Source organism: Lynx rufus, unplaced genomic scaffold (genome assembly GCF_022079265.1).
Source record: "Lynx rufus isolate CCGP_SWC_20201006 ecotype Redwood Valley unplaced genomic scaffold, mLynRuf1.p SCAF_13, whole genome shotgun sequence".
NCBI classification, from domain to species: domain Eukaryota; kingdom Metazoa; phylum Chordata; class Mammalia; order Carnivora; family Felidae; genus Lynx; species Lynx rufus.
In genome coordinates, this window is record NW_025814827.1 from 3,944,835 (window position 1) to 4,521,550 (window position 576,716).

General features: G+C 42.2%; 2 protein-coding genes and 1 pseudogene across 4 annotated transcripts; 1 reads left to right on the forward strand and 2 right to left on the reverse strand.

The window, feature by feature from the left end:
- Positions 1-66,914: 66,914 nt before the first annotated feature.
- Positions 66,915-109,051, forward strand: HCN4 (hyperpolarization activated cyclic nucleotide gated potassium channel 4). Its single transcript, XM_047074417.1, has 8 exons — positions 66,915-67,702; positions 91,168-91,591; positions 100,511-100,672; positions 102,748-102,966; positions 106,546-106,692; positions 106,791-107,031; positions 107,320-107,484; positions 107,586-109,051. Exons 1-8 carry the CDS (start codon positions 66,915-66,917, stop codon positions 109,049-109,051), a joined length of 3,612 nt encoding a protein of 1,203 aa, XP_046930373.1.
- A 32,003-nt stretch (positions 109,052-141,054) lies between these two features.
- On the reverse strand, positions 141,055-380,303 carry NEO1 (neogenin 1). 3 transcript variants are annotated; one of them, XM_047074418.1, is made up of 29 exons: positions 380,177-380,303; positions 311,582-311,899; positions 305,645-305,920; positions 301,906-302,059; positions 282,377-282,513; positions 249,956-250,110; positions 247,801-247,921; positions 201,879-202,038; positions 195,139-195,293; positions 192,536-192,684; positions 192,025-192,163; positions 186,308-186,357; positions 185,234-185,381; positions 181,015-181,125; positions 179,706-179,900; positions 173,556-173,651; positions 170,963-171,186; positions 170,739-170,877; positions 168,189-168,296; positions 166,023-166,217; positions 165,357-165,389; positions 162,362-162,430; positions 158,774-158,921; positions 152,952-153,190; positions 152,238-152,330; positions 148,487-148,645; positions 144,238-144,501; positions 141,338-141,474; positions 141,055-141,138 (listed from the first exon to the last, which is right to left on the reverse strand). In XM_047074418.1, the coding sequence occupies exons 1-29, from the start codon at positions 380,301-380,303 to the stop codon at positions 141,055-141,057; spliced, it is 4,383 nt and encodes a 1,460-aa protein (XP_046930374.1). The 3 variants fall into 3 exon arrangements, with proteins under 3 accessions (XP_046930374.1, XP_046930375.1, XP_046930376.1); XM_047074419.1 differs by lacking the exon at positions 165,357-165,389; XM_047074420.1 differs by lacking the exon at positions 148,487-148,645.
- On the reverse strand, positions 241,648-242,374 carry LOC124508940 (40S ribosomal protein S3-like; annotated as a pseudogene).
- Positions 380,304-576,716: the final 196,413 nt, after the last annotated feature.

Below are 576,716 nucleotides of genomic sequence, written 5' to 3' on the forward strand. Positions count from 1 at the left end.
TTTTTTCAAGATTCATCCACGTTATGGCATATAGTGGTACTTCACTCTTTTTAATTTTTTTAAATGTTTGTTTATTTTTGAGAGAGAGACAGTGTGAGCAGGGGAGGGGCAGAGAGAGAGAGGGAGACACAGAGTCTGAAACAGGTTCCAGACTCTGAGCTGTCAGCACAGAGTCCGACGCGGGGCTCGAACTCATGGACCACGAGATCATGACCTGAGCCAAAGTCGCACATTTAACCGACTGAGCCACCCAGGTGCCCTGGTACTTCACTCTTTTTGATGGTTGGCTAATATTATATTGTATAGATATATATCATTTTGTTTACCCCTCATTGGCTGATGGATGTTTGGGTTGTTTCCACCTGGATGAGGACTCCTGAACAGTGCTTTATTTATTTCAGAATAAAAGAATAAAAATGCTTTGCTGATAAAAACAAAGCAATACAGACTTCCAGAGAGCATGGTAAAGTTCAGTCCTCAACAACTTCTCCCACCTCCAGACACAGCAGTGACAGGTCAAATATAAGAAGAGACAACCAAAAAGAGATAGCTGAGATGAAAGACAAGGTAGGCATCTCTGGGACCAGAAATCCACAAAGGTGAGCAAAGGTGAAGCCAGGGCCTGCTGGGTTCCAGCTCTGGACCCAGACAATGGTGGTGGGAGACTGATTCCAGCAGAGAAGCAGGAATGAAACAGCTCCACACAAGGCACAGCACAGAGTCAGGCACCCTGCATCCAGCTAGGGGCTGGAGTGGGGAGCCCCTCCTTTGAAGGGGGTCCAGAATGCTGCCACTCTGCTGCTCAATGTAACTGTTTTCAGGAAAATCAGGACCTACAGAGGCAGATGGACGGACACAGTGTCATAAGCAGGACCTGAGCCAAGTCTCCTGCAGGCTCTGAGACTGGATGTCCCCAATGTTGCTGCAGAGAAGGTATGCAGAGACACGCCTGTAAGACTGGACTGGGGCCTGGGGAGGTTCAGGGAAAGCACCAGTACACCTGCTACACTACTAGAAAGTAAGGGAGAGATGAGGAAGCAGGAAGCTTCCCACTGAAAATGAACTTGAAAATTGAAAATCCAAAATTCACGAGGAAATACAATTCTAGGAAAGCCAACCAAAGCAACAATAAGAATATAAACTCACTTCTGACAAAACTAACTATACAGAACAGACTAATAAAAATGCTTTAAGATGAGCAATATTATTACAACCTGCAACAACATGGATAAATAATGTAATATTGAACAAAAAAAAGCCAGACACAAGAGGACACAACTCATGCTTACAATGATTTGAAAAAATAGGTAAACTACACTATGATGTTAGAAGTCAGGACAGTGGTTACTTTTGGAAAAGAGCCCAAAGACATGCTACAAATGTTATGTTTCTTGACTTGGGTACTTGCTACATGGATGCCTTTACTTTGTGAAAAGTCATTGTGTTATACATAGGGTCAATCTTCATTATTTGCAGATTTTGTATTTGTGAATTTGCCTACTCACAAAAATTTATTTGTAACCCCCAAATCAACACATGTACCCTTTGTGGCCATTCGCAGATATAAGCAGTAAGGGGGACATTTTGAGTTATCAGATGTTTATGGTCCCATCTGAGGTCAAACTCAAGGTAACATTCTGCCTTCTTATTTCAATCTTCATATTGTAAACAATTATCCTTTTTGTAGTCTGCCTAGTGCCATGTATTTTGCATTTTTTGTGCCTTTTGTGCTTTTTTTTAAGCTGTCTAAAATGCTGGCTAGTTTTCCAAAGCTCAAGAAGCTGTGATATGCCTTATGTAGAAAATACGTGTGTTAGATAAATTTCCTTCAGACCTGAGTTATAGTGCTGTTGGCCATGAATTTTGTGTTAATGAGTCAACAATATATATTAAATAAGGGATCATCAAGCAGAAACACACACTGAGCAAAATTGTGTTGATTGGTTTATGAAATGTTTCCAGAGGTTCTCACGAGCCTAAGCCTGTATTTTCCCTATGAACAATGGTTTGGTATTCACTAATTTAATATTCAATGTAAGCAATAAATACATTTTTAAATCTTTAAACAATTTTTAATGTTTATTTTTGAGAGAGAGGGGGGGGGAGGGGCAGAGAGAGAGGGAGACACAGAATCTGAAGCAGGCTCCAGGTTCTGAGCTGTCAGCACAGAGCCCAATGCAGGGCTCAAACTCATGATCTGAGAGATCATGACCTGAGCCGAAGTCAGATGCTTAACCCGCTGAGCCACACAGGCGCCCTAACATTTTTAAATATGAGAACAACTAAGAGAGTACTTCCAGACACTCATTGAAATAATTATTAGAGGATGCATTTAATGATAGCACAGAAACTTGATTAAAATGTAGAGAAATTTAACTATTGAGTGTAAAAAACTACTTTGTGTAAAAATATAAAATTGAAATTCTAAAGAAGTATAATAAAATGAAGAATGAGAAGTATTCGAAGAGTAGTTAAATTATGAAAATGTCCAAAGGTAGAACTGAAATATTTAAGAACATTAGTTTTGTTAGAAGGTAAGAAGTTGTGTATATGTTCAGAAAATTAGAGAAACTACTAAGAAATAGAAGTACAATCTATAGCTTTCAAAGAAGTACACTAAAACATGAGAATTGGGATAAGAAAAATCTATCAACAGGAAGAATAAAGAAAAAATGGTAAACAGAAATCTGCATAAACTGGTATTAAAAATTCAGATATGCACATATTCACAAAAATGTAAATAGATTATACACAGTTATTAAAACATGAATTATCAGATTGGATTTTTTAAATATCTAGTTATATGCTAGAATTAATTATATTATGTAACATTAATTATATGTTAGAATTATAACATTATCAATTACAAGAACAGCAGACTGTAAAACATCCAAATTATCAGAAGAAAACACCACATACACAGGTATACATACATATCCCAGAAAAGTAAACACAGATTATAAAGTGAAACATCAATATAGTAAAATAACAAGAAAGTATTAAACAAAGGAATGACCTAAAAAACCAAATGTATTGTCATTTTAATAAATTTAGATTACCAGCTCACCTGGGAGGAAAAAAGGCTATGATCTCAAAGCAAAGTGGAGGAGAGAGTTCAACAAGTTTCTGAAGAGAGAAAATTACATCAAGAAGGGGAATTGATAGAGTAGGACAAGGGAATTTGCAGCCTGGAGCATACCAGAAGGATAGTATAATGTAGAAGAAAGCCAACATGCCCGCAGAGATGGCATGTATCCCCAAAGGGCAGAGATGGCATGTATCCCCAAAGGGGCAGAAAACATGGATTAATTGAATGTCTACAAATGAACCACTTCTCACAAGTTAAATATAAAACATCTAGCCACAGGGCATCTCTCCCAAGGCAGAGGGTTCTTTCATGGAGAACCGAATAATTCCCATTTATCTGGCATTTGGGGACCACTCACAGGAAAAGCAAACTTCCTATCTGATAACATAAGACAAAGTTCACCAATTCTAAAGCCTAACCCATTATACATCTCCAAACAGCTTAGTGCCTCACGCTTAAATAAAAACCAACAATATTATCAGACATTTGAGAAAAATTTCCACCATAAAAAAGAGATTTTGAGAAAGGATAAATGACCCTAGGGGATAAAGGTAACATGGGGGGAGGAGAAGAAAAATAATAATTAAAATCTGCAGAGACATGAAAAGCTAGCGCATCTATAAAACAAGAACAGGTTGCTATGCAAAAAAAAGTAATTACAGAAAAGAGAGTACTCTCAGAAAATAAAAGATATGATTGTGGATAAATATAAAAGAAAGTAGAAGAGTTGGAAAATAAATTTGAGGAACTATCTCAGAAAGTAAGACAAAAAGACAAAGAGAAAAGATAAGGACATAACTTAAGCCACAGAACTTGTCAGGTATCTAGTGCAGAGAGGTGAACTGGGGGAGAGAGAAGCCACAGAGGGTAGGGAGCTGTTTTTGTGGAAAGAGGACAGAGAAAGTGGGAGAGAGTTCAGGAAAAGCACTTCTCCCAGAAGTAGCTGGGGAGAAAGACAAAGAGTGGAAACACAAGGGACTGAACAAGAAATCTGTTCCCCAAAAACATTGACAGGGAGAAAAGAGAGGGTTTCAATACCATTAGGACTCTATAAATAGGGGAGCACAAAGTCGGAAATTCTGGAGTTCAATACCTGGTGGTGCTCTGGTGAGGAGAAAGGATGAATCCCCAGGAACAGGAGACGACATCCAAGGGGTCAGTGGGCCACACAGGGAGAAGTGGTTCCCTGGCTTGAAGAGCATTTGGTAGAGGCCATATGGCCTCCCCACAGGAAAAGGTCCCTGTGGACCCTGGAGAACAGCCACGTTTGAGACACCAGAAAGCAGCAAAACCTGGCGCTGGCTGTGTTGTGATTTGCCATAATCTCTGAACCTATGCCACTGTGCAATTTCATGAACATTCTTTGAGGCAAGCTGGCACCCAGCCATTGTTCAGTGAGACCCTCCCCCAGAGGGTTGGAGCAGGTCCACACCACAGGGTTCCCTGTAATGAGGGGTTTGGAAACACAGCCCCATCTGAGGTAAAATTCAGGAGGAAGGTGCCACCTGGAAGGCTGATGGCTTGGACACAGACAGTATAGAAGCAGGGAATGGACAGAAGGCTGAGACAAAGGAAGCGTGCTTGATTGCTGGTTGGTGAGAGTGCAGAGTTCCTGTGCCAGAGACTAGGAAACTGGAGAAGCCATTTTCATCTCTCTCGTACATACATGCACATGCGTGCACCACACCGATCCACCCCAGTAAGCTAAACAGCACCACCTAGTGGAGAATGGAGCTTTTACACCAAACCCCGCCCAACTGTGCCCTCCAAGCACATGTCCTAGAGGTCCACCACAATTTTCTCTGCCAGCTTAGTGCTATAAAGTGCTTCATAGTTTGAGTTCTAGAGGAAACTGGACACAACTTCATTCGGGTTTCATTCTGTTTGCAGCCATCTACTCGTTTTGTTGTTTTTTGTTTGTTTGTTTTCTGTTTTTGTTTAAATTGTTTTTTCTTCTTTTTTTTTTTTCCTTTTCTTTTTCTTGGATACAGAAAGAGAAAATGTTACTTTTATTTTCCTTTTTAAAAAATTTTTTGTTTTTTAATTCTTTTTGCTATGTATTTTTTGTGAATTTTTAAATTCTATTTCACTTTTTCCATTTAATTTTATTCTATTTTATTATATACATTTTTTAAGTTTTTTAAAATTTTTCTTACTTTTTTTCTTTTCTTTCCCTTTTTCTCTATTCTATCAAGCTTCTTTCAACAACCAGACCCAAGACCTCTAGTATCTGTCTTCCGTTATTTGATTTTTTGTGTTATTTTTAATACTTTAATTTTAATTTTTTATTTTGTTAATTATTTTTCTTTCTCCAAAATGACAAAACGAAGGAAATCACCCCAAAAAAAAGAATAGGAGGAAATGATAGCCAGGGGCTTAATCAACATAGATACAAGCAAGATGTCCAAACTAGAATTTAGAACCACAATAATAAGAATACTAGCTGGGGTTGAAAAAAGCATAGAATCCCTTTCTGTGGAGATAAAAGAAGTAAAATCTAGTCAGGACAAAATTAAAAATACTATAACCAAGATGCAATCTTGAAAGAATGTCATGGCAGCAAGGATGGATGAAGCAGCACAGCAAATCAGCAATATAGAAGACAAAATTATGGAGAATAATGAAGCAGGAAAAAAGAGGGAAACTAAGGCAAGAGAGCATGATACAAGACTTAGAGAACTCAGTGACTTATTAAAAAGCATCTGAATGAGAGGAGTCCCAGAAGAGGAAGAGAGAGAAAAAGGGGTAGAAAGTTTATGTGAGAAAATTATAGTGGAAAACTTTCCTAATCTGGTAAACGACACAAATACCAAAATCCCAGAAGCACAGAGAACATCCATTAGATTAAAAAAAAAAACTGACCATCATCAAGGTATATCATAGTCAAATTCACACAATACACAAACAAGGAAAGAATTATTAGCAACAAGGAAAAAAAGTCCTTAACCTATAAGAGAAGACAGATTAGGTTCACAGCAGACCTATCCACAGAAACTTGGCAGGTCAGAAAGGAGTGGCAGGATATATTCAACATGCTGAATTGGGAAAATATGCATCCAAGAACTCTTTATCCAGCAAGGCTGTCGTTTCAAATAGAAGGAGAGGGGTGACTGGGTAGCCCAGTTGGTTAAGCATCTGACTTCAGCTCAGGTCATGATCTTGCAGTTTGTGAGTTTGAGCCATGCATCGGGCTTTGTGCCGACAGCTCAGAGCCTGGAGTCTGCTTCAGATTCTGTATCTCCCACTCTCTCTGCCCCTCCCCTTCTAGCATTCTTTCTCTCTCCCTCTCAAAAATAAATAAATGTTTAAAAAAATAACATAGGAGAGATAAAAAGTTTCCCAGACAAACAAAAAATAAAGGAATTCAGAACCACTAAACCAGCCCTGCAAGACATTTTAAGGGGGATTCTCTGAGGGGGGAAAAGATGAAACAAAACAAAAAAGACTAAAGGCAACAAAGACTAGGAAGGACTAGAGAACACCACCAGAAACTCCAGCTCTACAGGCAACACAATAACACTAAATTCATTATCTTTCACTACTCACTCTAAAAGTCAATGGACTAAATGTTCCAACCAAAAGACATAGGGTATCAGAATGGATAAGAAAACAAAATCTAACTATATGCTGTTTACCAGAAACCCATTTTAGACCTAAAGGCATCTTCAGATTGAAAGTAAGAGGATGGAGAACCATCTATCATGCTAATGGACGCCAAAAGAAATCTGGAGTAGCTATACTTACATCAGACAAACCAGATTTTAAAATAGACTATAACAAGAGATGAAGAAGGGCATTATATCACTCTTAAGGGGTCTATTCACCAAGAAGATCTAATAATTGTAAACATTTATACCCCCAACGTAAAGCACCCAAATATATAAATCAATTAATTACAAACATAAAGAGACTAATTAATAATAATGCCATAATAGTAGGAGACTTCAACACCCCACTTACAGCAATGGAAAGATCATCTAAACAGAAAATCAACAATGAAACAATGGCTTTGAATGACACTCTGGACCGGATGGACTTAACAGATATATTCAGAACATTTCATCCTAAAGCAGCGGAATACACATTCTTCTCGAGTGCACATGGAACATTCTCCAGAACAGATCACATACTGGGAAACAAATCAACCCTCAACAAATATAAAAAGATCGAGACCATACCATGCAGATTTTCAGACCACAACGCTATGAAACTTGAAAACAACCACAAGGAAAAATTTGGAAAGACAACAAATACTTGGAGATTAAAGAACATCCAACTAAAGAATGAATGGGTCAACCATGAAATCGAATAGGAAGGTAAAAAGTACATGGAAGCCAATGAAAATGATAGCACAACAGTCCAAAACCTCTGCAGCAAAGGCAGTCATAAGAGGGAAGTATATAGCAATCCAGGCCTTCCTAAAAGAAGGAAGAAAGGTCTCAGACACACAACCTAAACTTACACCTTAAAAAGCTAGAAAAAAACCTCAGCAAATAAAACCCAAGACCAGCAAAACATGGGGAATAATAAAGATTAGAGCAGAAATCAATGCTATCACAACTAAAAAAAACCTGTAGAACAGATCAATGAAACCAGGAGATGGTTCTTTAAAAGAATTTAAAAAATTGATAAACCCCTAGCCAGTTTGATCAAAAAGAAAAAGGAAAGGACCCAAATAAATAAAATCAAGAATGAAAGAGGAAAGATCACAACCAACACTGCAGAAATACAAACAATAATAAGAGAATATTATGAGTAATTATATGCCAATAAAACAGGCAATCTGGAAGAAATGGACAAATTCCTAGACATATATAAACTACCAAAACTGAAACAGGAAGAAATAGAAAATGTGAACAGACCCATAACCAGTAAATAAATTGAATTAGTAATGAAAAATCTCCCAAAAAACAAGAGTCCAGGGCCAGATGGCTTTCCAGGGGAATTCTGCCAAACATTTAAAGAAGAGTTAACACCTATTCTCTTGGACTGTTAAAAAATTAGAAATGGAAGGAAAACTTCCAAACGTATTCTACAAAGCCAGCGTTACCTTGATTCTAAAACCAGACAAAGACCCCACTAAAAAGGAGAGCTACACACCAATTTCCCTGGTGAACACGGATGCAAAAATTCTCAACAAGATACAAGCCAACAGGATTCAACAATATATTAAAAGAATTATTCACCACGACCAAGTGGGATTTTATACCTGGGATGCAAGTCTGGTTCAATATCTGCAAATCAATGAATGTGATATATCACATTAATAAAACAAAGAACAGAACCATATGATCCTCTCAATAGATGCAGAGAAAGCATTTGACAAAATACAGCATCCTTTCTTGATAAAATCCTTCAAGAAAGTAGGGATAGAAGGACCATATATCAAGATCATAAAAGCCACATACAAAAGACCCACCGCTAACATCTTCAATGGAGAAAAACTGAGAACTTTCCCCCTAAGGTCAGGAACATGACAAGGATGTCCACTCTCACCATTATTATTCAACATAGTGTTGGAAGTCCTAGCTTCAGCAATCAGACAACACAAAGAAATAAAAGGCATCCAAAACAGCAAGAAGGAAGTCAAACTTTCACTCTTCACAGATGACATGATGCCCTATGTGGAGAACCCAAAAGATTCCACCAAAAAACTGCTAGAACTGATCCATGAATTCAGCAAAGTCACAGGATATAAAATCAATGCACAGAAATCGGTTGCATTTCTATACACCAATAAAGAAGCAGCAGAAAGAGAAATCAAGGAATTGATCCCATTTACAGTTGCACCAAAAACCATAAAATAACTTGGAATAAACTTAACCAAAGAGGTGAAAAATCTATACACTGAAAACTATAGAAATCTTGTGAAAGAAATTGAAGAAGGCACAAAAAAATGGAAAAAAAATCCATGCTCATAGTTTGGAAGAACAAATATTGTTAAAATGTTGATACTAACCAAAGCAATCTACATATTCTATGCAATCTCTATCAAAATAAAACCAGCATTTTCCACAGAGCTGGAACAAATAATCCTAAAATTTGTATGGAACCACAAAAGAGCTCAAATAGTCAAAGCAATCTTGAAGAAAAAAAAAAAAACAAAGCTGGAGGCATCGAGATGTATTACAAAGCTGTAATCAAGACAGTATGGTACTGGCACGAAAACAGACATATAGATCAATGGAACAGACTAGAGAACCCAGAAATGGACCCGCAAATGTATGGCCAACTAAACTTTGACAAAGCAAGAAAGAATATCCAGTGGAAAAAAGTCAGTGTCTTCAGCAAATGGTGTTGGGAAAACTGGATGGCAACATGCAGAAGAATGAAGCTGGACCACTTTCTTACGCCATACACAAAAATAAAGTCAAAATAGAATAAAGACCTAAATACAAGACAAGAAGCCATCAAAACCCTAGAGGAGACAGCAGTCAACAACCTGTTTGACCTCGACCGCAGCAACTTCTTACTCAACATGTCTCTGGAGGCCAGGGAAACAAAAGCAAAAATGAACTATTGGGACCTCATCTAGATAAAAAGCTTCTGCACAGCAAAGGAAACAATCAGCAAAACTAAAAGGCAACCAACAGAATAGGGAAAAATATTTGCAAGTGACATACCAGATAAAGGGTTAGTATCCAAAATGTATAAAGAACTTATCAAACTCAACACCCAAAAAACAAATAATCCAGTGAAGAAATGGGCAAAAGACATGAATGGACACTTTTCCAAAGAAGACATCCAGATGGCTAACCGACACATGAAAAAATGCTCAACATCACTCATCATCAGGAAAATACAAATCAAAACCACCTTGAGATATCACCTCACACTAGTCAGAATGGTTAAAATTAACAATCCAAGCAATGACAGATGTTGGCAAGGATGTGGAGAAAGAGGATCTCTTTTGCACTGCTGGTGGGAATGCAAACTAGTGCAGCCACTCTGGAAAACAGTATGGAGGTTCCTCAAAAAATTAAAAATTGAACTACCCTATGACCCAGCAATTGCACTACTAGGTATTTATCCAAAGGATATAGCAGTGCTGTTTCGAAGGGGCATATGCACCCAAATGTTTATAACAGCACCATCAATAGTGAAAGTATAGAAATAGGCCAAATTTCCATCAACTGATAAATGGATAAGAAGATGTGATATATATATATACACACACACACACACACACACACACACACACACACAATGGAATATTACTTGGCAATCAAAAAGGATGAAATCTTGCCATTTGCAACAACGTGGATGGAACTAGAGTGTATTATGCTAAGTGAAATAAGTCAGTCAGAGAAAGACAAATACATGACTTCACTCATATGTGGAATTTAAGATAAAAAACAGATGAACGTAAGGGCAGGGAAGCAAAAATAATACAAAAACAGAGAGGAACAAAACGTAAGAGAGTCTTAAATACAGAAAACAAACTGAGGGTTGCTGGAGGGGTTTTTGGTGGGGGGGATGGGCTAAATGGGTGAGGGGCATTAAGGAGGACACTTGCTGGGATGAGCACTGAGTGTTATATGTAGGTGATGAATCACTGGATTCTACTCCTGAAATCATAATTGCTCTATATGCTAACTTGGATGTAAATTAAAAATAAATAAGTAAACAAACAAACAAATAAATAAAATCTTCAAAAAAAAATAGAAAAGATAAGGACAATCTGGGAGCTCCAGTGGGATCCTACTCAGCCATTGTGACCTGTGTACAGCCTAGAAATGCAAGAGAGTTAACACCCCATAGGGCAATCCTTGACCAATGGTAGTTGGAAGCCCATGAATAAATGTGCTCATCTTCTATCTCTGGGGCAAACGATTCCCATAGTGCTTTCTATATGGTTCCCAAAGAGATCTCTAGTAGGATGGAGCCCCACTAGAGTTCTCTACAGTGGTGACTGGCTAGATAAATACTCTTGGATTGGTTTTTCCTCTTCTCCCTTACACTTTCCCCATCCCCCCATCTCTATTTCCTGGGATCACTTGCATGCAAGACTTTGTCTTACTTCTGCTTGTGGGGGGAATCTAAGCTATGACATAAAAGGTTTCCAAATTTTTTATGATTACAAAAGAATCTTGCTTTATTCTTTTATATATTTCCATGTGACCATGTGTAAGTTATTCTCTAGGGTGTAAACCTAAAAGTAGAATTGCTCAGTCACCTAATGCATACATTCCCAACTTTATTAGAAATTTCCAGGTTACTTGCAAAAAGATATTTTTTCCTTTATAGTTTGTAATTTTTCATGTCTTTTTATTTATTTTGAGAGAGAGAGAGAGAGAGCATGAGTGGGGGAGAGGCAGAGAGTGAGGGAGAGAGAGAATCCCAAACAGGTTCCATGCTGTCAGTGCCGAGCTTGATTCGGGGCTTGATCCTATGAAACTTGAGATCATGACCTGAGATGAAATCAGGAGTCGGACACTTAACCAACTGAGCCATCCAGGTGCCCCTGTGTCTTAAGAGATCCTTATTTTCATGGAGGTTCATGATGTTTATTTATTGTCCCCCCTCATAGTTTTAGCCTTTATTATTTTTTTAACGTTTTTTATTTATTTTTGAGACAGGGAGAGACAGAACATGAACAGGGGAGGGTCAGAGAGAGGGAGACACAGAATCTGAAACGGGCTCCAGGCTGAGCTGTCAGCACAGAGCCCGACGCGGGGCTCGAACTCACGGTCCGCGAGATCATGACCTGAGCCAAAGTCAGCTGCTTAACCAACTGAGCCACCCAGGCGCCCCTCCCCTCACAGTTTTAAAGTTTGATTTCACAATTAGGTCTTTAATACATCTGGAATTTATTTTCAGGCACGGTGTGAAGCATCGGTGTTTTTGAGCTAACAAGCATTGAGAAGAAGCTTCTCTTTGCTTTAAAACATGCTTCTTGCTGAGATGTCTTGGCATTTTGCATAATGCACATTTGTCAGACCTAGAAATGGCAGGAAGGTAACAGAGGATGGGGGAAACACGAAGAAACCAGGGATACCAGAGGAATTTCACATTTCCAAATGTGAGTACAAAGATCTTCTTTGGGCAAAGCAATCATACAAAACCACTTTAGAGAGGTTTATAGTAGGTCTTCGTTGTTTACAGTGGCACATTAGCAAATAACTTTGGGTACCCTCACCCCCATTAGTCAGTTGAAATATATTCAGGGAAATTGTGAAAACTATGAGAAAAGTAGCTTTAGTCTGAATGAAACATGATGGAAAGGGAGGTCTGCAGCAAGAAAATCACATTTCAAAGACTAAGCTATAACAAAGGGATTTTCTGCCATCTTGGAATAGCTGTGCACCCTGTGCATTTATTCACTTATTAATTAATTAATTCATTCATTCATTCAATAAACGTGTATTGGGTATGTACTCCATTCCTAGGACTATCTTGGATGCGTGGGAGCTGTAAAGAGGAATAAGTCCCTCTTCTTACCTTCAGTGAGTTCCTTTCTAGGCAAAAAACCACAAATATATAAGGAAATACGTCTCCATTCTATGTAATAAACACAAAAGTGGCTATAGGATACCACACAAACTTAGTGCTGAGCAAGGAGGAATGAAGTATCAATGTTGGGAGGAGGAGGAGGTCAAGGGGATGCTCCTAGAGAAGCTAACACGTGAGGGCTTATTCAAGGGTGAATAGTAGTTCACCAGGTATACAAGGGCTAGACAAGAAGATCCTTTGAAGGACATCCCAACTGGAGGAAGCAGAGAAATCAGACACGAGAGACAATTGTGCCTCCAGGTAGTAAAATAAGGTTTGAAAATGTCATAGAAACAACATCTATGTCTCCTTTTCAATATGAACTTGTCTTAGTTCTGAAGAAGAGACACAATTTCAATAAAGAAAACAAACAAGGACTGAAATTTACCTTCTTTTGCATACATATCCAGATTCCTTTCATCCATCTACTAAAATTCTTGGTCAATCACCACTGTGTGCCAGGTACATGAGGAATTCCTGTGAAAAGACAGGCATGTTGTGCACTTAAGATTAATACAATGTTGTATGTCAATTAAAAATTTTTTTTAATGTTTATTTATTTCCAAGAGAGAGAGTGCCCCAGAAGGGGTAGAGAGAGAGAGGGAGACACAGGATCCAAAGCAGGCTCCACACTGACAGCCTGTTGAGGGGCTGGAACCCACAAACCGCGACCACATGACCTGAGCCGAAGTCAGATGCTTAACTGACTGAACCACCCAGAAGCCCCAATTATATATCAATTGTTTTAAAAAAAAAAGATGGGCCAACAGAAATATAGATGCTGATAAGACCAGGCCTCCAGAGATGTTTACAGATGTTGATACTCAGGTCCTACATGTGTAAACACAGCACCCCATTCTGCCTGGGAAAACCAGCGAAGAGAGACCAAGGAAGTAGTCCTTGAGTGGAAACTTGATAGGTAAATAAAAATTTGCCAGGAAGGTAAGTGGGAAGGAGGTCATTCTCGTGGAGGTTACAGGATGTTATAGAGGCCTGATCATAATGCCCCTTCCAGCTGCACTGCCTCATCTACCACACTTAGCTCAGAGAAGAGAAGCAAAGTCATTCTCTGAAGCATGGTGACCACTGACTGGACCAGAGATGGCTTCATGACAAGAAGGTAATGTCCTACAAAGTAGCTGGGCACAAAGGGCTTTATCCAGTTAGGAAGCACTGGAAAATGAATTTGGCCAATCAGATTGGACCCCTCCCCCCAAGAATTTGAAGAGTACAGATTGGACTGCCCAGTCAGTGTAGAAGGATGATGAAGAGAGATTCTCCAGATAGAATTGGAGATCTGGTGAGAGCACCTGGTGCCTAGAGCCTCCTTAAATCCTGGATAGCTTTTTTTGATGCCAGATTCAGTCTCCATGTGTTCTTACAATAAAATTACTTCCTTTCTCAAGCAGCCTCATGACTCCAGGTCTTGTAGCCAAGCCCCGCACACCTGCCCACATATGTGTACAGAGTGAAAAGCAAGGGAGGTGGGGTAGCATAACATTTCAGGGAACTTGTAGAAGTTTAGAGCACCGGTGAGATATAAGGAAGGTCATAAGAGCTAACATTCACTAAGTGCTTACTATGTGCCAAAAACTATTTTAAGTGCTTCACAAATATAAACTAATCTAATCCTTAAAAGAAGCCCATGATGTTCTAGTAACTGTGTTTTATCAAGAAGGAAACCCAGGCACAGAGAGGTAAAACAGTGTGCCCAAGTTTGTACAACTAGTAAGTGGCAAAGGATTTGAATGCAGAAAGCTTGGTTCCAGAGTCCTCATATGTAGCTACCAAGCTATACTGATTCTGTAGAGTTAAGAGATGTTGCTAGAGAGGTCGGCAGGGGACAGATCAGGAAAGACCTTGTATGCCTCACTTAGGAGTCTACATAATTCAACAGAGCGGTCCTGCATTTATCTGTTTTACATACTGCACTTCTGTGTGAAGATTTCATTTAGATACAGGGTCTGCGTCTAAAACTGCTATAGGCAATGGCAATGACAGAGGAATTTTGAGCTAGAGAGTGATGTAGTCTGATTTGCCATTTAGAAAGATCGTGCTGGCAGCGGTGTGGAGAATGAGTTGGTGCTATCTGCTACTAGAGGCAGTTGTTGCAATGGCCCCGAGGAGACATGAAGAGTTTTGATGTAGAGCAGTGTAGTGGGAATGGGTGTGAGATATATTTAGGAGTGAGACTCACCAGGACAGTAGAAACTGACTGAACGTGGAGGAAGAGAGGAGGGGGCCAGGTCACTGGGACCTGAGCACTCCTGCGCATGCTCAAAGGCACACCTCATGCATGTGCATAATCATTTGCATGCCCACACCATGCACAAAGGAACATCATTAACTTCAGGTAGAAACACACATACTCAGATTCACAGATGTATTTTATTTCCATGCTAGGTGAGAGCCCTCACAGCCACGTCTGCAAAGCTCCCTTTCTCCTCATACCCTCTGTCAGAATCCTGTTCTGAAACAAGATGTTGTTCTATTACAGGTAGATCCATTATAGATTATCTATCTATCTATCTATCTATCTATCTATCTATCTATCTATCTATCTATGTAAGTAGTCCTTAGCCTGGGGTACCCCACCTCTACAAGGCGAGGTTTGAAAATGTGCAGAGGTAACTTTAGTTGCTACAGTGACCCAGGGATGTTATTGACTTAATGCTCAGGGACCAGAGTTGCTAAACATTGTGCAGTAAAAAAAACTATCCTGCCCCAAATACAACAGCACCACCTCTGAGAAATACTGGAAGAACTTCATAGTCAAAAAGCCATAGGTTTGAAGGGTGCCTGGGTGGCTCAGTTGGTTAAGCGTCGAGCTTTGGCTCAGGTCGTGATATCGCGGTTCATGAGTTCAAGCCCTACGTTGGGCTCTGTGCTGACAGCTCAGAGCTTGGAGCCTGCTTCAGATTCTGTGTCTCCCTCTTTCCCTACCCTTCCCCTGCTTGCGCTCTGTTTCTCTCTCTCAAGAATAAACATTAAAAAAAAAAAAAAAAAAGAGCCCTAGGGAAACTCCTCCCCTTACCAGATGGACAAGGTAGCATTTTTTTTGAAAGTAGTGTTCGTGCTAAGTACGGAGCCCAATGTGGGGCTTGAACTCATGAATCTGAGGTCAAGAACCAAGCTGAAATCAGTGTCAGACTCTTAACTGACTGAGCCACCCAGGCACCCCAGACAAGTTAGCATTTTTGAGCCTCAGTTTCTTCACCTGTAAGATGGGAATCTATTACCTGCCTGCCAGGATTCTTATGAGGATTCTGAAAGGTAACATAGTGCCTGACATGTATGGAGCTCTTGGTAAGAATAGTTTCCTTTCCTTGTTTAGCATCACAGTCCTTTTCTCGACTTCCTGTTATAGGTCATGAACTAGTGTGCTAATTCCCAAGAAGCAAATGTTGCTCCCACCCCCTCATGCTTCTGGGTGCAGAGCAGGCCTGTGCAGTCCACTTCAAGGATAAGTGATTGACAGCAAAATGTCCCTTGAAATAACTCATGAACAGCTTGTGGAGGTTGAGCTGTTAGAGATTCCAGCTCGGGAAGAGCAGTTTCCAGCCCTAGTGGCTGACAGCCCAAGATATTTATAGAGACAGGGGCAGCATGGATGAATGGATGGTTCAAGCCCAAAATGGGGGTGAAATTATGGAGAGGCCAGTGGCTGAGTTTCCTTATGTCAGAAATCAGAGAGCTAATCTTCCTGCAAGGATGTTTGTAAGCCCTTGGGGTGTCTGAAGCTTTTCAGCCCGTCTCTTTGAGATGCTAAGAAGTGATACTTATCACCGATTAACCAAATGACTAACTGAAGTGTCTAGCACTGAGCTAGACGCCTTATTCATACTACTTCTAAGTGTTCATAGACCATTTTCAAAGCAATTCTTGAATTACTTCATAGATGTGAACACTGAAGCTTGGCAAGGTAGAGGGGCTTGTCCAAAGTGACACAGCTGTAAATCGATGATCAGGCTCGTTTTGACCTTGGTGTGTCTTGACTCCCATGTTGCGTCTCTTCACTAAATGAAACAGAGGACCAGGGAGGCTTTTGCTGAGTTTTCTTTTTGTTCCCTTGAGCGTGTGTTTCTTTTGGTGTTTCACAATGACAGTCCTGACCTCCCTTGAACTTGTGGAGGTGGGGAATCCCTCTGTCCCAGCCCAGGGCTGGGCTGGGTGTCAGTGAGGATCCCCTGGCTATGGGCACCCAATACTGGTGGCTAAGGGTGGATTGGACAGTTATATGTGACACTCTGAGCTGATGGCAACTGCTCTGCGGTAGCATCTCTAATAGTGGCCGAAGTCACTGATGCAGTGTGATGACCAGTGACCCCCTACTTGATCACGTGACCCCTCAGATTGATCGATAACTGTGCCATACTGCTCATTAAATATGTTGAATATCATCCCTAACGGTATTATCAAGATCATTATCAAGGCTGATTTCAGAATGCTGGGCTTATTCTATATATTACTATGGAAAAGACTAGAGAAAGAGGTTTGTTATTTTTTGCTGCATATGGAACACTATTATTATGAGGATAAAAGAACATTTTCACATTTACGGTTTCTAAAGTTCCCAAAGAAATACAAGCTCATTGTAAAAAAATTAGAATACACTTAAAGACATTTATTTGTTAGACGCCTAGCCAACATTCTAGCAATACCCAGACTTTTAGCCCATCTGCTTTGGATTGATCCTGTCTATTCTGAGATAATCAGGATAATGATTCAGAGATGGAGATGTGACACAATCTGGTCAAGGAGACTCAGGTGTTAGTTGTCTGAATCATATGAGAAAGAAATTTCCTCTTCTGAAAGAGATACCAGGAGAGAGGTCTTCTCTCTGGAGCAGCATGATAGGTAAATGCAAAACCTGGAACTTCTGTAGCCGTTTTGGCACCATGAAGGGAGCCAGCCTTGGGTTAAAGCTGGACCTTGGAAGGCAGAGCAGAAAGAGAGAAGGACACAGATCCCTGAAGGGGAATGGCATTGCTGAATCTCTGAACCACATCAGCTATGTTTTGGCTTACCCTACCACTGGCCTTTTCAGTCATGTAAGCCCATAAATCCCCTTCATTTTTCAAGCCAGTTTGAATTGGGTTTTTTATTTCTTACATCTGAATGCAGAGTTGGTTGTCTGTTAGTTAACTCCATAGAAACCTGAAGAAAAAAAAATATAGCAAGCTCACGTCAGCCTACTATCAAATCAAGACACATCATGAAGGTCATAGGGCCTGCATGGCAATGTTTCAAGTGACCTTCATCTCCTCCAGATAGAGGAGACAGATTGTGCTAAAAAATCAGGCCAAGATTTGATTGCAAAGGAAGATGAATTCACAGCCCTAACAAGTCTGTGATGAAATCAGGGCCCTGGTAAGGTGAGATCAGGACTCTGACACATGGGATAGGGATATTTGGGTAGATGTCTTTGAGAACCTAGAATCCTCTGGGTCAGCAGAGGTGCCGCCCATTTGCCAGAACAACTTAGCCTCCCATTGCCACCTAGATTGATAACTGTGGTCAGGTCTCAGCTTGGCTTCATTTGGGAAGTATTGTCCTTGCTGTGGAATAAAAGGGATTATTTCCCCGAAAGAGACATAGGGCACAGCAAACGTGTGAAAAAAATATATAGGTGAGAATGGATTTCAGGATTGCTGGACAAAAGAGCTTGAAATATAAATCTGGTATGCAAGATTTAATGATACAGACACACTTCCATGACTTCAAATTTAACATCCTGGCAAGGGACTGTTCAACAACCATCCTGGAGGAGGTCTTCACATGGATCGATTCATTGAAGCTTGAAACCAATGATGGTCTATAGGAAATAAGGTGGGGATGCCTCAGCAGAGTATTAAAGAGGAGGTTAAAAAACAACAACAACAACAACAACAACTCAACACTAGAGTGTTGAAGCGCCTGGGTGGCTCAGTTGATTAAGCATCTGACTTCGGCTCAGGTCATGATCTCAAAGTTTGTGGGTTCAAGCCTGCATCGGCAAGCTGTCTAAGCTGACAGCTTAGAACTCAGAGCCTTCTTTGGATTCTCTGTGTCCCCCTCTCTTTCTGCCCTTCCCTACTTGTGCTGTCTCTGTCTCTCTCTCTCTCTCCCCCCACTCAAAAATGGGTAAATAAACATTAAAAAAAAACAATACCAAAAAACAATCTGATTAAAAAATGGGCTGCAGACCAGAATAAACATTTTCCCAAAGAAGACATACAGATGACCTCCAGACATGTGAAAAGATGCTCAACAGCACTCATCATCAGGGAAATGAAAATCAAAACCACAATGAAACATCACCTCACGTATTTCAGAATGGCTATTATCAAAGCAGACAAGAAATAACAAGTATTGGAGAGGATGTGGTGAAAAGGGAACCCTTGTGCACTGTTGGTGGGAGTATAAATTGGTGCAGCCCCCATGGAAAGCAGTATGGAGATTGCCTCCACAATAAAAATGGAACTACCATACAATCCAGCAATTCCACTTCTGGATATTTATCTGTGAAAAAAAAAAACTTGAAAAGATATATGCACCCCTATGTTTACTGCAGCATTACTTACAATAGCCAAGATATGGAAGCAAATTTATTGCTAGAGCAATAAAGAAGATGTAATATATATACACATTATGGAATACTACTCAGCCATAAAAGAGAATGAGATCTTGCCCTTTGAAACAACATGGATGGACCTAGAGGTTATTATGCTAAGTGAAATAAGTCTGACAGAGAAAGACAGATACTGAACGACTTCATTTTTATGTGCATTTAAAAAACAAAACAAATGAAATAGAAATAAAAATTAAAAAACAAGACAAAATAGAAATAGACTCAGAAATACAGGAGAACAAACTGGTGGTTGCTGGAGGGGGTGGAGGAGTGGGCAAAATAAGTAAAGGCGATTAAGAGGTACAAAGTTCCAGTTATGAAACAAAGGAGTCACAGGGACGAAAAGCACAGGATAGGGAATGCAGTCAGTAATATTGTAATAACTTCGTATGGTGACAGAGGGTAACTAGATATCATGGTGATCATTTTGTAATGTATATAAATGTCAAATCACTATGTTGTAAACCTGAAACTAATATTGTAGGTCAACTACGTCAATTAAAAAAAAAACCCAAACCTTAGAAGGATAAGCATGTTAAAATGGATTTATTATGTAATACCAGAGAGCTCTCAGGTGACTATATTCCCTGGGAAGGCTCTGAAAATACTTCCTCCACTAAAGAAATAAGGAATGTGCTAACGAAGTGGCTCAGTGTTTCCTGTCTTCTGTAGGTCAGGATTGATGGTATGAGATGCTGCTGTGGACCTGGGGTCCCCATGTCAATGAGATGATAGAACTCGAGAACAGGGAGGCCAGGAAGTAGCACTTAACTGTCAGATACCATGTGAGTGTAATTATCATAATGAACAACAAGATCAGATGGTAATCAAGGGCCTTGATCTTGGGGGATCAGGACAATGGCTAACAGACAATGTTTCTAGGAGTGAGATAAATGGACAACCAGCGAGGACATTGCTTAAATCCTATGATCAAAAAATCAAGAAAGAGTGAACAAAAGGTTGGTTGCAATGGACAAATATCATGATTTCTTTTTTTTTTTTAATTTTTTTTTAACGTTTATTTATTTTTGAGACAGAGAGAGACAGAACATGAACGGGGGAGGGGCAGAGAGAGAGGGAGACACAGAATCGGAAACAGGCTCCAGGCTCTGAGCCATCAGCCCAGAGCCCGACGCAGGGCTCGAACTCACGACCACGAGATCGTGACCTGAGCTGAAGGCGGACGCTTAACCGACTGCGCCACCCAGGCGCCCCAAGTATCATGATTTCTTAACTGAGCCAGTTTTTAGAGCACTTGATAGGAGGGGGCTGGGCCCCTTGAAGAAGAACAATGTGCAATGTCACATCAAGTTTATGTAGCAGAGATTCTTCCAATTCTTCCTTCAAAGGGACCTACAGTCTTGCAACAGAGTCATTGTACACTGAGTGCAAGGGAATATCCAGATCTTCGAAGGCTGTTTTTTATGGGATCTGAGCTGACACTGATACTATGGGGACCCCCAAATGCCATCATAGTCCCTATGCTTAGTGATGGCATATATGGAGGCCAGGTGTTACGTGGAGTCCTAGTCCAAGTCCATTTTAGCTGTCTCTAATTGCATAATTGAGATGGATATATTCAGCAGCTGGTTCCCTGGCTTGTAGGGTAAGAGCCATTATGGTATGTAAGGCAAAATGGAAGCCCACTATGCTACTGCCTTCAAACCAAGATAGTAAATTAGAAGTAATACTGCATCCTGTGGGATAGCAGAGATTAATGCTGCTGTAAAGGACTTAAAAATCAAATGAATCAAGGTGAATTATGGTGGATTACCATAAACTTAAACAAGTGGTGGTCCCAATCCCAGCTGTTGTGCCAAATACAGCATCTTTACTGAGATCAACACAGACTACGCTACTTGGTATGCATCTACTGAGCTGGTGAATGTGTTATTTTAAATCTCCATCAGGAAAATGGATCAACAGCAGTTTGCATTTTCTAGGACAGACAGCAGTACACATTCAGTGTCTTGACCCAGAGCTAGATCAATTCTCTTACTGTCACAACATAGTTTAATTTTTTTTTAATGTTTATTTATTTTTGAGACAGAGGGAGACAGAGCACGAGTGGGGGAGGGGCAGAGAGAGAGGGAGACACAGAATCTGAAACAGGCTCCAGGCTCTGAGCTGTCAGCACAGAGCCTGGTGCGGGGCTCGAACCTACAAACCGTGAGATCATGACCTGAGCCTAAGTTGGACGCTTAACCGACTGAGCCACCCAGGCGCCCCTGTCACAACATAGTTTAAAGTGACCTTGATCATCTTGACATTCCACAGAACTTCATGCTGGTCTACTATATTGATGAAATCACATTAATCAAAGCTGGCAAGTGGGAATGAGAAGTATCCTGGAAGCCCTGGTGAGACACCTGAGTACCAAAGGGTGGGAGATAAATCCTAGAAAAATTTAGGGGGCCTAACACACCTATTAAGCATTCAGGTGTCCAATAGTCTGGGACATGCTGGAATATCCCCTCCAAAGGAAAGGAGAAACTATTGTGCCTTGTTCCCCCTGGCATAAAAAAGGAGGCGCAGTCCTTGAGAGGCCTTGTTGGATTTTAGAGACAGAACATACCATGGGACTATTATTAAATCCTATTCATCAGATGAGTCAGAAAGCCACTGGGTTTGCGTGGGGCCCAGAGTAAGACAGGAGTCTTCAGCAGATCCAGGCTGTAGCAAAAGCCTCTAGAATCATATAACCCAGCAGGATCAATGGGGCTAAGGGTCTCTGTGGTAGTTAAGGGTGCTGTGCAGAATCTCCAGCAAGTTGTATTAGGGGAGTAGCACCACGAACAGCTAAGGTTCTGGAGCAAGGCTATCTGCAGCAGACAGCTATCCATCATTCAAGCGACAGCTCCTGGCATGCCACTGAGCTTGGGCAGGGACTGAGTGTATAATCATGGGGCATCAGGTGACTACGTAACTGGATCTGACCTTCATGAGTTGGATCCTGTCACATCCACCAAGTCATAAGCTTGAGAAGCACAGCAGCAATCAATCATATGGTGGAACTGTGCTCAAACAAAACTGGAGAGTTCAAAAAACTTACATGATCAGGTGTTTCAAATCTCCATGCCACCTCCATGCCGCCCTCTGTTGCCACGACACCTGCTCAGACCTAAGGCCTCATGAGAAGTTCTGTATAATGTAGGCAGGAAAAAACTGGGTCAGGTTCCTAAATGGAATGCCTTGATTTGTTTCTGTGAGCCATAAACAGGCTGCTGACCCATTACCACTCAACTCAACACCATAAACCTTCTAGTAGACAAAGCTCTATGCAGTACACCCGGTCATTGACTTTTGTGCTGGGAAAAGTGACCTGAGAGAAGTGTATTAATGTTCCGTTGTGAGACTTCCATTTATGCATTCACGAGCTGATGAACATTTAGGTTGTTTTCACTTTTTGACTATTATGAATAGTGCTCTTATGAACATTTGTGTACAAGTTTTCATCTGAACATGTATTTTTCAATTCCCTTGAGTTGAATCGCTGGGAATTAAATTCTATATTTAATTTGGGGACAGGGAAACCAACACTCTTTCCACAACGGTTGTGCCATTTTATATTCTCACCAGTAATGTATAAGTGTTCTAATTTCTCCACATCCTCACCAGCTCTTATTTTCTGTTTTTTTCCCCCTAATTACTATAGTCATCCTAGTGTGTATGGAATAGTAACTCATTGGTATGAGTTCCCTTGATGGTAATGAAAGATCCACTCTTCTTTCTTGTAAGCTTGACCATACATTCTAAAAAGTGACATTTGTTATATTTTATGTGTAAGTGTTTGTATTGAACATACCCAGAATACTTTCCCCACCACAATGTGGAGCCTTTCTCTGTAGTCAAGGACTATAATTAGTGTTAAGAAAAAAAAGACGAGACTTAAGCACAGAGATGCACGTCTACAGGGAGCAGCCACAGGTTTTAGATCTCCTAGAATTGGTACTAGGAGAGAACATCATATAAAAGTTTTTGAGGGGTGCCTGGGTGGTTCAGTCAGTTAAGCATCCGACTTCGGCTCAGGTCATGATCTCACGGTTTGTGAGTTTGAGCCCCGCATCGGGCTCTGTGCTGACAGCTCAGAGCCTGGAGCCTGTTTCAGATTCTGTGTTTCCCTCTCTCTCTGGCCCTTCCCCTCTCAAGCTCTCTCTTTCTCTCTGTCAAAAATAAATAAAAACATTAAAAAAAAGTTTTTGACATATGGAATAACTAGCATAGAAATGAGATGACTATCAGCAAGGTAAGTGTTTGTGCAGGAGATGGCCTACCTGGTCACAACAGAAGGCTGATTGTGGGAATGTGTACTTAAAGAGATATAGGCTCTGAAGCCTAGTTTCTCCTTTGTCCAGAAACTTCTCTTGCTCTAGGTTCAATATGGGCTTAAAACTACCCAAGTGACTGACCATCCAGGCTACTCCAGCAGGTTGTCAGTATGACAACACAACTGTAACTCATTTATTCACTCATTCATTTGTTCAAGAAGTAATCATCAAGGGGCGCCTGGGTGGCTCAGTCAGTTGAGCATCCGACTTCGGCTCAGGTCATGATCTCACAGTTCGTGAGTTCAGGGCCCATGTCGGGCTCTGTGCTGACAGCTCGGAGCCTGGAGCCTGTTTTGGATTCTGTGTCTCCCTCTCTCTGCCCCTTCCCCACTTATGCTCTGTCTCTCTCTGTCTCTCAAAAATGAATAAACGTTTAAAAAAATTTTTAAAAAAGAACTAATCATCAAGCATCAAGGGCCAGCACTGAGAACATTGTTCTAGACACAGGGTGTATGGTGGCCAACAAGACAGAGCCCGTCCCTGCTCTCCTGAGTCTTACGCCATGACAACACGCAGAACCAGATAGCCTCTAAGTATTCCTGGATCTACTCCCCTCCCTCTTGCATAGAACTTTAACCCTCATACAGGACATTCACTTCTTCAAAGCAGCCCCCATGGCACCCTCAGAATGCAATTAGAATGATCCAGATAGAGACTATCAAGTGTGCACTTTCACAAAGAGACAATCTGGATTTAATTAGAGAGAGGATGCCGTTAACCCATTATTCAATCAACTGAAAGGCCCTCTAACCTGAAAATTTGGAAATGCAAATGAAAGCAGACATAGTCAGAGAGATTTTTAATATCTAAGTGTCCAAGGGCCAGATTACAGCTCACTCCACTCGCACAGTTCATATTCTCCAAGCCTTTTCTCAGTAATTACTCTAAAAAGCTTTGAAATACCTTGAGCATAATCACAGTTCCAGGAAAACAAATTAGATAGCACATTAATTACATTGATTGCTGAAAATATGGGGGCCAAGGGGACCGAATGCAGAAGCATTGAGGCCTATGGGACAGCCAGGATGGAGCAGTGTACTTCAACTTGTAAAATATGCAACACAGGGTGTCTGGGAGAGCTGTCATGTGGAACCCAGAGATGGTCAGGGGGAAGAACACTGCTGACCGAGACCCCGAAGATCAGAGGGGAATTCAGCCAAGCCACTGAGGGCGGCACTCTGGGCTGGGCCCCAAAGAGGAGGAATGACCTCACCCTGCAAGAGCCTCTGCTATGACGAGGGGCAGCCCTGGGGCAAAGCCCTGCAGAATGCCATATCAGAGAGACTTACTGACTAAACTCCTACTGAGACACTCCAACATAAACGATTGGCTGAGGTCAAATTGATTGCTGTCCCCAAACTGGTCAGAGTTCCCCTACATCACTGCCATTGTCCATGCTTCCTTTCCTATTCCACTTACTAATTCCTGTTTATCGTTCAAGACTTAGCTCAAATGTGATTTCTTGGACCAGACAGCCTACATTGCTCTCTTCCTTCACCAAGCATTGTTGGCTTACAAAGCCCATAGACTGAATGACCTTGAGTAAGGAATGGGATCTGTATTCAGCTCCACTCTTCCCCACCTCACTTCCCCAACAGCCCTCCTAGACTATTGACCACTCAGGGCACCTAAGCAGCTCAGTCGGTTAAGTGTCTGACTCTTGATTTCTGCTCAGGTCATGATCTCAGGGTGGTTAGATTGAGCCCCACGGGAAGGTCCCCCCCTCCAACCCTGCATTAAGGGCCCCACAGTAGGACTCTGCACTGGGTGGAGCCCGCTTAGGATTCTTTCCCTCCCTCTGCCCCTCCCCTACTCACACACATGCACACTCTCTCTAAATAAATAAATAAATAAATAAATAAATAAATAAATATCAAATAAATTTTAAAAACCCAAATGAGCAATCAGTGTTGCTTGAGCTCTTTCTTTGTGCAGGCCTTGTGCTAAACACTGGGAATACAGTGCCTAGTGAATAAGACTGATATGGTTCCTGCCTTCCCAGAGCTTATACTGTATATCTTTTAAGCAGTTCCCTTCCTGACTGAGAAGTAATAAAACATACCAATCACAAGAGCTAGTCACATCAGCCAGGGCTTTCAAGTGCAGAGGGGCCATCCAGAGACCGTGAAGCAGAGCAGGGTAATAATGGGAACTCAATCCTTAAGAGTGTCAGGGTCGACTCTCCAGCTCTAGCTGCTACACTGCCTGGACCATCAGCATGAGGCTAGGACCCTAGAGAAAGGATGAGGCTTTTTCATCTGCCCTAGTGATCACTCAGGCCACCCACAAATGCTCCTCCTTCAGTGTGTTGCTTAAACCTTTCTGAACTGAACCACTTATACGTGGACTGAGCAGAAAGGGTCTTTACCTGGGAGGCAGGACTGTGTTTTCATCTTGGTTCCGATGACTACCAATGAACGGCCTTGGATGAGTCATTTAAAGCTCTCACATTCAGTTGTCTCATCTGAAAGTGGGTGTAAGGGATGCCTGGCTGGCTCAGTCGGAAAAGCGTGAGACTCTTGATCTTGGGGTTGTGAGTTCAAGCCCCACGTTGTGGAGATTATTTAAAAATAAAACCTTAAAAAAAATTAAATAAATGAAAGTGGGCGTGAAAGACACCTGATCTGTTTGTCGGAGTGGACCTAAACCAGAGGGTCTCTTGAAGTCGTTTCTAAGCTAAGATATATTTTTTCATTTTATTATTCTAAAGAATAACCAGGAAAGAACATAAAAGAAGAAATGTAGGCTTTAATCTTCTTACGACTGATCACCCAGGTAATTGACAGGTCAAGAAAGAGTATTTCTAGCACCCACTGAAAGCACCTCTATGTGTGCCCCTTCCTAATCCCAATCCCCTTGTCCTGCAAGAGGTGCCCACTATCCCAATACTTACGGTAATCACATCCTACCTAAGCATGCAAGCCTAGACGAGGTAGCTTAGTTTTGTGAGGTTTTAAATGTCATATGGATGGAATCACATAGTGTTTGCTCCTTTGTATCTGGCTCTTTTTTTTTTTTTTTTTTTTAAGTAAACTCTATGCCCAACATGGGGCTTGCACTCCCAACCCTGAGATCAAGAGTCGCATGCTTTACTGACTGAGGCAGCCAGGCACTCTACATGTCGCTGCTTTTGATCAAAATTGTGTTTGTGAGATTCATTTATGTTTAGGGTAGCTGGGTTTATATCTGTTTCTATATCGTATTTTCTCATATGAATATACCACAGTTTATCCAGTCTACTGTTGATGGATGTGTGGGCTTTTTCTTTTTCTTTTCTTTTTAATGTTTATTTTTGGGAGAAAGACAGAGTGGGGGGGGTGTTGCAGAGAGAGAGGGAGCCCCAGAATCCAAAGCAGGCTCCAGGCTCTGAGCTGTCAGCACAGACCCCCACACGGGGTTCGAACCCACGAACCGTGAGATTATGACCTGAACCAAAGTCAGATGCTTAACCAACTGAGCCAACCAGGCGCCTGGATGTGTGGGTTTTTTCCAATTTGAGGCTTTTTCAGGAAGTACTGCTATGAACATTCTTGCCCATGTACATTCGTGTACAAGAATTTCTGAGTCATAGGGTATACTTTATTAGGAAATGCCAGTTTTCCAAAGTGGTTGTGTCAATTTACACTCCAGCCAATAGTGTAAGAGAGTTCCCCTTGCACTACACCCTAGCCAATGCCTAGTGCCTACCAGACTTCTAAAAAATTTACCCATATGATGGGTGTGTAATAGAATCTCATTGTGGCTTTAGTTTGCATTTCCTTGATTTTAATAAGATTGAATCCCTTTCCTTAAGTATATTCACCATTTAGACTTCCTTTTTTGTGACGTGCTTGTTCAAGTACTTTGCCATTTTTAAAACTCTGTTGTCTTTTTCTTATTGATTGGTAGGTGTTCTTTACGGTCCATTATATGTGTGGAAGATCTCTCCTCTTCCCCCATTCTGTGACTTGCTTTTTCACCCTCTTAATAGTGCCTTTGATGAGGATTCTTCTCTTTTATGGCTGGTACTTTTATATGTCTTATGAAATTTTTTCCTTTGCGAGGGTCATGAAGGTATTTTCCTACGTTGTCTTTTAAAGACTTTATTATCCTATCTTTAATTTTAGAACTCCAGTCAATCTGGAATTTTCTAGTCCATTTGAAATTCATTTTTTGTAGATGGTGTGAGGATAAGGATCAGATTTTTTTCCCCACATAAATACCTGATTGCATGATTACCTCTTATTGGAGAGGCTATCTTTTCCTTAGTGCTCTGCAATGTTATTTTTGCCATAGATCAAGTGTTTATCTGTTTCAAGGTTCCTCACTGGAACCTCCATTCACCCCAGGTCTCCTTGTCCACAGTTTTACTCTTCCCTTAAGCCTAAGCCAATCCAGCAGGGACAAAGACTCTTCCTCTACCTTCCCAAGCCATTTACCTGTTCACCATTTCTCTTTTAAGCTATCCCAAATGCTGTAGGCCACCTCTACACCGACTCAACAATGGCCACAATCCTCTGTTACCCCTCATGCTCCTTGCTGGTGCCACGCAAGGTTGCTGGCAAGCGTCCTTGGTTTGATGGTGGCACTTGCTATGGATACTTCTCTTGAATTCCTTCTCACAGTGGCCTGTGCATCCCCATGGTAATGCTCCAGCATCAGAAAGTTAGTTTCACAATCTCTACATTTGACAGCCTCAAGAATTCTCTAAGTCTACACTTCCCATCCAAGGTCTGGGGATACCTGCAGGAGGCATTGAGGCCTAGGAGGCTAAGGTGAACACTGGAGAAAGGTACCCTTTCACCCCTCTCAGGATGATGCACAGATTCTCCACAAGGACAGAATGACGTATCTTCTGTGGTCCACATTCCTTTAGTTAACTCTGGCTTTTCTCGGCTTTAGATTCCTCATCGGCAAAATTAGGACAACACCTGCCTTGGCAGCTACTGTAGATTAGCTGACTCAGCATCCAGTCAACCATATTATCTACTGCCTTACTCTACTACAAAGGCTAGCAAGTGAAATACTTCTATCCCCATCTCTTTTTCAGATAGAGGTGGCCATGATATAACACACCCCTAGCTAATGAGATGCAGCAGAAAACCCCACCCCACGGGAGGCGAGAGGCCTTCCCTTCCAGGATGCCTTCCAGGCAATGCCTGACAAGGAGGAGGCTTTTGCTTTTTACCATTTACTTTTTGCCTCCCTAACCCCCTTCTTTCTGCCTGGAACTTGGATGGGATGTCTGAGGGCACAGCATCTGTTCTAAGGGAGGAAAGCACACTAATGGTGGTAGAACCGGTAGATAGAAGAAACCTAGTTCTTCATAATGACCTTGGCCAGCAGTACAGTCCTGAATTTCCTAACGTGACACCTATTTATATGGGAAAAGACAAATTTCTCTTGTCTGAGTATGTAGGAGGGCTTTCTTTTCTTTTTAAAAAAATTTTTAAATATTTATTTATTTTTGATACAGAAGCGACAGAGCATGGGCAGGGGAGGGGCAGAGAGAGAGGGAGACACAGAATTGGAAGCAGGCTCCAGGTTCTGAGCTAGTAGTACAGAGCCTGATGCAGGGCTTCAACTCACAAGCTATGAGATCATGACCCTGGCTGAAGTCGGACACTTAACCAACTGAGCCACCCAGGCACCCCAGAAGGGTTTTCTTTAAAAAAAATTTTTTTAATGTTTACTATTTATTTTTGAGAGAGAGAGACAGAGTGTGAGCAGGCAAGAGGTAGAGAGAGGGGGAGGTACAGAACCCAAAGCAGGCTCCAGGCTCTGAGCTGTCAGCACAGAGCCTGACGCGAGGCTCGAACTCATAGACCTCTAGATCATGACCTGAGCTGCAGTCGGACGCTTAACTGACTGAGCCACCCAGGTGCCCCTGTAGGAGGGTTTTCTAATGCTCATGGCCAAAAGCATTTCTAATACACTTACATCACAGGGTTGTGATGGGAAATAAAGACCAGTGTATGTAAAGCCCCAACAGTACTTCCCGCTATGTGGCTCAATAAATGGCAGCTGTTATTAACAGACCCTTGTGTGTGAGTCTGCACCTGTTCCAGACAGATCAGGAACTTCCTGAAGACAAGGCCCAAGAAAATGAACTGGGAACACGGTGAAGGTCAGTACAGACTGAGCTGAACTGGGCAAAATGTTACATACTTAGAGGATCTCGCAGAGGATGGGTGCATTAATCAGTTCAGTGCAGTTAACGGAAATCACTCTATTTCATGCAGAAAGAGATTTAATAGAAAGAATAACGTATGTTTTTGGAAGAGATTTGTGGTGTGGAAGTCAGGGTTCTGGCTTCAGGCTGTTGAATAAGCAAACACACCGCCGAACCCACACCAGGCGCCCACCGCAGCTGCCACCTCTGCAGACACCACAGCTGGACCGGATCTCTGAGTCCAGCTGTCGCCATGCACACACTCAGCCTTGCTTACCATCAGCAGGAGTAAGATGGCCTCCCCCTTCCTCCTACTTCCAAATGCAGTCTGAGTGCATTTACTGATGAAAGGAACTTTGAATCCAGGAGCCTAGCTGCAAAGCAATCTGAGAAATGCAGTTTTTACCTTTCAACCTCTCTAACTAGAAAAAGGTAGAATGGAGGTTGAGAGGCCCATCTCCCCCGCCCAGGGACATGGGTAATAGGAGGGGAGGGAGGGAAAGATGTGATCCGTGCTTTTCCTGTAGTCCTGTTGGAGGCAGCAAGGAACGGAACCAACCACAGTATCGCCTGATCATTGATGGTTTTGCAAGAATAAATTCTGACAGGCAAGCTGACAGCTCCTAGAGAAGGAGTGAAGCAGAACACATGCTCAAATGGGTCTCATTCTCTTAGTGAAACGGAAGCAAAAAACAGGGGAAGCCATACCAAGGGGGGCAGCCTCTGTGAATTGCCATGCTCCGGTCACTTTTCCTTTGTTGTGACTCTGGCACACATCAGAGACTGTGCATAAGAGAAGGGGAGGAGAAGGAGGCAGGAGCTGCTCTCTCACCCTGCTCCCTCGTCCTGGGCTTGGTCAGGGAGACACTATCTGTCTGACACTTTTCTGGAAAGTCTGTGAAGGCCTCTGCTCACCCAACATCTCACCAACCAGCCCTCAGAGCTGCTGTTATGGCTCCTGTATCACTGGGCCAGGCCCTGTGCTAATTGCTTTGTGTGTGTGTGTGTGTGTGTGTGTGTGTGTGTGTGTGTGTGTTTTGGGGGGGGCTCATTCAATGGTCAACAAACACTCATTTTTAAAATATCAGAAAGGTAGAATGTGTTTTGTGTAGAGGCTCTGCTCTAGGTGAACAAAAGAAACAAAACTGTTTGCCTGTATAGTAGCTATAAATGACAGCCATGACCCTCAGATGCAGGGGATTTTCAGACTTACTTATTTTTGTAGGTCAAAATAAATCAGTCACTGAGTACCCCAACCCTTTAACATATAAGGAAGTGCTCAGCACATCTACCTTAGTGCTTTGGTTCTTTTGCTACCACTACTGGGCCCTACTTGGATCCCATGAGTTACTTGGGGCCTCATGTGGTTAACATGGTTCTTCTTAAATTCTTAAATTCTCTTGTCCCCTCTCCTGCACTGCTATTCTCGGTGGACTGAGTTAACCATCGTAAGGATGTATCCACTGGCCACCACTCTCGTGCCATTCCAGTCTTCCTCCAACTTAGTTCACCCTAATGTTTCAAAGGTGCACGCTGCCCATGACACAGTGAGGCCTTCCATAAGAACTGCCAGATGAGGGGCACCTGGGTGGCTCGGTCGGTTAAGCTTCAGACTTCGGCTCAGGTCATGATCTTGCAGTTCGTGAGTTCGAGCCCTGCTTCGGGCTCTGTGCTGACAGCTCAGAGCTTGGAGTCTGCTTCAGATTCTGTGTCTCCCTCTCTCTCTGCCCCTCCCCTGCTCTCTCTCTCTCAAAAATAAATAAACATTAAAAAAAAAAAAACCACTCCCAGATGGGGGTCTTCTGCTTGTGTGAGTGTTTCTCAGAGAAATTCTCCTGGTCTCTCAGTGAGAGGGAGATGGTTCATCAGAGAAGTGGCCCTAAAGCCTGAGGACACTGCCTCATTGAGGCCTGATCTCTATCATCAACTATGTATCTATATATCAACTGCAGCTGGATAAGAAGCAAATGCATCCTGTTCTAATAGTGGTGGTAGCCATTTTCCTGCATCCTCTCTAGATGAATCTAGCCTGCATACCAGCCCGTGCTGAAACTCTCAAACTCTGAAACATCAACCCATTAAAAGAGAAAATCCGTGTGATCTTCTCAAGAGAGGCAGAGAAAAGCAGTTGACCCAACACCCACTCGGAAAAGTAACTCAGCACAATAGGAATAGGGAGGGAGCATCCTCCACACAATAAAGGATATTAATTAGAAACCTACAGCATGTGTGTTAGAAGCATTCCTTTTAAAGTCAGAAATAAGACAAGGATGCACGCTAATACCATTTCTTTTTGATGAGGTAATGGAGACTGTAGCCAGTACAGAAGGAAAGAAAAGATGTTGGAAAGAAAAAGAAAAAACACAAAAAACCCATCCCTCTAATAAAACATAAAGCAATCAATACAGAGCTGTCAAAAATTTATTGAAAGTAAAGAAGAAAAACCACCATTATGTGCAGAATATTATTTGCCTAGAAAAATCTAAGAATCTACAGTAAAATTATTAGGACTAAGAGTAGGGGAAGGTAAAAATACTCAAATATGAATTTTATTCACATACAATAGCATTAAAAACTTATAAGATATAATTTAAAAATATAAGCAAAACAGCAAATCAAAACTATTGATTAACTAGGAACAAACCTAACCAAAACATTCAGGGCCTTTAATGGAGAAAACTAAAAAACATTACTGATGATGGGCACTGGGTGTTGTATGTAAGTGATGAATCACTGAATTCTATTCCTGAAACCAACATTGCACTGAATGTTAACTAACTAGAATTTAAATAAAAATAAAAATAAATTATTGAAAGATTTCAAAACAAACCTAAATAAATGTAAACAAATAGAGATATATTTTGTATTTATATTTGGGAAAACCCAAAATTGTAAAGATGGCACTTACCCCTAAATTAATATCTACAGTCAATATAATGTCACGTAACATATCAGTAGAGTTTTCTGTGGAACTGAACAATGTGATCCTAACATTTATATGGCGTAGTGAAGGATCAAAAACAACCAATGGAATTTTGAAGGAGATATTCCTCCAACTAGATATCAAGATTTAGTATAAAGCTAGGGTAGCTAAGAGAGTGTATTCTTGGAATAAATGTTGATAAATTGAAAACCCTATGTAACAGGGAGCCTACCAACATATCTATGCCTATATGGATATTTGATACATGATAGAGGTAGAATTTTGAATTAGAAGCAAGTGGTGCTGAAAACATTGGTTATCCACATGTAACAAATTAGAACTGTAGCTCATAGCATACACACGAAAATAAATTCCAGATGGACTAAAAGCCCTATTATGAAAGGCAAAACTTGAACACTTTTAGAGGAAAATATAAAAGAATATCTATATGACCTTGGAGTGGGAAGGGATGTCTTAAGGAAGAAAAAACATCAACAATAATGGGAATAATGGATAAATTCAATTGCATTAGAAACAAAAACTTTTGCACAGAAGAGATACGACAATTGAGAAGCCAGGTTATTGACTGAGAGATGATCTATATATAATGCATAAAACCATTAAAACGTCAGTATAGGGAATATACAAAGAACTTCTACAAAGCAACGAGAAAAGGACCAATGATGTATTGGTCCTTTGATGTAAAGCTGGTCAAACAGAATTCACAGAAAATAAAGCTTCAGGAGTATAGGGGAAAAGTGCACAGCCTCACAAATAACAAAGGTATGCAAAATTAAAACAATTTGACATACCATGGGGCACCTGGGGGGCTAGTTAGTTGAGCATCTGACTCTTAATTTTGGCTCAGGTCATGATCCCGGAGTCATGGGGTGGAGCCTCATGTAAGACTCTGTGCCGAGTGTGGAGCCTGCTTAGAATTCTCCCTCCCTCTCTCTCTCCCTCTGCCCCTCTCCCCAACTCATGTGTTCTCTCTCTAAAATAAAAAAAAAAATTTTTGACATACCATTTCTACTCAACAGATGCAAAAATTAGGAAGTCTCATGCAACTGGGGCTCTCATACCACCACTTCGGAGAGGAACTGACACATATGAGATGTGTACACCCTAGAAATCAACTATTTTACCATCAGCTATATAGAAACTCTCATACATGTGCGTAAGAAAATATCTACAAATTTTTCATTTTTTTTTCTTTTTAAAAAATTCATTTATTTTTAAATGAAAAAAAATTTAATTCAAGTTAGTTCACATACAGTGTAATAATGATTTCAGGAATGGAATTTAGTGAATCATTATTCACATCTAACATCCAGTGCTCACTCCAACAGTGTCCTCCTTAATGCCCCTCACTCATTTAGCCCATATCGCACCCCCACCTCTCCAGCAAACCTCAATTTGTTCTCTGTATTTAAGAGTCTCTTATGGTTTGTCTCCCTCTCTGTTTTTCTATTATTTTTGCTCCCCTTCCCTTATGTTCATCTGGTCTGTATCTTAAATTCCACAAATGAATGAAATCATATGTTTCTCTTTCACTGAATGACTTATTTCGCTTAGCATAATACACTTTAGTTCCATGCACGTTGTTGCAAAAGGCAAGATTTCATTCTTTTGATTGCTGAGGAATATTCCATTGTGTGTATATATACATATATACATATATATATCCATTCATCAGTTAATGAGCACTTGGGCTCTTTCCATACTTTGGCTATTGTCAATAGTGCTGCTAAAAACACTGGGGTGCATGTGCCCCTTTGAAATAGTACTCCTGTATCCTTTGGATAAATACCTAGTGGTACAATTCTTGGGTCACAGGGTAGTTAAATTTTCAATTTTTTGAGGAACCTCCATACTGTTTTCTAGAGTAGCTGCACCAATTTGTATTCCCACCAGCAGTGCAAAAGGGTTCCTCTTTCTCTACATCCTTGCTGACATCTGTCGTTGCCTGAGTTGTTAATTTTAGCCATTCTGACTGGTGTGAGGTGGTATCTAATTGTGGTTTTGATTTGTATTTTCCTGATGATGAGTGATGTTGAGCATTTATTCATGTGTAGGTTGGCCATCTGGATGTCTTCCTTAGAGAAGTGTCTACTCATGTCTTTTGCCCATTTCTTCACTGGATTATTTGTTTTTTGGGTGTTGAGTTTGATAAGTTCTTTATAGATTTTGGATACTAACCCTTTATCTGATATATCATTTGCAAATATTTTCTCCCATTCCATTGGTTGCCTTTTAGTTTTGCTGATTGTTTCCTTTGCTGTGCAGAAGTTTTTATCTTGATGAGGTCCCAATAGTTCATTTTTGCTTTTGTTTCCCTGGCCTCCAGAGACATGTTGAGTAAGAAGTTGCTGTAGTCGAGGTCAAACAGGTTGTTGACTATTGTCTCCTTTAGGGTTTTGATGGCTTCCTGTCTCACATTTAGGTCTTTATTCTATTTTGACTTTATTTTTGTGTATGGCGTAAGAAAGTGGTCCAGCTTCATTCTTCTGCATGTTGCTGTCCAGTTTTCCCAACACCATTTGCTGAAGACACTTCTTTCCACTTTTCTGCTTTGTCAAAGATTAGTTGGTCATTTGTTTCTGAGTCCATTTCTGGGTTCTCTATTCTGTTCCATTGATCTATGTGTCTGTTTTTGTGCCAGTACCATACTGTCTTGATGATTACAGCTTTGTAATACAGCTTAAAGTCCAGAATTGTGATGCCTCTGGCTTTGGTTTTCTTTTTCAGGATTGCTTTGGCTATTCGAGGTCTTTTGTGGTTCCATACAAATTTTAAGATTGTTTTTTTCTAGCTCTGTGAAGAATGCTGGTGTTATTTTGATAGGGATTGCTACAAAATTTTCATTTTAGCACAGTTTGTTATAGAGAAATATGGGAATCAACCCAAATGTCCATCAACAGGGAGGTGAATAAATAAATTGTGCCATGATTAGAATCAACATAGATAGATCTTGCAGAATGTGAGTGAAAAAACAAAATTGCCAAAGGATACCTAGGTGTGATTTAATTTATATAGAGTTTAGAAACATGCAATATAATGCTAAATACTGCTTACAGATGCATACGTACGGAGTTTACGTATAAAACACGCATGGGAATGATGAACACCAACTACAAGTTCATGGTTACTTCTGAGGAAAAAGGGAGAAGAGAATTGCAGACTGGTTCATGAAAGCTTCAACTGTATCTATAATATTGTATTTTAACTTATTAAAAAGGTCTAAAGCATCATGGCAAAATGTTAAGATTTCACAAGCTGAGTGGCAGGTACATGGATGTCTACCAAGCTATTTTATACAATTTTTTTTGGTGTTCGAACTGTCTCCCAGTTTTGAAAATTATGTGGAACACAGCTACCACAGGGTTCAGTCCATGGGTTCTCAGGGACTCTTCTGTCATCCCAAGCATGCCTTGTCTTCTCCTTATCCCGCAGTCTTCCTGGTGTAACCTACCCTAAATAGACCCTTCTTTATGGAATAGGATTGGAACGGCCTATATCAAAGTAACCAAAGCATCAGCTGGTTACATGCACAGCTGGAATCCTGGAAACATTTAATTAGTCCTTTCCTTCAGGTCTAAGTACTTTCATACCACTTGTTATGGAGTGGGTTGGGAGGAAAGGTTCTTGCATCTGACTACAGCTGCCTTGATGGGTGTCCTTGCTGCATTCCTCCTGCACTCTCACGGGGAAGCATGTGGCTGCCCTCCCAGGAGGCCAAGGACATCTTCTCCACACCCTCTCCTTTCTTTGACAATCTTTCTGTCCTTTTACGTTTCATTTTCCTATTTTAACTGTATTATAAAAAATTTCAAACATAAAAGTAGAGAGAATGGCAAAATGAAGTCATATCATCACCCAATTTCAACAACTATTAATATTAATACTTTGTCAATCTTATTTCATCTATCTCTCTGATTTTTTTTTGGCCGCAGTATTATAAAGCAAATCCTAGACATCATTTCATTCCGTCCATAAATACTTCAGTGTTGGCAGACGACTTTTAAAAATTACCATAATACCATTATCACACCTAACAAAATTAATAACAATCCCTCAATATCTTCTAATACAAGAATACAATATTACTCTCAGACCTGAGCAAGACCCTGTCCTTTAGAAGTTCCCACATATTTCAAACACACAGAAAATAAATTTTTTAAAGAAATCATGGGCACCAATATCACCGTGGATATTGCACTGAGCTGAGTGACCCATTGTCCTAACATCCGCTTTTGTGACTAACACAGTTCAGGCCCCGGGGAATCACTTCTCCCCCCTTCTTGCCCTAGGGCCTCTACCTACTCAGTAGGCATCTGAGCTGTACAGCTCCAGGGGTTGGAGATGGGTCCACAGCAGACAGCCTACAAGATTTTACAGCAGAAGCTCGTAAGTAGAGAAAAGACTAATTAACTTGTCACGTCCCTCCTCTTACAGAATGTGGATGTTGTAGATTCTTGCATAATAAATTGTCTGTTCCAGCAGTGCCAATGAACCATTTCTTGCTTCTCTCCATATTCCAGTTCACAGCTCTGGAGGCACTCATGAATTAGCACAGGGTTTGCAATAGTTGTACATGGCAGTATTTTGCAAAGTTAAACAATTCATGATACTCTTAAATTTGTGTATGCTAGATCTAGATATAATATCCCTGAAATATGATCCTTACCTTAGGCAACTAGAAAAGCAAAGAATGCCAAAATTGTGAATGTTTTTAATTCTTTTTTTAATTTATATTTTAAGTAGGCTCCCTACCCAACATAGGGCTTGAAATCATGAGTCTGAGATCAAGAATCACATGCAAGAATCTACTAACTGAGCCAGCCAGGCACCCCAGTGAATATTTTTCAATAAAAATACTTAATATATAAGTGCTCTGTTTTAAATATGAATCTCAGCTTTAGCTAAGTAATTTGGACTTTAGCTCTTGATATTCGCTAATTATGACTTCTATTTTGCCTTTTAATTCAAAAGATAATTTAGAATATCTCAGACCACGGGTTCTAAACTTTTTCTGTGGAGATCCAGATACTAAAAATTTAAGGTTTTGCAGGCTACATATAGTAGGCTCCTTTGTTTTTGTTTGTTTTTGCAGCCCTTTAAAAATGTAAAAGCCAACCGCAGGGAGATCCCACGTCATAGCCTGTAGGATAGCTAAACTAAGAAAGCCAGACAATAATAAGTGTTGATAAGGATATGGAGAAATTGCACCCATCACACATTGATGGTGGGAACGTAAAATGAAGCACCTCTTTGGAAAACAATTTGGCAGTTCCCCAAGAAGTGAAACATGACTCCAGGGTGTGCACCTTAGAGAACTGAAAACATAACATTCATACAAAAACAGGGTGTGCATACTCACAGCCGCATTATTCATTATAGCTCAAGGTGGAAACAATCCCAATGTCCATTAGCTATCCATTCATCAATGGATAAATAAAATGTGGCATATTGTGTGGCATAATCAAATATCCATTTGGTTTTTCTTCGCAGTTCCTAATACAGAACTCCTAAAACTCATGCAACGTCCTGAGTGATGGGAGTGTCTTTTGTTGTTCATTAGAACCCCTTCAGACCACAGCTGAGCTTATGCTAATGAGGTGAGTCAGAGTGGGGCCCCTGGACTGTTTCAGGATGGGAGCTGGTCACCAAAAAGACTAAATACATGATTACAGGGTGGAAACTTTCAGCCCCGTCCCTGACCTCAAAGGAGGAGAGAGGAGCTGGAGGCAAGGTCATAAAAACCCTCCAACAAGGAGAGTGCTTCTGTGTTGGTGAATACACTGACGTGCTGGGAAGACGGCACACCTGGAGAGGGCACGGGAGCTCCATGCCTTACCCCTTATATCCTGCCCTGTGTATCTTTTCCACTTGGCTGTTTATTTGTATCCTCTCCAATAAACCAGTAATTGCAAGTAAAGCACTTCCCTGAGTTCTGTGGGTTGTTCTAGTGCATTGTGGAAGTTGAAAGGGATTGTGGAAGCTCTTAGTAGCCTGGGCACCCCATTCATAGCTGGCATCTGAATGGAAGCAGTCTTGTGGGGCTGAGTCCTTAACCTATGGGGTCTGTGCTAACCCTGGACTGTGTCAGAACTGAATTGAGTTGTTAGACACCCAGTTGGCGTCTGAGAATTGGTTGTTGTTGGTTTGGAAAATAATATATATTTGCCATGAAAGAAAAAACCCGTGCATTTGGTGTCAGAGGCGGTATCAGAAAACACCACATCTGTATCCACACAATGAAATACTACTTATGCATGCTATATATATGATACATGCTGCAATGTAGACGAACCTTGAAAATATTATGCGAAGCAAAAGAATTCAGATAGAACAGGCCTCATATTGTATGATTCCATTTATATGAAATGTCCAGAACAATGTCCAGAGAAATTCATAGAGTCAGAAAGTAGATTATTGGTTGCCAAGGACTGGGGGGGGGGGGGAATGGGGGAAGGGGGAATGACTGCTGATGGATGCGGGTGATGAAATATTCTGGAATTAAAGAGTGGTGATAGTTGTATAATTCTGTGAATACACTGAAAACCACTGGATTGTACACTCCAAAAAGGCGAACTTTATGGTGTGTGAATTATATCTCAACAAAGCTGCTATTTAAAAGTGTAAAAAGCATTTTTTTTTAAGCTCAAGGACCACATAAAAATGGGCCGAGGGCTGGATTTGACCTGCAGACCAGAATCTGTGGACGCCTGTTTTAGACGACAAAACTTTCTTTGAAACCTACGGGAAAAATAGTTTAAATTTCTACCCTTGACCCAAGCTCTGCAAATGTAAGGGATGGTCCTGATCCACTATCAAATCTATTTTTAAATGTTCTTGATTTTCTCAAAATGTCTTTAACACATTCATTGTCTCCCCACAAGGTGTGTCCTCTCTTGTGTCTCCCTCCAGAGCCATTAGGTCCTTCTCCATCCACTATTCCACCTGGTTCCATAGCAACGAGGCAAGAAGAGAAGCAGGGAGAGGTACTGGACCAGAGATCAGAAGCACAAGCAAACTTTGCACACTGGAAGGTCTCAGGAGCACAAATCCTACAAGTTTTATGTAATGATGCAATTGAGGTGATGACGGTGAACCGTGCAATGGTAGTCATGGGTGATGATGATGGGGTGGATGTGGTGATGGTGGTGGTGGTGGAGGATGGCAGAATCTTGATGCAGTTAATGGTGGTCCATAATGGGATGATTACCAAAAAGGAGATGTTTGAGAAGGGGGTTTACTTTTTTTTTTGTTTTTTTTTTTTTTGCTGGCAATTTTGCTATTTTCTTTCATTCTTGAGTTAGCCTGGAAAATGAGTCTCTGCCAGGGTCTGGGCAAGTAGGAGTCTGCAGTAATATTTAGCGTTCTATTTTGTGATTTTATGGAACTGCTGAAAAGGTCAAGAACATTTCTTTAAATGTCAATGGCCTGAGGGTCCAATTACCCAGGGGAGGACATTCTTGGAAGAGGAGTTTTGTAAGTCTGGCAGAATGGTGTGGGAGGGGCTGAGCAAGTAGGGAGCCAAGGGGTGGGTCCAGGCTTCCCAAGAGAGGGTCCTGGGCAGAGCAGCAGAGGGAAGGGCGGGTTCTTGCAGAAGCTGTTGACGCATCCCCGGTGGATAGGGAAGCTTTGGTAGAGTCACCTCTGAGCAGAGCTCACTACCCTCTCCACCCTCCTTGTGAGGCTGAGTCCAAAGTGCCTAGGGGAGCCTCAGGGGCCAGGTGTGAGCTGGAGGGGGTGTCCAGAACTCTAGACTGTGGAGGTCCCACAGTCCTCAGTGCAGATGCCTGGGACTCACCTAAGGAAGGGCACGGGCTCAACCCCCTGAGAAAGTGTTTTTAAATTTTAGTGAACAGAGGTGTCTCCTGGAGAATGTGATTAAAATGCAGAGTTCTGAGCCCCACGTGGATTCAAACGTCTTACAGTGAACACTGTTATTATTTTACAATGGAGAAGGAAGCTCTTTTCATGGGAGTTAGGTGGCTTGCTAAAATGCATATTCTTAGGCCACCCCACCTCATGGAATCAATACCTGAAGGAAAGGAGCACATGGAGGGAGGGGATGGGACCCAAGAACTTGCACCGCCAGCAACTTCCCCAGGTGACTTTGAGGCTGGTCCGCTCCAGGCCTCCCTCCAAGAACCAGTGCATCTGCCTTAAGATTCGTCTGTCCCCTTTGAATCTCTCCTTGGGAAAACTGTGTCTGCTCTAGTACCCAGGTGAGCGCAGGATAACAGGGCTTTGAAGTCAGTCTGGGATTGAACGCTGGCTCGGTCACATTCTGTATGACCTTGGGCAAGTTACTTAACCCTTGGGCTTCCATTCCCTCATCTGTAAAACCCCTGTTTTACAGACTAATGCCCATGTCCAGGGGTCGTGGAAAAGAGTCAATGAAATAATGAAGGTGAAGATGTGAGCCCAACGCCTGACACGTGGTAAGTGCTCTGTCAGTGTAGAGTCTCAATTACTATTATTAGGCATCTGGGAGGCTTAGACATCAGGTAGGGCTTCTGGTCTTGGCCATCTGTTTCCCTCCGCTCACAGGGCCAGCATGTGCGAGGGTGAGTGTGTGTCTGGGAGTGTGCTTGCACGTGTGTGCCCACGTCTTTGATCCTCCTTGCAGCCCCACCGCCCCCACCAATACTATGACTACCAGCCAGAGCTCAGGGATGCTGGTCCAAACAAGGGGGAGGGATGAAGCTGGGACGTGTTTGCCAATATCTCATCCCCAGTCACGGCCAGCTCCTCAGAAGGGACAGCTTGCACTGATACACAAGACTGCTTTGAACACAGACGCAGATCGTGGTCACATGGGAGCCTGTATTCAGGGTTCTCCCTGTGGCCTGAGACATTTGGAAGCTGGAGCTTCCTCAGGACAGATGTGGCCAGGATCCCATGCAGGATCCCCCTCCCCTGATCCACTCTGCTTTCAGGATAGACTCTAGGGCATCAGTCCTTTCCCCTGAGGCCAATGGTGGGCCTGAAGGCTTTATCAGGGCTGTAGCAGTCACCCAGGAAAGAGAGGGCTCCCCAGAGTTGGCCGGAAGGGGTGTGTGTGGGCTTCCCTAGGGAAGGGGATTGAAGTTCTCTCCCTTAGCCTGCATCCAGGACCCTGGGACTTGAAGGAAATCCCCACCACTCATCCCTCATCTAGCACAAATAGCATCTGCTCAGATATAGTGATCTTGCTATTTGAAAAAGAATCTGAGAAGGCCCTATACATTTGCATGGCTTTTTTCCAAGCTGCCCCTTTTGAGTGCCTACTGTGTGCCATGAGCTTACACTCTACTGTTTTATCCTTTACCATAACCCTGTTGGCTAAGTATTATTTTACATGTGAGGAACCAGAGGGAATTAGACAAGAGAAGCTAAGATCCAACAGATAGTAAATGGTGGCACTTAATCCAAACTCAGGTAGATTGAACTCCAAATCCTAGGCTCCCATCTGTGGGCTCTATTTCAACTGCTAAGTAAAGCTGACCAAGATGAGATGATGCCAGAACAAGATGACAGGGGTAGGTTACCAGGACCACATCTGGGGTGACATGTGACTACAGTCCATGAGTCAAGACGACAGGTCAGGAGCTATGGATGACAGAAGGAAAGACATCCAGCTGTCTGTGGTCCTAGCAAACCAGAGTTGGTGAGAGTAACATTCACCAAGTCTCTGTAATAGGACTTAAAAAAAAAAAAGAATTCCACTATCCTCATGGTCAGAGAGAAGATGAGATAGATACCTACTGATTTGTCTCTCCATCCCTCCTCTCAGTTTCTGGGGTGAGCTCCCCTCCTCCCCCCTTCCCCCCCTTCCAACTTACAGTAAACTGCGCCTTCTCCCTTTCCAATCATAGGGTGCCCATGGGAGCAGCCATTTTGCTATTCCCTCCACCCGCCAGAGTTGAGTGCTTCAGGGGCGGGACTGCCATCCAAGCTGAGCCAATCAGATCTCTTTGCTGGCATTTCTTAAACTGGCGCTAAGATAAAGACCCCATCTCTCTCCAGGAGCTGCGGTTGTGAGGGTGAAGCTCAGGAGGTATAGGAAGCCAATCTAGTGTCAGAGAGAAGCAGGGACACGGATGGAGACATAAGGAGGAAGTTGGATTCCTGGCAGCATTTGAGACTGAGTTCAGATGTTCCTGAGGCTTAGTGGTATCCCTGCTCTCTCCAGGTTGGCAGTTCGACCCTTCTTTTGGTTGGGATACGTTTGCCAATATCCCATACCTGACCCTGGCTTGCTTCTCAAAAGGGACAACTTGGTACCACAACATCTACCAACAAAGTCCCTTTTTGTGCCCACGTTAGTATGAACTGTCCTGCCACCAAGTGACCTGACTAATCTGTCTCCTCACCCATCACCACTGCATGAGGAGGACACAGTCCAGAAAGTTGGGGCGGTGAAGCAAACCAGAGGGGCCCAGGTGCCTGATGGTGACATGGGGACACATACAGGGAAATCTTAGGCCTGGAACAGCTGGCCCCACTCTGGACGCAGAGCCCTGGTTGGAAGCCAATCTTCTGGGCCAGGCTGGCTCCTGGTACCCAAAACGGAAGCCAAAGAGATAGGGCTTGGGGGTGGCTGCTCTAAATTTGTCATCACTCAGATGCCTGAGCCAGAAATGATGTCTTTCCTCTGACCTGGACAGCAGGGCTGCCTTTCAGGGAATCACTACGAAACTCACTGGGCTATCCCTGGGAGTCCAGGGCCTGTCAGACCCTTCTGTAATCCCTCAGCCAGATGCCCCTCAGAGCCAACGTGGACTGAGTAGGGAAGAGAATGGCAGGGAGAGGGACAGAGAGGACAGGGAGAGGAAAAATATGTACTCTGGGAGGAGAGAAGAGAAGGGAGATGGTAAAGAGGAACCTGCAGAAAAATCCATCTTTATTTATGTTGTCAGCAATTCTCAAGAGGAGCTTCCCCCTCCCTTTCCTTCTTCCAGCAGACACCATGGACTTTATTCTCCCTTCAAGAAAGAGCTTTCCTGCTCAGCTGGAAGGAGTAGTCAGGAGTGTGGGTCTGGACAGCAAGGCTTTACCAAGCTCCTGAGCCTCCCCTCTGGGCTTCTAGATCCCAGGGGAGGATCCTAAAGGATGCCCATTTTAGGATAGAAAGAGCTGGACCCTGAGGCTCTGCAGCTGCCCCTTCTGTCCATACTGGAGACAGAGCTGAGTATATTGGCCTCAGTTTGCTGCCTGTGAAATAGGGATGGCATATAACCAAACAGGGTCCCACTGCTGCTGTGCTGGGGTTCTCCTGGTGAGCGCTCAGGGCAGTAAAGAAGACAGTACCCTGCCACCTCTCGCACACTCCCTGCCCAACCCCCAGTCTCTTTTTTTGGCTTATCGTGGACTTTCTCTTGCATCATCTCATAGGAGGGACATAAGAGTCCCCAGAGAAAGGCCAAGCTATAGCTAGCATCTCTACATTCCTGGAAGGATAAGCAGTGCGAGTGGGGGCTCGCTTGTTCAAAAGCACTCAGCGCACCCCTGTAGAACTGAGTTCTGCCCATGCGCCATTTTGCCTTCTCCTGTAGCCCTGTCCCCAGCTCTGTGCCCCCTGAAACGTGGCACTGCCCCCATTCCCATGTCTTTCACCAAGCACTTCTAGGTTTGTCATGTGCTCTAACTTGTTACATTTTGCTCAGCCTCTCGGACAAGGTGAGCTGGCAGAGGTCAGTGGTTGTGTATCTCTCTGCCCCACCCCCCACACCCCTTCCCCTCCAAGAGAGCAGCCCTGTCTTAGGACACAGTGAAACTCTGAAATGTCAGGGGACATGCAAGCTGACTGGCAGGGCTTGCTGTGCAGTGGAAAACTGCTTAGACCCCACTTTAGCCCCTCTCCCCTTCCCCTCTAGCCTTCCCAGACACCCCCTGCAGGCTCTCCAAGGCAGACCAAAAGCTGGCTGACCCCAAGGGGTGCTTGGGAGGTAAGGAGGGGAGAGGAGGCTGTTCATTAAAATTCATATCAAGAGAAATAACTAATCAGAAGCTGTTTGTTGCTTAATTGGTTTTAAACCTCAGGAAGATTCCTCATTAGCCTAGGGGTGACCTCTGCAGAGCAGCCCTATTTGGAAAGGAAGAATGGGGGGGGGGGAAGGGGAGCATAAGCCCCCTCCCCTGCCAGCCTGCCCGGTACTGTCCAGCTGAGCATTCAGAGATGGTTCTGCACTTCTTGCAGCAAGCTCCCTGAGCCAAGCTCCAGCTTTGCAATCTCCTTCTTCTTTCCAGGCCCCCTCTTCCAGGAAGCCTCCCCTGACTGGCCAGCTCCTGCATGTACAGTCTGTGCCACCCAAGCTGGGTACTTTTTTTTTTTTTTTAATTTTTTTTTTTTCAACGTTTATTTATTTTTGGGACAGAGAGAGACAGAGCATGAACGGGGGAGGGGCAGAGAGAGAGGGAGACACAGAATCGGAAACAGGCTCCAGGCTCTGAGCCATCAGCCCAGAGCCCGACGCGGGGCTCGAACTCACGGACCGCGAGATCGTGACCTGGCTGAAGTCGGACGCTTAACCGACTGCGCCACCCAGGCGCCCCTAAGCTGGGTACTTTTTAAAGTATTTGATGGTGCTTCCCAGCCTGGGAGCTCCTAGAGAGCTGAAGCTTCCTCCCTGTTCTCCTCGTGGCCTCCTTGTCTCCTTTCCTTCTATTTCTACCTCTGCCTCCCTTCCTCCTCCCACTCTTCCCTCTTCTCTCCTTCCTCCTCTTCCCCACATTCTCCTCCTTCTTTGTGCTTCCTCCTCAGTCAACTCACTTGTTTGGCCAAAGGAAACAGCAGGTTGGCGACTGGCACCAGGGGGTACTGCAGCCCTCCATGATTTTCATCAGCATTCCAGCAGACACATCTCAAGTCTGGCCCCCATTCCAACTTCCACCAGATTGCTGCCGTCTGCCCAGGAGTAGAGAAGGAAGAGGTCTGGAAACCTATTGCACTCGGAGAAATGGAGGAACTAGAACAACTTTGCTTGGAGGAAAGCACATCGGGTCAAGTCATACTGACACTTTGTATCTCCAAGCGGCTGGCTCGACTGGGTGAGCAGCCGTGTGCAATGCCTGCTGGGACAGAGCGAGGACCGGTGTGGGCCTGGAGGTTGTCAGAGGGACAGAGACTCGGAGCCAATGTAAGGGAAGAAGGGTGGTGCATACCCTCTGGTTTTCTATAGGCTTCTAGAAACAGTATTTCGCCCTTTGGGGATTCTACCCTTGCACGCTCCAACTGGTTCCACTAGGGCTACCATTTAGCATTGCCTAGCCTCGGGTCATGTGACAAGACCTGGCCAATCATAATTACCCATGGCCCTGCCTATGGCGATTGGCTCAGGATGGTCATGTGACCCAAGGCTGGGCCCCCTCAGTCCCTCTCCGAGAATTTATATGTCATCAGTGGGACCTAGAAGCTTTATCTTGTGATTCAGTAAGATGTGATCATGTATGCTGAGCATTGTGGGCTGCCTTCTCCTCAATTACATGGAGAAAGAGAGCCAAGAGTTGTGAAGGGAGAGGAGGGAAGTCCTGACAACACTGTTTGGGTCTCCAGAGCCCTTGAAATCACCTCGACTCCTGCCCTTTCCGATTTCTTGGGCCAATAAAATCCCTTTTTTGGTGAGCCGTTTGAGTTGAATTTCTGTCACTTCAACGCAAAGGGTTCCTGACTGACGTCCGAACTTTCTCACAGAGCTGTCCAAATGGAGGCCGGGCCGCCCCAGGAGGCTGCAGTTCCCCAGGGCAGAGCTGCACAGCCTCTTGCCAGAACACTGTGGAGAAAACTTCTGGATCCAGTTGTGCCAGATAACAGCTAACGTTTATCGGGTTCCTGGTGCTTTATAGCCATTACTTCGGTTAATCTTTACAACACCCCTGTAGGGAGGCATTATTCCCCCCCCCCCATTTTGTAGATGAGGAAACAGAGTCTCAGGGACGCTCGTTAACTTGTCAAGGAGGCACAGATCCAAGGTAAAGTGCACGTCTTTTTTGGCTCCAGGACTCCTGCTCCTTCCTGCAAGCCCAGAGATTCAGAGGGCTTTTGCTTATACCCCACCTCAAAGCCTGGCCACCTCTGGAGGGGGCAGGTGCAGACTTGGTCTCTGCAGTCAGCTCAACAGCTCTTAACTAGGGCAGTCGATAGAGGCGCAGCGCTGTGTCCAGGTGAGCAGCGAGGCACACAGCTCCAGATGGCTCTGGGGACAGTCTGCCTGCAGAGCCATAGCAGTGGAAGAAACCCAGAGGGGGGGCAGACCGGGTCTCGCGGGAGGGCACAGCCCAGCAGGAGGCACTTCTTCCTCCAAGGACCTGAGTCAGGGGCTTTACTGTCTTGTGAGTCACAGATGCCTTTGGGATTCTCATGGCATCGTGGACCTTCTCCTAGAAACAAAGACACAGGTACGATGTTTTGCAAGCAATTTTAGGGGCTTCAGAGACCCCCCCCAGAGCAATGCATGGAACCCCAGTAGCCCAGTTCAGAACTCCTGATCAAGAAGCGTGAAAAGTGCTCGGGGGCCTGCCCCAGGCCAAGTAGCAGTAGCAATAAAATTTCAGAGATGCCGACCTACCACAGCCAATTATTTTAACCAGCATGTCTAGCGGGAGAAGGTGAGCAAGTGTCTTTGTCCCTTCTCCCTTAGGACCCTGCCCCCAGCATCTTAATGACCCCTTGTTTACCTCCGTGGCTGCTCCTCCCCAGGTGAGGGTGGAGGGAAGTATCTGATGAGCTTCTGCAGCCTGAGATGGGGGAGGACACCCACCCCCCACATCTTTTCTCAGTCCAAGGCTAACCTGCATCCCCGTGACATTGTCAATCAACTCACCCTCCCCAAAGTTAAGCTGCAGAGCAAGACTAACAGAAATTCCTCTCTCTAAGGTCCAACAACCCAAGACCCACAGAGTAAGCTCGAGGACTGTGTGGTCCAATAGGGTAGTCACATGTGGCCATTTTAATTAAAATGTATGAAAGTAAAATCAAATTTTTTAAAAAAATTTTTCTAATGTTTATTTATTCTTGAGACAGAGACAGAGCATGAACAGGGGAGGGGCAGAGAGAGAGGGAGACACAGAATCTGAAACAGGCTCCAGGCTCTGAACTGTCAGCACAGAGCCCGACACAGGGCTCAAACCCACGAACTGTGAGATCATGACCTGAGCCGATGTCGGACGCTCAACCGACTGAGCCACCCAGGTGCCCCGAAAGTAAAATCAAATTTAAAACTCATTTCTTCAGTCAGTTGCCCTAGCCACATTTTGTGTGCTCAGTATCCACATGTAGTCTGTGACTACTATATTGGGCAATGTAGATATAGAGCCTTCTCATCACGGCAGAAAGTTCTATTGGACACACTGGTGGATTAGACAGAATCTAAACAAAGACATAGCCCTGAAGTCAGGTTTCCTTGCTTCAAATCTGTAGTCTACCATTCACTAGCTACGATTAGGGTAAATTTCTTAGCTTCTCTGGGATTCAGATTCCTTCTCTTTAAAATGGGATGATAATAATATCTGCCTCATAAGGTTCTCATGGCCCTCAAATGAGTTAAGCCATTTGACACTTCAGCACGGTGCCCCGCACATAGCCAGATAAGCTAGGTGTCTTTAGTTTGCCCCTCTAGATCCACCATCCACTCTTCTCCACCCTACTCTATGCCTGTGAACCTGACCTTTGTGGATTGCATCAGTGGGTTTCCTCGCCCTCTGTCTTCTGGTTGGATTTGGCCATTGGAAGACACCACAGAATATTGGAGGGCAGGAAAGGAGAGACGTTGGGGTGCTTGTTTTGTGGCATTCTCCCTGCCTGGCCACTGTGGGTGGGCTCTGTCCCTCTATGAAAGGCCACAGCAATTGTCAGGTGGCCCTCTCTAGAGAGCTCCTCATTCCAAGTTCCAGTAACTTTTTCCATATGCCCCTTTAGGTCCTGAGGTGGAAGGCGCTTCCTGTTGTTTCTTGATGGGGTGCTGCCCTGTCCCTTGTTGGTTTCTCCTTACGGATACTCTTTACTTGGTTCTCCTTCATGACCTAGTGTGAAAATGCCTCCCCTGTCCTGATACACAAGCCCCTGCCTAGGCTAGTCCAATTGGTAGTACCACAGGCATGGGGGATGGTGGATGTTCCTCTCACCACCTCTGCTTCTGCCTCCAAGCTTCTTCAGAAGGGACTGAATTCCAGGAGCCATCCAAATGAGGAAGGATGGAAGAAATAGCTCAGGGCGGGCTGATGAGGCAGGAGGGATGAGTTGTTAGTGAGGTGGAGACTCAACGAATCAGAGGAAGGAGGCGGAAAACAAGACAGAGTGCAGGAGTCATCGAGGGCCTCCTGAGAAGCTTTGGACTCCAGACAAGACAGATCTGAGGTTGAAGATCAGAACCATGTTTGACTGCCCAGGGGTTGGAGGGCCTGCTGAGACAGTCCTGGAGCTCAGGCCTCTGCCATGGGGTCCGTGCCATCTCTCCACATCCCTTCAAACAGGACAGCAGGTCCCTTCCTTCACAGGGCCTCCCTCTGGAGCCTGACACCCACCCCTGCCTGGGGCCTCTTTCATTTGAGCAGCTTTCTTGCTTGTCTGCCCCCTTGGCCCCAGAGGTGTGACTCTTATCTGGTGCTCTCACTGAAGCAGGAGACAGAGTGGCGCGGGGGTGGCAGCTGAGGGATGCCCTTAGAGAGCTCTAAGAGGAGCATGTGGAGTTTCTGCTTCCCATCCGAAGCTCCCCCCACCTGACCCTTCACCCCAAGTCTGGGCTAGGTGTCCCTCCTCCAGGCTTCCAAAGTCAGGTGCACTTTCCTTACCATAACTGCCCATCTCTTCTCTTGTCGGAGCACCATCTAGTCCATCATTATATCATCAGCACCTAGCAGCTTGCTTGGCACACATAGTGACCGAACCAATATCTATTTATAAGAGAAACTGCCCCCCGCTGCCCCAGAGCAGAAGACCTCCAGTAACACTGGCATAGACAGTGGGAAGAGCCCTGCGAGGCCAGGGTCCGAGAGGACTGTCCAATATTGTGTGCTTTAATTTGTTCTGGGCCTTGGTGTGGCTTATCTGAAACTTGGACTTGATAATCTGTGGTTCCAGTGCCAAGGAAAGACTTTTTAAAGTATCATGATTAATACATACAAGTGATTAATACGTACAAATTTTGAATTGCAGTCACAAAACTTGGCATCTTAGCCTTTCTTTTTTACTCATAGCCAAGCGCTGTAGGTATTTTTATCTACATGTCCCTAGTCTAAAAGAGTTGATGTCCTCATCCGACCACGTAAGGCCTCTGTGCCCACAAAGCCAGGTGATTGATTAACTCACTTCTTCACCCATTTGTTCATTTAACAAATATTTATGGGATGCGTATCGTGGGTCAGAGATGAATTGTGCATTTCCTTCACTGTCTTTGGAAGAAGCTCAGAGAAAGCTAGTAGGTATCAGAGATGGCACGGAATCTTCACATGGGCACAGAGGTGGGCCCCTCCCTCATCACCTGGCCCACTTCACTCCTGCTGTTGCGGCAAAGGTGCCTGGGAGAGGTGGCCCTGTTTCCGGGGACAGAAAAGTCTGGCTGCCTATGGGGCTTCCCATGGGGCAGGTGGTGATGTCTGATTTAGGGATCAAAAGCTCAGGGATATGGTAAGAGTAGAGTGCCAAGTGAAGGTCCAGACCTTTCTGCATGGCCCAGTGGAGACCCCCTCATATCTAACAACTATGCCCCTACACACACTAGCCAAATGTAGGTAGGAAGTGTCACTAAGCTCCTCTCCAATGGGGCTGACCTGGAGCAAAGCCTCTGAGCCCAGCAACTGCCCCATGGGACTTTCTTGAGTCAAACTCACTGATGCATGGAGGATGGACCAACAAACTAGGCCAGGATGAGTGCACTCGCTGTCCAACTCACATCTGAATGCTGTTTAGGACTCATCAAGGATTCTGGCTAGAGTTAAAAGTGCCATCCTTCTGAGTGCTGGATTCCGGTCTGGCAATGTGCCTTTTCCCTTTGGTCGGGGTACAAATGGTCTCCAGACAGTTGTCTGCAGGGTCAAGGAAGGGGGAAAATTTCATTTATGCACCTGGATTGAAGATGCCAGCTCAACGATGGTGGGCTGTCCATGGAGCCCCAGGTGGGGAATGTAGGGAGGCTTTTCCTGGATGTGTCCCATGGGTGACCTGTGAGCAGCACTGGGCTAAGGACATCGCTAAATTTGGCCAGGTTGTTTTCCCTTTGGAAAGGGAAGCTGCTGAGTGCAGCTGGAGGGAGTAAACTCAACCTGATACATGGGCCCCTTGACAGATTTCTCTTTCAGGCTCAGATGGGGTCCCATTGCTGCTTGGCAATCCTTCAAAAAAAAATGATAACCACATTATTTAACTAAGAAAAAGCAATACAAACACATTGTCAAAAAATTTGTAAATAAAGGTCAGGGAAAAAGAAAAGTCACCCTTAATTCCACATTCCACCACTCAGAAACAGTCACTGTTAGCTGGTATATACTTACAGTCATCTATCTGTCCATGTATGGACATACTACATATTCTTTTTAAAAAAATCAGATTGCTGTGTTCATACCCGTTTTTCAATTAATGTGCCCTAAATATTTTTTCATATCATCAAGTTTACTTGTTTTATTTTCTGATATCATTTCGAATGGCTGTCAAACATTCTATTATATGAACCTGCTTTATCAAGTTGGGGAAGAAATAAATGTTTCATAAATATTCACACTAACTACTCAAGCCCATCTGAAGTGACAAGAAGTACAGTCTGTCTGTCTTGGGCTTTTCCTCCGCCCCGAATTGTCAAAGCGTACAAGGACGTCCTCAAAAGAGCTGGCTCATCCAAAGCCAGGGGACAGACGAGAGCACTGGAGCCTCTGATTAGCTATGGCTTCTGTTGCCACACCGAGGTATCCCTGTAGAACCTGGTCCTGCACAATCCCAGCATCTTTGTCCAGCAAGGCAGTGCTTTGATGTCCTCAATGGTACAGATTTCCAAGGGATTTCTAAAGGAGTTCTCCAGTGGAGAAAGACCCCCAACCTGTCAAAATGGTTAGGGTGAGAGAAGCTTCCAGTCCCAGACACATACCAGCCAGAACCCTGCAAGCTTAGGGCCTGGTACTGAGCTTAGACAATCTGTCAAGCTTCCTACCACCAGTGGACCTCATTTAGAATCATCTCAATCCATCAGAGAGGGGATAACCATGTTGATCTCCAAAGGAAGGGGCCAAGGGGCCTTTCCTTTTGGACGCTCTTTGCCCCATATGGATTTTTGCCCACCTCCTACTCGGCAACCATCCTTGAGAAGTTAAATGAGTTGTCTCAGATCCTTCTCTGCACCTCAGTTTTTCCCTGGCCTGTCATGCATTCTTTTACTTGCCTCTCATATTGGGAACTGTCCTTCCTTCTCTTCCAGGCTGGCCTCAGGTCTTCTGTAGGCTCTTGGGGCTGCTTCTTTCCCTCCTAAGTCTCCCGTCTTTATTAATTTTTCCTTTTATACCCTGCGTCTTCAATCTCTCCCTCTTTGCTAAGTCCTCTTCCTCCCCAGATAGACAAATCTGTCAAGTGTAAAAAACTAACAAGCAAGTAAGCCGTCCTCCAACCTTAATTTCCCTCCGGCTATGACCCAACTGTCTCCTTACCTTTCTGGCCAGACTTCTAAAAAGAACAATCTAGTCTCACTGTCTTGACTCCTCAACTGACACAACGATGGGCACTGTGGATGTCATCTGCTGAGACCACTTTCTCAGAGGTCACCATAATCAGGGGCACCATGTGTTCCAGTTTGCCAGAAATAACCCTGGGTTGCCCCTGTTGTCCCAGAATCGTTTTCAATGTGCCAGTTTAAATGCGGAGTGATAGGATCACCTGACCTTGAACCAGCCACAACCAACACATCCCACGGCTTCATCGCAGCTATTCTCCACAACCTCCCAGCAACACCAGCTCTGTTGACTGTGCCCTTCTTGAAATGTCCTCATCCTCTGGCTTGCTTGACACCCTTTGGCTAGTTCTGGCCTCTCCCTTCTGTGTGCTCTCTCTCATCCACTCCCACCACATTCACTTTCCCCCCAAATGCTGGAGCTTTGTAAGGTTCTGTTTCACTTAGCATTTAATCTCCTTCTGAATTTCACCCCCATCCACAGCCTCAGCTCATCATCTCCGCCTTCGCCCCCAACGCAGTACAAAGCTAAAGGCTTCAGGGAATCGTGGTGGCTTAAATGCAGGTTTACAAAACTACCCTCCCCAAACTTGACAGAAATGAACAAAAAGAAACAAAAATGAGAGAAAAGGCTGCACCAGGGCTGAAACCATGGCATGATTCTCCTCAGACACAAAAGAAGATTTAAATAGAGACAGACCTTCCTCTTGGAAGGGAAGATACCATGATCTAAAGATATCTATTTCCTCTGAATTAATTTGTAAACCCAGTACAATCCTAATCAAAAGACCAGCATCAAATAATTATATATAGTTAATCTCACAGGAAATAGCTAGAAGAATTCTGAAAGAGACAGCAGGAGAGGAGAAAAATTCTTTATCTTCTTCTTTTTTTAAAAGATAATAGTACATTATGGTAATTTGGGGGAAAGGTTGTGTTATAGGAACAGGAATAAGAAGCAAATCACGGAATAGGTATCGAATCCAGAATATATATCCATACAGATAGAAATGTACTGTATGAGAAAAGGGGCACTGCTAGTTAATAGGGGAAAGATCGATTACATATGCATATGGCATGTGCTTATAGACAAGAGAATGATGTAAATAAATATTTCTTCAGGCAGGGAAGAGCTCTTTCAGGTGTGATATAGGTCAGAGATTATAAAAGAAAAGGTTGGGGCACCTGGGTGGCTCAGTTAAGCGTCCAACTTCGGCTCAGGTCATGATCTTGCAGTCTGTGGGTTCGAGCCCCACGTCAGGCTCTGACTGACAGCTCAGAGCCTGGATCCTACTTCAGATTGTGTCTCCCTCTCTCTCTGCCCCTCCCCAACTCACACACACACACACACACACACTCTCTCTCTCTCTCTCAAAAATAAATAAACATTAAAAATTTTTTAAAAGAAAGGTTGATATGCTTCACTATACAAAATATGAAAATTTCTGACATGGCAAATGGCCCGTAACAAAAGGCAAATAACAATTGGGCGGGGGGAGGGGGGGTAGTCTTTGTAGCAATAAATGATAGAAAAGGAAAAACTCTTCCCAATATAGAAAGTACTCCTTCAACTCCACAAGAAAAAAAGATAAAAAGCTGAATGGAAATGGGGAAAGGGCATGAAAAGAGTTCGGGAATCATTACTTGCTTAATCAGCCACTTGGCGTAAAGTCAGGGAGAGACTAGTGGGCTAGAAGAACAATGTAACACAAATGTTATCAGACCCTCCCAGTTTGGGGCTATAAATAAAGTTCCATTAACATCCATCACCCAAAGTTCCTGCTGTTTCTCTTCTGGCACCTACAAGACCTCTGCCCTCTTCCTCCTCTGCCACAAGTATTTCTGGGAGTTCCAAAAAGGGAGCCCACATATGATGAAGCATCACCCCGTCAGCTACAATCCCCATATGGCTTCTCTGGAATTCTCCTCTCCTGGTTCAGTGCCTGCTGCCAGCAAAGCCACTCCAACAGTGACCCATGTGTGACTACTGCTGTGAGGCAGTGTCCCCTTTCCAATGTTCCCAAAGCCTCCATTTCCTGGAACCAGAGGGTGCTGGGCCCTGAGGAGAAGTGAGGAGAACAGCTTTCTCTACTGCTCAGTGTCTGACCTCCCTGCTAACACCAAGGGGATTAACCCAGCGCAAGAGGAAGACAGAGGGGACGGAGAAGGAGGACAAAACGGGACTGTTTAGTTTCCTACCGCTGCTGTAACTAATGACCACAAACCATTGGCTTACAAGAGCACACCTTATTCTTTTACAGCTCTGGAGGCCAGGAGTCCGAAGTCTGAAATAACAGTGCTGGCAGGCCTGGCTGTACTCTCTCCAGAGGCTCTCAGGGAGAATCTTTCCCTTGCCTTTCCCAGCTTCTAGAGCTGCCTTCTTTGTGTTCCTTGGCTCATGGCCCCTTCATCCATCTTCAAAGCCAGCAGCATGGCATCATGCTTCAATGGTTACATTGCTTTCTTGTTCTGTGTCAAATCTCCCTCTGCTTCCCTCCTACAAGGACACTAATGATTGCCTTTAGGGCCTCCCCAGCTAATCCAAAGTCATCTCCCCATTTTCAAGATCCTTAATCACATCTTCAGAGTGTCTTGTCATATCAGGTAACATTCACGGGTTCCAGGGATTAGGACTCGATTATCTTTGGGTACCATTTCTCAGACTGCCACAGGGCCAGATGCCTTTTTATCATCCTCCAGACTGCTCATCTCCTGTCTTCTTAGCCCCCAATCCCTTTCCCAAGTTCAGGAAAATAGCCCCCATGCATATTTATAGATGCAAATAAATGCTGAATCTGGGGAAGAATGTTGTCTATATCAGGGGTGTCAGAGGCCCCGCCTGGCAAGCCAGTGCCCCGTGATGGAGGTCAGGCTACCGGTCTTGGGCATACACGGAAACTGGGTGGTTGGTCGGGGCTATAGACCTAAGCTTCCGAGAAAGTCAAAGCACCACCTCAGCTGGTCACCGAGAGAGTCACCAGCAAAGACAGAGCTTGGGGCACCAACTGGCTGGAGCTGGTCTTCTATGGCCTCGTGGCTAACCTTGCCTGTGTCCTCACTAAGGGCTGACAGCAGTGGCATCTTCACACTTATCACCTGGTCCCTCTACGATCATCACCCTCGCCACTACTGCACCAACTTGCTGGGATCAACTCAAGGCTGAAAAGAGATGAATACTGGACATAGGTTCAGGCTGACAGCCAAGAGTCACCATGGGAAGACAGCTGTGCCCTGACTAGAGAGTCCCCAAACAACCCCCATTGCAGATGGTCCTGAGATGGGCATATGTTACCAACCTTGTGGGACGGTTTTTGCCTCCAACGACTGCCATTACAATGTGGTAGGCAGTGTTTTCAACTTGCTACTCCACCTTAATCATCAACAACTAACATCTCCATGATCGCCACTGCAGTCATTAACGAGAGTGTCGCTACCACCACAAGCAGAAAGTCTAGGAAAGTGCATGAGTGCAGAGTGCCAGGGGAAGGAGGGCACTGTTGAGATGGAAGGCTGAGGAAATCATGGTGGCCAGGCCATTAAAAATGGCCTTTATCCCAGCCCAGTGGAAATCATTATAGAGTCTTAAGCAGATATGACAGAGTTACATTTTGGAAAATCACTCTGGATGCATCATGGATAATGGGTTATAATAAGGCAAGGCTGGAGGTAGGGAGTTCCATTAGGAGGCTGCTGTCATGGCCTAGGCAAGAAGTAATCTGGAGTTGTGTCAGCGGACATGGTAAGGAGTAGACGTACTTGAGAGATATTTATGAAGGAGAAATAGCAGGACGTTGGAGTTGATTGGATATGGGGGCCGGTGGTGGGACTGATGGTGGAAGGAGTCAGGAATGATGCCCGGGTTTCTGGCTTTAGCCACTGGAAGGATGGTGGCCATTCACTGACTGGGAAGAAAGAGGGGTCTTTGAAGAAGAACGTGTGGAATGTGAGGTGCTTGTGAGATACCCAAGAGGCCATTAAACAACCAGATCTGGAGCTCATGGGAGAGGTCTGGGCTGAGGGCATGGATGAGAACTGAGCCCAACTGGGTGACAGTGTCCCAGGAGAGAGATCACATAAGAAAAGAAAGCACGGGCAACAGAGTCAGGAATGAGGCCAAGAGATGCGGAGTCGGCTGAGGAAGCCCTCCTCCTCCCACACGGGAAACTGAGGACTGCCAGAGATGGAGAGGACATCGGGAGAGTATGTGCTCCTGAAGTCAAGGGAAGAGGATGTTTCAAGAAGAGAGAGGTAAGGAAGGGAACGAAAGGTGGACTTGGTCTTGCTGAAGACACAGGGTAGCAAAGCCTGATGGCTGCACGCTAAGGAATGAGTGGCAGTTGAGAGACAAAGGCGAGGGCTTCCCTCCCTTTCAAGAAGATTAGATGTGTTGGGAAGGAGGGAAAGAGACAATAGGATTCAAAGAGGACCTTTTTGGATCAAAGGCATCTGATCAGGCTTCAATGCTGATGGGCAGGACTCTGTAGGAAGAGGTGCAAAGATTGGGAGAATGGTAACCGATGGGAACAGCATGAGGACAGGCAGATAGGAAAATACAGTGGGATCACCAGGTGGCCCCGGGTGCATTAAAGACCAGGAACTGGAGGAAGCACAAGTCAGGGCACCCGTGTGATTTCAGCAGGGCTGCTGGAGCTTGTACACAGTAGGTCCCAGCCCATTCGAGTACAAGGACCTCTTTTTCGCTGAAAAAAATCTCTGGCTTTGAAGCTTCAAAATACATCTCACGTGATAGCAGTTGTGATTGAGAAAGCAGCCAATGGTGGGTGAGATTAAGACACTGTGTCAGACGTAACTGCCAGCAAATCCTGGCTCTTCCTCTGCCGGTGGGAGCTTGGGTAAGTTAGTCAACCTCACTAGCCTCGATTTAATCATCTGTAAAATGGAGATAATACCACTTACCTGACCAGGACTCTAGCAGGGATTACATGAGCTAATCCATGCTAAGCACTTGGCAAGGTGCCTGGCACAGAGCTAGCTCTCCATAAATGTCAGTTTTCACGACTATGAATTCAGTTATACTTTAAAACAAATCGGTGTTTTATGCGTCACACTAGCACCCACACATGGGGGGAATGGTTGTCTGTATAGGTGGAGGGTGCGTTTCTTGTTCGGCCAGCAGGCTGTTCTTGGCGGCGGCTGAGGAGACCCTGAGACCCCTTGAAAAAGCTTGGAGTCTCACAGGGACCCTCGGTCGGTCCACATCTGCTCCGGTCTCATTCTGCGACCTGGCCTCTCCCCAAGGCAGGCATTACCAAGGAAAGGGAGGCCCGGAAACTTACCCATGGACACACAGGAACCCACGGCAGGGGGGCTGGGAACGGGCCTCACTCACCCCCTTTCGCTCTCCTGTGGCAGCTTCAGCCTGTTGGCGGTTCCACAAGTGCCTGGGCCTGGCTGGGCCCATGTGTTTGCTGTGTTGCTGCTGTCACCGCCAACTGCTCTGTCAACCGTGGGAGTGTAGGCCTGGGCTCCGGGAGCTGTTGTCCCAACTCTGATTGTGGTTCCAGACTTAGTCACATTTCTGTCCCGGGCTCTCTCACCGTCCCTGTCTCAGCCTTTGTCACAGCACTGTGGCAGCATCTGTCATAGTACCTGCCACAGCCTTTGTCACAATACCTGTCACAGCCCCTGTCACAGCCCCTGTTACAGCCTCTGTCACGGCCTCTGTCATAGCTCCTGTTAGAGTCTCTGTCATAGCCCCTATCACAGCTCCTGTCACAGCCTCAGCCCCTGTCACAATACCTGTCACAGCCCCTGTTACAGCCTCTATCACAGCCTCTGTCATAGCTCCTGTTAGAGTCTCTGTCATAGCCCCCATCACAGCTCCTGTCACAGCCACAGCTCCTATCACAGCCCCTGTCATAGCCCCTGTCACAGCTCCTGTCATGGCCTCTGTCACAGACTCTGTCACAACCCCTGTCACAGACTCTGTCCTAGCCCCTGTCAGAGCCTCTATCGTAGATTCTGTCTCAGTTTTGTCCCAGCCCCTGTATCAGCCTGTCACAGCCTCTATCACATTCTGTCATGGCCCTATCACAGCCTCTATCACAGACTCTGTCACAATCCCTGTCACAGCCCATCACAGCCTCTATCACAGACTCTGTCACAGCTCCTGTCACAGCTCCTGTCACAGCTCCTGTCACAGTCCATCACAGCCTTTGTCGCAGCCTCTATCACAGATTTTGTCTCAGTCTTGTCACAGACCACGTCACAGCCCCTATCACAGCCCCTGTCATAGCCCCTGTCACAGTTCCTGTCATGGCCTCTGCCACAGACTCTGTCACAGCCCCTGTCACAGGCTCTGTCCTAGCCCCCGTCAGAGCCTCTATCATAGATTCTGTCTCAGTTTTGTCCCAGCCCCTGTAGCAGCCTCTGTCCCAGCCCCTGTGTCAGCCTGTCACAGTCCCTATCACAGCCTCTATCACAGCCTGTCACAGTCCCATCACAACCTCTACCACAGACTCTGTCACAGCCCCTGTCACAGCCCCTGTCACAGTCTCTGTCACAACCTCTATCACAGCCTATCACAGCTCCATCACAGCCTCTATCACAGCCTCTGTCACAGATCCTGTCACAGCCTCTGTCATAGGGTTTGTCTCAGCCTTGTCATAGACCCCTGTCATAGTCACTGTCACAGTCCCTGTCACAGCCTCTATCACAGACCCTATCATAGTGTCTGCCACAGCCCCTATCACAGCCTCTATCACCCTCTCCCTGACACTGCCTCTGCTCTGGACCCTGCAGGGTGGCCTGTGGGGCACGGCTCTCGTTACACAGCGGAACTGTCTCTCCCTGGAAGGCGTCCAGCGAAAGGCTCATGTAATAGCAGGTTATCCTGATGCGCAGGGCTCGTGGGAGGGAGGCTGGGCTGTGGGGCCCGTACAAAAGATGTGCTTTGCAGGGAGCTGGAGAGCAGAGCTCTCAAACCAGCTGCCAACCCTGGCTGTGGCTCCCTGTATGCGCCCACAGGCATCTGGGGGCCAGGTCCTTGACTCTGGCAGGATGACTGAATGGTTTTGTGCCATGACTTTAATCTCTTTGACTCCACTGTGAGCTTCCAAGAGTGGGGATTGTATCTTATTCTTTTCTTGTTCACTCACCGAAGACCTGAGTACAGGGCTGGGCTCCCAGGGCACAACCTCATGGTTGTCCCCAAAGTCCTGGCCTGTCTTAAGTCAGGTCTAGTCACTCCCCATTGCCTCCAGAGCCGGGCTGCCTTTGGGTGTTCGTGCTCCCCCACCCCGACCACCAGGGCTGCCGTCCCCCAGACTGCGCAGCCACCCCAGTGCACGGGCTCCCGTTTGCCCCTCTTTTGTTCACACCGTGCCCTTTGCCCGGCATAGGCCACCTCTCTGCTTCCACTTTTCCAAATCACACATGCCTTCTGCAAAAGCCAATTCAAGCAAGACCATTTCCCCCTGCTCCCCTCCTCCACGTTCTTCCTCCTCCTTCCGGGCGCTCCAGCCACTTGTCCACATCACATGACCCTTGTCCCTGGCTTCTTTACAAGAGGTTCTGTCTCTGTCTTATTCTTGTCACAGCCTGCGGTGGCTGGAGATTAGGGGCTGGATCCTCAGCATTATACAGTAGGTACTCCATAGTCGGCTCAGTAAATAAAGGGGTGAACAGTTGAACGAAAACAGGAACTATGTGAAATTGGCGGAAGAATATGTAGAGGAGTGGGGGAGCGGAGAGAGGGCAGGACAGCGTGAACAAGGCTTGGCAGAAGGGAGGAGCCCAGCATTAGTAAGGGCCACCTCAGGTTTCCCTGAGGAGGGGGTGGAAACCTACCCCCCCCCCCGCCCGGTGCTCCTCACTCTCCCCCAATCCTCCACCTTGTCCTGTTTGCCAAGCCTCTTTTGCCTCTTCCCCCTTCCCAGGCCATCCTGTCTCTTCCTTTCCCTCCCTAACTCCTCCAGCGCAGGCTTGGAACCATTCCGGAGCTCCTGTCTGAACTCACTTCAGCCCTGATATATGGTGAATTCCAGACTTGGGACAGAGGAGTCTCTGGTACTTAACTTCTTGGCAGCTCAGCTCAGCCAGCACCTCGGGAGCCTCCCCCGACCCGAAGTGCCTCACTCTCCAGCCTGGCTCTGAGTCCAGGTGGCCCAGACGTCCTGGAGCCCTGGTGGGACACAGAGACACAGTCCAGGCCTGGCTGAGCTGTCAGCACATCTTTCTTCTGCCTTCCTGAGAGGAAAGGGGCATGATGTCCCTGCCAGGGTCCTGGCTGAATCCTGGGGAGTAGCCGGGAGTGCGGGATGGGGAGAATGGAGAGATCAAGGCCTGGCCTGGGGATGAAAGGGCTTTGGGCTCTGCCAGCCTCTGGGCACTCACAGGTGGGGTCCTGCACAGAGGCAGGGGGTAGAGTAGGGGACAATGCCATAGCCCACACTCCAAGCTCCTAAAGAAACAAGGCAGAGCTGGAAGAAAGCAGATGGCAAGTCCAATAGGAAACTAAGCCTGTAGGGACTTTCTTTCAGTAGTGCCTTAACGTCATTGGGGGAGGGTGAGCATGTGGCCTCCCAGTAGTTTTTGCAGCCAGACTGTGAGGGTGAGTGTGTTGGGAGGAGGGGGTCAAAAGGACCCAATACCGTCCTCCTATGGAGAGAGCAGACTTTCTTTTAGGGCCAGCTTAGAGCAACCATGTAGTGGTCCCCTGGGGTGGATGCTACCCTAGGTCTATCCTTTGACAATGCCTCATTAACCCCACAGAGAATTCTGCAGGCCTCACCCCTGCCAGGCTGCTCCATTCACTGTTTCCCCCAACAGAAACACACACACACACACACACACACACACACACACACACACACACAGTAACCACTGTCTAGAAAATCCACTTCACTTTCCACCCCCTCCAGGAAGCCCACCTTGACCACACTCAGGAGCACCACTGCTCTGAGCTTCTGAACCACTCACTCTGACCCTTGATTACAAACTTCTGGTATGGTCTTTTACTGCTTTGACCAGACTGAGAACTGCCCCAAATAGGGCATCTCTTTGTCTTCTCAGCCTCTATTTTTTTTTTTTTTTTTTTTAGGGAAGGACGGAGAGAGCATGAGTTGGGGACAGGGGCAGAGGAAAAGAAAGAATCTTAAGCAGGCTCCACATTCAGCATGGGGTTCAATCCCACAACCCTGGGATCAGGCATGACCTGAGCTGAAATGAAGAGTTGGACACTCAACCAACTGAGCCACCCAGACGCCCCATTCTCAGCCTCCATCCATTGGTGGCTGTGCTCAGGGATGGGCACCAAGGCTTGGTCAAGACTGCGTGGTTAATTTGTTCTCTCCATACATCTACATCCAATCGGGTTGCTCCCATGTTCCTTCTCCCTTCCAGTTTTTTCATCAGGAAGCCTTGAGATGGGAAACCTGAGGGAATGTAGCAGATTCCAATATTACTTCTTGGGGGCCTCATCCCCAGTTCAGGACAACCAGCAGGAAATTTACATACCCCCAATTCCAGCCCACAGAGCAGACCTGCCTCAGAGCAGAGCAGAAGGTGCACTGGGAGGACCATATCTACCCTAAACAGAAAGATGGAGTTGCACCTGTGAATGGTGGGAGCCTTGAGCATAAGGTCAAGGGTGTGACCTCTGGGTCAATTTCTCTGATCCCACTTAGGCAAGTGCTCATCCAGCGAGAAGAAAATCTGCCTTCTGGAGAATCAGCCAAGACTTACCAGGGATGAAGAATTCAAAGAAGGCAATCCTGCATAACAAGACATCCTTTTTGTCCCAACAGCAATTTTAAAGACAAATATATGACCTAAATTGGATTCTAAAGGCTGTCTCCTCTCCATTGGCCATTGCAGGTTTTTTTGTTTTGTTTTAAGTTTACTTATTTATTTTGAGAGAGAGAGAGAGAGAGAGAGAGAGAGAGAAAGAATGCAAGCAGGGGAAGGACAGAGAGGGGGAGAGGGACAGAGAATCCCAAGCAGGTTCCTCGCTGCCAGCACAGGGCCTGATGTGAGGCTCAAACCCATGAGATCATGACCTGAGCTGAAACCAAGGGTCAGACACCTAACCGACTGAGCCACCCAGGTTTTATTCACTATTCCATCATCCCATGTTTGTTGAGAACTTACTACAAATGAGATGTCATATTCTGTGCATTCATGTCTCATTTGGTCTTCATAATAGCTTATGATGTACACATCATTAAACCCATTTCACACATGAGGAAGATTGAGGCATAAACAGGCAGTAAATGACAGAGGAGTATTTAATTCCACTGGATTTGTTTTCCAGTCTCATGCTCTATTGTTTATGGTGGGGGCTCCCAGCCTTTTGGAATTCACAGACCAATAACATTTCAAAAATGATTTTTGGGAACAAACACAGAATCCCATGCCAACTTTTTATTTAGCCGAGGACATAAAAAATACCATCTCCTGGCACTATGATTTCATAAAAGGGCATTTCAACACAGAAAATGCAGCAAGGATATAATGTTAGAATAAAGACAGACTTCTAAGAAGGGCAGTTGGCAACCTTACCCTAAAATATCCTACATTGTTCTCCCTCTCTCTTTCCCTCTCTCTCTCTCGGTTAAATTTTAAGCAGGACTGGACAAAACCTTGGCATAACATGGTGTGGGAGCCACGGCCCTACCTCGGAGCCACTTCTTTAAGCAAGAACAATGCCCTTGGCCCACAAGCAAATAACCTTTCAGAATTTCTCAACCCCCTCTACCCATCTGCCCATCCAGGTTCCTGCCAAATAAGGTCTGAGGTTGATCTATAATAATCAGCTACATCCCCACCCCACTCCCAGCTGATCTTCTGAATTCAGTATCCCTTCCAGAGAAGGAAGCTCATCCCTTCTCTTAGCCCATCCCACAGCCTCTTCTCTCTTAGACCCAGATTTTTTCTGGGTTTGCAGTCCAAGAATACCCAGGCTCCCCTATGGCCCTAGAGGAGACACATCTGTCTCCCAGGGACACTCAGTTCCCCAATGAAGCTGAGAGCCACAGGTCTCTGTCTCAGGCCAGAGGCAGGGCCTTCCCCTTCCTGGGGTCCCCAGGTCCTGTCCACTGTGTTACCAGATGAATCAGAACAGACCCCGGGCTTTCTAAGGTGGCACTGGAAATGAGAAGGCATGAGACCTGGCAGGAGCAATGGGGAGAATACAGAATGCAGGGGCTCCATTCTTCACCTCCTCTCTGCTTCAACCACGCACTCAGAATGGCACCGTACCTGCGTGAGTCCTCTGGGCAGCTGAGAAGAGCCCAACCCGTGGGGCCCTTGGCTGGGGGTCCAGCTCCACCATTTTCTTGCTGTGAGACATTTGGCAATGACAATGTCTCAGTGCTTTAGTTCCCTTATTTGCAAATGGGAGCAAGGATGTTAGTTAGAGCCAGTGAAATCCTGACAATCTGATCATATTTGGCCCACAAAAATTTCATGTGGTTTAACAGATACGGAGTCAACTGTAACGTGCTGGATACCTGTCTCTTACCAAATCTGACTCCTTTCTCCAGGGAGTCCTCCCTAGCTACCCCGAGCTCAGCGAGGTCCCCCTCCTCAAATTGCTCATCGGTTGAGGTGTGATTTAGTACACACTTCTTTCCTATCTTGAGTTTTCTCCTCTTTCCCAAGGCTGTGTCCAAGATTTCCCACAATTAGAGCCCATCAAAGCCTGGGTTTCTTCCTCTCTCCCCCACACTGCCGACATGCCACAGCTGTCCTCCATTAGGGTTTTCACACAGAGGAGACAGGAGAGGCCAGCATTACCATATGCCTACTTTACCTAATGGTCATTTCTGCACCCGAGGGTGATCCTAGATGGTCCTAGATGAGTGGTACTAACCAAACTGAGGGTAGGTGAGGGGCTAGAGGGAGAGGAATCTGAGGGCCCTGACCCCTGGCCAGTCTGTGGCAGGAGTAACCCAGGAAGCATAAACCTTGGTCATATCCTCCATCTACTTCAAGGACCCCCTTCAGTGGCATAGCTGGCTTCTAGGGTTGCTCATCCATAGTTGACATTTACTGATCTGCTCTCTGTCCCCCCCCCCCCATTTTGGTGCTGAGGTCCCTGAGATGAATTGAATCCGTCCTACCCTCGGGAGCTCAGTCCTGAAGGGGACATAAACTCCACTGGGTAATCAGTGTTCAGGTGGATGGGAGATCATGGGCCATGGGCACTAAAAGGTGGGACATGGCCAAGATTTGGGTGGCCAGGAAGGGTACCTAGAGGAGGATGCCCTTACCACAGGTCACTGGGAATCCTGTTTGGGCTGACTTCCTGAAGCTGGGGTAGGGCAGACTAGCTCCTAGTTGTATCCAGAAGCCCAAAGAAGTGAGTTAAACGGAGGTCTTCTCCCTATGGCTGGCACATCAGGGCAGGCGGGGCTCCCAGCCCGTTAAGAACACTCCTCAAGGAGACCCAAGGACATTCAAGGATTAGGCCTCCCAGCATCTGTGCAGAGAACTGTCAGCTCAGAGCTGCTCAAAAGTAGAAATGCCAGCTAGCGGTGATGACATCACTGCTAGTCATTCCCTCCCCCCATGGGAGGTCCTGTGGTCCAGTGGGTAGAGCAGAGAAGCACCTGCCAGGCGGCCTCCTCCCACCTTGCTTCCAAAATTTCTGCTCTGAATGGGGTGGGGGAGGTGGTCCCAAGTGGGCTAAGAATGAGACTAAAAAATCCTTTGAAGAAAAACTTCACGTTATTCCTCAGACAGATGGCAAGGCTAGGGGACCTTTTTGCCTCTCTCCCGTCAGTCAGACTTTGCTGAGGGTCCACTTCAGCATTAACCCAAACTCCAGCCTTCCCTGGCCAACCCCTTCCCTCTAATGCCCCGTCCTCATTCAGGAACCAATCTGGGACGCTGGACCTGACAGGATCTGAGTAACCCCTGAGCCATCTTGGTAGCCCCCAGTCCAAGGAGAGGGGGTGTGGCAGCCCTGCCTGTGTGGATGTGGAGGGGCGGGGGTGTCAGGCTATCGTGGGGTGTGGAAGGAAAAAGAGCGGTAGTTCTGGCTGAGCTGGTGGGATTTGTCCATAAGCCCTGGAGAACGTACAGGGAGAGAGAGGACACACAGCTGGATGGCTTGCTGGCCTGGGGGTGGGGGTGGGGAGCAGACTCAAAGGGGGAGGCGATTGTACAGTTGCTTGGGGGTAGGGGGTAGGGTGGAGCGGGAACTCCTTCGGCCTTGGTCCATATGGGGGTGTCACAATTTGGATGGGAGAAGGTCCACAGCTAGCTCCAGAGTGCCAGGCCTCCAGAGGAGCCTGCCTATTGGCTCCCCGCTGCAGCCCCCCTGGTCTCAGAAACCCCCGTCGGAACCACATCGGAAGAGGTGTGCACGGGGATCGGACCCCCGGTCCGAGGCTGCTGCGGGCGCATTTCCTCGAAGTCTTACCTCGAAGGGCTGGGTCTCACCCGCGCGCCCGGTGTCTCCCGGAGTTTTCCCCACGCCCTCCTTGCCCGGCAGCTGCGAGCCTCCGCAGGGGAAAGACCGGCGGAGGGGGGTGGGGGTTCGCCCCTCGCCCGTGTCGCGGGAAAACCCCGGGAGCAGCACAGAGGCAGCGCATTTCCTGGAAACCCCCTCTCCAGGCGCCTTGAGGAAAGGCCTGGGGGCTCCGCATCCAGAAGACCCGCCCGCCTCCCGGGAGCAGGGTCGGAGACTCAGCTGAGAAGCTAAACCGCCGGGGAAAGGCGAGCCTAGAGCTCGGAGAAGGAGAGATCAGGAAACCCCGTCCCCCCTCCCCGCCCCCCCTCCACTTTCCCCCGCCCCGTCTTGGGGTGGAAATTCGCAACCCAAGCTGGAATCCTAGACTTGGGGCGCGCTCCCAGCCTTGTCCAAGGAAAGGTATTCGAGGGTGTATGATTAAGGACACCTTTCACCCCAGCCCCTAAGGTCAGGCAAGGGTCCACCCTGCGCGCCCGCGGGTCCCGCCCCCCACCCTCCGCCCCTCTCCGAGCCCCCAGCCCGCGCGCCGCTGCTCCTTTAAGAAGCCCAGGTAGGCAGGCCCGGCTGCGGGAGCCGCTCCTATGGCAACCCGCGAGCTGCGGCGGCTTCATGAATATTCCGGGGCGCGGGAGCCCAGCGCTGCCGGAGGGCGCTCCGGGGGAGGCGGCCGCTGATGTAAGCCCGGCGGGCCGCTGGGCTCCGCTCGGCTGCGGCGGGAGCCCCGGGACGGGCCGGCCGGGCTCGGCCAGAGGAGGCGAGGCGAGCTCGCGAGTGGCTGGCCACAAAGCCGGGGCGGCGGGACAGACTGATAGCCCGCCGGCCCGCGGGACGCACGCCCGAGAGGCGCGCGGGTCGTGCGCTCTGCGCTCCAGAGCGGTTCTCCGAGCGCCGCGGCCGCAGCGCCGCTTCTACCCGCGCCCATTGTTCCCCGCGGGGGCGGGGCGCCTGGAGCCGGGCCGCGCGCCGCGCCCCCGAACGCGGGAGGGAGGGAGGGAGGGAGCGCAGGGTCCCCGCGCCCAGCCCGGCCCGGGAGGAGGCGCAGCGCTGCGAGCCGGGGGACCCGGAGCGGGACTGGGAGCCTCCCCGCGGCACCCAGCCTCCCCGAGCATGGGCGCCTAAGGCGGTCCGGAGCAGGCGGCGGAGGACGCGTCCCCGCTGGCGGACCGACCGGCGGGCGGACCTGGAGCGGGTCGGCGGCGCCGCACCCGCGCCCCTGCCCCGGCCGGGCCCCGGCCCCTGGCGCCATGGACAAGCTGCCGCCGTCCATGCGCAAGCGGCTCTACAGCCTTCCGCAGCAGGTGGGGGCCAAGGCGTGGATCATGGACGAGGAAGAGGACGCCGAGGAGGAGGGGGCTGGGGGCCGCCAGGACCCCAGCCGCAGGAGCATCCGGCTGCGGCCGCTGCCCTCACCCTCACCCTCGGCGGCCGCGGGCGGCACGGAGCCCCGGGGCGCGGCCCTCGGGGCGGCGGACGGCGAGGGGCCGGCCCGCGGCGCGGGCAAGTCCAGCACCAACGGCGACTGCAGGCGCTTCCGCGGGAGCCTGGCCTCGCTGGGCAGCCGGGGCGGCGGCGGCGGCTCCGGAGCAGGGGGCGGCAGCAGTCACGGGCACCTGCATGACTCCGCGGAGGAGCGGCGGCTCATCGCCGAGGGCGACGCGTCCCCCGGTGAGGACAGGACGCCCCCGGGCCTGGCGGCAGAGCCCGAGCGCCCCGGCGCCTCGGCGCAGCCCGCAGCCTCGCCGCCGCCGCCCCAGCAGCAGCCGCAGCCGGCCTCCGCCTCCTGCGAGCAGCCCTCGGTGGACACTGCTATCAAAGTGGAGGGAGGCGCGGCCGCCGGCGACCAGATCCTCCCCGAGGCCGAGGTGCGCCTGGGCCAGGCCGGCTTCATGCAGCGCCAGTTCGGGGCAATGCTCCAGCCCGGGGTCAACAAATTCTCCCTGAGGATGTTTGGCAGCCAGAAAGCCGTGGAGCGTGAGCAGGAGAGGGTGAAGTCGGCCGGATTTTGGATTATCCACCCCTACAGCGACTTCAGGTAAGGAGGCCAAGGCGATCCTATGGGTTCCCTGAAGCGGTGGCAGGCATGCTTCCTCTCTCAGCCCTGCCTCTCAGCCAGAGTTAACTTTCCTTCCTCGCGCGGGGAGCTCCGAGAGAAGTGGGGCGCCTCTAGGCACCAAGACACCCCCAGACCTCCTCCTGCACCGCGCTGGGAACTTTCTTCTCTGTTCCGGGCTCCAGTCCTCGCCCTCTTGGGGTCTAGGCCACATTAGAGGCAGGCTAAAAAGGTGTTCTGAGCCTGGCCTAGCCCTGCCGGCAGCCAGGATATGGCTCTGCCACTTTAAGCCACACATCCCACCTCCCTGTTCTGGGCTGCAGAGTCAGGGTGGCCATCCTAGAGGCAGTTCCAGGTCATTCAGCCTGAAGAGCAGGGCCACGAAGAGAGACAGACCTCTTGGCAGAGGGGCCAGCTCCTTGGGTACTGACCCCAAGCATTAGGATCTCCTTCTTGTGCCTTGGGAAGCTGCAGCTGGGGATGGAGAGCTAGGCCCCTGGAGGAGTGAGGTCACTGAGGCCTCAAGTCCAGGATAAAAGCCCACCATGCCCACCTTAACCCTGGGCCCAGACCCTCATGCCAAGTGGTGGGCCAGCAGCAGGCACCCTGGGCACCTGGCATCCAGACTGGCAGGACAGAATGACCTTGCTCATAGTGGTCAGAGAAGATGCCTGGTGTCCTGACTGACAAGCAGCTGTCCTGTAACCCCAGGCTCATCCTGTGCCCCATTGTCACCCCAGTCCAAGCTCTAGCAGCTACTAGGACTCTCATGGTTCAGTCATGGGTCCCCAAACACATGGTGTAACTGCCAGTCAGGGAAAAGGACCCTGCCCCCTCCCCCATCACCTGAGTCAGATGCCACTGACCGAGTAGATACCACTTGGAGCCTGTGGGGGTATCTGCAAAACAGGAGATTGGTGATTGCCTCTAAAGTTGAAATAAGGGATGCCCCCCCATCCCAGTCAAGATCTTAAGGTCCCCCAGTGGGCCCCCCCCCGAGTTTTCCTGATACATAGGACAGAAGTGAGGGTCTGAAAACATTCACCGTTTAAAACTGGGTCTAATTTATTCTCTCTCTCTCTCTGAGCCCTGCCCCCTATTTAGCTCCCTTCCCTGCCTACCCTGCTTGCCTGCCAATATAAATGAGCATTTTGCCAACCCAGAGCCCTCTTTGCAAACTCCAGGGAAGCCAGGTTTGTAATGAGAGCAAAGCCATTTTCCATCCAATGAGAGAGATTTCTCGTGCTGGGAGTGACCAGTCAGGCAACACTCGATGGCTTAAAATAGTGGTGAACAGAGCCCCCCCCCCCCGCCTTTCTTTTTTTGAGGGACTGTTCTTCCTAACCCTAATGCCCAGGGTTCCCATTCTAGAGGGTGTGGGAGGCCAGAGGACAGGCTAAACAGACAGGCATAATAGTCTTCAAGTTGAGTGAACAGAGACCATCAGGAACTGTAGCTGGTTCCCAGGGCCAGGTTCCTAAAGTGTGGCCTTCCCTCTGGTCAGTACTGGGACTGAAGGATCCCAGCCTGAGCTAGGGAGGAGTGGGTAGGGGTTGTATTTCCTGCACCCTCTGGTTGTCCTGGGTTTCTGCTCCTCCCTCTGAATTTCTGGGAGGTGGTAGCAGGTGGGCTGTGCCAATATCAACCGCTTGAGATTGTTGAGGGGCCTTCCCTCCCCTTGTTCATTTCCTCACTGTCTTCCGTGTCTGAGAGTCTCTGTTCAAGGTTCTCATCACCTGGGATGTGGGAGTGCAAGGGGGAAGCCCCAGGCGTGCCTGACCTCTGTAGAGCATAGGCTTTGATTGAGCACCTTCTGGGAACTGGACCTTCCTTACCCTGGATGGTGAAGAGCTGGGTTGTTTGCATCAATGGGAAGTTCCCCGCCGCCTTCCTGATCTTACTCTGCCCATCTTGGCATGTCTGTCTGCAGTCCCCCTACTGCAGAATCTCTCACTAACGGCAGGCTGCCCAGGACATGGCGGAGCGGGGGTGGTGGGGGTGGGGGTAGGGAAGGGTGGATGCTGCACGATTGATAAATGGGCGACAGGATAAGGGTCAGACTGGGCTTTGAATTTGGGTTTGTGCAACAAGCAACAGGGACCGGTAGCCGGAAGCGCACATCTCTGTGCGCAGCCTTGTAGCTGTCTGGGGCTGGGTGGAGTGTAAGAAAAGAAATCCAAGAAAGACCGTCTGTGTGCATCTGGAGGAGCAGTGGTCATACCTCTAGGCCAAAATAGCTGGTCTCATCTACACAAGGTCAAGGAGGCAAGGGCCTGGCTAAGTTTTCTGAGCTTAGGAAACCCACCAAACTAGTGTCACCCCCACCCTCAGCACCCCAAGCCTCAGTCCTTTGAGTTTCAGCCACTGGCCTTGCTTGGGCTTCTATATAGAGCCAATCCCCACTGCCTAGCTCAGCCTTCACAAGAGCTTCTGCAAGCATTGCTCAGGCCAGTTGAGGATTTATTCATCATTTTGACGGGCAGGAAGCATTGATCCAGCAGAATTGGTTTAATAAAGAATCGCCAGCAAACCATGATAGATTGAGTTTGTGGTTTGGAGTTCAGGGCTCACTGTCATGGGCTGCTTCCGACATCTCCCATTCCTGGGGGAGGAAGGTTGGGTGCCTCTTCCAAGGGCTGGAGTAGACTGTGCTCTGAGGGACCTGCAGAACCCGGACCATGACTAACACTCGGCTTTTCTTGGCTTCCTGTGATTTTCTTTACCACGACCCCAGCTACTCCATGGCTCCTCCAGGTTCTGTGGGTTTGTCTGGCCTCCCCTTCCCCAGTCGCCTTTTGAAACTGCTAATTAAGGTTTTGTTGGACTCTTGGATCCTGGATGGGTCCTTCCTTCCATGTGAGCCGTGTCCTGGGACCCGGGCTTGGCAGTGCAAACCCGAAACAAATAAAACAGTGTGTTTTCAAAGAGAGAGGAAAGGAGTGGTGACCCAGAAGCCTGTTGGGCTTTTAAGTGTCAGGCCCAGGGGGGTCTGCCTGGGGGTGTGTACGCCTAGGTGTCTGTGCAGATGTCTTGGGACTGTGTGGGTAGACATGTGGGCTGGCGCAGAAGTCCCTATGTGGGGTGTCTGTTCTGGAGCTACTCCTGTGCCCCAAACTCCAGTTTGGCCTTGAGAGTGGAGAAGCTTGGCCCTTGTCAGCCCTCTGCCCCTCCCTCTTCTAGCCTGAGCCTTCTGAGGCTGTGAGGAAGGGAAAGGTAAGGAAGGGAAGGGCCCTAAAAGGTCCTTTCCTTGGGGCAGAAACAGCTGGGCTCTGAAGTCATGGAACCTGGGCCAGTGCCCTGATAAGTCCCAAAGGTGGCCTCAGACTGAATTCTTGTGCTGGTCCCTGGCCCCAGGCACTGCCATTGCCCACCTCCTATCACCTGCCCAGCCCTGTCTGCTATGGGGCCCTGCTTGGGTTGTGAGCTTTTTCTGAGCCTCAGTTTTCCCACCTAGAGAAATGGGAATCTTGTCACTCGTGTCAGACACGACTCGTACAACTGTGATCACCCTGTCGACGTAAGCAGCTCCAGTGTGCTGTCAGAGCCCAGTGATGCTGCTTTGAGCCACGCTGCCCCTGCTCTCACTGCCTCCTTCCCTCAGTCCTGAGTGGACCAGATGGGCCTCTATCCTTGGCCCAGACCAGTGGTTCTGAACCTGTGTCAGAGACCTAAGTGAGAACCTGCTGGAAACTATAGGGTCTCTACTGAGAAAAAGGCACATATATCCAGACACAATATGATGCTCAATTTCTGGGGTCTGTGGACTCCCTAACTTGAAAACCATGTAGGTTGTGAACCCCACTCTATCTAGACCATCCCAGAAAGAGTCCTGGTCTGGCAGGGGCAAGTGCCAGCCTCTTAGAGCTAGCCTTCCCTGGGGCCCTCTGTAACCTGAGGCCTGGGCCTCCCACTGCTGACGGGATGGAAATGAAAATGGAGCAGAGTCAGATGCCTGAAGGAGGCACTCTGGGGACTAGTTACTTTTCTGTTTCCTCAGTCCCACGCCCATCCCTCTCCCCTCCAACCCTGGGCAGGACTATTTGCATAGGAGGTGGTGAGGAGGAAGGAGGGAGCGGCCTGGCCCTGGATAGGATGGGGGTGGGGGTTCTGAGGTCCCTCCTGGGTGGGCCTTGCTGGAGGCCATTGCGCAAGAATGCTGCTCCTGCTAACGGGAACATAAGAATATAGGTGTTCCCTCCATGTGTTGTAGGGTAGAGAGCCAGGCCGAAAAGAGCTGCAGGCCTTGCGGCGCCAGGGGAGGGGGAAGGGCGCCTTGGTGCAGAGGGGAATTCCAAGGTGAGCTGCCTGGGCCGTGCTGTCAGCTGGCACAGTGGGCAGCGGGATTCTCCAGGGACGAGGACGTGTTCGACCTGATGAGGCTGGGCTGGTGGCAAAAGCCAGCACCCAGCTCGGGGCTGAGGTGCTCCCCGGATGCGAGGTGCGCAGAAGGCCCATGGGGCCAGGCCCCTTGCACCGCTTGGGCGGGGAGAGCTGGGCTCCAGGTTCTCCCCTTGCAAGACTTCAGTCCGTGGGCTGACTACCACGTGATGAGGCTGGGGGCTGCTCCCCTGCCCAACCCTGCCCCTGCTTGTTCCCTTAGCTTCTGTGAGCTGTGACGCTTTGGGCTGTCAGGTGGCCTGCCTCACACAGGGCTGGGATGTCTGCCTGCCTGTCTGCTTGTCCCTCTGCCCTCCTCTCCCATGCTGTAGGGCCCCTGGGTCTTCTGGGATGTCCTCTCAGGCCACCACGGCCACCATCATCCATCTGTCCCTGCCTGACACACCCCCTGCTTCTCACATCGCCATGGCATCCACCTCACCTGGGCATCTTATTAAACTATAGATTCGGACTCATTAGGTCAGAAATAGGGTGGGGTCTGACATTCTGTGTTTCTGATAAGTGCTCAGGTGATGCTATGCTGCTGGTGCCCAGCCCAGAGCCAAGCTTGTAGGACCAGGGTTCAGATTGGGTGTATATTCTATGCTCGTCCCACGCTCCCTGACTGAGTTCCCTGAGGGCAGAGACTCTGTCTTCTCCAGTTGGCCTCTAGCACTGAGCACAGCAGGGTGAATTCTGTGAACTGGGTTGAGCAGCCCTCCGCCACAGAGGTCAGCCGCAAGCCTGGGAGAGCTGGATTCACAGACCCGCCTCCCCGCCTGCACTGCGGCTTGGACCCTGCTGGCCCTGGATGCTGGTTGTTGGGATGGGAGGAACAGGGACAGGCCAGGTGGCCAGAGGACCCTTATGAATCCATCCTGTCCCCTTGCCTGGGTGCCTTCTCTCCCATTCAAAGGCCAGAGGAACGGGCCCGGCTGGAGGAGCAGTGACTGCTGTGCTGCAGGGAGGTTTCTGGGAAGGGACAGATGTCAGTGAGAGAGTCCAGAGGTGTCAGGGTAAGAGGGTCAGTGTGAGATGGCTCTGACAGTGGCTGCCCGGGAAGAGAAAGAGAAATCCAGTAACAGCGGCTGCCTTGGTGCCTTGAGATTGTGGTGGAGGGGCATTGTCTGAATCTTAATGCCCCGTCCACTGCCCCACGCCATGCCTAGCAGCCTCCCTGGTGGGTGGGACTTGTCACTTCTCTCTGCCCACTCCCACCCTGGCAGGCACAAGTCTACATACTGATGACAGAGCTGGCAGTGTCCTCACAGCCCGAGCGGCCCCTGTCACAACACTGGCCATCATGGGGGAATTCACCCAGAGTAGAAGGTGCAGCCCCGGTCGCTCCGGCGGGGAGGAGGGGCTTGTCGTTCAACCAAGGAGGCGGCCAGCTCCAGCACATACACCCCTTGGCTCAAGGGCTCCGACAAAGCTGCCACTGCCAGTTGCTAATTAATAGAAGGGCTACTAAGGCCGGCCAGGCGGTCCTGCTTGGGCCCAGGGGATGTTGAAGAATCCACGTTCGTCAGCCAGAGCAGGCCATGGGGAGGGCAGGGGCATTGCCTTGGCTTTGGAGAGGATATTCTCTGCCAGCCAGGCTTTACTGGGAAAGCATTGCCAGGGCCCTGGAGATCTGTGATCCCAAAGCCTAGGAGGCCACTCAAAGACACTCTTAATCATCAGCACCTGTCCAGAATTGGGGAGGAAGCAGCACAAAGAGGTGGAGAGTACCCCATCACCAAAGGTACTCAAGATGTGACAGCAGTACTTAGACGAGAAGTTGCTAAGCAGCATCCCAGGGACCAAATACAGCGCCCAGATGTGTTCTGTTTGGGCAGCATGGTGTGTCATAACAACTCAGAGACAGTGTTTTAAAATGGAAAGATGTAACATAAAAATTTGGCTTTCGGGCTTCTGAAACATTGAGAGCTCTGGCAGTTCTGGCCCCACGTCCCACACCATAGCAGGCAGCTGGAGCAGACAAGAGGCTGCCCCCTTTAGTGTGACTTTTGCTCTCCAGTTGCCCACTGTCCCTAAGGTGCCAGTCGTGTCATTTATGCACGTTTAGCTACCTGACCCCTGAGCCTTCTGAGTTTACAACCCTAGATTCAAACCAACTAAAGCCAGGTGGATTCACAGATCAATAGCTACCATTTGTGAACTATCTGTACCATGTACCAAACTGTTAGAAGCTTTTATGTCTCATATTTTATTTACTCTTCACAGTGGCCTGAACAATAGGTTCTATTACCCCCAGTTTCCAGATAAAGAAACTGAGTCTCCTTCCTTCCTTTCTTCCTTCTTTCCTTCCTTCCTCCCTTCCTTCCTTTCTTCCTTCTTTCTTTTCTTCCTTCCTCCCTCCCTTCCTTCCTTTCTTCCTTCTTTCCTTCTTTCCTTTCTTCCTTCCTCCCTCCCTTCCTTCTTTTCTTCCTTCTTTCCTTCCTTCCTTCCTCCCTCTTTGTCTCCTTCTTCTTCTCTTTTTGTTAGCTTTAAAAAGCTAGACTACAAAAGTAGTTCAAGAAAACATTCTCCTGAGAATAAAAACGGGAGACAATGTTTGACCACACATTATCGGTGAAGAGGGGCTGTAGGAGATGGGGCTGCGCTGGCATGGGAAATTTAACAGGCCTCAGAATACCAGATCTGGACAGGCCTTAGCAAGCTCCTGGTCGAAAGCCTTTATTTTATAAAAGGGGAGCAGAGAGGTGCCCTGAGTCGGCCTGCGCACTGAGTGTGGAGGGTGTTTAGGATTCTCTCTCTCTTTCCTGCTGCCCTCTCCCCCGCTCACGCATTCTGTCTCTAATAATATGAAAAACTTAAAATAAAAGGGGAGCAGAGGACTAGAGAGGGGAAGCCACCGGCCCAGGGTCACAGAATAAATCCACGTCAGAGATGAAACCGGAACCCAAGTGGGTTATGTAACATCTGGCTGCAAAGATCATAAAGTTCCACAGTCCACCCCTAGACCCCAGCCGGAGGTCCTGAATGGTCTTCTCACCGGAGCTTTTTCTGGTTGCCCCAGCTCCATGCCTGAATTTTGAGATGATGGGTATTTTCAGAGTCCCTTTTCAATTTAAGCTTATCCAGTGAGAAGGGAGTCTTTCCATATCAGCAACTTCAGACTGAGACATGCTTGCCCTGACTCCCCACGCTGGGGCTGCTCCGCCCCTGGGGATGCTGGACCAGGATCCTGACTGGTGTGGAGGCCGTTGGGATTTTGGCACCATATCCAGATGCTGTTGATGCACCTTTCTTCAATAGGGGCGATTAGGGTTCCTAGGGGAAGGGGACGAGTGGTCAGTGGTATCTGTGTTCTCTCTACCAGAGAAATAGGTGGTCACGTGGTCTGTTCCTCACATCCTCCAGAGAAGTGAGGAAGTGGAGTCCTGGTTTAGGACTCAGTGTGTGTCCAGGGTCGAGGTTCTATCTGAGGCCATGGTCTGGGCCCACGCTGTGACCAGGCTCAGGGCTCAGCCTGAGACCAAGATAAGGCCTTGGTCTGAGGTCAGGAACTGGAGCCCTCCAACAGAGTCCCAGGACCAACGTCAGTACCTTGCTGAGGCGTCCAGGGCTTGGGCAAGGTGGGCGTGTGGCCCAGCCCACCTTGTGCCCTTCCCCTTTCTCAGGCTCCCTGAGCGCCTACACCCCTTAGCATCTGAGCCAGCTGCCTCCGGTCCTCTCTGGGAGGTAAAGTACAAATTATAAATAAACAACAGTGCCACTGCTGCCGACGCCGGAGCCACCAAATCTCACACGTGACGGCTCCCCGCCCCACTCTGCTCCCGCATTGTTTGGGGCTGGTGTCTGTCTTCCCAGCCAGACAGCCGGCTCGGGGCTCCAGCACAGCCGTGCTCAGGGCTGGGCAGAGGCGTGTGGCGGCTTGACGGAGGGGCTCCCGAAGAGCCACTGCACTCCCCGCTCCACAAACTGTGGAGCCAGCAGCGGGGCCTCCGGGTCTGCTCACGGCAGCTGTGGGGGCCTGATAATTGGCTGCTGATGATTTTGTGTCTGTCTAAGCATTTATCTGTGTGGGTGGACGTGTTATGTCTACGTGAAGAGGCTTTCAGACATTAATGCGTAACGTGGGGCTGGCTAATACGCTGTCTTCTGGGCCTGGTGGGGGGCAAGCTTAAGGTGGAGGGGGAATGGGGGGGTCACGCCCCCTCAGAGACCAGATGCTCCATCCCAAGACCGCTTTCACCCACTATGGTGGATGGGGGTCACTACCTACCTGGCAAAGAAGAGAATAGGATTTCAGCGCCTCTTAGGGTAGATCACTATGGATTGATGGTCAGGGAAGGCTTCCTGGAGGAAGCAGATCTGAGCTGATTTGAAGGAAAGAGAGAACCATTCAGCACACTTTCTTGTAAGTAGGTTTCTGGGAGATGGAGCTAAGGGGCTGGGGTGGGTGTTGGCAAGCACTAAGAGCAGGTCACTCAAAATCTGCCTTTTTTTTTTTTTTTTTAAGATTTATTTATTTATTTGAGAGGAGGGAGAGAGTGCGAGTGAGCAAAGGGCAGAGAGAGAGGGAGCGAGAGAGAATCCCACACAGGCTCTGCACTGTCAGTGCTTAGCCCCAAGCGCGGCTCGAGCTCACCAGGTGTGGGCCTCGAACTCACGAACTGCGAGATCATAACCTGAGCCCAAGTTGCCACCCAGGCGCCCCCAAATCTGCCTTTTCGGACCTGTACTCATTCAGCTCTGCCCTTCACCCTTCAGGACTGTGACCCCACTGCCCTGGGTCTTGCCCCTGATGCTGTCTGAGTATGTGTGCATATGTTTGCATGCGTATGTGCGTCCCTCTGGACTGTCTGGGTTCTTGTGGCCCAGGCGGCTCTCCTGGCCCCAGCTGCACAACCTCTGAGAAGACCCTGTTTCCCTGCTGTACTCAGCCTGGAAGGCAGGTGTTGCCACCGCATTAATGTCACTGAGTGTGTGGCCTGGAGCCCAGAAGTAATTACCCTGCAGTTCCCTGTTGCAAGCTGGAGCAGCCCCTGTCAATGATTAACGTGCATCCCCGGCCACTCATCGCCAAAGGCAGCCAGGGGTTTCTCCCACCTATATAGTCTGTCAGAGGATACGAGGTGCTTGTTCTTTTCTGCAGGGACAGGAAAGACAAGCCTACAGGGCCACCAGCACCTTTTAGAAGAAACATGGTCTAGCTGGGAAGACTCCACAGCTAGGGCCTGTGTGTGCAGCATCAGGGCTGGCCCACCCTGGAGCCCCCAGATCCTCTCATCCTGAGCTTTCCTGACTTATAACTGCCCACCCCTTCCACGCCGAGTTTGCCCTCCTGACCCCCTTCCTGTTCCGCTGTATGACCTCAGCAAAGTCCTTTCCTGTCTCAGTGTCCAGGGTCAGGCCTCCGTCTGAGGCTGAGAAGAGAGCAAAGCTAATTGCCCAAATAGGTATTGAACCCGTAATCCTGACCCCATTAGTACAAATTGAGCCAGCAGGGCAGGGACAGCACTGCTGATGAGTAGAGCTGATGAGAACCTCCCTCCCTCTTTCTGGAGACTCCGCCGAGGCCTATCGGGGCATGATCCTGGAGTTGTGCAGCCCCTGGCTCCTGGGGATGTGGGAATTCCTTACACACGCGTCTCTTTCTGCAGAGGCTCTGCTAGCCCTCAGTGCTGGGGGCCAGGCCGGAGGCTCCCTAGTATGTTGTGTGGCATCCGTGTGGTCTGCTGAGCTCCGCCATTAGACCATGGCCCCTGTGGGAGTGGAGAGCAGGCTTTCTTGTTCCCTAGGCAAACCCCACCCCCCTCTCCTCCAGCCATCTCTCCTGGGGGCCAGTCTTCCCCTCCTGGAAGCTCAGACCTGGCCTCGGAGGAGTTTGGATGTGAGGATCCGTGGAGAGCACAGGTCGTAGTAGACAGCTGTGACTGGAGGGGTCCTCGGGGCAGGCCAGCAGCACCTTCGGCTTTGGAACTGGCAGGGGAAGGAGATGCAACAAGCTGTTCATCCTGTCCCAGAGGCTCTGAGGAGTCCTCATCCCTCTGTGTTGCTCCACAGCTTCTGGGGACAAGCCGAGCCCCCCACCTCAGACCTCCCCCCATCATAAGAGACCAGTGAATACTCTGCTCTGCCCCATCCAGCTGTGAGGACTGAGCCGAGGCCTCACCTCCCTGCGCCTGCCTTTCCTCATCTGAAAATGCTTCCAGAGAGGGGTTGGGTTTTCTCAAGACCCCAGAGCTGAAATCGGCAGGCTGCAGAGACCCCTGGGAGCTGTATGCAATTACAGATGCCTGGGCCTCCCTGTGTGGGGCCGGCGTGGGTAGAATTGTGGGGAGCACCCAGATGATTCTACTTCTCTCACTTTAGGAGCCAGTGAGCTGGGCACCCCTAAGGCCCTCTCCGCGCAAGCAGTCTGCAGCTCTCTGAGTGCACTTCGTCTGCCTCAGCCCTCCAGTGCTCCCCAGAGCCTGGGGGTGAAATGCCTGCTCCCCAGCCCGCCATCTGAGCCCATTTATGATAGGCCCCTCTCCGGGGAGTCGTTACCTTTTCTTCTGTTAGCAATCAGAATCGTAAAACCCGGAGGCTGGCGGGACCCCAGGGAACATGGCCCTCACTCTGCGTCCTTGTCACACTGTGTTTTCCTAGATGGAAGGCAGCGGAGTCCCATCTGGCTCATGTTCTCAAGAGCCCAGGCGCCTCCAGGGAACCCCCATCCCAGCGAGAAGGGGGCCATGTAGACCCTCCTAGAGTCAATATTTAGCTACTTTCTGTGGGGCAGCCCTCCCGCGGCGTCCTTGTCCTCGTTAGCCTCATCTGTCACCGGAGCACCACTTCTGCCCTGAATCCATCTCATTTCCCCCTTCACACTGGCGCTCCCTCGCTCAGGAGCAGGTGAGCGCCCCTACCTGAGATCCCCCGAGGTTGAGTTCACGTGCTACTCCACAGCAGTACGCTATTTTTGTTCCATTCTCCTGAGAGGGGACAGCTGTGCTTGAGCCTTCTTTGTTTCCTGTCAGCTGGGCGGGTAAGTTCTCCAACTGCTAGTTCCCTCCCCATTTTTCCCCAAATGGTCTTGTGAGCTGGGTGAAGCTCAGAGAGGTTAGGCCGCTGGCCTGAAGGCACACAGCATCGTGGCAGCTCGGAGCGCTGGAGCGTAGATGACCCCTGCTGTACACATGTGTGTGGCTATGTGTGCTTCCTCTTACATTAGTGTATCTGTGCATGCACAGACTGAGGGTCTCCAGAGGAAGTCTGAGCCCATTGGAGGAGCGATGGGCTGATATCTTGGTATTCCTTATGGCGGGGCCCGTGCTCGGTTGTGCCTTTGAGGAGGTGCAGCCACAGTCCCTTGCCTGGAGGAACTTTCTTCCTCTGCAAACTTCATGGCTTCTCAGTCTGGCCTTCGGGTGGCCCCCCGTCTTCTCTGCAGACCAGTGTTGGGTTGGGGGACGGGATGTCAGAGTTCTCTACGGTTTATACTTCTCTCTCAGCGAGCTCTCCATCTGGCCAGCTGCCCTTGGCTGGCCTCTAGCCTCTGCACTGCAGAGATGCATGGAGTTGGCGAGTCTTCAGAGATCGGCTGGTTCCATCCTCTCTCATTAGTGGGGAAACTGAGAAAAGGATTATGAGAGGCAGGGACTTGTTCGGGGAACACAGCAAGTGAGAGATGGAGAGGGGACTAGAACCGAAGACTCGTGTGCCCCTGGCCTAGATTCCTTCTGCTGTGCAGCGTAAACCTCCTTCCCGTAACCACAACACTGACATTCCTGACCAGTGGACACACTCGGGCCATGTCCTGTGTGGGGCTTTAGTGCCCAGCAGGCCGTGCTGCTCTGTTTCTCTGTCCCTGTCTCAAGCCTGGCTGAATTTCCCCTCCAGCTATCCCCAGCCAGACAATCCCCTCACTACCCGCCCCCACCAGCTTATGGCCTCATCTGCCCATGGAACTGGTCCGGATCATCAGCTCCCGTGTGGGGTGGGTCTGTCCATCCACCACACTGAGGGCTCCTTGTGGTGGGACCAGTCCACACACGTCAGTATCCCCATAGCCCTCAGGCCAGGACCTGCATGTTAGTGGTCACAAGAATAATAATGGTGATGGTAACAGCCTGCATGTGCTGAGTATTTACACTGTGTAGCAGATTATGAATATCTCACTGAATTCTCCCAGAATCCTGTGAGGTGGGATTAATGTTCTCATTGTGCACATGAGAAAACGGGCTCAGAGAAGTTAAGTGATCTTTCCAAGGCCACACAGCCAGGTATTTAAACACTAGAATGCCTGACCTCCCTACCATATGCTATAGCCTGGCTCCTTGGTGTAGTCCCTGGATCAGCCGCCTCGGTGTCACTAGAGAGCCTATCAGCAATGCCGATTTCAGCCCCCACCCCATACCTAGTACATCCCAGTCTGTGTCTTGGTGAAAGCCCCAGGTGATTTGTGTGCATATTAAGGTTTGTGAAGCACTGTGCTGTATGATTGAAAGATCACAGAAGGGGAAGATTCCATCACTTACAGCCCTCAGCTCACCTCTGCTTGGGGAATAGCGGTGTCTAGCCCTCACTGTATGCTGAAAGGCTAGGGCCTCAGCCCCAGGACAGCGAGGGACTGCGCAAAGAGACGGGGGAATGTGTCTTCTTTGGGACTTCAAAAACAAAAACAAAAACAAATTTTGTTCCTCGAGTCACATAGAAAAATTAGAAAATAAAAATGCGCCCAAATCCCAGCTAGCCACCCATAAACCAAGCACCAGATGCCCTTGGTGCCGAATCTGTTTTGGAGGCAGCCCCAGGCTGCCGGCTGAGGGAGCAGCTACCTGGGAGCCCTGTGATTCTGAGTCAGAGGGTTTGAGGTGGGTTAAAAATAGAGCCCTAGTGGCCAGAGGCTGGTGGGAGGAAGGGAGCAATTCATCTTTTACAGGGGGGAGACCCCCAAGTCAGGGTGGTTGGTCAAAAGAGTGGGCGGTGAGAATGGGGGTTTATGCCCTCAGACGCCACACCTGTGGGCCCAGCCTGGCCCTGGTTGGTTGCCGGATGGCGGAGTTCCAGCCTGAGGGAGAGGGAGAGTCTACAATGCCAGCCCAGGGGCACAGACAGGGAGCACCCCGCCCAACCCCCAGACAGGCTGCCGGCAGCTTCTTCCAGTAGGGGTGGGGTGGTGAGGGGGCTGGGCTGCACCGCCTCAGAGAATAACGAACAGGAGCCTGGACGGGGTGGGGGGCAGGGAAGGATTGGTTGAAGATCCAGTTTTTAAGGTTGGGAGGGAGAGAAGACAAGGAAGCCAGCTCGCCTGTGTGCGTGCCCACGTGTGTGCTGTGGGCGGGCACGTGGTCTCCTTTGCCTATCACACCTGCCCTTCAAATGGCCTCCCTCCCTCCTTCATCACTGCCCTCCTCCAAAAAATCTGCTCATCCTGACCTCCCCGTCTTGCTAACACATTTCCTGCATGTTTACTCTGGCTGCCTAAGTGTTTCCCCCGGGGACCCAGTGTGTCTGTCTCCTGACACACGCGAGGGGACTCCTCCCAGCATGGGGCATGGTCATCGGCTAAAGGCAGGTTTTGGAGTTTTGATCATAAAGGGAGTATTTGCCCACTTTTAAGAAAATAAAGAATCTAGAAATAGAACAGAATGTAGGAAATATAGAAAGGTGTGATGGAGAAAACAAAATCACTCATAATCCCACCACATAGCAGTGATCAGCGTTAACATTTTAGGGTAGTTTTTTCATTTTTATTTTTGGCAGTCTTCCCCCCCCCCCACTGGCAACAGCCACTCATCTCTTTAGCGATAAGACAGTTTTACTGAGAGGCCACTGCCCCCCTCGCCCCACCACCCACCCCCAAGGCCCAGCTCTGTGTTCACATCTCAGAAAAGGAAGAGCAATCGTTTCTGCTCTCGGAGAGCATGTGGCGGGGCTGAGGACAGAAGACTCATGCTGGATCTGCAAGGTGGGGGCAACACAGGGGGATCCTAGGAGAAGATCCTAGGAGAAGCCTCCTTGCTGCTCTTGCCCTTCGCCCCCTCCCCTTGCCCACCCCCACCTCCTGGATCTCTGTGCTAGGCCTATTTGGGGAGGAGGGAGAATCCTTAAAATCCTCATGAGAGGCCATGCCCTTAATGAGGGGGTGTTCGACTACCAGGCGCCTGCGCTGGTCAGCCTGGAAATAGTCATGCCTACGTTGAAGCCACTGTGTCCCCCCGCCAGCTCCTCCTGTCATCCCGTTCTGTCAGAAACCCCAACCCGCATCCTTCTCCTGGCCTCTCATTCACCTAGTCCCCCTTGCCCCCTCAACTCTGCCCTTCCTTCTCTGTGAATTTTCCACCATGGTTTTCAGCACCAGGTAGGGGGGCCATTCTCTGATGGATGTTCCTGGGAGTCTTGGAGTCTATGGGGTTTGGACAGGATAAGTTCCACCCTGATCATCCGAGGTCCTGTGAAAGCCTCATGGGTCTCAGTGAGGTGCCATTTCACGCAGCTTCTGCTGGGCCACCTGTCACTCAGCTTTGTTCCCCAAGGCATGCGTTCGTTCATTCATTCACCTATCCATTCACACATTCGTCAGGACTTACCACGCAAAAAGCCCTGAACGCCCTGTGCCAAGTTCCGAGAGGCGCATAGACCACGAGATGAAAACACACACCATTTCATCGTGGTGTGATAAATACTATGCTAGGGCAACACACGCAAGGGGCACCTAACCAGATTTCCTAGGATACAAAGAAATGACGCCTCTGAGCCAAGGAGCCTGGGGTGGGCAGGGGCGGGGAGGAGAGACCCAGGCAGACGCTAGTGTGTAGGCAAGCCCTAGAGGACAGGAGGCATAGTGTACGTGGGGCACTGAAAGCTGCTGGTATGTCTGGAGCAGAGCAACGAGAGGAGGAAGGGTCATGAGACACGGGGAGGAGGCAGAGTCCAGATCAGGATGGCCCCGGGGGGCAACGGTGAGGAACTTGGTTTAGCTGGGAGCGCAAAAGGCCTCTGGGCTTGGCAACACATGGAGAGTGGATTGGTGGCGGGATGTGGGCCCCACCCAGCGCCCAGGAGCCCAGTTAAGGAGCCACGGGATAGGCCAGGTGGTGTGCTGCTGAGACTCTCTGAGTGGGTGGTCGGTGGGTGAGGGAGATGGAGGGTGTCTCCCAGGTTTCTAGACCGAACGTTTGGATGGCTGGAGGAACACGTGCTGGGAGCACAAGGGTTTGGAGGAAGCTGTTTCCTCATACCTGGATGTGGCAAGAATGAGGTTCCTGCACAACGTGCAGGTTTAAAGGGGTGGTTGCCAGGCGAACACGTGGGTGTGGAGCTTTAGAGAGAGGCCGAACAACGGAGGCCTTGGGAGTTGGTGAGGTCACCCTGGGACGGCGTGTAGAGAGAGAAGGGGCCGGGGCCCAGAGGAACAAAAGCACTTAAAGGTCTTGCAGGGGAAGAGGAGCCCCTTCGGGGGAAGGAAAAAGAGAGGCCGAGAAAAGGGAGAAAGCCCAGCGGGGCGAGGGGCCTCCGCAGAGTGACCCACAGCGAGGGTCAGCCAGGAACAGACCGCAAAGCACCCAGTGCTTTGGCCTGGGGAGCCGACAGGAGTGTGGGAAGTGAGGGAGAGGCGCCTCTTCCAGGAAGCTCATTTCTGAGGGGAGAAGAGATAAGGCAGTGGGGATCCGGAGTGGTTCCATTTTACTTTTTTTAATGAAGGGAGCTTAAAAGAACAAGCTGATGGGAAGGGATGGGTAGAGAGGGAGACCGAAAATACAGACAAGGGAGGGGTAACCTATGGGTCAGCATCCCTGGGGAGGGGGAGGGGATGGGTGTCAAGAGGCAGGTGGAGGAGTCACCGAAGCCTTTGGGACCGGAGGAGGGAGGTGGATGAGGGAGAGGCAAGCAGGGTAGGGGTCTGGCGGCAGAAAGAGAAAGGGGACATTCTGGTGGCTTCTCTTTTCTCTAAGAAGTAGAAGACGGTGTTCTCTGCTGAGATGGGTGGAAAAGTAGTTTCAGAGCTTTGAGGAGAGGAGGTGATTTGAAATGGCTGCTGGAGGAGCAGGGTGTCGGGTGTTTCCTAGGGTCTCCTGGAAGGCCGGGCTGGTGGAGGGGAAGGCCAGCTGAGTACGGAAGCCTTGATGAGGAAAGAGAGGCACAGGAGCCAAGGTGCTTAAATATTTAGTAGGACAGGTCTGAGGTTGTGGGGTTTTCTGCAGTTTCGTGAAGCACGAAAAGGGTGAATGGTGGTCCCGAGCCAGGGTGTGACCTTGTGAAGTGGGTGACAGAAGGACCGGGCGAGACAGGTGGATGAGCTGGACCAGTATGTCTCAGGGGAGGAGAGGGGGCAGAGGGTTCTGTGACTCACGGTTCCTGGGACAGACACTAAGGAATAGACTTAGCATGACTGGCTAAGAGAGCTGGAGGGAAAGGGGGTTGGGGCGAGAGATGGAAGAACTGGGGACGGTGACATGGTCCATCCCACACTGCAGGAGCGGGTGACTGATGTGCGGTCATTAGAGTCAGGGCACCAAGCCACTGAGGAGCTGGGCGTTTGGGTTGATATACAGCGTAGAAGTCACCCAGGGCGACGGCAGGGTTTGGAGTGGAATGGGAGGTTGTGAACCAAGTGTCGGCACTGCCAGGGTCCCCAAGGGTGGCAGATGGATGTTGGCAGGATGGCCAGAAAATGACAGGATGCTCTCAAGATCTTGAAAACATTCCAGCACCGGCAGGAAGTGGTACCAGCGTGAAGCGGGGAGGATGCCGACCCCACCCCCCACGCTGAGGTGTGTGGCACTGGGAGAGTGACGTCCTTAGGACACAGCGAAGGCTTGTTTAAGGGAAGCGCCGGAGGGGTCAGGAAGTAAAGAGGTGCAGGTGAAGAGAGCACAGGAGACAAGTTCAGTGAGGGGAGGAGAAGCAGAAAGAGGTACAGAGTTTGGGAGAGAGGAAAATACTACGAGCCAGATTGATATTTCTGTAGAGTAGTTAAAAGTGGGATTCTGGAGGCAGGCTCTTCGGGCTTCAATTCTTGACGCACCATCTATAGCAAACTTCTCACCTTCTTGTGCCTTAGTCTCCTCATCTGTAAAATAGGCATAATCCTAGTATCTCCCTCGCGGAGTTTTTATGAGGATTAAATAAGATAATCCATATAAGGTATTCAGATGAGTAAATAAATGGGCCTGGCAAATAATAAGTCTCCAAAAAACACTGGCCCCTGGCCCCCTCCAGTTTCATTGTCTTCACTGTCACATGGGTCAGTCGTCTGTGCTGGGCCTGGAACACCAAGGGATGGCTTGGGAACCCAAGGGGTCTCCCTGCTGCCATCCCTGTCTCAGACACGAGGACTCCCAGATTTCTGGTTTCTGTGATTTGTTGGGAGGCAGAGAGGAGAGCCTGCTGAAAGGGGCAGGATGCGACAGCTGCTCCCAGGCACACAGCATGGCTACACAAACTTCCCGGAGGAGGAGGCAGTCAAACAGGGAAGGGATTTCACAAGCTGGGGGTTCAGGAGGCTGGGGTGGTTCTCAGGAGAAGGAGAAGCGAGAACGTGGATGGCGATAGAGCCAGGGGTCGGGTGTCCGGTGGCTACTGGGAAGGAAGCAGGAGAAGTGGGGCACAGGCGAGGCCAGATCTTGGAGCTTCAACTTTCTTCTGTAGTTGTGGGAGTCTGCTCAAGCTTGCAAGGAGTGATGTAATCATAATATTTGGGAAGATAACCCAGAGATCATGTGAGTTCGAAGGAAAGAGTGTGGAGGCTAGATCCAGGTAGGCAGCAGGGACATGGGTCCAGGTGAGGAGCAGTGAGGAACTGATCTAGAACAGAGCAGTCAGGGACAGATCCAGAAGCCATCGTAAAGGATGCTGGACAAGACTTGTCACTGCATATGGGGCCTGCGGGAAAGAGAAAGCAGCTGAGGACGGCTTTGTGGTTTTAAGCCCAGGTGATTGAAATGCTGACTGTACCATTTAGTCCTGAGGAGGAAGATGCTGAGTTCAGCCTTGGACTTGGGTGCAGGAGCCAGCGGGCCCTCTAGGTGGCAGGTGGGAATGCAGGCCTGGCGCTAGGAGAGGTGTCTACACAGAGGGAGGGGGTAGAAGATGGGGCCCTGGGTGTGCCACTCACCGGGGAGAGAGCATGGGGACCCTGGCCTGCAGTCAGCATTGTCTGGGATAAGGCCCTTGCCCTCAGGGAGATGCAGCATTCTAGGAGGTCCAAAGCCAGGGCTCAGGCTGGGCTGAGGCTCCCTCAGTGAGAGGTTGGAGAAGCCTGGAAGAAGTAGCCCTTCAGATGAATCCTGAAGGATGGAAAAGAACGTAACGGGCAAAACACTGACACTCTTTCTTCCAGCTGGCAGGAGTCCCAGGGAATGTATGCAAACATGTGTGTACGAGGGAAAAATTAACAGGAGCACATAGATGAAACGTGTACAAAAATGTATCCAGGGGTGGGTGTGTGCATGTGCACGTGTGCAGGTATGTGCACATGTGTGCATGTGCATGCATTTGTGTGCATGAGCATATGTGCTCACGGGCAAGCATGGGCATATGTGGGCAAGAGGAGGCTGAAGGAGGCCATCCCTGTTCGGCTTCTACTTCTCCTGCTCCCATTTTATTACCCTTCACTCCTCTCAGCCTCTAGGAAAGAAGAGGGCCCTTGGTCTGGTCCTTGAGTCTCTGCGTTCAGGATCAGGAGCCTCCTATCTTCGCTTCCCTCAGCTCCCTTGAGACCATAACCTTCCTCTCAGACCAAATGATGAAATGCTCCAGGTGTCAGTGTAAAAGGGTTGCTTGGCTTTTTGCCATCCCCCGTTCCTTCTGCACATGAGACCTCCTCCAAAGCTGGCCTTCGGGCCACATCCGCCTGCTGAGAGGCCACCTGCCTGCTTGGATGGCCAGGTGGGAAGGAAGGTCCAGGAATGAGGGGGGACAGGCCTGGGATCATGGGGCTGAAACCGTGGTGAGGTGTGTTGCTGGCCAGGGCTTCCTTTTATCTTTGAGAATACTGGGATACGGGAGGGTCCTCTGGCTTTGGAGAGAACAAGGCCTCTAATGCAGGCATGTGCCAACTCCAGCATGTCTGAGTCTGGCTGTCCATGACTTCCCTGCCAGGGCTTGCCACACGCTACCATGGAGTGTGTACCCTGGATTGTGGAATTTAATTATGCATGACTCCAGGGGCAGTGAGGTGCTAGGGAAATAGGGGGCATCCAGCTCAAGGTTTTGGAAGTGTTACTGTTCCTCCATGGACCTTAGTTTTCCCCTTTTACAGATTCACACAACTGTACCTGGTTGCTGATGACCAAGGTGCTTTTAATATTTGAAAGGAGTACTACTTCCCCCACCCAGGAGGCACCTCAGAGGGCTCTGACATCAGGAGGATGGGTCTCCTCAAAACCTCTTCACAAGTCTCTCTTCTGCCTCTTTTTAAAATCTTATTGAGGTTTAGCAGACATGCAATGTTATATTCCTTTCAGGTGTAGAACACAGTGATTCAACAATTCTATACATTATTCAGTGCTCACCACTATAAGTGTAGTCACCATCTGTCACCATATCTCTTCTCCTCTCTCGTCTACAAGAGAGGACCACACCTGCTGTGATAGGCTACCTCCCTAGTGTGATGCAGAAATGCCAGTAAGGCTTGTCTCCCTCCCTGCATCCCATTGAGGTGCCTAAAATCCTAAGCAGTCAGGCTCTCAAGTCCCCCAGACCTCTCTGAATCTCGTTCTTTTCCTCACTAGCTGTGTGGTCTTAGGTAGATATTTCTTTCTGAGCCTCAGTGTCATCATCTGCAAAATACAGATGTTAACAGCCACCTCAGTGCTGGTGTGGATTAAATGAAGTAACGCATGGAAAGCACAAAGCAAGCGCTTGATACATGTAAAATGTTTTGGAGGCTTTATGAATTCGGTCACTAAGGAGCCCCCGTAAAAAAGCCCAGGGACATTAAGGAGTCACTTGAGATGCTTCTAATCACTGGGGTTGGCAAGAAGAAGGGCCCAGGGAGCAGAGGATGCAGTGGGGAGGCTGTTGCAAACTGCCCCTGGCTGGACCAACAGAATGGGGCTCGCTGGCGCTGGGAGCTGTCCGTGGTGCTGAACCATTTCCTCACCCCTCGTCCAGCCCTGCTTTTGGATGTCTGTGGAATCATCTTGCAAGAGTAAGGAGAGGTGGTCTCCAAGGCCAAGGACAGGTTCCAAAGACCAGCTCCTCCAGGAACACTTTCTGGCCTCGCCCTTCTGGGCCACCAGGAGTTCACCTTCTCAGCTGCATGGGCTGCTGCCTGGGATGGTTTCTTACATCATTGCTCAACTTGTCTTCTAACTAAGCCTTGTGCTCTGTCTGACTGGACCACGAGCTCCCTGAGGTCAGGGCATCTGTCTGCCAAGGTAGATTGGTTCTGTTGTCTGACCATTCGCAGAATATTGTGGCCCTTGACTTCCACTCCTGGATTCTCCCAGAATCATTCTAAGCTCCCTTCGACCCCCACCCCCAAGTAGATGCTTTGCTTTGGCTCTTCCTTGGAAGATTTCGTCTTCCTCCCTCACCTCCCTCACCTCTTTCCTGTGAATTTGTTGCCTCACTTAGTGATACAGATAGGCATAGGCCAGAGCATTTTACAAACGTCAATTCATTTCATTCTTACAACAATTCTGCCAGTTTGGTACTGTTATTATCCTCATTGAGCAGACAAGGAAACTGAAGCATGGAGAGATTAAGTGACTTGCTAGTAAATGATGGAACCAGGAATTGAACCCAGGTTGGCTGGCTCTGAAAGCCTTTCTTCCCACTATATTATGCTGCCTTTTGGGTAGTTCTGTGATGCTTCAGGATAGTGGTTTGTGGGGAGGAATGCTCCAGTATTCCGACCCCAGCCCAGATCAGGCACCAGAAATATCCCTTAGCATCTGGAAACTCACGATTGAAATAATTAGTCAGAATGCAAGGAAATGGTTGTTTTTCCCTCATGTAATTTGGTTTTATGAAGACCACTAAATGCAAACATTCTCCTGTTAATTACTGTCTCAAATTTGGTCTGTAATTGAGGGAACTAGAGCTGGGAAAAGTGTAGAAACCCGCTGGAGTGGCAGGCCTGCCCGAGTCAGCACTCCCAGCCGCTTTGCGCCCGCTCTGTTAATTTTAGAAACTCTTCTAGCCTGGGTGTATTATTAGCTTTATGTACAGAGGGCCACAAGGCCCTCAGTAGTCTCTCTATGCCAGTTTTGTTTTGTTTTGTTTCTTCCAAGAGATTAAGTGAAAAGGAATGGTGACCATGTGTATATAGGGGTGTTTCCATACTGTGTGTGTGAATGGGGATACCTGTTTGTGGCTTCTAATGAGCATCTGCAGCTGTCTTTGAATGACATGCATGAGGCTGTGTAGTGAGTATACACAGCTCAGGAACACCCCATAGAAGCTGAAACCATTCTCTTGGGGCCCACGAGTCATTAGCAGGATATGCTGTATTCTGTGTAGTGGGTGTGATGACTGGGGTGGGTTCTTGGGTCATAGATTGGGTTCTCCCAGATGGCATAGGGGTATTGGGGCTGGAGAAAGGGTGGTGGCTTGTAGAGCAAGGAAGGAGCTGAAGTTGACCTCTTGGCACTAGCCTTAGAATGAGAATATTTAGCCTGAGAGGCTCCTGACTTGAAGTCTTTTCTTGAGGCCCTAAATGGCATGGCTTTCAAAGGAGCTCTCCAAAGCTGCCTTTCCAGAAGCTGCGCTTCCCTGACCTGTGTGTTGTGGGACAGCTGTCTTGCCCACCTTTAGTGAAGCAGGCCCTACCCTCTCCTTGACTCATAGCACCATTTTGCATTTGGCAAAGGAAACATTTTGCTGGGAAGTAATATTTTTCCAAACCTGGAACTCTTCTGGCAGGAGCACTTTGGACCCTCTGAAGACTCGAGGAAAGCTTGTCTTTTTGTCTCCCACTCCCTCCTGGCTTTCGTGTAGTTGAGAATTAAAGATGGCTGAAAGGTTATTTCTCTTGGGGGAGAACATGCTTATTTCTTCCTGACTTAATACCTTTATCTATCATCGTGTAACTGTCTAAATTAATAGCAGAGGGAAATAGCTGGGCAGTGCAAGTGTTAGATCTTGGGGCCAGCCCTAGGGTGGCTGGTACTCGGGCAGGGTCCCTGGGATTGATTGATCACACCTTCTGGACATGGGTCTGTGCCTACCTGTGCTGTCTGCACACTCCACAGGGGCTCCTGATGAGCCAGGTGGCTTCACCCTGAGGGGGCCCTCCCCACCTCCCGCAGGAAACACTTGCAGTTGCTTTGACGCATTAGGAGAAATGATACTCTAAAGCCCCCACTGATCTCACTCCATTGCATCGAGTGGCACCTCACTGGTGCCTGAAATCCCCTTATTAACACTTCCTGCCCTTGAAGATTTCACTGTCCTTCCCTAACCCTGTGTTAGGATGCAAACCTCTGAGGAGAGAGATGGTCAGACATTTTCTGGCAATAAGAAATAGCCTAAAGGGGGACCCCAGAAAGTCAGTGTGGGTGAGGGCCAGTTCAGAATTATAGGACAAAGCGTTGAGGCTCCATCCCTGATTGCACAGTGAAGAAACTGAGGCCCAGAGCAGGGAGGCCACCTGCTTGATGTCACACAGCATGTCAATGACAGAGCTGGGACTGGATCCCAAGCATCCTTCCACCCAGACACTTGCTGTGTGTCTGGACCTCCCCTGCTCTCTGGTCACGGTCTGTAGCATGTCTGCCTGCCAGCCTGTCTCAGACCACAGCTGACCCTCAGGGAGAATGGAGCAGCTAAGCCTGAGCCTGGGGTGTTGTGGGGCGAGCTACTCCTACTGCTAAAATAGCTTTGCACTTCTCTCTGGATATCATCGTTGTGGTTTGCTTTTCAGCCTGAATCCCACTGGGGAGTGGGGATGGGGTCAGGGGAGCAGACAGAGGGGCAGGCAGAGGGTATCCTTAGTGAAGGAAGAGCCTTTCTATGCCAATCTCCATATCTTCCCCTGGTACCCATGTGCATTTCTCACCCAGTGACTCAGAACCTCCCGAGACTTCCTTCTTCAATGTTTGCTGTCCCTTGGAGTTTTCTCCCATAGTCTGTAACTCATTCTGTCTGTCCTCCTGGCAACTGACCCCTGTGTCTCTGGGCAGATTTTATTGGGACCTGACCATGCTGCTGCTGATGGTTGGAAACCTAATCATCATTCCCGTGGGCATCACCTTCTTCAAGGATGAGAACACCACACCCTGGATCGTCTTCAATGTGGTGTCGGACACGTTCTTCCTCATCGACTTGGTCCTCAACTTCCGCACAGGGATCGTGGTGGAGGACAACACAGAGATCATCCTGGATCCTCAGCGGATTAAGATGAAGTACCTCAAAAGCTGGTTCGTGGTAGATTTCATCTCGTCCATCCCTGTGGACTACATTTTCCTCATCGTGGAGACACGCATTGACTCAGAGGTCTATAAGACTGCCCGGGCCTTGCGCATTGTCCGCTTCACCAAGATCCTCAGCCTCCTGCGCCTCTTGCGTCTCTCCCGCCTCATTCGATATATTCATCAGTGGGAAGAGGTGAGTGGTCAGACCCAAACATCTTGGGGGAAGGGTATCTTACCCCCAGGGGGAGTAAGGGGCCCCCAGGTAATCTCAGATAGTTGGATTTGGGCTGTCAGATTGTAGCAGGCACATCTGCTCCGAGAGGACAAATATTAGTAATTTCTTGACCTCTTATGTGCTAGATACTGTAAAACTCACTTTACAGGCAGTATCCCATTTAAGTCTCTAACAACTGTAGAGAGTATCATATAGGTACATCGTTTTTTACATAAGGAAACCGAGAGGCAGAAAGTTTAAGGGATTTATATCAAGTCACAGAATCAGTAATTGATGAACCTGGATTCCAAAGCCTGCACTGTTAACCATTGGACTATATTGTAGGAAATGCAAACTCATGAGCTGGCAGGGGCCAGGCAGGGAACGCGAATGGGTGAAAAGGGCCAGCTGAAGGCAGTAGAGAGTGTGGTAAACTGGGGAAAACTGAAGAAAACATTTTCTGTCTGCCTCTACTCTGCTCTGGCCACTTGTTGCCAAGTGAGAAAGGGCCCAGGGTTGCTAGATCTATAGGTTGACCACGGGATGCAGAAATCTGGACTTTTGTGCAAATTTTGTAGGCAACTCTATTAGGTATCCTGGGAGTTCTTCTGGAGCAGACCCTGAGGTGAGGATTTACATGAAAGTGGCTTTTCTCTCAGTGGGGTTGAGGTGGGGAGTGTTTCCAGAAATCATCTGTGGGGGACTAAGGAAGAGGGACACACGAAAGAAGGAAGGAGGCCAAACAAGGGTGACATCAAGCAAAGTCCCATGGGGAGCTCTGGGGACAGCATACCTCACACCTCTTACCGCACACCTCTGAGTTGTCCCAGTCAGGGCAAAGAAGTTGGAGTTTTTATATCCCCTTGCGTGTCTGTCGTTAGTTCAGGGTACTTCCTGCGCTCAGTGCTAGCAGGCGAAGCGGCTTCCAGCAGCCTGGGGCAGGTCTCCGACAAAGAGCCGCAGGTGCTAGCCATAGGGAGTGAAAAGCTCCGAGGAGACTGGAGTTGTGTGTGCACAAACTGTAAAGGGATCCTAGGGGCTGTGGGCAGAGCACTGGCTACAGAAACTAAATAAAAAATTGTAAAAGGACTGGGTGTAAAAAAAACACTGTTCTGAACAAACCTAACTCAGCCATGGGCTGAATGCAGTCGTCTGTGGGAAGGACAAGAGGAGGGCTATGGGCTGGCGTTTGAGAAAAAGCAGGTGACCTTGCAAGCGCTTCTGTCTGTGTCTGCCACCATCCACCTTACACCTTTTGGCGGCGGCGGCAGGCAGGCCAGCCTGGAAGTGTCAGGGCAGAGGTAGGCATACTCTGTGAGGCTGCCCACCTTGGGGTCTGGAGCAGGCTGTAGCCTGGGGAAGCTTCTACAGAGACGTATTTCTTGCCATGGCTCACTGCTGGTCTTCTGGTCTCCAGGACCCCTCTGCTTGGTTGGACAGAAGTTCCTATGCTCAGGACACAAAGCCCCCACCCCACCCCACCCCAGCAACAGCGTGGGCCCTGGACAAATAGCACACATGGCTGATGGTTAGGGCACTGGCAGATTGAGGTCAGAGGTGTCATGAACACCTGTGCTGCAGAAGTGCCTACACTGGCCTGGCAGCATCCCTGCATGGCAGAAATTTTCCTTGCCTAGGAAAATTTGCATTATTCCTGCTGACAGAGGAGGGGCAATGACTTGCCCAAGGTCATGCGGCAGGCCTCTGGAAGAGCTGGAGCAGAACCCAGTTAGCTCTCTTGACTCCCAGCAATGAGAAGTGCCTGTCTGGTGCAGTGAACGGCCACAGGGCTTTACACTTCTCAGACCTGAATGAAGATCCTGGCTCCACACTGCCTGGCTCTGTGACCTTGGTGCCACCTTGCCTCCCTGAGCCTCAATCTCTTATCTGCAAAGTGGGTCTAATCCTCACTGGATTGCCTTGAGAATTAAATGGGATGATATTTACCAAATGCTTAGCACAAAGCCTGGTGAACTATCTGATAAATGCCCCTCCCCAGTCACTTGTCTTAATAATCCTCTATACCTCTATGGGAGGGGTTGCTTTTCTCAAATACTTTCTAACCCTTATCTTATTGGCTCGCCACACCTATCTGGCAAGGCAAGCCAGGCAGGATTTATTATTCCTGATTGTCAGCGAGGACAGGGGTCAGAAAAGTCAGCTGCCCCAGTGTTAGGGTCTTGGACCTGGGCCTCCTGATTCCGGGTTCCATGTACTCCCTGCATTCTTAGGTCACCTGAATGCGGGGTGACTTTGATTCTGTTATCTGTCCCTCTGTTAGGAATGACTCCCAGCCGAGATTGGGAAGGCAGGCAGCGGAGTGGGTCGATGGGTGGCGTGAGGAGTTCTGTGTGACAGGTCGGGTTTGAGGTAACCATGGGACATCCAGCTACGGAGAGATGTTGGCATGTGGGGCTGAGTTCAGGCCTGACAGGGGACAGTGCCGGGCAGGAGGAGGGGACGGTGGCTGGGCCCCTTTGAGTGGCTGCGGAGGAAGAATGGAAGCATATTTCCTAGAATGCCCTAACAGGCTCGTCCAAGTCAAAATACTGGACCACGTTGGTTCCCTCAGTCCCTAAGATACCACCACACCCCAACCTTCTGTTTGTCTTGAACTTACAGCTAGATTGTCATTAAAAGAGAAATAGCCACTCTTTGCCTTCTCTGGCATTGGTTCGTGTCTCCAGGCCCCTGCCCCCTGGGAGCCATCCTTGCTCCTTCCTCATGCCTGGGCCCTGAGGGCCATGATATCTGGGGAGAAGTGGCAGAATGGCCAGTGGTTCAGCAGGATGAGCCTGAGAATAGAAACTAAGTGCTTCTTTACTGTCCCTGTACCATGCGTCCTGGGAGCTCTGTCCAGGGCTTCTGTCCCTGCTGCCTCTCTGGGCTATCCAGAACTGGTCAGGCAGGCTCTTGCCCTGGCCCTTTCCTGGGGCAGACAGAGGCCCCAGGAGGCCTCAGGTCAGGGCTCTGAACTAGAAGTTGGTACTCAATCTTGTGGGCAGAAGGGAGATCCCAGGAGGCCAGATGGATGACTCCCCACCCCCTCCACATACACTGTTATCTTGCCTATCAGCTGGGGAGGAAATTGCTTTGAGCTGGCTTCTGCCGGGCACACCGCCCAACCAAGGGCTCCCATTGGACCCCTGGGATTGAATTGGGTTTTCCCAGCTGGTCCCAGAAACCCTGTCTCCACATCCTCAATAGCCTGCCCCAGTCCTGGGGCTTCTAGCCTCAACTTGGCCTGGAGGCAAGAGCAGGGAGACCCTTGAGGTCCCAGGTCTACATGAAACATGGGAAAGGAGGTATTTGGTAGAGAAAACCCTGCTCTGTCTCCTCCTCTAACTCCATATGTGACTCTCTTTCCTTTTCTAGGCTTCACTTTCCCCAACCGTCAGGTGTGCTCTGATAGTCTAGGAGGTGGGAGCTTGGTCCCCACTCCAGCCTCTGTCGGCAAGGATCGTGTTAGCTGATCCTGAGGACATGGTCCTCAGCCCCGGGTGGCAGGTAGAGTGGTAGCCACCTGTGAAGAGGAAATAACCCCTGGTGAAGCTGTAAGATGCTAGACTCCTGACCCCCAGGCTTCAGCCCCCCATCAGACAGTTCTCTAGTGGTATTAGCAGGTGTTGGGAGTTAGGGGAGGGGGAGGTCTCGGCAGGTGACAGCCACCCTCTCAGAGGATGCCAGCCTCTGCCTCCATCCCAGGCGATCTAGGTCAGCATCCTCCACCCAAGCCTCTCCCAGCCAAGCCTCTTCCCTCCCTCTGAGGTGTGAGCTTGTTACAGGCACAGAGGCTATTGTTAGAAACCTTGGTCGCCCCCCCTCCGGATGTTCCCCTGCAGGCCCTGCACCCCAGCAACCCATCCCAGAATCCTCTTCTTTCCCTCAGGAGCGGGGAAGCCATCCTGGGGAGGAAGGCTGGAGGCAGGAGGCTGGGCCGAGGCCGAACCTCCTGATGAGTCTCCTCTCCCATGGGCCTCAATTTTTCTATCTTTTGGAATCAAGGAGTGGTCCTCGGGGCAGGGGGTTGGCCCTGTCTATGCGTCCCGGGAAGGGGCTCAGCATGACCCTCAGTTTGGGCACCTCCAGGCTCTTCCCAGGATACACATGCAACAGCCATCCTCTCAGGCCTGGGATTGCTGACCTCAGTGTGGCCACTGGTCCCTGAGACACAAGGAGAAGTTATTCTTTTTCCCTGAGGAGAAGACGAGTCCCTGGGAGGGAACTCAACTAGGTCCCAAGAAGAGGCCTTGGCAGAAACTGCAGTTTCTGGTCTCTTCCCAGGACTGAGAAATCAACTCTGTCTTTGAAGGCTGGGGAAGAGAGGGAAGGAAAGGAACCAACATGCATTTAGTACCTACTGTGTACCAGCTGTGGACAACATCTCTCCTTATCCCCAAGACAGCCCTGGGAGCTGGCAGTTATTGACCCATTGCACAGATAAGGAAACTCATCTGTGATGAGAAGGAGTTGGGCCGAGGTAGAGGACATGTCGCTCTGTCTCCACACTGTGGCCAGAAGATACGGAGCCTCCCCTAAGTGCCCTGCAGGGCACAGAGAGCAAGCTGCCCAGGCTGCCCACCCAGCAAGCCTTGCAGGGCCTGGAAATGAAGTACTCAACCCCCACGGTCAGAACCAACATCGTAAACGGGGGTTTTAATGAGGTACAAAGAGCAAAACAAATATTTGTGTAGTGCAGCTGACTTGCGGGTGGCCTGTGGCTCCAGCCCACAGCAGGGACACACAAGTGTTCAGCAGCCTCTCCCAGCAACGTCCAGCCTTACTCTCAGCAACCACACCTGGGTGCCGTAGTGTCGGGGCCAGGGCGAGTGACCTCACCACCTGGGTGCCCTCCTAGCCTGAATGGATGTACCCCCAACCCAACTCTTGGCAGGAAGCTCAGATTTTGCCACGTTGGTGCAGTCAGCCACAATAGCCCTCACCCCCACCGAAAACTCCCACCCTCCCACCGCTTCCCAGCACCCTCCCTGCCTCCCCATGGGCCTTCCCTACATCCACATGCTTCTTCAGCCTGATACTGGCACCACCACCACCACTGTGCTCTGTGCAGGACACATGAGCCTGTGCCCACCTGCAGGAAAAGGCACCATTTTCTTCCCGCAAGGTCAGAGGCAGGCTGCACCTGCCCAGAGTGAGGCCTTTCCCTAACACCACCATATACACGTGTGGCAGCCCTGATCGCAGTCATCCCATCACTGTCGCATCACCTTCACCTTTACCCTTGTCGCTAAGCACTTCTCAGTTCCTGAGATCGTACCATGTGTTCTGCCATATTCGCTGCTGAGGTCGTGATAAAGCCAAAGCTAGACAAGCACCTGATCCTGGAAGAAAATTCGCCACGAAGGAACAAAAAACATAGATGATGCCAAAGGAAAAGAAAGTACTGCATAAAAACGTGCCAACCCTGATACTTCTGTCTCTAAGGCCCAGGGTGATTCATGTAGAGGAAAGTTTTCAGGGGCTGCCCCAGTCTGGGATGCTTTCTTTCTTTTTTTTTCTTTTTCTTTTCTTTTCTTTTCTTTTCTTTTCTTTTCTTTTCTTTTCTTTTCTTTTCTTTTCTTTTCCTTTCTTTTCTTTTCCTTTCTCTTCTTTTTTCTCTTCTCTCCTCTCTTTTCTTTTCTTTTTCTTTCTTTTTTTTTTTTTTGAGCGAGAGAGAGAGAGAGAGGGAGGAGAAGTGGGGGAGGGGCAGAGGGAGAGAGAGGATCATGGAGCCCAATGTGGGACTTGATCCCATGACCACGAGATCATGACCTGAGCCGAAATCAAGAACTGGCAGCCTAACCGACTGAGCCACCCAGGCACCCCTGGGACGCTTTCTAAAAGGGGTCCAAGGCTTCCTTCAGCTCAAGTACTGTTTTATATACCACATACTATATAGTCTATACTCTGCAGCATATACAACATAGTACTCTATGCCCTAGACACCATAGGTACCATCCAGCTCAGGCTGTCATAACAGAATACCGCAGACGTCAGGGCTTAAACAACAAACAGTGATTTCCTGAAGTTCTGGAGGTTGGAGAGCAGACCAGGGTGCCAGTGTGGTTGGGTTCTGCCTAAGGCCCTCGTCCTGGTTTGTGGATGGTCACCTTCTTGCTATGTCCTCACAGGGTGGAGAGAGATCCTCCTTCTCATGTCTCTTCTTCTAAGGGCCCTGACCCCATCCATAAGGGTGCCACTTTAACGACCTAATCACCTTCGAAAGACCCCATCGCAGTGGGGATTCGGGCCTCAACATATGAATTTCACAGGGACACAGACATCTAGTCTGTAGCAGCTGGGAAATGAAGGAGCTTCGTAATAATGACCCCACCTGTGTTGTGTTCAGGGCCCAGAGGACTTTCTTAGCCAGTTTAATTTCTCTAGCAACCTTGAGCAATGGGGGGCAGATGCCTGGCTCGTCTTAGCTGAGGGGAGGCTGAGATGTGGTGGGACGTGAGGGCAGGTGCTGGCCATTTCTGAGACCGGATGGTCCCACGTCACTTGCCAGCCTCTGAGTCTGGAGAGCTGGTGGCATCCTGGTCACCTGAGACTTTGAAAGTTTAGTGACTTGCCCAAGGTCATAGAGCTGTTGTGTTCACCTAAGCACGGAAGGGCCGGGAGGGGCATCTCCCCTCAGAGCCCAGGATGTGGTGCTGGTATTCAGGAGCTGCGGGGAACGGTGGGGAGAGGCTGAGGAGCTTCCTGGGCTCGGGATCCAGGTCCCAGGGCACAGCTGGCAGTGGACCGATGGCCAGAGGCACCGGTGTCGTCCTCAGGCCTGCTCCGCCTCCGAGACCCCAGTCCCAAGCCGCCCTGCCCGGTCGCTAGTGCCTGCCACTCCTTACGCTAATGTATCGGTTTGGCTGGGAGCTGGCACACTGAGGACGGGGGGCCGGTTTGGGGCCCCCGTGGGGCCAGGCTGCAGCACACACAGCTCTGTCTGTGCACTGGGCTGCGGAGGCGAGATGCCGGGGTGTTCCGGCTAGCCCTGGGTCCTGCTTGTGTGAATCCAGCCACATCACTCAGCCACTTGGGGTCTGAGTTGTCTCACCTGCCAAACAGAGCCACCGAAAACAGCCCCTCCCTCACCAGGCCAACCCACTAATCTGCAGGCAGCCCTGGTTTCTTCAGATAATGCCTCTTCCGCTGCCGCCATGACTTTGGCAAATCCCTTTACTTCTCTGAGCCTTGGTGTAAAATGGATTAATGATATTTTCAGCAAAGGGTGAGTTTAAGTGAGGTGGTGGCTATGGGACCACGTGCCCACACTCAGGTGTGGTGTCACTGTCCCTCTGTCACTGGGGCCATAGGGGTGGTGTGGCACCACCCTCCACCAGCCGTTCCAAGGTCCGCTTCCTCCTGAAAAGGCTCCACAGCCTTTCAGCTGGAATATCCAGAGTCATGCGACTAAGGGAGCCACAGGCGGCCACAGCCCTGGAGATGAGGGACAAGTAGGATTCATGTTCGGCTTTTCAGACCTAGACCCAAACTAGGCCCACATTTCAGAAGGGGAAACTAAGGTATCAGAATATCCTGCCGCCAGCTACCAAAGTCTACCCCATGCTGCCCCCAGAGCCTCCCAGGCCAGAGGCAAGGCCAGAACTTCCTGAGACCTCCCTCCAGACTTTCTTCCATCTCTCTGTCCCCTCACTGCCCTGTCAGCATGGTGAGCCCTGTTGAAACCAGACGAAGCAGCAGCTCTGGAAGGAGGGTGGTGGGCGGGGGGTGCTAGGCTGATGTGCCCACCCTGGCCCCGCCCACCCATGCTTCAGCCTCTCACTAGAAGCTACGAGAGTGGGGATGCATGGGTGCCACTGGGCTGGGGTTAAGGGGGCTGTACTTTATTTTATTTTGTTTTTATGTTTTTTAATTTAATCTATTTTTGGGGGGGGGAGAGAGAGAGAGAATGAGTGGGGGAGAGAAAGAGAGAGAGGGGAAGAGAGGAATCCCAAGCAGGCTCCGCATTATTAGCGCAGAGCCTGGTGAGGGGCTCGAACCCACGAACTGTGAGATCCTGACCTGAGCTGAAATCCAGAGTCGGACGCTAAACTGACTGAGCCATCCAGGTGGAGGGTGCTGTGCTTTATTAAACGATACGGGAGAGCATTACTACGACCACATATTAACTAATCATAAAGATTAATTATTAACCACTTATCAATTAATAATGGTTTGCAATTTATAGAACACTTCTATAGCCAGTACCAAGCACTTTATATGTATAATTTAATCCTTTTGACAATCCATCCAGGTAAGAATTTTTATTGCCATTTTCCAGATGAGAAGGCATGTTCAGAGAGGGTCAGGGACTTTCTCAAGGGCACACAGCTAGGAATGGGTTGGAAGTGGGCTTGGGATCAAGGTCTGTGTGAACTTGGAGTGTCTGTGCTGCTTCTCCTTCAGTTCCGTGGCTGTCTTAAGCAGAGCACACTGCCCCTGGTAGGTCCTCAGCGTCTAGTGGCAGATTTAGGGAAGCACCATGCCCCTGGCCAGACTGCAGACTCTGGTCCCCGGAGGAGGCTCACGCTAGCTCTGGCTTTCTCCCTGTTGTTCTCACGGCCTAGGCAAGCAGATGAAGCAGCTTCTCTGCACCCTTTGGGGTCTATGGGGCTCCGGATGCCCTCCCTTCGCATATCGGCCTGGATGGCTGGACTTCCCGTGGGAGGCCCCCACAACCCAGGAGGCATCCCTCTGGGGCCCTACGGCCTGCCATGTGCTTCCGGCTCCCGGCCTGACACCTTCCCACCCTTGCCACAGCCTGCACCTGCACCTGCACCCAGCCCGGTGCTCTGCCAAGTCCACGTGGAGCGGCGCCCACAAGCAGCTGCAGGGGCGAGCTGAGACCCCTCCTGACCGCCCACCTATCCAGGCCAATTTCTTGCCCTCTGCCTGCAGATCTTCCACATGACCTACGACCTGGCCAGCGCCGTGGTGCGCATAGTAAATCTCATCGGCATGATGCTCCTGCTCTGCCACTGGGACGGCTGCCTGCAGTTCCTGGTGCCCATGCTGCAGGACTTCCCCGACGACTGCTGGGTGTCCATCAACAACATGGTGGTGAGCGTGCGGCTCAGCCCTCCCTCTGGGCGTTGGGAAGAGGGGAGCCAGCGAGGCACAGGTGGGCAGAGTAGGTCTAGGGCTTGGGACTCCTGGGCCCCCACACGTAGGATCCTGGGGTGCCAGCCTGGTGCCCAAGGGCGCATGGATGTAGCCAGTATCTGTCTGTCCCAGAGCGCTGGGCTGCATGCGGTTACCTGTGCCTTCTTACAGCATCCAGCACGGCTGGGAGCTTCGTGTTTGTCCCAACTTCACCCAGGGAGACGAAACCTTGGCCTTCCTCAGACTATCTCAAGAGTGGCAAAGCTGGGCTGGGGGCTCCTGTCCTACCTCTGCTCCCCAGAGGCAGACTAGTCCTAAAAGCGGAACCCAAGAAAAGGGAAACCTATGAAGGGCGCTGTTGGCAATGCCCGGACTCCCAGATCACACAGGGCCTCCTTCTGCTCCAGCAGCTGAGCTGGGCTGTCCCCTGCCCCCCATTCCTCCCCCGCCGCCAGATACACACCTGCTGCTCATAGGTGGGGCCCTCAGCTGGGAAGACTTACCACCTCCCTACCACCAACCCCGTGGTGGGTGAGGGAAGATGGAATTGGGGCTGGGAAGCCATAGCGTAGAGTCAGCCCCCCAGCCTCCCATGGACAGATTGGGCACCAGGCGGGGTGGGGACCCCTGGACCTGTGAGCATTTCTGTGGGTCTGGCGAACCCCTGCCTCCCTCCTCCAGTTGGTTTGGTCTGTTGGCAAATCCCCAGGGCCCCAGGGGACAAAAAAACCAGCTTTGAAAGAGGTGAAAGAGACCCTGAGGCATCTTTCAGCATCAAATAGGCCTTTACAAAACAGCCTTTTGATGAGCTAAGTGTAAATGAATCGGCCATATGGATTGAATTTCCCGGTCCCCAGAGGTTCTGCAGTAAGGCCAGAAGCCCTGACTGAGAGGCAGCTGGGGGCCACCCCAGTTCCCCAGGCCCGGACCACAGGCCAGCACCCCTGGATCAGCCCCGCTGACCTCCCAACCTGGTCTGGACTGAGAACCACCAGACCAGCTCGGCTTTGTCTAGGACCATTCTGAGTGACCTTGAACACGGCACGCAGCTCCTGTCCCTTTCTCTGGGTGCTAAGAACAGCCTGGTGACCGTGGAAGGGTTTGGGGCTCTGGGCAGGGGCTCTGTGGGTTCCACACTAGGTCGTGCACACTGTTGCTCACACACTCCCTGTGTGAACAGGGAGGCGCTGGGGAGGTGGCAGGTGCTGGGGTTCATCTGGCAGCTTCCTCTTTTGGGACAGTTTCCTCTGTGTGAGGGTGACAGGCCCACACATGCACTCAATTCAGGAGATGGTCCTTCTGCGCCCAGCGTTCCCACACAGAGACTTCCTTGAGACACTGAGTGGCTTTGGAGACAAAAATAGCCAAGAGCCTCTCTCACTCCCTTTCTCCCTTCTCCTGCCCCCAAGCATTGTGTGTTCCAGACAGTCCACCTCCCGATGGGGGAGGACAACTAGTGGCCTCAGCCCTGGACTGATTCTGGCGGGGCTCACCCAGGAGGCGAGTTAGCTCCACGGCGCCTAAACTTTGCTCACCCAAAACGAGGGCAGTGTTTTTGGCTCAGGCTGCCAGAGCTTGTCCCCCCAGGGGAAGTGTATCTGGTTTTATAATTGAGGTCAGTGGGGAAATGGGCTTCACTTGGCAGTCATTTGGTTGGGGGATAAGGCTATTTCAGCAAGCAGAGGACAGCAGGGTGGCTCGGCCTGGAGCCTTTGGCTGCTGGGTGGGGGAGGGGCTCCAGGCTGCCCCATGGGGGCTGAGAGGCTGGCTCCCCTCCCTTTGCTGGGGCTGCCGGTCTGATCCCTGTCCCTGATAGCAAGGGAAAGGCCCAAGTCGGGGACTCACTGTCACCACAGGTTGCCAGCGTGGACCTCCTGTCCCTCACCCAAGGCTTTCAGCCAACAGCCAGGTTGGAAGCCCAGGGCTCACACACTGGGAAAGAGTTAGGCTGACGAGCAGAAGGTGGCAAGGATCTTTCTAGGTGCTAATGAGAGGACAGGCCATTCACTACCCACCCCACAATCTGTCCACAGAACAACTCCTGGGGAAAGCAGTATTCCTATGCCCTCTTCAAGGCCATGAGCCACATGCTGTGCATCGGGTACGGACGGCAGGCACCTGTAGGCATGTCGGACGTCTGGCTCACCATGCTCAGCATGATTGTGGGCGCCACCTGCTACGCCATGTTCATCGGCCACGCCACCGCCCTCATCCAGTCCCTGGACTCCTCCCGGCGCCAGTACCAGGAAAAGGTAGGTCAGAAAGCTGTGGTCCATCCTGGGCGCTCTCGAGAGAACCTGACCGTTGGTTCCCAGGGAGCACAGGCTGGCAGCCAGTGGGTCCCCACCAGGCCCCCCACGTGTTCTGTCCTCTACCATCATCTGGCTTTGGCTGTTAACTTTTTAGTTTGCCTCCTGTTCGTGGAACAAATTCCTACAATAAACAACCCCCCACATTGTTTCCGGTTGCCGAATCCATATCTCAGCCCATTAAATTGACGTTCACCAGTGCCCTCTGCGTTGCTAAAGCCAATAGCTCCTTTGGGTCCTCATCTCGCCCAGCTTGTCAGTGGCATTAGACAGTTACCTCTCCCTCCCTGGCTTCGCACTTGGTTTCCGTAAGCGTACACCCTCGGTTTTCCTCCTCCCTCTCTGGCCGATTCTGCTGCTCTCCGTGGCTGGCGTGTTTTCCCAGTTGTCACACATTGGGTCCCTGGTGGCTCAGGCCTTGCTCTCTACTCCTCCCTGTCTTCCGTCTTTCTCAGTGCTACCCCCGCCACCATGCTCTACGGCCACCTCTGTGCAGTGGGGCCCAAATGATATAACCAGCTGTCCACGGAGCGCGGGCATGTCCCTTCACGTCTCTGCGCCCCATTTGCTCATCTGTAAGATGGGGACATTAGAAGGGGTCAGTCATATCATGGCATTTACGAAGAGTGAATGGTACCTGCCAACCACTAAGACTGTGTTAGCACAGAGCAAGCCATTCAATATTTATTGGCCAAGTGGACTCCGTCCGCCACCTTCTACTCCATCTTCTACGTGGCAGGTAGAGCAGGCATTTAAAAAAGGTAAAGCTGATCACATCACCCTGCTTAAAACTTGTTAGTCTTCAGGTTACTCCTACATGCAGAGGAACTCTGAGGTGTGTTTCCTCAGCCTGGCAGTTAAGGGGCATAATCTGGCCCCTGCCCTTCCTTTTTTTGTTTTTTTAATGTTTTTATTTTATTTATTTATTTTAAACGTTTATTCATTTATTTTTGAGAGACAATGAGCACAAGCAGGGGAGGGGCAGAGAAAGAGGGAGACACAGAATCTGAAGCAGGCTCCAGGCTCTGGGCTGTCAGCACAGAGCCCGATGCGGGGCTCGAACCCACGAACCATCAAATCATGACCTGAGCCGAAGTCAGATGCTTAACCAACTGAGCCACCCAGGCACCCCTATTTATTTTATTTTTGAGAGAGAGAGAGAGAGAGTGTGTGTGTGTGTGTGTGTGTGTGTGTGTGTGTGTGTGTGTGATTGTGTGGGGGAGGGGCAGAGAGGGAGGGAGAGAGAGAATCCCCCTGAAGCAGGGCTCTATCCCATGACCTGAGCTGAAATCAAGAGCTGGATGCTCAACCAACTAAGCCATCTGGGCACCCCTGGCCCCTGCCCTTCTCATGCCCGGATCAAGCCATGGGCCCACAGCCCTCTATTCCAGCCATGCCAGGGCCTTACACATGTCCTGCCACAGGGCCTTGGCTCAAACACTAGCCTGGAACTCTCCTCTCTCCTTTTCACCTGACCATTTCTCCACCTCTCAGCCTGCACTTGGCCTCCGTGGTGAGCCTTCCGTGACCCCACCCATCATGTGACCCCACCATGCCCTCTAATTCCCTTTCGCCACACTTGGTACACCTGCCATTGCTTAATTAATCTGTGTGATCGGTTGTTTAGCGTCCCCTCTTCCCTATCCAGGCTGTGGCTCTGTGAGGGCAGGACCCAGGTCTGTCCATCCCCATTGAATTCGCAGTGTCAGGCACATGGCAGGGCTCAGTATGTATGGATTAACTGGCTGCCTGCCTGCTCCAGGTGCTGTCCTTTGGTGGGGTGACCGAGAGATGGCGGCCCAGGTCCCATGCTGCCGAAAGGAGAGCTCAGAAGAGCTTGCAGAGCCAGGGCAGGGTGGGAGGGTCAGTTTGGGAAGGCAGAGGAAGGAGAAGGTAGAAGAGTAGAATTCTAGGCCAGTCGTCATGATGAGCAGCAGCAAAGGTATGTAGATGGGTGGGAGAGAAATCAGCCCGAGTAGAACAAAGGGTCTGGATTAGGAATGAGGGGGCTGGAAAGGGGAAGAACAGGAGTTGGATTATAAAGGCCAGGGCTTAGTCTGGGCCGGGTGAGGAATCCATATGGGCCAGCGTCAGGGCCCAGCCTGTGACCAGGGCAGGACTCAGTGTGTGACGAGGATCGGGCTCACTGCAGGATCAGTGCGAGGGCCCAGTGTGTGACCAGGATTAGGGTCGAGTGTGTGACCAGGCTGAAGGCTCAGTGTGTGGCCAGGATTGGGGCTCAGTCCGGGACTACAATCAGGGACAGTTCAGAAAAAGCACCAGGGTTCATTTTAGGGCAGAGTCAAGCCTCTTGTGGCTTTCCATTTGAGAGTTGTCTTTATTTTCTTCTTTAGCTAATGGCTCTCCAATATGATTCACTGAATCTCTCTCTGAAATCTCTCTGAAATGTATTACCTCCCTTTGTCCCCACTACTAGCTCTCACGTGGACCACTTCAGCAACCTTCTAACTCCATCCCTGTCTCCAGACCTTGCCTCTTCACCACTATTGATTCTGTAGGCATGGGGAATTCTCTAAGATACAGCTCTAGCTGTTCTGTCCCCTGGGGCTGGGTACAACTTTGAGCAGACAGAGCCAGCTTGGCTGGAAGAACTTTAGGAAACTTCATCTCCCAGCTCTCAGTTGTCTATTGGCATCTATCTGTAGCCACACTGTGTACCCCCCCACCCCACCTCTTGGAAGTACTAATGTATGAGAACAGGCTCCCCTAATCTGCTTGTTCCTGGGGTAGAGAAACTTCCTTGACATCTCAGTGTGGGAAAAATTTATTAATTGCCTAATCTGTTTCTGTCTACCATGCTCCTGTGGACCCCTACTCTCCACCCACAGTCCTAGGATGGCTGGGGCAGCACCCATCCTTCACCTCTGGGTGGGCAGAAGCATTTCTTATTAGTTTGAGCCCTGGGCACATAGGCTCACAAATCTCTTATCCCCAACCTCTGATTAAGGACCTTGCTCTACTCTGGCCCTCCCGTGGGCTAGAGTCAGTCTTCAACAAAATGACTTGGACCCAGCTGGGGCCACATTTGGATGCACGCCATATGACGGGTCAGGCATCATGACTGCAGCCTCCAGTCCTCCTAACCCATTGCAGCCCAGCCCCGCTGCCTATGCCAGTGTTAACCACTGGTGGGAAAGAGTTCCTTCCAGGGTCAGTGAAGCCTCCTTGGTCCATAGCCTTGGTCCACAGTGTGACACAGAAAAGACCCATGTGCAGAGGAAACTTGACTGATCTCCTGGCCAGTTGGCCTGTAAGTAGGCTTTGGACAGTCCCTATTGACCCCGGCCATCTCCATAGTATTGAACACGCTGATGGAGCCCTCCCCCACCCCAAGCAGCTGGGAGTCAGGGCCATTGTTTGGGGCACACCCACACCAAGGATCTCAATCTCAAGGAGCCAGGGACAGCCAAGAAGGCCCACAGGGTCAGTGCCAGCTCTGGTCACCAGCAGGACCGAGGCTGATCAGGAGGTGACGCCCTCTCCCTCTCTCCCGGGGCTCAGTACAAGCAGGTGGAGCAGTACATGTCCTTCCACAAGCTCCCGCCCGACACCCGACAGCGCATCCATGACTACTATGAGCACCGCTACCAGGGCAAGATGTTCGATGAGGAGAGCATCCTGGGCGAGCTGAGCGAGCCACTGAGGGAGGTGAGCAGGGTGGGGGCGTCTGGGAAGGGAGCTTCCTTCCTGCCGGGTGGCTCCCTCACCTTCTCCCTCTCTCCCCACCCACCCTGTCTGGGGAGCAGGAGATCATCAACTTTAACTGCCGGAAGCTGGTGGCCTCCATGCCGCTGTTTGCCAACGCGGATCCTAACTTTGTGACATCCATGCTGACCAAGCTGCGTTTCGAGGTGTTTCAGCCAGGGGACTACATCATCCGAGAAGGCACCATTGGCAAGAAGATGTACTTCATCCAGCACGGTGTGGTCAGTGTGCTCACCAAGGGCAACAAGGAGACCAAGCTGGCAGATGGCTCCTACTTTGGAGGTGAGGCGGCCGGGGAGCCCTGGGGGGGACAGGGGAATGGACAGGAGAGACACAAAGGATGATGTTTGGAGCCCCTCGTGGCCACTGCTTGGAAGTGGGTGTCTGTGGCCCAGTATAGGGGTCCCAGAACTGGAAGAGCCTGGCACCCACTGGGGGACATCTAGTGTGGTCACAGCCGGGGATGGAGTCTTGTGACTGTCAAGCTTCTGTACCAGACAGTGGGGACCCAGGTCGGGGTCTAGCAGGAGGCCCCTTCCAGCTCCCTCCCCACTCCTGCTGTCCTGGCAGAGATCTGCCTGCTGACCCGGGGCCGGCGCACGGCCAGCGTGAGGGCTGACACCTACTGTCGCCTCTACTCACTGAGCGTGGACAACTTCAACGAGGTGCTGGAGGAGTACCCCATGATGCGGCGGGCCTTCGAGACGGTGGCCCTGGACCGCCTGGACCGCATTGGTGAGGGGCCGGGCAAGAGGGCGGCTGGGCTGGGGCCTCCCCCCCCCCCCAACCCCGCCTCCTGCTCTGGCCTGAGCCCCTGCTCTCGTTCTGCGGCCCAGGCAAGAAGAACTCCATCCTCCTCCACAAAGTCCAGCACGACCTCAACTCGGGCGTCTTCAACTACCAGGAGAACGAGATCATCCAGCAGATCGTGCAGCATGACCGCGAGATGGCCCACTGTGCCCACCGCGTCCAGGCCGCCGCCTCCGCCACCCCGACCCCCACGCCGGTCATCTGGACCCCGCTGATCCAGGCGCCGCTGCAGGCCGCCGCGGCCACCACCTCGGTGGCCATCGCGCTCACCCACCACCCCCGCCTGCCCGCTGCCATCTTCCGCCCTCCTCCCGGCCCCGGGCTAGGCAGCCTCGGGGCGGGGCAGACGCCCAGGCACCTGAAGCGGCTGCAGTCCCTGATCCCGTCGGCGCTGGGCTCCGCCTCGCCCGCCAGCAGCCCGTCGCAGGTGGACACGCCGTCCTCCTCCTCCTTCCACATCCAGCAGCTGGCCGGATTCTCCGCGCCCGCGGGCCTGAGCCCCCTGCTGCCCTCGTCCAGCTCTTCCCCGCCCCCCGGGCTCGGCGGCTCCTCCCCGGCTCCCACGCCGTCCGCCACCGCCGCCGCCGCCGCCGCCACCGCCGCCGGCTTCAGCCACTTCCATAAGGCGCTGGGCGGCTCCCTGTCCTCGTCCGACTCTCCGCTGCTCACCCCGCTGCAGCCCGGCGCCCGCTCGCCGCAGGCCAACCAGCCGCCGCCGCCGCTGCCGGGGGCCCGGGGGGGCCTGGGACTCCTGGAGCATTTCCTGCCGCCCCCGCCCTCATCCCGGTCCCCGTCGTCCAGCCCCGGGCAGCTGGGCCAGCCTCCCGGGGAGCTGTCCCCAGGTCTGGCCGCCGGCCCACCAAGTACGCCAGAGACGCCCCCGCGGCAACCGGAGCGCCTGTCCTTCGTGGCCGGGGCCTCTGGGGGGGCTTCTCCCGTAGCCTTTACACCCCGCGGAGGTCTCAGCCCCCCTGGCCACAGCCCAGGCCCCCCGAGAACTTTCCCAAGTGCCCCCCCTCGGGCCTCTGGCTCCCACGGTTCCTTGCTCCTGCCGCCCGCATCCAGCCCCCCGGCCCCCCAGGTCCCCCAGCGCCGGGGCACGCCACCCCTCACCCCAGGCCGCCTCACCCAGGACCTCAAGCTCATCTCAGCCTCTCAGCCGGCCCTGCCCCAGGACGGGGCGCAGACTCTCCGCAGAGCCTCTCCGCACTCCTCGGGGGAGTCCGTGGCTGCCTTCCCGCTGGTCCCCAGAGCTGGGGGCGCCAGCGGGGGCAGCGGGGGCCTCGGTCCCCCGGGGAGGCCCTATGGTGCCGTCCCCGGCCAGCATGTCACTCTGCCTCGGAAGACATCCTCAGGTTCTTTGCCACCCCCTCTTTCTTTGTTTGGGGCAAGAGCCGCCTCTTCTGGGGGCCCCCCTCTGACTGCTGCCCCCCAGAGGGAACCTGGGGCCAGGTCTGAGCCGGTGCGCTCCAAACTGCCGTCCAATCTATGAGCTGGGGCCCCTCCCTCCCTCTTCTCTCCCTTTTTCTCCCTTCTTTCTTCCTTCAGGTTTAACTGTGATTAGGAGATATACCAATAACAATAATAATTATCATTAAAAAAAAAAAAAACCACACCAGAAAAAAGACAGCAGAAAATAACCAGGTATTCTTAGAGCTATAGATTTTTGGTCACTTGCTTTTATAGACTATTTTAATACACAGCACTAGAGGGAGGGAGGGGGGAGGGAAGCAGGCAGGGCCCAAAAGGCAAAAGCCAGAAGAAGGCAGGTGGGGTCTCTGGGGCTTGGCGGGGTGGGGGTGACCCATGTTTGGGGTTCTTAGAGCAGATCTGTTTATTGTATTTGTTTTAGGGCAACAGGCACCACTAGCCCCCTAGCTGTGAACTTGGAGCCCCATTCTATGGGGGTAGGAAAGTGTTGCCCTTGGATGTGTTTCTGGGGAGCCTCAGTCGCCTGAGTCCTTGAGACAAAAATGGGGCCAGGGCCCTGAGAGTCTTGCATTTTTTCTACTGCAAACTTAGCAAGATATGTATATGAACATGTATATGTATATGTATATGTATGTAAGATGTGTATATGTATAGTTATGTAGCGCTCTGTAGAGCCATGTAGATAGCCACTCACATGTGTGCACATTTTAACCCCATGTTGCCAGGACACCCAGGTCACTTTACATCCAGCAACACGCCTTGGCCCTCGGGCTGGACACCACAGGGTCTCGGGGAAGTGTTCTTTGCAGTCCTCAGGGAAGAGGACCCCAGGACCTCTCAGCAGGCTCCCTTTCTCCCCATCTCTGGTCTCAAATCCAGTCTCAGCCCAACCTCTCACCATATGGAGGCAGAAGACTGCTCCTTCCCTGTGGGGCCTCAAGCACATCCTGTCACCTCCGTGGCCCTCAATTTTCCCATCTGTACAGTGGGAGGTGAGGGGGACTTCTATTTATTGAGTCTGCTCTGTGCCAAGCACTGGTTTAGCACTTTAAACACGTTAACTCCCTCAATTTCACAAAGACGATGAGGTAGGTACTTTGATTCTCCCCATTTCACAGGTGAAGAAACGGAGTTTGGCTGTATTTTTCCCAGAATCCTGTAACTAGGAGTGGCAGAGCCAGGACTGATCTGAGGTTTAAATCCACGCCTGCCTGTGGCCAAATCCTATGTCCCTTCCATAAGCAATTGTTGAGCGGGGCTGAGTCTTCAATTGTAGTGCTGCGGGAAGAGACCAGATTTTGGAAGCAATCAGACCTGGGTTCGAATCCCAGCCCTGCCATTTAGCTATATGACCTTGGGCAAATTATCTGACCTTTCTGAGTCTGTTACCTCACTTGTAAAATGGGAATAATCATGGTACTGCTTCACAAGGACCTATGAGGACCAGATGAGAAAAGTAGATGTGAAATGCTCAGCCCAGAGCCTGGCACACACCATAGTAGGTGCTCAATAAATGTTTCCTCTGATCCCTCATGTGCCCAGCCATTGCTCCAACAAGCTATGGTAAGAGCTCAGAGAACTTCAGCTGAGGGCTCCAGGATCTTATGATCTCAGGACACAGGAGGTGCCTGGGCCTCCTGAAGGGCCTCCTGTGGCCGGTGGTGGGCTTGAGCCAGGCCTTGAGAGGTGGAAGTGTCAGAGGGAAGAAAGGAAGAAGGAAGGAAAGGGAAGAGAAGGGGAGTGTCAAGAAGAGGAGAGTAGGGGTGGGATGGAGCGTCCAGTGAGGACCAGACTGAGGTGGACGAACAGTTGTAGAGTCAGGGGCTTTGGGTGGAGATCCAGGGAAGGCCCTGGATGAGAGGCTAAGGGGATTGGCTCAATTCTGAAGGCACCTGGGAGCCAGAAGCAGGTTCAGAGTGGGGGGCCAACGTGAAAGTTGCTCAGGTGCCTCCTGAAGCATGCTCCTCCTCCCGGACAACAGAGCCAAGATTAATGGTCCGCCTCTGCCTATCAGGCAAGAGCAGATATGGCTGCCAGGACCCGCACAGTGAGGAGGGTTGGTCTCGCCTTGTCCATCCAGGAACCCCCTCCATGCTCCAACCAGAATGATGTCACCATCAGGTTTTGTCCTGAGTCGTCCTGGGATGTAGGGCAGGCCAATTTCTCCATGGTTGGGCCACAGGGACAGGGAGGCAGTCATCCAGGAGAGAAGGTGGGGAAGGATCCTGGGGGGAGACTAAGCACCTGGCCCTGGTCTCTAGTGGGGCAGGAGAATACCCCTCAGGCCCAGGGAGTTCTCAGAACTGGAAGGATTTAAGTGGCAGCCTCAACGTGAGTTCTGCACACACCCCTGTCCCGCCCTCCCCCCCAAGGAAGGGAACAGGACTCGATCCAAAACCAGTCTAGTCCTGGAGGTGATGGGGTGGGGGGAGGGGACAGGAGTAGGGGTGAAGGGTGCAGGGCCATGAGGAGTGAGGACCACCCCCCTTGCCATCAGGGCCTGGCCTCACTACCCTCTTCACACACACACACACACACACACACATTTTATAAAAGCTCTGACCCCGTCCAGCCACTCCTCAGAGACTGGGGAAGCCAGGTCCAGTCAGCAGGCCCACTCATCCCCAATCCCCCACAAGCAATTTTCAAATCTACCACTTTTAAAACAGAAAACGGTAAATGCACCGTGTTGTATATTTTATTTAAATAAAAAAATTCCAGCAGATGCTGTCTTTTTCCAGGTGTCAGGGATTGGGATTGGAGAGTAAGGTCAGTGGGATATACTGGAGGCTCAGGAGCCAGCCTGTGGTGGGCGGTGGGACGTGGCCCCTAGAGCACACGGGGGCGCTTGTGTGTACAAATCTGTGCCCCAGAGCAGGGGTCACATGTGCAAGGGAGTGTGAGAGGTCTGGCTGTGGGGGCTGGTGTGCACTGTTTACGGGCTGGTGAGTCATTAAGGAGGAGCGTGAGAGTGTGTGAGTGTCCTTTGTCGGCTGGTGGAGGAGACCCTGGCTCAGACCCTTCCCACCCCAGCTGTTAGGGCTCCTTGGTGCTCCCCATCGGGGCAGGAGGATAGTCAGTGTGCATGTGGACTCCAGTTGGATACTGAAGAGTGAAATGCCGTTTTAGCCTGAGCCCTCAGCAACTGGAGGGAGGCTGGGGGGCAAAAGGTGACCAGGCTGGGGGTAGGGTGTCATGGCCAGGACAGAGGATTGCCTTTCAGAATGGCCAAGGACAGGGAACAGCCGCTGGGCTGCCGTGTGGGTTGGGGAACCTGAGCGCACACTCAGGATTGGTGGCTTCGCTGTTAAGAGGTGTGGCACCCACTCCCTGCTGAGGGGTGGGGGCCCTGGGCTTGGCCCCCAGACTCTCTGTGAAGCCCTCAGGCAGGTGCCCCCACTCTCCCCAGGCCACAGACGGTGCCTATCAGCTCTGCGACCTTGCTGTAGGGGACAGGCAGCCATCCATGGCTGGAAAAGTGAAGTCCCCGGGGCTCCCTGCTGGGCTCGGGGACTGCCACGTGGCCGCCTGCAGGAGGAGGGGAAAGCCCTCAGCAAAGGGCAGGGAACCCGGTCCCCATCACGGATTGCCAAGTGGATGTTGTTTCCATGGTAACTGGCCCCGGAGTCCCGTTGCTAAGGAGGCAGCTTGGCAGGCCTGGCGTCCCCATGACAACTGCCCCCTGCGGCCCAGGCAGCAGGCACTTCCTCAGGGACCCAGGGGAGGGCAGAGGTGGGACACAGGCCTGGCCTTTGAGGCTCTGGGGAAGTCTTTTCGAAGAAGAGTGATTTAGTCCAGCCAAACCTCGAGGGGCAGACGTGTACTTCAGCGGCCCCAAGGATACTCACCCCCATCCACCCCCCTACCTACCCAGGACGCATCACCCCAGGTACCTGCACAGCACAGGGCCTTGCTGCTCCACTGGGGGACCCAGGCAACACCAATCACGATCTTCTCTGTTCCCTGACTCCAAAAGGACCCTTGGTAAGTACCCACCGTGTGCCAGGCGCTGGTGATTTCCCCTTCTCTCCTTCTACCCACACAACCCTGACCACTCAGAATTCACCTCAGTTACAGTGAGCAGAAGGGCACCTACACTCAACAGGGCGAGGAACTTGGACCAGACCAGTCCACGAGAATGTGCAGGGACCAGGATGCACACCTGGCACTGGGGACTCCAATCCTGCCCCTCTCCGTGGTGACATGCCAAGGGGCTGATGGCAGGAGCAGTCTGTCTGGGCGCAGGCGAGAAAGGTGGTGTTGTCTGTAAGAATTTAAAAGCAAGAATAAAAATGACTAAACGCCAGGTTGCTTTCTCTTATCTGTCATCATCACCATCTACCAGCGATTCCGAACAACACTGGCCATAAGACCCTCCCTCCCCTCCACACAGGCAGCGCCCCCCACCCCCAGAAGTGTCACCACACCCCAGGCTTCGGTTCCATGTGCCGCTACCATCGCGGTGGGCAGGACTGAAGTCACCCCTTCTGCCTTCGTGGGGATAAGCCAGATTGACATTTTTGAAAAAACACTTAAAAAGTTGAATAAAATCCCTCCGTCAACTCTGTTTCTTCCCAGCCAAACTTCTTGAGAGTTGTCTCCGTTCCCCACCCTCATTTCCTTTCCTCCAAGTCACTTCTTCCTCCACCACAATCTGGCTCCCACCTCCTCCCCACCAATAGCTCTAGACAAGGACATCACTACAGAGTGGTCCTCTCCGACCCCGCCCCGCCCCTTGTTGATGTTGCTTCCTCAATTCCCTTTCTCTTGAGGGTGGAATATTTCACACACACAGAAGAAGATATAAACACATATTAAATACATAAATAAGACATTAAAAATATGATAAAGCAACCATGTACCACTATCATCCCCTTACTTTTCCTGACACTTTTACTACCAAAATAAAGCATGTCTAAACAATGTGTTCGGTTGCTTACCAAGGTTGGGGGATAGGGATTGGAACTAGCTGTCTTTGCTGGGGGGGGGCAGTTATCAATAATCATATTCAGAATTGCTGATAGACCACGGTGATCGTAAAAAGCAAACTGAGTTTTAGTTCATTTTCTTGTTTTCAGTTTCTTTGCAAATGATCTATCTTTTCATTGCCCTTTCCAATTTGTACACCACTGAATACATTTGTAAAATTCTGAACTTTGCACAGTGGTATCATGCTGTATGTATTCTTTAGTAATTTGCTTTTTTTGGTTCCATATTGTAATTTTGAGACCCTGTTGATGCATAGAGCTAGTTAATTCACTTTCACTGCTGTACAGCATTCCGATATATGAATATGCCATGTTCATAGGTATTCTTCTGGAGATGGCTATTCTGGTTACTTCCAGGTCCTGTTATTCAAACACAGCTACTAGAAACATTCTTCTTTGTGGCTCCGGATAAAGAAGTGTAAAAAGATCTCTAGATTCTGTATCTAGAAGCAGAATAACTGAGTCATAGGGTGAGTTACTCTTGGCTTTACAAGATAATGCCAAACAGTTTTAAGTGGTTTAACAATTTATACCTCCCACCTACAGGGTATGACTTACTCCTGCCCCACGTTCTTGCCAATTGGAATCATCAGACTTTGTTATTTTTCCCAATCTAGTGACACCTGATTATGTTTTAATGTGCAAATCCCTGATTACTAGTACAGTTGAATATTTTCTCATATATTCATTTGCCATTTGTATTTCCTCCTCTGAGAAATATTTTTTCAATGTATTTTGCCTGATTTCTTATTATCTTTTTATTGATTTGTAGTAGTTTCACACACACACACACACACACACACATCTATTTGGGGAGCAAATTCTTTGTTCGTTAGATGTGTTACAGCATCTTCTTCCTCTTTATGGCTTTTATTTTCACTTTTTTTTGGTGTTCTTTGATAAACAGAAGTTTTACGTTTTAATGAGATCAACTTTAGCAATATTAAAAAAATGTCTAGTATTTCTTTAGTGTCTTTTTTGCTGGTTTAAGAAACCTATCTTCCTCTGATGTTATAAAGATATTTTTCTATATTAATTTGCAAAAATGTGAAGTGTTGCTTAACCTACCTGATCTTAACTTTGGTATGGTATCAGGACAGAATTCAGTTTCATTTTTACCACATATGGATAACCAATTGTTCCTACTAATTTACAATGTCACTATGTATCATCTCTGGGTCTATGTTGAGGCTCTGTGTTCAGCACCTGTCCTTGCCTGTCCTTGTTCAAACAGTACCTGTCTTACTATAGCTTTATAAAGTACGTTGATATTTAGTTGAGAGAGTCCCCACCTTCTTCCTCTTAAAGAATGTCTTGGCTATTCTAGTCTCTTTGTATTACCATATACATTGTACAATCAGTTTGTTAAGATGCATGAAGAATTCAATGGACTTCTCATTTGAAATTACATGAGCATTATTGTTAAAATTTGTATTCCTATGGATGAACAGAGTATAACTTTCCCCACACCTGGGTCTTCTTTAATGTGTTTTTTTTATATCTATCTAGCTATATATATACTCGTCAGGATAATTAGCACTTAGCTGCCCCAACAGGAAAAGCTCCAAATTTCCATGGTCTTACACAAGGAGGGTTTATTCCAGCTCAGGGAAAGCCCCCTGCAGGCCAGGCAGCCACTCTCCTCACTGATATCAGCTGGAACCCCTGGTGTCCAAGATGCTGTGGGAGGAGAAGAGGCAACTGGAAGAGGTGAGTGATCGTGGACCACTTCTGTCCAGCAGAGACATGCTTCACTTCCTCTCATGGTCTGTTGTCACTTGGCCATCTCGTAACCGCCAAGGAGACTGTGGTACGTGAGGAAGCGTGTGGAATATTCGCTGGGCATTAACTGCCTCTGCCAAATCTTTCACATGGCTTTACAGTTCACGGCGGTCTGTACCTTTTGTTAGATTTATTCCTCATCCCTTGTTTTAATGTTGCGACTGCTAGTCGTATCTATTTGCTTTACGGAGGCTGAATTTTGACAAATGTACACAGTCCTGTAAGCAACCCAGCAGTGAAGATCTAGAAAATGTCCTTCACTCCTCCGGAGCCTCGTGACCCTTTCCAGTCAACCCCTGCCCTCCCTCTCCTGGCCCCTGGTGGTCTGCCTCTGTCACTAACGTTTTATTTTTTCTAGAAATTTCATATAAATGGAATGAATCATTAAATATGCCCCTCTTGCATCTGATTTCTTTCAATGAGTCTGAAGTTTTTAAGATCTGTGTGTGTCGTGTGTATTGTAGAGCTAACACTCCCTTTATGGAGATGCCACGATTGGCTTAGTCATTCACCAAATGTTGAACAACAGGATTGTTTCTAGTTTGGGGCCATGAAAAATAAGACTCCAGGGGTGCTTGGGTGGCTCAGTTGGTTAAGCATCCAGCTCTTGATTTTGGTTCAGGTCATGATCTCACGGTTCATGGGTTCAAGTCCCCCGTCGGGCTCTGTGCTGACAGTGTGGAGGTTGCTTAGGATTCTCCCACTCCTTCTCTCTCAAAAAAAAAAAAATCAATCAATCAATCTCCTATGAACACTCATGTTCAAGTCTTCATGTGGACATGGATTTGCATTTATCTTGAATAAATATCCAGGAGTGACGCTGTTGGGTCATATGCTAAGTGTATGTTTAACTTTCTAAGAAACTGCTAGAATATTTTTTTGAGCTGGAATACTGTCTTCCATTGCCATCCACCAGCAATTCCAGGAGAGTTTTGGTTACCACCCATCCTGGCAACACTTGATATTGTCAGTCTTTTATTTTTATCATCAAAAGTGTGTATAATGTTTATCTCCTAGTTTTGATTTGCATTTCCATAGTGGCTAAGGATGTTGAGCAGATTTTCAGGCCTTTATTTGCTATCCATATGTGTTGTTTGGTAAAGTGACTGTTCCAATCTTTACCCATTGGTTTTTATTGGGTCATTTTTTTTTCTTAGTTTTCTTCATATTGAATTATAAATAATATATTCAGAATACAAGCCCTTTATAATATACATATTTTGTAAATATTTTCTCCCAGTTTTTGGCTTGCCTTTTAAATTTCTTAACCATGTCTTGAAAAGGTAAACATTTTTAATTTTGATGATGTTCAACTTACCAAATTTTTTAAAAAAATGTTTATTTATTTTTGAGAGAGAGAGAGAGAGACAGAGCATTAGTGGCAGGCAGAGAGAGAGAGACACACACAGAATCCGAAGCAGGCTCCAGGTTCTGAGGCTCCAGGTTCAATGTGGGGCTCCAACCCATGAACCATGAGACCATGACCTGAGCCAAAGTCGGACCCTTACTGACTGAGCCACCCAGGCACCCCTCGAATTTTTCTTTTAAGATTTGTGCCTTTTGACAAGAGAGTAAAAGGGTACACTAGAAAATATTTACTTAACACAAAAGAAGGCAGTAACAGAGTAAGAGAAGGACAAAAAAAAATAAAGACAGAAAACAAATAGCAAAATAACAAATGTAAATCTTACCTTATCAGCAGTTACATAAAATGTAAATAGATTAAACAATCAAATTAAAAAGCAGAAACTTGTAGAATGAATAATAAAAATATCTAATTTTGATAGACAGATCTTAATATATAATAAAATATAACTACATTATTTATGAATATATTAACATAATAAATTATATATAATACTATTTGTTGATATTATTTAATATATTAAATATGTCTCATATATATATATATATATATATAAAATCCAACTCTATGCTGTCTGTGAGAGCACACCTCATATTCAAATACACATGTAAGTTGAAAGGATATGAAAAGACACATCATACAAATTTTAGCCAAAAGGGAGCTGGAATGGCTATACTAATATGAGACAAAGTAGATTTTAAGACAAAATCGTTACTACAGATAAAAAATATTTTAGGGGAGGAGCCAAGATGGCAGAACAGCATGGAAGTTTTTTGTGTGTCTCGCATCCTTGAAATACAGCCAGACCAACACTAAACCATCCTACACACCTAGAAAACCGATTGGAAGATTAACACAACAATCTGCACAACCTGAACCACAGAATTCAGCAGGTATGTGACACAAAGAGCTGAACTTGGGGGACAAGAAGCCCTGCGGGCGGAGAGAGGATGGAGACTGCAGAGAGGGGGAGCATACGGGAAAAGCACTCCTCCCCAAAAGCAGCTGGAGAGAAAGTGGAAAATTGGAAACAGCCGCAGGGACTAAACTAAAAAGGAAGAAAGGAGAAAGGAGAGGGTTTACATTCCATGAAGACTGTAAACAAGGGGAGCGCAAAGGCTGCAACTCCTCAGCTCCATACCTGGCGGTGAGAAAGGTGAATCCCCTGGAACAGAGTGGGGTCAGGGAGGTTCTCAGGCCACACGTGGGAAAGCAGTTCCACTGCTGGAAGGACATTTGGTAGAGAATGTTGAAGCCACCTGGTCCCAGCAGACCCCAGAAGGCAGCCACATTCGCTGGTGCTGGGACAAGGTTGTTGAGGGTGAAGCCTGGTGTCAGATGTGTGTTGCAATTTCCCATGGTCCCTGAAATGCTGAGGCTACACTGTCTTGCGATTTTTTTTGCGGGGGGGGGGGGGTGGGGAGGTGCGGGCTGGCACCTGGCCGCAGTCTGCGGCACTGGCAACAGCAGGGTCCAGCAGGCTTTCCTGGGTGCAGCTGACATTCGGCCATTGCTGATTCGGCCCTTGCTCCGTGAGACCCTCCCGCAGAGGGGCGGAGCGGGTCAAAGCCGCAGTCCTTCGGAGGTAAGGGGCCGGGGAGGACAGCTGCATCTGAGACGGAACTTGGGAGAGAGGTACTGCCTGGGGCCTGGTCACAGAGAGTGGAAAAGCAGGGAGTGGATAAGAGCTGAAGATGAAGGACCGTGCGCGATTGCTGATCTGGGAGAACAGACTCGGTGGCTGGGTGGCGCCATTTTTCACCGCTCCAGCGCATGCGCATGCGCACCAACAAGCACCGCAACAATCCACCCCAGTAGGCTAGCAGCGCCATCTAGGGGAGAGTGGAGATGTTACACCGAGCTCTGCCCAACTGGGCCAAGTTCGCTCTTCAAGAATACAAACCTCACCGCCAGCTTAATTTATGGACTATAAAGAGCCAGTCCATGTATGGACTGACCTCTAGGGGAAAACGAAGCAATTTCAGTCCTACATCAATCTGTTAGCAGGTTCATCTATTCAATTTTTTTTCTCTCTCTTTTTCCTTTTTCTCTTTTACAATTCTTTTCCTTTTCTTGAATACAGAAAGAGAAAAAACTCATTTTTATTTTCAATTTTTATTAAAAATATCTGTCTTTAATTTTTATTATTATATTTTTTACTTTTGTGTAAGTTTTTTCAAATTCTACTTTACTTCCATCATTTTATCTTAGTCTACTTCACTGTATTCACCTTTTCAAATTTTCCAACAATTTCCTTTTTTCTTTCTTTTTTTCTTTCTCTTTTTCATTTCTTTTCTTTTTCTTGAATGCAGAAAGAGAAAAACTTCATTTTTACTTTCAATTTCTTTTTAAAATATTTTTATTTAATTTTTATTACTATATTTTTTGCTTTTATGTAAATTTTTTCAAATTCTATCTTACTCCCATCATTTTATTTCAGTCTACTACAGTGTATTCACTTTTTCAAATTTTGAAACGATTTCTTTTTTTGTCTTTTCTTTTTTCTTTTTCATTTCTTTTCTTTTTTCTTAAATACAGAAAATGAAAACATTCATATTTCTTTTTAATTTTTATTAAAAATATTTTTCTATAATTTTTTCTACTATATTCTCTACTTTTGTGTACTTTAGTCTACTTTAGTGTATTCATTTTTCAAATTCTCAAACGATTTCCTTTTTTTTTCTTTCTCTCACCCCCCCTTTTTTGTTTGTTTGTTTGTTTGCTTCTCTAATCTGTCAAACCACTTTCTATACCCAGACCAAAACACACCTACGATCTAGCATCATCTATTCGATTTCTGTGTGTGTGTATTTTTAATTTTTAATTGTAATATTTTTTTAACTTTAATTTTTAATTTCAATTTTTCTACCTCATTAATTCCTTTTCTCCCTTCAAAATGACAAAATGAAGGAATTCACCCCAAAAAAAAGAGCATGAAGAAATGACAGCCAGGGATTTAACCAACACAGACACAAGCAAGATGTCTGAACCAGAATTTAGAATCACGGTAATAAGAATACTAGCTGGAGTCGAAAATAGATTAGAATCCCTTTCTGCAGAGATAAAAGAAGTAAAAAATAGCCAGAATGAAATTAAAAATGCTATAGCTGAGCTGCAATCACGGATGGTTGCAGCGGCAGCAAGGATGGACGAGGCAGAACAGAGAATCAGCAATATAGAGGACAAACTTATAGAGAGTAACGAAGCAGAAAAAAAGAGGGAGATTAAGGCAAAAGAGCACGATTTAAGACTTAGAGAAATCAGTGGCTCATTAAAAAGGAACAACATCAGAATCATAGGGGTTCCAGAGGAGGAAGAGAGAGAAATAGGGGTAGAAGGGTTATGTGAGCAAATCATAGTGGAAAACTTTCCTAACATGGGGAAAGACACAGACATCAAAATCCAGGAAGCACAGAGGACCCCCCATTAGATTCAACAAAAACCTACCATTAACAAGGCATATCATAGTCAAATTCACAAAATAGGCAAGGAGAGAATCATGAAAGCAGCAAGGGAAAAAAGTCCCTAACCTACAAGGGAAGACAGATCAGGTTTGCAGCAGACCTATCCACAGAAACTTGGCAGGCCAGAAAGGAGTGGTGGGATATATTCAGTGTGCTGAATCAGAAAAATATGCAGCCAAGAATTCTTTATCCAGCAAGGCTGTCATTCGAAATAGAAGAAGAGATAAAAAGTTTCCCAGACAAAAACTAAGGGAGTTTGTGACCACTAAACCAGCCCTGCAAGAAATTTTAAGGGGGACTCTCTGCTCTGAGGGGAGAAAAGATGAAAAAAAAATATATATATATAAATACCAAAAGCAACAAAAGATTAGAAAGGACCAGAAAACACCATCAGAAACTCCAACTCTACAAGCATCATAATGGCAATAAATTCATATCTTTCAGTACTCACTCTAAACATCAATGGACTCAATGCTCCAATCAAAAGACATAGGGTAACAGAATGGATAAGAAAACAAGACCCATCTATATGCTGTTTACAAGAGACCCACTTTAGACCTAAAGACACCTAGAGATTGAAAATAAGGGGATGGATCTGTCATGCTAATGGTCAACAAAAGAAAGCTGGAGTAGCCATACTTATATCAGACAATCTAGTCTTTAAAATAAAGACTGTATGGGACGCCCGGGTGGCTCAGTTGATTAAGTGTCCGACTTTGGCTCAGGTCATGATCTCGCAGTCTGTGAGTTCCAGCCCCACATCGGCTCTGTGCTGACAGCTCAGAGCCTGGAGCCTGTTTTGGATTCTGTGTCTCCCTCTTTCTCTGACCCTCCCCTGTTCATGCTCTGTCTCTCTCTGTCTTAAAAATAAATAAATATTTTAAAAAATTTAAAAAATAAATAAATAAAATAAAGACTGTATCAAGAGATGCAGAAGGGCATTATATCATAATCAAGGGGTCTATAGACCAAGAAGACCTAACAATTGTAAACATTTATGCGCCAAATGTGCGAGTACCCAAATATATAAATCAATTCATCACAAACATAAAGAAACTCATCGATAGCAATACCATAGTAGTAGGAGACTTCAACACTCCGCTCACAGCAATGGACAGATTATCTAATCAAAAAACCAACAAGGAAACAATGGCTTTGAATGACACATTGGACCAGATGGGCTTAACAGATATATTGAGAACATTTCATCCTAAAGCAGAAGAATATACATTCTTCTCCAGTGCACATGGAACGTTCTCCAGAATAGACCATATACTGGGACACAAATCAGCCCTATGTAAGTACAAAAAGATCAAGATCATACCGTGCATATTTTTAGGCCACAATGCTATGAAACTCGAAATCAACCACAAGAAAAAATTTGGAAAAGTAACAAATACTTGGGGACTGAAGAACATCCTATTAAGGAATGAATGGGCTAACCAAGCAGTTAAAGAAGAAATTAAAAAGTATATGGAAGTCAATGAAAATGATAGCACCACAACCCAAAACCTCTGGGATGCAGCAAAGGCGGTCATAAGAGGAAAGTATATAGCAATTCAGGCCTTCCTAAAGAAGGAAGATCTCAGATACACAACCTAACCTTATGCCTTAAGGAGCTGGAAAAAGAACAGCAAATAAAACCCAAAACCAGCAGAAGACAAGAAATAATAAAGATTAGAGCAGAAATTAATGCTATCAAAACCAAAAAAAAACGCAAAAAACCAAAAAACCAACAACAGTAGAACAGATCAATGAAACCAGAAGCTGGTTCTTTGAAAGAATTAGCAAAATTGATAAACCACTAGCCAGTTTGACCAAGAAGAAAAAGGAAAGGACCCAAATAAGTAAAATCAAGAATGAAAGAGGAGAAATCACAACCAACACAACAGAAATAAAAACAATAATAAGAGAATATTATGAGCAATTATATGCCAATAAAATGGGCAATCTGGAAAAAATGGACAAATTCCTAGAAACATATACACTACCAAAACTGAAACAGGAAGAAATAGAAAATTTGAACAGACCCATAACCGGTAAGGAAATAGAATTAGTAATCAAAAATCTGCCAAAAAACAAGAGTCCAGGGCCAGATGGCTTTCCAGGGGAATTCTACCAAACATTTAAGGAAGAGTTAACACCTATTCTCTCTTGAAACTGTTCCAAAAAATAGAAATGGAAGGAAAACTTCCAAACTCTTTCTATGAAGCCAGCATTACCCTGATTCCAAAACCAGACAGAGGCCCCACTAAAAAGGAGAACTATAGACCAATTTTTCTGATGAACATGGATGCAAAAATCCTCAACAAGATATTAGCCAACCAGATCCAATAATACACTAAAAAAAATTATTCAGCACGACCAAGTGGGATTTATACCTGGGACGCAGGGCTGGTTCAATATCCACAAAACAATTAACATGATTCATCACATCAATAAAAGAAAGGACAAGAACCATATGATCCTCTCAATAGATGCAGAGAAAGCATTTGACAAAATACAGCATCTTTCTTGACAAAAACCCTCAAGAAAGTAGGGATAGAAGGATCATAGCCTCGAGATGATAAAAGCCATACACGAGCGAACCAACGTTAATATCATCCTCAGTAGGGAAAAACTGAGAGCTTTCCCCCTAAGGTCAGGAGCAAGACAGGGATGTCCACTTTCACCACTGTTATTCGGCATAGTATTGGAAGGCTTAGCCTCTGCAATCAGACAACACAAAGAAATAAAAGGCATCCAGAGAGGAGGAAGATGGCGGTGTAGGAGGATGCTGGGCTCACCGCGTCCTGCTGATTGCTTAGATTCCACCCACACCTGCCTTAACCCAGAAAACCACCAAGAGACTAGCAGAACGGACTCTCCAGAGCCAAACATAGACAAGAGGCCCACGGAAGAGGGTAGGAAGGGCAGAGAGGCGGTGCGCGCTACACGGACTGGAGGGAGGGGGCCGAGGCAGAGGCGCAGCCCGCCAGCAAAACAGAGTCCCCGAGTCTGGCTTGCAAAAGCGGAGGGGCCAGAGTGTGTTTGGACAGCAAGCGGGACTTAACATCTGGAAGGTTATAAGCTAACAGCTCTGCTCGGAGAGCAGGAGGGCTGGAGGACAACGGGAGGGAGAGTTGTTGAGCCCCAGACGACAGAGCTCAGCTTGGCAGGGAACAAAGGCGCTCACCAGCGCCATCTCCCTCGCCCATCCCCCAGCCAAAATCCCAAAGGGAACCAGTTCCTGTCAGGGAACTTGCTTGCACCGCGCAAACACTGAACGCTGTGCTTCTGCGGATCCATCCCTCTAGTGGGTCTGACTTCCTCCTGCTGCCGCAGGGCCCCTCCCAAAGCGATCTCCGAAGGAAAAGCGAGCTGAGCCTGCCCCTCCCGCCCCTGTGCACCTTGCCGATCCACCCCAGCTAATACGCCAGATCCCCAGCACCACAAGCTTGGCAGGGTGCAAGTAGCCCAGACGGGCCACGCCACCCCACAGTGAATCTCGCCCCTAGGAGAGGGGAAGAGAAGGCACACACCAGTCTGACTGTGGCCCCAGCGGTGGGCTGGGGGCAGATATCAGGTCTGACTGCGGCCCCGCCCACCAACGCAAGTTATTCAAGACAGCACAGGGGAAGTGCCCTGCAGTTCCGCACCACTCCAGGGACTATCCAAAATGACAAAATGGAAGAATTCCCCTCAAAAGAATCTCCAGGAAATAACGACGGCTAATGAACTGATCAAAAAGGATTTAAACGGGGCGCCTGGGTGGCGCAGTCGGTTGAGCGCTCGACTTCAGCCAGGTCACGATCTTGCGGTGCAGGAGTTCGAGCCCCGCGTCAGGCTCTGGGCTGATGGCTCAGAGCCTGGAGCCTGTTTCCGATTCTGTGTCTCCCTCTCTCTCTGCCCCTCCCCCGTTCATGCTCTGTCTCTCTCTGTCCCAAAAATAAATAAACATTGAAAAAAAATAGTTTAAAAAAAAAAGGATTTAAACAATGTAACAGAAAGTGAATTTAGAATAATAGTCATAAAATTAATTGCTGGGCTTGAAAACAGTATACAGGACAGCAGAGAATCTATTGCTACAGAGATTAAGGGACTAAGGAACAGCCAGGAGGAGCTGCAAAATAAAATGGAGACAACCACAGCTCAGATTGAAGAGGCAGAGGAGAGAATAGGTGAACTGGAAGATAAAATTATGGAAAAAGAGGAAGCTGAGAAAAAGAGAGATAAAAAAATTCCAGGAGTATGAAGGGAAAATTAGAGAACTAAGTGATGCACTAAAGAGAAATAATCTACGCATAATTGGTATTCCAGAGGAGGAAGAGAGAGGTAAAGGTGCTGAAGGTGTACTTGAAGAAATAATCGCTTAGAACTTCCTTGATCTGGGGAAGGAAAAAGGCATTGAAATCCAAGAGGCACAGAGAACTCCCTTCAGACGTAACTTGAATCGATCTTCTGCACGACATATCATAGTGAAACTGGCAAAATACAAGGATAAAGAGAAAATTCTGAAAGCAGCTAGGGATAAACGTGTTCTAACATATAAAGGGAGACCGATAAGACTCGTGATGGATCTCTCTACTGAAACTTGGCAGGCCAGAAAGGAATGGCAGAAAATCTTCACTGTGATGAACAGAAAAAATATGCAGCCAAGAATCCTTTATCCAGCAAATCTGTCATTTAGAATAGAAGGAGAGATAAAGGTCTTCCCAAACAAACAAAAACTGAAGGAATTCGTCACCACTAAACCAGCCCTACAAGAGGTCCTAAGGGGGATCCTGTGAGACAAAGTACCAGAGACATCACTACACGCATGAAACCTACAGACATCACAATGACTCTAAACCCATATCTTTCTATAGTATCACTGAATGTAAATGGACTAAATGCGCCAACCAAAAGACATAGGGTATCTGAATGGATAAAAAAAAAACAAGACCCATCTATTTGCTGTCTACAAGAGACTCATTTTCGACCTGAGGACACCTTCAGATTGAAAGTGAGGGGATGGAGAACTATTCATCATGCTACTGGAAGTCAAAAGAGAGCTGGAGTAGCCACACTTATATCAGACAAACTAGACTTTAAATTAAAGGCTGTAACAAGAGATGAAGAAGGGAATTATATAATAATTACAGGGTCTATCCATCAGGAAGAGCTAACAATTATAAATGTCTATGTGCCAAATACGGGAGCCCCCCAAAATATAAAACAATTACTCACAAACATAAGCAACTTTATTGATAAGAATGTGGTAATTGCAGGGGACTTTAACACCCCACTTACAACAATGGATAGATCATCTAGACACATGGTCAATAAAGAAACAAGGGTCCTGAATGATACATTGGATCAGATGGACTTGACAGATATATTTAGAACTCTGCATCCCAAAGCAACAGAATATACTTTCTTCTCGAGTGCGCATGGAACATTCTCCAAGATAGATCACATTCTGGGTCACAAAACAGCCCTTCATGAGTATACAAGAATTGAGATCATACCATGCATACTTTCAGACCACAATGCTATGAAGCTTGAAATCAACCACAGGAAAAAGTCTGGAAAACCTCCAAAAGCATGGAGGTTAAAGAACACCCTACTAAAGAATGAATGGGTCAACCAGGCAATTAGAGAAGAAATTTAAAAATATATGGAAACAAACGAAAATGAAAATACAACAATCCAAACGCTTTGGGATGCAGCAAAGGCAGTCTTGAGAGGAAAATACATTGCAATCCAGGCCTATCTCAAGAAACAAGAAAAATCCCAAATACAAAATCTAACAGAACATCTAAAGGAAATAGAAGCAGAACAGCAAAGACACCCTAAACCCAGAAGAAGAAGAGAAATAATAAATATTAGAGCAGAAATAAACAATATAGAATCTAAAAAAACTGTAGAGCAGATCAATGAAACCGAGAGTTGGTTTTTTGAAAAAATAAACAAAATTGATAAACCTCTAGCCAGGCTTCTCAAAAAGAAAAGGGAGATGACCCAAATAGATAAAATCATGACTGAAAATGGAATTATTACAACCAATATCTCAGAAATACAAGCAATTATCAGGGAATACTATGAAAAACTATATGCCAACAAACTGGACAACCTGGAAGAAATGGACAAATTCCTGAACACCCACACACTTCCAAAACTCAATCAGGAGGAAATAGAAAGCTTGAACAGACCCATAACCAGTGAAGAAATTGAATCAGTTATCAAAAATCTCACAACAAATAAGAGTCCAGGACCAGATGGCTTCCCAGGGGAGTTCTACCAGACGTTTAAAGCAGAGATAATACCTATCCTTCTCAAGCTATTCCAAAAAACAGAAAGGGAAGGAAAACTTCCAGACTCATTCTATGAAGCCAGTATTACTTTGATTCCTAAACCAGACAGAGACCCAGTAAAAAAAGAGAACTATAGGCCAATATCCCTGATGAATATGGATGCAAAAATTCTCAATAAGATACTAGCAAATCGAATTCAACAGCATATGAAAAGAATTATTCACCATGATCAAGTGGGATTCATTCCTGGGATGCAGGGCTGGTTCAACATTCGCAAATCAATCAACGTGATACATCACATTAATAAAAGAAAAGATAAGAACCATATGATCCTGTCAATCGATGCAGAAAAAGCATTTGACAAAATCCAGCATCCTTTCTTAATAAAAACCCTTGAGAAAGTCGGGATAGAAGGAACATACTTAAAGATCATAAAAGCCATTTATGAAAAGCCCACAGCTAACATCATCCTCAATGGGGAAAAACTGAGAGCTTTTTCCCTGAGATCAGGAACACGACAGGGATGTCCACTCTCACCGCTGTTGTTTAACATAGTGTTGGAAGTTCTAGCATCAGCAATCAGACAACAAAAGGAAATCAAAGGCATCAAAATTGGCAAAGACGAAGTTAAGCTTTCACTTTTTGCAGATGACATGATATTATACATGGAAAGTCTGATAGACTCTACCAAAAGTCTACTAGAACTGATACATGAATTCAGCAAAGTTGCAGGATACAAAATCAATGTACAGAAATCAGTTGCATTTTTATACACTAATCATGAAGCAACAGAAAGACAAAGAAACTGATCCCATTCACAATTGCACCAAGAAGCATAAAATACCTAGGGATAAATCTAACCAAAGATGTAAAAGATCTGTATGCTGAAAACTACAGAAAGCTTATGAAGGAAATTGAAGAAGATATAAAGAAATGGAAAAACATTCCGTGCTCATGGGTTGGAAGAATAAATATTGTCAAAATGTCAATACTACCCAAAGCTATCTACACATTCAATGCAATCCCAATCAAAATTGCACCAGCATTCTTCTCGAAACTAGAACAAGCAATCTTAAAATTCATATGGAACCACAAAAGGCCCCAAATAGCCAAAGTAATTTTGAAGAAGACCAAAGCAGGAGGCATCACAATCCCAGACTTTAGCCTCTACTACAAAGCTGTAATCATCAAGACAGCATGGTATTGGCACAAAAACAGACACATAGACCAATGGAATAGAATAGAAACCCCAGAACTAGACCCACAAAAGTATGACCAACAAATCTGACAAAGCAGGAAAGAACATCCAATGGAAAAAGACAGTCTCTTTAACAAATGGTGCTGGGAGAACTGGACAGCAACATGCAGAATGTTGAAACTAGACCACTTTCTCACACCATTCACAAAAATAAACTCAAAATGGATAAAGGACCTGAATGTGAGACCGGAAACCATCAAAACCCTAGAGGAGAAAACAGCAACAGACCTCTCTGACCTCAGCCGTAGCAATTTCTAACTTGACACATCCCCAAAGGCAAGGGAATTAAAAGTAAAAATGAACTATTGGGATGTCATATAAAAAGCTTCTGCACAGCAAAGGAAACAACCAACAAAACTAAAAAGCAACCAACGGAATGGGAAAAGATATTTGCAAATGACATATTGGACAAAGGGCTAGTATCCAAAATCTATAAAGAGCTCACCAAACTCCACACCCGAAAAACAAATAATCCAGTGAAGAAATGGGCAGAAAACATGAATAGACACTTCTCTAAAGAAGACATCCGGATGACCAACAGGCACATGAAAAGATGCTCAACGTCGCTCCTCATCAGGGAAATACAAATCAAAACCACACTCAGATATCACCTCACGCCAGTCAGAGTGGCCAAAATGAACAAATCAGGAGACTATAGATGCTGGAGAGGATGTGGAGAAACGGGAACCCTCTTGCACTGTTGGTGGGAATGCAAACTGGTGTAGCTGCTCTGGAAAACAGTGTGGAGGTTCCTCAAAAAATTAAAAATAGACCTACTCTATGACCCAGCAGTAGCACTGCTAGGAATTTACCCAAGGGATACAGGAGTACTGATGCATAGGGGCACTTGTACCCCAATGTTTATAGCAGCACTCTCAACAATAGCCAAATTATGGGAAGAGCCTAAATGTCCATCAACGGATGAATGGATAAAGAAATTGTGGTTTATATACACAATGGAGTACTACGTGGCAATGAGAAAGAATGAAATATGGCCCTTTGTAGCAACGTGGATGGAACTGGACAGTGTTATGCTAAGTGAAATAAGCCATACAGAGAAAGACAGATACCATATGGTTTCACTCTTATGTGGATCCTGAGAAACTTAACAGGAACCCATGGGGGAGGGGAAGGGAAAAAAAAAAAAAAAAAGGACGTTAGAGTGGGAGAGAGCCAAAGCATAAGAGACTGTTAAAAACTGAGAACAAACTGAGGGTTGATGGGGGGTGGGAGGGAGGGGAGGGTGGGTGATGGGTATTGAGGAGGGCACCTTTTGGGATGAGCACTGGGTGTTGTATGGAAACCAATTTGACAATAACTTTTTTTTTTTTTTTTTTGAGACAGGGAGAGACAGAGCATGAACAGGGGAGGGTCAGAGAGAGGGAGACACAGAATCTGAAACAAGGTCCAGGCTCTGAGCTGTCAGGACAGAGCCCGACACAGGTCTCGAACTCACGGACCAAGAGATCATGACCTGAGCCGAAGTTGGCCACTTAACCGACTGAGCCACCCAGGCGCCCCCAATTTGACAATAAATTTCATATATTTAAAAAATAAAAAATAAAAATCTAACTTTATCTAAAAAAAAAAATAATAAAAGGCATCCAAATAGGCCAGGAGGAGGTCAAACTTTCACTCTTCGCAGATGACATGATACTCTATAGGGAAAACCCAAAAGATTCCACCAAAAAACTGCTAGAACTGATTCATGAATTCAGCAAAGTTGCAGGATATAAAATCAATGCACAAAAAATAGGTTGCATTCCTATACACCAACAATGAAGTGACAGAAAGAGAAATCAAGGAATCGATCCCATTTACAGTTGCACCAAAAACCATAAAATACCTAGGAATAAATCTAACCAAAGAGGTGAAAAATTTATACACTGAAAACTATAGAAAGCTGATGAAAGAAACTGAAGAAGACACAAAGAAATGGAAAAAGATTCCATGCTCCTGGATAGGAAGAACAAATATTGTTAAAATGTCTATTCTACCCAAAGCAATCTACATATTCAACATGATCCGTATCAAAGTGACACAAGCATTCTTCACAGAGCTAGAATAAATAATCCTAAAATTTGTATGGAACCACAAAAGACTCCAAATAGCCAAAGCAATCTTGAAAAAGAAAACCAAAGCAGGAGGCATCACAATCCCAGACCTCAAGCTATACTACAAAGCTGTAATCATCAAGACAGTGTGTTACTGGCACAAAAACAGACAGATCAATGAAATAGAATAGAGAACCCAGAAATGGACCCACAAACGTATGGGCAACTAATCTTTGACAAAGCAGGAAAGAATATCCAATGGAATAAAGACAGTCTCTTCAGCAAGTGGTGCTGGGAAAACTGGACAGCGACATGCAGAAGAATGAACCTGGACCACTTTCTTACACCAGACACAAAAATAAACTCTAAGTGGATGAAAGACCTCAATGTAAGACAGGAAGCCATCAAAATCATCGAGGAGAAAGCAGACAAAAATCTCTTTGATCTTGCCCGCAGCAACTTCTTGCTCAACACGTCTCCAGAGGCAAAGGGAACAAAAGCAAAAATGAACTACTGGGACCTCATCAAAATAAAAAGCTCTGCACAGCAAAGGAAACAATCAACAAAACTAAAAGGCAACCAACAGAATGGGAGAAGATATTTGCAAATGACATATCAGATAAAGGGTTAGTATCCAAAATCTACAAAGAACTTATCAAACTCAACACCCAAAAAACAAATAATCCAGTGAAGAAATGGGCAAAAGACATGAATAGACACTTCTCCAAAGAAGACATCCAGATGGCCAACCGACATATGAAAAAATGCTCCACGTCACTCATCATCAGGGAAATACAAATCAAAATCACAATGAGATACCACCTTACACCTGTCACAATGGCTAACATTAACTCAGCCAACAACAGATGTTGGCGAGGATGCGGAGAAAGAGGATTTCTTTTGCATTGTCGGTGGGAATGCAAGCTGGTGCAGCCACTCTGGAAAACAGTATGGAGGTTTCTCAAAAAACTAAAAATAAAACTACCCTACGACCCAGCAATTGCACTACTAGGCATTTATCCAAGGGATACAGGTGTGCTGTTTCGAAGGGACACATGCACCCCCATGTTTATAGCAGCACTATCGACAATAGCCAAAGTATGGAAAGAGCCCAAATGTCCCTCGATGGATGAATGGATAAAGAAGATGTATATATATGTATGTATATATATATACACACACACACACACAATGGAGTATTACTCGGCAATCAGAAAGAATGAAATCTTGCCATTTGCAACTACGTAAATGGAACTGGAGGGTATTATGCTAAGTGAAATTAGTCAGAGAAAGACAAAAATCCTATGACTTCACTCATATGAGGACTTTAAGAGACAAAACAGATGAACATAAGGGAAGGGAAACAAAAATAATATAAAAACAGGGAGGGGGACAAAAGAAAAGAGACTCATAAATATGGAGAACAAACTGAGGGTTGCTGGAGGGGTTGTGGGGGGGATGGGCTAAATGGGTAAGGGGCACTAAGGAATCTACTGAAATAATTGCTTCACTATATACTAAATAATTTGGATGTAAATTTTAAAAAATAAAAAATAAAGTTAAAAAAATATTTTAAAAATGATAAAAGGGTCAATCTATAGAGAACATTTAACAATTATAAACATATATACACCTGTCAACAGAGCCACAAATCCATGAAGCAAAACTGACACAATGGAAGGGAGAAATAGATAACAATAATAGTTATAGTCTTTAAAACTTGAAAATACTTTAAATGTAGTATTTCAATAATGGGTAGAACAACTGGATCAGCAAGGCAATAGAAAATTTGAGCAATACAAACCAATTAGACCTCATAGGCATCTAGAATACCCCACCTAACAGGAGCAAAATATATATTTTTCTCAAGTGCCTATGGAACATTCTGCAGGATAGATCATCTCAATAAATTTAAAAGAATTGAAATCAGGGGCGCCTGGGTGACTCAGTCGGTTGAGCGTCCGACTTCAGCTCAGGTCATGATCTCGTGGTTCACAAGTTTGAGCCCCGCATTGGGCTCTGTGCTGACAGCTCAGAGCCTGGATCCTGCTTCGGATTCTGTGTCTCCCTCTCTCTCTGACCCTCCCCTGTTCATGCTCTGTCTCTCTCTGTCTCAAAAAGAAATAAAACATTAAAAAAAATTAAAAAATATATTTTTAAAAGAAATTCATGCCAAAGAAATTTGCAACATTTGCAAATATAAAAATTAAACAATTTTTATTGTTTAATTAACAATAAACAATTAAACAATACACTTCTAAAGAACAAAGGGTCAAAGAAGAAATCACAAAGAATATTAAAAAGTAAATTGAGATGAATGGAAACAAAACCCCAAAACTTACAAAACAAAATCCCAAAACATATGGGGTGCAACAAAACTAGTGCTCAGAGAGAAATTTATAGCAAACGAGCTCCTATATGTAAAAAAGATCTTAGATCAAAAAATAACCGGGGCGCCTGGGTGGCGCAGTCGGTTAAGCGTCCGACTTCAGCCAGGTCACGATCTCGCGGTCCGTGAGTTCGAGCCCCGCGTCGGGCTCTGGGCTGATGGCTCAGAGCCTGGAGCCTGTTTCCGATTCTGTGTCTCCCTCTCTCTCTGCCCCTCCCCCGTTCATGCTCTGTCTCTCTCTGTCCCAAAAATAAATAAACGTTGAAAAAAAAAATTAAAAAAAAAAATAACCTGAACATTCACCTTAGGAAACTAGGAAAATAAAAGCAAAGTAAACAAATCAAGTAGAAGGAAGGAGATAATAAATGATTAAGTACTAAATAATAATTAGAGCAGAAATAAATGCAATGTAGAAAAATGATACAGTCAGCAAAACCAAAAGATGGTTCTTTGCAGAGATCAGTGAAATTGACAAATTTTCATTTTGACAACTGACCTTGTTGGAGACTATAAGGCAACTGAGTCCATTTCCAAAATGAGGTAATAGGTTTGTATCCATTCTCTTTGCAAGATGCACATGCCTTCCTATAAAGTGGATATATTAGTATTAACGTGATGTTGACACGCTCAGCAGAGACGGTATTCCCCCCACCCCTGGTAATTATGGCTCTGGCATAGAATTGCCATTTTGAAACTTCCCACATAACATTTTTTTTTTTAATTTCTGTGAACAAACTTGAACTGACTAGTTTCTTTGATCTGACAATCAATAACGTTCACAAAGATCTGTTTCAAGGGAAGTTTTCACAGGCAAATGTTACACGTTTACCTCATTTGGGACTTGGCATCAAATTAACCCTGTTAATTCTGTATCAAAGAAAATAAACTCACTACTTGCAATTTTTTTTAAAGCCAGACTGCCAAAAAACAGAGAAGAGAATGAGAAAGCAAGAGACTCAAAATACTAACAGGAAGGAAAGAAGGGCTATTACTACCAACCTTTAAGAAGTACAAAGGAAAATAGGAGAACACTGTATATGAATGGCTGTTTGCCAACAAATTCGATAACACTGAGAAATTGGGCAAATTCTTAAAAACACACAAACTACCAAAACCAAATCAAGAAGAAATAGAGAGAGAGGGGCAGCTGGGTGGCTCAGTCGGTAAAACATCTGACTGCAGCTCAAGTCACGATCTCATGGCTCGTGAGTTTGAGCCCCGCGTTGGGCTCTGTGCTGACAGCTCAGAGTCTGGAGCCTGCTTCGGATTCTGTGTCTCCCTCTCTCTCTGCCCCTCCCCTGCTGATGTTCTGTCTCTCTCAGAAAACAAACATTAAAAAGAAGAAGAAGAAGAAGAAGAAATAGAGAATCTGAATAGATCTATAATAAGTAGGGAGATTAAATTAGTAATAAAACTTCCCATAAAGAAAAGTCCAGGACCAGAGGACCTCAATGGAGAATTCTACCAAATGTTTAAAGAACAATTAACACCGGGGCGCCTGGGTGGCGCAGTCGGTTAAGCGTCCGACTTCAGCCAGGTCACGATCTCGCGGTCCGTGAGTTCGAGCCCCGCGTCGGGCTCTGGGCTGATGGCTCAGAGCCTGGAGCCTGTTTCAGATTCTGTGTCTCCCTCTCTCTCTGCCCCTCCCGCGTTCATGCTCTGTCTCTCTCTGTCCCAAAAATAAATAAAACGTTGAAAAAAAAAATTTAAAAAAAAAAAAAAAAAAAAAAAGAACAATTAACACCAATCCTTCAAAGTAGAAGAGGAGTAAGTTTTCCTTCTGTGTGTTAGTCTAGAATGTTCTTCAGCCGGTTCTCCTGCCAGGTCCCAGGCAACTAGTTTGATCCATCATTTTGCCTTCACAAGTAGACTTTCCTGTCCTCTTTCAGAAAGCTGCCCAGAATTCTAAGACCTGGGTTTTGAGTTTCTGAAAGGAACCCCACCTTATTCTTAACTCACCAGGGCTGCCCTCCACCTGTGGTACCTGGCCAACCAAACCCAGCTCGACGGGGCCAGAATCACCCTTGCAGTGTTCCAGGGACTCTGGGGAGGGCGGGACCAGCTCTGTCATCTTCCACACCCTTTGCTCCGGCCTGCTGGGACTCCAGCCCTTAATCCGACGGCAGCGGGCTGAGCACAGTCCTAGAGGCCCCAGCCTCAGCAGGAAACAGGATGGCTGGGATGTGTGCCCCTCTAGGTCTTCTGACGGCCACATGAAGGGCGCAGCTGCCCAGGTCTGCAGTGGCTCCTTCTCCCTCCAGATAGATGGGCTCATGGTAATTCCCATACTCACCTCAGCCTTACCTCCTCTGCGAAACCTGTGTATGCTCCCAGGATGAGTCAGGGTGCTGCCCAACCCCCCAGCACTGGGCCACGGTAACTTCAGTCCATCTTCCTCAGGAAAGTTCAGTCAGTGAACACCTACGGTGTGTTAGGCCCTGGGGTGGGGGATCCAAAAACTAGCATGATCGTTTCCCTCAGGGAGTTCACAGTGTATTGGATGAGACAGAAATATGAATGAGGACAGTCAGAGGACCGGGTGGTTAGGCCGGGTCCTTAAAGACGAATGGAAATTCACTAGCCAGGGAAAGCCAGCAGTGATGGTAGTGGGTAGGGTGGTGATTTGAGGCAAAGGGAATGGTACAGAGGTTGGACGGTGTGGCTTATTCTGTAAGTGCAAATGGTTCTCTAATGCTAGGGCCACGTGTGGGCGAGAGGACAGACTGAGGGGCAAATGTGAAGAGGCGAACAGGGCCGCACTGGTCTCTTTTCCGCAGGGCAGGTGACGGGAAAGAGAACATATAGTGTTGAGCAGGGGAGAGAGGCCAGATTTGAGTTAGAAAAATCACCCCTATCGTTGTGTGGAGGCTGGACTGCCGGTGAGGCAGAGGCAGGGGTGTGGGCCAGGAATTTGCCCAACACACAACAAAGAGGAGCCACTTTGGGGGGCATTTGAGAGAGAGCCGCAGGACTAGCTGAGCAATGTGCTTTGGTGAGGAGGGAAGAGTTTAGAATGGCTCCCAGGTTTCTCCCTTGGGAGACCAGGGTCAGAGAAGGCAGACCCACTGGGGAAGAGCAGGCACCGAGCATACATTCCTGTCAGGTGACAGGGAGTGGCTCCAGGACGCTGACGGACAGTGTGGAAATCTCTGATTGCAACCCAGACTCCAGCTGAGGTCAGCCTGCCTCTTAAAATCTGAACAAAGCTGATTGGCATTCACATCTCTTGACCTGTGAAAGGTCTCGTGCCCTCCCCTCTGCCCCCTGGATTTTTGCGAATTCTCAGGTTTAGATTCTTTTAGTCATTTCTGGCTCTGGGCTCTTGTTTCTGGTGAGCCAATCCCATTTGTGGTCACCCCCACCATGCCTGATTTGTGGTCTGTCCATCACTGTGTTGGCCCACATGCCCCTTTCTTTGCTGGGGGGAAACCAGTAACTCATGCCAGGCCTTATACACATGGCAGATGTCATGCAGAATTTGGGGAGTTGGAGGGGGTTTGTGTCCTAGTTGTGCAAGGAGCAAACAGCATTAAATTTACCTCTCGGATCTTCCCATTTGAAAATGCCCTTTTGGGTACCTCGAGGGCAGCCATTTCCCACTGGGGGTAACTTCCCACCTCGCCCCTCACTCTCCCACCATCTTGTTGACTATACATGCTGCCAGCACACCTTCCCCCACTCCATTATTTCGGGAAATTCTGAATTCCTCTTCCTTTATAGTGCAGCAAGAGCCCCCTCTAACCCCTTCTCAGCTCAGCTCCAGGCCTACCTTGTCATTTCCAAAACCCATCAAGTCCCTAGTTGAGTAAAAGAGTATCTTGAGATGAACATCATCCGCTCTGCTTAGAGAGCAATTGTTTTGAGTAGCACTTTTTCAATGTGCTTTTAAAGTATCATGAATACTTTAAAAAGTATTACTACAAACTTTTAAAAGATTATGAAAAATAGAAAGTATTGTTTCCCTTCAATTAGTCTCTCCCCCCTCTTCTCCCAGCTTTCCTGGTGAACCCCCTCCTTTGGTAGCTGGAAACCCAAGGGGAAGAGTCACGCCTGCTGTCTGGGGCCCCTCTTGGCTCTCTGCTTCTTTACCCCTGCCCATGCCCCCATCTCCATTAATCTGATGGCATGTTCAGGGATATTCTCCAGTCTCTCGTGATGATATCACACCCCTAGCAGAAGATGGCTGAAACTGGAGAGGCCGATGCACTGGGGAGAGAGGGTACTTCTTCACGTAGAGTCTTGCTCACAATGTTCATCTTAGAGCCAATCTGGAGGACACCCTTGCCCTAGTTCCCAGTACCTAGTTGGTCACCGTGGCATCAGCATCTTTACTTAGGACTGCCAGGCAGACAGGTGTTCTCTTTCAAGTTCAGCCCAGGACACCACGGGGCCGTGTCTGCTGGAATGGTAGGGTCCTGGCACCAGTAACGAGAGTCCAAAGGAGGGGTGGGGTGGTGTTTGTGTGGGAAGCCTTCCAACATGCTCTATGCCATGAGTCCTCATGATTATCTGTCCATCCATCCAGGAAACAAGCATCTGTTGTCAGAAACTTCTCCTGACATCAGGAGAAGAGTAATTAATCCGTCCCCACTGAGTCCACCGTCCAGTGGGGAAAGACTCAAACTGATAAAACGTGCCAAGAGCTCCCTCTAGGGAGACAGAGGAGGGCCAGCACTGGTGGAACAGGAGCATTGGTAGAGAGGACGGTCCATGTGCAATGCCTACACACTGTCTCACAGTAGGTTTCTGTGGCTAGAATCCTGGGAGCACGAGGCGATGGAAGCCTTGCCCGGGAGGCTGAGCGGACCGGCACAGACCTCAGCCCTGAGAGCTCAGACTCCATCCTGAGGCTGCTAATGGGAAGGATGAGATTTGTGTATCATAAGGTGCACCTGGCAGCAGAGCAGAAACAGTGCTGACGTCAGAGCAGTCGGTTAGGGACGCTGGGCTCTGTATCCCTTACACTATTGCAAGTTCATGGAGGGGGAGGGCCTGTGGCTGTTGTGTTCACCCTTATTCCAAGCCCAGACCTTCGTGTACCATGAGAGACCTCACAGCTTTTACGGACTGAAAGTTTAGGCCCCCAGATTCATATACTGAAACGCTAATTCCCAATGAATTATTTGAAGGTGGGGCCTTTGGGAGGTGATTAGGTCACAGGGTGGAGTCCCGTGGGTGGGACCAGTGCTCTTAGAAGAGCCCCCAGATGCTCCCTTGCCCCTCCTCCATGTGAGGACACAGCGAGATGGCATCTGCGAACCAAGAAGCAGGTCCTCACCAGACACAACATCTGCTCTACCTTGAGCTTCCCAGCGTCCAGAATTGTGAGAAATAATTGCCGTTTATGTCCTCTAGTCTACGGTATTTTTGTTACAGTAGCCTAAGCTAAGAGCCAGGGTGGAGACTGAGAGTGAGGTTGCCTGGGAAAGGTGGGGCTCCTGGTGGACGCTGCCTCTCGTGTCACAAAGCCCATGAGAGGCAGGGCAGGAGGGGAGGGCGCAGGTCTGCAGGGTGCTCAGTGTGCCCGAGGACGCTGCCACATCGGTGACCTGGCCTTTACACACCCTCCGGGGGCGGCTGCACTTCTCTGCTGGGGCCACTTGGCCCTTTGGACCAGCTGTCACCTCCCATTCTTCAGGTTGCTCCTCCCTGCAGGGCAGCAAAGCGGGGGGTGGGGGATGGTGTCGGGGACAGGGACAGGACTCCCGTTCAGGGCTGGTGGACAACCCTACCACTGCCTGCAGTCTCCTGGCTCACCTGCCACACCTCCCTGCGTGCCCTGCACAACTCCTGCCTTTGAGGTGGTGAGGGCAACGGTAAAGTCATTTTGGGGCAGGGAACAGGGGACCCCGCAGTTCTGTTTTCTCCAGGAAAAACACTCTTTGACCACACCAGAGTTTGATTGGATTAAAAAAGTGTATTGGATTTCCAATACTAAATAAAAACATGAAATTGTTTTTTTAAAAAGCCATAGAGTTTACAGCATCAACTACAGAAAAGGCCAAACAAGTGTGTACAGAGACTAGTCCCCAGCAGTCCTCCAGGCCCCCCTCCAGCAGGCGACAAGGCAACAGACACATGTGTTCCAAATCCTCCTGAAGGAAGCTGCTGAACAGCAGCTCAACTAGACATTACAAGACACACAATGGTTTAATTGCAAAAATCACAGGAAAATGTAAGAAAATGTATTAAATTGTGAAAAGGTGCAATACAGAATAGCTTTCCTTTTTAATTTTAAAAAATCCCCCGACTTTGAACAGTTATTTTATTTAAAAATAGGCCCCGCCCCCCCGCCCCAGCTCTGTGGCAGTATCCAGGTTCCAAGGCCCTGAGGTAACACGAGTGTCAGGGTTCACGGGAGGGAATGCCCCGAATACCGAGCACGTTTCTTTGGGCAAAAGGTAAGACAGTTTCTGGGGAATCTAGCCCTCCTGGTGTCCAGAGTGCTCTGAGTGCTCTGTTCAGGATCAGTTGAAGTGCACTGGTTTTCCAGAATCCCGCCTGGCACTGCCCTCTACGACAGGCCGGCACGGTGGCGGGAGTTCCGGCATTGCACTTTTCATTGCCCCCCAAAATAATAAATACAAAGAGTTCATCTTCTAAAAAAGCAAATATGTGTTAAGACCTAAAAAAGGAGAAGTGACCAATGTACAAAGGCAAGTGGGGTGCCTGCAGGGCCAAGGCGGGTAGGCTGGGCGCCCCCTGGTGGTCTCAGCGAGCTGAACTCTTCTTGGCTACAGAACCAAAGCCTGATGCTCTTACACTGCCTTCCACACTGTCTTCCGGGGAGTGGTAGGGAGTAGGGGAAGATGCTTGAGGGTCAGTCCTGTGTTTTGTCAGAATAGATTCTCAATAGTAAAAAACAAAACAAAACAAAAGAAAAAACAAAACAAAAAAACCCAAAAAACCCACCTCAGCTCCTTACCTTTTTAAGACAAAGAACATGAGAACTGTTGGCAAAGGCAAAGGCTTCTGTGTATGTGGCTGGGCCTCTCAGCATTACTTCACCAACCTCCTGCTACCCTGTTCTAATTAGGGGCTTCACTGAGCTGCTGGGATGGAGGAGGGGGCAGCTGCCTCCTCTGTCCCCTTCCGCTGTCCCTGTCCCATTATCTACAATGTTCAGAAAGAAGAGCTTCAGGGGTGCTACAGCCCCTGCCTGCCTCATCCTGGGAATGCTTTTCCTAAGCGGCTCTGAAACACGGCAGCGAGAGCCAGGCTGGCTGAGGACAGGAGCTGGAGAGAAGCAAGGAGTCCTGTGTGGAGACAAAGTTCCTTCCTTCACCTCTGGCCTCCCCCAGGGAACACATGATAACAGCAGGAAAGAGACTCCATCTTTTCCCCCGATTTCCCAGGAACAGGCTTGGGCTCTTGTCCTGTTCCGGCATCACTCCTGTAGCTGGAAATATGGCACTGGCGCCTCAGCATGGACAATCTTATCAGGATATGACCAAGACATCAGGGCAGCTAAGTTCTCGAACTCACCTATTGCACAGAAGAATTTTTTTTTTTTTTTTAACTAGATCCAAACGAAAACTCCAGTTGCAACTTAGTGACAATAGAGATGGACATGCCAGGAAAGGACAATAAAGAAGATGCTTCCATTCTCTGCAGGCTTCTGGAAGAAAGTACATCGACTGAAACATTCACAGACCTCAGCAGCCCCGCCATTTCCTATTCCCAACCCCCCAGCCCACCCCCACCCCAATACTTTGAAACTGCACAGAAAGCAACAAACAAGTCTTTTCAATGTTACATTTCATTCAAATAGATCTGTAATCTCACAGTGATGAGAGGAGAAAGTCAGGCCTTTAATAATTATAATAAAAAAATAATAAAAAAGCTTACAAACAGCAATGCAACATTTCCTCCCCCCTCAAAGTGATGGATTAACAGCTGGTAGAGGATGCAATGACTTGGAATTCAAAAATAAAAACAAAAACAAAAAACAAGCCAACCCCTGGAACAACCCACACTGTCAATGACTTTCCATACATAATTCAAACAAGCAGTCAAACGTCAACCACTTGTGGAGAACACCATGGACTCCCTTGGTTTTTGATAGTGTTTTTCTTTTGAAGGTAAAATAAAATAGGACACAAATAAAATTGTACATAAATGCCAATGTCTACACTCCATAGAGGCGATGCAGTCGCAGCACGAAGACACAGCCTGACCACAAAGTGAAATGTAGGTCGTCGCACTTCTTGCCTCTTCCCTGGACACAAAATTTTGGCCCATGGTGCCCAGTCCTGCAGGGTGTCAGCAGGCAAAGGGAAGCCGCCTCGACACAGGCTTCTTCCAGGCTGACCAGGAGAAGGCAGGTGGCCATGCCCGGAGCCAGCCCCACACAGGGGCGCTGACCGGTCTGCTTGCTCGCTCTGTGTTCTCAAGTGCTGTCCTCACGTGCTCTGTACAATCCTTGCTTTCCAGGCTCCGTCCCAAGACTTCTAGACCCAGGTCTGCAGTCATGTCCCGGGGAAGGTCGTCATGCTGTCGTGATGGCGTTTAGGTCCTTCATTAGTCCTTCCAGGTGGGCCATCTCTTTGGTCAGCTCATCTGGTTCGTAGCTCTGCAGGAAAGAGAAAGCAGATAAACCCTCAGCATGCTTCCTGGCTCAGAGGAGATGCTCAGTGTACATCTGCTCAATGAATGAGTGCATCTGCTTCACACTTCTGGGCCAGCACTGAGGATCAGTGTGACCAGCACACTCGCAGGTTGTGGGACATGCACCTAGACATCGTGGCTGGGCTGGTGGCCCAGGAACTTACACTCTCGGAGTCTTCCAGCATCCTCGTGGTCTCCTGCACTTCAGGGGCACTGGGAACCACCACTGGCATAGGAGGCCGGCTCCTTCCTAAAGTCCCAATGGAGGCTGTCTTCACCGAGTGAATGTGATGGTTCAGAGCTGAGGGGGAAAGCACACCATCAGGTGTAGGGCTGAGCCCGCTCCCCCCATTCCGCACCAAGGCAACTAAGGTCCAAATGCTGCTTCTGGATGAGGGGCGCACCCAGACCCAGTGCACAGATCGGGCTCTGAAAAGGCTGCACTAGATGGAAGGAGGGAGAAAGTGTGGCATCTCAGAGGCCAGAGCAAATACTCCATTTGGCTTTGGAAAACTAATCTACTCCTATGGTTTTCAAAGCGTCACCACACCTTGGTGTATCCATGGAATCCTTGTGGGATGTCCAGGAGGTCAAAATTCTTTTCATAATAATATGAAGACATTTTTCACCTTTGCACTCAGGGTATGAAAGCAGTGGGTAAAACTATTGGAGCCTTAGCACAAATTAAGGCAGTGGCACCAAACTGTAAGTCATCAGCTGACACCCCTTGCAATGAAAAAAACAAAACAGTTTGACTGTTTCATTAAGATCATCCTTAAGGAAGTAGTAAAAATTATATTATTAAATCTCAACTTGATTACACATCTTTTCAATGTTCTACGCGACAAGATGGAAAGTCTGCATAAAGAACTCCTGCTATATACTCAAGGATGGTGGCTGTTTCGAGTAAGGCATTTGTGACAGCTTGAGTTACAAGCGCAATTGTTGCTTTTATCATGAAGCACCGTTAGTCCAAAGAAAGGCAAACCAGTTATTCAGACTTGAGCGTTTGTAGAAATTTTCTATAAAGTACAAACAGCTGGTCACTTCAAGAGAAACAATGGACAGTAGTTACTGCTAACGATAAAATTTAAGTTTCAAGTGAAAATTAGAATCCTGAAAAACTTGTGTCTGCCAGCATGAGCTTCAGAGCCTCCCAATACTCACAGCCTTTGGAGATATTAATAAATGTATTTTTAGATATTGTACAATGAAATAGGTCAAGACTTGGAGGATCTGTATAACTTACTGAACCAGTATTTTCCAAATGACTAATGTGTGATGTTTGATATCATGCACTCAAAGTACAAGATAGATGGATTTTAATGGAACAGAGTACGAACAGTTCATGGGTATGGTTTCTGATTCCACATTACAAACAAACCTATAAGAAACTACAACTTTTTGCATTTTGCTATAGTATCAAAAAAGAATATCCCATTATCTGAAAAGGTTACAAAAATACTCTTCCCTTTTCCAACTTATTTGAGGCCAAGATTTTTTTATATTTCAACCAAAATAACATACTGCAACAGACTGAGTGCAGAAGTAGGTATGAGAATCCAGCTACTTCTATTAAGCCAGACATTACAGCGATTTGCAAAAACAGAAGACAATGTCACTTTTCTCACTGTATTTTTGTTTTGAGAAGTTATTTTTCAGAAAAATAAGCTATCTTCAAATGATAGATTTATTGCTATTTTTAAATGCATTAAGGGGCGCCTGGGTGGCGCAGTCGGTTAAGCGTCCGACTTCAGCCAGGTCACGATCTCGCGGTCCGTGAGTTCGAGCCCCGCGTCGGGCTCTGGGCTGATGGCTCAGAGCCTGGAGCCTGTTTCCAATTCTGTGTCTCCCTCTCTCTCTGCCCCTCCCCCATTCATGCTCTGTCTCTCTCTGTCCCAAAAATAAATAAAAACGTTGAAAAAAAAATAATAAATGCATTAATAAAATAGTTTAAAATGTTCTGAGTTTTAATTTCTAATATAGTAAATTATAGACAGATATAGCCCATGTGAAGAAAAGTTCTCTCAGGGAGCCTGGGTGGCTCAGTCGGTTGAACGTCCGACTTCGGCTCAGGTCATGATCTCACTGTTCTGTGCTGACAGCTCTGAGACTGAATCCTGCTTCAGGTTCTGTGTCTCCCTCTCTACCCCTACCCCACTCGCACTCGGTCACTTGCACTTGGTCTCTCTCTCTCTCTCCCTCTCTCTCTCAAAAATAAATAAACATTAAAAAAAAATTTCTTTTGGGCGCCTGGGTGGCGCAGTCGGTTAAGCGTCCGACTTCAGCCAGGTCACGATCTCGCGGTCCGTGAGTTCGAGCCCCGCGTCGGGCTCTGGGCTGATGGCTCAGAGCCTGGAGCCTGTTTCTGATTCTGTGTCTCCCTCTCTCTCTGCCCCTCCCCCGTTCATGCTCTGTCTCTCTCTGTCCCAAAAATAAATAAAACGTTGAAAAAAAAAAATTAAAAAAAAAAAAATTTCTTTTAATGGAAAAAAAAAAAAAGCTCTCTCATGGTCTCAATAGTTTTTAAGAATATAAAGGGATCCTGAGACCAAAAAGCTTGAAAACCACTGACTTATTCTAAAACAAACCATCGTAACAGATAAGTGGGGAAAAGCATGCCTCTCAGGTCAGGGGACTCTGTTGGGCCACGTGAACCTAGGGAATACAGACTTCCCATCCAAAGGGTCCCCTGGCTTCGTGTCTTGGCCTCCCTGATCCTTCTCTAGGTTGTAGGAACCCTACAGGATGATACTTCTGGGAAACTGAATGGATTAGATCTGTTGCCCATACCCATGGCCACTGGGTTTTACCATCAAGGATTCTGCACCCAAAACACGATTTGGAAAGTCAGCCCTCACTCCCCACCAAATTATTCTCTGGTTCATATGCATTCCCCAAGGAGGGGAGCCCATGTACTTCCTGAGAGGGGCAATGACTTACGGCTACTCTAAATTGCTAGGATAAGCTTGGAAGATACTTGCTTTGTTATTTTCAAAGAAGTGACTTTTGCCATAAGCCAGAGCCAAAGGGTCCCTCCAGTGGTGCTGCCGCCCTCACTCACCTTGCTGGGATAGTAATGGTGTGCTTGGCAACGCGGGATCATAGGTGGGAGGACCTGGGGGCGGGATTGCCGGCACAGCAAAGCTCTTCAATGGGTGGGAAGGGCGAACGTGGGCTGTAGGAAGACTCTGGCCTGAATCTTCCTCTTGGGAGCTGGCCAAGTAAGAGGAACTGGTAGCACCTTCAGGATCCTGGTGATCAGTACAGCATGTTTGAGACGAGGAGGCTGGCATGGTGTCAGTGCTGGGGGTATTTCGAACGGATTCTACAGCAGGAAAGTCTAAATGTTAGCATTTCTTCTACCATGAAACATATGCACATACCGGGGTTCTGGCTACTTCTAAGGGCCCCGAAACCAGTTCAATAAGCACTTAGGATCAGTGCTAGTCCAAGGGAAGATGGTTTAGCACTACTGACAAGGCCAGGTAGGAATGGACTAACCTAAGAGAGTCCCAAAGAATTTTGTCAACCAGCCACTCTGCTGGAAGCTTCTCACCTACACAGCTAAGTGGTCACAATTTTACAGATTTAAAGTTCTCCTCAGTACTTACTGTGTAGTACACAGAAAGGTTCCTGAGACTACTGTCTATTAACATGTAAATAAGTATAAAAAGAGATTAAAACATCATTCCTTGACACTCAGCCTTAGAAACTGGTCTTTCATAGAGTACACATCTAGTCACTAAGGCTGGCTGGGTACCTGACCAGTATCTGCCCACAAGGCCTGGTGGTTACTACAGGAGAAGCAATGCCACAGGTGGTGAATATGTCCTTTGCGGACTGTGTGCAGCCTCGCCAGAGCAACAGCCCCACAGCTCAAGTGAGACCTGGACAACCAAATAGTCCAGAGGTCTGCAAATAGCTTTAAGAGCATGCCATAGGAGGGGTGTTTGGGTCCAGAGGGAAAAACAGGGGTAGATCAGCTTGGAGAAGGGGGAGACTAAGGAAGAACATGATAATCTCAAAATATGTGAAGAGGGCTCAGAGCTGTTCTAGAAGGCAGCATGGGGGGATGGAAAAAGCACTGGCTTTGGAGTCTGATAAACCTGGACTCTAATCCTGGCATACTAGCTGGGTGAATGTGGCAGTCACTGAAACTCTGTTTTCTTTTCACCTACAAAACAGGAAGAATAAAATAACTCACTGAGGATTGAGAACATGTATGAAATGTGCTGAACACGGGACCTGAATAATTGATAAGGCTCTTTTCTTTGTAAATTACTGAGTGCTTACGCTGAGCCAGGCACTATGCTATGCCCTTCGTATTCCTTACCTCCCTCAGTCCTCATACTAACTCAGAAGGCACTGGGAGGTTAGGCATCGCCCAAAGATGCAGATAGAATGGGTAGGGCAGGGATCGGAACCCCTGTGCTCTGACTCCCAAGCCCATGCTCTGAACTACCACGTCAAACTGCCCTTCCATTTCCAGTACCACATGGCCCCTGACCCTGCAGCGGCAGAAGCAGCACCAAGACCCAGGCTGGCCATAAGAGGAAGCCCTTTCAAACAGGGGTGCAGACCAACATCCCTGTCCTGAGAAGGGGCCCAGAGGCACCAGCTCTCCGCAAATAGGCTGCACCAGCTAGTCAGGAGGAGGGCCTCCCCTGACTCCTAGAGTCCTCAACCTTAAAAAGGAAAATAAACCCTTTTAAGTAGTAATGCATGAGTAGCCTGAAGAAATCCAACCTATTTCCCTGCCTGTTTTGCTGAGGTATCACTGAATCTCTTCCCTTGGGCTCTTAGGAGACAAGTCACACCAGTCACGAGTGCTACTCCCTTAGCTTAAAGACCTTGGGTCTCAGGGATGAGGGACTCCCCTCCCCCTAGTGCTGAAAGCCTGGCTGTGATGATAACCCTACTAGGACTAGATCACTTCTCATCCTCTCAAGAGGTGCACCAAGGACCTTGTTTCTTGTGCTTGCTTAAACAGCCACAGCCACAGCCACAGCTGGGAGCTGCTGGACCCACTCCGTGTGATCCTCGGCCAGGGAGAAGCTGGTCAAGGAGGGTTGCAGGGAGTAGCAGAGAAAAAGGCAGGCTCCAATTGGGACCGTCAGCTTGTATCGGCAGGCGGTTGGGTCAGCTCTGGGCACAGAGGCCTACCTCGGCTGCCTCAACGGCCTTAACTTCATACATAAGCTTCTGAGGGCCAAAGAGATGGTGGGAAATGTAAAAAAAGAAGATAGGGCTGCCTACATGAGTCAGAGCCCTGGCCTGCTGCCACAGACCAGGGCTGTCTTGTGGTGTAACTACAGAGGGCACCAGGCACACTACACTCTCAGTGAAGGGTGTGCCCTGAAAGTGTGCAACACTGCTGGCTCACGAGGAAAACTATGCTGTAACTAAACTTCCACTTGGTGAGGAGTCTACTTCCTGACTGACTTACCTCTCAGAGTTTAAGACACACAAAGTTCACACTGGCCAAGGGCTTGGACAGAAGGAAAGTGCTCTTCCTACGTCAAGTGGTGGTGACACAGTAAATGGTCTCCAGAGCAAGGACTGCCCTGGCCGGTCCGAGTCACGCCTAGCCCGCATGTGCAGGGCTGGTGGCAGCTCGGAGCTCCAGAGACACAGGGAAATACAACAGTGAGAGAATGCAGATGATTTCTAGAGACTTGCTCTATGTTTCAAATCCATCTTCAGTGACTTTCCCAGTCATTAGTTTACCTTCTTTATCCCCCTGGTCATTAAAGTGAGGAACCCTCTAGTGATGCAGATCTTTACTTTGCCCTCTCTTCACTCTCTGCCCAAGTCCGTACAGACTAGTGCTTTCAGCAGCACTAGACTACCTGGCTGAGGGCTGGGCGGGGCTGCCCTGCTTCTTGCCAACCTTTGACCCCTCCTAGTCTGAGAGGAAGGAAGAGGGGCTAATCTGGTTGGGAAGAGCCTACCATGCACTCTGGCAGGCCCACATCTTAGTGGGTGGGACTCCTCTGGCTTAAAAATAGAGAAACAGAGTCAGGACACAAAAATGCTTTCTAAGAGCACATCTGGAGGTCTGCTCTCTGGTCCCTGTTCTGAGACTAAGTCTGTGAGCCAGAGGGTGGTTCTCCATACAGCCTCTGGCAGATGGTCTCTCCCTACGGCAGGACCCCAAACCTGGATCTTGAGGGAGAGAGCATAAGGGCAATTTCTGACGTGGGTTTAAGTGGCGTTGTCCAAACCAAGTAAAGCTTTGGGAGAGGTAATTATGGGAGTCAGTAGATCCCTAAATAAAGCTTTGACCTTCATTTGATGTTTTAGGTATATTTCAAATTGATCAAAACTTAAAGGGGAGGGGGAGTGTTACTGGCAACCCAAACTTCTAGCATGAGGTTTTGAGGTGCTTTTAAAAAATGGAATTCACTTGAAGTTCTCTTGTTTTCCAGAACGACCAAAATTTAGTCCTACTAGTAACGTCATAACTATTAATAGACAAGTTTCAAATGGTGGAAAAAGAACATACTGTGCATATGAGAAGCTACTAGATTTTTACCTTAAAACTGAGAAGATGGAAGTTCATTCTCATCTAATGAGGAATTACAGTATTTGTTCCATTTACTGTCTCCTCACCTTCACGATTTCCTCCCTAAAACTGTTTTGATAATGCTATTTCCTGAGATATCCCAACTGGGGCATGGTTGTCTGGCAATGCACTGCAGATTTTTAGGCTAATTTCTACCTGTTGTTTAGAGATGATCTATGTCTGTGCAATCCCTTGTAACTTCAATCGTCCACCGGGCACATCCTGAGGTGTACAATCTGAGGCACAGAATTCAATGTGGCCCTGCGGTACTCCTCTCACTCCGGGCCACAGCAGGAGGAATGCAGTGAGACCTCAGATGAGAATTTACCTTATGGCTGCCCTCCAGACCCTCCCAACATCAGGGTGACTATGAGGCAAAGGCTACCTCTAGTGTCCGAAAAATCACCCAGAATGAGATTTCCTTTCAGATTGTAAGATTAAAAAAATAAAGAAACTTGAAAACATGACTGAATTAAGATGCAACTTGATGGAACAGGACATGGTTATGTGATTAGAGTTATTGCGTTTTTACTGAAAGAACACCTTGCACTGAGTACTTAACAACTTAGGGAGAAGAAAATGGGGTGAGTTTTATAGAAACAAATTTGAGTCAGTAACAGAAATGTTATGATACATAAATAACACAGAAAAATTCCAAATCCTTCTAAGCAGGGCAAGTCCTCCCCATCTGGGCTTGCCAACTCCCAGGATGCTTTCCATCGGGGGCTCGAGCCTCATCTCTCACCTGTGGAATTGGCCCTGTCTGAAAGGGACAGGGATGTGCCAATGGGCCACGGGCTGCCCGGGTGGTAGAGATGACTGCGGGCTGGAGGAGCGAGGCTGCTGGAGTGGAAATGATGGTGAGGGTTATCGAGGGGATGGATGGGATGGGCACTAATCACAGCTGTGAACGAACACAAGACAGAGAAGTGCTTAACGTGCTTGCACACACACACAAGTACAGTTCAAGAGCAAAGCCGCCCCTGCCCCTCCCATGCGGTACGACCGTTCCCTTGGCTTCTGGGTGGCAGCTGGATGTGAACAATTAGCCATGGATTTTACATTTGTTTTTTTAAAAAATCAACATACTGCTATGTATTTGTCTACACACACACACACACACACACACACACACACACACACAACAAAAAAAAAAACCTTGGAGGAATAGGTACTAAAATGTTTATGGGGATTATCTTGTGGGGAAGAGTGGTCAGGAGTCAAAAAAAAAATTTCTTTTGGTTCACCTGTATTTTCCAATTCTTCTACAATAAACATGGATTACATGAGTTATTAAAACATCGAACTGAATATGTCACAAAATATAAATCCATTAGCAAACAAATGATGGTTGAGGTTTCTATCATTTTTTTTTCTCCTGCTAAAAAAAAATACAAGTCTCTTTTCCTCTGATTATATTCCTAACACGTTCCGTTTTCTTACAGTTGGATGAGGCATGCAGTAGGCATTGAGGCTGAATGAATGAGTAGCCGCTTAATCAGTTTTCGTCTCTTAAAAGGATGCAAATGGGCCTGGACTCCAAAGTTGTAAGAAAAGTATGGAACACAGGCCTATGGCACCATCTCTGACCGCTTCTCTTCTCGTCTGGAAGCTCAGCCACATCCATTCACATTTTAAAATATAAATGGATCTTTCCTAATTGCCTCTTTCCATCCCACAAAAGCTAAGGAATTAAATTTGCTGCATTTAGCTATAGAATCCAAGTTTCCACACAGATATCTCATATACAACTTTCTATGAAGACAAAACACTTCTTTAATGAGGCTTCATTATTGATTGAGATGCAAACAAACAAAACCAGAAGCCCAGCTGGGGAATAAGCCTCTCTTTGGTCCTCCCTTAGAGCACTTTTAGAAACAGAATGTTTAAGACCAACATGGTCGGCTCTAAACCCTTAAACAGGCAAACAGGTGGGGCTGATTAGGAACACAAGGGATCTTTTTTTTCCCTCTAAGTAAGGGCTTCACAAACTATGATAAAGTTTAATTAGCCTTTGGAGTCTATTAAATGTCTCTGTCATCAAGGATCTCCCTAGATCTTTGTGAGGCCACTCAAAATTACTCTGGTGAAGAAAAATCCTAGTCAATAAACAGGATGCTTTTATTCTCCAGCTATTTCCTGTCCTGGCCACTTGCTGGACAAGCAGATGGCTCCACCAAGAGACCAGAAGGCTCAGGTGGTCCTTCGGAATAAAACACTTGGAAAAGCTGGCAGAGGAGGGTTCAGGGCAGTCTGGGAGTCAGCATTTCCTTTAGGGGGAAGATAGGTGGTTGTAAGGAGCAAGAAGCTTCAGAATCAGCATTTTCTAGAATTGAGGCTAGGACGAGGGAAAGAAGCCTCCTGATTTTTACCTAGGAAGTCCAACCTGCAAGGCATCCTAGGTATGCAGGACTCTAACAAAGAAAAACAAAATTGGCTTCCTCTTTTTAAAGGCATTTCCAATCTTTCCAAGTAGAGTAAGTAGAAAAAGAAATGTGAGAGTGCCTGCCTAGATTACAGCTGGCAATTACTAGCTGTCAACTGACTTGGATCCTGATGCTTCTGAGCAAGGTCTTGTACAAGGCTGACCGAGCCCAGCCCAACGCTGGCAACAGGGAGGTGGATGGTGAAGACAGACTTCAGGGAGCTGCAGCTTGAGAGAAAGGACTGGAGCCACAGGCAGAAAAGGAGATCTCAAAACCTGAAGGTCACAAGTACATCGGGGTACCTGGTTTCCAGATTCCTGAATTAAAGATTCCACTCACTCACCCAACCATTAAGGCACAAATTAAATAATACTGTATATTTATGTGTACACCTTACCCATCCCCCTCCCAAAGAAAGAAAAAAGAACTGTTAGCAACTGGTATAACATATCTTTTCTCCTTAACATTTAAAAATAAGCCAGTTCAGGTAAAAACTAAAATCTTATACGAAACAAATAAGCAGTCAAGCTACCATCTTCCTATAAATTAAAAGCAACTTTAATGGATTTACTCTTTTCAGACATTTATGTTTTAAACCTGGGGACCCCATCCTGGGCACCTCTTATAAGAGGAAAACCATATTTTCCCCCTGCATGTTTCCAAGTTCAGGCTCTTCATTTTTCATCACGGTCCCTGAGCAAAAACTACTTCGTGCAGAAATGACCTATTAACGAATCAGCCTTTCTCTTCCAAAGTTGATTTTTAGAGGCTAGTGCCTACATGTTTGTGCACAGTGTGTGTGTGTGTGTGTGTGTGTGTGTGTGTGTGCGCGCGTGCACACTTACACACTTGGGTGTTTCGCCAGTTTCCAAGCATAGGGAGTCATGGTTCATTTCTTTGTGTGTAGGGTATCTGTGGTTTAAATCCCTGCCACTTGACAACAGAGAGATGCCTGAGAGTTCTGAAATCAGACATCTTATGAAATGAATAACAAATTCAAAGGCTCATTTAGGTTAAATTGAAAAGTGATCTAATGGATGCTTTCAGGATGGGCAGTGTTAAGGCTTACTGGGCACCTGTTCAGCTTAGAGCAAATACTTCCAAGTTTTTTAAACTTGCTCTTAGTAGGCAGGTGGTTTTGTATCACTCTAGGCTGGTGCAGGGACCCGCACTGAGAGCCCCACTGTGCTAGCTAGTCTGAACTGCTTCCCTATCTTGAAAACAGTGACAAGGGAGAAGACACAGTCGTTTTAAGAAAGAAATTGGTCTGTCCCATTGCCTTTGGGTTTTCAGTCATGATATTTCACTTTGGATTTCAAACGTTATTAAAGAAGGCTAGGTAACTTTTATGCTTATGAAAGTGAGGCAAATAAGGTTTCAAATAAGGTTGAAAAATTGTGTTTTAAAAACTCTGTTTTAGGGGCACCTGGGTGGCGCAGTCGGTTAAGCGTCCGACTTCAGCCAGGTCACGATCTCGCGGTCCGTGAGTTCGAGCCCCGCGTCAGGCTCTGGGCTGATGGCTCGGAGCCTGGAGCCTGTTTCCGATTCTGTGTCTCCCTCTCTCTGCCCCTCCCCCGTTCATGCTCTGTCTCTCTCTGTCCCAAAAATAAATAAAAACGTTGAAAAAAAAAATTAAAAAAAAAAAAATAAAAAAAACTCTGTTTTATAAACTTAAAAATTCTCTAAAATATAAAGTCCACTAATTAGAAAAAATTCCACAGGTGCCCCATCAACACTGAGTGCGTATCAGGAAGTCTAGGGAGTACTGTGAAATTTGCCTTCCTCATTTGTGCCATGGAGATGCTATGCACATTGTCAGGGAGACTGGCAACTTCCCTGTTCCTGAGAGACTGAGGGAGTTGGCTTTTTAGCTTATTTATCTAAAGAAAATAGTCTCACGAATAATATTAATTGCAAAGTATGTTTGGTATTTCTTCCCTCAAGGTGCCAGCTTCAGTAGGTTATCTTTTGTGTTAGGATCAAGTGAAGTCAAAGAGATCATTCATAGTTGCTCCCCAGAATGACTAGATATACTGATAGCACAGGGCAAATGAGAGGCTTTTAACTTACGTTGGGGTGGCTGGGAGTCAAAGGGCATCATCATTTTTGGTCTCATTCCTCGCCTTCCAGCCAGTGTAGACATGCTGTCCTCTGACTCATGCCCTAGACATCAAATACAGAGGTTAGTTACAAGTGTATGCCCTACGCCACTAGGTAGGCTCAGCAGTAGAACATCTCTGGTGGGGGACTCAGGACTCACAAACACCATGATGGGGATGAGGTGTTTCTGCAGGAAATGAAATAAAGAGGCGAATGACCGGTAGTGCATTACAGGAAGTCTCTGCTGAGAGTCAATGCAGTTGACACAATGCTGCCTACCATGCTTCAGTGTGGTGTCTGTGAGTAAGGGCATCCAGACCAGAACATTCTGAAAACCACAATGACAGGTGGACTCCAAATGAAGGGACAGGACGAAATGTACAGACGTGAGCTAGGTTGTCTCAAATGTTTGAGTATCGAGTTGGCAACACATGAGAGGAGACCTAACAGATCCAGAAAGCTATCTCATCTGGGTACAGAACCTCTCCCCCACAACAAGCTAGCTATTCTTTTTTTTTTTTTTTCCTTCAGGTTAGCTATTCTTTACCTGATGTTGACCAAATCCCACCACACAGATTTCTTTAAACCTAACCTCACATAGGAATCACCAAATTGAGGCAATTGTAGAAAACAGAAAATGATTTAAATGGAAATAGTCTCCCCATATTTGGGGATAACCTGCACCTCTATATGAATTCCGCCTTTGATGGATGTTGCTGTCCATGGAATTGTCAACTGGTGTGATATCTTGAGAGTTCCGAGGAATTGGAGTATCAGTCATGATGGGATTTGGGTCTGGAGACTTATCGATGGGTTTCAGCTCCAGTCTCTCATGATGGATCCAGAGGTCTGGGGGTTTGACATCTTTGGAGTTCCCTTTGTACTTGTGGGAACCATTCACTGATTTGCAGGCAGCTCGTTTCCTAGGCACAAATTTAAGAGGGTTTTTTTTTTTTTAAAGTCATGCTTTTGAACATATTTGTCAAAGGCTTGAGTGACTAAAACTGCCCATCTGAGAGATGCTTCAAGCAAAGGCAGAAACTAAAAACACACAAACGAAACAACAAAAAACTGAGGCAGTAAGTTCACTTCAGGGAATAATAAGGGTATCTCTGCTTTGTCCACCCGTATTTAGAGATACATACAAGGGCACATTTGACTACTGCTTTGTGACTATTTTTTTATCAACAGATTAGACAGCATTTTAAGATTAAACAATCTCTAAAGCAGAAGGTTTCTCCTCCAGTTCCAAACAATAGACAGAAAACATTAATTAGAAATGTAAGAGTGGAGTAGAGGTAGTCCATGGCTCATAAAAAAGGCAGGGAACATTTTAGGTAACCCAAACAAGGACTACCAAACAGGTAAAGTCACGAAAGCAGATGACAGTGTCTACTCCTCTGTGCCTTAATTTCTCCATTCGCTCACTCATCCACCCCATAAGCATTTATTAGGTATCCATTGTATGCCAGTCAATCCCTGTGTTGGCTTGCTGTGCCCACAGCATTTCTGGTCAAGTGAGGAAGAGATATTGAACTAAGTATTTTAAAATATTCTGAACTTAATGAAATGCCAAGAGTTACAGTTACTTCTTAATAGTTGCACATAAGGTGGAGAGGACAAACCTGGAGGAAGAGGTGATGCCAAAGTTAAGACTTAAAGAAGGAAGGGCGGAAAATGCCTTCCAGGTGATGAAATCAGCTTATGTCAAAGTCCTGCAGCAGAGCACAACAGCCTGGTGTATCAGAGGGATTGTAAGAAGTCCTGAGTGGTGGGAGCACAGTGAACCATGGGAAGAATGACAGGAAATGATGGTGGAAAGGGAGCCCAGACCATAAAGGGCTTTTAGAGACATGCCAAGAGTTTAATTTCACTACGTGGTTTTAAGCAGGAGAGTAAGAAGATCAATTTTGAGTTAAAAATTTATGCTAACTGTGGTGTGAAGAACGGATTTATGTGGTAGGCGACAGAACAGGAGACCAAACAGGATGCTACTGCAATAGTCTTAGCCATGACTGATGGTGGTTCAAGATAGTGGAATGAAAGAAAAGGGCACACTTGACAGCTATTCAGGGGGCAGAAATGACGAGATTTGGTCATTTGAGATTTGGTGGGGTGGGAGTGACGAAGCAAGAGGAGCAGATGATGAAGACAAGGTGTGAGGATAAGCCATTCACTAACATTGGGATTAATGCAGTAGAAGCAGGTTTCACAGAAAAGATTATAAATTCTGTCTTGGACATGCTGAGTGCCTCTGAGACACTCAAGAGGAAATGCAGAAGAGGCAAGTGGTGTGCAAGTCTGAGACTCAGAAGAGAGGCCCTGGCTAGAGATAGAAACACAGAAGTAACTGGAATGCCAACAGTAAATGAAGCCATGGGAGCAGATATCACTGGGGAAGAGCATAGAGGGAGAAGTCAGCCTAGGACCAGACCCTAAGGAAGGTTTGTATTTGATGGCTGGGTAGACAGGAGGAGCTGTGAAAAAAAAAAAAAACCATACAATCATGAAATACAAGAGAAGAGAATGTTTCAAAAGGAAGGAGTAGTCGAGTTGAACACTGTTGAGAGATTAAGATGAGGACTAAAAAATGTCTACTGGCTTCAGCAATATGGAGGTCACTGGTCCTTACCAAAAGCAATTTTGATAAAAGTTGTAGGAGCAAAATCCAGATTGAAAAGGACTGAAGCATGAGTAAGCAATGGAAAAGTGGACGAGTGGATGCAGTAATCAAGAAATTCTGTGGTGAAGGGAAAGACAGGGGTTTGTAAAAGGCCAGTGGTAAGGACTACACAGCAGAATAAGGGTTATAATTATACTGATTTCTTAAGATGAAAGAGTCTGAGCACACTTAACTGTTGAAGGTATAGAACCGAGAGAGTGAAAGGCTGGCTGTGCTAGAGAGGGGGTAACAGCAAGTATAAGGTATTAGAAAGATGAGAGCCACTGATCCAGAGGATAAATGAACAACTGGAGGAAGCATGCAGAGGAAGGTTTTTGGATCCAATGGTGGTACCCGGAGGTAGTTCTCATCTGCCAAGGGTAAGGTGGCTAATGAGGAACATGTTGAGAAGCAATGAGGCCCTAAATGCTCGGTCATCACTGAGGTTGTAAGAGTCTATAAACAGCTACAATTGAAATGGGAGGTACTTCAGGTATCAGAAAGGGAGAAAAGTGATAAGAAAAGCTCACATATTTTTTAGTATTCATGGAACACCTGGAAAGATGGTCACTGGGAGAGGGGGAGGGAAAGCTCCATGAAGACTGAATACAATTCTTTTTGAAATGTTTGTTCATGTTTGAGAGACAGTGTGAGTGGGGAGGGGCAAGAAGGGAGGGGGATAGAGGATCTGAAGTGGGCTCTGTGCTGGTAGCAGTGAGCCCGATGCAGGGCTTGAACTCACGACCTGAGCTGAAGTCGGATGCTTAACTGACTGAGCCACCCAGGTGTCCCCTCGGTACAATTCTTTTTAAACCAAAGGACCCAAATCTGTAGGACTTGCAGATTCAAGTACAAAGTACAGAGCCTATTGTACACAGCCTATTATCCACTCAGTTTCCTACCTCTCAATCTGAAGAATAAGTATTTTTTATTTACTTTGAATTTTAAATTCCCCAAAGCACTAAGGAATTATGTCACTTTGTTTTTTTAGACTCTTTTAAATAAAGATCTCAAGATTTCTGAAACTAGATATAAAACTAAGTTCATAAAGGTAAATAAATGTGAAATGCCAAACAAAGAAGCTTGCAGGAAAATTCTAGAGTAGAAATAATGTCATCTCTGAGGCTTTTAAGAGAAACCGTTTTCTATAATCAAAGGGGACAAGGAGAGGTGTAAGAGGCAGTAACCAGGAGGCTTATAAAAGGAGCTCCCATTCCCTTGGAAAAGAGATGCTCTGCAAGATCTAGAAAGCTACTTTCTCTGGGCAAAAGAAAGATTCAGCACCTCACATAACGTACACAAAATGACATGAAGCTGTCACTAGTGGCAGTGACAGGGTGGTTAGTCTGTACTCGTCCTCGGTACTAAAACCAAATTCATTGTTATCAAACACATGCATCTCGCCTTGGGCAGACCAAGTCTGAGGGATAATCACAAACACTAACATGAACTGGTCTCTCTCTCTTTTACGCAGCAGTATCTCCATCTTATGATCTTTTAGGATACTGCAACTGAAGTCGTTTTATTGCCCATAATGTGTTTTGCTATTAGGGCTAACTCAGGAACCTTTTTATTTTTGGTATCTGTCTCGCTGGCCAGATACTATATAGGAGTTGAAAGCAGTGTTGGGTCAGGGATTCTGTCAAGTTCAGGAGTGTAGGCTGTTATCAAGCAGTATGTAACTCAATCATCTGGCTATCTGCTTTAAACAATTACCACGACCCTCAATATCTCAGAGGAACTCAGAGCTAGCAGCCACCTGACCCCTCTGCTCATTTGATATTCCGATCTTAAATGAGCCTTTCTTATTCCCTAAATCAGTATCTGTCCCCACTGACCCCCAACCTTCCCCTGCCAGCCCTAACCTCAACTTCCACACTTGGTAGCAATTTCTGGAAAATATTCTTAAGCTTAGATGTAGAATAAAGAGGGCTGTGGTCTTCCACTTCAGGTATATTTGTGCCATGAAAAAGCTTGTAAGAATGCCCATAAACCCCTGTCCATCTGGCTCACCGTGTGCACCTCTAAACAGTACTCCAAACCAGCAAGGCGGGACGCGGTACACTTTCCTCTCCAGATCTATTCTCTATGTGACCCGAGAGGTTGAGTCAAATGAACTATATCTGCTTTATGTGGCTTCCTATGGATTTGGCCAACAGAAGACACAGGCAAGAGACTGGAGAGTAGGAGTTTTTAGCCTGTCCCCTCCCTGCTGGGCTAGAGGTTGGCAGAGACTACATTCCTACAACCACACCCAGTTCCTGTCAGAAAGCCCTCTCCTACTGCTTCAGACCTCTGAACACAGCTATTCTTCAGAAAGACCTCTTGCCCTTTTAGGCCTAAGGGTGACAGTGCCCATCATGGCTGCTGGCCCTCAAACATCTCTGCCTCTTTCCTAACCCCACCTATGACTTTGTGAATGTCCTAAAGGGACCATTTAGGAAAGAGTCAGGTTAGGAAAGAGAATCTTCCTTTCACTCTTTTTGAGTGTGCCACCTCTCTCCTGCCAGGACACCGAGTGATACACACTTATGAGAACCATTCTTCTTTTCCTTTAAACATACTTAAAACATAACTTTTCATGTACAGTTAACCCTTGAACAACATGGGATTGAACAGTAGGGGTCCACTTACATGCAGACTTTTTTTTTCTTAATTTCTATTTAAATTTGTTAGCATACAGTGTAATATTAGTTTCAGGCGTACAACGTAGTGATTCAACAATTCCATACACCACCCGGTGCTCATCACAAGGACCCTCCTTAATCCTCATCACCTATTTAACCCGTCCCCCCACACACCTCCCTTCTGAAAACCATTGGTTCATTCTCTATAGTTAAGAGTTTGTTTCTTGGTTCGCCATTCTCTTTTCTTTTCCCCCTTTGCTATTTGTTTTGCTTCAAATTCCAAATGAGTGAAATCATATGGTTGTCTCTTTCTCTGATTTAATTCATTTAAAATAATACTCTTCTAGCTCCATCCATGTCATTGCAAATGGCAAGGTTTCATTCTTTTTTATGGTTGAGTAATATTCCATTGCATAAATATACCATATCTTCCCTTTTGCCCCCTCAGATCTAGGGTTAGAGTGAGCATGAGGGTAAGTGCCTGGCATCCGACAGTTCAGAGACCTCTCTAGAGAGTAAAACCCCAGACTTCTGCTTGGCTGAAAACAGAATGGTAGCCATCTACTGAACTGAGGCAAGGAGGGGATTTTGGGCTCTAAACAGTCTTTAAATAGATATTCAATTATTCCTTCTGTTTTTATCTCTACCTTCATACCAATTTTCAGAAATTCTTAAATATTTCAGAAATTCTTAAATATTTGGGGTCTTCTCCAAAATAACTAGGCTGCTTCCTAGCTTTTCTTATTGGGTGTTCAGGAATCCACTTTCCAGATCTAGGGTTAGGGTTAGGGCCAGGGTGAGGGTATACGTTTGCTATTCACCATGCAGATGTTTTTTGATAATTATAGTACAGTACTGTGAATGTATTTTCTCTTCCTTATGATTTTCTTAATCATTTTCTTTTTTCTACCTTTACTGAAGGAATACAGTATATAATATATAACATACAAAATAGATGTTAATCAATAGTTTATGTTATCAGCAAGGCTTTCTGTCAATAGTAGGCTACTGGTAGTTAAATTTGGGGGTCGTCAAAATTTACATGCAGAATTCTGACTGCCTAATTCTGAATTAGGGTCAGTGTCCCTAATCCTCACATTTTTCAAGGGAGAAGTGCATTTTACGTTTGATCTCTTTGTACAACGCCAAACACAGAAGTCACATAGTAGCAAAAGAATCAATGGCAAAAATCATGGGCTACATTTGGGGCTCCTTACTTTTTCTGGTGAGAGGTGGTACGCCTGGTACAAAAGACAGCAATGACCACAACCACCACAATGGTGACAACGCCAACAGAAACAATGATGACCAGCAGCATGCTACTGTCCAGGGGAGAGGTGGGACTTCCATGCGGGCTGTTACTGCCTGGAGAGGGAAAACCGGGACATTTATTAGTGTTAGAGAATTCCAAACATGTATACACTCAGGCTATGGAAACTTCATGTGAACTTCTCTGTAATACACTCATTGCTGTGCCTTGCATACAGGTGTCTCACAAAATCTAGAGACCCAAGTTTCTGCACTATGTACAGTTCTTAGCACAGTGCTTTGCACAAAGCTGGTTCAATAAAAGCTTCTCGAATTATACTAAACATTATACTTGGAAAAATAATGGGTCTGCCCCTTGTGGTCTTATATTATATTATGCATAAATTTGTGTTATAAAGCACCATTTGTAAATCATTTAGTTTTATGACTTTCAAAACCATTTAAAAAATGTACATTCATAGAAAGCTGAAGTCTTCCCCACCATAGAGATGTCTGAGACCACAAAAAACTACTTGAAAAATACAGTCTGTTTTTATAAATACAGTCTTTGCAAAGTCAATTCTCTTATTCAGTTTCAGGAAAAAGCAGGTCTGTACATACGCATTAATTTGACAAATATTTACCGAGTAGTTTTACTATGTGCCAGGCATTGTTCTAGTTACTAAGGATGCAACAGTGAACAACAAAGATGTGACTGCTGGGGTAGGGGCAGAAAATAAACAAGTAAGAAATTATTAGTAATAAGTGCTGTGAAAAAAATAAAATGAGGGGATATGATACAGAGTGACTGGGTGGCTATTTTAGATTGAATGGTTGGAAAAGGCTTCTCTGAGGAAATGGCATTTGAGCTGAGATATGAAGGACAAGAAAGATCCCACCATACAAAGATGTGGAGGAAGAACATTCGAGACGGAACAGCTAGTGGAAGGATCCTAAGGCAGGAATGAGCCCTGGCATGTCCAAGGAAGAGGAAGGCAGCCAGTGTTGCTCAAGCAAGGAGAGATGCAAAGTTACAGGGAAGAAAGTGAGCACAAAAAGACAGAGATAGATGAGTGTGCAGAGGCTGGATCATTTATGACCCTGAGGAAATTTGGCTTTCCTTCCTGTTACTATTTCCCCACTGCTTACAGGATGAGGGCCAAACTCTGCGTCCAAGGCCTTTTGTAACTTAGCTCTATTCTGTGTTGCTCTTCTACCTTCTGGAACACACTGCTTTGCTTTCCACCTTGTGATAAAAGTTATGCATGCTCATATTATAAAATGTGGGAAATTCCACCAAACAGCTCTACCATAGATATCTGATGTCTTTCCTTCTAGCGATTCTCTCTCTCCTACCTAACAAACAGAGCTGCACAATGATGGATGAGCTGTCTTACCAAGTAATGAGTGTTTAGTTTCTAGAAGTGCCTAAGAAGAGTCATTCTACCCGTCTGGGAGATTGTGGAAGAAATTCCTAACATGAAGTTATGGCCTGGGAATCTGAGTGTTTAGAAAAGCTCCTAAAGTGATTCTCAAATACAACTCTGGTTTATAAACTTAGGATCTAATTCAAACTTTACCTATTGTGGGAATCCCATCCAGAACACTGTATTAGCTGACCTTCCAACTTTTGATTATATGATTTTATAGGCTACATCTAAGCACAGTGCTAGAAATCTGGGCTGATTTAGGAGGGCTTAGAGCTTATTATTCTACATTTGCTTTGATTATTTTTATTCTTCATCTGAGAGAAAGGTAAGCAGACAGATAACGTATACTGTACATAACGACCTTTAGTAAAACAACATTTTTATATTCGGGAAAGACTACAGAGCTAGGGACTAATAAAATTAGACCATATTGGGGCTTTGCATAAATAACTTTCACTAACAGCAGTTTTGAGTTACAGGGTGGGATATGTGGTGGGACAGGCGGTACGAATCAGAGATTAGGGGCCTGGGGTGTGGAGGCTAGCAGGGGTGGTGGGGGCAGTTCTTCCCTGTTCTCAACAGAGATGAATTCCCATTAAACCGCATGTGACCTCTAATTTCTGAGAGGGCCAAACCCCCCCCAGGGAAGATAGAGTGAGAGTGAGCTGCCATAGGAGCGTGTCCTGCTAGGGACATTATGATAGGCCATTTCTTAAGCCTCATCTGGACTACTGCAACAGCTTCTTAACTCCCCACTCTGACTTCATAATCTTAGCCCCTGACTCATTCTTCATTCATCAGAGTAATAACACTAGATACTCAATAAATGGAAACCCCAGTGTCCCTGTGGTAGGAGGTATCTTACATGTGCTATGCACAGGATGAAACTCACATTTCATAGTGTGGGTACCTGAGCTTTCGGCAGGCTGGTTCTAACCCACTACCTTCTCTGGTGTGAGACTCTCTATCCTGTCTCTAGGCAGCGTGATCCCTGGAGAGAGCCGGCTGTTTTTTGTTGCCATGCTTTCGCACATGCTGTTACTGTTTCCTGAAATGTCCAACCCCCTCCTTGACAAATGTCAAGCCATCTTCCATGCATCCTTTCATATCTGGGTCAGTCATCACCTCTTCTATGAAGCTTTCCCTTTTCTCCATCAGCTGGTTTGTTACCCATTCCTTTTGCTCCCATAGCCTGTTACACAGAACCTGAACCTTTAAAAACATGTGTGAATGAAAGTATAAATGAAAGAAAAGACAAGGAAGTAATTGCTTTTCTCATAATCATGAATATTCTTTGTGGACAGCACATAAATGTAACACATGCATCCCAGAAGGAAAAATTCAAGAGTCCTAGAACTCAGCCTAGGACTCAGATTCCCACATCTGGAACAGAACCCCACACCTTTTAGGCTGCATGTGATAGTGGAAAAGGCACAATCAGAAGTCAGAAGACCTGGATTTTGGTTCTAGGACTTCCATAATTAGTGGGTGGACCCAGGCACTCACTTCACTCAGTCTCTTAATGTAAAAATGGGAATGACATCTGTTCTCCCTGCTTCACAGTGTTATGAGGATCAAATGTAATTTCACATGTGACAATAACTTAAAACAGTGAAGTTCTACAGAGAAGTAGGTGCCATCACTTAAGTAATCAGAAGGCACCAGCTCTTAGCCTGGCTAGGAAAACTGGGAAGAAGTTTTTAGAATTCCCAAATTAAAAACAGTGTGGTAAGCAGTGTGGGGGAGAAACTCATGATTCTGAAGCATTTCTTTGGCTTGTTGTTATGTGATGGATAATCACATTAGAAGGTTTATTTCTGAAAGCAAGATTCTAATTTTATAGAGGCAGGCAGTGGGCAAAGGAAGACTCATTTGTTTAGAATTAATCTTATTTTAAGTTGTGTATGTGGGGAAACAATTTTACTTATGGATCCTATAATGAATGGGTAATTCATTATAATTCAGCGAACATTTGCCAGAAAATGCCTAAGTTAAACTCTACTCAGTAAAAGGAAATAGGTAACATGCCACAACCCACCACAAACAAGCTACAAAAGACTTATTGAGACTCAAGTAGAACTGTGTCATGCCCACAGGAAGCCAGAAGAGCCATAAGAAAGGCTTTACCACTCATTGGAGGTTTGTAGTCAGATCCTAGGTCTGGAAGCCGGCTTCCTTTTCCTGCAGACCCTGAGGCTGAAGGAGAAGAAATCATATCAGTAAGGGTCCAAGCCATTGGTGTGATGAGTCTGCTTCACATCAAGTGTTTTCTACAAAAAATATTTTCAGTCTACTCTGTCCATGAGAAAACAAAGTAGCACATAAACAACAGGGGAAAAAATAGGCTGTGCAAAGCAAACTAAGGTATATAGCTTTCTATGCAATGAGGCATCTGAAAGGCTGACACCCTTGTTCCATGGCTGTATCTAGCATGTAACTAGACTGCCACTTGCTGTTCATAAGGTGGGAACACACCCATTCCTCTCGCCCAGGAAACAGTTCCTGAAAGACTGCTCAGAGCACTTATGGCAAAACTAGCTTCTCTCAGAAAAGGAACAGAGGGACCAGCTGGGTTGACTTCTGCATTACAGAAGTGGACTTTTCCAAGGACCTGGCTATGTTGATCTGGCCTACCAGGTATCAGTAGTGTTTGGATTTTTTTTTTCTCCAATTATAAAGTTGCCTTAAGCAGGAGCAGGAAAACAAGTGGAGGTTCAAATCGGGTTCTCAGTTCCTGCTCAGCCATCTAAATACCCAAGGATGGAAAAATGAAGTCTTCCCTCTAGTTGCTCACCAAGGACACTGTCTCCTAATCCATCATAATGAAACACAATGAGTGAGGCTGTCGACCTTAGGCTTGGGACCACCTCACAAACAGACTTCATGAAATACAAAGATCAGTTTTTTTAATAATTCATATTCTTGGTCTTAGATTTTGTTCTTCACATTTATAGAAAAAGCTGCTTGGGTAAAGCAAATATAAGGAGCCCTTTCCCAGTAAATCAAAGGTATTCCTCAATTCAAGGTTTGGATTTCTCCTGAAGTCTGAAAGAATTGCAAAGTCAAAGCTGCTCCTCATGGTTAATACAGGACACTGCCTGCACTTGAATACTGGCCTTTCGTGTACTTGACTTTTGGCAAGTTATTCATTATTTTGGGGTCTTCGTTTCTTCATTGTAAAACAGTGATAATAATTGTTTCTACTTCATGAAATGGTATTGATGATTAAATAGAAATTTAATCCTATAAAATATTTTGAATACCGCCTGACACATAGCAAATGTTCAACAAATATTAACTACTATTATTACAAATATAATAAATCTCCAGGGAAGAATATAATCTTTCCCTTTGCAGAGGCACAGAGTATGAAGCTTCAGAAAACACTTAAAAATGAGTTATTTCTACAAATAAATCTTGACTAGAAATACATAAACTAGATGTGTTTCTACAAAATATTACAGCTAATGTCAAGTACTTCTATAAAAGTTAATAGCATTGGACTAAATGAACAATTAAAATCTGAACATCTGTGTACACAGTTCATTGAACAGAATAAATATCTAGATGAAAACAATGTTTTCTGTTTCAAGAAGCTCAAAACTCCCAAAGTAATGCAAGCTGTTGGGTATCCAAAAGGGCATATTTAACTCAGAGTCCCTGATCCCTTTCCTGCTGTCCATACTTGTTACTTCATCCCCTTGTTTCTGTCGCCATCATTCCTGCCAAGTGGCACACACCACAGGCCATGACTCCAGCTGTTCTTTTCACTGTGATGAAGTCTAGTTGGAGGGGATGACTTAGTACTTGCAAAGCTCTTCACATTTAGGTCTGCTTCTTTTTCAGGTAGCCCACCTATAAGTCCAACTATCCAGAGCATCGTAGCATGTAACTAATTGCCAAAGAACACACTTTGCCAATAAACTGGTTGGCTGAATTCCTGTATTCCCCAGCATTTTTTTCTTTTAAATATAACCTATGAGCAAGAAATTCCAAGGATTAACCAAACACCGAAAATAAACATGGGTAAGGAATTTAAAGGCTAGAGGTGTGGTGCAAGTGAAGACTTGTACTCTAGCTTATCGAGTGAAGTAGAGGAAGGACAGTGAGCACATCTGTAATCTGTGCACACAGTAGGGTTCTTCTTCTGTTCTCATGCTTAAGTTAAAATGTCTACCATCATCAAGGTACCTCACACATATACACAAGCACATACAAAGAAAGACTCACTGAGTGCAAACACATTTCTAAAGCCTGAAACATGTAACCTCAAGTTCTGACTCTTCCTTGCCATTCACCAAATCCAAAGACTTTTTATTTCTAAAAACTACTCTTAAATCTTGAAAGCAATCATCAACTTTCCCTTCATTGCTCTTGGTATAGAAAACAGATACCAACTGTAGCTGACTCCCTGGAGATGAAAACCACAATCCAGTTACTTCTCCACCATAGCAATTATAGCAGAAAAACCATGTGGACAGATAATTTCAAGAATGGACACTGAGGCCAGTGCCTCTTAAGTTTCCATTTTAAATTGTTTCTACCTCTTTTGAAATGAGCAAGTATATTTAAGGGAGAAATGGAGAAAAGCTCTGAAGTAAGCTTAGGGTAACAGAATAAATAGCACTAATTTTGTCATGGATGACCATACAATTCATTAGGGTAGATTCTTTGTGAGGGGAGGGAAATAGGGTATCGGCTGAATTTGATTACAACTTTTCATTTAGAAATACTAATACAATCCTAGATGCTACAAATATGACAAACAACTGTGAGGGTTCCCATCATGGCCCAAATGCCTATCATTGTTACAGAATTTCAGTATCTTAACACAAAGGACAAACTGACCCATACTTAAGGCCAATCTCCTACAGCTGCAGAATTTCATCTACAGCTCCGTTTCTGATGCTGCCTATTTAGCTTCTAAGTAGATCCCCAGCTTTTCAGATACCCCAAGTGCCACGAACATGGACTCAACTCCACTTTGGCCAATAAATATGTGGTTTTTAACACAAAGTACCGATTTTTTGGGGAAAAAAAAAGAAACAAAAACAACAAAAAGCTAGTAATAATAGGTCACAAAAGAGAGGAAAGGAAAGAAGAGGCCATCTAACTGATTTACCTTGATCATTAGGCATTTTATCAGAGGAGTCCGCTAACAGGCCAAGCACAGGGGAAGAAAAAACAAGAGCAAGGATCACAAGCTTTGAAGATGGGACAGGCAGAATTTTTAAAGGAAAAAAAAAAACCCACAAACTTCCAAACAAATTGAATCTTGTTTTCAGTACTAACAGAAAAGAAATTTCCAGACTCAGTCCCCAGCTAAATTTTACTCCTAATCTCACATGGTTCAGTACTTTATCTTTACTTTTTTACCTAGAGATTTCTTCAAACATCCCCCGTTAGTGTCTTTCTCTCTACAAAGGTCCATAAGCCTTTCAGGTTGAGAGTCTGCATGTGTTGAAAGGAAATTAACATGCTATTACTGTACCCGGTAACTAAACGAATCACATCTGATCTGACCGGTAAAAACTTTAGGATCATTGCAATTCATCTGCCTTAAACAGCCTTGTAAGTGATATGGTTAGGCCAATAACCTAGGGAGCACTGATTTGGTGGTCAATGGGTGAGTGAAGGATCATTTTGAGATAAAGGTTCACACTGTGGCTCATAAACTCATCATCAGGACTTCTTATATTCTCCACAGTTTCTATGTGCTAAAGTTATATGTGCAAGCATTGCCTCACTAAAGAGACATATAAGAAAACACTGTTTAGTGGAGTTTTACCTTTAGGTGTTCTGAATTGGACGGCTTCAGACATGGGCCCCATGCCCTTTGAGTTTCGGGCTTGGATTTTAAAGTAGTATGGTGTGTCAAGTGTTAACTCTTGTATCTGGTGAGTCAGCCTGTTTCCCACAACAGGCTCAATAACCCAGTCGTGTATCTCTGCGTTCACATCCGTACTGTAATATATGATGTAACCTGTCCAAAGGAGGAAATGAGAAAAGATACCTTATTCCTGCTTTTTCTTTGCAATCGGTAAGTCAACAAAGATATGTGTTATGACATATACAAGTAGAAAACTAGCTACTGATTAAACAGCAATGGTGGTGCACCTGGGTGGCTCAGTGGGTTAAGCATCTGGCTCTTGATTTCAGCTCAGGTCATGATCTCATAGTTTGTGAGATCAAGCCCTCAGTCAGACTCTATGCTGACAGTGTGGAGCCTGCTTGGGATTCTCTCTCTCCCCGGCTCTCTGTCCCTCCCTCACTCGTACTTTTTCTCTCTCTCAAAATAAACTTAAAAAAAGGCGGGGGGGGCAAGGGTAAAATGCCTTCAAAATGCTACACTAAACATAATATAGAGAAAACCGCAATCTCAACAGTGCCAAGCTGTAAGTTATCATCTGTATCAGCAGTTGAAGCAATAAAAGCAGTTATATAGTAACTATCATAAGTTAATAATACAGGGGCAAGAACTCTCAGAAGGAAACAATCCAATCACTTCAACATCTTAATATTTGAATAGCATACACATCAATGGTCTACAATTAAAATAATGCACTCTTGAGGCGCCTGGGTGGCGCAGTCGGTTCAGCGTCCGACTTCAGCCAGGTCACGATCTCGCAGTCCGTGAGTTCGAGCCCCGCGTCGGGCTCTGGGCTGATGGCTCAGAGCCTGGAGCCTGTTTCCGATTCTGTGTCTCCCTCTCTCTCTGCCCCTCCCCCGTTCATGCTCTGTCTCTCTCTGTCCCAAAAATAAACGTTGAAAAAAAAAATTAAAAAAAATAAATAAATAAAATAATGCACTTTTGAAAACAGACACTGATTTGAAGCGCTGTTTTACCTCGCACCAACATGATTTCCCAGGAGAAAAACTCCCCCGCCCCGGCGGGGAGAGGGTTGGGCAGTACCTTTATTAAAACTGCAGACTTGATGTGGCTGAAGTCCTAGTGAAACATCACCTGATACTCCCACCAGGGGGCACTCAGTCTCCATGGCTGAGGCAGGAAGAGCTACATGCCTACCTGACCTACACAATGCAAAAATGCACTGCATGCATCATTACTGGTTTTTAAAGATAAAATAAAATGTAATCCAAGTCAAGTCATGCTTCCTTCTTGTAAGGAACAGGGAAGTTAAAAACACACACACACACCATGAGAAAGCCCAGGGATTTATGGAAAGGGATTCTAACTGGAAGTGGAAGCAGGACAACACTGAGAAATGCGATCAGTTCCCTTGGGCCTCCTTATTCATACATAGGAACATCAGAAAGCAAACTCCTGTTCCTCAGCATAAACCTACACCGGAGCAGAGATTTCAAGGGGAATAATTAAGAGCTAAATCCCATTGGGCTTTCCTCCCTGATAAAGCCAAGGAAGACACAGTGTCCTCTACTGTGGCAAGTTCCCTGGAAGTCCAAGGAAAAATCCCAGGTCCCTTCAAAGGCCTACGCCAATTCAAACTTCTAACTCTAGTGTTAAGAGCACAGGAAGCTGAAGTAGCAGGTCTGGGGACAAAAAACTGAATTAAAAGTTTAATGGGGTTTTTGGGTCTTCGAATCTATATTTACTGGGTATTACCCTTTAGAATCAGGCAGGGTCTTTGACGCCAAAGCTGATTATCTAGTCAGAGGCAGAGAAGAAGAGCTTTTCTGATGAAAATAAATATGTCCATAAAGCCCCACCATAGCCAAAGACTGTCTAATGTAACAACGCCCATCAGATTTTCACCCAAAGTGAGTCAGAACAACCAACTGGCCATTCATTTTTACCTTACTGTGAGCAACAGCACCCCCCTAGGTCCACTTTCAAGGATCACCATGACTCTGCACCTCATAAAATGACCAAGCCAGCCTTCAGACTCCCACTTCCCCCAACCACACAGCACTCTGCTGGGATGCTTCTGCCGGGTAGGAACAGAGGGCAGACATACACTCAAAGGCAGCTTACCTGTAATTTTGCCATTGGCTTCTGAGGGAGGCTGCCAATTTACAATTATGGTCCTAGGTTTTCCCTCTTTACTCACAACTGTCACGTCCTTGGGTGGAGAAGTAGGAACTACAAAAAAACAAGACTTTCATTAGTTCCTGTCCATTTCAATTTAAGTCACCATTTCCTCAACCCATTATAAGGCACAATAAGAGGTATAAGGCAAAAAAGATAAAGCCTCCTGGCTTCAAAGAACTCAAAGTCTACCTGCAAACAGCTCCAATCAAGAGAAGAATATGCCAAGTACCAAAGAGAAAATACCACACAATGAGAATACAGAATTGTTATCTTGGCTTCGGGTCAGGGATTTATAGGATACTTAGGGAAGTCAAAAGACCTTTGTAGTTAGTTACCAAGTATCTACTATATGCCAGCCATTTTATAAACAGTATTTCACTTAATATTTATGGCAACTTGAAAGGCAGTTACCACTATCCCTGCTTGACAGATCAGGGCACTGGCAATGAAAAAAGTCAGGTAATTTGCCCAAGATGACATTCCCCCTCAAATTTGGATAATTTTGTTAGAATATTTTCAAGTGTAAAATAATTTTCTCTTCATTTATAGATGGCTCTCCAAACCAAATACAATGTTTAAAAATCCCTATTCCCTCAAAAAACAAATGATTTACAAATTGATGCTTTTAAGTTTGCACTAAACACACACTGTCAACTATTTGAGAATATTGTTCTGAAATGTAAAGTTGTTTATGAAATGGAAAAAACAACAGAATAAAACAACACTGCATTTCTTGTATTTCAATGTCATGGCTGATAACTATTAATGTACCAGTAGAGAAATGAGCAAATTAAGTATATCCTTCAATTTACTCTTCTTTACCTAAAATACTGGAATTCTCCTAGCATAAAATGGAAGGCAGGAAGCCTGGTGAAATGCACACATCCTAAGGGAATATGTAGTATCATTTATTAACTAATGGGTTGGAATTAAGCAAAAAGATATTTTCTTTTTTTAAAATTATTATTTTTTTTTTAATTTTTTTTTCAACATTTATTTATTTTTGGGACAGAGAGAGACAGAGCATGAACGGGGGAGGGGCAGAGAGAGAGGGAGACACAGAATCGGAAACAGGCTCCAGGCTCTGAGCCATCAGCCCAGAGCCTGACGCAGGGCTTGAACTCACAGACCGCGAGATCGTGACCTGGCTGAAGTCGGACGCTCAACCGACTGCGCCACCCAGGCGCCCCTTAAATTATTTTTAATGTTTATTTATTTTTGACAGAGAGACAGACAGAGCATGAGCGGGGGAGGGGCAGAGAGAGAGACACACAGAATTCAAAGCAGGCTCCAGGCTCTGAGCTGTCAGCACAGAGCCTGACGCGGGGCTCGAACTCACAGACCGCGAGATCATGACCTGAGCTGAAGTCGGACGCCCAACCGTCTGAGCCACCCAGGGGCCCCAAGCAAAAAGATATTCTTAAAACTAGCAAAGAAAGTAAACTCAATGTCTACCTAAACTTTTGTGCACTATTAATTCTAAGCTCTCCAAAGTCAACCCTTTTTCTCTGTAGGAAGTCCAATCAACTGTGCAGAAGACAAAAAGGCATTAGGGCCAGGCCCAGTCCAGAGAGACTTAATAGCTCCATTTTTTTCATTATATACAGGTGAAAAAAGCCATAGGAGGCCAGAAGAGACAGAGACTCCCAATGGTTACACATATCCACATGCTAGAAAAGTATAAGAGGTAGAAGGTAGGCCTACAAATGAGCAAAAGGCAAATGGAATCTCAAACTTGGATAGCCTGCTTTCCCCTTAATTTGTTTAGGTGCCTTTTACCTTTCATGTTTATTTACAGGCAAAACCTGTTAGAGGCTGTCCCAATGGGAGATTTATCAGATATCAACCAGATATTAACTGGTTTGTAAGAAGACTGCTGGGGCAGCTTTGTGGCCTACCAGTAAAGTTCTGAGGCTCCAGCAAGCATGGCATTGGCAGCTGCTTCGTTAAGGGCAGGTCACTTGTTTTTCTCTCAATTTAGCAGTAAAGCAGGATTAATGACAGTAATCCTCTACATCTACACAGTGCTTTATAATTACCATGTGCTTTCTCATCTGCTCATTTTACCCTTACAATAACCCTGTAAGGTATGAAGAGCAGATATTATTACCCCTCTTTTACAGATGGAAGAAACAGATGGAGAGGCTGGATGACTTACTTATGACTTACACAGTCAGTGTTTGGTTGATCTGGGATTGAACTCAAGTCTCTTGATTCCTAAAAACTAGTATACTTTGCATTATATTATCCCATTATTTGCTAATGTTCTTGTTCAGTGATGAAGAAAACAATTCAAACACTGAACTCCAGCTGTAGCTGCTTACTATGTTCTGCTAATTCACACCCTCGATAATTTTCCTTGGGTCGTAGAAGCAGGTGATGAGAAGTCTCAGGACTTGGGATGTGGGACAATACTCACATGGACTTCCACTGGCTCTCATGTCTTGCAAAGAGAAGAAATGCCATGTGATGTAAGATTCAGACAACACATACCGAATTCAAAGGTGGTCCCATGGGCTGTCATACTCCATGTGCTTGATCTTCGACCTTTGGTCACCATCACAGAGAATTCATACAGTGTATTTGCTTTTAAACCAGTCACCAAATAACTTAAAGTCGTAGCATTTGCATTCTGGAAGCATATGAATGAAGAACTTTAGAATTAGGAAATATCAATAGCTATTAGCTTTTCTCACCCACAGCAAATGTGCCAGTACCTTGTACTTGGTGTTTGCTGGGATGTTGGTTTTCCATCGGACTGTGTAGTACCGGGAATCCGTAATCTTCTGGTGTTTGGGCAGTGAGTTGTCCGCCCATGTGATCCTTATGGTGTCATGACTCAGAATGGAAGCCTGAACTCCCACAGGTGGCATCATGGGAGTGGGATCTGGCACTGGAGTGTATGGAGCATTAATAACAAATAAATCAACTTCAGAAGTGTCTGGGTAAAAAGTAATTAAAAAAGGGAAGTGGCATTTTAACATAAACAAAAATAAAAGAAAAGGAAATGCAGGGTAACATAATGGAATGAAAGATGAATGGAAAAAGAGAAATAGAATCCAGAGTTAATAGACAACCATCATTCATTAAAAAGAATATTTCTACTTGCATTCTTTCAGGACAAATTTGCAGGAAAATCTCTAGGGAAATAATTATATTCTCTACAGTATCTGTATGTATATTAAAATCTGATAATCCAGTGATATTAACATAATCATACTTGAATTTTTCTAATTACTTGAAAATTCTACTACCTTTCCAAAAAGGATTGTGAGAAGATACAATCTGCTTTTAAAATCAAGGGTGTAATTTCAGAACAAGCAACACAAAGCTTATGATCTGTTTTGATATTTCAGTGAATATGGCCGAATTTTTGGGACATGGCTTATCAATGCATGTCAATGACCAGGTAAGGGTCCTACACTCAAACCTGAGTCTTGAATGCCAGCCAATGGCAACTTAACCTGGCCTTGGTGTTAGGGTTATCTGATACCCACAGGGTCCAGTTGAGATCTACTGATGTCTTGGGTCTATAAGCAGTACAGCAAGATGGCGTACATCCAAATAAAGCAAAAGTAACTCTCAAGGGTATTATTCTTCCTGGGGAAAAGGTAAGGTGATACCATGCAGGAACATCTGCTGTACTTTCTCCAGTAGGGTCAGAAAACAACGCATCTAATGAATCCCAATCAGTTATGGGAAATGACATAGTTATGGATCCAAGTGACAGCCTTTATGAACTTTAGAAGTAAGAGTTCTTATTTGATGGAATGTGCACAAAGGCAACAAGGACCACAAACCCAGGGTGATACAGCAGGATCCATTGGGCTTTATCAACTCTTGGTCAGGTTTTCTAAGTATACACAGATTGATTTATTTTAAGTTAAGGTTTTAAAATGGGTTTCCCACATGGTTATGGAAATTAGCCCTTCCTGTAACTCAAAATCTGAAATGGCATGGACCTTGTTCATGAATAATTGCCAAACTAATGTAATAGTCTCCATTTGTGTATTCCTACACAATGAGTACTAAAAATAACAGAGGAATAGCACACATTCTAGTCAAGGGCTTTGTTCAAAAATTAGGACACAAACCAATTAGTTACAGAATATGCACCTTCAGATGCAAAAATCGTTAGACTTCTTTGAGAAATTTTTTTTATTTGTAATAACTCTTGGAAAAGATAATGATGTTACATGACTTAGGAACATTTTCTTGTATATTTCTAGCCAGAAGACTATTATTTTTAAGTCACATAAGAGAAAATAATTTCAAAAAAATTTTTCTATTATAAGCCAATTTTAAAAAGTAGCAAACCACTTATTTAAATATTCTCTTTTTCATCTTACATTTTTTCCCCTTTCTGGAAAAAGAACTTATAAATTGCAAGCATACAGGAGAAGACAGGACAGAACTACCAAACAGGCAGTAAGGATGTTGGTCTTGTCAAGTAAAAGCATTAAAGAACAAAAGGGACAGAGATTATCTTTTTAAAAAGAATAATGTCATATTTGCACTATTATACAAAGTATCCAAAAAATATGGCAGGAAATAGAGATTCACAGTTCTGGAAAACAAACGGAAAAGAGCATTTCTGAAAATGATAAATTCTTGGGTTTTCAGTATTCCTTAGAAAAATTTACAAGTCTTACATATTTATTTCAATAAGCTTTCTCATACAGCTCTAAATTAGAGATTTTATTTACCTACAGAAATTTTATATGTGTATTCCTTTGTTACAAAAAAAATGAGTATTTTGGTCTCTTTTGTAATAAATGTACAGTCGATCAAATGGATAGTACGACGGACTTTATACTCTTTATATAAACAAAGTTTATGAAAAGCAAATAGAAGTACTTTCCCAATCAACTCAAGCAACTAGTAAAGAAAATGATGGATTCACTCACTGATCATACACATTTACTGCTACAGTCAGTAACCTATATAATTCCTCCAGAGTCATAGAGATCCTTTCTTTTTTTTCACTCCTTTTAGTTGTAACTCACATGACCAAAAGATGAAAATCACTTTTAATTCTCTCACAACTATGCTTTCTAGAGACCAACATATTAAAAACATCTGCTGCATATCTACATAGAATTATTTGCATAACAGGACTGTTAATATTTTCTAAAAAGAGAAAACCAGAAATTAACAAATTTCCCTGCTGAAAGCCCATTTTCCTATATGAAGTCTATAGTGGCATATACTTTCCGTTCCACTGATACCTATGGGGCAGACCTCGTGCCAACATTCCACATAAGCTGCTGGAAAAAATGCTGAAGACTGAAGATGGTCAGGATGGCTTACCTGTGTGAGGTCTGGTCACAGCGCTCTCGTACAGGGGGATGCCTTCACCCACGTTGTTAAAGGCTTTCAGGGTTATCACGTAGTGAGAGCTGGGATCTGAAGGAAAGAAACAAGTGAAAACACTTAGAAAAAAATTCTCACTCCAGAATTTTAAAAATCCAAGGGTGACTATGCATGATCTTAAATGCAGAGCAAGTTAGGAAAGATTTTGAGAATTTCATGTGGGGATTCTTCTGGGGTGTGAGGAAATGGAGATGGCATCGTACACAGCCCAGAAAAGTTGGCTGGGATCAACTATCTGGAGTTCGTTCCAGGAGTGAGGGTGGCTGTACCTGAATCCTCTCTTGGCCTCAACTAACCAATGGTTTGATGTTACTGTACAGTGAGGGGCTCAGATGAGAATGAGTAAATAGGAATTTTTTGTGTTGTAAGCTCATAGATGGAGCTTAGAATTAAACCCCTTTTATTCTCAGAAAGCAGGACAGTGAATGGAACAGCCAAGCAAGTGGAGAAGTAGCAGAACTGTTAACTCAGCAAGTGGAGGACCTCCAAATCCAGGAACTGCCAACCCCCATCTAGCCCTCAGGTAGACTTCTTGGTTGGATAAGGTATGGTCCCAAATTTCAACTGGCCTGGAGGTGATGTTGCAGGAAATGAAGCTGGAAAGAAATGCTCCCTCCAGTGATCATGTAAAATGCTACTAGTGACACTTGGTGGAAAGGGGGCATAAAATGGTTGGAGGAGAATTCGTTCTCCTGTTGGCAAATCAGGAAGGCTCTACTTCTCACATTCCTGATCTAGGCAAGGTTTAGTATTCATACTTTGAAGTCCAGTTCCAGAAATGGGACTTAGGCTCCACCAAAGTATGGCAGGGTAAGGAGCTGACCCATACCACTTATTTCTGGTGAAGTTGGGCAGTTTTCCAAGAGGCCACACCTCAAGTGGTCTGCATTACTTCAAAAGCTTAAAAGAGCTGGTCTGCTTGGTGGCCCACTCTCTAGTTATCAGTGGGAAATGTACAAAGGCACCTCGTTTTCCAATGTCAGAAAGAAGTGATGATAAATAGAATCAACAAGACTTAGTGCTTGACAGGTGAGGAAAAAGGAAAAGGTGCTGATTTGGGCAACATGATAGATGGTGATGTCACTCACTAGGATCAGAGACAGAGGCAGAGCAACCATGTACGCATTTTCAAGGCTTGATTCTAGGCCCCCTTCAATTCCCACTCTTCATTTTTTTCCTATTGTGTTTAGTTTGGATGAGCACACACGTGCCATCAAATGCAAATACGTATCTCCAGTCTAGACCTTTCTTCTGAGCACTGGACCTCTATGTTCAACTGTCTATTTGGCATGCTCCACTTGGCATCTCCCTCTCTGTCCCCACTTCAGATCTACTCCAGTGTTCTCTAGTTTGTAAATGGCACTATGTATCCTGCTGCTCAAGTCAGAAACTTGGGAATCATAAGACCTCCCTCTCCCTCCTCCCCTTTATGCAAATGATCAAGTCTTGTTGATTCCACCTTCTTGCCTCTCACCACTCTGCCTTGTTCTCAGTGCTCTATGCTCTTTACCGCTATCTTTCAGTTCACTGAGCACCGTGAGCTCTCCTACCACTGGGCCTTAACATGTGCAGCTGTTCCATGTGCTGTGATACAATCACCCTTCTTTGCCTGAACGGTGCCTGTTCCTTTAAGAGGGCTCATCCCAGACTGGACTAGCCTCTCTGGTTATAGGCTATACCACCTCATATCTCTTCCTCAGCACTCTAAACAATTTGAATCATCTCGAAATAGTATTATTTCTAATAATTAGAATCATGTCTGTTTGAAAGTCTGGGATATTGTAGGTGTTCATGAAATATTAACTGACTGAAAGATCTTCAGAAGACACTAACTTTAATTTGGGTTAAATTATGATAGAATATGGGATATATCCCGGTGCAGATACCCAGTTAGCAGAAGTTTACATCAACTGGAAGGAGAGAGCTGTTGGTTGATTAATGAATTCCTAAATGTACTTTTTCCACTTCTGACTTTCTTCTTTTGTTTAACATTACATGCATTTTTGATCTATCTGTGTTGACAAACAGCTCAAGCTTACTTCACCTAATGCCAAATTAAACATTTTTACTATTTTTCAATGTCCACTCTCTTTTCTAATAAAGTCTGTTTATTCTTCAGCACATGCACTGCTCCTTCTCATTTTCGTTTTCAAACACAATCATGACTCAGTCTTTCAAGTGCAGGCTAAGCCTCTTCCTTGACTGCTCCACTGTTACCTTAACTCTCTGTTCTCTGAACATACTTCACATCAACTCATTTCATTGTTTCTTGTGTTTTCCTATTAGACTGAAAGCACCTGAAGGTCAAGGACCATGTGTACTGCAGAGGATCTTCATTTGAGTAGCTGCATAAAGGAAACACCACAGAGACACTTTTATCCTACCAGCAAAGCTTTTCGTTTGTTCTCCTACAATTGCCTTATAAGACTGTTTCACATGGGGAGTACTTCCTAGGTTAGCTGTGCTGTTTCTTCTTAAAGGAAAAAATACAAATAATGTTTCTGAATAAAGCATTAAATTGCTGTTTATTCTCTACCAGAAAAGATGAAGGTAATTCATTTGTTAGGCACGTAAAGTCATTCTTAGGAAAGATATTTACAAAGAAATGATTTGAATAAAAAAGTTGGTCAGGGCAGACTCTGAATTTCAAGAGAAGTCTTTCAAAGAAAGATCTCTATAATGATAGCCTAATTTGGAAAAGTAATTACAGCTACCAAAATCAGTTCATTTTCTATTATAAAGTATTACTATTTCTCAAAAAAATTTTGGCTTTGTAAATCAACTTTCAGGTGTAATTAGCATACAATAAAATGTACCCACTTAAGTATACAGTTTGACTTTTGACAAATATATATACCTGCCTGTGTGATCACTACCACAATCCAGACAGAATATTTTCAACACTGCAAACAGTTCTTTTGTGTCCCCTGCGGTCAATTCCCATCACCCCTGTCTCCTCTGGCAACTATCGATCCTGCTTTGTCACCGTAGATAAATGATGCCAACTCTATAATTTCATAGAAAAGTAGTAATGCAGTGTTTGTGTTTGGCTTCTTTTGCTCAGCATAATGTTATGAGATTCGTTATGTTGCTGTGTCTATCCACAGCCTATCCCTTTCAATTGCTGAGTACTCCATTGCACAGATACAATTTACCATTTACCTGTTTACTCCTTTTAGATTTGTGTAAATATGTATTTACTTTGTGTAAATATGTATTTTTATTCCTCTTGGCTAAGCATCTATGAGTGGGAATGCTGGGTTGTGTGGCCAGCTTTTTAAGAAACCTCTCAACTGTTTCAAGTGGTTGTAACCTCAGATGTTCCCACGACAAGTATGAGTTCCAGTTCGGCTGAACTTTGCTGATATATAATCAGACTATTAATTTTTAGCAGTTGTAGAGAATGTGAGTGGTATTTTGTTGTGATTATATTTGCATTTCTCTGATGATTAGTGATGCTGAGAGTCTTTTCATGTGCTGACTGTCCACTCACATACCTTCTTTGGTATATCGCCCATCAAAATCTTTTGCCTATTCTTTTATTAAGTTGTAAGAGTTTTTATGTTTTCTGGACTCAAATTCTTTGTTAGATATTTGAATGAGGAGTATTTTCCCCTAGTCTGTGGCTTATCTTTTCATTTTATTGGTGTGTTTTCAAAAGATGAAATTTTAAATTTCGATGAAGTACAATAGATTAATTTTTTAATTTTGTAACTTATGCTTTTTTATATCTTGAGAGATCCTTACCTACCTCGAAGTCATGAAGGTTTTTCCCTGTCTTTTTCTGGAAGTCTTATAGTTTTAGCTCTTGCATTTAGATCTGTTTTTGTGTATGGTGTGAGATAAAGGCCAAGGAAAGTTCCTTTTCTTTATCATACAGGTATCTAATTACTCCCATACCTTTTGTTGAAAAGACTACCCTCTCCTTACTAAATTATGGCAGCGTTTGTAAAAAAAAAAAAAAAATCAATTAACTCTATCAATCAAAAAATCATTTCACTCTATCAACCTATGTATCTATTTCTGGATTCCATTCTGTTCTATTGATCTATAACACCGACCTTTGTACCAATACCATCACAATGTCTTGATTACTGTAGCTTTATAATACGTACTGAAATCAGGCAGTGTGGGTCTCAGAAAACACTTGAATAAATGTTGAAAAGACCACACTATCTGATTCTTCATTTTAAAAAATGTTTGGCTATTCTAGTTCCTTTGATTTTTAGAATTAAGTTTATCAATTTCTACTAAAAACCTGCCAGGACTTTACTTGGAGTAGTACTGGGGAGAACTGTCATTTTAATAAAATCATTTTCTTTTAATAGTATTATCCAATTTATAAACATGGTACCTCTATTTATTAGTATATATAGTATTATCCAATATATATAGTATTATCCAATTTATAAACATGGTACCTCTATTTATTTAAGTCATCTTTAATTTCTCTCAGCAATAGTTTTCTAATTTCCAGTACAGACCTTCTACATATTTTTAAAGTTTATCACTAAGTATTTCATATTTTTTGATGCTATGTTAGTATTGTTATTTTAATTCCAATTTCTGTTTATTGTGAGTACATGGGAACACAACTATTTTTGTATATCAACTCTGTCTCTTGTGACTTTGTTAAGCTCACATAGAGTTTTTACAGATTCCTCAGGATTTTCTACCTTGATAACAGGAAGTATGTACAGTGCAGATACTGGTTTCTAAATATCATTTTCCAAAAAAGAAATCAGTGTTCCTTGGAGAAATGACTGATTCAAGGGCTAAGGGCAGGGAAAATATCTTACTGTGTCACAAGGAAGAAAGTACCCACAGAAAGCTGGAAGATGTCAAACAAAAGAAGTGGCTATAAAGAGACTCCCACTGGCCATTCTTTCACTAAGGAAGAAAAGGAAAGCGCTTCTGTATCAAAGAATGCTGATGAATGTAGAAGTAATAGAATTAGAACTTCACTTGGGAAACACCACCACAGAACCTGTTAGGAAAACGCTAAAACAAGTGAGTGAACATCTGACGACAAACAAGATATTTACAAAGACTCAAGGTATCTCCCCAACAAGGTATTTATTAATTATGAAGGAAAAAACCAGTAACCTTATGTTGGAGAAATGTGGCAGATACCCTCTGAACCAAGTGATTGATTAACATCACCTAGCATTAACATCACAGCCTTTCATGTGCCTCCTGTTGTGATGCACTGACAAGAACACAACGTATGGATGCCATTTCTTCCAAAAATGGGTAAGCTGACTGTAGTGAGGAAACATGAGACAAGTCTAAACTGAGAGACATTCTACAAAATATAAATGGTCTATACTTATAAAAAATGTCACAGTAATAAAATATAAGAAAAAAACAAGGCACTACTCTATGTCAGAGAAAACTAATGAGACATGATAACTAAATGCAATAAGTGACTCTGGACCAGAAAACAATGTTTTTCTTTTATTATAAAGGACTTTAATGAGATAACTCGTAAAATATAAATAAAGTCTATAGATATTGTCTCAGTGTTAACTTGCTGACTTTGATAAATGTACTATGGTTATATTAGAAAATGCCCTCAAGTTTTAGGAAACTCACATAAAAGTGTCAGAGGGCAGAGGGCATCACATGTATAACTTACTCTCAAATGTTTCAGAGAAAAAAATATGTATGTATAGGAAGATAGAGAATGATAAAGCACATATGGTAAAATGTTAACCTTTGGGGTCTCTTGGTGAAGGATATATAGGAATTCTTTGTAGTTTTTAAAAGTTTTCTGTAAAAATAAAGTTATTATACAATAAAAGGTTAAGGGGCACCTGGGTGGCTCAGTTGGTAGTGCATCCAACACTCTTGACTTCAGCTCAGGTCATGATCCCAGGATCGTGGGATCAAGCCCCGTGTCAGGCTCTGTGCTGAACATGGAGCCTGCTTAAGATTCTCCCTCTGTCTCTGTCTCTGTCTCTCTCTCTCTTTCCCTCTGGCCCTCTCTCCCATCTCTCTCTAAAATAAAAAATTTTTAAATTTTTTTAAAAAGTTAAAAAGAAAGAAATTCCATGTGCATTTACTTCCTCTACTCAGCATACATACCCAGATTTTCGATGGTGTAATATCGTTGTTTATAGTCCACTTTGATGGTCTGGGCATGAGGGCTGCCAATACCATAACCAATGGCATAACCTCTGACCACAATGTTCTGATTCTCTGGAGGAGTCCAGCTTACTACAATGCTAGTGACAAGTGGTCGGACGTGAAGAGAACTAGGCACTTCAGGAACACGAGTTTCTGGGAAGGAAAGTAGAAAAACAGGACTTAGAATATTTCACCATCCTTGGGCCATGGTGTTTAGCCTCCTGTCAAATTATTTGGGGCTAAGATTTTTCCATTACACCCAAGAATTCACAGAGAATCTGTATATATAGTGAAGTATGGCCTGTGGTTTTACCATATTCTAAGAAGAAAACAAAACCCAAACAGCCTAAAATACAAGACAATGAAATATTAATTTGGAAGGGAAGGCAAAGGAATCTAAGAACCTCTGCCCAATGAGGAAAACAAATAAACTGCCTTTCAATAACTACTCATTCCTCTTGGTCCCACATCTGAGTCCCAGACTCAACTAGGTGGAATGAGAAAGGCAGAATACCAACTAATTAGAAGCCTGTTGTCAACAGGTGATCAAGTATCACATTACAGCAACTGTATCAATTATTTACTCCTCTAAGTAATGTAAGTCAGAAAACAGGAAACCTTAGAACTACATATTGATTTAAATGGTGGGAGACTAAGAGGCTTAAAAAAGGTAGCAATTTATAGTATCTTTCAAATCCATCACTTCAAGGCATAACTTGCTATCTAAATTTAAAAAGTGGTAAGCCAAGAATGAGAGTAAGGACCGGGGTCTTTTGTCTCCTAAGTGCAGTACCAGTGTCCGATAAAGACAGACACAGACACACACACACACACACACACACACACACACACACACACACACCCTATATGGAGGTACTCACTGAACACAGGTGAGAAAAAGGGCAAGGTGTGCAGGACTAAGAGAAAAGGGGAACTGTAGCTGAAAAAGGAGGGATTGATGTGGCTCAGTGTTAAATTTTAGATTATCCATCTACTCAATGGCCTTGATAAAAAAACTAGACTTAAAGCACCTGTACATTTTATTTGTTCTGGTTCTGCTTAAAGGGACAGATCTCTAAAAGCCACTGGGGGAAAAAAAGCATTCTAGGAGACTTGCTGCATTACAGTAAGGACAGCAGTGTAATATATTACAGTTCACAGATTTAAGCCACATACACCACCAAATCTGTGGCTTTCCAGTTTAAATAATTTAACTACAGTTAGTTAGTACCTAGCTTCTGCCAACCCTGTTGATTGTTGTTCTTACCATCTAAATCACTTTCAAAAGTTTCAGCAGACAGCCAGTCAGTAGCCGGGCCTGTGCCATTGATGGTTAGAGCAGCCACTCTGAAATTATATTCAGTTCCCCGATCAAGACCTGAGACCCAAACGAGGAGAAAAAAAAAAAAAAAAGAAGACAAGTTGAAACAGATTTGGAAAACAGAAGATTAACAATTTGTCATTAACCAAGTATCCCATCCACCAACTCCATACACAGCTACTATCTTGATAAAGTTTCAGTTAAAGTTAACATAGCACAAGCAATACATCAACACAGCTCAGAGGAGCTCCCCCACATCTCCAGGAGAGGCTGAAGCCCACACAATCAGGAGGAAAACCAATGAGTAAAGGTCCCAAGAGATTACAGACTTTTTTTTTTCTTTTTTTTTTTTTTTAAAGAGTCTGAAGGCCCCTCAGAGATCATTTAATGTAATCTCTTCACTTTGTTACTAAGGCAGCTAAGGTCAAAAAGAGGTCTAAGATAATGAAAGAATCCTAACAAAGAAACAAAGTCAGTTGGTCTCAGAAGATACCCAAGACCAGAAAATAACTCAAAGATGTAACTCCTGCTGGGTTACCTCAACCTCTGTTCTCTGAGTCATCCCCATAACAAGAGTAGAACAATTTTAAACACCAAATATGTCCTGGAAATCTTTTCGCAACAGCCTACCTGCCCATAAACTTAGGAATAAGCCCTTTCTATTATGCAATTTTTCATAATGACTATCAGTAATAAACCTGCCTATGTACTGAAGGCAACAAAAACCCACATGTAAAAGTCTACCCTACAAAATAGGGCAACAGGCAGTAATATGGTCAGCTATTCATGTTATTTACACATCCATTTTTTTCTTCTGTTATAACATAAAATTTACCATCTTAACCATTTTTCAGCGTACAGCTCACATGTATACATCTTTTGAGCACTTAAATACTAAATATAGCCTTAGATCTCATAAGGTTGTGAGAAATGATCCTACCTCCCCATATCGAAATATTAGGTTCTTTGGCCAGCAGCATAGTACAGAAGCTCTTAAGAGAGAACCTGAGAGGGAGGACACGGCCAGGATGCAGCGTGGCTCAAAACAATCCTGTCACACGTGAGAGATGGGTGGGAGGTTCTGTTCTCAGCAGGCCCACCCTGAAGCTGGTTGCCCACAGGAGAAGCAACAAGCAGGGCAGGAGGAGGAGTCAAATGACTGGGCCCAAGTCAGTTCAACCTGTCACCTCCCTGCATACACTGAACCCAAAAGTGCCAGAGAGGGTTGTGCATGTGTTTGACTGTTAATAGACAAATAATATGGACTACCGGCAAACATGGCTCAACTGAGGTCCTAAAAGAATTCAACCAATCAGATTATCATTCCCTCCCTGTAGGTGAAAGTCAGAATGTAAGAGAGCACGTAAGCAAGTGACAGTGCACACGCCCATGTGAGCAGGAGACATGAGTGTAAAGAGGCTGAGTTCCTCTCCCCATAAGTAACCTACATAATGCAGACTAAAACTAAGGCCCACACTTAATGTTTACAAAGACATGGCAGAATGTGTTAAGTGCTGTAAGTGGCATAAAACGAAGAAACAACAATTCCTTCTGGCTACCACTTAGTCATATTTGTGTTTCGGTACAGGATCCTGGTAATCCACATTGCTAATACTTATCAAGCTTCAAGTTAATGTGCCAGGAGAGCAAAGATGTCCATTTTTGCCCCCCATTGTGTACCTAGTGCCAGCACATATGAACAAAAGTTCAGTATAGTCCATTAAACAAATGAATCCATATATGATTTTAAAATCCAAGGATTTTCTCTATAAAGAAAAAGCTGTTTTGGGGGCACCTGGGTGGCTTGGTTGTTTAAGCGACCGACTTCGGCTCAGGTCATGATCTCAGTTTGTGAGTTCGAGCTCCGCATCGGGCCCTGTGCTGACAGCTCAGAGCCTGGAGCCTGCTTTGGATTCTGTGTCTCCCTCTCTCTCTGACCCTCCGCTGCTCACGCTCTGTGTCTGTCTCTCAGTAAAAAATAAATGTTAAAAAAAAATTATTAAAAAAAAAAGAAAGAAAAAGCTGTTTTTAACATGAAGGTGATTACTTGGCTTACATGTCAAATGTTTCATTGAGAAAATGAATAGTCTCCTCGTGGTCCAGGACTACACTCTGTTTTTATATTAGTAACAGGAACAGTACCTGGTACACAGTAAGTATCTACTACTAAATATTCAAAATAAAGGCCTTACAGATGGGAAATGTTATCTGTATTTGGTATAAAATCAGAAACGTTTTTTTTCTCATTTTTTTAAATGTTTATTTTTGAGAGAGAGACAGAGACAGAGCACGAGAAGGGGAGGGACAGAGAGAGGGAGAGACACAGAAGCTGAAGCAAGCTGCAGGCTCCGAGTTGTCAGCACAGAGCCTGACATGGGGCTTGAACCTGTGAACTGCAGGATCATGACCTGAGCTGAAGTCGGACCTCAATTGACTGAGCCACCCAGGCGCCCCAGAAACTGATTTTTAAGAACATAGAAGATGCTCCTCTGTGAGATGTCTCAGCAACACTACTTCAACTGTGTTTACACGCTGAAGCTTAGAGCTGTGGGGTTCCCGTGAATAAATTAAAAGACTGAAAGCTACCCTAAGAGACAAACATTCACCTGTTTTGAAAGAAGTCAATCCCATCTGTGAGCTGAGGAGTAAGAAGAAAAGCGTGCTGGATTACCAGAGCAAAGTTTCCACTACAGAGACTCAATTAATTGTTAGAGATTCCGACCATTACACTTCCTGACCCCAGATCTTGGTTCTGCCAAGAATGTGACCCCTTGGGCACAGCAAAGAGGTTGATGTCACGCTTCTCTCCCAGGAGGGAAGCAATGTAAGGGAAATTGAGAGCTCCTCAAGGGAGATGAAACTAATTCTCAGGGCTTAAATAATGGTGACAATATCTCCAATTCTTGTAGTTCTCTTCTACCAGCTCTGCTGGGAAGCCCCAAAATGGCTTCTTAGGGGCATCTATCTCTGTTCCTTGTAAGCATAGTCCCAATATCCAAAGAGCAAAAAGCACTTCATGTTTCTTCTCATGCTTCTCCTGCAAAGCCAACTGGTCCTTGCCGAGCCCACTCTACTCCCCTACCTGAGGAAAGAAGTGGGGGCGGGGGGCGGCATTCTGTCATCTGTAGAGGGAATCCATATTAGAGATGCAAGAGGGTCCATTTTTACCAACTATGCCACCTGCTCTGCTGCACAAAAAGGGAAAACTGCCCAAAAGGAGCTATCCCTGACAGAACTTTCTAAAACTTATCATGTAGCAAGTAGTAGAATGATTGCTACACTGCTATAGCTATTCACAAACGTTGCTTCGGGCCACATATACATGAGTGGTGTCCGTGTTATGTAGACCTCTGCTAACAGCTAGACTGAGCAGATTCTTGGCCTAGACAGCTTTGTTTTACCTTCTTTTGAGATTACAAAAAAATGAAGACTTAGGATGGTTCGACTTACTATTTTTTGACTTTGTAATGATATAAAAGTGATACACATGCAGTAGAAACTGTACTTTGAATTCTAAATTGTGATCTTTTCCCAGGCTGGTGATATGAAGCAGTCTTCTCTTGTGATGCTGGGTGGGGTCAGTGGCAGCACCCAGTCAACCTTGTATCACGAAGGTAAACAACTGATACACTTACAAAATTCTGTTTTTCACTCTAAGTACAGTATTCAATAAAGCACATGAGATATCCAACAATTTGTTATAGAATGGTTTTTGCGTCAGATGGTTTGGCCCAACTGTAGGCTGATGTAAGTGTTCTGGGCATGCTTAGGATAGGCTAGGCTAAGCTATGAGGTTTGCTAGGTTAGGTGTATTAAATGCATTTTCGAGTTAGGATATTTTCAAATTTTGATGGGTTTATTGGGACATAACCCCACTGTAAGTCAAGGAAGATCTGTATCTATATATTCAAAAAAGAAAATGTGGAGACTACAGAAAACCCCAAGTGAAGAAATGAAACTCAAACACAATCTCAAGACTCAGATAACAGAACACTTAACACTATTTTCCACTAACTTGATTATCAGGTCAGAAGTAGACTGAATTAATTCTCTTGCACTGTTTTCACATTAAGTCACCAGCTCAGAGTGGTCATTAGACTAACATAATTCAACTCCTGAGAAAGACGCTGTCTCCTAACTTCTGCCCACGTGCGGGGCAGCTTACCTTCAATCAGCTGAGAGAGCTGTGTCCCAGGTACCAAGGTCTCAGTGACGTCACTCTTTCGGGAGGCCTTTCGGTAGCGAATCTTGTAGCCAGTAATCTGACCATTCTGTGTGGCTGGAGGAGGTGGCTGCCAGTGAATCACAATACTCTGGGGAAGACAAGAATATTGGGAAACGACCAAATCTATCAAAAGCTTGGTCCTGTTTTGTATATTATTATCCTGAATTCACTGACATTTTAAAGGCAGCAGGGTGCTCAGAGTTTTGCTTAAGGATCACTCAAAATTACTTTTCAATTTTAAAATCTTTAATGATCGAATGGGGAGATTCCAATTGCAGGTAGTATGTTCTGGGCCCTTATACATTAGGCAAAAGTCTCAGAAAAGTTTTCATAAGGAAAATATAAGGTCAGAGGCACATGGATTAGAAAGTAAACTATGGTTTAGGTGTAAGGTGCTCTCTTCTATCTCCACTGTGGAACAGCTGAAGTTGGGCAATTTCTGCCAAAAACTCTTCAAGAAGGGAATTGTTAACTAATAGTGGTTTTTGACGAAAGGAAAAGGGGTCCTATGGTACTTTTTGAAAGGACTGAGTGTCTCAGGTGTCAGTGAGCCCAGAAGGGCTCTGGGCCTTTGAGAGGCACACGTGGTCTTCAGTGAACAGGGACTTGACTATGAGGGAGTCTGAGCACATGCAACGCTCTGACAGATGTCCACCTTCGGCTTTGCACTGAGCTCAACGCATGGAACCGAGGGGTTATGGTATCATAAACTTACTTCTTTCTACCTTATCACCAATGTTCTGAACTGCTGAGATTTATAATGTCATGATTTGCATAACTGCGATACATCTGCAGAAAAGACTATAGTAATTTTGGCATGAGAGAAAGGCAGTAAAGTTAAACAGAAAATCCTGGAGTTGGTTTCCGAATTCAGTTTTACTGGCAGGTGGAATATCTATGACACCTTATTTCTCTGCTTGATGACAAGTCTTTTGACACAGACTCTCCCTGTCTATAAGCCCTCCTGAGACTTAACAGTATGCTAGTAAAAATGAATAGCAACATAAAGTTTACCTTTGAATTTCTTACTTCTAAGGACAGATTCTGAGGAGCAGCACTGGGAACTGGACAGGCAGAAAAAGAAAAAAAAAATTTTTTTTTTTTTTTTTTTACCCATCATGTGATATTCCTGGCCAGACTTTATACAAATGTGCATCTCAAACACTGATTATACAACTTGCAGATCTAAACCTAGCTGCCAATGCCCTCATGTTGATAGAAGTATGTGGATAAGGTGTGGCCATATTTGACTGACTTAAAAAAAAGGGACACATTCATATAAAGGCCCCCATATCCAAGTTAGGTTGCATCTTTGGGGAGTCATTTCAAGGAAATGACATTGACTCTAAACTTTTTTAGACCCCATATATACATTCTGAACCTTCAACATATCATTCTGAATATTCTTGGTGATAGCATATCTTTACCTAGGGGAAGACCTACAAATTTTCTGGAAACAAGTCTAACGAATATGGCGAGTAAATGTACTGGGTAATGTGGTTATGAGCCCCAAATATGAGGTGCATAAATCAGTGAGCTCTGCATTCTTGTGGGGTTCCTAAACTGGTTTTGAAGCCAATTCCCAAGTAGAGTAAAGAGAGATATACAATGACAGCTTCAGTAAAGGGGCCATCTGTTTTCCCAAGACAAATTCTATTGCAGGGAACACTCATTTTGATGTGACAAGTTTGGGACTGCTGGTTAAACAAATAGCTGCATAACTTTAATTTCTCATGTATGAGAACACAAGGCAGGGCATTCTCAAATTTTATGATCCACACACCTTCCAGCATCCCTTTGTAGAAACTACAGCAGGCAAAAAGAATTTAAGTAAACCTGATTAATTTCCTCTTCACTCACAAAATGCTGACTTTAACTCATTTTCTCCTAACGCATCCACGGAAACTTCTGTCTCCCTTTCTCTGACATTTGGTGACCAGATATATGACTCAGTGCCCACTGCTCTATATGCTTCTGGAGGACAGACACTATTTCTTGCTCAATGTTGTATTCTGTGCTAAACACAGTACATCAGGCCTCAACCCAGAGATTTAGGCAGAGAAGGCCTCGAGTAGGACTCCAGTGCATTTTGAAAAAAGTCTATGAATGGTTCCAATCATCTCCTGGCTAAGAACCCCTGACTTAGTTGCAGAGGCAGCCAACATAGCTGTTGCTGGTGTCTTCATCTTCTTCATCATCATGACTAAGATTTGCTGCCTGTTCCTACATGGCAGGTAGTTAATCCTTACAACAATCCCACAAAGGAGTTTCTATAATCATTCCCATGGTATAGATGAGAAAGCTATAGATGAGGTTCAGGGCAGTGAACCTGACCGAGTTACTTGTTTCGCTAATGTAGGGAAAGAATGGTCTTAATCCACAGTGCTGCCCTTAACCACCATGCTCAGACACATTCAGTTCCCATGACAGGCACTGTAGTCAGCATTCCAATGAGTGCATTGAAACTGGTTCATGTGTAAGTTTAAAAGCCTACATTAAACATTTTTTCTCTCAATTTTTCTCAAAAGTCCTGACCAAATGGCTTATGTAGTTGGCTAACCAAACTATAATTTGTATTTATATTTCCCAACTTTTTATCCTGAAAAAATGCCAAGCACACAGAAAAGAGCGGCAAGAATAAGATATTGATTTCTACATATTCTTTTCTTGGATTCACAAATTGTTAATGTTCTGGCACATCTGCTTTATTTCTCTCATTATATTTATACTTGCATATTTATATATCTACGTACTGTTTCTGAACCATCTGAGGAACAGCTGCAGTCATCATCATACTTTGCTCCTAAATACTATATAGTACGTACCTCCTAAGAACAAGGATGTTCTCCAACAAAACTATAATAAAACAATCACATTCAGAACATTTCATCTTAACCCAAAAATATTATCTAGACATCAGTTGCATTTCTATATGCTAGTAATAAAGTTGCAAGATAAATTAAGAAAACAATCCCAACTACAACTGCACCAAAAACAATAAAATACCTAGGAATAAACTTAACCAAGGAGGTGAAAGACCTGTACTCTGAAAACTACAAAACATGGATGACAGAAATTGAAGACAACACAAACAAATGGAAAGATATTCTGTGTTCATGGATTGAACAATAAATATTGTTAAAATGTCTATCCTACCCAAAGCAACCTACAAATTTAATGCAATCCCTATCAAAATACAGACAGCATTTTTCACAAAACTAGAATAAATAATCCTAAAATTGGTGTAGAACACAAAAGACTCTGAATAGCCAAAGCAATCCTGAAAAACCAAAGTATCCAATCCCAGATTTCAAATTAACCTACAAACCTGCAGTAATCAAAACAGTATCATATTGGCACAGAAACAGACACACAGATCTACAGAACAGAGATCCCAAAACGAAACCAACAATTATTTGGTCAATTAATCTTCAACAAAGGAGGCAAAAATACTCAATGGGAAAAAGACAGCCTTTTCAACAAATGTTGCTGGGAAAACTGGACAGCCACATGCAAAAGAATGAAAGTGGACCATTTTCTTACACCATACACAAAAAAAAGCTCAAAATGGCTGAAAGACCTAAAGGTGAGACCTGAAACCGTAAAAATCCTAGAAGAGAACATAGGCAGTAATCTCTAGTATCAGGCACAGCAACATTTTTCTAGAAAAATGTTGTCTCCTGAGGCAAGGGAAACAAAAGCAAAATAAACTATTGGACTACTTCAAAATGAAAACTTCTGCACAGCAAAGGAAATAATCAACAAAACTAAAAAACAATTTACTGAATGGGAAAAGATATTTGCAAGTGACATATCTGATAAAGGGTTAGTATTCAAAATACATAAGGAATTTATATAACTCAAAACCAAAAAACCAAATAACCCAATTAAGAAATGGGCAGGAGATATGAACAGACATTTCTCCAAAAAAGACATACAGATGGCCAGCAGATACATGAATAGATGTTCAACATCACTCATCATCAGGGAAATGCAAATCAAAACCACAATGAGATATCACCTCACACCTGTCAGAATGGCTGAAATCAAAACCACAACAACAAGCGTAGGCAAGATGTGGAGAAAAGGAACCCTCTTGCGATGCTGATGGAAATGCAAACTGGTGCTGCCATTCTGGAAAACAGTATGGAGGTTCCTCAAAAAGTTAAAAATAGAATTACCGTATGACCCAGTAACTTCACTACTGGATATTTACCCAAAGAATACAAAAACACTAATTCAAAAAGATAAACGTACCCCTATGTTTATTGCAGCATTATTTGCAATAGCGAAACAATGGAAGCATACCAAGTGTTCATATATAGATGAATGGATAAAGATGCAGTATGTATACACAACCACCCACCCACAAAACGGAATATTACTCAGCCATGAAAAAGAAAGAAGTCTTGTCATTTGCAACAACATGGATGGAGCTAGAGAGTATAATGCTAAGTGAAGTCAGTCAGTCAGAGAAAGACAAATACCATAGGATTTCACTCATGTGTGGAATTTAAGAAACCAAACAAATGAAGAAAACAAGAGACAAACCAAAAAAAAAAATCCCCAAAACAATAACAACAAAAAACCTAGACTCTTAACTACAGAGAACAAACTTCCGGTTGCCAGAGGGGAGTTGAGTGTGGGAATAGGTGAAATAGGTGAAGGAGATTAAGGGTACACTTATCATGATGAGTGTTGAGCAATGTGTATGGAATCACTGAATCACTATATTGTACACCCAAAACTAATACAACACTGTATGTTAACTACACTGTAATTAAAAATTTTTTAAATGTTAAAAAAATAAATTAAAAAAATTATGTAACATACCTAATATTTAAAATTGCCTACCTAACATTAACTAATTGTACCAATATTATTCTTTATAGCTAATTTTTTTAATGTTTATTTTTGAGAGAGACAGAGTGTGAGCAGGGGAGGGGCAGAGAGAGAGGGAGACACACAGCAGGCTCCAGGCTCTAAGATGTCAGCACAGAAGCCTAATGTGGGGCTCGAACTCACAAACCGTGAGATCATGACCTGAGCCGAAGTCAGATGCTTAACCAACTGAGCCATCCCGACACCCCCCTTTATAGCTAATTTTACTCCCAGATCTGGAAGCCAGTTGAAGATAATACACATTTTTTATTTCATGTCTTTATTCTTCTTTAACCTAGATTATAGTAGGATATTCCCCATTTAAAAAAAATTTTTTTAACACTTATTTATTTATTATTGAGAGACAGAAAGACAGAGCATGAGCAGGGGAGGGGCAGAGAGAGAGAGGAAGACACAGAATCCGAAGCAGGCTCCAGGCTCTGAGCTGTCAGCACGGGCCCTACAAGGGGCTTGAACTCACAAACTGCGAGATCATGACCTGAGCCGAAGTTGTACGCTTAACTGACTGAGCCACCCAGGCACCCCCCTCACCCATTTTTAACATCTATTTATTTTTGGAGAGACAGAGAGAGAGAGAGACAGAGAGAGAAAGAGACAGAAAGAAAGTGGGGGAGGAGCAGAGAAAGAGAGGGAGACACAGAATCCAAAGCAGGCTCCAGGTTCTGAGCTATCAGCACAGAGCCGGACGCGGGGCTCAAACTCACAAACTGGGAGATGAAGACCTGAGCTGAAGTCAGACACTCAACTGACTGAGCCACCCAGGTGCCCCATGATACTCCCCATTTTTTTCTCTGAATAGTCTGTATACTTTTTTAAATTGTCCTCCCCCACCTTTTCTTTCATGAGACTCATATTTTTTAAGAATTCAGGCCAGGGGTGCCTGGGTGACTCAGTTGCTTGGGCATCCGATTTCAGCTCAGGTCATGATCTCATGATCTCACAGCTTGTGAGTTCGAGCCCTGTATTCGGCTCTGCGTTGACAGCTCAGAGCCTGGAGCCTGCCTAGGATTCTGTGTCTCCCTCTCTCTCTCTACCCTCTTCTGCTCATGTTCTGTCTCTCTCTGTCTCAAAAATAAATAAACTTAAAAAAAATTTTTTTTAATTAAATAAATAAACAAAAATAATTCAGGCCAGTTTAGTTTTTTTTTTTTTTTTTTTGGTAGAATTTTCCTGTTAGACACATCCAAACTAAGGAAAATTCTATAAACAAACTGGCCCAGATTCTTAAAAAATATTGCTTTCAGAAAACAATACATCATATACTTATTAATTGTAATAAATGCCATTATCTTCTGTTCTATTATAAAAATATTTTTTTAAAAATGCTGGTCTTAACCTACTCAATGCCCTTGGCAGGCTGTAGTTTGAAAAATACTGCTCCAGATCATGGTTATACGAATATAAGTTAGCTTCAAAATGCAGACAGAAATGAAACTGTCACAAAATACTCAGAATTAAAAAGAGCCATTCAGAACACAAATATGATTGCTAAGTCAAGGAAGCCAGCCTTCCATCGGTCCTGGAATGGTCTGTGTTACGAACAAGCAACACCATTTACTTACACAAAAATAAAAACACGAGAAACTATTTAGTACCAGGCACTACATGTTCTGTACTCTCAGTAAATCTTTACAGCAAACCAATGAAGTTGGTATTATCTACATTTCACACGTAAGGAAGCATGCTTAGACATGTTAAGTGACTGAAGTCCAGAAAAGGGGTAGAACTGGGTTTGAACTGAATCTTCTTGTCATCAAAGCCCATGACCTTGCTACTAGGCCACCAGGGCCCCCAAGCACAGCACGTGTTCCAAAGGAAGAAAGACTCACCATCTGACAACGTTCGAACAGCAACATCTTGTGTGGAGACTCCAGGACCATGTTTGTTGTAAGCCACCACTCGGAAACTATACTCTGTATATTTTTTCAACCCATTAACAGTATGGGAGTGACTTGAAACGTCAACATCCTTGAATAAAATAAAACAATTTCCATGGATACAACTCAAGCCAAAAGACATGCTGTGAAATAATGCGCTATACAAATTCTATATTTGATACAATGCAGATTTTTATCTCTTTTACAGAATGCTACCTAACAAAGTGGAATAATCATAAACACTGGCAATTTACTGGGAAATACTGCTTGTTGTTTAGTGACCCTTGCTGATAAAAAATACAGAATAAAACTTGGTACAAAGAAATAGAGTCTGCTGACTTTTCATTTCCTATATACATCTTTTTTATTCTCAGATTTCTAGACAAGCAAGTATTGAGTTTCGGAAATATATTTCAACTCCACTATTCCAATCAATGGATGAAAAAATGGCTTCATCTTATACCTGTTCTTTATCAGTCCCTTTTTCCATGTAGTACAATTTGTAATTCTGAATTTCCCCATTGCCAGACAGAGGTGTTTCCCAGGTGACAGTGATGGACGTAGGTGAAGCTGCATGTGCTCGGATGTTAGGTGCTGGGCCAGGAAGCTGAACTAGAAGGAAAATTTTGAGACAGTGAGATATGAGTGATATTTAATATACTCCTCAATAACCATTCTCAGCAGTAATGTCATTTTGGCCATGTTTTTAAAAACAATAAAAACTGAGAAAACGTTTTGATGGAAGTGGCTTTAGGATAATATATAATTAAATGCATTGCCCTGTTTATGACTCAAATTATAACCAAAAATGATCTGTGAGGTATCTCAAATGTATTCAATGAAAAAAATAAACATTGCAGAATTTTTCCTGTGGTTTATAAAGTCCTAATTCTTCAGTAGCACACAAAAACAGCCATCACAAAAAGAGAGCCTTCTGGAGATTAAGAGCACACTTATCATGATGAGTACTGAGTAATGTACAGAACTGCTGCATCACTGTATTGTACACCTGAAACTAATATAAGTATGTTAGTTATACTGTGATTAAAGTAAAAAACTTAATAAGAAAAAAAAAAAAAGAGAGAGCGCCTTTTTTTTTTACCAGGAACTGGGGAAATGATGGACAGGGTGCCTGCCCGCAAAGAATTCCCAGTCTAGAGGGAAGTCAGACATATAAGTGTTACAAATAATGTCACAAGTGCTAACAGATTTCGTGATTGTAACAAAAACATAAAGAGAATACACACTTTGCTTTGGGAGGGGGTGGGGAGGCAAGGGAAGGACTGGGGAAGACTTCTGGGAAGCAAGAAGGAACAGCTTTCTCAGACACCAAGGGGAAAATTATTCCAGTCAATGGGGATGATACGTGAGAAGACAGTGTAATGTGGTTCAGGCTGAATACTGAATAAATGTGGGAGGGAGAATGTTTAAAAGGAGGACACGAGCCAAAGAGCTTCTAATGTGCTGCTGTGGAGTCTGAATTATCTCTTGTAGGTGTTAGGTAATTACTGAAAAATTATGAGCAGGAACATGACATGACATGATCAGATCTGTATTTAGAAAGGACATGTGAACACATGCATGGAAGAAAAACAGTATGGGAATAAGACTAGATAAAAGAATAATGATTTTAAAAATAGCTACCATTTACTGAATGCTTATAATCAGTCCGGCTTAAAGTGCTTTACGCTTTACATAAATTTCAATTATGTCTTATTTAATCCTTGTACTAACTCACATGAGAGGGATACTACTGTCATCCCTATTTACACATGAGGTTGAGATTAAGAATCGTTCTTAAATGATGGGAAAGTTAGTGAGCAGTGGGGCCAGGAGTTGCACACTTTCTGATTCTAACACCTGGACTCAAGGAGACCAGTTAGGAGATTATTACAACACCCTCTGTGGGATGGTTAGTTCCCTGGTTGTCCAGCTCTACCTCCTACAACAGTTCCCATACCTTTTTACTATATTCTTTTTGTCTGATAGGTTCCAGTTCCAATTTATACACAAATTCTGGAAGTTGCCTACACCTACACTTTGGTAGACAGTCTATATTTGAAAACAATTTCTCTGGTGCTAGTGTTTCTGCAACAGAATCCATTAGATTTTAGGAGAAGGGGAAAAAACTAGCAAAATGTAAAACAAATTGGATTTCTTAAATAACAGCACCACAGTTTGACAGTTTTGCTACCAAAGTAGAGAAACCTAAATGTGGTTATTCTGACAGTTGTTTCTTTATTTAGCCATAAATCATGTTATTCATTTAATGTTAAGAGCATCCTTTTGTGCAGCCTGACAGGTGGGATTTGTCACACTTCTCCTGCTACGGAAAACTTTCCTCTAACTTATCAAAGGAAAAGGAAAACAAAACAGTCCCCCAATTCCCTTGAAATCACTTTCAATATATTCACTGGATAAACATAAGCAAATATTATCCTTAAAAGGCACTAAGAAATTCTTCCATTTAACCTGTACAGTGGCATAATAAATGGAAAACATTTTCAGATGGTTTGTTCAGCTAAACATGTGAAATATTTTCTGAGGACTGACTCCAACACTTACACCTTCGCCCGCCACAGGCTGAACACCTCCAAATGAAGTGTAAGTCTCTTTCTGCTAACTTGTCTTTTGCCAAAACATGTTATAGTCGCTTTCCATCCCTCAAATACCCTCAAGAGAATCAGGTTCCCCTTCCACCTACATTCTTATTTCACCTCTTTCTTCTAATCAAACTCCTTGACCAAAAGATTGTGCTGCCTACTTTCCTTAGAATAATAGAGGTACAATATTAGATAGAAAGGATCAGAGGAAAGACGCTAGAAGACATCTGAGGTAGGTCTTACAGGATCAATAAAACTGGACTGTGTATCGGCAGAATCATATTGCCTTACACCATCTGCTACTGTTTGATGGGAATTAATTTTATCTGCCCTAATTCACAAGTCCTTGATGGCAAGGAACTGGTACTTTCTGCACTTGCTATAGTACGCAAGGCTACACAGAAGACAGACCTTGCTATAAGTCTACCTACAGGTATGGCCAACAGACAGGTGGAAGACTCACCCTCAGGCTGTGTTTCTACTCGGAGTGGAGCTGAACTTTCTCCAGAGCCATGTTTATTTTGAGCCATAACTCTAAAGATGTACACAGTGGCTGGCATTAGGTTTTGAATGGTCACCTGCATTTCTCCTGGGCGACTGGTATTCTCAACACGTTCCCTTTAGACAAAGAGGGGTTTGGAAAGAAACAGCATTGATTAGGAATACTTCTAGAATGTGCGGTTTCATTTTCACTGCAAGTCCTATAGATATAATACCACATCAAAATCTTAATTGAAGTCAAAGAACTCTCAAAAAAGCAAACCTTTGGGGTGCAACAGGGCACAGAATACAGACACTGGCAAAGAACAATGTCACATGTGCCTGATAACTTACTGACATTTTGCTTAAACATGACTGACTTTGCAGGTCATAACCACAACTTCCTTTCAGAGAAGGCACAGACAAGGATCTTCTCACTGCCATTTCAAATGAGACAGCTGGTCATCAATTTTGTAGGCTTTAGGAATCACTGAGTTTTTAAGGAGTGATTTCCAGGGAGACAAACAGAAGCTGATTACAGGTATGACCCAATTATCAAAGAAAATATCAAGGAAGTCTGTGTATATTTTGGATAAAAGACCCAATAAAAAGAAAACTAGAGATTAACACTTTTAAAGTTGGGAACATTAAACATTTAAATGAATCCTAAGTAATCCAATTTTTAAAATAAGCCAATCCTGATACTGATTTTCATAATTTATTTGTTAAAACAAATACTCTTTTTGAATGATTTCCAAACTGATTTGAAATATTTGACAAATTTTATGACAAACAGGACAAATGAATCCAGTGGTCTGGTGCTATGAACTGAAAACATAAAAGCAGTTATTTGTTTTCTCTATCCTCAGGGTCTGTGTGTCCACACTTGGGTCCATAATTATGTTCAGCCTACTGTATGTACTATAATAAAAACTAATTCATATGACACAAGCATTTTCAACAAATATTGTGGAAGTATTCATTCACTGTATTAGACAAATAGCTGGCCTTTATGGATCACCGATCATGTAAGGAGAGCTCTGTATCTATCCTGACAGTAATAAAAAAGGCCCAAAACTACTCTGTGGAAGAAATTACCTGAAACCACATAATCAATTGAATTAAAATTCTTACTTTAAAATATTGGTAATTTTCTCTGAAATCACTGATTAAAATTAATTTAGTTCTACATGACCATACATCAATTGGCCTGATTGTATGTGAACATTTACATTTCAGATATTTGTGTTTTTCAATAGCTTTCTAGCTTTTTTAAACTACCTCATTTTAATTTAAAACAAACAAACAAACAAACAAACAAACAAACAGTACCCACATCATACTTATAGAGTGTCTGTCTCTATATGAGCAGGTAGGTCCACTGGAGAAGAGCACTATGGGAACAGTTACTGCTCTAAGATACCTGAGGTACATACAGGTACTTTTCTCTTCAGCTAACCCTCCAAATCACAACATTTAAATGGAGGATATGAGCTGATTTCTTACACTTTGAAGTTTCTGACCTTTGGTCTGATCACAAATGATTGCTGTCTGGTATGTTACACTTTACCAAAAAAAAGCTGCCTGTGAGAGCACAGGTGGTCTGTTCTGCTCACTCTGTACATAAAAGTTCAAACAAAAAGTTAATTGTACAAAAAGCTGAGACTATCTTGAGAAAGACAGTTGGGGGAGGCACCATTTTACTTTAAGTTGAAGTGAGTGTCTCATTCACATTCACATATTACATAAGAACTGAGCAGAATGCTCATACTGCAGCACTCACAAACGTGTGCAGATGCATGAACGGAAATTTGCCTTCTGTACGTAAACCTTTGTATGGTAATAATAACGTGTATATTTTTTGTTCATTCCTATGTGAAAGGGACAAAAACAAGAGAAATGAGTGAAGAGAACTAAAAATCTGGAATAAATTTCTATAGAAGCATTACAATTAAAAAAAATCAGTAATAGGTATGATTCCTTCAGATGAAATAAATACCCAGCACCTACCTGCAAAAGCTTGTAACACTAGATTGGTTTGAGGTCCCAGAACCATGTGTCTGTCTAGAAAAAACTTTTGACTTGAGGACAAGATCCAGGGTGAGTTACAAAGTACAATTCTCATAAATGTGTGACGTTACAATGGAACTTGGGTTAGAATGTGTTAGCTAAGAATCAAGGGAGAAAGACAAAGGTATTTTTTATATTAAGACAGTGCTGGGCTAGGCGATAAGAGCTTCAATTCTACTTTTGGCAAGCTACTAGCTTTCTGGGGGACTGTAGGCCAATCATTAATTCCTTCTGAGCCAGAAAGCAAATATTTACAGACAAAATGGAAAATATTATGTAGTTACTTATATAACCTATTAAAATGTAGCCATTTGAAAATGTAAAAATATTCTTAGCTCCTGGGTCATAAAAATAACAAGTCTGATTTGGTCCAAGGTCCAATATACTTGCCTTGTCTTCCTGCCTTGACAACTCCTGGGCTCAACTTATAGCTAAGGTTTCGTCCAACTCTGAAATGCTATTAATTTTGGAATAACTCACTCTGTTTTTTTCCATTTAGTGCCTAATATCAGAAATGCACTTCTATTACACTAAAGGCATTGGGGAAAAAAAAACAAGGTGAACATTTCCTAGATGCAAATGCAGAGGAAGGACCCTTTGAAATCTCAAGAAACTCTGGCACCCAATACACATGACCAATATATGACCAAGACACATACTGCCACCTGGTGGTTGATTTTTCAAATGCAGGAAGTGGAAGGCTTTGTAAATTCCTCACACTGCATTCTGATTATAAGTCTATGAAGAAAAGTTACGACCCTCGTTTTTCAGATGGGAAAAGTTAAGCTTATAAAGGTCAAATAAATTCTATTTATAAAACAAGTGAGCAGGATCTAGTCTTCTGACTTAGTGTTCTTTCTACTCCTTCATTGCTTATATTCAGAAATCATAAGCTTCATTCACAAATGAAGTGACAAAAAAATTAGTCTCCAAGAACCTTCCTTTGAAATATTCCCCATATTTATCCTGTCCACTCCAAGTCATGGCTCTCCCTTTCGTCCAGGCCATACCTACCACACGACTAGGTTAACTACCTGATTTGTCTCGCTGACTTTATTTCTTCTCCTCTTCTATGTAGTGCTCATAAACTACTAAGAAAAGCTAATAAAATCACAGTGCACACTTGCTCAGGAGTCTAAAATGGTCCCTTCTTAACTGACTGTGTCCAAATTCTTACTGGCATTATGACATCTGGCTCCAAGCTTCCACTTTATTATAATCTCTTACTAATTCCTACCAAAACTCTGGGCCACTTAAGCCAGCTTTCTTACTTTCCCATCCTTCAAACACCAGACAGACACATTAAGTTGGATCCTCCTTGCATCTCTTCTTCCTTTATATATACTTGCCTTGTCTTCCTGCCTGACAATTTAATTTTAAATTGAAGTGACAGATTCTCATTAAAAACAAAAGTATATATAGTTAAAAAAAAAAATCTGAAAGTCCCAGTTTTTTCTCTCTCCTCAAAGCATGTCCTTCCCTGACACCTAACCATGGCATGGACTGACCTGTATCTTACCAGATCTCTCCATGTCAGCTTTTCTCAATCTTGGCACTAGCGAGCTGCTGGGCAGGATAATTCTTTGTTGTAAGGGGCTGTCCTGCACATTGCAAGACGTTTATCAGCATCTGTGGCTTCTACTCATTGGACATCAGTAAGCATCCTCCCTCATCTCAGTTGTAATAACCAAAAATGTCACCAGACGTTGCCGAATGTCTCCCAAGGGATGGGCAAACTGCCTGTTTGAGAATCACTGTTCTAAGCATTTACATACACATCAAAATATATAGACACATCATTTAAAAATTCCTATATCACATTTCATGTGGATATACATATATTAATTATGTGCTCATTTCTCCATGAATGGGCATTTACTTTCATTCCTCTTTTCATTCTTACAATGCTACAATAAACATTTTTATGAGTGCCCTATGCATACCGGTTATCTATAGAACACCCAGAAGTGTAACTGTTGGGCTGACAGGTATATGCACTAAAGAGATAAAAAAAATAATTCTGCCAAACCACTTTCTCCAAAGGCTACTCTTATATTGCCACCAAAAGCCTAGAGTGGATTTCTTCCCAGCATTTAACTTGCTTAACACTAGATATTATCAATTTAAAATCTTTGCCAACTTTGTAAGTGAAAAATGGTTTCACTTTTTGTATTATTACATTGTATCTCCAAGACTACAAGTGATGGCAAAACCTTTTTTAACTTTAACAGGCTTTCCATTAACTTCTGTTAATCATCCACTTGTACCATTTGCCTCTTGGAGTATCTTTTAGTTATGACTTATAGGAGCTCTTTATATAGACTGGATGGCAATATTATTTTCTTATAACTGTTACCAATTTTTCCCCAGCTTATCACTTGATGGTTTGATTTTGTTCATGATGTTTTATCACATGGAATTTTACATTGTTGTATAATAAGCTTTGTATATCTCTCCTGTTGTGGCTTCTGGATTTCCTGTCTTCCTTTAAAAGGCCTTTCAAACTCAAATGATAAAGCAGTTGTATTTTCTTCTAATACATTTATAAGCTTTAAAATCTCTTCATCTATCTATAATTTATTGTCATACATGATATAAGACAGAGCTGTAGAACTTCCATTCTTTCCACCAAATGGAGTCAATTATCTCAACATGACTTCTTGAATAAGCTGTTACCTCTCCATTGACTGAAATGAATTTATTCCCTGGACAAGTATTTATTTACTGCTATTATATGCCAGGCCCTGTTCCAGGTGCTGGTGATATTCTACTGATATGACAGACACCAGAAATTGGTTAATAAAGAGAGAAAATTTCAGAGTGTTCCGTGTTCTGGAAACAAGCAGAAAGACAAAACAGGATGATGTGACAGCAGTGGTGTTGTGGTCAACGTTTAATAACCAGCTCTGGTTTGTAGCACTTGTCTCAGTAAATACTCATGCCACACCCCATTTTGAGCTACCAAGTTGTCATGGGTTTACAAAATTTCCTGAAAATTTAACAACATGCTTGGAAACAAGCTGGCCCCAGAACATCACTGTGTGATAGGGTTGGAGGGGGGCTAAGCCGGGTGAGTATTCACGGAAGGCCTACAAAGGTGTCATCTGAAGATGACTGGTAAGAAGCCAGAAACAGTTGTTTGTGAGGGAAATGCATTTCTGGTAGAAGGAACAGCAGAGACAAAGGACCTATAATGGAAAGAAGTTTGTTATTCTGAGGAATTACTAAATGGTTTTTTCTTTTGTGAAATATTATGAAATTAGCAAGGAGATGTGAAAGACCATTGGAGACATTCTAACACAAGCCATTCGGTAGTAATGTCTTGCCTTTTTGTGTCTAGAACCATGTTTCTTTATCTTTGCAATGCCAAAAACATCTGGTACAGTGTTCAGATAAACATCATTCTAGCAGAAGCTCCATCTATCTCAAAGCTCTATCTATCTCCAACTGGCTCAAATTAGGTCACTCGGACTTCTCAAAAGTATTAAATCAAGGGATTATGATTTAGGTTCCTGTATTTGTGGAACTTGACAGTCTAGTTATTAAATACAATATGTACCAGATGTAAGCACCCTGGTAGAAACACAAGCTTTATTTCATCTGTGAGGGCCCTAGCCCAAACAGTGATTTCAGCTTTCTTATTTTGATATGAATAAAGAAATCTACTGGACAAGGCTAAGAATACACAGCATGCGGCTTGGTTCTTCCGAAAGTTTTTATAATTTGGTTGGGAAAACAACACAAATATACATAAAATAGAAGAGTAACAATTTATGGCAGTATAAGATCCTATGTTGTCATAATTAAGTGCAATATTAGTGGCAGAAATGCATATAAGAGAAAGACTATGCGAAAAAGTGGAGAAAAATGCATGAGGACTTCATGGGGCTTAATCTGGGCCACAAAGGATTCACTAACTTCAGCTTCAGTTGGGAAAGGGGGAAGTGACAGAAGAGAACACACTTGAAGAAAGGCAGTGTAGTGATAGGAATTGGACTGGTTTCATTAGAAAGTGAATTAAACTGTGAGGTGAGGCAAGTAAGGCTGGACAAATAAAATAAAGCTGGACTATGGGTAAAGTGGCCTGGGGATTCTGGAAAATCTCCCATAAGCAATGGAGAAGCAACATGAGCTCCTAAAAGAGGTGGAGATGGAGAGAAATTTAATGGAAGTGCTGTTTTTTTAGGAAAATTAGCTACTAATTACTCTTATATCATCAAGGAGACCCCCTAGAGCTGGGCAGTCCACATCCACATAAGGGTGCAGGCAAATACTCATTTATGATTACTTCTGTAAATTAAGTCTACCTTAATTTCTAGAATCTGAATGTTCTAAGTAAGCCACATCCTATAGGCTGTGCTGACTGAATCTTATGAAAAAAGAACAGCCCTCATTACATTTTAATACTTCTGCCTAAAAAGCTCTATCTACCTTCTCCCCAAGTCATTCCAGGGAGGCAGGAAAGAATACCAGGACTTGAGTCTGTTTGGGATAAGTTTTAATGACCTAAAATTGGGAAATATGCATCTTGGTGGTCATATTTTCTGGACTGGAAATTGGTACAGATTCTGCACAACAAAGAGCCAGGGTGAGCATGACTGGCCTGGGGTAGACCAAGATGCAACCACTGGCTCCAGACATACAGACACTTACCTAACAATCCCTTCCTTGGTGTAGAAGACAGAATAGGTAAGGTTGTCCCCGTGAGGATCTGATGCAGGTGTCCGCCATGTCAATTTGATGAAGCGGGTAGAGACCAGCGAGGCCACGACATCCCGAGGAGCTGAAGGCAGTGGTCCCGTTGTGGCTGGTGCTAGATGGTCAGTAGTGGCACTGGTCAGTGAAGTGGGAGGTAATGTTGGGATGGCAACATCTTGTCATGTGCAAACATTGGGGAATATGAAGGGCAAACCACGACGGTTTTAAAAAAGAGAACAGAAAAACAAAAAACAAAAAAGAAATAAACAAAACCACGATGGGAAATAAAATAAAATGAATGAACATAAAAAAGGCCATTAAACTGAAGGCTAACATGCAGGCCAGGGGTAACTACTGAAAACTAATGGGCACTATTCAAGACACATCACTGTAGAGCAAGCAGACTTTTTGGTCACTATAATGGTTGTGGGTAAGGGACAGGGAAGGTGACAGCTGAGAATAAAACATCTCACAGAAGGACACAGCAGTGACCAAGTAATTTTTTTTTAATCCTGAAAGCAGCATGCATCACCTGTCAAACCTTTCACATAAAAGTCTCATCTACTGATAAAACCTCAGTATTTTTAGCTACTTTATCAAATATGGAATAACATGTGCAGTATGGAGGAGTGTAGGTACTCTCAGCATAGGCCCAGGCTACCGTCAGCCTTAAGGCACAGCTGTGGGTCTTCGGCTCTGCAGGAGATTCAAGAGCCACCTCTTTAACTTCAGACTAACATTAAACTCTGCTCTCTGTAATTTGGCAATCCCCAGGGAAGTTCGACAACTTTCCTCACTTCACAAATAGTTCATCTGCTATCTTCATCAATTCACTTAACTACAATAGTATAAAAACATGAATCAAAAATTCCAAAACCATAAAAATACAACACTTAGGTAGCTCATCTGTTTGTTACAGCCCTCTCTGCAATATATATTTCTGTGGCTTGCAGAACTCAGGAACTGGGTGGGACAGATGAAGTGAAGGCAAGTCAAAGCTCTGCTTGTCAAGAGCCTCATATATTTGTAGTCATGGGTAACTTTATTACTCGCTGAGGCAGTCCATTCTGTTGCTGGACACTTCTGATTTTCCTAATAGTGAACTTAAAATCTCCTTCATCTTGGGGCCAGAAAGTATAAGGATAATTTCACAATTTTCAACTAAAGGAGTTCATCAGAATTCTGGCAAAACCTTAATGGGAAAATTAGGAGAAAAAGGGCAGAGAGGAAAACACGAAAACTCCTGAAGCTGGTTTTCAATGAAATGTTAAGTCAACAATCTCCAGGAAAGATCTGTGAACTGCAGAGAATCTAAAGTGAAGCAGTCAAATAAATACACCAGGTAGAATGAGTTCTCTAAGGGAAAGTACAGAGGAAGACCAACCTAACGTCGCTCTTCAGGTGGGGCAGGGTGGAAGTCATCCAACAGCTATCATTTCTACATGGCACTCTGGCTCATGTACTCACTGAATCCTTACAACAACTCTATGAAAAATTTTATTTCTGTCTTCTGTGTAGAGGCTGACAGTTAAGAGGGCTAAACCACTCATCCTAAGTCACAGATGGTAAGTGATGGAGTGTAAAAAATCAACTTTGATTTCTAGTTTAAGAGGCCTCTGCATTTAGCCAATAGGAGCTCTACTCCTGCTGGACCTCTTACTAATTTTATCATCTTGTGCATGTCACTTACTCTCTCTTTTCCTCTCCTTCTGAGAAAGTACTTTGGAGAGAACAGAGTGCTGTCAGCATGTAAGACCATGAAGTCACAGCCACAGTCACAGAAGATACAAGTCCACATTTCACTGACACAAGTGTCAATATTGTAAGACCGTTACGTCTGAATGGCCTCTAAGGCCTCATTCTTATCCCTGATGCTTGAATAGATGCGCTTCCTCAGAGAAAAGAAATACCTCTCCTTCACAGCTTTCAGAGTTCTTTTTCACATGCTGTGCCAGTTTATTCACACAACAACCCTATGAGGTAGGATGGGAATGACAGGATTAGATGTTGGGGTGAAGATAAGAAAGGAGTCAAGGACTCCAGGTTCCTGGAGAAACCAGGCTTGGGAGAATGGGTGGTTGGGGGTGTCATTCAGAGAATGACAACATTAAAAGAGACTAGAGACTGAGGGAGAGATGGCAAATGATGAACATGCTGTGTCGAAAGTAATGATCCCACATGTGCCAGAGAAATGTGTAAGAAGCAACTGGAGATGTTGAATCTCTGACTATGTAAAATTAAGTCACTAAAAACCCTTAGAGGGAAATGATTTGAAGAGTAGCCTGAATAGTCTTGCTTTGTTGCTTCATTTCTGTGTCTATCCAGAAATACACTTAAGTAAAAACTGCTTCCAAGTCTGACCTGACCCACTAAGCTAAGTTTTTCCCAACTATCTGCTGGCTGGAGAGGAGACGAAATCTGTACTGTGAGAGGCAGTACAGCATACTGGAAAAAGCCCAGGATTTCAAGTACAAAGACCTTCTATTCAAAACTTGACTCTGTCACGTCCTAATAACGTGAAGTTGGGCAAGTCACATAGTCTCTCTGATCTCAGTTTCCTTGTCTGTAACTGGAAACGCTCCCCACTCATGTCCCAGGCTGGTATGAACCACACGAATATCATCCATAAGAAAAGTGTATGTGGAAGCACTAGGTGCATGTTTTCACTGACAGAAAAATCTAAATATAAAGGCAACCAGGAGGAGAATGTAAGCAGGAAGATCAGGTGCTACAAGTGATGGGTGATAACTAAGAACTGGTCAGACACAGACATTTCAATTAGCCCATGGAACTCTAGGGCACACATCTGAACGTTTTGAATGGCATCCAGCACTTCCCACTTATATTTTTCATGTTCATGATGAATCACGCTCATCTGTAAGCTCCTTGAGGATGAAATCCATATCTGTTTCCTCTTGGCATCACTCGTTGTGCATGTGTATACCTTAGATAATCAATAAATGTGTATTTATTGAATAAGTGGAAAAAAATCAGGGAGAATGTTAGTGCAATGGGGACCAGTGTTTCTAGAAGCTCATCACACACACAAATATTTTAATCTTTGTAGCTGCTACAAAGTATATACAAATATAATGATGCTATGTAAACATTTGCTTTGCAAATGTATTTTACCAGTTATACACAGAATCAAAGTGTAAATAATGGCAGATCATTGTAAATGATTCCTAGTTAACTATGGGAAAAATCCATGTCCACTGTGGTCCTAGTGTTTTATACCCACTTTCCCCAAGTTGGTTCTTTTGCTGCCGTTCCATGATCTAGCTGGGCAGGTAAGGGAAAGGGTCTTACGTGATCTCAGAGAATCAAATAGGCAGTTAAGATACACCAGGATCAATGGCAGAACGATACAGATTGGGACTTTAGACTTCTAGCATGATGGTTTGAGGATGTCAACAAATGCTCTTCCCCAAAAACAGCTATAAAGCTGGACAAAATTGTCAAAAACTGGAAACTGGCCAAAGGCATACAACAAACCAAGAAGGATTTATTCATAAAAATTACCACAGTTCAGGTAAAATCAGTGAGTCTGTGTGTGCCATTCTTGCCTGGGTCTGTTCCAAGCTCCTCAGCTCTGTGGGAGTAGTTGTTCAACCAGGGTACGGCAGGCCCCAGAAGCTAGTGGCCCTGCTGCTGCCATCAGAGGGGCACACTCGATGTGGAGCACCGCCAGTTAAAGTGGCAATGTTGGTGGCAAGTGAAAAGGAAGGGCCAGTGTCTCTGCTAGCCTGCGACTGTGATTTGGGGGCAAACAGCAGATGATAGGCTGGATTTAACAGGGAGTTTGGTGAGGTAAAAAATAGTAAGAAGGCTTGAGAAGTTCTCCACATAATCCAGGAAGACTGAAAGCCATGCGTATATGCAGCAGAGCCAAGAAGAGGTCCAGATGACCTACATATCCCCAGCCAGCGGAACCTATGTGTGTATTCAGAGCACAAGTGAGAGAGCCCCGCAGAAAGCAAAAGCTGAGGCCGGCTAAAAAATGACCTGAACTTTGAATGCATTGCCCAAACCACACACAGATCCATCAGCTAAGAGTGGAAGGCTTACTGGCTTGAGATATTTGAGCACAACTTCTGACTGATATTTGGATAAATGCTAATCCATACAGACACAAGGGTTACCCTAGAAATGCAGGCTTAAAAATAAAAACAAAACAATAAAGAACAAAAGCTGAGCAGAAACATCAACGGTCACACATTGTGGGGAAGGTGGATGTCACAGATTTAGTCCAGGCAAGCTAACTACACTAAGGAAACAAGAACAGCTTGGGAAACGGGAGTGGGGGGAGGAAGAGGACTCAGAACCCACAGTTGCTACAATATGCTATCCAAAATATCCAATATTCAACAAAAAATGAAGAGACATGCAAAGAAACAAAGTGTGACTTACACTCAGAGGCTAATGTAAAAAAATGCAGTCAATAAAAAGGTCTCGGGGTCCTTAGATATTAGATTTAACAAAGACTTCAGAGGAGCTGTTAAAAATATGTTCAAAGAACTAAAGGAAACTGTCAGGAAGTATACAGTGTCAGAGATTTACCTTACTTTTAAGCTAACAAGATAGCCTATTACTGTTTCATGGGCACAGGCAAAAACACAAGCCTCACATCAGAGACAAAGAACTTCATTACTCAGGGCAATGGCAATGGTCAGAGCTTCTTGTTTGTTTTCATCAGTTCTCCATGCCCCTCAAGTGCCACAAAGGCAATGTTTTAAAGGCCCAGGATGGATGCCTACACCTGCAGCAGGTTGTAACAGGAGAAGAACCCTGAGCTTGAGGGATTTACAACTCTCAAGCAGAGAGAGATGGGGGCAGAAGATCCAAAGCGGGCTCTGTGCTGACAGCAGAGAGCCCGATGTGGGGCTTGAACTCGTGAACCATGAGATCATGACCTAAGCCAAAATCAGACACTCAACCGACTGAGCCACCCAGGTGCCCTGAGGCACCTCTGAGGCTTCTATAGCAAGCCCCAGACAAAGAACAGGTGTACTGTGGATATCTTATTTAATTCTGATGTGGTCAGAGACATACTTTGTATGGTTACAGTCTTTTAAAATTTCTTGAGACTTGTTTTATGTTTTATGTAGTTGTTGTGCAAAGATTCTGTAATATCAGGTCAAAGTGGCTGATAGGGATGTTTGAATCTTCTATACTCTTAGCTTTTTCTGATTGTTTTAATCAGTTTTTGAGAGTAGACTATTAAAATCTCTAACCATTATCATTGAATTATATACCTCTTTGAACATATCAATTATAAATACATTTACATCTAACAGTAGAGCCCCCAAACACATGAATCCAAATAAATATGGGGAAACCCCAAATTTTTGGAAATCAAACAACCCGCTTCTTTTTTTTTTAATGTTTATTTATTTTTGAGACAGAGAGAGACACAGCATGAACGGGGGAGGGTCAGAGAGAGAGGGAGACACAGAATCTGAAGCAGGCTCCAGGCTCTGAGCTGTCAGCACAGAGACCGACGCGGGGCTTGAACTCAAAGACTGTGAGATCAAGACCTGAGCCGAAGTCGGATGCTTAACCGACTAAGCCACCCAGGCGCCCCTCAAACAACCCACTTCTAAGTAACCCAAGGGTCAAAGAAGAAATCACACAAAAAAGTTAAATAATATTTTTAACTGAATGAAAATAAAAGCAAAAAATTAAAAATTATGGGATACAGCTAAAGCAATGCTTAAAGGGAAATTTAAATACTTTTACCAGAAAAGAAGTCTCCCATAAATTACCTAATCTCCTATTTAGTGAAGAGTGCAGATCTTAAGCATTCTCTCACACATACACACAAAGTAACCATGTATGGTGACAGGTGTATTAATTAACTTGTTAACTTAATTGTGGGAATCCTTTCACAATGTATACATGTATCAAATCATCATGTTGGACACTTTAAATATATTACCATTTGTCAGTCATACCTCAACAAAGCTGGGAAAAATTAAATTGCATAATATTTTAGCCAAGTTCTTTAAAAAAAAAAAAGACACAAGACTAAGAAATTAATAGAAGACATAAACTGCCTAATTCAAGAATCAAAGAAGAGACAATACTACCAACCCTATAGATTGGTAAGTTATAAGGTAAAATTATGAACAAATTTATGTCAATAAATCAGGTAACTCAGAGGAAACAGAACAATTCCCGGAAAAACAAAAATTACCAAACCTACTCATGAAGAAACACAAAATCTAGGTAGAAATAAAACAAATGAAGACATTTAACTAGTAATTAAAAATCTTCCCACACAGACAAGTCCAAGCCCAGATGCCTTCACCGGTAAATGCTATATTTAAAACAAGAAATAAAACTAATCCTTCGTAATTTTTTCAGAAAACAGAAGAGAAACACCTCTAGCTCATTCTGTGAGGCCGATATTACTCTAATATCAAAGCCAAAGGAAAAGAAACTAGGGATCAATATCCCTCATGATCACAGATACAATAGCCCTTAATGAAACACTAGCAAACCGTAGTTAGTAGCATTTTAAAAGGATTATACATTATGACCAAGTAGGATTTATCACAGGAATTCAGACTAGTTTAATATCCAAAAATCAATGTAATATGCCATATTGAGACAAAAAAGAATATATGATCACCTTAATAAACGCAGAAAAAGCAATCTGACAAAATCAAACACCTACCTATTCATGATAAAAACTCTCAACAAAGAACAGAAGTTCCTCATCCTGAAAAATCTACAGTGAAATTACATGAAATGGTTAAAAAGTAAATGTTTTTCCCTTAAGGTTGGATACATGTCAGCTCTCATTTCTTATATTAAGCAGGTACTGAAAGTTCTAGCCAGTGCAGGAAGGTGGGAAAAAGAGAAAAAGTAAATAAAGGGTGCCTGGGTGGTTCAGTCATTAAGCAACTGACTTCAGCTCAGGTCATGATCTCACAGTTGGTGAGTCTGAGTCCCATATCAGGTGACCTCGAGCTCCACTATGGGTGAGCCCTGCTTCGGATGAGCCCCGTTTTGGGTGAACCCCACTTCAGGTGAGCAATGCTTCTGTCTCTGTTTCTCTCTGCCCCTCTTAGGATTCTCTCTCTCCCTGCCCCTTGCTCACTTGCACCCCCCCCCCAAAAAAAAAAACAGAACAAAACAAAACCCTTCTAGAATTAATAAGTTCAGCAAGGTCACAGAACACAAAGTCAATATACAAAAACCAACTCTATTTCTATAAACTAGGAATAAACAACCCAAAAATGGAATTAAGAAAACAACTTCATTCATGATAGCATCAAAAAGGAACAAAATACTTAGAAATAAACTTAACAAAAGAAGTGTAAGATTTATATCCTCAAAACTACAACCCATTGCTGAGAGAAATTAAACAACATCTAAAACAAAAGTATCTAAATGAAAAGAAAATCTAAATAAATAAATGCTCATGGGTTAGAGGACAACATTGTTAAGAAGACAAGCCGCTCCTAAAATGTAACAGAAAAGACAAAAGGCCTAGAATTGCCAAATCAATTCTGAAAAAGAAAAAAGGGCTGGAGAACTTGTATTACTCCATTTCAAAACTTACAATACAGCTCCAGGAATCAAGACAGTCTGGTATTGGCATATTAGTAGGCATATAAATCAATGGAAGAGAACTGAGAGTCCACAAATAAACCCCTAAGTTTGTGGTCCACTGATTTTTGGCCAAGGTGTCAAAAAATTTTAATGTGGGAAAAAAGTCTTTCAACAACTGGTGTTAGTACAACTATATATCCATATGCAGAGTAATGAAATTAGATCCTTACTTAATGCCACATACAAAAATGAATCAAAATGCCTCGTAGACTTAATGGAAGAATGAAAACTTATGGAAGAAAATACAGGAAGAAGTCTTCGTGACTTGGGTTAGAAAAGTGTTCTTAGATATGACAACAAAAGCACAAGACATGAAAGAAAAAATTGATAATTGCATTCTATTAAAAATAAAAAACTTCTTCACTTTAAGAAAAACACAACTAAGTAAATGACAAGTAAAGCCACAGACTGGCAGGAATTATTTCCAAATCATGCATCTGATAAAGGACTTGAACATACAAGTCAGAATACATATCAAGGACCAGAATATAAAATGAACTCTTATAAATCAATAACAACAACAAATAACCCAATTTAAAAGTAGGTAAAAGACTTAGACATTTCACCAAAGAAAACATAAGAACTGCTAATAAACACACGAAAATGTGCAAACACCATTAGTCATTAGGGAAATGTACATTAAAACACAACCACACACTCACCAGAATGTATATCATCAAAAAGGGTAACTAAGTATCGTACAACAGAAGTTGTGAGGGCACGAATAACTGGAATCCTCATACATGGTTGGCGGGAATGCTTTAAGTCTTCCAACTGATGAATACGAACTGTCTCCATTTATTATTTATATCTTCAATTTCTTTAAAAAATGTTTCATGGTTTTCAGGCCATAAGTTTTACACTTCTTTTGTTAATTTACTAAGTATTATTATTTTTAAATGAAATTATTTTAATTTTAATCTCAGATTGTCCACTGTCAAGTATACAGAAATACAAATGATTTCTGGGTACAGATGTTGACTCTTGCTGAATTCATTTATTAGTTCTAATAGTTTATTTGTGCACTCCTTATGATTTTCTATATACAAGATGATGTCACCTGTAGAGAGTTTTAGTTTCTTAAAAAGTTAAACACAGAGTTAGCATATGACCCAGAAATTCTACTCCTAGAATCTACTACCCAAGAGAAATGAAAACAAATATCCCCACAAAGATTTATACATGAATGTTCAGAGTATCATTATTCAGAATACACAAAAACTAGAAACAATCCAAGTCTCCAACCACTGATACATAGGTAAACACAATGAGGTATATCTCTATAAAAGATATTATTCAGCAATAAAAAGATACAAAATACTGATGTATGCCACAATATGGATGATTTCAAAAATATTACCCTAAATGAAAAAAACCGCTTGTAAAAGACTATATATTACATGATTCCATTTCTGTGTAAAAGAACTACAAAAGGCGCTTTTATAGTAACAGAAAGCAAATAACTGATTATCTGTAGCTGGGGACAAGAGCAGGTATTGACTGCAAACAGATGTTAAGTGATTTGGGGGATGGAAATGTTTTGTGTCTATATTGTGATGATGACTACACAACTCTATAAATTCACTAAAAATTACTAAAGTGTAAACTTACAATGCATCAATTTTATTGTATGTAAATCATACTACAATAAAATCACTAAGAAGAATGAAATGGCTTAACCTGGCCATTTGGAAGTATTAAACATACTTTTTTCTAGTGTATACTTAAAATAGACAGTTACAATAGTAATAGTGACAGAATCCCAGGGCATTTCTGTTGCTCAAAATATCAGAGCTTAAAACCAACCTATCTGAAGCCTTCACAAAAAAAATAAAATGTCCAGAAATTACTCAAAGATTTTACAAATGCCAGTTAGTCATCAAGCGTCCTAAAGCACAAGTGAAATCTTTCTTTAAATAAAGAAGTCTGATTGTATTAGGAGTTACGCTGCTTCCTTTCCCATCTGCCACCAAAGTTCACCCCTGAAAGTAAAAGATCTTGTCACATCTCTCCCCAAAACTATCTACAGAATGAAGTGCAACGCCTCAGTACAAGGGTCAAGGTCCTACATACCGTGCTCTAGGTTTGCTTGGTTACTGAACAAGAATGGGCTGTTCAGCTTCTGCACCTATGTTCACACTGCTACTCTATTTAGAGCAATAAACACCATGTAAATCTGACGCAAGTGAAAGGCAACTGGGAAATATGTTTGAGAAAAGGTATCAAACTTTCAAAATGTGAACATCAAAAAAAGCTGTTAGCTTTGACCTGCTGCTCAAACTCCTGGCAGCAGCTTCACACTGGCGCTTTCGCTGAAACCTAACCACTCCACAGGCTCTGAAGGGATCTGTGAGACCCTGAAGGATTATATTCCTCCTGATGTAGTATGCTACCTGAGAAAATCATCAGAGATATTCTCATTTTTCTGAGAAATCATTTTCAAAATCCAGCTACACTGTGGCTGCTGGATCCAGTTTTAACGATACATTAGATTTGTGATGGATGATGTGTCACTTTTAGTTTGTAATTATGAGTTTAACCAATACATCTATGCACTGGAAACAGTTTCTAGGTAGAGATCATTAAATTCTGTGCTGGGCATGTTGCCCTCAGTTAAGTGGAACCAATTATCCTGATTTGATACCCACTCATACCAGCCAAGTGAGCTGTGAATAGGCACATTTAAGTTTTCTTTTGAAATCCTAATTTTGTTCCCTTTAAAAAAATTTTTTTTTAATAGAGAGAGAGTGAGAACATGAGTGGGGGAGAGGCAGAGAGGGAGGAAGACACAGAATCTGAAGCAGGCTCGAGACTCTGAGCTGTCAACACAGAGCCTGATGTGGGGCTTGAACTCACGAACCGAGCCAAAGTCAGACGCTTAACCAACTGAGCCACCCAGGTGCCCCCAAATTTTGTTCCCTTTTCATAACCTTTCTTTCTTACCTTTTGAAGGAGTTCAGAAGGTTTTGAAGGCATCTAGGGAAAAATTTCTATCTTTCAAGCCCTTCATTTCCTTGCATAAAGGAATTTACTAAATTGGTATTTCCCAGGAACGTTCACAGCAGTATTATTCAAAATTCATTGTTCAAAACAGAGCCAGATTAACATGGTGCTTATTGCTCTAAACATAAAAGCAATGTCAACAAAAGTGCAGTTCTACAAAGCATTTCTTTTGGGAGATGTTAACAAATATACCATAAAAGAGGAGAACAATCATATTTGTGAGACTGTGCAGATGTATCATCCTTTTTAGTATGTTAAAGACTCCCAGAAATTCTACAGGAGAATATGGTGTGTTAACCTAGACTTTCCCATTCTTATATGATCGTGAAATCTCTTTTCCCCAAACCATAATCCAGTTTGGGCAATCTTTAATAATACCTGAGATAGTATCTAGCAGACAGTTCTTTCAAAGAGCCTCTGTTTGAAATCTAGTCATTGTTCAACTACTTCTTTAGGTAGTCTATTTCATATTCTTATTTAAAAATCAAAATGTTGGGGCGCCTGGGTGGCTCAGTCGGTTGAGCATCCGACTTCGGTTCAGGTCATGATCTCGCAGTCTGTGAGTTTGAGCCCTGCGTCAGGCTCTGTGCTGACAGCTCAGAGCCTGGAGCCTGCTTCGGATTCTGTGTCTCCCTCTCTCTCTGCCCCTCCCCCACTCATGCTCTGTCTCTCTCTCTCTCTGTCAAAAATAAACATTAAAAAAAATTAAAAAAATAAAAATAATAAAAATAAAAATGTAATAAGCTTGTTATAAAAGTAATATATACAATACAGAAGTATACAAAGCCAAAAGATTAAAGTTCCACTTTTCATCATCTCCAAAATACCACTGTTAAAGGTTTGGTTCATATTCTTCCAATTATTTTCCTTTTCAATTATACGCTTGTATATACATAAAAATATGAGAATAAAATGCTACCAAAAATGCTGCTCTGCAAACTGCTGTATGGTATAATATGTCTTTAAGAACGTCTCATGTCAGTATATAAAAACAAACCTCATTATTCCCAACTGCTACCCACTGTTCTATAACACAAACATCACCATTAATTTAATAATTTCCTTATTATTACTTACATTTAGGCTGATTCCATTATTTATTTATTTTGGCTGTTGTGGATGATGTTTTTGAAAACTTTCCTATCTGTGTATCTTTGTGCACATGTGCAAATATTTCTGTAAGATGGATTCTTAGAAATGAAATGCCAAAGGTTTGTGTATTTGAATGCTTCAGAGGCGATGCCAAATAATCTTCTGAAAATCTACTTTGGCCTCAGTTTTAGGACAGAGGGCCAAATATACCTCTGGGTCCACAACTTTATAAATACCTTCCAACAACAAATAGGACAAGAAACACGAACACAAACTCTATTCTGAACAAAAGAGGTAGCTGTAATCCCACCCCAAAACATATGCAAAGAGAAAGCGGACAGATTAATTGATGGAGCAGAGTTGAACCAAGTACTCCTAGAGGGACAGACTGATAAGACTCCCAACAAACTGGCCTTGAGGCGCTGGCAGCACTTCAGGAGACAGGGATGACATGGGGCACAAAGGAATTAGGAGCTATGCAACCTTCACCTCACCCCTGGAAACACGGGGTTTATACTCAGGAGAAACTAAATCAGAGAGGCTGGGCTCTGCGCTCAGCGGTATCCAACAAGGGGATTAAGACCACGTACTCAAATATGAAACTCCCTGGCATTCTCCTCAGCAAGTTCCAGAAGGCTGGCCATCAGGCTTCCTATCACTAAGCAGGAAATTGAAGCATTCCTCTCTGGATAAGCTGAGCAGCAGAGAAGACTTACAAATATTGCTATCTGGTAAAGTCCTAGCAAGAATAACAAAAAAGAATGACTTGGGGCACCTGCGCAGCTCAGTCGGTTAAGCATCCGACTCTTGATCTCAGGGTCGTGAGTTCAAGCCCTGCATTGGGCTCTGCACAGGGTGTGGAGCCTACTTAAAAAAAAAAAAAAAAAAAAAAAAAAGAATGACTACTCAGCTGTCCTATAATAAAGCCTAGCAGTAAAAAGATTTCATCTCAAAAGTTTAAGGGAAAACAGGGTATCTGCATAACCTCAAGGTATATCTCCTAAAGTATCTATTAATTACAGAAAGAAAACTTTACAATGGGGAAATCTGACTGACACCACCTTAACCACATGATCAAGTTGGCATTACCAAATAATAAGACATACTGGCATAATATAACCCTGATATGGATGTGTTGTAAAGGGCACATCAATTCTATAGTATTTGTCAAAAAAAAAAAAATTATAGCCTTAATGTACTCCATTAACCTAATGTAATCATGAGATGATTCCAGGCAAACGAAAATTGAGAACAATATACAAAATACCTGATCAATACTTTTCTCAAGAGTCAAAAGAGTCAAGGGCATGAAAGACAAAAGTATAGTCACAGACTAAAGAGAGTAGGAGATATGACAACTAAATGCAACGTGGGATCCAAAACTGGATCCTAGAACAGAAAAAGGACATTAGTGGAAAAACCAGTAAAATCAGAATAAAGTTCATAGTTAACAGTTAACTGATGTCAATTTCTTAGTTTTGTTTATTGCATCACGGTTATTTAAGACGTTAACACTAGATGAAGTTGGGTGGAGAATATATTCTATGAGAGCTCTCTACACTCTTTCTAACACTTCTGCAATTCTAAAATTACTTTAAAAAGTGTTTTAAAAGTTCCTTTCATATAAATAGAACTTTCAATATTTTTAATACCATATTCTTAAATATGAATGAGCTGCCAAAGACTACTTTAAAGTATTTAAGGGTAGTCGTCTTCTTTTGATTAAAATATGCCAGTTCTTTCTTCTATTCCCTTCATAACATGGTTTCGAAACCTTTCTATAAACTCTTGAACTAAAGTGGCCAAAACATAAATAAGAATGTTATATATTTTTGTCATTGTATTCAAAGGTTAAAATAGATTCTCGGCATTTATATCATATTGATGAGATCTACTGAGCTACCAATAACCTAAAGGCCATACAATATCACATGTAGTAAGTTTATTTTGCTATCCTATACAGCACTTATGTAATTGTTTAAAATTAATTTTATACTGCCTGTACAGGGCTACATAAGAATGTTCCAAATGTGCAGATCTACATTAATAGTGAGTCTATTAGTATTAACTTATATGACCCTTTTAGGCACAGTTCAACAAGATAGCTGAAAAGAGAAACTTGTACTTGTTAGCGTCATTAATTTTCCTTAAATTTTTTTTCCGGCAAGCTTCTGTTCTTCCAAGTATTCCTCGTGATATTGTGTTTTTCTGTACTCAAATTTCCATTTAGTTCTTTATTATATTTCCATTTCTTTACTGAGCCACCATTTGTTCCCTGTGTGTTCATGTTTTCCTTTATATCTTTGAACATATCCATAATAGCTACTTTACATTCCTTGTCCACTAATGCCATTTCTGAGTTTGTTTTCTACTGAATTTTTTTCCCTAGGTTAATTGTTTTTGTTTGTTTGTTTTTTCCTAGGTTAATTGTTAACCTTTTCCTTTCCTTTTCTCTTCTCTCTCCTTTCCCTGTTCTATTTTCTCTCCTCCCCTCCCCATTCTCTCCTCCTTTTCTCTCTTTTCCTTTCTTTGCCTTTCAACTAATTGTGATTATATGTTACACATTATGTATGCTAACCTGTTGGTTGTTTGGATTTTGTTGTCTTCCTAAGTAGAGTGTTGAACATGTTCCTTTCAAGATTTGTTTTAAACTGTTACTGATGGTTCTACAGTAGCCTGGTATCTAGAACTATATTAGCCCTACTCTCAAAATAGCTTTTCTGTAGTCTCCACTGAAGACCTGGAGTGTTCAATAAGTTCTCTCTACTCTGATTGGACAGAATATAAACATTTCTCAACCAGGTTTATGCTCCAAGAATTTTCCAGCTCTCTAGTAATTGTAATTGTTCTTTCCTTAATAGATGTTCTTTGCTAAACTTGTAGAGTCTTGCTCTGTTTATGTGCAGCTTAGTATTCATCAGTAAAAGACTCAAGGGGAACCCTATACAGTTTTCTTGAGCTTCTCTGTACATCTCATTTCTCTCCACTGGGCTGCTCCACAAATTCCAACTACCCTTTCTCACCCTAAACTCTGATCTCTGTCTCCTTAGCTCATTGAGACTCTAAGCTGTCTGCTTCCTTCTCTCAACCCTGTACTGCAGTTTGGAAAGTGCTTCCAGGCAGAAAGCTGGAGGTAATTATGGGGCTCATCTCATTAGTTTTCCTTCTCTTAGGGATTATGGTCTTGCATGTTTTCAAATGTCTAAAAATACTTACTACATATATTTTGTCCAGTTTTCTAGCTGTTTAGATCAAGACAGCTAGTCCAGTACTAGTTACTCTGTCATGGCTGGAAATGTAAGTCCCAAGTACTTTCAAGATATGATAATTAGGGGTGCCTGGGTTGTGGCTCGGTTGGTTCAGCATCTGACTCTTGATTTAGGCTCAGGTCATGATCCCAGGGTCACTGGATTGAGCCCCATATGGGGCTCCATGCTGACCATGGTCCACTTAAGATTCCCTCTCTGTCTCCCTCTGCCCTCTTCCCTGCTTATGCGCATGCTCGCTCTCTCTCTAATTAAAAAAAAAAATTAAAAAATTTAAAAACTGTTAAAAAATATACTACAATAATTAAAAATGCTCTTTCAAAAGTACCACTGTAATAAAAAAAGCACTGTATTAAAAACACTTCTAAGCTCTAGTCATTATAGAAAACACTTATTTTTACTAAAATTGATATGTTCGTTAGTTTCCTATGTAGAAACTAATATCTACTACAATTCAATAAATGTTCACTTAGTGACTGAATACATAAATAAAAACTAAGAAAACATTTGAGAACAAAAGTATGTAATTGTGGAGATATGAAAGATTTTAAAATATGAATTGATATCATAAAGAAAACTTTTGAAGCTGAATTTCTAAAAAGAACTTAGTTTACATGAAAATAAAGACTTTTAACTATACCAAAATAAGCAGCTCTCCCTAAATTCTAAGACACAGTAAAAGTAATACCCTTATTAGCCAAAAAAAGGCCAAAATGATATCTGTGTAGATATAAGTAAACATATGCTATTCAACTTCTAAATTAGTCTTAAGCGACTTTTCTCTTATATGTAAAAGTTTCACCCAATTAGTTTTCAAATAAAGTTAGATGCATTCAACACTAATTTCACAAGATTCTTTCTTACTAGTTTTGAATTCTTATAAGGTTCCAATCCCATTACACCATTAACAACCTTTCCAATGCCATTACACCATTAACAACGTAGTTGGCTCCTGGCAAGGGCTCATGAAGTATTCAATGTTTAGTGCCAAAGAAGCCTAACCTGAAACTCTGGATTTCTGAACAAAAGGGAAATTGCTCTGTGGTTACACAGAAGTATTTCCTACACTTCTGCTCCCAGTCAGGATTCTGAGAATGGATGTAGGAATGACCAGGCTGAAGAGTGTTACCACTTCAAGAGCAAGAACAAACAACTGTCCTATTGATGAGTGGGGCATCAGATTCTTCTAAAAGCTCAGTGCACAATTTCTCCACTTTTCAACGATTCTTCTCTACATCTTGTCTTACCTTATACTTTAATTTGCAAAAACAAAAAAACAAAAACAACAAGAAAAACAACTTAGTGAAAGGACCCTGGCATTTCAGAAAGCATCTATAATGTAAATGTCATCATAACACCAGTAGGCCAAAGAGACAAGGTATTTTCATAATTGCCATTGGAAAATCAATCAAAATTGCAATAAATGCTTATCCCATTTCTAAATTATCATAAAAATATATGCATGAATGTTCAAGTATCTCAGTATTCATCCCTAACATTTCTCTATTGGGTCCTACTCCACAATTCTGATGGAGAAATTCATTTCCTCCTCCTACTGTAAAGAGCCCAAAGAAAGCAATCAAAAAACCTTGAGAAGCACAGAAAAACAACAAGAGTCCAATAAAACAACTGTTCCTTCAGATTAAAGACATTCAAATGAAGCATTTACACTCAACGGGGAAACAACAATTACATTAGACTATTAATCATAGCACTTTATTAAAAATAAAAACTCTAACAGAATGTGAGAAGAGCTACAAATTATTTGCTCCTGAGAGTAATCCATCACATAAAGGAGCCACTGAAAAATATGTGGCAGTTACAGGGAGTTCAAAGCTGTGCACTGGTTGCTCCCAATGGTGTCTCTCAACAGATCAGGCGTATTTCATGGAAGCGCATAACGGAGACGCATGAGAAAAAGACAGATTTCTTCCCCCTTTCTCAAAAGAAAATAGTTCACCACTATTTCCAATTTTAAAATATAATGACATCGAATTAGGAAAACTAAAGCAGAGGAATAATGCGACACAATGGTGATGATTTAGGCTTAGCATCCTCTTATACTGTCACAATCTGGTTTATAAACATCTGCCTTCAGGAGACTCATATAAAGAAACAGCTATGGCACCACTGCCTCTGCTCCACCTCATTCTGCTGGATGCCCCACATGAGGGTTAGTGTTAAAAATCTTAAGGTTTTTATAGATTCTAAAGGTTCAAACTACAAGTAAGAAAGCAGCTCTAGAAAACAGAGTTTTTTAAAAGAAGATTTTAGTTTAAAGGAATAATTTTTTAAATTATGTTGAATAGAATGTGATATATTATGAGAAAGAATGCCCTGTCACTGGAAAATGGAAGGAGTTATTCCTAAGACAATCACTGTACATGTAACACTTATAATTCTCAAATTCTATGATATTCTGAAACAGAAAAAATATGGTCTTGTTAATAAATCTTAGCGATTCTATGTTTAACATATCCCTTGTTTGAAGAGGGACAAATCTCAGTTATGTATAATTAAAAAGAAAGATATTTTATAATCAAATTGCTTTATGAAATTGTGGTATGAATTTTAAGACTTGGCAGATACATGCTATTTTCCTTTTAGGTGTATGTAACAGAAACAATGATTTATTTGATGCCTACATTTGAATTTTTTTAACGTTTATTTATTTTTGGTTTATTTATTTTTGAGACAGAGAGAGACAGAGCATGAACAGGAGAGGGGCAGAGAGAGAGGGAGACACAGAATCTGAAACAGGCTCCAGGCTCTGAGCTGTCAGCACAGAGCCTAATGCGGGGCTCGAACTCACGGACTGTGAGATCATGACCTGAGCCGAAGTCAGACGCTTAACCGACCAAGCCACCCAGGCGCCCCGTGATGCCTACATTTGATTTGAGAATCATCTTCCATGTGATGATCCACATTATTTAAGTTCTAGAAGAAAAAATCTAAATGTTTATTTAGCATGCAAATTACTCCTAAATACCTTGAATTTCCTGGAAATTTTCATGCAAATTTAGATACTTTTATTGATGCCAGTATAATAAGGAGCCTCTATCTAATTAATTCTAAAACTATTTTCCATTTCTTGGGTATTCATAAATATTAATCCCATCAGCAGGATTAAAACAGATATATTCAAGATCCCTACTCCTATTTAAATAAAATCCACACAAATATTTATAAGTCAACAACCCTGATGCAGAAATTGATTTAAAAGGATGCAGTTATAAAGACATAAATTAAACTGAATAAATATGCATTTATTAATAATATCTGTTGAAATGTTACATGACAGGCAATGCTAGGAATCCTAGATAAAGGACACAAATGATAAAAGGCACAAATCCTTTACCCAGTGATCCTAGTTTAGTAAACAAGAAATTGTATGCATCCAATGACTGTATTAAAGGAGAAAGTAGACAGTGCAAGAAATCTTTTGTTTTTCATATTCGTGACTGATCTAAAAGGTAACTGTTTAAAGTAGTACTACGGATAAGTGAAATAAATGACTGCCATACGGAGGAATGGGAAGGAGGAAAATTAGAAACACTCTGTTATAAAGTACTTACACTAGAGGAAGCCCTAATAGTGTTATTTGAAGATGAACTTAGATTAGTTAAAAAGGCGTTTGTAAAATCTAGGGCAACTACCAAAAACTTTTTAAAAGAAGTATAATTAAAAAAAATTTTTTTTTAACGTTTATTTATTTTTGAGAGATGGAGACAGACACAGCGCAAACAGGGGAGGGGCAGAGAGAGAGGGAGACGCAGAATCCGAAGCAGGCTCCAGGCTCTGAGCTGTCAGCACAGAGCCTAACACAGGGCTTGAACCCATAAACCATGAGATCATGACCTGTGCTGAAGTCGGATGCTCAATTGAATGAGCCACCCAGGTGCCCCTAAAAGAACTATAACTGACAGAGAAGAGCTGAAATAGAATCATGGAAAATACTCAAAACCATAATAGGCAGAAAGAGAGAGGAGAAAGAAACAACAAAAAATTCAATGAATAGAAAGAACACAGTTACAAACATGGTAGACATTAATCTGACTACATTAGTAGTCAATTTATTTTTTATTTTTATTAAAAAAAATTTTTTTAATGTTTATTTATATGAGAGAGAGGCAGAACATGAGCAGGAGAGGGTCAGAAAGAGAGGGTGACAGAGAATCTGAAGGAGGCTCCAGGGTCTGAGCTGTCAGCACAGAGCCCGACACTGGGCTTGAACCCATGGGCTGTGACATCACGACCTGAGCCAAAGTCAGATGCCTAACCGACTGAGTCACCCAAGTGCCCCACATCAGTAATCAATTTCTTTTTTTTTTTTTTTAATTTTTTTTTCAACGTTTATTTATTTTTGGGACAGAGAGAGACAGAGCATGAACGGGGGAGGGGCAGAGAGAGAGGGAGACACAGAATCGGAAACAGGCTCCAGGCTCTGAGCCATCAGCCCAGAGCCCGACGCGGGGCTCGAACTCACGGACCGCGAGATCGTGACCTGGCTGAAGTCGGACGCTTAACCGACTGCGCCACCCAGGCGCCCCCAGTAATCAATTTCAATGTAAATGTAAACTGTCTAAATGAGGCTATTAAATGATAGAGACAGAATATATTAAAAAAACAAGACACAACCACATGTTGTCTATAAGAAATCCATTTTAAACCCATTTAAAGTAAAGAGATGACCACTTCACATCCATTAGTACAGCTATTATCAAACAGCAACAGATAATAACAAGGGTTGGAAAGAATGTATAGAAAATGGAACCCTTGTACATTGCTGGTGGGAATGTAAAATGGTAAAATGGTAAAATGAAAAACAGTATGGCAGTTACTAAAAAAATTAAAAATAGAATTCATAGGATCTAGCAATTCCACTAGGTATAAACCTCAAAGAATTGTACACCCATGTTCATAGCAGCATTATTCACAATAACTAAAATGTGGAAGCAGACCAAGGATCCACTGATGGATGAATGGATAAACATAATGTGATATATACATACAATGGAATATTATTTAGCTTTAAAAAGGCAGAAATACTGACATATGCTACAACATGGATGAACCTTGAAGTCATTATGCTAAGTAAAATAAGCTAATCACAAAAAGACAAACACTATATGAGAGTTACAGTTTTGCAAGATGAAAAGATTTCTGGAGATGAATTGTGGTAATCAGTATACAACAATATGAACGCATTTAATGCCAGTGAACTGGACACTTAAAAACGGTTAAGAAAGTAAATTTCATTTCAATAAAAAAATTAAGAAAAGAACACTGGCAGGAGAAGGTAAGACAGAGAAAAAGGATAAAGACAGCTAGAACAAAAAAACCATAGGCTAGGGCAATTCTAGTTTATGATAATATTCAAGGGATTAGGAGCTGTGAATAGGAATCAAGATTATAAATTCTCTTCTCAGGCTTGTCCAGTGAGGCTCAGTTGACTTAGAAACATCTTTTTGTTACAAATTAGAACAATAACTCCAAAATTTTGAGGAGGATCCCTTTTTATTTTTTTTTTTTTTATTTTTTTTTTAAAAAAATTTTTTTTTTCAACGTTTATTTATTTTTGGGACAGAGAGAGACACAGCATGAACGGGGGAGGGGCAGAGAGAGAGGGAGACACAGCATCGGAAACAGGCTCCAGGCTCTGAGCCATCAGCCCAGAGCCCGACGCGGGGCTCGAACCCACGGACCGCGAGATCGTGACCTGGCTGAAGTCGGACGCTTAACCGACTGCGCCACCCAGGCGCCCCGAGGAGGATCCCTTTTTAAATATAGTTGCTTTTTTTTTTGTTTTTTTTTAAAGATCTTCATGTTAGCAGTTGTAGTTTAAATATCCCTTGATTAGGGGCATCTGGATGGCTCAGTTGGTTAAGTGTTCGACTTCAGCTCAGGTCATGATCTCACAGTTTGTGGGTTCGAGTCTCACATCAGGCTCTGCACTGACAGCTCGGAACGTAGAGCCTGCTTTGGACTCTGTGTCTCCTTCTCTCTCTCTGTCTCTCCCCTGCTTGTGCACTCTTGCTCTCTCTCTCTCTCTCTCTCTCTCTCACAAATAAAGAAAAGAAAATAAATCCCTTGATTAGAAGACTACATGAGTAAAAGTTATAATGAATTCAGTAAACAAAAAATAAAGGGATGAAGAATGATATACAAAGCTAACACTAATCAAAAAAAACCTGGAATAGCTAGGTATATTAATTTTACACAAAGCAGGCTTCAGAATAAGGAAGATTACTACGAATAAAGAAGGGCAATACATAATGAAAAAGCTGTCAACTAAGACAATATAACAATCCTACACACATATGCACCCCAAAAAAGGTGCCAAAGTATATAAGGCAAAAATGGAAAGAAGTACAAGGAGAAACACGTAAATTCACTGTCATAATTGGAGAGTTTAAACAACTTTCCATCAGTAAATTGTAAATCAAACAGGAAGAAAATTAGTAAGCATGTAGATGACCTGAATAGTATCATCAGTCACCTTGATCTAATTGACATTTATAAAACACCCAACAACAGCATAATGCACATTGTTTAAAAACTTATATAGGAATTCCTTAGGACAACATCTGGGCCATGAAACACATTTTAACAAATTTAAAAGAATAAACATCATAAAACAGTAGGTTCTCTAACCACAACAGAGTTAATCTAGAAATAAGTAATAGAAATATACATGTAAAACCCCCACATATTTAAAAATAAATACACATCTAAATAATTCATGGGTCAAAGGGGAAGGCACACAGAAAATTAGAAAATATTTTGAATTGAATGAAATGAAAACACAGCTTATTAAACTTTGTGGGATACAACAAAAGCAGTGTTTAGAGAGAAATTTACAACATTAATGCATACATTAAAAAAGAAAAAAATCTAAAATCTATAACCTAAATTTCTAGCTTAGGAAACTAGAAAAAGAAGAGCAAATTAAGCCTGAATCAAGAAGAAAAAATAATAAAAATTAGAGCAGCAATCAACAAAAATGAAAACAGGAAAACAACAGAGAAAAACAAGACTAAAAGCTGCTTATTTGAAAATATCAATACATTGAAAAACTCTAGTCAGGCACCAAGAAAAAAACAATAGGCCACAAATTACTAATATGAGACATAAAAGGAGGGCCATCACTCTTGATCTCACAGGCATTAAAATAATAAAGGGGGAGCGCCTGGGTGGCTCAGTTGGTTGTACATCCAACTCTTGGTTTTTGGCTCAGGTCATGATCTCATGGTTCATGAGTTAGAGCCCTGCGCTGGGCTCCATGCTGACAGCGTAGGGCCTGCTTGGGATTCTCTCCCCCTCCCTTTGCCCCTCCCCCAATCTCTCTCTCAAAATAAATAAACTTACCAAATAAAGAATAATAAGGGGATACTATGAAAACTCTATGTCCATATTTTAATAACTTAGATAAAATGGACCAATTCTTTAAAAAATATAAACTATGAGAACTTACACAAGAAGAAACAGAGAACTTCAACAATCATATAACTATTAAAGAAATGAAGTTAATAATTTAAAACCTTCTATAAAGAAAGCACTAGGCCCAGACAGTTTCACTGGTGAATTCTACCAAACACTTAAAGGACATCTAATGCAAATTCCCCACAATTTCTTGAGGAAATAGAAACAGAAAGAACACTTTGTAAGTCATTCTATAAAGAAAGCATTATCCTAATATCAAACCAGAAAAGAAAACTACAAACCAATATATCTCATGATATATGAACACAGATGCAAAATCCTTAAGAAAATATTTGCAAATGACTGAGTAAATAAATACTGGGGGGAGAACAGACACATCTCCTGCACTGAAGAATTTAAAATAGTTTATGTAGTTACTCTGCCCACAAGGAGGTGGCACATAACTCCCCATTTTGCAAGTCTGGGCTATGTATAGTGACTTCTTCCAAAGTGCAGGATATAGAAAAGTAAAAAAGAAGTCACTTTATCGGGAGACACCTGAGAAGTACTACCCTTAACTAGGTGATCAGGGTCAACATCTACAGTCATCATTCATGTTGACAGTGTATGCCTTGATATGATGTGATGAGAATGGAAATTTACCTCTTTGGTCCTCCTCTCCCCAAATAATATTCCCAATATGATCATGAGAAAAACATCAGACAACTCTTAATAGAAGGACATTCTACATAATATCTGACGAATGCTCCTTAAAACTGTTAAGGTCATGAAAAACAAGGAAAGTCTGAAAAACTGTCATAGCTAAGAGGAGTCTAACAAGATATGATGACTAAAGTAATGTATATTCTGGGTAGGATCCTGGGATAGAAAAAAGACATTAGATAAAAACTAAGGAAATCTGAATAAAGTATGAACTTTAGTTAATAAAAAAGTGATGTTTACATTATATTGTTTAATTAACCCTGAAAAATATACTAATGTAAAATGTGAATGGGGAAATGGTGTGGAATGTATAACAGCTCTTTGTACTGTCTTCATTAACTTTCCTATAAATCTAAAACTATTCTAAAATTAAAAGTTTATTAAAAAATACAGACAGAAAAGAAAATTGGACCCAAAATTAGGATAAAATTAGTGGACTGCAAAGTAAACTAGGGATTTTGCCAGAACAAAACACTCAAGTACAAGAAGTGACATGTAAAGGAAAAGTCTGAGAGGAGATGAACGAACAAGCAGCAAGAGCAATAAATGGTCAAGTATGTAACATCATAAAATTTTTCTGGAACTAAACAGATGCAAGTCTGTTTTAAAGGGACCACTCAATGCTGAACAGTATGAATTGGAGGTGGAGGAAGAAAGAAATCCGTGTCACGAACTGCAGAATTCAAAGAATGAAAGACAAAAATTCCAAAAGCTTACAGAGAATAAAACAGATGACTATTATCCAAAATATGAACAAGAAAAAGATTCCAAAGAGTATGCTAAAGAGATAATGAAGCTTCACATGAGAGCAAAGAATATATTTTCAGATACACAGTCTTAAATTTACTTTTCACACATTCTTTCTGAGAAATTTACTACAAGGTATACTCTAGCAAAGTAAATTTAAACACATCCAAGAAAGTAGAAATTGTAGTCCAAAGAATACATTTGGGAGGAAGGCACAGCATCTGAGGAAGAAGGCAGTGACAGCATGATGAACTTTTTAGTTATTTGGTGAGAGGGAAGAGACTGTGGTTAACCCTAAGTGCTACTAAAAAAAAAACTATGGTAAATATGTACATAAAAGTTTTAAAGACAACCATTTGATAAATAGAAACAAATTAGGATGGATTGGCAGGACTCATAAGGATATAAAAACAGTAAGTGTAAAGCTGTCTATAATCAATAAAATAAGAGAACACCAAAACTTTGAAAATAAAAGAAAATATATATCAGGCAATAGTATTAAAAAGAAAACAGGCAGGGGCGCCTGGGTGGCTCAGTTGGTTAAACGTCTGACTCTTGATTTTCGCTCAGGTTATGATCTCACGGTTTGTGAGATGAAGCCCAGCACAGGGCTCTGTGCTGACAGCACAGAGCAGAGCCCGCTTGGGATTCTCTCTTCCCCTCTCTCTCTGGCTCTCCCTCCCTGTGCATGCACACACACACACTTTCTCTAAAAAAATAAATACACTTAAAAAAAAGAAATGAGGTAATGTCAATATCAAACAAAACATAGTTGAAGGTAACAAGAATTAATCAGGGCAAAATGAATGTTTCCTGCTGATAACACATTTTCTAGATTGTATGATGTACTTTTTCACATTTTAAGATCTCTGAAATCAGGATGCATCTTATCATCTTAGATTTGATGAAACATAGTAATCTAACCAGGAGAATAAGCCATGATTCCTAATGCATTAACAAAGCTTCTGAATATTCAAAGCAATTATAGTTAGAAGAAATATAAGAATTGAATTTGCAATCATACTTTTCTTAGAAATATATTTTCTTAGAGATTGGCAGACTAAGTAGACAAAAATTAGGTAAGGCTCTAAAGGATTTTACAAACACACTTAACAAGTTTGAGCTAACAGATACTTACAAGCGGTAATATCTAGCAAGCATGATACCAGTAGAACTCTCACCAAAAACTGACCGTGTATTAAATCATAAAAACAATCTCAAATTCCAATGAAAGGAGAACTGTGGTCATCTTCTGACATTAAAATAGTAGGTTTGAAGAGCATGAAGGTTTAAAATAATTGATACACAAGAAAGGGGGAGGAAGTAGACTAGAAAAACCTAATAGGGTCTTCCAGGAGTCTGAGGCCCAACTGAAGTTGGTGCTTATGAATTTATTAATGGTCTTCAAGGGTTGTGAGAGAATAGCATACTCCAAAATGAAATAATTCAAAACTATGCAAATACCTGAAATGTCCACCAGCACAGTCGTTAAAGAGCTAGGCAACTGGTTAGGGGCACGATGCAATGTGAACATGAACTCACAAAAAAGCTTTGTCAAGGCTACATATTTTAAGTATTCAAACAATTTCAAAGCAAGGGCATAAAAGTTGCATGTGATGATTCCACAGACTTTAGAGCTCTTCCTCTGAGGAACTAAATCCCAAAGGTAGGAGAAGAACTAACCTGATATCAGAGGAACGCACTCTATTGGAGAGTTTTAGTAGGTGTGTGTTCTGATAAGCAGCCCCTGCAGTGAACTGCTGGTTTAAATAAATGACTTATATAAACAACTGAAGGAAGTTATAAAATAAAATGAACACAAAATACTCCTCCCATTCTTGTGTGCAGGAGATATGTTTCAATTTTAAGGAAGTCATCTGACATTTTCCTGACATCAAAAGCACTCATTAAAAAAGGTGTGCCAGATGCTAATGACGCACCTGTCACAGCAGTGAGCCCAGAAAAAAGATAGCCTTCTCTCCTTTCATCCTAAATAAAAATGCTGTGTGATTTAAACACTCTAGAAAAAAGGAAAGACAAAATGAGTAAAGATATTTTTGCTCATTACCCATTTAGACCAATAAAAAGAGAAAACGGACTTTGTTCCAATGTGCTTAAATGATTTACATTAACTCTGATCATAACTAGTCTCCCAAGACATAGTCAAGAGATAAGGAGCATTAGCATTTGTTCGGCATTTGTTAAGATTCAGATTTAGAAGCCCCAATTCTAGCAGTTTTTATTTCCTCTGATTGTGTAAAAAGTGATAGAATTCAAGTAGTACCTAATCTGGATCTTCAACCAAGTTTGACAAGAAGCCCCAACTACTCAAATGTGTAAAGGAGTGTGAACTGAAGAGGAATCCTAAAAATTAGGAGAAAACTGTCAACCAACTAGAATCCCACTAACAAGTCTCTCACATTCTTTCTGTCATTTGGGGTCTACAATGCTCAGGTACACAATGTATACAAGGAAACTCAGAGAGAGATTCTGGTAGTGAACAAAGTTGGTTTTTAAAATATGCATACGTATGAGGACAATATTATAGTAGTTATGAGGTAGTAGTAGCATTTAAAATGCTAATACTATAGAAAAATGTAACTCAAAATGCATATCAAGTTATATTATACTTTTTAATTTCTGGTGCTCCCTTAAGCATGCACCAAATGGGAGAAGTTCTTAACACCAACAACACTATAACCTAAAACGAAGAATACACTGATCCAGCATTGAAACTATATGAAATAAAGCCTACAAGCAGCCAGATTGTCACTGATGTCTTAGAGCCCTAAATAATGTTCTGCCAACGATGACATTATTGTATAATTTATCATCTCTTAAATATAGCTACCAATTAAAAGATACTCAGACATACTATCTTCCTTCTGGTGTTTTAGCACTGCATAATAGATTCTTTCTTTATAACAAAATAACAGCATTAAATTCGAATTCAAGCTTGCTCTTTGATAATGTCTAAATCCATCTTTGTGTCCAGAAAGGTCATTTGTAGAACTTCTACTTAGTCACTTGAGACCAAAAATCTATAATTGAGGCACTAAGTTATTACCTGGACCTCACAAGTTCTGGCCTCAAAATTCATGACTTTTGTCAAAGATGAAATGTTAAGCATTCAACAGATGAATCATACTTTAATTATATTTCTACCTCTCCAAAGCTCTCTAAAAACAGAGCATTCATTACAACAGCACAAGTCAACTGTAATGGGGACAAACTTTCTTAACCTAACTAGACTAAGATCATAACCTTGGACTTATACAGAGAATCTCTCTACTTGAATTTAGTGTGAAACTTAAATCTTCTCTTCCTTACCCTAAGTATCCCACCCCCCCCCCAAATCACAAATCTTGTCCTCTCTTCCTTTGTAGGAACACCTATCCAACATTTATTAAATGTTGACCATTGAGGGATAAAAAGAGTTTCTCTTTCCACTGTCAATGCCCAGTGGAGAGTCTAAAACATCACATCTGATATGGCACAGAATTCTAATCAGTATCACAGATTTCATGTTTTCCTCTCTAAACTCACTCAACACACCTCCAATAGACCAATCCTTGCGTACTACTTGTACACAAAGCGCTACTTGTTTCTTTGTGTACCTGAAAACTGTTGTGGTATTGTAGCTACTCAGTAAACGCCAATCTTTTGAGCTGGTACTAAATAATCCGGCCTATCTGGATTCTGGGATGTATATTCTTATATTCCTGCTTTCTGAAGACTGGTAAACTAAGCTGCTTGGTATTCTTCAAATGCACTTTGAGCCTTCTTACTTACACATCTGAAATGTCATCCTCTCTCATCTTTGTGTAACCTGACCAATCTACAGTCCTGCTCATTCTTCTATGTTCAGCTCAAATGCCATATCCTTCAAGAAGCCATCCTTGTCCGTCAAACTAAGTAGCAGTCATTTTTTTCCACTCAGAATTACAGCAGCGTTTTGGCATTTAGCACAGCTGGCACTACAGTTCTTTAGACTCATAATACCAAATTTCTACCCTGGTATTGTTCGTGGCTTTTCAGATTCAATAGAATGGCAATAATTGGAGCGACTGTAGAATATACTGTCCACAGCCAGATAACTTGGGAGAGTGAAAAGAAAGCACTTTTGGTAATTATGCTGGGACAACAGACATCAACTAGGGCTGTTTCAGGCACACCAGATGCATGGTCACCCTTGCAAAGTGGTACACATAACCAGCCTTGTCAGTAAGTACAACAACAGCAGACTCAAAGAAATGACCTTGAAATTAAGAGAATGTGGATGATCTTTGTCTTAAAAACATTAAATTTGCTAAGTGGCACAGTGAATTCTGAAACTGAAAACATAGATACCAGTCCTGACTTTGATGCTAACTAGCGACGTGATATAAGGCATGTCACTTAACTGAGTCTCCAACTCAGCTAAACTGGACTCTATGATTTTTCTTTCTCCTGCTGGCTGCCGGGTAACTAGGAAGCTCTATTTACACAGTACACACACTCAATAAAATTCTTGTTGGTTTTACAAATTTGCTTTAATATTTTAATAAACTATATGTAATTGCCTTAGCACTTATATGACATGATTCATCTCCCAGTGGGTGGGGGGGGGGGAAGCTCTAATAGAAGATATTTGAAGATAGGAAAATATTTGGAGATAGTGGCCAAATACTTTAAATACCTACTTTTTCTCTAATAGTATTTTGTTTTTAAGAAATAAACTCAAAAAGTTTTAAACTATCCTGAACAAAATAAAAATCACTATGTATATAGACCTGATTGCAATATTCCAAATTTAATTTGTAACAGATTTTTTATTTGACTTTTCAAATACTTACAAAACACTGTCCTTCCCTCCCCATCTTCAGACACTGCCAACTCCATTCCTCACATTTGAGCACAATTAACAGATTGTTGTGTAGATTTATAAAACTTTCTTATAAGCATATATACATCTACAGAGGACCCTTAAACAACACAAGTTGGAACTGCATGGGTTCACTTATACATGAATTTTTTTTTCAATAAATATATTAGAAATTATTTTGGAGATTTGTAAACAATTTGAAAAAACTCACAGCCTAGAAATAATAATAAAACTTTATAGCCTAGAAATATCCAAAAAAGTAAGAAAAAGTTAGATATGTCATCAATACATAAATATATGGAAATACTAGTCTATTTTATAATTTACTACCATAAAATACACACAAAGTTAAAATACACCAAGGTAAAAGTAATCAGAACTTAGGCACAGTCTATATACATGGTGCCATGTGCAGTTTAGAGGAATGTAAACAAATGTAAAGACAGTATTAAATTGTTACTGCTGGGACACCTGGGTAGTTCAGTTGGTTAAGCATCAGACTTCGGCTCAGGTCATGATCTCACGATCATGCCCCACATCGGACTCCGTGCTGACAGCTCAGAGCCTGGAGCCTGCTTCAGATTCTGTGTCTCTCTCTTCTCTGCCCCTTCCCTGCTCATGCTCTGTCTCTCAAAAATGAATAAAGTTAAAAAAAAAATTCCCTTCAGGCTCCCTGCTGTCAGCATAAAGCCCGCTTTGGATCCTCTATCCCCCTCTCTCTCTACCCCTTCCCCACTCACATGTGCTCTCTCTCTCTCTCAAAAATAATACATTAAAAAATATTAAAAAGTAGTTTAATGCTTTAAAAAATTTTTAAAAATAAATTGTACCTATATAAGATCAACTGCAATATATACTGTACTGTAATAATTTAGTAGCTATGTCTTGTTGCCATTGTGGTGAGCTAAGGTATTGCAAGTATCTGCTGAAAATGCTGTGTGAAGCTAATGACGGTTGTGTAACACCAACCATCTCTGTGTAAGCATTTGTCTCTCCAGCAAATTGTGTACTGCAGTAAAAAGTCATCTCTCATGGTTCTCACAATTAGTAAAGTTTTTAGGGAGTCAAAAGTTACAGGCAGATTTTTGACTGCACGGGAGTTGGGGCCCCTAACCCCTGTTCAAAGGTATTGTTCAAATATCCTTCTATCTTACCTTTCCCACAAATGAAATCAGCCTACATATACCTTTCTGCAACTTGTTTAATAATATAACTCAGATATTTTCCATATCTACCTTATATTTTAACAGCTACCTAGTAATCCATTGCATTCATGTTATTTAATCAGCCCCCTTACTAACTGTATTGACTGAATTGTTTCCAGAGTTATCCTGGCCTAACATAAATATCTTTAAATATTTGATAGCTATACATGCAAGATAAATTATTACAAATAGAGTTATTTGATGAAAGGGCATATGAATTCTAAATTATAAAACTGCATTTCAAAAAAATTTACACTGCCATCAAGAACATGAAAACACAAGTCTCCTCATACTCCAGTCTGATGATAACAGAGCAAGTAAAAAAAGAAGAAAAAAAGGAAACCTGTAAGTGCCAGCATGTCCACAAATTCCATTCAGTTAAGTCATAGAAAAACATAATTTCATTTCTGCAAATGAAAAGGTTAATCATGACATGTGTATATGCATATGTAAGTATAAAATGTGCGCACACATAGGCTTCTTCTAAGGCTCAAGTCTCAACTTACATATGCCATCAGAAAGGGCCTCTTTGTCCATCCTATTTAAAGTTAACTCTCAGTATACCCTCAATAATTCTTTATCAGAGGGTAAAGGATTCATTTCCTTTAAATAGGCATAAAATCGATAATTACTTTATTTATTCACTTGCTCAATGTCTGTCTATGCTTAGAGTGTATAAACACTAACAGGGCAGAGAATCATGCCTGCCTGTTGGCTATTTCACCCCCACCACTCAGTGCAGTCGAATATACAATTTTAAATAGCATATAGAATTTTGCTCAACAAATAGTTACTGAATAAATACACAATGTTTGCTAACATGGGCTATCTCTAGGAAGTGAGATTAAGGGAAGGGGTAAAAGGTACATTTACTTTTATTGCAGTCAATTACTCATTCTTATTTTTACAGTGAACGTGGATTATATTTATTTAAAACTATTTTGTGCAAGTTAGTTTTAAGCAAACCATTTCAGATGCCTTGCAATCTGGTCACATAAGATTTTTTTCTTATTTGCAAATTTAAATGATCTAATTGAATATTAAATAATTACTGTCTACTTGAAAAAACTCTCAAACCTTGCTTCATGAAGCTAACCTTTTTATTTTTTTTATTTTTTATTTAAAAAAAATTTTTTTTCAACGTTTTTATTTATTTTTGGGACAGAGAGAGACAGAGCATGAATTGGGGAGGGGCAGAGAGAGAGGGAGACACAGCATCGGAAACAGGCTCCAGGCTCTGAGCAATCAGCCCAGAGCCCGACGTGGGGCTCGAACTCACGGACCGCGAGATCGTGACCTGGCTGAAGTCGGACACTTAACCGACTGCGCCACCCAGGCGCCCCTCTAACCTTTTTATTTTTAATGTTTACTTATTTTTGCAAGAGAAAAAGAGAGAGCAAGAGTGGGAGGGGCAGAGAGAAAGGGGGACACAGGATCCAAAGCAGGCTCTGTGCTGACAGCAGAGAGCCCAGTGTGGGGCTTGAACTCATGAACCGTAGGATGATGAGCTGAGCTGAATTGGGATGCTTAATAGACTGAGGCACCCAGGTGCCCCCATGAAGTTAACCTTCTATTTCCATTTTAATTTAATGTTGACTACTAAATTCCCATTCAGTAGCTTTGCCTTTGTACATTCTTTCAAATTACTATTACCCTAGAGTTACAGAGTGCTTATGATTTACAATATGCTTTACATATACAGCTGACCCTTGAACAATATGGGTTTGAACTGCACTGGTCCACTTACACACAATTTTTTTTTTTAATAAACACAGTATAGTAGCTCAAATGTATTTTCTCTTCCTTCTTTTCTTTTCTTTTAAGTAGGCTTCATGCCCGGCACAGAGCCCAATGTGGGACCTGAACTCGAGACACCAAGATCAAGACCCGAGATGACATCAAGAGTCAGAGGCTCAACTGACTGTGCCATCCAGGTGCCCCTCCTTATTATTTTCTTAACAGTTTCTGTCCTCTAACTTACTTTATTGTAAGAATGTAGTCTAAAATACACATAACATATAAAACATGTGTTAATTGACTGTTTACTACTAAAGGCTTCCAGCCAACAATAGGTTATTACTAGTTAAGTTTCTGGGGAGTCAAATTATACGAAAATTTTTGATTGTGCAGAGGTCAGTGCCCCTAACCTCCATGTTGTTCAAGGGTCAACTTTATTAGTCTATTTGCCCCTCAGAAGTGTGCTGTGCAGAGATTACTGTTTATACTTATAGATAAGGAAAATGATACTCAGAGAGATTAACTACCTCATCTGTAGTGGGGCTGGGACATGAAGCCAGTAATTCAGGTTGTTTGTATGAGGTTTGTGTCATTATACACATTATGGCAGGTAACTGGCAATGCCTCAGTCTTTCTGCAAACAATGTATCTATTTTAATACAAATAACTATATTTGTTTGAAATATCTATTTTAAACAAAAATATTCAAAATGCATCTTACAGTTAGTGCATATATTTCTGTAACAGCTGCATTTAACAGAATATTTGAGTGATAAGGAAGTCATATAATCTAAATCCTCCATTTTACAGAAAATTAAAATCAGAGAATTTCAGTACCTGACCCAATCATTCAGCAAGTTAATGGCAGACAAGAACCAGAACCAAGACATTGACATTAGATGCATTTTCAATCACAGTAAGTTCCTGGACATGGAATTCATGATTAAGAAGTCAAATTTCATCATAGTTGTCTTGAGTTAAAACTTTTCTTAAATTTATAATTACTGCTACAAAAAGGTAAAATAACTGATTAGAATTTATCCTTTGATTAAAATCAACACCAACTATCACACATCCTAGCGCTTCAGATTTAAAATATTCCACTAATGACTAATGATTTCCTGCTACCTAGCCAACTTTTAATCATGCCAGGCCTTAGTCACTTATTCCAGAACTTCTATTATTCAGTATTTACCTTAGATACCACGTGGAATTTTTTGCAAATGTTTCTGTCACACACAAAAAAAGTGAAGTTGAATATGTATCCTTATCTACCATGGCCATAATATCCTAGAAGTCATTTAATGAACTGGTGAAGTATGAATTTCCTTTACTAAAAACAAGTTCATGTTACTCCCTTTTCACCAGCTCATCTTCCCTTACTGGAACTACAACTGACAATTATCAGACTTGATATGAATGAGTGTACAAAGAAAAACATTCTTGTGTTTTTAAATTTAAATCTTACAAGATAATTTTGGAATCTATTTTTAAATTCAAAGTGACAGGAAGAAAGGCTAATAAAAAGTTAATGGACAAAACACATTTTACTTAATTCTTACTATCTTAACTGCAATACTTCATAATGCCAATACTTAAAGTCATTCAGTAGACAATAAGACATAGAAAGTACTTTGGCACAAAATGACAGATAATATTAATTTAACTGGCAGCAAATAAAAATAATACTGCTGTAACTATTTTTAAAACTACAAGAGATTCTAAAATCGACAGTTGCTGTTCCTAGAAATGCATAAAGTAAATATTAAAAACAGCACGGGGGGTGGGGAGAGAAGAGAGGGAAATAAACCACAAGAGAATATTGAATGATAGAAAACAAACTGTGGGTTGATAGAGGGAGGTGGGAGGGGGATTGTCTAGATGGGTGATGGGTACTAAGAAGGGCACTGGTTGTGATGAGCACTGGGTATTGTATGTAAGTGATGAATCACTGAGTTCTACTCATGAAACCAATCTTGCACTGTATGTTAACCAAAAATTTTTAAAAAGTACTCCCAACACACATGAAATTAAATATTTTAAGAAAGCTATGCTTGGCATTGACTCATATTGTATGAGAAATAGAGTAGAATAATGACTACTAGGGACTGAAGGCAGGGGAAATAGGGAAATGTTGGTCAAAAGGTACCAACTTCCACTTACAAAGGAGTAAGATCTGGTGCTGTAATGTGCAGCACGGTGACTCTAACAAACAATACTGTTGTAGTGTTGAAAGTTGTAGGAGGGGTGAGCTCACCATGTTCTCACCAGAATAACAAAATGGCGGTTATGTGAGGTAGAGAATGTGTTAACTAACCTTACTGTGCTAAACATTTTGCAACATGTACAAATCATCTCATTATATACCTTAAATTTACACAACATTGAATGTTAATTATATCTCAATAAAGCTGGAGGAAAAAAAAGAAAGGTATGTTTCAAACATACTCATTCTCAAATTCTAATTCCCAATTAGAAATTCTGTTTTCTAGTGTTGTTGCATACATGTTCCATATATTTTAATTATAATTACAAAGTTTCATTTAACATTCCAAGGTGATAATTAACTTAAACCCGAACCGTCCAAATTATATCGGAGGCCAACTGTGGGTACTCGAAACTACCTTCTTGCAACGAAGCACTAGCCAGCAGATGGTAGCCAGTGGGCAGTAGAAAATTCCCCCTACAAAAATAAGGCTCAGTCTCAAAGACACTCAAATACTTTCAATATTATTTTTAAACCTGATGCATGAATGTAAACATCATCTTAAGATTCTTTCCACTTTCAATAATTTACTCCATGGGGTTTCTGGTATTTAAACGTCTCTCGGATGTTAGCCACAAAGATGTGCTAGCAAACTCTCTTGTAGTTGGTAGTTCTTCTGTTAACAGCTCCTCTCTGGAGTCCGTCATCATGACACATCGAGTTACACGCTACGTCTGACGTTCTTCTGTTACCCTTATATCCTTCACTCTCCTGCCCTTCTTCTGCCTTTCTCTACCTACCCCCACTTTTTTCATTTTAAAACTTTTCACTGAAACAGACTTCCAGTGACCAGAAATAACTTAGGATCACAAAGTATCAGGGTTGAACGATTCCTCTCATTTGTGTCCATGTTCAGCAAACTTCTGTAAAGGGCTAGAATGAGTATTTCAGACGTGGTGGGATATGTGGTCTGTGTCTAAACTACTCATCTCTGCCATTGTAGTGTGAAAACAACTACAGACCAGACACAGACAATCAGTAAACAAGCGTGGCTGGGTCTCAAAGCTTTACTTACAAAAACAGGAGGTTGGCTGGACTTGGCCTGTGGGCTGTTTGCCAACATCACTTTTGTCCATCCACCTTTGAATATCTCTACATCAATGTATCCCAAATTGTGCCCTTTAAGATATTAATGAGTGTACATAAAAAAAGACAAAAGCTCCATAGTCAAACAGATTTGGGAATGCTATATACTTGCATTCTATTTTACTCTTGGAGATTCACAATGGTAATGAATGCAAAGGGAGAGGCTCCAAGCAGGCCAGTTTCGATCCTTCCTCCTCCAGGCTGCTCAGGCCTCTAGTACTTGTCCTACCAAATCAGGGGTAGCAGTGAGTCTACTGGAAATTGCTTTGTTCACTTCCTGCAATACAACCCAACTCTTATGAAGGGAAGTGTTTGTAATTCTATGACGTTTTTGGCAGAAAGTCCTCAAAATTATGTGTTCGGTGTATTTTCTAAATTTTAGCACTGAAAGATAGCTTTAGTATTAAGTTAAAAAAAATAAAACCTTTACTGATTATAGAAGGAATATATGGTTATTTCAGAAAACTGAAAAAATATTAGTATCCAAAGATAAGCACTGTTAACATTTTGGAATGGGAATGTCTCCATATGTGTATATAATTGTTTAACTAAATTCAGATTATTTGGTATACATAACTTTGTATTTTACTTCTCTACTTGACATTACATCTGGAGATTTTCCTGATGTCATTAAAGAGTGTTCAAAGACATGGTTTTTAATGGCCAAATAACCTTTCCATCACAATGTTGTACTATAATTATTTTAACTACTTCCTCTATTTTGGGACATGTAAGTCATTTCCTATTCTTTCTCTCTTTATCCCTATCTTTTTCTTTTTAAAATACAAATGCTGATATTAACAGTCTTTGTCCAAATCATTGATTTCTTCCTTAGGAAAAATCCTAAAAGGGGCACGCCTGGGTGGCTCAGTCAGTTAAGCGTCTGACTTTGGCTCGGGTCATGATCTCACTGTCTGTGAGTTCGAGTCCCACATCAGGCACTGTGCCAATAGCTCAGAGCCTGGAGCCTGCTTTGGATTCTGTTCTCCCTCTCTCTCTGCCCCTTCCCCGCTGGCACTCTGTCTCTGTCTCTGTCTCTCTCTCAAAAATAAAATAATTTTTAAAAAATCCTAAAAGAACAATTAATGGGTTGAGTCAGTAATGTTTAACATATAATTGTCAAAATGGTGTTAGTAAATGATGTAACAATTTATATTTTTGCTGAGTGAAAGCAAAGCACAACCCCTAATCACACACTAACCAACCATTATAAACTAATAATTCATTAGAAGATATAAAATCTTCATTAGGCAAAAATGACATCTCACTGACTTAATCTTGTATCTTTGATAGTGAAGTGGAACATACGTCGTGTTTAGAAATTATCTTTATCTTTGCTCTATTGTGAATTGTAAGCTTATGTTAGTTATTTGTGCGCATTCTTACATAGTCAGAATATTAAACTTCTTCCCTACCTTGTTTCTTCTTTAATTTAGTTATACTTTCTATGAAGAAGAATTAAGTTTTTACACCCTAAAATACCAAATTTCCATCTGTATTCTCTCTTACCTCTTTTATATGTAAAAGCAAATGGCAAGACTCTTCTGTCATCTTTCAACATTTTTATGGATTCAATTAAAAGTTTAACTCTCTCTCTATTTTTTTTAACGTTTATTTATTTTTGAGACAGAGAGAGACAGAGCATGAACAGGGGAGGGGCAGAGAGAGAGGGAGACACAGAATCCGAAACAGGCTCCAGGCTCTGAGCTGTCACCACAGAGCCCGACACAGGGCTTGAACTCATGGACCGGGAGATCATGACCTGAGCTGAAGTCAGACGCTTAACCGACCAAGCCATCCAGGCGCCCTAACTCTCTCTATATTTTATTTTGACATTAAGATAAACACATAATGTAATTCTTTACAAAACACCAATTATCCACATATCAAGTAATGCAGGTTTCTTTCAATCCACACTGATTTGTGATTTCACGTTTTCATACATTCAAATATAAAGTGCTATTTCTGCTATATAAATTTCTTTTTCTAGCTTCTTATAGGCCATATTTTTTAAATGATGTGTATAAGACTGAGATAAAAGAAGATTTTTATTTTCATTTTTTAAAAATGTTTATTTTTAAAGAGAGAGAGAGAGATGCGAAGGGGCAGAGAGAGGTAGACAGAGGATTTGAAGTGGGCTCTGTGCTGATAGCACAGAGTCTGATGGGGAGCTTGAACTCACAAGCCGCGAGATCATGACCTGAGCCAAAGTTGGACACTTAACCAACTGAGCCACCTAGGCGCCCCAATAAATGCTATCTTTAAGTAGATAAAGTAAGAGGCTGAGATGTAAGTCCACAGAAAATTGTGGTGATTTAAGGTAGAAACAAGAATGAATTTTTTGATTAAGAAAATAACACATGGCAAGAAACTTACCCAAAGATTATAGTGATGGTATCCATGCAGATCTTCAAGACAGTATGCAAAGATGAACTTTAGCTGACTAAGACAATAGTCTGAAGGCAAAAAAATATGACTAGACAATATATGATCCCTTAAAACTCCACTTACTAAAGACAGAGTTAGGGAGTTTTAATTTACAATAGTGTGAAAGACTGCCACATAAAAGTTGGGGACAAAATATTCACTACATACAAGAAAATAAAATATTTAGCTGCCTTAATTTATAGCAAGAGTTTGATTAAAACTCTTAAAAAACCTAGCAAAACCAAAGCCTGTTATGTTCTTCCTCAACCTTTTTCCTGAGCTTCTGACATGAACTGCTCCTGATTCTAGACATTTTTAACTAGTTTTCTTCTATTCTAACCTAAACTCAACACTCCTAACCAAACTAGCTCTATTACCTTCCTTTTCAAATTTATTGGCATAAAGTTGTTTCTAATATTCCCTATGTCCTCTTAAAGTCTATAGGATTTGTAATGACATCCTCCTTTTCAATCCTGATACTGATATTTTTTTGCTTTTCTTGATCAGTGTAAACATACTCCAATTAAATTTATTTTTTCAAAAAACTAGTTAGTAACTAGTTAGTAACTAGTAAACAGCTGTTAGTACTGTTTCTGTTTCATTTGTGTTCTTTATCATTTTCTTCTTCTGAATGCTTTAGATTTAATTCGTTTTTAATCTAGCTTTTAAAAGCTTCCTTCAAAATGCCACTTTATCTGCATTCTACAAATTTTGATAAGGAGTATTTTCGTTTAGTTAAAAGTATCTTCTAATTCCTCGTGACTTGTTCTTTGACACATGGGTTATTTAGAAGGAATTGTTTAATTCCCAAATATTTCTGAATTTTCTAGTCTCTGTTATTGAGTTTTGGTTTTAATGCCATTGAGGTCCAAGAATGGACCTTGGATGATTTAAATGCTGTTAAATGTTTTGAGACTTGTTTTAAGGCCTAAGCCATTTACATTTAATGCAATAATTGACACATAGATTTGAATCTACTATTGTGCTAGTTGTTTTTTATTTGTCGATTTGTTCATTGTTCCCTTTTTCTCCATTTTTCCTTATTTTAGACTAATTTTTAAGATTCCATTCTATTTCCACTGTTTACTTATTAGCTAAATCTCCTTCTCTACTTTTTAGTAGTTTCCCTAAGTTTTAGGATATGCATTTTTAAATGATCACAGTCTACTTCATATATTATAATTTGATATGTAATAAAGGGATCTTACAACAGTTTATTTTTAATCCTACTGTACTCTGTTTTGTCATACATTTTAATTTTATAGGTTATAAACTATTTTTCTTTAGACCAGAGATCAGCAAACAAGGACCTGCCACCTCTTTTTGCAAATGAAGTTTTACTGAAAAGTCGAAGTTGATTTATATGGTTGATTTCATGCTACAAGGGCAGAACTGAGTAGCTGTGACAGATACTGGCCCATAAAATTTAAAACATTTATGGTCTAGACCTTTACTGAAATATCGGTGGTCCCTAGTTTAGATAGTAAGTTATTTCATTAACTGCTGAAAATAAAGAATTTTATATTTACTTTTCTGTTTTTAACCCACTCTGGCCTGTTTTGTTTTTTTGTGAAGACCTGTAAGTTTCTGTCGGGTATCATACTACTTCTACCTAAAGAACTTTAACATTACTTGTAGCACAGGTCTGCGGACAGTACATTTTCTCAGCTTTTGTTCTGACATGTCTTTATTTCACTTTAATTTTTAGAAGATATTTTTTGTTGGGTATATTATTTGGGTTGACTTTCTTTCCTTATAGGACTTTAAAACTGCTCCACTGCCTTCTGGCTGGCACCATTTCTGGTAAAATGTCTGCTGTAATGTTTATTTTTGTTCCTCTATGTATTTTAATTGGCACTATATTTATTTTCTGTGTGCAACACAGATTTCCTTATACACCACGTAAAGAAAACCATCTCAAATATATCCCTGTTCTAAACCTATAATCCCCAACCACAGATGAACTGATCAAGGTGCTTCAGCATCGCCAGATTTACTCCCCTACAGGATATCCCTAGGGTTAGCTCTGCTTGGGTCCTCCTGTTCTGGCTCTTGCCTCACAATCACAGGTGAAACCAAGGGAAAGCCCAGAAGCATTATGAACCAGGCAGTCCTAAGAATCAATCAAGTAATATTCTTTTGGTGCAAAAGAATCCTCAGTCCAAACAGTGGATGCAAAGTCTATTCAGGCCATGTGTCTTTTTCAAAGATTTTATTAAAGGTCTTTACAGAGCAAACTCTAGATCCAGCTTCCAAGGAGACCCTGTTATGCTGTGGGTACTGGCTACAGCATGGCAGGTAGCTCTGGCTTCCCACTCTTATGTTCCAAGATGGGAGTGGTGGGCAATAACTCATCTTTGGGTTCCATAGTGCTCACATGATCAGGCAGGGTCTTTGTGGGGCCAGTCTTGCCATGTGAATCCCAGGGAAGCATGATCTTCATTTTGATGCCCAGCACACTCTGTCGGAGCAGCGCATGGCATACAGCAAGCAGTGTCGATGTAGTAGTTAACAGGTTCCCCACTGTGAATCATCAAGCCATCTACAGACTTCAAGGATTTGGTCCTCTGTCCTCAGAGTTTCCCAGACACCACCTCACAGCCTTTGGCCTCACTCTCCATGATGAACCACACACCATAAGCAGGCCCTCCGCACAGCAAGGCATCCTAGGAGTTTTGTAACACAGAGACTGCCTGGGCAATAGCATGCAGACCTCCAGTGGCCACCTTTTTAGCATAAAGCTCTACATTGCTCTCAGGGGAGCCAAACCTCTTCTGAACCACAGTGGTCAATTCCTGGATCCACCGGCCCTTCTCACCAAGAACATTCTGTGTCCTGGTGGCCAAGATAATGATTTCAGTCCTGGTTGGTGTAACTAAGACCTCACCTCTGGAGGAGCCATCTTCAGCCAGCTCCCAAGTGACAAACTCGTTCAATCCAGCTTTGAAGAGGCCAACGGCAACAACCTTCCTCTTCTTAGAAATTCGCACCATCTTGCCACTGAGTGCCACCGAAGGAAAAAGTCCTCTATATCTTTTTAAAACTTTCTGGCTGCCTTCAAGACTTCTTCATTATGTTTGGTCTTCAGTAATTTAACTATGATGCATATAGGTGTGTCTTCTTTTATGACTACTACTACCACTATTATTATTATCATTAGCTTGCGTGGGGCTATCTTAGCTTCTTCTTTGACCTGTGGTATGGTCTTGTTCATTTTTTTAATTCAAAAATTTTGGCCATTATCTATTCAAATATTTATTTTTTTCTGTTCTGTTCTTGTTCTCTTCTCTTTGTGAGGCTCCAATTTGTTAAACCATCTTATATTTTCCCATCTTAGATACTCTGTTCATTCTCTCTTTTTCTTTTATTTCAGTTTAATTTATATTGAACTATCTTCAAGTTGATGGACTATTTTCTCAGCTGTCGTGAGCCCAATGATCACCCTGAGTAAATGCTTCATCTCTGATACTATTATTTTTAATAATTTCCCTTCCTCTGGTTATAGAACCCTTTCACTCTCTGGACAAATGCAAATATAGTATCTTCATGGTTTCCATCTTTCTGCCAAAATTCCTCCTCTGTTCAGTCATCTACCTTTTCTACTAACTCCTTTAATATACTAATAATAATTAGTTTAAAGTCCCTGTCTGATTGTTCCAATATCTGGGCCTCCTTAATTTGGTTCTGTTGAATGTTTATCTATCAACAAAGGACCAGTTTTCCCTTGCTCTGTTTATGTCCAATAATTTTTTATTGAATGCTGAGCAGAGACTGAGATAATTATTATTTGCACTTGGAACATGGCATATCTATTCTGTCAAGCCATTAGTGTGGAGGAGTTAAATCAATTTAGATAGGAATTGAACTTGGTATAGATTTTACTATTGTTTTAGTTACCTTCAGCACACCATAGATTTCAAATTCTTCTAATGGTGGACTACCATTATCTTGTGCTTAAGAAGAGAGATGAAGGAGAGTTCTTCAATTTACCTGTTTTCCTCTCAGCTTTCAACTATTTCCACATAACTCTATGACACAGGGATCTCTATATTCTTGACCTTCCCCCAGCAGTAGAAAGCTTTTTTGTCTATTGCTTGGTGGTAGGGCAGGTAGGATTTTCAATTGTCCTTGGTCAGCCTCAGTATTAGGAGGTCCTGCGCATCAGAGGGTTGGTTCCTCCCTCGGGAAGCAGAAGGGTTTGGCTTCTCATCTTCCCCCCATAAATTTATGAAATAAGGCTTTCGGCCCCTCCTGCACTGGTTTGAGGCTTAAAGGAGTTTGAGTAAATGAGAGTGGTTTTGTACCTATCTATCAGCAGCTACAGATTACCTCTTTTACCTCTTCACCACCAAAATGACTGTTCTTTTTTCTTTTTAACGTTTATTTATTTTTGAGAGAGACAGAGATAGGGTGTGCATCGGGGAGGGGCAGAGAGTGGAGGGAGACAGAATCTGAAGCAGGCTTGAGGCTCCAAGGTATCAGCACAGAGCCTGACATGGGGCTCAAACCCACAAACTTCAAGATCATGACCTGAGCCGAAGTTAGCTTAACCGACTGAGCCACCCAAGCGCCCCCAAAATGACTTTTCTCAAGTCTCTGACTTGCCTCCAGTCTTCACAATGAGTATCTTGTGGAGTTCCAGGGATATGTATTTGCAAGCCTGTATGAACTTCCCTTTCATCTGGGGCCCTGAGGTATTCCAAACTAGTTCATGCTTAGTCTTTAACTATCACATAAAACTTTAGCTGATTTCTTCTTATCCACTCTTACAGCAGCCAAATCTTTCGTGCTCTGCCAAAGGTGAAACAATTAATGACCCATTCCTTGGGGACAGGAGAGTGTTCAATTCTTTGGAATTTAATTTACTTGGCTGCTTTGCAAGCTCAGCTCTTTGATGGACTCAGAAAAATTATGATTTTGTAAATCATCCAGCTTTTTTATTGTAGGTGAGAGTGGGATGTTCTATGTCCACTATCTATACCTGAGTAGAAGTCCCCTTCCACTTCCGTCCACCTTCCTTTTCTATTGTGGAAAGGCATCACCACTCTTCTAGCCACCCAGAAAAAGCCCGGGAAGTATTTCTGACTTTTCTATAATAATGTTTAATATCCAATCAGTTGATAAAGTCTGGATTAAATAAATCACTAATATATCTATCTCTCTCTCTCTCTCTCTCTCTCTCTCTCTCTATATATATATATATATATATATATATTTTAACGTTTATTTATTTTTGAGACAGAGAGAGACAGAGCATGAACAGGGGAGGGGCAGAGAGAGAGGGAGACACAGAATCTGAAACGGGCTCCAGGCTCTGAGCTGTCAGCACAGAGCCTGATGCGGGGCTCGAACTCACGGACCGTGAGATCATGACCTGAGCCGAAGTTGGACGCTTAACCGACTGAGCCACCCAGGCACCCCATATATTTTTTATTAGGATGCTTTCTATTTTTCTAGTATAACTACTTAGAATGGTCTTTTTATAACAATATTCCTTCGACTAGATGCCCCCTTCAATCTGCCACCTATTTCTTTTCTTGGGTGTGTGGGATGGTTGTATTTTCATTTTTTGGCTTTTTATGTTTTTATTTTAATTCATTAGTTAGCACACAGTGTTATATTAATTTCAGATGGACTTCTTCTAAATAAACCTGACTATATCATCAGACTGCCTAACTACGGTATTGTTTTGACTATTTACAATCAAGGCCATGATCAATCTGATCTTATTCTGTCTTTACAGGCTACCTTCCTACAGGTATAGGTATTCCACTCTATTTCCATACTGACCCAAGCCCTTTTTTTAACATTTGGAAATCTTATAATTCAAGGCCTATTACAAAGGGGACACTTTCCATGAAAAAACGTCCATGATCGCACAGACAGAATTCCTCTCTTCCAAACTATATGCTGCATTACTGCTTTACTTGTACTATAAAAATAACACTTATTATGGACTAGTATTAAATTGTACACATCTCTTACATCCTTTACAATATTATAAACTCCAGAGATCAGACCTTATAAACTGTTATATTCTCTTTTTAGCTTTTCCACATACATATTTATCTTGCAAATTAAAAAAGCAAAATTAATAACATGCCACTTCCTTCCTTATAATCCATGCATTCTTAATTCATCCCTGACAAGGCTACTAAAAAATTTTGCCAGCCTGGAAATGTTGTCTGGTTTTGTTTTTTTTTAAAAAAATTTTTTTTCAACGTTTTTTATTTATTTTGGGGACAGAGAGAGACAGAGCGTGAGCGGGGGAGGGGCAGAGAGAGAGGGAAACACAGAATCGGAAGCAGGCTCCAGGCTCCGAGCCATCAGCCCAGAGCCTGACGCGGGGCTCGAACTCACGGACCGCGAGATCGTGACCTGGCTGAAGTCGGACGCTTAACTGACTGCGCCACCCAGGCGCCCCTGTTGTCTGGTTTTGAAATGTTGTCTCAAAAAGGAAAAAAACACACACTGCAACTATAATGATCATGCCACCCATTTTCAGAGGAAAACCCAATTAGATTTAGCTTAGGGACCTCCTAGCAAAGCCAACCATCTTTACTATTAAATCTGTAATGGTGATCCCAAACACAAATATACTGAAATCTCTTTATTTATTAGTTCCACGTAAATCACCCCAAGAGACTCACAAATTTTACCAAGGGAAACCACTGCCGCTGCTAAAAAGAAACAAGCCTATCTACCTTCGTGCCTGGTTTGGTAATCATACTCAGGCACTTTGCCAAGATGGAAAAGTAAGAAGTTTCTACTAAATCATTTTCAATAAATAGGGAAAGGTATAGTCACAAACAGATACAGGAAGAAAAAGAACAGTTCTAATATTTTATTCCTTTTTGTAACAGTACTCTTAAATACATTTTCGAGAAAGAGCATGTAAAAATCCTATATGCTATTTTAGTGAAAAGCCGGGGTAGGCGCCATCTTTGCCACTTAGCTTTCCCAACGAGGCTATGTGGCTGGGGCCACACTGGAACCTGAACTTAATTTGACTCGGATACCAGATTACATGTCAAAAGCTTTATCTTCTCCATGTACTCTTGAGAATTGCACAAAATGAAAAATGCTCCTTGCTAAAACAAACAATACATCCAACAGGTATCCTTATCAATTTGACACAGAACTGTTATCCAACAATTCAACTTCTAGTAATTTAGTGTGAGAAAATAATCATGTAAAGAAGCTCAGCACAGCACTGTTCATAATGGTAAAACATAAGAAACAATTTAAATATTAATAGGGAATCACTTATACAAAGTGCATATATACTGTTCAACAGTGGAAAATGTTGACATAGATCTATGTGTTTACTGACATGAGAAGACGTCCACAGTATGCTGTTCTAAGCAAATGTGTTATTCAACCACATACACATCTGTACATGCTCATATGTAGTACTCCTAGAAGGCACGATATGGGGCATGTGCCATTACCAATTTATTGCCTCTCAACTCCGAAGTCATACTTTATTGCCTGCTCTGCAAAAATGAAGCTGGCCCATTTATCTACCTTTCCTCTGCAGCGGACATATGTTTTAAATTTTATTAGTATAGGGTGCTTCTCCCAACACTCCAACCCCTCAGGTGGTTTTGTAGCAGAAAGCATTCAGGGAGACATCCCCTTGTGACTGGTCTTCTCTAGCACACTAGACACTGGGTTTTGAGCAGGGTTTGACAGCATAATAGCACAGCAATTACTCTGTTGTCCAGTGAGACATGGCCACACTCTCTCCAACACGGTCTGGATTTTAGTCCTGAGGGGTTGAACACTCTCTCTCAGACCTACAGGTTGTGGCTGCTCTTTATATCTGCCATTCTTATATTCACTAGAGTTCTCTTTACTTCTTGCTAGCCAACCCTTTGTTACTTTAATCCCATTATAGTTCATAGTTCTGTGTATTAACGATCATCTGTTCAAATTATTGTGTGGTTTCCCCATCGACTTTGACTGATATAGAGTAGGGGTTTTTTTCCCCCTTTTTACTTTTCAATGTTGTCTGATCTTATAATAAGCAATTTTTGTGCATGATAATCAGAAAAGGCAAGTTATTTTTATTTTAGAAAAATTTAATGTAAAATAAACATTACCTCAAGTAAAGTTTTTCTATTTTAATAGAGCAGAAATATATTTGTAAAATTAAAATAACTGAAATGTGAAGAACATTCATGTAAGTCTAATTTTACAGTTTTCCTTTTCAACATTCTCCAAAGTTGTGTTTATAGGCCATTTTAAGCAACAGAAATTATTTAGACTGCTTTCTCTTCCTCGTAGCTATGCCATATACTGGCCTTTACAAACAGGATATTAATCATGGGGTATCCCAGAGTAATAGGTACTGTGACAGGTACTAGTTCCTCTACACAGTCAGCCTCTTTCATTTTACTATTTCAGCCCCTCTTACCATGTTCAAGGATTATCAGTTGGGCTCCAGCTTGTACATTTCCAACATCATTCTCAGCAATGCATTGGTAGAACCCTTCATCTGATTTCACCAGACCCAAAACTTGAAGATTATGTTCCTTCTGAGAAAGAAAAACATAAGCAAAATGTTATGATTTAACTGATGAACATTAGTTGAAAATCTCAAGAGGATGCTCTTTCTGGGGAGGAAGAACAAGTAAAATTGTATGATTCAGCTATCAAAATATCTGTCTATGTACCTGTTAACTGAATTTTATTGACAAGGTACTGATTTAACTGCCTAGAACAGGAAACACTGTAACTAACCAATTAAGAACTTAATCCTTATAGAAAGTAATACCTACAATGTTTGAGAACCTACATCTTTGTCTGGAAAAATACCTGACATGCAATACCACGTGACCACAGCAAAAGTCTGAATTTATGAATTCAAGGCACTTTCTTAAAATTATCTCTAATATCATTAGTTGTAACAGATTAGACCACGATAAGTTAAGGGAGGCCACATATATACGACTTCCCTTAAATTATAAAGTAATATAAATGTCAAATACTGTTGTTATTAATATGGCTTTAAGATTTTTAAGAATACTGTGAAAATGACAAAAAGAGTAAAAAAATGCCAATTTAGCTGTAACACACTGCTTTTTAATTAAACACTTGTGAATTACCTTTTATAACATACAAGATTATGCACTTCAAAATAGAAACTATATTCTTACTAAGAATGAATCACTAATGAGAGAAATTTATAATAAGACATTATATCATTAACAACCATAATTACTTCTGATTATTTCTATGAATGTCATATATGTACCTTAAGATATGAATCCTTATTACCAAAACCTAGATATTTCTTTAAAAAATTTTTTTTTCAACGTTTATTTATTTTTGGGACAGAGAGAGACAGAGCATGAACGTGGGAGGGACAGAGAGAGAGGGAGACACAGAATCGGAAACAGGCTCCAGGCTCTGAGCCATCAGCCCAGAGCGTGACGCGGGGCTCGAACTCACGGACCGCGAGACCGTGACCTGGCTGAAGTCGGACGCTTAACCGACTGCGCCACCCAGGCGCCCCAAACCTAGATATTTCTATTACTAGGATTAAAACAATGATAACAGTAGACAATATTTACTAAGCATTTAACCCTATATAAAAAACAAAAAACAATTAATGGCTCGGTATTCTTTTTTTTTTTTAATTTTTTTTTTTCAACGTTTATTTATTTTTGGGACAGAGAGAGACAGAGCATGAACGGGGGAGGGGCAGAGAGAGAGGGAGACACAGAATCGGAAACAGGCTCCAGGCTCTGAGCCATCAGCCCAGAGCCCGACGCGGGGCTCAAACTCACGGACCGCGAGATCGTGACCTGGCTGAAGTCGGACGCTTAACCGACTGTGCCACCCAGGCGCCCCAATGGCTTGGTATTCTTAAATAAATTTAATGCTATTTAATTCTTAAGAATTTTTTTTTAATCTATTGTCACAACCCTGGGTCATACTTATTTTGAAGGGCCTAGAATCAGTATATATGAAGGACAGATGCTGCTCTTTGAATAGAGATATGAAGAGAGCAACAGGATAATCATTACCAAGAAAAGAGTGACAGCTGTCTTTAAAAGTGCTAGCATGTCTGAGTAGAAATACTAGACTGCTGATCAGATCTGGATCTTAGGCTTACTTCAACTACTGACATGCTATGCGATCCCATAAAAACTACCAAAACCATGTCTAGGCTCAGCTTTCTTATCAGCCAGTGAAGAGATTACATTCTGTAATATTTTTCTATCTTCATCTGCGGTACATAAACTGGCATGTGGAAGACAACAGATCTCTTAGTGACTGCATTTAAAGACACGCAAAGGGGCGCCTGAGTGACTCGGTTAAGTGTCTGACTCAGCTCAGGTCATGATCTTGCGATTCATGAGTTCAGGCCCCATGTCGGGCTCTGTGCTGACAGCTCAGAGCCTGGAGCCTGCTTCAGATTCTGTCACTCCCTCTCTCTCTCCTTCCCCAGTCAAGTTCTGTCTCTCTCTCTCTCTCTTTCAAAAATAAACAAGCATTAAAAAAATTAAAAGAAAATAAAGACATGTAAAGGTTTCAGAGATAAGCGTCCTCTGAAAAATACTTACTACAATCTTAAAGTAATCACTTGGGATAACCACATCTCCATTCTTGACCCACTTCACGGTTGGAGTCGGTTTCCCAGTCACTTCACATTCGAATACGATATCCATGGACTCATGAGCATATATATTCGTCGGCTGTTTCAAGAATTCTGGTTGGACTTTAAAATAGAAAGGAAATTAGGATATTAATAAAAATAAATATAGCTAGCTATTCACATTTCAAATAATTTTTTTAAATCATAGAATTCACAGGATTTTTACTTATTATTTGAGGCTTTCACATAGTTTTATAAAAGCATGTAACATACATTCAAAACATTTGTTGGAACTCCATACATATCTTTACGAATTGTATTTTGGTACAATTAACTGGAAGGATAATTATAAAGATAATTTCTGAGATTCCTTGTTGATAAATATATATTAAGTGGACTGTATTGAAGAAATTGATATGAATATTCTAAACTGTCTAAAAATGAGTATTAAAAGACTACTTCCCTAACGTTTATACCATTTCAGAAGAACCATAACCAAAATTTTTAAAAAAACTGAGAAAACTAACATTATTTTTCCTGTCAGTCAGCTGAATAAGTAACAACAACAACAACAACAAACACCAAAAAAAAAAAAACCAAAAAGGGAATACAAATGTCATATTAGAGGCCTTAAGTAGTTCACTCATGTAACATCCCTCGTTAGTAACATCCCTCATTGCATGATATAGATTTCAAAGGTGGGAGAAATAGTGGCAGGACCTTCGGCAGAAAAAGTCTCAACATTCCAGTATCTCTCTCTCCCTGCCCTAAAGTTGTAAATCACGCACTTACAAATAACAGAGAAAGACTGAATTAGAAGGATAAGAATAGATCATTTAGTCAACCTCCAACCTAACGTTGTAATTTCCTATACAATATCCTTGACAAGGGGTTTCATTAATCCCTATTTCAAAATTTCAAATGATAAGCCTCCCTGTATCAGAAAGCAGCAAGTTCCACTGTAGGGTAGTTCTATCAAATGAGCAACCATGACAACATCAAGGTTTGTTTTTGTTTTTGTTTTTAATGGTTGAGCTAAAATGTGCTTAGCCTGCTGGGATTTTGATTGGGATTGTTAAATTTGCGGCAATTTGACATCTTAACTATACTGAGTCTTCCTTTCCCTGAATTTGGTTTACCTCTCCATTTATTTAGTTCTGTGGTTTCTCTCATCATTGTTTCCTAGTTTCCAATATACAAATCTTGTTCATACTTTTTTTAGGTATTTCCCTAAGGATTCTGGTGCTACTTTTTTCATACTTAATTTTTTATTTAGTTTCCAATTGTTCACTGCTAATATGATTTACGTATATAACTTTTTATCCTATGCTCATGCTGAACTCACTCATTAGTTCTAGTAGCTTTTTATAGACAATTGGGGGATTATCTACATAAACAATCATGTTGTCTGTGAATAGAGACAGTTTTATTTCTTCTCTTCCAATCTGCTTTGGTCTTTTTTTTCATTTTCTTGCCTACTCCACTGGCTATAGGGCTAGACTGGGGCAGGTCCTGGGAACAAATCCAGGGTTAATGAAGAGTAAGAGTAGAGTGGAGCAAGTAGGTAGAACCCCAGAAACTGGTAGGAGCCAAGGATGGAAAGAACACATGATCTTAAGAAGCAACTTCCTGCTCATCATCAGTTAGACCCGTGGTACCCCAGCAGGTAACTTTCCACACACAAGCTCAGGTCTGTGGAATCTAGAAGATCTCCTGTGGACCAGCTTGGCCCATGGCTGTGTTCTCTGGCAGCAATTATACCCTCTCTGAGGTCTGAATTGCAACCTTAGACTGGGATGCCCTTTTCCAAGTTGTTCGCTCCTTTTGCTCTAGAGGTAGTACCTGCTCCTTCAGTATTCCTTAGAGTCCTTTGTCCTTTTTAGTAGTTAAAACATTTTTACTAGTTAATAATTCTTTATATTAATATTTCTTTGTTCAAATTCCTGGTGTGGTTTTTGGCCCCTGACTGGACCCGGGCTAATACACTAATGTAAGTCTCATACACGCTGCCAATATTTCTTCCCAACTTTTTCTTTTGTCTTTTAACTTAAGGCACCTGTTGTTCTACCAAAATTTTCAATTTGTATGTGGTAAAATTTATCAGTTCTCCCTTTTTTGGCATCTATAGTTTGTTATTCTTGCTCCAAAGGTTTTCCCTGCCTACATACTATAGAAATATTCACTTGCAATTTCTTCTAGTATGTCTGGAAAACAATCTGGACATCACCAAGTATCCAGCTTTACATTTTTCTAAATGGCAACCTCAGTAATCCCAATAACATTACATGATTTGAAATCGTTTTTTGGTTTTAAACTTTAAAAAAAAAATTTGGGGGCGCCTGGGTGGCGCAGTCGGTTAAGCGTCCGACTTCAGCCAGGTCACGATCTTGCGGTCCGTGAGTTCGAGCCCCGCGTCAGGCTCTGGGCTGATGGCTCAGAGCCTGGAGCCTGTTTCTGATTCTGTGTCTCCCTCTCTCTCTGCCCCTCCCCCGTTCATGCTCTGTCTCTCTCTGTCCCAAAAATAAATAAAAAACGTTGGAAAAAAAAAATTAAAAAAAAAATTTGTTTTGGGGCACCTGGGTGGCTCAGTCGGTTAAGCGTCCGACTTCGGCTCAGGTCACGATCTCACTGTCCGTGGGTTCGAGCCCCGCGTCGGGCTCTGTGCTGACGGCTCAGAACCTGGAGCCTGTTTCAGATTCTGTGTCTCCCTCTCTCTCTGACCCTCCCCCGTTCATGCTCTCTCTCTGTCTCAAAAATAAATAAATGTTAAAAAAAAATTTTTTTAAAAATTTTGTTTTGAGATAGAGAGAGAGAGAGAGAGAACGAGCAGGGGAGGGGTAGAGATAAAGGGAGAGAGAATCCGAAGCAGGCTCCATGCTGGCAGCACAGAGCCCAATGTGGGGCTCAATCTCACAACCCTGAGATCATGACCAAAGCTGAAATCAAGAGTTTGACACTCAACTGACTAAGCCACCTAGGCACCCCAAAATCGTTTTAATATTAAAATCCTATGTATTCTTCAGGGGCAGCTATTTCTGGATACTATGTGGTTTCCCTGATCTGTCTATTCCTGCACTAGAACCAAAAACTTAATGACTGTAACTACACAATATTTTAAAATATTTATTTCCTCAAAACTTTCCTCATATTGTTAGTTTTTTGTTTTGTTTTGTTTTGAATTCCAGATGAATTTAGACTCACCTTTGGTCAAGTTTATCTGCTCTTTCTCAAAGAAAACATACAAAGAAGAACAACCCAGAGTTTTCATTTTAGTGCAATAAATTTTAGATGCAGGAAAAAATAATGTATTTTCAATCCTGAGTGTTCCCTATTTAAGATCAGATGTTTAAGCTTATTTGAATATTATTCAATAATGATTTACTGTAAAGACACTGCAATGACTGAAGTCAAGAGATTTACACATGAGTTCTGGTTTTACCAGTAGACATTTTGTTGGCCATGGGTTTCAGTCTGCTCCTATACTAAATAAGCAACTCAACTGGACTATTCCTAAATACACCAAGGTCTCTAACCAACTGCAACATCATGATTTTGGTTTATATATCTGATGTATGATAATAGCTAACATTCACGAGTACTTTCCACTTCTTATCATTATTTCTCACAACAACCCTACTATTTAGGTCCATTATATAGACAAGGATACTAACACACCGAGAGGGTAAGTAGCTCCATCAGGTCACAAGGCTTAGTCAGTGACAGATCTGGATTTTGAACCTAAGCAGACTGACTTTAAACCCTATGTTCTAACTTTTTACTTTAGAGAAAGTAATAATAAACCCCATGTACTGTCATATAGCTTCCACAATTATCAACTCATGGCCAGTGTATTTCATCATCTATATCCTAACTCTACCCCATGTCTTTCCCCAGGTTACTCTGAAAGCAAATCCCGGGTATCACTTTATTATATATAAGTATTTAAGTAAATTCCTCTATAAAACAAGAATTCCCATTTCTAAACAAAACTATAATACCATCATCAGGTTGGTATCTACAATAATTTCTCAATATCATCAATTAGCCATCAATTAGTTAATTTTACTAACTGGCCTACATTTAAAAAAATGATTTATTTGAATTGGACAAACAAGGTACATTCATTGGTATTAATCTGTTGCTTACATTTCTTTTAACCTACATGTTTCCCCTTTATCTCCTATCTTTGTTTGCAATTAATTTGCTGTAGAAATCATCTGCTCTATAAAGTTTCTTGCAGTCTGTCTTTTGCTGACCTCATGCCATGGTGGTATTTAAACACATTCGTCCTGCATTTAGCAGTTAAATGTAGATTCTTGACTGGAGTTAGGCTCCTTCTTATTTTTTCAAGTCTATTTCATAAGTAGTGTCACGGTCCTTCCGTCAGGAGAGTTCATAACGTGTGACCATCTCTTTTTGTGATGTTAGCAGTCTTATATACTGTGAAATAATAATATTCTTATTCTGTCATTCCTTCTATAAAAAAAAAATCCCCTCATCAATTATTTGGTTATCCTTAAATATACCTCTCAAAGAAAGAGCAGGATAAATGTTTGATTTCTTCCCTTATCAATTTTTCAAAATAATGGTCTGGCTCTCTAATATTCTCCCAACTGAAGGGAATCACTGAAGGGTTTTTTAAAAAGTACTCTTATGATTTCATGGATTAAAATAAATTTGATTTGTTTCAATCCATGCAAGTTATTATTCTTTTGATTCACAAACTATCCCCCTTTCTAACTACTGGAAGCCTGAGTCCACTGAAAGTTCCTGAGTCCTTTTTGACATGATCCTAGTGGTCTTTGGTATTTTCTGGTCACAGTTTTAGGCCCTATTTGTGGACAAAACTAGCAATTATATACTTTTTAAATATAAAATTGATCATGATTTCATTCTGTTCTCCAATTAAATTCAAAACCATAGGTTTTAACTAGATCATAATAATTTCACATCTGTATTTCTTTTCTCTCATACTAAAAATCCATTCTCACTGACACCAACTCATATGTTTTATCTTACACTCAGTAGGCTCAGAATAATGATACCAATGTTTCCACCAACAATATAATACCAGAAAGCAGCTCAAGATTTTTGTAGTCTTTTTTGTCCTCAGCATATATCCCATTAGATATATATGGTCCAACTGGCATTTTACATTTATTTGTAATAATAACTTTCTTTTTTTTTAATGTTTATTTGAGAGAAAGAGAGAGAATGAATCCCAAGTGGTCTCCATGCTGCCAGTGTAGAACTCCACTTGGGGCTCAATCCCACAAACCTGTGAGGTCATGACCTAAACTGAGCCACCCAGGCACCCCTGTAATAACTTTTACTTGGAATTGTAACTTTCTGTGTGGCTACACTACCAACTAGATACACATTTGGAGTCATTTGTTTCATTCTACTTTCCCCTTTCTGAAATTACTTCGTAAAATCTACAAAAGGAAGGTATACTCAAACAAGTCTTGCTTCTACCCCTGCTTTCTCCCCCTGTTCTCTCTCTCCCCTATAGGTAGCCATTAAAAAAAAAAATTTTAAGGTTTAGCCTCCCATTTTAAAACTTATAAGCAAACACACACAATTTGTCCCCACCCTCTTCTTTAGACTAAATAGTAACGAGGAAGTGGCTAAGGACAAAGTACAAGCTAGCAGACCACCCCCTTACCCCACGGTGGGATACATGTGATATTCCTCAGGCACTCCTTGTTGCCCAAGAACAAAGGAAAGGAAACAAAACAAATGGCCAACTGATAGAGATCACAGTCATACAGGAGTCTCCATCAGTTTGCAAATATCTTAGTAAATTACAAGAAAAAGGCAATCTTATCAATAACCTGATCTCCAGAAACTGTAGACTCAGTTTCCTGGAACTCTAACATCACCCTTCCATAGTGATGTAGGGAACACAGGCAAGAAGGAAATAGCAGGTAAAATTAAATTCCCTTATAACCTGCAGCCCATTGACAAATACTTGAGGCAAATACAGAGTATAACATTTCTCCAGGAATCCTCTGCTGTCACAACGTTAATGCCTTACTAGGGGGGAAACAACCAGCTTGATAATAGCAATGCCTCAATTTTAAGAGTCCTCTTTAGCATGTCAAAGTCCCTCTGGAGGCCTCCCAGATGCCTTTACCTCCCCAACTCCACAGTATAAAACCAGCCATTCTTCACAACCACAGTGCAGCTCCTTCTGCCCACAGGTCCTGTCCCGGTGCTTTAATAAAATCACCTTTTTGCATCAAAGACGTCTTCAAGAATTCTTGGCCGTCAGCTCTGGACCACCCCATCGTCACCCCAAAACCTCATCAGTAACACACTGAACAATCTTTGTCTGCCTTTAAAGCCTGCAATCTTAACTACTAGGGTATCATGTTTCTGAGGAAATGATGGATTTCTTGAGTCTCAAGGACTGAGACTCCCCGTAAGGCAGAGTAAGTAATTCTGGAAAACACAGCAAAATCCTCTTCAAAAAATCCCAATTAATATGATTTTAGCATGCATTTTTAGTAAACAGACGTTCAAAGACTATTAGAAAAAAATTATCACAATGTTCAATTCATCATTTACTTTTTCCCTTTCATGAATTACAAAATATAGCCTTTAAAATGTGCTCTGGATTTTAACTTCTCTGTAGATAGTATTCACACCAATTAAACACAATGTAAGAGCAGATGTTTGTGGTTGGGAAGTTAAATTGATAACCAGAGAGCAAATGAGTCAATTACCATAAGAAAATAAGCGTCGTAATGGAAGATTATGCATTTTGTTACCAAAGAGATAATTAAGCTTCAAATTCTCTTTGACAGCTCCCTATCACTTCTAATGCCATCATCATTACAAGAATAATTTTAATTGCTAAATGCACAAGTAGAATTTAATACTAAAACATATTATACTTGCAAAATTCTTTTGCTGGAAACATCACTTAATTCCATCACTGTTTTGCAACGTTGGAAATTACCACTCAATTCAAACAGAAAACAATGTAGGGCCAACAGCAATGTTTCAAGGTTACTTTATTATGCTCTTATTTGGAAGATTATAACAGTTTTCATTTACATTACCTCTGAATTGTTGGAATTTCTATTGTTGCATTTTAAAGGTTTAAGCATTGGAATTCCTAAAAAGCTCTTTAAGTAGAGAAATAAATCAATTCTGTCCATTTTACTTAAACTGCACACTTGCTGTTCTTAAGCTTCTTTTCAATTATTCACAAAATTATATGTAAGTCCTTAAAAAAAACAACAAAAAAACCCCCCAACAAATAAAACCCAAGCATTTTAACAGGCTTAAATTCCTGGAGGATGTCATTTGGCAATCTAATCAACAAGTCTGCTTTAAGTACTGTCTCAACTAACAAAGCAAAAATACATTAGAGCTCTCCAACATTTCTCAAGAAAGCCTCTCCTTCCAAAGAAAGTGAATAGGTTTTCCTTACTCTCCAGGAGGAAATTATAACTATGGAGCAACATTGTGACAAAGTTGCCATATGACCTTGAAATTTTGTCTCCTTCCTTCCCCACGCCTCCAGCTTCATCACATTTCCTTAATTCTCCCCCTCAAGTTATCTAACAGGTACTCAGTTGTCCTTAGGATCTTAACTAAAAACATTTCCTGATCTACTTCTCCCCCAATTCTTGGCTATCACTGCCCTATTTACCATTGAAAACCCAGCAGACCTATTTACCATTGGCTATCTTGGCTATCACTGCCCTATTTACCATTGAAAACCCAAACAGATGCTCAATGTCTATTTGTCAGCATGAATGGTTATTTGAATTCTAAAACTTCCATTAATCAGCAGAAGATGCTCAGATAAGAATTTTTCTCAAGGATTCTCAAGTTTTTCACAGATTCAATGTTTCATACCATTGTTTCTCCAACAAGAGTTCATAAATTTATTCTTTGCTATCTGTGAATTTTCTGCATGAATTTTAAATGTTTATGATAATGTAAAAATTTAATAAGCATGTTATTTCAGCACTCACATTCATGTTTACCAGTTGGCTCTGTAATGGCAGAATTCAATCCCAATGCAATGTTACTCAAACTTTGGGTCTTACGGTCCTTGTACGTCTTAAACTTGAGAAACTGTGCTCTACAAGTAATTATTTTTTAAGAATTCTCAAAAATCTTTACTAAACATAAGCTCCCCTTCCTTCATAAGACTGGGACATACTTAATCTTTGCATGGTGTCACAATATTGCCATGATGAACATCAGCTGTGTACCACACCTCAACAAAGGTACGAGGGCCTCAAGGTTGATTACTTTCGCTGGGCACTATAAGTACATTAGATAGAAATGCTCCCTTAATAGCTGTACTCAATTTGTCAGTTCTCTGCTTTCAGCCTTGTAGCAGCATACAAATAACTTAGGATAAGATTTCTCCAAGTGAGATCCACAGACTATTTGAAGAGTTACACAAAGTTCTGTATTGGGCCTGAGAAAAATACTGAGTGTTGGCCTCACACTACCACATACTTGAGAACTGCAAAAGATGAGGCCACAAAATCCACATTTTAACAAGCTCTCTGAAATTACTCTCAACCATGGTAAAGTGTGAGAACCCTGTGTTAGGGGTCAGTCACTCAAGGAGATAACTACATACATTATCACAATTTATATAGACAGAGAGCTCCCCAATTTTTGTGCCTGCTGGAACCATTGAATTCATTCATTTGCTCACTCATCAAATATTCAATAAGCAACTACTGAGTTAAAAAAACATTTTAAAGGATGCTGTGAAGGAGAATGACGATAAAGACATGCTTAATAAGTGTTATATAGATGGGAGTTCAAATAGAAAGAGATATGACTAACTACCGATGCAGTGAAGAATACATAAAAAATTGGTCCAGTGGTTACCTCTCAAGAGGATAACTGGGAAACTGGCAAATGAAGAAAGATGAACAGTGACTTGTTGCCATATACTCTTCCCCTTGATTTTTAAAACTGTGGTAAAATACACATTACAGAAAATGTACAATCTAAACCATTTTAAAGTTTTTAAAAAATTTTTTTTAATGTTTATCTTTATTTTTGAGACAGAGACAGAGCATGAGTGGGGGAGAGGCAGAGAGAGAGGGAGACACAGAATCCGAAGCAGGCTCCAGGCTCCGAGCTGTCAGCACAGAGCCCGATGCAGGGCTCGAACTTGTCAACTGCGAGATCATGACCTGAGCCGAAGTCGGACTCTCAACCGACTGAGCCACCCAGGCACCCCCAATCTAAACCATTTTTAAGTATACAGTTCAGTGGTATTAAGTAGATTTACACTGCTGGGCAACCATCGGCATAATCTATCTCCAGAACTCTTTTCATCTTGTAAAACTGAAACTCTATACCCATTAAACAGTAACACCCCTTTCCTTCTCTCCCTACCAGCCACTGGCAACCACCCTTCTACTTTCTGTCTCTCTGCTTCTGACTACTCTAAGCACTTCACATGAATTGAATCATATTTTGTCTTAGCATACTGTCAACGTGCATCCATGTCACAAAGCATGCGTCAGAACTTCCCTCCTTCACAAGGCTGAATAACATTCCATTGTATGTACATATCATGTTTTGCTTGTCCACTCATCTGCAACAACTGGGTTGCTTCTAACATTTTAGCTATCCTGAATAACGCTGCTACGAACATGAATGTACAGTTAACCCAGGAGACCGTGCTTTCAATTCTTTTTGAATATATATCCAAAAGTGGAACTGATGGATCATATGGTAATTCTATTTTTAATTTATTGAGGAACCACCATACTGTTCTTGACAATGGCTACACATTCCCATTAATCGTAGAGAAGAGTTCCAATCAATTTCTCCACATCCTGGCCTATACTTGTTATTTTGTTTTGTTTTGTTTTGTTTTGTTTTGTTTTGTTTTGTTTTGAGAGTAGCCATCCTAATTGGTGTGAGGTGCTATTTTATTGCACCATATACGTTTTTGAACCATTTGACTTTTTCTAGGTTCATAGACTATTTAAGAAAATTTTACTGACTACTGGTTTGGATTTGTCTGTTCCCCCCTTCTCCCTATTCTTTCAGCTAGTTCTATCTGCTGAGAGTGTCTTTGTTTTCTTTTCTCCTTCTCTCTACTTTCCCCATTTTCTAATTTTAGAAGCTGAATAAGTAGTCAATATAGAAAGAGTAAACAATACAAAAAAAAAAAAAAAAGAAAGAAACAGAGAACAGAAAACAAAAAATCCTTCTCTATACCAAGCCCCAAACTACCTGTCAATTATCATATCTTCCCCAGAGATAAACACTATTTTTGGTGGGTAAGCTTCCCAAACTTTTTTCTATGTATTCCAAACACATCTGCCTCCCTCCCTCTCTCTCTCTCTCTCTCTCTCTCTCTCTCTCTCTCTCTCTCTCACACACACACACACACACACACACACACACACACACTTTAAAATATAGAATGGATCAGCCAATAAATACTCTTTGGCAACCTGGGTTTCTCTCACTTATCAGTTTATATGACCATCTCTTTTTTGACAGCAGCACAGTGGTCCACAGTCTGACTACACCATAATTTATTTTACCAGTAATGCTTTAATATACATCCTTATACACAGATCTTTGCACACATGTCAAAGAGTTTCAAAAGACTAGATTCCTAAAAGGAATAACTAGGTCATGGTGTTTTCCTATTTAAAGACTTTATACATATTACCAATGGCTGTATCAGCTTTATACTCCTGTCAGAGAATCACTATCAATGAGACTATTCAACACGCTCCTGGAAGTTCTAATAATGTAATGAAATAAGAAAAAGAAAAGAAATATAAATATAGGGGTGGGGTTGGAAAAATCTCTCCCTGCCACTCCCCTCTCCCCAGTACACCATGGCAATGACTGTCTATTTAGAACATTCAAGAAAATCCCTCTCATGGAGAAATTTCAATGTGCATTGCTGTACTATTTTGGGGGGGGGGGCAGGACAATAATGTAATCAAGTGGATGGTAATTAAACTATGGCACATCTAGTTAAAGTATACTACAGTCTTCCTACTCAAAGTATAAGGAACATCAGCATTGGCATCATTTGGGAGTTTATTAGAAACACAGCCTCCAGGGGCGCTGGGGTGGCTCAGTCAGTTGAGCATCTGACTTCGGCTCAGGTCATGATCTCATGGTCCGTGAGTTCAAGCCCCGTGTTGGGCTCTGTGCCAACAGCTCAGAGCTTAGAGCCTGCTTTGGATTCTGTGTCTCCCTCTCTCTCTGACCCTCCCCCGTTCATGTTCTGTCTCTGTCTCAAAAATAAATAAATGTTAAAAATTAAAAAAAACACAAAAACACAACCTCTGTACCCTACTCTAAACCCTCTGTCTGAATCAGTATTGGCATTTTAACAAGATCTTTAGGTGACTTGCATGCACATTAAAAGTTTGATAAGCACTGCTTTCAAGAATTTATATACTGATACAGTCTTATATGTACAAACATGAAAAAACTAAAGCTTAAGTCAAAAAGCAATTTGCAGAGCAACACAGATGGTATGATCCTATTTGTTAACAAAAAAAAAAAACCCAATATATTTCTAGATGTACATGTACACAAATGCTTTCTAAAAATATCCATAAGTATATATATACTAAACTAATGGCAAAGGTTACCTCTGAGAAACAGGGTGGGAATGGGAAAGGAGAAATGCAGATTTACTTTGTGGATACAGTTTGATCCTTTAATAACATTATACTACTTATATAATTTAATTTTTTTTAATGTTTATTTATTTTTGAGAGAGAGAGAGAGTGTAAGTAGGGGAGGGGCAGAAAGAGAGGGAGACACAAAATCCAATGCAGGCTGCAGGCTCTGAGCTGTCAGCACAGAGCCCGACGTGGGACTCAAACTCATGAACCTTGAGACCATGACCTGAGCCAAAGTTGGATGCTTAACCGACTAAGCCACCCAGGCACCCCTGTTACTTACATAATTTAAAAAAGAAAAACAAAAACCAAATAAACTGAAAAGCGAATAGAGAAATAAATTTTTGTAAGCTAACAAAAAAAAATGATTAACAAGCTTTTCAATGTCACTCATATTCTTATACAACCAAGAAAAGGTAAATTAAAAACTAATTCATGCTACAAAAATAATTAAATAGCTGAGACACAAAGGTGCAGAGTCCTATCACATGGCCAAATTCTAAACACTGGAGGAAAAAGACCAAATGAACTTTCTGTTCTCACAGAGAATGACTTGAAAAAAATCACTGTTATAAGAGGAGACAACCAAATAAAATACAGGCAAAACAAATATTATGTAAGTGTATAGAAGACAGTAAAAAAGAAGTGTTATTTTTCTGGATTTTTGCCTTGTTTGTACTTTTATCAGTTCTTTTAAAAAAGTATCTGTTGTGGTTTCTTTTCTCATCGTAAATACTCATTTTGCACCTAATTTGATACTCATTTTCTTCCAGAAGGCCTTAGTTTTCACTCCAGGCCCCACAGAAGCTAGATCTGCTTGTTACATTTAATGCTACTTCTACAAACATATTCGCTTGAATAGGCACAGAATATCTCTGGAAGGATACAAAAGAAATTAATAGTAGTGGTTGCTTCTGTAAAGGGGGTAGGACACTAGGTAATATTTCATTATATATCGTTTTGTATCTTCTATCTACCTTACCTATTAAAAACGTTGAGTTAAAAATAATAAAAGTGGAGAGACATGCATACACCTGGCTAGGCAGACATGCTTGTGTCAAAAGGTCAACCATAACTCTTTTATTTTTATTTTTTTTTAGTTTTTTTAACGTTTATTTATTTTTGAGACAGAGACAGAGCATGAACGGGGGAGGGGCAGAGAGAGAGGGAGACACAGAATCGGAAGCAGGCTCCAGGCTCTGAGCTGTCAGCCCAGAGCCCGACGCAGGGCTCGAACCCACGGACCGCGAGATCATGACCCGAAGTCGGATGCTTAACCAACTGAGCCACCCAGGCGTCCCCCATAACTCTTTTAAAGTCAATCTACAAATTCAATAAAATGCCATTTAATATCCCAAGAAAAATTTTAAGAATATTTGACAAGCTGATTCCACAGTACATCTAGATGAAAAAATGTTGAGAAAAATAATTTTTTTGTGAATAACAATGAGAGGGGATCCTCTTAACAAAATATCTAAACAATAACTGAGACAGTACAGTATTGATGTAGGAATAGACAAATTTATCAATAAAACAGAGTCTAGAAATAAGACCTACACAATTTGGAAATCTGGATTATAAAGTGTGATATTTCAAATAACTAGGGTGGGGGAGCAAGAACAGTGGTGGGGAAACAGGTAATCCATTTGGGGAAATATTACCATATAGCAAAAAAATCCCCACAAAAACCACCAAAACAAAAGAAAAACTCCAGATGGATCAAAAATCAAAAAGTAAAAATAAACTACAAAGCAATAGAAGAAAATGGGAAAGAATGTTTTTGAATAAGGGGGAGCAAGATATAATTCCAAAAGGAAAAATTCCAACATAGTTGACTACAAAGAAATAAAAATTCTCTGTATGATAAAATACACTTTAAAATTAAAAGACAAATTACAGGAATGTTCATAGCAGTTTTAAGTTGCTAAAAATTGGAAACAACTCATATGTCCATCAAAATGAATAAACAATTATGGTATATTCATACATTAGAATACTACTCAGCAAAAAAAGGAACAAACCACTGATACAATCACATGGCTGCTTTCAAATAAGTATGCTGAAAGAAATAAGACAAAAACAGAGTGTATGCTATGCAATTCCATGTATGTGAAACTCCAGAAAATATAAACTAATCTATAAAGACAGAAAGTAGATTACTGGTTACTTAGAGATAAGGGGTGTGTGAAGGGCAGGTGGGAGTGCCAAGAGGCATCAGAAAATTTGGGGAGTAATGAATAAGTTAATTATCTAGATCTTGGTCATTGTTTCATGCATGTAAACCTAAAATTTATCAAACTGTACACTGTAAATGTATGCAGTACATTGATGTCAATTATATTTCAATGCAGCTGTTAAAAAAATACAGGTGAAATATTTGAATAAATTATTTGTAATTCATATGTCAAAGAATTGGTATTCAGAATACATTAAAAAATTCTACAAGTCAATAAAAGATAATCCAAACACTGTCCATTAAGAATGGACAATTAAAGAAAATAAAAAGTCAAAAAAAATCTGAAAGATGTCAAATCTCTTCTGAATTAAAAATCCACTACTAGGGAGTAAACAGAGTGATACCACCTTTCTGAATGGCAACCTGGCAAGATGTATCAATATTTAAAACATGAATACCTTTTATTTTAGCAATAATAGTCCTAGGAATAATCATAAAAAGATAAAGTGTACAAGTGGATATGTACGTTTATAGCAGTGTAATTTACCACAGCAAAACACTAGAAGCCACCTAAATATTTATTAAAAACCTGGATAAACACATGCAAACACTGGAATACTGTTATCACAGGGGTCAGCAAAGTATGTTCCCTTTTTACAAATAAAGTTTTACTGGAATACAGTCATGCTCATTAGTTTAGGTAGAGTCTACAGCTGTTTTTCTACTACAATGGCAAAAATGAGTACTTGTGACAGGGACCAAAAGGTGCATGAGACTAAAACACTTATTATCCAGTCCTTTAAGAAAAGTTTACTGACTGCTGTAAACCACTATATACAATGTACATTTGTGTGTCCTGACACAGAAAGATGTGACCATGATACCCAATAAAAACATGCCAAAATCAGAATTAATGGTATCATTTCATATTTTTAAGAAACATGGATTTATTGATGACTTAATATATTTCACCAATATATATATAAACTAAAATAAATATATAAACTAAATAAATTTATAAATATATATAAACTAAAATGTTAACCACAATGCCATTTGTGGGTGATGAAATTATAAGTGACTTATTTTTCTTAACTTTCCAGATTTCTTTTGGTTTTACAGAGGGAATATATAATATCGATTATTTCTTATAATCTAAAAAAGTGATGAAATTATTTTTGTAATATCAATTTACATTCTGGAGAAATAATTTTATAATCTCATTACAGAAACCTTGAATGAGTGAATACAGTTTGCTGAAGAATAATCCAATCAAACCCAGTAAATGATCATTAAGCTTATTGTGAACGAATTCCTCATCTCCAAAGATGAAAAGCTTGTTCTTAAACATGTTCCTGATTTATCAAACTGCTACTGGCATATTTTTCATTCTTTACTACTCATGAAAATTCTCCAAATTGGCCTAGCTTAGAAAAATCCTTGCTTCCTTTGTCCATATGCAAATAAGAATATATTTATTTGAAAATTCTACACAGCAGCTGAAAATAAGCATTTTAGTTCTTGTAGAAGTTCAGTAAATCACAAGCTTCGGCAGTTTAGTACAAAGCAGAATATCTGTTTTTCAAACCGTTGACCCACTGGTGTACCTAGGGCAGTCCAGTGGGCATAGTCAACTCTGGTGCAGAAACTGAGAAAGGACAGTCTGTAGAGATTAAAAACAATAATCAAACCAACGTAAAGTTAAAGTTGGTCTGCTTTTTATTACCACCATGTGCCAGCAATTCTCCACAATGTCAGTGATACAAGCCTCCTTCCCATCAGAGTGGACTCGCCCACTACTACTTTGTTAGCTGACCCTTCCTTTGATGTTTCGTGACATCAATGTTTAAAAATACGGAACAGGAAGAGAGGATGGGGTGAACAGAAAACAGTGCATCTTACATAGTGTGAGTAGTTACTGTTTCGTAAAATGTTTGCTTCAGAGACAGATATATCTGTATTTACCTATATCTATAACCTGTCTACGTAATAGATATAGATCAACAGAAAGGTGTAGGATCCAATATATATATTGAATTGTGGCATAAAATGTATTTCTTACTATTTGTAGTAGTTAAAAATGTTTAAAAAGCACTGGGAGAGAATAAAGACCCTCATGAAGTAGTATACACTGCTTGAAGAGAACACACTAGGAATAAGAAGTTCCAGGCTTTTACTGCTAGCTTTGCCTTCAAGTGCACTTTGTGACTTTAGGGAAATTACTTTTCCTTGAAAGGAAATAAGACATATGCATGTGAAAACTCTGCTAATACAAAAGGCATTTAAGGAATTTGCCAGGTATACTCATACAATGTAAATGTGATAAAGTATAGATTATATTTTATGAATAAAATAAAAGGTGCTTGATATTTCCAATATGATAAAAGTTCTTGGCACATAAAAATGTCTCATAATTCCACTGTCCTGTTACAATTTTTTTAAAAATTCAGCAGCAACAATTTTCAGTATCCCAAGAAAAAGGTTTAAGAGGAAAATGTAATTTGGGGACTTATGGAAGCTTTATCAATCAGTAGATTAGTAACAATACCCCCTCTAGGGTTTTATAAGTGAAAAGGAAACTAAATTTTGTGGAGCATCGGCTATGAGTCAAATATGATAACATGTGCTTTCTCTATTAAATCCCTTTAGAGCCTCAAAATGTAAAATGCATTGATAGGTATAATTCTGTTACACAATCACTGGAAATTAGTCCTTACGATCCCCTGAGAAGGGCAGACGATAAGAGCTCTGGCCAATGCACTTGCTATTACTACTTTCTCACTTGAACACACTAGTGTGATGTAGTGTATGTTCTACAGCTCCCTTTAATCTAGAGCTCAAGGTCAATGCTTCACAAATAATTTACTTCACAAGTATAGAAATAAAAAATTCTCTGGGGCACGCAGGTGGCTCAGTCAGTTGAGCTTCTAAATCTTGATTTTGGCTTGGGTCATGATCTCACAGTTCGTGACTTCGAGCCCCAGGTCGGACTTCGCACTGACAGTGAGGAGCCTGCTTGGGATTCATTTTCTCTCTCTCTCTCTCTCTCTCTCTCTCTCTCCCCCTTTCTCTCTTCTCTTCTTGTCTCTTCTCTCCTCTTCTCTCTCTCTCTCTCTCAAAATAAATAAATACACTTTAAAAAAATTCTCAAGGGTTTTGGGAAAATGGTATTTTACCTCTGCTAATGTGAGGATTAGGTTTGATAATTAGGTTTTTTTAAAATACTTATAATTAGATGAAGACTAATATACTAGGCCAATTTAATTATTTACTCAAGGTACAGGTATTATGAAATAGCAGTTTACAGAGGCAAACATAATTGGAATTGAATTGGAATTTACAGATATTTCATAGCACATTTGACATTATTCTTTTGCTTCTTCCAGAGAAATTCAAACAGCTATACTGAGAAAAATTCCAAATCCAAAAATAATAGAAGTAGTAGTGATAGCTAAAATTCAACTATTTCTAAAGACATATAAAGCAAAGACCTGAAATTAATATTGTTAAATATTTTAGGGGCACCTGGGTGGCTCAGTCAGTTAAGTATCTGACTTCAGCTCAGGTCATGATCTCGCAGGTCACGGGTTCGAGCCCCGTATTGGGCTCTGTGCTGACAGCTCAGAGCCTGGAGCCTGCTTCAGATCCTGTGCCTCCCTCTCTCTCTGCCCCTCCCCTGCTCATGCTCTGCTCGGTCTCTCTCTCTCAAAAATAAACATTAAAAAAATTTTTTTAAATAAGAAAAAATTTAAAAAAAAATTTTAACTTTTCTATTTCCCACATCTTTCAGGTACCAATAAATAAGATGCATCACCTACATACAAAATCAATACTCTAAAAAACTTAGAAATTTCACAAAGGAAGATACAAAAATGACCAACAAGCAGATGGTAAACTACTCAACATCATTAATCATCAGGGAAATGCAAATTAAAGCGAGAGAGATACCATTTCACATCCACCAGGATGACTACAATTAAAGAGACTGCTGGCTAAGATGCGCAGCAAAGAGAACTCACATACACTGTTGGCAGGAATATTAACTGGTACAACCACTCTGGGGAAAGATCAGCCACAACAGGAATACTCCTTATCAACAAAAAGACACAGACTCCTACTGCGTGCAACAATGTGAAAGAATTTTAAATGTTATGCTTGGTGAAAGAAGCCTCACATAAACAAGTACCAATGACCTTCACCCATTTCACAAACACACACACCCCACCTCTGACAACTACCAATCTAGATATTCTCTGTATCTATGAATTCAGGTTTTTCTGTTGTTGATGGTTTGTTTTGTTTTGTCTTGTTTTTTTAGATTCCATGTATCAATGAGATCATACGGTATTTGTCTTTCTCTGACTTATTCCACTTAGCAAAATACCCTGAGGCCCCATCCATGTTGTTGAAAATAAAAAAAAAACAAAACAATGCTTAAAGTCTGGACTGATTGTCCATTTCTGATTCACAATGTGACGTCAAGAATTCAAGCAATTAGATTCATCTGTTAAAAACATCTAGTGTCATGTTTTTTCTTCTACTTTCTGAGCAAGAGTCACTGAAATCAACTAGACAAGAATGAGTGTCAGAGACAAAGCTGACACATAATATCGCAGCTTTTATCACCCTGGGCTAGAAATGCCTAATGACTTCACTGTGTCACCTGTTGTACCCTTGAGGATGAAGACTGCAACCCATTTGCCATTCTATCTCCAGTAACACTAGATTCTGCCCTATGCCTAACTTGAGGTACTGAATAAATATTGCTTGAAAAATATCTTTGATAACACTTTTTAAAAAATGTTTATTTATTTTTGAGAGAGAGGGAGACAGAGCGCAAGCGAGGGAGGGGCAGAGTGGAGACACAAAATCCAAAGCAGGCTCCAGACTGAGCTGTCAGCACAGAGCATGACACGGGGCTCGAACCCATGGACTGCAAGATCATGACCTGAGCTGAAGTCAGATGCTTAACTGACTGACCCACCCAGCCGCCCACTTTGATATTACTTTTAAGATAGTCATTGAAACGCTGTATTTGTAATCACGGACAAGAAAAATACTAACACAAAGAATGGAGGAGATGTGGGGTGGAGACTATCCCCTTCCTATTTAGCTTCCATTAGAGAAGTTCCATGTTTACCTATTTTAAGTTTCTTGCTTAGAAAGTAAATCTTCCTTGAGTTCCCTCCATCCTCCCACCTCCAAAAAGTTTGAAGAGCACTGACATGATCTCACCTTCAGAAATTTCTCTGGACAAAAAGACCAATAAAGTGCTCATTATCCATTACAATGGGGATTGGGGAAAATGCAGAACAGATTTAATTTCATTTAAGCTGTCAAGTTATTCTCACAATTTATATCACTGCAGGGAAGTTAGCTTTCAGATACACTGAGGATAACTGTGCCGTATTGATAAGATATTCTGGTTGGGGTAAGATTCCTTTCCTGTGCATAAACTGGGTTCACCTGAAGGTGTCAACAATAAACACTTAATGATGGGGGGTGGGAGTGGATAAACACGGAAGAAATCTGCAATGAAGAAGAAACCTGCCCTACATATTCTTCTAACTAGGAGGTATCTTTCTATTGACCATTCTGGAGCTTCTGAGAGTTCAATTTTTAGTAGAAGGTGGCATTTTTTAATTCACCAAGTTGTTCCACTTTTCCTGTCGTGCCTAATTCCAGCTACTACGTCTTTAATGAAGAAAGAGAAAAACAACTAAAATTAAGAGAATGGGAAGTTTAGGAGATTCAATATATTTAATGAGAGGCTTATTGCCAATACAACTGAAATTACTAAAATTCTTCTTGGCATGGATCTCTTTACCAAATCTGGTAAATTCAATAGCACCCTTCGAAGTAAAAGAAATATAGCTAGTAAGACAGTAAATGCTATATGGAATACATTCACTCGAAAAGACTGAATGTATAACAGATTCAAGAAAAGATAGCTAAAACTAATGAATAAGAGACCCAGAGTAAGCTAAATGACTTTGCCCAAATACTGCAATTCTTATGTTCTTTAAACAAACACTAAAAAGTGTATACTAATATTTTGTCCAATCTGCCAGGGTAGATAAGCAAGAGAGCCTAAGAAGCTAAATTGGGCTTAAGAGTGGAGTGCCACTGGCCTGGCTCACAGATAACAAAATGTGGAGCCAATGGTATCTGATGGTTGTGGAATGGGACAAAACCAAAACAGAAAGTCATCTGAGATGTCCATTTGAATAATCTATGGAGGAAGTAGAATCTAGGTAAATAGACAAAAAAGAAATCAAAGAAAGAATCAAGTAAAGACGATTTGGATAGAAAGGAGTCTTTAAACCCCAGGGACATTAGTGGAGGCAACTCACTAAATGCCCACAAAGCACCAGGCACTGTATTTGCATCTTCTTTACTTCATCACCAAAAAGAAGGCATTCTCATCTCCATTTTACAAATAAGAAAAATGGGGCTCAAGTAACTGACTAATTTGCCAAGGTGACATGGCCAGAGACTGGGAAACAGGGACATGCCTCCAAAAACAAAGCTCTTTTCATCATATCATATTCCTTCTATGAGGTAATGCTGGTCTCTTAAGTGGTATGTATGTATGTATGTATGTATTTTTTAAGTTTACTTACTTGTTTTGAGATAAAGAGAGAGTGCAAGTGGGGAAGGGGCAGAGAGAGAGGGAGAGAGAGTATCCCAAGCAGGCTCCACACCACCAGCGCGGAGCCCAATACGGGCTCAAACTCACAAACTGTGAGATCATGACCTGAGCCAAAGTCAGACGCTTAACCAAATGAGCCACCCAGGTGTCCCTGATCTCGTAGTGATCTTATAGAAACCAGGGATCTATTTGTATACCACGATTCCTGCTTATTTGTCCCACAAAGCTTCCTCCTAATTAGGGTCATTTGGTAACATAAAAGCACAACAGAGTTGAATTCTTCTTGTCATGTTGCACTTTGACTAATGCACAAACAGCAAAACAGGCAGGATCTTTTGACATATGAATGGCTCTTCTATTTTGTAGTATTTTCGTGGTCTGAAACATGCATCTGTATTCCACATAAATCTAGCTTCTAAATTTACATCATATTTCATTTTATTTCATGTGGATATTCCTCATCTCTTCTATTATACCTGCAGGTTATCTCCTGAAGGTGGTTAGTTACCATGGAAATGAGGCTGTTGTACTTCAGAATAAATTTACATAACTATTAGAAAATTATTTCAAGCTTGTAAAATACGGGATTTACCTGAAAGCTAACATGACCACTGGTATGATAAAAATGTAAGAACTGCAAACCAATTCAAAGAGATTCAGGTCCCAATAAAGATTATAAAATAATTTCTGACTTACAGCAATGGCTTCAAAAATGGAACATCTATAAAGTGAAATTATAAAAAAATTCTGGATTTAGATTGCATATTATAAAAATGTCCAAGTATCTTACCCATTTGCTGTTAAAAAAAATGTGTTGAGGGCATCTGGGTGGCTCAGCTGGTTGGGAGGCTGACTCTCAATTTTACCTCAAGTCATGAGATTGAACCCCACATTAGGCTCCATGCTGGCTGTGTGGAGCCTGCTTGGGATTCTATCTCCGCTGCCCCTCTCCCTGGCTCACACACTCGCTCTCTCTCTCTCAAGATAAATAAATAAACATTTTTTAAAAATGTAGTGTCAGACACTATATTTAGGTGTTATGGATCAAAAAATTGAAACTGATGCAGACCTGTCTTCAAGGAACTGGCAAGAAAGAAACATACACAAACTGAAAAAAAGAGACTTAAATGTAACAAGTGAGGAAGATATATGCAAGGTATATATGCAAAATCAGAATATGTAATGGAAGAAGTAAGAGAAAATGGGTCCACGCAAACAAAGGGAGTAAATGGGAGCAAGAGTTTCAGAGATTTCTGAGAAAAGCCAGGCAAGAGGGTAAAAAGAGGAAAACTACACAGAAGGAACAGCACAAAGAAAAGAAACACATGGGGTTTCTAAGAAGCTAGCTAGCTATAATACCTTAAGAAGCAATGGCAATATTAGGGGCGCCTGGGTGGCTAAGTTGGTTAAGCGTCAGACACTATGCTCAGGTCATGATCTTGCATGCATGATCTTCCAGCCCCGCATCAGGCTCTGTGCTGACAGCTCAGCTGACCTCTCCCTATCTGCCCCTCCCCTGTTCGTTCATTTTCTCTCTCTCAAAAATAAATAAACGTTAAAAAAAAAGAAGAAGAAGAAACAGGGCACCTGGGTGGCTTAGTGGGTTAAGCAGCCGATTTCAGCTCAGGTCATGACCTCACAGTTCGTGGGTTCGAGCCCCACGTCGGGCTCTGTGCTATCAGTTCAGAGCCTGGAGCCTGCTTTGGATTCTGTGTCTCTCTCTCTGCCCCGCCCCTGCTTGTGCTCTGTGTCTGCTTTCAAAAAATAAATAAACGTTAAAAAATTAAAAAAAAAAAAAAAAACCAAGAAGCAATGGCAATACTGGAACTGATCAGACTCAGACTCTAGTTCTCTCTCTGCTTGGCATTTAGAAGAAAAATGACCACATCAAGATAAGTAAACATCCAATATTCTGAAAATTACATATGAGACCTCAAAAGGAAGACATTTAAGGCTTCTTGCTAATTGTGGTAATTTGTAAATGAAAGTCAAAGGTATGACCCAATTTATACCGTAACTATGACACAAATATTATTTAATGTATTCAAACCATATGATCTTGCCACTTAATAGTCTTATAAAATATGATTTTTGTTACATGCACAGTGTTCTGATATATGGATAGGACAAAACTTATTTTATCAATCACCTATTGTTGGCCATTTAGGTGGTTTATAATTCTCCATTAAATATGTATCACTCCAAAAAATATGTATCATTGCAATTTCTATGCATAAATCTTTGCACACATCCTAGATTACTTCATTAAAAGAAATTACTAGAAGTAGAACTGTGGGCCAAAGGATGTGCAAATTTTAAGACTTTTGATTAACAAACTGCCTTAACAAAAAGATTACACCAATGTGTACTACTACCAGCAATGTATGAGAATCCTCACTTAACTACAATTTTGCCAAGAGTAGATTATTATTTTAAAACTCTACAGGGGTGCCTGAGTGGCTCAGTCAGTTGAGCATCCGACTCTTGACTTCAGGCTCAAGTCATGATCGAGCCCCATGTTGAGCTCCACACTGAACATGAAGCCTGCTTAAGATTCTTTCTCTCTCGATATCTTTCTCTCTCTCTCTCACCCCCCTCTGCCCCTCTCCCTGACTTGTGTTCTCTCTCTCTCTCTCTTAAAAAAAAAAAAAAGTGCTTGCTTCAGCAGCACATATACGGCACTATGGGCCAAGAAAGGCCCATACTTTAATCTGCATTCTCTACTATTTGCGAAGTTGAACTTTTTCAGGTCAATTTTCCATTTTCATCTCGTTTTTTAAAACAGACTATTTTCTCTTTCCCTTTTTTTCAACAGAGGCATTCTTTTCATTCTTGTTCATTTATACGTTCCACTTTTATCTGTGGCAGTTATTTTTCCAAGATTTTAATGGAAGGATTTTGGTCATTTCTGCCATTCTGATAAAACTGATTTGATGGAAAACCAGGTTAGAACAAGAAAGACCAGTTAGGATACTAAGACAGCCTATGAAAGAGATTAACTGAACTTGAACTAGGTGAGTAAAGACAAGGACAACAAGAACCTAATGAATTAGAAGTGAGAAGAAATAAAAAAGATTGAAATGATCAAAAATGATTCCCATGTTTCAAGCACAAGTGAAGAGGTGGGCAGTGACACCACTAATACATAGAAAATCAGAGGAAGATTTTGAAGGAAGAAAGTTCAGTTCAGTTTTGGACATGTAAAGGTTGAAGGACATCAACTGGAATTGTCTGAAGATCAGCAAGGGGTCTGCTATAGGAATTTGGGAGTTATTGTGATGTCAATTATACCAGAAGCCAGGAGTACAAAGAGGCGTAGGTTAAAGACAGAACTTTGCAGAACACTAATATTTTAATGAGCACACTGAAGTGAAGAAAAGATGTCCATAAAAGAAAAGCAGAGGAATGGACAAATAAAAGGAGAAGCAGGATAATACAGTGTTATCAAGACAAAGTACTGGAGCATCTCATGGGGTTGGAAGTAAAGACGAAGGGATTCAATGCACACAGTCTTGAACTACAACAGCAAATAAGGAATATAAAGGATTTTTTTTCCCTTAAAGTTTATTTATTTTGATAGAGTGAGAGACCGTGCATGCATGCAGAGGAGGGGCAGAGAGAGAAAGTATCCCAAGCAGGCTCCGCACTGTCAGCACTGTGGGCTCAAACCCACAGACTGCAAGATCATGACCTGAGCCAAAATCAAGAGTCAGACACTTAACCAACTGAGCCACCCAGGAATATAAGTGTTTTTAAGCAGCCATTTGGAAGAAAGCTCATCTTTATTGGCTTTGGTCCTTTCAAGTTTTATGTTGGCTTATGGAAGGCATCAAAAAGTCAAGAATGGCAATAAAGACAATAAAGCACTGTTTATAAACATTATATATATGAACGTGGCACTTATGGCCTCAATTATATAAATTAGGGTAATGATTCATCTTTCTCCAGGATAAGCTTTTATAAGATTTTTTAGGTTTATTTCTTTATTTTGAGAAAGAGAGAGAGAGAGAGCAAGCGTGAAAGCATGTGAGCAGGGGAGCGGGCAGAGGGAGAGTGAGAGAAAGATTCCCAAGCAGGCTCCATGCTGTCAGTGCTGAGCTGGAGGTGGGGCTCAATCTCATGACTGTGAGAATACAACCTGAGCAGATATCAAGAGTGAGATGCTCAACTGACTAGGCCACCCAGGTGTCCTTAGAAGACTTTTTTTAATCCTAATTTTTTACACTACAAGTCTATAAAAAACAAGGTGCAAAGGAAAACATGGGTAATAAAGTAACCACAAACATGAACTCATCCTAGTTTTCACATTTCAGAATTTCAATGCAAAGTTTCATTCATTCATACAATTATTTACTGATAATCCATTATGATAAATCATTATTAAGACCAGTCCCTGTTTGATAAGGACCCCAGTCTAACAGTAGTGGGAAAAGGCATACAAACAAATCAATAAGAAACACTGGTAAAAAGAGAACTACTGAGAGAGACATAATAATTACCTGAGGGTAAGAGAATGGTTGTGAAAAGACAGCAAGGTTAAGATTAGAACTAATCTTGAAGGACTATCAGAAATTTTAGCTGAGGGTGTGAGGCTACAGGGGAATACAGCTAGCAAATATAGTATGTTCAGGAAACAATATGCAGTTTGGTAAAGATGACCTCTATTTCCATCCCAGGTTCAGGTGGAAGAATGCCAGAAGTTTATTTAATCAATTCCTTGCAACCACTTACTGAACTGATAAAAGAAACTAAGACAAAGGTAAGTTACATAACTTGCCCGTGTTCTCATTTCTGTAAGCGAAAGAAGTAAGACTGGAATCCAAGCACGCTGGGTCCAAAGACTGCTCTTAACTACTCTCCGGTGTCTCTCAGTTAACAATGAAAAAGTTGACTTTAGGGGCGCCTGGGGGGCTCAGTCTGTTAAGCATCAGACTTTGGCTCAAGTCATGATCTCATGGCTCGTGAGTTCAAGCCCCAAGCTGAACACTGCGATGGCAGCTCAGAGCCTAGAGCCTCTTCAGATTCTATCTCCATCTCTCTCTGCCCCTCCCTCACCTGTGCATGCATGCACATGCTCTCTAATATAAATAAACATTAAAAAAAAAAAAAAAGAAAAAGTTGACTTTATATGAAGGGTCTGGTTGTTTTTTTCCCTTCTTTTTTAGAGAGAGGGACAGACAGACAGAAAGACTTGGGGAGAGGGAGAGAGAGAATCCCAAGCAGGCTCCACACCCAATGCAGAGCCTGATGCGGGCTCGATCCCGTGACCCTGGGATCATGCCCTGAGCTGAAATCAAGAGTCGCACGCTCAACTGAATGAGCCACTCAGGTGCCCCAGGTCTGGTAATGTTTTATAAATATGCCACAAGGAGTTTATTTTATCCTAAGCCAAGAGAACTGAGAGTTCTAACAAATGAGAGCAGAATATTGTAACTCATTATGAACTAAAGGGAAATGAAATCAAGCAGCAGACTGGCAGAAAAGGAGATCAATGTCTTGATGTGGATAGAGAGCAGGCAGAGTAGAAGGGTAAATGTAGAATGACATTAGACTCTGACTTCAGAGAAAGATGGTAGAATTTAAACTTCAGTGACACATTTATTATGAGTATTGACAAAGTCAAGGAGGTGGCCAATTTAGAATTTATCAATTTATCTCACAAGGATACAAATGGAAAATTTTCTTCTTTTGTGCATGGGGGAGGGAGTGGAGATGCGTATCACAGACTGTTATGAATGTTGTAAGAGAAAAGGAAAAATTCCTCTTAAAAAAAAAAAACAACTCATGACCAATGGGTGTTATCCGCAATCTGAGATGACAGGAAATACACGATGGGCTAATTCACGTCACAGCATGTGTAGAAATCCCAAGAGTTAATGATAAAAAAAATACACTTGAAATTTTTAACAGATGAATAATGAACTTATAACCTTTTTCTGCATTAACACTCACTATGGCATTTCCTGCGGCTATAACTTCTTAAAAAATAACAGAAGTCAGATAGGTATGACCATATATAGAAACAACTATATAAATATTTATGTATATAATCTCCAACTCTTTCTCATAAACTGGTTACCCCATTTGAAAAAGAAAATACTTTCAGTTATGGGACAAAGTTCAAAATAAAATTTTCCAAACTATTTCTGTACATAATGACTTCTTATCTGTAAACAATAAAAAAGAGAAAACCTCATGTGACACACATTAACAGTACATGTTCAATTATTTTAATTACCATCCAGATTAAGAAACAGAACACACCAGAGGTCCCGTTGTCCCATATTCAGTCACTACCTTGTCCAAAAGTAATCATTATCCTAATTTCTGATTAGTTTTGCCTATTTTTGAACTTTGTAAAAATGGGGCGCCTGGGTGGCTCAGCATCCAACTTTGGCTCAGGTCATGATCTCACAGTTTGTGAGTTTGAGCCCTGCATCGGGCTCTGTGCTGACAGCTCGGAGCCTGGTGCCTGCTTCGGATTCTGTGTCTCCCTCTCTCTCTGCCCCTCCCCCGCTTGTGCTCTGTCTCTCAAAAATGAATAAGTGTAAAAAAAATAAATAAATAAAAGATAAATGGACTCATACAGTATGTGTTCTTTTGTGCCTTGTTTCCTTCTTTCAATGGTATTTGTGAGATTTATCCATGTTGCTGAATGTAGCAGTGGTCTGTCAATGATAATATGCCACTGTAGGATTAAAAATACTACTTATCTTTTCTACTGTTGATGGATGTTGTAATTATTCCCAGTTTTTATTTACTGTGAATAAAGCTGATGAGAACATTATCATGTGTTTTTTTGATGCATATATTTACACATTTCTGTTAAGTATACTCCTAGGAATACCACCATCATATCGTAAAATATGTTTGTGTGCAATTTCAGTAGATTCTGCCAAACAGTATTCTAAAATGATTACATCAATGCATAGTCCTAATAACACTACATCAGCGTGTTCTTCATCCTTACCAACACCTCCTGTTGTTAATCTCTTTAATTTTAACCACTCTGGAGTACAATAGTATCTCACTGTAGCTTTTATTTGCATATATCAGAAAACTAATGATAATAAACCACTTTTGCAAATGTTTAATAACCACCTGAAGAGCTGTGAGGTAGCCATTCAAGTCTTTTGCTGATTTTTTACTGGTTTATCTGTCTTTGTTTACCTGTTTACCTTGTTGATCTGTAAGAGTTTACAGAGTATACATCGAGAGTTTAAACTTTTTCTGAAAAGGACCAGATAGTATTTTAGAATCTGTGGGTGATGTGGTCTGTGTCACAACTACTCAAATCCATTAAAAACAACCATAGTCAGTATGCAAATGAATGTGACTGTATACCAAACAAAACTTTATTTATGGACAATAAAATCATATTTCATAAAATTTTCATATATCACTAAATATCCTATTTCAACCATTTAAAACTGTATAAACTATTTTTAGCTATTATTATACAAAAACAAGCAGTTGGGCAGATCTGGTTTGTAAGCTGTAGTTTTGCACACTCTTGGTCTAAATAAAGACCTTTGTCAAGACTTGTATTTAAGTCTTGTCAGGTGTCTATCAGTGTTTTTATGCTTTACAAGGAACCAACTTTTGACTTTGTTGAAACTCTCCATTTTGAATGGTTTTTCCTATATTATTAATTTTGCTCTTGCCATTACTTCCCTTCTTCTATTTCCTTTGGGTTAAGTTTGCTATTTTTTTTTTTTTTTAGCTTTTTGAGGTGGATATTTAAGTCACTGATTTTTCAGTCTTTCTTCTCTTCTAATACCTGTACTTAGGTTATAAATGTCTTGTAAGTATCCCATAAGTTTTGATAGGTCACACCTCCACTGTTTCATCAAACTGTTTTCTATTTTCATCATTTCTTTCCTGACTCATGGATTATTTCAAAGTGATTCACTTAAGGCCCAAACACTACCAGATCTTCAAGTTACCATTTTTTAAAGTTACTTTGTTTGTAATTAGTTCCAAACTTAATTCTACAGTAGTCAAATCTATAGACTTTCAATTCTCTAAAATTTGTTAAGATTTATTCTATGCTCAATATGTGGCACATTTTAGTAACTGTTTCACAGGCACTTATTAAAAAAACAGTTTAGGGGCATCTGGCTGGCTTAGTCAGTAGAGTATATGACTCTTGACTTCAGGGTTGTGAGTTCGAGCCCCACGATGGGTGTAGAGATTGCTTAAAAACAAAATCTTTAAAAAACAAAAACAAAACACACACACAAAAAAAAACAAAAAAAATTACTCATTTGTTTGTTGCAGTATCCTATCAATGTCAAATATATTGCTAATATCTTTCTAATCTTCTGAAATATATTTATCATGCTTATTTTCAATTCTTGGTTAGTCTTTTCCAATAATTCTCCATCAAATGGTATATGTTATTTTACCACCACACTTGGTTTGGTCAAAATTTTTAGTTCTGGGTTATCTCTGATATACTTTTCCTTTGATTCTAGCCTTTTAAAAAATAATAATGAACTTTCCCAAATTACTAATGCTGCATAGCCCAAAACGTAGTGGCATAAAACCACCACCATTTTCTTATGCTCAAAGATTCTGTGAGTCAGGAATTAGGACAACTATTAGCCTCAAGCCGATCTGAAACTATGGTAGAAAAAGAGAAGTTAGCATACAGGATGTTTTATCAATAGTAGGCAAGAAGTGAAGTGACCTGACATAGAACCTTATACATCCTCTCCAAGTGAGGCTGGGGAGGAAGAGAAAGAGCTGGTGGACAATTGATAAGGCGTGGTTAATAAATGAATTTGGTTGTTCCCTATAGTAAGGGTATCAAAAAGCTAATTCAATCTTAAATTTCATTGAGGAATACAATTATCTAGTACCAAGGAGGTAATGCTCGTATTACTGTACAACAGTATTCTGTACTGTTGAGACGCTTTCACTAATAATTTTCAACTCTGAACACCACACCACATGCTGTGGAGGTCAAAATCTTTTCAATTTCTGCCAATATAATCATTGGGGAAAATGGTATCTTTTAATTTTTCCTATCTACTCATGAAGAAATGCAATAGGCTGATAAACTCCTCTTTGTGAACTGCCTGTTCATATTCTTTACCAATTTTCCTTAGGTTCTTTCTTTCTTTCTTTTTTTTAATCATTTTCCAGGGGCACCTGGGTCACTCAGTCGGTTAAGCGACCAACTCTTGATTTCAGCTCAAGTCATGATCTCATGGTTCGTGGGTTCAAGCCCCACACTGAGCTCTGTTCTGACAGTGTGGAGTCTGCTTGGAATTCTGTCTCCTCTCTCTCTGCCCCTCCCTTGCTCTTGCTCGCATACTCTCTCAAAAGTAAATAAACATTTAAACATTAAAAAAATTTAAAAATAAAATCATTTTCTGAAAACTGCATTTTCAGAATTCTGGCCCTTTCTCAGTTATGTGTTACACTATTTTCTCCTAGTTTACCATTTGCATTTAGCCTTTATTTACAGGGGCTCTTCTACATAACTTCTTTAAAAATGTGTACATTGTCAAAATGTGTCAGTTTTTGCTTGACATCCTATTTTCTGTTTTTCCTGAGATGGTCTTTTCCAGCAGAGATAATATAAACACTAACCCATATAATCTTCACTTTTTCACATTCTGACCTTTGGTCTGAAGTACAGATCCGATTTTATAGTCTCCTACTTGAAAATCTATTATACCAATACCCTTTAGTAAATAAAAGATTTTCCCTCTGAACTGAATTCCCACTTTGATAATATTTTTAAGTTCTGTATTCACTTGTAACAGCTAGATTTTATTCCTTTTGGTTGACTTCTCTTGGGCCAATACCATGCTGTTTTGATTAGAGAAGGTCTGTGACAATTTTTAACACCTAGGTTTCCTCACTCTTATTCGTTTCTCAGTTTTCTAGAATGTACTCATTTAAAAGGTACTTTCTATAGGCACAGATAATAAGATGGAACTTGGTACAAACTGTAAGATGTATGTATTATAACTAAAAAAATATAGTTAATTAAGTTAACAGGAAGAGTCCTAACTTGATTCCATACAATGAATAAAAGTTAAAAAGGAGAAAATAACCACATGGACAAATGGAACTGACATGTATGGTGAACACCATGCCTCACAATGTGAGGTTAACGACAAGGTACTTCACAGTAGAGGAAACTGAGGCACAGGTAGGAAATGGAAGAGAGTGTTAGGCCAAGAATCTGATTAATGGTAAAAACAAAAAGAGAAAACATCTACTAAGGGAGGCACAGGGGCCAAATAAGATGGAGTTCACTAATACTCTACTCGCATGATCCCACCCACATAGAGGTAAAGAAATAAATTGGTCATTCTACAACTGGTCATGGCCAACCTTCCACCTAGCCAAGAACAATGGCTGAGCTCAACTGAGGCAAAAGTTATGTAAATAACTGTAATAGTTATAGTCTAAGGATTGCTCTTTTGATTTTCAGAGATTACGAATCCACCCACAAATAGCAACAGAGAACATAAACATTCTGTGCCTTTGTCAGCATAAGATCCCAAGCAATCCATTCTCCAATTCCTATCAAAAACAAACTTGAGGGGTGCGTGACTGGCTCTGTTAGAAGAGCATGCGGCTCTTGATTTTGGGGTCATGAGTTTGAGCCCCATGTTGGATGAGAACAAAACAAATTTGAGTCCTCCATGACTGCTGGGAGTAAATGTGACTATTGTGATTCCTACTCTAAAACCCACCAGTGTACCAAGAGAAACTGTAATAAAAATGTGAGACAACCCCAAACCACAGATCAGGAAGTATTTTATCAAATATGATACAATTTGAGACAAGGTAATAACGAATATCATGAACCAATACATACCTCTACATATCCAAACAATGGTAAGTTTTCCTGAAAGTACTAGAAAAGTCCTTAAAAATTTTTATTTGAAACAAGATAAATGAGGGGCGCCTGGGTGGCTCAGTCAGTTGAGCGACCGACTTCGGCTCAGGTCATGATCTCACGGTTTGTGAGTTCAAGCCCCGCGTCGGGCTCTGTGCTGACAGCTCAGAGCCTGGAGCCTGCTTCTGATTCTGTGTCTCCCTCTCTCTCTGTCCCTCCCCTGCTCATGCTCTGTCTCTGTCTCAGAAATAAATAAATTAAAAAAAAAAGAAAAAAACAAGATAAATGAGGGTATAGACAAATCATAGGAGAGAGCAAATATTTCTCTGAGGGTACATTTCAATATGGAGGAAGGGCAAGGGAGATAGGATAAAGAAGAGATTATGTGCACATGTCATGTTCATTTTCTCTGACTTCTAAATCAGAGAACCTGTAAGAGGAGATGCTGTGATGACCAACATTAGTTGAACAGAAAGAAATACATCATCAAATCATCGGAGAGACGACCATGTTACATTGAGAGTCACAGAGCATTCCGTCCTGGGTGATCTATTCTCCTAAAAGGAGGGAACACCAATTCTTAGGAGATAAAGTATTAGATCAGAGTACAAGATCAGATCAGAGTACAAGATCTAGATCAGAGTACAAGAAGTCTCTGTGACAAGAAGAGTGAACTGAACCTTCCAGATGCCCCAGAACACATCATTCCCCACACTACTACTAGTACTACAGATAATACCAGTAACTGAGCTCTTATCGTATTCTAGTCACATAGGCCAGGAGGTTTACAAACACGAACTCTTTTAATCCTTAAAACAACCTCAATGGGGTGAGTGCTCTTATCATCTCCATTTTACAGATGAGGTAAATGAGGGCCAGAGAAGTTAAGCAAATTTCCTATAGTATGAACCTAAGCAATCTGGCTTAAAGCTCAGGGTTTTAACTCTATCCTATATTGCCTCTTTCACTTTGATGTTAAATAATTAGCAAACCCATACCGTACAGAGAATTTATTTATACAGGAAATGGTTACATACCTTGTACTGTAAGCTCTGCTTGAGCTTCAACGGTCTCATTCCCATTATCAGCTATACAAAAGTAAGTCCCCGCATCATCCTCAGTGACATCACTGATCTCCAGACTACCACCTGCCAGCAACGCCAATTTTTCAGAGCTGTATAAAAAATATTGATACATTTCAGAGCTAGGAAAATAATACCTGAGAAACTTTCCACATAAAACAGAGAAAACACTTAAACAGGTTATTCATATGGCTACATAAGGACTGAGACTAACATAAAATTAGCAGAATATAATTTAGTCCAATTTGCTTTGCTCATATTTAAATGCATACATATCACAAATACAAACCAAAATGTTACAATGAATTATCTCCAACACTTCTAATTATTCTCAAAAGCAGACCACTTTTGTAACCAATTCCACTCCTTATAGTCCATCCCTGCCTCCCGACTCTACCCAGTTTTTCTACAAATTATGTAATTTTAAAGTCTGGAATCAATCTCAGAGTCACTCCACTATAGCACGCCACACTGAGAGGACTAATGGAGAGAGTAAAATGTCAGATCAGAGACATAAAGTCATGGGGCCACAGTGCCTACTGAAAGTTTCCTGTGGTGGCTTGGCTGGGAAGGGGAGGAAAAAGGGCAGGGAAGGGAGGGAACACGGTTGCCAGGGAACAGCTAGCTCCCTGGGTGTGGTTGCCGGGCGAGAATCAGCTATCATGCCATTTATCAACGAGGATGCTGCCCACTATAATCCAAATCTACAGAGTGATTTAAATCTTTTAAAGGAATATTTGAAGAAAAAGTAAAATAATCCTATAACATTGAGGAAGAAATCACAAATCAATATTTTCATCAAATTTTTACAAAGTAAACAAGTTTAGTTGATTTGGAGAGTTTGTAGAGTTGTAATTTTATTTTTATTTTGAGGTTCTATGTCTAACCTGGTTTTCATAGGCAAATTTTTTTCTCTCAAATTTTAGTACTGTCACATTTCCTATCTGTATCTATGTTCAACGAAAAATGTTCTGATTATAATTTGGCTTTTCATATAAAATTCCTGCTGTGCAAAAAATAGAGGAAATGACTATTTATTCTGTGCTACAATTATAATTCTTAACCTAAGTAAAGTGCTATTCTGGCTTAAATGTCAGTACACTTTTAGCCTGAGTAATTAGTCTTCCTGAATTTGATAAACAAGATTAAGTTTCTGAACAAAGAAAGAGGAAAACCAGAATGAGGTCTGGCGACTTCTCTAAGAAATACCCTGCAAGGTCACAACTAAACTTTGTCAAGCGGCCTTCCAATGTGAAACATCTCTATTATGCCCTCAAATCCCAATTTAATGTGATGAGATAGGGAAGCAATACAACATATCATGAAACAGAGCACGGGCTACTAGGATAAGACAGAAAGGCATTCCATGCCTCAAAAAAATAGCAGCAAGGCTATTTTTTTGTGAAAAAATTCACAAAAATTAAAACCCTCTATTTCACCCTTAGATAAAATCGCTATTAATCTTAAGAAATGGAAAACAACATTCACAAGTGGAAATTCAGCAATATATACATGTGATACCCAGTTGAACATAACTTGAAATGCTAGTTGGTGTGGGACTTTTGAACTGACAGACAGTAATTTATATCTAACAGTTATGCTAAAAAATACTCCTGATACTTGTTTTGCCTCATATTTGCCATAACTGAGTATCACTACAGATTGTAATCTTTCTTAATGGAATTGATTTTACTCCCTTAAAAGAAGCCTGGGAGGAAGAATGTCCATTAGCCTGGTAGAATTCACTTAACTTGTTCACACGATGATATACTGGCTTACAGTAAGATGGCAATCAAGTCTTTAGAACTCCAAAATTCAAAGATACAAGCAAAAGGAACAATATGTGAAAAGTTTATGCCTGGTCACTGAACCCAAGTTAGACTGAGTGTTGCTGGACAAAGGGAGTATGTGTGTGTATCCCTGGGTAGTCGGGGTCAATCTAAGAGAGCTTAGTGTGCTAAGAATATTTTTTTTTTTTTTTTTTGGCCAAGGAAAAGGCTTTTAAGCAGATAAATCACATAATTTAGTGAAGAAGAGGAAGGGGAAAAAACTAGAAGAAGAAAGTTTGATTGTAAAATCACTGTAATGGTCCAGAATTAAAGAGAAAGAAGATAAAATATGGGCAATAATAACAGAGGTAAAGAGAAAACAAAAAGTATTGACCACTCTTAGAAACGATGCAAGAGAAGGTAAGGAGAGGGATATATCTGCTCATTTGGCAAACACTTGTTGGCGTGCCTCTATGTGTCAGGTAGTAGCTGGGGATGTAGCAGCGAGCAAAAACACAACAGTGCACCCATGCAACTCAGTGGGAAAGACACACATAAAAGATGAGAATTCCACAAAATGGCATACCAAAAGGACCTACCAGGAAATTAGAAATAAAGAAATATTCTGACCAAAGTAACCTTTGGACTGAGATCGGAAAAATGAGGAGGAGCTAATCAATAATGAAAAGGAGAAAAAGATTTCAGAAGGAAGGACTAGCATATGCAAAGGAACAGTGGCAGAAAGGACTACGCTGTATTTGGGGATCTAAAAATAACTAGTGTGGCCTGGTTTAAGAGAGAAAAAAAAAAGAAAGAAGAGAATGGAGCCAGACCACACAAGGTTTTGAAAGCCATTTTAATAATTTGAGTCCTTAGTCTAAAAACAATGAATAAAAAAAAAATACATACATACATACATACATACATACATGAATAAATGGGTAGGGGGTTGACAATGATGTTATGAGATCTGAGCTTTGAAAAGATCACTCTGGCCAGAGTGTGAAGATGTATCTGGAATGAGGCCAGAGTAAGTATGGGAAGAACAGGGGACCACTGGAGTAACTGAGGTGACAGTTGACAGTAGCTTAGAATAAGGTGGCAGCAACACGGACGGCTTTCAGAGATAGTTAGGAGGTACCGCAACAGATCTTTGAGAGAGAGAGAACAAGTGAGTAGGGAAGGTGCAGAGAGAGGGAGAGAGAGAGAATTAGAGACAGAAGCTGAGGAAGAGACAAATGTCAAGGAAGATTCTTAAGGTTTAGGGTAGAGTGTGTGAGAAGGAGAAAGCAAAAGGAAATTTGCTTGTTTAATTTGTTTTGTGTGTGTGTGTTGTTATTTCAGTGAGAGAGAGCTAAGCCTTTTCACAGGCAAAAGAGAAGGAGTCAGCGGACAGGGAAAATTTTGAAAAGAGGATTCATGAAAGTGCTGGAGAAAAATGGAAGGTAGTAAGATGCAGAGCACAAAAAGACTTCTTAGATGTCTCTTCCTTTAAAACAGCAAAAAAAGGAAAGGTAGGTGAAAGCTAAGTCTTATATACTTTCTGGCACAAAATTTATTCTCTTCCAGCTTTTTTCATTCAACTTTTTACTATGAGGTAACTGCAGTTCTAAGAAATAATAAGAGAGATCAAAGATCCCGTGTACCCTTCACCCAGTTTCTCCCAGGGCTAACGTTGTAGAATACACCACCACAACTGGGATACTGACACTTCTATAGCCATTTACAGCCGCACTCTCTTCCCTCCTATTCCCATCTCTTCATTACCCCCTGGCAACCACTGATCTGTTCTCCCTTTCAGTAATTTTGTCATTTCAAGAAGAATGTAATATAAACAGTATCATACAGTATATAACCTTTGGGGATTGGCTTTTCTCACTCAGCATAATCCCCCAGAGATTCATCCAAGTTGTTGGCACGTATCAGTGGTTCGTTCCTTTTATTGCTCAGCAATAATTCCCCAGTATGGATATACCACCGTTTGTTTTAACTGTTCACTCAATCAAGGACATCTGGGTTGTTTCTAGTTTGAGGCTATTATGGATAAAGCTGCTCTAAGTACACATATACAGGCTTTTGTGTGAACATTAACTTCACTTCTATGTGATAAATGCCCAAGAGTGTAAATGTTAGGTCACACTACACTTGCAATGTTAGGCTTTTAAAGAAACTGCCAGTTTTTCAGAGTTCCTACCATTTTCACATTCCTACCAGCACTGTCAGAGTGATCCTGTTCTCCACATCCTTGACAGCATCTGATGCTGTCACTTTTTAAAAAGTTTAGCTATTCTGATAGATACACAGCAATATCTTACTGTGATTTTAATTTGCACTTCCCTAATGGCTAATGATGTTAAACAACTTCTCTTGTGCTTATATGCCATCTGCATATATTCTCTAGTGAAACATTTATTCATGTTTTGTCTATTTCTATTGGGATAATATGCTTTGGTACCGTTAAGTTTGAAAGACCTTTATACATTTTAGATACTAGTCCTTTGTTGAAGATGTGATTTGCAAATATTTTCTTCCACTCTGTAGCTTACATTTTCATCCTCTTCACAGGGTATTTCGCACAGCAAAAGTTTTTAATTTTGATGAAATCCAATTTTCAAAAAAAGCATACTGGGTGTTAAATCTAGTAACTTTTTGCCTAGCCCTAGATCCTGGTTTTCTCCTGTATTTCTTTTCTCAACTTTCATTTTGCATCTCATATTTGGGTCCATGAGTTAATTTTATGTATGAGGTGTGAGACACGGGTTGAGGTTCAATTTTTTTTGTCTATGGATGGGTGACCAACTGCTCCAGCAGCAATTGTTGAAAAGGCTATCTTTCTTCCATTGATCTGCTTTTACATCTTTGTCAAAAATTAGTTGGCCATTTTTGTTTGGGTCTACATCTGGATTCTCTATTCTGTCCCAATGATACGCGTGACTATCTCCCCACAACACCATACAGCCTTGATCACTGTAGTTGTATCGTAAGTCCTGAAATCAGGTAGACTGATTCTTCTCACTTAAAAAACAAACAAAAAACCTGTTACTTATTCCAGTTCCTTTGCTTTTCCATATAAATTTTAGAATAATCTTGTCTGCATCCACAAAAGATCTTGCTGGGATTTTGACAGGAATTGAGTTAACCTGTGTGTCAACTTGAAAAGAACTGACATCTTTAATACTGACTCTTCCAATCCCAAGACACCATAGGTCTATTTATTTAGATCTTCAATATCTTTCATTAGCATTTCACAGTTTTTCGTACACAAATCTAACAAAGTTTTGTTAGATTCATACCTAAATATTTCAATTTTTTTGTGAGTGACTGTAAATGCTATTATATCTGTAACTTCAGTGTTCACATAGTCATTGCTAGTGTACAGAAATACAATTGATTTTTTTCTACAAAAATATTTTTCAATGGAAAGATATACATTTATATGCTTAGAATCGCTACATAAACAAGACTTCCAAAAATTCAAACTCCTTTGTATAAACTTATCTCTGTGCATTTGTTCATTACAAAGAGCCCAGATCATCTTGGGCAATTTTCCTCCATTTCTGAAGGATGGCCATCCAGTTTGTTCCCAGTGGCCAGGAATGTTCTCCATTTTTCCTCCTTGTTCTCAAGGACTAAAGCTGTCTTAATTCTTCTTCAATGAGCCTTGGCATTAGGGCAGTCTCGAAGGAGAGAAATTAAGAGCAGTACAGGTTATCTCTTTTCTTCAATGACTTTAGATTGCCCTTCTCAAAACATACCTGGCTTCCCCTAGCTTGGCTTTTCCCGCTGCTGCTTGGGTCTTTTTACCCACTCTAGTTTCCCGGTGCCTAATCTCTGTTTTCTAACCTAGATTCTTTTTTTCCCCATCATGATAATTGTGCTCTTTAATCCCCATCACTTATTTCACCTATTCCCCCCTCCACCCCCACTTCCCATGTGGTAACCATCATCTTGTTCTCTATAGTTAAGACCGTGTTTCTTGGTCCTTTTTCTTTTTTTACCTTTGCTCATTTGTTTTGTTTCTTAAATTACATGAGATCATCCAGTATTTATCTTTCTCTGACTTATTTCCCTTAGCATCATACTCTCTAGCTCCATCCATGTCATTGCAAATGCAAGATTTCATTCTATAACTAAATAATATTCCACTGCGTATATAGATATAGATAGATACACACACATTGTATATATACAATGTATATACAATGTATACACACACATTGTATATATACAATGTGTGTGTATATATATCTATATCTATACACAATGTGTGTGTATATATACACACACACACACACACACACACATCTTCTTTATCCATTCATTCATCAATGAACACTTAGGTGGAGAGAAAGATAAACAAACTAGAAGAGACTCAAAGATACAGAACAAACTGAGGAAGATGGGTGGGGGTGGGTTAGATGGGTGATGGGTAATAAGGAGGGTACTTGTTATGATGAGCACTGGGTGTTGTATGTAAGTGATGAATCACTGCATTCTACTCCTGAAACCAATATTGCACTGTATGTTAACTAACTAGAATGTAAATAAAAATTTGGAAGAATAAGAAAGGATAAACAAAATAAGAATTTTTATGTTTATATTCATGGGGTATATTGGCCTGCAGTTTTCTTTTTTGTACTATCTTTGTCTGGTTTTGGTATCAGAGTGATACTAGCTTCAATTCCTTCTTTTTTAAAGTGTTTTTTTTTTTTTTTTTTTTTTTTTTGAGAGAGAGAGAGAGCATGGATAAGCAGGGAGAGAGAATCCCAAGTACGCTTCATGCTGTCAGCACATTGCATGATGCAGGGCTCAATCCCAACTATGAGATCATGACCTAAGCTGAAACCAAGAGTCAGACGCTTAACCAATTAAGCCACCTAGACACCCCCAATTCCTTCTCTTCTAGTTTCTGGAGAGATTGTGTAAAACTGGTGTTAATTCTTCTTTAAACATTAGAATTCTCCAGTGAAACTACGTGGGCCTGGAGACTTCTTTTTGGAGAGCCTTTTTTTCTAACTTGTTTATTTTGAGAGAGAGAGAGAGGAAAAGAGAGAGACCATGGGTGGCGAAGGGGCAGAGACAGAGGGAGACACAATTCCAAGCAGGCTCCATGCCGATAAAGCACAAAGCCTGACAATGGGGCTTGAACTCATGAACTGTGAGATCGTGACCTGAGCCAAAATCATGAGTCAGACATTTAATGGACTGAGCCACCCAGGTGCCCCTCTTTTTTGGGAGTTTTAAAATTACAAAGTCAACCTCCTTAACAGAGACCTATTCAAATTATCTGTTTCATATTGGGCTAGATGTGGTAGGTTGTGTTTTTGAGCAAACAGTTTATTTTGCATAAGTTGTCAAATTTACTTGTGTATAGTTGCTCATAGCATTCCCTTATTATCACTTTGATGCCTGCAGGATCTGTAGTAGCATCCCCTGTTTCAGCCCTAATGCTAATCATTGCATCTTCTTTTTTTGTAGTTCAAGGATTCTTTCCTCTGTCCCATCCAGTCTGCTGCTGAGGTCATCCACTGAGTTTTTAAATTTTTTTTTTTTTAATGTCTCGGGTCAAAAATTTCCACTAGGTTCCTTAAAACTATTTATTTGAGGAGACTTTTCTATGTATTTGCTAAGATACTCTTTTTTTTTTTAAGTTTATTTGGAGAGAAAGAGAGGGCATGCATGCCTGTGCCATCGAGTGGGGGAGGGGCAGAGAGAATCACAAGCAGGCTCCACGCTCAGCACAGAGCCCAACTCAGGGCTCGATCCCACCACCACAAGATCACGACCTGAACCGATATCAAGAGTCAGACACTTCACCAGCTGAGCCACCCAGGTGCGCCTTTCTGGAGATCCTCTATTTTTGCACTTGTTTCAAATGTGTTCGTAATTGCTTATTGGAGCATTTTTATGGTGACTGGTTTAAAATCCGACAGATAATTCTAAAACCTGCCATCTCAGTGTTAGCATCTATTGTCTCTTCTCGTTTGAGATTTTTCTGGTTCTTGTTATGATGAGTGATTTTTTTTTTTAAAATTGGTTTTAATCCTTATCTACTTTTGAAGGAGAGACAGAGTGCAAGCTGGGGAGGGGCGGAGAGACAGGAGGACACAGAATCCAAAGCAAGCCCAGGCTCCAAGCTGTCAGCACACAGCCCAACGCGGGGCTCGAACCCACGAGCCACAAGATCATGACCCAAGCTGAAATGAGACATCCAACTGACTGAGCCACCCAGGCGCCCCTGATGAGTGATCTTAAATTGAAATCTGGATATTTGGGGTATTGTTGTGAGACTCTGGATGTCACTAAACCTTTTGCTTTAGCTGGCTTCTTCTGACACTGCTCTAGCAGAGGAAGGGGGAGGCACCACCTCATTACTGTCAGATGGGAGGCAAAAGTTCAGGTTCCTCAGTCTCCATTTTAATACCCAAGGGGAGAAAGGGATTCCTCATTATTCCTTAACAGTCAGAACTCCCCATTAGGCCTTCACTGGTACTACCTTCTGGCTGGGGGCAGAAGGAATGTCTCATTAGCATTCTCACATGGTGTCCACTGACACCACCTTCCCCGGTCCTCTGCCTAGAGAGAGTGCACTTTTGTTCAGAGCAATTCTGAATGTGCCTCTTGGCACTTCCAGGTTGGAAGCTTCTTCAGCTCAAGTTGAGATACGCAAAACAAAAACAAAACCCAAGGAAGTCACCATCACGGTGTTACTTGGGTCCCAAGGTCTCTAACCAGTCAGTCTTCCTCTCTCCACCTTTTAGAGTCTTATGTTTGTTTCATATATAATGTCTGGGGTTTTTATAGTAGGAAGAACAGGAAAAAACATATCTATTCCATCTTCCCAGAAATGGAAGTCCTCCATTTGTTTTTTTAAGTAATCCAATTTTTCTACTATTGTCAATTATAATAACATTAAGCATTTTTATAACTGTAACTTGTTCATTTGCAGCTGAGTTCTGATCTATCATTGCACAGAAACAGAAATTACATGGTTACTAAATTACTTTGTGCTGTCAGTTCCTCTACACTTTATCATTTATATTTTCTCAATTCTCTCCCTTTAAAATAAAACAACTCAATGAATGGGATACATTTCCACCACCCTTCCTTCAATACTACGTTTGGTTTAGATCTAAACAAATGCGATCAAAAGATTAAGTAAATACATCAATTCTTAGTTACAAACACCATGGTAATGTTTCATTTATTTAATTTTTAAAAAATTTTTAAATGTTTTTATTTATTTTTTAGACAGAGAGAGACAGAGCATGAGCAGGGGAGGGGCAGAGAGAGAGGGAGACACAGAACCCAAAGTAGGTTCCAAGCTCTGAGCTGTCAGCACAGAGCCCAACACGGGGCTTGAACCCACGGACTGTGAGATCATGACCTGAGCTGAAGTTGGATGCTCAACCGACTGAGCCACCCAGACGCGTCTATTTAATGGTCAAAAATATGTAGTTAGTTTCAAGTTTTTATTTAAATTCCATTTAGTTAACATATGGCATAACATTAGTTTCAGTAGAATTTAATGATTCATCACTTACATATAACACCCACTGCTCATCACAACAAGTGCATTCCTAATACCCATCACCCATTTAACCCATCTCTTACCCACCTTTCCTCCAGCAACCTTCAGTTTGTTCTCTATAGTTAAGACTCTGTTTGGGGGCGCCTGGGTGGCTCAGTCAGTTAAGTGTTTGACTTTGGCTCAAGTCTCACATGAACATGATCTCATAGTTCGTGAGTTTAAGCCCCATGCCAGGCCCTGTGCTGACAGCTCAGAGCGTGGAGCCTGCTTCGCATTCTGTGTCTCCCTCTCTCTCTGCCCCTTCCCAGCTCTCTCTCAAAAATAAATAAACATTAAAAAAAATTACAAACAAAAAAAGAATCTGTTTTATGGTTTGCCTCCCTCTCTCCCCATACCGCGATCATCTGTTTCACATGAGTGAAATCATATGGTATATGTCTTTTCTCTGACTGATTTTACTTAGCATAAACTCTCGAGCTCCATCCAGATCACTGCAAATGTCAAGATTTCATTGTTTTTGATGGCTGAGTAATATTCCACTGCATGTATACCACATCTTATTTATTCATCAATCAATGGACATTTGGGCTCTTTCCATAATTTGGCTATTGTTGATAATGCTGCTATAAACATCAGGGTACATGTGCCCCTCTGAATCAGTATTTTTGTATCATTTGGGTAAATGCCTAGTAGTGCATTTAGTGCGTAGTAGATAGATCACAGGGCAGTTCTATTTTCAATTTTTTGAGGGAAGCTCCATACTGTTTTCCAGAATGGCTGCACCAGTTTGCATTCCTACCAACAGCGTAAGAGGGTTCCCCCTTCTCCACATCCTTGCCAAAATCTGTTGTCTTATGTTAATTTTAGCCATTTTGACAGGTGTGAGGTAGTATCTCAACGTGGTCTGGATTTGTATTTCCCTGATGATAGGTGATATTGAGCATTTTTTCATGTGCCTATTAGCCATCTGTATGTTTTCTCTGGAAAAATGTCTATTCATGTCTTTTGCCCATTTCTTCACTGGATTATTTGGTTTTTGGGTGTTGAGTTTGAGAAGTTCTTTATAGATTTTGGATACTAACCCTTTATCAGATAGATTATTTGCAAATATCTTCTCCCATTCCATCAGTTTCCTTTTAGTCTTATTGACTGTTTCCTTCCCAATGCAGGAGACTTTTATCTTGATAAAGTCCCAATAGTTCATGTTTGCTTTCATTTCCCTTGCCTCTGGACATGTGTCTAGTAAGAAGTTGCTATAGCTGAAGTCAAAGAGGTTGCTGCCTGTGTTCTCTTCTAGGATTTTAATGGTTTCCTATTTTACATTGAGGTCTTTCATTCATTTTGAATGTACTGTTGTGTATGGTGTAAGAAAGTGATCCAGTTTCATTCTTCTGCAAGCTATTCAGTTTTCCAAAGACCATTTGTTGACAGACCTTCTTCCATTGGATATTCTTTCCTGCTTTGTTGAAGATGAGCTGACCATATAGTTGCAGGCCCATTTCTGAGTTTTCTATTCTGTTCCATTGGTCTATGTGTTTGTTTTTGTGCCAGTACCATACTGTCTTGACTACAGTTTTGTAATATAGCTTGAAATCCAGAATTATGATGCCTCCAACTTTGCTTATCTTTTTCAGGATTGCTTTGGCTATTTGGGGTCCTGTGTGAGTCCATACAAACTTGAGGACTGTATGTTCTAGCTGTGAAAAATGCTGATGGTATTCTGATAGGGATTGCATTAAATGTGTAGATTGCTTTGGGTAGTTTAGACATTTTAACAATAATTGTTTTTCCAGTCCATGAGCATGGGATGTTTTTCCACTGTGTCATCTTCAACTTCTTTCAGAAGTGTTCCATAGTTTTCAGCATACAAATCTTTTACCTCTTTGGTTAGGTTTATTCCTATGTATCTTATGTTTTTGGTGCAATTGTAAATTGGATCTATTCCTTAATTTCTCTTTCTGCTGCTTCATCATTTGCGTATAGAAATCCAACAGATTTCTGTATGTTGACTTTTATATTCTGCGACTTTACTGAATTTATGGATCAGTTCTAACAGCTTTTTTGGTGGACTCTTTTGGATTTTCTACATACAGTATCATGTCATCCGCGAATAGTGAAAATTTGATTTCTTCCTTGCCATCTTGGATGCCTTTCATTTCTTTTTGTTGTCTGAACTGCTGACACTAGGACTATGTTAAATAGTAATGGTGAGGGTGGACAATGCTGTCTTGTTACTGACCTGAGAGGAAAAGCTCTCAGTTTTTCCCCATTGAGAATGAACATTAGCTGTGGATCTTTCATATATGGCCTTCATGATGTGGAGGTAGGTTTTGTTTTGTTTTTTTTTTTTTAATCAAGAATGGATGCTGTACTTCGTCAAATGCTTTTTGTGCATCTAATGAGAGGATCATATGGTTCTTATCCTTTGCTTTCATTGACGTGGTGTATCATGTTGATTGATTTGCCAATAATAAATGACCCTTGCAACCCAGGAATGAATCCCATTTGATCATGGTGAATGATTCTTTTAATATACTGTTGGATTTGATTTGTTAGCATTTTGTTGAGAATTTCTGCATGCATATTCATCAAGGATATTGGCCTAGAATTCTTTTTTAGTAGGGTCTTTGTCTGGTTTGGGGATCAATGTAATTCTGGCCTCATAGAATGAGTTTGGAAGTTTTCTTTCCATTTCTATTTTTTGAAAACAGTTTGAGAAGAACAGGTATTAACTCTTCTTTAAATGTTTGGTAGAGGGGCGCCTGGGTGGCTCAGTAGGTTGGTTAAGCATCCAACTTCGGTTCAGGTCATGATCTCATGCTTCATGAGTTTGAGCCACACATCAGGCTCTGTGCTGACAGCTCAGAGCCTGGAGCCTGCTTCGGATTCTCTCTCTCTCTCTCTCTCTCTCTCTCTCTCTCTCTCTCGCTCTCGCTCTGTGCTGCCCCCCCCCCCCGCCCAACTCATGCTCTGTGTCTCTAAAAATGAATAAATGTTAAAAAAAAAAAAAACATTTTTAACATTTGGTAGAACTCCCCTGGGAAGCGATCAGGCCCTAGACTTTTGTTTGTTGAGAGATTTTGGATTACTGTTTCAATTTCTTTGCTGGTTGTCAATCTATTCAAGTTTTCTATTTCTTCCTGTTTCAATTTTGGTAGTTTATGTGTTTCTAGAAATTTATCCATTGCTTAAAGATTGCCCAATTTGTTGGCATGTAATTTTTCATAAAATTCTCTTATAATTATTTGCATTTCTGTGGTGTTGACTGTGATCTCTCCTATTTGTGATTTTATTTATTTGGGTCCTCTCTTCTTTTCATAAGTCTGGCTAGGAGTTTGTCAATTTTACTTCTTTCAAAGAACCAGCTCCTGGTTTCATTGATCTGTTCCACTGGGTTTTGTTTCTATTTGTTTCATTTATTTCTGCTTGATCTTTATTATTTCCCTTCTTCTGCTGGCTTTCAGCTTGATTTGTTGTTTTCTAGCTCATTTAGGTGTAAGGTTAGGTTGTACATTTGAGATTTTTCTTGCTTCCTGAGCTAGGCCTGTATTGCTATATTCTTTCCTTTTATGACCTCTGTTGCTGCATCCCAAAGGTTTATGACTGTCACATTTTCATTATCAATTGTTTTCATGTACTTTTTATTTCTTCTTGTATTTCCTGGTTGACCCATTCATTCTTTAGTAGGATGGCTTTAATCTCCATGTATTTTTGGTCTTTTCAAATTTTTTCTTGTGGTTGACTTCAAGTTTCATACTATTGAGGTCAGAAAACATGCACAGTATGATCTCAATCTTTTTGCACTTGTTGAGGCCTGATTTAAGACCTAGTATATGATCTATTCTGGAGATTTTCCCATGTGTACTTTAAAAGAATGTATATTTTGCTGCTTTAGGATGAAATGTTCTGAACATATCTGTTAAGTCCATCTAGACCAATGTGTCATTCAAATCCATTGTTTCCTTGTTGATTTTCTACTTAATCTGTCCACTGATGTGAGATATTAAAGCCCCCTACTTTTATTGTATTATTATGAATGAGTTCCTTTATGTTTAATGGTTGTACCTATTTGGGTTCTCTCAAGTTGGGGGCATAAATATTTACAATTGTTAGGTCTTTGTGTGAGATACACACTTTTTTTTTTTTTTTTCAACGTTTATTTATTTTTGGGACAGAGAGAGACAGAGCATGAACGGGGGAGGGGCAGAGAGAGAGGGAGACACAGAATCGGAAACAGGCTCCAGGCTCTGAGCCATCAGCCCAGAGCCTGACGCGGGGCTCGAACTCACGGACCGCGAGATCGTGACCTGGCTGAAGTCGGACGCTTAACCAACTGCGCCACCCAGGCGCCCCGAGATACACACTTTTATTATGATACAGTACCCTTCTTCATCTCTTGTTACAATCTTCAGTTTAAAATCTTGTTTGTCTGATATTAAGTACTGCTACTCTGGCTTTCTTTTGACGTCCATTAGCATGATAAATGGTTCTCACTATCCCCTTTCAATCTGCGGGTGTCTTTAGGTCTATAAAATGAGTCCCTTATAGGCAGCATATAGATGGGTCTTGTTTTTTTATCCATTCTGACACCCTACGTCTTTTGATTGGAGTATCTGGTCCATTTACATTCAGTGATTATTGACATATATGAATTTAGTGCCATCTTATTACTTGTTTTGTTGTTTCTAGAGATTTCCTTTCTCTAGTCTCTGTCACTTTTGGTCTTTCTTTCGCAAAGAGTCCCCTTTAATATTTCTTGCAAGGCTGGTTTAATGGTCATGAACTCCTTTAGTTTTTGTTTTTCTGGGAAACTATCTCTCCTTCTATTCTGAATGATAGCCTTGCTGGATAAGAATAATTTGGGCTGCATATTTTTCCCACTTAGCACACTGAATATAACATGCCACTCCCTCTGTCCTGCAAAGTTTTTGTCGAGAGATCTGATGCTACCCTTATTTGTCTTCCCTTGTAAGTTAGGGACTTCTTTTGTCTTGCTGCTCTTATGATTTTTTTTATCTCTGTATTTTGCAGATTCAACTATGGTATGTCTTGGCATTGGCCTGCTTTTGTTGATTTTGATGGGAGCTCTTTGTGCCTCCTGGATTTAGAGGTCTCTTTCCTTCCCCAGGTTAGGGAAGTTTTCAGCTATAATTTCTTCAAATAAACCCTCTTCCCCCTCTTCCCTCTTCTTCTCCTTCTTCTTCTTCTGGGATTTCTAGAAGAATGTTATCTATACTCCTGAATGTTATTATGCTTTATGGAGTCACTGAGTTTCTAAGTCTACATCTGTGATCCAGTGTTTTTCTTTCCCTCTTCTTTTCAGCTTCATTATTTTCCCTAATTTTATCTTCTGTATCACTTAGTTCCTCTGCTTTCAGTTTTGTATCTTGGTTATAGTATTTTTTACTTTAGCCTGACTAGTTTTTAGGGCTTTTATCTCTGTGCTAAGGGACTCCCTGGTGTCTTCTATGCTTTTCTCAAGCTCAGCTAGTATCTCTATGATTCCTGCTTTAGATTTTGGATCAGGCATATTACTTATATCTGTTTCAATTAGATCCCTGGCCATGACCTTTTCTTGTTCTTTCTTTTGGGATCAATTTCTCCATCTTGGCATTATGTCTATGTCTCTGCTGTCTTCTCTGTGTTAGAAAAGCCTGTTAAGTTTCTGCCTCCTGAGAGTAACGGCTTTTATGAAGAAGAGGCCATATACTGTCCAGGGTCTGGTGCTTCAGGAAGTGTCTCTGGTGTATTCTGTGTACACTCTACTGCTGTGTTTTGGCTGCTCTTTCCCTCAGGTCAGTCCTCTGCAGTTACTCCTTGCCTGCAGTGGGGAGTGTTTGGACGTTGGCCAGAGTGTGGCTGGCAGGTTTTAATTAGGTGTGCTCTAGTCTGTCTGCTTGTTAAAACAGACCTGATGCTATTTCCACCAGAGTTGAAGCTTTGCAGAACTCTATGGTCGGGGGTTTGTGCTGGTCTCCTGGGGGAGGGGCTTGCTGCTTTGGTTCTCAGGCACACTTCCCTACAAAAAGCAGAGGGGTGCAAAGTACAGAGGGGTGGGCCTTTACGTAAGCGGTTCAGGCCACCACTGTTGGTGCTGTGCTGCTTACTGAAGTCAGTTTACCCTGAGGGACGGGGACAGATACGGCACCAGCCCCCTCCCTCATGCCCAGAGTGAGAGTTCATGCCCACTGCTGTTCGAGGAGCCCTCCTAGAAGAGCAAACAATCTCCCCCAATGTCCCAGGTGTCCTTCAGCTCACTGCCTTCACCCTGCCTATGTGTGGGGCATCTGCCCATCCAACAGCACAATGTGTGCTGGCTGAGTTTTAAAACTCCAAACTTTAGGGAACTAGTGTGGTATGGACTCACACTGGTCCTCTAAGGGAGGGTCTTGCCACATTGGGACTGATGTAGGTTTGTCCCAGAAGGGCAGTTGCAGCAAAGAGCAGGGGTGTGGAATCTGGAGTAAAGCACAGCAAAGAGCCACTGTCCACATTAGCTGCCTTCAGCAGATGGCTCTGTGCCTATGCTGAGGGGCAAGGGAGGGTTAATGGTGCCCACCAGCCCTTTTGTCTCTGGAGAGACAATGCCACCTTTCCCAGATGCTCTGTAAGAAGGGGGAACCACCTCTCCCAGTACACCATCTGCCCCTGGGCTATCTGCCCTTCTTCTCTACAGGAGCACTACAGTGCCCTCTGGCTCCACACCACCCATGCCACAGACCTCCAAAACTCAAGTCTTTGAGCCTTGTTGGTTGTAAAAACACAAAAATCAGCCCCTCTCCTTTTCCCAGTCAATGGTTTTGGAGAAGTGTTTTCCTTGTGTGATCCCCTATCTCTCTCTCTCTCTCTTTCTCTCTCTCTCTCATCTTTGCAGTACCCATGATCTACTTCTCCCCCAAATAATATCTCCACACCTACCTTCCACGATGTGGCCTCTTCTCTCCCTCTAGTTGTGCAGTTCGTTCTGTCAGTCTTTAGATCAATTTCTTGGGTATTCAGAATGATTTGATATTTATCTAGCTGTGTTCAAGGAACAAGCCAAGCCTAGGGCGCTCCTACTACTCCACCATCTTAAATCCTATCCAGTAATGTTTTAAAATACTCATTTTCAAAGAGGTCTTAGATTAGCAATGGAGAAGATGTCTAACAGTTAAAGATTTTTACTAGAGCCAGCCTAGTACTATCTAGATTTCTACCCACTTGTTTCTTCCAATTACAAAATTTCTTTCTAATTTGAGGTTTAAATAATTTATTAGCTAAGGCCCACCTACATATCTCATAATACACTGGTAGAAACAAAGACATTTTGAGTAATTACCTATATCTAACCTGAAGGACTCTGATTTTCCTACGCTACATTCAGACATCTGACCAAAAAATATTGGTCACCACTTCTCCCTCCCCCATTATGTGCCACACACTATGCGAGGGTCTGGAAATACTGACATGAACAACATCAACATTTGCCCTTTTATATGCTTGTGAACTTCCTGAGACAGTGCTATACAAAAGCAATGCTTCTCAGACTTTTCTACCACCTAACCCAAGTATTCAGAAACCTGGAGAACTCAAGGTAGAAAACAGTCTACTTAGTCTTAAGTCTTCTGACTTATCCTTAAAATTCAGAGGGATACTACTAGCCATGATATATTCACATTTGGTTTAATCACAAAACATTTTTGGGGCACCTAGATGGCTCAGTTGGTTAAGCGTCCACCTTTGGCTCAAGTCACGATCTCATGGTTCATGGATTCAAGCCCCACGCTGGGCTCTGTGCAGACAGCTCAGAGCCTGGAGCCTGCTTTGGATTCTGTGTCTCCCTCTCTCTCTGCCCCTCCCCAACTCTCTCTCTCTGGTGCTCTCTTTCAAAAATAAATATTTTTTAAAAATTAAAAAAAATTTTCCCTGAGAAATATCTTTGAATAAAATTGAATATAACAATTTTATGCAACATAAAAGGAAGATATGTAACATTTCTACCATGGTTTGTATACCCCAACCCACATCTAGAGCCCAGTTGAGAATCACTTTACTAACAGAACAACTGTCCAACACATTATATATAAAACAGCAATCCTACCTCTACCTCTCTTGGCATCCCTGGCATACTCTGTCTTAATGTTCTTCATAGCACTTAACCATAAACTGAAATTTTACATGCTTATATAATTACTGTCTGACTCTTCCCCAGTAGAATATGAGATTCGTAACAGCAAAAGTCTATTTGGTTCACTACTCTGTTCCTGGTACCTAGAACAGTGCTTAACATAATTGGCGTTCAATATGTTGATAATTATTGAATAAGCAAATGAGAATCACAGCAATCCTCACTTTTATTTCTTACATAAGAACTCAACCTCCTTTATCACTATCTATCCTCCGAATGTCCTTCTATGATGATAAAATACAAAATCTTTTAAGATAACCTATTTCAGTTTTCCTACTGCTGATAAAGATTATGTTCGAAGATGTAGCCAATTAAAATTGCTACTCTAAGAGCTTCAAATTTTTATCCCCTTTTCAAAGGTTCCCTATGTTTCAGTTGGCATACATTTTAAATATTCCCTTGAGGTCTTATAGATTCTTTGCAAAATATTCAGCTGGAGAAAGGAGTGGCAAGAAACGAAGTAAAATAGAGGCAGAAGTAGTTGGTGACTGGATGGGTGCTGAGAAAGAAAGAGGTGATACTGGAGATGATACCATTAGTTCTGGTAATGGAACACCTTACTGCAGTCTATCATCCCCACCTGAAGGTCAATCACCAAGCTGACTAGACAGATACCCCTTCCCAGGTCTTGGTTACTCAAGTGCAGAAACTAAGACTGTCTGCTTACTTTGGATTACTCAGCTGGGAATCTTTAGACCTGCTCGGTCCAAATCAATAACCACTAGCCAGACGTGGCTTCTGACACTTTAAATGTGGCTAGAATGACTCAAGAACTGAATGCTGAATTTAATTTTTATTTAAATATAAAAGCAGAAGCAACACAGGGGTGCGTGGATGACTCAGATGGTTGAGCATCTGACTCTTGATTTCGGCTCAGGTCATGATCTCATGGTTTGTGGGTTCAAACCCCGTGTCAGGCTCCATGCTGGCAGTGCAGAGCCTGCTTGAATATTCTCTCTTTCTCTCTCTGCTCCTCCCCCACTTGCACTCTGTCTCTCTCGCTCTCAAAATATATAAACTTTAAAAAATAAAAAAATTAAAAAGCTGAAATAACACTAACCATGACTTTATTGTTTGGTAGAGCTACATTTCACTTTAACTGGTGCACTGTATAAATTATTATTATTGTATTTAGTAGTGCACATGTACATCTTAGTTTTTTTTTAACTTAGCTACCAAAACTTTTAAATTACATATGTGGCTTGCATCATATCTCTATTGGACAGCACTACTCTGCAACAGTGGTTCTCAACTGGGACCACTTTGTCCCCCAGGGGACATCTGGCAAGCTCTAGAAACATTTTTGGTTGTCACAACTTGGGAGTGCTATTGGCATCTAGCAGGCAGAGGCCAAGGGTGATACTAAACATTCTACAACGCACAAGATAACTTTGTTTTGGAAACAAAATATACCTGAATACCACCACTGCCACTACCTCAGTTCTTTTATCAAAGTACAACAGAGAAAAGCACCCATTACGTAGGTCAAGTACCCATTACATAAGAAGTAATGAGGGGTGACATGATGGCTGATGTTAATAGAAAGGTTTTTGTGGAAGAGGAAGAATTTTGATCACAGAAGAAGGGTGGCAGGAGTTTAAAAGGCAAAAACAAAAGGATGAGGAACACATTTTCTTTTATTGTTAAAGAAAACTACTACCAACAAAATGCAAATTTGCACTCATGAAATGAATGATAAGCCTCAGGCTAGTCAGAACCAGAAACTCTTGCAACAGTTTAGGGAAGGAGGTCTTGAGGCCTTAAGCTAAGTCTACTGTAGCTCAGAAGGAACAAATGGAATAAACGCTTAGTACTTTGAAAGCAGTTTTTTCTTTAAACATCCTTATCATATACAGTATAGAAACTATTTCAAGAATGACAAATGAGCATTATAATGTGTTTAAACAAAAAATAAAGTAGATAGCCATTTTTTTCCATTATTAATCAGTAGTCCCAAACAAGATTAGACCAAGTCTGAAGCTAAGGCTGAAAAAGGCTTTTAGGCAGACAACGTTACCTTTCTGGGTCAAGTGCCTTCTCATTTTTCATCCATCTAATGGCTGGAGGAGGAAGTCCTGAAGCGACACACGGCAACACTGCATTCTGACCAAGGACTCTGACTAAGGAAGAAGGTTGTTTCAGAAATACCAAGTTTGATGTGAACTCAGGATCTAAAAAATAGAAGACAATAATTAAGAAAGCACTTTACCACTTTCATGATGAGGAATTGCAATTTCCTGTTCAGTCTGTGTGGTTTTATGTATTTTTTAAGTAGGCTCCATGCCCAATGTGGGGCTTGAACTCATGACCCTGAGATCAAGAGCTGCATGCTTTACTGTCTGAGCCAGTCAGGCACCCCGTTTGGCTTTATATAACTAAATATTTTAAGAAAAAGTGACACAAGAAAATTCCAATTAAATTAGCAAGCATTTCTTAAGTCATTTCAATGTGCAAAAAACATCGTGCTACGCTCTCTGGGGGCCTTAAAGATGTACAAGTTATAGCTCCTAACATAAGGTTAGGAGAGATTATTTGACACGAATCCCCTTCACCTTAAAAGACTGGATAAGGGGGTGTCTGGGTGTCTCAGTCGGTTAAGCGTCCAACGCTTAGTTTCGGCTCAGATCATGATCTTGCGGTATGTGAGTTCGAGCCCTGTGTTGGGCTCTGCTGCTTGGGATTCTCTCTCTCTGCCCCTCCCCCCACTCATGCTATCTCTATCTCTCTCAAATAAATAAACTTTAAAAATAAAAAATAAAAGGCTGGATAAGTAAATGTTTCATGAGTGGTACAAAGAGAAAAGACTGAGCAAGTTCAGGATCCTTAACAGCATCCTCTCCATTCATAGGGGTATCATAAGAGGTTTCCTTTACATCCCTGTATCTGTGTTACTTATGAAAATCTTTCTGAGTTTTGTCTCTTTACCTTACCCACGAAGTCTGTCAATCCTTTGATTTTTACAATGGTACAGCTATGAGGCTACTACTCGGAGTGTGTCCACTTTATATAGCTGCCCTCTTATGGACATCTGAAAAGGCTACACTTTTATGGGTAGAACATCTATTTCCAGTATTAAGTTTTGAGAAGACAGAACATTCTCAGGTAAAGAGACGTGATTCTTATCTCCATACTCTTAGGAAAAGATATTCTACAACCACGGTAACCACCACCAGGGCTGGCTTTAACCTTGTGTAACTAATTGATGACAGTTCTGTAGCCATGGTAACAAATAAACAAGGTCTAACAGATCAGTGACAACTCGCTTCAGTGAACATGCCTTGGAAAGTCAGCCAATGAGTGATAGCCTCAGGCTTTAGAAGTCAGCCATTCAGCAGTGGAATTACTTGCTTCTACAGCTGACATTAACCTGCTCTCGCCTCTGTAACCAACCATTAAACATGCTTCTTTGGCTGACATCAACCCACCCTTGCCTCTTAACCAACATACCAAAAACAACGTCTTCCCCAAAATTCTATACGAGATTAGCAGTTTGCATTAATTCAAGAAGACTGTGCTTGAAAGTATGGTTTTCTCTTACTTAAGTAAAAAGAAACATTCAGTACTTCGTTTATGTTTCAGATATTGAGTGGTGGCTCATCCTTTGACACTGAAAAATCTTGTTTCCTTGGATCCGGTTTTAAGGATTTGCTTGAATGGTACCCCAGGTATAAAGAAGAAACAGGACCTCTGCCATGTAAAAGCAAGTCAGGAAGTAGGCTGGAAGACACTGCAATATGGTAATAGTTCTCTTCCCCACCCCCCCAGATTTAGCTACATTTAATCAAATTTTGATAGAAACAGACACCTTTGAACAAATATCTATTGTCTTCTGTTCTGCCAGTTACCATTCTTGGCAGCAAAATTCCCTACCCTTATTGAGCTTACCTACTATTAGAGGAGAGAGACAAGAAACAAGACAGCGTATGTCAGGTAGTGATATGTTCTGAAGTAAAACGAAGGAGAAGAGGAAACTATGGGGTGGAAATGGAAGACTTATTTTAAACAGTGGTCAAGGAAGGCTTAACTGATACAGTGACATTTGAGCAAAGAAATAAGACAGTTGATTCAGGCAGACATCTGAGGGAAGAGAGGACTCCAGGCAGAGCAAATGTCAAGTAGCAAGACCTAAAGCAAAACAGTGTTTGGAATGTTCTAGAAACATAAGGTGGCCACAATCACAAAGTGAGGGAGAGAAGAATACCAGATGGAAGGAGCATTATGGGAAGAGAGGTGGCATTAAGATTATATAAATCCTGGGGCACCTGGGTGGCTTAGTCGGTAAAGCATCCGACTTCCACTCAGGTCATGATCTCGTGGTTTGTGGGTTCGAGCCCCACATCGGGCTCTATGCTGACAGCTCAGAGCCTGGAGCCTGCTTCAGATTCTGTGTCTCCCCCTCTCGCTGCCCCTCCCATGCTCATGCTCTGTCTCTCTCAATAATAAATACATGTTAAAAAAATTAAAAAAAAAAAGATTATATAAATCCTTACAGGCCAAGGACTTTAACCTTTACTCTGAGATGAGAAACCATTAGGTTTTGAGCAAAGATGTGACATGATCTAACATACATTAAAAAAAATAACTGTGGCTCCTGAGGTGTAAACACACAGGACAGGAATGCAAAGGACATGGATGATGACAACAAAGAAAGAAACTGCATTAAAAAAAAAATTAGTTCATGGGGCGCCTGGGTGGCTTGGTCGGTTAAGCGTCCGACTTCGGCTCAGGTCATGATCTCACGGTCCGTGAGTTCGAGCCCCGCGTCGGGCTCTGTGCTGATAGCTCAGGGCCTGGAGCCTGTTTCAGATTCTGTGTCTCCCTCTCTCTCTGCCCCTCCCCTGTTCATGCTCTGTCTCTCTCTGTCTCAAAAATAAATAAACATTAAAAAAAAAAATTAAAAAAAAATTAGTTCAAAGCTCATCAGGAACACCCTCAAGCATCACTGTTCAAACACTGGTCTCACTTTGCAAGCCAATCCATAGACCAAAAATTAGCCTATGAAGTAGCTGTATATGACAAACCTGCCAAAACAACATAAGGATGGCCCAACTATATCCATAAGCTCAGGTGTAAGGGAGAAATGTGGAGAGAATCAGGCACCCAGCAGTGGGAGCGGAAGCCAAAAGGTGAGACATCAGGAGGCTGAAGGACTGTGGTGAGCAACAAGTGAGAGGGTGTTATGAGCAGAAGAGACACAGCCAGGAAGAGACACACAAAACAAGATCATGAGGAGAGCCAGCAGGGGCAGGAAGAGTGAGAACCCACCAAGAGAGGGAAGAAGGAGCTGGCTTTGCATTAAAATAAGGGAGTGTTATAAAGATCCAAGGACTCTTGCTTACCAGCGTCTCCAGAGCTGCTGTTTTTGTTATCATTCTGCGCATCCCTTCTATGAACTAGCCTGAGCGAGTCTCTGATGCTGACGGGTAAAGACACCTAAGTGTATGAAGTATTACAGGGAAGTAGCAGATGGAGGCTTGATGAAAGACACAGAGCTAGTGTTTGGCCAAGAAGAAAGCCATAGATATGAAACACATTTTATCACTTGATACATTTTTACTGACTAATGCATTCACTAAAGAGAGGATCTTCCTGGCACGTTTTCTTTTCTCCCCCTGTAAAAAACTGAAACTCCTATGCTGACATTAACTTGTCACACCACACATCTGACAGTGGTTGATGAAAAAAGAAAATTCTAAAAGAACCATTTTTATCTATTAATGAACATAAAACCACGGGTCCTGATGACAGGGGGATACCTGGAAGAACTTTTAACTCCGCTTCATCGCTATACTTCGGCGGCCCGCCGCTCTCAACTGTGCAGCGGTAGAGCCCTCCGTCTCCTTCAGTGGCGTTGCTCACAACCAGTGTCCCACTTGGAAGTTTGATGACTCTATCATCCAGAGGAAGAGGCTGTCTGTTCTGTTCCCACCTCACAAATGGGACCAGATCCACACTGACTTCGCAATTCAGAACTGCACTGTTCCCAGCATAAACTGAAGAAGGTTCTGGTTGGCTAGCAAATCTTGGAAGACCTGGACAATAAAAAAAAAGAAGAAATAAAATGTAGTTAAATGTGACTTTAAAATGCAGTCATGGAAACCAGGAGCAAGTCGGCCCCTGTGGCCATGAGTGGAACCAGGGTCCAGACGAAGGTCTGTGGGTCAGGAAATTGGCTACAACGCGGATACAGGTCAAAGAGGCAAATATACTAGGGATAAACGGAATCAGATCCCTCACAGTTGGAGAAGCAAGGTATAAATATGGAAAAGCAGAGGGCAGAATAAATCCCATATTCGTATTGGTAGAACTGAAGTATCAGTTTAAGCTAACAGTTTTATGTGATTATACAAATATAGTTAAATGTATATATAAATGTAAATGTATATATGTATAATATATATACATTTCATAGTCATTACAAACAGACATATGTATATGTGTGTGTGTATATATATGTATACGTATATATTCTAGACTCTCTCTGGACAGAGCTAGGAGGTATACACATACGTGTGTGTGTGTACATGAGTGTATGTGTGTGTACAAATATATATGAGATATACACATAGGTATGTACATGTCTGTATAAATATAAACAAATATATATGTAAATGTGTGTGTGTGTGTGTATATATATATATATATATATATATATATATACACACACATTTGCTCTATCCAGAGAGAGCTCAAAATCAATGCCACCTAAGTAGCAATGAGTAGATATGGTGACACAATCTTGATTTCTAAATACATTCTCCACTACAAGGAACCAATGCTCCTTGGAGAAGAAGTTCATTCTAGGACTAGAATAAGGAAAGTACAAGATAAACCTGGAACATCCTGTGACAGAAGTAAGGAAGCATTCAAAGAACAACATGAACATATCAAAAAGTACACAGAAGTCAGACTGAAGGGAGTTTCCTCTAGCTAAATCTGGGATGATGATAATTAACACAGAAAAGAATAATGAATGGATGCTAAACTTGTTGGTGAAAGATGGATGATGAATAGGATATTATTAGAGTATCAAATTAGCTCTTCCCAAAATACATATTACTAATTAATGAAAATACAAAATATTTAACTTTACAGTGGAGAAATAGAGCACTAACTTTCATTACTTTGTTAATATAGTCCATATTATATATATTTGTTAATACAGTCCATGTTAACAAAGGGAAGAAAGTTAACATTACAAGTAATGGAACAAAATATCGTATGCTTCCTGATAAGATACACTAAGAAAAACACAGCATCACTTACTTCTGTGATATTCCTCCCCAAAATGCAAAACCTGAATCTATTCATAGGGGAAAACCAGAAAACACAAAATGAGATAAGGATAAACTGAAGAATGACTGGAGACCAAAAGAGCCTAAAGAGACACAACTAGCAAATAAAACATGTAATCCTGGACCAGAAAGGAGTGGGGGAGGGACAAAGATACTGTTTTTGGTTTTTGCTGTTAAGAACATTATTGAGGCAACCAGTGAAATATGAACAGTACCTACAGTAGTATTGTATTAAGGTTAATTTCCTAAAATTGATGGATGGTTGTTTAGAAGAATATCTTTGTTTTTAGGAAATATACATGGAAGTATTTCAGTGGAGGCAGTGTCTGCAACTTACCCTTAATGGTTCAGAAAAAAAAACAAACTGATTCAGGTCTGTGCCTATTGGGGGATAAGAAGGCAGACATGGTAAAGTGTTAACAGCTGGGTGATCTGAATGACGAGCAGATGTAATTTCTTGGTTTCATTCTTGCAATAATTGTATGAGCTTGAAATTATTTCAAAATAAAATATTAACAAGAATGCAGTCATAAATACTCTGTAGATACACAGAATGCAGTAGTTAAGAGCCTAAATTCTGGAGTCACGCAATCTGAATCTGAATCCCATCTCCACCACTTCATGGCTGTGTGACGTTAGCAAGCTACTTAACCTGGAAGCCTCAGTTTCTTCTTCAATAAAATGAGAACAATAAGAGGCCTCATTGGATGTTAAAAAGGTTAATACTTAACACACTTCATATAAAGCACACTGCCTGGCACATACTCAAATACTAGCTACTGTTATTAACAGTAACATCTGAAAAGATTCTGAGATGCTAACAACACAACAAAATGTTTCTTTAAAGACTAATGACCATAGTAAATTATGAGTAACAGTTCTAGGTTTTGTAGTTTCATGATGGAGAATTAATCCACATGGAAATGGCACATTTGCAGGTTGTCTAGCTTCTGAATAGGAACACATCTACTCTTCGCTCAGATCACTCAGGTGGTAACACTTTACCATGTCTGCCTTATTATCCCCCAATAGGCACAGACCCGAATCAATTTTTTTTTTCTGAATAGGGAAAGCAGATGGAGGAACTAGTACGGACATATGAGGCAGAAATCGCTGGGGCTTCCTGTGCTCACAAGCAGGGGGCCAGTTTGTCCTGCTACTTCCAGAGACCTGGAGTGGGAGCGAGACACAGACTTGACAAGAAAAGATTAACAGTGTCTGTATTCAGACCACCCAATTCCTCCACCTTTAGGCACAAAACACTCACAGCCAGGCTACTGCCCAGGCAGTAAAACAAAAATTTCTACTGTGGAAAAATGAGTGCAGAGAAGACTTCTCAAATTTCATTTTATGAGCTACCTAGTGTTCTTTCAAAAATTCCCCTTACATGACTTAGCCAGAATCGGTCTGTATTGCTTGTAACCAAAGAACACTAACCAATGTTCTTTTAGGATGGCAATTTGGTAGTCTCTTAAAAAAAAAAAAAAGTTTTATTGAGATACAATTTATATACCATAAAGTTTACCATTTAAAGTCCACAATTCAACAGTTTCTAGTATGCACACAAAGTTGTGCAACCATCACTATAATTTAATTTTAGAACATTTTCATCATCCCCCAAAGAAACTTTGTACTCACTTGCAGTCATTCCACATTCCCTGTACTCACTCACCCAATCTCCTGTGCCCTTGTCTCCTTTCCCCCATCCTCAGCCCTAGAAAACCACCAATCTACTTTTTGGCCCCCTGTGTTTGCCTATTCTGGACATTATATATATATAATGAAGTCACATGATCTGTGATTGGCTTCTTTCACTTAGTATCATGTTTTTCAGGTTCATCCATGTTGCAGTATATAGCACAATTTCATTCCGTTTTATTGCTGAATAACATTCCATGTACGTATTTACCACATTTTGGTTATCCATTCAACACTTGACAGACATGTAGGTTGTTTTCACTTTTTGGCTGTTACAGGTAATGCTGCTATAACAAGTCATGTACAATTGTTGTACATACTGTCTTTTCATTTCTCTTGGGTAGACACCTAGAAATAGAATGGCTCAGTCATATGGTAACTTTATGGTTAAAATTTTGAGGGAGAGCCAAACAGTTCAGTGCTCTTTTTAAAATTCTACACACACACACACACACACACACACACACACACACAGTATAGACTATGATCCAGCAATTAGTAGAATTACTTATTCCAGTAATCTATTCTACAGAAAAGATTTACAGAAAAGAGTGTTCACTACAGTACTGCCTATAATATCAAACAATTTTTATCCATGTAACTGTTCATAAAAAGGGAATCTTTAGATAATCACAGTATATCTACACAATGGATACTATGCAACTATTAAAAAGAACTTCTATTCATCTCTTAGCTCAGATATTATTACCTTCTGATACTCAAGGCCATGAGTGAGTTAGATAATTCTCCTACAGAATCTTGTCTGCAGCCAAAGGACTGATTATACTATATTAAAATTGGCTGTTTACATTACATTAGGCCAAAAATATTTCCTGAAGGCTTTGAAAGCTAAAAAGAAGGCTGGACAAACCTAGCAGAGTAGAAAAGAGGAAAATGTAGAGGACAGGCTTAACAGGCAGTGGGGAAGCCATGAGCAAAGGCCAGAGACCAAGAATAAAAGGGATTTGAAATGTTCAGTACTGGCAGAGCTTAAAATGTGCTGCAGGTGGTCCTGCTGACGAGGGTAGAGGGCAGGGACAGGCAGGGTGGAATGTTGAGAAATGAAGCTAGAGAAGTGGAGACTAGCTCATGAAAAGACACAAGGCCTGTAAGAGTTTAGACATCAACTTGATGTTGTCACTGAGGAGCTACTGAAGGGTGAGAAGAGAGCCCTGACCACTGGACTGGAAGAGGGAAAGAATGAGGCACCAGATGGTTACAAGGTGAGGGATGGTGAGAAGTGGCCTCAGGATCACATACAAGAAACTAGGAAGCAGAATTCACTGGATTTGGCGACTGGTTGTGGGAGACAGCTGAGAAGAAGGAGTTACGATTAAAGCCCAGCTTAAAAATGTAAACGATAAACAGGAGCTCACCTAAGTAACAGTGTAGGGGCAGTCATCATGCTAACTTATCTATCAACAGGTTGGAGAAAGCCTGACAAGTAGATTAGAGGAAGAAAGGAAGGGAGAGGGGGGAAAGGGAAAAAGGAAGGAAAGAAGGGGGAAAAAAAAGAGAGGAAAGGCTAATTATCAAAAGAAGTGACTCTTTCACCCTTTTCTTTTTCCATCCTCAATCTGTGATTATGGAATAATTACAATAGTTCTATATCACACTCAAATTCAGCTTTGAGTATCTGGTTCCAAAGAGAAAAAGCGTCATCATACTCTGAATGAACAAGTATACTGTGAAGTGCACAGGAGATGGGGAACCATCACCCTAGAGTGGCAATGAAATGGGGAACTATTCATGCAGTCATATTTTTTTTACATGTTAGCATTTTACCAAGACGAGTATATATATAAGACTTAAACATAATACAATTAAAAAAAATTTTTTTAATATTTATTTTGAGACAGAGAGAGAGACAGAGTGTAAGCAGGAGTGGGGCAGAGAGAGAGGGAGACACAGAATCTGAAGCAGGCTCCAGGCTGTCAGCACAGAGCCCAATGCAGGGCTCAAACTCATAACCCGTGAGATCATGACCTGAGCTGAAGTCTGATGCTTAACCGACTGAGCCCCCCAGGCGTCCCAACATAATACAATTTTTGTACAATGTGACCCTTAACAAAAACTACTTCATCTAGTACTCAAGTGAAAAAACATGGAACTGAGGAATATAAGTATCTAATACAAAATAAGCATGACTTACTCAGTTTACACTTTCCATTATTCTTCAAATAAGAATGTTCTAAAAGGGAGTGAATATTTCTCTTTACAACTTTCTGTTCTTCACCTTAATACCTATATCCTATAGGTTTTTAAATAATCCAATTAAATGTCAGTTCCTTGCTTGGGGCATAAAGGAACCAAGATTCTGACTATCCTGCAAGTCTTACAAAGCCATACTAAATTGGTATGCTGGGGAAGATAATTTAGCAATCAGTGAATCAATTTTCCTATACAACTTCCTCTGTCATTTCCAAGTTAGAAAAAAACGAACTGACTCAATACTTCAAATAGCAACTGTAAGCAATTTAAATAATAGAAAGGGGCAAAGTGCTGCATTTTACTTCCTACAGCACTAAGCAAGTCTTAGCATAATCCCATGCACACACTAGATGCTCAATTGGTATTTGTTAAATGAGTTTATTTATGGTAATCAGTTAAGTGAAAACTCCAGGATGATAATGCTTTTTATCAAGATATACCTTTCATAAATTTGAAAATATACATAAATTACTTAAAAAAAAAACTTACCTGCTACTGTGAGCTTAGCTGTTCTGCTGACAATCGTTCCAAGGCTCTCAACAGTGGCCACACACTGATAATAACCTTCATCAGGTTTATTGTGTTTGGAATGCACCACATTGCTGATAAATAAAGACCCATCTGGGAGAAGCTGGCGTCGGTCATCAGATACTAAGTTTAAAAAAGTCCCATCTTTTTTCCATTCAATTTTTGGAGAAGGCTCAGAATATGCTGAACAGTTCAATATAACAGAAGAGCCTCTAACTGAGAGTGTATCCACTGGTTCTACCAGAAAGTAAAATGGAGTGAATGTTCGAACGCTGGATCCTATAAAAATAATGAAAAGAACAAAGTTAAGCAAAACTTTCTTCTTCTATTTCTGTAAGAAAATATAATTTGGACAAAAATTATTGTCGAATAATTATGCTGCTTGGATATGATACATAGTAACAGTCATTTCACCATGAGTGTCTAATAAAATTTCTTTTATGAGGAAATCAAAATTTGACCCATTTAGAAGATGAGAAAAAAAGACCCTGCCAGATGAGATAATCATTGTTAAATTACATGAATATTTCAAACCCTACAATGGGATTTATAAATATTTAAAATTATTGTATTCAAAGTGAACTTTTCTATGAAACATAAAGGAAGCATAAAATTGAAATGATTCTTTGTTAGTAATAAGGTATGTTTACTGGCTGTATTTCTTTCAAAATTCACCATACATACACTTTGTCCATTTTTCTAGTGAATCATTCATCCTATTGATTTGGCAATCTTTGGGTATTATCTATCATGTTTTGCAAATACTCCTTTTTCCATTTTGAATTTATTTTTATCGTAAGAAAATAAATTTTAACTACATAGAAATAAATCTGTTATGCTTAAGAAGTTTTTATCCCAAGATTATAAAAAAATTCAGCTTTGTTTTGTGCTAGTACTCTTGTGATTTCATTTAAAAAATTTCTGCTATAACCCTTAAATTCTCAGCCAAAGAAAGCTTTCCAAGTCCAAGCGTTACCTCTTTTTTTCAAGAAAAGTACTAACCAACTCCCTTGCAGTCAGATTACAATCAGTTGTAATCAGATTTCTTCATGTGAACAATTAGGGAAGTTTAGTTAAATAAATGAAAGCATGACTGTTTTTAAAATATATCTACACACCCCTTTATCTAAATTTATTTACATTGTAAATTTAAGGATGCAACTAGCTCTTTATTACATTATGAAACAATAGTTCTAACTAAATACGAAACACACTGGCAGAGGGAAGGGAATAATATTCGCTTGTTTTAAAATTTTCTGGGGCAACTGGGTGGCTCAGTTGGTTAAATGTCCGACTTCGGTTCAGGTCATGATCCTGCAGTCCGTGGGTTCGAGGCCCGCATCAGGCACTGTGCTGACAGCTCAGAGACGGGAGCCTGCTTCAGATTCTGTATCTCTCTCTCTGCCCCTCCCCCACTCATGCTCGCTCTCTCTCTCTTTCAACAATAAATATTAAAATAAATAAATAAATAAATAAATAAATAAATAAACAAATAAAATAAAATAAAATAAAATAAAATAAAATAAAATAAAATAAAATAAAATAATTCTAACACTTAACAATGCTAATCAAATTCCAAACAGACTAATCATCCTTCCCCAAAAGCCAGAGATGGGTCCCATCCCTATTTGATGGTTATGAAATTGATTCTTCAAGACTTAAAACTCTTGAAAATAACCTTGGGAATTTTTCAAAAGTAAGCTGAGGTGATTTGCTTCTTATTACAGTAAAAAATGTTATATTGGTACTATAGCAAAATAAATAAAAATATCAACTCCAGGGCAGTACAAAATGACAGCTAAACTAAGAGAAATTACTCTTACACCATTCCTGTGTAACATTACATCTTATTATACCACCCAAATTAAACAATTCAGGAACTTAAGAGATAAATGTATTAGACCGGCAATCAAAATATGCAAATTAACAATTTTAAATAATTATTAACAAACCAAATTGAATTTTAAAATTTGGACAAAGTTTCTGCCATTTAAAAAAGTAATAATTACATAAATGTAAGTGTTTTACAGCTAAACACTCTATCATACTTTTGATTTTCTTTCATTTTAAAAGTCCGTATCAGCCACAGTGAACAAGAGTATATGTCTTCCAAGAGTTTTTTAAATTATATGAAAGTTTACAAATGCCTTTGAAAATCAAGGCACTTCAAATTTTACAAATATGTACTCTACATTACTTACAATACAGCATTACTTAAATACTTACATATATCCTCTTTGTATTTTATTCCCTCAGTAAACAGGCAGTGACCTAACATATTGTTCCTTCACTTAAAATCCCTCAAAGGCTTGCCACTGTCTTTTACAAAAAGATCTAAATAAACTTTCTAGCTGGACTTCCATGTGACTGTATGACCTGGCCTCTGCCTACTCTCCAGCCATCCCCCGCACCACTGTCCCCTCACCCTGTAAGGCATGCTGCACTCCTGTCGGCCCCTGCAGCTCCTGCCCTCTTCACACAAGGCATTCCCACCACCACCCCTCCCCAATTAACTCCTAGTCCTCCTTCAGGCTCAGCTTCAATACTACTTTCTCAGAAATGCTGTCTGTCCCAGGTACCCAGACGAGATTAGTTTCATCCTGTCCCAAGCAGGCATGGCATACAGTACTCTACCTACACAGCACTTCAAATGTTCTTAATCTTTAAATATTTGTAATAACTTGTTTGTTCAGGCACAGAAGTTCCCAAATTTTCTTGGCTCCTGGTGCCTTTATTTTCTTAGTAATTTTTTTCATGAATTCCCTAGGCTAAAAGAAATACCTAACAGTTCTGTTTAGGAATTAGTTAGGTTCAAACAAATGAAGAAATATTCATGTCCTAAGAAGTTAGTACCTTGCTGAAAAAATAATACACATACATTGAAAAATACTTCAACTTTTAATTAACCACAATTAGTTATTACGGGGTGTGTACACCTACTGGATACTGCACGTGTTCTCAAACCTTGAAATCAGATTGGATACTGCCATCCTCATTTCCTGCTCCACAGTGATTTTTGCATGGTACTTGGTTTTTACCCCAGCAACCACCAAAACCCAATTTCACAAACATCACAGCACTGAAATGAAGATAGCACAATCAAATGTTGAAACTGGGAACTCCTCTCACCTACGAGTCTGCACAGTGTCCAACAGATGTCGCTGTGTTTCCCTAGACAGCTTAAAATACGCCTGGGAGTTCTGTGAGGTACCTGGGGTATGTCGGCATATAGTTTGGGAACTAGAGGCTCACAATCTTTCTACATATCTTTATTCTCCATATTCATAATGTCGACTTACCACCATCGATGGTATCTATCTTTACCAGCTTCTAAAAATTTCCACTGCTTGAAGTATTTATTTCCATTCCAATACTAGCCATTAGTATCACTATCTTTTATGATAAAACTTACTAATGAACTGGTTTTTGCAAACTTTGATGAGTCTCTAAAAAATTATATATAAGAGCAAAGAAAGCCAAGAAGAGCGAAAATAATTTAGAATAACAAGGTAAAGGGACTGCACTCATCAATTTTCAGTATTTATTAAGCCACTATGGCTCCAGAGCAGAGATAAACAGAGCCACATAACAGGTTAGAGAGTCACAAAATAGAGCTATATATATATATATTTAGAAACTTAACATTCATTAGAGGTAGCATTTTATATCAAATGGGGAAAAAGATGAACTACTCAATGAATGTTACTAGGACAACTGGTTATCCACATGGGAGAAAAACAAACCTAACATTAACATGGTTCTATGTATTAGACACTGCTCTAAACATTCTCTACAAACTAACTACTCATTTAACCCCCATGACTCTCCTAGGAGAAAAGTACTATTATTCTCATTTTAGAGGAGAAAACTGAAGCACAGGAATGTTACCTTGTCCAAGGTCACACAGGTTATAAATAACAAAACCAGAGCCTGTGATGTTAAACACACTACACTATAATGTCACTCATATACATATAGAAAAATACATTCCAGGCCTATGAAAAAATTAGTAAGAATTTTAAGAAAACACAAGGATAACCCTTGAGTCAGATAACCTTTAAAAATTTTTTTCATTGTTTATTTATTTTTGAGAGAGAGAGACAGAGCATGAGTAGGGGAGGGGCAGAGAGAGGGAGACACAGAATCCGAAGGAGGCTCCAGGCTTTGAGCTGTTGACACAGAGCCCGACGCGGGGCTCAAACTCACAAACTGTGAGATCATGACCTGAGCTGAAGTCAGACACTCAACCGGCTGAGTCACCCAGGCACCCCGAGTCAGGTAATTTTTTAAATCAAAACAGGGAACTTCAAAGCTAGAAAAGATAGATATGCTTCAATTCATTGCATTTATTTTTTTCTATTTTTTAAATTTTGTTGAGAGAGAGAGAGAGAGAGAGCGCTCATGTATGTGGGAGAGAGGGAGAGGGAGAAAGAAAGAATCTTAAGCAGGCTCCACGCTCAGCATGAAGCCCAACGTGGGGCTTGATCCCACAACCCTGGGATCATGATCTGAGCCAAAATCAAGAGTCGGATGCTCAACCAACTGAGCCACCCAGGAACCCCGCATTTAAATTAAAAAAAAAAATTATGGTAAAATATCGTAACAAAGCAAAATACGACAAGGCTGGGAGGAAATATATCATATGTAACATAAAGAATTTAAAAAGTCACACCACTCAATAGAAAAGTGGAGGCTGTGTTCCAATGAAACTTTATAAAAACAAGCAGCAGGATGGATTTGATCCAGTAACTATAGTTTACTGACTCCTGCCTTAGAATATTTAGCCAGCAAAAAAATAAATTAGCTATGTTTTAGCTGATCTGGAGTGAATTCTGTGAAAAGGGAACAATACGGACAAGTACAAATAACGAAATGTCATGTGCATATGACTGTATGAGCACTGAGAAAGTAGGAAAGTGTATCAGGTTATTACTGTGAGAAGAAGGATGGAAGGACATGGAGGGGTGGGTAGATAAAAATCCTCAAGCACCTAGAAAATAATTTCATGACAAAAATCAGCTGGTGTGCATAATCCCTTTATAAATATTATTACGTGTATGTGGCAGTTCTGTATGTTCACGCTTGTGTGAATACATAAAGGGATACATCTTTTAAAAACTAGTCATTAAAATGCAGATTATCTCAGGGTGGTGAGATTTCAGTTAACTTTTAATTTTTTCTTTCACCTTTGCGACTGCATGAATATTTTACATAAAACATAGTACTGCTGAAGCAGAAAAAAAAGCTATTTTCATTTTTATATGTAGTCTGCACAGGAAGGGGACAATATGAAAAGTGTGGGGCATATTTACATACTGACATTCAAAAACTGTCAAAATATATAAATAAAAAATACTCAAGTTCAAAATGTGTATAGTATGACATAAAATATAAATATATACATAAAATATAAATATTAAAATATACATAAGATATAAAAATATATATACACATATGTGTGTAAGCATATATTTAAATGTAAATAATGTAGGAGAAAGGCTAGAAGAATAAGCACTGAACAGTATAACAGTGTTTTCTCCTGCGGAAAGTACTTGATTCAACTACTGACAGAGAGCATACAGGGGGAAGGCTTTTTACTCCACGGATTTCTGTATTGCTTACTTCTTAAAATATAAACAAATGCTTATCCATTCTTCTTGTCATCTTTTTATTTTTTAATAACAAAATAACTTCTTGGTGGTGGTGGTAAACAATACTTTGCTAGCAATGTAATTTTTTTTTTTTCTTAAGATCTATCACGGTTTCTCTAACCACTTTTCCTTTGTCACAGTTAGAAGAGTTATCAGACACTAACTCCTTGGCTGATTCTGTATAAAAACTGGCCTATACTTCCCACCAGGGTCCTAATTCCCTATCCACTTAAGTTTGCTTAATTTGAGTTTACTATGACCACAGTCACTATACATTATTCTGAAACAGGCTTAATGATCCTGTCTTATCTCTTCTACACTCCCAGGTCTCTGCAAATTTCTCACATTTTAATGGAATAGCTCTCACTTCTTGATAGACTATTCCTCACTTTTTGATAAAATATTTCACACTTCTTGATAGAATTCCATCTTATGAAAGGAAAATATCCACAGGGAACTTATTTCAGTTGTACTTCCCCAACCCCCAAATATCAACAAATCATACACTCACTGCACACCAGCGTGGACAATAATTCTAAATTTTATCATGCCCGGAGTAAAAAAATAACATACAATATTTGAATACCAGCAGAAAAAAATGCCTTATCACCCACAGAAGTTCTAAGTTTGACAGCAGCAGAAATGCAGGATGGAACGATAAGCCTTTTTTACACACCTACCAATGCAAGTATCCTGTATAATTGTTATTCATACTATGAAAATTATGTCTTCATTATAAACTAAGGAGACTAATGTCAAAGGGACTTCATACTTTACTCCTTAATAACATTACTTCTGACCACCCTATCTTATCCAGTCTGTAAATCCTACATTTCATCCTTCCTGACTCTTTAGTGTCCACTAATCACCATATAGTTCAGGCTTTCCTGCTTCAAGTTCAATTTATAATCAGAAAGTATAAAAATTAGGAAGTAAAACAATACTCCATTCAAAGGACTCAACAAAATAATACATTCACGTTGTTGATTAAGAACAAGCAATACTTGGGGCACTTGGGTGGCTCAGTCGGTTAAGCGTCTGGCTCTTGATTTCAGCTGAGGTCATGATCCCATGGTTGGTGAGTCTGTGTCCTGTGTCAGGCTCTGCACTGTCAGCACGGAACCTACTTGGGATTCTCTCTCCCCCTCTCTCTCTGCCCCTCCCCTGCTTGCGCATACTCTCTCTCTAATAAATAAGCCATTTTTTAAAATGTCCAAGAACAAGCAATACTTCAGAGTTCAATGTCTTCCACCCTGTTTTGCTACATAACAATTAGTGCTCCCAGCTCCAGAGCTCATCCCCTGTCTGCCCTGAACAGCCAGTTCTTCCAAAGACTCAATTACAGAACATGCAGAACTCTTCTCCTGGGATTTCAAGTAAGGCAAGTGGTTAGTTGTTAATATTACATATGGACGGTCCTACTTGCCTGATAAACATATGCTTTGAAGAACTTTGATGGTACTGGTTAAAACATTAAAAACAGTGGACATCAACTTCTAAGCAAAGCTGAATCTGAAATTCTTTTTCAGACTACTAATATCCTAACAGGGAAATTCAACTTGATTATTCTCATTTATAGCATCTACTTTCCAAACTATTCCCCCAAAACAAAATACATCTGAATTTGTTTATTCAAGAAACATCTGTTATAGTAAGATGTTTCCATTTCTTTATTATTCAGCCACTCCCCTCTCCCCACCAAAAAAAACAGGCATGGTGGAAAACTCTTTTGTAAAATGAAGTCAAGCAGACATGATTTTGAATTCTAGCTCTGCTGTTCTAGTTAATTTCTCTGTGTCTGACATTCTCTTATAAAACAGGAAAAAGAATGCCATGCCCTCCTTGCATGAAAGTCTCCACGAAGACAGGTATAAAGCACCGACCTCATTGCCTGGCAGGTAACAAGCCCTCAATAAAAAGTTAACTATTCAATTAAGGAGAGCACTCATGCTGAGTATTAGGGGATGAATCACTAGATTCTACACCCGGAACTAATATTACACTGAATGTTAACTAAAATTTACATTAAAATTTGGAAGAAAAACAGGAAAAAAAAAAAGTTCAACAGTCCAAAAACCTACAGTATTTTCTCCCAAATTGCTAACATCTAGCACCTTAGTTTTCACCAATCACATTTTACAAAGTGCCATGCATAACATGGACCTTATTTTTTCATTTTGAACCACATTTTGACAATTACAATTACATATAAAATAATATTAAGTGATCTTAAAATTCAAGTCTGATCCTCTTTCTCCTCTGCCTAATTTTTAAACTACTACTCCTCTATTACAGTGAATGTAAAACGTAAATTCATCACCACGGCATGCAAAAAGGGCCTCAGATCTAGTCCCTGCCTCTCTGCAACCTAATCTCACATCGTGCTCCCACTAACTCAATAAGCTCCAGTCACATTATTCAATTTCTTGAACAAGCCATGTTCTTTCCCCTTTGAAAGTCTTTGCATTTGCTGTCCCCTCTGCCTGAACTTGCTCTGCACCCACTCTTCCCGTCTCATCTTCTATGTTTCAATGGTCACTTCTACAAGGCCTTCTCTGACAACTATCTCTGTGAAGGTCCCAGTCTCCTAATCCTACCCTTTATGTGCTCTTTTCTAGCAATTCACTTTCTCTGTTTTTAAGGCCTATCTTCCCTGATAGAAGGCTAGACTTCATGAAAGTCCTGCTTATTTGTACCTTCATTTGTTTTTGCCTTTTGTTTGCATTCTTTTCAGGATCCTACAGGTCAGAAAGGCTCCTGGGCCAAGATGTAATTACATATTAGTGATTCTCACTAACTTTGCATCAAGTCTCTACTGGTTTTCTAAAATCAGCCTCAAAAATTTATATCCTGATGATTTCAAATCTGTCCTTTGTGGGGTGCCTGGGTGGCTCAATCAGTTAAGTGTCCAACTCCTGATTTTGGCTCAGGGTCATGACCTCAAGTTCATGAGTTTGAGCTCCATGTCGGTCTCTGCACTGACAGAGTAGAGCCAGCTTGGGGTTCCCTCTCTCCCTCTCTCTCTGTGCCCTTCTCCCACACACTCTTTCCCTCTCTCTCTCTCAAAATAAATAAATATTTTTTAAAGCACCAAGAAACAAATCTGCCCTTTGTAAAAATGTTTCAATATCACTTTTTAAAGTATCATAAATATTAATATTTTATGGTAACTTCTATACGATTGTCAAGATGAGTAGGCACAATCTGATAACCTAAAAATAATACCAACCACCAATGTCCTGAATAGTTACATGGAAATTTTCTAAGAGTTGTCCTAGAGAATTATGTTAATAAGTCTTAGTCAACATGCCAACAATACTAGCAATACTTATATTTCAGCTCAAAATAGGAAAATCTGAACTGGTCATTTTTCATTATGCTAGGTGAGAAAAATGTTAGAATTTTCATATTAATTACATAGAACTTCCATGAAAATATCTTATGAGCAACTTTTTGTTATTTGTGGTAAGAAGATTTTCCTAAGAGTAAGACATTTTACCCAATACTTGATGCAGCATATTTTCAACTTCTAAAACAAAGTATTTTTCAGTTCCACTTTTGCCTACTATACTGATGAAAATATGGGCTCAATGATAATATAATGTAAAAAGTAACTTGCAGGTACATTCCAAAGGTATGAATTGTGACACTGTTTTATACTGTATTTTAATACTTCTTTGATTATTAAGTGGTATCATATTTTTCTACCATGAGCAATACAGTATTTTACTAGCATTTTTGGTACAAAATGTTTTATCACAGTAAATTGTTAAGTTCTTTTTCAACAGAATATCTCCTTTGCAGGCCTTCATTAAATACTTTTTCTTTTTTTTTAATTTTTAGTTTTTAGAGAGAGAGAGAGAGAGAAAGAGCGAGCAAACATGAACGGGGGAGGAGCAGAGCAAGAGGGAGACACAGAATCTGAAGCCAGCTCCAGGCTCTGAGCTGTCAGCACACAGCCCAAAGTGGGGCTTGAACTCATGAACTGTGAGATCATGACCTGAGCCAAAGTCTGACACTTAACCAACTGAGCCACCCAAGCACCTCCATTAAATACTTTTTCAATCATCTATAGTTACTTTGACCTAATATGAAAATGAATAGTTATTATAGTTATTTAAGTTTATTTATTTATTTTGAGAGAGAGAAAAAAAGAGAGAGAGCGCAGAGAGAGAATCCCAAGCAGCCGCCATGCTATCATGGCAGAGCCTGATGCAGGGTTTGAACTCACAAACCACTGAGTGAGATCATGACCTGAGCCAAAATCAAGAGCTGGACACTTAACTGAGCCACTCAGGTGCCCCGATAGTTATCTATTTTAAAACACATTCTAAAAACTCTAATACAATTACACTCATGAATATACAGGACTGCCTCTACTACATGTGCTAATATCTCATCTTACTGCTATAATTATATAGGCTTTTGTAGTAGAGAGGTATTTATGGGTTTTACAGAGAGAAAGTTAACAATCCTGACTACTGTAGCTCTCAACCTTCTGTGAGGTTTTTTAATCATAGTGACAAATCTTTTAATAACTCATTGCCATCTGCAGAGCTATCAGGTTTTCCCATTCATTTCAATGAATTATGGTGATGACAGAACACTTGAAATCAAAACTGGCCTGGAAAATCTAGTTTATCTTACTGGCTTATAAATTCACCACAGAAGACAGAAAGTAAGAGACTGAGGGCAAGAAATAGTAAGATCCAAAACAGCAAGGGATCTAAGATCTAGTCCTAGCTTCCCTAACAAAATACAAGCTTACTTCTAAGAATGAGAATTACAGGACCAAGTCCAAAGATATAAAAATAATAGTTTTCATTTACCGAAAAGCCACTACTGTTCTAGTGCTTAACCTATATTAAGTCCTCCAACCCTTGTTGTAGGAATTATTATCCTCATTTACAATGAGAAAACTAAGCCACAAAGAGAAAAAGTAATTTGCCCAAAGCCATGAAGAAAGTAAGATTTGAATCAAATTAGTCTCTGGCTTTCCTGTGCCCAAGATCATAACCATTAAACCTGCACTATCCAATACAGTAGCCACTCGGTGACATGTGGCTACTGAGAATTTGAAATGTGACTAATCTAAATTAAGATTTAAGTATAAAATACACATAAGATTCAGAAGCCTTAGTGCATGCACATACACACATACAAAGAAAACAAAACATCTCATTAATAATTTTTATACTGATAGTATCTTAAAATATTTTGGATATAGTCATTTAAATAAAATATATTATTAAAATTAATTCCACCAGTTTCTTTTTACTTTTCTAATGTGGTACCTGGAAACTTTTAAATTATGTATGTGGTTTGCACTATATTTCTCCTTGTCAGATGCTACCCTTCATTAATATGCTTTAAAACAAACAAATTCTTTTTAAAGAAAAAAAAAGTTGCATTGTTTCTGCAAAGGGTAAAAGATTATGAATGATGACAGTAGATGTGAGGGATCAAAGCAAAGCAAAACTCTTTTTGCTGTCAAATAGAAACAACTGGTCTACTAACTAAACAGTAAAAACTAAAAGATTTTAAGCAACTATCAGCATCCTCTCTTTAATACCTACTCGGAAATGTCTATTTAGAAACTAAATTTTTTAGAAACTTTTAATCAAAAATTGCAGAAAAAAATCAATTCTTTATTGATGAAATGGGTGAGAGGTTTCTGCAATTCACACAATTTAAGAGTGTAATCCACAAATTACTTATTGATTACAAAGGATAAAACGTACCTTCACATGGGACAGAAATCTTGTGGTCACCACCTTAACTAAGTGATCAAATTCAGTATTAGCAGTAACGACACAACCTGACATGATATGTGTCCTGATGGGATGCAGTAAGAAGAATTATTATATTGTTTTATTATTATTATGTTAGAAAGAGAGAGAGTGCATGAGTGGGGCAGAGGGAGAGAAATAGAGAACCTCAAGCAGGCTCCACACTCAGTGAGGAGCACAATGTAGGGCTTGATCCCGTGACCCTGGGATCATGACCTGAGCTGAAATCAAGAGTTGGACACTCAACCAACTCTTTTAGGCCAAAGAGATTACTTTTCCTTAAATTTAACTCTCCTTGGTTAATTAATTCCACCTTTCTGAATTTCTTGTGTTCTAATGCCTAAGAGTACATGCTACATGTCGCATAGTTTCTGGTATTTTTATAATTCCTTAGATCATCAATAGCCTAATGCAGAGCTTTCCTCTCAAAGTTTTAATATTGTGAAAGTATCTATAAATAAGGGTATTTTCCTATATATCAGTACCATTAATCACATCTAAGAAAATTAAAATTCATTCAATAATATTGTTTAATATACTCAAAATTAAATCTACCCAATATTCCCTAAATGTTCTTAAAGCCCAAGGCTGAACAAAACTTCACTTAGTATTGTTTTTGTTTCTTTAGTCTCTTTTCTTTTTTTTCTAAGTTTATTTATTTATTTTGAGAGTGTGTGTGTGTGTGTGCAAGCAGAGGAAGGGCAGACAGAGAGACAGAGAGACAGAGAGACAGAGAGAGGGAGGGAGGGAGAGAGAATCCCAAACAGGTTCCACACTGATGCAGGGCTTAAACTCATGAACCATAAGATCATGACCTGAGCTGAAATCAAGAGTTGGATGCTTGACCAACTGAGCCCCTCTTTTGTCTCTTTTCATGTAGAACAGTCCTTTTGCCTTTGTTTTTCATGACACTGACTTCTTTTTGAAGAGACCAGGACAGCTGTATTATAGAATGTCTTCAATTCTAGATTTGTGGAATTATTTCCTCAAGCTTAGATTTAGCTTAAATACTAATCTCTTTGGACTAAAAGATACAGTGGGCATTTGTTTGTTTCTTTAGTATTTCCATTGATCCTTTAAACTACTTGACATCATTCCAATAAATTCCTTTTTTGCTTAAGTTAGTTAAAATTTGTGATGCTTACAAAAAGTACTTAATTGAAACTCTGGGTACATAAGATTTTTAAATAAATATAATACCACATTTTCATATAATTGGTTACAAACTGATAAAGTGACAGCACTTTAAGAAAAGTGTTCCAAATATGCTGCCAATTTCAGATAATCTATTAAATGTATATTTTAGCTATTTGAGGAGAAATTTTTCTGATTTTAGGATCAAGGCCTTGACCTTTATTATTATTTAACAATTTATATGTATTATTATTTAAAATAACTTATTTTATTTTTCTATTTTTGAAGTTAAACATCACTTCTCACTCTTTCTAAAGTGTACCTCTAATAGCCTTTCATTACCTCAGCTCTGTTCAAGGAAACTAGATAAAATAAAACTAAGATCAGGTAGAGTAAAAGGCTCTGAACAATAACCTAATTATCACAGCTCACTATATCCAAAAAGGTGCAATAATTCTTAGAGAGCAAAATTTCAAGAGCTGAAGTCAGTAACAATAACATCAAAGGTTTATGGACTTCAAGGGCTTATTAAAATAATAATTTATACACTAGTTTTCCAAAAAAATTATTAAAGATCTACTATGTATAAGAACAAAAATTTGTTTATTATTTCTTACTTCACCCTAATCCACTCCCCTCCCCATAATACAAGCAAGATAAGAGCAGGAACCTTGTCTGGTATCTATAGTGGGTACTCAATAAACATTTGTTGACTGAATGAAGGATGCTAAGCACCTTAATTACAACAGGAAGACACTAGTACCCTCTCTTAGAGTGCTGACAGTGGAAACACACAATGATATAATCATGGCTCACAAAAACACAATCATAACAATGTGGTGGGAACCGTTACAGGGTGTGTACAAGATGCAGAGAAAGAAACAAACCAGGCCTAGACAGTCAGGGAGGACACCTATGCAAAATGTGATTTTTAATTTTTTTTTTAACTTTTAGAGAAAAACAGTGCAAGTGGGGGAGAAGGGCAGAAAAAATCTCAAGCAGGCTCCATACTCCACATGGAGCCTGATGTGGGGCTCGATCCCACAACCCTGGGATTGTGACCTGAGCTGAAATCAAGAGTCGGACACCCAACTGACAGAGCCACCCAGGTGTCCCCGACATGAAACCTAAGGGATTAGTAAGAGCCAGCTAGTAAAGAGCAGAATGCATCATCAATGGAGCAGCAGGTGCAAAAGCCTAGAAACAAGGTGGAAGAGGCAAAGTACTCAAAGAAACTCAGAAGTGGGTAGGCAAGGACCAAACTATAAGGATTTTTATATGCTAAGAAGTTAGTAAGCAGGCAAGGGCTTTAAGATGAAAAGTGAAGATCACACTTACTTTTAATAAGTAAATGCTTATTTACTTTGCTTGCTGCCAAATGGAGACAAGGCTGGAGAGAAGGAAACCAGTTAGGAAGCCACTGTGGTTATCTCTGTGGAAGCCTGATAAAGCCCTATTTTGGAAAGTAGCAATAGTGACTAAGAGGCGAAAGATCTGAGGAATTCTTAAGGTCAAATCAGTAAGCCTTGGAGAATGATTAAATGTGGAAGTGAGCGTGAGTAAATGTAGAGTAAGGGCAGTGGAGGAGTCAAAGATGACTGACAAGTTTCTGGCCTCAACAATGGCTGAATGGAGGTGCCAGTCACTGAGGAAGAGGACACAGTCAGGAAGATCATGGTGTCCGCTGTAGATGTGGGAGTTTAAGGTGTTTATGGTACATGGATGTGGAAGACATACAAGCTTGGAACTCAGCAGAGATTCATGTTGAATTCACAAATTCCACTCAGGAGACATATGTTGAAACTGAAGTTGCAAGAGAAAATGAGATATAAGAAATGTAAAATATGAAGCCAAGATCCACATTCTGCGAAACACCAACATTTAAGAGAAAGGCAGAAAAAAAGCCTGCAAAAGTCACATAAATTAGAGGACAAGAAACAGGCATCCCAGAAGCCAAAGAAATATTTCAAGAAGGAGGATGAATGGCTGACAGTACAATACAAATGGACACTCACTCACTGGATATGCAGTAAGAAGTTCACTGACGACCTGGGCAAGGACAAATTTAGTGGTGTCATGAAGACAGATGCCACATTACAATGCACTCAGGAACAAGATGGAAAATGAAGAAACAGAGCTTATAAAATGTGCAACAGCGCTTCTCAAATTTTAGTTTGTATACCAATCACCTTGTCAAATCCTTAAAATTCAGACTCCAGTTCAGTAACTCTAGGGAGGAGCCTGAAATTCTACATTTCTAACAACTGTGCAAGTGATGTGGATTCTGCCAGTCCGCAAGCAACATTTTTGAGAAAGATATAGAGACCATTTTCAAGAAGTCTGGCTGTAAAAGGCAGAGGAGAAATAGACTGGCAAATAAAGAAAATCTGAGCTTGGTCATCTTTTATATTCTCTGTAATGGAAGAGAGACTGGAGTATGCTGAAAGATGGACAGAACCAGAAGAGAGGGTGAAATCGAATATTCAAAAGATCAGGATTCAGGCTTCTGGCCATAATGAAGTAACAGGAACTAGACTTACCATCCTGCCATAGACAACTAGGAAACTGGACAAAAATCAATGAAACAATGCTTTTCAGACACTGGACAACATGAAACACAGAACTGTGACCCCTGAGAGAGAGGAAGCAAACAAGATGAGCCCTAAAATCACCCCATCTTACAGCCTGTAAATATCCTATCTTTCCAGTCCTTAACATGAGAAGGGAAAAACAAAGAGACCTCTGAAATTTCACAGTTAAAGAAACAGATCAGAGTGGGGAGGCCAAGGTTACTACAATTTGCAGAGTACAAAAGAGGAGGGACCTGCAAAGAGAGAATGATGCACATGAACTTTGGAGTTTGGCAGAAGAGTCCCCTCAAATCTGTGGATGACTACTAATGTACAGATGAGGGGACTGAAATTGTACAAAGTATATCTCCTAACCACAATGGAATTAAACTAGAAGTTAGTAACAGATAGCTGGAAAACTCACCATGAGATCATGACCTGAGCTGAAATCAAGACTCAGAAGCTCTACCAAATGAGCCACCCAGGTGCCCCTAAGCAACATACTTCTAAATAACTCACAGATCAAAGAAGAAATCACATGAGAAATTACAAAATGTTTTCAACTTAGTGAAAATGAAAATACAGCATGTCAAATTTGTGCAACGTAACTAAAGTAATGCTTTGAGGGAAATTTCAAGCGTTAAATGTCTATACTGAAAACAACGTCAGACAATTATTCTGGATCAGGGAAAGGACACTTCTTTTGTTGTAACAGGAAGGAAAGATGAGGATATGAGTAAGCCTGGTGTGGGGTCCCAGGCGCCACACTTCATTGCTCGTACAGTTGCTGACGGAGGTGAGTATGACCGTTGCTGCTGTGGGTAGGCTGTGCTGTCGGGAAGGGTCAGAGGTCTGCAGGTGATGGCAAACATCTGAAAGGGCTGCAGTGAGAATGGAAGGGAGCATCAAAAAGGGAGAATGGGATTACTGGGCTGCACTGTGGGAACAGTTAGGTTGGTAACTGTATTTAAAGAAGTGCCAGTATGAGAACAGGGTTTTGCAGACTATAAAGGGAAGAGAACGCAGACATTGAAAACTGAAGTTCTCTAAGAAGAGGAGTAGCAAGTGACAATGAAGTAAGAGGTTTGAAGATATCAGCAAGTGGTTGTCAATGGAATCTATGACAGACAGGGAAGGAAATACACAGGAGTGAACTGAAGTCGCTAAAACTGATGCCAGCACAACGGGAGAAACCTGGGAAACCAGGAGACTGGTGAGGCTGTGATACTATTTCAATAATATCTCGGCGCTGCCGAGGGATGACGGGCCTAGGGTGCAATTCTGGAAGCTGGCGCTTGAAGTGGCAGGAAAGAGAAGCCACCGGAGACGAAGAAGTTGAAGAACTGAAAATGACAGCAGAAAGTAAGCCAAACAGACACATTTTCCACAACATGACAGACTTGCAATGAAGACTATAAAACAAAACCTAAAGTTTTCAATGAATGAAAGTGAGTATGTTAAGTACACGGATAATGGAGAACAAGCAAAACCGTTAAGATTTAGTGGCCCACATCTCGAAAGAGCAGCAATTTTTTTTTGAGTAATTATTTCACATTTTTGAAAGCTATTTTTTCCATTATTCTTCAGTAATCAGCTATGTTTTAGAGAGCTGATACTGCTCTAAATATTGCAAATAGAGTACTTTTTTCACATGGAAAACAAGCATTACAGATTTTATGTGACTATACCACCATATGTTTACAAACTGTTACCAAGTTCAGCTAAAAAAAATTTTTTTGAGTAAAGATGCATTAATTCTTGAACGTAGAAAACAAATTGCACATGAATAATTTATTGAAAGCTTTTGCTGTCAGCAGCTTTACTAAACAGAAGTAAAAATTTATGAAATCCCACAGGACAATCTAACAAATATATGCAAAAGAGAAGAACATAAGACCAAAAATCCTTAATAACGAATCTTATAATATCAAAGCTATTTTCTGCAAAGAAAGCTGTGCATGCACAAGCTCTCACTGCAAAATAAACAGGTTTCAGAAAGATCATGTCATCATTTCCCAAGGTCTGTAGACCAGGTTCTAGAATTCTTCTTTCAGCTGTGTCTTTAATGACAGAAATAAACTGAATTCAAGACCTTGTTAATTAGCCTAAAGCTAATTCAAGCCTACGTTAGTAAGCTGTCATATTAAGTCATGAATTCATATTTCATTAATTGAGTTCTTAATCTCTTGATAACATATTTCTGATATGAAGTAATCCTGCGGTGGGGGGGGGAGGGGAGAGGAGAAAAGAAGACTTAAAAATCCAAGAAAGATGTTAACAGCATCAGAAAGATAACCCCAAAATACTCACAATGAAGCCACATATATATCAAGCAAGCAGTTGTAAATACATTTGTGGGAGTAAAATAAGACTTTTCTGTGCTTTTGTAATTGCCTATTTTCACACAGATGTAGAATTAGTTACTAAAATGAAATGCAAATGGTCCTTAATCACTTTAAAAGATACTCAACCTCACTCATAATAAGAGAAATGCAAATTAAAACTACACTGAGATACAAATTTCTTACCTACTGGCAAAAATCCAAATGTTTAACAACATACTCTGTAGGCAAAGTATAGGGAAACAGGCTAATGGAAATGCAAAATGTCATATCCACTATAGAAAAAAGTTTGCAACATCTAACACAATTATAACTGTATTTGCCCCTTGACTTAGTAATCCTATGTCTGTGAATTTATCCCAAAGATACACTGGTCAAATATGAAAATAGGTACAAGCAAGACTATTCACTGCACTACTACATGTAGTAACAGTCTGGAAACAATCTTGATGTCCAACAACAAGGCACACACTGAACACACTGTGGTACATGGACACAATGAGGTACTATGCAGCTGTAAGCAGGATGACAGAATAACTTTATCTCTATAATAAATCAAGTGAAAAAGCAAGGTTGCAGAAAAGTGGGTATATTTATCTAAGAAAGGTAGGATATTACTAGACATACACACACACATAATTTTTAACCCATACAAGAGAGGAAATATGGTTAGCGGAGATAAGAAATTGAAGCTGGATGTCTCTGAATAGAACTTGCTCATAGATTTGACTTTGGGATTGTGCAAATATTTTACATATTTAAAATACAAAACTGGGGCGCCTGGGTGGCTCAGTCGGTTGAGCATCCGACTTCAGCTCAGGTCACGATCTCACAGCTCGTGAATTTGAGCCCCGCGTCGGGCTCTGTGCTGACAGCTCAGAGCCTGGAGCCTGCTTCGGATTCTGTGTCTCCCTCTCTCTCTGGCCCCAACCCACTCACATTCTGTCTCTGTCTCTCTCAAAAATAAATAAACATTAACAAAAAAATAATAAAATAAAATAAAATAAAATAAAATAAAATAAAATAAAATAAAATAAAGTAAAGTAAAGTAAAGTAAAGTAAAGTAAAGTAAAATAAAATAAAATAAAATAAAATAAAATAAAATAAAAATAAAATAAAATACAAAACTAATCTTAAAAATCCCTAAACACTGAAAGCAGAAGTGAAACAAACTTAAATCTCTAGTTGTCATTATAACCACCCAGACAGGAACTAGCGTAAGAGAATTTAAGAACACAACAACCAAGCTATACTCAGTGGAATATGCCCTAAGGACCAAAAGAATGGCAAAAATTTTTTAACTGTTTTAATAAACACTTTGTTGCAATTACTATTGGTACTGTTATTCTGAGACTGGTATGTGGACATGTGTGTTGTAGAATAGAGCAAATGAGTCATTTCATTAACATCACAGAGAACAGGATTCCCAGTATGGAATAAACACAATATAGATGAAAAATCAATGAGGTGATCTGTCAGAATGACTAAAATCAACAAGACAAGAAACAACAGGTGTTGGTGAGAATGTAGAGAAAAAGGAATACTTATGCACTGTTGGTGGGAATGCAAACTGGTGCAGCCACTCTGGAAAACAGTAAGGAGGTTCCTCCAGAAAGTTAAAACCAGAAATACCCTACGTTCCAGCAATTGCACTACTGGGTATTTACCCAAGGAATACCAAAAGACTAATTCAAAGGGATACATGTACCCCTATGTGTATAGCAGCATTATTTACAATGGCCAAGATATGGAAGCAACCCAAGTGTCTATCGATAGAAGAATGGATAAAAAAGTGGTGTGTGTGTGTGTGTGTGTGTGTGTGTGTGTGTAATATTCAGCTATTAAAAAAATGAAATCTTGCCATTTACAACGACATGGATGGAGCTAGAAAGTATAATGCTAAGTGAAATAAGTCAGTCAGAGGAAAAAAAACCATATGAGTTCACTCATATGTGGAATTTAAGAAGAAAAACAAATGAGCAAAGGGAAAAAAAACGGGGGGGGTGGGGTGCAAACCAAGAAACAGACTCTTAACTATAGAGAACACACTGATGGTTACCAGAGGGGGGTGGGTGGGGGAATGGGTTAAGTAGGTGATGGGGATTAAGCAGTGTACATATTGTGATGAGGATGTGTTCAATCACTAGATTGTACACCTGAAAATAATTATACACATATGATAACTAACTGGAATTTAAATAAAAACACTTTTTAAAGCCAATATAAGTGTAAAAAAATTAACGATCTTAAGGCACAATCTACATGCTATAAAATTAACGTACTCATTTTTAAGGTACAGTCAGATTAGTTTAGAAAACTGCATATGCCATGTATGCAGCCCCAACCAAGACAGACAACCTCCCCTCAACCCAAATTGCCTTGCCTCCCCAGGCAACTCACCGACTCCCCCCAGGCCACCACTGTCAGTTATTTTTTCCTGTTTAGAACTTTATGTCAATGGGAATGCGCAGTCCCATGTGTCTGACCTCTTTCATTTGGCATAATGTTTGGAGATTTATCAATATTGTTCTTTTTAAAGTATGCAATAATGCCATTTGCAAAAACATGGATGGAGCTACAGAAAACGCTAAGTGAAATAAGTCAGTCAAGGAAAAAAAAAAGAGAGCAAAGGGGAAAAAAAGAAAGAGAGAGAGACACACACCAAGAAACAGACTCTTAACTAAAGAGAAGTGATGGTTTCCAGAGGGGAGATGGGTGGGGCTGGATTAAATAGGTGATGGGGATTAAGGAGTACACTTGGCATGATGAACACCTGGTGATGTACAGAAGTGTTGAATCACTATAAAAAAAAATCAATGAAATAAAGTAAAAAACCATCTATCCCTCAGTTTTAATCTTAAGAACCAATATGAATTTGTATTTTACTTTTCTAAAAAATATGTATTTCCTAGCTCACTTGACTGAAAAGACCTAATAACAATGACCCAGCCAGTAGCAATGAATACTCTCCACATAGATATTTTGGCTCTAAACTCCATTTTCCACACAAAAGAATCTTTAAAAAACTGGCTAATTCCGGGTGTGCAATTGGAACATGAAATGAATCTGCAACATCTTGTCAGATCAGAAAACAAAAAGCTATCAAATGATGACTAGGGTCATCACAACAGACTTAAGAAGTTTTTACTGGCCAAATATGGCACATTTAAGCATCGATAATGATAATAATGCAACAAATTGAAACATTCAAATATGCTGAATTCCATTACTTTATAATGTCCTCAAAAAACCAAAACAAAAAAAAAAAACCAAAAAACAAAAAAAAACCACAACTCATCACCTTTAGAGAATGTTTCAGAACCAAACCATTATTTTGAAAACTGGCATTGTAAAAGTGAAAGAACTAAGCATTTTTCCTAATCAAACTGTTTCTTATGGCAATAAAACTGTTGATGAAAGTAAGTTTCCCTTTATACAAGTATTCCACCTAAACAAGAAGGGAATGATACAATATCACCATTTTGCAACCCCTAATGAACTGACAGCTCTAGGCAATAAACATCATTGGCCCAGGAGTCAGCAAACTTTCTCTTAAAAGGACCAGATAGTAAATATGTTAGGCTTTGCAGGCTACATACAGTTTCTGTCCCATATTCTCCTTTGTTTTTAACTGTCCATTTTTTTACAATACTTTAAAAATATAAAAACTAACAGGAGCTCACGGGATATACAAAAACAGGCCACAGACCAGATATGACCCATAGGCCACAGTTTGCTAAATACTGGTGACTGACAGCAACAGGGAAACAGACCCAATCACATATTACATGCTTTTTCATGGAAGTATGTACCACCACCACCTATGTGGTAGTCCCACAAAATAAAACAAAAATAAAAACAAATCCTGAAATGGATCAAGCCTCTAGATCCAACTAACAATTAAGAGAAAATAAAAAGGACAGAGGAATACAGCAAGAGACACCATGGGGATACAATCAACAACATATCAACTGAGAAGAAATTCTTTAGGACAAATGACCCAGGTTCTTCAACAAATGAATTTTAACATATAAAGTAAGGTGGGGGGATAATTATACCTTAAAAGAAATGTAAAACACATAGCAACCTTTATGTAGCTCTCAATTCAGATTCAAACAAACACAAACCTTAAAAAAAACAATCACTGTATACAAATGTACACAGAAGCATTATTTGTAACAGCCAAAAGATGAAAACATGGAAACACCCCATCTATTAAATAATAAATGGATAAATAAAATGTGATAGAGCAATACAGTGGAATATAATTCAGCCTTGAAAAGGAATGAAGTACAGATACAAGCTACAACATTAATGAACCTTGAAAGTGTAAAGTAAAAGAAACCAAGTGCCAAAGACCGCATACTGTATAATTTAATTTATATGAAATGTCTGGACTAGGTAAATCCAGAGACAGAAAGTGTTATGTAGAGCAGAGGGGCAGTGGTAGAGGGAGAAACACAGGAAATGGGAAGTGGTTGGTAATGGGGTACAGGGTTTCTTTTTCAGGTGATGAAAATGTTCTAACATTGACTGTGCTATACCTACTCAATTCTGTGACTATATTAAAAACTGAATTGTACATCTTAAATAGGTGAATTGTGTATGTGTGTGTGTGTATACATACACACACACATATATATACACACACACGATATATATCAAAAAAGCTGTTATTAAAAAAATAATTGTTATGGGTGGCTGAGTCGGTTGAACATCCAACTCAATTTTGGCTCAGGTCATGGATCGTGGGATTGAGCCCCACACTGGGCTCTGCACTGAGCGTGGAGCCTGCTTAAGACTCTCTCTCACTCCCTCTGCCTGTCTCCCCTACTCATGCTCTCTCTCTCTCTCTAAAAATAGTACTAATAACAATAATAATAGTTATGAAAAGAACCAGGGCTCCATGGAAAAATGGCTAATTTTAGGACTGGGACAAGAAATATAATAGATGAGTCTGGGGTACCCTTGTGGTGCCAGAAAGTAAGGAAGTGCTTAAACAAAACAAAAAATAAAATGGAGCTATACCAAAGGGACAAATGAGCCAAATAAAAGCTTCCAAAGGCCCAAAGCAGGGAACAATTTGAGCAACAAAACAGTAGTAGTATATTATAACCCAGAGTATAAAATAATGGTTGAATACATTTAAAAACAGAGAAACCTCCGATGTGGAAGAATTCCAAATAATTTACATAAAGACTCCACCCTTAAGGAGGAGGAGCATAACCTCCACACTTAAAGGTAGGCTGTGCACAGTGACTTCCTTCCAAAAGGGGAGAGGGCATGCTAACTTTACAGTGGAGAAACTTAGCAAACATTAACTATCTCAGCCAAGTAATCAAGGTCAACATCAATAGTGATAAATGAGATATATAGATATATAACTAGAAAAATGGCTAAGTAAAGTATGGCAGGTTGATATTATATAATCACTAAAAAATTGTGAAGGGAGGCAATAAGAGTAGTAGATAAGAGCATGAGTTCAAGAGTCAGGCTGCCTGAGTTCAAACCCCATTTCTGTCATTTTCTAACTATGGTTAATGACGGTCTTGGCAAATTATCTAGACTCAGTTTATGCATAATGCAACTGGGATGCATAAATCATACATGTAAACCATTTAACACAGCACCTGGCACACAGTAAGCATTCAAGAAAACTACTAGATTGTAGCAAAAATATACTATAGTGTGTAATCTTAAAATATATATATATGAAATTATAACTGCACTTGGATTATAACTATGTAAGAATTATGTATATACAAATAAAAGGAACAGGATGTAATCTAAAAATTTTGTTGATGTGTAGTGGTAGAATGATAGTGATAACTTTTTAAATTTCCATGAGTACATTTTTAAAAATATAAGTTATTATCTATAAGGACAAAATACATTAAGTTAAAAATTTTATACTGGTAAATTATTAATGTTTTCTAGTTAAAAATTATAGCATCTGCAGGCAACCAACAGTTCCATTTTGTTGTTATGATAAAGTATTATCATAACTGTTTTTGATACCTTAGAGATACTTTATCAAGGTTCTTTAAAAAAAATAAACATAATGCTTATTCATGGGGTTGACACCTCTCTCCAGTGGTTATCATATTAACAAATTAGTGTGAATTCTTCCACACCTTTTCAACAGATTCTCTCTCAGTTTCATTCACACACACACACACACACACACACACACACACACACACAGTTTAGGAGTTTTACTTTAAAAAAAAAACAAAACAAAAGTGGTGATATATACTGTACTGCAACTCATTTCTCTCACTTAATGTATCTTGACTATAGTTCCATGTCAGTGCATATAGTTCATTCTTTTCACAGATGCACTGTGATCCATGCTATTAGTGTATACATACGATAAACACAGAAGTTATCCAAAACAGGACACTACTGAGAGTGAAAGAAAGTGCTCTTAACAATTATGCCAGTGGCACAGGTGTAAATCAGACCTATCCCAAGCTAACTGGGACATATGGTCACACTACAAAAGAGAGCTACATCTACCAGTTATGTTTAAGTCATCTCCAATTTTTTTGCAACTATAAACAATGCTTCATTGAGCATCCTTGTACCTATAACCCCTTGCAAATGGTAAGAGAGAGATTTCCAGAAGCAAAATTACTCAGTCAAAAACAATACACACCTTAAATTCTGATAAATACCACCACCTACAAAAAAGGCTGTGTCAATTTATAGTCCCTTTAATAGTATATAAGATAGATTTTCCCTCTTTCCTTTGTCAAAATTGGATAGCTTTTATTTTTTTATTTAAAAAAAAAACTTTTTTTAACGTTTATTTCTTTTTGAGACAGAGAGAGACAGAGCATGAATGGGGGAGGGTCAGAGAGAGAGGGAGACACAGAATCTGAAACAGGCTCCAGGCTCTGAGCAGTCAGCACAGAGCCCGACGCAGGGCTCGAACTCACGGACCGCAAGATCATGACCTGAGCCGAAGTCAGCCGCTTAACCGACTGAGCCACCCAGGCGCCCCAAAATTGGATAGCTTTTAAATGTTTACCAAGTTAATGGGCAAAAAAATGCTATTAAATTGTTTACCTTGTACTTCCCTCAATATGGGTAAAGTCAAATATCTTTTTACCACAATTGTTATTTTCCATGCACTGCATATTTTTATTTTAATGCTTACCAAAGTCTTTATTGAATTTTCTGAAAGTACTTCAAAAGTCAAAAATTTTAGAATTAAAAATTGTTTTAATTTAGGACAGGAAAGAACCTTAACTACACCCTCATGATTGTGAGGCAGATGTCTAAAAAAGTGATTAGTCCATTAGTTCATCTTCTATTATATTTCAAAATACTTTCATTTATATCCAAAACAACCTGTCTTGCCTATCAGACATTTTTTTTTCTCTGAGATATCAAAAACAGTTATGATAATATTTTATCAGGTTATTTACAAATCATTGAGCAAATTAATTTTAATCTGTACTCCTACTCCTACACATATAATTATGCTCAGTCTTAAGAAAGCAAAATTTCCTACTTCTGAAAAGGGAGTGAGGGGACAAAAGAAATTATTTTTAATCATATTGAAAATCTAGTGTCCACTCATAATCAAGAAGCAAAGACAACAAAAGCAAAACAACTGGGTCTAAAAAGTTTCTGCACTTGGGGCGCCTGGGTGGCGCAGTCGGTTAAGCATCCGACTTCAGCCAGGTCACGATCTCGCGGTCCGGGAGTTCGAGCCCCGCGTCGGGCTCTGGGCTGATGGCTCAGAGCCTGGAGCCTGTTTCCGATTCTGTGTCTCCCTCTCTCTCTGCCCCTCCCCCGTTCATGCTCTGTCTCTCTCTGTCCCAAAAATAAATAAACGTTGAAAAAAAAAAATTAAAAAAAATAAAAAAACTGAAAAAAAAATAAAATAAAAAAATAAAAAGTTTCTGCACAGCAAAGGAAACAAAATGAAAAGGCAATCTACCAAATAGAAAATACTTGCAAATCATATATATTAAGGGGTTAAATACCCAAAATACACAAAGAATTCATACAACAGCAAAAATAAATAAATAATCAATTAAAAATGGGCAGAGGACCTGAATAGACATTTTTCCAAAGAAAACATAAAGACTGCCAACAGGTACGTGAAAAGGTGCTCAACATCACTAATTATCAGGCAAATACAAATCAAACCACAATAAGATTACCATCTCACACCTGTCAGAATGGCTATTATCAAAAAGATAAGAAAAAGCAAGTGTTGGAGAGATGGTGTGCATTGTTGGTGGGAAAGCAAATTAGTACAGCCACTATGGAAAATGGTATGGAGGTTCCTCAAAAATGTAAAAATAGACTACCATTAATCCAGCAATTCCATTTCTGGGTATTTATCCAGAGGAAATAAAAGCTGCTAATTTCAAAAAGATACCATTTGTTTGCAAGAGTCAACACATGGAAACAACCCAGGGGTCCATCAATAGATGAATGAATAAAGAGAATGTGGTATACATATACAATGGAATAGTATCCAGCCATAAAAAAAGAAGGAAAACCTGCCATTTGGACAATATAGATGAATCTTGACGGCATTATGCTAAGTGAAATAAGTCAGACAGAGAAAGACAAGTACTGCATGATCTCATTAATATGTGGAATCTAAATACACACACACACACACACACACTGAACTCACGGATACAGAAAATAGACTGATGGAGGGGGGTTGGCCATGGGTAGGTAAACTGGACAGATGTGGTCAAAAGATACAAACTTCCAGTTACAAGATAAGTAAGTCCTGGGGATGCAATGTACATCATGTTGACTATACTAAATACTGTATTATATACTTGTACAAGAGAGAAGATCTTAAAAGTTCTCATCACAAGAAAAAGAACTATAACTTTGTGTTGATGGATGTTAACTTATTCTGATAATCACTGTGCAAAATACATATACACACACACATATGTATATCTCAAACCATTACGCTGTACATCTAAAACATGTTATATGTCATTAAATCTCAATAAAAATGAAAAGCATAGCAAGATAAATGGTCTGAAAATATCAGACACTGTTGATTTATTAACCAATAAAAATAAAATTATCTTTTATCTGTATTTACTTCCTCAAGCCATTTACTCATTGTCCACACTCCATTAACTGTAACAATGGTGCACAAATCTGAATCTCTTCCTTCACATCAGCTCAAGATCAACAAGTTAAAACCTAACATCTCTCTCTCCTTATTCTGTCCAAATCTCCTTAAGAAGCATCACTGTTTTTCCACTCCTCAAGTCTCAAAACTTCTACCTCACCACTCTCAGACCCAGTTACTTTACCAAATTAACTGGAGTGATCTCTCATGAACATGCCCATCCTTTTCACTCCTAGTGCCTCTCCATTAATTCTAGTCTTCGTCTTATGCTGAGACCACTGCCTCTTAATTCATCTTTGTCTCTCTCTAGTCTCACATTTCCCGAAGTATATTTCCCCAAAATGCTTCACTTTTTGCCTTGATCCCATACTATTAAGATGACCCTGCCTCTGAGAAAACACAATCCTTTTTTATATAAATTGCACTTGTCTTCTTTGTACTTCAAATTTTCTTTATTTTCATCCTTCCTCTTTGTGTCACAAGTATCAGGTTAAACTATTTGAAATAGAAAAAACTTCAGTAAAAACTGGTCAATATCGGCAATTTCATATGGCTCTACACTAAAAGAGGTGCAACTCCTTTGATCCCTACATTTCTCTCCTTGGTATCATTTTTTCTTCCAACATTTTCACCTAGACCCTATTTTATCATTTGAAACAACTCCTGATCGCTTTCTCCTCTTCAAACTCTTCCTTTCTACTGTGTCTTTGCCTTGATCTACAAAAATCTCCCATTTATCAAATGAAAAAAAAATGTTTTCTTTAATGTTTCCCTTATCCTTGCTAACACTTTGAGATGCTCTCCTCTCTTGCTCCTTCCCTTCACTACCAAACTTCCTGAAATAGTTTGTACTCCTGCCTCCACCTTCCTCACTTCACATTCCTTAACAATAACATGGCTTATCCACTCATCTACTCTACTGAAACTTTTTTCTGGAGCTACCAACAATCACCATTGTACCAAAAATCAAAAGCCTTTACTTCTAAAACCTTCAGGTGTTTCATGTCGACCACCTGCCCCTACCCTCACTGCACCTTCTCTGTCACAGTGCACTTTCAAAACTCTCCTTTATCTCTACCTCCCTGGCATCTTCTCCTACCATTCTCTAAATGAAAGTATTTCACAAAGATCAATCCTTAGTTTTCTCTTTTCTTTTTCTATATTCTTTTCCCCTGGTAATTTGTGCACATTTTCCAGTCTCAGCCACCAATATCATTTCTGAGAAGATGCTATAGAATCCTACCAAACTCATCTCACTGTAAACAAATCTCCTATCCATTTTGAAATGTTCCTAGCTCTCCTGTCCCAAAACCTGGCTCCCTGAGGACAATCCTGGTCATGTCTCTACATCCTGATAACCAAAGAACAGAAAGTGACTTCAGCACTCTCCTTTCTACTGATAACTTCCAAAATAGTACTCCAAATTTGTACAAAATTCCTTCTCCTTTGAGGCTTGTGCCAGTTATTAATTTATTACCTCTAAATTTTAAATCCACCCCTACTGGCCTGGAACTGGATTCTTTAGACTATGTGCTTCCTCTGCCAGCTGACTTGTTAGGAGGCTCAGCCAACACAAGGGTGCCAAAGGGATGAATCTGTCTCCATACATCTTAGTGTTCTCTTTTACTCCTGTTGGTATTTAATTGCCATTGACCTGAATAACAATTCTTTTTAAAATTTCCCTGCTCAAATTACTGGTAGGGTTTCTGCACTGCTTTATGCATTGGGTCCTAACTGATACGGGGCTTATGCCCTTTAGCTATAATGCTCTTACTGCCTTCTCATTGCTTATTTCCCTTCCCTCTTTTCCTGAATTGTTATTTTCTTTAACTTCACAATCAAAGCCTTTAAATAATATTAAGATAATTCTGACCTCACATGAACATAAAACTATGTTCTAAGATGAAATTATTTCCATAAATGCTGGTAAACTACAAGTCTTATGATGTTTACGTGCTGGTTTTTCAGTTTTTGTCTTTAGCTCAGGGGCAGTCAGTTCTCTTTGCATTGTTTTTATTTGAAAGACTTCTGGACAGTTTCATCCATCTTCACTATGATGGCAAAAGTATGATGGCCCCATTCAAGCTTTCTGAAAGTGTCAATTGTTGGAATGCTAGGTAACTTTGTTACTGTTACCAGTCAAAGCTCAAATTCTGCCTTTTCCATGGCACTTTTGCAGATCACCATAGCCATAAGTGTTCTCTCTCTCCTCTGAGTAACTCTAAAAATCAGTGCTACAGATGGTGGTTATGTGTTGGCACTTCTTCAGCTCAACAAGTACTTATCACTTTTATAATGCAGGTCATCTGCAAAAAATACAAGACCAGGGGCGCCTGGGGTTAGGCATCCGACTGCGGCTCAGGTCATGATCTCATTTGTGGGTTTGAGCCCTGCATTGGGCTCTGTGCTGACTGCTCAGAGCCTGGAGCCTGCTTTGGACTCTGTGTCTCCCTCTCTCTCTCTGCTCCTCCCCCGCTCACACTCTCTCTCAAAAATAAACATTAAAAAAAATTTTTTTTTTTAAAAATACAAGACCATCTCTGTCCTCAAGTTTACAACCCTAATTAGAAAACAGATCTTAAACGTAAATGATGGAGCAAAAGTCATTTCTGATTACAAACAGAATTCCATACAAACCGACTTAAGACAAAAAATGTAAAGTTAAAGAGGTACCCTCACAGTATCACATTTCTGTTCCAATTCAATGTGAAACCCAAATGCACTGCCTACCCTGAGAATTAGCTCATGGGATGAAATGCAGTTCTAGTAGTCACATTAAAAAATAAACAGATGAAATTAATCATGACTATACTTAACCGAATATATCTAAAAATCATTTAAACAAGTGATCAACAGAAAGAGTATTACTGGGATATCTTACATTTTTTATAGTATGTCTTTGAAATCCAGTGTATATTTTATACTCCCAGTAAATCACAAGTTGAACTAGATACACTTCAAGTGTTCAAAAGCTACAGGCAGACAGTGATTACTATACTAAACAGCACAGCTTCAGGAATTCTTAAAATATTCAGCAGTCTTTCAATATAAAACGTATACTGCAATAAACTATATCAAATTCAAATGTGTCATAGTAAAAAAAAAGTTGTTACTATAATACTAGGATTTTGATCAACTTTTTTAATGTATGTTTATTTATTTTGAGAGAGAAAGCACACACAAGTGGGGGAGGGGGCAAAGAGAGAAAATCCCAAGCAGGCTCCACACAACCAGCTCAGAGTCCAACACAGGGCTCTATTCTATGAATCATGAGATCATGACTTGAGCTGAAATCAAGAGTCAGACGCTTAACCCAATTGCGCCACCCAGGTGCCCCAATTTAAGCCTACATAACAACTCACATAAAATGTATAAGCAAGAACAACTGTAAAAATGTACCTAGCTTGATTAAATTCCAAGCGAGACTTGGGCACATCTATTTTCTGTGTAGGTTCATGTAAATTATACAGGAATGAGTGAATGCCTAACATATCACACCAGGATATTAGGGTTTCAGGACTTATTTTAAGTTCTGGGTACTTAATTCCTAATTTTAGTAAAGTATATGAGTATTACTTGGGCATTTTAAGTATCACCTTACCATTATCCATAAACACCTACTACATTTCACTATTTACATGTTTAAATGTTCAGTCTTCCCCACTAGATTTCACGCTCCATAAGGGCAACAATTGTGTTTGTCTTATTCAATGATCATCCCAGAGCCCAGAATAGTACCTAGAACATACTCTGCATAGAATAAATTTATTAAATGTCCTATGATTTTATGTTATATAGAATGTGTTTCTTTTCTTACTGTCCTGAAATAGGGTATTCTCTGTATTTGGATTCTTCTGTCATTTTGCAAATATTGGCCAAATGCTTGTCACAAATTAAGCAGGGTTTAAGTTCATTTTTTGAGTCTAAAATTCTATCTATACATACCAAGACTGATATGGAAATAAAATCTGTCTTTGCACTGCCTCAAGGACCTGAAAACACCGTCTACAGTGAGAGTGAGAAGCAGTAATTGCTGTCCTATTATTTTGTTAATGGGAAATAAATGAACTAAACAGACTTTGAGATGGCAAATTTTTAAATGTTGGTATACAAATATAAAACCAGATTTTTTCAAAACCGCTGCTAAAAACCATGGTTGACAAAGTGTTACCAGAAGTCCAAAAATGCTATTTTCTTGAGCACACATAATTTCCTAAACACTAAACAGTAATTTGAAAGTTCCTTGGCTCATTAAACTTGGTTTCAAGGCCTTTGACAAGTTTATATTCTGGAAAGGCCCAATTTATCATAAATACAGGCCTAATATATAATTTATTATCCAAACCAGGACATTTCTGAGGGTGACAGGGGGTGCTAAATATAATTATACCAGAAACAACAAGCAAACCAGGACCTATGGTAACTCTACATCTATATGGCCTTGCTGAAATATACCTAAAAACTGATTGCTGACTACTTCTATTTTGGGAGCTTTCCATACTTTTTTATACCAAAGAAATCTGTTTCACTAACCTTGTAAATCAAAGTGTCTATCTGACACAAGTATTTCCTATAAAAAAGTCAACACACATATTTTCAAGGATGATTTCATTAAAATTATATTGTGCAAACTACATTCAATGATAAACAAAAATCAGCAGAGAATAAAATTCAAGACTGAATCATGTCACATCGTTATTATGATAAGAATAACCTCTTACCAGCATTTTTGCACATTCATAATTTAAAAACTTTCATTTCTGTATCAAAACTATCTCTATAAGTGTGTGTAGTTATAAAATACAATCACACTCACTTGGGAAACTAAATTTTTAAGAATAATATACTCCACTCCTTAAAATTAGTTAAAATAAACCATGTATACACACAGAAACAGAAATATATATTAATATATTTTACACATATTTACACACAAATACATACATTATAATTGTATACATACTTTTTAAAGTATCCATTAGTGAGTAAACATGTATACATCCTTTCTAAAAAGCAATTTGGTAATGTGTATAAAGAGCCTTAAATATGTCAAACCCTTTCTAGTTGCAGAAACATATCTTAAGTAAATTTTCAGGAAAAAAAACTTATATAAGAGGCATTTATCACACTTAAATGTTCAACATTAGAATAACATTTATGTAAAATCATGGCATACAGTAAACTTAGGTAGCAATACTGGATCCCAGTATAAAATGGTATTTGTAATATGATCCCCAATTTTGTTTTAAACACACATATATGCAGTTTAGAAATATACAAATGTATATGCAGATGAGGAAAACTAGGAAAAAAAATACCCAAATGTTAACCAAATCATCTAAATTGTGAAATACGTGATTTTTATTTTCATTAATTTCTATAGTTATGAAGTTTTTGACAGTATTTTCTAAGTTTTCTACAATTGAAATGTTATTATTCTGATTATGAAAGTTTTTGCATTTATTTATTTGAGAGAGAGACAGAAAGAGAGCACCAACAAGCATGTGCAAGCAGGAGAAGGGCAGAGGGAAAGAGAATCTCAAGCAGGCTCTATGCCCAGCACGAAACCCAATGTAGGGCTTGATCCCATGACACAGGGACCATGACCTGAGCCAAAATCAAGAGTCGGATGCTTAACCAACTGAGCCACCCAAGAGCCCCAAAAGTTTTTACATTTTAAAAGACCCATTTAGTTTCAATATTGAATTCTACCAAACATTAAAGAATAACATTCTGTGCAATCTCTTCCAGAAAACAGAAAAGGAAGGAACATGCCACAACTAATTTTATGAGGCTAGCATTACCCTAATACTAAAATCAGACAAATAAATATAGTACAAGGAAACTATAGACCAAAATTCCTTATGAACACAGTTGGAATAATCTTCAACAGAATGTTAGCAAATCAAATCCAGCAATATAAAAAGATTACTAAGTCACCACCAAGTGGAGGTTTATCCCGAGAATGTTAGATTGGTCTGATATTCAGAAATCAATGTAATCCATCAGAATGAGAGACTTAAAGAGGAAACTGCATGATCTTTCAACAGAGGTAGAAAAGTTCTTGTCAAATTCAACTCCCATTCATACCAAAAACTCACCAAACTAAGAACAGAAACTTCTTAATTTGATAAAGGGTATCTAAAACAACAACAACAACAAACAAACAAAAGCACCTTAAGTTAAAATCATACATCATAGTGAAAGACGGAATTGCTTTCCCCATAAGATGAGGAACAAGGTAAGAACATCTATACTCACTACCACCATTCAGCACTGTACTAGAAATCCTAGCCAAAGTAATAAGGCAAGGAAAATTAATAAAAGGTATACAGATCCAAAAAAAATCAAACCATCATTATTGCAGAGAACATGACTGCCTACTTTGAAAATAACAAAAAGTCTACAAAAAAGCTTTCAGAACTATTAAATGAGTTAAGAAAGCAAGGTCATAGGGCACAAGGTTAACATACAAAAGATCAATCATATTTTCCTATACTAACAATCAACAATGAGAAAAAAAAACATTTACAATTGCTCCAAAAACATGAAATACTTAGGTATCTGAGAACTACAAAATGCTGATGAAAAAAACCACAGGCTATGTAAATAAATGCAAACACATTGTATGCCTGAATTGAAAGATTCACATAGTTAAAATGACAATTCCTCCCAAACTGTTCTATGGATTTAATACAATTCCAATCATAATCCTACCCAGAAGCTTTGTAGGTAAAGACAAGAGAACTAAAAGTTGTACGAAAAAGCAAATGAAGTAAAATAAAGAATTTCAAAAAAGAGAAAACAAAGTTGGAGCATTCAAACGACCGCATTTTAGACTTACAAAGCTACAGGAATTAAGATGATGTGGGACTGGCAAAAGGACAGACACATAGATCACTGGAAGCAAACAGAATTCAGAGATAAACCCATACAATTATGGTAGCTGATTTCTGACACAGGTGCAAATACAACTCAATGAAGAAAGGAGAGTCTTTTCAACAAATAGGGTTGAAACAACTGGACAGCCATATGCTAGGGGAAAAAAAAGAAGAAAGAACAGACCTTGACTTTATATAAAAATTAACTCAAAATGGATCAAAATCTACATTCAAAAGTAAACTATAAAATTCCTTACAAAAATCAGGGAGAAAAATTTTTGTAAACCTAGATCAGACAGAGTTCTTAGACATGACACTAAAAGCACAATTCATAGACAAAACTGATAAATTGAACCTCACCAAAACTTAAAGATTTTGCTCTGCAAAAGACACTGAAAGTATGAATAGACCAACATACTGGAGAATATAGTTGCGAGCCATTAACAAAGAAAACTGTATTTATGCAGTATACAAAAAACTAAAAACTCAACCATCAGAAACCAACCTAATTTTTTTTTAATTGAGCAAAAGATTTAACTAGACATCTCACCAACCCTGGCAAGTAAACACAGAAAAAGATGTTCAACAACATTAGTCATTACAGAAATACAAACTAAAACTACAATACACCACGATACTATTACTATTACAGTGGCAAGAAAGAAAAAACAACAAACTGACAATACTAAATACTGGTGAGGATGCCAACCAACTACAACTCTCACATATTGCTAAAGGGAATACAAAAAGGTACAGTCACTCTGGAGAACAGTTTGGCAGTTTCTTATAAAGTTAAACACTTACCACATGGCCCAACAATCTCGCTCTGGGATATTTACCCTAAAGAAATGAAAACATGTTGACACAAAAACCTGTACATAAACATCTGTAACAGGTTTATTCATAATACCCACAAACTGATGACAACCCAGTTGTCCTTCACCAGGTGAATGGGTAAACTGCAGTACCTCCGTACAACAGAATATTACTCAGCAATAAAAAGGAATAAACTATGGATACACACAATAACATGGATGAATCTCAAAGAGACTATGCTTAGTGAAAGAAGCCAGCCTCAAAAGACTATACAATTCTACTTGCATGACATTCTGGGAAAGGCAAAACTATAGGGATGGAGAAGAGATCAGTGGGAATCAGGAGTGGAGGGAGAGTTTGACTACAAAGGGCCAGCATGAGGGAAGTTTTTGGAAACTGTTCTGTATCCTGATTATGGTTAAAGGAATCCATCATACAGATGATAAAACTCACAAGTGTGCACGCACACACACACAACATGCACAGTTAATTTTATAATAAGTTAACTTAAAATTTTAACTGAACTAAAGGTCTGTATGCCATACAACCCCCACACCTCTCCCAAATTTCCTCATCACTCATGTTACCTAAATCAGTAAAGTTGCTCTTTCATAAGCTCCATGGATGAGCTAAGCACTCTTTATATCTGGTTCACAGTTCCACCCCCTAATGCCTAGAATATGGGAGGTACTCAATAAATATTTGTTATCTAAATGTGAAATCTAAAACTATATTAAGAAAGAAGAAAATGTAGGAGGCCTAGGGTTGCTAACACGAAAAAGCCCGAACACTAAGGTGAAATTTTAAAAAAATCAAGGATTTAACCACACTAAAACTAAGGATCTCTGTTCAAAGAACACAATAGGCAAAGTAAACAGATGACAGTGAAAAAATGATTTGCAATGACCAGAACCAACAGGAATGGTAGCCAGGATATACAAAGAACAGCAAATCAACAAGAAAGACTAGAAAGCTGACACAAAAATGAATACAGGATATAAATAGGAAAAACACAGAAGCAGACAACTGAATGGCTGCAATCATTGCAAGTCTTGCAAATTCAACCAATACTGAAATAACTCTTATACCCATGTCAAAATGGCAGTTTAGAAGGTAAGTCCTAACAAATACTGGCAAGGATAGAGGAGATGGTGACAGAATAAACTAGTGCAAACACTCTAGAAAATAGGCTACATTTAGCAAAATTAAATTATATATATGCCATATGTTATAACAATCCCAATCCCACTCCTGGACTTATATCTCCGAGAAATTTATGCAAAGCTCAGTAAGGATTCACATTAAAAAAAAAAACTTAGGTCATGGTTGTATTTGTGGCAGTGGAAGGTGGGGCAAAGCTAGGAATGCACAACTTACAAAATGGGTAAGTAAAATGCATACTGTAAAAACTATGGCAGATATCAGAGGCAACTAAGTAGGCACACATTTAACAACATGGACAAATACATCCTGAAAGCACCATGTTGAACAGAAGGGCAAAAAGTAAAAAATGTAGTTTTTTATAGAACTTCACCTTTTAATACTCCCAACAACCCTATGATCTAAGTAATATTACTATTCTCACTTTTATTATTATTTATAATGTTAGAGAGTGTGCACGCAAGCAGGGAAGGGGCAGAGAGTGAGGGAGAGAGAATCCCAAGGAGGCTCTGCACTGACAACGCAGGGCTCGATTTCATGATCCGTGACATCATGACCTGAGCTGAAATCAAGAGTCAGATGCTTAACCAATTGAGTCACGTAGGCACCCCATCCTCATTTTACAGATGAGGAAACTAAGACACAGAAATTGACCACCACATCCAATCATTCACCAAGTCTTGTCTATCCTACTTCAATTACATTCCAAATATGTCAGCCTCTTACCACATCAATAATACCCTCTGGTCCAAGCCAGAACTACCATAACGGCATCCTAACCAATTGCCCTCTCCTCAGTCTTGCCCTGTCCAATTGATTCATCATTAATCTCATTCTAATACTCCTTGCCGACACACTTCAACAGCTTCTCATTACTCTTATGATGAAGTCCAAAGTTCCAGACACACCCAGCAAGGCCCTGATTTACTCCTTTACTACCTTTCCTGTTTTCTTTCACACCACAATCCCTCTCTCTCACTACACTCCAGCCATCCTGATCTTCTTTCAACTTCTCATACTTGCCAACCTCCTTCCTGCTTCAGGGGGGACATATACCCACATTTGCCCAGATCTGCACCTGTCAGATCTCAGCTAAAATGTCACCTTCTTACAGAAGCTCTCCCTGACACACTAGTTTGACTTAAGTCTCTCTGTGATGTACCTGGCCTTTATAGCACTTACCAATATTGTAATTAATTATTTCTATACATACTTCCTTAATATCTGCTTCTAGCTAGATTATAAATGCCACAGGACAAAATACATTCACTACCTTCTCCTCTACACCTAACAAAGTGCTCAGTATAGAATACTTATTTTTATTAATAATCCAGTTGAGGGCCATAAAGTACTGTTAATCTTTACATTTGCTAAAGAGAAAAAAAAAGCTTTAAAATGCCTGGTGCTGTTCTTTGAAGGGAATAAACAAAATGCTTTATTTCTCTCTCTAAAAAATTGCTTTGTTCCTGTGATCTTTATTTTTCTTATAAGTCAATGACTATCCATATTAAAAGATATAGAATAATTAACAATCTTCTCTTCTCAAAAGCTCATATCTCTTTTGAATTTAAGAGAGTACATTCTCAGAATGCTCAGAGTTTATTTCAACTCAGTAATAAATACATTTTATGAGCCAGGAAGAGTCCTATACAATTGACACAACACATTAGTCAAAATTTCCCAATTCTGTCACATTTAAGTAACATTTTCTTAATAAAAAAAAAAACTTAGAGGAAAATATCATATATCTAAAGAGCCTAAGGAGACTCTAAATCTAAACCTGATGTCCACAAAGGCAAGAATCCATTATTAAACTCATTAAATATTCAGTACTTGCTATAATTTCACCACCAGGTGGCAGATCCATACAACTTTCTAGAAATGCTCTTATCAGTCCCAAGAAGTTAGTCCAATTAGAAAAAAACTTAGAAAAAGTGAAATAATTTTAAACATATTTAAACCTGATGACTTCTCAGAACATTACACACCTATTTAGCTGTAACTCTGTCTCCAACCCATGCAGAGCAACAATTATCTTTAAATAAAGAACACTGAAATACAATTTATTTATTTTTTTAACGTTTATTTATTTTTGAGACAGAGAGAGACAGAGCATGAATGGGGAGGGTCAGAGAGAGAGAGGGAGACACAGAATCTGAAACAGGCTCCAGGCTCTGAGCTGTCAGCACAGAGCCCGACGCGGGGCTTGAACTCACGAACCGCGAGATCATGACCTGAGCCGAACCTGAGCTGAAGTCGGACGCTTAACCGACTGAGCCACCCAGGCGCCCCAATTTTATTTTTTTTAAATACGATTTTTAAATGTGGTTATCCAGTTCAGTTATTCAAAATCCTCAGAAGTGCTAAGAGTTCTGAATGCAAAAGTTTAAAAAGCGAGAGATAAAGGAAGTGTAGAAAAAGACATGATGAGAAAAGAAGACCAGACAACAAGAAACACCTCTCAAACCTATAAGCTGTCAAAACCCAAATTAACAGCAAACCAAAAGAACCAGTGACATTTTTGTGTTTCCAGCAAAATATTCTTCTCATCAATAAAGACTTTAATCTCAAGTCAACCAGTTAATTAAGAAATTGATTTTTCAAAAATTTTAATAAAATTATCCTAAAATTCTAAAAAGGTGTTATTAAATTTTAGGACGAAACAGATGATCTTGGGATGACTCTTGAGTTATTTTAAATGCTCTCTGAAACCTTGCAAATGCAAATGCATCCTTTCAATCTAAGTAGACATCCTTATCTTCTCACTCCCCTGCCTGGGGCACACCCTCCCCTCTACCACTCCTATCCCTACTTCTCTTGCCTCCTCCTGGACTGTTTGCAGGAGAAGGAGCCAAGGACCCTGACACTCAGAAAGAGACCCCTAACCACTACAAGCACCAGGCAATAGCTCAGCATCCTCACTACTATTTCCTGCCTTTTTTTATCCTTCAAATCTACCTTAGCCACAAGTAGAAATCAGCACCCAACCTGCCACATGAACCAGGGCTGAACTGAGTTTTGTAGTGTTTGAAGAATATATAATTTGGGGGCCCTTTTTAAGGAATAAGAATAGGGGGGAAAATTCAATTTTGCAGACTTTACAGAAATATATGAATACTGAACATGGTGCTAGAGCCTCTCCCCGGCTCCAGAGGGGCCTCCATAAGTGAGGGGATCCAGACTCATCAATTTAAGGGTAAATCCTCCCTGCCACGGACACATGCTGAGGAAAAAATAAGACTCTAAACCTGGTTTGTCAAATAAAACAAAACAAATGGTTCGCCAATTCCAGTTAGTAAAAGGAAAAATACTGCCTGGAGAGTTACAGTGGTCACAGTTCCTCTAGAACAAAGTGGCTAAAATTGAGGGCAGAGCGAAACTGTCTAATGACATGAGAGAAAAGCATAGGAAGAAAACTGTTATATCCAAGCAGGGATAATGTATACTCATCCGCTTCCTGTATACTCTTAAAAAGCACATGCCATCAGGCTCCCCCAGAAGCACTGTTCCCACTGGGTTCTTACTCATACAACCCAGCTTCAGAAAGCTCTCACTTTTCTTCCCTGGCAGAAACACTCAAATAGAGAAAAAACAATTCCCAAACAACTTAGCTTTGGGAAGTGTTTCTTTGAATTACGCATTATACGTTCCATCATTCTATAGTCCAAAGTCCCTAACACTATTAGAAAAAAATTGCCAAACCTCTCAGTCCTTCCTCTAATACCAACTGTTTTGATATACACTCAGGTCTCAGCAGCTTATCTGAATGAACAAGAACACAAGTTCTCATTTCCTAATAACTTCCTGAATATTTTATTATCGTTTCCTCCCAGGAAATTTATTCACTCCATGTAGCTCCAACACTAACAGCTCATTTTTGAAGGGAAATTATTCAAGTACACCAGAAGCTCATATAAAAGGCGACCTCCGCTACTAGGTTATGGTCTGACAACATATCTGAGTAACAAAGATATGAGTTGAAAATACATATGGATCTTATTAATATACAGAAAACAAAGCAAAGGGACCCAATTATTTAAACTAAGAATATGCTTTCACATGCCAATTAAAAATAAGCAAAAAATTAATAAAATGGTATAATCATCAAAACTGAATAGTAGTACACCTGAGATCTACATCTTCATTTCAACTATATTTATATTTCATTACACCTGAATTAAAAAAAAAATTAAATTAAAAAGAAAGTCCAAGAGTAAAATTGGGTAATTTTCCCCACTAACAAGAAAAATTATTGCTCTCTTTTCTAACTCTGGTTTCAGGGAAAAATACTGACAGAAATTACCTTGTATGTTTTAACTCCAGGATATTTTTAATACATCATTTGTATTCCTAGAGTCACAATTATGGGCTGACTGTACGGCATAACAACATGTAATATATGCCAAACTTTTCACAGTAAAACTTCTGCTCTTTGGAGCAAAGGAATTGGGGCACTAAATAACTAGTAACAAGACTCTACAGCAAAATCTATTCTGGCATTCTCTTTGCCATATACACTTCAAAACAATTTAAGGAGCACTTCTTACGCCAATCAAAACCACAAAGAGACATCACCTTACACCTATCAGAATGGCTAGGCTAGTTTCTTGTCAGAAACAAGTACTGGCAAAGATGTGGAGAAAAAGGAACTCTTGTGCACTGTCAGTGGGAGTATAAATTGATGCTGCTACGGTATGAAGACAGTATAGAGGTTCCTTAAATAGGGAAATACCATACAATCCAGTAATTCCACTACTAGGTATTTACCCAAAGAAAATGAAAACACTAATTCAAAAAGATAGACACTATGTTTATTGCCGCATTATTTACAATAGTGAAGATATGGGGGGGCACCAGGGTGGCTCAGTCAGTTGAGTACATGACTTCAGCTCAGATCATGATCTCATGGTTTGTCAGTTCAAGCCCTGCATCAGGCTCACTGCTATCAGCCTGTCAGTGAAGAGCCTACTTCAGATCCAATGTCCCCCTCTCTCTACGGCTCCCCTGCCTGCACTCTCCCCCAAAATAAAGAATTAAATATTTTAAAAAATAGCCAAGATATGGAAGCAATCCAAGTGTCCATCAATAGATGAATGGATAAAATATGTGATACACACACACACACACACACACACACACACACACACACACACACTGAAATATTACTCAGCCATAAAAAAGAATGAGATCTTGCCATATGCAACAACATGGGAGGATCTAGAGAATACAAATAAAGCTAAGTGAAATAGGTCACAGAAAAACAAATACCATATGATTTCACTCATATGTGAAATTTAAGAAAAACAAACAAACAAAAAGCAGAAACAGATCCATAAACACAGAGAACAAATTGGTGGTTGCCAGAGGGGATAAGAGTAGAAGAATGGGCAAAATGGGTGAAGGGGAGTGGGAGATACAGACTTCCAGCTGCCGAATGAGTAAGTCATGGGGAAAAAAGATACAGCAGTGGGAATATAGTCAATGGTATTGTAATAGAGTTATATGGCAACAGACGGTAGCTACACTTGTGGTAAGGACAGCATAACGTATAGAGTTGTCCAAGCACTATGTTGTACGCTAAAACTAAAGTAACACTGTGTGTCCACTACAATAAAAAAATAAAATACAAAGAGCTGCTTTCCCTTCTCACTGGAACAGAGGAAGCACGTATGACTAAACAGAGGGGAGATGGGAATGAATGCACATTAGAGAGGAAAAGAGCCAGCAATCCAGAAGGGAAAACCACACTGTTTAGGATACTATAGTACAGCCAGCTGGTTAATAGCCTGGCTTGGGTTGAAACTCCTGCTTGTCACTTACTAGGTATATAACTCCAGTTTAAATGTAGTGCTTTCCACATGAGAAAACGGAGGCATAGAAAAGTTAACAAGCTTGACTCAAGTCTCCCAAACCTTGCAAACGCCCAACAGTGCTAGTGAGTAGGCATGAGGAAGAGATTTGCAGAAAGACATAAGGAAAATATAGGCAACTATATCAACACAGCAGAAAAACAGGGCATTTACTATATCTGTGTAACCAACAGCTACGCATACCATGCCTACATCACAGTGTCCCTAAAATCATTTAGGACCCTTTTATTATGTACTGGACTTCTTATTTAGCAAAAGGTGGGAAGCACTGCCACAGTCTAACAGAGTCCTCTGTGGAGTAAGAAGAGGGGGATGAGCCCAGCCCGATCACTTACACTGCGGCTCTTCAATCAAGACACCAACATGAAAAACTACAACAGATTTCAACTGATAAAATCTATAGGACAATGGATTTTTAATGCAGCAACACAAATGAATACAGTATTATCACACAAATCACTCTAAAATATCAATCTTTCTCCCTCTCCTGCAGGATTCTCTTATTTGAACAGAGAACACTTTTTCTTCATGATAAAACTTAACTCCTAGACTAGTGGAACAATGGCCCACAAAACACTAATTTTTGATAAATAGCCTAGACTTAATCCACCCTTCCAATTCATAATATACCCAATTGTCAGACCAAGCACCGAAACTTTCCATCCCTATCTTGTGCCACTTTATGTTAATACACTGAATCTCAAAGTAAACTACTTTCTGTTGACCGTATCACCAATGCTGTCCTGCTCACCAACATTTGCCCATTTTATTTCCTCTCTCCCTTCCCATCTCCACAAGTCCACATCCTCTACTTAGCCAGGGCCAACATCCTGCAACAGCCTGTACTGCCGATGCAGGACCATGTACTCAGCCTTCATGGTCCATCTCCAATTCTACCACCCCGGCAAAGTTTACCCTAAGTTAATGTGTCTAGAAGTAAATTCTCCATCTTTAGAACTCCTACTGGGGCACCCGGGTGGCTCAGTCAGTTAAGCATCGACTCTTGGTTTCAGCTCAGGTCATGATCCCAGGGTTGTGGGATCGAGCCCCGCATCAGGCCCCATGCCCAGGAAGCGCCTGGGATTCTCTCTCTCCCTCTTGCCCCTTCTCCCCAGCCTATGTGCACTCGCTCACACTCTCAAAAATAAGTAAATAAATAAGAACTCCCAGAGCACTCTATACCCTTTTCATGGCATACATCACGTTCAACACAGCATTATCATTTTTATACATGATACACCCTTTATTAGACTGAATACTCTTATATTCTCCCATAACCTCCTAGCACAGTGCCTGGCACATGGTAGCTACTTAATAAATGCATGCTGAGTGAATAAATGAATCTGAGAGTCTATTTCCCATTGGAGAATCATAATTAGCTTTCATTAAACACAGCTAAATAGACTGGACTTCTCCCTCAGAGAACACAAATTATTTGAAGATGCCAAGAGCTACATCTTAAATTAGGGAAAGTCACTGTGCTATACAGCAGAACTTCATTCACACAAGCTGCCTTGTACTTACTTGTTTATGTGTTCTGTGAAACAGGCCTTTATACTGCCAAAATTGAAGAGGGTGGAGAACATAACTAGTTTGTTTTTTAAAATGCAGCCAATTAAAATGTATTTATGACAGCCTGAAAATGTGGCTTAAAAAAAATGCTATGTTTTTGTAAGATATCACCTATCCCACAGAATTTTCCTCTTAAGAACCATACAAGATGTTTCTGAACTTTTTCCGATAACTCAGGTCTTTCCCAGATAGTACCTAACCCCTTCAGGGGAAGAGGGAACTAAGACCTAAGAAAACACAATCAACTCAGAAACCAAAACATGATCCTTCTAAACCCTGAGGAGAGAAGAAAGGAAGAGTTAAGGAGGTGGCCAAAGCCGTGGCAAAATAAAAGTGAGAAGTCAGGCAAAGAAAAAAATCAGTTATCAAAGGAAGAGACTGCTCCAGGTTCTGAGAAGGTAGTGGGGAAGTGCTGAGGTCAGAAGTTAGAAACACAGGATCAGACGGAATGAAGTACTTACCCTTCAGGCTGTAGGAGATCCTAGGCCTTCTCCAACTGCCATAGCCCTCAGAGCCCCCCACCATGTTTACTGTCAGTGCCTCTATGTAGCCACCCAACCAACACTTACTGCTAATAAGTTATGTGTCTGAGCGCCATTCTAGACACTGGGAAAACTGTAATCAGCATTCATTTGGAACAAAGACATTCAGTATTGTTATTTAACTTCTTTAGGCGCTTTAACCCCCATCTGACTATAAACCTTCTGAAGGCAGTATCTCTCAAAGAGATTACAAGTACTTTGAGAGCAGGGTAGGTAATATATACTAAGTGTCATTATCTTCACAGCTTCTTTCAGCTAGATATGTCACAGGATCTATTCATACGTCCATGTTGCTGATAAAAAGGAAAATATTCATCATGGCTATTTGCAGGCAAAGTTACACCATCACAAACCAAAAGTGGCCAAAAGGGAGACCAGAACTGTACCTACGTTCTTGGTTCTCCGTACTTCTACTAAATTTACTGGAAGCAACATTTCACCATTTCCCTCCCTGGATTTCTACCCTCTCCTTCCACACTCATCTATGCCCCAAATTTGTGTAAACATGTGACATTTATTTTTTACGTGGGGAACGTCTTGCTAAATTTAGCAAGAAAAGAAATTCAACAGAGAGAAAAATAAGGTACAACTTGCAAGGGGACACGCCTTTGTGCCAGTTACAGTTCAACTAATGTGTGACCTAATCAAGTGATGCAACCTCTCTGGACCAGAAAGAAGGGAAGAGGTAAAGCAGATGATCTTAAAGGTACCCTTCCAGTTAAAAAAAAAAAAATTCTGGAATTTATGAGTTTCACAATGCAAACACACAGATGGATAAAATAATTTTACGATAGGTCAGCACTATTCAACTTAACTGAATGGGCTGAATGAATTCCTTAGCTGCTGACAAGGCATCACATGCACAAAAAAGCCATCAACTGGCTTCATCTCCTCATGGACAGCTTCCACTAAGAAATAGCCTCCCATCATCTCTTACCTAGTGGCCAATAATCACCAGTATGTACTTCCATATATAGAGTTCAACTCAAATCTGTTCCCACTTCTAGAAAAGTAACTAAAAATGCATGTCTTCCTGATGATGGATCATTAGCTTTTTTTTTCTCATTTTATGAAGTTGGCATATATAAAAGTGTACCACTCATTTGATATTTAATCATATCCTGTTCTGAGACATACTGATTCTTATGTTACATTAGACAAATTCCTTACGGGCAAAGCTATGTCTTAAGCAACTCTGTACCTGCCACAACAGTATTCAGCAAATACAACCACCAAAAACAAAACCCCACCACCACCACCACCACCAATCACCTCAACCCTGTGCAAAAATAAATAAATAAAAACTAAATAATTAAAAAATTAAAAATAAATAAGATAAATAAATAAATAAATAAGAAAAGAAAAAAGAAACTCTGCTAAGATAAATGGTTGTTTGACTTTCTATTTAGCTTGGGATTCCTAGAAGGCTGGGACTCACCTCTATGTACAGTCTAAAGTATAATTAGCCATGTCACAGATATGTAAATAACTGCTACTCAATCTAAGCCTCACTTTCCTCATCTATAAAAGCAGAAAGATAAATCATTCCTACTATGACTTTATAATTTTGAAAATCCTTCCACAAATAAATATTTCTAGACAAATCATATTCCAAGTATTGTCTTAGTTCCTGAGGATTTGGAGATAAAACTCATGGCCACTACCTAGAGGGTCATGGTCTAGTGACCATAATTTGAATTCCTCTACCTGACCTCTGCACCCTGCCTGACCTTGGTCGTATAGTCTGCCCAGGTCACCAGATGCCAGCACTTCATATGCTTGCAAAGCAAGGAAGGAGGCTGGGGGTGCCTGGGGCAACGAAGAAGACTGACAGAAAGGGGACAGTCACACGGACAGGGGTGTGAAAATGGACACAGAGAAAAGGGCTACTCCTCACCCATAGTGAGCCATATGCCCATACTACTTCAAACATAAGAAAATAATACTATCTGCCTGGAACTGCCTTAATTATCTTTATAATCTAAATAACATGAGGGTTTCCTCGCATATTGAAAACTCATTTTATTACACTGAATATTACAGTCATTTCTGACAGCTTCCAACTAACCACAGAAACAAACGCACAAGAAAAACTAACAAGTCAAAGAAAACTTCATTTTAGCCATTAATTTATCTATATTCTGTTTTTCTTCTCCCTGTCTTACTCATGAGTTTACACTAACAAAATAGCCAAACAGAGGGCCAGGTTAGAAGACAGTGAGAAGCAAAGCGATTACCTAATCTTGAGACAAATAAAATAGTTAATTAGCCCCTGAATAACTGGGAATTGGTTATAAAAGTCCCCACTTTTAGACACAACAGGTCTTTAGAGATGGATGTCTGAAGTGAATTGCCCTGAGGTGAAATCCTGACTGCACTTACAATGTATCTTAACTATGCCTGAGCTGTTACCTTTATCTGTTTAGACGAGGATTGAGGCCTCAAATGAGCAAAATCTGCTGTGTAAATCAGGTACTTAATTAAAGAAAAAAAGCTTAGTAGGCTGCAGGGAGAAATTTGTTGAAATGGTATATTAAACATTGTTATAGGAAGAGGCTTCTTTCACTTATTAATTCTACCATTTGTCAGTCAAGAGTTAGTTACTGTTTATGAATTTTTCATTTAAGATTCTAATTTTGGGCAAATATTTACTGAGAACCTACTATTGCCAAGATGCTCGTGGACCACCTCCCCCAGCAGATGGGGGGGTGGGGGAGCATAGAAAACAATGCTATCCCCATAGAACTTAAAATCTTGTTAACTCTTCCAGTATGGTAAATTCTCATATACTTTAAAAAGTATATGAGGAGGATTCCTCTCTGATCAACTAACTCCGCAACTCGCCTGGAAACTATGTCTTACACTTCAATCCTCTTCATGCACAGAAGGCCTTGCTTCCTTACTAAGAATATTCACCTATTCTCATGCTCCTTCCCTTCAGTCAAAGAGTGACCTTACCACTCTTCTCCGATCCAATCCAAGTCTTTCTATTTATGCTCAGAACAAACCCCATATTCCCCAGGAAACTTACACTGTTGACTATTTCATTTTCTTTGTCTATTCAAACTACCCTCCCACTGCCCTCTAGACACACTCACAAATCTCTCCCAATTAAACATACACCTCACTCATAGTAGACCCCACCCACATTCAAGTCATCTGTCTTCACAGCTAAATTTCTGAAACTTTTCAGTCTTCACTTCCTCCATTCCCACTTATCCCTTAACCTGCTTCCAAATTCCACTTAAAGCTGTTAGCAAGGCCACCAATAACTTGTGGACAGATAAATGCAAAAGACATTCTCCTCTTCCAGCAAAACCTGAGACTCCTTTCTTGACTTCTATGATACAACCCTCCCCCTGGTTTTCCTATTTCTCCACTCGCCTCTCTTGCTGTGTAACAGCCATCCTTCTCAACTCAACCACTCTCTAAGCAGATAACATAAATCTACAGCCCGTGTCTTCTATTTTCCAGAACGGAACCAATGGCCCCCTGGATAACCCAAAGGCCTATCAAATTCATTAAGTCCACAATTAAACTCATGCTCTTTTTGTCCCCTAAAAACTTATTTCCTTGCCAAAATACTACCATCCATACTGCAATATAAATCCTAAAGAAACTGAGGAACCATCTTGGACATGTCTCTTACCACAATATCCAATCCATCACTAAATTCTATTTTATCCCCTAAATATCTTTCCACTCCATAAACTTTTCCCCACCTCCGTCATCCTAATCCAAGTTATCTTTGTAGACTCCCCAGACTAATGTAATGGCCTGAGACAACACCATGACCACCACCCACCTCCACACACACAAACACACTCAGGTTTTTCCTTGCATGTATCATAATGGTTAGGTTAGGGGCGCCTGGGTGGCGCAGTCGGTTAAGCGTCCGACTTCAGCCAGGTCACGATCTCGCGGTCCGTGAGTTCGAGCCCCGCGTCGGGCTCTGGGCTGATGGCTCAGAGCCTGGAGCCTGTTTCCGATTCTGTGTCTCCCTCTCTCTCTGCCCCTCCCCCGTTCATGCTCTGTCTCTCTCTGTCCCAAAAATAAATAAACGTTGAAAAAAAAAAATAATGGTTAGGTTAATTACCTTTTACTGAAGTTTCAAACTCCTTAAAGTTAGGCAAAGCACAAATCAAAGGTTCACATATAGTCCTTCCCCATCTTATTCCCACTGGAGTCTGAACCTTACCAGGACAGGGTTTAAGTTTTAATCGTTCTCATGGCCCCAATATAGAGCTTGGCATGCAGTATGTACTCCTAGAACTTTACCGAGTGAACCAGTCTGAAATTCACTGGGAAAAAGATTATTTTTTAAGTTTATATACGTAAGACTTTCAGTTCAACTTTTCATTTATGTTCCCGCTACCAAATGTTGAAGCAGTCAAAAAAGCAAAAAACTTTTAGAAATATATTATAATTTTGAATTTTCTAGATATTCTATTAATGGAATATAGTTCAAATTCTAATGACGTTTTATAGTTGAAAAACTATTAACGGTCATTAGATATGATTATTTCCATGTAAAAACAACTAAAGTAAAAGACTTCCTGAGAAATGGAATTCTCTTTCAATATTCCAAATGTTCATAGTTATAAAAAGATATTTCTCAAATACAAATGAATAAATAGCAACTACGCCATCATATGGATTCTATTCTTCCTTGGAGAGGAAGTTCATCTTAAAATACTATTCCTTTTAAAATCAGAAGCAATATTCTGAGTTTTTCCTCAGTCAAATTTAGAAAACATGTCCCCAGCTTTGTGTAGAAGAAACCACTCAGATGCTCTTAAAATGCAGATTCCCAGGATCCTGAGCCAAAAATTTTGTCTCAGTAGATGTATAATGATGCCCTGAAAGTAGTGACTACACCTGAAGAATCACTCAGTCATGTTGCCATTGGCTGAAGGAAAACAGTGCCTGTGAAGATCTCAAACTAGTCTTACAAGATACTATAAATACCACTGATGTTTGGGAGGGGAAAAACTCACTCCTATTTTCTTCTACCTCTTCTATGATTCATTTTCATCATGAAATTATCCTGTGTTATGGTACACAATAAATGTTCACTAAATATTTCCTGAACTGAACTACTGAGCTGAATTACCTTCATATAAGTCAAATTGACAACTTACAAATTATACATTTGTTTAATGTAATTAAAGGTATTAATAGCCTACAATATCTCACAAAGCACTCCACTACTTCCAGATGTTCTAACACATGAAAAAGTGTGAAAGCTATTGCATTAAAAACTGAAAACTTGGCAGCAACTGTACTTTGTCATACCAAGTTTATAACATTACATAAATAATGTATTTAACCTAAGATGAACATATAAAGAAAATTAACTCCTATCATGACAAAGCATTAGTCAGGAAGATTCAATTTAATAGCTTTCCCTAAATTATACTATTCTTGTTGGATGCAAAATGAAGACAGCCAACTCTCCTTAGAGTGCATTTTATATCTATAACAGAAATAACCTGATTCTTCTTGAAACGGCATAATGAAGCTAGCCGATTTCTTTTCCAATCCACCTTTTGGCCCCAGCTGCCTGCTTTTCCTAATTCCTTCTTTATCTGATCTATCAAACCACTTCCAAAGCATGATTTCCAGACTGGCAAACTCCACATATAAGGCTAAAGCAAATTCCTAATTCTTCTTTCCCTAAGTAAAAAGTTGCAAAATGAATATATAATGCTTCTACTTTACTGTTTCATGTCCTACCTTACTAAATTCTTAACTGGATTCCTTATTAGAGGAAAAAAAAAAAAAAAAGCCATGCCATCCTCCTTTCATATGTGTAACACAGGAGTAAATTCAATCATATAAAGAACGTAAAACCTTACATTTGATAATATATGATCACCTGGTCAGAGAATAAACTGAAATGTATCATATATATATACATATGTAATAAGTAACAAAATCAAAATTATAAATAAGATTTTAACTGGAACATTTTCCACATACATAAAAATTATTATCAACATCTTGGGGCGCCTGGGTGGCTCAGTCGGTTCAGTCCAACTTCAGCTCAGGTCATAATCTCACGGCCCTTGAGTTCAAGCCCCAGGTCAGGCTCTGTGCTGACAGCGTGGAGCCTGGAGCCTGCTTCAGATTCTGTGTCTCCCTCTCTCTCTGACCCTCCCCTGCTCACACGTTGTCTCTCTCTCTCAAAAATAAATAAATATTTTTCAAAAATTTTTAATTATTACCAACATCTTTATAAATATTCATTTATATTCAACAATGTAACTAACAGGTTAAAAAATCAAAATTTTAAATGAACACTGGTGCTTTCATTCTCCCAAAGAAAAGTCTCTCAGCCTCAGAGAAAGGTATCTCTGCCACAACAGATACATAATCTCTGCCCATGTCTGTAATCCCAAACAAAACCTGGCACAGCCCTGGGAACACAGCATTCACAAAAAGGTAGAATAAAAAATGCCCCATTCTGGGGCGCCTGGGTGGCGCAGTCGGTTAAGCGTCCGACTTCAGCCAGGTCACGATCTCGCGGTCTGTGAGTTCGAGCCCCGCGTCGGGCTCTGGGCTGATGGCTCAGAGCCTGGAGCCTGTTTCCGATTCTGTGTCTCCCTCTCTCTCTGCCCCTCCCCCGTTCATGCTCTGTGTCTCTCTGTCCCAAAAATAAATAAACGTTGAAAAAAAAAAATTTAAAAAAAAAAAAAATGCCCCATTCTACCAAAGAGTTCCTTTCATATAAGAGTTAATTAGTTCCAGGGTGCCTGGGTGGCTCAGTCAGTTAAGTGTGCAACTCTTGATCTTAGCTCAGGTCACAATCTCACAGTCCATGGGTTCTAGCCCCACATCAGGCTCTGCGCTTACAGCATGGAGACTGCTTGGAATTCTCTCTCCCTCTCTCTGCCCCTACCCCACTCATGCTTTCTCTCTCTCTCAAAATAAATAAATAAACTAAAAAAAAATGTTTTTAAAAAGTCTCTTAAAGTCCTTCAGTAATTGCATTATTATAATCTACATGTACATAAAAGTAAAAAGAAAATAATAAAACTATTCTTGAGTCAGACACCAAACCAAGCCAAATGAAAAAGACTAAACAATACACAGTGTAGATTATCAATTCAAGACAGCAAAACTGAGCTCATGAATTTAACCGATGTCCACCCAACACTCCACCCCAATAGCCACTGAAATAACCAAAGGAATAAATTAAAAAAAAAAAAAAACCTGGGGAAAAAGTCTGTAGCCCACTGAAAATCACAGAAGAGTACCAACCATGTATGGACTAGGAAGTCGCTGAGTAAAAAGGCTGACAAAGCATTCATGTTGCAGATAATGTGCTAAGTAAAGTTCAATGATGGAGCAAAAAGAGAAGAGGCACTGCTAATGCCACAACCAATTGCCAACATTGAGTTGTAATTTTTTTCTTTTTTACTTCAGCACTGAAAACAAATGCTTTAGAAGTAAACCTCCCTGTTTCCCAGCTATCTGACGATACTTTGTCCCTAATCTCTGCAAATCAGCAAACCAATGATCTAACAATGTAAAATTACTGCAAATCTAAAATTTTTCATTTTTTCATCTGGACCGGAAACATCAGAACAAGACTCCACACAAGTTCAAAAGAAACCACCTCTACCAGCAACACTGAGCATACACAGACACCATGCCATCATCACAATTACCAGCCCCCATCCCCCCCCTTCCTGGATACCAGAAAAGACCCAGACTAAAGGAGTGATTTTTCTATTAACTGGAGCAACATTTTTCCCTGGAAAATTTAGTGAGAGAGAACAAACTTTCAAATATCATTAGAATTCTCAAATGCAGAAATCTCAAGTATAGAAAGTCCCCCAAATTTAAGAAAATGCTTGTATTTGAAGAGAGAGCAATCTGACATAAGGGAAGACTGCTTTCAGACACAAAACTGAATGATTTTTCAAAAAAATACAATAGGGGCAATAAATTGCAGATTGCACATGACAAAAAACTAAACAAGCTTGAATATTCCTCACAGAACACAATTAAGAGAAAAGATGAAAGGGGCATTGTGAGAGTTCAGCTCCCAGAAATGACAGATTAGGTGGTTCAGACCAAATCTTCCACTGGAAAGAAGATTCCAGTGCTTTTTATCTAGAAGTATCTGCAGATTCTAAAGGCCACTACTGCTGAAGAGCCTGAAAAGAGGAGCTTAGCTTCTGACAAATTCAATCCCTGAAGGGACAAAAATGAGTGAGGGCTGTCAAGGAAGAGGGTGAACCCCTTAAGCTGTGGATTAGGACCTCAATGGGCTACATCCAAGAAGTAAAGGTAAACTGAAAATATTTCTTTTTTTTTAAATTGTTTTAATGTTTATTTATTTTTGACAGAGAGAGAGACAGAGCATGAGTGGGGGAGGGGCAGAGAGAAAGAGGGAGACACAGAATCTGAAGCAGGCTCCAGGCTCCAAGCTGTCAGCACAGAGCCCGACAGGGGCTCAAACTCAAGGACCACGAGATCATGACCTGAGCCAAAGTCAGACACTCAACCGACTGAGCCACCTAGGTGCCCCTAAAATATTTCAACTCATAGGGTCTGAAGCTCCATTTTAAGTAATTTCAAATCCAGCCCTGAAGTGATCTGACACTGTCAGTGTCTCTAGTATAACCACATATCTGAAGAGAAGCAATGGCAAATCCTTACTGGAAGAAGATAGCATCATTCAACTATTTCTATAATTTTTCATACATAGTTCCTGGCCCTCAATCACAAACAGGCACATAAGAAGACAAAACAACCCCCAAATAAGGAGAAATAGCAGTCATAAAAGCAAACATGCATGGGAATACATATGACAGAATGGGTTAAAGGAATAAAAATACAAGATGGGAGAATTTCAGCAGGAACCTAGATACTACAGAAGAAAACAGAATGGAAATTATGTAACTGAAGAATACAATAAATATAATTTAGAAATCAATAAAAGGAGTGCTGCCTCTGGTTAGAATGTAGAAAGTCACAAGAGACCATTGTCCTTACCCTAATAACCAAAACAGGGCAGATAAGCTACAAAAACCAGTCATTCTGAACCCATCAGTGTGATGAGGATTCAAAGACCTAAGTGAACTAAACTCCAACAGGGAAGAATATTTAAAGAGATAATGGCCAAGAATTTTCCAAAACTGATTAAAGTGATCCTATAGATACAAGAAGCTCAACAAGCAGGATAAATACAAAGAAAATCACAACTAAGCACATCACAGTCACATTTCTGAAAACCATGGACAAAGAACAACTCTTGAAAGTGATCAAAGAGGGAAGAACATTATCTACAAAAAGAAGAAATTAAGACTTACAGCTAACTTCTAATCAGAAATGATAGAGCCCAGCAGACAATGGAATGGCAAATTTAAAGGGCTGAAAGAAAAAACTATCTACTAGAATTCTACACCCAGTGCTTCCCACCCCCTGCCCAAAAAATTGAAGGTAAAATAAAGATGTTTTCAAACATAAAAAAACTGAGTGAATTCACCTCCAGCAGACATAACTCCTAACTAAATACTAAAGGATATTCTCTAAGCCTAAGGAAATGATCCCAGATAGAAGCTCAGCGATGGGGAAGGAAATGAAAAGTAACTAAGGAAGTTAATATATGGATAAATCTAAATGAATAATGACTTATGAAATAATAATGTCTTATAAGCCTTAAATATAAAGAGAAAATACATAACAAGAATAACAAAAATCAGAGGTGAAGAACAAACAGAATTAATGTATTCTAAAAACCTCACATTGTCCAATAAATGGGAAAAGTAGTTAAACATACATTTGGGAACCATTAAATGAAGAGCAAAAGAATATAATATACATCCGGTAGAGGTGCCTGAGTGGCTCAGTCAGTTAAATGTCTGACTCTTGATTTCAATTCAGGTCATGATCTCATCATGGTTCATGGATTCAAGCCCGGAGTCAGGCTCTGCACTGGCAGCATGGAGCCTGCTTGGGATTCTCTCTCCCTGCCTCTCTCTCTGCCCCTCCCCAACTCATGCTCACACTCTCTCTCTCTCTCTCTCTCTCTCTCTCTCTCTCAAAAATAAGTAAAAATTTAAAAAAAGAATATATATAACTGGTAAGCTAAAAGAGAAACTGCACAACTGAAAATAATCAAAAGAAGGCAAGAAAAAGAGAGAAAGGAAAACACAGAACAGGCAAAGCAAATAGTAAATAATAAAATGGAAGCTTTAAAAGCCAAATATATCAGCCAAATATACCACTAATGTATCATTAAATGTAAATAGACTGATCACTCTAGTAAAAGGACAAAAACCATTGGACTAAATAAAAAAGAGAACCTAACAATATGCTACACCAGCAATATAAAGACTACAAAAAGACTGAAAATAAAAGGACAGAAACACTTAAACCACTAAAAAGTCAGCTGATAGGGCCATATTAATATCAGAAAAAGTAGACTTTAAGGTAAATAGCATGATTTTCATCAGAAAAAGATAATGTTCCAAATCTGTATTCATCTAATAATACAGTTATTAAGTGACACACACAAAAAAGGAGAAATAGAGTGTCACAGAGGAAAGACATGAGGGAGCAAATGTCTCTGGAATTCCAGAAAAAAAAAAAGAGTATACGTAATAAATAAAATTGTCCTACCCCAACAGAGATGTGTGCATTCAGAACCAAAAGACTCACTAAACAGAGAAATCACATCATACGGACATTTTAAGTTAAAAGAATTCAACCATATATGGTGAGACAAAATGTGAAATAATACACACAGAACAACTCATTCTACCTGCCATTCAATATGAACATGCAATCTGAGACATGAACTTATTCTCCCAGATGAGCTCAGCTCCAGTGGGCCTTAGTATGAGCATCTCATCACACCACAGTTCTAGAGTTAAAAAAAAAAAGTTTTTGAACAATATAAATGTAAGTGTTCCTCTTTGTTCATACTTAACAAAGGCAATAATCTGTTCCAATGCTAGAAAGAAAAACCATCTATACCCTACATACTGAGAGATGAAGTATCAGCCTCCAAGGTGGACCTGTCTAAGGAATGTTAAAGGGAAATGTAATAATAGGCAGTCTTCACTTTACTTACAGACTTTAAACCTAATGCCTAACTAAAATGAAGCTCCACCATACCAGGATGAAAAAAAAAATCAATTAATAAACTCCCACCTAGTCAGAGCCTGGTGAAATTTCTAGATCTCAAAGTCCACACACTAAAAAAAATTCTACAAATATACAGATTAAAAAATTAAAGAGATCTAGTAGATATTAATACTATGTACAACATTAAATGTAGAGAGGAGGGAAAGAACTGTTCAGGGAGTTTTGAAAGAAAAAGACTGACACAGGAATCTGATATCAAGATCAAGTTGTCGTGCATATGCAGAGGCAAATTTTAAAACTTAAATGTGCACAAAATGGAACTGACTACCAAGTTACTACCACAATGTTATTGGATACTTCTTACCCACAAATTTTAAATTTTTTTTTTTTCAACGTTTTTTATTTATTTTTGGGACAGAGAGAGACAGAGCATGAACGGGGGAGGGGCAGAAAGAGAGGGAGACACAGAATCGGAAACAGGCTCCAGGCTCCGAGCCATCAGCCCAGAGCCCGACGCGGGGCTCGAACTCACGGACCGCGAGATCGTGACCTGGCTGAAGTCGGACGCTTAACCGACTGCGCCACCCAGGCGCCCCATTACCCACAAATTTTAATGACTGACAAATAAAACTAATTCTGAAGCTGCAAAATCTCTACTTAACTACAGCTACTCTGAAGAAAGAAGTTCACTCCCCTACAAAGCTTCCACAAAAATGTTTTAAAAACAAACATTTCTTCAAAAGTGGAAAAAATTAACTTCTCAGAACTTCACAATACACATTATCCTGAAGCTTATTTTTGTAACTTTGAATAAACTTCAGACAAATCAATGTTTCATAAAAGATGCCTATAACATCTACCAGGAGATAAACGAAGTCTTAAAAAGCAGGTATGTAATGATAAGGTTAATTTTCAGGTGTTAAATTGCAATAAACACTGTCTCCAGCTTCTTTTTTAGCATCACAATCTTTACAAGATTATCTGGCCTATGACCTTCTTAGCAGGTGAGAAATCACCTCTCCACTTCATAACAAATGATAAACTTCAGAATAAAAAAAAAATGAACCTTTGAAGAAATAGTTTACTGATCAGGAACATTTCAACTGGTTTTGCCTTGACTCTGCCTTGACCCCTATTGCTCTTTACTTCATCCCCCTTGCCAAAAAAACTTACCCATCTAAAAAGCCTTCAAAACCAAGTCAAGTCCTACCTCCTCTAAGATTTTAACCAAATACTCCAAACTAAACAAATCCTTGTCCTCAACATATGCACCCTCATTTAACAATCTAATTATATATACGGCCATCAAGTAAAAATATAGAACAAATTACATAAGCACTATCTAATTTTCACATATTTTTAGCTAGGCTCTCCATCCAGTTTATAAAATAAAAACAATAACAGTGGTTTACATTTAATGAATGATCAAGATAAACTAGGTTCTGTTCTAAGCACATACATATAGTTACTCATTCACCTTTTACCTCAGTCCAGCAGGATGGTAAGTGAATATATATATATATATATAAACATACACACATATATATATTTAATTTAAAGTTGTTCAGAATGGTGTTTGGAAGCCTCCCCTCTCCTTGCCTAGCGCTCTAACCCAGGCTATGCCATGCAAGTAGGGAAAAGAACCAATATTACTTTTGCACTGTCCCATTTAGTCATACAGATGTTTGTGAATAAGATATCCACAGGTGAAATGAACTTCATTATGTTACATATCTCTGACTCTAGGTCCTTTTCTTCTGTAGACAGGGTAATATTTCCCTTCCTTTGGACACCCAACTATGCTCAAGTCTTTTTGCCCTCTGTTTTCTTTTTCCTTCCTCAGTGATATGATCTAGCCTCATGACTTGAAGCTCTATCCATATAATTCCTGAACCTACATTTCTTTAAGTTTATCTATCTATTTTGAAGGGGGGGAGGGAGGAGCGAGAGAGAGAGAGAATCCCAAGCAGGCTCCTCACTGTCAGCACAGAGCCCAATGTGGGGCTCAAACTCACAAACCAGGAGCTCATGACCTGAGCTGAAGTTGGACGCTCAACCAACTTGAGCCATCCCCAGTTGCCCCCTGAACCTACATTTCTAGCCAGGGGTCTAGTCATGTTTCTCACTTGAGCCTAATTCTGTAATGTCTTTACAGAGATGTTCTGTTGGCACCTCAGGCTCAAGGTGTCCAAAATGGAAATCATACCCTGTCCCTCGAACTTCTCTCCTGCTACATTCTTAATCCATTTTCCACTTGAAACCACTTAGTACCTTGAGCCAAACTGACATTCAAGTATTTGATTAACTGAACTTACTCAGTGTGAACCAAAATTGCTCGTCCTGTCTTAAAAGAGGTATTGGATCTGTTTCAATTCCTATTTTTCACTCAAATCAATGAATAAAATATTTAACTTATTTCCCTTCAAAATAGAATAGTTTGAGAGCTTACGAAACCATATTAAGTGAACATGAGCAGTGGTCAGCAGAAGTCAGATAAGCAGACTGACTTGATTTCTCAGTTCACTTCTTCATTAAGTTGAAAACTGCAAGCAACCATGAGAGTTTTAACAATTATAAAATTTTAAATTGTTCCCATTCTTAATTATGTATTGTTTAATTTATGTTTATAAGTGAACCTATGATTCAAGAAATAATATAGGAATATGAACAAAAACCTGAATAGACAATTCTCAGAAACAAACCATGAATAAAAATCTGAAAAGATGCTCAACTCCATTAGCAATTTTTTTAAGTTTATGTATTTATTTTGAGAGAGAAAGTGGGAGGGGCAGAGAGAAAGGGAGAGAGAGAATCCCAAGGAGGCTCTGTACTGACAGCCCAACACGGGATTCAATCCCAGGAACCGTGAGATCACAACCTGAGCCAAAATCAAGAACTGGAGGCTTAACCGACTGAGACACCCAGGCGTCCCCATTAACAATTTTAAGATATAAAATTTAAAGAGATAATACTTTCTTCACCGATTGAACTGGCAAGACTATTAAGTCTGAAAATAACTAGTATGCTGGCAAATTTGTGGGGAAACAAGCACTGTCTCACTTGCTGCTGACAGGAGAATAAGTCAGTCTTTCGGAGAAAAATTTGGAAAATAACTATCAAACATTTTAACACATGCGCTCTTTTACCCTACAATGTCACAACTACAGATTTATTCTATAATACATTTGAACATATGCACAAAGACATCTGTACAAATGAGTTCACTGAATATGTTCACAATAAAAAAATGGGGAGCATCAAAATGAAACTGGCTAAATAAATTTTTAAAAATCTATAAAAATACCATACGGCTATCAAAACAGGTGTGATAAATTTGTATGTACTCACACAGAAAGATGTCCTTAAAGCAAGCTGGAAGACAGTATGCACAGCACAACCCAACTTGTTAGTTTACATATATATTAATTATATAAATATTATATAGTTAAGATAATTGTACATATAAAACAGAAAGTCCATAGCTATTAAGAGTGATGATCCCTGGGGAAAAGGTTGAAGTGTATGATTTCCCTTTTTATTTTACATAAAAATTAAAAATTCATATACGTATTCAATACATATTTTAGCAACAAGGGTTAGAGATGCTGCTAGTAAAGATAAGTTCCACAGCCAGAGGGGCAGGGACCAGCAGAGCAGGAACCCTGCCCTGCCGCCTCACCTCTTCCTATGCACATTTCCTGTTCTCCCACCTCAGGGGTCAACCCAGCCCATAATAGTTTGAGATGAGATGAGACTCCAGAAATTTTTTTCTTTTTGTTTTTTTGTTTGTTTGTTTCAGACTCCAGAGATTTCTAAGGGAAGATATATCTCCCAGTCAGCAACTACCTATAGTATGAGGGGAAAAGAAAGAGCAAGGGGCAGGCAAAATCCATTAGCAGTGACAGGGTAAGAAACTTTCCTTAACATAGCTGAGACAATTATTTCTGTTTAGGGGAGGTCTCATTTATAATCTTATTTTGAATCTTCCTCCTTACAAAGGACACAACTTGTTGTTGTTAAGGGGCATTCCCAAGATAGCTTCTACCCACTTTTGATCAGCAATGGAATTAGAAATCAGACAGTACAATCTGTTAGACCTGCAGGTGAATTAAAGGTAAATAGGCTCTAAACAAGGACCTTTGGGATTCTGAGAAACTTACCTACTTCGTTGCACAGACTTTGAAAATTATTTCTTTTACTCCCTAATCTTCAGTTATATTCTAGAGGTAAGGGTACATATTGGTTGAATTCTATGTAGGTGAGGTAGATTATTAATAAAGGGGTTATTGCCGTAAGAAGCGTACCCACAATCCCTTGGATACTTAAGGTAACACTACATCAATTTAACACAATAACCCTGGGGCGCCTGGGTGGCTCAGTTGGTTGAGTGTCTGACTTTGGCTCAGGTCATGATCTCACAGTTTGTGAGTTCAAGCCCCACATCAGGCTCACCGCTAGCAGCCTGTCAACACAGAGCCTGCTTCAGAGCCTCTGTCCCTCTCTCTCCGCCCCTCCCCTGCTTATACTCTGCTCTCTAGAAAAATAAATTAAAATACTAAAAAAATAACACAATAACCCCACCTCAAACTTGTAACACATTCAATAACCAGCAAAAAAATTCCTTAAATTTTACAAAAATTTTAATGTTACATTAAAAGTTATGCTATGAATAAAAGGTTATCAATAAAACATAATTTGTTATTCTGTCCCTAAATTTGTACATTATAATGCTACCAACTTAACTATACCTTATGTATATAAGGTCTGTATGTATATAAACATATAATGTATATATGTATATAAATATAAATATATCTAAGTGATTTCTTTAATTCACTTACTCTACAGCTGAAAAACAAATATTCTGTATCCAATTTCCATGTAGTATCATGTTAAAAATTCCCTTTGCCCAGGACTTATCACCAAGTTTTACTGGCTATTACTGACCAATAATAAATCCTGAAAACCAGTATAATCAATCTCGGGATTCCTGAGGTCATGGAAGTAGCTGCACCCCCAGACAGCTCACTATTAGCATTCTCATATATTCAAACATTCCAGTAACCATAACACTTAGAGGAAATGAAAAATAACCCCCTCTGAGAATTCTAGTCTACCGACTTGGTAAAACTAAGTTAGGACTACTCTAACACTATAGAACCAAAATTACAAGAAAAGTAGCACTATTACTTGATTAACAGTAATACAGTGATTCCAGAATTTGTACTTCCACCTACAGCAGTAATGACACTTTCTCCCTCCAAATTAAGTTATCTATTATCTCTGAGTATGTCTTATCTCTGCTATTAGACTAAGGCTTCCTAAGGAAAGAAACCATTAGTACAATTCACCTTAGTATCTCTACAGAGCATAATTAGCCATGAATATAATATTTGCAACTAGCCAATTTTACCTAAATTTTTAGTTTTGGCTACAGAAAAACTGTCTGACTAGAAAATTAAATTTAAAAATTCTTGTTCTAGGGGTGCCTGGGTGCTCAGTCAGTTATGTATCTGACTCTTGGTTTCGGCTCAGGTCATGATCTCATGGTTTCGTGGGTTCAACCCCACGTCGGGCTCTGTGCTACTTGGGATTCTCTCTTTCTCTCTCTTTCTCTCTCTCTCTCTCTGTTCCCCCCACCCTCTCTGCCCCTCCCCAACTCATGCTATTTCTATCTCTCAAAATAAACAAACTTTAAAAAATAAAAATTCCTGCTATAAAATAATTTTAAAGGGCTTATTTTCATGGTTCATTTTTTAAAGTTTTTTTAATGTGTATTTATTTTTGAAAGAGAGAGAGATACAGAGTGCAAGCAGGGTAGGAGCAGAGAGAGAGACACAGAATCTGAAGCAGGCTCCATACTCTGAGCTGTCAGCACAGAGCCCAATGCAGGGCTGGAACCCATGAACTGCAAGATCATGACCTGAGCCCAAAGTCGGCTTAACCGACTGAGCCACCCATGCACCCCTTCATGGTTCTTTTTAAGAAGCAAAAAACCCACACATCTGATTTTCAGATTGCCAGCTACTAACTCCTTTCAAGAAGAATTTAAGTACTAATGTCTACAATATAAAACATCCATTCCTCTCTCTCCCCTTTCTTTACATAAGGGAATCCAAAGGAGGAATCAAAATCTGCCGGTTTCAGTCAGATCTATAACCTCGGCAATTTACTTTGTATCACTTATAAGCCTAAGAATAAGCATCTAATGTTGCAAGTAACACTGCAACTTAAAATATCTCACAATTTCTTAACACTTAAATCTTCATTTCTTGAAATCACCAATAAATCCATTTTTACACAAAATCACACACAATCCTTCACAAGCAACTTAAAAGATTTCTCCAATCATATCCAACTTCATACCAGGAAAAAAAATGTACAATAACACGACCTCTAAAGAATGACAAAAGGTTAATTCTTGCATCCAAGAACAGAAATGATCAGTGTTCAAGCACAAGAACTAAATAGAGGTCATTTAGATATCCACCACTCAATTTTACAGACTTCAGAGTTATAGAAACTTGAAGGTAGAAAGGACCTTTGAGATTACCTATTAATTTGGTAATTAACCCCTGCAGTTAACAGATGAAACAGAAAAGCTATAGGACCTGCATTTTAAAATAATGGACTTAAGTACTCAAAGTTCAAGTCAGAGGTGAAACTGTCTTGCAAAAGTTGTACAAGTCCTAGTAAATGATATTATTCTTAATGATATCATTGCTCTTCTATAAAAAATGCAACCTTGACTCTCATATACACACAAAAATTATCTTTTCACCAGTAACCCCATTTGTGGGGATCCAAAATATAAAACGAAAGACCACAGGCAGGAAGATGTCCATGACAGCATTCTTTATTATAGCACAATTCTAAAAACAACGTCAACATCCATAACAGGAGAATACCAGCAGAGGTATGCAATATAATAAAGAGTATAGCTTTGGAGCTGAAAAGACCTGGATTCAAATGCCAACTTCTTCACATTTGTAGAATGGCTGGATATCACCATCTGCCTTACAAAGTGGCATAAAGAATCAAATGCATGTAAAAGAGTTTGGCAAAATGCCTACGGTTCAGTGAGTGTTCAATAAATATCACTTTTATTGGTCACTATTAATGTCATATTCATTCACTGGAATATTATACAGACATTTTCAATAATGGTTACAGGAAAATCTATACATACTGGAAAGATTTCCAATACATTGTTAAGTTAAAAAAAAAAAAAAAATCAGGGTACCTGGATGGCTCAGTCCGTTAAGCATCTGACTCTTGATTTTGGCTCAGGTCATGACTTCATCTTTCATGAGATCAAGCCCCGCATCAGGCTCTGTGCTGACAGCGTGGAGCCTGCTTGGGATTCTCTCTCTCTGCCCCTCCCCCAATCATGCGTGTGCACACACATGCTCTCTCCCTCTCTCTCTCAAAATAAATAAACTTAAAAAATGAATACACTTATTTAACAAAATGAAGTTGGAAAGCAATAGATAGTATGATCCTGCTTATGTGTAAAAAATAAAACTACACATACATATCTAAATGCAGGAGAAAAAATACTCAAAGTGGTTATTCATGGGTAAAAACGGGATTTGTTGGTAGAAGTGATACTTTAATTCTATGTTGTTTTACTTCAAACATATATTTAATTATTCTTAAAATAAATTTTTTTAAATAAAATTATTTAAGGGGAGCCTAAGTGGCTCGGTCAGTTGAGGGTCTGACTTCAGCTCAGGTCATGATCTCACGGTTGGTGAGTTTAAGTCCCACAGCGGGCTCTCTACTATCAGCACAAAGCCCTCTTCAGATCCTCTGTCACCCCACTCTCTCTCTGCACCTCCCACACTCACGCTCTCTCAGAAATAAACAAAATTAAAAATAAATATTAATTAATTAAAGATAATGTAGCAATCAAAACCTGGCTGGCATAACCATTAAGGGAGAACATCTACATATAAAGTTGTACATATACTATGATTATAACGTAACAATGATGTGCCATATTAACAGAAACAAGAAAGAAATATACCAAGATTACACCAGTGGTTCTAAATGACCTTTGTCTCTATATCCAAAAAATTTTAATCAAAAAACTCTTTTCATTCTAAATGAAACCAAAATTTGGGTTATATTGTAATATCTTTCACTGGCTTGTGGTCCATGGCAAAGTCAATGTTTTAAAATCATAAACACTAGATTTTTCCTAACCTCAAGTAGCTAATCTGGTCAATCTGATCTTATCCATGGTCATTTCTTCTGTTCTCCTGTTACTGATGTGATTTTACCTAGAAGCCAAAATACCTACCAATGACATGGTAAATACCTCCCAACCACACAGAAATCACTAATAAAATACAATGTTTGGGAAAAGACTATTAAATAGAGCCCAAAGCCTCCACATGTAATGGAGATTAACATTATCCCAATATTTGTTATTAATGTAGAGAAAACTTATAAAGAAACCAACAATGATCAATTAAGCCAACAGAAAAAAATCTACACTTTCAAAAATTTAACAGAATTACCGTTTTAAAAAGTTCATAAAGAAATATTAAAACCATCCCACAAAGATACAGTACTTTACAGTTTGTAAGCAGTTTCACATTTCATTTTTCTGAGAATCCAGTTACATAAGCAAGGTATTATTCTTGCCTGCCTATAGCCCCCATCTGATACAAAAAGCATGGAACCAGGAGTCATATCCCAAATCCTTTGCCTCATACCCTAAGTCTTTTTTCTCTATCCCATATCACATACTAGTTTTCATACGGTCTGCTAAGAACAGCCACATTTCTTATCTCCTCTGAACATTCCTCCTGGAAATCTACACTCTTTTATGCCTCATCCTGTTAGGCAAGCATCAGTCTCTATTTACAGAAGACTCAGTAAAATCACTGATCTTCCCAAAGATGACAAAGGTAATAAATGCTAAAACCATAGCATATCAAGAGGATGACCAAACTCACAAAGGGGCAGAAAACTAGGTAATGTGAAGAGTGGCTGAAGGAATAAAGGACAATTAATTTAGAAAGGAGAAGGGGGGGAGGGGCTTCTGGGTGGCTCAGTTGGTTAAGTGTCCAACTTCAGCTCAGGTCATGATTTCACGGTTCATGAGTTCGAGCCCCACGTCCGGCTCTGTGCTGACAGCCTGGAGCCTAGAGCCTGCTTCGGATTCCATGTCTCCCTCTCTCCCTGCCCCTCCCCCAGTCGCACTCTGTCTCTCTCTCTCTCTCTCTCTCAAAAATAAACATTAAAAAATTTTCAAAAAAAAAAAAAAAAGAAACGAGAAGGAGGGGAAAGTGACATTGTTACACACAAATGTTGTGATTAGACACATGAAAGGCCATCATATAAAGAAACCAGTTGTGGGGCGCCTGGGTGGCGCAGTCGGTTAAGCGTCCGACTTCAGCCAGGTCACGATCTCGCGGTCCGTGAGTTCGAGCCCCGCGTCGGGCTCTGGGCTGATGGCTCAGAGCCTGGAGCCTGTTTCTGATTCTGTGTCTCCCTCTCTCTCTGCCCCTCCCCCGTTCATGCTCTGTCTCTCTCTGTCCCAAAAATAAATAAACGTTGAAAAAAAAAAAATTTAAAAAGAAACCAGTTGTGCTATATGGCCCTAAGAGGTAGAAACAAAGACAATTCAACATTCATTCAACAAACATTTACTGGTTACCCCCTCTGCCAGATGCTTATGCTACACTAGCTACACAAAAGGTAAATAAGAGAAGTCCCAAACCTCAAGAGGTTCAGACTACTGGAGGAGACAAGAAAATACCACAAGACAAAAAGTACTCAAAAGCCATGGGAACACAGAGAATGAGGACTCTACCTCTCTTTGGGCAGCGGGATGGTAGAGAAAAATTCACAGAATGATGAATAGGAACTTCAGAAGCAGACAAGGTGGGAAGTGGCGTTAACAAGAAGAAAGGACAGCATGTCAAAGGCATGGGAACATGAAGCCCTGCAGTAAATCTGATGTGGCAGAACACCGGGTACACATTACAGGTGCCAACAGGCGAGGCTTTAAACTGGGGGATGGGACAGGCCTGTGGTAAAAAACACAAAGGGCCTTCACAATCTCCAGGCCAAGGAGTTTAGACTCTAACACTCAAGCTGTGGAACACTCTTAAGAGACTATAAGTAGGAGTGTGGCAAGCTCAGAAAAGGACATAAGAAAACTCATTCCAGCTGGAGGACAGATGTCTGGAGGGTAACAGTGGAGATAAAGAGATTAATTATAAGACCACTATTGTTAGTCTCAGTGGAGATGATGAGGAAAAGATTCAGATTCAAGAAAGATCTAGGAGGTAAAAATCAAATAGAAGTATTGGCTATAGGAATGAGGGCCATGGGAGGGTCCAGGATGACTTCTAGACCTCAACTTAGGTGAATGGCAAACAGAGATGCCCAAGACAGGTAACACGGGAAGACAAGTCCATGCAATCATTCAAAAATGTGAGAGCCCTGGGCCACGAACTGGTTTGTTATTGTCTAGAGAAAGGGGATGAAGGAAGGAGGAGAGAAGAGGAACAAAAATGAGTTTTACCTTCTGTATCGTATGATGTAAGGTGCCTATTCAGTGAAGCTGAGTCGTACATAAAGAAAAGTGGTCTAGGAGAGTCATTAGCTTACAGGTAGCAAGTGAAGACAAGCAGAATGAGATCAACTTTGATACCCAAATTTAATGAGGGAGAGAAAGAAAAACTTGAATAACAACTGATCACAAAAGTAAGGGATGAATTAGAGATAGGGTGATGTCAAAATAGGCCAGAGAAAAGGGGGGAAAAATCAAGAAGGGTGGGAAGGGTGAAAATTAAAGTTAAATGTACTGCATAAAGCAAAGTTTTACTAACAGAAGTTATTCAAAACAGGAATAGACCACCTTGTGAGGTAATGAATCACATCACCAAGTAAACAGTGCATACAGAGTCATCTATGCAAGATGCTGACAAGAGGATTCTTCCCTTAAGTGAGCAATTAGGCTACAGGACCTCTACAGAAAACCTCTGATGTCTAGGTCAAAGCTAACCTCACCACCATTGTGGCACTGCATCAAATACTTCTTTGCATTCTGACCAAGGAATGGAATACTGGACTACCCTAATAAAAGTTTTTTAAAAGGTTTCTACATGTTTCAACGAACTCATAAGCAACCAATACTGGATTAAAACTTCACTAATTCTGCTCTTGGCATACAGAAAGTTGCTGGACAAAGTGTGGAAATAGCTGATCTAGTCTACTTTATATTCAAACTGATTTTAGCTGAGCTGACTTCCTAACTTTCCCCATTCTTGCATCTCAATTCTACGGAATGGCCGTTCCTTAACCCTCACTGTGATTACAGAAGACTTGCACTGCTCAGGCAGGCTGCTCTGCCCTGATGTCTTTCCTTAGGTCCCTACCCATCAAATCTCCCCTTCCTTCCTTCCTAAAATAGTGTGCCTAAATGCCTAATCATTTCTAACCCTCCACCACAGCTGACCATTTTCTATCACCAGTTCCTCCCCTTCTCTGTCCTCTTCAACGTGTACCCGAGACTGGAAAGCCACTCCATTTATCCTGTTGTCCCACGCTCTATAATTTTCTCCTTTTTCTACCAAATACCTCCATCCCCTACCACCTACTCACTGTAATCCCCTACAAAAAGGTTTCTGAGTCTACCCCTCTCCAAAAATAAAAAAATTAAAACCACTGACAAATGACATGTGATTTACTGACCACTTGTTTCAGTTGCCACTTACTCAGTTTTCAATTCCTTTGATCTCTCCACAGCGTATGACAGAACTGACCGGCCCCTCCTTATTGCCGTTATTCCTTTCACTTTTGAAATGAGGCAAGGTGGCTTGGGAAAAGCACTCTGAACCAAGAATCCGATCTGTGTACTGGGGCGCCTGGGTGGCTCAGTCATTTAAGCATCAGACTCAACTCAAGTCATGATCTCACAGTTCGTGAGTTCGAGCCCCACATCAGGCTCTGTGCTAACAGCTCAGAGCCTGGAATCTGCTTTGGATTCTGTGTCTCCCTCTCTGCCTCTCCTCTGCTTGTGCTCTTTCTCTCTCAAAAATAAATAAATAAACACTGAAGGAAAAAAAAAAAAATCAGATCTGTGTTCTAGTTGCCACTATATCACTAACTAGTTGCGAGCCTCCCAGCCTCCAGTCCTACTCACCCTTCAGATCTCACTTCTCAGATACTCTGACACCCCAATAGGTTAGGTCCCTGCAGTATACACTTTCTCAAACACTCTTCTTCTCCTTTCTAGTGTTAATCACAATTACTTAATTACATAATCAGCACTTTAATGACTATCCTTCCCACCCACTCACCTGACTCAAAGCTCCAGGAAGGTAGGACACACATTTTAAGCAATGCCTGCACCTCCTCAGCACAAAATAAAAGCTCATCAGTTGAATCAATGTTGAAATAGATATTTCAACCACTTCTAACAGACTGCTTACATTACTTTCATTAACCTGATAGAATTATTAGCACTTTACTTTCAAAATTACTGACAAAATTCTAAACAAACTCCACCAATTACCTAACACATACATAATATGAACTACATATAAATTAAGAGCAAGAAGGAATTTGTATTCCAAAATAGTTACATGTTACTTGCCCATCCCCAAGAATAGAAAGGTTGGATCAGTTACCTACAGTTCAGGCCCAAAATGTGTATTCTGAACTAGGTACAGGCTGAATGTGCAAGTGCAAGTTTGATACTAAAACAGTTATTTATACTGCTGTTTAGATAACGCCCATTGGTATTCACAGTTAAAGCTTTAACACTGACAAAAGCCATGAGCTAATAATATTCTGCAAGAAAATCAAAAGAAAGTTTATCAGTAAAGTTACATTTGCAGCGTGATTTTAAACCCTATTCACTATGAATAGGAAAAACAAGTAAAGGTTCAGCGATTAGAAGCTGCCACTTTCCCCATCAGATGACTTTCAAATGCAAATAGTTCAGATATCATACTAGTAGGTGAGAGTTTTGTCAAGTTTTGTGATATACCACCTTGGTCAAACAATTTAAACAGATTATATGCTAATTTGCCCTTCAACTGCTGCGTGTGTCCCGCTTCTTCTCAACGTATTATGCTGTGAGGTCTACAGGCAGGCTTGGCGTTTGGTCCATTCGCTCCCTTAAATAAAAAGGGATGCAGGTAATTTCAATAATCAATGATATTTAAAAATAACACCTGAAAAAGGCTTTTCAGGCTAAATATATATATTGCCACTTGGAAACATAAAGTACTTAAAATCCAGTGTTTAGACAATTCCCTGGGTTAAGAGCAATCACCAGGCTGTAAATATCCTCGTAACCCCCAGGAAAGAAGAGGCATCTCATAACGGAAACACTAACAGATATAATCAGTTGGAGCGGTTCTCCAAGGCGCCCTCATAGTTAAGTCAACAACAGGGGTTGTGAGGAGGCAATTGTGCCCCTCTGACACCCTCTCTTCCGCAGCCTCGGGGCTACAATCCCCGCACCAGGAGTCCCTCGAGATCAGCCAGCGCTTCCCTGGGACTTCAGCTGGGAAATCCCTGGCCAGGGAATGTGGAGTTCAAGCCCCCCCCTCCCCCTTCCTTTCCTGAAAATTAATGAATTGGCCGTGCGATTGTTTATTTAATGAGGTGTGTAGTGGCCTCTACTGGTGCTTGTGTGAGCACAAGAATGTCCCACTCTTACAAGTGGGATGAGCCTGGGGGAGGGGAGGGAGGCGAGGGGTGAACCTGCCTCCGGGTACAAAGCGCAGAACTAGACCCGGGAGCCCCCGACGCGCCCCCGCGGCCGCCCCTCCCCCGGCGGCGCCCCCGCCCGCCTACTTCACTCTCCGCCCCGCGCGACCCCCTTTCCCTTTGGCAACCTGAGCCGCGGCACAGAAGTTCCTGCACGTTTCCTCCAGGATCCTAAACAAAACCACCGCAGCCGCCGGTGCGGGTGCCGCGCCCCCGCCCCTACCCCGTTCCTCTAGGGCCCGCGCCCCCGCTTACCTGGTGACTGCGGCGGGGAGCCGCTCCTGGCGGCCGCGGCGGGCGCCGGGCGCCCGAGCAGCAGCAGGCAGCAGAGCCAGAAGGAGGAGGTGCCGAGGAGTCGCCGGGCTCCCCGCTCCGCCGCCATCTCTGCCCCGCGAGCGGCGGCAGCGGCGGCGGCGCCAGCGCCGCGGAGCCCTCGCCTCCTTCCCTCCCGCGCGCTTCAGCCGGTCCCTCGTTGCAGGCTCGGCTCCCGCGGCCGCCGCCGCCGCTGTTCCGCCCGGCCCGGCCTGCGCGGCCCCTCTCGCGGGAGGGGAGACTCGGGGGCGCCTCCCTCCTGCAGGGGGGCGGAGAGGGGAGGAGAGCAGAGAAAGGGGAGTCAGTACATTCCGGACCGGGGGTGGGGGGGGTCGGTCTCCAGGTTCCAGGCGCCGCCACCCGCCGCCGACTCCGACTCCACACACCAGCGCGAGGGGGGCGGAGACCGCGGGCGGCGGGGGTGGGGGGCGGGGGCCCGGGCGCGCACACCCGCGCACGCGCAAGCGCGCGCCTCTCTCGCCCGCACCCCCTCGGCTCCGCGAGCGGCCCGCCCCCGCTCCAATCCCGGCTGCCGCCTCGCCGGCCGCGGCGGCGGGCCCGCTCCCTTCCCCCTTCCCTGCCCGGAGCCGCGGACTGTCGCGGGGCGCGCGCGCCGGGCGCTGCTGCTGGCGTCAGGGAAACCCCGGAGAAGCGGATCCTCCTCCTCCCCGCGGCCGCCAGCACGCCGCAGCCCCTCGTCCCCGCGCGCCCCCGCCGCCTTCTCCTTGCCCCGGGGAGCAATCCCCCTCTCTCACCTCCCCTGACGCCTCGGGCTGCGGAGACCTGGGGCGAGACGCGCTCCGAGCCTAGACTTGTCCGGGAGGCCGGAGCGAGCGTGCAGCTCTCCTCAGCCTGGGCCCAGGGCCTCTATATAGGGCCTCAGAGGAAACCGAATGGCCTCCGGGAGGAAACCTGGGTGCACAGAGGGTCGGCGCGGGGATTTATGTGCTCGCCAAAAACAATAGCGATCCCGCCCGGCTCTTGCTGGGACCTGGCGCGGCTCCCGTGGGAGGGGGCCCACCGCGCCGCCGCTGACCTCCAGCTTCCAGGCCGGGCCGCCCTCGCCGCGCGTTTCCCCGGACAGGGCCGGGGCCCGCGCCCCCACCCGCGCCGCTCGGCCCGGGTCCAGGGAAGCAGGGCGCAGACAAAGGTGCCCGGTGTCCACCCCTCCAGCCCGAGCGGGGGCCCAAGGCTAATGCTCCAGCTGTAGCAAACCTTTTACCTATACCTCTGCGGGGCACTTCGCTCTCTCGAATCGAAATCACGTCTTTAGCCGGTAAACCGGGAGCGAGAGGAATGTGATTTTAAGCACCTGGTCATCGTGAGGCAGCCCCAGAGTTAGGGGAAAAGCAGTTTGTAAGTTACACTGCTGATGGGAATACTGCTGTGGAAAATTTAAGAAAATCTCTTTGTGTGGTTATTCGCTTGAAGAGTCACGTCTTAATATGGTTTGGATTTTTGTTCACTGCCCTGGGTAGTCCATAACCAAAATATGTTGCTTGCCCTAAGGTGGCTTTATTCTTTGATTTCCACATCTTTGCATGCCTTCTCATAATTATTTTTCTTCAGATATTTTCTTTTATTCTGAAGTGCCAAAATAAGCAACGTAAGGCTTGCGTTAACATTAGGAGGGAAGAGCTCAGGCTCCTCGTAAAACCTCTTAGGTCATCAAAACGGTGGAATTAGGAGCCCTCATCCCAGTTCTTTGAAACAATTAACTCCTAAAAGAACAGACACGCTTATTGTTTTCCACTAGGGAAACAATTTAAATATCTTTTTGTTTTGGTTAGAGTTGTTAGCCAGCAAAATATTTTCCAAATACCCCTGATTGACCTGTTAAATTGGAAATAGATTACCTCCCAATTACTTCACAAGTATTTGCTTAATTAACCTTTAATAATCACATCATTATTCAGTTTTCTGAGATAATGAAAAAAGCCCTTTGGAAACTATAAATTGCCTTGCAAATGTTAATTTTCAGATATCTTTTCCAAGTCTGAAAAATTTTAAATCTTACAACTATAAAATATATAATGTGACTTCTAAAATGAAGCTTACATTTATCTCCCCAGTTGAAGAAATATGAGTTGTGGTTAATAAAGTAAACAGACTGATTTTCAGGTATGACTTCTGTGAACTGTGTCACTAATGTCTCAGCCTCCCCGCCGCCCCCGTGTCCATCGGGGTTAACTCAAAAAGTTTAAAGCACTTTCTGTAAAAGAGGGTGACTCACATCATGTATTTCTGACTTGTGATTAAATCACAATTTTAGTTAAACCCACTCTAATAAACCACTAACACATGGAGCCCCAAATAAAAAGTTACAGATTCTATATCGGTTCAAGAGGAAGTTCAAGTAACCCAAGCACACACTTGAATTCAGATCCTTCACCTTGTTTCAATGTAACTGACGTTATAGATATTCCCTTTAAAAATCAGCATTTGAAGTCATTAACTTCTCTTTAGTAAGGCATCTATGAGAGATTTTCTTAGGAATCTTATCACTTTCATCCTCCCAACAAGATTTTCAGCTAATACTTCAATCCACGTTTATACTGCTAATCAACATATTTTATGTAGTCTAAACTACTAATCTACGGAGAGATATTAACCATTAATTCGTGAAATTAACACTTTTTTCCATCTAAGTCAGACATGAGGCTCGTGTTCAAGGAATAGTGCACAAAGAAAGTTTTAGAGCAAAGAAAACAGACTGGCCATTGTATGTTAGTATAAGTTATCAAAGTGCAGGCCAAAAATAACTAGACCGAATATTCCTGTGAAATTTTTTCTAAGTGTACTTTGATACAAAAATTAAATGAAAAATTAATAAAGCCTATGAATATAAAACTTGGTAAGAATCATATTCTCTATAGTAAAGGTATTATTTTCCAACTTTAGAGAGGCAATACATTTCAGTGTTTAATTGCTAGCAGTAATTAAGATTCTGTAGCTGATTCCCTGGCTGAATACCAGAATCCAAGGTAGAGAAGAAGAAAGCTAGCCCCCTGACTAGTAGATCCCAGTACAGAACACTTCCTGGTCTTGGAAAATTTTAACTGGGAGTTACCCATGTCATAAAAACAAAATTTCCTTATACACAGGTGTTGACATTTTTACGTTTGCCCTTTACATTTCACTAGGTAAGACTTTATTTCTCCCTTTCTCTTCCAAAAGCTGCCTGTCCTAGGGAGCCATCTCTAAATTAAGCCTAATTAAGGATATGTGCTCCTTAAGGACAAAGCACCTATACAACATTAATTTTGCACATTACATGTTGCTTAATTAAACATATATCTTTAGTTCCACAACAATCTATTAATTCAACAAATATTATCGAAGATCCGTTGTTTGCCAGATACTGTGCTGGGTGCTGAGATTACAAAATTATTGGTTCAATCATTTAATATTTATAAAACACTGCGTCTCATGTTCTGCCCTGTGTTCAAGGAACGCAGTGGTGAGCCAGATAGACAAGGTTTCCCAGTCTAGCAGGAAAGATAAACAGTTATAACAAAGAAGTGTGAAGAGTGTTATGGTAAGGAAAGATAAGGAGTGTGGGAAACATAGTAAGAGCATCTAACCTGACTAAACTGTTTGTGGGGGCAGAAGGAAGGGGTGGGGGGAGGGTTAGGGAATTAGGGAAGAAGCATCAGTCTCTAAACTGAGCCAAATGGAAGAAGAGGGGCAGGAGTTAGCTATCCTGCAGTGAGAAATTACATCAGATTTGCATTTTAGAAGGATAACTCAGGCTGCTTCTTGAAGTGTAGGTTGGAAGGAGACAAGACCTACGAAACCAGTTTGGATTTTGTTAACAGTAGTCCAGGGAGGAGATGCTGGTGGCCTGGAGTAAAGCAGAGGGGGTTAAGAGGAGTGAGCAGATAAGAGAGAGATTTAGGAGATAGACAGAAACAACAGAGGTGTGTGGGAGACCGACCGGAGGCGAGTGGGACTCAGATTTCAGCTTGGGCGTCAGAATGAAGGTGGTGACATTCACTGAGAGGGGAGCAGATGGGAAGAAATGTGAGTAACTTTGGACAAGTTTAATTTAAAGTGCCTAAGGGACATCTAAGTAGAAATATCAATAAACTGTTTGTTATTTGGGTCTGGGGTTTAGCAGGGAGAACTGGGCTAGAGATGAGTCATCAACAGATGCCACTATGTCTAAATATAAGGCGCCTCTGAATAGAGATCGAACCCCATTTTCCCAATTAAAATCCATCCCCAATAAAACTTTGTCACCAGCTAAAATATATGAACTTTTAGAGATGTCGATGAAATAATTAGAGATCTACTGACAATATTTAATGTGTTTATTATGCTTACACACTTATTTGGGAAATATAATTTTTTAAAATGATTTTATTGAAGCTCTTCACAGTGTTTTTATTGTCACCAGAGTCACATTTTGAGTCTCTGACACGGTTTCCCAAGACAGATGATCTTTACTTCCACCTAAATTTTTGACTTGATACCTGACGTTATCACTGGGAATTTTATTCCAGGCCAGAGTATCTAATCACACTACATCATTCATCCTGTACTCATATTAACTTATATATTTTTTCATAATGACTCTTAAGGGCTTGTTTACAAGGACATCCAACACTTGGCAAATTTGAAGGTGTTTTCCTGGAAGTAATTTCTAAATCGGTGTTAAATTTTTTGTTTCCTTTCTTACCAATTTTGTCAGATGGCTTCTATATGAACATTGAATGAGATTACTTCATGCTAATGCATATTCCCCCAAAGAGCATTTTGATGTTCAAAATAATTGAGAGAACATCCAGTAAGATGAAGGACTTTTTTTTAATTTTTTTTAAAGTTTATTTACTTATTTTGAGAGAGACAGAGACAGTGTGCGTGGGGAAGGGGCAGAGAGAGAGAGGGAGAATCCTAAGCAGACTTCGAGTTGCCAGCGCAAAGCCTGACGCCGGGCTCAAACCCACAAAACTGTGAGATCACGACCTGAGCCAAAATTAAGAGTCAGACGCTTGACCAACTGAGCCGCCCAGGCGCCCCTATGAAGGGCTTTTTAAAGATCGGAATATAAAATCAGAATATAACCCCTTTTCTAAGGGATTATTGTTGGGGGGGGGGTTGCTATTACATTCCAGTATATGCAGTAATGCCAAGGAAACAGTTGAGATTGCCCCAGGAAAGTTTCAGACCAGAGAGGAAGATTTAGGACTAGGACCAAACCCAGGGAACACCAACACATTTAAGGTACAAAATAAGTGGGGCGCCTGGGTGGCGCAGTCGGTTAAGCGTCCGACTTCAGCCAGGTCACGATCTCGCGGTCCGGGAGTTCGAGCCCCGCGTCAGGCTCTGGGCTGACGGCTCAGAGCCTGGAGCCTGTTTCCGATTCTGTGTCTCCCTCTCTCTCTGCCCCTCCCCCGTTCATGCTCTGTCTCTCTCTGTCCCAAAAATAAATAAACGTTGAAAAAAAAATTTTTTTAAAAAAAGGTACAAAATAAGAAAAGGAACTTGGAAAGAAACAAGCACACATATAAAAAGATAACCAGAAGCATGTAGTGTAACAGAAGCCAAGAAAAGAAAGTGCTTCAGGAATGCAGGAGTGGTCAATAGTGTCACATGTTCCTGAGAGGTCAAGTAAGGTAGACCTGGAAAACATCTGTTGCCTTTAGTGATAAGGTGATCATAGACAACCTCAGCAAGAGGAGTTGTAGGGTAGAGTACGGTCACTTGATTGCTATGGCTTGTCACTGAGTATGAACATCTTCCTCAAGGTGTTTACCTATAATGGGAAGAAAGAGTTGGGGAATCTAGAATGGATTTTGTTAAGAGGTAAGTGAATTTAAGTGCCGATCCAAGGAGCCAATAGAGAAGGAAGTGTTGAAGATTCAAGAGAGCAAGGGGATAATTGATAGCTTAGAAGCAGTGTAGTAGATAATTTGGCAGCTGTCATTCAGCAAGGCCCATGATTATCTGACCTCAGTAGTCTCAAGGAACTAGCAATATGCAAAAAGGACTTCGCAGAATAGAGTTACACCCTGGCCCTGTGGTTTCCAGGCAGCTTTCAGCTGTATTTGAGCCTGTGTTGTCCTTGCAACACCTTAATGAAGAATGAAAATAAGAAACAACATCCTGACATTTGCTACCCAGTGCTCTCTCCTCAAAGGACAATGTGTCCCAACAGACAGCAGTCACAAAACAAGGCAGTCCAACTTTCCAGCAAGAGTGACAGGATTTTGTTTTTGGGTTGCAAGTGACAGAAACCCAACACAGAATACTGTCTTGAGCAGAAAGAAATTGCGTTTGGAAGGACCCTGGAATCTCAGGATGAGGATGCAGCCAGACCTCAGGAATGGAACTAGAAGCTGCAGCACTTTAAGGACCCCAGAAAGTCCTCTTTTGGAGAGTCTCGTCTCTGCACAGCTTTCTGAATCTGCCTCAGCTTCACATTTGTTGCAGAATAGCTCTGTGTCCTAGTCCACAGGGCAGAAAATGGCCACTGCCAACAATTTCCAAGTTACCCTCTTATACTCTGCTTCTGTCAGTCCCAGTTACAAACTTCCCAGTGAAAGGACCACTTGCCAACCTTAGTTTAGGTGCCCACTCTAACCCATTCAGGCAGTAATATGGCAGCTCCCACTGCAACTAAGTAAATAAAAGAGGAATGTGCAACTCATGGAAAAGAGGTGCCAAAGTAATTCAACAGACATCTATTGCAGCTGGGTTCCATTTAGCACTCTATCCCAATTGTCCAACCTGGTAACTGGTGTTTAATAAATATCTTTCTAAGGCATACATATTTGATGTTGATATAAAGATTTATTGGGGCTCCTGGATGGCTCAGTCGGTGAAGCGTCTGACTTTGGCTCAGGTCATGAACTCATAGCTCATGGGTTCGAGCCCTGCATCGGGCTCTGTGCTGACAGCTCAGGGCCTGAAGCCTCCTTCAGATTCTGTCTCCCCCTCTCTCTGCCCCTGCCCCCCCTCAAAAATAAATAAACATTTAAAAAATAATAAGGATTTATTAAACTGTGGAAGAGAGTTTAGATATAGATCAAGGTATTTGCTTGAGAAGAGCCAGAAAACAAAAAAGCAAAGATGCGTATGTGCAGAGAGGTTCAGAGGCAAGAGGACGCAAAATTTATTTTTGAGGGTCTTGATAGTCTCCATGTAGTGGGAGCAAGGACTTCTGCGGCAAGAAGAGAAGGGGTGTGCTAAGGTAAGTTTAAGGAAAGTGGCAAATGTTTGGAAGAGTCACAGAGGGGATTAAAAGAGGGAAGTATACATGGGTTTAGCTGAAATTCTTAGTAATACATTTGTGATTTTTGCCCATCTAGTACCTCGAAAGCAATATATAGTAAGAGGAGAGAATGTAGATGGTTGGATTGACCCAGAGTTGGGGATTTCTAGGAGTGGATGAAGAAGTAAAAGGACAAGTCATTGAGGCACTCAAGATGCTGGAAAGTGACTTATTAAAGTGGTAAATCATGTGGTCTAGTCTAAATAGGTAAGGAAATAAATCCAGAATGGGCAGAATGACTGGGACACAATAAGAGTGTCAACATATTGGAGCACTCAAGAAGATCCAACAGTAGATGTACTGTGTATGAGGAAGGAAGTAGGGGCATAAAAATGGAAGGTTGTGTATTTGAGACTAGAAGTATACTGTTTCAGAAGAGTCAAGGAAGCCAAGAAACTTGTAGGCAATAGTGTTTGGTGCATCACTTTCTGGTGCATGGCTTCCATGTTTTGGAAATGTTGGGAGTTTCCTTCTCTTTGCTGTGGATTCAGCTCTATCCGGTTTCCTGCCATGAAACTTGTATCTCTTTCTCTCTCTGTCTCTCTGTCTCTCTGTCTCTCTCTCTCTCTCTATCTCTCTCACACACACACACACACAGCAAGCCACTTTCCACAAAGGAGTTGAAGTGGCCAAAACAATAGATTAACAGAGGAGCCGAGGAAAGCCTAGCTCGTCTTCCTAGCTCTACACCCCTCCCCACCCACCCACCACCACCACACACACACAGTCCTCTCTCCAACACCAGGGAGCTGAATTGGATAACATAAAAACCTCAAGAAGCTCATTTATTCCTTTAGCTTATGTCCTATATCAGGGCTACCTGTGTTTTGGTCCCCTTCTATTAGCTCTGAGAAACTCCCAAGCCGAAGGCATTCTCAACCTTACCACTAATAGGAATCAATGGAATTGCTAGCCTATACTGGCATTTTCCAGCACTGGATGTTGCCATGCAATCTCCTCTCGGGTGGTGAAGATGGTGGAGAGGGAGAGGGAGGAGAGCAGGGTCAGTGTGGCTAAGAGACAGGCTATCCACAAAGCCCATGAGGTCACCCAGGGTGGCTGACATGGAGCAGTCAGAGTAGAGAGAAAGAATATATATAAGCCACTTGACTCTTAAGATATCTGAGAAATCACTCGGAGTCGATCATTATATAACACCAACGACAAAAAGACACTGAGTAGATGCCATGATTCTCAAAATCAAACAGCATCCTTGTTTTCCTTAGGAATTTTTGTCATGACCCCAAAATGTAAGTGAAATGGTGGGAAATGAGAGAGGGATCCCAGATGAATATTAACACCACCTACTGGTCACTTGAGATCTGAACAAACGAGGTCCACAGAAGTGACCTCAGGAGAAAGTTAGATTTAAAAAACAAAACAAAATAGGAGATACAGAGAATGCCTCAGCAGAGAATGGGTAAATGGAGGCATTTGTTTATAACCCAATGGGACTTCCAGGGGAACCGAAAAGATGTTTGGAAGGGAGGTTGAGCATTGAGAGCTTGCATCAATGGGGAGGAAGTGCAGAACATTATAAAAGGAGCCTGCAGGATAATGACCCCTGGGATGAGAGGTTCTGAGTCGGTGGTGACACTAAGCCAATGTACCATGGTGAGGACTGTGGCCTGGGAGGATCCCAGCCCAGCCTGACACAGCTTTGGGGCTTTGACTCAGTCAGTGGAGGCGAAAGAGCCAGAAGAGGGCCAGTCTGTTAGCTGCTCGCGTGAGTGTTCTAGATTCTGCACACATACCCTCAGGTGGACAACCACAACCACAGCAGCTGGAGCAAGACTGCAGAAGCAGTAGTGACTCAGGGGCAGATGAGAGGTCCCTCCCCTCCAGAAGTTCAAGGGTGCTGGTCTCAGGAGAGGTAAACTCCCTGACTTCGTGCAGGGATTCCCAACCACAGGGTCACCCAAGGAATATGTTTAAAACACACAAAGAAACTGCTGCAGCCACTCTGGAAAACAGTATGGAGGTTCCTCAAAAAAATTAAAAATAGAACTACCCAACAACCCAGCAATTGCACTATTAGGTATTTATCCAAGGGATACAGGTGTGCTGTTTCAAAGGGACACATGCACCCCCATGTTTATAGCAGCATTATTGACAATAGCCAATGTATGGAAAGAGCCCAAATGTCCATCGACAGATGAATGGATAAAGATGTGTTACATATACATATATACAATGGAGTATTACTTGGCAATCTAAAAGAATGAAATCTTGCCATTTGCAACAACATGGATGGAACTAGAAGGTATTATGCTAAGTGAATTAAGTCAGTCAGAGAAAGACAAATATCATGTGACTTCACTCATATGAGGATTTTAATATACAAAACAGATGAGCATAAGGGAAGGGAAGCAAAAAGAATATAAAAACAGGGAGGGGGACAAAACATAAGAGACTCTTAAATACAAAGAACAAACTGAGGGCTGCTGGAGGAGTTTGGGGTGAGGGGGGATGGGATAAATGGGCAAGGGGCATTAAGGAAGACACTTGTTGGGATGAGCACTGGGCGTTATACACAGGGGATGAATCACTGGGATCTACTCCTGAAAACATTATTGCACTATACGCTAACTTGGATGTAAATTAAAAAGTAATTAATTAATTAATTAAAAAATAAAACACACAAAGATTCCTAGGGAAGAGATTCACCCCAATTCTCTTGAATTATAAACTCCCAGGGGTGGACCCTAGGAATATGTATTTTTGAGAAATCGCTAGATGGCTTCAGAATTTATTTATAACAGGAACTTAAGGCTGGTAATGTCATTGAATGACAGAAGCAAGCAGTGACTCAAAGGATAATCAGCTTTATATATTTTCATATTCTTAAACCCAAACTTCTCTAATTGCATTAACATAAGCCAAGACATTAACTTGTAACTGCTTATACTGAGCACTTTTGTCTTCCTCCTCTCTTTTTCCTTCTTGTCATTATTTTCGTTTGAAATCATACCTTCTTGTCATTGGTGATTTTAAAAACCATCCCATTTGATGCTGAATTTATCAAATTTCCCAGTATTAAAGGAATCCATGCTTTGGAACATGTGGAAAATGCCCAAAAGTAAATAGAAGAGTAAAATTACCTATGTTCCTTCTTCCCACGCCACACTTAGTATTTGGCTGTATCTCTTTCCATTTTTATTTCTCTCCACAACGCTTTTTTCTATATTTGTAATTGCAATGTATACAGAAAAAAAACTTTGTAGTCTATTCTGGTTTTAAAAACTACACTAGAGGCACCTGGATGGCTCAGTCGGTTGACTGTCTGACTTCAGCTCAGGTCATGATCTCGTGGTTCGTGAGTTCAAGCCTCACATCAGACTTGCTGCTCTCAGCAGAGTCCGCTACAACTCCTCTGTCTCCTTCTCTCTGCCCATTCCCTGCTTGTGCTCTCTCTCTCTAAAATAAACATAATAAATAAATAAATACATACATAAATAAGACACTAGTTTTTAACTTTGTAACTCTGTGAGAAAATAGCGGAAGAAAATTTGTAATCGTACCATAAATAAATACATATTCTGCTTTCTTAAACATATATTCTGCTTTCTTGAAACTAAACTTATCATAACTACTTTGTCATAAATTATTATTCTTAAAAATATATGCAATACTTGGCAATTTCATGTGAATAGATAAGTCATAATTGCCTACACCATTTTATTTTTTGTTTTGATTATTTATTTATTTTGAGAGAGAGAGAACAGGGGAGGAGCTGAGAGAGGGGGAGAGAAAACCCCAAGACTCATGAACTGTGAGATCATGACCTGAGCTGAAATCAAGAGTCAAGGCTTAACAGACTGAGCCACCCAGGTGCCCCTACCATTTTCTTATTGTTGGGTATTTGCCGTTGTTTATTCATTCCACAAATATTTATTCACTCCACAAATTCCTACTATGTGCTGGGCAGAGTTCTGGGGCCTAGAAATACAGTAGGGAAGAAAGTAGGCAAGTTCTAGTGAGGGGAAGAGTGGCAATAAATAAATAAATGTCAGGTGATAAAAAAAAATGCCCACCCACCCCCCCAAAAAAAGCAGGGAAAAGAGATAAAGGAGGACAAAGCTGCTATTTTATATAGCATGGTTAACACAAACAATAGTGCATTGAGTACAGTGGTTCATAATACTTTTAGGTTTTTCAAATTGTTTTGCCAAGATACTAACAAAAGAATGACTGAATCAAGGACTGTGAATACTATTCATATTTGTTGTAAAGTTACGTTTGTAATTACATTCCAAAGGGTTGGACCAACTTGTATTCCCACCTTTGAGATGGGATCACTGGGCATTTACACTATTTTGTAATCTTTGCTGTTTTGAATTTCTTATTGGTTTGAATGAGCTTTTAAAAGAGTACAAGTTTAACTTTTATCGTATTTGCTACAAATAACTTTTCCAGATTCTTGACTGACCCCTAACTTTGGTGGGGTGCTCCTCTCTCTGCATAATTACCAGTTGTCCCAACACTCTTTGCTGTTTTTTTCCCTCATACATTGGTTTGGGCAGTTACACTTATTATATACGAACATTTTAAAGTCTATCAGAATCTATGTCAAGGTTATTTATCTTCACTTACTGCCTATTTTGCATCAATACTGCACTGTGTAGTTATTTGAGTATGAGACATTTGAATACCTGTCAGGGCTAATTCTCCCTAATTATGCTTACCTTTAACATATATTCTTTTTGTTACCCTTTATGATTTATTCCTCTAGATACATTTTATCCTAATTTCATAAAACATTCATCACAGTCTGCCCCCTACCATTTTTGTATTTTTTTTTTCAACGTTTATTTATTTTTGGGACAGAGAGAGACAGAGCATGAACGGGGGAGGGGCAGAGAGAGAGGGAGACACAGAATCGGAAACAGGCTCCAGGCTCCGAGCCATCAGCCCAGAGCCCGACGCGGGGCTCGAACTCACGGACCGCGAGATCGTGACCTGGCTGAAGTCGGATGCTTAACCGACTGCGCCACCCAGGCGCCCCCCATTTTTGTATTTTTGATGCTGTTAAGAATGGGATTTCCTTTTTCATCACATTGTTAACACATTATTGCTGTTATACAGGCTAGCTATCGATTTTTGTATATTTGTCTAATCCTACCATTTATTGAACTCTTTTTATCAATTCAATAGCTTTTTATGGCATCTCTTTGGTTTTAGAGATATACCACTTATTCTCCCTTATACAGCATTTCTGACAGGTTTTACTCTATGTTTTTGACTTTACCTGATGTTTTAGGATTTATTGCTGTTATGTTTCTATTTTGAAATACACCTCTTATCAAAATTAAACTATGCTCTTTGCTAAATGGCTTTGGCCTTAAGTTTTACTTTCTTGACCTCTGTTTGGTTTATTTGTGCTTAATATATCTTTGCTTTGCTTTTATTTGTAAACTTTATCCTTTTTGATGTTACATTGGCCAGATCAGTCCAGCAGCGAATTAAGAGAGAGGAGAATACAATTCACTGGTTTAGATTATCTTGGTCCCATGCTCCTCATCTCTTATCTAGGTAACGCAAGCCACCATTTCTGCCATTGGATTGGGGTCCTAAGTAGTCCCAGTTACAGTGTGACCACTTTTCCAAAGCACGTATCCGAGCAGTAGAAGATTGATTTCATGGCCTCTGGATGAAGTGAGGGGAAAAGCGATGAGATCGATAGCCTCTGAGAATGACATACTCCCTTTCTACAACATGCCCTGCAGTACTTATCTACAAGGCTGTCAGCCTCTACCTTGTGCCAGCTAAAGGCAGTAGAGAAGAACAAGAATCACTTAAGGGAACAGACTTTGCAAAAGGAACACCCTTCCTATCACCTCCCAGCATTCTCAGGGAACTGATGGTCAAAGTCCGACTCTCCAGGCATGTGACACTGACGGGCGCCAGTCCTGGATGAAGATTGTGTGAAAGACCAGCGCATTTCCCTGACAGCTATGAGACCAGGAATGTCAAGATCTGTACATCTGCTTTCAGGACGTGGGTTTCCTGTTTTGGATGGTTTTTAGTCCCTTACCAGCAGCTTAGAAATCAAATTGCTCTGCTGAGTGCCAGAGGCCCTAGCTCACTGACTGAACCACTAAATCAGACTAATTGAGGCAGCAAATATGCCCGAACACTGCTTCCTTGAGAAAATGCAACCCTCAGAAGACATGACATTTGCTTCTGACCTGGCTGGACATATTGACAACTAGGCATTTCTGAGACTGCTTTTGATTTGTATTGATTAAAAGAAATATGGAATGAATTTTAAGAGTCCAAATGTACCTTTGCCCTGATTCAAACACAAACAGAAATACCAAATAGAAATTTGTAAGTAGAATGCAAATCTGGCGCAACTCGGTAACAATTGAGAGCTTTTATCACCTGACAGCAGCTTTCAGACCCATATGAAATGATTTCAGGGGTTTGGTGCGGTTCATAATGGGCCAAGTGTCAATGTCACAAATGCCTTCCAGAAATTATTACAGTTGTTTGGCTACTGTGTTGGCAGTCTGAGCAGGACAACCAAGAAGTATAATGTTACCAACAGCATACATTCCTTTCTTACTCCTAGCTAGATGTGGTGCTTTGAGGACAAAAATGAGGTGAGGACAAATAACTTTTACCATTTCTGTCAACTTGGCAGATATCTTCAGAACATTCGGTTTAACTCTTTTTAGTCACAATGAAACCAACATTAAGGAAAAAATCTTAGAAAATCCCTTTAGTAAGTGGACTATAAAGTTAATGGCAAGAAGAAAGTCTTGTAATATAATGCAATGTGATATAATGCAAAAGGAATCCACCAGAAGTATGTAACAGCACAGAGAGGGAAGACGTTTCCTGAAGATTGCCATGCACCATGCTGTTATGTTAAACAGGCTGATATTTTAATCAATGCTTAGGACCCTAAAATAAGCTCACACGATATTGAGATTTTTCTTTAAATGAATTATTCATAGACCAAATAGCAAATTAAAAATAACGTTATTGCATGATCCTTTTTGCCAACACAAAAACTCTAAATGAAGAGAAAGAAAGGGTAACCATGGCAAATAGGGTACTTCAGCTGTAACTCAAAAGAATTGGGTATTTTTTGTTCTTAGCTTTCCTACTCACTCAATTACTTTTGTAGATTATCCAAAATCCCTGTATCTACATGTGCCAGATCCCAGAGATACTTCACCAGCTGTGAACAATAGCGTGGACCTGAACAACATAGACTTTGTGACTTTGAAACTGAAAGGTATTTTATGAGCAAGCATGATTATCTTTTAGGAGGTCAATCCTAAATACCCTCCAGCTACCTTGATTGGCTATTAGGGACTGTTTACCCATTTTTGTATACCTTGAGAGAGAAATTCTCCTCAAGCACAGCTCTGAGGGGCAGCATGGTTGAATTAGAGGAGGACAGTGTAACTGGAATTAGAACACCAAAGCTTGGCTTCCAGATCTATTCTAGATAAGCTTGTTTATTATTACTTAATCAATTTTCAGAACAGGTAGACTGAATGCCACTGAGGCACAAGGCTTTATGGGTGAGGCTGAGCTGCTGATTCCCTCAGCCTTTGGACTGGCTGAGTGGCAACAAGCAGACTCAATAGTGTGCTCAACCCCAGTATGCCATGAAAATGGCTCTGCATACCTTCGCCATAAGCACCTTTGCCGCAGCATTTTTGTCACATTTTTGCTGCATAACTAATTGGCTCTAGGGCAGTTTTGCCATACAAGATAAAATCATGAAAAATAAAAGAGGGCATGCATTAAAAAGGATATAAGGAAACATCAAAATGAACAACAAAATTAAAAAGACTTTATTGTGAACTACAAAATATTTGAATACATTTACAATGTATACTGTAGATTCATGGAGATAGTGCACAAATAACTGATTTTATTTTGTGGATTGTACCTATGCACTTGTCTCCAAAGTCTTTTGTTCATAGTATGACACACTTTTTTTTTTTTTTTGCTTGTTATTTGGCTCCTCGTTCAACATTGCATTTTTTCTTCCTTCTAGAATACATATTTGCAACCAAGGCTTGCATTGTGCTGTAAAAGCCTTCTACACTGTTGTTTGTTCTTGGCACATTGTCACATGTCCGCTGACGGATGTTCCAAAGTTCTATGGGAAATGTGGGTTCAAAACTCTGCTCTGTTCTATAGACCATTATGAGGACTACGATGTATACTCTATAAAAATAAGAGTTATATGTCAGTGAAGAAATGAGACCAAACTGCCAACCAGTTGATGGAAACAACAAACTGTCAAACCAAAGTGTTAATCAGTTATATTTTTTTTATCTTTTATGGCAAAATTGCCTTACGGCCAACTACTTAAATGGTGAAAATGTTCGCTGAGAAAATGCTTGTGGCAAAAATACCAGATATGGTAAAAATATGACCAGTTTCTATAAGATCCATGATATTAAAAATACTGGATTGACTAACATTGACATTTCTCAGTCTAGACATACAAAGGCTAAAGCTATGGCCTTTGGGTGAGTATGTGGCAATGTAGGTTGTTGAGTGTAACAAATGTACTCCTCCAGTGCCAGTGTCCATAAAGGGATAGGTCATACACATGTGGGGGCAGGGCATATGTGGGGAATCCCTGGACATTTCACTCAATTTCACTGTGAACTTAAAACTGCTCTAAAAAAAACAACGCTGTTTTAAAAAAAATTTTTTTTTAATGTTTATTCATTTTTTGAGAGAGACAGTGTGAGCAACAGAGGGGAAGAGAGAGAGGGAGATACAGAATCTGAAGCCGGCTCCAGGCTCTGAGCTGTCAGCACGGAGCCTAATGTGGGACCTGAACCCACAAAACACGAGCTCATGACCTGAGTCCAAGTCCAACACTTAACCGACTGAGCCACCCAGATACCCCAAAACCTATTTAAAAAAAAAAGGAACAAAGCTTTTAAAAAAGCATGGTGTGAACACCGTGACAACTTGCCCTTCTTCGGGTTCTTGTCCTGTTCTCACTGTCCTCCTATCCATTTTCCTTATAGCCATCCTAGAGATTATTCTTAAACATGTCCTACAGAAATCCCACCAACAAAGCCCATTGTCTATAGGGAAATGTCTTCACATGACGTGTAAGGTTTGTCTTACTCCAGCCTGTGTCTCCTTCTCCAGGTTCATCTCCTGTCATGGCCACACAAACCCCTGCAGCAATATTACGTGGCTTCTGGCTCCTTAGATACCCCATGCTTTCGTATGTCTCCATGCCTTTGCTGAAGCTGTGCCCTCTGATTAGAATGTGCCTGGCAAGCTCCAACTCCTCTTTTAAATTTCAACTCTTCTCGGAAGTTTTTCTTGCCTATAACCCCGTGCCCCCACAATTCCACTCTCGTGTGGCCAACTGCTTCCTCTTTTTTGGCTACCCGTCCACCTCGAACACACTTCTGTGATTGCACTTGTTGCCATATTATGATTTGCAGGTCTGCCTCCCCAACTAGGGCAGGGACCACGCCTTATTTGTCTTGGTAATTCTGAGGGCTGGCGCTGCAGGCACTGGAGTAACGTTTTTGGGCAGATGGACGCACCAACAGATGGTTGAATGGATGAATGAATTCAGGTTAATGAGGTCTTGTTCACCAAGTCTCAAAACTCTGGTACCAAAGCTTTATGAACAAAAAGAGGTATAATTTCACATAATGTACACTTATTTGGTACTTGGCATGTCACAATTTATCTTTTTTTTTTTATTAATTTCCTGTTTCTCCCAAGAGATTATAAGTTGCTGACACACACACCAGTGAGGTAAGTGGCATGAGACTTGATTCTTCTCAGACTTTGCGTTGCAAGTGTCTGATCTCTAAGACAAGTCCACCTGCTTACTGTTCCAGGGGTCCTCTTGGGAGCAGCATTATTTACTGGTGGCTAGTTAGAACTGGTGACTAGTTAGAACCGTGTAGAACTTAAGATTATTGCAAAAACCAAAGGGCTGTCTGCCTTCTCATCTCTGGAGGCATTCACATGACTTAGTCAGAACACTCCCTTATCTTTACTTCTGAACCCAGAGTTTAGTTGAGTAAAGTAAATAGGGGTAAGCTTCTTCTCTAACTCAAAGCATCATTTTGGAATAGAATAACAGAATTTAATTAAGGATTTCAATTTCTTTTAAGTGATTGTGAAAAAACAAAAAAAAAAAAACGAAAAGAAAAGTGGTTCCTACACCAAAGGAAACTGTCAGCACAAAACAGGATCTCAAACTGAGCAAGACTTATCTTTGTACTTCATTCTCTTTCTCTCAGCACTGGATGCTAGCACTGGGGTGATTAGAACAGTCTTGCCTACTGCTGTTCTCATCTCAGTCAGAGGCCCCAAATCTCAGAAGTGCGATTGGCTAGTGAAACAGGGCTTTGTGCCACTAAGCCAAGCCCTACGTGGCGCCCCTGTCAGAAAGCCCTCAGCTGTTTAGCCCTGATCAGCTCAGCCCTTACAAAGTCGTGTTTGGGGAAATAGTGGACTCTTTTTAAGCTTGCAGAGTTCCTGCTTTTGGAAGCATTTTTACTGCAATAGCTAGAAGAGTGCCTTTTTGAGTTTGGACTTCCTAACCTTGAGAAGGAGTTGACGTGCTTCTTCGCTCAGTGTGAAATGAGCAGATGGTGTTGTCTCACTCCAGTTTGTTTTGCATGGACTGAGGCGGGGGCTGTGGGGGAAGGGATAAATGTGCTCCATCCTTGATTGCTGAACACAACTTATTGGCACAAAGAATCCACTTCACTAGCATTGGATCATCTATTTCTTAATAAGGACTGGTTCTTTACTTACTCCACTCCAGGCTGCAAGTTATTATCACCGGATTGTTCTCTTTCTCCAGAAGGGATTATAGTCTCATTACAGCAACAACACAGAACAAAACAAACAAACAAAAAAACCACACAACATATTTGGTCTGCCCAACCTAATACCTGAAGGAGCTTACTGAGGGCCATTTGAGGTAATGAAAACCACCCAATACACACTTTTTATAAAATACCGGTTGCCCCTCTCCAGGCGTGTTCATCTCATTTTCATTTATTTCTATATCCAGCTCACCAACATCCAAAGATGTCCCCAGTGAACCAAGACAAGGGGCCTGATGACTGTCATGAAACAGTTGCTAAATCCCCAGTGACCCTCTGCTGGCTCTCTGTCTGGACTGCTAGGGAGAACATAGGCCAGAAAAGTGGTAGTGAGATCTCATCGTCCACTTTATCTTAGAGAACATTTGGACTTCTACCAGGTTCCAGGTGGAACCCTAGTTGAATCTCATCCAAGGAAAAGGGCTCAGAGGGCTGGGGCGCTGTCTGCTCTGTCAGCTGTCACCATGTGTGTGCTGTTTCCACCACACATCACTGTGATGCAGCTACAGCAACTTTTTGTGCTCCCAGCGCCCCTCTTTTCATTCGCCCGTACGAAAACCCCAGTAATTAACATACAATGTGCCGAAGATTTAATTAGGGAGAGGGAAGGAATCCCCAGACATCGTCATCCCCGTGAGTAAGCATCGTGTTTCTCTCTTTACCAGTTCTCTTCCGTCGTTCTTTCACACCCCTCTAAATTCAGCTCAACTTGCACTGTCCCTCCAGCAAAAGCTTTGCAGGTAGTGGCCCTATCACCCTTTTTAGAAGGCGAGTTCGTAACCACCTAGTACTATGTAAGCCCATTCTCTGAGGGCCTTATTCCCACCCCACGAGACACTGAACAACATCTAATATTCTCCCTAGTGGGTAATCTTGTTAGTATAGTCTTCTTCACCTCCTTGTATCAGGTCTGGCCCAATCTCCAGAATTCACTGATGCTACTTCCTACTTAGCTTATTTAACCTGCTACTCCCTACTCTCATCTCCTGTTTCATTGACCTCCTTTTTTCTCTGACCCTCAGCAACTAAGCCAGACTCACCTTGGCCCTTCCTTCCTTTGGCAGCTTGTTTTGGATGCCCTTCTTTAGCCAGGCCCACCCATTTTCCTAAGACAGGACCCAAGTACCATATTCCTCTTTAGGGGAGGCCCTGCTGCTTCCATCCAGCCGGGACCACTCATTGAGAGTGGTGGCTCACATGTCACCAGATTGCTGTCCTTAGATGAGATCCTAACGCAGTGTATAAGGAATTTGCAAACGTGTTCATCCCTCACCAGTACCTTTAAGTCTGAGGGATTGGGCCATAGTGGCCTCAGAGACTGACCAGAGAATGGAGATGGCCAACCACAGCTCAGCTCTGGATCTCTTCCTGGTCTGTGCTCCTGTTCCTTGTTGAGTTAAACACTTGTGTCTGCCTTGCCGGGTTGACAGCTGTCCATTTGGACCTGGCTCTGCCTCTGGAATGCTAGCCCTCAGAATCAGGGCCTCGCCTCTACACTTCCCTGTCAAGTTTGCCACTGCTTTGGAGTCCCCTCTTTTGGCTTTGGTGGCCTTGCTTTACCTCAGCTGTGGAAAGGCCTGGGGGGCCTGCTTGGTGGGCATCTCCCATCCCCCACCCTTTGCAGTCACCCAGGTGGCACAAAACAAATTCACAGTTTCCAGGGAAAGAACTATGAGGACTGACAAAGTTTTAATAGGTTTGCCAGGTGTCTGGTATTGAAGCAGACAATCTGGTGTTTTAACTTCCTGTCTAGTTAAAAAAAATTTTTTTTAAGGAAGCACGTATTTCTGGATAGTTATGTAGTAAAAGAACTATTTCTAATATATGTATATTGAAATGGGCAGATTAATTACTGAAATCAATTTTTACATCACCCCCACGTTCCCCTGAGACCCACTCCAAATGCAGTTTGGTTACTTTTATAGGAAAAACCCAGAAACCTAAATTATTGTTGAATATTGAATCTCCTCCCTTTTAATTTAAAAACGTGTTGTGCTCGCTTCGGCAGCACATATACTAATTTAAAAACGTGTAGTAACTTGCTCTGTTGTTTTTCAAAACAATATATGTATGTTAGGGAGCTATAGAGCTAGCAGAACTGTGTATTCAACCAACTATTTAGAACTGTTTTCAAATGTTTGGTTTTCAACAGAATGCAAAATGTGGTCTTTCTGCAATTTGTTTCCTAATTTTAAAAGCACAGATGTGTTTTGGAGCACCTGGGTGTCTTAGTCGGTTAAACGCCCGATTTCGGGTCAGGTCATTATCTTGTGGTCCGTGAATTCGAGCCCTGCTTTGGGCTCTGTGCTGACAGCTCAGAGCCTGGAGCCTGCTTCAGATTCTGTGTCTCCCTCTCTCTCTCTGCCCCTCCCCCACTTGCACTCTGTCTCTCTCTCTCTGTGTCTCTGTCTCTCTCAAAAATAAACACTAAAAGGAAAAAAAGATTTAAAGTACAGATATGTTTCAAAGGACATTTAATCATGATTATCATTCCTTTTCACTTAATAAGGTAGCTTCAAAATTCTATCTAAGAGAGCCTACGAATTCTTTTAGCAATTTCCTCTGTTTTAAACTAAGAAGCATTTTTACCAAAAAGAGCTGGAACCTACAAAGCTTTGGGGCTGTATTAAACTATACTGGTTTCTCATTTTTTGAAAGCTTGCCAGAATATGTATCTTCTCCAGTTATAATTTTTTTCCTTTTTTTCCCCTCATTTACCAATTGAATAAAAGTTAAAAGGTCACATCTTTCTCATCCTATCACCAAAGTTAACATTTCTCCAATTACCCATAAAGGGCAGATGCTTCCAAAGAATTATTTATTGTTTATTAAGAAAAAAAGGCAAAGGCTGTAATAGAAGGGTCTGTGTCACACACATGAGTTCTTAGCAATAGCATTTCAGTATCCCTAAGCCCAGGGGGAGAAAAGGAAATCAGACAAATCATGCCACACCGACTATATTTCTAAGAATTTGTTCACCAAGTGTCTGCTAAAATGCATCTCTCTTGTGAATCTGAAGAATTGCTTCTTGTAAGTATCACCTTCACAATTCACTTGTTTCACAAATGTTTCTTGCCTGGCACTGTTTTAGACACCGGAAATAGAGCAGTAAACAAAATAGAGAAAACTCTCTGTGTTTGACAGCTATGAGAAGAAGCTCTCAGTTTCTTTAACAGTATCAGCTTATTAAAAGTAAGTACAGAACATAAAAGATTACTAGAATCCAAAGAAATCCAGGCTTCCACAGCCAGATCGTAAATTTCTTTCTGGGTGGTACACTCCTGAAGGAAGGACTGAGAGGCGTTCATGTCCAAACTCCTCCTCTGCCCGGATCGATGTTTGTTAAAACCATCAATAATTTGTTGTAGCCGTGGATGGCCCATATCTGGATGAAGAACATCTGAATCCTTGGAATGATTTCTTTATATAAATGACCAACAATTTTTCAGGTTTATCTGATTGTCCTCACACACCAACCATTCCTTAAACATCTCTGATATAAGAAAAAGAAGTTTTAGGAATTGAAACTTAACCAAGTGAAGTAAGGAAATATTCTCACATTGTCACACCTGTATTGGTCTTGAAAGAACAATGGCGAAGAAGGGCGTTAGTTATGGAGTAAACTGGGAGAAGCTCAGGGAAGTCCCATCTACCCACATTCCCCTCTCCCTATTACCCTCAATCTATCTCTTCTACCCAGGTGTCTCGATGCGGCGGAGAGGGGGGACCCATCGTTGGACTGGTTATTACCCTGTACTGAATTGCCTTCTCTAGGTATCATTTTTAAAATATGCATGTTCCTTTTGGAAGATTGTCACACTCTGCTAACAGTCACTGCATCGAGAAGATTGCAGGAAACTAATACTTAAAGGGTTTGAACTACATGCTACGCACTTTACGTGTCACATTGGTTAATTCCTACAATGATCTCTAAGAGTAGGTTTTCTCATCTTATTGATGAGGAATCTGGGGTCCAGAGAGGTTAAATGACAAACTCCCACATCACACAGCCTTCGACGCTGGAGCCAATAGTCAAAAGTGACCTTTCTCTCCCTTAGTCTGAATTCATTTATCAAACTCCTTTCCTCTGTGGCACACAAAACCTAAGTAAGGATAGCCTTGAGAGTGATGACTGCCTGGCAAGAGGGTTGAAATTGAGGGGAAAGAACAGAGCAATGAAATGAGAGACAAAAAGGAAACATTTTGCTGACTTTTCAGTTTTTTGTCTGAGGTCAGATTCAGCACAGGGCTACATTCTTACTGCTTTGATAAAATTCCTGATTCTCAGAAATACTGACTTGGCAGGACCTTAGAGGTCATCTAGCCCAACCCACCATTAAAAGCTTTATTCAGTCATTAACTCACTTTATTACTGTTGGTGATCTGGGAAGGAGTGTCATTGACTTGGCAAGTGAGAGCATTTCTCTGAACCACAGTTTTCCACTATCTCATCATGGGCTTGTCTGGAGAGATTTGATTTTAAATAATACAAATTCTTTACATCTCTCACTTTTCACAGTTGTCAAAATGCTTTCACATACACTATGCTCTTTAAACTCTCATTTCTGTAAGGTAAGGAGGGGTGGCATTTTACAGTGGCAAAAACCCAGACCTTGGCCAGGTAGATCTGGGCACAAATTCCCACTCGGTGACATACCACCCATGTGAACGTGGAGAGATTATTTCATCTCTTTGAGCTTCCTCTACAAGTTGCTTTTTCTTTAAGCCTCCAAGTCTTCATCCGCAAAGTGGGGATGATCATATCCCCTACATGAGGTCGAACTGAAGTGTGTGTAAAGCATTTGCTCGTGGCAGGTGGCAGGATTGGTTGCTTTTCTCTTTCTCTTTTTTACTGCTGAGGAAGCGGTGGTAAGAAGGAGTAAAGCAATTTTCCCAAGATAAAACAGTCAGTGATTGGTGAATAGAGGCCAAGCCCTTTGACTGCAATTCTGAGGCTCTTTGTGCTATCCTGTCCTGCTTAGAATAACTTCCTCCTCCTTCTCTGCCCTTTTGATTTGTACACACCTTATCCTTTTACCGACTCCTGATTTCTTTGTAGTGTAACCTCTTCTGCAACCTTTCTCCACGCTAGGCCTTCTGTTTTGCTGTTTCGGCCCCTTGCATTTCTGTGCTCCCGCTAGTTTCTATGCATACTGCCTCTGGCTAGTTTCCTGTGTGTTTCATATGCTCTTTGGAAGTTCAGGACAAATGTCCTCAACTCAGCTGCGTACCTCGACTGTGAAATCTGGTTCTCATAGATGAGACAGGGCAGCTGTGGTGGCATCCAGGCAGATGGGCTCCTGGTCCCCTGGCTTCTGGTGCTTGAGTCTGACGTGCTACCGGCTGCCTTCTGGATTTTGATTACTGCTCCCATGGCACTGCAGCTTTCCTAACGTTCCTCTAACAAACTCTGATTTAAACAGTCCTACACTCAGCCTTTCATGTACCCTTATAACACACGCAACTGGTGCAGCCCACAGGGACGCCCTGAAATGAATCACTGCCAAAGGATTTGGTGCTTTTAAAGAGGTCATTCTTCCATGCCTATACAGAAATACATGTAAGTCTTAAAAACTGTCTTTATTTAGGTCATTTGAAATGCACAGTCACCGTGTTGCACAGAGGGAAAAATAAATGTGTAGGCAAGCAGATTTATAGTATAGCATGCATACTTAACACACGTATTTATGCAGAACACATAATAAAAAAAGATACTTGTCACTCATTTCCTTTATCATAAATTCAAGTAGTACAATTGGAATATTACCTAACCCAGAGAAAATAGAGTTCCATAGATCTGAGAGAATTCTCAAGAGATCATCTTGTCGACCTGCCTAGCCATCTGTAAGCAGAGGAAATGTCTAAACTTATCGGAATTGAGAGTTGACGTTCCCTTATTGAAGATCCCTATTCTGCTATGAAGTTGTTTGCATATCTAAAGTTGTTTTCTTACCACCAAACAAACAGCCTCTTGGGAATTCCCGCAAATAAGAAGGATCATACTTATTTTCCTTCCCATGGAAGGCGTTAAGCATATGATCTTAGAAAACTTGTCAAGAAACTCTATGTCACGTACTCCACAGGGCCAACTCTATTTCCTCCAGGCTCCCCTCCCCCCTGCCCTGAAGAGTCCTCACATGCTTGCCCACCACAGCCCAGCTGGTGCCAGGCTGATTGCCTACGTGGTACCTCTTGTCCATGGGACGGACCATTGGTGATTTCCAGAGATCTTAGTTTTCTGGGAGGGCAGAACAAAAATAAATTTAGCTGTTGGCAACAGTTCTATGCTTTTCTGAGCCCCCCATTGGAATGAAGACTCTCATGGTCCATTGTAAACCAGCTTCACTCTTATCCTTTATTCATTCCCTGCCCACCGTCCCCACCCACCCAGAGCACTGGCCCATCCCTCAAGGAACAAGAGAATAAAATAGGAAGGACGAACTCACAGTGAGCGATGAGATAGTCTCCTTGATCCTGAACGTTCAGTCCAGCATACCCCTCCTCACACCCTCTTCCAGTCCTCCGACTGGTCCTTCCTCACGCTGAGCAAATCTAGAAAATCCAATCCAAGCAAAGAAGACAAAGCAAAACTGCAGACACATGTGGGAGCCTGTAGCACACGAGGACCCTTTTCTTCACCCTGCCTCACCATCCACGGGGATGCTCCGCATGCTTTTAAATTCCTTTACACAGTTGCCAGAATTCATTTGAAAGGGTTTATCTCCCCTTCTCTGGATTCCCATCTGTCTGGGGGGGGGGGGGAGGTGTGGAAAAAAATCTGTTGTAGAGTTACAAAATATCAAAATTTCCCCCCAATACTTTTATAACATACTTACAAACAACATTGTAAGAAAGAGGGAAAAACAAGTATGCATAAAGAACTGGCTTATCTGTTGTGTGAGCTGATTATAGAAAAAGAAATCTAATTTTATTTTTTCTGTGAGAAGAGAGGGGAAACAAATAGGTGATATTCAGCCTTAAGAGTTGGAATCTACAACACCACTGGACAAGCCCTGTCCTCACCAGGAGTATTCACCTCTATCTGATACAGAAATTCCACCCCCAAGGATTCTTCCAGAGCCCCAGGAGCCCCCAAGACTCAAATATCCACTCTCTGTGGACCCCAGCCATTGGCTCAGTACTGATTTGGGACACACTTGCTTGCTCCTAGTCTCCAAGCCTAGTGAGAGCCCCATTAACATCTTAATGTTTCTTTTTTACTTTTTAAAAAAAGTTTATTTATTTATTTTGAGAGAGAGAGAAAGAAGGGGAGGGGCAGAGAGAGACAGAGACAGAGACAGAGAGAGAAAGACAGAGAGGGAGAGAGAATCCCAGGCAGGCTCTGTACCGTCACCACAGAGCCTGACGCGGGGCTCGAACTCATGAACTGTGAGATCATGACCTGAGCTGAAGTTGGACGTTTAACCAACGGAGCCACCCAAGCTCCCATCATCTTAATGATTCTTATAAATAGGAGTACACATTTCATTCTTTTATCTTCTCTTGTTTCTCTTTCTTAGAGCGCCTCCTCTTCCTGGTCAGGGCCTGGCACTTTGTCAGCTTCTGTCTGGCCCGGCCCAGCCCAGCCTAAGTGTCCCACACCAAGCCCATTACCCGCATTCTTGGTCTTGCCTCTCAGGAGCTTCCTGGGTGTTAACCTGGCTCCATAATGTTTTAGCAAGAGAGTAGCACAGCTGGTCTTAGATGAGGAGGATTGACTACCAGTAGAGTGAAGAACCCAAGGCCATAGGGAACATGTCTTCTCAGCTTGACTCTATCTAGATTCCAGTACTTCCAACTGGACCGTGAGAGATCCTAACCTTGCATTTAGTCTCCCCCAAAGGGAGAAATGAATTGTGTGTGTATCAGTGTGCTAGGGCTCTCCTAACAAAATACCACACACTGGGTGGCTTAAACAACGGAAATGTATTGCCTCACAGTTCTTGGATCTGGAAGTCCAAGATCAAGGTGTTATCAGGTTTCGTTTCTTCCAAAGCCTCTCTCCTTGGCTGCGTTCTCACATGGCCTCTCCTGTTTGCACGCATGCCCATGGTGTCTCTGTGTGTATATCCAAATTTCCCTCTTCTTGTAAGAATACCAGTCAGATTAGATTAGGACCCACTCAAATGACCTCATTTTAACTTAATCACCCCCTTTAAAGGCTCTGTCTCCAACTACAATCACATTCTGAGGTAGCATGGCTTAAGGTTTCAACATAGGAATTTGGGGAAGACACAATTCAACCCATGACTTCCAACATGAAGTGCTCTCAGTGGGCAGATTTTATGCCATACGGCACCTTAGAAGGCAGGTGCTGTGCCCGGCTTATAGGTGGTTGCCTTTAGCTTGGCATCAGTGTCTGGTAAAGCCAGTTATGGTGAGGGCACTGAGTCGGTTTCACTCAAACCATGTCATAAGTGATAGTCACAGACACAGGAAAGAACCGGTTTGGGCCACTTTCATTAAAAGGTAGCTTCAGGTGTGGCAGGTGTTTTTAGACTCCTGTAGCACAGGCTACATGTGGCTGCCAGCTGCTGGCACTCTCTCAGGTGTCCCTCCCTCCCTACCTAGCCAGCCTTTGGGATCTGAAACCAAGACTGTGTCCTCCCCACCCAACCGCACCTCTGCCCTCTCCAGCCTCGAACCAGCTCCTACATCACTGTCTCACCTGGTGTGACTCTTCTAAACATACACACAGCTGCCTCGAAAAAAAAATGGCAGTTCTCTCTGGTTTCCTGGTCACCCACCCCTAGACCTCTCTTCCATTAATGCTTCTTCATAAACCATTTACTTCTCTTGGCTTCTGACTTCAGTTCAACTCCCTCACTACTGCTTTCAGATCTCCTCTCCTTAGCTCATGAGTCCCGGATGTGTTTTCCTAGTCACACTTGATTGGTCCCCAGTACCTCTCCACCCATCTCCTCCCCTGAGGCAGCCCCTTCCTCATCAGTCTGGGACATGGACACAAATCTACACAGGAACACCTTGAGCACAAAGGTGTGACGAGCCTGGTTAGCGCAGGGAAGAGGGTTTAGCTCTTGGTGAATGCAGCAGTGAAAGTTTTGGCACAGCTGAAAGACTTACAACCCTACACGCTTTATAATTCTCAGGGGGACCCAGAGAGTAGCTGTATTAGTCAGGGTTGTCCAGAGAAATAGACCAGATAGCTATAGATATGGATATATATATATATATATATATACACACACACATACCTGTGTGTATATATATATATATATATATATATATATAAAGGTCTATAAAATGAGAAATTGGCTCACATGATTATGGAGGCTGCAAAGTCCCGTAATCTGCTGTTTGCAAGCTGAAGCCCCAGGAAAGCCAGTGGTGTGACTAAGTCCAAGTCCAAAAGCCTGAGAACCTGGGGAGCCGTGGTGTAAATCCTAGTCTGAGGGCAGGAGAAGATGAGATGAGACATTCCAGTTGAAAGAGTGAGAGCGAATAAAAGGGACAAATTCTGGGGGGCGCCTGGGTGGCTCAGTCAGTTAAGCGTCCGACTTCGGCTCAGGTCATGACCTCGCAGTCCGTGAGTTTGAGTCCTGCATCGGGCTCTGTGCTGACAGCTCACAGCCTGGAGCCTGTTTCAGATTCTGTGTCTCCCTCTCTCTCTCACCCTCCCCTGTTCATGCTCTGTCTCTCTGTCTCAGAAATAAATAAAACATTAAAAAAAATTTTTTTTTTAAAATAAAAGGGACAAATTCTTCCTTCCTCCGCCTTTTGTTCTATTCAGCCCTCAGTGGACTGAATGATGCCATTCACATTAGGGAGGGCAATTTACTGAGTCTGTTGATCCAAATGCTAACCTCATCCAGAAACATCCTCACAGACACACTCAGAAACGTCTAATACAGGCACCCCATGGCCAGTCAGGGTGACACATAAAATTAACCATCCTGGTGGCCTTTCTGGGTTTCCACCTGGAAGGGTAAAAAGTGGGTCATCCTCATGTGTGACTAGATATGTAGGCATAATTTATTTGGCAACCTGCTCCCTTAGGCATGGTGAGAGTTAGTCAGGCCCATGCTGGGAAGGAGGAGCTAGAGGGACAATGAGACTCTTTTCTGAAATACCCCTAGCCACTGATCAGGTGGTTAGGTTATGCCTAGGTTAAGAAAAGAGTCTTGAGCCCAAAAGACCTGGGCAGGCAACTTCCTTCTCTCCTGGGGGACTCTTAGCCTGCTTTCCTCCTGGAGCTCAGATGATCCAAGAGCACGCAGACTGGCCCCCCCTGGGAACAGAAAGCCAAGAAGTTGCCTCCTTCCTCCACTTTGAATTAGAGCCTCACCCCAGGCTCACCCTGGGGTGCCTTCTGACCTAGACTCGGCTGCTCTTGCTAAAGTCCTGGTGCTGTTTGAAAAGAAAAGACAGGTGAGCTGAGGTCCCACCTGGTAATCAGGACTGAATGCAGCATTTGCTGAGAGCTGATGCCTGTTCTTATTCACCCCTCTGGCCAAAGGGCCCACTGCTCCCAAGCTGAATCTCTAAGCCTACAGAACCATGTTTATTCATGGAGGAAGGAGGAGAAGGCATCTTGCAGAGAAACTTGGCTCTCTGGGTTCCACTGCCCAGCAGAAGGCTTTAAGTTCGCCCTTCAGGACCCAGGGGTAGTGGGCGTATTTTGGTACTTAGGCTGGTCATGAGAAAATCTGGAGAATACTGATGACAGATTCCTGGGTCTCTTAGGAGATGTGGACAATATTGTCAGGGTGACCCAAATCCTGGAGTGGCCTCCTTGAAATGGCAAAACCACCCCCACTCTATTACATACTTCTGAAGAAGTACAGTTTCACCCGATCTTCAGTCCAAGGTGTTCAAAAATTCCGCGTAACTTATTTTGTTTGAATTATGCTTTTGTCGGCTAGGCATCTTTCCTTTTGGAGAAATGCTCCTGTGTGATTCTGGGGAAAGCTACAAACCCTGGGGCCCTGCCTCTTGTGTCACAATCCCTAGTGAGACCCTTTCTCCTGGGTATTTTGAGTCTGGAGCTGGAACACAGAGAGTCGGATGACGGGTAGAACTGAGCATCCCCCAAATACTGTCACACAGGAGGGAGGCACAAGCTCCTTTGTGTTACCGATGAGGAAACAGACTCAGAAAATTAAATACCTTTTCCGAAATCCCACGCTAATAAATGGCAGAGTCATGGGGCGCCTGGGTGGCTCAGTCTGTTAAACGCCCGATTTCGGGTCAGGTCATGATCTCACGGTCCGTGAGTTTGAGCCCCATGTCGGGCTCTGTGCTGACAGCTCGGAGCCTGGAGCCTGCTTCGGATTCTGTCTCCCTCTCTCTCTACCCCTCCCCGCTCATGCTCTGTCTCTCTGTCTCTCTCAAAAATAAATAAACATTAAAAAAAAATTTTTTTTTAATAGCAGAGCCAGGATCTGAACCCCAGGTCTATGTGATCCCGAAGCCTGTGTTCCTCTCACCAAAATAACCTCTGTTTACAAAGGACTTATTTCCACTTTATATGATGAAGAAATCAGGGAGAAATGGCTCCAGCGCTTGCCCACTTCATTCAGTGAGTCAGATGCAGAAGTATCTACGAGATTCAGTTCTTTCTCATTTATATGCATAGTATCATGATATTCCATCTCCCCACCTTGCTGTAATTCCCCGCAGCGGCTCCTCATTGTGTTTCTCACACATCCTACTATTAGTCAATGAAGGGTCTTCGGTCTTTCTCGATGCACACTGTTCTCGGATTTCAGGTCTGCCCTCGTCTTCACCTCCATTAGACAGGCACTGTCCTATGCACGTCCTCAATTCTCCTGCACCTTTCTTTTCCCGACCAATTACCGTGGCCCCTGGAAGTCCCCCCACCCCACCCCAACTGCCTCTAAAAGCAGGCTGGAAGCCAGAGTGTCCCGGTAAATACTGCCATTGTTGTTGCGTTTTGTCATTGGACATTACGCTGTGCCCAAATAAAGCGTGTCTGCCGAGGGCACTGGAACCTCTCTTCAGAGATGGTTTATTTTCCTACGCCCCACGAGCTTCTTTCTTCCTGATGAATCAGCAGTGCCGCTTTGCTCTCAATGCTCCGGCAGTAACAAGGCACAAAGACTGTCAAGCTTCAGCCCATAAATGACTCTAAATGCACCTATTATTCCACTGTTTTTCCAGCTGATTCTCCTGAGTTCAATACTCTGTTCTAGGCAGGTGTATGCGTCAGTATATCTTGCTGAGGGCTCACGGGGTTTGAAAAAGCGTTTGATTTCTTGGGTGTGCTGCATGCTTTGGGAAAACCAAACCATACCAAACAATTCTTATTTGAAAACCAGATTTTTTTTCATAATCCTCAAAGGGAAGACTTAAATACAGTGTCAACCTCGTCTAATTAGCCCAGGAGTACATGTCAGGCTGTTTCTGTGAAGATGAAGTGCAGAAGAAAAGACCTGCTTGGCACACCTCTCGTGGACTTGAAAAACACTTTCGGGGCCGTGCGGCCGCCCACCCTGATGATGGTAGAAGCATTGGAGGGTGTGCTGCAATTTAACCTCACTTGAGAGCCATCATTTCCTCCTTGGGGTCTCAGAGTCATGATCAGATGTGCTTGGGTTAATCCTTGCTGTCACTTCTCAGCTTCCACCATGGACTCCCCCAACTGCCCCCCTCCCACCCTTTTTAAGTGCCTGACTTTCTAGGCACTATGGGAGGGAGGAGACACGAGAAATGGCCAAATAGATCCCTTTCAAGGGCCTCTCAATACCAGTAATGTAAGCAGATTGTATCACTGGTGGCTGGACCCTGAAGAGAATTTCAATTCTCACAGAAGCAGACGGAAATAGGCTTTTAAAATCCTTCCTCGCCGGATTCTAACCTGCTTGGGAGCTGGCTGCCCACTTTTGCTGGTCTCCTAGCAACCGAGCCCCTTCCTCTGCAGGCACGGCTGCCGTCCACCCGGCCAGGCTGGGGAGAGCCAGCCTCTCCCTGCTCTCCCGAGCACAGGGCAAGGATGTCACCGAGGGAACGGGTGTGAGCACTTGGAGAAATTGCTAAATGGTCTGTAAATTCACAGTGAGGACGACAATCTAAATGGGGCCACCTTTCACACATTTTTCAGGGGATCTTGGGATTTAAATTCATCCTTCTGCTTCCTTCCAATAATAGCTTGCATGGGTGGAATGCTTTGTATTTTACAAAACACTTTTGCATCCATTACCTCATGCAATTCCCCACCAGAGCCTTGAGAGACCTCCACAAGGAGGTAAAGGGAAAAAGATAGGGAAATTTTATGAGTTCTCTTTGAGATGCTTTTAAAGAACCCAAGAAGAAACTCGAGGTCATTGACTTAGTATGATAAAAAAAAATGTGGGGAAAATTCCAAACATCAGTCTATTACTATTATTATTATTATTATTACTATCAGTAAGATAAGGTTCTGGCCAGCTAACCTCTGTCTTTGTGCCCGGGAGTTTGAGGGAAGCCCAGGAAAGGTGACGGATTCTCTTCCTCCTTCCTGCTTTATCATTCTTGTCGCCTTCCCAGAAGCCGCTCCAGGTATTAAAATTGATGGAATTCTCTTTGTTTCTAACAACCTCATTTTGAGTTTTACCTCTAACATTCTTCCCTTCTGATCAAAAGAGGAAAAGAAGAATGGAGAAGTTATTATTAGTATGCTAGACTAGTCTGCTCAGGCTTCCACAACCAAATACCTCAGACTAGGTAGCTTAACCAGTGGAACTTATCTCTCACAGTTCTGGAGTCCAGAAGTCCCAGATCAAGGTCTGGGTGGGTCGGGTTCTGGTGGAGCCTTTCTTCTGGCTTGCAGACAGCTGCTTCTCACGGTGTCCTCACATGGGGGAGAGAGAGCTCTGGTGTTTCTTCGTCTTCTTATAAGGGCATCCATTCCACCAACTTTCCAGGCCTCACTTAGCAAAAAAAATCCCATCTCTAATGCAGTCACTTGCAGAGCAGGTGGTGGTGGTGGTTAGGGCTTCAACGTATGAATAGGGAGGAGGGAAGCTCAATTCAATCCACAGCAAGCTCCTTCATGCTCCTACCAGATAGAGATAGAGATAGAGTGAAGAGAGACTTCTCACCTACTCAGAAACCCTGCAGAGTCCCCTTGGCTGGAGAGGGAGGCCAGTCTTTAAAGTATGGGTCAGGAAATGTGGCCTAGTGATAAAAATCTGTTTGTGTTTCCCTCTCTCATTTGTGGATTGGAATCCTTTGAAAGAAGTTACTGATACTCTGTCTTATAGCATCTTTATCATCTTAATGGTGTTCAAACAATGAGCATGATTGTTCTAAAACACTCTGCTAGTAAAGACAGGGCCTAAAAATACCATAGAGGAGGTTGCATCTATCTTCTTATCACAGCACAGTTATCAGCAGCCTGTTCTCCTTGGGAGACATGTGGTAGCTGGAGATTTCCGGGTGACCCCCTTTACCACCACCAGAGAGGGCAGCAGCTGCAGCCATGGTGGTACCCAAGAACTCCAGCAACCGGGAAGCCCAGACAAGGAATCTTCCAGGACACATATACTCCCTCACTCTTGCCCTGGCACTTGATGTCGACTTCTCCCTATGTCCTCGTTGTCAGACTGAGGGAGGAGATGAGGTCCTGGTTTTGCAGCAGCTGTAAGTTTTCCATCCTATGATGCAAGGCTCTGGAGAGACATAGGCAAAGTCCTAACTTCACAGGCTTGTGGTCTTGAAAAGAGAAAATTCAAGATATCTAAGGATAAACCTAACCAAAGAGGCCGAAGGTCTGTACTCGGAAAACTCTAAAACACTGATGAAAGAAACTGAAGGCGGCACAAAGAAATGGAAAGATGTTCCATGCTCATGGATTGGGAGCACAAATTATCGTTAAAGTGTCTGTACTACCCAGAAATCTCCACGTTTAATGCAATCAAAATACCAACAGCATTTTTCACAGAGCTAGAACAAACAATCCTAAAATGTGTATGGAACCACAAAAGACCTCGAATGGCCAAAGCAATCCTGAAAAAGAAAAACAAAGCTGGAGGCACCACAATTCCAGGCTTGAAGTTATATTATAAAGCTGTGGTAATGAAAACAGCACAGTACTATTGCAACAACATGGATGGAGCTAGGGAGTACTATTCTAAGTGAAATAAGTCAGACAGAGGAAGACGAACACCATATAATTTGATTCATGTGTGGAATTTAAGAAACAACACAAATGAGCAAAGGGGGGTAAAACAAGAAAGAGAGAGAGAGAGAGAGAGGCAAAGCAACAGAGTCTTAACTTACTTGATGGTTACCAGAGGGGAGGTGGGTGGGGGGATGTGTTAAATAAGTAATATAGGTCACTTGTGATGAGCATTGGGTGATGAATGGAATTATTTTTTTTTTTTAAATTTTTTTTTTTCAACATTTATTTATTTTGGGACAGAGAGAGACAGAGCATGAACGGGGGAGGGGCAGAGAGAGAGGGAGACACAGAATCGGAAACAGGCTCCAGGCTCCGAGCCATCAGCCCAGAGCCCGACGCGGGGCTCGAACTCACGGACCGCGAGATCGTGACCTGGCTGAAGTCGGACGCTTAACCGACTGCGCCACCCAGGCGCCCCAATGAATGGAATTATTGAATCATGATATCGTACACCTATAATGAACTAATATAACCCTGTATATTAACTATACTAGAATTAAAATTTTTAAAAAAGAGGGGCACCTCGTGGCTCAGCGGGTTGAGCACCTCACTTTTGATTTGGGCTCAGGTCATGATCCCAGGGTTGTGGGATCGAGCCCCGTGTTGGGCTCCACTCTGAGATGGTGTCTGCTTAGGATTCTCTCTCTCTTTCTCTCTCTCTGCCCCTCTTCCCTGCTTGCATTCTCTCTCTGTCTCCAAAAGTAAAAAAAAAAATAATAATAATAATAAAGGGGAACTACAAACATAATTTTTTAAATAAACTTTTAATTTTGGAATTATTTCAAATTTACAGAAAAGTTGCAAAGATAGTGTATACCCCTCAGCTAGTTGCAGTGTTCCCTAATGTTATCTCACATTACCGAGATATACTTGTCAAATTAACAAGCTGGCACATTACTATTAACGAAATTCTTACTTTTCTCAGATTTTACCAGGCTTTCCACTACTGTCCTTTCTCTGTTCCAGGATCCAACTAGGAGACCACACCGCACTTAACTGTCATCTTCTTAGGATCTTCTAATCTGTTACAATTCCTTAGCTTTTCTCTGTCTTTCATGCCCTTGGCATTTTTGAAAACTAGTGGTCAAGTATTTTGTAGAATGTCTCTCAATTTTGATTGATGTATTTTCTCATGATTCAACTGGGGTTATGGAGGTTTGGTATTTTTTTTTGTCTTTTTCTTTTGTTTTTGTTTTTGTTTTTTGGGGAAAGAATACCACTGAGGTCATGTGCCCTTTTTATTATCTGGTAGCCACATGACATCACTGATGATGTGAACCTTGGTCATGTGGTTGAGGTAGTGTTTGCTAGGTTTCTTCACTGGGAAGTTACTGTTTCCCGTCTCATACTCTTCTTTGGAAGTGAGTCACTAAGTCCTGCTCATCCTGGGTGGTGGGGGATGAGAGGGGAGAGGACTTACATACATTATTTGGGAAGACTTGTCTCTTCTCCCCTATTTATTTATGAAACAAGCATTTTTTTTAAAGTTTATTTATTTTTGAGAGAGAAAGAGAGACAGAGTGTGAGCTGGGGAAGGGCAGAGAGAGAGGGAGACAGAATCTGAAGCAGGCTCCAGGCTCTGAGCTGTCAGCACAGAGCCTGACACGGGGCTCAAACCCACGAACCTGTGAGATCATGACCTGAGCCGAAGTCAGACGCTTAACTGACTGAGCCACCCAGGCACCCCTGAAACATGCAGTTAAAAAATTACAATAGACACCATGTAAATTCAATGTTTCTGGTCTGAAACATCAAGATCAAGTACTCTCAGACAAGAGCACCAAAAGAAAATAAAGACATTGAATGCTGATCTAAATAATATATGAGAGAAAATCATAGCATTTTGAAATTTATAGTGAAGACTTTTTTTAAAAAATGCTTTAAATTGCACTGTACCAACAAAAGAACAGAGTCTTTAACTGCTTTATAATATATCCTCACTATTAGAAAGGATCTTGAACTCCAAGCTGTCCATTGCAATGGGCCTTGCTAAGGACCAGAGATTACTTCTGAATTAAGGCTGCAGAGGGGAACTTTGAGGGCAAAAATGGTATTGTTTTTTGTGAAATGTGAATACTAATTCTCAGAGCTATAAACAAAAGAAAAGGAAAGATACAGCTCCTTCACAAAACAGACTACAAGCCAGAGATAACCCTTCTCCCATCTAGAAATATAGAAAAAAAGAAAATGTAGCATGTGATACAAGCATCCTGGAGGTTCTCTTGAAGAAAAAGTGCCTCTTTCCAGCTTGGGTTGGAAGAGAGCGCTTGGCTGGATTGGCAGAAGCCAGTTGTTCTTTGGAAAAGTCCAACAAGGCAAAGGACCAAGCAACAGGGAACCAGAGGCTTCCTGGATCAGAGCAGAATCCGTGAGGAGGCTAAAGACCAACATTCATTCTAAAACCAAGGCAGAAAGAGCAACAACCAGACAAAACAAAGCCAGAAAAACATTTTTAAAATATTTACTTTTAATTTAAAAATAAAAACAATATACTGCAAGAAGAAATACAGTCAAAGGGGTATATACAATGAGAAAGAACTCTCCTTTTTTAAAAAAAAATAATGTTTATGTATTTATTTTTTTAAGAGAGAGAGAGAGAGAGACAGAGCACAAGCAGGTGGGGGGCAGAAAGAGAGACAGAATCTGAAGCAGGATCCAGGGGCTCGAACTCACCAACTGTAAGATCATGATCTGAGCCAAAGTCAGATGCTTAACCGTTTAACCAACCACGCCACACAGGCACCCCAGAATTCTCCTTGTTCCAAATCTCTGGAACCTCCAAAGGCAACCTCTATTAATGGTTTCTTATGTTTCCAAAGATGCCCACTGCAACATTATTTGTAATAACAGAAAGGCTAGAAGTTACTGAAGTGCCCGTCAGTAGTGCACTAGTAAAATAAATTATGGTTCAGGCATACAATGGGAGGCTATATAGACATCACAAAGAATGAACTCATTTTACAAGCGCTCACATGGGAAGGTCTGCAGAATATATTATTAAGTGAAAAAAAAGGAAGATATGTAGAGCATGACTTGTCTTTCTGATTTAGGTCACACGAGCCTCATTCAAAAGTAGTTGCCAGAACATCACCACGAGGACTGGTCTTCTCAGAAAATGCATGGAAAGAAGTCACAGGCTTGGCAACAGTGTGTTGGAGAAGACTGTCCCTACTAAAGTGATATGACCACTAAATATCACTAGAAATTTTGCCCTTGACATTAACATGGCACTCCCCACTATAACTTAACAGCACACTGGAATAACCTGTTATGGATACTGTGCTTCATTGATTCTAAAACACTTTTTTTTTTAAGTCATGTTTGACAGTGCTGGAATCAGGATGTGTTAGCCAGGTAGCAGTTGGTAAGGGGGCTGTCATTGCCCACACACGCACAACAAGATTTGGTCAGGGACTGGGAAGAAAATCCAGGAGCTATTAGTGAAATTAGTGAAGAACTCTTTTTTAAAAAATGTTGTAACAGCAAGGATGATGTGTGTATGTGTGTGTGTGCGTGTATGCGTGTGTGTGTGTGTGTGTGTGTGTGTGTGTGTGTAAGGAGGGGAAGAAACAGTCTTCAACTCTAATTCGAAAAATGATTTTGAAGAGGCCAATTTTAAGTGTGAAAAAGTTTTAAGAATATCATAACCAGTTTGTTTTGCTCAGGTTTTTTCCTTTTTTTTAAATGTACACACGAGAGTACTGTAGAATAAAAATCTGTGTCTAAATAAGTTTAAAGAGGTCTTTCAATAAGTGTAAAAAATTCAAGTGAAAGCAGCATGACAGAGTTGAACGGACATCCTTCATCATTTCTTAGCAGAACATGAAACAATGGTATGTCTTACAAACAATGGGATTTTAGATCCAGCGAGAAATGGGGAGTGTTTCTTATTTAAGAAAAAGGACGGCCTGCTGAGGGATTTGGAATACACAGCTCATCTCTCTGATGGGCCTTGCTCATAAATAAATTGGCCGATTTTCAGGCACCCTTTTATACCTCTGAAAAGGCTTGGATCTGAAAAACATTGTGTGGGAAAGGACAAGCAAGAGGTGTTTAGTTGAAGCGAAAGTCTTCCTTATTTACCTACAATTTACTTTTTTCCCTATAACAAGAGTATGTTAACAATCATCCATATGTTAATTTATTTCTTTGTAGCGAAATTTCCCTGCTTTCATTCCTGCTTGGGGTAATATGGGAGGTTACTATGACCGGAACCTGTATTTTGCTAGTTTGCCCCAACTGTGATCTCAGGACCCAACTACAAAGTTGATCCTCAATTGGCAAGCATTTCTGAGTTTACCTGGGATGTCTCTCGCCTTCGGAATGAGTTAGGTCCACTGAATGAGGTTCTGTTATTCCTCCCCACGCCCTGCTTTGGTCTGATATCTTTCCACTGAGAGTGCTTTATCTACCTGGCACTGGCATTTAGCCAGACACTGCTGCTGTTGCTAGTATGCGGTCGTCCTCGGGTTCTACTGCAAACTGGGGGGAATAACTATCTCCCTCTCTGGCCTACGCTGTTGCTGTGTTTTTACTCCCCGCTACTCACTAGAAATGGACAGTTAGTCTAAACAGAGGCAATCAAGACTCTTCCCCAAAAGTTTTGAACTTGGAGAGCTCTAGTGTCTGGAGTGGTAAATCCGGCAGCTAAATTTCTAGAACTGGTTTGAGACGAGAAAGCCAGCATGCAGAGAGAAGCAGAGACCTGGATTTCAGGCCCAGCTGTACCCCTGTCCTTCCTATGGTTTGGTTATGTGAGTTGAATTTGCTTAAGCTAATTTAATTTAGGTTCCTTTCACTTACAAAAAAAAATTTTTAATGTTTATTTATTTTTGAGAGAGAGAGAGAGAGACAGAGCATGATTGGGGGAGAGGCAGAGAGAGAGAGGAAGACGCAGAATTCGAAGCAGGCTCCAGGCTCTGAGCTGTCAGCACAGAGCCCGAAGGGTGGCTCAAACTCGCAAAACGCAAGAACATGATCTGATTTGAAGTCAGATGCTTAACCAACTGAGCCACCCAGATTCCCCCAGGGGTCCTGCTACTTGTAAGCCAAGTATACTCACTACACTGTGACACCTATCATTCAGTCTTTAACCCCCATCCCTCTTTATACCTGAGTTTATAGTGGGCTGTGATGGGAAATAAACCCAGGTGAATGACACTCCACTGAGCCATCACTCACCATCTCCATTGGCCAAAGCCATGGTCTGGAGCTACGCTTGTGATTTTTTCTTAGGTTAAGTTCTCTGCCTTACCATTCATCCCTCTACAACTCTGTACTCATTCTCTCTTACTCAAATTCTACTTTTCCTCTGAAGCTCCCATTCATTAATTACCAAATTTCTCTGTATCTTCAATGTTTTCATTGAGAATTTCCTCCATCTTCAGTCTTGACTGATACCAAACTTTCTCCCAAGAACATTGCTTCTTCTGTGGCCATCTTAAATGGAGGCTGCTCAGTTATATATGCTTCATGTACTTTCAGGTCAGAAATTGGCATCTTGTTCTCCTTTTTCCAAAATGCTACTTCTAGGGGCACCTGAATGGCTCAGTTGGTTGAGCGTCCGACTTCAGCTCAGGTCCTGATCTTGTGGTCTGTGGGTTCGAGCCCCGCAGCAGGCTCTGTGCTGACAGCTCAGCCTGCTTCGGAGCCTGCTTCAGATTCTGTGTCTCCCTCTCTCTCTGCCCCTCCCCCACTCATGTTGTCTCTCTCTCTCTGTCAAAAATAAATAAACATTAAAAAAAATTCAAAATGCTACTTCTAGACCACTACCTTCTTACTCTGATGTGAAAATAACATAGGACCCCCAAAAGGGCCCTACTCCCCTCTCCTCATCTTGATTCTGTCTTTTACTGCCCTCCTAGTAAATCCTCCTCATTCAGAGGTGACATTCGCCCCTGACTCACAGACTCCCTCTCTATCCCAACTCATGCCATCATCTGGGCTGGGGGACTTCAAAGTCCACATGAACAACCATCCAAAATCTCAGTTTCTCTGTCACTACTCCCTCATTACCAAAGGCCTTCCCTCCCATACCACCCCTGCTATCTCCTCCCACTGTCTCAACTTGGATCCTGTCATTTTACAGAAACTGTGCCAATGGCCATGCCACTAATTTCAACATCCTGCTATGCAACCACAACCTCTGATCTTTCCATCTTGTCCATCTAATGACTCCCCCTGTATCTGCCCTTCAACAACATTGGGGCCTCATTGGAGCTACTCCTTTGACCTTTTGGCTTTCTCTTTGTCTATCAGCTCTTTTACCAGGAAAAGCACTCTGTTTCCAGAGACATTAATGTCAAAAGTGGCATCTGATACTAGAGGTGGCATGGGGTCACGTCGGCAGAGATTGCAACAGAGTTATAGTTAATTTCCCTACATCCTTGACACCACTAAGGAATATTAGTCTTTCTTGTCTTTGCCAACATTGCTAGAAAAATACTACCTCACTGCTTCTTTATTTTGTGCAACTGATCACTAGTACAGCTGAACACCTTTTTGTGTAGTTGTTGGTCATGTGTATTCTTTTGTGAATTGTTTGTCAATGTCCTTTGCCTATATTTACGTTTGGGTGCTCATCTTTTCTTATTAACTGATAAGAATTCTATGTATTAAAGGATTAGTTCCTTGTTATATATATTGCAAACACATATTTGTGTTTTAACTTTGATTATGGAGTGTTTTTCCCTCTCTAGAAATTTTTCATTTTGAGATATCTACCTTAACAGTCCTTTCCGGTTCCTACCCTTGGTGACAAGCTTCAAAAGAACATCCCCATTTGTTCTTTAGATGGTTCAAGTTTCTACATTTTCAATTTGTAATGTCTCCTGTATTTACTTTGATATAAACAGGTACAGTGTGGATCCAGTCCTTTTTTTTTTCATTTACCAAAATGGCCAGCAAGATGTCTCAACATCATTTGTTGAATGGTATCTGATTTCCACTAATTTGAATTCTATTCCATTTATCTGTCTTTACGGCAGAAGCAGACTATTTTAGTTTCTACAGCTTTGAAAAATGTTTGGTGTCTCCTAAAGTAAGTTTCTTTCATCAGCAAGAGAGCATGACTCTCCATTACGTAGGTGTTTTCCCCTGACTCTAAGTAAAGTTGGTTGTTTTCTTTACAGAAATTAAATATATTCATTTATTTACATCTTTTGTCAAAGAGATTGTTTTTCTCAACTTACTTTATGTTTGCTGCTTTTTGTGTTATCTAGGTATTTCCTTTGATTTCTCTATTTTATTCTATATTCTATGTTGTATAAAAATAGTAGAAGTGTTGTATTTGCTTGAATTCTCTGTGGTAATTTAGAATTCAGAAATCCTATGTTTAATTATTCTATTAACGTCTTTAGGCTTAGAAAAGTAATCCTGAAATCTTTTTTCTTTTCAGTGGCAAGAACATAAACCTTTTCATAACCTTATGTTTTGTTTTGTTTTGTTTTCCGTTTAGTTATCAACGAATGGAGTAAATAGATTTAGACTCAGGGTTTGCCAACGGACAAGATATCTGAAGTTTCCTTTGCTCTTTCAGCTCACAGCCCAGAGATTGGGCCGGTAGAAGAGGCTCTACCAGACATCTGTTGTTATATTTCTGCTGGATCCAAAGATACACTCCAATCAACCTGCAACCCATTCCAATCCGTACAGTGTCTAAACAAGAGAGTCAGATGCAGTTGGTGGTTTTCCTTAAGCAGTGTCGGACTTGAGGGCCTCACACCTCCTCTGGTCTTCCTCTTTCCACTCCCGCTCACAAGGTAGAGGTGGCTCTGTCCGGGATGTGGTGCTTCTCAGCTTGCTTCTACCACTTCCGGTTCTATTGCATGCTGGGAGCGACAGTCCCCCAATAACGGCAGAGAGCAATGCTGACAGGGTGACAGGGGCTGAGCCTAGCTCATTTAGTACCTGACTCCAGCACAGTTAGGAAATGGCAATTTGTTTGTCTAGGTTGTCTGATCTGTGCCTGAATTATGTATAGATAATAAAGGAAGACTCTAAATAATTCCTTCCTTCTCTAGGGCCATCTGCCCTGTTTGCCTTTAGAGGATGGAGCATTCAGAAGGCAAATCAAATAATATGCTTCTTAATCCTTCTTTTTGTCTGCCCCACTGCAGACCTACGATACTGTCTTATTTATGGTTTCTAATGCTGTTGCTAGTTTTGTATTTTGCTCCTGGCATTTTAATGGGGAGGCAGGAAGAATGGTATCAGGGACAGCATTCTACTGCCATGCTAACCCACAAAACATCTATATATTTTTTTCAAAGTAAATGATGTAACTGAAAACCTACCCAATTCAGGAAATGCAAAATTTGCAGTTCTTGTGGGAATATTATATCACCACCTTTGCATTCACTTAAGGTATTTCACTTAAGAGGCAGAGTAGTAACCTAAGATACTTTCTACTTTACATGTACTAATGCAATAGTCATAGGTTAATATTTCATTAGACTTGAATTAAGTATTTACAGATGTGCATACTAACAGTGGCCATCTTAATACCATCCTGCTGGGGGGAGGTCGGCAAATACGTCCATTTCAGAATGATTAGTACTAACCATAATGATGTCTCATTTTAAGAAAGTATAGTACTGTATTGGTATGTTTCTCCTCCTGGGATATCAGGAGCTTTATTTCAAGGAGTCTTGGCATAATGCCTACAAATGTGAAAAGAGATTTTGATACTGAGATACTGAGACAACAAAGAGAAAATAACATTTTAATACTTTTCTTAAACTGCACCCCCCCCCCCAAATTGTTTCTTTGCTATGAAGTGCAGCAGCCTTAAGCTTTGTTATTTTAGTATTCGTTTTTATAACTCTGCCTCTACTAACTATACGAGCCTGGATAAGTCCTGCACCTGAGTTCCATAAACTGTAGAGAAAGGCAGGAATACCTGGGGGAAAGGAAGTGTGTTGCAGGTGACAGCAGGTTTATCTGGGAGTCTCAGTGAACCACCGGGTCTTGGGAGTGGAGGGTGGGAAACAAACACGTATTAATCTCTTTAATAGACTCTGACATCAGAAATCTGTGATCCAGATGCTGCTGGACTCAGTGCTAGGGGACCACACCGAGGCATCGCATCATATCCAGGCACCTCATTTTAAGAGAGATGCTGCACTGAGAGAATGAAATGCGCCTGGGAAAGAGTATCCAGGTGGCAGAAATTAAAAAGAAAGAAAACACACCCACACTATGAATTGGAGAACAGATTGAGGAAGAGGCAGAATATCTTAGATTTAGAATATTTTAAGTGGCTTTATGGAGAAAAGATGTTACACTTTGCCTCTGTAGCTTCAGGGGCGGGATCAGCAGTAACGCCTGGAAGTCTCAGGGGGACAAGTTTGACTCAAAGTGAGGCAGGATTTTCTCACAATGGGGGTTGTTTAGCTGGAAGAAAGAATGCCTGCAGAGCCTTAGTTCTTAGAGTTTATGTGTTGTCAGAGACTCTGGAGATACAGGTCAGGATTCCCATTTGGAGGGAACAAATAATTACATCATCTCTAACATTCCTTCTAATGCTATGATTTCTATTCCACTTTCCTTTCACACGATGGGATTTTATACCTGAAACACTGTAATATTCAAATTCATACAATACTTTTACATACAATCAGACCATGCTGTGGTAAAAATGTGTATCATGGAGGATCCGAATCACAAGGAAATCTCAGAGGCGTGTTCTTTGTTCCAGAATTTCAGAGCAAAATTTTTGTGACCCAATATTTTGACAGTTAAAAAAAATCCTAGGGGCGCCTGGGTGGCTCAGTTGGTTAAGCATCTGACTTTGGCTTAGGTCATGATCTCACGGTCTGTGAGTTCAAGCACCGCGTCGGGCTCTGTGCTGACAGCTCAGAGCCTGGAGCCTGTTTCAGATTCTGTGTCTCCCTCGCTCTCTGTCCCTCCCCTACTCATGCTCTGTCTCTCTCTCAAAAATAAATAAACATTTTTTCTAGTTTTTTTCAACATCTAATAGTATTTTCAAAATACCTTTCAATTTAGGGGACCCTGGGTGGCTCAGTTGGTTAAGCATCTGACTTTGGCTCAGGTCATGATCTAGGGTCCGTGGGTTCCAGCCCTGCATCGGGCTCTGTACTGTCAGCTCAGAGCCTGGAGCCTGCTTCGGGTTTTGTGTGTGTGTGTGTGTGTGTGTGTGTGTGTGTGTGTGTCTGCTCCTCCTTTGCTCACTCCCTCTCTCAAAAATAAATAAACATTAAAAAAAAACCTTTCAATTTAGGTTAGCTTATTATTAAGCTTTCCTCTCTCCCCTGCCCTCCCCATTTGCTGTTAAGGCTTAGCCATGAGGCTGGGTTAAGGAGAGAGAATTATATGGAGGAAGAGAAAGAGGGTGCTCACCTCTCCTGGCTCAGGTTACTGAGACAGAAGTCCTGCACAAACAGGAAGGGCAAGGAAAACAAACACCTCCTCCTCTGGCCTAGGAGTCTAGAAAGAAGGGTGAGAAAAACAGGAGAATAGAGAGTGTGTCCAGAAATCTTCATGGAGGCCTCAGCTCAGAATAGCGAGGAGCGTTAGATGGGTTACAGGGAATACTAGGGGGAGTCAGATGTTGGTTTACTTCTGTTTGCACTCTGGAAGGAGCTTGTCTCAAAGGTTGTGCAGCCCCAGCCTGTGGGGGTCACATCCCAGGACACTTGGTTGGGCGCCATGATTTGCAGAGGGAGGACTAGGGTTTGCTTTTCCTGAATAATGCTGGTTTTGGTGTGCCGTGGGTAGGACTTAGAAGGTCCCTCATGCCTCTGAGTGAGAGCATGTTTGGAATGTCACTGAGGTGAGAGTCTATGGGTCTGCAGTGGGGCCTGTGATGGTGAGGGGCAAAGAGTCAGATTGTCCAGGGGCTGGGTGGAAGATGAGGCAGAACCTCAGCTGTGTCTGTGATGCCCACAAGAGCTGAGGAGCCAGTCAGCCAGGGAGGACCAATGTGGCTTGGTCAGGCTGAAGACCTGATCACAGACAATGACAGAGGAAGCTCATGGGTCAGGTGGAGATGGGTCAGAAAGAGACATCATTGCCACCGAGGTCAGCCAGCAGTTGGAGAGCCATATAGACACATAGATCTGGATCTAGGACCTTCTTTCCTGTTACCAAGGTCACTGAGCCATACCCCTTCCTCATACACCTAGGCACCATCTTGGAAAACAGCAAGGAGGACAGCTGGAAATCTGAGAGGCAGAGCATTTTCTAAAGGGATTGAGCATTTTCTCAAAGATACAGTTTAAATTGTTGTACCACAATCATTTTATACACCAGATTTAGTACAAAGATTGATGAAAATGTAGGAGTTTTTTCTAGCTTCCAGCAGGTTGGATCTCATGGAGATCTGTTCTGGGCAACATGAAGAAGCAACATTCTCTTTGCATGTCTGAACTGAGTACAAATAAATTTTTGAGTCCATTACAAATGTCAACGGCACAAAAATCATGACATGGAGCTTGAGGACAGACCCTTGTATTTCCAGCGCCAAGGGTGGTGCCTAGAACATAGAATGTGCCAAATGATCATTTGCTAAGTTAACACATTAAGTGATAGCCAATTTTCAGTAACAGGGTGGAAGTGGAAGAATATTTTTACAAACTCGGATATGTTATTGTAGAAATATCAGTCACTTCCTTGGTTCGATGCAGGCTCTCTGGGGAATCTATATAATTCAGTCTCTGTCTGAAACAGGACCAGCAAGATAAGGTATCTCATCAGGGAGAAATTGAAAAGATGAAATGGAGTAGGAGGGACTAGCATCAGAAAGGACTGTGTAATAAAGGTCACTGAGAGGAGATGGAAGGAGAAATCAATGAAGAGCTGCAAAAGAAAGAAAGAAAATTTGTAATAGCTGAACTTAATTTAAGTCAATGACAAATGGAGTTGGGTTTGGGTTATGTACGTGAAGCTACCCAGTGTAGTCCATTTTATTTTTATGCAACATCCTTAATACCCCATGTCATAAAGCACTTAACATAAAACACCCAGTGAAAGAATCAATTATAGACTGGAAAAGTCATAAAAATAATTTAAAAATTTTTTTCACATTGCATTTTCATACCAATTAATTTCAAAATGAGTTGCTGGTTTGTTGATTTGCATATTTACTATTGAACCCAATTTGCTTTGCCCCAGCATAGTCCAATACATTCATAGCATAGAATCAGAGCCCTGGAGAGGATGCTCCAATGGTACACTTTATGACAGAATTTCTGCAAGGCTAATGTCCTAGACACCCTTTTCTTCCTCATCCACTTCTTTCTAACTTTTTTATTTTACCAACACAATATATCTTAGATCTGCCCTTAGATCTGGACTGTCTACACCTCTTGTCTAAACCAGGGATAGAAGATAAATTTAACTCCTGTGCCAGTTCAAATGGACTGGGGCACTTCACTGAAAAGGATACTGAGGCATTAAGCTGGTACACAGGGAAAGAATATCAAAATAGGGTGGGGATGTCTCCTGTGGATATGGGAGAAGGGTCAGTATCCAGTAAAGCAATGCATGTACCATCCCTGGCCCAGGTATTTTAACAACCTCTCCACTATCTTCTTATCTTTAGTCTCTTGCCTATATAATATTATCTTCTTAAAATAGTTAGAAATATTCACTTTCTCCCATACACCTCTAATGACTCCTTAGTTCTTAGTTAAGAAGTCTGGTTTTGTTAGCATGGCATTCAGGGCCATCACACTCTGGCTTTACCTTTCTAACCTTCTGGTCTGCGATAGCCTCATATCACTTTACTAATCACCCTGCTTTCCAGCCATAATGGACTATTCAAATAGATTCCAGGAGTATGCCTGCATTCATGGTATCCCCTTTTTTTTGAAATACCCTTCACTTTCTCATATGCATATCCTCAACATCTTTCTTGCTTCAGTTCAAAAGCCCTCTCCTTTGGAAAACCTTTTCAAATCCCTCTCAACTAGTTGGATTTAATTGATAATTTTAGAATGCACTGTATACCCAGATGAAAATGAGCTCAGCTAAGCATTCTGAACAAGAAGCTACTGACCAGGTTTTGCCAACCCTGGGACCCAGGACCTTTACTGCATTAGCCAGAATGATGGCCTCCTATCCAGAGATGTATGTATTGTAATTTCTGGAAGGACTTTTTAAAAGAAGCTAAGGATTTGAGAATTAATAAATCTTCATTCTGAAATGAGATTATATGCCATTATTTTTTAAGCCTAAATATATTTGGTGGGGTTTGAAATTAAGTTCTTGTTCCTTATCACAAGTGAACTAGTGGAAATCTTACCCAGACTGTTCTGATTCAATAGCAATGAATGTACATGAGATAAAATTACCCAGGAAAAGACTGGGTTTTTATTTTTTTAATGATATCATATAGGTTATCTATTTGAGACATTTTACAGGATAGTGACTCTGAAAAATGAAAAAAGATGGGGCACCTGGGTGGTTCAGTCTGTTAAACATCCGACTCTGGCTCAGGTCATGGTCTCACAGTTTGTGAGTTCGAGCCCTGCACTGGGCTCTGTGCTAACAGCCTGGAGCCTGCTTGGGATTCTGTGTCTTGCTCTCTCTCTGCCCCACCCCTGCTCATGCTCTGTCTCTCTCTCTTTCAAAAATAAATAAAATTTTTAAAAAATTTAAAAAAGGGAAAATGGAAAAATATGGGAAAGGATGTGCTAGGAAAGCAAACAAACAAAAAAGATACAGAGATTGAAATATTATCATCAGATAAAGTTGAACTCAAAGCAAAAATAAATGCTAAATAGAAAATATTTCCTCTGTGATGAAATACAACAATAATGAATCTTTTTGTACCAATACACCTAGCAACAAAATTAATCAATGGACTGTACTAGTGAGAATGAATGAAAATAGGTGTCTTTGTGGGCAAACTGCACATGGGCCCAGGTAATTGCCTTGGACCCACGCTTCACTGAATGCCAAGCTACCTGCTGAAAGTCTTCACTGGATATCTAATACTTAGTCATCTTAAATGTAGTTTTTCAAAACCACATTCCTCCTTATCCCCATATCTGTTGGGGCCATCTCCAACTTCTATAAACGACAACTCCATTCTTCAAATTGCTCAAACCAAAAACCTTGGAGTTTTTCTTGATTCCTTCCATTCTTCCACACCCACCTCTTTTTTTTTCAGCACATTCTGCCCTCTCTCCAATATACAGCGCTGATCCAATCACTTTGTGTCACCTTTTAGTTGCCACCCTGGTCTAAGCCATTATCTCTCATGTGGATGGTTGCAATACCTTTACAGTTGGTCTCTCTTCCCTCACTACAACCAGCCAGAGCAGTCTCCTTATTTTTTTTTAATGTTATTTATTTATTTTTGAGAAACAAAGAGAGAGAGAGCGCACACACACATACACACACACACACACACACACACACACACATGCATGCACAAGCGGGGGAGGGGCAGAGAGAGAGAGAGAGAGAGAGAGAGACACGTGGAATCTGAAGCAGGCTCCAGGCTCCTAGCTGTCAGCAAAGAGCCTCACGTGGGCCTCAAACCCACGAGCTGTGAGATCATGCCCTGAGCTGAAGTCTAACACTTAACCAACTGAGCCACCCAGGCTCCCCCAGAGTGGTCTCCTTAAAACCCAAGATTATGTCACCTCTCTGCTCAGAGCTCTTCAATTACTTTCCATCTACTCAGAACAAGAGCCAAAGTCCTTACCTCCAACCCACAAGGTGTTACCTAATTGGGCCTTCATTTCACTTTATCTCCTTTCACTTTCCCTGCCTTCGTTTCAGACCCACTAACCTCCTGCTACTCATAAAATAAGCTAGGTGTGTCCCTGCCTTTGGGCCTCTGCCCTATCTGTTCCCTCCGGCCAGGACACTCTTGCTTGGAAAGCAACATGGTTCACTTCCTCAGGGCCTTGGGTTCCTGCACAGGAGTTACCTATCAGAGGAGGCGTCCCCTGATCACCCTCACTGAAATAGCAATTTTCTCTTTCTCCTCCCTCTCCTCCCACCTCACTTTCCATCCTCCTTACCTGCTCTTTTTTTCTACATAGTCCTTGTCACATCTGACCTATGATATGTAATTTTTTTTTTTTTTAAGTAGGCTTCACTCCCAGCATGGAGCCCAACATGGGGCTTGAACTCACGACCCTGAGATCAAGATCCAAGCGGAGATCAAGAATTGGAGGCTTAACCGACTGAGCCACCCAGGTGCCCTTGATACGTACTTTAAAAAAAATTATTATTGTTTGTTGGATCTCCTCTTTTCCCTCCAGAATGCAATTTCCCTGAGGCCCACACAGGGATTTGTTGGGGGGAAGGGAGGGTCACTTGTTTGTTGCTGTGGCCCCAGAATCTCTGGCATATGGTAGAAGTTTAATAAATATTTGTTGAACGGATTGAATGATTGTGCCACCCTTAGCTATCCTTTGGAACTCAGGAAGGATCTGTGGAGGCTGGGGAGAGGTAAAGGTCGTCAGTCTACTGGTCTAGACTGACCCCTCTAGCGGAGAGTTTGGCCCTTGGCAAGCCATCTCATTAGGGAAGCAGTTGTTGGGGGTCCGTGCCTTGTTTACACAACCTCACTGTGTCTCAGCTTTTCTTGCTTCCACTTTCCTCCCTTTGCTCTCACTACCTGCATGAGCACCATGTTCAAGAAGCCTTTGTAAAGGCTTGATGAAGCACTTTCTAGCTCTGAGCATCTGCCACGAGCAGCTGTGGGGCTCCAGGGTGTGGACTGCCTGATATTTTTAGGCAAAGAGAGCGTTTAGCAATGAGCTCACCCATATGAACTGGAACAGAATAGGGTCAAACCACCTGCCCCTGTTACTGCTCTGTAACTGACGCCTCCAGGCTCTGTTAGCAGGCCTGATTCAATTAGTCCTTGTAATTGAAGGCCAAATGCAATTGGTCAATGTACACAGAGGTTAAGTGTTTGCACGTTGACAAACCTGAGTTCAAACTCTGCCACTTGGTAGCCCTGAGACCTTAGGGAGAGTCACCTAAACTATGCAGGCCTCAATTTCCTCATTCATGAAATGGAAATAGTAATAATACTTGCTTCATATAACTGCTGATAGGGTTGAATGAAAACTCTAGTCAAGCATTTAGTGACTGGTCACAGTTCTTGGGCCACAGCAAGGACTCAACGAGGAATAAACTATTAGAATGGTTAGTATTTTTACCCAAATTATATAATAAGGCTCACATAGCATGAGAAATCCCTCATAAGAGGAAAATCGCTTAACTTTCATCCTGCCCCAAATTCTTGATATGGACCATTTGGACTCTGAATTTTCAGTGACTGTGTTATGTCCTGGAAGTTGCTGAGGGGCTAAAACTGCAGACAGTCCAAGACAGAGCTCGAGGGATTAAGAAACAAAGTAAATGTTTACCTGTGTTTTATGTGCTTCGTCTGTGAAATAGCTCTGTTTTCACTGACTTGGCCCAAATTGATCAGTGATTCACAGGAGACCTTAACTATGCACTTTTATATATAAAGTTGATGTAGCTATCGGTCCTTTAACTGCTTTCGTATTTTTGCACTTTTAGAGCGTACTTGACCATTATTATCAACTGAAAAGTAATGTGCCCTGCTCAATATGGATTTCCAATCAGGTGGCCACTGCTGAAGGAATTGGAACCAGACCCAAGTTTGTGTGTATCACAGGCCAGCTGCTATGGGATATTCGTTTCTCTTTTGCTTGATGTAAGTCTGTATAGTTTTTGCTCACCTGTTATACTGGAAACACGTTGAGATAAACAAAACAAAACAAAACAAATTGCTCTCCTCCACACAATGTAGTTGTGGTCTATACTGGGTTAGATGGTTGAATACCTGAAGAGTGGGTTGCATTCTGTTATCTCAGTGCTTTTTGGGATTGCAAATGACCTTTCTCTTTAATCCCTGGGGACTCACTCATTCACATTCTTAGATCCACAGGTCTCTGGTTAATATGCATTGAGTGTGTGTGTGCACACATGCCCGTGCCAGGGACGGAGACCTGTCTTGGGTGTGAGATAGGATCCAAACATATCCAGAAATGTCTGATGAACTGAAGGACAGATCTTCAAGGAGTTGATTTATATGAAGGTTTGGTATGAAAGATAAGATAGTTGTTGGCACTTATGAGGAGAGAGCCTGGTGTCAGCCTGGAAACTTGCTTCACAGCCTCCTCCTCAGGACTCAGGCCTGAGGTGTGTGAAGAGGGGAACTGGAAGAAGTAATCATTTCCACAGAGTGTGGAATACCCAGAGATCACTGGGCAGTTCTGACACAGTAAGGTATGGGCCTACCTTGGCCTTCCAAGGCTGGTGTGGCCTACCTTGGAAACTTCAGGAACACAAGGGGAATGGACTTGTGATACAGGAGCAGCTTTCTCATAGAGGACCCAGCAAAGGGGGCACAGGGGGCAAGGATGAGGCACTTTGCCCCCCACCCCAGCCCTATAGACACAGTATCTTTTTAGGTAATACATATCACCCACTGTAATGGGTGGGAACCATACCAACATAATTATCCTCATTGTTGATGTTGAGTGTGCCCATGTGCCAGGCACAGTGCAAGGCACAATTAATCCCATTTTACAGGTTGAGATAGCAAATTGTCTAGGTCACACACACAGCATGAGATGTATTTAAATTTAATCTAGGCAGTTTGGTTCACCACTTCTTGATATATCTCCAGGGTTATGTGAAACAGAATAGGCAGTCCAGAAGTAGATCCAAATACATGACTGTTTTATATATGATAAAAGGTATATCTGTTAAAAGTACAGGTAAAAATGGATTTATAAATGAATGGTATTAGGACAAGTGTGCAGCCATCCCTACCTCACACTGTATACTAGGACAAGCTTTATATGAATCAAATATGTTTCGGTGTAAACACAAAATCATACACACATTACATGAAAACACACACACAAATTCCTTTATAACACTACAGTAGGAAAAACCTTTCTAACAATGACTCAAAAACCATAAATGAAAGCCATGATAAGTTTAATTATACAAAAAAGTCAACAAATGACAAAAATGGGGGAAAAATGAACTTCTCTCAGAAAAAGGACTAATCTCTGATTATATAAGCAAACCTAAAAAGTGATAAGCCAAAGACCAATGACTCAGTAAAAAAGTTAGGCCAAAGACATGCACTGTTGACAAAGAAAAAATGCAAATGATTCTTAAACATGTGAAAAGATTCTCACCCTAACTCAGAATAAGAGAAATGTAATGAGATGCCATTGGAAATGATGTTGAGATACCGTGTTTCACCTATCTGATAGGCAAAAATCCAAACATTTGACAACATACTCTGTTGGTGAGGTTCTGGGCAAACAGGCATTCTCCCCATATGCCACTGGTGGGAGTTCACAACCCTGTGGAGGGCGATTTGACAATATCTATTAAAACACAGATGCACCAACCTTCTAACCTAACAAATCCACTTCTGAGAATTCATCCTACAGATCTACCTGCACATACAAAATAACAGATGCCTAAAGTAAGCCACTGCAGCATTGTTTGCCTTGGCAGATTGGAAACAACTCAAGAGCCCATCGTTTGGAATCTGATTAAACTAGGGTAACTGCACACAATGAAGTATTGTGAATTTGTAAAGTGAGAGGAAAAACACATAGGGACGTCTTTATATATTGATTTTTAAAAAATATACAAAGCATATTGCCACATGAAAAAAACAAAACACAGAAGAAGGTATATGGTTCATTACCTTTCGGCAAGAAAGGGAGAAAATAGAAATATATATCCACATTGGCATAAAGAAAACTAGAGGGAAATGTAAAATAGTGAAAGTGTCTCTTGGGACAGAGGAGTGGAAAACAAAGTCAATGGAGGATGGGAGAGAAAAATGTCACCCTGTAACTTTTTATATAGTTGTTATTTTTAACCATGAGTATGTATTGTCTAATAAAAAATAAAATAACTCAAAGAACTTAATTGTCTATACATTTGTTTGTCGGCTGCTTTCCTCAACACTGTGTGCTGATTTTAGCCTTGGATAACAGAGGCTGACCTAGTTTTGATCTATCTTCAAAACAGTGAACTGATCTCAGTTATCGGCCGTGCAAATTAGAATGAGGTCAGTTGTATTTGGTCCAAGAGTGCAGACAGTAGAGGCTGAGCAGGACAATTCCTTAAGGATTTTGGAAGAGTCTTATAACCGAGTGTTATCAGGCCAAAGAATGACAAGGATCCAATTTAAAGTTATACGTGGCCTGTTCCAAAGAGAAATGCAGTTCTTCAGATTATTCCAGAACAGAGCCACAGGTCCAAGTCAACACGGGGTGTGCTGTCAGCTCTGAGGCATTTGAGAGCCCTGTGCAGGGAGCTGAGGGAGCAGAGGGAGCTGAGACTGAAAAAAAGGCTTAAGTGAAGAAAAAAGGAAGTGGCCTGAATCAAGAGGATTAAATAGGGAAGGAGAAGGAAGGTAGAAGAGAACTAACATTTTTTTTTGAGTGCCTACTATTTGCAGGTATTTTGGATTTTGTTGTTGATTTCTCCCAACAGCCCCACGAGGTGGGTTTTTATTATACACATGTGAAAGAAGAGGAAACTGAGGCTTAAATAGGTTAGCTAAGCCAAGCTCAGGAAGGTTGTAAGCGATGAAGTCAGGTTTCTTTGATGCCACGGTCTGTGCTTTTTGTACTGAAACTTTCAAATTCATATTTAGCAACAGGCTCTTCCAGTCATTATCACCTACTTTCTAAATAGCCCTTCTTTCTCCTGGCCCCCAGTCTCAGCTTCCACCAACAGAGGAAGCCGTGAAGACTTCCAAGCCTGACCTTTGCCGGCCAGAGCTCCTAGGGTCACACCTCCTCCTGCGTTCTTCCTGCTGGTCCTTGATCTTTCCCTGCCCAGGCCCAGGCCTCGCATGCGGCCAGTGTTACCACTCTTGCAGATGCCCACTGAAAAGATGACTACAGTCTCTCAGGGTTTGGGGTTGTTTTTAGAGCTTTTTCTCTTGAGGAATTTGCTCTGGGATTCTTGGTTCCCAGTTTGAGTAGTACTACCTTAAGTCAAAATTTATGTCATCCTTCGTGCCTGCCATTGCCGGTGGAGTCCAGGCTTCCCATCCCCCCTCCCTGCTGCCTGGTCTCTTGCTTATTGCTTCAGGGAACTCCCTGATGGGTTAGGAAGAAGCCTGTGCCTTCTCTTTGATTTAAAGGCTTTATCTTGAGGTAGAAGTTCTTTCTGATTTCATCTCCTGTCTACCAGCTCATGGGTCTCAATGCCAGCCCTTGAGATGCTGGGTTGTATGGCTAGATTTCCCTCTAGACCTGTGATATGCCTGCAGCCATATTTGATCTGGTCCTGGTTGGTGGGAACTAATTCAAGCATTTCCCTCAGGGCCCAGCACTTCCCAGCACCCATAGAGACAGCACATTTTTCTCTTATTTCCAACCTACACCCTCCTTTCTGCCTGACCAGCCCTCCCTTTAAATGCCATCTCTTCTAGAATCAATAAAATATCAAATACACTTAATCACTTAAATACCAGTTTTGTGGTGCTATTCATCTCACTGAAGTATAAACATACATGTATATACATGTGTAAAACACACCACATGCTGGTGTTTACCCAAGTTAATGCGCGGCCATCCTGAGGCGTTTGGCATCATTTTTTTTTCCTTACTGAGTTTCTCAGTGACAGCCCAGTGACCTTTTGTCTGAAGCAAGACCGTATCTGTGAAGTTAACTTCCGATGCGGCACACATTTTGACTTGTAAGCCATAAAGGGACAGCCACAAGTCCTGACTCTTTATAGATAAATTTAACACATGCATATGTATCATCCCCAGGCGCCTCAGATTAGAGGCCTTTGGAAGAACACAGTGTTCATTTATATTCCTCTCGTAGCTGGAAGCAGCATTAAGCAGTTACTTTTCTATTGATGCGCGGAGAGCCTGCAGGCCTGAGAGTTCTGTCTCCCACTGGTCACTCCTCTGGCTAGCCCCTTTCGGGAGCCTATGAAAACCACGCCCTGTCTTGGAATAGCCAGGAGCCCCGCGTAGAAGCATCTCGAAGGTGCCACGGGTACTTGCCGTCCCCGCTTGAACTCTGGGAAACAAACCGCCCACTTTCCACGCTGTTGCAATTTACTACAAGTCTCAGCACGAACAGTCCCTGTTTCAGACTGGCACCCAGATGTCTGGGGCTTGGAAATTTATAATTGGTACTTGAGCGAGCCACCAAAACTTCTCAGAAAAAAAGGTTGAAAGATTTTCTTGCAAACGTCGGTACTTCCATGGGCCAGGTAATTTGCGGCAATAGTCCTCATGCCTCTCTTGCCTGTGTGAAAGCGGGGACCCAGTTTCTCCAGAGGACATCTGTGCCTTTTGACAGCCTGATGCCACAGCTGCTTTTATGGCTCTGATTCCCTCTGCTCTGGAGGTTGTGTAGGAATGACTGGAGGTTCAGGTGGGAATGTTCAGCAGGTATAAATGAATTCTGCCAGCTATGAGCTCACGTTCCTGTTTGCATACAAATATCCCCTAAGATTTAAAGATGTGGAAGTGAGAAGGGTAATTTGATTCTCTACCTTCTTCATTAAGGCTCAGAGCTGGAAACCGACAGGAGAAAAGTGCTCAGCTTAAGCAGAGGACCCCAGCATGCTGAAAGCTATGCCCACATCTCTGCATTTTAAAGCAGTTGTTAGATTTATTTTTTATATTATGAAAATTATAAGCTCTCTCGGTAAAATTTGGGGGAAAAATAAAAAGAAGGGGAGTGGGGAATTCCGACCATCATCCTACCATCCAAATCAAGTATTGTAACACTTTGTTGTGTTTTCTTCCAGACATTTTAAAGATTTGGCTTTCAAAATTTTGCGCGCGCGCTCTCTCTCTCTCTCTCTCTTTTTTTTTAAGAAACTGATTCCCTTGCCAATATTTGCCTCACCAAAAACAAAGCAAACCTTATAAGAAACTCAAAAGGGTGTGTCAAAGGAAAATACACTTTCCCCACTCACCACTGGGCCATGTAGACAGCCCTGGGGGCCTCTTTCGCCTCCCAGTCCTTCACAGCTCGGGAGTAACCTTTCCCTCTCTCCTTTTGGGATCTATAAATTAGGGTTTGGGGGAGTGGATCCTGGTTTCCCTTTATGTAATTCTCTGGTGATCTAGCCAACAGGCTCTGTCTCTCCTCACTTGGGACATGGTTTATCAAACTCTTCCCCCTCCCCTCACTGCACCCCGAGTCTGTCCTCCCAGCTCAATCCTGGGAATTGGCAGCTTCCCTCTGAAGGAGACAGATAACCCCTAAACAGCACCCTCAGAAAGGCAGCAGGGTCTGAACAGCTCACTGCCAGGATATTTCTGGGGTCAGTTCTATCTCAGAGGAGCTAAGTTGAAATGTGACAAGATTAATAAGCATGTTAAAGAAATCCAAACACAGGCTGGAGCAGTGCCACAAAAGTCATTAGCACATGAACACACACAAACTTTTCTCTCTTTCCCTCTTCCTCTGTGCCATCAGATTCTGGAAGAATTTTCATTCATTTTTGTTTAAAGTTGGATGAGAATGCCACAGGGAGATGAGTCCTGGGTATCTACAGGAACAGGTACATAATTAGTAGGATACAGCAAAATAAAAATGTCTGTTCCTTGTTAAAAATTTATTAAGAATGTCACAGTGGTGACAGCGGGGCATTAAACCAAGCACAGGGTCTGTCTGAACATGCATGGGGTCTTGTGTGACCCATCAAGTCTGCATGTATGATTCATACTCTTGTAAGCTGTTTCCATGTGCCTGTTCTAGTTTTAGGGATCTGCTTTGCATTGAGAATTCACTTTCTTTAAAATAAGAGAGTAGAGATGGCCTGTGATGGAAAAAGCCAAATAGGATACTCACAGACACCTGCCTCTAATAAACTCAGCTATGAATGATTAATTCAGGGTCAGGAATTAAACCGTCAAGTGACCGAGAGGAAAATATCAACAGTTGATACGTTGTTGGGCAAGAAAGGATGAGTAGCATTATTTCCTCTAAGGCACTTAGCACGGTACTTGGCATTCAACTGATGTTGAATGAATCAGTTCAGGAATGGTCACAATGTCAGGTTTCGGAGAATGAAGAGACAAATGGAGACCTAATGCCTTTTATTTCTTTAAAAAAAAAAAAAAAAAAAAAGCTGAAAATACAGGAAATGTTTCTTCACCCAGCCCAGGCAGAGCAAAGACAGAGACACAACTGAACCATGTTCAAGCTTTGGTGAAAAAGAGTAAACAAGAGAGAGATTATACATAATTATAGACAATCATGTTTCAGGGGATAAACAGCAATCAAAAGCAAGGAGGTGCTGAAGCCTGGCACCTTTCCAGTTTCAGCCAGGACCCAGAAGTGGAGAGAAAGCACTAGGTAAGAAACATTCCCCTGAAAAACTGTTTTTAGTTAGTTAGGGGATGGCCTGTTGAGCTGTTTTGTGTTGTTTGGATTTTACTTTTTCTGGCCGGGGGTGGGGTGGCAGTTATAGAGTTGCTTTGACTATTCCTTTGGCACTTTGGATTTTTTTTTTTTTTGCCTAAGGCAAAAAAACAACAAAACAAAAAACAAAACAAAACAAAACAAAAAATTAACTGTCCAAAGGAACACTGAAGCCAAAGCCAAATCATTTGAAATGTTTGGCTAGTACAGAAGGAAAAAAAGAATCTCTGAACAGAAATCTCTCCATTTGTTTAACACATCACAGCATAACAGGTTAAAATATATAATTTGCAAAAACACTTAGAGACCGAGTTTCTGCAAGAGCCAAAATCAGAGACCAATGAGGTTTTGATCACTTAGACCCCAAAAATCTATGTGGGGGAAGAAAACCGCATTTAATTTGGCACATTTTGTGGCCAAGTTATCCTAATAACTATATCCAGATCTCTGCTAGGTATTATCTACAGGGACTCGGCTTTTTTTTCTGAGCTTAGCTAACTAGCGGCATTAAGACTTAATTGGATGCTATAAAGACTGACTTGAAAATCAGGAACATTCTACCGACACCAGATGGCTATGGCCTAGGAAGCCGAGGGAAGAAGGGCTACATGACCTGCTCAAAATCTGCTCTGCACACCCTTAGGCCCCTGAGCATCATAGGGGTAATCTTTGCCCCTCTGCTTAAATTAAATGTGTATTTCACACATAATTATAGGGTTCTATGGGACTTCCAAGATGGTATCCGCCTGAATTAATCATGTTACGGCTTCTACACAGGTAATTAGCCCAGGTAGAAATAGCCTGGGGCATCGAAATAACCAAAAGTGCTTCAGCATTGGGACATTGAAACATCTTCAGAGGCCTAGCAAAGGGTGAGGCACCGGAGACAGTAGTTTTTAAAGTTAGCATGCATTAGCATCATCTGGGAAAGCTTGTGAAAAATGCAGAATACAGGCTTCACCCTCTGAGCTCCCGAATGAATGGGGGCTAAGGTGGGGTCTACTGAATCTGCATGCTGTAAAGCCAGGTGATTCTGATAAAGGTGGGTCAGCAGCTCACGCTCAGAGAAGTATCCTGTAGGTTTTCAAACTTGGGCAAACATCAGAATCATCAGGAGAGGTTTGAAAAATACAGATACTGGGCCCCAGCCCTTGGGTTTCTGATTCAGGAGAAATTTGTGGAGAACTTGAATTTCTAACAAGTTCCCACATGATACTGCTGCTGGTGGTCCACACATCGTACTGTGTGACCCGCTACTTTAGACCCTGATATGTATTTAAAATATGGTTCCTAGGGGCGCCTGGGTGGCTTGGTCGGTTGAGCGTCCGACTTCGGCTCAGGTCATGATCTCGCGGTCGGTGAGTTCGAGCCCCGCGTCGGGCTCTGTGCTGACAGCTCAGAGCCTGGAGCCTGTTTCGGATTCTGTGTCTCCCTCTCTCTCTGCCCCTCCCCTGTTCATGCTCTGTCTCTCTCTGTCTCAAAAATAAATAAATGTTAAAAAAAATTTTTTTTTTAAATAAAATAAAATATGGTTCTTAGAAACCAGCAGCGTTAGCATCACTTGGAAGCTTGTTAGAAATGCAGCATCTCAGGGCACCTGGGTGGCTCAGTTGGTTAAGCGTCTGACTTAGGCTCAGGTCATGATCTCGTGGTTTGTGAGTTCGAGCCCTGCATCAGGCTCTCTGCTGGTGGCTCAGAGCCTAGAGTCAGGCCCTCTGCGGACAGCTCAGAGCCTAGAGCTTGCTTAGGATTCTGTGTGTGTCTCTCTCTCTTAAAAATAAACAAAACAGTAAAAATAATTTAAAAAAAGAAAAGAAACACAGAATCTCAAGCTCCACGCTGTACTTTATGAATCAGGATCTGCTTTTTACTAAAATCCCCAAGTGATATGCATCACATGAAAGTTTGAGAGGTGTTGATTAGACCAAAACAGCAGTTTGCAACCGTAAGTATACACGGAAATCACTTGGAAGCTTTTAGAACGAATACCTGGAACCCAGCTGCACAGATTTCTGGTTTCATTGCTCTGGGTACAGCCCTGGCATTGGGATTTTTAAAAGTCCCCAGGTGAGGAGCACCTGGGTGGCTCAGTCAATTGAGCATTTAACTCTTGGTTTTGGCTCAGGTCATACATGATCTGACAGTTCGTGAGATCAAGCCCTGCATCGGACTCTGAGCTGACAGCACGGAGCCTGCTTCGAATTCTCTCCCTGCCCCTCCCCTCTTTCTAAATAAATAAATAAAAACATTAAAAAAATAAAAATAAGTAAACGTCCCAGGTGATTCTAATATGCAGCTAAGGTGGAGGACCACCGCTGAAAAAACTGCTGGATAAGCATTTGTTGGGTGACCACTGATGGAAATTTCCAACAATGCTAAGGAGATATCTTCCCTCTAGCTTGAGTCTTCTTCCTACTGAGTTGCCCCTGACTTGTCCAGCCCCACAGAACATTCACAACCTCGATGCCACAGGCCAAGGCAGAAGTCTCTTAATATGTGAGTACACCATGGATGTACACCAAAACTCTGGATGTACACCAAAACTAATACAGAAAAAAGAGAATTAAAGAAAAAAAAAAAAACTCTAATTAGTATTCTCAGCGGGATTGGAGAGGCCATTGCGGTGCTAAAATAGAAAAAAAAGGGGCGCCTGGGTGGCGCAGTCGGTTAAGCGTCCGACTTCAGCCAGGTCACGATCTCGCGGTCCGTGAGTTCGAGCCCCGCGTCGGGCTCTGGGCTGATGGCTCAGAGCCTGGAGCCTGTTTCCAATTCTGTGTCTCCCTCTCTCTCTGCCCCTCCCCCGTTCATGCTTTGTCTCTCTGTGTCCCAAAAATAAATAAAAATGTTGAAAAAAAAAAAATTTAAAAAAAAAAGAAAAAAAAAAAAACTGTCACCAAAAAGGAGCAATCTGAGAATCACCAAGAGTTCTTGGAGATGAGAAACATCGTTAAAATAAAATGCTCAATAGAGCAGTAAATGACAGAATGGATATTGCAGAACCAGGAATTAGTGGATTATAATAAAAGTCATTTCCAAACACCCAACTAGCTGAATTAAAAATTTGGGGACTGCTCAATTAGAAGACAGGTCTAAGGGATTCTTCCAAAACCCCTACGAAAAAGACAGGAAATTTTAGAGAAGGAGAAAACGATAAGGGGCACAGAACAGGCCATAATGTTGCAAAACTCTGTTGGGTCAGGGGCTGGAATGGGAGGTGGGGTGCTGGTGTGCCCATCACATGTGAGCAGTATGACGTTGTGGCTCTGAATGGAAGACGGATGTTGGAAATATGCTATATGTAACCGAAGTTCCAGAAGTAGATAACTGAGCAAGTGCAGATGAAATTATCAAATAAATAATTAAAGACCATCTTCAGATAAAAAGGAACACGAGATGCAAGCCTAGCTTTATTTTTTTTAGCAGCTAGTCTTGACCTTTCATATAAATGGAATCATACAATATTGGTCTTTGAAACTGGCTTCTTTCACTTAGTGTGTTTTCAAGGTCTATTCATGTTGCAGTATGTATCAGTACCTCATTCCTTTTTATGGCTAAACATTCCATTGTATAGATATACCACATTTTATTAATCCTTTCATTACTTGTTGAACATTTGTGTTGTTCCACTTTGGGACTGTTATGAATAATGCTGCTATGAACATTTGTGTACAATTTGTTGTGTGGACATACGTTTTCATTTCTCTTGGGCATACACCTAGGAGTGGAATTTCTGGATCATCTGGTAACTCTATGTTTAGCATTATGAGAACTTCCAAACTGTTTTCCAAAGTGGCTGTACCATTTTACAATCCCACCAGTGATATACGAACATTTCAATTTCTCCACATCCTCGCCAACAGTTGTTATGGAGTGTCTTTTGATTTTAACCATGTTGGTGGGTGTGAAATTATATCTCATGGTTTTGATCTGCAGTTCCTTGAGGCTCATGACGTTTAGCATCTTTTCATGTGCTTATCGGTCACTTGTATATTTTCGGAGAAATGTGTACTCAAATCATTTGCCTATTTTTAAATTGGTTTGTTTGACTTTTTATTGAGTTGTATGACTTCTTTATGTATCATAGATACTAGACTCTTCTCGGATAAATGATTTGCCAATAGTTTCTCCCATTCTGTGGGTTGTCTTAATTTTCTTAATAGTGTCCTTTGGAGCACAAAAGTTTTAGCTTGCTAAAATTGTTTTTTCTTTTGTGCTTTTGGTATCCTACCTAAGAAGGATTTGTCTAACCTATGGTCACAAAGATGTATTCCTTTGTTTTCTTAGAGTTTTATAGTTTTAACTCTTTCATACAGTTAAGTGTCCATTTTGACTTAAAACCTGTGTTATACAGTAGGAGTCCACATTCATTGTTTTACAGGTGGATACCTAGCTGTCCCAGCACCGTTTATTGGAAACACCATTGTTTCCCCTATTCTACTGTATTGGCACGTTTTTTGAAAATCAGTTGACCATAAATGTAAGAATTTATTTCTGGATTCTCATTTCTGTTTCATCAACCTATATATCTACCCTTATCAGAGTCTTGATTCCTGTGGCTTTCTGGTAAGTTTTAAATTGGGGAGTGTATTCTTTGTTCTTCTTTTTCAGGATTGTTTTGGTATTCTAGGGCTCTTGTATTTTTATATACATTTTAGGGTCACCTTGCCAATTCCTGCAAAAAGGGAAAAAGGCAGCTGGGATTTTGATAGGTAATATATTGACACTGTAGATCAATTTGAGGAGTGTGACCACCTTGACAATATTAAGTTTGGGATCTATGAACATTTATTTAGGTGGTTCTTAATTTCTTTCAAAACTCTTTTTGTAATTTTCAGAATAATAGTTTTGTGTTTTTATTAAATTTATGTATTTTATTGTTTGATGCTATTATAAACATAATTGTTAATTTTCAGATTTTTTTCATTGCTAGTGTATAGACATACAATTGATTTTTGTATTTGACTCTGTATCCTGCAACTTTGCTAGACTTGTTAATTAGTTCTAGTACTTTTTAGTGTATTCCTTAGGTATTTGTGTCTATATAAACATGTCACCTAGATGGAAATAGTTGTGTTTCTTCCTTTACAATCTGGACATCTTTTTTAAAAAAGTGTATTTATTTATTTTGAGGGGGAGAGGAGAGAGCGAGCCCAAGTGGGGGAGGGACAGAGAAAGGGAGAGAGAGAGAATCCCAAGCAGGCTCTGCACTGACAGTGCAGAGCCTGATGTGGGGCTCAAATTCACAAATTGTGTGATCATGCCCTGAGTCAAAACCAAGAGCCAGACACTTAACCGACTGAGCCACCCAAGTGCCCCAAATCTGGATATCTTTTGTTTTTATTGCCTAATTGCCCTAGGTAGAACCTCCAGTACAATGTCTATGAAAGCGGATGCTTTTGTCTTATTTCGGGTTTTAGGGGAAAATTATTCAGTCTTTCATCATTAACTAAGTTTCTTGCTGATGCCCTTTATCCAGGTTGAAGAAGTGTCCTTTTGTGGTAGGCGGAATAGTGACTCCCCAAAGATGCCCACATTCCTGTAACTTGTGAATATGTTAGGTGATGTGGCAAAGGGAAATTCAGTTAGCAGATGCAATTAATGTTTGCAAACCAACTGGCTTTAAAATACAGAGATGGAGCGCCTGGGTGGCTCAGTCGGTTGAGCAGTCAACTTCGGCTCAGGTCATGATCTCGTAGTCCGTGAGTTCGATTCCTGCGTCGGGTTCTGTGCTGACAGCTTGGAGCCTGGAGCCTGCTTCTGTTTCTGTGTCTCCTTCTCTCTCTGCCCCTCCCCCATTAGTGCTCTCTCTCTGCCTTTCAAAAATGAATAAATGTTAAAAAAAATTAAAAATAAGTGAATTGTTAAAATAGAGAGATTAACCTGGATTATCCAGGTGGGGCCAATACAACCACAAATGTCCTTAAACGTGGAAGATGAGGGCAGAGGAGTAAGAGAAAAAGATGTCACAATGGAAACAGAACCAGAGAAATGCTATGTTCCTGGCTTTGAAGGTAGAAGAAGGTGGCCACTAGCCAAGGAATGCAGGCACCTTCTAGAAGCTGAAAAATGCAAGAAAATGAATATTCCCCTAGAGTCTCCAGATGGAACACAACCCTGCTTACACCTTGATTTTTATCCCAGTAGCCCACAAATGTCAAGACCTCAGAGCCGTAAGATAATAAATTTGTGCTATTTTTAACCACCAAGTTTCTTGTAATTTTTGCAGCAGCAATAGAAAATAAATATACTTTCTATTCCCACTTTGACTAGTTTTATCACAAACAATGGTTAATTTATTTTTAAGCCTCATGCCTTATGGATTCCAAGGAATAAAGAATATTCTAAAATTATTCTTCCAGGAAACGGTGCGTTTCCTACCATGAAAAATGAAGCAGATTGGTGCTAGACTTTTCCTCTGCACTATTAAATGTTGACAGCTGACCAGGTAATGTTGACAGACACCCGAGGGGAGAGGACTGTGCCTGCAGAGTCTATGCCAAGCCAATGATGGTTCATATCTAAGGGAAAGAAAAAAAAAAACATGCTCAGATGTGCAGACTTGGGAAGAATGCCACTCACAGATCCTTTCTGAAAACTTTCTCGAAGAGGGGTTTCATCCAAATGAAAAAATGAATAAGAATAAAGGAATCAAGAAAAAGGTGAAGGAGTCTGAAGAAACAGAGTAAAACCTAAATGTTGATACTGGGGTTGTAAGTTACAATGTAAATATTTCTGAAAGTTTCTTGAAAGAGGAGGATCTATGATGTCAAACAAAATCAGTCATGCGCTAGAATTCTTCAACAAGATTGTAAGCTCAACAGAGAAGGGAGAAATTGACAGCTGCCAACAGTCTTTTCTTGTTGAGTGGGGAATTCTCAGAGAAATACATACTCAAGTATTTTTTGTTACAAATTTCAAGGTAAAGGTCACCATAGGTAAATCATAAATAGAATATGTGTCTTTCAAATTCTAAAAGAAAAAAAGAAAAGAAAAGGAAACAGATATTATGATGGTTAGAAGTGTCAGAAAAGGAGGAAGAAAAAAAAAATCCAAAAACAAATACCACAAAATACATATCAGGGCTGAATCCCTCTGTGAAAAGACAAAGATTGAGATTGGGATTTTTAAACAAAATTTTAATGTTTATTTATTTGTGAGAGACAGAGAGACAGAACATGAGCGGGGGAAGGGCAGAGAGAGAGAGAGGGAGAGAGAGAGAATCCGAAGCAGGCTCCAGTCTCTGAGCTGTCAGCACAGAGCCCGACGCGGGTCTCGAACTCACCAACGATGAGATCATGACCTGAGCCAAAGTCAGTTGTCCAACCAACTGAGCCACCCAGGTGCCCCTAGTTGGGATTATTTTTAAAAATGAAACAAAACAAGTTATAAACTACATTCGAGAGCTCTACCTAAAACAAAATGACATCACCAGTTTGAAAGTAGAAAGATGGATGGATATGTTCCAGGTCAAAATATACAACAAAAATCTGGGTCCCAAAATTAATTTCAGACAAAGAAGAGTTTGAGACTAAATGAGCAAGGCAGTCCGAGAGCAGACACTGTTGGTGAGATGATCTAACATTGACTGCCAACCCTTTCACTTCCTTCCTCTAACACAGAGGCTAGAAAAGCTAAATGTTCAGTTCACTCCTAACCTCCCTTAGAGCTCCAAATGGCCACATGAATGGGGTCGCCAGACTTAGCAGATAAAAACACAGGATGCCCAATTAAATTTGTATTTCAGATAAATAAATAATTTTTTCGTAAAAGTATGTCTTGCCAATATTTGGGACATACTCACATGAAAAGGCAATGTGTTTATTCACCTGAAATTCAAATTGAACTGGGAATTCTGTATTTTTTAAAATTTCATTTAAACCCAAGTTAGTTAACATATAGTGTAATAATGATTTCAGGAGTAGCAGGAGTAGAAGTTAGTGATTCATCACTTCCGTATAACATCCAGTGCTCATCCCAACAAGTGCCCTCCTGAATGCCCCAAGCCCCTTTAGCCCATCCCCCCACCCACTTCCCCTCTTCCCACAACACTCAGTTTGTGGGAATTCTGTATTGTATGTGACGACTCTGTGTGTGACCAGCTCTGGCCAAGGAAGCGGAAGTGGCAGCATCTGTTAAGCTGGTGTTTCTGTGTTTTATTTACTTATTATTAATTTTTTTTTCAACGTTTATTTATTTTTGGGACAGAGAGAGACAGAGCATGAACGGGGGAGGGGCAGAGAGAGAGGGAGACACAGAATCGGAAACAGGCTCCAGGCTCTGAGCCATCAGCCCAGAGCCCGACGCGGGGCTCGGACCGCGAGATCGTGACCTGGCTGAAGTCGGACGCTTAACCGACTGCGCCACCCAGGCGCCCCTTATTTACTTATTATTATTGTGGTAAAATATATTTTACCACAAAAAATATTTACCAGGGGCACCTGGGTGGTTCCGTCGGTTAAGTGTCCGACTTCGGCTCAGGTCATGTTCTCCCGGCTCGTGAGTTCAAGCCCTGTGTGGGGCTCTGCGCTGACAGCTCGGAGCCTGGGGTCAGCTTTGGATTCTGTGTCTCCCTCTCTCTCTGCCCCTCCCCTGCTCATGCTCTGTCTCTGTCTCAAAAATAAATAAAAACATTAAAAAAGTGTTTACCATTTTTTTGCCACTTTTAAGTGTACACTTCGGTGATAATAAGTACACTGACATTGTTGTTAGTGCCTCCCTAGCAACCGTCTCCAGAACTCTCTTTGTCTTACAAAACTGAAACTCTGGATCCATTAAACAATAACGCCCAATACCTCCTCCCCTCAGACCCTGACAGCCACCGTTCTATTTTTTTTTTTTTTTTTTTTTTGTCTTTCATTACTCAGAGTGCCTCCTGTAAATGGAATCATACAGCATTTGTCCTTCTGTGATGGGCTCATCTCCTTTACCATAATGGTCAAAGTTCATCCATGTCATAGCATGTGTCAGAATTTGCTCCCTCTATAAGGCTCTGTAATAACTCCGCCGTATGTCTACATCAGATTTTGTTTAGCCACTCACCCACTGATGGACGTTTTGGTTGCTTTCACCTTTTGTAAATTGTGAAGAGTGGTATGAACATGGGTGTACAAATATGATTTTGAGTCCTGGCTTTCAATTCTTTTGGAAGTAGAATTACTGGATCGTACAGTAATTCTCTGTCATTTTTTTGAGGAAGCACCACGTTGTTTTCTATAGAGGCTGCACCCTTTTACATACCCACGAACGCTGCAAAAGGTTCCATCTGAGTTGGCTGGTGTTTCAAGTTGGGCTTTTCTGTTTCTTGGGACAGCAAGTATCCTAATTGGTGTACCATTTCCATAGATTCAGGGAGAGACAGGCCTAGATCTAGTGAGGCCGGTCAGACTCTTCCTTGGGGCTTTTATGCCAGAGGTATTTAGACAGACCTACTCTTTCTACTAGGGTTGTACATTAGTTAGGGCTCAGCTACATTTAACAGAAAACTCAAATAACAGTGGAATAAACTTACTTCTTCATGGAAAAGAAATTTGAGATAAGCAGTCCAGAATAGGATAGCAGTTCCACATTACTATCAATTACCCACGATTCTTCTTTCTTTTCTGCTCTTTCTTAGCATGTAGCTTCACTCCTCAAAGGTCCCTCATGGTTGTAAAATGGCTGCTGCAATTCCAGCAATCCTATCCATGTGTCAGCTGGGGAAAAGGAGAAAAAGTGAAAGGGCAGAAGGATGCATGCTGAGTTAACTTTGGCTGTAGCCCCATCTTATGACTTTTCTTTTTGGCCAGCCCTGCATCCTACCTGCAAGGGAGTCTCAGAAATGTAGTTTTAAAAACTTGGGCACATTGATTCCCAAAACAAAACTGGGGTTCTGTCAGGGTACTGGGTAGACTAATAGCGGTCTCTGCCGCAGATTAAGCCTATAGAAAGGAAGTCTGGTGGGGCACCTGGGGGGCTCCATTGGTTAAGCGTCTGACTTCAGCTCAGGTCATGATCTCACAGTTCTTGAGTTCAAGCCCCGCATCAGGCTCTCTGCTGTCAGCATACAGCCTACTTTGGATCCTCTGTCACCACTCTTTCTCTGCCCCTCCCCAACTTGCACAAGTGTGTGCATATGCAAACACACACTCCCTCTCTCAAAAATAAATACAAATATTTTTTTAAAAAAGTAAGTCTGGAGCACCTGGTAGCCATTGTGCACAGCAGATGGAGAGAGCCTACCAGGAACTGGAGAGACAGAACTCTGACATCGATGGACTCCTAGTTCCAGCTGTGCCTTAACCTCCCAGCTACTTATGCTGATACATTCCTTCGTTTCTTACAGGCTTGTTTGACTTGGGTTGTTGTCGTTTGCAATAGAAAGAGTTCTGAGCAATGCAAGGATCACCAGAAGAAGATTGGTTAAATAAATAATGATACAGCCTTAGAATACAATAAATACATCTATTAAAACTAGATGTGTGTAACAATATAGATATATTTATCTCTGTCTATATGTTAAAATATACCAAAATATTCATGGCGATTTATCTGAGTGGTAGGGCTTCCAATGATATTTACTTTCTTCTTTATATCTTTCTGAATTCTTCATAATGAACAAGTATTAACTTCTAAAATAAAAAATGTAGGGGTGCCTGGGTGGCTGAGCCGGTTGTGTCCAACTCTTCAGTTTGGCTCAGGCCATGATCTCAGGGTTATGAGATCGAGCCCCACATCAGACTCCACACTGGGCATGAGGCCTGCTTGAGATTCTCTCTCTCTTTACCCCTCCCCTGCCCCATGCATGCACTCTACTCTTTCTTGCTAATATACATATATATATATGTATATAGTACATATACATATATATATATATATATAGTAAAAATGAACAGAATTTATATCATGATCTCATTTTAAGATATGTGTATTTGTATTTGCACAGAATAAAGTCTGGAAGGACACTCACTGAGAAGTTAGCAGTGCTATTTCTGGACGGTAGGTCTCCTGGTAGTTTTCATTACATTATTTTATATTTCTTGGTTGTCTAAATATTTTGCAATGTGTGATGATCAGTTTTAACTGTCAGTTTGGCTAAGCTATAGTCCCCAGTTATTCACTTGATCACTAGCACAGGTGTGCTGCTGTGAAGGTGTTTTATAGATGTGACTGAAGTCTTTAATCAGTTATCTTTAAATAAAAAAGATTATCCTTAATAATTTTGGTGGGCCTGATTTAATCAGTTGAAAGGCCTTAAGAGAAGAGCAGAGATTTCCCTGAAGGAGAAGAAATTCCCCTTGTAGACTGCGGCTTCAGCTTGTGCTTGAGCATTCCATCTTGCCCTTCCTGCCCCATGGATTTTAGACTTGTCCAGCCAGCCCCACAACTGCATAAGGCAATTCCTTGCAATAAATCTGTGTGTGTGTGTGTGTGTGTGTGTGTATGCATGCATGAATATGTGTGTGTATTACTTTTTTTAACTGGTTCTCTTTCTCTGGTGGATCCTTGACTGATACAAATTTTGGTATTTGGAAGTAGAGTTGCTGTAACAAATACCAAAAAATAGGGATGTGACTTTGGAATTGGATAATGGGGAGCGGCTAGTAGAATTTGGGGACACATGATAGGGAAAAACTAGATTGCCTTGAATAGACTGTTGGTAGAAATATGGATGTTGAAGACTGCCAGGGAGGGCTCAAGAGGAAGTAAGGTATATGGAGGAGAAAGCCTATATTACCTAAGAGTATACACATATCCTCATAAATAGAAGGTGGGTAGAAATGTGAATTTTAGAGACATTGCTAGTGAGGGTTCAGAAACAAATGAGGAATGTGCTATTGAAACATGAAGGAGAGAAGATCCTGCTTACACAATGGCCAGAAGCCTAGCTGAATTGTGTCCTATGGTTGTGTGGAAGGCAGAACTTGTAAGCACTGAACTTGGAATATTTAGTTGAAGAGAGTTCCAAAGTGTCAAAGCTGGAGCCTCATTTCCTCTTATTGCTTATGTAGAGTGTATAAGGAAAGACACAGATGAAAAGAATTATTAAGCAAAAAGGAATTAACACTTGATGAACTGGGAAATTCTTGGTCTATCCAGATTGAAAAAAAAAAAGTTGGTATTAAGACATTCACTGTTAGGAAACGTGCTCTGGAGAGAAAGTCTGGGGTGTGGCTAGACAACTGTTCACTAGTGTTAAAGCAGTCAAAGGTGTGACTCATGAATGTTCTCAGCCATATCAACAGAAGCCAGGAATAGACCCTCTTATATAATGGCATGAGTTTCTGTGAAGTATAGGGGGACCCATGAAGTTTCTGAGCATGGTATGCAAGCAGAACACTGACTCGTGCCAACAGGGACAGAGAGAGAATGAAATAAAAGAAGCTGGTTGGTCCTCCAAATCCTAAAGGTAGGTCAACTGCTGAGCAGCAAACAAGGGAAAACACGGATAACTCAGAGAGCAGAGTCTGGGGCCTAAAAACTAGAAGAACCGTGGGTCAGGAGGCAGACACAGGAGCCCTGGGCCCTGAGGCACAACCTTGACCACAGAGGATTACTCCCTGGCCTCAAAACCTAATGAAATTTGCACTGCTGGATTTTGAAATTGAATTGCACTGCTGGAAGACAGTCAGGCACATCCTGGCCACTCAACAAATATTTGTTGAATGAATGAATGAGTGAATGAATGAATGAATCTCAGACATCTTTCCATATTTGTGTACTAAGATGTAGCTCATTCCTTTGGGTACCTACATAGTATTCCATGGCGGGTGTGCATTCAGTGTCTTCCATCAACCCATCCCCTCATGAAGCCTATTTATGTCGGTTCCAATGTTTTACAAACCCAAACAATGTTCGAAATACAGTCCTTATATAATCCATCATCTCTGAGCAGAGGGGGCAGAAGTGGACTGGATAGTTCAGAGTATGTGTATTAAGATACAAGGGAGCGGGGCGCCTGGGTGGCGCAGTCGGTTAAGCGTCCGACTTCAGCCAGGTCACGATCTCGCGGTCCGTGAGTTCGAGCCCCGCGTCAGGCTCTGGGCTGATGGCTCAGAGCCTGGAGCCTGTTTCCGATTCTGTGTCTCCCTCTCTCTCTACCCCTCCCCCGTTCATGCTCTGTCTCTCTCTGTCCCAAAAATAATAAATAAAGGTTGAAAAAAAAAATTAAAAAAAAAAAAAAGATACAAGGGAGCAGTGACCCCTTTATTCCTCTCATTTCTCCCTTTGGAAGGTGAAAACTTACAACTATTATACTGAGCCTGTACCACCATCGTATTTTGGAAACAGAGAACTGTTTTTCTAGTTTCACTGTGCACACATAGTGATGAATTTTGCCCCAGGATGGGTTATACCAAGAGTCTCACCCATTCCTGATATTGCTGATAAGATTTTGGATGTGGTTGATGATGTATTGGGTTGGAACTTTGGGAATGTTGGGATGGGGCGATATTTTGCATGTGTGACAGACAGGTACCTTGGAGGGCCAAAGGACAGACTGTGATAGAGTGAAAAAATACTCCCCAAATACTTCCATATCCCAATTTACTTTATATGGGAAAAAAGGTCTTTGCAGATATGATTAAGTTAAGGGCCTTGAGATGAGGTTCTTGATATGGGAAGATTATCCCTGTACTATTTGGGTGAGCCCTAAGACAATCACACAGTCCTTATCAGAGGGAGGAGGAAGGGGAAATTTTCACACATACAGAAGAGAAAAGACAATGTGATGACTTAGGCAGAGAAAGAAAGATTTGAAGATATTTTGGGTTTTGAAGAGGGAGAAAGAGGTCATGAGCCAAGGAATATAGCCAGAAACTAGAAGCTGGAAAAGGCAAGGAATGTAACTCTAGAAGTTGGAAAAGCCAGGAAATGGAGTCTCTCCTAGAATCTCTGGAAGCAGCACGGTCCTGGCAGTCACCTTGGCTTTGGCCCCATGAATCTGTCAGACTTCTGGCCTCCAAAACTGTAAAAGAATAAATTTGGGTGTTTTAAGTCACCAAGTTTGTGTGAATTTGTTACAGCAGCAATAGGAAAACAAATCACTGTATGATCAGAAATATAATGAAGCAGTATTAACTTGATATGTATGCTGTGCATAAATACCACTAAGGTTGAGTTCTAATATTTTATTTGGAAAGTGTATACCTGTATTCCTCAAGGGGTTGGTCTGTACTTTTCTTCCGTGTACTATCTTTGTCAGATTTTGGTATCAGGATTCGCTCGTCTCTTAAAAAGGAGTAAGATGTCTCCTTCTTTTTCTAAGTTCCAAAACAGCTTAAATAGCAATGGAAGCAGTAAAACTCTGTGTTTCCAGTGTTCTGATAAGAGATAGCTCTTTGACCACATTCTTGATTTCTTCCATGGTCTTTTCAAATTTCAGTGATCACAGTGCGTCAGATAAGCTGTTTGCGTGTATCTTTTAATCCCCACACAATATTCCTAAACATGGGATAAATTCTGTTGTTTGTGCTGTTTTACAGATAGGGAAACTGAGGGTGAAGACCTTAAGTAATTTGCTAAGGTTCCATACTACAAAAAGACAGAGCTGGGACCTGAAATGAGGAGTGTCTTTGCTTTCATAACATCTCCTGGTTTTACACTTTGTGCATACATTTAGTAATTTATGTTTTCTTAGAAAATCTCTCATTTCATCTAGGTTTTCAAGTATCTAGCATGTTATAAAAAGTATTCTCTTATAATTCTTTAAATTTCATCTGTATTTGTGGCTGAATCTCCTTATTCTTAAATTTTGTATAGTTATGTTTTCTCTTTCTCCTTGAGTTGACTACTGAGTGGATAATCTATTTTGCTCCCCTCTCCTTCCCCACCCAGGTATCTGACTTAATTTCTCTATTTCCAAACTATTAAGATTTTTTAAATGTTTTCTTTTATCCTATATTCCCTAAGTTCATTCCGTCATTTTTTCCCTCTAATTTCTTCACTCACTAAATGTTTATTGATTGCTTAATATGTGTCAGACATAGTCAATGGATTACTTAGTTCATTGCTCATTTTCATCTTTTCTAATTTGGTAATTGAAGTGTTCAAGTCTATACATTTCCTTCCAAGTACAGCTTTGGCTATGTCTAAGAGTTTTAACATGTAGTATTCGCAATATTGATATTTACCAAACATTCTGTAATTCCAGTTTTTGTTCCAAGTAGTTAGAAGTTTTTGGTTATTCTCCCATTATCTATTTATAGTCGCACTGAATTACAATCAGAGAATATAGCTTATTCTATTTGTACATTTTTGAATGTCTCATAGACTAAACTATCAAGTTTTGTAAATATTCAATGGACATGAGAAGACTGTGCATCCTCTAGTTACTGGGTTTGGAAATCAATATTAGTATAAATCAATATTAGATCATCCTTATTTGAATTATTCAGCTCCTTCGGATTTCTCCACTTTTTGCTAGTTTAACTGTCAGTGACTGGAAAGGATCTGCTAAGTAGAGATGATTTTTTATTCAACAGGATTTGTTGTATACGTGTTAGTTGAACACTGATGGTGCAGGCTGTCAGCCAGGATATAAAAATAGAGTGCAGCAGTATCATGAGACTGGCATGCCCTGAAGAATGTCTACGGTTTGTTTTCCCAGTAGAATCCATCTAGGGTTTTAATACCCAAACTTTACTGAACACACGTATTTGTCAATATATTTTTTGGCCGACGTTTCCATAAGAAAGAATCATATTTACGTACCCAAACCTCAATTCAGCGTTTTAACAGAACAACATTCAATAACGCCTTAACTTACTTTCTAAATACAAATAGTAGAATATCAGCGTCACGTGCAAATGTTTTGCAAAGCATGCCAAGTGTCCTTGAGGGTCGTGGGAAATATACATGCTGCTGCATACCAAGCAACTGCCTTTATTTGTTGCTGTAGTTTATTAAGGCATGATTTATATATAGTAAAATTCACCCTTTAAAAAAGTCTACAGTTCTGCAAGTTTTGACAAACATATCCACCGCCATAATCAAGATATAGAATATTTCTACCCGTCCCAAAATTCCCCTGTGCCTCTTTGTGGTCAACTCTGCCCCCCAACCCCCCAGTCCCTGGCAACCTCTGATCTATTTTCTGTCCCCATAGGTTGCCTTTTCAGAATGACATAGAAATGGAACCATACAGTAGGTGGACTTTCTGGCTTCTTTCATAATGCATTTGAGATTCATTTGTGTTGATGTGTATGTCATAGTCTGTTCCTCGTTATTGCTATTAACATTCCATTGTACAGGTAGACCAGTCCATTTGGTCATTCCCCAAATGAGGAGCATTGAGTTGTTTCCAGATTTTGATTCTTATGAATTAAAGATGCTGTAAATATTCACATACAGGTTTTGTGTGAACATAAGTTTTCATCTCTGGATCATGTGCTTATTGTATGTTTAACCTTATAAGAGGCTGTCAAACTGTCTTCCAAAGTGACTGCCATTTTACATTTCTACCCGCAATGAATGAGAATTCCTGTTGCTCCATATCCTCGTCAGTACTTGATAGTGTCAGTTTTTTTTTTTTTAATGTTAGCTCTGTAGTAGATGTATAGTACATTTCCCTACACTAATGAGGACGAACATCTTTTCATATGTTTGTCACCCATATGTCTTCTCTGATGAAATCTCCATTATGTCTTTTGCCCATTTTTAATTGGATTATTTCTATTTTCTAATATTGAGTTCTGGAAGTTCTTTGGATGTTCCTGAATCAAATCCTTTATCAGATGTATTAACTTGAAAATATTTTCTCCCAGTCTGTGGCTAGTCTTTTCATTCTCTTAACAGGGTTTGTGGGAGAAGAGAAGTTCTTAATTTTGATGAAGTTCAATTTTGCAATCTTCTTTCTTGTATAGACTGTGTTTTTGGTGTCCTATCTGAGAAAACTTAACCTAATTCAGAGTCATAAATATTTGCTTCTGGTTTCATGGGTTTAGATTTTTCACTTAAGTGTTAGATAATTTTTATTTAGACCTTGTAATTTTATAATTTTTGATCAGAGAGAGAGATGTTTAAGCACTTTGCAAGCAAAGACGATAGGTGTTACATACAAATATAGGCATTTTGCCATGTTTCGATTATGTTTTAGGACGTTTGGAGTGAGGGTTTTTATGGGACACATTATCCCCATTGAAAATAATGATTAGTGTTTGGGACAGAACATGTTTTTCAGGAACAGATTATTGATGATGAGTGAAATATGTTTGTTTTTGTTAAGATGGGACTTTACCTCTCTCTCATCCAAAATATTGTTTGATGGCAGCATAAACTCTCTCTTTTCGTAACTATTGTTCAGTGTCAGGGTCGCATTAAATATGAATGGATGACATTATATCCAGGTCACTAAAACTTGAGGGGTGTTAATTTTTTTGCTCCATTTTAGACCCAGTGAGCATCCTTGCTAACGAAATCATGCTCCATCTCTAAAAAAAATGAGTGAAATTTTAATAAGCTGGAGGAAGCAGGTGCCCAGGGGAGGGTGGATCTGTTGCACCATCAGAACACCCCTCTGCCATCATACACACACATAAAACATGCACAGCAGAAGGAATGAAAAGAATCAGCCAGCTAAGGAGAATTATACAGATTGTTTGCACCTGACAAAACTGTGAGTGGGAAAAGCATTACATTCTTTTTTGTACTCATTTGTGGTTTTGTTTGAAATTTTTACTGTAACTCAAATTGATGTGTTTCTTGCCGGAGACTCTGAGTAGATCATCAAGAACTGCATACATAATCAGATAATTCCTTGTGACATTTATTCACTCATTCATTCTTCCGTTTACCTAATATTCACTGGTGTCTACTACATGCTCAACATGAAAAAATGAATAAGGAAGACACAGTGCATTGGTTCAAAGGCCCTTAGTGATTTGAGAGTGATGGGCACTGGGCAGAAGGTTCAATTTTGGAGGATCCAGAAGAATATCTACCGTAATCACTATAAGAAGGAGGCTCTGGGGGCGCCTGGGTGGCGCAGTCGGTTAAGCGTCCGACTTCAGCCAGGTCACGATCTCACGGTCCGTGAGTTTGAGCCCCGCGTCAGGCTCTGGGCTGATGGCTCAGAGCCTGGAGCCTGTTTCCGATTCTGTGTCTCCCTCTCTCTGCCCCTCCCCCGCTCATGCTCTGTCTCTCTCTGTCCCAAAAATAAATAAACGTTGAAAAAAAAAATGTAAAAAAAAAAAAAAAAAAAAAAAAGAAGAAGGAGGCTCAGCTGACAGGCCTTCAGGTGCTCTATCCAGTATGTCTCATGGCAAGTTTGGGTGACGGTCCCCTGAAAGCGTTCAGGAGCAGGAATCGGTTTTCCATTGTGTGTTAGTTTCCTGCTGCTGCTATGATAAATCACCGTAGACTGAGTTGCTTAAAACACCACAAATATATTATCTTACAACTGTGGAGTTCAGAAGTCTGAAATGGGTCTTACTAGACTAAAATCAAAATTTTGGCAGGGTTGTGTTCCTTCTGAAGACCGTAGGGGAGAATCTGTTTCCTTGCCTTTTCTGGTTCCTAGAAGCCACCTGCTCTCCTTGGCAAATTGTCCCCTTTCTCCATCTTCAAAGCCAGCAGCATAGCATCTTTAAATCTCTCTCTGCCTTTGATACCCCTACCTCTCTCTTTCACTTGTAAGGACACTTGTTATTACATTGGGTCACCCAGATAATCCAGACTAATCTCCATATCTCAGCATCCTTCACTTCATCACATCTGTAAAGTCCTCTTGGTCGTGTAAGGTATGTCATGTCATATTCACAGGTCCTGGGGACCGGGATATGGACATCTTGTTGGGGAGGGCATTCTGCTTACTATACCTTGGGCTTCCTGGGCCTGTCACTTGGCTCATGCCCTGCAGATAGTCCAGGGTATCATGAGAGAGGCTAGGCTTCAGAAGTCCAGGGCACTATTCTGAGTATCTAGAGGGAGCCAGGCCAGGAGGTCTGTGGATGTGTCACTAAAATGGATGATCACCCCTAGTCCAAGAGATCAGTAGGAGCTTACATCAGACCCAGGAACTTTAAGCAGGCTGAATAGTCTCAATAGACAGCCACTTTGCCTTAAACATGTCTGATCTGTGTATCAGTAAGGATAGTATAACTTATGTTGTAGTAATAAATAATCTCCAAATCTTGGTAGCTTACAAGAACCAACGTTTATTGGGTAACACTGCACATCCATCATGGGTCAGCAGAGCTCCGCTCTGTGCTCATGACTCTGAGAGACCCAGGCTGACAGAGCAACCGCCATTTCAAACATCACCAATTGTTATGTCAGAGGGACAGACAGAGATCATGGTGGGTGAAGGAGTGTCTTGCCAAGTAATTAAATACTTGGGCTTTGAAGTGACATATATCACTTATTTTAATTCACTGGTCAAACTCAGTCACATGTTCACTCTCAAACACAACGGGATCATGAAAGACAGGTGTGCCATGTGTCCAAAAGACAAAGAACCAAGAATATTTGGTGAAGAGCATTAATGACTACCCTTCTTAGTGTTTTCTACTAGTCCCTGATGTGAATGAAGCTGTGCTCCCAGCAAGGCCACTTTTGTGAATCCTTGGAATGATCTGAGTTGATCCAAGAGCTTATGTCGAGTAGAAGCAAATGGCAACCCCATATCGTCATCATGTTAACTCCTGGCAAGCCTGGTTTGTCCTGGGCTTTCCTCTGCAAAGAAAGCCCCATGATATGGCAAAGATCTGATGTACTTTTGAGCCCATGCAGACCTGGATATAGGCTTTGAAAAACAGTCCTTATACTTGGCAAGATCTGTGCCAGTATGGCTCGGAGATTGCAAGTACACTTGGTTCCTACTGAGGTGGGCTATAAGAGCATTTGTGAAGGCAGTAGATATCAGGACACTGGAGTGAAGCTGGCAGGGCCATGGGATTTATGGAGGGGAATCGATACATGAATAGCAGAAAATAAAAACATGAACATAAGGTGAGCAACAAACCTAACCTCTCCTGTGTTCCCCTCCAACTCCAGCCGTCCACCTCAAAATCCACAGGTAAGACTCCACATAGCTTGTAGGTGAGGGGGTCCATTCTCACTCCTGCTGTTCTGCCCCTATTGTGGGTGCTCAGCAGGTACAACCACCTGGACTGGGCACCAGGTGGTTTTATAGGGTCTGTGGAGCCAGGGTTCTGCTTAGAAATTTGGAATTGATGGAATTTTAATCAAAATCTCCTTGCATTTTGGTGAGAGGCCAGAACACTCTCTGCTCACAAAGGAACTTGAGGTGGTGGGTGAAAGGTTCAAGAGCTGCTTGATCCCTCTCTTCTCACTTCTTGCAGATGGACACAGGGCCCACTAAACTGGGTCCCCAAACACCAAAATGCACTATGGTAGTCAGGGTGAATTGGCAAGAGGGTCATGCGGTCAGACTCCAGAAGTCAGTGTCCGTGGCCTCTGTGCTGGCTGGGTGGTACAAGGGGACTCACAAAACTGGAAGCTCTCCTTCCACCTTCTCCCGGACTCCACCCCAGTAGCAATGTGGCTCTGAGTCTGTGTGAGTAAGAGCCTGCCATTTGAATCTCTAATTCAAAATGAGAATTAACTACCTTTTCCTCTGGAAATTACCAGCATGCTTCTCCCAGGTAGGGAATGTCTGGTTCTTCCTTTGGCCAAGGGCAGAATTCCCAGTTCTGTGTTCTCAGAAGAGTCGATCATGAATCCAGACAGATTCTCAATAGGACTGAGGGCAGCTTAGGGCTTCTTGATAAAAAACTATTTGAAATGCAGGGAATCGAGAGAAGGAAAATCAAAGCCTGAGACTGAACCAGCAATTAGACTGGCTCCTGGAATATATTTAAGTCAAATCAATGCACGAGGGAATTTCAGTCACGGCTCACTTTCTGTCTCCCACAGCCCACGGCTGGAATCCTAGCCCTTCAATCAGAGCTCCCCAGAAATACAGCAACATCCATCTTCTAAAATGCTTTATCACAGTTGTGCAAAGTCCTAGTACATTCCCCTGCTCTTGTGGATTTATTTACATATTGATTTATTTATTCCTCTCTCTACAGCAGCAGGCCTCTTGAGATTACATTATTTACAAAGACATTGGGGTCATACATCTGGACAATGGAGTGAGGGAGAAGGCCATCCTTGGATGTGCTGAGCTGCACAGATCAGCCTTGTCATAAACCGAGTGTAGGGATAGGGTGTGAGGAGGCAGCCTCAGGCCTGCTGACTCCCTCCGTCATCTTGCCCCCAAAGGCAAGGGCTTGCACAGGAGGGAAGCCAAGGAGAAGAAAATGGGAATGAAACGGTGGGGAAGGGGAGAGAAAAAGCAGTGGGGAGCTCTCAGTATGACCTCAATGGGACCCCACCAGGCGGAGGAGTGGGATCTCCCTACTGCAACCCACAATGTTCCAGTGTCCCAGTCAGCGGGGAGTCTGCCTTCTCTGTTTGCAGGTCCTGCACAGGGCAACCCCTCTGGCTATCCTGGATTCCTTTCCCAGACAGAGAGGACTCCATCAAGAGAGGAAAGAAAGAAGAAAGAAAGAAAGAAAAAAAGGAGAACATTCAGGAACAGAGCCTGGAAGAAACTGAGATGAGGGAGAGAAATCTGTTCCCTGGCAAAGGCCCCGGGCTGCAAGAAAAAGCCTTCCAGCGCTTTTTATAGATGACTTTTTTTTTTTTTTTTTTGCTAGCAAGGCAAATGCTGGAAAACTCCCTTCATTCTGATTAGCATTCTTATCACTAGGCATTTCCCCTCTCTGCTCTCTGTCCCATGAGGATTAGCTGAGACACAGAGATGACATCTTCCCAGTGGTCATAAAGGAATCCTGGCGGGCATTGAGTTGGGCAAGCGGCTGACAGCCTAGAGAAGCTGAGGGTGCCCGGAACTTGGCTTGCGACTTCCTTTCAGGGTGGAGGCTCTCAGACTTCAGGGTTTAAAAGGAGATGTTTGTGTTTGTGTGGGATGAGTTTAAGGATGACAGCTTGTAGGAGAAAGTCAACTCAAGGCCGGGCAGCTTTCTGGGCAGGACCAGTGTGTTCCAATTGCGGCTTGAACTTCCAACTGAGGTTTGCAGTTGGAACCAGAAGGTGTCCCCTTCTTAAAGGGCCAGCTCTCACGAGGCACCCAGGAAGACACTTGGGAGAGCTCACCTGTGTTGGCTGCAGGCTCCAGGATTAAAAACTTCCCCAAAAGGCTGCATTCTTGAACCTGCTGCCTCAGAGGTTTGAAGACAAAGTAGCAAAACGAGCCTCATCCGGGAAAAGTTCAAGCTAATACATCTTGGCAAACATAACGAAAAACACAGACAGTTGCTTTAAGAGAGGAACCCAGAAAGAGGTCAAGTTCTGCTGAGAGAGGCAGAGCGGCAATTAGATGGGGGCTTATGTTGCAGCGTGGCGGCAAAGGGGTCAGAGAGAGGGTAGGACACTGTGCATCTGATTTCATGGGGGGAGTGGGTCTGGAGACGGGCCGGGGAGGGGGGGCCTGCATGGGGCGCGGGGGAGGCTGGCGCGGGCTGTTCCAGAACTCAGTGGAGTTGCTCTGTGTTGCTCTGGCCCGGCGGGAAGGCAAGCTTTTACGCTAGGATGTCCCAGCCACATGGACACGGTGTAGTCAGTGGGGAAGGAGGAGAGTTATTTACTCTGATTTGAGGTTTCAGAATGAGGAGTTCTCATTGGAATGCTTAAAATAAAATTTTCAGCCAAGGAGAAAAATAAGGAACACTGAATCTCTTCAGCTTGTGGACTTCTCTTGTGAGAGAAGCACTGGAAAATCACTTTAGGAGATACTTCTAATTATCGGGGGGAGATTAGCACCCAATTCATTAAATTTCATAACCAAGGCCTGCTGAGACACAAGAGCCCACGTTTTATCTTGGATTTAGGATCAGCCAACCGGAGAGGAATGTGAGGAATGGAGGGGGCAAGACCGGAGGTGCGATTTCCACCCAAGTAACCAGTCTGGGCAACTGCCATAGTCCTTAACCCCCCAGTCCCTTGCCAGGCTAATGCTAAGATGCTTATTGGGGCCAGACGAAAAAGGAAAACCCTTTTACAAGCTTTGCTTTGACTCCATTATTTAAAATAAATTGCTATTTACCAATAACTTTTCTTTTAAAAACTGATTATAGAAGAATCACACATACAAATCCTGTCTTTCCATCAGGAGCTATATTTCAGAGTAACAAAATAGCCCCTGCTGACGAGGGTATGCTCCGTTTTACAAACGAAGGCAGGCTAATAAATGAAGGAGGAATGATAAAATTGGAAAATTAACATTTTGCATCCCCCGTTGGGATAATTGATTCAGGCCAGGATCATCAGTGGATGCTAAAATCATCTGGCAAAGGTTGATAGTGGATTACATATTTACAAGGTACCAATTATCACCCCACAGTTTACTTGCTAGTTCCAAGGGGGAATGGGGCTTACTTTGCAACGAAGGGATTAAGCCATCACCACCATAACCTAGAGATCAATCTCAGCATCACTAATAGAAGGCCAGCCTGACACTATGTGCCTCCTGATGTGACACATTGCTAAGTACACAGCGTCATCTATGAGCTTTTCTGGATAAAAATATTTAACCTGAATCACATCAGGACTTTACATCTAGCTTCCTTGACACCAATATGTTAGGTAACGTCTCAATGAAGCAATTAAGCAAATCCAAAAGATGGGCTATTCTACTGTATCTTCAGTAAGCCAGTGTCAGAGAAAAAAAGGGAGTGTGGAGTTAGATCAAAAGAAATTTATTTTAAGTTTTTTTTTTAATGTTGATTTATTTTTAAGAGAGAGAGATACAGAGTGAGAGTGAGGTGGGCAGAGAGAAGGGGAGACACACAGAATCTGAAGCAGGCTCCAGGCTCCAAGCTGTCAGCACAGAGCCCGAGGTGGGGCTCAAACCCACAAACTGTGACATCATGACCCGAGCTGAAGTTGGACCTTTGACTGAGCCATCCAGATGCCCCAGATCAAAAGAGACTTAAATGAGCTCATTACTAAGGTGATTTTGATCCTTTACTTGTCCTAATGTGAAGAGATCAGCTGTATGGGATATCTGGGAACAACTGAAGAAATCTGAACGTGGACTAGGTATTATATGATATTTAGGAATTACTGTTAATTTTATTGATTATGATAATGATATCATGGTTATAGAGAAAAAGCCCTCAGAGATGCATCTCATAATATTTAGGGGTGAAGTGTTGTGATGTCCATAACTTATCAGAAAACGCTCGAGCCAAAAAGGAGACAGAAGAAGCAAAATAAAACAATTTTTGCCATGGACCGCAAAGAACAATGAAAACAAGTAAATTCTCCCCTACAAATACATGTGCCAGGTTTGCCACGTGCTGGGTCTACAATAGTGTGCAAGATGGACGTGGGTCCCCCTCGTGAAACTCAGAGTTTAGAGGAAGAGGGCAGGAAAACTCAGTGTCATAATAATAATGATGATGATGATGATGATGATAATGTAATAAACATTATCTAGCATCTATTATGTGCCAGTGGAAGAGTGCTTAAATATATGATCTTATTTAATTTCCCGAGAGCTCTCGGAAACAGGTACTCTTCTGTTTCGGCAACCAAGGCTCAAGCAGGGATGTCCAAGTTACAGAGCTGGGGAGTGACTGAACCAGATCCTAAATCTGCAGTTTGAGTGCTGGTCCTGGTGTGTTTGCAGGAGGTCCATGTGACTCCAAAAAGTCTTAGTGTGGATTAACACTTTCTTTTTTCTCTCTCTCCTTCCTCCTCTTTTTTCTTGTAATCGTTGTAAAATAACCCTGCTCTTGGCTGCCAACCAACAGGGAAGTGCTTTTTCATTTATATAAAAGGTATGAAAGCAAAATAATAAAAACCCTCTCATCTCTGAACTCCATCACTAGACTGCCTAGATTTTTCCCTCGTCTCCGCTAGAAACTTCATTTTCAACTTCCTCTAGTTAAGCCTGCTTTCTTCCCAACAAACACATTAAGATAAATACATGCATGACTAATTGTTGAATTATTTAATGCAGTGGTTGGTCTGTTATTTTAATTGCTAGCATTAAGCAAAATTGTTTCCTATATTGAAAAATATGCAGCTTTTGGCTGCGTTCGGTTCAAATGTATCTAAGGGCTAGAACCGGACCTTGGCCCCCACCTGGCTATCACTGGTCATCAAATATTTACTGAGTCTATACCATGTGCCGAGTACTGTGCTATATCTATAACATGGTTTTCTTGGCACTCCGGGTTCCTCAGGACTGTTTTACAAACAAGGTTTAGGATCCTGGCTCATTTGCAAGTTGGGAAGGGCCTGAATGCTGACCATACATGCCTTCAGGGCTAGCGTTCGGTGTCCGCTGGGAAGTCAGGTTTTATGAGCCTGTCACCACTGCATGATGCATTGCCAAGAGCAGACAGTTTTATGGCATTACGGTAACTAGTTCCTGCAGTGGAGGCTCCTCCTATCAGAGGAGCCCTGGTGGGTCCCAAGCAGCTCCATCTGCCTGTGCCGAAAGCTCAGCCATTTCCTGGGTGCCTACCACAGCAGTGTTGCAAGGAGAGGGCTTGTAACGTGGGAACCTGGGCTGATCCCCAGCCAAGGATCTTAGCAGTCCAATTGGAGGCGGATGTGTAGTGTCCCCATCCCACTGGCCCGGGCGTCTGTCTAAAGCCACCTTATTTGTGGCTTTTATTCTCTTCCGCTTTCGCCCCTAGGCGCCCTATTGATGTTAGTGGATTTCCATATCTGAGAGGGATTTAAGGAGCTCCAGAGGTTAATGGACTTGTTCCTTGTTACCCAGCAAGTCTGAGGGACAACCCGAAAGGCACAGCTCAGCACTCCTGCCGCCCATTAGAGTCTGTCTTAGTTACAGCCAGAGGACTCCAAGTTCCCATGTGTCATTAAAGGAAATACTCAGTGGGACTGCACGAGCTTTGGCATGTGTGAAATTTCACACCTCAGAGATAGCACTTCTGTGTGTGTCCAGACTGCTTTCTTGCATGTTAGTTTTTTTTTTTTTTAAGTGCGAGTTATTCTATACCAAGACCTTTATCATAAATTATTTAATTTCTTTTCCAGAAAAACATTTCTCCATTGTGTTCATCGCCTAGCCGGTCACTGAAGCAATTACTGGGTCTTTTTTGAAAAGTACATTTCCCCTTAGATTACAAAAGTATTACGTGTTTGTTATAAAAAAAATAAATAAAGGCAGAAAAGCATAGAGAAAAAATTTTAAACTGCCTGTAATTCCACTGCCTCAGACATGACTACTGTCGACATTTTGTGGAATTTGCTTTTATTCTTTTCTTTTATACATATGTAATTTTTAAACAAAATTGGGATCATACTACTTCCTATAATTTACACAGCTTGAATTCTTTCTTACTTACAGAGAACATCATATTGTGAGCATACTCTTGTCAAATGTTTTCAAAAATATTTTTAAATGGCCACATAATTTCAGCAAATAAGTTAACCATCATCTATTTAACCGATCTCTGAACACTTCACTTGTTTCCCGTATTTTACTATCATAAGATATACTTTGTTGAACATCCTCAACATGAATCTTTGCCCTACCAGGATTATTAAAAATAGAATAAATTTCCAGGGTGGAATTACTACATCACGGGGAACAAATGCTTTACAGTCTTTTATCTTCCATGGGGCACCTGGTGGCTCAGTCGGTTAAGTGTCCAACTTTGGCTCAGGTCGTGATCTCGCAGTTCGTGAGTTCAAGCCCCCAGTCAGCATCTGTGCTGATAGCTCAGAGCCTGGAGCCTTCTTCGGATTCTGTGTCTCCCTCTCTCTCTCTGCCCCTCTCCTCACCCCCTCTCTCTCAAAAATAAAAAATAAATATAATAATAATAATATCTTCCAGAAGGCTTGACCAACTCACCTTTGTGTCAGAAAAGTAGAAGTCCATTTGGTAGCACTAAACCATTTTACGATTTTTTTAAAAAAGCTTTCCCAAATTAATAGGTGTAAAATAGTATCTCTGTATCATTTTAAGACTATTTTATTATTGCTGAAGTTATGCCCCATCATGCCATAAGTTTTTGGGCCAGAAAAAAATATCCTTGCAAGCTCTGGTTCAGTTTTTGGTTAGGATTTACTCCAAGGTTTAACTATCCAGACGTTCCCTGAGTAGCCTTATTTGAATAGTGACAATCTTCATAGATAGGGAAAATGTCCATGATATTTTTGCAAAGACTATTTACGGTGTGGTTTTGAAAATACACTCTCCAAAGACTCCATTGGCTATTTTGCTTCCCATGACCCCAAAATACAGGTTTTCCCTAGGGTTCTGCACTCAGTCCTCTCCTCTGAGATTAAATTTAAATCAGTAAGTTGTATCTACCTGCTTCTTTGTGCTTCAGCAAACAAAACAAGACATGGGCCTTGTCTTATAAAGTCTTACAATTTAGACAGATGCCTGCATATATAATTGGATTGAAATGCCTACAGTGCCAAGCGTTGCTATCGGGCTATAAAATGCTAGGATACTGACGAGTGGGAGTTACACCAACCATGAGGTTAGGAGACGCTTCTTACGCTGTGTTTTGGAAGAAGGGCAGGTTTTTTTTTTTTTTCCCTGGAGTCACTGAAAAATATTTCTAGTTTCCCATGTTCTTGTATTACCTTTTCACTCGCCTGTCGAGAGGTGGTGTCTATACCCCCTCCTCTTGAACCTGAGTGGGATTTTATGAGTGCTTTGAGGAATGGAATGTAGCAGATGTAACACAGCGTGACTTCCGAGGCTAGGTCATAAAAAGTGATGGGACACACACACACACACGCACACACACACACAAGTGATGGGGCTTCTCTCTTTCTCACTTGAGGCAGTAACCTTTGGAGCCACCATGTGAGAAGTCTGGTTACCCCCGTGCATGAGCCACAGTGCTGGGAAGACCTGAGAGAGAGACAGAGAGAGGAAGGAAGGGAGGAGGAGAGGGAGACGTCTGAGGAGGTCCAGCTGTTCCAGTCCCCACCTGTTGGATTCTTCCCAGGCTGAGCTCTAGACATGTGAGGAAGGAGCCTTTAGATTATTTCCTCCCTAATCACAGGCTAATGGCAACTATTTGAGATTTCCTGAGCAGGAACCACCCAACTAAGCCCAATCAATCCTCAGAATCAGAACAGTTAACAATAAAATGACTATTGTTGTTTTAAGCCACTACGTTTGGAGGTCAGTTGTTACTCAACAGTGGATAGCTGGAGCACCCTGTATAGAAGAAAGAGCATTCCAGTCACAGGGACAGTCTGAGCATTTTTCTTTTCAAGCTTTCTTTCTTTTTCATTTCCAACTGTCCTTTCTATGCAGACAACTCCTGTAGCTGGAAATACAATCCTCCCCTCTCCCAAACTGATGTGAGATAGTCCCAAACTGATGTGAGACAGCTCTATCTAGGTATCATACCCAAGCCACGAACTCGGTATATCACCAAAAAAGCTCAAAATGATCTCCTAGAAACAGATATTTTTTGTGTCCAGTATTTTGGTTCATGGCACCACCACAGCCCCACACCCTCTTAATTTTGGTGTTTTCATTGATTTTTCCCTGTCCCAAAATTTGACCTCCAATCCCTTCCTACATCCTACAGCTTTACTTCCATATTATTTTGTGTCTCTTGTACTGCCACCATCGCCATGTTTCCATGTCCTACTTCTTTTCAAGTTCAGATCTCTCACATGGCCTAGACCAGTACCCCCAACCTGGCCTCCACTTTCCTCCATTCTCTACTGCCACAGTAGTTTTACCACAGAGCAACTCTGATCACATCATTTTTTGCTCAAAAGCCTTTAGTAGCAAATTTCTCGTTGCCCCCTGCAATTTCTTACCATGTATGGGTAAAGTAAGAAAAAAATGAACAAGGATAGAAAACTTCCAACATGAGCAGATAATGAAACGGTACTTGGAGGGTAGGGAAGGTAGATTAAAAGGCAGAAGGCCTTCTGTACTTTATGTTAGTCTCCACTCATCCCAGCATGGTATAGATAGGTGTCCTACATTCCTGATATTTGTCACCTGCCTGGACCATGTTCCTCCTAGTCACCCATTCACTCCCTCTTCCATCTGCATGGCCAACTCAGGGTAGGACTGGAAAGGGGTTCTGGGAACAGAACCCCTAGCAGGGAAGCTAGGGACTAGAGAATGGTCAGAAATGTGCACCCAAGGGTCTAGCCTAGTCATTGGAATAAGATCAGTGCCAGGAAGGCAAAGCAGACAATGAAGACCAAGACCCATAGAAATTACAGCTGGGTCTGAGGTCAAGGAGAGTGTGCTAGAGGGCAAAATTATAGGCACTGTGTAATTGCCTGGGATGGAGCAGAGAGTATTGTGGGGGTAAGTATGGAGTCAATAATATTCCATGAAGTAATGAGGTTGGGTAAGACTCACTGCTTAAGGCATCAGGCTTGGCTCTCTCTGGGGAATCTTTACATGAGCAACAGAGCCTCTGATCCCCTCCTTAGTCCTTCGCAGATGAAAATACTGAATGACTGGCATCAGCAGAGCACAGTGAAGAGGGTCAAGCAGGTGGAGTGGTAGCAGGATGCCAGGAGGAGAACTGAATAGCAGGCTGGCCAAGCGTTGCAACTTCTAAGAGCAATCATCGTTCTGGTGGTTTCAACAATTTGAAGAAATGGCAAGAAATCTGCCACCTTTAGCTGAGTTAGGTCTTAAGGAATTTCAGTATGGAATGCCCAATATGGATTACGACTGGCTCAGATTGTGTGAGTCAGGGAGAGCTTGTGAAAGACTATAAAGAGCATGACAAAGCTGTCCTTCTAAAAGGTGCCAAGCCTGGGGAGCTTGAGGTTGGGCAGGGTTAAATGGATGGGGACTGCCCCTCCAAGGGTGGAGTAGGGTGGGTATTTCAGCCACTGAATATTCATCAACAGCTATTAGCTGAGTCCCTATTATGTGATATCTTACACTGGGTTAGGAAAAATCATGGAGATTTCATGGCCAGTCCCTGGCCTTGAGGAATTCAATTTATTAGGACAGACAGAGCCATAAAGGTGATCTCAGCAGAGTACGGGGCAGGCAGGGAAGCACCAGGTTGGACATCTAACTCTCACCTCGGCATCAGTGAAAACTTCCTGGAGAGAATATTGATAATTTGTTGAACACAGGAAACCATCTGTGTGCCCCAAAGCCAAGCCAGAAAGATCTCAGCACAGAAATTTGGCATGAAAACTCTGTATGGTCCATGGAATCTCAGAAATTTAGGATGTCCTTGACATTTCAGGGAGCAGCTAATCCCCCACATTACAGGCCAGGAGGCCTCAAAGTGGCTAAACCTTTGCAGGTCTCCGACTGAGTGGCTCTCTCTGGGTGAAGTATCCCTCCATAGGCAGGTGTGGTTAGCTAGAAGTCATGATGGCAGGGCACATGGTTTTCAAGAGTCTGGACTCACAAACACATAGGTCAATAAGCACCCACACCCTCTATCCCCAGAAATTGTAGGGCAGCCAGTGGGTTGAGACCAGAAGTAGATGAAGGTGGGCCCTGGGAAAACACCCTATTGCCTACTCTTCACACCCGGCACAGCTTCTTTCTAACTTCTTCCTAGCTCCCCACCCTGCCCAAAGGAAGAAAAGTTGCTAGCCTGACAGGTCAGAGTCCAGAATGTCCATCAGGCTGCATTTTATTGGTGAGTGGGGTTACCGTACTTGAATGGCACCCATCCCGAGTTCACTTCTCTCTCTTCAACTTCCTACCTTGTGCCAAGGAAGGTCTTGGTCTTTGGGGCCTTATGGTGCTCATGCTTCCTGCTGGTATGTGGTAAGCATTTCCAGGCCATGCTGCCACCTCAGCGTGGGCCTGGCCATGTCTCTGTCTCCCTGAACGTGTGGTTGAACGAGTCAGTTAGATTGGGGCTTCCTCACTTTCTGGCACATGTACCTGCATTTACTGCCCCTGGATTTTAGATTCAAGAGGAGGGTTGGGGAAGGATGACTTCAACCATCTCATACAATGATCCCTTCACCAGTTTCTTCATTTGAGTATCAACCATTAACAAGGCTAATTAAAAAAAAAAGGCATTTTTTATTCTCCTCTTGCTACTCTTCCTTATATGGGACATTAAGGAGCAGGCTGATTGGCAGGGTAGTATTTTAGCCTTCCTGGCTGTAATACCATTATAATATTTATACTGAAACTTACAACCCCAGCCTTTAATGTTCCCCTGTAAAGGGAAAGCAGAGCTTTCCACTTATGGGCACATTGGACTAGAGCCCAAAGTCCTTGGGATCCTCCCAGGCATATTGGCTCAGCCTCAGGAAACAGCAGTGAGCTTACAGATTGGGCGGCTCAGGGCCTGGGGTGAAAGTTCCAGCCTTGCCCCCAGCTCTCCAGAGGCAGTGGGCTATGCCGGGTGCTCAGCCTCTCCTGGAGCATGACACATTGTGGCATTAGTCTGGTGACATTTTCAGCTGGGAGGCCTGAGCCACCTGGTCCCAGAGAGATGGGTATGTGTAGAAAGGGGAATGAAGGGGTGAGAACCATACAGGTCTTCCTTGGACTGATCTCTGAAGAGATTCTTGCTCCTGGATTAATCCTGGCCCAAAAGGTCATGGTAGCCCAAATAATGCCCCCCACCCAAGGGTGTCCATGTCTCATCCCTGGAAACTGTGAGTATGTTAAGTTACAGGGCAAAAGGGACTTTGCAGATATAATTAGGGCTACGGATCTTAAAATGGAAAGATTATCCTGGATTATATGGGTGGGCTGAATGTAATCACATAAGTCCTCAAAAGAGAAGAAACTTTCCCAGCTGAACGGAGAGATATGGCAGAAGAGAAGTCAGGGAAGATAAGACTTGAACCTCTGATGTTGGCTTTAAAGATGATGGGGGCCATGAGCCAAGGCATGTGGGTGGCTTCTGAAAGCTAAGAACCCCTGGCCAGTAGCCATCAAGGAAATGGGGACCTCAGTCCTACAAACTGCATGCAACTGGATTCTGCCAACAACCTGCGTGAGCCTGGAAGTGATCCTACCCCAGAGCCTCCAGCGAAGAGCACAGCCCCCGCTGACACCTTGAATTTAGCCTGCTGAGACCTATATCAAACTCCAGACCTACACACTAGGACATAATAAATGGGTGTTGTGTTAAGCCCCTGTGTAGAAAACTACACAGATGTAGAAAGCTTAGAGATATTACTGAATCAGTCCATGACCCTGGTCTTAGAGTGCCCTTGGCCATCTATACTTTCTTAAAGCACTGGTCGATGGGACTCCCAAAACACAAACTGTGATTCTCACAGGGATGCTCTCTCTGCCAATCTCTTGGGGTTTCAGTTCTAATCAGAGAACTTTGCCTCTTGCTTACGCACAATTATTGTCTTAGATGATACACGGCCCCTCCTGTGGCAGTCCTGGTCTTGTTCATCTGCTAACAAATGTCTTTCTGAGGGAAGAGACCCCATATTTGACCTGAGGCCTTCCAAGAAGAAAGAGTGGTCTATGGGCAGGGAATAGGTACGTCTAGTGCAGCCCTTTGGCTTTATAGCATATTGTGCCCCAAAAGGACAGAGCTGTGGCAATCAAGGGTAGCATCTTGTCTTTCGGGGTGTGGTTCTAGACCCTGAGGTCAGAAACGTCAGCTCTTCTTCCCGGAGACTGGGTCAAGTAGAATTGTGTTAATTCTGAGCTGTAGGGTTAGTCAAGGACAGGCCTAACCCTTCCTGTGGGCCCCCTGGGGACAGTGCTTGGACACCAGCGATCTAGAAGGTGGTCTTTCTCAGGGAAGACCCAGTGAGCCAGGAGGATATTGTTGTAGCTGGATTTTACCCCAATCCAGCTTTGTGTTTGTCTTAATCATCCACTCTACTTATAAAAGAGGAGCAGATTCATCTGATGAACGTGGGGCCTCCCTCACCCAACTTCTCACCAAAGTGGCCAGCCTCTTCAGAAACCCAGACTCCCCTAGGGAGCAAGAGTGCTGACGATTTAGAAGGGAAATCAGGGCTCTATCCCTTCACCAAATCATTCTGGCAAATGAATAAATCATGATTAGAGTCTAGCCTTTCAACTCAAATCATATAAGAAGATCCAAGTAATAACCAAACCAACAGGGAAAAGAGTCCAGAAGATTTTGCTCATACCATTTTTAAGCAAGTGGTAGCCCCTAATAGAACTGCCCTCAATTAGAGATAAGCAAGCAGGAAAAAACACAGCAGGTAACCTATGCAAAAAAGCACCTACAAAAAAGCCCACAGTAGATAAAAGATGAATGAAGAGAATTCTTCTGAAATTTTACTCTAGGAAACAGAAGAATGGCAAAGCCTTGGACTAGTGAGGAGCTGGTGCTCAGCCCTTTCATGCTCGGCTGGTGGTGACATAAATTGATCCAGCCTTTTCAGAGTGCACAAGGATGGAAAGAATGTACGTTTTAAACAAGTGCACCTTTGACCCAGCAATCCCACTTCTTGTAATTTTCCTCAAGACAATAATTGCCAACGCATACAATGATCTAAAGACAAGGATTTCATTTCAGTTTTGTTTGCAATAGTGAAAAATGGGTGTTCACCTAAATAATCATGAATAGGGCTAAATCACTGGTTAAAGAAATTGTGGCACATTTATATAGATAATATATAAATGCTAATGTAAATCTTTATTTGATGACATGGAAATTTGCCTATGACACATGTAACTGAGTGCAAAAAGGGAGACAACGGAACAGCATGATCCCATTTGTATAATATTTTAATAGGTGCACAAAGAGAGCTGTCTGGAAGGATGTTCACCCCAACAGTTGTATTTTACTTTATTCTTTGTATATTTCAATATTTGTAATGAGCATGAATTTTATCAGAATAAATCTCTTTTCAAAACAAAGGAAGAAAAAATGTGGTAGAATTCACTCCATCTACCAGATGTGATGAGATCCAGCGTTGACAAGTGGAAAATGGCAGTTACTGTGGGGAATCATAAAGAATGACATAAGCATATGTTAAACAATCTATTTCAATTTAAACCATGTAGATGAACACCCATTCACTGTTTTTTTGATTTAAGGAAAGACATTTTATTTTTCTGTGTCATAAACCTACAGTCTGAGTGCAGGATTCTTCTAGATCTTTCTCCCTAACATTTGTCTATATTTAATTTGATACTGATTTTAAACTTACCTTTATCGAGTCAAGATTCATTCTGTTATTCCTCTTCCTTGCTCACATCTAGATTAAGAACAGAAAAGTTGGAAACTTGCTCTCTCAACTTTCTCTTTAGCATGGGTGGCCATTTAACAAAATTCTGGTCAATGAGGCATTGGCAGTCTACTGAGGGTTTCTGGGATTGTCTTAGCTTTCAGCTTCCATTTTAGCTGTCCAGTCAGTTACCAACATTTTATTCCGTTGTTCCTATTTCTTTACTTCCTATACCATTGGACCTGGGCATTGCTGGCTTTGCCAGGCATTGCTGTAAATTCTGTAGGACTCCTTCACTCCACTGCATTAATTGGAAACGGGCATTGCATCTGCTGGGCACTGCTGTAGTGTGCATGCATGATTGCTGCTGCTCCTGAACGCTGCCCCCTCTGCCATGTGTTGCTGCCACTACCATCAACACCACTGCCAACATCCCAGACCTCAAGGTGTTAAAGCTGTATAGAGGTCTACAGTAAAATGGGGAGAAAGTGAGAAAGTGCTTCTACCCCTTGATACACCACACTCTGTTAAAGGATCGATACCCAATGCTCATACCCTTCTGCATCCCTGAGTATCTAGCAAAAGAGTCCTTTCCTTTTAACTTACACTGTTGCTGTGACCCGAGCCACGGGAGACTGGCTGGGCAGGTGCGAGCGATGGGTACCCAGCTATACTTGGAATTTCTTCTCCTCCCTGAAATCCAAGGCTCTATTAATGAACCAGCTTGGTATACTTGACTCCTGCTGAGTGAATTCTCTCCGAGCAGACTCTTCAACCCCTCATGCTCCTCACAAACTCTCTAGATGTGTTTGGAATTTATTGGTGAGGACACTTACATCCAAGTGGTGCCTCCCATTGCAGGTGTTGGGTGGGGGGAAGGCAGGAGGGAAGCAGGTAAAGATTCCTAGGTGTTTTTACTTTTAAATAAATAAGTCTTATTTTATAACTATAAAATGAATACATACTTTAATGAAAAAATATAAAATACATAGACAGAAAGACACCATGAAGAAAATGAAACCCACCTATAATCCCACTACTTAGAAATAATCACGAATAATGTCCTGATGGTTTGCACTCCTCTATTGTTTCACACTGTTAAGATCACCCTGTTTATATAATTTTACAGGCTGTTTTTTAATGACTCACCATTTATCATAAGCATTCTCCCTTGACACTAAATATTATTTATGAGCAATCTTTAATGGTTACATATTATCCAGTGGTATGCGTAATAGTCAGGAGTCTTTTGATTGAAAGTCACAGAAACCTACTCAAGCAAGTATAAATTTTTCTTTAATGTAAGACGTTTGTAATGAGGATTCAGGGATGTTTCCTGGAAACTAGAGGCACAGATGCAGCCAGACCTCAGGACTAGGTTATGAACAGACACAAGACCTAGAGCATAGGGAAACCAGGAAGCCCCTCCCTTCAACTTGCTATTGTTTCCTTCTGTACTTCTCCTCCAGTGTCCCCTGTTTTTATAGACTGGCTTTTACAGGAACGTGGCCCTTGACTGCTCCTGGGTTTACATATCCAGGAACACCAGAGAGAAGCTGATCCCCCACAGTTCTAGTTTCAGTTATTTGGGAAGATGCGCCGATTGGCCCAGTTTTGATCAGGTGCTGACTTTGATCCAATTAACAATGGGAAGAGGGACCAGGGTCATTTGGTAGGAAGCTGGCTCTTCCTATTGAAATGAATGAGAAGGGTGAATAGTGAAAGCTGAAGGGGATTCCAGAATGCTGAGACAGGCAGTCGGTCAGACAACCTGTGTGGATATAGGTTACCCTATAGACAGAGGTTCTATAGCTTACCAAACTGTTTCCTCAGTTGTATTAATCCACACCTGCAAGTAGATTCTGAGTTGGGGCTGAGGGGTACATCACCTCACTCCAATCCCCAAGAACATACAGTTTCCAGCTCCTGCCTACCCAAGATACCAACTTACTCTTATAGATGGGTGTTAGTGGATCTGACAGACAGAACTCTTCTAACTTATCAACTCACCTCCAGACCCAGGCAGGAAGATTTCGTGTGCAGCTCTCCCTTCCTGGCAAAGCTTCAATTTGTCCATAACACAAGAAGCCTTCCATTCAGTAGAGTTAATGACTGGTAAAGTTTAACAAAGTAAAGGAAATACATCTTTCCACCATGAATAACCAGTCCGCTGCAGGGGCTAATTGTGTCGGAAATAAGGCTTAGATTTTCAAAGGAGTTGGATGGTTTTATGATCATTAATAACATTCACAGTTATGCATGTGTGGATTTCATATTTCATGGTATAAGCTGGTTTCCTGGAGGGGTCAGAGAGCCTATTTTCTAGAATTACACTAGTGGGTAGGTCCATTGTCAAAGACTTTTACCTTCTTCCGAAGCATTGATTGTTGGCCACTGACTTGATGAAACGATAAGAAATGAAACAACAAAGCCCTATGTATTTACACGTTCTTGGGCTTGTTTCCAAGGTCTCACCAACTTACTATGAACCTTGGGAAAAGCTCTGGCTCGGTGGTCCTAGCTCCAGGCTGGGAGCAGGCAAGGGCAGGTATTGAGGCCAGTGTCTATTGATGCCATTCTGATTTCCACAGATTGACAAGTAAGGGAATTTTCTGCCTCATACAGGAAGGAATCTTTCCCTGCCCCATCCGTAAGCTCCAGGGGCAAGGACTGGCTCGTGTATCAGTGCCTTTGCTACATGGGAGGCTGGCAAATACAGCCCTCAGGTTCCCTCCTTGACACCTTCCTGTACTGGAAGGCTGGCTTGGGCAGCAAGAAAATATTTCTGTTGGGTGGGCAGCCATGAGTGTCTTCCACCCTACTGTGCACAAAGCCTGATGTTAGGCTTCATGGTGAGATCCCAAACAAGTACAAACTGTGTTTTCTATGCGCAGGGAACTCTGTATCTGTTAAGTGCAATCAAAATAATAGTGCTGACTCTGTGTTAGAAAAGAAGCAAAAAGATGAAGAGACCAGTATGTGCTGCAATAGTCTGAACAGACTTTGGGAGGTGGTGGGGGTGTAGCAAGAGCCTGGAATGGATGGTGGGATTTTAAAACTGGAGGGCATTCCAAACTGGGGAAGCACGCATGGGCTAAGACAATGGAGCACGAAGACAAGACTACTGTATACCCAGGGCACCACAGGATGCAGGCAGCTGGCTGGGTGCCAGAGGCTCCCTGGTTCAGCCTGGAAGGAGGCTGTCCCCAGAGAGCAGCTCTAGGCCTCAGGGCCCTGAACAGTGGGGCAGAGAATCTGTATCTCTGAGTGCAGAGGTCTCTTGAGCAAAAAGGTGAGCTGACCAATGGCAAGGCTGTTTTAGGAAGATGAATCTCAAAGTATAGTGTAGGGCTAGAGGAGAGAGAGTGCCTTCAAGAGATAGGTTAAGAGTCTGTTGCAGTGATCCAGGTACAAGGGGGGCAAAAATCCCTGTGCCATGTCCTGGAACTGCAAGGCCAGGGTTGCAGATGAGAAATAAGGTTTCTGGTTAGGGTCAGGGGTAGGAAACTTCAAGGGACAGACAGGGCTAACTGGTTATTCAGGAGGTCTGAGCCTGGGAGGAACAGCCTTGGGGAGGAGCCAAGGGAAATCCCAAGATGTATCCTCAACCCTATGATAGTACTATGGGGCCAGAGAAGTGTGTAGCTTGGGAGAGCTGCCATGAAACCCTGGACTTTGGGGACAGCCTCAGGATGGCAGCAGAGGAGACCCCTGCGCTGCTCAAAATCCAGTGTTCCTGAGGTAGACTTGCTAGGACACCGCCTTGGAGCGTCTGCGGGCTCAGCCAAAGGAGTGAATCGGGACTGGTTGACCATCAGACCAGGGCAGTGGCCTTGTAATACAAGAGGATAGGAGGTACCTTGAGTCTCTCCCCTCTGGACACATCGTAGGACGGAGTACAGAAACATAGCCTCTCAAAAGGAAACCATCCACCAGGTATCACAGTGGACCCACAACAACCTCTAGGAAAGATGCTTAGTTATAATAAGGGGAAAGGGGAGCCAGAGAGCAGGGGGGCTCTGACAAGTAACCACCCAGAAAATAAGTCTCGCTGCTGCCTTTCCAGCACTTATCCACCAGTGTGGGTGCTGGAAGGTTGAGCCTGTGTTTGCCAGCTCAGACCCCATTCTGCCAAGAGACTCACCGGTCCAGTAGAGTAAGCAGCTGGCTTCTCTTTCTTAAATCCCATGTTGCTCTGGATAGGAGGTTCCCCTCTCTCTTGGCATCCTGCCAGGACTTTATGCTGGGGCAGCCAGAACCAGGCCTCCTGGGACCCACAGAGATCATGGGTCACATTAAGGACCACAGCTGTACTGAGAAGTGGTGACCAGCTCCCTGGCCTATGAGCCTTTTGGGGCGCCATCCCTTCTCTTGAGGAGTCTGGTTCTTGTCACTGTGCGTGTCCAGAGACTTCTCTTAGGCTCCACGTGGCCTGCCCTTGGCCTAGCATTTGGGAGAGAGGGGGCTTAGATACCCCCTTTGGGCACACAGCTCACCATGGCACTCAGAATTCCTGGCTGGAACTTGGCATAATCAATGTATTCATAAGCTTTAATAATAAGACCAGGAAATTGGAGCACACTGGATTTCAACGCTGGTTACACATTGTAATCACCTGGTACTTTGTGTTTTTGAATTCTGATGCCTAGACCCCTCTCCCAGAGATTCTGATTTCCTTGGTCTAGGATGTGCCTGAGCACCAGGATTTTTAAGACCACTGTGCAGCCAAGAATGAGAACACCTGAATTAGAGAGACAGAGAGAAAAGCACTTTATCTACTATGAGCCCAGGTGATTAATCAGGGCAACCATCCTCCATGTGGTGGCCCAGTAACCTGTGCTCCTCCATCTTTTGGCCCTGCCAGCCTAACACAAGGCTGGTGGTGGTTCCCTAAGATCACTGCAGCAGGGAAAGAGAACATTGGAAGGTCTCCCACCATCAATTAAATGCCTCGGTCTAGAAGCGACCCATGCCACTTCCATTGACAACCAGTGACCAGAGATGGTCACACAGCTGTGCCTAACTGATGGGAAGCTGAGAAGGATCATCCTTCTGGTGCCAAAAGAGAGCAGAGCTGGGTCTGGGTGAGCACCAGAAGTACTCCCCCACAGAGGGCCTCTCTAATCACGCAGGCACCATGCAGGGGCTCAGTGATCAACGAATAGAGAAAAATGGGGGTGGGGGATGCCCAGAGAGAGTAAGGAGGAAAGAAGAAGAGAGAAGCATGGTAGAAATCTATAGAAAGAAATTAGATCCAGAACCCAAAACCAGAAGGCCCCAGGGCACAGCCAGTGGTGTGTGGGAGCTGGCTCACATACTAGTTCATGAGAGTCAATTGCTAAATATTCAGGAGTTTAGCAAACTAGTTAAACACTGATAATTAAAAATTATATAAGCTTAGTGGGGTACTTGGGTGGCTCAGTCGGTTAAGCATCTGACTCTTGATTTTAGCTCAGGGCATGATCTCGTGGTTTGTGGGATCGAGCCCTGCATCAGGCTCTGTGCTGATGGCAAGGAGCCTGCTTGGGATTCTCTCTCTCCTCTCTCTCTGCCCCTCTCACCCCACAAATAAATAAATAAACCTTAAAAATATTTTAAAAATTTAAAAATTGCATAAGCTTATAATTAAACTATATTAAAGACAAAGGTCACAAATACTCAAAATACATCACTTCCTAATTCTCTGACTATATTTCACTATTATCTATGTTCTTGGAGTTATTTCCATCTATTACAGAGCATGGCATGCTACTGAACACCTCTTCCCAACTCCATCCAGAGACATGATTTGGCAGTTGGTGGGAGATTTTAGTCCATGGCAGTCAACAAATGCTACAAATCAGAGCTTCTGTCCACGAAAGAACTGGTGGTTGAACATTTATCAGCCTGGGTCCAGCCTTCCTTCCCCAGTGCATCTAAACTGGGAGGTTCTGTGAAGCCAGTAAGTGTGCTCTGTCCTCTCCAGAGCAGTGCTGGGGCAAGAAATTTCCATTTGTCACCAGTGACTGGTTGAAAGCAGGGAGTTTAGGGAGTACTGATGGGTGAGCATTTCCATTTGGAGAGCCTATGGGAATGGGCTGCGGGGTCAGCAACCCTAAATGGTAGCATTTTGCAAATACAGACGTTCCCTTCCATGTGTGCAAAGCGTGACCCTCACTCAGAAGCCTAAACCATTGTTTGCTTCCAAGGAACCAAAGGCTGGTGCTGAATAGTAATAATCACCTGCCAGGAGCCTATTGACCAGGAGGATTGCCTGCTGCCTGTAACTCCTGGTAACAGGGAGCCCTTCAAGAGCCATCTCTGTGCTGGCTCCATAATGCGATGGTGGTGTCTTTCTCTCTTGAAGCATTTTTACTGGATCTCTAAGACAGTAGCTGCCGGAACTGAAGCCAGCGCTGGCAACATGAACCACGAGAGGCCCGAGTTTATTTGGCCAACTCAGACTCTAGCTGTATGCACATGGGGCTTGTTTTTATAGCCGCTGTAAAAATTCTCCTTACACTTGCTACTTCACTTTCCCCTGAAGCCCAGGGCCCTCTCTCCTCCCCCTCCGTACCCAGCTCAGCCATTACCGGCCACTTACCCTCCAGTGTTCAGGGCCCCTTTTAAAGCACTATTAGATGTCTGGATGGTTTATGGATCTCTGGGCTTCTGACTCCATGGACCGCATCACTCTAAAAGCTGGACCATCAGACACAGTTGCAGAGGGAAACGTTGGAGGGGGCGGTGTGTGAGTTTAGTCTCTAATGCGTGAATGTATTACACCAAATGGATGGAAATGCTACACTGGCAATTTTTGTTTCTTTATAGGCTTCTGATTTTTAAAAATCAATTAGCATGTTTTTACTTATATTAACTCAGCCTCAGGATCTTCACATTTTGGAATCACTGCTACTCCAGTGGCCAGTTAAGCTTGTTCGAACCTCCATCCCACATACCATAGAACATTTACTGCTCTTCCCAGAATTTACGAGGGATCCCAAGACGTTTCACGTTCTCCTGGTTACCTCACCTCAAATTCTTGATCCCTCTGAATTCCTGAGACTCCCTTGTCACCACAGTAACCATTTTACATTCTCTTTTATTTTCTAAAACTCTACTGTCAGAATGTTCTACACGTAGCAGACTTGTTAGTCTAAAGGCTTGGGGAACTAAGGGGTCTATGGGATAATACTGAGCAGGAAGCCTCTGGGATCTTAAAGACCTGGACCATACCCACCACCGGACTGTCCCATGGCCAGTCTTCTCAGTGGCCTCCAACACTGGCCATTCCTTGGGCCTGCTCTCTCTCTCTCTCTCTCTCTCTCTCTCTCCCTCTCTCACTCACTCACTCTCCCCTTTCTAGATCTTTCTCCCATTCCAGGGCCTTGGAGACTCTCTCTGGCAAATCTTTTCACAGGAATCTAGCCTTTTTTGGCTTCAATTTTCTTCCATTTAGACAGTCTTGTTTAGAACCAAAGAGCCCACTAAGGAATGCCCTAATCAAGAGGGGCACCCACCCCAGCCAACCGTCCTGGGCTGACACCCCTTGCAGCACGAAGTGCTGTTGTTTTGAAGTTGTTTTGACATGTTTGGTTTTTAAATTTTTCCCTAAGAAGTACCTGAAAACATCCTTGCTACAAAAAATTCAAACCACACAGACCACACTTTCCACTCCCTCCTACAAGCCTGCCCCTCCTGGGGAGAGGACCGCTGTTGTTCTAGGCCCTTTTCAATGTGTTTACGTGCATATGGAAATAGATACAGTTTCGCTCGTGTGCAAAATCTATTTATAAATTCATCATGTGTGTTTTGTTCTACAGTTGCTGTTTTATTGATAACAACCCATCTTTTAGATGTGTCCATGATAGCATCATTCAGATACAGGAATATTCCGTTAGGAAAACACCTACATGCCCATATGTAGGGAGATAGTGAATTGTGCTTTATGAGGATCTGGAACCTCTGTGCAGAAGGGAGTCACCCCACAGCCAGCAGATAGGACTGAAGGGAGGCAGGTAAGAGTGTATCACAACCCTCTGCCCCGTGCTAGATTTCTATGCTGAGCCCCAGTGTCCTTCCAAAGACTTGGACCTGGCCCCGCTGGCTTAGCTCTGGAGGGAAGTACAGAACCACCTCTTTCTCCTTCACTGACCTTGAACACAAACCCAGGAGACCTTTGCACTTAAAAGCTTCACTGCTGCTCACTGTGGAGACCCAGACCTGGGGCCAAAACTGCCAGCATGCACAAATGCTCATGGTCCTTGGTCTGTAGTTCCTGACTTCCTCTGGGATGGCGGCTCCTGGGAGGGCGGTTGCCCCAACCCCAGCTAGAGTTTCTCTTCATGATCAAGCCCTATGGTCAGCACAAAAGATCAAATGGGCAGTTTGCATCCCTGAGGCCCACAGGACTGAGCCATCCTGGGTGCCCCAGCCCAGGCCAGTCTGGAATGACTACCTCAGGGATGTTTTCTCAGGGCCCACTGAACTCGAATCTGTGGGCCGGGTTTTGTGCTGGATATAAATCCGAGCAGGCTGCTGGGCAGGAAACAGGAGCAGCAGCCCAGTGTGTGACTGGGCCAGGCTGGAGCCCGTGTCTGTGGAGCGTGGAAGGCTCGGGACTTGTGCCTGACCCAGGGAGGACTCTCCAGCTTTCTCCCTGGGGCTTGGGAAACAGCCCGTGGGAACACCTCTTAAGAGCAGCACCAGGGGAGGAGCAGGGACGAGCCTCCAGAGCTGGTCACATTTGGTGGTATACTTGCAACGGTGGCCCAACCTGATGCTGAACCAGAGTAGAGCCCAGATGATTGGTAGAAAGGACGACAAACATTCAAGAAGACTGAAGGCACACTGTAGATGCACAGGAATGATCCACCTTCTCTGGGAAGCCTCCTTCACACCCTTCCTCTTATAGCCCCTGCCCTGTTGGGCCCTCAGTGCATCTACCCCCTGCGCTTAGCACACTGGATGATGACTATGTGTTAGACAGTGCCAGGTCGTGACCTCCTTCCTCACTGGACTGCTGTGAAAAGGGGGTAGAGAACTGTAGCTCAGTGCCAAGGCCATGAGTGGCCTCCATCGCTGCTCTTTCTGCAAGGACCACGTGTGCTGGGGCTCCAAGGAGCAAGCATGGCTTATGGAACCACTGGTGGTGGTCCCGATGCCCAGCGCAGGCCTGGCTCCAAAATGGCGTGCTGCCTGACCTGCAGGCATGAGTGGAATCAGTGTCTGCAGCTGAGGAAGCTGGGGGTGTGGCAGTAATGTAGGATGAAATCCACACCGCTTTGACTTCCTGGCAACAGACCCAGACACCCAACCACTCTTGCTTTATGCCTGGCACATGACCCCTCAGGACTAGCTCTGTGTTACCTAAAGGTGATAGACATGTTATCATAGAGGTTCCAAGCCCAGATATCACTTTCTCAGAGAGGCCTTTCCTCATCCACCTAAAAAACACTTAGCTCAGGGTGTCTGAGTGGCTCAGTTGGTTGAGCATCCGACTTTGGCCCAGGTCATGATCTCATGGTTGTGAGTTCAAGCCCCACATTGGGCCCTGTGCTGACAGCACAGGGCCTGGAGCCTGCTTCAGATTCTGTGTCTCCTTCTTTTTCTCTGCCCCTTCCCCTCTCATGCTCTCTCTCTCTCTCTCTCAAAAATAAATAAAAACATTAAAAAAAACCCCACTTAGTTCACCTCCTAGTTACTCTGTGTTACATTAACCTGTTTCATTTTTTTTCCATGTTACTTAGAACCACCTGAAGTGATTGATTGATATGTGCAGTGTGTGTCTCCCTAACTAGGAGACAAACTCCATGGGGGTAGGGGGTTTACCCGTCTTATCCCCACTCATAACCCCAGAGCCTGGTACATGCTATTGCAGATGAGGAAGTGGAGAATGAATGTGGAAGAGTAGGGGCAACCAATTAAAGTCCACCCCAATATCCAGGAACAGGAATCCACCCTCACCAGTGAGTTCTGGTCAGATCTGGGCCAGGACCTCCCACCAAGGCCTTTTTTTAAGAGTCCTATTGACTCTTGGGGTGCCTGGGTGGTTTAGTCGGTTAAGCATTCAACTCTTGATTTCGGCTCAGGTCATAATTTCACAGTCGGGTTTGTGGGTTCAAGCCCCATGTTGGGCTATGCACTGACAGTGCAGAGCCTGCTTGGGATCCTCTCTCTCTCCTTCTCTGTCTGCCCCTCTCCTGCTTGTGCTCTCTCTCAAAATAAATACACTTTTTTAAAAATTGAAGAGTACTGGGGCACCTGGGTGGGTCAGTCGGTTGAGCGTCCAACTTTGGCTCAGGTCATGATCTCATGGTTCGTGAGTTACAGCGCCACATTGGGCTCTGTGCTGACAGCTCAGAACCTGGAGCCTGTTTCAAGTTCTGTGTCTCCCTTTCTTTCTTTGCCCCTCCCCTGCTCATGTTTTCTCTCTCTCTCTTTCTCTCTCTCTGTTTCAAAAATAAATAAACAATAAGAAACTTTTTTTAGTTGAAGAGTATTATCAACTCATCTGACAGAACTGCAAGTACACATTTTAACCCAAAGAGAGAGGAAAAACTGGGGAAATGAGGATGGGCTGTTGGGGTGATGATTTGGAACTTGTGCTATTTTTCACACACGCACAACAAACAAAAAAATTTGAAAACTTCTGTTCAAGATGACCCTGTTCTCTCCTTAACTGGCCTTGGCATTGGCGATATCAGCCTCAGCCCCAGCTGGAAGCGGAAGAGCCCCACGTGGGCCTGGCCTGGCTGGTGAGTTCCTGAATTCAGTGGAGGGAGACTGTTGGGGGTGGGGGGAACTTAGGAAATTTCCTGCAGACTCCTGAGCTTGTTTGGTCTAAATAAAAATAATAAACACAGAAAACAAAAGAAGAAGTTCAGTAAGTTTTTTTCTTTCCTCACGTCCCCACCTTCTTGAGGTCACTCCTGCCGTGTTGTCAGGTACCCAGTAGGGACGGCATGGAAGACACAGGAAGTGCCCAGGCAATGCAAATGCCCTCTGGGTTTCAGCACTTCTTCTATTCTGATTTTACCAGGCCTTCCTTTCCCATGGCAGGCCCCTCCATGGGGGTTTTGGGGGGCTGCTCTATAAAGAGCAAGATTCTGTTTCTGTTTATGATTGAAGGCTGGCGTGCAACCCAAAGGAAGGAGATATTAATCACCACAAATGGATGTAGATTGCCCCTCTGAGCTTTGTAAATTCCATACCACCTCTCGCTCACTGCCGTGGGCCTCAGTTTACGGCGTGCCCTGCCAGAAATGAAAACCTTTCATCAGTGGAGAAGCAGGGCCTGGCTGCTGCTGTGTTTGGGCTACAGAACTGAGGTGGAAAGTGTTATTTTAGGGTGTTGCCAAGAGCCAGGGCTGTGATTTGAGCAGCAAACTCAATTATACTCACCTTTTCGCTTTTTGGAAACAAGAAATAACATTTAGGCCATAATTTATCCTGTTGATATTTTATTTATGTATTTATTTGGGTCGGGAGAGGTAATTTAAGTTAAATTCATTCAGTCAGTGGACTCTGAGTTATGGGAAGAAGAAAAATAAACTTTCTGTTACTGGAGGGATTTTGTGTATAAACACACACAAATGCACATGCACGCACACACGCGCGCACGCGCACACCAAGTCAAACAGGCATGCATAGCTAGTCATTTAGGATGAAAACTCACTCTGTAAGTTGCCAGAGGAAGTTCTTTAAAATAATAGACACAATTTAAATCTAAATGTTCAAACATTTTCCCACAAGATAAAATCAAAGTATAATAAAGTGGTACAATTATATGTGGCTAGAACATCCAGAAACTTGGTCTTTAGTTCTACAAGTTGTTTATGAGCACCTACCGTAAGCCACGTCCCATGTAGCCACTGATTCTACTGAGCATGGAGAATATGGACCCAAACTAGCTCAACTTATGTCCAGGGGGCCAGACAAGGAAATGTATTGGATCTCACATGAGAGGTTGGCAGTAGGAAGCAAGTGAACTAAGGAGCTTGTAGAGAGAATGACCAGATACTACCTGAACCAACAGAAAATGCATGCCAGCAAGTATCACCAACTGATGAGAAAAACTACGATATTCAAAAACAAGCATTTTTTGAATGAATGAATGAATGAATGAATGAAGAGCCTGATTCTAAGGTGGTAGAATAGGACACCCAGCTAGTGGCCTGGCCTGCTGGGACGGGCCACTTTCTGAGATGAAGGCAGGGCCACCAGCTCACAAACAACATGACTTCTCAGAGAGATCCCATGCAGACCTAGGATTCCAGACATTACTCATAAATGTGTTCTTTCTAGCTATTAAAAGAAATACAGAAAATAGGGGTGGGGGATGAAATATAGAAACCTCAAGTTCAGAAATCTTTTGGATGGAGGGATCTTATGTCTCAGCACAAAGTCACAGCTCAGCCACTGCATGCCGTATCACGTGTGCACAAGGGGAAGAGCGTTCCTGAAAAGCGAAGCTGTGGGCAGCTGGTGCTGGCAGGCTCTGAGTTGTAGGAATTCATTTCTCGCATCCAATCCACGCTTTAGGCTTGAGTTATGTGGATGGGCTCATCGGATCTGACAACTCAGCTTGTCACCATCTGAAGGAAACAGCCTGATGTTGGAGGGTTCTGTGACTTGGTATCCTCCAATTCTCTTTCCTCTGTTTTCTGTTCATCGTGAGTTGGCAAACCGTGGAAGCAGTATCAGTTTCCTACGGCTGCTGTAACAAATTGCCACACACGCGGAAACTTAAAACAACAGAAATGTATTCTCTCAGAGTTCTGGAAGTGGGACGTCCAAAATCAAGGCATCGGTAGGACCACAGCCCTGTGGAGGCTCTAGGAAAGAATCCATTTCTTGCCTCTTCTGGCTTCTGGTGGCTGCCCCAGCAATCCCTAGCAACCCTTGGTGCTCCTTGGCTTGTGGCACATCCCTCCAATCTCTGCCTCCTTCTTCCCATCACTTTCTCTTCTGTCTCTCTCTTCTGTGGGTCTGTTACAAGGGCACTTGTCATTGGATTTAGGGTTTAGCCAATCTAGGATAACCTCCTCACTTCAAGGTTTTTTTATTTTAAGATTTTATTTATTTATTTATTTATTTATAGAAAGCACCAGTGGGGGAGGGACAGAAGGAGAGAGGAAAAGAGAATCTTAAGCAGACTCCGTGCCCAAAGCAGAGCCCCATTTGGGGCTCAGTCTCATGACGGTGAGATCATGACCTGGGCCAAAATCAAGAGTCGGACGCTTAACCGACTGAGCCACGCAGGCACCATAAGGTGCCTCAATCTTATCTCAAGATTCTTAATAGCATCTGCAAAGACCTTTTTTCCAGATCAGGTCACATTTGTAGATTCTGGCGATTAGGACATGGACATATCTGGGGGCCACCATCACAGAGGTATGTACCCCTACCTAGACTTTAAAGTGCATTTTGGCTTTTCTCTCAGGTTCCCACCATGACTCTTTTAACTCTTCAAGTGTCTGTTAAAAATCAGAACGATCTCCACTCAATTGAAATCCGCGGTCACTTGACCATGAAACCATTTCAGCTCCCCCCGCGCAAACCTTCCTCCCTCCCTCCCCCACTCCCATTCTGCAGAGGCGAGGATCTAGCAGCTTGTGTGTTTTTAAAATGTCAGAGCCTTCCTTTTGCTCAAGAATAGGTATGTAGTTGGGGGTGAGTAAAGACACTTCATGCTGCATTAGGCATTGTACACTAAAGAGAAGCTGATAGAAGAATTAATTACAGTTTAACAATAATAGTAAAAAGCAAAACAAGAGATTGAAATGAAATAGCCAGGGGAACAAATGCGTTTCCCGGAAGAATGGTGCCTATTCAGCGTGGAAAATTTATATGTAGAGTAAATGCTGGGAATTGGAACACAGAAGAGGCAATCAAAGGCCTGAGGAGGCTCCAGCAAGCTGGGGCTGCTTTTCATTGAATTGTCTCATTAGCTGGCTGGAGGTATAAATAAATTCCTCCAGTGTCTTTGTTGTCTGACAAGATGGAAAGCAGAATGAGTCGTGGCGGGGCAGGGGGTGGGGGATTTGGGGAAGGGGGGGGGTGACCCTGACAGCCCTTGGAGCCAAGGGAAGAGCTGGGAAGGAGTCTGCAGTGGGAAAGAAGAAGCGGGGATGAAGGTGTCTGCTTCCTTTCATGGCAACCGGCTGTGGGCTGCACTGAGGGCCAGGGAGGGGCCGGGATTCCCAGAGCACAGGCACAGAGGCTTTGTTCTGAGGCCAGATGCACGGCTTTATCATGGCGAACCCCACCTCACATCACGCAGCTTGTACTGGGAGCAGCCCTCTGGAGTCACAAAGCCTCGTTCAGGGTGCCCTCAGCCGCCAGCTTCAATGGCAGCTCCCTCCAGAGACGTCCATGCGGCGACTGTTTGCAAGGGGCGTTGCAAGAAACTTGTTGCAATGAATGGAAGTCCCAACCTTTGTGAATAATTAACATTTTAAAGCAGAAGAGGCTTCTGGAGGTTGTGGTAACACAGTTGCTTTTTTTTTTTTATCCCTTATTGAGATATAATTCATACACTATACTACATGATTGAAGGGTTTTTAGTATATTCACAGAGTTGTGCAACTATTACTACAATCAATTTAGAACACTTCCATCACCTGTACACTCTAGCGGTCACTATTCATTCTCTCCATACTCCCTAGTCCTAGGCAACCACTAATCTCTTTTCTGCCTCCATAGACTTGTCTATTCTGGACATTTCATAGAAATGGAATCATTATATCAGTGTCTGGTTTATTTCACTTAGCATAATGTCTTCAAAGTTCCTCCATGTTGTAGGATGTGTTAGAATTTCCTTTCCTTTGAAGGCTAAATAATATTTCCTTGTATGGATATACCACATTTTGTTTATCCATTCATCTGTTAATGGGCATTTGGGGTTTTTGCACCTTTTAGCTCTTATGAATAATACTGCTGTAAGTATTCATGCATAAGTTTTTGTGTAGACACGTGTTTTCATCTCTCCTGGGGATATAACCCAGGAATAGAACTGCTGGGTCATATGGTAACTCTATGTTTAACCTCTTGAGGAATGGCCACACTGTTTTCCAAAGTGACAGCAGCATAATTTTTTAACTCCCCAGGTTCCTCCATAAAAATAGACAAAACCACGAGGACAGCAAAACAAAAATGTTCACAAACATTGATAACGATGGTTCTTTTTTTTTTTAATTTTTTTTTCAACGTTTATTTATTTTTGGGACAGAGAGAGACAGAGCATGAATGGGGGAGGGGCAGAGAGAGAGGGAGACACAGAAACTGAAACAGGCTCTGATGGCCCAGAGCCTGACGCGGGGCTCGAACTCACGGACCGCGAGATCGTGACCTGGCTGAAGTCGGACGCTTAACCGACTGCGCCACCCAGGATCCCCCATAACGATGGTTCTAAAAGGGAATTCACCAAACCAGAAGTGTCTCTACCCCCTGAGAATGTGCCGGACATGCAGATCTCAAGGCCCACACCAGACCTCTGCATCTGCACTTTAACAAGCCCTCCAGGCGACTCTGGTGATGCCAATTCTAAAGTTTGAGAACTGTGGCATCTGGGTGGCTCAGTCAGTTGAGCGTCAGACTCTTGTTTTCAGCTCAGGTCGTGATCGCGCAGATCATGAGATCGAACCCCGTGTTGGGCTCTGTGTTGACAGTGTGGGATCTGCTTGGGATTCTCTCTCTCTCTCTCTCTCTCTCTCTCTCTCCCTGTCTCTCTGTCCCTTCCCTACTGCCCTCTCTATCAAAATAAATAAATAAATAAACATTAAAAAAATGTTTGAGAACCACTGATCTCACTGATATGAGTAGGTATCATAGTTGACTCCAAAGTATGAGCAGGTGGGTACAAGCTACAAGACCATACGATTTGGGCAATTATAAGAGAAATGGGAGAAGAGCAAACGGTCTTGAGTAGCTCTGAGAGCCAGAGAACCCACAAATTGGCTTGGGAATCTTGGTAGCCCAATCTGAGACCGCCAGCCAAAAGCTGAGGAAGTTTCATAGGCTCCCATTTGCACATGAACACAAGGGGATTCCAGAAGGTAGAAGGTGTTGGTATAGTCTGGGCTTTCTGAACATGTTTAAACTAACCAGACTTTGTTCTAGGATAAAGTTCTGCGCTAAAAAGTACCTGCTGGGAGCAGAATTTAAATTGAGCATCACAGGATGCTCAAAAAAGAGGGAGAGAAGATTCAGATAAAGGTGAGAGAATAGCAGAGGTGATGAAGCTCAGAAAATACTTGCAGATATGTATGCATGTCTAATCATTTTTTTGAAAATAGTGGAAGGAGAACTTTCAGGGTAGTGAATCTAGGACACCTAGCCTAATTACTTCTCGGCCTTTTGGCTAAGATCAAGTGTAGGACGGCTAGCCCAGCCTACCTTTCCTTCCGAAAAGTACAGAAAATTCTTCTCATTAAAATGAGCTATAATAAATGATCATGAGTAAATCCCACGCCAAGTCGCCGTAAGAGGAAAGAAGGTAAGGGACGGAATACTGTCTCTAGAGATAATGAAGGCATGCTGGAAAGACGTGCCCACAAAAGAGATAAAACTTGTAACGTAATCTGCTAAATGAACTAAAGTAAATTAAGAAAAACGATGTTCTGAAAGAGTAGCACTAATAAGATTAGATTCTAATAAGCTTAGAAAAACTTGGACATGAGGTAATTGGGAAAAGAAAGATTTGGGGGGGAAAGTGATAGAATTCAGAAGAGAATAAGAAATAAGAAAGCACAACTTTGTAAATGAAGATTAAAATGGAAGGGGCCTGTTCCAACTATCTACTGCTATGTAACAAATTACCTCCAGATTTCGTGGAGCAAAGCAACAATTGTACCAGGCTTGTGGGTTCTGGCCTTAGCTGGGGTGACCTGAGTGGCTGTGTGCGGAGAGAGCTGTGGGTAAGAGGGCTACTTCCAAGGTGGCTTCTTCTGTTACATGTCTGGCACTTGGGCTTGGATGGCCATCGGGCAGGTTCAGATAGGCCTAGGGATTGGAGCACAGACCGGTGGCCTACGGGCATAGCGTCCATAGGGTAGGCAGCCTTTACACGTCATGGGTCAAGCTTCTTTTCTTTTTTTTTTTTTTATAATGTATTTATTTAATTTGAGAGACAGAGAGAGAGAGAGAGAGAGAGAGAAGGAAAGAGGCAAAGTGAGAGGGAGAGAAAATCCCAAGCAGATTCCATGTATTAGTGCAGAGCCTGATGCAGGGCTCAAACTTACAAAATGTTACATCATGACCTGAGCTGAAATCACGTCAGCTTGGGGCTGCTGGGTGGCTCAGTTGGTTGAGCGTCTGACTTCGGCTCAGGTCATAATCTCACAGTTCATGGGTTCGAGCCCCGTGTCAGGCTCTGTGCTAACAGCTCAGACCCTGGAGCCTGCTTCGGATTCTGTGTCTCCCTCTCTTTCTGCCCCTCCCCCACTCGCACTCTGTCTTTCTCTCTCTCTCTCTCTCTCTCAAAAGAAATAAAAACATTAAAAAAAAAAAAAAGTTGTCAGCTTAACCAACTGAGCCACTCAAGTGCCCCTTTAGTGGGTCAAGCTTCTAAGAGTGAATGTTCCAAAGACCAAGGCAGACCAACTCGACCTTTTCTGACCTCACCTTGGATGTCACATAGCTTCACTTCTGCTGTGCTCTATTGGTCAAAGCTGCCCCAGGACCGCCCAGATGTACGGGGAGGGAGCACAGACTCCATCTCTTGATGGGAGGAGTGTCAAAGAATCTTGGCCCATTTTTCTCAGCTTTGTTAATGTGTAATTTGCACACAATAAAATTCATTCATGAAAACTGTGCAGTTTGATGATGTAAGTAATGATACACAGTGTTTCAAAGACCAGCACAGTCAAGACAGAACAATTCCCTTGCTGGAAAGTGTTTTCTCGTGTCTCTTTGTGACCATATTTTAAAATCACTACAGAATCTAAACCTGAATGAACACCAGTTGCAAAGGATAAAAGATTTTTAAATAAAAAAGAAATGAAAAGAGGTGCCTGGGGCTCAGTCGGTTAAGTGTCCAACTTTGGCCCAGGTCATGATCTCGTGGTCTGTGAGTTCTGGCCCCACATTGGGCTCTGTGATGACAGCTCAGAGCTTGGATCCTGGTTTGGATTCTGTGTCTCCTTCCTTCTCTGCCCCTCCCCTGCTCATGCTCTGTCTCTCTGTCTCTCTCTCAAAAATAAACATTAAAAAAAATCAAAAAAAAAAAAAAAAGAAAGAAACTGAAAAATGATTCATGAGAAAATGGTGCAAAAAACACACACAGGCACGGCATACATGCACACATGGGAAAGATGACTGAAAGCATGTGGAATAGAAATCCTGAGGATGGAAACCTAAGTAATAGAATAAAACAAATATAAAAACATTTAGTTCTTATTCTTAAATAAAACAGGCTTGAAACTTCACAGTTAAAGGTACATCTCATATCTGGAAAGTCAACCTACAACAACCAATATTCTAGTAAAACTAGAAGTCTTCAAAGAAAAAGAAAAAAATTGCAAAAAAGACCAAGTCACTTATCAGGGAAAGAAAATCAGATTGCCATCAGACTTTGGACACAACACTTTATGCCAGGGGACACTGAAACCACATATGTACTCAAGGAAAGAAACCATGAGATAAGAATTTTCCAGCAAACTGACCGTCACCTATAAAGGCACAGGTGCTCTATTATGAACACACAAAAAACTCAGGCAATATTGTCTCACGAGTTCTTCCTGAGGAAGCTGCTAGAGAATGAGTTTCAAAAAACCAAAGCAACTAGGGAGGTATCCGCATAAAGACTGGTGGGGTGCACTGAGGATATATTTCCCTGCAGAATTAAGATTACATGATGGTTCTTAGGGAGAGAGAATAGTATGTGTGGCTTTATGTACAGAAATAGAGTACCTCTGTCACAAATGCGGGGAGAATGGGGAAAGTGTATAAAAAGTTCAATAAGCTTATAAATTGTCTTACGGACTTTAACTGAGAGTAAAAAGATATCATCTCAAATTAGACGCTGAGGACGTGGCCCGTAGAAAGAGGAAGCTGCTAGAACAATTTCAATGTTGGCATGGGGGAGGGAAATAACCAGTAGACAATAGCCTGGGAAGGAAGAGACTCAGAGTGTAAATTTCAGAACTGGTATGAAGGGAACCGTCTTAGAACAAAAATACAAACTTACTGAAATACAAAAGCTATACCCTTCAAAGATACCAAATGAAAGAAGCCATAAAGACAGATATTGTATTTCTAAAAGACATACTTAAAATATAAAACAATATGACGAGTTTTGAGGACAACAGATCAATAATGTCAACAGGTGTGAGGTGATTTTGTAGTTTTGATTTGCAAATCAAATCAAAGTGATGCTGAACACCTACCTTTCGTGTACCTGTTTACCCTTTGTATGCCTTCTGGGGAAAAATGTCTGTTCAGCTCCTCTGCCTGTTTTTTAATCAGTGTTTTTTTTGTTTGTTTGTTTTTTGGTTTTTTTTGCTATTGAGTTGTATGCCTTCTTTATTTTGGGGGGATATTAACCCTTTAACAGATCTACGATTTGCCACTATCTTCTCCCATCCCGTAGGTTGCCCTTCCATTTTGTTGCTGGTTTCTTTTGCTGCGCAGAAGCCTTTTAGTTTGATATAGTCTCACTCTACTTTTATTTATGTTTGAAAATTTTCATAATGAAAAGTAAATATGTATATGTGTGTGTAAGAAATGAAATTGAAGATTCTCCATAACAGCATTCAGATCTTGTTTTCTTGGGTGTAAAAGAAAGTGTCCCCAAGATTATGCATGACACACAACTCTGCCATACATGTGACTGCCATCTGTTGTGTGTGAGACATCCCTGTTCTTTTGCCATCTGATTTTTTCCCCACACGCACTATATTGCGTCTGTATTTCCATTTCTGCGCATAGAGATCTACCTCACAATTTTAATGGCTACATAGCCTTCCATTGTGTGAATGTGTCATAATTATTTTAATTACTCCCCTATTGATTGATATTTGGGTCGTTTCCAAATGTTCATTAATTAAACAAGGGTTGTGACGAACATTCTTCCTCAGGCATCCTTTCACATTGTGTGGTTATTTCCTTAGGAGAAGTTCCAAGTGGAACTGCTGGATTAAACAGTCATTAAAGATTTGAAAAGCAGATCTTTGAAAAGACGGGGCCCGCTGCACCAGACCTGGGCTTGCGCCAAGGAGGCCTGTGGTTGCTCGGGGCCCCAGGAATCTGGTTCTGTGGCCACAGGATGCCGAGCCCCCTCACTCTGGGCAGAAAAAGTCCCCACTCCAGATTCTGACTCAGGAGGTTGACAGTGGAGTTCAGGAACATGAATTTTTAAATAAACTTCTGGCTGATCCTGATGGAGGTGGTCTCAATCACATTGGTAGATGTACATTTGTCAACTTCGTCTGCTCAGCATTTCCCGAGAAGCTCTGAAAAACTACTCAGGCCTGGTTGTAATCCTGGGAAACTTCCTTCTCCCCGGATCTGAGATATGGCTGGTATGTGAATATGCTGAATATGTGGACGAAAACACGGAATCATATTATAATATGTGCTGGGATTTTCCTTTGCGCAGTCTTACTATTTTTTTCCCTTGTTCTATTTTCGCTTGCCTCCTTCCTTTTCCTCCCCTCTCCATCTTGAACTCTCCCCCTTTCCAGCCATCCTGTGTTAATAACCCAGTTGTTAAACTTCATTGTTAACCTGGTTTTCTCCATGCTAATTTAACATATACAAAAATACTATGCATTATACATGCATATCAACCAGGGATCCTAGTTAGCAAGCCGAAGAAACCATTTCTGGCTGATATAAGCAGCAAAGAAGCCTCTTAAAAAGATACTGAGTAGTTCACAGATTCTCTGTGTGGGTTGTAAAGACAGTCTGAAGTTAGTCCACTCACAGGACCACTGCCTCCAAATCACTTGCGGGGCAGGTCCTGTGAACACTCTGTCGTTGCAGCCAGGCACCATGGCACTGACCCAGGGCAGGCGAACACTTCTCCACCCACAGAAGAAAGTGCCGCACAGGACGTCAGCCTTCTTGGGAGGGTAAATGGATATTAATGAGGTGCTCTTCACCTCACGTTCACACTTGGTTATAGATCTGATTGTGTTCTGATTCTTGATTTAACCCTTGCCGGCCTCCCTCAAATATGCTATGATTGCCCACTCCCATTTTTGGTTCTGTCTCTCAGTTCCCCATGTGGTGCTGACGCTGTGATCCTTGGGCTATTTAAGGCCAGAGCTCTGAGGATGGCTGGCAGGGCCACCTTTGACCAGTTCCACGTGGCCTCCCCAGATGTGGTACTTACCTACTATGGGCTCTGCAAGACGCTGGCATGCTTCATGGGGAGCCAGGGGGGAAACTGAGCCTTGTGTGCTGGGAAGAGCTGGTCTGCTTATTAAGAACCACATGATTGGGGAAGAATGGACCAGGCCTGAAGAACGGACCAGAGCAGACCTGGCTCCAAAGTCTTAGCAATCATGGCATTAGCCACAGTTTTCTGCAGTTGCTGCACTGAGACATGCAAGGATCCGCGGGCGTTAGATCTTCATTCTTGTTAGCTGGCCTTTCTCATTCCAGCAATATTATGCGTCATGGACATTGATTGACCTGGCCATCTTCGACCTTTCTGAATCAGCTCCAGAGGGCCGAAAGGGAACAGATTTCAGGCAACAACCATCAGAAGAAGAAAATCCTGGTGGAAAAAGGCATTTCATGTTTTGGAGCCCACTTGGGGAGTCATCTGGGAATCATTCTTTGCCAAGGCAGGTGGGGAGGAGAGGATTTGTACAAAAAGAATGTAACAATCAAGTCCAAGTTTCTTGTATCGCATTCACGAACATGGAAGCACTGTGTTAGGTCCTCCAGGAAGCAAACCGCAATAGAGTTAGAAGTGTGAGAGGTTACTGGGTGCTACCTGCGAAGGATAAAGGGGGAGGGGGAGCAAGAGGAGGCAGGGAAGACTGCAGCTTACCAAGCAGGTCTGACACATGTAGAATGAGAGGGGCGGAGGAAGGAGCGGGTAGGAAGCACCCCAGCCTGCGGGGCAGCTTTGAGAAAGCTGTCAGCCCAATGGGGAGCTCCAGCACTGAGAGCACCCATGAGGATGTCTACCTGGGACAGAAAGGGCGGAATCAGTCCCCCTCCATGCCCGGTCATTGCAGGGGGGCTGCCTGGAAGAGTACCAGCTTGGTACAAGCGTAGCCATGGATCCTCAAGGCGCTGCAGTCAGAGACAGCTGACTTCCTACGCTCCTCATAGGGACACATCAGGTTCTTTCTCGAAGGCAGATCTAAGTGCACACCTCCGTGGCTGCCAGCACAGGTTCAGCGCCACACCCATCAATGAGGGTTATAATTGTTTTAAATTAAAGCGGTGCACATATATCATAATCAGTTTAAACATACAGAAAAATAGGGGCGCCTGGGTGGCTCCATCGGTTAAGCGCCTGGCTTCGGCTCAGGTCATGATCTCTCGGGTCCGTGAGTTCGAGCCCCGCATCACTCTGTGCTGACAGCTCAGAGCCTGGAGCCTGCTTCGGATTCTGTGTGTCCCTCTCTCTCTGCCCTCCCCCACTCCTGCTCTATCTCTCTCTGCCTTAAAATTAAATAAACATTAAAAAAAATTAAACATACAGAAAAATAAAGGAAATTATCACATGGAGATTTTCTATATGTATATTTTAAAATATAATAAATAAATGTTATATGAATATATATTAAAATAAGATCATGCTCTACATACTGTTTTAAACATTTTTTCACTAAAAATATATGATAGACATATTCATATTCCTCTTTAATTTACATAAATCCATATATTTTCTAATGATGGATAGCGCTCCTTTGTATGGACATGCCTTAATCTGTTTAAGCCATTTCCTATGGATCAACACTTTGGATGTTTCAAGTTCTTTGTCACTATCGACAGCGCGGCAGCGACGATCCTGGTACATGTGTTCTGTTCTCGGAGGCCTCCGGGGATTCCAGCCTGCCTCACTGACTCTCTCTGATGCTGCATTGCCTTGACAGTTAGGATGTTGTCGTACCCCGGGGCTCCCCTGAAATGTTGCCAAGGAGGCAGGAGTGCAAAAGGAAGGACCCCAAGAGAAAGGCAACTGTGCCAGGTGGCTCTGAGAGCCCTTGTGGGACAAAGAGCAGAGTCCAGCGCCATGGCTCAGGGAAACCAGACTCCTTTCCTTCTGGTGCATTCCTGCTGGGGATCATGGCCCTATCAGGCTGTTTATTTTGTTTTGTTGTCTTGTTTTACATCCACCTGCTGCTTTCAGGGATTTAGTCTCCCAGTTCCAGCAAGGAGAATTAAGGGAAGAAAGTCTTCAGAGGTGGCAGGCAGAGTTACATTATCCTAAGAGTGGCTTGCCCCAGCCTTCACCTGGGAACAGCCTCTATCCAAGCCCAGCATGAACAATCACAGTATCTTTAGTTTCCATGGTGATTTGCAGGGCTAGCTCCCATGGGCAGCCCAAGAGATTGTAGATCTGTCCCTCAAACCGCCCCAGGCACCAGGACGGAACCAGGCCAAGGCACCGGCAAAGAGGTTGGTGGTGGGGTACACCTGAAGTTGTGAGATCAGAAGCCAAAGAGGGCTAGACAGAGAACACAAAACCGGCTCTGGTGTTCTTTGTCTTCTTACAAATGAACTTAATTCATGTATCAAGTGCCATTCCACTGCGCCTATGATTTTCATCTAAGTCATGTGGGGAGATTCTCCCTCCCCTTCTCCCTGGTGTTGGAACTAAGTTCTTGGGTTTATGTAGGGTCAAGTGGGAGAGTTTTTAGCAGTTCTCTGTCTTTGTTGTACGTCCACCCGACATCTGCAGAGCTGAACATCACCCCTGCTGACCCTGCACAGATGTCCGCCAACACTCCTGCACTCCCCATCTGCCGGGCAAGCCACATCCCTGTTGGTCACTCCGCATCCTTCTCTGCCTGCTTTCCTGGGTTCTCTAAGGTTTCTGCTTTAAACATGTACTGCTTTTGAAGTTAGGGGGAAAAAATTATTAAAATATTGTCATTTAAATGTATCTTTAGTGCTGCTAGATGTTGCTTTTCTGTCTTCAAACCGTGGTTCTGGGGTGGGAGATGGACAGGGTTTGGGACTAACTCTGGATAAAGGTCAGCACCTGAAAACAAAACTAGGGCAATTTGCATCAACCTGTAAAAGATGCAAAGCAAGCCCACCTGAAGATCTGTTTATTAGCTTGTTGCTGGGGGTTCTTGAGAGACAACCCAGCTGCATGGGGGGGAGCCCTGGATTTGTGTGCAGGGAGGCGTGGCCAGAATGTGACTGGGTGCACAAAGCTATCCCACCCTGTGGCTTTAAGGGCCTTCTGGCTCAAGCAGGGCTGCGTTATAGGCCAATGAACGAAATGCAGGCTGGATCAGAGGAACATGCGAGCGTCCAGGAGAACCCTGGCTACAAAGAGGCAAATATACATCCCTCCTTCCACTAACTCCAAACAGATATTAGTTTGGAGATTCTGGTTACTGTAGCCAAAAAACACTTCTGTTTTATGTCTCTGACATTGTCCAGAAGAGAAGATAACGTGACCCACCTGCATAAATGTTCTGGTTCTGTTGTCTGGCCCTGGTGTGGAAATGGGTCTTTAACTGATGGAGTGTGATGATAACACTGTCCATTAAGATAAGCCCATCTGCTATTGACCTTTCTAGAAAGCATATGGCAATTTGTATCAAGAGCCTTTAAAAGGTCCATACCCTTTGATCCAGCAACCCTTCTTCTAATAATTGTCAGAAACTCAAACACAGATTTATGCTCAATGGTGCAAAAGTACGGTGTTACCCAAAGTAGTAACAAAAAAAAAAAAACAAACAAAAAAAAAGGAAACAATCTCAATGTTCCACAATAAGGGAAAGAGGCTAAGTAAGTCATGGTATACCCTTACCTTGGCCTAGTAAGAAGCCATTCAAAATGATTTTCAAAAAATTTTTATTGAGAATGGGAAATGTTCACAGTACAGCAAGTTTAAGAATTAGGTTTCAGAGCTGGGTATGCAGTATTATTTTAATTTCATAAAACTATTCTATGCATATTCTTAAGCAAAATATTGTAAAAATATATATCAACTCTTTAGGTGTTTATAGCTGGTGATTTCTAGTTTCTCATATCCCCCACCAGTGAAACAGCTTGTTTGTTTGTTTGTTTGTTTGTTTGTAAAAATATTTGAATCTATTTGTTATTTTACCAAGTTCACCAATTTGCCTTATGTCAGTAATTTGAAATCCAGGGAGGTCATAGAAAAAGCACATACCAGGCTAGCTGTGGACTTCAGACAAATTACTTGACTCTCTCCCTGAGTTCCCATATCTATATAATTGGAATAATATTTACCTCCCATGGCTATTGTGATTACTTAATAAGATCATGAATATAAAATGATAAGCACATAGTAAGTGTTGAGTAAACGTTAGATTCTTTCCCCTACTCCCCCCTCCCACTCCTATTTTAACTTTATCAGTGGGAAGTAATAAAAAGAACATGAGTATTTAGATCTATGTACCATGATATTATTCATTATAAATTAATCGAATGGCGTGATGGCTGTGGTTTTTAAAAGCACATGTTTCAAAAGAGGAAAATCCCTGTGCTTGAGGAAGATGATATGTAATCAGGCGAGGTCTCAGAGAGAATGCAGATGTCCTTAACTACTATTTTCATCTGTCTCCCTATTAGGAAGAAATGCCATCAAACCAGAATGGAGGAAATTGAAGGTCATGACTGGAGGGCATGTAGTGGAAAACTACTTTAACCCAATATACGAAGTGGACTCTGCCTCCTTTTGGCTGCAACGTGAAGACAAAGGTTACATTGCAAAGGAGGCAATTGTTCAAACGTTGTACAGTGTCTTTGAACTGGTGGGGTTTCTCTGGAACCCTTGAAGACCACAGTGAGAGCGTTGAGGCTCAGAGGGGTAAGGAGGGAGAGGACCAGGGAGGAAGAGGTCTTTGGAGAGAATGGTTTGCATGCTGTGGGGCACTTCGCCTTCATCAAGAGACACACAGAGAGGAAGAGGCTTCAAAGGAGAGCAGGTGGAGAGCGGAGGCTGAGGATGGGACACGGGAAATTGGAATTTGATTGCTGCCTAAAAAAAAAAAAAAATCTAAAGAATGAAAAGGCTTGAAACACTTGCCGGGCCCGGAGAGTGAAGAGCCATTGTACGAAAGCGACAGCCAAAAAACGAGCTTTCCTACTGCCCTGCCCCAGAGGAGTCAGAAGATCTAGGTTTGCACGTGAGGTCAGTGGAAAAGGTAAAAAAGAAAGAAGAAACCCAAAACACTTTCAGCAGCAGTGGGTTCAGGCTGATTCGGAAGATTTAACTTTGAACGAAGCCTAAGTTCCATTCCGCTCCTTATCCAGGAGTAGATTTCTATCATGTAAGTGAAGGCTGTGCTTGGTGACTTAAAGCGATGATAGAATTTTATTTATCACGAGTGTGACCCTTTTCTCAAGTCACAGGACTGATGAATTTCCATCCACAAACATCAGAAGGACATGGCTCGCCGAATTAATTTTAAAGGAACAAATGGAAGCAAAATAAAGTTGATTTCCGCTTACACGCCAGAAATTCACTTACAACAGACATACTACCAAACTTGCTTTACTGAGTTTAAGTCAGCTGGTCCAGAAGGATGACCTCCCAGATGACCACAAGTGTCACCTATGAAATCTTTGAGATGTCCTAGAAAATCAGAGAGAGCAGCCAAAAGGATGATACTGGGAAATGTCCTGATTTTAAAATAGAGTGATGGATGAAATTTACCATTTGATTGACGAGCACCACCACTGCCAACAAAAGTCTAGGAAGGATTATTAAACAGATGGTTTTCCGAAGACTTAAAAAAAGAAAGTGATGTTTGCCAGGAACCTGTGCGGACTCACTGAGTCTGACCTCATTTCTTTCTCGTGTGAACAGATTAGTGGGTGAGGGAGGGGTGTCATAGACTTGGTGTCTTATTTCTATAAGGCCCTTTACTAAATCCCTCGTGATTCTCTCGTGCAAAGGTGGAAATGTGACAGTGGGGACAAGGAGGTCGATTTATAGTTGGTAGGACAGTTGTTCTCAAGGAGTGTTGTTTAGGGGCGCCTGGGTGGCGCAGTCGGTTGAGCGTCCGACTTCAGCCAGGTCACGATCTCGCGGTCTGTGAGTTCGAGCCCCGCGTCAGGCTCTGGGCTGATGGCTCGGAGCCTGGAGCCTGTTTCCGATTCTGTGTCTCCCTCTCTCTCTGCCCTTCACCCGTTCATGCTCTGTTTCTCTCTGTCCCAAAAATAAATAAAAAACGTTGAAGAAAAATTAAAAAAAAAAAAGGAGTGTTGTTTAATAAACCCCCATCACCCTGCAGGCAAGTGTCTGGGGACAGTCTGGTGGGGTTTGCTCTGGTTCTGCCCAGGTTACCACTCTGTATTAATAACTTGGAAGATGACCTAGAAGCCAATTATCTCAAAACTGTGGAAGCCACTCAGGCAAAAGGGATAGTGAACATATGCGAATGACTATAATTTTTTTTTTAATTTGCAGTCCTGTCTGCTGACACATTTTGGCAACGGAGGTTGGAATATCTCAACCAGGACAAAGACTGCTCAGGGCTGATTCAAGCACCGTCTTTTTCATTCTCTCAGATGAATGCTAACTCGCACGACCCAGTGACACTGTAGTCCTCTGTGCCGCCACCTCCAGGGGCAGCCTCTTCCTTATTCCCCTCCTTCATTGTAATGATGCCCCTGCTCCTCGCTGCAAATGGGCCCCAAAAGTGCCAGGCAAAACCCACTGCTGCACTTGAGCTCCATGGTGACCTTCCCCTGCCCCTGCCTTGGTTCATGCAGGTTTTAATTCCCTGGGCGTCCTGCCAGCTCATGGCCCATTATCAGTCCCCCCAGAGCTCTGAAAGCAGGGCCGGGAATTCCTTTCCCTCCTTCCACCAAGTGCCTACTTGTTCCAACACCCTAATCCCATATATCCATGAGCATAAATACACGTGTACTTCCCACTGGTATGAAATCTCTCAGGAATGAATGTCAAATCTGCATTGTTTAAAATACAATTACACCAATACAGAATGGGGGAGACTTGTCTTGACAAGAGTCTATATTGAGCCTTTGGGCCAATTTGCTTAAGACCAATTTGGCTGAAAGTCCTGGCTATTGAAATTTTATATCTTTAAGAGCATATGTGTGGCTCTTAAGGATAAAATCACTCTATCTCTATAAAGCATTTTGAATGTTGGATGATTCCTCATGTTTTACCTATTTTTAAATATTTTGTGAATCAGCAAGCAAATTTTAAGAGACTTCCACTTTTATTTCACATTTCTATTAGTTATTTTTAAACTTACAGTATATCACTTGGCAGATTCTAATAAAGTTCTATTCTTAGGTATATACCCCAGAGAATCCAGTATATTTTTATACAAAAGACTTGTGTAAAAATATGAGCAAAAAAAGTTCATACCAGTTTTATTCTTTAAAAAAATTTTTTTAATGCTTATTTATTTATTGAGAGAGGGAGAAAGAGAGAGACAGAGCACGAGTCGGGGAGGGGCAGAGAGAGGGAGAGACACAAGATCTGAAGGTGTCTCCAGGCTCTGAGCTGTCAGCACAGAGCCTGACATGGGGCTCGAACTCATGGTCATGATCTGAGCTAAAGTCAGATGCTCAGCCGACTGAGCCACCCAGGCATCCCATACCCGTTTTATTCTTAATAACCAAACACTGGAAATAACACAATGGTCTATTCAACAGGTGAATAAAAATATTTGGTTATATTCGTACAATGGATTTGCTAGAAAGGCATTAACTACTGGTCCATGCAACAACATGAATTACTCTAAAAAACATTACACTGAGCATGAGAAACTGGAGAATGCATAGGTATGATTCCATTTACATGAAGTTCAAGAACAGGCAAAAATTAAAATATGATGAAAGAATTGGAACAGTCTGATCTGGGGGTAAAGATTGACTGGGAAGGAGCATAAAGGATTGTTCTGGGGCAAGGAAATGTCCTCTCTCTTGATCTGGGAAGTGGCCACATATGCAAAAAGTCACATGTATGCAAAAGTCACCAAGCTCCACTGTTAAGATGCGTGCATTTTTTCCTATATGTAAATTAACACCTCAGTGAATTATGGTTTAAGTTTTTCTTTCTTTTTTTTATTATTATTATTTTTTTTTAGTTTAGTTTTGAGAGAGAGAGTAACAGAGCATGAGAGAGGAAGGGCAGAGAGAGAGGGAGACAGAGAATCTGAAGCAGGCTCCAGGCTCTGAGCTGTCAGCACAGATCCCGACGTGGGGCCTGAACTAACAGACTGCGAGATCATGAGCTGAGCCGAAGTTGGACACTCAACTGACTGAGCCACCCAGGTGCCCTGTGGTTTAAGTTTTTCTATATTTCACACAAGTTTCCCCTGAGAAACACACCAAGTTTGAATATTTTTACCTCTGGTTTGTAGTTTGAGTTTTACATACTTTTTTGGATACAACTTGAATTCTGAAGAAAACTGAGCACATATTCAGGTAGGCACCTATTTGGTGAGCTCACTTAGTTTGCAGGGAAGTGTGCTAAATCTCCTAGCATATTCGACAACTTAATTTTCATAACATCTATTTGGTAAATTCACACCAGTGATGAATCTGAAACATGCCAATCAGCACAGTGTCCTGAGTTCAGGTCAGTGTAGATATTTGCAACCGAGATTGAGCCGCAATTTTCTCCAGACTTTCCTCAGTCTTGGTGCCCTTGCCCAGAGTAGACAGTTCTCACCCGCCCAATCCCACCCATGCTGATCCTAACAGATGGTCGGCGAGCACAGCTGGTGGTCTTGTTTCCATATTCCTGTTCATTTGGAGTGGCCCCAGCCCACTGGGCAGGCTGTGAGTAACTCTAACTTCCTTGATGTTGCCAGAACAATCTAGAAGCTGAACCCTTTGCACCATCTCTCACGTTGGTTTGATGGCTACCTGGCAGGGTATGACTACGAAGCAAGCTCTCCAGGGCCCACCTGGCTGCCAATTCAGGTCACCCAATTAGTCCCAGGATGAGACAACTCTGTATAAGCAGCTGCCCAATGCCAGTTCCTCTCTCCTTTAACCATTGATATCAAATACAGCCCACAGGTGAGTACAATCAGAATATGCCTCTGGAAATACTCACTTGGAGCTTGGTTAATACATGGATAGTGTTGCTATGGGCAATGCTTGGCAAACTCCCCAAAAGCCTCAACCCCCAGTTCTGGCCATGTAACATTTTTTTTCCTTTCTTAGGAGAAAGGAAGGTATAAATAGATTATGCCCATTGTTCCTGGGCAAGGAAGGCTGAGTCACCACACTCTTTTTTGTAAGACAACTGTCTGGGAGCCCTGAGGAGAATGAGTATTATACACTAATCTCCTGGTTAGAGACCCTTTTGTTAAGGAGTCTAGTTTGCTTGGTCTTTTGCTCTATAAATAGATTAGGGAAAATCGGTATCTTTTGTGTCCCAAATAAGGCAAAAGAAGTTGTAAACAGATTGCTTCCTGGGTCATACTATCTGTCCTGGAAAGAAGAGTGAGAGAAATAAGGATTCCTCTCCAGGTCTTTCTGGAAGAGGAAGAACAGCTCTTCTGCTCAGGCAAAAGGTAGAAAGCGGTGCAGATAAAGTTTTTTTGGTTTTGGTTTTATTTATTTATTTTATTTTATTTTTTCTGATGCTGCATTTGGTTCAGATTAAAAGGCTTTGGCCAGTCTCTCAAAGCTCAGCTTGGCTCTGAGCAAAAAAGTCCCCAAGTCTGGCAGGATGTCTCGTGCGTTTTAGCTAATGAGCCTGCTAGGCTCTGGGCGAGTGAGACTGCTTACCAGCAAGGTTCCGAGGATAATCTCTGGAGTCAGACCAACCGAGGGTTGAATCCTGGCAGCCATTTGACCTTGTTAGGCCTCGATTTCCTCATCTGTATGCTGGAGTTAATAACTACCTCACCAGGCCATTAGAGAGCGAGGTGAGAGAAGATGGACAAAGCAGCTGGCTCGGAAGTCTTGGTGTTTCACTAGTCATGATAACCCAGGGGAGGCAGTGCCTCCCATGTGGGGAGTTTAGAGATTTAAGAGGAAACGTAAAGTGGGAGACAGTCAATAACAGCATGTCGGGACATGGAGGGATCTGGACAATATGAGGGATCTTGAAATATGAGGAACAGCTGAGGAAATAGAGGGTGTTTTACCTGGAAGAGAAAGAACTGTCAAATATTTGAAGAGCTACCTTGTATTCCAATAGGGACCAAAAAGCTACTTTTTTGCAGGACAGGGGCAGATCCTGAACTGGACGGTAACTTTCAACTCTGTATGCAATTCCGGTCTCCCCAAAGGCCTCTGCCCTGAAGGCAGCCGAGACTGGAGGGTAAAGGCCAGGGCTCAGAGTTGGCAGCTGATGACGTCCAGGGACCCTGGTTGGAGGCTGCTGAGTAGACATAAATGCGCCAGGCCCTCTGGCCTGGCCAGAAGGACCTGGAACTCAGAACAGCCCAGGGAAAGGAGCGGGTAGTAGCTTATCCCCATTGGACCACAGAGGCCCTTTGGATGGACCCTAATGCTCTTCCTAGTACTTGGTCCACTTTTGGAAGAGGCCACCTCAGGTCACAGGAGCACTCCTCCTGGGTGGAGTGGAATTTGTTTCTTTGTGGTCTAGCCAGGAAGCGCCAAGCCGGGTGGCCGAGAGGCTGGCCGCCTTGGCTGAAAGGCTGAATGACTGGCCAACTGGTGCGTCTCCAGAGAGCAGACTGACCCGCCTTGACAGGCCAGTTCTCGGGCCGCTGTTGCTGCCTGCAGAGCGTCCCCCTGCAGCCAGCTGATTTTCTCATTGCGTGGCTTGTAAATGGCGTGATTTATGACTGTGCTCATCCATGCTGGCCCCCGGGTATACACGCTTTCCCTTCCAGGCTGGGAAGTGAATAATGAATTAATCACCCTGCCTCAGGTTCAATAAGGAGCTGAGTGTTTGCAGATCTTTATTGTAGGGTGCAAGCCAACTCGAACTGCTCAATTTCCACTCCCAATTCATTTGGGGTTGTGCAATTCTGCCTGTTCCTGGGGAGCCGCAGCCTCGTGGCTTCCTGGTCTCTAAGGAAGCCTCACTCCCCACTCCCAGACGTCCTCTCTTCCTAAGAGTGAAAGCCAGCGACTGCTGGGTGCTCGGAGAAGCCAAACCACTTCCTCAGAGACCGCTCGCTGGGATGTCGCTTGTCCCAAACGGAGGGCTGTTTAGGGCACTCTTCAGCATCCAAAAGCGATAGCTGAACAGCCTGATGCCAGCCCGTGTGCATGGCAGAGAGGGCACACAGGGAGGTTTGTTGAATGAATGACCCTGGCTCCCCAGACACAGGTGCTTTATCAAAACTAATGGCCTGTGGTCATACCTGTAGTGGTTTCTCTTTTCCCTTGTTCTGACTCCATGGGGCTTTGGGGAAAGAGGTTTTTTTTTTATTAGGTCTCAGGTCCAATGAGATCTGAGCCATGAGGTGGGACAAATTCTTTCTCAAGTTCACTGGGAAGCAATGGGAAGTGAAATCTGCATTTGAAGAGTTGGAGCTTTCCCAGTTCGGGCCATTTTCTTCACCTCCCAGAAACCAAAGCTATAAGCAGCCGCTCTTTACCTGATGCCTGAATATGAAAAGCAGTGGACTCTGGATAGACAAGGCAGACCCAGGCTTCCTCATGATGGGCTCCAAGAAGGGGGCACGTCTAGTTTGGGGGCACATTCTCCTAGACCCAGCGCTGCTGAGATGCTACCTTGTCCGCCTCGTCATCCGCCCACCCTGGCCCCGCAGCCCAGAGAGACCTCCACAGCTGAGCCGTCTTTCATGGAGCTTTCGTTCACAATGTTCTGTCCTGAGACCTTGCCTCCTGCCCTGCGACTTGCTGGGGCACTTTCTCCCCTCACCCCTCACTGTCTCTAAAGCGGTGTCCCCATGAAACCTTTCCCGGCCTCTTTGCATTATTGTGGCTTCTCTCTCCTTTTGGCCTCGCCACATGTTGCTGGTCCCTCCTTTAGCCCCTCTCTGCCTTTGAGCCATTTCCTTATCTCCTGGCCCACTGAGCACAGTTCCTGTGTCCTCACTCTAGACACTGATAAAATGTGAGAAGAGCTGAGGGGCAGCCCCCACACCCACCGGCAGGAACTTCCCCACAGACCAGCTACAACTGCCTTCTTTCACCAATTAAACAAAAACGTTTATAGAGCCTCTACTGTGCTCAGCCAACAACAAACAACTTCATCTCCTCTTGTTTCTCCCCTCCACGTTCCAGCCACATCGACTTTCTATAGTGCCCTCAAACCCACCACATTCTCTCCCAGCCCAGGGTTTTGGTATATGTTCTTTTCTGGCTATCAAGAAAAATATACAGAAGGCATAATAAAAGACAAAAAGGGGCGCCTGGGTGGCTCAGTCGGTTGACCTTCCGACTTCAGCTCGGGTCATGATCTCGCAGTCCGTGAGCTCGAGCCCCGCGTCGGGCTCTGTGCTGACAGCTCGGAACCTGGAGCCTGCTTTGGATTCTGTGTCTCCCTCTCTCTCTGACCCTCCCTCGTTCATGCTCTGTCTCCCTCTGTCTCAAAAATAAACATTAAAAAAAAAAAGACAAAAACACAAACCGAAGAGACAGAGCAAGCATCAGAACCAGACATGAAGGGATGTTGGAATTATCAGGCTGGGAATTTAGAACAGCTGTGCTTAATATACGACGGGCTCTAATGGATAAAGTAGGCAGCACGCAAGAAACGGGCTATCGAGCCACAAAAAGACAAAGAGGAACCTTAAATGAATATTACTAAGTGAAAGAAGTCAATTGGCAAAGGCTACCTAGTGTAGCCTTGACATTCTGGAAAAGAGAAAACTATGAAGACAGTAAAAAGATCAGTGGTTGCCAGGGTCTGGGGAGGGAAGTGGGAAGGGATGAATAGAGCACAGAGGACTTTTAGGACAATGAAACTATTCTCTGTGATACTGCAGCGGTGGCTACTTGACATTATACATTTGTCACAACACATAGAATGTACACACCAAAATGAACCCTAATGTAAGCTATGGACTTTAGTTAATAATGTATCAACACTGGTTCGTCAGTTGTAGCAAATGTACCACACTAATGCAAGATGCTAATAATTGGAGAAATTGGGGTTGGGAGGTGAGGGAAACTCTCTGTACTATCTGCTTAGTTTTCCCACAAACCTAAAACTGCTTAAAAACATTTGTAAGTCTATGGGGCGCCTGGGTGGCGCAGTCGGTTAAGCGTCCGACTTCAGCCAGGTCACGATCTCGCGGTCCGGGAGTTCGAGCCCCGCGTCGGGCTCCGGGCTGATGGCTCAGAGCCTGGAGCCTGTTTCCCTCTGTGTCTCCCTCTCTCTCTGCCCCTCCCCCGTTCATGCTCTGTCTCTGTCCCAAAAATAAATAAACGTTGAAAAAAAAAATTAAAAAAAAAATTTGTAAGTCTGTTAATTTTTTTTTTAAACCACAACGTGGAAGTAGTGGCATTAAATGATTGACAAGTTTTCTTTGACTTAGTTTGGAGCCTGAACTCAGTTGAATGGCATGTGTTCAGGGACATCCCAGAGTCCAAGAAAAGCTAGACCCCAGAGTACCTCCTGGGTGGGTTTTCTGCTGTTTTCTCCATTGCCGCAGCTGTGTCTGAGGTCTCATTTTGCCATTTCTCTGCAATTTGCCCCATTTGGTGGCTTGAACCATTGCTGCTCTCTTCTGCTCGGGCATTTACTAACAGGGGTCCTATCCTTATGCTGTGGTATCCCATGCTCGGAGACTTACTACATTCTCTGTCTTTTCCCTTTACAGGGTAGAGCTGCATAAAGTGACAGCAATCATTTTCGTAACCAAGGAGCTTGAGTAGCTGAGAAGCTAATCACTTACACTACACAATGCCCCAAAGGCTCAGAAATTGGCAACACCAGATACGTCTGGAAGTAGGAGTAAAGGCAGATCTGAAAAGAGGAAAGTGAGTGAAAGTCAACTAAAGAAGCGATTAGCCCCCCAGTGCCCTGATCCACTCAGCTCAGCTCAGGAACAGCCCCTCTATCACTCTGCAGAAAACTGTAGGTTCATTCCCTGGAGAATGCAAAGCAGGTTCTCTGGGCTAAGAGACACCAGACAGGATTAAAGGCAAGGATTGCACACTGGAAGTTGAAGCATCCAGCTCTCTTTTCTCATTTGGATTTCAGAATCCTAGTAACCATACATGCTTCTGCCAGGTGATGATTTGGAGAAGATTCTATGGGGAATCTAGCCAGTCTAAGAGAAAAATACTTAAGAAACTGACACCTGGATTCTCTGCAAAATAACCCATGAGGATCACTATACAGTGAATCCTCAGTTGACAAGACTTTCCCACTTGCCTGAATGTCCAGTCACCTTTCTAATGCCCTACTCCTTAAATAGACAGCACAACGTCATTAATTACCAAGGAAATGCACATCAAAACCAAATGAGGTAACACTAAACAACCACTAGGACTAAAATTAAAAAGACTGTGAATACCAAGTGCTGGTGAGGACACAGAACAATTGGAACTCATTCTTGATAGGAATGAAAAATTGTACAACAGTTTAACAGTTTTTTTTATAAAGTTAAGAATACAATCACCATAAAACCCAGCAATCCCTCAGCTTGGTATTTGTCCAACAGAAATGAAAGCTTTTGTCTATACAATCAGTTATACATGAATGTTCATAAGAGCTTTATGCTTGATAGCTCCAAACTGGGAACAAACAAAATGTCCATCACTAAAAGAATGAACAAACATATTGTGGTATACTAATGTAATGGAAATACATTAATTCCATTAATTAATTAATTGCAATTAACGGACTACTATTCAGCAATAAAAAAGGAAGCTAAACTACAGATCAATGAGTTAGATGATAGGATGAAAATACAAATCATATCTCAGCAAAGTTTATTTTTTAAAAATTCAGTTGATGGCCAAGGATCACTGAAAATTTGAGAAAATCATTTCATACAGGAGACAGAGGCCAAGGGAAACAAACAGAATATATAAGTTGAGGAAAACAGACTGTGTGTGGAAAAAAAATTAAAGAACAAAAACTTACCATTAATTTCTTGAGACACTTTTCCTCAAAAAAATGATATTATCTTTACAAAAAAATCTTATAAATTAAAAATACAATAGCAAAAGTTTTAAAATCTGAATAGAAATGTTGGAGGATTATAAGAAAATCTTCCAGAAAGTAGGGGGGGGGGGTTACCTAAAGAGATGGAAAACAGAAACAAAAATAAAATTAAGACTTCATATAGAAGGTCCAAGATGTGAATTTTAGGGGTTCCACTGAGAGAAAAGGAAGTAAATAGTGAGGAGGAAACCTTCAAAAAAATAATTCAAGAAAAGTTTCCAGAACTGGAGGTTAGGTGTCTCCAGATTAAAAGGGCCCATTGAGTGTCTAGCAGGTGAAAACAGACCCACACCAAGGCATATTGTGATGAAATTTCAGAAACTAAGAAGGAAAAAAGAGAGATTTCCAGAAACATGGGGCAAGTTTTTATATAAACGATCAAAAATCAGAATTGCTTTGGACTTCTTGACCACATTAGCAGCTGGAAGACAAGGAATGAGTCCTTCAAGATTCTGAGGGAGAACTGTATCTGACCTAGAATTCTAAATCGGATCAAACTGTCAATTAATAGTGAGGGTATAATAGAGACATTTTCAGATGTGCAAGCTCTCACAAAATGTACTGCATGTGTTTTTGGTTTTGTTTTTTAAGTAAAACAACCAGAGGTTGTAATTCATCCAAATATAGGACTAAATATAGAAAGAGATGGGAATCAGGGACCAGGGGATTCAAGACAGAGATGAGAGATCCCCATCCCCCCTCCACTCCCTGCAGGGTGATGGTGAAGGGAAATCAGCATCCGTATCCATGTTGTAACCAGCCCAAACTGAAGCAGGTCAGAAGGCTACAAGGACAAGTATCAAGAAAATAAAACAGAATGCACATCTGATGCATCAGGTGATATCAGGAGCAGATTTAGAGAACCGACAAAGCATTTGGGGTTGAATCAGTGAAACTAAGTTAGTGAAACACAAAAACTAAACAAATGGAAAAATTAAGACAGTTAACTCCAGGGCAGATAAAAATTTATGCAAGAAAGGTAAGTAACTTTAATCATAGGGCACAAATAGTGCAGCTGTTTACAGGGTCATACTAATGCGAACATTGAATGCTGATGTAGCCAAACCTATGATATGTCTAAACCTATGTCTAAACTACCCAAAGCAATGTACACATTTAATGCCTATCAAAATACCAATAGCATTTTTCACAGGCCTAGAACAAACAATCCTCAAATTTGTGCGGAACCACAAAAGACCCCAAATAGCTGAAGCAATACTGAAAAAGAAAAGCAAAGCTGAACCACAATTCTGGACTTCAAGTTTTATTACAAAGCTGTAGTCATCAAAACAGTATGGTACCGGCACAAAAATAGACACATAGATCAATGGAATAGAAAAGAGAACCCAGAAATGAACCCACGGCTGTATGGTCAATTAGTCATCCACAAAGCAGGAAAAATATTCAATGGAAAAAGACAGTGTTTTCAAAAAATGGTGTTGGGAAAACTGGACCATTTTCTTATACCATACACAAAAATAAATTAAAAATGGATGAAAGACCTAAATGTGAGACTTGAAACTATAAAAATCCTAGAGGAGAACATAGGCAGTAACTTCTTTGACATCTGCCATAGCAATTTCTTACTAGATATATCTCCTGAGGCAAGGGAAACAAAAGCAAAAATAAGCCATTGGGACTTCATCAAAATAAAAAGGCTCTGCACAGCAAAGGATACCATCAACGAAACTAAAAGGCAACCTACAGAATGAAAGAAGAAATTTGCAAATGATGTATCTGATAAAGGATTAGTAACCAAAATATATAAAGAACTTATAAAACTCAACACCCTCAAAACAAACAATCCAATTAAAAAATGGGCAGAAGATGTGAATACACATTTTTCCAAAAAAGACATACAGATGGCCAACAGGCACATAAAAAGATGCTCAACATCACTGATCATCAAGAAATACAAATGAGATATCACTTCACAAAGAATGGCTAAAATCAACAATGCAAGAAATAACAGGAATTGGTGAGGATGTGGAGAAAGGCAAACCCTCTTACACTGCTGATGGATGTTTTAAACAATCTTTTTTTTTAATATGAAATTTATTGTCAAATTGGTTTCCATACAACACCCAGTGCTCATTCCAACAGGTGCCCCATCAACCTTCAGTTTGTTCTCAGTTCTTAAGAGTCTCTTATGTTTTGGCTTCCTCCCTCTTACACTGCTGATGGAAATGTAAATTGGTGCAGCCACTCTGGAAAATAGTATGGAGTTTCCCTAAAAAGTTAAAAATAGCACAATCCTAGATCCAGTAATTTCACTACTAGATATTTACCCAAAGAATTCAAAAATACTAATTCAAAGGGATACATGCACCCAATGTTTATAGCAGCATTATCTACAATAGCCAAATTATGGAAGCAGCCCAAGTGTCCATCAACTGATGAGTGGATAAAGAAGATGTGGTACACACACACACACACACAATGGAATACTACTTAGCCATAAAAAAGAGTGAAATCTTGCCATTTGCAATGACATAGATGGAGCTAGAAAGCATTATGCTAAGCGAATTAAGTCAGTCAGAGAAAGACAAATACCATATGATTTCATTCACATGTGGAATTTAAGAAACAAAACAAATAAGCAAAGGGGGAAAAAAGAGAAAGAGACAAACCAAGAAACACTCTTAACTACAGAGAACAAAGTGATGGTTACCAGAGGAGAGATGGGTGGGGGGATGGATGAAATAGGTGATGGAGATTAAGGAGTGCACTTGTCAGGGGGCCCGGGTGGCTCAGTCGCTTAAGCTCCTGATTTCAGCTGAGGTCATGATCTCACAGCTCATGCATTTGAGCCCCACAGGGGCTTCGCATTGACAGAGCCAAGCCTGCTTGGGATTCTCTCTCTCTCTCTCTCTCTCTCTCTCTCTCTCTCTCAAAATAAATAAACTTAAAAAACATAAAGGAGCACACTTGTCACAATGAGCACCAGGTGATGTATGGAAGTGTTATATCACTATATTGTACACTGAAACTAATATTACACTGTATGTTAACTAACTGGAATTTAAATAAAAACTTAAAAAAAATAAAATTAACAGCAGCAATGTGGGGCAGGTGAACATTACACACTTCTAAATGAGGTACCCTGAAAAGGACACATGTCTAATTCTCTAATAACAGTATTCTGGTCATGAAGGCACAGCCTTTAATAAAAATGAACACTTGTATAAATGGGAGCCATTCTGGTTAAAAAAAAAACAGGTGAGGGACTACATTCTTTAAAAATGGCAATATCATGAAAATCAAAGAAAGGCAGTGGAAATGTTCTAGATTAAAAGAGGCTGAGGAGATATGACAACTAAAGGCAATACTTGAGCCTAGACTGAATTCTGTGCTCGGTGCTGGAGAGGAAAATGCCATCGAGAACGTTATTAGATCAACTGACAAGATTAGAATACGAGCAGTAAAGGAGATAAGGTGATTACATCCATGTAAATTGTACATGTATGAAGCTGATAACTGTATTATAGTTATGTTAAGAGAATATCTCTATTCTTAGGAAATACCAAAGTATTCAGGGGTAATGGACCATGATGAATACACAGTTTTCCATCGGATGGGTCAGGAAAGAATTAGGCAGAGAGAGAGAGAGAGAGAGAGAGAGAGAAAGGGGAGAGTACTCTATAAAGCAAACAGGTTTAAAATGTTAACAATAAGTAAATTTGGGTATAAGGATGTTCCTTATTCTATTTTAAATTTGAAATTATTGCCAGATAAAAAGTTAAAAAGAAACTAAATGCATTTTGATGCCCTCCCCCCAAATTTTAAAAGTGTTTATTTTTGAGAGAGAGAGAGAGAGAGAGAGAGAGAAAGCACGTACAAGCAGGGGCGGGGTAGAGAGAGAGAGACGGAAACACAGAATCTGAAACAGGCTCCAGGCTCTGAACTGTGAGAGCAGAGCTTCTCGGCCTTTTGGCTAGGATCAAGTGTGAACTGTCAGCACAGAGCCCAACATGGGGCTCAAAGCCATGAACTATGACATCGTGACCTGAGCCGAAGTTGGATGCTTAACTGACTGAGCCTCCCAGGCACCCTGCCCCCAACCCCAAATTTTAAATGAACGAAACAGTAATATACCAAATACTCTATATCTGCCTTAAGAAGTAAAATATTACTAATGTAGTTTAAAAATCATATTGAGCAACCTGAATGCTGGATACATTATTTGGAAAAGCTAAACCACAGGTTCCATAGATATGGACGTACATGAGACATAGATTAGGTATATATGTGGATATATTCCATGTCCCTCTTCATATTGTCTCCCGTCTGGAGTCTGCTGATATATGTTCACGGTGCTTCAAGTCCAGCATATACTGTATGGCGTCAGTGATTTAAAAAACATAAAAGTACAGCTACAAAAATTGTATTATTACTATAAGAAAAGATACAAAACTGGATTTCACTTTCTCCTTTATAAATTTATGTATTCTCTAATGAGCATTTGTAATATTTATTATCAGAATAGCTGCAATTTTAAAAATCAGCCTATATAAGTTTGCATGTACCATATGATTACACTCAATAAAACTATAAACAATGAAAGAATGAAGGAGCATGTGCCAAAAATGATCATTCCTGGGTGGTGAGAACATGATGTTTTTTCCTTCTGCCAAAGGTTTTATATTTTCCTAATTACTATTAAAATGATGAAACAATCAATTTTCTTTTCTTATCAATGAGGAATTTACAGATTATTCTTTAAATGAGGTCCTCACTTCACTCTGTGCACCAAAATTGATTGCAGGGATTTTAAAGAGTTAAGTTTTCAAACGGTAGAAAACGTGGGAGACCATGAAATCAAACCTCTTGAAGAGGATATTTTTCTCAACCTAGGAATGCTAAGAAAAATCACAAAGAAAAGAATTTGCTCTATATAAAAATTCTGGAATATCATGAAGTATCTCCTGACCCAAGGAGGGGACTGCATACGTTGAAAGAAATGCTAACATAAGGCTCTTTCACTTTTCAGCCCCTTGGATTTATACTCCCTCCATCCTCCTCTGCTTCGTGGCTCTGATTGGCCTCTAGTTACTCATTTCCGCTCCCACCTCTCCTGTAACACAAGGAGCCTGAGGGCTCCTAGTGCAACAGGCACCTTTCTTGACCTTGACATAAAGTAATTACAATTCTCAACACCCTCTATCCATCCGTCTTCGCTTCCTGACTGTCCTGGAGATGCAAGCTGGAGAACGCCACTACCCCTCCTTTATCCCACTTCCTGGCAGAAGGCGAGAGGCTTCTGTCCCCAGCTTGGCCCAGAACTCCTGCAGAAGGGCCAGTGTGGCTGTCCTCCTCTCTCCAGGATGGCGTCTTTGTCTGCGATTCCTGTTCCATCTCCGGCAGCGAGGCAGACCATCTGCTGATGCCTGCCACCAGCTGCCGTCTCGTCTTCGCTTTCTTGTCTCCCCAGAGAGTTCTCTGACTTTCGGGCACATGGTGTTCTTTCCTGCCCTTGCTCAGCCTGGGTCTGCATCTTTGGGGAGCTTTCACAATCTCTCTCCTTCACTTAGCATCGCCCTGGCTTCCCCCTGGGGACTGAGGTCTGTCGTCCTCCTGGAGTGAGTCCCCTACTGTCAGATATGCCATCGCATGGGACTATAGAAAAGGGAGTACATCCTGGAAGGTATCTGAGAGCACTCACAAGGGACATATAGCTTCCACCAGAGGAAAACAGATCCTGGGGCTCTAAGGCCCCAGGGGATCTCAGTTTCAATTCCCCATATGGAGTCTCAAACCTTGTGAATCACACCCAAGGTTGAAATTTTACTTTGGTATAGTTTCACAGGAAACAAAAACATAAAAAGAGCACGCGTATTTCGATAAGACTCTTTTTCCCACCTAGAAAGCTCTCCTCCACATGTCTCCACATTTTCAAATCAGATACATGCAACAGGGTCAGGAATAAATGTCATCTCCTTCAGAAAGTCTTCTCTGATCTTCAAGGTGAATGCTATTGTTCCTCTTTCTCAAATCCCCTAGTCCTGTGGTCACGCATCTCCTGCTCAGAACAGATGCTGCCCGTCCCCTGCTCTGATGCCATCCCCTCCCCTTCTCAGCCTGTTGCTGGGGCCTCCGCAGACACAAGGCCCAGCTTGGTCAAGTTACAGCATGAACTGAATTGACCTTAGTGGAGCTGCATACAGGTCCAGAACCATCAGAGTCATAACTCTGTAAATGACTGCTGGCTGGCCGGCTGGCTAGCTGGACAAAACTCCTACCAAGACCACAGAGCTCTGTTTCCCAGGGCTCCCTCATGCCCTGCACCTCTGCTGTCTCCATCATGACCTTGTCCTTGCCAGGCCCAGGACACATGAGCCAGGCATGGTTCTTGTAACACTAACAAGAGTCACTCACACAGCACATTCTTCCCCTCATTTTACGTTGGGTCCCTAGAAGTCGAGCCTGAGGTAGAGATTCTTTGGCAAGTGATAGAGTGAGGAAGTGCTCGCAAGAGAAACCTATAGAGGAGCAAGAGAAGCAGGAGAGGGCAGGAGAAGAAGTTCAACAAGGATGTCAGGAGAAATACAGCCACAGCCTGATCTGTGCGGAGCATCAAGGGCCTAGAGACAAAGGGGCTGGGCTGCTAGATTTCTCCATCAGTCAGCCAGTGGCCAAGACGCATCCTGAAGGCAGGACTTGTAACCTCCCACACCTCCAGCTTCAATCAGCCAAGGCCAAGCCTCCGGGGAGTGCACCGGTGTGCACTACTGGAAGCCAAAACCCACAGCAACCAAGGCATGGGTGCACTGGCCTGGTACAGAGGATCTGAATGAGACACCCACAACATCGGTAACACCCCCAGCTAGGGACTGAATTTTTGTGCCCCACAACCTCAAATTCATATGTGAAGGCCTTAATCTCCAGTATGGTGTGTTTGGAGAGGGAACCTTTGAAAGGTAATTGGGTTCGGATGAGGTCATGCAGGTAGAGCCCCCACGATGGTATTGGTATTCTTCACGAAGAAACCAGAGCTGTCTCTCTCAGCCATATGAGTATACAATGAACAGACAGCTGTCTACAAGCCAAGAAGCAGGCTCTCACTATCACTTAACCACGTCAGCACCTGGATTTTGGACTTCCAGCCTCCAGAACTGGAAGAAATAAATGTTTGTTGCTTAAGCCCCCAGCCTATGGCATCTGATTATAGCAGCCATAAGTGACTAAGACACTCCTCTTACCTTTTCTCTATCCACACATATTTTCTTTTGACAGGTCTGTGACTAGCCTACTTTCACTCTTTTTTCAACCTTCAGAGTTGGACATGAACACAATCAACTAATTCCGAAGTTGATCACCAATACTGAAACCCCAGACTACTTGCTCCCACAGATTAGACAAGGGATCGTCACAGAATCTTAGAGACCACCTGTTGTTGTTTCTTCTTTTCATGGATTAAAAACACTGGGGCACAGAGAGACAAGATCTACTTTGTCCAGACATTTTTATTTTTTTTATATTAAATATAATTTATTGTCAAATTGGTTTCCACACAACACCCAGTGCTCATCCCAACAGGTGCCCTCCTCAATGCATCACCCACTTTCCCCCAGAAAATTTTATAGCAGAACCAAGCCCAGGTCTGCCTGACTTTCAGGCAGGAGCTATTCCTCCATACCCTCTTCCTCCTTATGCCATTGCATTATAACTATTCTGCTAAGATTTTCTAATTAGTCATTATTGGAAATGATCATTAAACTTAATGCTTGGGAAAAAAGTTGCATGCCAGAAATAGTATTCCCTCCTGTGGTGTAGGTCTTAGATGGGGTCATGGAGTTAAGCCAGATAGAGAACCTACTTAAAACCTTACAGAGTTTTAAACCAAACTTGAACCTTCTGGAGTTCATTTATTTATTCTTGGCAACTTGCAGCTTCCTGGTTCTTGGAAAGTTGCTGGCTCATTTAGAAGAAAACTCATGAGACTTCTTGTGCATTGAGTAGCTCTTACAAAACAATCTTTTGAAGTGTAAAGTGTAAATGAATAAAAAACAGAAGACTGAAGTTCTCCTAAAATACACATGGATGCAATCATTAAGGGAACAGGCACGCTAGGCAAAATGCATAATTGTTTCTTATGCCCTAAACACTGAGGGATAGTCTTGGGCTCAGCAAATCCCAAACAAGCTAAGTTTTCCCTTTGTCTAAGACTCTCCTTAACTATGTGGGTGACTTATGTTTGTTGCAAAGAGCACAGGACTAAACCCATTCCACTCTGTCTTCCAAGCCTTTCTCTTGCAAAAAGAAAACCACTATGAATAAGGTTTCTTTCTTCTTCCTAATCCAAACGGGTCAGAATAACCCATCATGGAATATGAGAGTCTTTAGGCACAACAAACGTGGTCATGACCATTGCATGCCAATTAGGATGACTGCTTTTCTGTAGTTAAAGGCATAATACTCCGAAGGTTGTAAGCCATGGAAGAAGGCTCTCCTCAGAACACAAATGATTTCTTATGACACAGGTGAAACATTTTCTCTTCTTATGTGGTCTTCCAGTCATCTAGAAGGTCTCTATCCTGGTACACACTTAAGTTCTCAGCCCAGGTTCAGCGGAAGGCATATTACGATTTCTTAATCAGTTCCTCCGTGTTGTATATTGAAAAGAATATAAGGCCCTCTTCCTTAGTAGCTGGTCTATCCACCAAACGGAAGCGAAAATACAAACAATTGTCTAATGCCTAGAAACTAGATTTGGGTTGTTCTAGCCAATGGGTTAGTAATTCACCACACACATCATTATTCTTCAGCATGAAGAATTAAATTACATTAAATCATCCCTCAACCACACCATTAAGATGGACCATCACCCCTCCCACCCAACTACAAGTATTTTCAAGACAATTTTCAGTTCTCTTCCCAAGCTTTCGAGCAGTTTGAATCTCCCTAGTGTGTTCAAAGATGGCAGACACAGCATAGCTGAGAAGATAGAGTCAGACTTTGGAGCAATCTCACCTGGATTGAAATCTTGGTTCTGCTCCTCACTAGCTCTGTGGCCTTGGATAAGTTACTTGACATTTTGGAACCTGAGTTTCCTCATCTGTATACCAGAGGAACACTGGTTAGCTTGCCAGGGAGTTGTAAAGGTGGAATGAATTAATGTTCAAACATGCCCAGCCCATTGTAGGTGCTCAAAAACTGGGAGCAGTTACTCATATTATTGTTGTGACTATGAAAGAGCACCCAGATCTTCTTGAAGGCCCTCTTGCTGGCAGCGGGTGCCAGTCTCTGAGCCATTCCTCTGAGCTGCTACACAGGACCCTTGCTGTACTCTTTCTCCTCCTGCCCCTCAACTCCAGCCACAGGGAGGGGGTATTGACTCATGAGGGGCTGAAGTGACTTGCTCAAGGTGTCCCAAATTGGGAAGCCCTCCTCCAACTCAAAAAAAAAATTAATTAATTAATTAAAAAGCCCAAATCAGCCATCAGCTCCTTTATGATCTCACGCCCACTAGAGGTGCTAGCCAGATTTCAAGGTATTTCCAGTTGTATATCAGGCACCTAGAAATGTGGGCCTGGAGTTTAGGAAAGGGGTAAAACATGGAGATATGGCTTTAAACACTGTCATGTCAGTTGGGGCTGCTGTAACAAAAATGCCATAGAGTGGGGGCTTAAACAACAAACATTTATTTCTCACAATTCTGGAGGCTGGGAGATCCACACTCAGTGAATTGGGGTGTCAGGTGAGGACCCATTTCCTGTTTTGTAGGTGTCAGGTGAGGGCCCATTTCCTGTTTTGTAGGTAGCTGCCTTCTTCCTGTATCCTCACATGGTGGAGAGAAGGGGATTGCTCTCTTCCTCTTTCTATAAGGACACCAATCTTATCATGGGCTCCACCCTCATGACCCAATTGCTTCCCCAAAGCACCACCTCCCAATCAATCACATTAGGGCTTCAACATATGAATTTGGGGAAATGCAAACATTCAATCCATAGTAAACATCCTTTACCTGAGCGGTTAATTGAATCCCCAAGGGTGGGTGTGGTTTCTGAGGTCTAATAGAACTCATATGCTAATAGAGCCAGTATAGCATATGTAATATATAATATGATCTATTATGTAATATCCAAGAAAACTTTGAAAAAGGAAAATAATGAGGGAGGAGCTCCCCTTAGAGCGTGTTAAAACCTATTGTAAAGCTAGTTTGAAAAAAAAAAAAATCAGGGCACCTGGGTGGCTCAGTCCATTGAGTGTCTGACTCTTGATTTCAGCTCAGGTCATGATCCCAACAGTGTGGGATCTATCCCCATATTGGGTTCCCCGCTGAATGTAGAGCCTGCTCCAGAGTCTCTCTCCCTCTACCCCTCTTCCCTGCTCACACTTGCGCTCTTTCTCTCTCTCTCTCTCAAAAAAAAAAAAAAAAAATTTAGCACAATGCCTCCTAGAACAAAAAGCATCCAGACTTTAGGTAGTACACACAGAACAACTTCATGTGTGATCAGTAAATGGCACCATGTAATTAGTTAGTTATTAAAAAAATCTAATTTCGTCTTGAGGCAGAAGCAGTTAGGGCTTACCAAATATTCTATGAGACTCCCTATCTGGAAACAAAAGACTTTGAGATGGTAGAATCACAGGCAGAAGCAGCCTGGGACCCTGAGACACTACTCGGAGGACCACCATTCCCCAGCATCACCTGACCATCATTGGACTTGACTTCAGCGAGAATTAAGGCTTTGTTGTGTTAGGGCATTGAGATTTCAAGGTTTGGCAGTTGTAGCAGCTAGCACTAATTATCTCTAATACAACACCTTCGCACCTTATAGCACTCATCAAAATCAAAATAAATTCTAGTTTGAATAAGAAATAAAGTGTTAAAAAAAACTGGGTGAATATAAAGATGAACATTTATTCAATCCCTGGATGGGGTTTTTCTAGGCATAAAAGCAGTAGAAGAAATTACAAAAGGAAAAACCTATAGTTTAACTGCATAAAAATTCTTAAATTCCATTTAAAACAGATTAGAAATTAAAACCAGAATTGAATAACAAATGGGTAAGGTGTATTTTCAGCAACATCTTTCAGGGTTAACATCTTTAATATTTAAAGGACTCATAAAAATGGAGAGCAGGGGAGAGAGAAAGGATTATCTGAAGTAAAGCTTTAATTGTAGCTGGCTTGTCCTGATACCTAAAATGTTTCCGAGTCCCAATTTCTGCCAATTGGTGTGAGTTCTGTACATGCAAACTGTATTTAACATTGGCTCAAACCCAACCTAATTAGTAAAGTCAATCTGCCACAAAGAAAAGATCATTATAATGCTTCATGCAGCCAAATGTCCATGATGTTTCTAGTATGTGCTGTTGGAAGTTCTCCACATGATTGCTCCCCTCTGTTGGTGCAAGAAATTTAGAGCTGGTCATATCGTCCTTTTGGGTAGCTCAAGAGTAATGGTAAGATTGTCCCCAGGAACAGAGCTGGAGTAGACAAGAAATAAAAAAATTAATCCCAGGGGCTCCCGGGTGGTTCAATCGGTTAAGCGTCTGACTCTTGATTTCAGCCTAGGTCATGATCTCACAGTTCATGAGATTGAGGGCCACATTGGCCTGCTTCAGATTCTCTCTTTCCCTCTCTCTCTGCCCTTCCCCTGCTCTCTCTCTCTCTCAAAATAAATTTAAAAACTTTTTTTAAATAAAAAATATAAAAAACGAATCCTGCTTGTATTCATTTGGTCATGCAGTCACTGAATTATATTATTGGGCCCATAACTTGGTGCTAGTTATTTTTTTGCATTTCTTTATTTAATCCTCACAACAACCCTATAGCTAGGTATCATTTGTACTCTTTTCAAATAAGGGAACTGAGGCTCAACTTGGTGAAATAATTTGGCCAACATTACACAAGGAACTGGCAGAGCCAAGATCTGAACCACAGTGTGTTTGACTCCAAGGGCATGTAACTAATTGTCCACATTGCCTTCTACTGATCTAAAGGAAATTTCTGTAGAGATGATATTTCTTGGCAATAGCAGAGCTGGAGGGGGCAAAGGAAAGAATGGAAAATGAGTAAAGAATGAGGCATGGGAATGACTTCAGCTGCCAGCTACCTTCTAGCCTAAAGCAACTAAGAAAAGTCCAAACACAATATATGAAACAGCAGTTTTCAAGATACTTGATGTCAAAAAGAGAAGGACAGGGATCCTCGTGAGATGAGAAACAAATGAGGTAAGATTGCCCCACCTAACTTCCCGGAGAGATCCCAGGCCACAATGCAGGCAGGTGGAGCCCAGACAGAGCCCAGCAGTCTTCCGAGTCAAGGAGATGGAGATGAGATACTACAATGGCTAGAATTTAGAGATCAGTGACTAGACTCTAGAGGGCTGTACATCGACAGAGAGCTCTGGAGATCTCTTCGAGTCTTCGGCTAAGTTCTGATCAGTACATACATGTGAGGAAGCAATCCCAGACCAAGGAAAGAGAAAATTCCTGGAGCTCCCACAAGGCTGGAAATGGTTCTTGTCTTCAAGAGACACGTTGGAAAACCTCAGAATTCATGGGGCCCTTGATAAAGTACCAAAAAGGGTTTTGCCTAATGTGTGAGGCTGAATTAGCCCTAGGATAAATTCTGTTCTGGTTCAGTCTAACAAAGCTTAAAAGTAAGACCTGAAAAAAAATTAAACCATATCCAAGTAACTTAGCTGCATCCCAGAATACAGCTCAAGAATTTAATGGGAAGAAAAAAATATACCGAGTGCCCAACCAGGTATCTGACATCTAATGAAAAACTAGGAATGGAAATGGTAGGAGAATAAGACATAATAAGGAGAGAACCAACCAGCTGAAACTGAACTAGAAATGACACAGGTGATAGAACTAATAGACAAGGATAGTCAAACAGTTATTATAAATGTGTATCATATGTTCAAGAAGCTGGAGGAAAGATGCTGTGTGTTTCGTAGAAACATGGAGGATACAAAAAAAGACTCAAATCATATGTCCAGAGATAAAAGCTACAATATAGGAGATGAAAAATAAACTGGATGGGAGGAAACACCATAGAGAAAATAATAATGAACTTGAGGACACAGTAACAGCAAGTAACCAAAATAAAATTTTGGGAGAAGAAGACTACAATAATCAACATAGCACCAGTGAGCTGTGGTGCTATGCACCACAAGAAGCCAAATGCACAGGTAATTGAAATCCCTAAAGGAAGAGAGGACCCCTCCCAAAAAAAATGTTGAAGAAATAATGGCTGGAAAATTTCCAAACTTGGTGAAAATGTTATACTCACATATGCAAAATGTTCAACGAAACCTGAGTGCAAGAAACATTGAGAAAAATACACCGTGACACATTATAGTCTACTGCTTAAAACAGTCAAACTAATAACTCTAGGAGACCATAAAATGAAATAATAAAAAATACACAATTCCAAAGAAGGCAGGAAAAGAATATAGAAAACAAATAACGAAATACTAGATTTAAGCCCAACCATGTAAAAAATCACATTGAAATATATGGTCTAAATTCCCTCAGAAAAAGGCAGAGATTATCACTTGGATAAATAAAGCAAAATCCAACTGTTGGCTGCCAACAAGAAACCCACTTCGAATGTAAAGACACACAGATGAAAAGGAAAGGAATGGTAAAATCTAAACCATGCTGCATTTGCATCCTGGCACTGTCATAACAAGTCAGTACAAACTTGATGACTGAAAACAACAATTTGGGAGGCTGGAAGTCAGAAACCAAGGTGTTGGCAGGGCCGTGATCCCTCTGAAGGCTCTAACAAAAAAATCTTCCCTTGCTTCTTCCAGCTTCTGGTAGCTCCTGGTGCTTCTTGGCTTAAGGCAGCATCACTCCCAATTTCTGCCTCCATCTTCACATGGCCTCCCCTGTGTCTCTGTGCATCCTTTTCTGTCTCTTACAAGGACACTCTTATCAGATTTGTGGCACACTATAATCCAGAATGATCACACTTTCCATCTGCAAAGACTCTATTCCAAATACAGTCATATTCTGAGGTTCCAGGTAGACATGAATTTGAGGGAGACACTATTCCACCCACTATACATTCTTTTTTAAATTTTTTTTTCAACTTTTTATTTATTTTTGGGACAGAGAGAGACAGAGCATGAACGGGGGAGGGGCAGAGAGAGAGGGAGACACAGAATCAGAAACAGGCTCCAGGCTCTGAGCCATCAGCCCAGAGCCTGACGCGGGGCTCGAACTCACGGACCGCGAGATCATGACCTGGCTGAAGTCGGACGCTTAACCGACTGCGCCACCCAGGCGCCCCCACTATACATTCTAACAATAATCAAAAGAAATCTGGGGTAGCTATGCCAAGACCAAAGTAGATTTGGGGCGCCTGGGTGACTCAGTCAGTTAAACATCTGACTCTTGATTCCAGCACAGGTCATGATCTCAGGATTTTGAGATTGAGCCCCATGTTGGGCTCCATGCTGAGCATGGAACTTGCTTGAGAGTCTCTCTCTTCCCCTCTGCCCGTCTCCCCTGCTTACACACACTCTCTCTCTTTCTCTTTGTCTTAAAATAAATAAACATTAAAAAAAAAGACCAAAGTAGATTTCAGAAAAAATCTTTCAGAACAATGAACATATCCAGGGATAATAATATCATTTCATTTTGGCAAAGAGTGTCGATTAATCAAGAGACCGTAATTCTAAATATTTCCACACCTAATAACAGAATTTCAAAATGCATCAAGAAAAATTGATATAACTACAATGATAGATAAATTTGTAACTATAGTTGGAGATTTCAACACTCCTATCTCAGTAATTAACACAATGAGTAGAAAAATAATCTCTAAAATGTAGAAGACCTGAAAATCACTATTAAAAAAAAACTTGGTATAATTGATATTTTTAGAACAGTCCACACAACAGCAGCATGGACATTCTTCTCAAGTGCATACAGAATATTTACCAATATATAATGTATTCTCAGCAAAAAAACAAGTTTCAATCACTTTAAAAAGAGTCAGTTTTTTAAACTGATCTGATCGCAATGGAATTAAATTAGAAATCAGTAACAGAAATATCTCTGGAAAGATATACAAATATTTGGAAACTAAATAACACACTTCTAAATAGCCCACAGGCCAAAGAAGAAATCAAGAGGAATTTGAACGTATTTTGAACTGAATGAAGACAAAAACACAACATTTCTGGGCTATAATTAAAGTGATACTTAGAGGGAAATTTATAACACTAAATGCCTATATTAGAAAAGAAGGCTCTCAAGTTAATGACCTGAGCTTCCACCTTAAGAAACTAGAAAAAGAAGAGCAAGATGAACCAAAGAAAGCGGAAGTCAATGAAATCAATAACAGAAAAAAAAATAGAGAAAAATCATTGATACCAAAAGCTTAATATTCATTGAAAAGACCAATAAAATTAATAACCCCCTAGCCAGATTGATCAAGAAAAAAATAATGAAACATACAAATTGCCACAATCAGGAATGAGAAAAAATCATTATTACAGATTCTAAAGATATTACAAGAATAAGAGACCATTAATCGGGGTAGCCCTATAAGCATTAAAGAAATTTCATTTGTAGTTAAAAACACTTCCCCCCCCCAACAAATTCTAGGCTTAGACGGATTTACTGGTGAATTCTATCAAACTTTTAAAAAAGAAATAATGCCAATTCTACACAAACTCTTTCAGAATATTAAAGAGGAGGGAATACTTTCCAATTCATTCTAGCAAGAAGGCATTATTACACTGATACCAAAATCAGACAGACATTAGAAGAAAAGAAACTACCACCCACCCTCCTAATATAACTAACAAAGCCCAAAATTACAGGAAATTGAATCTAGTGATATATGACACATATCATACATCACAATGCAATGGGGTTTCTCCCAATAAAAATATTGGTTGAACACTTAAAAACCATTGAATGAAATATGGTCATTCTGTAGATGCAGAAAAAATATTTGGCAAAATCCAACATCCATTCCTGATAAAACCTTTCAAGAAACTAGGAATAGAAATTTCTCAGCCCAATAGAGGATATCAATAAAAACCTACAGGCAATGGGGCAGCTGGATGGCTCAGTTGGTTAAGCAGCCAACTTCAGCTCAGGTGATGATCTCGCAGTCCACGGGTTCGAGCCCTGCGCTGGGCTCTGCGCTGACAGCTCAGAGCCTGGATTCTGCTTTGGATTCTCTGTCTCCCTCTCTCTCTCTGACCCTCCTCCGTTCATGCTCTGTCTCTCTCCCTATCAAAAATAAATAAACATTAAAAATGTTTTAAAAAAAAAAAGAGGTTAGAGTGGGAGAGAGCCAAAGCATAAGAGACTGTTAAAAACTGAGAACAATCTGAGGGTTGATTGGGGGGTGGGAGGGAGGAGAGGGTGGGTGATGGGTATTGAGGAGGGCACCTTTTGGGATGAGCACTGGGTGTTGTATGGAAACCAATTTGACAATAAATTTCATATATTAAAAAAAATGTTTTAAAACAAAAACCTACAGACAACATACTTAATGGTGAAAGACTGAATACTTTCCATCTAAAATGAGAAAAAGCTAAGATGTCATCTCACAACACTTATATTCAGCATCATACTGGAGATTCTAGTCAGTGAAATAAAGCAATAAAAAGAAATAACATGCACACAGATTAAAAAGGAAAAGATAAAATTATTTGCAGTCAACATAATCATCTGTATAAAAAATTCTATACAATCTACAAAAGTTAACTAGAACAAACAAATGAATTTAGCAATGTTAAAAGGGCAAAAAAACAGTAAATAGAAATCAGCCTTTTTATTGAGGTATAATTGACAAACAACATTGTATTAGTTTCAGATACACAATGTGATTTTCTGTATACATTCCAAAATGATCACCACAATAAGTCTATTCAACATCCATCACCAGAGTTATACACATTTTTGTCCTAATGATGAGGAGTTTTAAGATCTACTGTCTTAGCAACTTTTAAATATGCTATATGGTATTCTTAACTGTAGTCATCCCCATGACATTTTATAAGTGGAAATTTGTACCTTTTGACCTTCACCTGTTTTGCCCACTCCCCACCTCTCACCTCTGGCAACCACCAATCTCTTCTCTGTATCTATTTTTTCTTTTTCTTTCTTTCTTTCTTTCTTTCTTTCTTTCTTTCTTTCTTCTTTCCTTTTTTTTTTAAGATTTTATATATAAGTGGGATCATACAGTATTTGTTTTTCTCTGACTTATTTCACTTAACATAATGCCCTCAAGGTCCATCCATGTTGTCACAAGTGGATAGGATTATCTTCTTTTTATGGCTGAATAATATTCCATTGTATACATGTACCACATTTTCATCCATCAGTAAACACTTAGGTTATTTCTATATCCTGGCTATTGAAACTAATGCTGCAATGAACATGAGGGTGCTTATTATCTTTTCGAGTTTGTGGTTTGGGTTTTTTTAATATAAATACCCAGAAGTGGAATTGCTAAATCATATGATAGTTCTATTTTTAATTTTTTGAAGAATCTCCATACTGTTTTCCATATTGCCTGTACCAACTTACATTCCTACAAACAGTGCACAAGTGTTTCCTTTTCTCCACATCCTAACCAATAGTCACTATTTCTTGTCTTTTTTGATAATAGCCATTTTAACATGTGTGAGATGATATCTTCTTGTGGTATTGATTTGCATTTCCCTGATGATTAGTGATGTTGAGCATCTTTTCATGTGTCTCTTGGCCATCTGTGTGTCTTCTTTGGAAAGCATCTGTTTAGATTCTCTGCCCATTTATTTTTATTTTTTGACATTTATTTACTTTTGAGAGACAGAGAGAGACAGAGCATGAGTGGGAGTGGAGCAGAGAGAGAGGGAGACACAGAATCTGAAGCAGGCTCCAGGCTCTGCTCTGTCAGCACAGAGTCCGTTGTGGGGTTCAAACTCACGGACCACGAGATCATGACCTAAGCCAAAGTCAGATGCTTAACCGACTGTGCTACCCAGGCTCCCTGAATTCTCTCCCTGTTTTTTAATCAGATTGTTGTCCTAAGGTAGGGAGGGGTTTGTGTGTGTGGGTTTTTTGATGGGTTTTTCTCTTTGCTCTTGAGTTGTATGAGTTTTTTATGTTAACCCCTTACCAGATATGTGATTTGCAAATATCTTCTCCCATTTGGTAGGTTGCCATTTCATTCTGTTGATGGTTTATTTTACTATGTGGAAACTTTTTATTTTCCCACTTGTTTATTATAGTGGGACATAATAAGTGGGACAAATAAGTGGGACATAGTCCCACTTGTTTATTATAGCTTTTGTTGCTTTTGCTTTTGGTGTTAAATCAAAAAAATCCTTACCCAGACCAGTGGCAAGGAGCTTATCACCTCTGTTTTCTTCCAACAGTTTTATAGTTTCAGGTATTATAGTTTCGGACACAGTTTCAGGTATTCAAATCTTTAATCAATTTTTAGTTAATTTTTATGTGGGGTATAAGATAGTGGTCCAGTTTCATTCTTTTGCATGTGGCTGTCCAGTTTTCCCAATACCATTTATTGAAGATACTGTCCTTTTCTTACCATATCTTTGTTGTAACTTAATTGACCATATATGCATGGGTTTATTTCTGGGCTCTCTATTCTGTTACATCAATGTATGTGTCAGTTTTTAAGCCAATACCATACTCTTTTGATTACTATAGCTTTGTAATATAGTTTGAAATCAGGGACCATAGTGCTTCCAGCTTCATTCTTTCTCAAGCTTGCTTTGGCTATTCAGGGTATGGTTCCATGAAAATTTTAGGATTATTTTTTTTTGTTCTATTTCTATGAAAAATTCTGTTGTAATTTAATAGGAATTGCATCAAACCTGTAGATTGATTTAGGTAGTATGGAAATTTTAATATTAATTCTTCCAATCCATGAACACAGAATATCTTTCCATTTATTTGTGTCTTCTTCAATTTCTTTCATTAATGTCACAGTACAGCTCTTTCACCTCCTTGGCTGAATTTATTCCTGAGTATTTTATTCTTTTTTTTTTCCTGCAGCTGTAAATGGGATTTTCTTTTCTTATTTTCTCTTCATGATTCTTATTAGTGTATAGAAATGCAACAGATTTTTGTATACAAACTTTGTAGTCTGCAACTTTACTGAATTTGTTAGTTTTAACAGGTTTTTTGGTGGAGTCTTTAGGGTTTTCTATATATAATATCACGTTATCTGAAAACAGTAACAGTTTTACTTCTTCTTTTCTAATTTGGATGCCTTCAATATATTTGTTTATAACAGCAATGAAGAATCAGAAATTGAAATGTAACAACCTATACCATTCCCAATAGCATCAAAAAATATAAATTACTGGGGCTCCTGGGTGGCTCAGTCGGTTGAATGTCCAACTCTTGATTCTGGCTCAGGTCATGATCTCAGTTTGTGGGACTGAGCCCTGCATGGGGCTCTGTGCTGAGAGTGCAGAGTATGCTTTGGATTCTCTCTCTCCTCTCTCTCTTCCTCTCTCTCGCTCATGGTCTCTCTTTCTCAAAATAAATTTAAAAAAAACTTTAAAATATATGTATATAAATTACTTATTAATAAATCTGATAAAAGACATATAAGCTCTGTTCATTGAAAACTACAAAACCATGATTAAAGAAAGTAAAGACAGGGGCGCCTGGGTGGCGCAGTCGGTTAAGCGTCCGACTTCAGCCAGGTCACGATCTCGCGGTCCGTGAGTTCGAGCCCCGCGTCGGGCTCTGGGCTGATGGCTCAGAGCCTGGCGCCTGCTTCCGATTCTGTGTCTCCCTCTCTCTCTGCCCCTCCCCCGTTCATGCTCTGTCTCTCTCTGTCCCAAAAAAAATAAATAAAAACGTTGGAAAAAAAATTAAAAAAAAAAAAAGAAAGTAAAGACAACCCAAATAAAAGAATGACTATGCTCATAGCTTGGATAACTTAATATCGTTAAGATATCCAACTCTCTGCAAATGGATCTATAGACTCAACACAATCTCAGTCAGAATCTCAGAGGACTTTTTGTAGAAGTTGATGTATTTGTCTTAAAATTCATGTAAGTCAAAGGAACTAGAATAGCTGAAACAACTTTGAAAAAGAAAAAGTTGGAAAACCTATGCCATCAAATATCAAGATTTCTATAGCTGCGGTAATCAAGGTGTTGGTATAAAGATAGATCAATGGAGTAGACAAGAGTCCATAAATAGACCCATAGCATACATAAACAATTGATTTTCAAGAAAGGTACAAAGACTATTCAGTGTGGAAATGATAGCTTTTTTAACAGGGATCTCAAACAATGGAATACCCACATGCAACACACACACACACACACACACACACACACACAAAACATAAAAACCAAAAAACCAAAAACACTTCAACCCCCTTACCTCACAGTATCTGTAAGAATGAACTCAAAATAAACCTACATATAAGCTTAAACTATAAAACTTCTATAATAAAACCCAGGAGAAAAATCTTCATGAGCCTGTACTAGTTAAAGACATCTTTGATACAAACCAATAAGCACAATCCATAAAAAGATAAAATTGATAAATTGGACATCATCAAAACTAAGAACTTCTGTTCTCTGATAGACATTGTGAAGAGATTAAAAAACAAAAAAAAACCAAAAAAAAACAAAAAAAACAAAAAACAAAAAACAAGCCACAGACTTGGAAACAGTATTTTCAGAGAAAAATATCAGATAAGGATTTGTATCTATAATATATAAAGAACTGTCAAAACTCAGTAATAAGAAAACATACAGTGCAATTTTTAAAATAGACAAAATATTTGAAGAGACAATTCATCCAAGAAAATATAAGTTGATATGAGAAACCATGCCCAACATCATTAATCACTCATCGTCAGGGAAACTCAAATGAAAACCACTTGCCTCACTGGAATATCTAAAATTAAACAGACTGATCATCCCAAGCATTGGTGACAAAGTAAAGCAATTGGAAGTCTCAATCACTTCTAGTAAGGATGTTAATCATGCAACCACTTGGAAAACAGTCTGGCAGTTTCTTAAAACATTAAACTTATACCTACCATATGACTTATCTGTTCCACTCCCATATGTTTAACCAAAATAAATTAAGGTATATGTTCACACAAAGAATGTCATTCATAGCAACTTTATTTGAACAAGTCAAAAAGTACAAATGACCCAAATGTCCATCAATGGGTGAATAGATAAACAAATTATGATATATCCATGCAAGAAATTAGTTCTCAGCAATAAAAAGGAATGAACCATTGATACATGCAACAATATGGATGAAGCTCAGAATAATTATGCCAAGTGAAATAAGCCAGACAAAAAAAGAATACATATTCATGATTCTACTTACATAAAATTCTACAAAATACAAACTATATTGGTAGAGGTTGTCTGAGGACTGGGAGAAAGGGATACAGGACAGGGAGGAGGAGGAAGGAGGGATTGCCAAGGGGAACTTTTCGGCACGATGGGTATTTTTATCATCTTGATTGTGGTGATTGTTTCCTGATTGTACACATATGTCAAAATACATCAAATTGCACACTTTAATATGAAGTCAATTCTACTTTAGTAAAACTGTTAGGGAGAGAGAGACGCAGACCAACAGACAAGGAGAACTAGAAAGAGAGGGCCTGACATGGGGAATATCACTGGAGAGTACTTTGGGATTCATGACTTTTAAAGGTGAAGGATCCAACTGAAAGTAATAGAAATAACAATAATAATTATAATTAATAATAATAATATTTCTATCATAGCTAACGTTTATTGTCTGCTTACTATTTTGTATGTATACACATGAGAAAATAGAAGCTCAGGAAAGCTAAGCAATTTGTTAAAGGTCACGGAGCTAGTGAGTGGTGGAATAATGATCTGGATCCAGAGCCCACACACTTAACCAGATCACCGGGAGGCTTCCAGAACAGACCACAGGGCGCCCTCAGTTTCCTTCAGTATTGGGGGCGTGCTAGCACAAACCCAATCACAGTGGTTCCCAGCCCCCCTGACTCTGCCCAGCCACGCAGGCTCGAGCTGCCCGGCTCCTAACGTTTTTTGCTCTCTTGTTTTTGCTCCTGATCCTCTGAGGCCAGGCAGGCAAAGCCATCCCTGACGAGTTTTGATTCAGGCAACGCTGGTCTCACAAATTCCAAGCCAGGAGGCTGGGAGCCAGTGCTCTGAGGGACATTTGAAAGAATGAAGATGAAAGCTGTCGGGAAAAGTGACACATGAGGGCACACATAAGGTCCTGCTTGGAATATCTACAGTTCAGTGGCTTCTCTGAACCTCTCTGGGGACTGGGGCAGGGGGGCGGGGGTGGGAGTGGGCCAGTCATGGCAGGTGTTCCAGGATGTCTCATTAGGCCTGGGAGGGCCTTGGAAGAAGACTAGACTGTACTCATTAAAATAAGTTTGAATGCCACGTGCAAAACTTTTGAAGCAGAATCCTTAAAAACGGTCTAAATAAAATACTTCCTATTCCTATAGAACACAGCAAGTGTTCTGGCTATTGAAATTTTTGTTGTAATAGTTTGGAAGCAATAGGGCCGAATATTGTTTCAGAAGATAGTGAATTCTGGTCCCACATAGCTCAAATATGACACGTGTGATTTGATGTAGGTAGTAGGAGTTCACATTAAATCTATATAATCTTTAGAAATGAAGGAGGTTTTTGTGGGAAAACGGAGAGAGAGAGAAACAGACATGTCGAAGCCTCCCAGTCCTTTGTAAGGTGAACCAGACACCGCAGCAGGCTGAAGGTTTCATTAGGTCAGTGTGGCTGGTGAACGAGGCCCTCCTCCAAAGCCAGCTCTCTGGGTTGTGAGAGGGGAATCCTGTGGATCCTTACACTTTGCAGCTACACGAGCCAGGACATGACCATTCCTAGCCTGGAAGCCCCTGAGATTCTGTCGCAATCAAAAAGTCTGAGACAGTCACACTCCAGGGAAGCCAGGGAGGGGGCCTGTGAGTTTTCTTGACAGCAGAGTCATGGGTCAGGGGATTGTTATCACTGTATCGCCTTCTCTGTCCCTGCCGCTCATGGTAGTTCTGGCCTGTATTTCATCAGCAATTCCCCTTGGGATAGCCATGTTGGAAAAACAGAAGGGAATTCCCACCAGCCTTCCCCTGCCCAATCCTCCCCACCCCACTATGTTAGTTTCCTACAACCGCTGTAGAAAATTACCATACACTTAGTGACTTACAACACTAATTTATTATCTTATAGTCTGAGCCCAGAAGTCTGAGATGGCTCTCACGGCACAAAAATCAAGATGTTGGCGGAACTGCTTTCCTTTCTAGAGGCTCTAGGGGTGAATACATTTTTTTTTTTTTTTTGCCTTTTCCAGCTTTTAGAGACCATCCACATTCCTTGGTTCCACATCATGCCCCTTCTGTCTTCAAAGCCAGCATTAAATGGTTGAGACATTTTTCTCACACCGCATTGCAATGGGCTCACCTGGATAATCCAGTATCATCTCCCTATTTTAAGGTCAACTGATTAGCAACTTTTACTTCCATCTGCAGCCTGAATTCTCTTCTTCCACATCACCTAACATATTCACAGGTTCCAGGGGTTAGGACATAGACATCTTTGGAGAGCCTTTATTCTGCTTACCACCCCCCTCCCCCAACACAGGTAAACCCCACATTTCTGGTTAATTACAAAGATTAAACAAATCTAATGTTTCTAAGAAGTAAAAAGAAAAGAAAAAAGAACAAAAAGGTGCATCGTGGGAGCTTCTTCAAATCTGCTTTGGGCAAGATGCTTGGTGAATGGGAAAAATGTTGCTTTAATTCTTGGCATAAAACTTTACTAATGACATCCGATTTATCTCTCCCTGATGAAAAGATCATGGAAGCCACTCACATAAATGTTTGTCTCCATAAAAGCTTCCAAATTCATGAAGAGGATGATGCCATCCCCCAGGATCTCACTCAGTCAGTCAGAATAAGGAGCCTCTGACAAAGGGATTCAGGAAAATAATTCCCAGACAGAAAGACTGCCTTTTCTTAATCTTGAAAAGTTTGCCCCTTTTGGGTAGCCAATTTGTTGTTTACAAGCACGCATCTATAATGGCTGTGGTTTCTTCCGTGTTAAGCAACTAAAAGCTAGACTTCGATGCAAACACTTGTGAGAGCCCCTCTCTAGATTCCAGTGACACATATTGCCAGTCACAGAGCCATGCTGGATTTAGGCTGCGCACCTGAGAGTGTGTATTAGTAACCTGTGGCTGCCATAACAATTTATCACCAGTTGCGTGGCTTAAAACAACAGAAACTGATTTTCTTACAGTTGCAGAGGCCAGAAATCCAAGATCAAAATGTCAGCAGGGCCATTTCTTTCTGAAGACTCTGAAGGAGAATTTGTTCCATGCCTCTCCTCTGGCTTCTGATGGCTGTCAGTAATCCTTGTCATTCCTTGGCTTGTGGCTGCCTCTATCTTCACACGGCCTTCTCCCCTGTGTCTTATCCTCTTCTTATAAGGACACTTATCATTGGATTTAGGGCCCACCCAGTTACTCCAGGATGATCCGACAACTACATCTTTAACTCAGTTACATCTGCAAAGACCCTTTTCCTAAATAAGGTCACATTCACAGGTATGACCAATCAGGAGTTGGACATTTTTGGAGCACCACAGTTCTGCACATTACAGAGTAGAATCTGGCCCCCAAATGGCACTGAGTGGAGTCCCGCCACTGAACCCAAACCCATCCCTTCAGGCGCAGTAAACTATTAAACACCACCCCACAATATCACTGTATTTCATCCCCTTTGCCAAGTATGCAATGTTTTCTAGCCAGAAATGCCCTCTCCTGTGCCTGGAAAACTCCTGGAGCCCCAATATCCATCTCGAGAATCACCTTTATAAGATCTTCTCTGGCACAACTGCACACACGATACTGATCAAACTATCTTTGTTCTTTTCTTTCTCCAACAAATCTTGTAAGTTTTTCTATTAAAGAACCTATTACAATGATCACTTCACACATCTGTTTCTCCTACTAGGTCATGAACAACCTAAGGATTCAAAGATCCTCATGCTTATATGCATCCATTCATTCAACGAATATTTACCAAGAGCCTGCTACGCATTAGACACATAAGAACAGCCAAGGAGAAGCACACACAACTGACACATCTGAAAATGTGGGGCCCCAACCTAACCCAGGTCTGGGAGACCAGAGAAACTTTCCTGAGGTTGTGGTGTCCTTTGAGCTGAGAGCTGAAAAATGAATTAACTAGAAAGAGGAGGAAAGACTATCCCCAGCAGAGGGAATAACATTAGCAAAGATCCACTTGGGAATAAGTGAAAGCAACTTAGCAAGTTCAAGGGCCTGGAAGAAGTCAATTGTGGCTACTGCAGGGCTGGGAGTTTCTGTAGTTACAAAGTGAGGCTGGGGCGTATAGGCGAGTGTCAGAGCACACAGGACCTGTAGCACACAGCACACAGGACTTGTTAAGGTGTTTGGTCATTATGTATCTTCATGTTCCTGCTTAATCAGCATTAAGTGAACGAACGAAAACTGACCATCATCCATGGAGATCACACCAGCATATCTGTGCTTTCGCCATGTATGCAAAAACAAAATACATTTTTATCCTTTCAAACTGAACTTGTATTCTGCAGCAATTTGATTCAGAGTTGAAAGTCTAATTTCAAACAAAAATAACTTGGGTAGCCAGTATCTGTACCAAATAGGGACTTGGACTTGGTCCAAATCAAAAGTACTTACTTCTAACTTATGAGGGAAAGAGACTACAACAAAATTAACTAAGAGTTTAAAATACCCACCCCTAGGAAGGAGGACAAGCCTCAGCATTGATTGACCATCCTGGTCACAGACAGTGAGCGGCCTCAGTTGCCTGGGGAGTTGTTAAAAATACAGCTTGTTAAAGATAGAGATGCGCGGACCTGCTCTAGATCCAGATCAAAATGTCCAGGGGTGCAGCTCAGGCCACTACCAAGTTTCCATTAAGCAACTCCCAAGCCCACCAAAGTTTCAGGATCACTAACATAGTGACTTCTTTATTATGGCAAAATGTATCTAGTGATTTTTTTTATAGTAAGACATCAGTGGTGTTATTTATACCGAATCTGGGGAAGAGGATGAGAGCTAGGATATGAAATGAAAGCGGTGGTGGATACCAGAAGTGTTGAAAGTACAGAGGGGAGTGGAGAAGGGAGAGGAAGTTCAGAGTCTTGAAATAAACAACCCCAAAAGGACTGATTAGTACTTTTAACTATCAGGTCTCCCTTGGCTGGTGGAGAAGATGCTTAGGTGGCTAGTAGAACTTGAGTTCTTATTCTCCTAGCCCAATACCCAGAGAGATGCCACCTTGACTCTTCTCCTTCCTCTTGATCATGAAGTGTCTTCACACCACTGACACTCTGAGAGGTGATTGCACAGCCCAAGAGCCAGGGAGGAAGCCAACCCGGTCGCCACAGCTCTCCCAGCCTTCCACATGGCTGGGGGAGAAGTAGTAGTCAATGCTGGAGGACAAACACCAGTTCTCCTGGGAAGCAGATGCTGTCTCTGACTAAGGATTTGGTCCTTAATAGGATTTGGTCCTGTAGGTGTGCCGCCTGGCCAGAGACTGATAGACCCTCCAGAGAGCAGGAAATCAGTGGGATCTGGATGCCAAGTAGGCACAAGGCAGAGGGTACACAGAAGCCTCCCATGGGGCAGTCCCTGTAGGGTCCCCTGGCTCTTGGCCAGCGCCTGGTGGAAAGATTTCATATTTCCAAACATCTCCCCAAATTATATTTTTTGACATATGAAAAACTTTAATAAACAAATGTAGATGCTTTCTTGGTTATCTGGCCTGGGCTCCTTGCCAAGAGGGGAGTCTATCTATAATCTGCTTGAAGCTACAGGGCAGAGAAGTCTATGGAACATGAATGTTTGTTTCCATGTTGCTGGTAAGTGGAAAAGCCTTTAGGTCAGGGCTAAGGTCTGGGGCAGGCTGAGGAAGAAGAGATCAGGGATGGCAAGTAGGGCCCCAATTCCTCCTCACTCTTTCCTAGTTTAAAATAAAGTCACATTATAAGTGGGATTCCAGCTTGCAGACCAGCCTTCCTTTGGAGAGATCATGCAGACAACTTCAAACAAACTTAATCTGAAGCCAAAGGAGACCTGGACTTGTCTCTCAAGCCCTGTGCTCTCCTCTACCCCAAGGTTAAGGAACCATAGTTTGTGAGGGGAAATGAAAAAGATGGTGTAGAGACAGAGCTCCTAGGTCACAGCTGTGGTAAGCCAAATAGTGACCCCTAAAGATGTTTATGCTCTAATCCCTAGAACCTGTGAATATGTTACATAATACAGCAAAAGCATCTTTGCATGTGTGATGAAGGTTACAGATCTTGAGACAGGAAGATTAGTCTTGATTGGCCCCAATCTAATTGCAAGTACCCTTAAAAGCTGACAATCTTTCCAGGCTGAACTCAAAGAGGTGCAATGGAAGAAGAGGCAGGAGAAAGTTAAAGTGGATTTACATGAGTGGATTTGACCCAGCACTGCTGCTTAAAGATGGAGGAAGGGGGCCACAAGCCAAGGAATGCTGGCAGCTGCTAGAAGCTGAGAAAAGCCCTCAAGTGACAGCCAACAAAGAAACAGAGACCTCAGTCCTAGAACTGCAAAGAACTGAATTCTGCCAATAACCTAAATGAGCAAGGACACAGATCCTCCCCTAGAGTCTCCCCTGGGCCAGGAATGCAGCCTGCAAACACCTTTATTTTGACCCAGTGAGACAAGTATTGGACTTCCTACTTACAAAACTATGTGATAATAAGTAGGTATCATTTTAAGCTGCTAAATTTGTGGCAATTTGTTATAGCAGCAACAGAGCACTGATACCTCTCCCCCTATAGCCCTTTCAGAGAACAGAAAGTCAGTGGGTGCTAGGAACTGAGTGGGAGGCAACCTGGGCCTTTGGGTTTGTGTCTGACTGGAGCAGGTTGGGTGAAGATCTGCACCCATGTACGGGTTGGTAACTTAGACCCTAGAAGATAGGGATTCAGATAAGAATCCTGAGAGTAGAATCAAAAGAAAATCACCAAACAGGGCAAAAGGGGTTCAAGAAAATATTCTCTGATTCCATGGGTGGTCGGGTGGTCTTTCTCGTCTTCTGACTAGCTTGAGTGTGTCACCGAAGTCTGCAATGGTGCGAGCCATGCCCACAGGGTTCTTTGTCAGCTCTCTAGAATCAGCTCTTGGTGGGACGGGGGACTGGAATCTGCCATCCACTGATGAAATCCCAGAATCCTTCTCCAGACTTGGCATTCTTCCCACTTACTGGGGGTAGGTGACAGTACGTGTCTTTATCCACCCCCAGAGATGTGAAAGGCTCCCAGTCACTTGTTTCCATGGGTAAGGGTGGGGTGGGCAAGGGAAGGAATCCCTACATTGGGATTCTAAGTCTAAACACAGGATGGAGCCAACTTACACAGGTGGGCACATAGTGGGCAGCTGCAGAGCATCCAGGGACACACCTTCTCACCAACCACAGGCTGGTGGAGACTAGGGGTCACTGCAGCCAGGTCTGCTAACAGCACCTCTCTGTCTCCTTAGGTGTGTGCCTATAGGCCTGAAGGAGAAGGGTTTTCCCAGGAGATATGAGGAGGCTCAGCTAAGCTCTCAGGAGTCTGTGAGCCCCTGAGCCAGAGGGCAACCCCATCATGTGGAGTGCACACACTCTCAGAATCAGCTCAGTCTCCCATGGTTCCCCCAGAGTAGCCAGCACTGTGCAGCTACTTATCAGACAGGTGAAGAGGCTGCACAAACACTTGACACCAGGTGGGCACATTTTTGAGAAGATAGGACTTCACCTTTTTCTCAGCTCTCTGAAAGTTGCACATTCAAAACCTCCTTGCTCTGTCCCCAACCTCCCTCCCAGCCATTCTCTTGCCACTGTCCCTGCCATACTTGATCACTTCATCTAGTGTTCCATGCACACTTAGGACCTCTGATGTTGCTTAGTCATACCTCTGTCTAGAAAGCCCTTCCCTTTCTTGACAAAATAAATTTGGCCTTCAAAGTTCAGTCCAACCATCATCCTCTCTGGGGCACCTTCTCTAACTTTTCCTCGTTTCTTACTCCAACTTGAGCAGAATTGTTGCTTTGCCATTCAGAGTGTTTATATTGCTTGGCACAGCCCTCTCTTGTGCACACTTGTTGCAGACTGATGGTTTGAAATATTACCCAATGAACTGTACCCCCTCATCATGCTTTCCTTCAGCCCAGATTTCTTTCCCCGTTTGAACTAAGCTAGTCATCATTCATTGCCTTAGGGAGAGGCTGACAAAGCAAAGGATGGAGTCAGTTCTCAGCCTCTGAGTTTCTTTTTTTTTTTTAATACAATTCATTGTAAAATTGTCTAACATACAGTGTGTACAGTGTGCTCTTGGTTTTGGGGGTAGATTCCCGTGGTTCATCGCTTACACACAACGCCTTGCTCATCCCAACAGGTGCCCTCCTCAATGCCCAGCACCCACTCTCCCCTCTCCCCCATTCCCCATCAACCCTCAGTTTGTTCTCTGTATTTAAGAGTCTCTTATGGTTTGCCTCCCTCCCTCTCTGTAACTTTTTTTTCCCCTTCCCCTCCCCCATGGTCTTCTGTTAAGTTTCTCAGGATCCACATATGAGTGAAAACATATGGTATCTGTCTTTCTCTGCCTGACTTATTTCCCTTAGCACAATACCTTCCAGTTTCATCCACGTTGCTGCAAATGGCACAATTTCATTCTTTCTCATTGCCAAGTAGTATTCCATTGTATATATAAACCACATCTTCTTTATCCATTCATCAGTTGATGGACATTTAGGCACTTTCCATAATTTGGCTATTGTTGAAAGTGCTGCTACAAACATTGGGGTACCTGTGCCCCTATGAATCAGCACTCCTGTATCCTTTGGATAAATTCCAAGTAGTGTTATTGCTGGGTCGTAGAGGAGTTCTATTTTTAATTTTTTGAGGAAACTCCACACTGTTTTCCAGAATGGCTGCACCAGTTTGCATTCCCATCAACAATGCAATAGGGTTCCTGTTTCTCCACATCCTTGCCAGCACCTGTTGTTTCCTGAGTTCTTAATTTTAGAGTTACTCTGACTGGTATGAGGTGGTATCTCAGTGAGGTTTTGATTTTTATTTTCCCGATGATGTTGAGTATCTTTTCATGTGTCTGTTGGCCATCTGGATGTCTTCTTTAGAAAAGAGTCTATTCATGTCTTCTGTCCATTTCCTCACTGGATTATTTGTTTCTTGGTGTTGAGTTTGGTAAGTTCTTTAGAGATTTTGGATACTAGCCCTTTATCTGATATGTCATTTGCAAATGTCCTTTCCCATTCCATCAGTTGCCTTTTAGTTTTGTTGATTGTTTCCTTTGCAGTCCAGAAGCTTTCTATCTTGATGAGGTCCCTATAGTTCATTTTTGCTTTTAATTCCCTTGCCTTTAGAGACGTGTCAAGCAAGAAATTGCTGCAGCTGAGGTCAAAGATGTTGTTGCCTGCTTTCTCCTCTGGGGTTTTGATGATTTCCTGTCTCACATTTAGGTTCTTTCATCCATTTTGAGTTTATTTTTGTGTATGGTGTAAGAAAGTGGTCTAGTTTCATTCTTCGACATGTTGCTGTCCAGTTCTCCCAGCACCATTTGTTAAAGAGACTGTCTTTTTTTCTATTGGATACTCTTTCCTGCTTTGTCAAAGATTAGTTGGCCATACATTTGTGGGTCCATTCTGGGGTCTCTATTCTATCCCATTGGTCTATGTGTCTGTTTTTGTGCCAGGACCATACTGTCTTGATGATTACAGCTTTGTAGTAGAGGCTAAAGTCTGGGACTGTGATGCCTCCCTCTTTAGTTTTCTTTTTCAATATTACTTTGGCTATTCGGGGTCTTTTGTGGTTCCATACAAATTTTAGGATTGTCTGTTCTAGTTTTGAGAAAAATGCTCGTGAAATTTTGATTGGGATTGCATTGAATGTGTAGATTTCAGCCTCTGAGTTTCAAAAACCTAGTCACAAAGGATTATGGAAACAATTTGGTTACAGAAGAGATTTGGGAAAATTCACAGCTTATAGAATTCAAAGCTTCCTTTCCTTCCTTCCTCTCCTCCCCCCAACCCCACTCCTTTGGAGATTAGACCAGTGCCAGGATCAGTGCAACAGCTTAATATCACAGTCTATGATAATGGCGCCCCCTGGAGTTGTGTAGTGCAAAACCTATACGACTGTGCATTGTGGCCTCAACACCGGACTCTTTCCCTATCTGTACTCACTCTCCCTAGCATGGAGGCCGCTCTCCTCATTCTTGCCTCCTCATAGTTGCAGGACAGCTATTGTACTCCTAGTTTTCACATCCATGTTCCAAGTGGAAAGAAGAGGGAAAGGCAATTTCCCTTAACGAGAATTTTTACTCAGGAAAGGATGCCATTTGTATGGACTTCTGACTTGATCTCATTGGCCAAAAGTGTGGGAAATAGTCTTCACTTTCCAAGCTTTCTGAGAGGAAGGCAAAAGAGAAGGTCTTGAGTAGTTAGTTCCCATTGTCTGTCACAGAACATTTGAGTCAGGAAGCACACAGCATGTGCAAAAGCTCAAGAGTCAGTCAAGAGTAAGAGCATCCCTGCTATATTCCCAGGGCCTACAACAGTGCTGGAACATAGTAAGCACTCACCAGACACCTGCTGGGTGAATGAATGGAGAGAGGAAGTAAGAGCATAGCATGGTAGGTAGAAAGGCTATAAGAAATTCAGAGTGGCTGCATTGTAGCAAGCGAGAGAGGAAGCAGCAAGACAAGAAGCCAAGAGGATTCCATGGAGCCAGAGCATGCAGGGCCCTCGTGTTTGGATCTTTATCCCAAGATCAATGAAGAGCCTTTGAAGAATTGTCTGCAGGGGTATAACTTGGTTTACATTTGTGTTGCAGGAAGATCCTGCTGGCTGCAGAGAGGGACACATTTTGGAGATAGATAAGACAAAAGGTAAGGAGCCCATCTGGAGACTATTGCAATATCCCAGCTAGAGAAAATGATAGCCTGGAAGAGTAGTTTCGTAAAACAGATGGAATGAAATGGTCAGAATCTAGAGAAGAGATCTTGCAGGCAGAATTGACTGCACTTGGCAATGGAATGAACATGGGAGAGAAAGGAAAAGTCAAGGACAACTCTACAGTTTCTGGCTCAGGTTATTGAATCAGGAAGCATAGAAATAGCAGGTTTGATCTTGGGGGGGTGGTGGTGATGATAAATGCATTTCGGACATTATCCCAGATCCTGTTAGGCACACACCCCAAGATCTGCTCATCCCCGCCTGCTCCCCAGGCCTTAGTCATTTGTTCAATGGGGATTGCCCAGGTGCAATCACTGGTGCCCACTTGCCTCATCCCAAATCACACTGGCATTGGAGCAATTCTCTTTAGCTATTTGAACTGCTTCTCATGTAGCTGTAGCAAGGACACTGGCTCCTTATGTGGTAGACAGGTAGCGGACTTGAGTATCTTCACCACCAGCACCTTCTCTACATGTTTCACAGGCAGCTGTCACAAATGGTTAATTCTGTTCCACCCAGGTCCTGCTGCTTATCAAGCGGGTTCCCAGGTGATGCTTCATCTCCAGTTCTTTGTATACTATGACACACTGCAGCTTCCCTGCCTCATCCCACTTTGTCTGCATCAATAGATCCTTCAAGTTCCAGCCTTCCTTGAACTTACTTGGCTGGATCCATTCTAGACAATGGCTTCTCTGATCAATTTTAGGGTCATCTGAAACACCAAACTGGAAGCTTGTGGTTTGGATTCTCCAGTGGATGCCTCAAGGGGCCAGTTAACACAACCCAGAAATGTATGAGTTAATGCTCAGACCTGGCCTTTCATGGGGAAGTGCAGGAGAAAGGAAGAAACTGCCAGATACATCTTTCTGTGTCTCTTACCCCAAAGGAGTGTTCCTAGGCATGGTTCTTCTATGAGCCCTGTCTAGAAGACATTCTGTGTGCCCAAGCATTTTTTTAATGAAGCTGTGGCTAGTTTGGGGTAGTGGTTTCCTAGGACTCCCATAACAAAGTACCTGGGTGGCTTAAAACAACAGAAATCCACTGTCTCACAGTTCCGGAGGCCAGAAGACTAAAATGAAGATGTTGATAGAGCTGTGCTACCTCTTAGGCTCTAGGAGAGAATCCTTCTTTGACTCTTCTAGCATCTGGTGGCCCAAAGTACTCCTTGGCTGGTGGCAGCATCACTACAATCTCTGTCTCTGTCTTCACATGGCTTTCTCCCCTCTATGTCTGTGTCTCTGTGTGTCCTTTCCTTTTATTATAAGGGCCTCAAACATATTGGATTTAAGGCCCACCCTATTTCAGTAAAACTTTCCTTTAAGTAGATGCATCTGCAAAGACCCTATTTCCAAATAGGGTCCTATTTACAAGTACTGGGGGTTAGGACTTCAGCATATCTTTTTGAGGGACACAGTTCAACCCACCACACTGGGTAACATACCACCTTATGTTTGCTTCCTTCTTTCCCTTCCTCGTTTACCTTTTTTCTCTTGCTCTTTGCTACCCTGGAAGTATACCCCCTTGAAAAGCCTTATCCTATGCATTTTGACTCAAGATATATTTCCTAGGATATCCATGCAAAGACTTCTTGAGTTTGAGACATCCAAGCAGAGGCATCTATCACATGGCTAAAATTGAAACACAGGAGAAAAATCTAGACTGAAAGAATAAACTACAGCGAATATCAGTTTTGTTCATTCTATACTCCTCTCCTTCTTCTGGTTATAGTACCTCATTTTTCCTTAAAAAGCTGTACTCCTACAATTCATTGTGTTCCTGGGGCACTGGCAATTACAGATCTTCACTACCACCTCAAACTCACAGTGTAGTCTGCTGAGTAGGCATGTGACTCTAGTTGGATTAACCAGAGCCCTTTCCTGGGAATGAAATAATAATATTAGGAGACAGAAGTTCTTTCTTTCCTCCCAAGTGGCTATTTAGGGTGATAAAACCTTGAGCTGTCTACATTTACTCCTGCCCCTCCCTCTGCATAAGGAAGCCTATCTGCAGTAAAAGAGAATGAGGCCAATGGACCAAGAAACAGAGCCAGGGGAGGAAATGGAGGAAAGAAAGGCCTGACATCATCTGTGTCCCTAGATCAAGAAATGCCCAAAGTCAATGCCACCTCTAAAGTCACTTGTTATGCTAGCCAAAAATTTCTTTTTAAGTTTCCTTGAACCACTGTGAATTGAGTCTCTTTCATTAGCAACCAAAAGTCCTCACTATATAAATGTCATCAAGATCCAATGCTAACAGAACAGGTTAGCTAAAGTTAGGTAGCCTAACAAGAGCAGAGGGAGTATGGCAGAGTCTCCAAGAGCAGGAACATTTGAGCAATAGTCAGAGAGAGCATTAAAGAAGACTGAAGAGGAGTGACCAGAGAGATAGGAAGAAAACAGGAGAGCAAGGTCATGGAAGCCAAGGGAGACTTGTAAAAAGGGAGTGGTCAATGGCATCAGGTGGTGCTTAGAGATCAAATGAAAAAGAAATGGGAAGTGTCCACTGGCTTTGGCATCAGAACATCCTTGGTGATCTTGAGAAAAGTCTCAGTAGACAAGAGAGAGTAGAAATTTTATGAGCAAGTGTTGAGGAGTAAGCAAGGAATGTGGTAAATGAGTATAGGAAACACTCAAGAAGTTTGGTTGTGAATGAGAGAAAAGAGAGGGGATGACAGATGGAGAGGACACAGTAGTGTTAACAAAAGCCTTTTGAAAAAAAAACAACAAAAACTTGAGCATATTTAAATGTTGATGGCAAGAAGCTGATGGAGAGGTAAAGATTGCAGCTGTAAGCGAGGGAGGGGGATGAGTCGCTGGGAAAGTGAGAGGGACTGGAATCTAGGACACAGACCACCATGGTAACAGGAGGGTAGGAGGAAAATACAGATGTAGGTTCAGGCCAATCTGAGGTGCGAAGACAGGAAGGTGGGAGGATTCTATCCATGAGGTGACAGCAAGGGGATTGCTGATAGTGGCTGAGAGGTAACAGGCAGGGGAATGGTGGGGTTGGAGGTTTGAGGACAAAACTGAAATGGCCTGTGTGGAGAACAGGAAGCAGAAGGCTCTACAGAAACATAAAGGAATTATTAGATATTACTAGAGGGACCAGCTGGCTGGAGACCATGTGTGTATAATGCAGTCTTCATGCAGTGCTCAGAGTGTCTGTGCAGGCACGAGGAAGGCAAATGATTGAGCCCAAATGAAACGGGTTTTCCAAGACTGTAGGACAGCAGAGTAAAGACTCCTAGAAAGCTGGGGAAGTGGGGAGGGAAGAAGGAAGAGGCTAAGAGAAAGCCTCAGAGTGGAAGGTCTAGGACTTTGGGAGGCTGGAAAACAGGGGCAAAGGGCGTGTGTTTGAGCACACATCATTCATGGCGCCCCTATCTGATACCAACCAGAGCCCACCACCTGCCCCACTGCCACCATTTGTGATTTTGGTCTCCTGAACTCGATCATGAGTTCCTTGATATGCAGAGCCACTTGGCCATTGATGAGAGGTAGATAATAGTACATAGGTAGGCAGATGATGGATAGATGGATGGAAGGATGGATGGATGGATAGATAGATTTGTATTAGGAGAAATATTCAATTCCTTTACCCATGAAGACTTGCCAGGTAGGAGTCCCCACTTTTATTGCCATTATACACAAGCACACAATACATACCATGCAGGGTATAGGCTCTGGGGACATGTGGCAAGATTCACCATTAATCATTCTAAAGCCATCTCAGCTTTGCTTTTCAACCAAGACTCCAGCCCCCACTGCCCCACTGCACCTGTCTCCAGTCAGTGCCTATGACTGTGCTGGTGTCAGTGAGAACCTGTCAGACTGGTAGCCTGCCCCCACTCTCTGGGGTCTGAAGCAGCAGGTTCCTCAGGGGTGACAGGTAGGATCAACAGCTGAGAGTGCTGCCCTGGCACTGTCTATGGGAAGCGTAACTTGAGGGCTTTTGGCCTTGCCCAAAGCCTGAGGACTACGCTAAGCAAACAGCCTCAGAGGGCCCTGAGGATCCATTCAGACAGTCCATCTAGATGACTCGGTTCTTCAACCTGCCTGTGCTGCTCATTTTCCCTGGCAGGAGAGCTCCAATTCTCCCCATATTTTGCCCAAAGAAAGCAGGGCCAAGGAGAGAATCAAGTCTGACTAAGAAAGACACAAGTTGCCTGCAGGTGTTCCTCAACCATCCTTCCCAAGGAAATCAGCAGTGGACTCCAGATAACCCCATTAGACCCAGAGCAAGGCAGCAACCTCTGAATTGATGGTAGGATGGTAGGGATGAGGAGCAGAAAACGAGGGCTTTCTGGATCTCTTCTTGCCAGTCAGTGAAGGATATGCATGTTATTTTCAGCAAATCTGCCTGGATTTAGACCTCTAGAATACCAGCCCTCTGTCTAGCACCAGAAATGTGAGCATTTTCCACTGACCCTTTCGTACAGTGATCCTACTTAGAGAAGTGACTCCCAGAGAAGGGTATTGTGAGTCCTGGGCTAAGAGAGGCTTTCCTCCAGAGCCTCAGGGAGGCTGTGACAGAGCAAGTGAGGAGAAAGAGGATTTCCTATTTGTTACGGACTGCCACGTTCTCACTGCCCAGCCAGCTGCCAGCCTGGGAGGGAGTGTGTGCGGCCACTGCCTACTGCTGCCTGGTAGAGGGCTCCAGGCTGAGAACAGCCCCCTATTATTCCCTCTCTGCTGGCAGAAGAGGAGCTAAGCTGCCTCAGGAGCACAGGCAGGCCTTGTGTGGGGCAGGGGCAGGCACTGGGGGGTGTGTGAGGGACAACCTCCCCTGTGATCGCCTATTTCCCGCCACTCTCCTCAGACTGGATCCAGCCCAGCCTTCACACTGAGCTGCTCTCACAGGATTGCTGGGCAATTGGTAACTCTGGCCTCAGCAGTGACACAGAGCTGGGCAGGGGTCCATAAGGATGAGAGGCTCTGTGGCAGGGCCGGGGCTGGCTTCCAAGTGGGCCTGGAGCTCTGGCCCAACACAGGAGAATTACTGAACAGATGTCACCTAAATGGGATTGTAAGGTAGCAAAAGTAGAAAAAGGGCAAATGCCTCTTAGGGTTCCAGCAGGTGTGGAGGGAGGGGTATGCACACACATGCCACGATGGGGGCTAAGTTATGTGGAGGGGAGTCTCTGTGGAGGGCATGCTTCAGTGCACACGATGGACTGCATCATCCAGCAGTTGTATCAGTCATCTGTACATAGCAATGTTGTCATATAACCCCAAAACTCAGTGACTTCAATGAACAACATTCATCCCTCTATGGGTCAGGAACCCGGGTACAACTTAGCTTGATGCTCTGGCTTTGAGTCTACCACAAAGTGACAAACAGGGTGTCAGCCAGTCTACGGCCATCTCAAGGCCCAACTCACCTAGCTATTGGCAGGAGTCAGTTCTTTGCCGGGTGGTAGACTGAGGGCCTTGGTTCTTCACTGGGTGTCATGTGGAGGCCACCCTCAGTTCCTCGCCACATGGGCCTCCCCATAGGGCAGCTCACAACACAGCAGATGGCTTCCTCAAGGCAAGTGGGTCAAGACAAGAGAGAGATGAGAGTTACGGTCTTATAATCTCAGAAGTGACAGCCATCACTTCTGCCATTCACTGGACCAGCCCACACTCAGGGCAGGGGGTTACACAGAGGCATGCTTACCAGGAGTTAGGGGTCACTGGGGGGCAGTTTCTGCCAGCCACAACCATTACAGGCATCCTCCACTTTTTGAAAGTTCAGGTTACATCACTTCACTTTTACAAAAACACCTGCATTAGTACCTGCTTTCACTAACAGAAAACAGTCCAAAGAGGATTTTCACTTTTATTTAAAAAAGAAAAAGTTGGGGCACCTGGATGGCTCAGTCGGTTAAGCGTCTGACTTCTGCTCAGGTCATGATCTCACAGTCCGTGAGTTCGAGCCCCGCGTCGGGCTCTGTGCTGACAGCTCAGAGCCTCGAGCCTGCTTCAGATTCTGTGTCTCCCTCTCTTTCTCTGCCCCTCCCCTGCTCATGTTCTGTTGCTCTCTGTCTCAAAAGTAAATAAAAACATTTGAAAAAATTATTTTTAAGGCAAAAAGTTAAAATAGTGTTTGGCATTTACTTTGCAGTGAGGCAGTGGGTGCCCCAAGTAGTCACAGTGGCCCCGCCAAGGCCCTTCCCGGGAACTATACTCAGCACCCCAGAGTCAGGCCGCCAGAGCTCTGAGCTGTGTCCATGAGCATCTGTGTTTTATCTCAATTTACTATGTGCTTCCCTGAGCAAGCTGTGTCCTAAGGTATCAGAAAAGCCTAAGAGGGATTACTTTTGGGGTCTAGGAACACTTAAAAATACTTCCATATAAATTCATGGCAATTGCTTCTTTGTATCACAGCATTTTGGCTACACAGGTTTTCATAGGACCTCTGCTTTCGGGGCGTTGGGGGGGAACCTGTCATTCAGTCAGCAGTTATTGAATGAGGACTCGCTTCGTACCAGTCAATGTGCGAACCATGGAGGATAAAACAAAACCGTGACTGTCACTTGAAAATTACAGTCTGGTAGGTAAGGCACGTATTAATTAAAGAAACACACAAATGAATGTCAACTTCCACTACAGGTGGCCTATTGATTGAGGCCAAAGTAACTTTTTATAGGTCCAGAGACAGAAAGGCAAGGGCCCCTGTTGGAGGGAGGTGGAGGAAGTCCTGCAGTCAATGGGAAGGACAAGGTGGGGATGGGAAGAGAGCTGGGAGAGCCCCTGACCAGGATGAGGTCCCCTGGGTGTCAACAGAGCCGAGTATGGAGGATGCAGTGTGGCATGTGGCCAGCCCCACAGACCTGTGTCTCAGGCTGAAGAATCCCATGCATTGTCTGGCCATATGGAGACAAGACCAGACACATGCAAATCAGCAAAACTGAGCAAAAGCATGCATGGTCCCAGTCCTAAGGGCACCTGAAGAGGGGGTCTTCCCTCCTTCTTACAGCATCTTGGTGGGCTATGGAAGCAGATTCTGTGCCTAGAATCCTGCCCCCACCCCTCAGCCCAGGACCCCCATTTATTCAGGTCTTCATTCAGTCAATAAATATCCACTCCTGTGTGCCAGGCACTGTATTAGGCTCTAGGGACACAGACAGGGTTCCTGCCCTCATAGACCTTACAGTTTAAACAGCAAATAATCATCCAAACAATGATTCATATCACCACATAATGACAATAGTGAAAGTAACACGAAGGAAAAACACACGTGAGCGCTTGCATGGTTTGGAAAACGCTATGGAGTCAGGGAAGGGGCTCCCGGTCTATATGTTGTCCTCTGGCTCTTGCTGAGCACTGCAGAGCAACTGGGCTTGTGTGGGTGCCAGTCTTGGCCCTCGCTCCATTCCTGTAACACTATCCATTGGTGTGACATGTGGCCCATTTTCTCAGCAAATTAAGTGTGCAGACTGTCTCTGACTTACGATGGTTCAACTCAATGATTTTTTACTTTATGATGGTACAAAAGCAATAGAAAACAGCAGAAACTCTACTTTGAATTTTGGATTTGGATCTTTTCCTGGGCTAGCGGTAAGTGGTACCATACTCTCTCATGATGCTGGCAGTGAGCCCACAGCTCCTGGTCAGCCTCACCATCAGGAGGGTCAACAACACTTGCAACCATTCTATGACCATACAATCATCGCTTTTCTGTTTTTCATTTTTTGTTTTTCACTTTCAACAAATTACATGAGGTATTCAATACTATATTATAAAGTAGGCTTTGTGCTAGATGATTTTGCCCAACTGTAAGCCACTGTAAGTGTTCTGAGCACGTTTAAGGTACGCCAGGCTAAGCTGTGATGCTTGGTAGGTTAGGAGCATTAAACACATTTTCAACACAGTATTTTCAACCTACACTGGATTTATTGGGATGTGATCATATCATAAGTAGAGGAAAATCTGCATAGTGGTCTACTCCCTCATGACATACCACCCTTCTTTGCTACGACTGGCCCCAGCAATCCTCTGAGATTGACCCCATCTCCATCCTGCACTGGCCCGGGGTTGTCCTTCTCACTGCCTCTGTTCCAGTGTCCCCTAGCAGCCATGCTAGCTTTCCATCACCAGACATTTGCCTGGCCCCTCTCCAGGGGGACAGGAACATTTTCTTATCCCCTTCACAAACCACTGAAAGTGAAGGAATCTCTAGGTGAGGTGGAATGAGAGTCTACCCAGGTTTTCCCTACCTCAATATTCCACTGTTTAGGTTCACAAAGTTTTAGAAGAAGTGAGACAAAAGACCCCTCAACTGAAACCTGTAGCCACCACCTTACTCAAGGGATCAAGATTAGTGTCCACCATTAATAAGACAGATTGACAGAACCTACCCTCGATACGATGCAGCGAGAAGGGCACACCATTTCTGGTGTGTTCTTGCCCAAAATGCATAACCTCGGTCCAATCATAAGAAAACAGCAGAAGAACGCAAATTGAGGGATATTCTACAGATTCAGCTGGTAAGTATTTTTCAATGAAAGACAAAGATAGACTGAGAAATTGTCCCGGATTGGAAGAGACTACCTGATGACTAAATGCAATGTGGCATCCTAGATTGGGACATTGTTGAGAAAACTGGTGAAATTCATATAAAGTCTGTAGATTACTTAACAATATTGTATCAGTGTTTTATTTCTTGGTTTCTCTACTTGTATTATGGTCCTGCAGCATGATAACATTATGGGAAGTGAGGTGAAGGTATGTGGGAAACTTCTGTGCTTTATTTTGTCTTCAATTTTTCTACAAATCTGAAATAATTTCAAAATAAAAAGTTAAGGGGTTAATAAAAAGTCCCTTCCCACCTTTACATCCCCAAACCTATCCACAGTATTAGCCATAACACGGGACCTGAGGTACCAGCCCCCAACACTGGTCCTCATCTCTTGCCTGAATTTTTCTCTCCTGTGCCGTAATCTACTTTCTTCCCTGCTTAAACACCCAGTTCTCTGAGCTCAGGATCTTCAGAGCCCACACATGTTTTTTCCTCCATCACAAAGCATGACTTTCATAAATGAAAATTTTGCCTTTATGACCATTATAATTCCCATTGCTTTAAAGCAGTGGTTCTTAACCTTGGCTGCACTTTGCAGGGACCTGAAAAGTTCCCATTCCAGGAACTTCTGATTTAATTGGTCTGCTGGGGCTTAACCTGGGCAGCAGGATCCTTAAAGCTCCCAGATGGTTCTATATGCAGTTAGGGTCAAGGAACAAATTCTTTGAAGAGTCCCATTTATGAATAGCAATGACTTCCTTTGTCTCAGCCAGTCCTGCCTTCCCCATGAAGAAATCTACACCTCAGCAACATTCATTGATTCAACGTATGTTAGTTGAGTCCCTTCTATGTGCAATGTTCTAGGTACTTGGGACATAGCAATGAACAAAATAGACAAAAATCCTTTCCCTTGGAGAGCTGACTTTCAAACCAGGAGAGACAGTCAAGAAACAATAACAACGACATGTAGTAAATCTCACAGTACATTTGCAAGTGAAAAATGCAAAAGGAGAAGGGGAAAAAAAAAACAGGGCAAAGGACTCAGGGATGGAGAGAGGGCATCTAGCTAGACCTAATGGGGAAGGTGGCATTGGAGAAAAGATTTGCAGGGCATGAGAGAGTGAGTCAACTCAAATTCCCAGAATAAAAACCACGGCAGATACTTCACAATATTATCTTCTGCATGTATTTAAGAAAGAGGATCTATAGGACATTGATTGAACATTGACAGCAGGAGTGAGAAAAGGGACCCATCAAGGATGACTCTCCAATTTCTTGCCCAGGCAACTGTGAATATTGAAGTTGTCCTTGGGTCACCAGGGTGACTCACTCAGTCAGTTGAGCACCCAACTCTTGGTTTCTGCTCAGGTCATGATCTCACAGTTTGTGGGGTCAAGCCCTGCATTGTGGGCTCAAGTCTGTGCTGTCAAGCACAGAGCCTACTTGGGACTCTCTCTCCCTCTCTCTCTGCCCCTCCCCAGCTTGCACACGCTCTCTTTCTCTCTCTCTATCTCTCTGTCTCTCTCTCTCTCTCACAGTAACTAAATAAACAGTTTTTTAAAAGTCTAAAGTTGTCCTTTGCTGCACTAGGGACACTGAGACCTAGAGATGGAAGTTCAGAGTTACATTGTGGACATGCTGGTGTGAGATGTCTACCAGACATCCAAGTGAACCAACAGAGAGACTAGGGGCCACCAACTAGAGTCCACGGACCACATCTGGTTTTTACATTTTTAAATGATTGGCAAAATCAAAAGGAGAATAATATTTCCCAGCACATAAGAACTGTATAAAATTCTAATTTCAGTGTCCATAAACCAAGTTTTATTGGAACACAGCCCTGCCCACTTGTTGTCATGCCTAAAATGGCAGTGTTGAGTAGTTGGAACAGACACCATTTAGCCCACAAAGCCTAAAATATTTACTATCTGGCCTGTTGCACAAAAATTTCCCAGGCTTTAACACAGACAATTGGATCCATGGATCTGGAGCTCAGAAAAATCATCTGAGCTCTGGGCATCAGCAACAGCTTAGAGGTATTTAAGTCATGGAAGTAGGTGAATTTGGAGGGCAAATGTGGAATGAGATGGGAAGAGGCTTATGCCAGCCCTGAAAAACCCGGACATTTAAAGTTTAGATGGAGGAGGGGCGCCTGGGTGGCTCAGTTGGTTAAGCATCCGACTTCGGTTCAGGTCATGATCTTGTGGTTGGTGGGTTCGAGTCCCGCATCGGGCTCTGTGCTGACAGCTCGGAGCCTGGAGCCTGCTTCAGATTCTGTGTCTCCTCCTCTCTCTGCCCCTCCCCTGCTTATGCTCTGTCTCTCTCTGTCTCTCAATAATAAAGAAACGTTAAAAATTTTTTTAAATAATAAAAAATAAAAAATAAAGTTTAGATGGAGGAGAAGTAGCCCAAAAAAGAGGCTGAGAAGGGGTGGCTGAGAGATTGGAGGAACATCCAGAGAATGCGTTCTTATGGAGAAAGAAAGAAAGAAAGAAAGAAAGAGAGGGAGGGAGGGAAGGAAGGAAGGAAAGAAGGAAGAGAGAGAGAGTAATAAGAGAGACTTAGAGGCCAAAAGGTCAATGCTGCTGAGAAGCCAAATAATATGAGAATGGAAAGTGTCTAATGAATTCATCAACGAGATGGTAATTGGTGGCTATGGTGGGGCAATTTCAGTGGAGCAGGGAGAGGAGGCCAGATTGGAATGGGACAAAAAGAGGATGGTGAGGAAGTGGGGACATCATGTGAGGATAAGTTTGGGAGGAGCTCAGTTGAAAAAGGGGGTACATCAGCCCATAGAGATAAAATGGTGGCTGGCAGCAGATAAAGGTCAAGGTTTCATTCTTTGCCGTTGTGGTTTTAACATCAGATCGCTTGGAGGCTATTTGGCAAAGGCAGAAGACGAAGCACAGGAGAGAATAGTCAAGGATGTGGAATAAAGCGGCCGGGCCCTGTGGCAGCTTACTGGTGGAAACTGCAGAGCCTGTAAGCCCTACTTAGGCCCCTCCTCCATGGCTGTGAGCCCTTAGAAGTTGGGAGAACCAGCCCAGGTCAGGAGAACCTTCACCTTACCTTTCACATAGAGCAGCTACAATGGAAGAGGGAGGCTGTCCGGAACCAGACAATGCAGCTTAAAATCCTGGCTCTGCCTCTTAGTAACTGGAAGACCTTAGCAAGTGACTCCTCAGAGTCTCCGTTTCCTTATCTCTAAAGTCGGGCTAAGCATCCCTAGGTCACAAGACTGGTGAGGGTCAAGTGCAACAATGTCTGCACACCAGCCGCTGTCTCTGACGCGTCAGTGTTAGGTTCCCTCCTCCCTGTTCCAAACTGCTCCAGCCAGCTACTTCCCAGACTCTGTCTTAGAAAAAAAAGGGAAAAGAATCTTGGACACAAATTTGACCTACATTTGGTGTCAAGTCTCTCGTCTTTCAGGAAGGAGAGAGAGGCAATTCCAGGGATGTGTTCAGCCAGCTGGCCTGGACTCAGACAGATGCGTTGCCTTGGAAGCTCTCAGCTAAGGAAGGATCCTGAGATCCCTTCTTCCAGTCAGTGCTGGCGTGAGCCCACTGGCCACCTGAACTCTGGAAGCTTTTGTCAAAAGAGGAATTTCTAGCCTGACCTGGCAGGGTTTGAGTTATGTAGCTGGTTTTGTGGTGTTACAGGGGTTGGGGGTTATCACCAGGGCACTAGCTTTTCACCTCTGGAGACCTTGCTGAGGGCAGGGCCAGCAGAAAATGGTTTCTCTTTTGATTACTGAGATCCCACAGAGATGGACGGTCCCCAGCACAAAGTAAGGTGTAGCCAAGATCAGGAAACACAGCCAATCTGATGAGAAGATTAGGAAGCAACGTCCACCATTAACACACTTGTGGGGCTGTCCGCACAGAACACCTGCCTCCTCCAGGCAGCCTCCTGAGCTGTAACACAGAAACATCCTATTCTAAATAAGCATCATCTCTCCAATCTGCTGTTTATAAAAGATAGAATGAATATACCTCCCTGGCATTTCCTTTTCAAAGCTGGTGAAATGGCTGCACTGTTTGCTTTATACATCAGGGAAGCAGTTCATCATTTTTTAGGACAAAAATCCTGTGAAAGGGACAGACCAGGTTGGTCTTTCATCCTGAGACATCAGCTCAGCAGGCCAGAGAGGGAGAGGAACCATGTGTTCCGGGAAGTAAATCAAAGTATCAAAGTGGCCTCCTGCAATTATTTAAATTAAATATTATGTTTCATTGAATGGAAGATATATAATTAATAAAGGTCCCCCACCTTTTTTATAGTCTTACTGAGCTGCAAAGAGATCATTACCAGAACAAACCTCTCCCACAGTGCCCTAGATGATGAGTGTGTACTTGTCAGCTGGTGTGCACACATGTGTGTGTGCAGTGAGAATGTGTGTCTGAGTGTTTCTAAGGACTTACACCTTAGGAGTCATTTAAGTATAAAAAGCCCACCCCGGCCCACTTAAGTAAAAGGGAATTAATTATAAGGAGTCGGAAACTGCTGTAACAGACCAGTTGGTCAGTTTCCCCAACCTGTCAGAGTCTGCATCTTCTGATCGGACCAAACTGCCCCGCTCAACAACAGCCACAGCCCATCAGACCAGGAGAGCAAACTCATGCCGCATCAGTTTGCTTCTCTCTCCAAGAAATTTGGGATTGGGACACAGGTGTGTGTATTTTACTAAATTGGCAGTGGTGTGTCCAGAAGGACTTGTCTCAAAGACATGTCAATGTTTGAATTATGCAGCTCTTTGGAATGGTGGTTCTCAAACCTTTGCATGCCAAAGGGTCACCTGGGCTGTTTGTTAATAACGTAGTCGCCTTGGCTCTATTCCCAGAGATCGGGGACTCTGAATTTTAATAAATGCTCCAAGTGATTTGAGTACAGGTATTTCAGCCAGAGAGAAAAGAGAAGCAGATGAGAGATGAGAAAACTTCACTGTCCCAGAGAGAAAAAGGAAGAAGGGAAGGCAAGCTGCCTGGGTTGAAGATGGCTTCTGGTTTCGGTTCCAGTCCCTCACAACGCCCTTCTGCCTGTCCTGCCATTGTGTTCTGCAGATTCCTCTGATTCCTAAGACACCCTAAGTTGGTTTCTGCTTCTTGCCACCCAAGAATTCCTAAAAGCATTTGTGCTTATGGAACCCAAGGGCAAGTGACCATCTGGTGCAGTTAGCCATAGCTGGCCAGAGAAGGGGCAGGACCACCGGCTGCAAACCTAGCCACCTTGACCCACCTCTTCAACAGATACAGTGGCAGGTCCTTTCTACAAAGGGGTGTTGTCTGGGAAGGCACTCCAAACACATCTTCTGTAGTAAACAGTTCTGAAAGCGTGTGAGGGCCCGTGGGCGTCCGCGTGCCTGTGTGTGCATGCATGTGCACAGCTCTGGTCTGTTTCCTGTGAGGCCTGGGTATGGTAGTTTCTCAGACACGAGAGTATAATTGTGAGTGGGTGTGTGTTACCGAATCAGTCTGTGCACGTGAGTGGGAGAGAACTAAGCCAAGCTGCAGTCTAGGTTATAATTGTCCACATTAGAGACTTGTTAACTGTATCACTACATCTACCCATAATACACCAGGAGTATATGTAGAAATGAGCTTCTTAAAGAGGTAGAACAGACAGCCTTGTTATTTGGGGCATGACGGGCAGGGGATACCATTTGGAAAGGTACAAGGTGTGGGGCGGCTGGGTGACTCAGTCAGTGAAGCGTCAGACTTCAGCTCAAGTCATGATCTCACAGTTCGTGATTTTGAGCTCTGCGTTGGGCTCTGTGCTGACAGCTCAGAGCCTGGAGTCTGCTTCCGATTCTGTATCTCCCTCTCTGCCCCTCTCTTGCTCGTGCTCTGTCTCTGTCTCTCAAAAATAAATAAATGTTAAAAAAAAATTAAAAGAAAGGTACAAGGTGGCAAGGATTGTACTCACTACCTGGGGGCTGGGCAGAGACAGACACCGGGGATCTATAGGATCTACCCCAGACTTCCCAAGCAGGCAGCGGGTCTCCATGGTGTGCACATGCCAGCAAGTAACAAGGACAGAATGTGCCTGTGAGAAGTCACAGAGAGTTGAGAGCCCACAAGTAATCAGAAGAGTTCTGGTAGTGTCTCAAAAGGATGATTTCTATCTGCCTTCGGGAGACCCTTGTAGCATCTTAAGGGCACTTCTGCGTCTCTGAAAGTCGCAATAGAATTCTCATCACACAACACGGCAAAAAAGAGAAGGAAACCTCTTCCCATAACTCCCCAGCACTTTCATCTGCATCTCTGATGTCACAATTATTTTCTATCTCCTGCCATGTCATGTGGAGGATGCCCTCAGCCCCCTCTCAGAGCCCCTTTCCCAGTGCCGTGTGCACACCCCCTCGCTTCTGTGTACGTTAGTGCTAATTATTTGCAGCTGTGACCTTCTTCAGACCTTGCCCTTGGGCTCCTGGAGCTGCTATGCACAAATCCACATATCCAGAGTTACAGGTCAGGGAGTTTATGTCTCATCCCCTTCCCACCCTCCAGCAATGGCTGGTACAAGGTTACAAAGCCCACCTCTCTTGCCTGAGTAGCTGCAAACTCTCAGATGCAATTTATACTCCATGTCTCCCCAAGGGGTCAGGCAGAGGTTTGGACTTCAACTGAAATCCTTCCTTTCATTGGCTTCTTCCCCTTCTGATACTGCTTCCCCCACTCCCTCGCTGATTTCTCCTCGGAGCACTTAATAAATCACTTGCACTCAAATCCTTGCCTCAGAGGCTGCTTCTGGGAGGATTCTCCCTTAGGGTTCCAGCTCTGTCCACAGTCCCAGAAAAGGCAGTTGTGTGGACCTCAGGACTTCATCTCCCTGGCCACAATTAATTACACCAGGTGGACCCCTAATCCATGCACAGCCAATTGAATTCTCGAAATGGAATAATCATCCTACATGTAAGAGATAAACCTGTAATATTCTTAGAAGAAACATAGGAGTAAATTTTCTTGACCTTGGGCTAGACAATGGTTTCTTAGGTTGTATATTAGCTTGGGCTGCTACAACACAGTATCATAGACTGGTTAGCTCAAACAACAAACATTTATTTCTCCCCATTACTGAGTCTGGGAAGTCTAAGATCAAGGTGCTAGCTGACTTGGTTCCTGGCTAGAGCCCTCTCCCAGGCTTGCAAATAGCTGAAGTGTGTGTGTGTGTGTGTGTGTGTGTGTGTGTGTGTGTATGTGTGGGAGAGAGAGAGAGAGAGAGAAAGAGAGCGAGAGAGGGAGTTCTCAGGTGTCTCTTCTTATAAGGGCACTAATCCCATCATGAGGAATCCACCTTCACGACCTTATCTCCCAAACATCCCATCTCTATAATATCATCACATTGGGAGTTAGGACTTCAACATATTAATTGGGGGGGGGGGTACAATTCATGTGGCAATGAGCATGTGATGATGCTCAGCATCATTAATCATTACAGAAATGCAGATCAAAACTTCACCAAGATACCACCATACACCCACCTTACACCATATGATTGAGCAATTCTACTCCTAGGTGTATACCCAAGAGAAATGAAACATATATCCACACAAAAACGTGTGCAAATGTTCACAGCAGCATCATTCACAGTAGCCAAAAAGTCTAAAGAACCAAGAATGAAAAAGAATGACGTACTGATATACACCATCACAGTGATAAACCTTGAAACCTTTCATTACGCTAAATGAAAGAAGCCAGACATAACATATTACATATTGTATGACTGCATTTATGTGAAATGTACAGAATAAACATAGAGACAGAGGGTAGATTAGTGGTTGCCTGGGGCTAGTGGGGGGCGGGGGTTAGTGGGAATGGGGCATGACTAATTCTAAGATTTCTTTTTGAGGCGTTAAAAATGTTCTAGAATTAGATCATGGTGATCATTGCACAACTCAGTGAATATACTAAAATCCACTAAACTTTAAATAGGTGTATGCAAAATATATATCTCAATAAAGCTTTTTGTTAAGTTTTTTTAATGCTTTCATTTATTTTTGAGAGAGAGACAGAGAACTAGTGAGGGATGGGCAAAGAAAGAGGGAGATACAGAATCTGAAGCAGGCTCCAGGCTCTGAGCTATCAGCACAGAGCCTGACAGAAGTTTAAATTCACAAATTGTGAGATCATGACCTGAGCAGAAGTTGAACACTCACCCAACTGAGCCACCCAGGTACCTCACAATAAACCTTTTTTTTAAAAGACCTCTCAGTTGGATTCCCTTGATATTTCTTTGTATCTTTCTAATAAACAGGCTGTATAGGAAAAACACTTCTGTATTTCTCCTCTACTACTTTTTTGTAAGTTTATTTACTTTGAGAGAGAGAGAGAGAGAGAGAGAGAGTCAGCATGAATGGGGGAGGGGGAGAGAGAGAGAGAGGGAGAATCCCAAGTTGATTCCATGTTACCAGCACAAAGCTCTATGCAGGCTTGACCCCACAAAACTGCAAGACCATAACCTAAGTTCAAACCAAGAGTCAGACACTTAATCCACTGAGCCACCCAGGCGCCCCTCTCCTCTACCAATTTCACACCACTACCACACTTACAACACTTATGACACCAGACTTGGGGCAGAGCACGGGGTTCCACATCAAGCAAGTCTCTGTGACACCACCTGGGTATCTGAGTCAATTCAGTTCTGACTGTAACCTGAGTTAGCTCAGACCCCAAAGATTAAGGGCTCAAGGGTACTGCCTCCATTTCAGATGCCACTCATGAATCTAGGATGTCACCTGTGCTTCTGATGAACAGGTTATAAATCTGAGTTTCTTATGACCTCCTCCTTGGGTTCAGTCTTTTGCTAGAACAGCTTACAGTACTCAGGAAAACACTTAACCAATTTATTATATAATAAAGGATATGAAAAAAGATCCAGATAAAGATCCAGATGAAGAGATATATAAGGCAAAGTCCAGAAGAGCCCCAAATATAGGAGCTTCAGTCCCCTTGAAGTTGGTGTGGAGTAGGTATGCTCAATCATTAACTCAATCTCCAGCGTCTCTCCCCTTCTTGGAGGATGGGGAGGGAGGCTGAAAGCTTCAAGCTCCTAATGGTCTTTCTGGTGACCAGCCCCTATCCAGGAACCAATCAAGTGTTACCTCATTAGAACAAAAGACACTCCTATCACTTAGGAAATTACTAGGGCTTTAGGAACTCTGTGCCAGGAACAGGGACAGATATGTATATAAATACTTTTTTTCTATTCTTTCACTTTTTTTTCTACTATTTCACAATGGCCTTTAACTTAAACTATTGAATATGTTTCTTAAACAAGTTTTTTTTTTAATTTTTTTTTCAACGTTTTTATTTATTTTTGGGACAGAGAGAGACAGAGCATGAACGGGGGAGGGGCAGAGAGAGAGGGAGACACAGAATCAGAAACAGGCTCCAGGCTCCGAGCCATCAGCCCGGAGCCCGACGTGGGGCTCGAACTCACGGACCGCGAGATCGTGACCTGGCTGAAGTCGGACGCTTAACCGACTGCGCCACCCAGGCACCCCTGAATATGTTTCTTTATCTTTAAGCCAAGTTTCCTGAAGACATAACACATAACATCTCATCTCCCTTTCAGACTGTGACTTTCTGAAGGACGGGATCTGCATATAATTCACACAAATTTCTCCAGATGCTTTGCACTCTCTTGCTCTCAACCTCAGAGGCAGAGCTACTTTTCCTCCCACCACAAACACACCTATACGCCTGTCACTGCTCTCACAACATCCTATTCCCTCTAGAACCTTCCTCTATCAATTACTCCCTTTCCATGTTTCATCAAAATCTTCCTTCAAGACTTCTCCATATTTTAAAGCACATTATCTCTGGTCATCCTTAGACCCAGATCTTCTTGAGTTTTCCTGATACTTTCTCCACCCTCCACAGTCAAACTTCTCTGAACACCAGTCTATTCTCCCTTGCCCTGTTTCCTCAGCTCCTTAGTCCACAATAACCTGGCTTCCACATGAACCTTCCCCTGGACACAAGACTGAATTCCCTTTTGGAGTCGTGAGCCCAGCTACTAACTCCCTGTCGATTTACAGACATGTTACAGAATGGGAGAAAGGATGAGTCTTCCATTTGACCTAAACTTGCTCATTCCTGTTTGTGTTGGTTGGCTGGATAACACAACATGCATTCCAGTCTCTCTCTTCTTGCCTGCCTCCACTCCACAGGCTGGAAAAATGAGATATTTTCTTTCCCAGCTTTCTCTGAAGCTGGGGGTGAGAGGTACCTAGTTCCGGCTAATTGAATGAATGCAAATCTATTGGGAGCTTCTGAGAAAGCTTTTGCCTTCCTAATAAAAGGGACATGTGTCTCTGGAGCCATCTCTTCCTGGCCCTACCTGCCTTCAACAGAGTCACAATGTGACTCTATGGGAAATTCCTAGAGAATCTCAGAAAGACTGGCACTGACACTGTCAGGCCACTGAGCCAATGATGGCAACCACCTACCTCTGGACTTCTGTTGGGAAAAGAGTCTGAACCAACACACTGGGGAAAATATTTTCAACTTATATTCTAAAGAGTTAATATCCCTAATATTAAAAAAAAAAAAAACTTCTAAAATAGAGAAGACCACAACTATATAGAAAAATCCAGAAAATAATGTAGGAAAATAAGCAAGAGATATGAACACACCATTAACAGAAAAGAGATACAAATGGCTATTAACCATAAGAAAAGATGTTCAACCCTGCTCATAAAGAAATGAAAACTGAGATGTCATTCCCACCTACAAGACTGGCAAAAAGTCAAAATTTTGACAGCATAATCTGTTAGTGAATCTCTGAGAAATGTACATTTTCATTCTTTGCTGGTGGTAATGCAAAATTGTATAATTCCTGAGGAAAGAAAATTGACATAATTATCTGTGCATTTACTTTTTGGCCCACCAACCCCACATCTAGGAATATATTCCAAAGATAAAATGGTAAAAAATACCAAAGACACAAGTGCAGGGTTATTCATTACAGAACTACTTGTAACTGCAAAAGCCCGCTGCTCACCCAACAATAGGAGATTGTTGAATAAACTATGGTATGCTTATATAATGGAATTATATGCAGCTATAAAAAGAAATAAGAACCATTTATATATACTACTATACAGAAGTTTCCAAGATATATTTTTAAGTAAATAAAGTAAGATGGTAAAAGTGTGTATAGTATGCTACCATTCATCTAAAATGGAGCAGGAGGGGGCGCCTGGGTGGCGCAGTCGGTTAAGCGTCCGACTTCAGCCAGGTCACGATCTCGCGGTCCGTGAGTTCGAACCCCGCGTCAGGCTCTGGGCTGATGGCTCGGAGCCTGGAGCCTGTTTCCGATTCTGTGTCTCCCTCTCTCTCTGCCCCTCCCCTGTTCATGCTCTGTCTCTCTCTGTCCCAAAAATAAAATAAACGTTGAAAAAAAAAATTTAAAATGGAGCAGGAGACATATTTTAATGGAAAGATAAATCATAACTTTTTTTAATGATCACCCAAAAAGTAAGGGAGGAAAAGTAGTGGAGAGGACAAGGACAGAATCTGGACTTCTCTGAATGTACCTTGTGTTACAGAGTTGACTTTGGAACCATGTAAATATTTTTTATAATTACAAGATAAAAATTCATTTATATATATAATTATAGTTGTCTTATGATCATATCTTATAAAAATTTCATTTTAAAATTAATCTTTAAAAATCAAAACCAAAAGGAAATGGGTAGTGCAAAAATGAATCTCTTTCTGTCCCCACTAATAGAATTTCTAATATTAAATCAATCTTGAATTCCTGGAATAGATCCCATTTGATTATGAGGCATTATCTTTTTTACCTATTATAAAATTCTGTTTGTTACTCTCTTCTTTGGGATTTCTACTTTGTTATTCATGTGATGTGGGCCTATAATGTTCCTTTCTCATACTCTGTTTTTTTAAATGAGTCATATCAATAAAAAAGAAAAAACCATATAATCATCTCACTAGACGCATAAAGAGCATTTGACAAAATCCAGTATCATTTTATGATGAAAAAACAAAGCTGTCAGAAGACTTCCGGGGAAGAGGTAGAGTAGGAAGATCCTAGGCTTACCTCATCCTGCAGATACAGGATAACATCCACATCGGGGTAAATAAAGCAGAAAATGACCTGAAGCCTAGCAGAACAGACACTCCACAGCTAACTGTAGAGAAGAGGCCACATAGAAGAGGGTAGGAAGGGCAGAGACACAGTTGAGAACTAAATGGACCCACAGGACTGTCTGCAGGAGGTAGGAGTGCCACAGATGCAAAGAGGGGGGAGAAACAGATCCTCACACCAGAAACCACAGGCAATGAAAGGACAAATCCCTATAACATTTGGCTTTGGAAACTAGTGGGGCAAATGTCACAAGTTCTTAGAATCATCAAGTCTGGGGGAGGAACCAAGATGGTGGAATAGCATGGAAGTTTTTTGTGTATCTTGCATCCATGAAAAATGCCAGACCAACACTAAACCATCCTGCACACCTAGAAAACTGATCTGAGGATTAACACAACAATCTGCACAACCTGAACCACAGAATTCAGCAGGTACACAGCACGGAGAAGTGAACTTGGGGAGAGAGAAGCCACGGAGGGCAGGGAGCCACTTTTGCATGTGGAGAGAGGACGGAGATGGGGGAGGGGAGGATACGAGAAAAGCATCCCCCCAAAAGCAACTGGACAAAAAGTGCAAAAGTGGAAACAGCTGCAGGGATTGAACTAAAAAGGGAGAAAGAAGAAAGGAGAAAGGAGAAAGGAGAGGGCTTAAATTCCATTAAGACTATCAACAGGGGGGGCACAGAGTCTGAAACTCCACAGCTTGATACCTGGTGGTGCTCTGGTGGGAAAGGCGAATCCCCAGGAGCAGAGTGGGGTCCGGGAGTCTTCAGGCTACATGGGGAGAGGCAGTTCCCCTGCTGGGAGGACACCTGGGAGAGGCTGTGTGGGTCCCTCAAAGGCAAGGCCCCAGTGGACTAGGGAGAACAGCCACATTTTCTGGTGCTGGAACAAGGTCATTAAGGGTGAAGCCTGGTGCCAGATGTGTGTTGTGATTTTCCATAGTCCCTGAAATGCTGCTGCTATACTATCTCACGAACTTTTTCTGGGGCGGGCTGGCACTCGGCCACATTCTCTGGGCACCAGCAGCATCAGGGTCCAGCAAACATTCCTGGGTGCCACTGGCATTCGGCCACTGCTTGGTGAGACCCTCCACAGAGCAACAGAAAGGGTCCAAGCCACAATCCTTCAGAAGTAAGGGGTCGGGAAAAACATCCGAGAGTTTTTTTGCATCTGAGACAAAACGCAGGATGGAGGGGCTGCCTGGGGCGTGGTCACGGATGTGTGAAAGCAGGGATTGGAAGGAAGCCAAGACAAAGGACAGGTGCACGATTGCGGACCAGGGGGAACAGAGTTCCAATACTAGAGACCCGGTAGCTGGGCGAGGCCATTTTCACTACTCCTGCACATGCACATACACACCTACAAGCACCACAACAATCCACCCCAATAAGCTAAGCAGCGCCATCTAGTGGATAACGGAGCTGTTACACTAAGCCCCGCCCAACTGGGCTAACCTCGCTCTTCAGGAACACAAGTCTCTCTGCCTGCTTAGTTTATGGACTATAAAGCACTGCATAGTTTGACTTCTAGGGGAAAACGAAGTAATTTCAGTCATTTTTCAGTCTGTTCCTCGGTCCATCTATTCAATTTTCTTTCTTTTTTTTCCTTTTGCTCCTTTTCATTTCTTTTCTTTTTCTTGAATACAGAAAGAGAAAAAAATCCATTTTTATTTTCAATTTTTATTAAAAATATTTTTCTTTAATTTTTTTCTACTATATTTTTACTTTTGTGTAAATTTTTTTAAATTCTATTTTACTTCCATAATTTCATTTTAGTCTACTTCAGTGTATTCATTTTTTTGAAATTTTCAAACGATTCCTTTTTTTTTCTTCCCCTTTTTTCTCTAATCTATCAAGCCCCTTTCAACACTCAGACCAAAACACACTTAAGATCTAGCATCATTTATTCAATTTTGTATGTGTGTGTTTGTTTTTAATTTTTTAATTTAATATTTTTTAGCTTTAATTTTTTTAATTTTAATTTTTTTAGCTCATTAATTCCTTCCTTCCCTTCAAAATGATGAAACAAAGGAATTCACCCCAAAAGAAAGAGCAGGAAGAAACGACACCCAGAGACTTAACCAACACAGATACAAGCAAGATGTTTGAACCAGAATTTAGAATCACAATAATAAGAATACTAGTTAGAGTCGAAAATAGATTAGAATCCCTTTCTGCAGAGATAAAAGAAGTAAAAGCTAGTCAGGATGAAATAAAAAGTGCTATAACTGAGCTGCAATCTTGAATGGATGCCACGGTGACAAGGATGGATGAGGCAGAACAGAGAATCAGTGACATAGAGGACAAACTTATGGAGAAAAATGAAGCAGAAAAAAAGAGGGAGATTAAGGCAAAAGAGCATCATTTAAGAATTAGGGAAATCAGTGACTCATTAAAAAGGAACAACATCAGAATCATAGGGGTCCCAGAAGAGAAAGAGAGGGAAATAGGAGTAGAAGGGTATGTGAGCAAATCATAGCGGAAAACTTTCCTAACGTGGGGAAAGACACAGACATCAAAATCCAGGAAGCACAGAGGATCCCCATTAGATTCAACAAAAACCTACCATTAACAAGGCATAGCATAGTCAAATTCACAAAATAGTCAGGCAAGGAGAGAATCATGAAAGCAGCAAGGGAAAAAAGTCCCTAACCTACAAGGGAAGACAGATCAAGTTTGCAGCAGACCTATCCACAGAAACTTGGCAGGCCAGAAACGAATGGCGGGATATATTCAGTGTGCTGAATCAGAAAAATATGCAGCCAAGAATTCTTTATCCAGCAAGGCTGTCATTCAAAATAGAAGAAGAGATAAAAAGTTTCCCAGACAAACAAAAATTAAGGGAGTTTGTGACCACTAAACCAGCCCTGCAAGAAATTTTAAGGGGGACTCTCTGCTCTGAGGGGAGAAAAGATGAAAATATATATATATATATATATATATATATATATATATATACACCAAAAGCAACAGTACAGTTGCCCCGCATCGGGCTCTGTGCTGACAGCTCAGAGCCTGGAACCTGCTTCATATTCTGTTTCTCTTGCTCTCTGCTCCTCCCCAATTAATGCTCTGTCTGTCTGTCTCTCTCTCTCTCTCAAAAATAAATAAACATTAAAAATAATAATAGTAACAAAAAGAAGACAGCCCTGAAGCTGTCACCACCAAGTTCTGGTGAACAGGGGACATTGCACTGCAGATACTATAAGACCTCTTCTTCATAAGGTCACTACTTTCAAGAGCAGGAAACATAGATGATTTTTCCAACACACAGAAACAGACACAGGGAGTCAGACAAGATGAGGAGACAGAGGAATATGCCCAAATGAAAGAACAAGACAAAAATCACAGCAAAGAAAGCTAAACAGAACAGAGATAACTAATATGCCTGATAGAGAATTTAAAGTAATGATCATAAAGATACCCACTGGACTTCAGAAGAATGGAGGACCTCAGTGAGACCCTCAACAAAGAGATAAAAAGTATAAAGAACCTATCAGAGATGAAGAACTCAATAACTGAAATTAAAAATACACTGGAGGGGGGTGCCTGGGTGGCTCAGTCAGTTAAGCGTCCGACTTCGGCTCAGGTCATGATTTTATGATTTGTGAGTTCAAGCCCATGACAGGCTCTATGCTGACAGCTCAGAGCCTGGAGCCTCCTTCAGATTCTGTGTCTCCCTCTCTCTCTGACCTTCCCCTGCTCATGCTCTGTCTCTCTGTCATGCAAAAATAAATAAACATTAAAAATTAAAAAAAAAGATTTTCCCAGACAAACAAAAGTTAAAGGAATTCATGAGCACTAAACCAGTTCTAAAAGAAATGCTAAAGGGGACTTTCTGAGTGGAAAGAAAAGACCATAAGTAGGATTAAGAAAAGTAGGAAATGCAAAAGCAAGAAAAGTAAGTATATATATAAAAATAAGTCAAGGCTTTCATAAAAGAAAAGGATATAAAGTATGACACCATATACCTAAAACATGGTGAGGAGAAGAATAAGGATACAGTTCAAATTTAAGCAACTATCAACTTAGTATATACCGCTATCTAAGATGTTGTATATAAACCTAACAGTAACCACTAAACCAAAAACCAGTAATAGATATGCAATAAATAAAAAAGGAATCCAAGTATATCACTAAAGAAACCCAGCAAACCATGAGAGAAGAGAGCAAGAGAAGAAAAGAACAGAGAATAACTACAAAAACAACCGTAAAACAAGTAGCAAGATGGCAATAAGTACATACCCATCAATAATTACTTTGAATGTAAGTGGACTAAATGTTTCAATCAAAAGACATAGGGTGACAAAATGGATAAAGAAAACAAGACCTATCTATATGCTGCCTACAAGAGCCTCATTTCAGACCTAAAGTCACATGCAGATTGAAAGTGAAAGGTTGGAAACACATTTATAATGCAAATGGAAGTGAAAAGAAAGCGGGGTGCCAATACTTACAGCAGACAAGATAAATTTCATTTTATTTTATTTTATTTTTAAGGTTTATTTATTTTTGAGAGAGAGAGAAACAGAGTGAGTTGAGGAGGGGCAGAGAGAGAGGGAGACACAGAATCTAAAGCAGGCTCCAGGCTATGAGCCGTCAGCCCAGAGCCCAACGTGGGGCTCCAAGTCAGGAATGGTGAGATCATGACATAAACTGAATTTGGATGCTTAACTGACTAAGCCACCCAAGCACCCCTAGATTTTTTTTTAAGTTTATTTATTTATTCTCAAGGAGACAGAGACAGCGTGAGTGGGGGAGGGACAGATAGAGAGAGAAAATCCCAAGCAAGCTCTGATCTGCCAGCACAGAACCCAATGTGGGGCTCAAACCCATGAAACCATGAGATCATGACCTGAGCCAAAACCAAGAGTTGGATGCTTAACCAACTGAGCCCCCCAAGTGCCCCCATAAAATGGATTTTAAAACAAAGTCTTTAACAAGAGACAAAGAAGGACACTATATAATAATAAAGGGAACAATCCAAGAAGAAGAGACAACAATTGTAAATACTTATGCACCCAACATGAGAGTACTTAAATACAGAAATCAGCTAATAACAAACATAAAGGAAGTAATCAATAGTAATACAATAATAGGGGTACCTGTGTGTCTCAGTCAGTTAAGCATCCAACTCTTGATCCATCACAGGGCTCGTGAGTTCGAGCCCAGCATTGGGCTCCACACTGACAGCACAGAGAATGCTTGGGATTCTCTCCCTCTCTCTTTACCTCTCCCCTGTTCATGCTCTCTCTCTCTCTCTCTCTCTCTCTCAAAACAAATAAATAAACTTAAAAAAAAGTAATATGATAATGTAGGGAACTTTAACACCCTACCTACATTAACGGATAGATCATCTGACCAGAAAATCAACAAGGAAACAATGATTTTGAATGATATACTGGACCAGATGGGTCTAACAAATATATTCAGAACATTCTATCCTAAAACAGCAGAATACACATTCTTTTCAAGTGCACATGGAACATTCTCCAGAATAGATCATATGTTAAGTCACAAAACTAGTCTCAATAAATTCAAAAATATTGAAGTTATACCATGCATCTTTTCCAACCACAATTCTATGAAACTAGAAATCAACCACAAGAAAAAATCTAGAATGAACAAAATACATGGAGTTTAAATAACATACTACTAAACAATGAATGATTCAACTGGGAAATCAAAGAGGAAATTTTAAAAATACAGGGAGATAAATAAAAATGAAAACACAATAGTCCAAAATCTTTGGGATGCAGCAAAAGCAGTTCTAAAAGGGAAATTTATAGGAATACAGTCCTACCTACAGAAAAATCTCAAATAACAATCTAACTTTACACCTAACTGAGCTGGAAAGAGAAAAAACAAAACCCAGTAAAGGAAAGGAAAGAATAAAGATAGAGCAGAAATAAATGAAATAGAAGGTAAACAAGCCTTCTTTTTTAATCAATGAAACCAGAAGCTTAGTTCTTTCAAAAGATCAACAAACTGAAGTTTGATAAAATTTTAGCCAGACTCATCAAAGAAAGAGAACTCAAATAATCAAAATTAGAAATTAAAGAGGAGAAATAACAACTAATACCACAGAAATACAAAGGATTATAAGAGAATATCATGAAAAATTATATGCCAACAAAATGGACAATCTAGAAGAAATGAATAAATTCCTAGAAACATATAACCTACCCAAACTAAAGCAAGAAGAAATAGAAAATTTGAACAGACTGATTACCATCAAGGAAATTGAATCAGTAATCAAAAAACTCCCAACAAACAAAAGTCCAGGACCAGATGGTTTCACAGGTGAATCCTACCAAACATTTAAAGAAAAATTAATACCTATTCTTCTAAAACTATTCCAAAAAATAGAAGAGGAAGGAAAGCTTTCAAATTCATTCCATGAGGCCAGCATTACCCTGAGACCAAAACCAGATAAAGACAAAAGACACCACACACACACACACACACACACACACACACACACACACACAAATATATATAAGCCAGTATCTCTGATGAACATAAATGCAAAAATCTTCAACAAAATATTTGCAAACTGAATCCAATAATATATTTAAAAATTATCCACCATGATAAAATGGGATTTATTTTTGGATCATAAGGGTGGGTTCAATATTTGCAAATCAATCTACATGATATATCACATCAACAAGAGAAAGGATAAAAATGACACGATCATTTCAATAGATGCAGAAAAAGTGTTTGGCAAACTACAACATCTGTTCATAATTTTTATTTATTTTTTAAAATTTTTTTAGTGTTTATTTTATTTATTTTTGAGAGACAGAGAGAGACAGCGTGAGCAGGAGGGGGCAGAGAGAGAGAGAGAGGGAGACCCAGAATATGAAGCAGGCTCCAGGCTCCGAGCTGTCAGCACAGAGCCTGACGCAGGGCTTGAACTCACGAGCCGTGAGATCGTGACCTGAGCCGAAGTCAGCTGCTCAACCGACTGAGCCACCCAGGCACCCCTGTTCATAATTTTTAAAAACCCTCAACAGAGTAAGTTTAAGGGGAACATACTTTAGCATAATAAAGGCCATCTATGAAAAACCCACAGCTAACATCATCCTAAAGGTGGAAAATTGACAGATTTTCCCCTAAGATCAGAACAAGACAAAGATGTCCACTGTCACCACTTTTATTCAAAATAGTACTGGAAATCCTAGCCACAGCAACCAGACAAGAAAAATAAATAAAAAGCATCCAAATTCATAAGTAAGAAGTAAAACTCACTATTTGCAGATGACATGATACAATATAGAGAAAACACAGAAGACTCCACCAAAAAAACTATCAGAACAGATAAATAAATTCAGTAGGATCTCAGGATACCGAATCAATATACAGAAATCCATTGCATTTCTATACACTAATAATGAAGTAATAGAAAAAGAAATTAAGAAAACAATCTCATTTATAATTGCACCAAAAATAATAAACTACCTAGGAATAAAGTTAACCAAGAAGATGAAAGACCTGAAAGACTCTGAAAACTATGAAACATTGATGAAAGAAATTGAAGATGACACATACAAATGGAAAGATACTCCACGCTCATGGATTCAAAGAACAAACATTGAGGGGTGCCTGGGTGGCTCAGTTGGTTAAGCATCCAACTTCGTCTCAGGTCATGATCTCACGGCTCATGAGTTCAAGCCCAGCATTAGGCTCTGTGCTGTCAGTTCAAAGCCTGGAGTCTGCTTCAGATTCTGTGTCTCCCTCTCTCTCTGCCTCTCCCCTGCTTGTGCTCTCTCTCTCTCTCTCTCTCTCTCTCTGAAAAATATATAAACTTTTTTTTTAATTTTTTTAAAAGGAAGAACAAATATTGTTAAAATGTCCATGCTATCCAAAGAAACCCACAGATTTAATGCAATCTCTATCAAAATACCAACAGTATTTCTCACAGAACTAGAACAAATAATACTACCATTTCTATGGAACCACAGAAGACCCTGAATAGCCAAAGCAATCTTGAAAAGGAAAAACAAAATCAGAGGTATCACAATCCTGGATATCAGGATAAACTACAAAGCTTAGTAATCAAAAAACAGTATGATACTGGCACAAAAATAGACACATAAATCAGTAGAACAGAATAGAGAACCCACAATTATATAATCAATGCATATTGGACAAAGGAGGCAAGAATACACAACGAGAAAGTCTCATCAACCAATAATATTGGGTTAACTGGATGGCTACATACGAAAGAATGAAAATGGACCACTTTCTTTCACCATACACAAAAATTAACTCAAAATGGATTAAAGACATAAAGGTGAGACCTGAAACCATAAAAATCCTAGAAGAGAGCACAAGCGATAACTTCTCTGACAACATTTTTCTAGCTATGTCTCCTGAGGCAAGAGAAACAAAAGCAGAAATAAAATATTGGGACTACATCAAAATAAAAACTTCTGTACAGCAAAAGAAACAAAAAATAAAACTAAAAGGCAACCTACAGAATCGGAGATGTTTGCAAATGATATATCTGATAAAGGGTTAGTATACAAAATATATAAAGAATTTATACAACTCAACACTAAAAACCAAATAACTTAATTAAAAAATCAGCAGAAGACATGAACAGACATTTCTCCAAAGACATACAGATGACCAACAAACAGACACATGAAAGATACTCATCATCAGTCATCATCAGGAAAATCCAAATCAAAACCACAATGAGACATCTCATACCTGTCAGAATGACTCAAATCAAAAACGTAAGAAACAACAAGTGTTGCCAAGGATGTGGAGAAAAATGAACTCTCTAGCACTACTGGTGGGAATGAAAACTGGTGCCCCTCTATGTTTATTGCAGCATTATTTAAAATAGCTAAATTATGGAAACATCCCACATGTCCATCAATTGATAAATGGATAAAATATGTGGTATATATATACAATAAAATATTATTCAGACATAAAAAAGAATGAAATCTTGCTTTGTAACAACATAGATGGAGCTGGAGAGTATAACGCTAAGTGAAATAAGTCAAAGACAAATACCATATGATTTCACTCATATGCAGAATTTAAGAAACAAAACAAAGAAAAAAAGGAGAAACCAAAAAAAAAAAGCTCAACTGTAGAGAACAGACTGGTGATTACCAGAGGGAAGGTGAGGGGGGGGGGCTGTGAAATAGGGGAAGGGGATTAAGAGTACACTTATAATGATTTCTGAGTAATGTATACAATTATTGAATCACTATGTTGTACACCTGAAACTAATATAACTCTGTATGTTAACTATACTGGAATTAAAAATTTTTTAAATCTTTCCAGCAAAATAGGATAAGAGAGGTCTTCAACATTATTTTTAATAATGTATAGAAGGGGTGTCCAGGTAGCTCAGTGGGTTAGGTGTCTGACTCTTGGTTTCAAGCTCATGTCATGTCACCACTCATGGGATCGAGTCCTAAATCAGGCTTCATGCTGACAACATGGGGCCTGCTTGGGATTCTTTCTCTCCCTCTCTCTCTGCCCCTCTCCTACTCACACGCTTTCTCCCTCCCTCCCTCCCTCTGTCTCTAAATTAATTAATTAATTAACTTTTTAAAAAATTTAAATGTATGGAAAACCTACAGTTAATATCTAAGAACAAGAAGAAAGCAAGGCTGCCTGCTCCTACTACTTCTAGTCAACATTACATTGGAGGTCCTAGCCAGTGCAATTAAGGAAAAGAAGGAAGGAAGGAAGGAAGGAAGGAAGGAAGGAAGGAAGGAAGGAAGAAAGAAAGAAGAAAGAAAGGGCATCCAAACTTCATTCACAGATGATAGGATCTTCTGTGTAGAAAATCTAATGGAATTTATCCAAAAAAAACTACTAGAATTAATGTTTCCACAGTTACAGGATACAAAATCAATATACAAAAATCAATTGTATTTCTACATACTAGCAATGATCAATTAGAAGTCGAAAATACCAGGGCATCTGGGTGGCTCAGTTGATTAAACATCGGACTCAACTTCAACTCAGGTCATGATCTCATTGTTCGTGAGTTTGAGCCCCATGACCAGCTCTGTGCTGACAGTGCAGAGCCTGTTTGTGATTCTCTCTCTCCTCTCTCTGCACCACCCTCCCCCTCACCGCACCTGTCTCTCTCTCACAATAAATAAACTTGAAAAAAGAAGTTGAAAATAACATTTACAGTAGCATAAACAAATGTGAAATACTTAGGGAAAAATCTGACAAACGATGTACAAGACCTGAACACTGAAAACTACAAAACATTGCTGAGAAAATTTAAAGAAGACCTAAAAAAATGGAGCGATATAATGTGCTCATGGATTGGATGACTCAATAAGGCATTAATTTTTCCCAAATTGTTGTATAGATTTGATGCAATCCAAATCCAAGTACCAAAAGCCTTTTTATTAAATAAATTGACAAGCTAGTTCTAAAATTCATATTGAAATACAACAGATCTAGAAGAGCCAAATAAAGTTGTAAAAGAAAAAAAAGTGGGAGGACTAGTACTGCCTGGTTTTAAGACTTACTATAAAGCCACAGAAGTATTGCAGTAAAGACAGACATGTAAATCAATGAAACAAAAAGATAGAATCTAGAAATAGATCTAGACACATATGGACAATTGATTTTCAGCATTTGGTGCAAAGGCAATTCAATGGAGGAAAGATATTCTTTTCAATATGTGATACAGGATCAATTCGCTCTTTATATGCAAGAACATGGACTTCAATTCATTTACAGAATTAAATCAAGATGAATCATGGATCTAAATATAAATACTAAAACTACTTTTAGAAGAAAACATAAGAAACTACTATGTGACATTAGATTAGGCAAAGATTTCTGAGGTATGACACCAAAGCTACACATTTTTTTCTTTTCTGTAAAAGAAAAATTGATAAATTGGATTTCATCAGAATCTAAAATTTCTGCTCTTTGAAGACACTGTTAAAAGAATAAAAGGCAAACCATAGACTAAAAGAAAATACCTTCAAATCATATACCTGCTAAGGACATGTGTCCTAAATACACAAAGAAGTCTCAAAACTAAATAATAAGAAAACGAGCAACCTACCAAAACTGGGACAAAAGACTGAAAATATACTTCACCAAAGAATACATACGGATAACAAAGAAGCACATGAAGGCTTTCAACATCATTAATCTTTAGGTAAATGCAAATTAGAACCACAGGGAGATATCACTACACAGCTATTTAAATTGCTAAAATACCTTGGATAAATTCCTACTAGTGCTATTGCTGGATCATAGGGTAGCTCTATTTTTAATTTTTTGAGAAACCTCCACACTGTTTTCCAGAGCAGCTGCACTAGTTTGCATTCCCACCAACAGTGCAAGAGGGTTCCCGTTTCTCCACATCCTTGCCAAAATCTGTAGTTTACTGATTTGTTCATTTTAGCCACTCTGACTGGTGTGAGGTGGTATCTCAATGTGGCTTTGATTTGTATTTCTCTGATGAAGAGTGATGTTGAGCATCTTTTCATGTGTCTGTTGGCCATCTGGATGTCTTCTTTGGAAAAGTGTCTGTTCATGTCTTCTGCCCATTTCTTCACTGGATTATATGTTTTTCAGGTGTTGAGCACTGGGTGTTGTATGTAAGCTGATTTGACAATAAATTATATTCATTAAAAAAATTAAATAAACAAAAAAATTGTCAGAAAAATAGAAAATAAAAAATAAAAGAGTATATAGGGTAGTCGTATTGTAAAGAAAGGAGATGTTGTTCTTAAATCATCTTAAATAAAAATAAATAAATAAAAGAAAAGAAACTGCTAAAATAAAATGACTGCCCATAGCAATGATGCAACCTCTTGGGAAAAAAGTTGGTCGTGTATTTTTTTTAAGGTACATATGTAGTGCCAAGTGTTCCAGCCTTTTCAATTCTGAATATTTACTTGAGAGAATGAAAGTATATCTCCATACAAAGACTTATAGATGAATGTTCATAACAAATTTATTTGTAATAGCCCAAACTGTAAATTACTCAAATGTCCATCAACAGGTGAATGAATACACAAATTTTGGTATATCCACACAATGGAATACCACTCGGCAATAAAAAATAAAAAGAACTGTTGATAGATGCAATATAAATGAATCTCAACATAATTATGCTGAGTGAAAGATTTCTTATTTTTATAAAACTCTAGAAAATGCAAACTAACCTATAGTGACAGAAAGCAGATTAATGATTGCCTAGCATGATACACAACCTCTAAAATGGCTCCCTGTGATTATCACATCCTAGTATTCACAGTCTTGTGTAATTCCATCCCCTTGAGAGTAGACTGGACTTAGTGACTTTACTATAAATGAACAGAATATGGCAAAAAATGATGAGATTTCACTTCTGAGACTAGGCTATCAAGAGACGGTGACTTCCATCTTGCTTACTTTCTCTGCCATGCACAATCTCTCTCTCATTAAGTCAGCTGCCATGTTGAACTGCCCTAAGAAGAAGACATATGGCAAGGAGCTCGGTGAAGCCTCTACCCAACTAATGAGAATCTGTAGTCCTCAGTTCAACAGCTTATGAGGAACTGAATCCTGCCAACAACCATGTACATGAGCTTGGTTGCAGATCTTCCCCTGGTCCAGCTGTAACATGAGACCACAGCCCTGGACAACACCTTGGTTACAACCTTGGGGGAGACATTTTGGCAGAGGCGCTCAGATAAGTTGTGTCCAGATTCCTGACCTGCAGAAAGTGAGAGATGATAAATGTTTGCTGTTTTAATCTGGTGAGTTGTTGCATAGCAATAAACAACTGATACATTTGTAGACTGGGGGTAGAAGGCAGGGGTGAGAGGCAGGAGAGGATTGCAAATGGGCACGAAGAAACTTTTGGTGATGGATACGCTCATCATCTTGAGTGCTGTGATGGTTTCGTGAATGTATACATATGTCAAAACTTGTTAATTTACACACTTGAAATATGTGCCATTTATTGTATGCAAATTATATCTCAATGAAGCCGAGGTTTGTTAAAGGTTGCTGTGAGGTCAACTAAGAAAAGGACTAAGAGTGTACGGGGTAGTCATATTGTTAACATGGAGGTCTTCAGTTTAGGATAACCTGCCATCTGGATTTGCCCAGGACTGAGGCTATTCCTGGAAGGCAGGAGTTTCCGTTTTAAAATCTAAGAAAGTCCCAGGCATTTAGGGGGTTGGTTCCCCTACTGATAACACTAACAAGAATGATAGGGTCATCCATTAGGGAAGTCATTGGCAGCCTTGTGGAAGGCTGTCTCACTTGGGATGATGGGGACAAAAGCCTCTTGGAATAGTTCAAGACAGATGGCAGAAGAACCAGGGAAACTGATATCGACAACTCTTTTGAGGAGGTTCATTGCAGCAGCAAAGAGGGAATTGCGTAGCAGCTGCAGAGGCTGTAAGCCAAGGAGGTATGTTCTAAGGTAGGGGTCCTTGTGTCCTGTTTGTGTGCTAATGGAATTCCATAATCCAGTGGAGAAAAAAAATGTTGGTGTAACTGCACTACACAGGACACTTGCTGGAGAAATGACCTCCAGTAGGTGGGACTTGCTTGTCAAGCAGAGATTGCACAAGCGACCTGAGGCTCCCTGCCAGGCCCCTGGGGCTCCCCAGTGGGTCAGGGTGACCCAAGAATGCAAGATCTTTCTTCAATTCTTACAGTCAAGTGACCCATGCTTCTTTCTATAGACTCTCGTATTTTGGAACAACAAAGTGAATCAGGAAAGGTTAGTAAAATGTGCTATTTATAAACTAAAATGACCCAGGACTCTGACTGTGTCCTTTGCTAAGAAGTCTGTCTGCCACGCCACACTTAGCAATGTTTTCAAACTCCTACTCTGCATGCACACTTGGTTAGAATGCATGCACAGGGTTAGAATTTCTTAATTTTCAGAAGGACGCATGGTTAGTACTTCATCAGTGTTACCCTGAACTGGCTGTGGTTTTTTTCCTACCGATGGCCTTGCTATTTTCATTGTAAAAGTCTCCTTCAGTATAGCTTTAACATTATCCACTTGGCTTTTTGTGGGTTGTTAGGTTGATTTCACAGTCTATAGTGATCCAGATTTGCATCAATAATTTTTAACCTATGACTTTCCTATAATAGGCTCCAAGACCATGTAAGTTTGGTGTTCGAATAGGAATCATTCGCATCCCTGTTGCTCATGGAGGGACATGTCATGTGGGATGGGCTGCTTGTGAATATCAGCTATGTTAATAAGTAATATTATTGAGTTATTTTTAAGTTTTTAGCAAATTCTTCATAGTAGAAAAATCTATTAGGCATGTTCACATTCTTCTGAAGTAACTAATAAGTGAATTGTTTATATTGCTAGCACCATAATGAATCCAACTTGTTTTATTTCTTGAGTTTTTCTCCTCAGTGGCAACTTGAGACCAGGGGAGAGCACAAAGCCATGTATCCTGCCTGTGGATGCCACAGTGGAAAGCTGAGGAGCCCCGATTATAGAAAGGCTTTTTCAGGGCTTCTCAGGACAGGCCTTTGTGCCAGCACATGCAGAATTTACAGCTCCCCAAACCATGCCAGCTGCAATTCCAGGCTGGCCCCCATGAGCACCCACACTCCACTTCTTCTTAAGGACCAGCCGAGAGAACGCTGTGGTTTTGCTGCACAGGAGGAACATCCCATTTTTCCTGGACTGCATCTTTCCTTTTTTTCTTTTCTCCCTTGGCTTCTCTCTTTTCCTTGCCCCCAGGATTTACTGTTCTAACTATAGCTTCTAACAGGTGTCCAGCCAGGACGAGGAGGCTGTGGTCCAGCTGTCCACAGACACATGGACACTCTCCAACCATCTTGCTGGAATAGCAGGGCCCTGAACACACTCGCTGAGTGAGGACAGCACACCCCCCAGGTCATGGCTGGGGGGGGGGGGCAAAGACAGGGAAGCTTCTCACTGCCAGAGCAAAGCTGAGCCCAAGAGAGTGTGCAAGCTATCCCCAGATCTGGGTGGACTGCTCTATTTCAACAGGGAATCAAGAATTAGCTCTTATTTTCTCATTCTTGGCAGAGACTGCCAGAAGTCTACTCAATATCTATCCCCTCCTCCTTCTTTCTTATTAATGTAACCCTTATTTGAGCCTCACCTGGCTCAGACTAAGCACCCACTACAAGTGAGCTACTGCTGTATCATTTAATCCCCGCAACAACTCATTGCACAGAAGAGCTCCTACTTGTGCTCAGTGATTTACTTGAGATCTCACAGCCAACAGGTGGCAGAGCTGGGATTCAAACCCGAGTCTGTCTGCTTCAGAGACTTAACCTCTTCCTCTCTACCTCTTGTCTCCCTAAGAAGAAAGAATCCACATACAGAGATGGGAGCTTCAGAAAGCACCTCTGAGACCCAGTCTTCTCTCTGGGGATAAAATCACCCCCACAGAGCAGGTGCTGGTTCTCTCCAGGACTGCCCAAAGTCAAACTCCCCTCTCCCAGTGCATGGCCCAGAGTTTGGTGCATAGCATAGGCCCAACAGGGAGTGAAGAAATGGAGGAGAGGAGAGATAAAGGGGGAAAAGGAGAGAGAGAGGACAGAAAGAAGGTACCAAACACCCATGTCCTCAGCTACCTGCCCCAAGCCCTGGCTGCAGGCAAATGGTATCTACCAGTTAGAACTTGCATCCAGTCAAGAATACCAGAACTAGAACTTAAACATGTGAGTTTATGATTATTTTCCCCCACACAACCAGACAGATAGGTAGTGGTGTCATAATAGTGATTCAAAGATGTCGGGTCTGCGGTCTCTGCTTCTCTCGGCCTTTTCCTCATGATCACAAGATGGTTACTGCAGGTCTCGTGATCATGATCCAGGCAGGAAGAAAGGAAAGCAAATATCTCTTAGAAACCTTTAGTTTATGTCTTATTGGCCAGAACTAGGCTGGGAAATGTAAGGTTTTAGTCTCATTTTGTTTTTAGCAAGTTTTCTTTGTTCTGTCATCCCCTTCCCTGCCTTCTTCTCTGCTTCTCAGTGCCAGGGAATGATCTCTAAAGCACAGCTCACACATGTAATCTCAGGAGAAAGGACAAAACAGGTCCTGCTGAAATTACGAAGACTTCTAGAAAATGGATCCAAACCCCAAAAGTTTCAGATTTGATTTTCAGGGCACACCTCTGCCTGCACCTGACCTACTGGGTTTCTATAGCTTGATGACTCCTTTGGGAGAGCCCTGGGCCCCAGAATTCACAGATAGGGCAGGAATTGACCACAACCACCAAGGAACAAATCCCAAATCAGTTGGGATATTTTCAGCTATAAGTAAACGGAAAACCTCAACTCAGAGTAGCTTTAATATGTAAGGGAGTTTATTACCTCACATATAAGGAAGTCCAGAGATGGGAAGACAGGACGCCAGGCAAGTACTTCAGCACTCCATCTTTTCTGTGTTTTCTGGGAACTGCCCCTCTCTGTGTGTTGGTCAGTAGCAAGATGGCCAAAAAAGCTTCCACGCATCATAGCTGGATGAAGAAGAGAGACCATCTCTTCCTAGGGCTATTTATTAGACATGAGGAAACCTTTCCTAAAAATCCCCCTACAGACTTCCCCTCATGTTCCCTTGTGGCCTCTCCATGTGGCCAAGGTTTCCTCATACCATGAAGTCTGTGTTCCAAGGACAAGCACTAAGAGAGAGTCAGAGACAGAGAAAGAGAGAGAACCCAGATGAAAGTCATATCTCCTTTCAAGACCCAGCCTCAGCCATGCAATGTCACTTTTCCCATATTCTGTCCCTCGCAGTCACAAAGTCACCCATCTTCAAAGAGAGGGGAAACAGAATCTGTTAGTGGGGCAGTGGCAAGTTCTGGAAGAACACATGAGAACTGACTGACTGTGGCCACTTTCAGAAA

Coding starts and splice junctions, on each gene's coding strand:
- HCN4 (XM_047074417.1), top strand. CDS start 66,915: ATGGACAAGCTGCCGCCGTCCATGCGCAAGCGGCTCTACAGCCTTCCG. Junction 102,967..106,545: donor GGCGCCAGTACCAGGAAAAG/GTAGGTCAGAAA, acceptor CCCGGGGCTCAG/TACAAGCAGGTGGAGCAGTA. Junction 107,032..107,319: donor AGATGGCTCCTACTTTGGAG/GTGAGGCGGCCG, acceptor CTGTCCTGGCAG/AGATCTGCCTGCTGACCCGG.
- NEO1 (XM_047074418.1), bottom strand. CDS start 380,303: ATGGCGGCGGAGCGGGGAGCCCGGCGACTCCTCGGCACCTCCTCCTTC. Junction 305,921..311,581: donor AGCTAAGCTCACAGTAGCAG/GTAAGTTTTTTT, acceptor TTTATTGTCCAG/GTCTTCCAAGATTTGCTAGC. Junction 153,191..158,773: donor ACCACCTCTCACCAGAAAAA/GTAAGGAGCCCC, acceptor ATTTGTGCCTAG/GAAACGAGCTGCCTGCAAAT.